This window comes from Ambystoma mexicanum, chromosome 10 (assembly GCF_040938575.1).
Source record: "Ambystoma mexicanum isolate Mex_15411 chromosome 10, UKY_AmexF1_1, whole genome shotgun sequence".
Taxonomy (NCBI): domain Eukaryota; kingdom Metazoa; phylum Chordata; class Amphibia; order Caudata; family Ambystomatidae; genus Ambystoma; species Ambystoma mexicanum.
Genome location: NC_090932.1, coordinates 28,389,714 through 28,966,429, shown reverse-complemented (window position 1 = coordinate 28,966,429; position 576,716 = coordinate 28,389,714). Strand labels below are relative to the sequence as shown.

General features: G+C 47.8%; 1 protein-coding gene across 1 annotated transcript; it reads left to right on the top strand.

The window, feature by feature from the left end:
• Positions 1 to 330,627: 330,627 nt before the first annotated feature.
• Positions 330,628 to 574,147, top strand: LOC138492760 (torsin-like protein). Its single transcript, XM_069620139.1, has 5 exons — positions 330,628 to 330,703; positions 383,759 to 384,075; positions 390,754 to 391,050; positions 422,451 to 422,747; positions 574,133 to 574,147. The coding sequence occupies exons 1-5, from the start codon at positions 330,628 to 330,630 to the stop codon at positions 574,145 to 574,147; spliced, it is 1,002 nt and encodes a 333-aa protein (XP_069476240.1).
• Positions 574,148 to 576,716: the final 2,569 nt, after the last annotated feature.

Sequence of the window (576,716 nt, the reverse complement as noted above, 5' to 3'; positions counted from 1 at the left end):
GCATAGCCGGAGTATACTGACTAAACGTCTTATATACTTCCATGGGAGATATCAAAACATCCAAGATCCATCTAAGCACGTCTCTTGTGCAAATACGCATTTCTTCACTCATTGGTTTACAAGAAGGAAGAAATTGTTTCTGCACATACGAAGCGTCCAATCTATCACCATCTGTTTCATCATTCTGTAACCGATCTAACTCCCTCCTAAACTCAAAAACCCTCTCAACATGCTCATGTACTTTCTCCACAGTGTCCCTTGAGTAAGCTAAGGTATTCAAATCCCTCAGCACTTGTGGGACATCCATGTCAGTCCAATCACTCCATATTTCAGCTAAGTGCATTCCCATCCCTTCAATCAAAATAGTATTTTCAGGAATACCTTATTGGTCAGAAATTGTAGTTAAGACAGCTGATTTTTCACCTTTTTCTGTACATTTCTTAGCCCATGCATACAATTCCTTTTTTATAGTTTTAGAAACTGTGCTACGAGTAACAACTTTTGAATTAGCACTTGCCCCTTCCATTGCTACAAGTGGAGCAGAACCACTTGGGAAAGAAAGTTCAGACACATCTTGTACGACCGGTAGTGGAGACACTACCGCTGGTGGTAAAGACGGAATTAAGGGACCAACAACTGGCGGTAAGGGCAGAGATGTAGAAGGAGGAGCAACAACAGGAAGAGGAGCAACAACTGGAGTAGGACGAACAATGGGAGGAACAGGAACAACAGCTGGAGGAGGTGCAACAGCAGGAAGTGGTAAGATTGTAGGAAGAGGCACATAGGGAGGAGGTGCGGTGGCAACAGCCCTACGCTCATTTAAAAGCTTATCAATTAACTTGTCTGAGGCATGAAAGTCTTTAGACAGATATATTTTCGGTGAACCAAGTTGAAAAGACCTATCCATGTTTCTAATAGATTCCGACTGTTTCTGTTGATCATATAATAATGCTTTCTCTGAGTTAGACATATGACGACAAGCATGTTTCTCTTTACTCTTAAGTTTCTGCATAGCTTCCTTTTTCCAATTCTGAATTACATCAATTGCTGCAGGCCTAGCCATTTTTCTTTAACAATATAGACTCTAAATACTCTATGGGCCTCATTACAACTCAGGCGGTAAGGGTTTTACGGCGGCGTAAACAGCGCCGACCCTTACCGCCTGAGTACGAGGTCCCTTAGCGCCATGGCGGACTTAACACCTGCTTTTAGCAGGTGTTAAAATCCATGGCGCTAAGGGACCATGGAGTTAATTACGCCACCGTAATTTACGGTGACGTAATTAACGCCTTCCCCACTCCCATTATGCCCTATGGGGCAAAATGGGAATGGGGAAGGGAAAATGGGAAAATGGGGATTTACCGCCCCGCCAAGGTTGGAATGGGGCGGTAAGTCCGCCTACCACCATGGCGTAAACGTAGTTTACGCCATGGTGGTAAAGTCACGGCCCAGGCGGTAGCTTACCGCCTGGGTCGTAATGAGGCCCTATACAAGCAATCTCAAAACTACCATGAACTGGCCACTGAAATTCAGAAGCATGTCTAGTTTGTCTGTGCCAAATATTGTTGAATACTATACTACCAATGCCGTACTTACAGTACATAGTACACGCCGGCGACCCCTCCGGTGGTGCCGGTTGGCCATATTCCAAAGATTGTCTATCTCTGCGGAATAAACCCCTGAAACAGGCAGTCAATTTCCCAGGCATATCAGATCACTGATGTTACCTGGCATCATTTGAACCCAGGGGTGCAAATCTGCAACCAAATATCAGGATACTTAGGAATCGGGCACGACTAAGCTGATTGCAAAGGACAAAGGAGGTCTGATTGGATTACAAAGGATCGTCGGTTGGCGATTTTGGCAAAGAGCCTGTCTTGATATGGGGACCCTTGTCAAGATGCCTTCTCGAACCGCATGCTCACTGTTCAGGGATCGGATTGTGCAGTACTGTTGAGGTGTCGTGTCTCATACAAAGGGGCCCCCTTTTTCACACTCTCCGATCCTGGTCCGATAGCCGCGTCTTCTCTTCAGCGAGGTGACATCAATCTTGAAGGTCTCTATTTGGGTGCCATCTGAAAGACCAAACAAATATCGAGGCTTAGTACCACAAATGAAATACGCCAATCACGTGTTGAAAAGATACAAGTATCTTTTATTACTGTGTATTTTCAAAGCAAAACAGATGGCTATCTAGCTCCCAACACCTCGCAGTGTGTACCAGCAGACAGAGTGAGGGGTGAGAGTGCTGGACATCTAAACACAGGCACATTTATACTATTTTGGAAACATTGTACAGCCCCTCTCCAAACTAATAAGTTACATGCTAGGGTTCGTACCCAGTTCACATGTCAAATATTACAATATTGTACAAAGGATTAAACAAATCTGCATGTCCATAAAGTCACAATGGTGGCCTAGGTGCTCTGTTCCACAATAAGCCTTATTTGAAGAATCACCACAATGCAGTCCAGCAAAAGCACACAATCTGAGTTTGTTCTTCATTGTCTCATTGTTTATATGAGGATGAGGCGTGTGAGCGCAGACAACACTTGGATTGCAGTTCATACGAGTCACAAGGTTTCTTTGCATTCGACAAACAGTCTGCTCTCGGTCGGTCAGCCTAAACATTAACAAAGCTCAAAGGTCGTTTTGGCTTGGCTGCAAGTTGAAAACACAATTCACCATTTTAGAACACAGAAACAAGAGTTGAAATCCAAATGACGGACGATTCTGAAAATGGCAGCGAAGTTGATCGAAAAGCGGAACATTTCAGAAGCTGTTGTCTGTGCAAAGCAAATGGGCTTAGGCCAATATTCATAACAAGGCAGTATTATAAGAATACAGTTTAACAAGACGATCTTGGTGTCACCTACACTAACTATGCAGATGACACCCAGATTCTCATCCCGTTGTCGGGAGTTACGACAAGGATTTGGTCTTGGTGAACAAGGTGTATCTCATCATCCAGGCATGGATGGCGACCATGGTCTATGCCTGAATGATGAAAAGACAAAACTCATCATCCTCGGCACCACCACCAACCTCAACAAACTAAGCCATAAATGCTCCAGCTTCGTTATCGATGGCATTCCAATTAGAGTTGCCAAAGAAGTTAAGAATTTAGGCATGTACCTTTATGCCACCCTCTCCTTCACCAAACAGGTCAAAGCCATGGCTTTGGCCATGGATTACACCTGCAAGTTAATCAGAGCTGCCAGCCCTTCCTCTCCATGAGTAGCTGCATGACATTGGACAGAGCATTAATCCTTTCGAAACTGGCCTATTGTAATGCCTTATATCTGGGAGCCAACAAACATATCATCAACAAAATCCAGATTTTACAAAACAACGCCCTCAGAGCGGTCCTAGTTATAGCAAAGAGACTCACATTTCTGATATAAGAAAAAGAAACAACTGGCTTACAATGAGTGATAAAATCCTGCTAAAATCAGCCTCACTTAAACACAAATGCTTAAATAATGCTGCCCCTCGCTACCTTATAGACAGATTGAAGAGACAATCCTCCAATCGCCCAACAAGATCAGCCAATTTGAACCTTCTAACAATACCCAGATGTAAACATTCCAAAACTGGAGGATGCAGCTTCCCAGTCAAAGCCCCGCAGCTGTGGAACTCCCTACCCCCTGACCTAAAGGCTGACCAAACTCACCCCCACTTCACACTTAACATCATTAACTGGATCAAAGAAAACGACTGATAAACTGTACCCCTCCCTATACTCACTGACTACCAGGAACCTTTTCTTGTACCCTGTTGTATATACCTCTGACCAAACTTTGCACCTATATTTGTACTGTTTGTTTGTTTGTTTGTTTTATTATTTGAAATGCGCGATCATACCCTAAGGTAACAGGGCACAGCAGTTACATGTATATGCGAAGCTTAGTTACAACAACAAGAATACATACATACACACAGTAATAGTAATAGCAAGCTTATATACATATATACAGATAAGCACATATGGGTACAGTATGTACAGAGCGATAGAATACGAAAGACGTAACACCTGGATGTGTTTGAGAGCCTACATTTTCAACCATAAAACAACCTTGGATCGGAAGTTTTGATAAGGCAGTTCCATTCTGAGAGTTGGAGGTAGGGAATTCCACAGTTTAGCTGCTTTCACTGGGAAGCTGTTGCTCCCTATGGTTGAGCGTTTAAAGTTAGGGACAGAAAGGCAGTCTTTATAGGCTGTTCTTGTGGGTCTCAGGGAGGTCTGTCTGCGAAATCTGTCGATCAAATAAATCGGAGCAGCGTTATTGAGAGATTTGTGAGTAAGTGACACGGTTTTTAGGAGAATTTTGTCTTTGATAGAGAGCCAGTTATTCTGTTGGCTATGTGATGTGATGTGATCTCTTCTGGAGATGCCCATTGCCTCTCTAAGAGCGTTATTTTGGAGAGTTTGTATTTTGCTAGTGGTGGCTTTGGAAGACCCAAGATAAAGAGCATTGCAATAGTCCAGGCGGGAAAATATGAGGGCTGTAGAGAGGGTCAAGCAGCTAGTGTTGGACAGAAAGGGTTTGGCTGCACGGATCAGTTACACGTCTAAGCCATGGAAGAAGCTAAGGAGTTCACCTGTCTGTTGAAAGGGAAGTTTAAGTCCAGATAAAAGCCTAGCGTTTTGACCTCTTGTCCGACTTTGATGCTATTGCCCTCAATTATAAAAGAGGAATAGACAGGGCCTCATTTCTTTAGGCTGGAGGTAGTGCCCAGGATGATAAGTTCTGTTTTATCATCATTCAGGCATAGTCCATGTGTGGCCATCCATGCCTGGATGATAATGTACACTCTATTCACCAAGGCCAAATCCTTTCCATAATCCCCAGAAAGCGGAAGGAGGATCTGGGTATCATCTGCGTAGTTGGTGTAGGTGATACCGAGATGATCCAGATCATCGAAAAGGGGCTTATTAAATGTATTGTACAGTGTGGGGGAGACACAAGAGCCCTGTGGCACACCGCAGGTGATGGGTATGGGGTCTGCTGCTGCTGTAGGTGAAAAGACTCTCATGGTTCTGCCATTAAGGAATGATCCAATCCAGGTGATGGCCTCAACGGAGAAGTGAGCTGATGTGTTGAGGTGGGTACATAGGACAGAGTGGTCGACCAGGTGAAATGCTGCAGAAAGGTCTAGGAGGAGGAGTAAGGCGGCTTAGCCATTGTCTCTAAGCTCATCAACCTGTGTTTTAAGGTCAATAAGAGCAGTCTTGGTCCTGTGTTGAGGACGGAAGCCTGATTGTCTAGCTCCTAGTAGATGGTGTTCTTCCAAGTACTTCTGTATTTGTACGTAGGTGACCTTATCCAAACTTTTTAGAAGAAATGTTACGGTCGTGATAGGTCTATAGTTTGTGGGCGTGGCTGGGTCAAGTGTGGTTTTTATTTTAGTAGTAGAAGTACCCAGGATTGTTTTAGATTGGTAGGGATAGAGCCGGTGGAGAAGGAAGCATTGATTAGCTTTGTGATGAAAGGGGAGAGGTCATGGGCAGCATCCATAATGAGCTGTGCAGGGCACAGATCTCCCTGACAGTTGGAAGGTTTCAGTGACAAAATTATTTTTTCTACTTCAAGTATGGTGACCTTGGAGAAGTTAAAGCGGGTGGTTTCAATTATGGTAAGTTTCTCAGTAGGTTTGGAAGAGAGGGGGTCATTCAAGGAGGCTGTTTTGCAGGAGATATTGTTTTGGAGGGAAGCAATCTTGTTAGCTAAGACATTTTGGATCTCTGAGCACCAATTTTTATCTTTAGTGCAAGCATCGGGTGTTGCTAAAGCGGTCTCTAATTCTTTGAGGATGGAGAATAATTCCTTCATGTTTGATTTGGCTTGGGATATACGGGAGTCGAAGGAGGTACGTTTTTCTAGGCAGATTTCTTTTTTGTAGAGGGGTGCGAGTTTAATAAATTTGAGTTTATTAGCTGCTGAAAGGAGTTTTTTCCAGGTGGCCTCACAGTTTCTTTTTTGCTGCCTTAAGTTTTTACATCTGATACTGTCTAGACCTACAATTATACCTGTAATTATTTTTACAATACTGTAACTACCCTGATACTTTTTCTACCTGTAATTATTTGTATACTACTGTAACCAAACCGAAAACATTCTTATAACCTTCTTTGTGCCCTGATACCCTCGGGTCTGGCACGAATTATAAATAATAAAACAAACAAACAAATATGGTGTGTGGTTCTTCCTAATCAACAGAAATAGTCTTCAAAAGTAACTTCTCAACTGCTATCACCTTAAGGTCTTCTTAGGCTTCCTATCCCAAGTTCAATACAATTCCAACAGCTGCTTCCCTCAGCAATGTTCCGCGAGGTCTTGAGGTTCCCTTACCCAAGTTCAATATAGCACAGTTCACACGGAAAGGAGGTCTTCAGGTTACCTTCCCCAAGACAGCATTCTTCAGTTCCTTCGACTCTCAAGTTCTCTTCCCCAAGATTTCACTGGAGCACTTGTACTGATTTCAAATGTTCAAAACAAGAAAACAATATGTCTGCTTGACCCACTTTCTGGCTTCCATTACCAGTGACTTCAAGGTTTACAGTGACATAGTCACAAAGCCCTTTGCTTGTCATCATTTAGGGCTCTCTGGTCGAGGCGCAGTTGTCAGACCACATGGTCCACCTATCACAGGTCATGCAACCAGGATCCATATGCTTCTCCTTGGCTTGATTCAAGATGCCTGTGACCTTCACAGTAGGGAACTCCTTAATCCAGGTGCAGTTGTCAGACCACACATTCTACCCATCACAGGTCACAGAACCATAAAACCCTCTTCAGATCTGTTTTGCCCCTCATGGGCTCTTCTGCTTCGGGCTTCGGATTTCTCACACTTGTATTGCTTTATGCCAGTGTACAAATATACTGCATCAGTCTTTTCCTTGCCATAGATTTATGATTCTTTCTCAAATTGTTAGTTAGAATACTCGAGTGACTGTTCAATTGTCAATATGCTTTAGTACTGCTCACAGTGCTGTTCATATATGGTCTGACATTCAATATGTTGGTTTAACTTCACATTTTTGTTCGGTGTTCAATAAACCCAAATAGCAATGTCCATTCGGTTTGGTATTCAAAATAAACATGGTCTTACTCAAATAGTAATTTCCATTCAGTTTGGCATTCAACATAGCTCGCATTCACGTATGACCATGGACCGTTATTTGCCTGCTGTCCCCTGGTAGGGCTCCAGTCCTCCAGTGTTCTCTGACACTCGCGACTCTTCCCGTCTCCCCAATGGTGGTTCCCACTGCTCCCGCTCACCTTCTCTGTAGCCGAGAAGCAGACTGCCACGTTTGTCTGGCACGTCCCGATAATCCCTTTTTGGCTTCTTGCTTCACAATGTACAAAGACTGCATCTCCTCTGCTCCCGACTGTTACCATAGCTCCAGCTGCCTCTGGGTCTCGGCATGGATGGTGTCCCTCTCTCTCGTCTGTAAACAGTTTGCCAGCCCCATCTGCCTGCCTTCCAATTCGAAGGCTCCCAGTCCTACACCCACCAGCTGTAGGTCTTCTGAGATCGATGCCGGCGTTTGGACTGATCTCATTCCAATAAGGCGGTTCTCCTTCTCTCACTTGCTCATGTTGCCCTATTAAGGGGCCTCAGGTGTAAGTCGTTGGCTTGCCTTGCCTGACCATATTGAACCCAATCAATGGACATGCCTGACCTTCAGTACTGGATGCCTTTATACCCTCTTCTTCATCCCAGTACTACAGTGGTGTTTGTAATCGGAAGTATGCACATATCCTAGAAGCTTCTTCCTCTTCTCAGTACTGGGTGGGCACTTACAGGGATAAATAGGGCATAAGTGGAACGAGCCCATGAAGCATGATGGAAAGGAGGCTAAGTCAGTGTTAGGAAAGGGGGCACCATCCGTGTCAGTAGTGATGACCACTATCACTATCAACCAATCCAAAATATCATGTTTTGCATCATACATACGCAATGCTTCTTTGGGCAGGCAATACCTCTTTGGACTGGAAGACCTAGAGGACTCTGGGATAGAAACATTTTCACGAGACAATTTCCTCATTTCAAGAGCATGTTGCATTTCTAGTTCCCTGAGTTTGACGTCTTGATGTTTGGCTTCAGCTTCAGCCTGTATTCTTTTGAATTCAAACTCAAGTCTCATTTTGAAGAGACACATATTCTGGACTCAGTGATGGACCTTGTGGGGTCCCATTGGACACAGGTTGAGGCAAAAGGACAGGCTGAGGCATAGAGGGGTTCCTATCCTGGGACTCCTCTCCCTCTTCTGACTCTTCTAAGACATTAGAGTGAGACTCTGAATTATCATCCTCAATATCAATTTCCATATCTTCTGGAGTAGTAGGAGTTTTAAGCCTACTATCCAACCTTTGATGGTCTAACAACCTTGTAATCAATTAATTTGTCTTTCCTTTAACAGGGAGATTCCTGACTTTACACATTTCTTTCAGTTGTTCTACTGTTAGAATGAGCTGGGCTTCCTGATTGATGTTATACTAGGCATGTTACAATTGCTTTTTCTAGTGGAGCTTAGCCTTGTGAAGGTTTTTAGTTGAACAAAAGTAAAGAAAACACTCTATGTAACAACTCTACAATAGATGCTCACCGCCTGCCACTAGTGTTGGGCAAGATTGTATGCAGTACCCTTTGGGTGCACTACAACAACCTTAACCTCCTGGCAATAGGGACCCGACTTTGGTATAAGTCTGAACTACAAAGGTTGGTAGTGTGGTCGAGCAGCTAGGCTTATCTCAAGAGGGGTCAATGTGAGCAGTAATGTGACACAGAGTTTCACAGTACAGTTACTCAAATAAACACTTACACTCAAGGTTTCTTGATAAAACAATTATTAATTTATTTAACAGTCAGTTATCTAAGCCTTCTTTAGAAGGGGAGCAAAACATTCAACACTAAAATATATTTCAAAACACATTCTGTTTCTCTAAATCAGATGATACATATTGGGGATGGCACAAAGACACTTCCTACACCCTCAGGTGACTTAAATAGCTAGGACATTGTGGACATGGATTTATGACTGTTATATTTAGAGCAATACTGAGATTGGTGCAAAACATAGAATAGAGGAATAAAATAAAGTTTAACAAGTAATTCAGAAACAGGTAAGTACTTTTAGAAACCTTCCAATGCAGAGTAAATTAATCCTTGCCTGGGGAAGTCAGAGGCAAGAAGAGTCACTCAGGGAGCGAAGACAGCCAATGTTAATTGTACAATGTCAAGGGGGACTGAAAATCTTCTTTGCAGGTAGGTAGAAAGTCTTACACAATGTTTGTAGAAATCTTTGTAGAAAATTAGAACACTCGAAGGGCCACAAGGTGAGAGGCTTGTGAGGGGCAAAGCAACTCTGCAGGTAACCAAGACAGGTCTCAACTGAAAGCAAGCAAGGCTACACAACAAGAGGTGAGTTCTCTTAGACTGTACTATACCTCTGGTTAGAAGAAATGGTTCCAGCTGGCTTCTGTTTCTGTGCAGCTCTTGAGATCCTTTTGTTCCTGGCCTCAGTCGTGGGGACAACAGGGAGGACATCTGGGGACTTGTGCGCTGCAATGGGATGGTCAGCAGAAGCAATGGCAAACTTCATTTCAGCAGTCCTTCAGTGTTTCAGCTCCTCATGTCTGAAAGCAAATAGCAACACTGTGATTCTCAGATACCACTTCAGGCTTTCCTTGCTTCTGGGGTCCAGCACTGTGTTGAGGTAGCTTGAGTTTGGTCAGTCCCGCAACAGAGAAGTCTGGAGGATCTTCCTAGCGCTCAGGTCTGACTTAAAAGCAATGCGCACAATCTGGTGTTCCTCCCCCTGGCTCTTCGGTTCCAGCAGCAACTGCAGTGAAAATACAACTAGCTTTGAGAGGATGCACAGATGGGCTTACTTTGGAGTTTATTGCTCCCACCAACTCAAAGGGAGAAGTTGTCCTTGCAGGGCTTCTCTAGTTGAGGCGAATTTGGAGTTTCAGCACAGCAGGAGGACTTCACTGGGCAAACCAACGGTCCAGGAGTTGCAGCAGGCATCCCATCCATTTTCTTCTTCAGATTCCTTCATCCAGTGGTCGACTCTATCTTCCAAGCTAAAAAGCCCTGCCTTTTATGCAGGTTTCTCCCATTCATTCCAGCCTAGCTGTCAATCACACAGCAGGGTGGATGTCCTTGTCAGACAGCCAGCCGGCCAATCACCTTTGTGTGCATTCCTGTAACCAAGGGGATTAAGCACAGGGTGTTTCAGGCACCTCCCTCACGTCCTGCCCCTGCCAGACATACTGGAGCCAGAGGGGGGCTTCACTTGTGAATCCTGCCAAAGTCACAATCAACACAGAGACCAAACCTGGTTTGGGGCGCAGAGTAAATCTCAAGAAGGACCTTTCCAACAAGAATGGCAAAAAAAGAAGACCGGGGCCATTTTGAATAAATGGGCACCCATAGTTGGCTTACCGTTGCTGCAAACGCAGACTGCGGTTAAAACACATAATGATAGTAAAAAGTAAACCGCTGCCACCAACCATTAATTGTAGAAAGGGTAACATAAAAAAGGTTACTTGAGAAACTAGACAAAGTGAATACTAAGAAACCCCTCCAGCACCCTATTGTAAGATAGTGTGTGCTGTGTCTAGAAAGTTACAAATTGTAAGTAAAGTCCATTTCACTTCACTGCTCTTGGAAACAGTAGTTCATCCAAGAGAACGTATTTAAACCTTTGGGAAATCTAAGAGACTTCCCTGTGCCACTGCACTGAAGGTGCTGTGTGACACAATGCAAAGATGATGCCTATGGAGTTTGTCAGACTCCAAAGTCAAAAGAAACACAGAAAATGAATCACATAAAAAATTACATGAGAGATAAAAAGTCCTAAAGTCCAGCAAAAAGAGCTGGAGGTCCCTAAGGTAGAAGAGAATTAGCACATTTCTGAAAATTCTCCCTAACACTTGGGCTAGGCCTCAAGGTTTGTAAAAGTCTGCAGAGCTGTAGGGTGTTCTTGAATAATCAAGCAAAATGTAGAACAGCATGCCCTGACAAAACTGCTGACAATGAAGAAAGAAGGCTTTGGAGCATCCCTATTAAGGAAAAAGGACAGATTGGGTGTGAATCCATGATCCATATTCAGTGACTCCACCACAGCAAGTCAGGCCTATATAAACCCCCACCTCAAACCACTTTGGCAGGAAGGAATGGAAAAGGGACAGGAGAAGACTCTTCAGGCAGCAGAGTCATTTGATACCATCCTCATTTTATAATATTAAACTTGTTATCCTTACAAGATCACTCTTTTGCCTTATTTGCCTAGAGGGGTGTATTCATTCTGGTGTGGGCGTAATTGGGGACACCCTTACACCTGAAAAAAGATTAAAACCACAATATATGTCACTATTGATGTCACATTACAGTCTTGGTTACAACATCCTATGGGGTACAGGGATTGGTTAAGGGGCTTGTCTCATACAGAAACTATATGAGTTAGTCTTCCCATTGGCTATCTTTTATCTGATGGCTCCACCTGAGACCACCTCTAGATTGATAACAGTGTATACATGCCACCTTTAACGTTAACTAATGGCTAATGCAACATAAATTGGGCAGCGTAATCTTAAGAGTTTGCATTGGTCAGTTTCTTGCTCAGCAACCTTGACAATGACAAGTCACCAACACATGAACTAAAACTGGGAGTGAGGGGTGAGAAAAGTCCAATATCTGCATTCTTCCAATGAAATGAGATGCTTTCCCTTATCTATAAGCCATGGACCAAACTATTCCTTTGCATTTGACCTTGCTAGGCGCCTTGATTCTGAGAACATGGGGAGAGTTGAGGCAGCTGCCGGGACATGTCTAGACTTAATGAATAGACACTGTTCTTTTATTATGGGTCATATGTGAGGAGACTATGTTCTAAATTATTCCATCCTGAATTATTTGAGAATGTAGCTAATATGAACTCGAGTGTTACACTTTTCCAACCACTGGGGAATTGGTTTATCCATTCTGCATGAGGTTTTAACTTATAATTAGTCGGCACCTGCCATTCAAAGAATGTCTATTCTTCACTTAATCTAGGAAAAATATGTCTTGTGCCTTGGGAATCCTTATCTTCTGTTTCTTTTCTTCTGGAATTCTAAGGTCCTCCCTTAATTCTTCCATAGCCTTGGAGAGGCGTCGCGCTGCCCCTGCCTGTGCCCAGCATGGATCTGTGCTTCAGCGGATTCAGCCGTTTCGAGTTTCCATGAAGCTTTGCGGCCTCTTCTTCATTTCAATGTGTATTACAACTTCCATTTTAACAAAGATGGCAGCCATTTACTGTTGCGTCTACACGTAGCTAGACTATCTACGTATATTCTTTGTGTCTGCATTTCTTCATGGTGAGTGCATATTTGCTTCATGTCTATTGAATGCACGTATGTCAGTCTAACATCAGGTCTGCTTACTCTTGCCATCTTAGGTTACATTAAGTCCCTCTCCTCCTGTATTGATCCGGGATATGTGTTGTACGGTCGCCTTAATGAATAGCTTTCTCTCATGATAATGGGGTGGGGGAGGGGCCTTTGTCACTAGTGATGTATTCATCTGTCTATCAACGATAGAAGCCATTTTTAATAACAATATGGCTGCCCTGAGGAAGAACTGGTTATACTGCTCGATTGCTCTCCCAATGGAATAACCTCTAATAGAAGCTGAGTAATGCACTCTTTTAGTGCAAAGCAACAAGTGAGAGCAGAACAGGCCACTCATGTTTATTAGGTAAGATGATACTAACACATGCCTGCTCCCTATCATTAGGCAGGAGAACATTGGTAGGAGGAAATGTGTAAACCTCATTATTAAAGCAACTCACCTGCCCATATAAGTCTTGCAGCCATCATACTGAAACATCCAATGGTCTTAACCAAATGAAATAAACACACTTATTGCACAAAGAAAAGACATTTGCCATCTCCTGTCCAACATGAACAAGCTTTGGCAATGCCAGCAGTTTAGGCTTTTCAGTAGGGATGGCAAAGGCACTTGTCAGGCACTACCATAGTGGTATTATATGGAAATTGATGGTATTAAGTGCAGAATGGTGTGAGTACCTGGCCATCTTAAAGCAGTGCCTGATACATGCCTAATTCTTATACACAAGTCAAAACTGTTGGCTTTGCCAATGCATGTTTTACAGGACTTCCGTAAAGAACATACCTAGTGATTATAAATCGAGTGCTGGATGCAGACAATTGTATTACACCAGTATTGGTTTTACAACTGCAATGTATGTAAGTAATTCTCTGATAAGTCATTTACCTATTTGTTCTATAATGTTTTGTACATAATTATAATTATCTTCTTTACCATGTACCCTGTCTTAAGCAACTATGTAATTTGTAATGGGCCCAGATACCTCAAGATTCGGTGTGCAATATAAATAAACAATCAAACAATTCATTCGCTCTCAGAAGACTGCTTTTAAAAAACACTGGTAGGCACTTCAAGTGCAGAGTTTGATGAAAAGACATGATTAAAGCAAGCTCAAAGAGTTCCAATGAGGAGGTTCTTGGGCAGAGATGGGCAGGAACTGGGTGTTCAGGAAGTGAAAGAAAACCTAGATTACATCATAATGCAGAGAAAGTACCACACCTAGAAGTGAACATCTGGACAGAGGGAAAAAGCCTAATTTTCTAAGCACAACTACAAATGCAAAAGCACCCAGATTCGACTTTCCTAGAAGAGGGTGGGGGGACAATGGCTAATTACGACAATTCACATAGTGCTGGATATGGATAACATACAACTGCGACATGCAGAAGACATTTAAATGAGGTTATAGAAGTAACAAGAGAGGAGGGACAGTTAATTAGGGAGCCATAATGCCATAATGCTGTTCCCCTGCCTGTGCCTTTCTTACCTTGCCAGTCGATGATGGTTGAACACTGGTGAACACTGGAAAACACACTCTCGAGCTGCTACTGCCAGAGCTTCCCTTTTCCTCTGGGCCCTTAGCAAAGGGGGCTGCAATGAGAAGGGGCCACCCTAGAGACTTGATAAGAGGGCACCAGGCACAATCAGAGCTGGGAGGCGGGTGGAGGGAAGGGGAACGCGGAAGAGGGCTGGGGGGTTCTGGTCGAATAGGGGTTTTCTGTAAATGTTATAGATGGCTATAAACAAGCCACGAGGTGGCAGAAATAAGTAAAGATTTTCCAATCAAAAAATATAAACAATTTTAAACATGCACACTATATGTGCACACCTTACCAGGCTGGGAGAGGGGATGCAGGTGAAGTGCACAGACTCAACACGGTGATGGATCAAACGGCACACAAAAACAAAGGCACCAGCCCCAATCAGGGTCAGTGGAGGCTGGGATATGGGTGGAGGCAACATAAAAGCGAAAAAGGTCTGGCAGGTGGGTGATGCCTTGGAAACAAACTGTGAGGCGGCTGAAATAAGTAAATATTTCCCAATCAAAAAATATTAACTATTTTAAACATGCTCTATATGTGCACACCTGACCAAGCTGGGAGCGGAGCTGCAGGGGCTTAAGAAAACAAGTCCATGGCTGTTCCAATATTTGCCAGTAATCCCTTGTTAGAACACCCTCCTGTTTTCTTTGCCCTTAATGTCAGTAATTCCACTGATAAGAAGCAATTCCATGCTGGCTATGACAATGTACTCTAATATTCCCACTTTAGAACTTGTTGGCTTTGCCTCCAGTGCTACTCCACACCACTGCCGGAGTAGTGGCCCCCACTTCACAGATGATATATGCTCTGCGGTAAGCCGACGGAGCATTCTACAGCTACCCACATTCCAGAAATTCCAATCCGCTGCTAATACAGGGATTGTGCCATGATTATATCTGCATATATTGCTTTGGAACCGAAACACTTTTGTTCCCTTTAACATCCGATTTCAATTGCCATGAGCAGCCCTGCATTGGAATCCATTGGTCCCCACGAGGCCCTGGCCCTTTCAAAGATGGCCGACCTCACCCTGTTTGTCTAACTATTGCTGGAAGCCCTTCTTCCATCCAGGATACTGCCACCGATTGGCTGCCGGCTACTCTTAATAGCCAATCCTATGCCGGCGTGGCATAAACTGGCCCACTGCCCAAAGGACCACTGAATTAAGGACAACGACCTGTCCTGTACCTGTCCAGTCCTTCCAGTTGCCCTCGCCAGAAATACCTGCCCAATCTTGCTCCAGAGTACCCCTACTCTGCCCCACTGCATAACCAGCATGCAGACTAATCCTGATCTGACTCTGCCCACGAGCCGGTAAGACCCTGCTATCAAAGCAAACTTGTCCTCGATATCGCCCACCTAACAATATTATCGTCACCCACTGTCAAGCGACGCCTTCATCCTTGCGCCGCTCAGAAGTAATGATTGCAAAGGGGTATCTCACACGAGCCTCAAGCACCAGCACCAGACTGAGTCTTATGTAATGTTATCGAGCCCCATTGCTGAAGCGCCGCTGACTTCACTCTAAATATATCACTTGCACGATACCTACTCTACAATACATCCCTACATTAGCTAATGACTGCCAGTTAATTAGTCGCATTAAGAAAATCTTGTACACATTGGTATTGCACTATATGATATAGTGCGCTACCCTTGTTAATTTGAATGATATACTCTCTTAAGCCCCACCTATCTCGCAGCAAGATACTCCTGTTGCTGGTAAGCTCTCCGCCCAAAACCTGCAATTCACGTTGCACGCACTGCAAGTATTGCTACTAGCAAATTGTTTCATCTAGTCCTCGCCCTAGACCATAACGAGCAACGGACTATACAGCAGACCACTTGTACGCATTATGCAATGTTTCCCCGTTGTGACCTATGAGCAGTATTGTATCTAACGCTTTATATGCAAGTATGGCATTACATCTCCTTATGATTACACTGTGAAACCCAGCGCACTGCACTTGTACATGCCGTTGCTGAACTAGCCCATTTGATTTGCACCTGCCCATGCTTAGGTTGAACTGTAACATTCTAATCGCACTCACCCTTGCCTATGTTGGAATAGCCTATTTGACCTGCATTTGCCCATACCTATGTTGGAGAGCCTACCTGACCTGTATTTGCCCATACCTATGTCGAACTAGCGTATTTGACCTGTATTTGCCCATACCTATGTTGGACTAGCCTATTTGACTTGCATTTACCTATACCTATGTTGGACTAGCCTATTTGACCTGAATCTGCCCATACCTATGTCGAACTAGCCTATTTGACCTGTATTTGTCCATACCTATGTCGAACTATCCTATTTGACCCGCATTTGCCTACACCTATGTTGGACTAGCCCATTTGACCCGCATCTGCCCATACCTATGTCAAACCAGCCTATCTGACCTGCATTGACCCATGCCTATGTTGGACCAGTTTACCCCAATTGCACCTGCCCATGCTCATGTTGGACTAGCCTAGTCTAATCCGCATTTGCACAGAACTATGTCCTCCAGTAAAACTCTGATGACCTCTTTACTAATCATCCTACAGTTAATCTACATAACTATGCCACCAATTAGTCATTCACCTTATCCACTCCTCAACAGAAACAATAGACTTGGAGCCAGACTACCTTGCCTCTGTGAGCCCAGATTGAATAATAACAAAAATCAAAATTCCTGATCTAGCTATAACACCACCACCCCTTGCCATGAGCTGGCGCCCAGAGTTCCAAGCCCTATCGAAAAATCTAACCAGCCTAAAGTGACCGACACTGGACCTCAGAAGCCAATAAACATGACTACTATATCTGGAGCTCTTATTAACGTCAGATCACTAGTGGCTCATGCCACGGAAATTTTAGACCTCCTATCCTCTGAGGACCTTGACTTCCTAGCTGTGACGGAATCTTGGCTGCATGATGCAGCCGGTCCAGCCTTCACACTAGTTATACCTGACAACTACCAAATAATCAGAATAGACAGACCAAATGCCAGAGGGGGCGGCTTAGCCATTATAGCGAAAGCCAACCTTGCCATAAGATTCCTGACTCCATCCCCACTTAAATCTGGCGAATTACTCATCGCCAAACTTCCCATCTCCAGCTTCCGCACCCTAGCAATCTACCTGATTTATAGACCTCCAGGACCCACCAGCACCTTTGAGGAGGACCTATCTAGTCTACTGGCCAAAAACACTAAAGACTCTTCGCAAATATTAATACTGGACAACTTCAACTTTGGATTTACCGACCCAGAGGACAAGCAATAGCGACCATGCTGGCTCAACATGGGCTAACCCAAAAAGTCCTTTCCTCAAAACATGCCAAAGGAAGGACCCTAGACTGGGTAGCCGACCTGAATTGCACAACTACTATCATTAACACAACCCCACAACTGTGGAGTGACCACTACCTAATTGACATCTCCATAGCCATAAACAAACAAGCATCTAAAGCCAAAGTCATGGAACCGCCACTCCCCACTAGATCAAAACATTACATTATGCCAGACAAACTTCTACCACACCTTCTTCCCTCCATTAACTTTCTCCCAAGTAACGCTGACCCCAACCTCCTTGTCGAGACTTACAACAACACCATGACTAAGGCCCTAGATATCATTGTGCCTCTCAAACTACGCAAAGGCAAACAGCAAGCACACCTCAATGCCTCATTTACCCCCACCTCAAAGAACTAAGACTTCAAAAAAGAAAACTAGAATCCCTGTGGTGACCCGCCCCCTCAGACGAAAACAAATTGCAGCTAACCCACCTTGCCAACACTTACAAAAAAAAGAAATTATTTGCACCAAAAAAGATCTCTTCAACAAAAGAATTTCCAATGCCAGCTCTAACACCAAGGAGCTGTTTGTGATCCTTCGGGAGCTAGAATCCCCCGTACCCCCACCGGACAATGTACCCAAAGACAAACAATGGTGCACCGGCGTTCAGAATGCCATATCTAACAAAATAACAACACTCCAAAATAAAAATGCCCAAAAAAAGCCTCCCTGCCCCCCCACTGACACGCAACATACAAGTCCCACTAAAGCCACTAATACTCCAACTCCATTCATATTCGCTAAAGTATCCATTCAGGAAACCGAGAAAATCATCGCATCTCTGAAGCCATCTAACTGTAAAGGTGATAGCTGTCCAACGCAACTAATCAAAGATGCTGCGATAGACCTAGCGCCTTTCATTTCAAACCTAATTAATGCCTCCTTCACATCCAATACTGTCCCAAGCAACTTAAAAGAATCAAGGGTTCTACCTCTTCTCAAGAAACAGACCTTAGACCTCTCCATCCTCACTAATTACAGGCCCATCACCACAGTACCCTTTCTCCTTAAAATAATAGACAGAGTAGCCTAATTACAAATTCAGAACTACCTTGAAGTCAACCACCTCCTAGGCTCTCTCCAATCCAGATTTAGGCCACAACATGGCACGGAAACGGCTCTAATCGACCTTAAAACTCAAGTAGATGAGCTCAATGACAAAGGAAAAACTGCCATGCTACTCCTCATTGACCTGTCAGCAGCTTTCGATTTGGTGGACCACGCAGTTCTGTGCAACCACCTAGCGTCAGCAGCCCACTTCTCAAGCGATGCTATAGCCTGGGTCCAGTCCTTTTAAGATAATAGAATGATGAGAGTCTTCTCCCCTTCGGCATCAGCAGACCCGATCCTGACTACTTGCGGCGTTCGGCAAGGATCATGTGTCTCGCCAAGCATGTATCGCATATTTACCAAGCCCCTATTTGACAAGTTGGACAGACTGGGTGTCACCTACATGAATTATGCGGATGACACCCAGATCATCATTCCTCTTTTGGCAACTTTGTCACAGATACGGCCTTGGTAAATGAGATATATGTCCTCATTCAGGCATGGATGGCAACCCATGCCCTCTGCCTGAACGACGATAAAACTGAGATCCTGATCCTTGGGTCTGTGGACAACCTAAAAAAACATAACCCTAACTACTCCTCATTCAACATAGATGGCAATATAATTAAAGCAGCTAAAGAGGTGAAAACACTAGGATTCTACCTCGACTCCTCCTTCACCTTAAGGAAACAGGTAAACTCCATGGCATCCTCCACTGCTTACACTTGCAAGCTTATCAGGGCATGTAGACCATTTCTAACAACAGCCAGCTGCACCATGCTCGCCAGTGCACTAATACAGTCAAAACTGGATCACTGCAACGCCCTATACCTAGGAGCCAATAAATATATCACTGACAAAATTCAAATGCTACAGAACAATGCCCTCAGAACTGCCTTGAACATACCTAACAGAGAACACATATCTAATATGAGAAGAGAACACCATTGGCTCAAGATAAGAGATAGAATCTTACTCAAAACAGTATCTCTAACATTTAAGTGCCTCAACAACGCAGCTCCCCCCTATCTATCTGAGAGAATGGTTAGGAGAACTTCGACCCACCCCTCCAGAGCGGCCAACTCCCACTGCCTAGAGATACCTAGATTCAAGCTTAAAAAATCTGTTGGAAGCATCTTCCCGGTTAAAGCAGCTCAGTCCTGGAATGCACTACCACTCGATCTTAGAACTGACCAGTCCTATTCCAGCTTTAGGCGTAATGCCCTTACCTGGTTACGCTCCAATGATGTATGATGTACACTACCTTAACCCATGTATCAACCTATGTTACCTTGTACTTCCCCCATGCACCCGACTGTATCTTTTCTATTTGACCTCTGCCTCACTGTATCTTTCTCTGTAACCAATCTTTAAGTAGTCTTGTACCTTTGTTCCACCCAGTTACCTAAGGGTTCGGTGTGCCCTACAAATCAATAAACAAACAAACAAACAAACTGTAATAATTCACATGTGTTTGTTGATTCCAAGAACGCCATCTTGCCCCATGCAAAGACATTTTCTTCTTACCTGTAAGAACATATGCTAGCATGGCCCCAAAATACATATTTATATTTTATAACAGTGTACACAATATCTAACGGCACTTCCTTGACTGCTTTGACCTAATCCCGTGCTTCCCTCCCCATGCCTGCACACATATTCTCTCTCAATACACCAATCTCTCCAACTCACAGTCACAGACAGGCAGATACATTCACATGCACAAAAATACACAAACACATGCACATACACAAACACATGCACATATATTTATTGATGTATTTATTGCATTGGGGTAGTGCCCAAACTTGTGGGTACCAGGGCGCTTGATCTGGATGAGTACAATAGACAATCAGGTAGAACATTCAGGAGACAAAGCATGCAGCTGCACAATTTAGTCATATGTGTGAAACAGCCAGGTTTTGAGGAGTTTTATGAACTTTAGGTATGAGGGTTCGTCTTTGATCGTAGGAGGGACAGAGTTCCAGAGGGTGGGGGCGATGAAGATGACGCTGGATCCTCTCAATCGTTTGCTTTTAACCCTGGGGATGGGAGCATGGTTGTAGAAGAGGAGCGCATTAGGCATGTTGTGGGTTTTCTTGCGAGACAGTGATTGGGCTATGAGCGGTCTTTCTCATTGATGCATCGATGCACAAGAGTTAATTATTGCATTTGAGGGGAGCTTTGATTGGGAGCCAATGGGCCTTGCGTCTGACTTGAGAGATGTGATCTGTTCTTCATATGCCCTTCGCTGCACGGTGTGCATTGTTTGTAGGGGTTGTCATTTGGACAGGTACCTGGATGAAGTCCCTGTGAGAAGGGAATTGCAATAGCCAAGTTTGCTGCCAATGATGACTCTCGCGAGAGTCAAGCAATTGTCGGGGGTGAGTAATTGTCTGCCGAGGTTGATGAGTTAAGTAGTATAGGCGGTTGGTGAGGGGAGGGCGTTCACATGTTTGATCATTTAGTCGACGTCTAAGTAGACACCAAACGTTTTAACATGTTATGATACAGGTATGGTGGTGCCATCTATGGTGAAGATATAGTAGGTGGGATCCAGGTTTTATAAGGGATAGGGACGGCCGACGATGAGTAGTTCAGTTTGGTCATCGTTGAGGGAAAGGTGGTTCCAGGCCATCCAGTTTTGAATGATGTTGGAGATTTGGTTTATGGTGGAGCAATCGGTAGCATAGTTGCCTGAAAGTGGGAGTAGTATCTGTGTGTCATCGCCAATGCCCAGATTGTCTAGGTGGTCGAATAGGGGTTTTCCGTAAATGTTATAGATGGTTGGGGAGATGCATGCGCCTTGGGGAACTCCAAAGAGGACCGGTAGGGGGTCAGCGGCTGCTTCTTCAGAGAAGGCTTTCGAGGTACAGCCACTTAGGAAAGATTTTGTCCACGAGATGGCTTCAGGGGAGAAGTGAATTTTGGACATGAGGCCCTGGCAGAGGATGTCGTGGTCGACCTGGTGAAATGCAGCTTATAGGTTAAGAAGTAGCATCTTGCCCAAGTGGTCAGTCAAAAGGCCGAAAAAATAATACCGAATGACAAAAATCTCGAAAAAAAAAATATCGAATTATTTATTTATTTATTTATATGTGTTTTTGGGGTTAAAATTAAAAAAAAATAGAAAAAAAGGGGGGTTGGGGGGGGGAACCCCCCACATTTTGAAAAAAAAGTCATAAAAAAAAATTCAATATTTTTTTTTCGGCCTTTTTTTTTCGAGATTTTTGTTTTCGAGATTTTTGTATTCGGTATTATCACTATAAACCGTTTCAGATGCTATCGAGCTGGATTCTGAGGTCGAGGAGGGCTGTTACGGTGCTATCATAAGGTCTGAAGCTGGATTGGTAGGATCCAAGGTGTTGGTGGAGCTCCAAGTAGGATTTCATTTGTGTGTAGGCAGTGTGGTCGAGTACTTTGATGAGGAATGGGACTATGGTTATGGGACGATAGTTGGTAGGGAGGGTGGGGTCAAGTGAGCGTTTCACACCAATACACAAAGAGACTCACACAAAACCACTCAAACAACAGCTACCATGCAAGCACGCATTTATGCACACACACGCGAGCACACACAACATTTTTCTTTTCGTGGTTGCTCATACTGCAGACTGGCAGGAAGAAGTAACCAATGGGAGGTGTCTATTATATTTCGTCCTGATTTCTGGTTCCTACTGATTGGCGGTGAGCACTTGCATTTCAATGCCCCGTTGCTGGCCATTAGCACAGGGATGCTCATCCCCTTTGCAAAAATGTCCAGCAGTACTGCAGCCAGCATGCACAATCAGTACTGCAGCCAGCATGCACATGCAGCCAGCATGCACAATCAGTACTGCAGCCAGCATGCACAATCAGTACTGCAGCCAGCATGCACAATCAGTACTGCAACTTGATGGTATACTGAAACTATGCAACAGTACACACCGATTCAGCAAAGTGGATTTTAAAACAGGAAATATACTGGTATTGTGCAAACTTGGAATACATGGGAGTTGTTTAAACAGGAGTATTCTGGGATTGTTATAATGGATATGTATTTAGGTTGGGAAAATATGAATTAACTTTATTTGTGATACTGGTAGCATAATTGCAATGCGCAAACTCTGAGTATACATTGCTGCCACATTTGGAGTATGCTGGGTTTGTAAAACGGCAAGTATTCTGGATTTGCACATTTGGACTACACTGAGATTGGGCAATGTGGGAATATCTGGCACTGGTATAATTGGGTTATACTGGGTTTTTACAAATAGAGTGTGTTCATAGACTGTCAAACGGATACTGGGATTATAAAAGGCAAGCACATTTGGATTTGTAGACTGGAACCATACTGGGATTCTACATGCAGAAGAATATTTTTTTTATTTGTATTTAATCAATTTTGATTTTTACAAAGACTTTTTCTGGTTGTAGAATAGAGAGAAGAGTCATTTTCTGTACATTAGTAGATTTCTCAAGCGGGTGCTTTATCGAAGAAAGGTCTCTTTTATGTCACTTGGATAGTCTTCTCCATAGCGATGGTTATAATTTTGGCAGTCGCTATTAGCCAACGCGTTTGGGCTCCTGTGATGAGGCGGTTCCACCAGATGTTTTCGTCAATGATGTAGGATGCTTTATACACAGGACCGAGGAAGGCCTCTCTTTCAAGGTCAATGGCCGGACAGACCATTAAAAGGTGTTTGATCGATTCTGTGGCTTGGAGGTCTCCACAGAGTCTACAGGTTTTTTCTCTGGATGCGGATCGAATTGCTAGGACTTCCTGCGTCGGTAAGAGGTTTAGACGGGCTTTCAGCAAAGTTCTCATGAGGGATTTACTTGGATATTTGGTGCAGTACTCCATCGGCTGTTTCAATTTGTTGAAGACTGGCGGCAGATGGGTTAGTAATTTGTTCGAGACTGCACTGTCATTGGTTTTTATCCAATCAAGCCACTCCATTTTGGTTTTTATTCTCATTGGATTCTGGAGTAGTTCTTCTTCTGAGCAAGCTATTTCTTGCAATATACGCCTTTGTTTCGCTGCCCAGTTGTTAAGGAAACTGTTGCTCCCTTTAGATATTTCCTCGGAAATCATCCTGTAAATTTCCAGGCTATCTTGGCTCCGAATTTTCCTGTAAAGTTGGATCGTACTCTGAGCGACAACTGCCTCCATAGAGAGCAGCCCAAGTTCACGCCTTATGGGTGCCACAGCTGTTGATTTCGGTAGGCCTAGTGTAGCTCTCCAGATGAAGCCTTCTAGTTTGGACCATAGGGTCAGTGGGATAGCGGGGTTAGCGTCCATGCCATATGTCAATGCTGGAATTACTTTTGACTTATAGAATTGGATTGCCGGGAGGAGACTGTATTTGCCGTATTTTCTGTCGACGGCGCGGAGTTGGGCCGTTAGGTTTTTTGTTTTTGACCACAAAGTTTTCTGCATACTTAAAGATCTTTTCGAACTGTCGATGTCAACTCCAAGATATTTGAATTTGGAGACGATTTCGATTTTCGAGTGGTCTAGGAACCACTTCAATGGCTCCTTTTTTTTCCATCCCTGCTTCTGTAGAATCAATATCTTCGTTTTTGAGTTGTTGATCTCCAGATTGTTCTCCTTGGTGTATAGGGCCAGGTTGTCTAGTTGGCGTTGAAGGCCCACTTGAGTATGGTCTAAAATGATGAGGTCGTCTGCATATAGAAGTCTGGCGACCATTGTACTTCCGATTTTCGGTGGGAAGCATCTGATCAGTTCTTGTGAGGTTTGAAAATCGCCAAGGAAGGAGATAAAGAGTGCTGGGGCCAGAGGACAGCCCTGTTTGACTCCTCGATTAGATGGTATGGATTTGGACAGTAGCCCTTGGTGGTTTAGCCTGACTGATACAGTAGTGCCGGTATGCAGGGTGATAATTGGATCGAGGATCTGGCTTGGACAGTTCCAGTTCTTCAATTCGGCCCACAATTTCGGTCTGTCCACTTTATCGAAGGCCTGGGATAGATCCACGAAGGCAAGGAAGATTCGGGGAGCACCAAGCAGAACTTTTTCTTTTAGGATGTTTAAGATCATTATATTGGCAGCAGTACTGGCGTTTTTCTGGAAACCCGTTTGAAGTGGGTATCTGGCAGGGGAAGATCTTGCCCAATTCTGGAAGTGAGTCAGAAGAGAGGTAGCAAAGACTTTGCCGATGACATCTCATAAGGCAATAGGACGATAGTTGGAAGGGTCTTCTCGAATGCCTTTTTTGAAGATCGGGACAAGAGTAGCTTGGTTCCAGGAACTAGGGATTATCTTTCGTTCTTTGCAGTGTTTGAAAATCAAGCTCAAGACCGCTGACCAGGCCTCCGGATGTTCTTTTAAGTCGGTATTTGCTAGACCATCTGGTCCAGGAGCACGTGATAATTTCAATTTCGAGATGATTGCCCTCATATCATCTGTGTCGGAGAGGTCGACACAGTTTGATTTGGTAGGAGATAATGTCTTCTCCGTAGCAGAAGCAGGGCAATCGAACACTTTTGAAAAATGGGTGAGCCATCGTTCTTCGGAGACCGCATTTATCATCTGCGAATTTGGCTGAGCTTTGATGCTGTTGATTAATTTCCAAAATTCTCGGGATTTTTTGCTGGCTATGGTCTTAATCATGTTTTCAGCATCTGCTTGATAGAGTGCTGATCTGGTGTTTCTTAGTCATTGTTTGTAGGATCTCAGCTCGAGTAGATAGGATTCCCATAGCATTGAAGAGCTCGCGGTCGTTGCCTCTTTTTTTAGTTTTCTTAGGTGACGACGCCTGATCACTAGGCTACGATTGTAAGTGTGGGTGTGGTTGCTAGTCTGGTTTTCAAGCCCTTTTTGGGGTTTTTTGTATGTCAGGAGCAGTGGAATATAGCTAGACTTAAATGTTGCGTCGTTTGCTTCGATATCAGAAGTAAGAGTTTTATAATCATCTCCCAAAGTTTTGATATCTTTTGCGGTCATACGCAAACGAGAACGCTGAATATTGGTCTCGACCGCTACGTTGTAGAATTGCTGATCCCGATGCTTTATACTGCATGTGAGGTTTAGCAGGTTGTGGTCACTAGCCTCAGTTCTAATTACTTCAAAAGTGGATATAATCCTGTAGATTATTTCTGAAACAAAAATGTAATCGAGATTGGCTGTTGATTGGTCTCGCTCCCATGTAGGAATGGTGGTTTGATTAGTGGATTTTGCAGCGTTCCGAAGGTTTTTAGATTTCATTAGCGATACCCACTGTTTTCCTCTTTCTGCTGCCGGTGTGTGATCTGACGGGTTCAAGCAGTTGGAGTTGAGGTCTCCACAAATAAGAATATTCGATGTTTTGTGTTTGATCATTATTTCATCGATGATGTTAGCTGCTTCGTCACAGAATTTGTCGGCAGACGTTTTTTGTGGGTTCTGGTAGGCGTTGATAATAGCCCAGATTTCAGAAGACTTGTTGTCGCCCGTTGTTATGAGCACTGCCAAAAAAGCGTAAGTGGCTACTATAGTCTTACTGATGATTATATTAGATCCCGTCCGAATTGCTATCAGGAGGCCGGAAGAGGGTCTACCGAATGGACCTTTTAAAGCTGGCGAGATTTTGATGGAATAGCCATCAAGGACAGGCTTACTCAGTAACCATGTTTCTTGTAGGCATAGGATATCGTGGACTCCTATGTTATAGCTCCTAATTTTGGTTAGGTGTGTGTGACCTCTGGTGTTCCATGATGCTATGGATATAATTGAGTTCTGGAGAGTTTCGTAGTTTGCTTCGGGTAGCCGTGGAGACGGATAGGCTCCCCGCGTTTGCTGCTATCTCTTGAGGCCAGGGGTGAAGGCGTCTCGCAGCCAAGTCCATGTATCTTTTGTTGGCTTAGGGTCTGGATGGGTAGTAGACTGGTTTATGTTCAGTTTTGACCGTACATACTGGTCTGGCGATGCAGGTCTTCGTTCCTTGTGGCGCTCTGATGATGTATAGGTGGACGTGGATGGTTTTCTCAGTTCTTTGCTATTCCTTGAATCACTTTTTCCTTCAAATCTTGCATTTGTGTCCCGATAATGTTTCGAGTCGTTGGTTCGAGGTGGAAAGTTCCCCGAAGTTCTAGGTTCATGGTAGACAGGCTTCTCCCAACGGGGCGTTGTTCTACCCTGTCTTCGCGATCTATACAGATCCTCAGTTTGTGACTTGTATCTGTAGTTTTTTACTGGCGGATTTCTGTAGTTTACTGTCTGGCTCTTGCTGCTGTTTGTATTCTGGATCTCCATCAGGATGAAGCCCGCATGATCCACTTTAGCGTAGACTTCTTGGGGGATCTCTCGGAGCGCCAAGTTTTTGATGTGGAGATAGGCTTTTGCTTGCTTGTTTCTGTGGTAAGGCTCTATCAGCGTGAAGTCGTCAGACTTTAGAGTGTTAAGTATATCAATCTGTTTGAGGATCTTAAGGACAGTTCTTCTGTTTAGGATCATGTAGTATTCTTCCGACGGTTTTTGTTCAATTTTGAATAAACGCACTGAGTCTGTGATCTCATTTTTAGATCTAGAAGAGGATTCATGTTGATGTTCTTTTTTTGACTTTTTTTCTTTAGTAGGTGAATGTTTAATCGATGCATTCAATTTAGTAGAGTTAAGTTTTTCATAAAGTTGTTCGATACTCAAGTCTTCCGCTTGGTTTGATTTAGGTGTTTTTCTGCTCTCGTTAGAGAGTGGGATTTTGTCCGTGACTTCTTTGGGTGAGTTCGATTGAATTTCCAGTTGATTTTCAGATGTGTCACCTGTTTCTGTGTCAAGCTCACTGATTTCTACTGAGTCCTCATGTTGTGTTAGATCAATCAATGAGCTTTGACAGATGAATTCGTCGGCAGACCGTGGAGATTGGATTGGATGAGTGGTTGAATTGATATTGTTTTCAAGTACAATCACTTGGTCCGTGGTCTCTATTCTAGCTTCTTTAGAATTTCCCTTTGCAGCCGGTGGTAGGTCTGCTGTGGATTCTTTGGGCCTTGACCTCGAGTCTTGTTGAAGGCTTCTAGCTAGCTTCAATAGGGGTTGCTTGGTCGTCGGAACTGATGGTTTTTTGGAAGTGGCTTTTGCGGATGCCATTTTTGTACTCACCGTTGGTCGAGGGGGCGTTTTGTTTCTTCGGTTGGCAAAAAGCGGCGCTGTTTTCATGGGTTGTGATTGGAGTGTGGTCTGTGTTTCTTTATCGCCTGAGGTGGTTTTTTCTTGGCTTGTGGTTTGGAGGAGTCGTAGTTTTTCCTCCAATACCGATAGCTTAAGTTCCCAGGATTCTTTATGCTTCTTATTGGTTTGTTCCAGCGCGGTGATGAAACCTTTACAAATATCAACTTGGTGTGCATCATTGCTGTTACTGTGATGCTGTCCTTTAACGAGTCATTGATGTTTTCGTAGAGTTTCCCAAATGGCGCTAAGGCTATTGTTATCGCCGACATGATGGTAGCTAGGTCGTTTTTTTTTTACGCCGAATCCTTTGAGTTTGGAGGAGCTATTTCACTTAATCTCCTATTTCTTGGAGGAGAGCATGGTCGAGGTGTTGAGTGCAACGGTTGTTCTGGTTGAAATAGACTCTCCTCTGTTTGAGTAATTTGATCTTGGTTTTTTGGGTTCCCAGTTTGTTGGTCTGGAGGAGATTGTATGGTCGGTTGAGTCCCCAATGGTTGATGGTGGGTTGGGACTAGAAGAGGGGGCAGTATGATTTCATCAACCAGTTTTTCTTTGGGAATGCTTTCCATGGTTATGGGGAGCGATATATCAATTTGATCTTCATCCTGTGGGGGTGTGAGAGTTTTGGTGTTAACTACAGTCTCGGCTTTCCCCTTGTTGCTCAAACTAGGGGAAAGCGGACGTATCGGCTGTGGGATGGCGGCCGTGGTGCTTACAGTGTCTTCTTTTGGGGGGGATACAGTTATCTCATTTTGATCTTTTGCAGGGTGCCTTCCTCTTTTCAATGCATTATTTAGTTCAGGTTTTCTTTTGACGGGGCTCATAGGGTCTGTTTGTTTTTTTGCATACCATATTGTTTTTGTTGCTTTGGTAGCTGGTGGGAGATCCTGGATTGCTTCTAAAATTTCCGCATCTGAGAGTTCGTTAGCCTCGTCCAACTTTCTTTTACATTGTTTTTTGAAAAAGTCTTTTAACGCCGAAGATAGCAGAGGGCAAGGAAGGTTTTTCTTTCCTGTGTCTTTTTTCTTGTATTTTCTTTTTAGGTCTTGTGTTTTTTTAGGTTGAGCATCTTGTTTGTAGTTTTTTGCCGGAACTTGGGGAACTGTTGATTCAGGGACCAATAGTTCAGGTAGTTCGTCAATGTCATCGTGAGATGCTTTCGACATGCAGGTTTTGCTTGCTTTGGACAAAGGAAGGTCTTTGGAGGGTGAGCAGATTTCAATGTTTAGTTCCCGGATATTTGGACGGGACTGCTTATTTGCTAGAGTGTTCTCCTTAGTTGGGCTTCTTGTCGATTTTGTTGTTGTTTGCATTTTTCGTGATATTAAAGTAGAGTCGCTGTGGTTGCAGATTCTTGACGGAATTGCTGGAGTGGTTTGCTCTCTTGCTACGTGGACTTGGGCAAGAGTTAGTGCTGGTGATACCAGCGTATTCTCTGGCTGGCAGAATGGCTCCTGCAGGAGCGCCGTAGCGCCAGCCGTTTGGTTTTCTGGCGACGCTTGTGGAACTCTGTTTTGAGTGGTCGGGTCGCTGCCGGGAGACCACAATCCCGTCGTAGGAGCACAATGCTGCGTTCCCACACGCGTGGGTTCCCCTCTCTTGGCAGCCGGGTGATCGCCCACTGTTTCCACTGTTTCCTCCTCAGCCCGGTTCTTTACCCAGGCTGCAAGCACAGGGGTGGACGCTGACCGTCCTCCGACCGTCAAGTCGTCCGCACCTCTCGCCACCGTGAGGGCTTGGCGGGAAGGCTGAGCAGGCTGGGTGTTGTCGCTGGCGGGGGAGGACGGAGGAGATCCCAGTGAGGCGTGCGGTTGCTGCGCCGGGGGGACTACAGCGTTATGTCGATCCAGTGAGTCTCGCGAGTCCCGGAAATCCTCCATGTTCACGACCGGCCGAACAGGGGAGACGGGGAGTTCCAAGGTAAGAATGTCTGGGTTTGTTGGGTTTATTGGAATGCTTAGAAGTTTCGGTGAAACTGTAGAGGTAAAAAGTGGTAATTCAGTGAAATCGTTCTGAGAGAGCTGCGTTCTAGGGTTTGTTTCAATTGTTGTAGGATTTGTTAAGTTTATGTCACTTGTAACTGCCTGTGTTTCGGTTGCGCTGGATAGTGGCCTCGTGGGCTCCGTAGGCTCCATGGGTGTCGAGCAGGAAACGAAGGGCGAACGCTGGGTACCATCAAATGGATTTTCAAAATCAAATTGGGTTGGGAGGGTTCGGAGGGATTTGCTTGGCTCAATGTGCATCGGGGAAGCCATAGAAAAGTTTCTTTGTGCTTTAGGGTTTTGTGTCGACGGATTCTGTGACACAGTGTCCAGAGACTTGAAGTTACTTCTTAATAAGCGCTGTTCTGTTGTGCGCTCGGATTGAGGTTTCGACGGGCTTGGTGTAATAATTAAGGATCCGTGCAAGGAAGTTTCGCAAGGTCCACGGGGCGCTCGGGGCTTCATTCGGAGGGCCGTGAGCCGCGGGGATGCCGCGGACTGCCGGAGACTGCCTCAACCTCGCCTCAAGCCCCGCTCACCGCTCCGCGGTGTACACTTTTATTTAGTGGGTCCTCCCACAGTAGAAAGAGTAGACAGGGTAGAGAGACTGCCGGAGATTGCCTCAACCTCGCCTCAAGCTCCGCTCACCGCTCCGCGGTGTACACTGTTATTTAGTGGGTCCTCCCACAGTAGAAAGAGTAGACAGGGTAGAGAGACTGCCGGAGACTGCCTCAACCTCGCCTCAAGCTCCGAAGAATAATGGAATTCCATAACTGGAAATTGGGAGTTTACTGACGTACTAAAAACCGGAAATATTTCAGAATTATCAAACTGGGAATATACTATGGAAGTAAAAACTACACATTGAATGTTATTGGAAGCCACAGAATATACTGGCATTAAGTAAATTCATAACATGCTATGGTTGTAAAAAAACTACAATTATACTGGGATTGGCAGCCTGGGCATAAAGAGTTCCCTTGAATTGCCAGGCTAGAAGGATAGTGAAATCAATGTACAGTGGAAGGTATGGAGAAGGTTTCAGATGTAGTGGTGTCTTCAAAAGATTAAATTCACGTGGGACATGGCCTTATTCGTTTAGCAGATATTCAGATGTATAGGCTGGGAAACAAACTTTTCAAGAGACATTTTATTGAGAATAATATCAAGTGGTGATCACCAAAACTACCTGTGAATGAATAGTGCTTCAGCAAACTCACCTCTTTTGGGAAAGTTACTATTTTATATGTTAAATCATGGTGGCAAGACAGTTTGTATCATATACTAGACTGTGGGATCGGGAATGATGCATTTTGGAACCCTTAAATTGGGGTTAATCTCATCCAAAATAAATAACTTTGCAGATCTTGTTTTGTAGGGGGCGGGTGATGGCAGGAGGGCTATCAAATTGCTCTGAACAGGCATTGCCTTAGGCACAGTGTGGCATTTATGCCATAGTGACACTGGCATTGCATACTGGACGGTTGAGGGCATAGGGGGGCTAGGAAGGCTTTGCATTTGAGACTGGATTAAAAAAAGGAACAGGTGCCTGCACGGAGGAGATCATAAAAGTGGGGAATGCCCACCATTTGTCAGATTTGTGAATTATGTGACAAGTTACCCGCACCATCAGACAGCTGTAGTCACGTGTTTCGATCATATCTTTTTCAGAAAATGATCTTTCTTGGGCTAGGACGCTATGCCCTTATTCTCGTCTTTGTGGTGTACCTCAGGGTTCTGTCCTTGCTACCTTACTCTTTTCCATTTATATTTGAATTTACCAGCGACCAGTTTCTAAGAGCGAGCCCAGGCCGTGTTGCCCCTGAGCTATCCTCCCAGCCCTACATATGCCTGCCCTCTAAGCATGGGCGGCGCCAGGCATGAGCTTGGGAGGGCTGAAGACCTCCCACTTAGATGCAGCAGTCATCAGTATGCTGTGAGGACGTGCCTGTGCTCAGACTGCAAAAAGCTGTCACATTTCTCTCCTCCGACAGCATTATATTTACTTCCTTTTAGACATGCTTTTAAACTTTAAAAGTAAGTTAATAGACCACTCTCCAAGATGAGAAAATAGTATTTACCGTGACTGGAGCCTCACCAACCGCGCTGAGTAGAAAAGCCTGCCCAGGGGATGATACCAATAAAATAGACCCCCTGAGTGGAAGCTAAAGGCTTAACTGCTGGGCTCAGCTTCAAGTTGGCCCATGCCCCCAACGATCAGCATTGCTTTGTTCAACTAAATAGCCTGTGAGATGCAGAAGTGTGGACAAAAAAGGACCCGAAAGGGTCCAGAGGGAAGCAAATAAGAAAAAGAAAAGCGTTTTTCTTTGTGTGTATGTGTGCATTGTATCCATGTATATATGTGTGCATGCATGTGAAGGTATGTGTATGTGATTGTATGTATGTCTGTATGTGCGCGGGGGTAATGCAGTGTGAATGGTGTACATGGGTGCGAGTGTGACTGTGAATGAGACAGATGGAATAGTGCCCCAGGAGTTGTTTTATAAAATGTGGTGCACATTGTGCACTTACAAGAATATGTATCCAGCAACACACTGGTCAAAACGAATAGCTGCACAGTGAAGTAACACATCAAACTAGCATTTTGCTTGTTGGTTCAGGCATTGACCTATCGCACTATAGTCCATTCCGAGCCTGGCACGTGCATTGGAGCATCAACCATTTTTTACCGGGAGCATGGCATGTTTGTTTTACTGACATTTTTGGGCAAAGCCAAGTTGATTGCTATTATGTGAAGGAAGGGTTGCGGACAGTAGGGGAAGGGTACTGCAATGGGGCTGGCTGGGTCGTAATGCAGCATTGAATGTTGTACTCGCCTTAAGGATAAAGCCAGCTTTGTGTGTGTTCTTACATGGGGAGGGCATGTTTCCTTACTGTGGCATGGCATTGTACTGGTGTTAAGGTCAAAGCCAACATGATTCATGTTCTTACATAGGCAGGGGGGCCTTTGTGCAGCCCATAGCGCATTGTTTTCTTACTGTTGCATGACATTTTCAACTAGTATTAGAGGCCAAATGCTACATGATGAGTGTTCTTATATGGGGGGGGGGGGGATATATAATGATAATGATGTGTTATTTTTTATAGCACTTTCGCCAAAGCACTGGACAGAGAACATATGTATATAAAATGATCACCCAACCGAGGATGGTACCAATTTATTGACCTCAGAAGGATGAAAGGGTGAGCGGGCCTTGCACCTGTGACCTGCAGATTACACACAGATTTGAGCAGCAAGGGCTCAACCCGCTGAGCTATTGTACCAGCTAACCAGCAAAGGCATATCCTCTCACTGTGGCATGGCTTTTTTGTAACTGCCATTAAGGCAAAGCCAAAAAGAGCATGTTCTTAGGTGGGGATACGGCATATATTGGCACAGCCAGCATGAACATATTTTGTTATAGTATCATTACTGGCATCAAGAGCAAACAAACATGAGTATTTTCTGATGTGGGAATACTGGCATATATAGGAGCACCAGAATGGACGTGCTTGGGCACAATCAGTAGGAAAATGTCTTTACACTTGTGGGGTACTGGCGTACAGTGGCCAAAGGCATTATGAAAATGTGTTTTTGAAAATGCTCCTGTGTATTGTTCATGATTTAGCATCTAATGGATTTTTTGGATATTTTAACCTACAAAACCGATTGTGAACTGTGTGACTTTGTACCTAATGCATCACAGAGAGTGTGACAAATACACCCTCAAATAAATGAGGGAGGGGGACATATACTCTGCTGCGCACACCACTACACATAGGTTCTTAGTAAATACACACCATTAAACCTCCTGGCTGCAAGGTTTACCAATCTCGACTCTCTGTCCCCTTGTGAGTCCTCAGCAGAGGTATACAATGAACTATGTACTGGTTTATCCACTGCGCATAGTCCATCAATTTAGCTGAAGAAGCAAGTAATCAGCGTTCAAATTCCTTATTAGGTGGTTCATACAATATATAACATCAATCTTTTTCTTTTTCCAATGCTTTTTTTAATTTTCTAGCTGTGATTAGCTTATTTTCTTCGAACACGTGTTTCGACCCCTTCTAGCATAGGTCTTCCTCAGGGCCAACAAATCCCCTTTATATCAAGTTATAGCAGATCTTTTATAAAAGGACAGGTGTCCTAGTACGGAGGGCAATCTTCCTTAAATGCCTGTGTCCATAACTGGGACAATTCCCACTGACTGCTTAATTCCAGTGCCCTTCCACAATAATGTAACTATATCATGCTCTTGTGAGAGACACCTGAAGCACTAACAAGAGCTTGATATAGTTACAGTATCCTTCGAGGCATCTGCAGGAACTCATACGCGCAGACATCCTAATGTTGAGACCCAGCTTCACATCTCGGCCCCTCCTCTTCTAAAATTCAGAAAAGAATCAAAATCATCGCTGGAAAGAAGGAGACTGGTCCGGGGAGTCCAGCACAATGACAGATGCTGCAGCCATATTATCCTTAAGTCCAAATAATAAGGTTATCTAAATGAGTTTAGATGATTCATGGCTACAAACACTTTAATGTCGGAGAGAGTGTTTTGAAACGGGCACCAAACATGTGTGCATCAAGTACTTAGGGATTCAAGCATACAACCTTTTTATAGCAGATATATTGGTCAAATATATAGATCTGTTATCATTCTCATGCTTCCAAAATGGTCTTTGTTGTTCTGCCAAGCAGCCAGGAACCCTCACTGGTGCTATTTGCACATATTCCCTTTCTCATCAGGGTATTTTGAAAGGGTTCAATTGGAAATAATTCATATGGTTATTTGAGGTTTGAAAATCTGCATTCTCAGTACAACAAGTGTAATGTTTCTATTATAACTGACAAACGTACTGCAAGTTATCATTAGAAAGGAACACTGCACATTTCTTTTTTTAAAAAGCTTCTTTATACTCTTAGTACTCTAACGTCTTCTTTGTAATTGCTCCTTTTCCCCAAAATACACATCCTTGTTTTCTGAAAACCTCCTTCATTTTTGGAAAAGGCCACACTAAGATTAAAGTCATGATATTTTTTATCTGTGAGGATCAACTCAATGTTTACGTTTGTGTCTTGACCCCTGTATGGTAGTGCACCCACAAATTGTATACATGCACAAACAAACCAAAATATCGAAATTAAACAAAGTTATAAACTCTGCTGCCTGCATCTCGGGTTCCATCTAATGCATCTCAGCACCCCAGCACCTCTAACATAGCCGAGCCCCACCCTCTACTCTCCCGCCATATGGGCAGTGCACCCTTACTGCGATGGCAACATTGCCGCAGGACACATGCAACAGCACTGTATGCCTACAAATAGCTGCAGGCATGAAAGCAGAGCCCCTCTGCCTTTAAGATATCTGCGTGTTTTTCTCTAGCCGCACTGTCAGCAGTGGCTGGGGGGATTCTAGTAAATGGGGAGCAAGCAATGTGTTGGGGACCCGGGGGGAGCGGGGACGTAATTTCACCAGAATGCCATGACTTGACATCACACGACCCTTGACCCCCTGATGACATCACAGGAAGTGATGTCATTTGACTCCACCCTGAAGTGATATCCCGGGAAGCGATGGAACACGACCTTTCACCCCTTGACAAAACAGGAAGTGGCATCACATAGCATTTTTTCCTAAGCACACTACAAAAAATATGGTTACGATATCACTGTAGTATCATATACATTTCATACAAGAATGGATCCCCATCTGTATCGTTCATATGAGTGTGTATAGGCCCATATTACAATATTACTGTGAATGCAAGCAGACGTCCATGACCAAAAGATAATGATGGGTTATTATATAGCACTTGAGCTTAAGCGTTATATATAGAAAAAATATACACCCAATATCACCCAACCTTAGACCCCAGAAGGATGAAAGGCTGAGTTCAGGTGTTTAAGAATAGACTAAATCAGTGACTCGCCCCCTGAAGTGTCCCTGAAATAAACCTTTAATGGGTCTAACAATTATTGTATAGAATTCCACAAAGCCACATTATTTGGTATTCATATTCTTTCTTATTTGGGGTCACTGCTGAAAGTATTAGACTTGTGGAACCCCTGTACTTTAAAAAATATAATAATAATAAGAGACCTGAACAAGAAAGTCAGCCCCTCCAGAAGCAGAGTCACGTGGTGCTGGCCACAGCACAGGAGCTTGCATTTAATTTTTTTTTTTTTAAAAAACATCTTTTCTTTTTTAGGGGTAGTAAGGGAGACCTCAGGGGTCACAGTTGCGACCCCTGGCGACCCCTAAATGACATCCTTGGGGGGGGAGGGTGGAGAGGAAAGGGTTAAGGGGGTCTTCAGGAACCTTCTTCCCCCTCAAGGAACCCTGGATGACTGGTAGAAGTAACCCTCTGCCTGCATACTTCCCTGTATAACAAGGCAAACAGATTGTGCATTACCACATTTTAAATTTAATTCAGTGCATTAACACTTTAATGGAAATTCCTGCACTTGGACAAGAAGGTTTTTGAATTGATGACCTTCATTAGCATTCCAAGTTATATGATTAAAGCCATTGTTCTGACATTACAAACTAGAGGACACCATATGTTCACCCCATAGCCCCTATTAATAACGTCTAGTCGTATTTCTGTGATGGCAGCCAGGCTTTAAGTGGGCCAGGGCTAGCCAGGGCTCGGCCCCGGCAGTCTCCAAATATTGACCTTGAACCAGGGCTCTGCCAGGGCTCTGTGAACTGACCTCCCTTACCAAATTTCCTTAAAATCTTAAAATATGAGTGGCAATACTGCTCTTTGTCAGTAGATATCACCTCCAGGAATGTTTAGAATCACAACATCAATTAAAGAAATTTGAAATTAGGTACTTTTCAAATAGGAAAGGGAAATGATAAGCAAATGTATTGTTTGGGTTTGGCCACACATTACATTATTAAAGCATTATCTTTAGAATGCCTTTAATAGCTATGTATGAATAAGGGATTTCTTTCAGAGGAACTCTGGGATTGCCCGGGTACTGCCCCTTCTGATCTGATATTGCTCTTTCAGATTTGAATATATTTATCTTGGTCAACAATTTTACACACATTAAGGGGCTGATAAATGGAATTATTCACGCCGAAAAACGGGGATTTGTGCGCCATTATACACGCAAATCCCCATTTCTTAAACAGGGATTTGCGGGCAGAATGGTGCACAAATCCCCATTTTTTGGCGCAAATAATTCCATGAATTAGCTCCTAAATATGGTTAATACATTTTTTAAAGCCAAATGTTTGCCCTTTCTTTGCACATATGTAAAGTTGAATGGCTCTGCTAAGTCACTTCTAGCTTTATTGGCTTTTTGGGATTTGAGGCTGAGCGAAACCCTTTTTAGGCCCCACCCCCAAATATTGCAGGACGATGCATTAGAGACCCCCCTCGTTTTCATATCCCAATTAAAACACTGTCGGCAGCCACTGATGAATCGCAGTTTGACTTTAATGTTGGGGGGATTTTTAAATCGACACGTTGCCTAAGCATCCCGGGCTCCCGCTAGTTTTTTTTTCTTTTCTCTGAACGTCAGTGATGCTCTTTCCCACGCATCGCCAGGACGCATGACACCGGTCACCCTGACATGTGCAGTCCGCTCCCCACACCTCCCAGGTCAGGTCGACTACAGCTTTGTAGAGTAAGGGGGACTTTGGGCTCAGCAAGGCTCTCGGACTAAGGCACAGACAGAGGAAGAGGGAGAAGAGGACAGATGGGAGAGAGAGAGGGAGAAGGGGGTGGAGACACCGGCGTATGACATGCCAGCTACAGCATTTAGTCTTCATGTGCTTAAGTACTCACATAATATAAACACATGACACGTCACCTCATAACTCACCTACTTCTCCGCCATTCTGATTTCATGACCCTGAAGCTTACTCGTACATAAGACAGCTTGGAAACACCCCGTTTTTGTTTAAATATGTTATTGCATTTTGAAAAGATACAATAACGAGAAAAAAACAAGAGGGGGGGCAGACATATGTCGTCTAATAGGATAAGCCATCATTTTTTTTTTTATTTTTTTTTTTAATTTTTATTATGACTTGTTGTTTTTCGATATCAAAATCTTTACAACAACGGTTTAAAATCTTATACTAACATATACAAATCAAGTTCAAACATAACAAGCAAAGAATATAGCAAGCAAAAAATAACAAGCAAAAAGTAAGAGAAAGAGAAAAAGGAAAAGTAATATAATACAAAATACAAGACATTAAAGATAGAACATACTAAAAACTTGAATCCACTAAAAAAATATGATGGACAATACAAAACAATATAAATAGCAGCATACTAAGAACTTGATAAAAATGAATTCAATTCAGCCATTCGAGCATATAGCTAAAATATATCGGATCAGCCCTGAGCCTTCCAAAGTGATATTACTGTTAGCAATTTGTATCAGCAATTTGTTATTAAAACTTAGATCTTCATTCATGCATAACTTTGATATTTGCCAGCTTCTGCTCTATCACAGACAAAAAAAAGTATAGATCGACAATCAATGACTGCCTATACCCCCACATACATTGTAACCACAGTAGTTCAGATTTATGATTTGATGATGTATCCACATAATTACCTAAGTATCTTAGGCGCTCCTTTGCGAAATATGAGCAATAAATCACAAGATGCTTCAAAGTTTCAATCGATTGAGCCTTACAGAATCTACAAGGATCTACATGTGATGATTCAATATTCCGCCAGCATTTTGTTCGTTCTTTTGTTAGGAACAAATTAAATCTGAAGCGCATGTATGTTGTTCGTATCTTATGGCATGGAGCCTGCCTGATATAAGGGATTAAAGGTTTCTGCTTATGGCGGAAGTTCGCATATTCCTTGTATGCTGGATAATTACCGATTTTATCGGATATCATTGCCCAATCATGCTGAAATAGTTTACTCTTCACAATTTGGGGCCGTTTAATTAGATCTTCTGTATCCATTGCTAACGCTATCAGATTTTTTTGACAGTATTGACCAGCAGCATAAACAGATTTCGGGATGCCAGGCTTGAGCATTTTTTCTAAGTCTTCATATAAGGAGTTTGACACAGGGTCCAACATTTTAGCATAACTATCAAGTTTTCGCCATAGGTACCTATAAGCAAGAGACTTAAGTCCAAGTTCATGGATAATTATTACATTTGGAATAGATGAGGGTAGATGCAAGACTTCTTTCCAAATTTTACCTTGAATTTTATTCAGGATATTCCCAATTTCTAATGAACATAGGTCTAAGCCATAGATGATTATTGCTTCAACTTTAAGTGTATAGAACTCAATCAATGGAAGTAGAGAAAATTGACAAATCTTTAAGTATATTAGTTTCATCTGTGCGATTAGTGGGGCTGTTTTAATGACAATTTCGACCTGCCATTTAGAAATTGAATCTGAGTTATTTAAGTTGTAACCTAAATATATCATACCCAAAGCACGGGGTATGATCAACCCTTTAATGCTCCATTTATACCTAATGATCTTTCTCTTGTTTGTAAAGATCAAAATATTAGATTTCTTTGAATTTAAGATCAAATTATGGGTCTCACAGAATTTAACTAGAGATTCCAGTTTATTTTGGAGACCAAAAGGGGTTAAGTCGAACAAAATCAGATCATCCGCAAAGGCCAGCCAATCAAGACGTAAATCGCCCAATTTAACCGCAAATGAATTACAAGTGGCCCATATATTATCAATCTCTGTAAGATATAAGTTAAAGAGCGTGGCAGCAAGGTTACATCCTTGTTTCACTCCTATGTGTGTGGCTATCGGAGGAGTCAGTAGACCGGTATTATCGATCTTTATCCTATAGGAGGTGTTAGTATGTAAAAGTGCTATCATGGCAATAAGGTCAGATGGTATATGTAACTCTCCCATTTTTTGCCACAGTATTTCTCTTATTACCGAGTCAAAAGCCCCAGATATATCAAGCAGAGCCATATAGATCGGGCCTTGGTTTTTCTGCCTAGAGAGCTTCAGTAAATGCATCATCATGGTGGCATTAAGGTGAGTGCCCATTCCCTTCCGGAAACCTGTTTGGTATCGAGACAGGATCTTATGTTTTTCAATGAATGCATTTAAATCCTTCAGAATTAAGGCAGCAAAGATCTTCGCTGTGACATCTATGAGTGCTATCGGCCTAAAATTGTTGGGATCATTCAACACTCCTTTTTTATGTAAGGGTATCACAATTGCCGATAGCCATGATTCTGGTACAGTTTTAGTTCGAAATACCCATTCCAGTCGCCTTAATATAATTTCTGACCAAAGCCTCGGGTCATCTTTTATAACACAGGGAGGGATCCCATCCGGACCAGCAGCTTTGGAAGATTTCAGGTTCCCTATTACCTGTTCGATCTCACCTATGCTCCAGGGGCAAAGGCAGGGTAAATCTATCATGAAGTCTGGACATTGAATTTTGCTAAATTTTTGGGGCATGGCATATTTCTTCCGATATATTTCAATCCAGACCTCTCCACTCACTGCTGAACATAACAACGAGGTACCCTTCAACAATGGATCTTTTAGTGCCCTCCATACTTCCCTTGAATTTTTCTTAATCAAATCTTGGATCATTTTCTGATTTGATTTGATATATTTCTTAAACTTAAGTTGTTTAAGATCGTTTTTATAACTGATCAAAATTGCCTTTTTTTCATTAGCATAGGACTTTATAGATTTATAGTTTTCAGATAATTTACGTATGTCAAAGTTTTTCTGTTTTTTCCTTGCCGCAATTTCGACATTGTAAGCACTTGCAGAGTATATATGTTTTTCGCTTTTTCTTTGGGTTGCTAATGATTCCATGTGATTGTGTATCATGAGTTCGTTCTTCTTTTCGCATAAGTTCAATTCTTTTTTGGACATCGTTTGGGTATTTGTTTTAACTATGTCCCTATTTACCAAGTAATTTAAGTGCCTATATAATCCTGGGTTCCATCTGATAGAGATGGCTTTGCGATCTAATTCCAATAATGACAATGCAGGTACAGAATTGTAAACAGGGAGGATACCATCCAACCTACACTGCAAGATGCAGTGATCGCTTAGGTGGGTAGGTATGATATTACACATTGATGATGTGTTTGCTAAGGCCCCTGAGATTACAATGTAATCAATAGTCGAAGTCTTTGTGCCACGGGCCCAGGTATATAATGGATCTTGTTCTATAAATGGCATAACTTGCATATCCCATAGTTCGAAATAAGTTGTCCACAATTGTCCCCTTTCATATGATGATATCGCATATTGATTAACTGTGCTCTCAGAGGACACACTCGTTACACAAAGGTTAGAATTAAAATCGCCACCTATAATGATTTGCATGTTAGTAGTGACTGCGACGGAATCAGACATCACCTGATTCAACTTTTCGATTATGTTATCAACAGACATTAAAATAGGATTCCAATACAGTGCAATCAATAGAATATCTGAAAATATTTGCGTACTTGATGACAACTTAATAGCTAGAATATCTGTGGATGTAAAAACTTGACAAGTTGCAACGCAATATGCTTGTTTTATGAATATCGCAAGGCCGCCAGATGGACGTCCAAATTGGCCTCTCACAGCATGTGAGCAATAAGCAATATAGCCTTCTAAATAGATATCATTTAGAGCCATAGTTTCTTGGACTATTATTATCGCGGGTAGATTCCCCTGAGGACAATTTTGGAACCATGCAACTAAGTTTCCAAATCCACAGCAATTCCAGGAATTTATTACTAATACATTATCTTATAGATTCACTTTGTCTTGCGACCCCCCTGTTAGTGTTTTCATTAGTGGCTCTAGCCACGCAAGACTTGTCGCAATTTGTGCCACTGCTTCAGATTGAACTCTGATCTTTTCATGCAGACTAGCCAACTGATTATCGCGTGCCTCAGGGCTAGATACAGTTTGAGTCAGTGATGGTGGATGTTCAACAAAGCAAGTAGCATCTTCCATCGAGGAATACACAGACAAACCATAGCCCAGTGTTAGGAGATCTTTTTCATGTTTCCATATCAAGGAGGCAATTATTACGGATTGACATTTGCAAAGCATCCTGCAATTTGGCACATAAGGGAGTCTAATCCAGTCAATGTCGTTCGATACTAGATTACGTAAAGCAGGAATTTGGTGAAACACTTTCATTAGAGAAGAACGATTTAGGTTGGGTTTATCGACCTTTGTCGAATCTACCGTCCATCCCATTATCAATTTCATTTCTTGGGATATTTCTTTATCATTGAAAATTCTCCCCTCTCCACGTTTTTCTATGATTTTACTATCACTAAGCAGGTGTGCTTTTGCATATGCCTCTGAAATACTGGGCGTGGCCTGTAAGTTAGCATCCCCAGGAACCTGAGAGGGGACATTATCTTTATCCACGCTACTTACTTCGCATTGCTCACTGACATGCAGAGTATTATTAACACGATCGGAACCATCAATGTTATGCCCCGAGCCCTGAGGAAATTGCGATAATGATGTTATTTTCTTATCCATCTTCTCAAAGAACCGTTGTAACTGTGTCTGAATAAGCAGCGGAGTTGATAATGCCTCAACTTCTTTAAGGTGTACATCAGGTACGCCACTCACCTGAGCTTGGGTCTTTTCTGGAGATTTCTGTAACACTGCGGATGTATCCTCCTTTTCTATGTTTTTTTTCATACCCAATAGCTCCTGGCTTTTTGTATTTAGTTGAGTTAGATCAATAACAGTTTCTGGGTTTATTTTTATATCAGAAGTTTTTTTGTATATATTGCCTGTCAAGGGCAAGATATTATTTTTTTTTATTTTTTTTTTATTTTTGGTGTTTGTTATGATAAGTCCTGTCTGTGTATTGTCATTTTGTATGCCAGCATGAGCCTTCCTTTTCATAGCTCTCTCATGGAGCTTTTTGGCTTTGCGAGACATGAAAAAGGTAGAAGTTTTTTCGTTACCATTATCTGCCAGGGCTACAATAGACACGTTTTGCTCTATATTACATTCATCCTTTAGATCAATCAAATCTGTAAGGGGAGTAGGACTATCCGGAGTAATTTCTGATGTAGGTGATTTAGTTTCATCATGGACAGGAATTTTCTCCCCCATAATTTCATTTGACACTAAATTTGCATCCAGCAGTATCTTTTCTAGTACTAATATCCTTTCATGTTGTCATTTTGCTATCTCCACATATGGTGGCAGCTGTCTCGTGCTCCATTCCATGGCATTGGCACTTGTATCAATATCAGTAATATCCGTTTTATCTCCAGAGATCGTTTGCGTGGCTTGGGACTTTAACAGAATCACCTTCCCCACTTTTGCCTCAGGCTTAGTTTCCACTAGCATATTCTCTTGTTTTGTTTTTTCCTTAAGCACTTGATCAGCCCAGAAAGAATGACATTTGTCTTGCGCCATCAGAAATCCCTCTATTCTACTCAGTTTGGCATTGATTTCTGAATTGGCTAGACTCAGAGCGCCAATTGCTCCATGTGTAAATTCATGACCTTTGTCCAACAAGTTCAGAATTCTTGCCAAAACTGGGAAGTTCTGTAGTTCTTGTTGATTGAGATCCACTAATGTGTCTTCCAAAGGAAATAGAGGAAGTGAGGAATTTGGTTGACGAGATACATCTGAAGACAATTTAGGGATAAATATGTCAGGGCCAGTGACTGGAGATTGTGAGTCAGTTATGTCTGTTAAGTTTCCCTTCATCTCATTTGTAGGTGATCTCGCATTTTGTATTTTCCCTTTTAATACCCAGCCAATATCGTTCAACCTTGTTTCTGCTAGCTGATTCAAATTGTCTGCGATTGCAGCATGAAAATGGACTTGTTCTCTAAGTCCACGTGAGGACGCTGCTGGTGTCGATGGCCCGTTTGATAGGCGAGTTCTACTATGAAGTTCAGCAAGAACCACTGGTGCAACCAATGAGGTGTCTGTTATAGATGTACTACACCCCTCAGCCATCGCCCCCAACAGTGAGCTATCGGTGATTGGTACATTGATTATGGGATTCGAAGAATACATCGGTTCCACATTTACCTCACTGTGGGTTTGGGCTAGGTTATCTATTTTATTGTTTTCTGATACAAGCTTCATATTACTCAAAGTAATTGCAGATTCTATTTTCCTCGAGGCTACATTGGAATCAACAAAATCGCTAGCACTTTTATTGACGCATATGCCCTTTTTTTTTGTCTGCTTGAGCGTTTCATGAACATCTTCTTCGTCTGAAACATTTCCCTCACTTAAAGTAGAGGGAGACCCATTTAGGCACCTTTTCCCATTTCTCAGCTTTTTAACCATATTGCAACTCTACCACAACAATGCTCGTGTACGTTAATATAGTGCCACCAATACTTCACCAAGCAAAATCTAGAATGCTCAATATGCTACAGACACCTCCCACCCAGCCACTTATCCAGCAGATTATATGATGGCTGTTATAAAACAATGCTCTCACAAAGTGCACAACAAAGAAAAAGTCAGAACAGTTACACTTAAGTACCGTTACCGTGCTGCTTCCGGTTGAAGCGATTGCTGTGCACACTCCGCGCCCCGCGCCGCGCACCGTGAACAGTAAACAGTACTTGGTGTACATGGTGCGCAGCGCGGGTGCGCTGGAGTCTATGTTTTTATAACGTCAGAACGAGGCGAGCACTCCAGAAGGAGGAGTCAGCGTGTTAGGCGCCTTTTTCTATTTTCGACCTCCAGGCAAACTGGTGTTACTGTAAAGGACGTCCTCCTCATGGACCATCAGCAACACAGCACCGAGTAAGGAGCAAGTCCCACGTTGAAAGCGGAGCGCTGAAACAGCTGACAGGAGCGCAATCCGAAAAGCAGGTTCCCGGACAGTAAACAGTACTTGGTGTACTTGGTGCGCAGCGCGGGTGCGCTGGAGTCTATGTTTTTATAACGTCAGAACGAGGCGAGCACTCCAGAAGGAGGAGTCAGCGTGTTAGGCGCCTTTTTCTATTTTCGACCTCCAGGCAAACTGGTGTTACTGTAAAGGACGTCCTCCTCATGGACCATCAGCAACACAGCACCGAGCAAGGAGCAAGTCCCACGTTGAAAGCGGAGCGCTGAAACAGCTGACAGGAGTGCAATCCGAAAAGCAGGTTCCCGGACAGTAAACAGTACTTGGTGTACTTGGTGCGCAGCGCGGGTGCGCTGGAGTCTATGTTTTTATAACGTCAGAACGAGGCGAGCACTCCAGAAGGAGGAGTCAGCGTGTTTGGCGCCTTTTTCTATTTTCGACCTCCAGGCAAACTGGTGTTACTGTAAAGGACGTCCTCCTCATGGACCATCAGCAACACAGCACCGAGCAAGGAGCAAGTCCCACGTTGAAAGCGGAGCGCTGAAACAGCTGACAGGAGCGCAATCCGAAAAGCAGGTTCCCGGACAGTAAACAGTACTTGGTGTACTTGGTGCGCCATCATTTCTAAATACAGAGAGTTAATCATTAACGAAATGAGAGTCATGGCAAACACAGCCAGAGTGCAGCACTTCATATTATAACATAGTATAACATACTACACACGCAGGGGGAGTCATTCAAGGAAGTTGTAGCAGCTCGGCTTAGAATCCTACTTATGTACCCAGGGGAGCTCGCCGTAAATTCAGGAATGTGCCAACCGGTTCCTGCCTGTTCCAGGCAGTGCATTTCTTTGGCTGAATGTGTCTATCAATTTATTTATTTATTTATTTATTTATTTATACTATTATTGGTTATATCAATGCCTCTTTTTTTATAAAGACTACCTAGCGGAGGTTCAGTAACTTCAAACTGATTGAAACAAATTTAGACTTGACTTTTTCTACACTTTAATTTGATTACGCAGCAGAAATATTATCGTATTTGCTGGCGACATCTGGAGGCGTCCTCTGCATTTTGAGGCAATTAACCTAAGCAGGCGATGGTGAGCATGAATGCATGTGTGTAATCATGGCAAGGTTGCATGCTTAACACTTACATGACTTGCAGTAGTTTCATGATGTTTGGGAGATGTGGGGCAGTGCTTGAGGTCTGACAGCGTGGTAGGGTGTCGGACGCCCCCTAAGGTTTCTCTGGACCCCATATATTCTAGCAAGCGCCCCGCTCGTCCCTAGTTGCTTCGCGTGTACCTCTCCCCACTCACTCACACATACATAGCGTGTTGTCCTCTCAACAGACTTCTTCCCAGCTCTGATCTCAAGGCACGGTGGTACCCCACTATCTTCCCGACTCCCCAGGAGTCGTTCCCTTTGGTACTGGCCGCGTGCCTCCCGCTGGATGGAACAGGCCGCAGGACCCGCCCTCTGGCAAGATGCCTGAGGAATGGCCGCCATGCTCTTTCCACTCGGCTGTCATTTTGCCACCACACAGAATGGATTTCAGGGAAAAGCAAACGCTCCCGGCCATTCCGGCTCTCGAGACGCAAGAGGATGTAACATTCTATCTGGGAAGCAGCTGGCGGGTGAATGCTGCCACCCTCCCCTCCCTCAAGAACCCCCGAGCAGTTTAACGAGAAGTGCAGGTGTGGATACCAAGTGCTGCTCCTGGAGCTGTGGCCGCTGTGTGCGCTCCATGCAGAAAACCTAGATGGGTGCTGGAGTATAGGATTTCGAGGAAATTCTGTGCCTAAAAGGAAGGCTCATTTGTGAAAACGCACTTAACGACGGCAGGAAAAGATAGCTGTAATGGAAGCCCACAGGAGTGCGTGTGCGTGCGTGTGTAGGGTGCGTGGTGTGTGGGTGTGGTGCATGTGTGCAAGTGTGTACAAGCGTGTGCCAGTGTGTGTATGTGTATGTGTGTGTGCGTGTTTATGGTGCGTGGTGTGTGTGTGTGGTGCATGTCTGCAAGTGTGTACAAGTGTGTGCTAGTGTGTGTGTGTGTGTATGTGTAACTGTGTGCGTGTGTAGGGTGCGTGTTGTCTGTGTGTGTGTGTGGTGCATGTGTGTTAGTGTGTACAAGTGTGTGCTAGTGTGTGTGTGTATGTCTGCGTGCGTGTGTAGGGTGTGTGTGTGTGTGTGTGTGCGTGCGGTGCGTGTGTGACGTGTGTGTGGTGGGGGTTAATGGCACTTCTCCGTGAGGTTTGGTCTGGTTACCCTCTAAATGGTCAAATCCAGTCGGAGTCATGTATGTTCACAAAGAATGAGAGGCCACGTAGTACATTATTTATATTATTATATGAACTGAAGACTTGTTTCAATCATTGCAAAAGCGCAACCACACATGTATAATGTGTGTCGTGAATGAGGCCCGCCGTCTGACAAAGGCAGCCCGCCTCGCATATACCAGTAAAAGGACCATGTATGACGTGCCCTCCACAGGGATGGCCCCTGAAAGGGGCTGTCATTTGTAAATGTGTCTATTTAAAAATAAATAGAAAATATTCCGGTTTGGTGGCTAGGAGTGCAAGTTGGATATAAGTGACTCCTGCTGCTGCTGCTCACCCCCATCACCAGTTAAAACCAGAAAAGCCGAGTGCTTCCGTGTCCTGCTCCGTGCAGAGTGCATTCCACTTGTGAACAAGGTATGTGCTTTGAACTGAGAAAAAATGCCCCCTCGTAGATGCCAACTTCTCACATTGGGCTCCATGGTCCCTTATGAGTTGCTCACACTCCACATGGAGGGCACTTCAAACATGCGCCTCATTTGCATAGTTCCGCCCACCTCACTAAAAGGCCAAAATGTGCTGTCAACCCACCACATTGAAGACAATTCCATTAGCATTCGAAACAAGCCCAGTGCCCTTTTATTTATATTGTTGGAATAATGTCTAATAGCATAGATAAGTGTATTTGCCCAAATAGAGATGACAATTGTGAATTGTGATTAGACCAGCACTCTCATTTGCATCACTCACGTAAAGTGTACACCGCATTGTACTTTTGAGTTGCCCTTCAATAAGCAATTAGAAGTGATGGGATTGCACTGAAGTACCTTGTGATCTTGGACAAAACTGTTCTGAGAATATGTACTTGCTACCAGTGACTTTCTTGGCAAATTGTAACATCAGTAAATAGAATATGTATTGAGAGGGCAAACACAATTATCCGGACTTAAAAGTAATCCAAATGTAAACACATGTAAATCCGTGCATGATTTGGTATCAGAAATCAGAACTGAGCATTTGTTTTCAACCCAGGCCCACCAATAACGTGTGTACGCAACTCCAAAGAATTTAAATAGTTTCTGGGGGAGTGTGGGGGCCTTGGAGATGTGACATCAAGGCTATACAGTTCTGGGCTGCGAAATCCACAAACTTCAGGAGGTCATCAGAGGACACAGCTGTGTCACAGACAGAAGCAGGCCTCAGTACAGAGATGAAAGGCTCGCTTTGCATGTAAAAGGATCACCACTTTGGTAAGTAGTGACCTTTTCTTTCAGTCTGCTCTGCTCGCACGTTTCCGGGCACTTTTGTGCCCTGGAGTGTTAAACGGGATATCATATCGTGCCTCCTTTATTGTATATATATTGGCCTAAGCCCAGTTGCTCTGCGAAGAAAACCATGTTGCAAAGTTCCGATCTTAGATCGACTTAGCCGCCATTTTATGTCCGTCCGTCATTTTGATTTCTACTCTAAAGTAATTCTGTGTTCTAAAATGGTGGACAGTGTTTCCCACTTGTAACTAAGCCGTCCTGCACTGTGTACATTAGTTAATGTGTAAACTGTCCGTTGGCCGAATGTTTGGGTTGTGTAAAGAGACCTTGTCCCATGTCTGACTTGTAGACAGAGGATTGTCTGCGCCAACAAGTCCGATCCGCGGACATACATCAACTACAATGTAGTACCAATACTGAACGTGGACACTAGCTGAACTGCATTGTAAAGGACATGTGTTAAAGCTTATTGTTAATCCTGTGAATACACTGTTGCCATTGTGACTTGTTTGTATGTGAATTTAGGATGATCCATATTCATATAGTTGGACAAACTAGAAGTGAACTCGGCATAAACCCTAGACCGAGTATCATTAACCTGTAGAGGGGCTGGACATTATAATTGGAAATGTATAAAATGTGCAACTGTTTAGACGTCCAGTACCACTCACTTCTCACACCGAAAGGGCTGGTATTCGCTGTGATGTACTGAGGGCCAGATAGCTATCTGATACTTTGTTTCTTTGTAAACTGTACAGTCTTAGAATAAAGATCTGTGAATCTTTATAAGCCCGTGTTTGGTGTATTTCCTTTGGGGTACTCAGCCTCGATATTTCCTCTTGCTTTTACAGATGGCACCCGAATAGGGACCCTCAAGATTGATGCCATCTCGTTGAAGGTTGACGCGGCTATCGGTTGGCTATTCTTGGATGAGACGTGACACCTCAGCAGCGCTGCACGACCCGATCCCTGGACGGTGAGCCCTCGGTCCGAGACGGCATCCTGACGAGGGTCCATATATCGAGGCGGGCAGATTTGCCGAAATCACCAACCACGTGGCACCTTTGTAAGTTCTTTGAAATTCGATCGGACCTCATTAGGATTTGATCAGGTGAGTCGTGACCCGATTCTTAAGTATCCTGATAATTAGTTTTGGCGTATTGCACTCGCGAGTACAATTATTGACCAGGTAACACCAGTATTCTGATATGCCTGGGAAATTGTCTGCCTGCTTCAGGGCGTTATCCTGCAGTGACAGACAATCTTTGAAATTTGGCCGACCGGCGCCAATGGAGGGGTCACCGGCATGTACTATGTACTGTAAGTACGGCATTGGTAGCATAGTGTTTAATGATATTTGGCACAGACAAACTAGACATGCTTCCAATCTTCAGTGGCCAATCAATGGTAGTTTTGAAATTCCTCGTATTGAATATTTTTAATCCATATTATTAAAGACAAAGGCTAGACCTGCAGCATTTGATATTTTACAGAATTGGAAGAAAGAAGCTATGCAGCAACTTAAGGGTAGGGAAAAACATGCGCACCGTCATATGACGAACGCTGAAAAAGCGTTGTTATATGATCAAAATAAACAGTCTGAGTCAGTTAGGAATATGGATAGGGCTTTTTCACTTGGTATCCAGAAAATGTATCCTTCTAAAGACTTTCATGTATCTGATGAGCTGATCGACAAACTTTTAATGAACGAAGGCCTGGTGCCACTGCGCCACCTCCGGATGTTCCTCTTCCTGCTGTTATTCCTCCTCCCCTAGCTCTTCCTGCTCTTCCTAATGCTCCTCTTAATGTTCCTCTTCCTCCGGCTGTTGTTCCTCCCTTTGTCGTTGCTCCCCCACCTGCTCCTCCACCTTTGCTTGCTATTACGGGTCAGGTTTTCCTACTCTCCCTCTTCCAAGTGGTTCTGCACCGCTCTGTTGCTTAGTAAGCATTCGGAATTGCCTACTTCTCAGTTGCCTATGAGAGAGGTTCCTCCGACATTTGTCCCAAAAGTTGAGTTCCTGCTAATGGTGCAACGGGTGCAGTTGCTCAAGACATCCCTGCACATTATGTGTCACAGTTCGTTCACGTCCCGTTCTAGAGACAGGAAGTGAACACCATTAAACAATCTATTCCCGATATTAGGAAGAATCCGACAGGATTCTATAAAGAGATAGAGTTTGTTTTGCAATCATCAGTATTTACCTTAAGCGATATTGACTTGTTATTTCCTGTACTCCTGCCTATTGACTTGTGGAAGCAGATTAGGACAATAGATGATGTACCAGGGTTGGGAGATACATGGGATAATATGTTTAGGCTTGAAAGAAAAGGCCAGCTGGCGAGAAACCACCACAAGTAATATTGCCCGATAGAATAGTTACGAAATTAAAAATTATAGTTCCTGAAAGAAGGATTATTTGGGACAAGCTTACTGCCTGTGTCCAAGGAAAGTCTGAGGGTGCTACCGAGTTCTTTAATCGGTTCGAACAAGTATTTTCAGATTTCAGTGGACAAGATTTGAGTACAGAGTCTGGGAAACGACTATTTGTGGACAAATTTGTGCATGGATTACTGCCTGACATCCAGTCGCAAATTATGTCTTCAGAGAGCGATTGGCAAGCTAAGTCTGAGTCAGAAGTATTGCATATGGCTCAATTCTATGAGAATCGTGTCAATAACGAAAAAGAAAGAATTGAAAGGAGAAAAGGACACTTAAAAACAAAAGTTCTATTGCAGCAAATTGTAAGAGGCCCTAGAGGGGGTATTTCGCAATTTAGAGGACAGTATGTTCCACAGGGAAATGCGCCATTGGGTCCTGTAAACATAAACCAGTGTGCTTATTGCAGACAAGAGGGTCATTGACGTGCACAATGCCCGGTCCTTCAGCAGAGGTCGAATAACGCATTCGGTTATATGGGTAGACGATTCAGAGGCCGCCCTGGGGTAGGGGGTCCTGCTAGAAGTGAGTTTTCGCAGGATTCACAGCAACCTTTTCCACAGGATAATCAGGCATCAAGTGTGGATAATAGAAACATTTTTGATCATCCTTCTACTGCTTACCTCTCCGAAGAACTTCCTTTTGATGACATTTTGTTTCGTTAGGATTGCCCGAAGCAGGGTTTGGAACCGGTGCCTATTCCCATTAATCAGAAAGGTCCCTACATTGGGATGTTAGTGGGAAATAGGAAACATCTATTCTTGATAGATACAGGGGCACAGAAGTGTTCCATTGACCATTCACGGGTTCCAAACATTCCACTGTCAGGGCAAACCAATGTTTCTATAGGGTTTTCTGGCACACCCGTAGTCTGTCTGGTTTCTTCGCCGGTACCGATTACTTTGGGTCCATTCATGGACCACTGTCCATTCCTCTTGACTACGAATTGCGGAGAGAATTTGTTGGGGCTGAATCTGTTGAAGGAATTAAATGCGGTAATTCATTGTTCTTCTGATGGAGTGCATTTGATGATTTCACCACAGCAACTTTCTGTCTCTCAGTTCGTGACCAGACCTTTGCCGCCAGAATTCAGTGATGTTCTGGAGTGTTTATGGGCAATTGATGATAATGATGTCAGTGTCTTGCAAATTGAGCCCGTTAAGATTATTTAGAAACATGGAGTAAAGTTGCCACGTATTCCCCAGTATAAGATCTCGGTCGATGGTGAGCAAGCTTTGAAATGCATAGTCTCCAATTTTGTGCATCGAGGGGTAATTGAGGAAATTGCAGGTAGTTTGTGCAATAGTCCGATTTTGCCCGTGTACAAAAACGGGGATAATGCAATTCCTTTCCGTTTCATAATTGATTTACGTGCCATCAATAAGATTGTTGCTCCACAATTTCCCATTGTGCCCGACGTGACGACAATACTAACTATGATTCCATCTTCAGCCACTCACTTTAGTGTTGTGGATCTAAAGAACGCCTTCTTTAGTATTTCTATACACAAACACAGTAGATACTTGTTCGCGTTAACCTGAGGGGGGATGCTCATTTACCTTTACCCGTGCACCGCAAGGTTACACGGAGAGTCCTAGCATTTACAGTAGGGCTTTAAAAGAGCAGCTCGACACACTTGAGTTGCCCATCACTTGTATACTGCTTCAGTATGTCGACGATCTACTCTTAGCTGCTGACTCGGAGAGCGCCCGTAAGGAGGGCACCGTGTTGTTGCTTATCCACTTAGCACGACATGGACACAAAGCTTCACTTAAAAAGTTTCAATATTGTCTGCAGGAGGTCGCCTATTTAGGCTATCTGCTGTTAAAGGAGGGAAGAAGGTTGATGCCTGAACGGATAAAAATAATTTCTAGCATGTCTGTCCAAATACACAGAAGGAAGTCAAAGCCTTGATAGGAATGGCTTCGTACTGTAGGCAGTGGATCCCGAACTTCTCCTTAGTGATTAAACCAATGTTGGCTTTGACGAAGAAGGGCATTTCTTCGCCATTGCCGTGGAACTTGGAACACTTGCAAGCATTTGATCTGCTCAAGACTGCATTGTGCTTGGCACCAGTTTTGGGCACACAAAACTATGAAAAGGCCTTTGTGTTGTATGTGCATGAATGTGATGGATGTGTGTCATGATGCCTACGCCCAGGCATCCGGATCAAGCCCATCAGCCCCGGGAGCAGGCATCCAGATATTTAATAAAACCCCAGCAGCCCCGGCTGGGGGCTGTCTGGGTTCAGTCCTGGCGCCTTAGGCACCAGGCTCATAATAGAAATCAGTCCTGGCACCATAGGCGCCAGGCTCATAGGGCCTCATTACGAATCAGGCGTTAAGGGGTTAACGGCGCCGTAAACGGCGCCAACCCTTAACACCTGATTCCAAGGTCCCTTTGCGCCATGGTGAGTTTAACGCCTGCTTTTTGCAGGCGTTAAAATCCATGGCGCTAAGGGACCATGGTGCTAATTACGCCACCGTAATTTACGGTGGCGTAATTAGCGCCTTCCCCACTCCCATTATGCCCTATGGGGCAAAAATGGGAATGGGGAAGGGTAAAATGGGAAATGGGGATTTACCGCCCCACTCACCTTGGAATGGGGCGGTAAATCCGCCATCCACCATGGTGTAAACGTAGTTTACACCATGGTGGTAAGGGTACGACCCAGGCGGTAACTTACCGCCTGGGTCGTAATGAGGCCCATAGACTTTACTTACCTCATGCAGACCATGCTGCAAATGAATCCAAGCCAACGTGAGGCCTGGATGGGAGTATTTTACTACAGGGACTATTTTTTACTCGGGTGTGGTTCTAGGGACTTCTTACCCAGAACTACTTTGGAGGCTATTTAAACCACGCACGAACATCAGCACATGCTTCGCGTTATTCTGCATCCAGCAGCGTAACGCTCACCGTGCCTGCAGTCAGCATCCAGTCCTCAGCCACGCCCGTCTCGAATCCAGAGCTCCTAGCAATAGAAGAAAGAAGAAGGAAAAGTTAGAAAACACATATTATTTCAATCCTTACCTGAATTCCGGATCCATCACGTCTTCGAACTTGAAAAGGACATTATTCTACACGCGTTGCATCGCCAGCTGCAGCGCCGCGCCATACTCACCAGTCCTCACAGCATTTTTCGATCCGGCGCAGCCTCCATCATTTTCTCCGCCGAATTCCACCATCTAGGGGACAAAAGAAACATAAGGTGAGTCGAGAGAGCCAACAAATACAACCTCTCCACCATAGACTTACCTGATGAACAAACAGAGGCATTATTCTGGTACAAACCGCAACTTCTTACGCAGCACCTGTAAGGAGAGAGAAACCAGCAATTTAAACACACGCATCTTTTGCCGGACAGTTTTAGGTAATACAGACTCTTACCTGAACACCATCAGCTGCCACAAGACAATCTTCCCTTGGTCCCAGCTGCAACACAAGAAAGGAATGTACAAGAGTGAACATCGGACATATTGAACTCTTTGAACTTTATACTTATAGGTTCTCGCCTGGAACCTCTGAGTCAATATTCATCCGGAACTCTTCCAAAGCCTTCAAACCAGTGAAGTAACAGGTATCTACGTGCACCTGCATTTCACACAGGATGGAGAGCTCATCATTTACAAACATAAGGTGAGCTTACTGAAAGTGAATATCGGTGGTGATTATTGGGGAGAACAGTGCGGTGCCATTACTAAAATCCACGGGTGGCTAAATCCCTTTCTCCACTTGCAGGAGAATACTTCTACGGGTCAAGCAGACGAGATTAGGCGGTCCAGTCCAGTCTGTCATCTCTGCACTACGCTTCACGTTGGAGGAGGCCGCAGCTGTCCAGGTCCGATCGACGCCCCAGTGGGAGCCAGGTGAGCGTAACAGAACGCAAAGCCTATCTACAAATTCCCACCCGGGCGTTATGGAAACCTCCGAAACAGACCAACTAGCCCAATTATTAGGGGAACTTAGGGCGGAAGTGCACTCTGCGCGCCAAGAGACTAATGCCCTCAGGAGAGAACTGATTGTGTCAAAGGAACGCACAGATGATCTTGCTAGACAACTGCTGTAAAATCAAGCTGGGCAAACACCCTACCTGGACTCGGGGGAAACCCAGCTCCTGTTTCATCGAGCAATCCTGTGCAAGTAATCCTACCAGGGGCTTTGCTTTAGCTCCACCCGAACGCTTTGCTGGGGCCCGAAAAAGGTTTGCAGTGTTTATGAATCAATACCGCTTGCACTTTTTATGCAGACCTGGAGCTTTTCCAAATGACCAAGTCAAAGTAGCCTTTGTACTATCATATCTTAGAGGCAGTGCAGCTGACTGGTTAATTCCAGTAGTCAACCAGGATGACCCTCTTCTTCAGGATTTTCAGGGTTTCAAAGAAGCATGGAAAGACTATTCGCCAGACATTCACAGGGACAGGCCCTGGATAACGAACTTTTATCTCTTCGACAGGGTAACCAGGATCTGCTAACCTATATCGCAACCTTCAATAGGTTGGTGGTGGAAACCGGATGGCCTGAGGAGAAACAAATTACATTATTTCATCTTGGGCTACGGGAAGAACTCAAAGATGTTTTGGCTCAAGTTGTGAACCCACCTCAGGATTGCGCAGAATATATAGACTTAGTGGTCCAGTTAGACCACTGACTTCAGAATAGAAAGGCTGATCGAGCTAAGTTCGAGAGTCGGGTGTGGGTTAAACCCAATGTTACCCCCAAAGGAACAGATGCATCAGAACCTATGCAGATCGGGGGGGTTAAAGGACCCTTAACTCAAAAGGAAAGAGAAAAGAGACGGCAGATGCAATTGTGTCTGTATTGTGGAACCGCAGGACATTTTCTACGGGATTGCCCTATAAAACCACCCAAGAAAGTAGTAGGAGTTGCTGACAAAAGTCAAATAGAGCCTGATTCAGGAAACGACCATGCCCGACGAGCGTAGAGGTCCGCTTGCCGAGCTTAAAGAAGGACACTCAGACCTCCCACCTAATTATACCAATGGTCCTATTTGATCCAAGGCAGCCATCACGTATGCACGCAGTAAGGGCATACATTGATAGCGGAGCCGTAGGAAACTACATGGACCACGAATTGGCCTCAAGGATGAATCTAGGCCCCACAATTCCAAATAATTCTGGGAATTCCATGGTTGGAAACACATAATCCTTGTATTGATTGGCGAGAGAAGAGAGTGACCTTGCCAGATTGTGCACACACCTGTGACCCGGAAAAAACCTTGAACAAAAGCCTGGCCACCGTTACTAATCCAGTTGTGCAGTTACCTCAGGAATATCAAGAATTTCAGGATGTTTTTCAAAAAGAACAGGCAAATACCTTACCACCTCACAGATCATACGATTGTCAAATTGACCTAGTACCCGGTGCACAACCTCCATGCAGTAGAATCTATGCCCTTACGGAACCCGAAAATCTTCACCTACGACAATATCTGGAACAATACCTTGCTAATGGCTTCTTTCGTCCATCCAAATCTCCTGCATCCTCAGCTCTATTCTTCGTGCCTAAAAAGGAAGGTGACCTTAGAACGTGCATAGAATACCACGCATTAAATCAGATTACGGTAAAAAAACGATACCCATTGCCTCTGATCCCCGAATTACTAGACCAAGTTAAGGATGCTTGTATCTACACTAAGTTAGATCTCCAAGGGGCATATCATCTGGTACGTGTAAAGAAAGGCAATGAATGGAAGACTGCCTTTCGTACCAAGTACGGGTTATTCAAATACCAGGTGATGCCCTTCGGGTTGTGCAATGCACCAGCAGCCTTCCAGTATTTTATGAACGATGTCCTTCGTGAACTCATTGACGTCTGTATTGTCGTATACATAGACGATATTCTAGTGTACTCCTCCTCAGAATCAGACCATGTGAAGCACGTTCATGCAGTCCTAGAGAAACTACGCCAGCACAAGTTATACGCAAAATTGGAGAAATGCGTTTTTCATTCTACAGAAGTTGAATTCCTGGGATTAATCCTGACTCCAAAAGGAGTTCGAATGGACTCTCGAAAGGTGGACGCAATCCTCAAGTGGCCATCACCCAGTTCTGTTAAAGGGGTACAAAGCATGCTTGGATTTGCTCATTTCGATCGCAGATTTATTCCTGAATTCTCACATATTGTACACCCCATCACTGCAGTTTTGTGAAAAAACAAACGTTTTTTGTGGACTGAAGAGGCTGAAAGAGCCTTCCAAGAGCTAAAATCGAAATTCACATCTGCACCTGTCTTAAAGCATCCACGCCCTGAGCTTCCATACATAGTTGAAACCGATGCATCCAGTTTAGCCATGGGAGCTGTCCTGTCCCAGAAGGATCCTGAAACCGGTCAGCTTCATCCAGTAGCATTCTGGTCAAGAAAGTTCTCAGCACCCGAATTAAACTATGCGGTTACTGATAAGGAGTTATTAGCCATCAAGTCCGCCTTCAAGGCATGGCGGCATTATGTTCTCGGTGCCAGGCATACCATCACTGTAATCACTGATCACAGGAATCTGCAGTATTTGAAAACAGCCAAGGCCCAATCATCGCGTCAACTTCGGTGGGCATTATTCTTTGCCGAATTCGATTTTGTGATCACTTATCGACCAGGTTGTAAAAATGGCAAGGCAGATGCCCTATCCTGAATAGGGATGGGAGAAGTATATTTGAACCCGGAACCGGTACCTATAATTTCAGAACAAATAATTCTTGGCATAACTACTCTACAGACTCTAGAAGACATTCATTTGAAATCCAACAACTTTTCGATCCAGAAATCCAGATGGTACCTCACTCTGTAGATGTTCTATTAAACAGAACACAAATGCAACACTTCACTTTCGCACGATTAACAAGATATGAATTGATCTTGTTTGCACTGCATATTCAAATAAAGTGGTGTTGTGCATTGAATTCGGCTGAACTTTTACCTTTCCCGCAAGGTACTGCTTCCAGTGACGAAGAGTCACATAACTGCCTTTACACTACAGAGCAAGAGACAAAAGGCAGAATTGATCTGAAAGATACTCCTTTGAACAAACCACAAGGGGAGCTGTTTTGCGATGGCTCCTGTTTCAAACTCCCGGATGGTACATCCACAGCTGCTGATGCAATCACCACATTGAGCACGGTCGTGGAGACCAAAAGAATCACGCATAACTCTGCACAGGCCGCATAGATTATAGCATTGACCCGAGCTTGTGAACTTTCCGAAGGGCTTACCGTAAATATATATACTGACAGTCAGTATGCCTTTGGGGTGGTTCACAACTTCGGCAGAATTTTGGCAGAACGAGGTTTTTTGACCTCACATGGCAATAAAATCCAGCATGGCTCCTTGATAGTACGGTTACTCTCAGCGCTTGCACTCCCTACTCAGCTAGCAATTATGAAATGCGCATCAGAAGATCATAGATAATTTAGGAAAAGGGAACGCTTTCGCTGACCAGATAGCCACACAGACTGTCACTGATCTCTCTTCAGAAATGTATACTTCAAGGGAAGCCACAAATGCCTGTACTTTGGATGAGGGTATTGAATCCGTGAAAAACATTCAAGCCGATGCCACGTTAGAGGAATCTAAGAAATGGGCTGAGGGTTTGGCAAAATTGGATGATGATGGGTGTTGGGTGGACAAAGTAGAAGGGAAATGGTTACTACCTGATGCATATGTTACGATGATGGTTGTTATGGCTGATGGTCCCACCCATATTTGTGCCCAAAAGGTCACCAAAATGTTGCAAAGTGTGTGGGTAAATGACAAAATCTCTAAAGTAGCCGAGCGCTTTGTCCAAGGGTGTATAATTTGTCTGCAGCATAATGTGGGGAAGGGCACATCCACTCCTAGGGGTAGTTTTGGTCCACCTTCTGTCCCCTTCGAGGTAATCCACTTCGATTTCATTGAAATGGAGCATTGTAATAACTACAAATACGTACTAGTGGTTATCTGTGCTTTTAGTAAATGGGTTGAAGCCTTTCCTGTCAAAGATGCCACAGCTATGACAACGGCAAAGACCATGCTGAAGGAATATTTTCCTAGGTTTGGTTTGCCAAGAGTCATCTGGTCGGACAATGGTCCACATTTTATTGCTGCTGTAATTCTGCAGATATTCGCGTGATTACAGATCGATAAACGGTTCCATTTGGCTAGGCACGCTCAGAGTGCTGGTTTAGTAGAAAGACACAACGGCATCATCAAGAACAACTCGCTAAGACATGTGACGGCACCAAACTAAAATGGCCGAATGCCTTACCGATCGTGTTATTATCTATGAGAATGACCCCTCAAACTAAGACTGGGCTCTCTCCATTTGAGGTGGTCATGGGTAGGCCAGCTAACATTTCGAATTTACCGAAGCCCTGTTCTCTACACAAAGTCAAAAATGTACTTCTTTCTGACTACTCTGGACAGTTAACTAAAAATCTGTATTTGATTTATCACCAGGTGCGAGAGGCTTTACCTGTTAAATATGAGGGCCCAGGTCACAGCATACGGCCGGGACACTAGGTCCTGACCAAGTCGTTTGAACGATCTTCTTGTCTCGCACCTCATTGGCGGGGCCTGCATCAAGTTCTCCTGGTCACACAGACAGCGGTGCGAGTGGAGGGCAGGAAGCACTGGATCCATGGGTCCCACATCAAGAGGATTCCTTTCCCTTTGCCACACACTACAGAAGACACAGAACCCCGGACCAATACTGTAACCAACGATCACAAAGCATCAAACATCATCGAGAGTGCGTCGGAGACTCTCCCTGAGCCCGTGGGGCCTGGGGAAACAGCCACCTCATCTCCACACTCTCCAACAGTTCCGTTTTCAAAAGTTGTTTCGAATCTTGTGTCAGATCCTGCTTTGAGCTCACCGCTTCCATCAGGAAGTAACGACACGTTGTTCACAGATCATTCAGTACCATGGATCACAAGGTACGATCTGCGTCCGAAGAAGTAGACTTACTGCACGGTTCGGCTGTGCCATCAAGGAAAATCATCTAAGGGCTTGTCTCTTTGGCCCGATCTTTTGTACATAAGGGGATTCTGTTAGCTAGGGTTCGTGAAAGGACTAAGAAGATGCTCAATCTGGAGATCGCCAGCAAATTAACTTTGGTGCAATCGTTTGAAGAAACAATGCCTGCAACCGCTCCCACTCGTACGGAACAGATAAGAGACTGTGTGACCGGCCGTGAAAATGAACAATCGAATGTGTGGGCCCCGAAAAAAGTATTGTTGTCTTGTGATAATGTTAACTGGTTTTACAATAGTCATTGCCTTAGGTTTCTGGTATCTGGAAGAAGTACACCCGCTTGAAAATGTGTTACCTACTGAAAATGTACCTACTGTTTCTACGCCTTTGTGCATCTGCACACTCTATCTCCTAGAGACTCTCAGCACAGACAGAGTTACCATAATAATACTCTATTATTCACTATGAATGCTACACATGGCATTTTCAATAAGTCCAATTGTTGGGTCTGCTCACATTTACCGCAACACGGGGATAAGGGGCTGGGTTGGTATATTCACCCTTTACCTTTGACAACTGCATGCTATGCTTCTCTAAGGGCACTATTCTTTGGCCGATGGAACAATAGCATCTCGGGGAACTTTGATGGAACTATCTTGAATGATTTTGAGAAACGAGTTCTAACGCCCTTGGGATGCTCACTCTTCACGAATAGGAGCAAGCTTAATGTTGCTTCTATTAGGCCTTCTGATAGACTGTCCCATCCTTTTCAAACTTTGATCGCTTTCAAGATGGCTCCTATTGGCAATAGGGATGCCACGCCACCTTCTTACACTGTTAACCAAAGCCCCGATTCAGTTTCTTTCTGCATACAGAGGAATGGTACTCAGTCAATGGGTGATTTCAAGGGTTGTGCCAATGTTGCGAATTTGACTAGTGAGGACAGACCTTTGTATGTAGACAAACCTGTCTACTTTGTTTGCGGTAATGTAGCATTTCCATGGTTGCCCAGGGATTGGCAGGGAACCTGTTATTTAGGGATTCTGTTAGCCGGGGTATTCATTGCGAGTACTGTGGAAATTTCAAAGGCTCGTCCATGGCGGGACGAGAATGGCGATACTTCAGCACAAGTTCTGGGCGATGTAGCTAAATACTTTGTGCAATTTTGGGGGGAAATACTGAACTCTGAAGATATCAGAAGACTAGTGAGAGTACTGGAGAGGACCATCAACCGGACCACTGACATACTCTATAACATGACTTTAGAACAAAAAGCAATAAGGTTAGTGGCACTTCAGAACCGGATGGCATTAGATGTCATACTGGCTGAGCATGGTGGGGTATGTAAATTAGTGGGGTCTGCTTGCTGTGTTTTTGGGCCAGATTCCTCCCCAACGTTTTTCTGAGCAATACAAAATCTGCACGTCCTTAGTTCAGAAGTGCATGTTCCCGAGCGAAACTGGGATCTTAGCGCTTGGTTCTGGGACTTCTTGCGATCTTGGGGATGGAAGCTACTTTTGGTCTTGCTGATTATTTTAGGTATTCTGTTGTTTCTTTGTTGTTGTATACAATGTCTTCCTGGTATGTGTTCGATGTTAGGAGGATGTTGTGCACAAGCGATAGGTACATTAGGACACAAGGTGTACGCCCCAGAGAAAATATCTAATGAATTTGTGCTGAAGGAAGTCTCAGTATCCGACCTCATGGCAATTGATATCTCTGATAGTGATTCAGGATGTATGGACATTGAGACGTGGAGTTACTCGTAAAGTGACTAGAAGTAGTTTAGCGCTTGGCTTTGGCCAAAAGAAGGGTTTGTTAAATGGGATATCATATCGTGCCTCCTTTAGTGTATATATATATTGGCCTAAGCCCAGTCGCTCTGCAAAGAAAACCATGTTGCAAAGTTCCGATCTTAGATCGACTTAGTCGCCATTTTAGGTCCGTCCGCCATTTTGATTTCTATTCTAAAGTAATTCTGTGTTCTAAAATGGTAGACAGTGTTTCCCGCTTGTAACTAAGCCATCCTGCACTTTGTACGTTAGTTAATGTGTAAACTGTCCGTTGGCCGAATGTTTGGGTTGAGTAAAGAGACATTGGGCCTCATTACACGGGCGGCGGTAAGGGTTTACTGGTACCGGTATTTTACCGGTACCAGTAAATCCTTACTGCCTTACTACGAGGTCCCTTTGCGGGGTGGAGAATTTAACGCCTGCTTTTTGCAGGCGTTAAAAACCAACCCGCAAAGGGACCAGGGAGCTAATTACGGTACCGCAATTTGCGGTGCCGTAATTAGCACCTTCCCCATTCCCATTATGCCCTATGGGGCAAAAATGGGAATGGGGAAGGGCAATGGGGGAAGGGGGAATTACCGCCCCACCAACCTTAGAATAGGGCGGTAATTCCCCTTTCCACCAAGGCGGTGCCGGTATTTTACCGGCATGGACCAAGGTGCTAATAGCTAATAGCACCTTGGTCCACCGCCGTCCATGTAATGAGGCCCATTGTCCCATGTCTGACTTGTAGACAGGGGATTGTCTGTGCCAACAAGTCCGATCCGCGGACATACATCAACTACAATGTAGTACCAATACTGAACGTGGCCACTAGTTGAACTGCATTGTATAGGACATGTGTTAAGGTTTATTGTTTATCCCGTGAATACACTGTTGCCATTGTGACTTGTTTGTATGTGAAGTTAGGATGATCCATATGAATATAGTTGGACAAACTAGAAGTAAACTTGGCACGAACCCTAGACCGAATATGATTAACCTGTAGAGGGGCTGGACCTTATAATTGGAAATATATAAAATGTGCAACTGTTTAGACGTCCAGTACCACTCACTTCTCACACCGAAAGGGCTGGTATTTGCTGTGATGTACTGAGGGCCAGATGGCTATCTGATACTTTGGGCCTCATTACACGGTAGGCGGTAAGGGTTTACTGGTACCGGTATTTTACCGGTACCGGTAAATCCTTACCGCCTTACTACGAGGTCCCTTTGCGGGCTGGGGAATTTAACGCCTGCTTTTTGCAGGCGTTAAAAAACCAACCCGCAAAGGGACCAGTGAGCTAATTACGGTACCGCAATTTGCGGTATCGTAATTAGCGCCTTCCCCATTCTCATAGAGCCCTATGGGGCAAAAATGGGAATGGGGAAGGGCAATCGTGGAAGGGGGAATTACCGCCCCGCCAACCTTGGAATAGGGCGGTAATTCCCCTTTCCACCAAGGCGGTGCCAGTATTTTACCGGCATGGACCAAGGTGCTAATAGCACCATGGTTCACCGCCATCCGTGTAATGAGGCCCTTTGTTTCTTTGTAAACTGTACAGTCTTAGAATAAAGATCTGTGAATGTTTATAAGCCCGTGTTTGGTGTATTTCCTTTTGGGGTACTCAGCCTCGATATTTCCTCTTGCTTTTACAGGAGGATTGGTAGTGTATTTGCTGTTAAACCTGCGAGTCACGGGCCAGTTGACGACTCTGTCACCTGATCTGTGCATTTGCACCAGAGTGTGATAAACACCCTCTGTGCGTGTGTGCTTCTATAATGAGCGCATGGAGTTGTTCTTGGACTCAAGTTAAGGGAATGTGGCACCGCATCCCATCACTTGCACCAAAAGAAGTTTCCAGAATGGGTCCAATGAATGCAGCATTGCGATGTCTGGCCCATGAAATCTTCCCACCTCCCTTTCTCTTGAAGTATCACCCGGAGACTCGGGGCTGTCCCAGCCTTAACACTGCTCTAACTGCTCTAACTGCCCTGTGTGTGTCTCGGTGCAGCCCGTAGACCATTGGATCTGCACAGCACCTGAACACGTTCCATGCGAGGAGTCTTTATGACTTGGACCGAGAGGAAGTGTCGGGATTGTGCACGTAGGGTTATTCAATTTACTAAATCTAAAACTGGGACAGGCCACCAACATCAAAGTAGGACTACAGCTTGGCAGGGGTTGCCAACACAAAAGTAGAGGTGCACTTGAGTTTCCTGGGTGCAATATCAGACATAGGATGTTCTTTTCTGTATAATGTCATACCTTTGGCAGCAATCACATAACTTGCAGGCTAATCAAGATTATGTGAACTTGCAAAACTACTTACCCAACTGCTGGTCACGCCATGAACGCTTTACTGCACTGAACTGAATTTAAGATGGATTGTGCGTGATGTCTTGCTCTCTGGTGTTCAGGGCGACGTGGAGGAAAAAAGACACGTTGGGCCCGATTGATTGAATATTTGCCCGGTTCAAAGTGACTTTGCACTGCTGAAAAGTGACTTTGCACTGCCGCCACACACCCTGATTCATGGAACTGTGCAAAGGGTATTTTTGCTGTGCAACGTCAGGCAAAGTCATTTTGAACTGCAAAAATGACTATGCACTGACTTTGGGCCTCATCACGACTTTGGCGGTAACCCTTAAATCCGGCGGTAGCGCTATTACCGCCGGATTTAAGGGTCCGCCAAAGCAGGACTTAGGCGGATTTCTCCCCAGCTCTGAGCTGGGGGGAAATCCGCCGAAAATTCGCGCTATTACCGCCGGCGGGAAATCCGCCGGCGGTATTAGTGTGAAATTTCCCCATTGAGCCCAATGGGGAATGGGGCATTCCCGAATGGGCTCAATGGGGAATGGGGATTGACATTACCGCCGAACTCGTGATCCGGCGCTATTAGCGCCGGGGAGTTCGGCGGTAGGGCTAATACCGCCCGCGCTAATAGCGTTACCGTTACCGCCCAAGTCGTGATGAGGCCCTTTGTCCGGACTTTGCATGGCAAAAATACACTTTGCACGGTATCATGAATCAGGGTTTTTGACAGTAGTGCAAATTCACTTTGAACCAGGTAAATATGTCATGAATCGGGCCCCTAGAGTAGTCATTCAAAGGGCACATTTTTTTCAGAGTTCTTTATCGGGAAGGCGTGGTTTCTGCAGATCTGCTCTCCAACCTTGACTCTAACATTCCCTCTGTCCTCATCCTACTCGATCTCTCTTCTGCCTTCGACACAGTCAACCATTACCATCCTGCTCAACTGTCTCTGTGAGAACCTGGGTATCATTGACCAGGCTCTGGCCTGGCTGAACTCTTTCGTCTCTGATTGACCCTCCCAGGTCCAACTGGGGTCCTTCCTACCCTCTATCTCCCTCTCTACCTGTGGTGTTCCCCGGGGGTCTAACCTCTCGCCCTGGCTTTTCAACCAATACCTGGCAACTCTCGCCCACTGCATTGCCATTCTATGCTCAAATGTCCAGTGCTACACTGAAGACAACTCATTTTCAGGCTTCCCTCGGCCACCTCCTCTCCCTCCCTCATCGCTGATTGCCTAACTGCCATTCAAGATCAGTGTGCCGCCAAAGATCTTTGTCCGAATGCCAGCAAGACAGAGATCCTCCTCATCAGCAACTCTTCTCCATCCTTTCCCCTCTCTCTCTGGCCGGCTTCGCTTTGGCCCTCCTCCTAGCCCCACCTGTGAGGCTAAGAACCTCAGGGGCATCTTTAACTCCACACTTTCCTTCTCCTCCCACATATCACAGGTCTCTAAAAAGTCAAACTTCCTACTGCACCTCCTCAGAGGTACTCTTCCTTTCCTCTCCTTCCTTCAGAAGCTCACTGTCTCCCAAGCTCTGGTTCTCTCTAGGTTGGACTATTGTAACAGCATCTTTCTAAATCTACCTGCCTCTACTCTTCGCCCTCTGCAGCAAATCCAGAACAGGACTGCAAGACTTGTCCTTAGCCTCAAGCCCTGGGATCATATCTCTCCAGCTCTGAAATCTCTCCATTGGCTCCCAGTGGATGCAAGGATTACATTTAAAACCCTCTGCATTGTCCACAAGGCTTTCTGTGGCCTGGGTCCAAAATACCTTCAGCTATCCCTCTGCAAATACCTCCCCTGTCGAGTTCTTTGTTCCTCTATCTCTAGCTCCATCAGGGTCAGTCGTTTCTCAAAGAAACGAGCTGGGGGTAGATCTCTGCCTTTGGCCGGGGCCTCCCTCTGGAACAGCCTCTCTGCCACTCTAAAACTTGAGGAGAACCATCTCTGGTTCCGGAAGCACCTCAAGACCTTCCTCTTTGCATCTGCCTTTGCTCCCCCTCTCCCTTGCTGATCCACTCTCTCTTGGCATTGTGCACCTGGCCACCCTCTGTCACTTGTATACGAGTGTGATACAAATAAAATATCATATCATATCACATTAGATTTCGCTGAACCGTGCCCTCTCCATCCTCCAACAGATTGCTTGCTCCCAATTTGCTAGTGCCATCCCCAGCCATTGTTGAAAGTAGCACGGCCCCAGCCATCTTCAAGAAGGGGGTGTTGACATGTTTTTTATGTAGAAAGTAGACTATGATCAGCTGCAACAGAGGTATCCCCTGAGGTGGGGACCAGTCTGTTATTGGGAGACATATATTGTCCTTGTGTGTCCTGCAGAAATTGCACAATCACAGTGAGTGAAGGTGTATTGTCTGTATGGGGGGGTTGAGAGTGAGAGATGCAAAGGGCCAGATGACCAGGCTACAGGACCTAGAACTATGTTATTTGCCTTCTGTGTTAATTAAAGTGATTCTGCATCCTTTAATAAATGCACAGGGTCATCAGCACTCCCAACAAACCAGTGCCCTGCATAAAACACATCCAACATTGCCTTGGTGCTTACAGAAGAAACAGGACACTGTTTTAATCTGAGCACAGCGCTTTTAAAGAAAGAAGGATATCTTGAGAGACTAAGGGCCTCATTACACGGTAGGCGGTAAGGGTTTACAGGTACCGGTAAGGACACTGGTACCGGTAAACCCTTACCGCCTTACTACGAGGTCCCTTTGCAGGACCCGACCTTAACGGCTGGTGTAGACCAGCCATTAAAGTTGGACCCGCAAAGGGACCGGGCCTCATTACGAGGTGGGCGGTAAGGGATTACCGGCACCGGTAAGGGCACCGGTGCCGGTAATCCCTTACCGCCGTACTACGAGTTCCCTTTGCGGGTCCTCCCTTAACGCCTGGCTTTACCAGACGTTAAGGACGGGACCCGCAAAGGGACTTTGGAGCTAATAACGGTACCGCAATTTGCGGTACCGTTATTAGCTCCTTCCCCATTCCCATTGAGCCCTATGGGGCAAAAATGGCAATGGGGAAGGGCCATGGAGAAAGGGGGAATTACCGCCCCGCCAACCTTGTAATGGGGTGGTAATTCCCCTTTTCTCCATGGTGGTACCGGTATGGTACCAGCGGCAACCATGGTGCTAATTGCACCATGGTTTACCGCATTCCGTATAATGAGGCCCTAAATGTTGTATATTCTCTGCTAAATAAAAACTATTAAAAGAAGGAAACTGACATTGCCAGCAGGCTCTTTACAAAAGTTTACAATGTTCATTTTGAATGATGAGTGACGGTGTGTACAGAAGTCGTGATATGAACTTTGTGTTATTGTCTGAATGAGGCGCTAATCTCAATATCAAAGCCTGGATTCCCCATTGTCTTCTGAAATGTCTCGGTTAGACAGGGCAAGTGTAGACACATCACCAATGAAGATGGCTGCCTTGGCTGAAATTAAATAGCAGTTTGAGAACATAAGAATGAGCCCAGATGTTGTTATTGCACAAATAAGTGTGTGATAAAAGGACTGCATACTCGAATCGCTAAGTACATAAAACACACTGAGCTGGGTGCTAATTGGATTTTTCTCAACCCTCACCCTAACATTAAAGTGCTTGTAATCATGAGGAATACACACTAATTCTGAAAGCCTTCAGATTGGGATGTGAGCTTAATAGGACTTCACAAGGAGGTCCCCTGTAACTGTTACTGGCACCCATCAACATGCATACAATGTATCGTAACTCAGGTTAAACTCAGAAAACTATGTGTGAACCCCCATAAACCGTTCCTGCTCCACGCTACACTGCGTACGCGCACACCCGGCTGGGTACACGTACCCCTAAATCCGACATGCAAACGCTCCTGCTTGCTACAGTTCCTATGCGCAAGTGTATTTGTGTCTGCCTTCAGGTGGCTGAGAGGTGGAGGGATTTGCGTGGGCCTTTCGCAGGAGAGAGGTTGCATGGTCACATCCATGTAGGTGCTTTGTCGTGCGCATTTGTGGGCGTGCTATAGACTGCCAGTGGTGCGTCCCTCATAATCCCCACTTTTTCCCTTGCTCTTCCTCATTTTTTCGAGTTCCGTCCCCTACTCCGCCCTCTGCGCAGGTCTCACCTATGCCCTCCGTGGTGTCTCGCACAAGGCACTAGACAGCTCGCAGAGACATGCCAAGCATGCACAAACTCCACACAAGTTACAAAAAAAGTACTGCACAGTCACTTCCATTAATCAACAAATACGGTTTTGCATGCAGAATGGAGTGCAAATCCTTGACTTTCCATGCAAATAATTCCATAAAGTTAAAAATAAAATGATTTATTAACTTAAATGTCAGGATGGTTGAAAGCCTAACTTGCACTATACTATGGTGGGATTTCCTTACTTGAATGAAACTAAGGAAAGTCTGAGCCAGAAAGTTCAACATAAAAGTTTGTCTGCATCCAAAACCTATACTTGCCCTCTCAACTAATGCTAAACAATGTGTAGGTATGACAAGAGAGACAAATAACCCACTAACCAAAACCTCAAATTTCTGCATACTTAACTCACACAAAAACCCACACAATCACTTCGCTCACAGCATGCCGCACGCACTTCACCAAACCGCAACAACAAACAATCAACCCATAGACCAGAACAACAGCACACAAGGACTGGCTTCGATCCTATATGCACACCCAAGCTCAGCGCACAGTGCAAACCGAACTGAAGCTGCCAACAGGACCTCACCTTCTAACTTTCCTACGCCCTCTTCACCCACTCACCCAACCACACCACTTTCTTTACAGATCTGCCTGAGCGCCTGGAGACCAACTCTGTTGGTGACATGGCACCATATAAATACCATTAACATTAATAACAATCAAAGAAATTGTGATCAAAACAAAGTTCTGAGCTTCTTCCAGCTCTTAGCTTCCTTTTCAGCTCCCCAAGATCAAGAAAGATCCAAAAAAGTCTCGAGATTACCTTTACCAAGTTCAAACAGTTCCACAAATCCTTCGGGTTCCCATTCCCAAGGTCAAAGCAACACAGTTCCACACAATCCTCTGGATTCCCTTCCCCAAGTTCAAGACAACACAGTTGCACACAAAAGGGTCTTGAGGGCTCTGTCGTCAAGACAGCATTGAAGTTCATGAAGCCTCAGGGTTCCCTCCCCAAAACTTTAAAGTAGCAGCTTTATACTAAGCTCCAGTCTTTTAATATTCAACACAACTCCAGGTCAACTTGACACTCCTTCTGAATTGCATTAATAATTCACTTACTGTGTTTCTTCTTGGCTTGTTTCACAATGTCTTTCACTTTTACAGTTGAGGGCTTCCTGGTCTAGGTGCATTTGTCAGACCACAAGGTCCACCTGAACTTAGGGCAATGGCGGGCAGCGTGTCATGCAGTTGGATGAATAACTCTTATACCAAATAATCAAATCAACTCAGGAAGATGGCAAAGTCCTTTTACTGTTTTATTATCAATTGTCTAAAACAGGGAGTTACAACTGACATCAATTGATGTCACACACCATTCTCCCAAAGCATTTAATAAAAAACAACACTTTTATAGCAAAAACTCGTCATATATGACATCATACTATGTGGCAAATAAGAATAGCCTGCGGGGGTTTGTGGTTGGTTCAAGGGGAACATCTAAGTATACTTTCTATAAGGGGTCGGGTTGTTATTAGGTCTCTACAGTCAGGTGGACAACTCATGTCCACCCCTAGTGCAAATCATCCTAAAAAGGCATTCAAACACAGTACCTCATTGGCTCTCAAACTATAAGGCCCTTTGTTATATGGCCCTCTACAATTGGATGGCACGCGCATGCCCTTCTGGAACATTTGGCTTACTAGCAGCGCGTAAGCTCAGACCTCAGGTGTCAGGGGGTGGACTGGACTGTACCTCCCCACCCAATTAGCTCAACATCTCTCATCACCCATTCCTTCTGCCATCAAGATTGGCTTTGAACTTGGCCTTGTAATGTATTCTCTTCTCTGGGAATATAAGGGAGTGTGAGCTCACGCTTATCATAGTTCTGGAACAGCGTGCCCAACTCTATTTTCATCCTGGGCTTACGTGACCAGAGACCACAATTTGGCCCATTTTGCAGCATTTCATTGTCTTAAAGTAATAAAACTTGGCACTCATGGTGTTATTTCGTTGCACCTTAACAAAGGATAATTCGGCTTCTCACGTTCTCTGCCTTCAAGAATAGATAACCAGTCTTGGCTGCCTTCAAACTTGACACCAGGTCAGACAGCCCTTCACATTTCTTCCATGCTCCCAGCTAATTCTCTGCTGCGACACAGCTTTCGGCCCTTCTCTTCATGGTTTGAGTGTACTAAAATTGCGACACCGATGTCCAGCTTCTATATAATGGCGGCTCTGCCTGTAGTCTATTCACCACGTATAGGCAGCATCTATGATCACTGAGCCTACTTGCGTAGCTTCATGTGTACTGTTGTGGCACGATTTGCATTTTCTACAGTGCTCTTCACACAAGCAATCCTCGTTTTGCACATAAAAGTTTACTCGATTCTTTACTTCATCATCAGTTTCTATAAGGTCCATACATTCTCTTCTTCAGCCAGTCTTCTCAGTGTGTCATGTTCAATTCTTGTGACGTCACCAACTTCTCTTTCTCTCCTTCTCATATTCCTCCTGGGATCTCCTCCAAGAGATTGTCCTCTCTCCGGGGATACATCTGCTAGGGTTTTCTTAGTGGATACCTTTTCTCGAAGATGCAACACGGAATAGTCCCAACTTCTGGTGCCACTCATGGCACGATTTCAAGCTGCCACCATACAGGTAGTAGGTGGGTGGGACCTCTACACACCCATCACAGGTCACGCAACCAGGATCCTTAGGCTCTTCAGCCCACATAGGTTCTATGTATCTGCCTCCATGTACAGATTCACATTCACTTGGTTTCTCCGTGTTGGCCTCTTGGCTTCATGCACGGGGTTACACTCACCTGGCTTATCATGCTTAGCCTCTTGGCTTTGCCACAATGTCTCACACATCCTATGCCAGTCATTGGCTTTGTTGCACTGTATTCATTGATAAAGTTCGCTTTGTGGTGGTCTTTCGATTCCCCACCTTTCTGTCAAGCTCTTTCACTCTTGCACTCTTTTTTCATCTGTTATTTTCAATGGGGCCGTTGCACTTTTAACTTTCATCAGCCCATAGCTTTGCCCAAAATTCTCATTCAGTTCTGTGTTCAATGTACGTGATTTAACTTTTCCACTTACTTCTTATTCAGCCTGTGGCTTCGGGTTTATTTCCATCTGGAGGTGTCATTTCATTTGGTATTCTATTTTTCTTCATATAGCACGTCTTTACTTATACGGAACCCCTAGGAAGCCCCGGTTGCGAGTGACATTCACTAGCACTCACCGGTCCTTGGCGTTCCTCTCCGGCTTCTACGTGGCTCTGCTTCTGCTTTGCCGGCTGGCCTGCTAGTCACTGTGAGCCCCAATCACACATCAGGTGCTTCTCTGCACAGGCCAGCAGCTCTGCTTCCCTTCCGCAGATGCTTGTGGCGTCCTTTCTTCTTTCTTTGTTCTCTGCAACTCCAGCTGCTCTCATGCAGCCACAGAGGCTCCAACACCTGTGGAAATCCAGCGGCCCAGCATGCCCTGGGCCTGCAGGTCTTCTGGGTGATCTGCCGGCATCCTGGCTTCCTCTCAGGTCCCACCAGGGCTGCCTCCTCATGTACAGGGTCCCCTGCTGGTCTCTCCCACACAGCCCTCCCTGTTGGTCATCCTCTTGCTGTTCTCTGCCTCTCCTCTTATACACCTCCAACCACTTGCAGGTGTGAACTCTCAATTGGACTTGCCTGACTGTAGTTAGAGGGACATGCCTCACCTTTAAAGCACTTTGCAGGCACCTTCCCCCTCCCAATACTAGAGTGGTGAAAGGAGTTAGTAGTGTTCATGTTTCCCAGTCGCCTCTTCCTTGTCCCAGTACTGTCATAGGTATAGTGTTGGAAAATGAGGGGAGATCTTTTACAATAGCCTATAAAGGCCCGGGGAGGGTTAGGTTGGTTCTTAGAGCGGAAAGGGGATACCATGTTTCACCTACTTTACCCTTAACCCCCCTCTTCTTCACCCTCTTTCTAGTGTGTCTAGATTGGCAATATCTCCAGGTATGTTCTTGGTCAGTGGGACAGGGCTAGCAATACCCCAAAACTGCCTCTTGGATAGGTGGTCCTTTCTGAAAGGAGGATGTGGAATACCGCATCTTGCCTGAGGACATCTCACTCCCAATCCATTAGGACCCTCCACCCAGGTGATCCTCCCTCACTTCTTCCGCCCCCAGGGTTAGGATCCAAAAGCATTGGCCTTTCCCTCGCCACCTGAGAAGAGGACCCAAGTGGAGTAGATGTGAGGACGCCCTGAGGCTTCTCACAGTGGTAATAGTGATGTCTATGAAGGTTAGCTAATTTCTAATGAAATCACCTTTTTTCTCCCGAGCAGTGATTGGATGGTGAGAATTTGCAGCATGTAACCAATTGTTTTGGTTCATTATTGGCTGATCCAGGAACAGTAGCTTTGAAGTGAACAAGCAGAGAGCTTTCAACCAATTAGAATGTGAGTTTGTGACAGTGTGAAATGCGATTATAACATTCAAATTCCGTCCTGAATGACCTAAGCGGTTTGGAACCAGAATACTCTTGTCACCATTATGAACTGTGTATTATCAGTTCATTTTGTAACTCCGCTCAGTGGAAAGGCTACTAGCATGCCCTTCCTGCATGAGTTCATCTTGGTAGAATGCTGACCTTTTGTGCGAGGACCATGCTGCTTGACAAGCATTACTCATTCATAATATCACAGATGTAAATGTATTCATGCAGTGCACATTGCCTTAAGGTGTCTCTATTTTGCTGCTACATTCAAGCAGTGTAACGTCAGTGTGTGCATCTAAACCCATTCATTATGAAGAGAGGATCCCTGGAATGCCCCCCCTCATCCGCATGAACATGAACCTCGAAGAGTCAAAAACGCACAAAGTCACTCACTATTCGGACAGCCCCCAATATACCAGTGACTGACACAGATGCAGAAAGGTATTCTCTCAGACAGCCATTCAAACCTTGTACAGTGAATGTCTTTATCGATGCAGGTGCTTCAACAGTGGTCATTGACACAAATGCCTCGATGGATGACGTTGACTAATGCTGAGAAACCCAGTGCCGATTTCATTAGTTACACCACGACATAGCCATGTCAGTCATGAAGCAGACTTGCAACTATGCACAATGATACACAAACCCACACTCATGTACACGAAGAACATGCTTACACTGTTCTGTAGATAGAGGACAGCAACATATACAGACTGTCAAAATATTTTATAATTTTTCCCATTAGCCAAGTGCAGAAACACTGAACACAGGCCAGGAAGAGATGTAGAGCAAGCTTGCAGATGCTTATGGCAACTAACCCTATGGAACTACAGGATCACATAGGGAGCCTGGCAGGACCAAATATGACTAACATATAGGAAACACAACACGATATAGGTGTAGAAATCATAGTATGAGTATAATGAAGATCAAAGAAGGCCACCAGCCACAGGACGAGAAATGAGGGAAGCAGAACCCGGCTGAACAGAACACGAAGGCCAGGGCCCACAGCCAATTTCAGAGACAAGTAGTACATTCCAAACCTAAAATGACAAGGGGTCATCTGCAGAAAAACAGAATAAATTCTCATAAATTGCAGGCCAAAAGAGCTAGATTGTGTGGTCCTCAACCACGTGATGCGGCCGAGCTAGACAATGGTTATTCACCCACGGTGGGAAGACGAACACCACCCAGCACCACAGACATGAAGTAAAACATAAACAAGTTAACAATGTGGCAACATGGAGAGCACTCTCACAGGCAAAAGTTGTACTGCTAACAGATACACTGGGTACACATAGTCATTCTTTCTCATCACCTTGAAGAGGTGCACAGAGTGCTGAGAACAGAGCGGGTCCCAGGTCTAGGGAGATCAGTTCCAGCCAATCAGGGGACAGAAATCCAGGGGTGGGTGGTGGGGGTATGGGCCAATGGTAATCCTGCGAACCTGCAACAATGTAATAGATAATTTCATGGGGAAGAAGCAATCCAGACCCTGAAACAATGTAATAGACACTTTCATAGGGAAGGGGCAGACCAGACCCTGCAACAACGTAATAGACACTTTCATAGGGAAGGGGCAGTCCAGACCCTGCAACAATGTAATAGACACTTTCATAGGGAAGGGGCAGTCCAGACCCTGAAACAATGTAATAGACACTTTCATAGGGAAGGGGCAGTCCAGACCCTGAAACAATGTAATAGACACTTTCATAGGGAAGGGGCAGTCCAGCCACCTGACATGAGTGGGCCAATTAACTAGGATATAGAGGGGCAATCCATATTGTATACCACTCTGATCACCCAACCAGAAAGTGCAATATGTTTTTCAGTGTGGGCCCAGGTTGTGATGATATTCTGCCACAAAAAGGATTGACACGGGTTTGGGAGCGGTGACTCTCAAAACAACAGTTCTAACTTGCCCTTGGCTGTACTCTCCATTTGTTCTGGGGGAAAAGGTGTTGGGCCCTTGGGAGCTAAACGGGTAAGCGCATAGTAACCCCCAGACCTCTGGTATACCAGACCTCACCAACAATTAGTCCCTAAGTAATTCTATTACATAGGCAAAGGTGCTTATGCAAGATGTGTTGTCTGCATTACTGCTGCATTCATGCAATGGCCTATGTGTACATATCTGTGTTATTTTCTATGTCTTAACTGTTTGTTTGCCAAAGCGAGCTCCGCACGTGCTTTTTGCTCTACAGGGGGCAGTGTTGTGCTAATCATTCTAGCTCTACAAACATGCTTTTCTGTGTCTAGTTTGCTCGACGCCTGCCAAAGTGTGACCTTCATTCGTTAAAGTTGTTATATTTTCTCTGAGACATGGCTCTGGGAGCTTCAGCAAACATTATGTAGTCTGATCACTCAGCGAACAATTGTCTTGTCCTTAAACATCTGGAGTCTAGTATCGTTTCATGTTGTGCTTTCACTATGCAAGCTAAACTCTGAGAAAGCTGTTATGCTCCCTTTTTGCTCTATCAGTTCCTCAGCGGTATCTGTCCTGTAGCTGTTGAAATGTTGCAACTTTGGAATGTGAGCCTTTTAGTGAAAGTCTGCATGCTGCATTTTGCTGTGAGGTCATGAGGTGTGAATCTTCAGCTGCGAGAGTGGCTTTCTAAATCTCATAGTCTATGTGTAGTGCATTCATCTAATGTAAAATAGTGGCGATCATGTGTTTGTCCATATTAAACACTCTTTCTATAGGTTTTCCTAACTAACGCAAAATGACGCTGGGGATAGCTAAAAGGGCACACGTTTATGTGTATTCATACAATATTTGTGCATATGTGTGTGTGTTGTGGCATAATTAAAGAATGACTACTGGTGCTCTGCTCGCCTAAGCGTGGAGCCGTTTATTAAATGGGCCTGCTTGGCTTATCACAGCGTGCTTTTCCTCACAGTGACTTTCTCATAGTATACTTCTGTGCAGGTCTGGGACGTTGCACACATGTGCCCATGTTCTGATATTCCCCTTCACTCTCTCTCTCATTCTCAATATCTCTCTGTCTCTCTTCATCCCTCGCTCTCATTCTCTCTCATTCTCTGCAGGTGTGATTTGTGTGTGTTGCCAGCTGTGCATTTGCCAGAGCCGCCCTATGCGTTACTGACAGCAGTGCTACTAGAGGAAAATGACATATCTTGGCGGAAGGGATATATATATATATATGTTTTGTGTGTGCAAAAGAAGTAATCAAAAAGTGAATGCACTTAATTGAATCAATGCTTTGAAGAGGCTATTTTTAAAATCGCGCCATGTAGATGTGTAATGATTACTTACAGTGTATATTGTACTCATAATAATAAGAACATTAATCTTGTCTTATGGAATAACCATTAAAAGTTATTTCCTGATGCAAGGTTAATCCAATGGACAGTCTGGCACACTACTATTATACAGTTTTGAAAGTCCTCTGTTGGAAAGGTGTAGGCTATAAACAGCACCACTGAGGGTCCCTGACTACTTTTCATACAATCACAGAGCATTTGGGCACAAAAGGATGATCACAGATATGATTGTTAACACATAAGTAAGGGATAACAATGGTTGCATACTTGAATCACTGATGTACAGTGAGCTCGGTGCTCACTTAATTTTTCAAAACACTCACCCTAACATTAACATGTTTATAACGCAGAATCCCATATACCCATTCAGAGAGCCTAGAGATTTGGATTTGAGTTTAAAATGGTTGTGATGTGTGGTACTCCATTGGCATCATATGTCTGCCTTGGTTCTTGTTTCCAGAGAATTGATTAAAAGGAGTTTGTGTGTCTCACTTCTCACTGTGAACATACCAATGCAGGTGACAGAGAGGATGAACAGGAAAAAGACATGCGTGCAAGATCTTTAGTGGCGGGAGAGTGAGACACGTGTAAAAGGGCAGTCCATCTTTGTGTGACTACTAAGAGAGGACGGGGGCGGGGGCGGGGGCGGGTGTGTGGGGAGAATACCAGTGATCGCCTTGCCTGACAGGCATACATGTGACATTCCTTGTCAGTTACTAGGGAATGAGGGTAGCATCCTTAACAGTGTGGAGCAAAGTTTGCATTCTGTAACTGATTGTGCCATTTCCTTGTGACAAGACAAAATACTACTTGAAGAATTCCTACAATTGCTTGAAGAAAGGAGCGTACAGTCCCTGCTGTAAGAGGGATGTCTTAAGGCAAAGGGGTGTATGCACCAGCCCCCCGCCCTGGGGAGGGTGTACACCACCAGGCACTCTGGCATCAAGAAGTCAGTGCACATTTTCATAAAATGTAAATGATGCATGCCATAAGTGATGTTCCCAGAAGAAGTTAGCTGGGCTTGCATCAATTAGTATTCTGGCACTATGGGCCTCATTACGACCCTGGCGGAAGACCATGGTGCTATTAGCACCTTGGTCCATGCCGGTAAGTTACCGACTCTGCCATGGAGAAAGGGGGAATTACCACCCCATTACAAGGTTGGTGGGGCGGTAATTCCCCCTTCCTCCATGGCCCTTCCCCATTCCCATTTTTGCCCCATACGACTCAATGGGAATGGGGAAGGAGCTAAGTACGGTGCCGCAAATTGTGGCACCGTAATTAGCACCAAGGTCCCTTTGCGGGTCCCTACTTTATCGGCTGGTCTACACCAGCCGTTAAGGTCGGGTCCCACAAAGGGACCTCGTAATTAGACGTTAATAGGTTAATGGCGCCGCAGCCTTTTACGGCGCCGTTAACCCATTAACGCCTGGGTCGTAATGAGGCCCACTGTTTGTTTCTTCCTTAAGGAGTGCTCTTTGAGCTTCATCACCCATCAGCAGCCAGGGGGCAGTCACGAGCCAGCAGAAAACAGACGCCACCAGGGAACGGCAGCAAAAAGAAAGAGGCCAGTTAACTACCAGAACCACACCCAGCTTGTCAAAAATATGGGTCCCGGCAGAGTCCCATTTAAGAGAGCTTTGCTAGGTCTGTGCTGGGCTCCTTCCACTTTCCTGCTGTAGGGGCTCCACTGTCATGACACTGCTGGGGCTCGTTTCCCTTCGTCGCCAGTTGTACCCCTTAGTTGGGACTCATACACACCCTAGGACGTACCACACAGGAGCCAGGGCTGTCCATGACCTTCACTTTATTCTTCCTTCCTGTAACTGCCTTCCCTCTTTCCTTGCTCCTCCCTTTCCTCCCTTTCCTCCCGCCTCCCGCTCCCTCCCATAGTCTTGAGCTCTTTCCCTTAAAGGGGCCCTGTCCTCATTCCCTCCCAACACCATGCGAGCCATGCTGAGGGCCCTTCATCTATGCGCCTCAACAAAACATGCGACGACCCAACTCCGGGCAGGCCCGGACCACCATGTATGCACAAGAGCCATGATCATGCCGCTGAAGGGGCATGTACAGACTGAGCTAGGTGAAAGATGTATGTTTTTTTTTGTTTTTTTATTTGCGCTTAAATCTTTCACCAAGTGTAGAAATAAAGGGTGATGCTTGGCCCCTGGTACCCAAATGTACCTGCCACCAGTGGTGGCTGGTACATTTTTTAATTGGAAGCATGTAAATGTTTGTCACGGGTACACAAGAGTGACAGAGCAGAGCGAGGCAGCCCGAACCAATGAAAGCAAATGTTTATGAATGATATGTGAAAATGCTGCATTATACAGCACAATTGCTGCTAAAAAATAGGTTCAAAGCCAGACATTTTGCAGTCGGTTTCCTAGGGCAATTCATTAAAAAATCCAATATATGAAGTCACCATCAGTGCACAGGAAGATTTCCTAACGCATTTTCAAGCCTTTCCCCACAATATATGCCAGAATAAAAACCATGTTCACACTGGCTCTACCCATACATTTCCACGCTGGCTTCACCAATGTATGCTAATATCCCCTTGCAGGAACTTACTCAAGTGTGCTTGCCACGTAATGCCTGTAATGATACTATAAGATAACATGTCCAAGATGGCTCCTCCAAAACATGCCAGAACCCCTAAATAAGAACATGCTCCTGTTGGCTTTACCATTGAACATGCCATGCCACTATAAGAAAACGTGCCCAGACTGGCTCCTATCTGGGCTAGTCTATACATGTAAGAACACTTTTCCTGCTTGCTTTATCATGCTTGTCCTATAAACATGTCATGTCACAGTAAGACAAGGCTAGCACCTATCATGCTTATTTATTTATTTATTTATTGCATTTATTGACAAAACCAAAACCAATAAATATCAGCGCTGGTACAACTTAGTGAAAGGAAATAGGTACAGAAAAATAAGTACAAAAACAGGCAAAAGAGAAGACAGATAGACAGCGGTCACTCATCATCAACTAGTCATATTTATCGAAGAGCAGAGTCTTACTTGTTTTCCTGAAGATTAAGTAGGAAGGTTCTGCTTGGATGTGGAGGGGGAGGGCATTCCATAGGGTGGGGGCAATGACTGTGCAGCTGGCTCCCCCTGCTCATTTCCTGGTGAATCTTGGAATGGCTAGGGCCAGTGTTGTAGATGAGCGCACACATCGAGATTTCGATCTTTTGGAGATGCGTTGATTGATGAAGGATGGTGCAACGTTGTGAATGCATCTGTGTGTTATGGGAAGGATCTTGAACCGATGCAGGCTTTGATTGGCAGCCAATGGGCCTCCCATCTGGCATGGGATATGTGATCACATTCCAGTCTGCCTGACTGCTATTCAGGCATGGTGCCCTGCTAATGATCTCTGCCTCGATGCCAGTAAGACGGAGATCCTTCTCATCAGGACACCTGCCCCCTGTTTCCCTTCCACTCTCTGGCCACCCTCCTTGGGTCCCCCTCCTCACCCTCTTGTGAGGCTAGAAATCATGGGGTCATCTATGACTCCCCTCTCTCCTTCTCCCCTCGTATCACAGACCTTGCCAAGAAGTCCAACTTTCAGCTGCACCTCCTGAGAGGCATTCTCCCTTTCCTCACCTTCCCCCAGAAGCTCAATGTCTGCAGAGCTCTGGTTCTCTCTAGGCTGGATACTGCAATAGCCTCTTACTCAATCTACCTCTTTCTTTCCTTCACTCTCTCCAAATAATCCAGAATAGGGCTGCAGGAGTTATCCTTGGCCTCAAGCCCAGTTACCCCATCTCTCAAGCCCTAAAACCTCTCCAGTGGCTCCCGGTGGCCACTAGGATCAAATTCATGACCCATTGCATCATCCACAAGGCTGTCCAGGGCCTGGACCTCCCTACACCCAGCTTTCTCTCCCTAATTATCTCTCTTCTAGAGTTCTTCGGTCCTCTAGGTCAAACTCTCTGCTCGTCAGATGCTTCTCCAAGCAGAGAGTGGGAGGTAGATCCCTTTCCTCTGCAGGTTCCTCCCTCTGGATATACTTATCTTACTGGTATGTTGGCTTGAGGCGGGAAAGCACCCCACAGAGTTTCTGGTGTGGCAGTGATTTGTAGTGGTCCTAAATTTTGTGGGAGTATGTTTGGTGAGTTCCAGAGACAAGTCATGTTCACGCATAGTGTTGTGAGGGAAACCTGTGACTTGACAGAGGGAGGAACTGCTAGTGTGGGGGTGATGACTTTAAGATGATGCAGTTTTGAGGCAAACAAGGAGCAGTCGCTGTTGGCGTGTGGAAAGGGGGATGGTTGCACACTGTAATGTTTGTATTGGGCGTGATGAGGAAAGTCTCTGCTAAGGACAAAGCGCTTGCTTTATCATAAATAACCAGTAAAAAATGTGATGCCACAGTAAGCAATGGCTAGACTGGCTGCACCAACATGCCAATCTAGCAACGTAATAACACTTATCAAGTTGGCTTTGACCAGAAGTGGCAGTAAAACATCCCATGTCACTACAAGGAAATATCAAAATGCTCTCATTCATATGACAGAAGCACTCATACCCATACATATCTACATACAGACCATTGACATGTACTTAAGCATGTATGCATGCTTACACATCAGACACGCACGCATCATACACACATTAAAACAACACATACGCACATAACACAAACACACAAACCAACACGTACCCATTTCCTGCTTTGGGTGTGCCGAGATGCTTTGTTTCCAGGCCCTAAAAACCCCCAACACTGGGGCATTCTCTAGATTTAAGACAGCATTTTATTTAATTTCTTAAAACGTGTGTTAGTTATTTACCTGTGCTTTGCTATCTCTTCTGAAGAGCAGTGTACTAAAAAACAAGTGACTCGAAGAGTAAAGGGTCAAACTTGTTTTACTCTCACTCCTTAGGAGTTGCAGTGCCGTTCCAACTATTGGACATCTCTGAACCTTCTCTGTATTATAAGAGATGCGCTGCCTTCTCATCTATAAAGGATATGGTGTGGTTCCCACTGCAAAACGATCCACTGACCTTTTGGCTTATTGCACAAAAACCCAGACTCATTTAAAAGTGGAAAAGGTCGCTTTAATGTGACAGGCCAAAGCTTACAATCAAAACGCTTAACTGGCTCCATGGCCTAACAAACTAAAGAAATATTTTAACAACCAATTAAATAAATTAAACCTTTTCCTTTTCATTTTCCCCCAACAATTAAATAATTAAATAAACCATTTCCTCCCTAATTATCCCTTGGACCCTACCGTCTCCTTGCCCCTTTTCCAGGCGTCCCGCTTTCTCCCAGGGGCCATGCCCCTCCAGGCTCAATACCTGTTCCCCCGGGGTGACCTGCTTGTGCAAACAGCGCCACCCCATCCTTTCCCGTGTCATTCCCCCATTGTGCTTCCCTCCCCCCACATCAAAAGGGGCCATGCCCCCGGCACCAGAAAAACCCTCCCCCGAGGAGTTCTTTCTGCCCCCCCCCAACTACCTTTCTACCTCCAACTTTTTACCCAGTCTCCCAGCCAAGAACCCAAGTCCGCCAGGTAGTGATTATTCCCATACACGGACAAGTGTACCCCATCCTCTCTAAAGATAAGGAGACCCTCATATGTTATTTCCTTATGGTCCATGACCTGCACCGCCACCGAGGCACAAAATTTGACCATTTCTATGTTTATTCCCTTCCTGGCCCGCTCTATTGCTCCCTCACTTCTCGCTCCCCTCCAAACTCTTCTCTGCTACAACTTAGTCCACACCACCACTGCTTGAGACCACATTTCCTGCACCCACACTAAGTCCCTCTTCATTTTCTTTAGCAGAGCCACCCCCGTATCTCTCACCAGGTCATTCTCCCCTGTATGCACAATCACCACCTCTGGAACCCCATAGCGTTCCCTCATCCCTGCCAATATAGGAAGCAGCTGATCGCAGCGCAGGCCCCCCAACCCGTGCCATCTCACCACCACTTCCTTGTAACTGCACCCCAGTTGCCTTCCAAACGCCCTTTTCTCCGCCTCTTTCCCAGCCCACTTAACACTTGAATGGCCAACAATCCAAACTTGCACCAACTCCCCCTTCTTTCGCGCAGCATCTGAAAAAGAAATTACAAAATCACTGACAAGTCAAAAATATTTCAACAACAACAGTTGGCCCACAAAGACCTACTCCACCTTTCTTCAACATTCCCCTTTATCAAACTCCCTGACGTACCCCTTGTATTTCCCAGACCTCCAACGCCCCAATCTTTTCCCTTGTCTTCTGAAAAACCCAGCCTGGTACCCTCAGATGCTGCGCCCATCCTAAAGTAATGAGTCCCAAAATCCTCTGCCTTTTCTCCCACTGCCACCAGCGCCTTCAGCAATACCCCTAGCACCTGGGCCGCTGAAACCGGTGATCCATCCGCATGCTGAAAAACCAAGCCTGTCTTACCCCCACAGCGCTCCTTCCACACCTTGCCTGCCTGAACTGGGCATAAAACCTTGCTCCCTCGCCCCAGCAGAACCTAAGAGCCCCTTCCCTTCTGATCCCTCTTAGACCTTTAATCTTGATGTCTAAACCTTCTTCTGTAATTTGAACATCTTCCCATTGCAGTCCCCCTACCCCCCTTTCCCCCGACCAACTCAGAAACCCTGAAAGCCCCAAAGAATAACCACGTAAAACAAGTCGCAAACAGTTCCCCTACAAGCAATAAACCATTTGTTCAACTTGTTGTGCCCAGTTTATTGCTTTACAGTCCTGTGTTGCCCCCCTGCACCGGGGGCCCACGTGCACCCCCGTCCATGCAGGCCCTTAAGTTTATTACTCCTCTCGCCACTGCACCAGGGGCCAAACCTGCACCCCCGTCCATGCAGTCCCTTCCATATAACTAATCTTCAAGCTCCTTGCATCCATTACCACCTGTTTCCCACCTGCACCAGGGGCCCTAGTGAACCCCTGTCCATGCAGGCCCCTTTTCTGCCTTACTCCTCTCCACCGCTGCACCAGGTGCCAAACCTGCGTCCCCGTCCATGCAGTCCATTCCACATAAATTCCTCTTCCAGCACCTTGCTTCGTTGCTCCACTTTTTTCCCCCAGCTGCACCAGGGGCCCTAGTGCACCCCGTCCATGCAGGCCCCTTTTCTGCCTTACTCCTCTCCACCGCTGCACCAGGGGCCAAACCTGCACCCCCGTCCATGCAGCCTGAAGCCTACTCACCTTGTCGTGCGGCAAGCGTGAAGGCTTCACGACCGTCGTCCATGCCCTCCAAACGACAGCTACCATCCCTTAACAATTTCCACCGTTACATCCCCGCTGCGGCCCTCCCCTACCTACGCGGCTTCCTCCTCACCCTTCTCCTACCCCCTTTAAGTTGCCCCAAAACCCTTTCATCAAACCTTGCGCCCCCCCCTCCTTTTACGATAAACTGAGCCCGACCTACCAGCACACCCCAATTTACCTGGCATACGGTCCTTCCCCCCCACCTCCTTGCCCCGCTCCTCGCCCTGACCCACTGTCCCCTTCCTGAAAACAATCTGTAACCGGATGCCGACCCGCACACCTGCTGCACTCGTGTTTAAATTTGCACATCCACCTCGTGCAGCCTTCTTTATTGAACGCCCAACATGCTGTCGCGGACTGACCCCTGCCTCCTCCCCCCGCCCCCTCATGGGTGGGGCGACCAAGAAAGGGGCCGGATAGGCACGGGCAGCCCACTTGCTGTGTGCAATGTCGGGGCAGGCCTCGTTGGGGCCATCCATTGCAGCCAGAGATCCATGTCTATCTCCCCCCAGACCACTCGTGAAAGCCTTCCTTATTACATCCATATATTTAAGCAGGGCCACGCAACGCTCCGGGAATTGTTCACAGTACACACTGGCATAAATGATAAACGCTGACGTCCAAATCTCAATAGTCACCGGGACCCTTGGGCGTGAAGCCAGTTCCCTCTCTTCCTCCTTAGACCCCTCCTTTGCTCTCACTTCCCTATGGAGCAATTTAAAGACATCCACAAATTCCCCCGCCTGAATCTTCTCCCTGGTCGCTGCCATCAAGTGCGCCCCTAATGGTTTTGTTATCCCCATGTATGGCAATTTCTTCTCCTTTCTTTTCACTTCACACTCCTTATCTTTTCCGGCTTGCACTTCGAGCACCAATGGCTCCACCACCTTGTCCGTTTGGACCTCCACTGAGCAAATGCTCTTCTCAACCCCTGCGGCACCAATGGCCTGCACACCAACTTCTTTCCTTACCCTTTGCATTCCCGACCCTTCATCCCCTGTCCCCCTTCTTGTGACCCCTCTCTGCCATGCAGATGACCATTCCCTTTCCCGCTCACCTCTTTCCACACCTGCCGCCTGTGGTCTGGCGTCCACACCGATGCTCCTCCTCTCCTTTCCTAGAGGGCTCCTACATTGCGGATGCGAGCTCATGCCCGAGTTGAGTTGATGATCTTCTTCCGAGCCCAGGGCGTCCGCCCCGCCACTCCTTTGACGTCTTCTCGGCGGGGTTGTGGAAACCCCTGCCTGGTCCTCTTCTCTCAGGCGAAGCGTTCCGTCCTCCACCCTGGAAACCTCATTGCTAGGGGCTGTGCTGCGCCCTCTAGGCTCTCCTTGCGCTGACCGAGGAGGGGCCGTACTGAAACCCTCTACCTCCACCTGACCAGCGGGGGCTGCGCAGCGTCCTCCGCCCTCACTCCTCCTACCCAGGGGGGGGCCGTTCCGCGCCCCACTCTAACCTCCTCAAATAACGGTGACCTCTCCCTCCTTCTCCCACCTGCGCTCTTCTGCAGGTATTTACCCCCTCTTCCCCTTTGCCCTGTCACCCCCCTCTGCACCCCTTCACTGGCTCCACTCTGATTCCTTTGAGCCCCCTCCATCTGAGAATTCCTATCTTCCCCAGAACTATTACTCGCTCCCTACTTCCATGGCTGCCCACCCGAAATCATTTCTCCCCTTGATGCCCTCCTGTCTATCTCCTTCCTCAACTTCCTGCCCCTATTTTCCCAAACCCCCCCTCTCCCCGCCGATGGGGTGCAAGCCACCACTGCCGCGAGAGCCCCATCTGCCGCTGCTCTACGCTGCGGCCTACCCCCACTTGTCTCCCCCTCCCCCGTGACCTCTCCGCCAGTGACCTCCCCCACTGCTCCCTCCAACTGGGCCCTAGATGCCCTACTAATTAATTCTAATGCCTCCCTTAGAGCCCTAGCATCCACAAAACCCTTCTAGCTCGCTCCCTGGCCCACCATTGTGCACGACCAAATCGCGCGAGCACTAATATCTATTCCCCCCTTTCCTACTTAACCAGCAACCTAAGCCCCCGAGCCAAAAACTACCCGTGGACCTGTGCCCAAAATGCAACGCACTAGCTATATAATGGATAACTATGCCCTTCACAAAACCCAAAACGCTAATAAAATACCCAGAAGAAATCTTAATTAACTGCTGTATATTTTCCTTAATAAATTATTATTATTTTTTTTTTTTTATATTTTATAAAATTACCCCTAAAATACCGCCAAACTCCTTAAGAAAACCCCCCAGCCTGAAGACTTAAATTGCCCAGGAAAAACCCACCCTAAAAACAGAAGCCAGCAACTGTGGAAAGATGTGACAATAATGCACTGCCCCCTGGTGGCGTCTGAGCCCCACCGCACCCACTGGCCACAAATAAAAACGCGGCCCCTTTAAGAGAAGCTACACTACACAGCGCTCCCTCTCCCCAAACCCGCCCCTTGCAACTAACGAACGCTGGACAGGGAACAGCTGCCTGACAGCCTCCCTTTCTTTCACCCTAGATCACTCCCGACGAAAATCACGTGCTGCTAACTAGACCGGAGAAAGTCTACCGGCCCCTGGGTACGCCGAGGGAGAATGAATTAAACAGTAAGAGGGGGTACCTTATATACGGTACCCCCGGCTATGACAACCAATAATTATGATGAAATTAAAAGATTTTTTTTTTTTTAAATCTCCCCCCCCCAACTCCCTCTCTCCTTCTCCTAACTAACTCTCACCTACGCTATCCTTCACGCAGGCCCGGCTAGCTCAGGGAAGGCTCGGGAGCAGGCGACAGAACCGATCTACAATCACCAAGTTCTAACCGTCGCCTGCCTCCCGAACCTTCTCTGTGCCCTTAAATACCCCCGGGAGGCGCTCTGCCCCCCCGGCCACTCGCTGGCCGTGTGCAGCGCCAAAAACGCCCCGGGGGGAAACGCTTCGCGTTTCCCCCTCGGCCCCCCTTCTAACGCGTCAGCAGCCCCGTGCCCTTCTCACACTTTAGCGCTCTGGTGCCCTTCTCACACTTAAGGGATATTGTGCCCATCTCACACTTAAGAGATCAGCTCCCTTCTCACAGTATAGCAGTTTGCTTGTCACACTCTGGAGTATCACACAACTCCTTCCTAGCCACAGAAGCCAAATGCAGTGGACCACTCCCACCTTTGTTGGCACAAGCTCCTGATTTTACCATATACAGGTACCACAATGCAGCCAATGGGGGGTAGAAGGTTGGTTGTGGATAGGTAGGGGATGTTAGGGTCACCGGGAAGAGGGTTAGGGTTCTTGAAATTGATAGGTATGGGGAAAGAAACAATCTATGAAGCACACACTTGCTTTGGACCTCTGTAGCACCTCCTATTATCTCATGACACTACCTAACACCCTTTTTGATTAGGATATAGCTTCACAACTCATGTGTTCCTTACTTGTTCATTCCCTGCCAGCAACAAACATAAGCACATACTGAGTTATTGAACGCGCATAGATAACTGCGGCAGCGTACAACATGAAATGGACAAAAGCACGAGGCAACAAACACATATCTTGCAATAGCGTGGTATTCCCATTTGGGAGAACTCCAACCCCTCCTGCCGTGTCATCAAGCGAAGGGTTCCTCTTTGAAATGCATTACACATAAGCATCGTGCCACAAACATGAAAATGGACAAAAGCAAGCAGTCACAAACACACATAAGCATCTCACTAACATATGTAGGAAAATACCCCCAGCTGTGCTAATGACAGAGTACTAGGATTCCGCTTCCTGTGGTTTGCCCAGCATGAGTTCATGAAACTCCCTTCTGTAGGGAAACAAACGTGCGGTACTCCGTACACATGTTACAAGTCTTTACAGCGAGCAGATATGAACTGCTCAGAGAACACACACTGTGCGAGTCGCAGCATAATAATAACTGAACCAATCACCTATCACACTCCCCGTAGCACTTAACTGAAGCCTGGCGGGGGGCGGGGGTCACTGGCACCACCCCAGGCAATGCTTAATCCAGCATTGGACAGAACACACTGCCGTGATCTGCCCGTGCCCTACTGTGGTACACAGCCTTCCCGAAGCATGCCGACCTACCTCACTGCATGGCCCGGGTCCTGTGCCACGACCGCCAAGAATGCCTGCACACCTGCTCTCCTCTCGTGCCTGCCATGCCAACCATCACCAACAGGCAGCACAGGCAGGGAGGGTCTTAAATAGCGCAAGCTATCCTGCACATGCGCCGGCCCAACTGAACACAACAGTCTCAAAAGTCAATGTCCTTCCTTTCCAGTCTAATGGTTGAATTATATGCACCTAACCAGGGCATTCCGAAAATCACCTCAAATTGGGGAGCAGCAATCAAATCGAACAAGATAACCTCCTCATGACCCTCACCACACCACATCCTCACCTCCTGGGTCTGTGTGGTAATAGGACCTGAGGTCAAACATGAGCCATCCACTGCCTGCACCAACTCGCTCTCTTCCTTGCTTCTCATGTGGAGTCCTAATTTGGTTGCCAATGCAATATTTATGAAATGTCATGCTACCCCAGAATCTACCATTGCCGATACCATCTCCTTACTATTTGCAAAAATCAAAGTCACCAATAAATAGATATGAGGAGCCTTAACTTGCAAAGTATTAGCCACTGCCGAAGGGAACTCTACCTCCTGCTGTCTCAGTATAGTCGTTCCCCCATTTACCGAGCCCCTTCTTTTCCCACCCCCAACTTTCTCTTTTCCACCATTCAAGCAGATGTATTGGGACAGTTCCGGATGTAATGGTCTGACTTCCCACAACACAGGCACAAGTTATTAGACTTACTTTTTTCCTTTTCTTCTGCTGACAAAGGTCCGGGGACGCTCCCAATCTGCATGGGCTCCCCCTGCTCCCCACCAGCACGTCCTCATACCTCCCTACTTCTGTCTAGGCACACAAATGGTACCCCATCCGTCCTCCTTTTCTCTCCCCTGCGCTCACATAATCTATGGTCCAATCGCAGGGCTAAGTCAATTAATGCAGTACATGACTCTGGCTGTGGTTCCACATGAGCTATTGCATCTTTTAACTCTTCTCTCAATCTTTGATAAAAATAAAACCGCTTGTTTGGGTTCTGGCCACGCCGTCTCTACCACCAAGCGATTAAATTGCATTAAATGCGTCACCAAATCCTTAGTACCCTGCCTAAGTGCTAATAACTCTTTGTCCTAGGCCAACGATCCATTACGACGATCAAACAGTCGTGTAAATTCCACTGAAAACCCGGCCCAATTATAAAAGATAGGTTCATCCTTTTGTACTAAGGGAATCGGCCAAGCTGCAGCGACCCCCATCAAATAAGAAATAGCAAAAGCTGTCCATGCCTGAGCGGACTAAATGCTGTAGGTTTGCATAGAAAATGTAGCTTGCATTGCGTCAAATAGGTAGAAAACTTCCTAGGATCCCCCACAAATCACTTGGGGGCTGCCAGCAGAACACCTAAGTGTTGTTGTACCACAACTGTATTTGATCGACTAGAGCATCCTGCAGATGAAGCCGCCGCCACCTCCCACTGAAGTGGCGTTCCTTGAGCTATTAACCCCCTAACCTGCATCTTCAACGTAGCAGTCTCCTGCCGGGACTGAATCAACTCTGCCTGAATATTCTCTAGCGCCTTTAGCATCTCTGTTAAGGGTGGAGGGGACTCCATCTGGCTTGGGTGGCTTAATTATCCCAATTCGGGGGTTGGTGATTATGTCACACCCCTGGAGTATCACACAATTCCTTCCTAGACACGGAAGCCAAATGCAGTTGACCCCTCCCACCTTGGTTGGCACAGGCTCCTGATTTTAGCATATACAGCAACAAAAATATATCTTACAACAGTGTGGCCTTCCCATTTGGGAGAACTCCAATCCCTCCTGCTGTGTCATCAGGCGAAGTGTTACTCAGAGGAATGCATTGAACGTAAGCGGCGTGCCACAAACATGAAATGGGACAAGAGCAAGCAGTCACAAACAAACATAAGCGTCTCACTCACTTATATAGGAGAATGCCCCCAACCATGCTAATGCCATAGCGCTAGGATTCCGCTTCCTGCGGTTTGCACAGAATGAGTTCAAGAAGCTCCCATCTGCAGAGAAACACACGTGCGGTACTCCGTAAACGTTTTACAAGTCTTTATAACGTGCAGATATGATCTGCTCACAGAACAAACACTGTGCGAGTCACAGCATAATAATGACAGAATGTTCATACCAATCACCCTCCCCGTAGCATTTAAATAAAGACTTGGAGGGGGGGCTCGCCGGCAGCACCACAGGCAATGCTTAATCCATCGTTGGACGGAACACACCGCTGTGATCTCCTACGCGCCCTACTGCGGTACAGAGCCTTCCTGAAGCATGCCAACCTCACCGCATGGCCCAGGTCATGTACCACAACCTCCAGGAATGCCTGCATACCTACTCTCCTCCAGCCCATGCCTGCCACGCCAACAATTACCAACAGGCAGCACGGGCCCGGGATGGTCTTAAATAGCGTTAGCTAGCCTGCGCACGGGCCGTCCCAACTGAACACAAAAGGCTCATGGCAATTGTAGTCTTTGGCCTGTTATTGCATGGGAACCCTGTCCTGAGCCTCTTTGCAGCCTTAGCAGACCCTTTTTCCTTACACTGTTGCCCTTGTCACACTTAAATGATATTGTGCCATTGTCACACTTAAAAGATATTGGGTGTCATTATGAGGTTGGAGGTAAAAAACAGTTTTTACCGGCATGGAGCAAATACTGTGTCTGTGTAGGAAAGAGGCTGCTAATAGTGGCGTATTACGAGTTTGCATGCACGAGCATGGCGCCATATCAATATCGACAGTACTGGCATGTTGCTAAAGTACCAAAAAAGCCCCTTACCAGCATCATCGGAAGTGCAGATAGCACTTCCATCGCCGTCTACCTCTAAATAACGGGCCCGGCATCAATGGATATGACATTAGCGGGCACCGCTATTAGTGGGTTCCGCTAATAGCGGTCACCGCTATTAAGCGGAACCAAAAGTAACGTCATTGCCCCGGAATGGGAAAGGGCACAGCGGCCATCTTTAAAAATACAAACCATTGCCATCCTCACTACACAGCACCTGGAGACTCATTTTGACAGAAATAAAACATCCACTCAACCAGCATCATGCCAAAGGCAGTGAAAAAAGGGCATTCCGCCAGCGTATGGAGCGGTTTTCTGAGGACGAGCTCAAAGTCCTAGCAAACACGCTGGCTGAAAATGCTGAGGTGGTCTTTGTGAATGACCTCAAGAGAGCAGCCAGGCTCAACAAAAAAGAGATCTGGGAAGAAGTAGCCCATAAAGCCCATAAAGTGAGTGCCGTTGGGAACACCCCACGCACAGTGAAGGACGTGCGTAAACGGTGGGATGACCTGCGCCTCAGAGTGCGAAACATCATGTCGGCCAACCGGAGCCAGGGCCTGGCTACTGGTGGTGGCCCTAGCTCGCCGATTAAACTCAGCCGGTGGGAGGAAACGTGCGCCAGCACTATCGGGATTGAGTGTATCGAAGGTGTGGGCAAGATGGAAGTTGGCGCCACATCATCCACAGATGGAGGTGAGTGTCCTTAGAAAACACTGTAATGCAAAGCATGATGATAGTCCACCAATGTGACCGTGCCATGAGGCAATGCATGGCCCCTTACAGACGCATGGACACATCCCTGCCTAGATGCCGTCCTCAGCACTGACACATCCACATGCATGCAGCATGCCAATGCGATACCTGTGACATACCCCACAAACATGGAAATGGCATTAGTCACACTGCACGCAGTCCACAACAGAAATGCATGTCACACAGCATACACCACCTCAAACATGTGTGACCCTGACGTATGCCTGCATGCTCCCCCCATATAGCAAGCAACCTGAATGTCAAAACTCCAACCCCTATTCCCCTCTAATGTGTAGAACAGCAATAATACCAATGTATGCATGATGCTTGTAGAATCATCAGTGATGCCGTCCCTCTCTCGGTCCCCCACAGGTTCAGATCCTGACAGCGAGGCCCGGGACTCAGTGGTGCAGCCAACAACCCCCAGGAAGAAGGCCAGGGGCAGGGAAGAAGGCAACAGGCCTTCGATATCAAAAGGCCCAGGCAAGCCACAACTGCCACAGAAGGGGAAGGCACCACTGGATGCCACGTCACTGGGGCGGCAAAGGGCCACTGCCACAGCAACAGCCCCCACAACAGCAGTGTCCACTGCACAGGAGCCAGTGGCTGATTAAGCCCTTTCAGCTGGCAACAGCTCTGTTAGGGAGGCAGCAGCCACGGCACCCCATAGCGACGAGGATGCACAGAGCGAAGGCCAGGTGTGTGTCCCTGTGGAGGATGAATCCTCAGACTTACCTGCCACACCCAGTCCCCCGTCATCACCCCAGATCACTCCATTCAGCACCCCAATGACAGCACACAGGAGCAGTCTGGAGGGGAGCCAGGGCAAGGGAGCTGGAGCCCCACAGAGGAGCCACATGATTTTGGACATCTGCCCCTTGCAGCATCCACCTCCACTGGTGTCCGGGATGGGGTGCAGCAAATGGCACAGACAGAGCTGCGCCAGGAGGAGCTGACAGGGCTGATCAGATAGTTTGTAGCGGGCGGTGCCCAGGCAAGGCAGGAGGGGTGGGACAACACTGTGTCCCTGAGACAGGCCATTGAGGCCAGCACTACTCGTATCTGCAAGGAGGTTTCTGCTCTGAGGCAGGTCCTTTGCCGTATAGCAGATGCCTTAAAGGCAGAGCAACCTGCCCCGAGACTGGAGCAAGTGGGCACGGCATCTTCATCGAGCTCCACTCAGACCAGCCCCCTTCGCAGGTCTGTGCGCACCTTGCGGCGCTCAGACATGCCACCACCAGATGTGGGAAGTGGACAAAAGTAGATGGTGCAGCCTGATAATGTCAATTGTTGCAGAAACCTGCAGCATTTGCTTGGACACCATGTGTGGGGGAGTTGTGGGGGGAGATGGAGGGTGGGGTGTGTGGGGGAGTTGTGGGGGGGGGATGAGGGGGGAGGGTGTGTGGGGGAGTTGTGGGGGGAGGGGTAGGGGAAGGGGGAGAGGGTGTGTGGGGGAGTTGTGGGGGGAGGTGGAGGGGGTAGAGGTGTGTTTGAGGTGGAGGGCATGAGCACTGTTCACTATTTTACTCTTTAATACACCTGTTGTGTACCAGAAAAAATACTTGAGTGGACATTCCTTATTGTATATGTGTCATTTATTGGGCTACAGTGCATAGTGTACATGTACTCTCAGTCCCACTTTCATGGCACCCTCTGCACCCATGTGTCATAGAAATATTGGCCAATCACAGACTGGCGCACAGCACGTCTCTTCTGTGCATCTGCACTGCGATGATGTGCGCACACATCTTCTTCGTCCTCTTCATCTTCACCTGGTGGTTGCAGTGCAACGTCAGGGGGCAAGGGCACGTTCTGTCGGATACACATGTTGTGCAGCATGACACATGCCATGATGCTCTTGGCCACCTTCTGATGCCTGTAGAGGAGTGCCCCACCCGACCGGCTGAAGCAGCGAAAACGTGCCTTCAACAGGCCAAAGGTCTGCTCGATGACCACACGGGTATCGGCATGGGAACGATTGTAGTCCTCTTCGTGCCTGTTCTGCGGGTTCCGGACAGGGGTGAGGAGCCACGTCTTCAAGGGATAGCCACTATTACCTGCATGGGTGCAAAATAAGGTGTGTGTTAGTCAATTGATGATTGACTGCTGTAGTTATCACACATGCCTACAGATATTTGTTGGTCACATGCACATGTCCCTGGTTGTATGCACACATTTACCTTGCCTCAATGTGTGCTGTGCCATGGTCTTATGGTATGGATTGTGTCTTCAAGATGATACACGGTGTACACTGCCTTGATGTTGCTCATGCACTGTGGATGCATACCACTGTGCTTGGTATCATAATGTGATGTGTAGTGATTAGTATGATTTTATTACTAGCAGCATTGGCACAAGTCTCAGCATGATTTCCCATTCAGCGCTTATTATTCCCATGGTGACATGCAGTGCTACTGTGGTGGTGGCCCAGTGACAAGCAGTGTATTCCCTTTGTGGGATTGATGTGTGCACACTCATGAATGCTTGTCCTGTGTTGTGTTTTGCTGCGGACATTTACATTGTGCATACTCACAGCATGTTGCAGGATTGTGTTACGGAGGGTGAGGTCTGATGATGTGCAGTGGACGTGTTGTGGATGTAGGCTGGTTGAAAGTCAGGCATATTGTAATTGGTGTGCAGATTCCTTCATGGCTATGGGGATTGGTTGTCATGTTCAGTTTGGGATGCTTTGGGGCACAGTGTTGTGGGATGTGGGCATAGTGCAGTCACCACAACAATGGGCCTCATTACGACCCTGGCGGAAATCGCGGTGCTAAATGCACCGCGGAGCACGGCGGAAAGCTGCCGATAGCGCCATGGGGGTTGGCGGATTTTCCGCCCCATGCCGACCTTGGCGGGGCGGTAAATCCCCATTCCCCATTTTACCCTTCCCCATTCCCATTTTTGCCCCATAGGGTATAATGGGAGTGGGGAAGGCGTTAATTGCGCCACCGTAAAATACGGTGGCGTAATTAACAACAAGGTCCCGTAGCGCCATGGATTTCTCCGCCCGGAAAAACCAGGCGGAAAACGTTCCATGGCGCTACGGGAACTCGTAGTAGGGCGGACGGGTCCGCCGCGAATAACGCTGGCGTAAACCCACTCCGCCAGGGTCGTAATGAGGCCCAATGACACCATGATGGTGTGTGCATCTCTCCCCCCATTTCACTTCCATGTGCCTGTCATGCAACTTACCAAGTAGCCAGGCACGTCGTCCTGCATGTCGCTCCATGTAGCGTGGTAGCGTGGAGTTCCGCAGGACCATTGAGTCATGAGTTCATCCGGGAAATCGGGCACAGCAATGTGTGATGATCTTGCTGGAGTCACATACCATCTGTACATTGATTGAGTGATATAGCTTGTGATTGCGGTACACCACCTCCGTTGCATGCGGAACCAACAATTCCACATGGGTGCAGTCAAGTGCACCAATACAATTTGGCATGCCTGCCAGTGCATGGAAGCCAACTTTCCTGTCAAAGATCTCCTGGGCAGTCCGTGGTAGGGATATGTAGTTCCTTAAATGCTTCAGGAGGGCATCCAACACTTGGATCAGCATGCAAGAAAATAAGGGTTGTGAAATGCCATGCATGTGCCCCACTGTGTGCTGGTAGGTGCCTGTGGCCAGGAAGTGGAGCACGGACACTACCATCAGTAGAGGTGGGATGGCGGTGCGTATTTCAATCAGGCTGACAATGTCGTCATTTATCAATTCCACAATGGTGGTGATAGTGTCCCGGTCCAGACGGTACAGGGTGTGGATCTGCTCAGGGGTTAGGTTGAATAGACCGGCTCTGATGCAAGGGATTCGGGGCTGCCTGCCTGGTACCACTGGCTGCACTGGTGGGGCCTGCTGGCCCTGTCTCACCCTCCTTCTCCTCTTGCGTCTCCTCTGTGGTGCCTGTTGTTGTTGCTGGTGTTGCAATGCAAGCATGTCCTCCAACCCCAGTATTGCTGCTACAAGTGGAATCATTTTGGTGTGGTAAGGGGTGTGGTGTTTGGGTGTGCTCCTTTTGTGCTGGCCCAGACTCCATTGCCACCACTTGTGCTGATTGTGTGCACCTGTGGCAGTTGGGAACACAGCACATTGCTATTTGCAGGTAGTTCGCGATGCCCGTATTGCCGGAATCCCGGTATCCCTCATTACCGCCTTCATGATGCCGGTATTTGCATGTGCGCCTGACTTGTAATGTTCTCCTGTTAGCACCTTCCCGCTATTGCCGGGCCCAAGGGCTACGTGCACGCGCGCATGCCGGTACGGGGGAGCATGCTATCAGCTGTGGCGCTAATACCGGGTTGTTGAGTCGGAATAGCCCAGAGCGGTATGCGGTGCCGGTAATCCCTTACCGGCATCGTTTTTCCATTCCATTACATCCAACCTCGTAATGACCCCCATTGTGTCCTTTTCACACTTAAGCAGTCTGGTGCCCTTGTCACATTTAAGGGATATTGTGCCCTTCCCACACTAAGCGATCTGCTGCCCTTCTCAAACTTAAGCAGCCTGCTGCCCTTTTCACACTTAAGGGATATTGTGCCCTTCTGACACCTAAGCGATCTGTTGCCCTTCTCAAACTTAAGCGGTATGCTGCCCTTTTCATACTTAAGGGATATTGTGCTCTCCTTACACCTACGCGATCCGTTGCTCTTCTCACACTTTAGCGATCTGCTGCAGTTCTCGCGCTTAAGCGATCTGCTGCCCTTCTCATGCTTAAGCAGTCTGGTGCCCTTCTAACATTTTAGCGGTCTGGTGCACTGCTCTTTTCCAAAAGTCAATGGGCCTCATTACGACCCTGGCGGAAATCGAAAAACGATGGCGGAAATGCAATACCGCCATCGAATAGCGCTCGGTGCGATCATGACCCGTCACCGCAAAGTACGATGCCATTAGCGACACCGTAGTGAACGCCAACGCTAACTGCACCAAGTACGCGCGCGCGCGCCATGCCAAACCGTAATTACCACCATGGCGCAACGGTACGCGAATTCTGACCCTAGCGGACATGCACCTAACGCCATCAAGCACGGCGGAAAGTACCATTCCGCCATGGTGAGAAGTACGGCATCGCGAACCAACCGTAAACGGCCCTACTGAGTGCCTGTACACCGCTCCCTGGCCACATTGTACAACTCCCCGTAGGTGCAATGAAGTCACACAATGCAACCAGTGAAATGTACTAGTCATCCATGCCTGCCAACGAACAAATGAATCTCAAGAGGGGCCAATGGGAGCTGCAGGGCACAGATGGCACGAATACAGAAGCTATACAAATGGACATGACCTCAGTCTCCCACCAAGAAACGCACGCAAACACAGGCACCTGTGACCAGCAATATTCCGATAATCACATCATTCCACCAATCCACCTGGCTGACCGGCATCTGTTACACAAAAGCTAATCCCCCGCCCCTGAGCATGACATCATCAAAACAGTCATATTGGCAGCCCTTATCCCTGACCTCACTGGGCTTCGTAGGCAAACGCGCCCAGCACAGTACCACGCAACTATACTCCGAAGCTGGAACCCAATGCAGATCTCCTCACAATACATCGCTCCCCAAATAGGAATATGCCACATCACTTGCAAAGAAGAACGCTACACGGTTCATATCAGAATAGAAATTTAATGCACAACAAATTCACCAAGCCCATACAGCCATTAGGCCATGAACTCCAAAACACATTTCACCATTGTGGGCTGCATCCGCAATAAATGACCAGCTACTTCTTGTGTGACGCCCTGTTCCTTCATGGTACACAGGGGCTACATTCTCGTACGAAAAGGCAACATGGAAGCGCCTAGAACCGCAGGGCCGTCCCAATAGGGAGGCACTAGTCCAGCTGAAAGGCCGAAATGTTGCTCCTAGCCACTAGTACTGCGTAAGGGCATGTGGCCCATTGGCGATCGTCCCATAAGATCGTAATGCTGCTCCACTGATTAACACGAAGCAGCAGGTGTCGGGAGTAAAATCCATCTGCAGGAGTGGCATACAGATGGCAGTGGCAAAAGGGGAGGAGATACCTGTCAACCAAATGAAATGAAAAAGAATAGTATGGCCATCAGAACTACATTTGAATTACTCACTTCAATGATCACACCAAATCCACAGCCATATGCATGCTAGCCCACTCCAAAGGATCATCACCACCCAAAAACCACTTGCGAATCATAACTATCTATATCGAGGTGAAAACACTATCACAAACGAGTGTACCTGTGCATGCGTCTGTTAAAACAGAATCCATCAGATGGGATTGGTAACGTGCATAGACACAAGTGTCTGAAGGCGCGTCGAGACAAGGAGGGTTCAACAAGGGCAGATAGACGATGGTCCCACTATGGCAGCTCTGCATCACATAGCGCAGGGGAAGTGGACAGATTCCAAGAAGCCCTGTACATGGCAAACTCTGTATCAAATCATCTGTCCATGCATCCATACATCATTCCCTCATCCCGTAATGAAAACGCCTGTTTCCATACTCACATAACATGTGAAATTTCCATTGAGTCTGTGCGTTATGCAGCCTGCAAAATCCACTGTGCCCCAGCCCGTAATTCCAGTGTTGTGAAGTAACATGTATTTGGGAACGTCCGGCCTCATCGCCCACTTCGCTATTGCGCATCCCAAACTATTCATATCAATCATTGCATCCTCGCCATGGCCCCTGTCCCAAGGACATTGAACAATAGAACGTTATATTTGCAGTCAGACCTGTGGGCATCTCCTCGCCGCTAGCTGAACACCGAAAGCGCCGCCCTTCGAATTCCTCATTTGCAACATCACGTCGAAAAGGCATCTGTGGCCGCTTGAAATCACAAATTAATCCATCTAGTGCGGCTGTGTGTGAAAATGGCAACTGCCTTCACTCACAAATGGGACGCCCCGCCCGTCGGTGAACCTCGGTACAGTGTTGCATGAGGGTCCACCGTTACTCGAGTACTACGTTCCACTGACCCTTCACAAGTCTGTTTGCGACTGCAAAGATAGTATGTGAAACAATGGGACCATAGCCGAATGAACATATCAACCAATGTTACACTGCCATCGGGTACAAATACATGATTGTAATAGCAAGATGCCATTCGTCGAATTGCAGCGTTGTGTGCGGGACGTGCTCGCCCAAAGGGGAGAGCAGCTTGCACAGGTGGAATGAATCACCACAGGTGGAGGCCATACAGCCTGAAAACACATAAATTGCACACCCAGTCTCCTCCCACAACCACACCCACTCCGAAATGCTACCGGCAGGACTAGCTATGTTGGCCCTGGGGGACCTGATAGCACTGCAAGTACTCCAACTTCAAGAAGAAGATGAACACCAACTACAACCGGCCGCACGGAGGAGACGCAGGAGGAGGAGGAGGGCAAGGCAGGGCCAGCAAGGGCCGCCAGCACAGCCACTACCACCACGCAGGCAGCCCGCAATCCCACGCCTCTGAGCACATCAGTTCAACCTCACTGATGAGCAGATCCACACCCTCTACCGTTTGGACCGGGACACCATAACCGCCATTGTGGACATGACACAGGCTGACCTTGTCAGCATGATAGATAGCCCAACCGCCATCCCACCCCTACTGAAGGTGGTGTCTGTACTCCACTTCCTGGCCACAGGCACCTACCAGCACACAGTCGGACAGTTGCATGGCATATCACAGCCACTGTTCTCACGGACACTATTGCAAGTGCTCGATGCCCTCCTGCAGCACGCAGACGACTACATCTCTCTACCACGCTCGGAGCAGGAAATTACCAACACAAAAGTGGGATTCCATGCACTTGCCGGCATACCGGGTTGCATTGGTGCCATCGACTGCACCCATGTGGAATTGGTCGTCCCACATGCCATGGAGGCCCAGTACCGCAACCGAAAACAATTTCATTCTCTGAATGTACAAATGGTGTGTGACTCCAACAGGATCATTACACATTGTTGTGCCCGATTCCCTGGATCAACCCATGATTCTATGGTCTTGAGGAACTCTACAATACCACGCTACATGGAGCGACACGCAGGGAACAGATCCTGGCTACTCGGTGAGTCTCATTTCATGCATGATGATGTGGGGTATGTGATGCGGCAATGACCTGGCAGGAAGGGGGGGGGGGGGTGCGTACGTAGCAATGGCATTCCTCAAAATTCGTTTATTGTCCACATACAGGTGATGCCGGGTATCCACTGAAGAGATGGCTCCTCACACCAGTCCGGAACCCACGGGACCAGCATGAGGAGGACTACAACCATGCCCACTCACGTACCCGTGTAGTCATAGAACAGGCATTCGGCCTACTGAAGACTCGTTTCCGCTGCCTCAGCAGGTCTGGCGGGGCACTCCTGTACCGCCATGTGAAGGTTGCAAAGATGGTGATGGCATGTGTCATGCTACACAACATGTGCGTACGTAGAAATGTGCCCATGCCCCCTGACGCAGAACTGCAAGCACCTGAAGATGGTCATGATGAGGGTGGGGATGTGGCAGCACCTCAAGGAGTCTGCGAGGCACAGGAGGGCCGTGACATTCGTCAGCATCTCATAGATGCATGCTTCTAGCACTCACGCCTGGTGGCTGATACATGGACACGGGACTCGTGGCACTGTGTGTGTCTGGAACATGCACAATATGGACTGTACGCCTATAATGGCCTCGTACACAAAGATCAATGTCCACACATCTCATTGGATGATCGTGCATTGTTTATGGCATATGTGATATCATGTTAAACACCCTATCGACCCGCCACCCAAGTGAACCCAACACACCCCCTCCACCCTCCTACCTCCCCCCCGAACACCAGTGTCCAAAGATGCTCATTGTCAGTGGGCAGTCGCTATTGCAAGCCCCCTCTGCGGGTATCAGGGGCACCCCTGCCTGTGGAGCGCAGGTTCCTCCCAGATCTACGTTGGGGGCTGCCCTGGACGGAACTTGCAACGGATGATGTCTCTGCCTGCTCACGTCCATGCATGTCCCTAAGGGTTTGTGAGAGCTCAGTGAGCACACGGCGCACTGCGGCAAGTTCGGCACATACGTCTTTGGACGTCGCATGCAGTTCCCCCCTCAGGCTCTCGGTGCTTCTCTCCATTTGTACTCTCAGGCTCTCGGTGCTACTCTCCATTTGTGCCCTTAGTGTCTCTGTACTTCTCTCCATTTCTGCCCTAAGTGTCTCAGTTGATGTTTCTATGTCTGCCTTAGTGCCCCCACATTCATCGGCATGGTCCTTGAGGAGCGTGGCCAGTTGCTGCTGTTGCACGATTACCTGGTCGAGGGACTGTTGCCTCTGCTGGGCCATGGCCATTTGCGGTGGTGTCACAGAGTGGCTGATCACCTCATGTTGCCTTGCCACAGGGCTTGTGGGGGATGGCCAGTCGTCGTCTTGTGGGTGCCCCTGCGTGGTATCCTCATGGTGTACGGGATGGAACAGACAGGGGGATTGAGACAGGTCATGGATGGATCTAACTTCGACATCCCCGTTTTCTGTGTCGGAGCATGCTGCCATTAATGCAGTGTCACCTATGGTGCTGCTGCCACCAGAAGCAGTGCCTACTGTGGCATCCATTGGGGGGACCTGTGGTGGTGGTGTTGTGGGCATGCTGGCTGCTGGGGTGCCTGTTGGAGTTCCCTCCTCTGTGCTGCCACTTGATTTGTGCTGCTTCCGTGTCTTGATGCGTGCAGCTGAGGTGGAGGGTCTTTGGCCGTTGGTCTTGGCCCTCTTTGCAGGTGTGCTGGTAGGGGTGTCCTGGAGCTCGTCGTTTGGATCGGACCCTGTGGTGGAGTAAAGGAGGGCGAGCGTTATTAATGGGTCTGTGGGAATTGGAATGGCAATGTATCACATGCATTGGGGTGGTACCTGAGGGTGATTTGGGTCGGGGCCTTGGAGGTGGTTTCATTTGTGTGTGGAGTGAGGGTGCAGTTGTTTGGCAGCCTGCAGTTAGGGTGTGCCTGCTGCACGTGTAGAGGGTGTTTTTAGGATTTTTAATTATTTATGTATTTGATGTGAGTTTTAAAGTGTGCTATCAGGCCTATGTATGTGGACGTTCTCCTGGACATGTGTTACTGTTGCACTATGTGGGCACGTGGTACTTCACATGATTGGACATTGTGGTTTTGGCATTGTTTTATTTGGGACACCTACCTGATTCTTCGGATGTCTGCACTCCTTTCTCCATCCCTCCGACTCCCTCTATGCTCTCCATTCCAATGGTGGAGGCACAGATTTCTTCCCAGGGGGTCAACTTGATGGGTGATTCCGATCCTCCCCCGGTAGCTGTGGCAATGTTGCGGTTGGCAGAAAGTATGCTACGGACGCGTATCCGCAGGTCGTCCCATCGCTTTCTGCATTGCTGTGGGTTGCGGGGTGCGGTCCCCACCGCACTTACCCGCTGTGCCACCAGGGCCCATATGGCCTTCTTGTTCGCAAGTGCCGTCCTGGTCATTTGCGTGGAGAAGACGGCGGCAGCATTCTCCTGGAGGGTCTCTGTGAGCACGGTGAGTTCCTCACGGAGAAGTGGACCTGCCGCTTGCGGTCGCACGCTTTCTTCGCTACTTTTCCCATTTTTCTTGGTTTCACTAGGGTGGATGACGGGTTGGGATGTGTCTCAGGGTAGTATTTTTAATGGTTGTGTGGAATTTGTGGTTTTATAGGTGTACGGCGTGATGTTTCCCGTTCCGGGACCATGCTTTTACTTCCGTTTCCGTATATTTACGGTCACCGTACTTTCCGGTTGGCGCTCACTGCGGTGTCCGCTAAGATGGGTGGCGGTATTGCACCTAGGGCGCCGTACGGCGGCGGTGTGGGCCGTTTTGGGGTCATTTCCGCCATCGCGGACTTTGCACTTCCGCCATGGCGTGGTGCTCGTGCCCGATGGGTCGGAATGAGCCGCACTTTGCTCCATCGTGCAATGGCGGAAACGCTATTTACGCTATGGCGGTCCGGTCGGTTGATTTCCGCCAGGGTCGTAATGAGGGCCAATGTCCTTCCTCTCCAGTCTATGGTTGAATTATGTGCCACTAATCAGGGCATTCCAAAAATCACCCCAAATTGGGGAGCAGCAATCAAATCAAACGTGATAACCTCCTCTTGACCCTCACCACACCACATCCTCACCTCCTGGGTCTGTGTGGTAATAGGACCTGAGGTCAAACATGAGCCATCCACTGCCTGCACCAACTCGCTCTCTTCCTTGCTTCTCATGTCGAGTCCTAATTTGGTTGCCAGTGCAATATTTATGAAATTTCATGTTACCCCAGAATCTACCATTGCCGATACCATCTTCTTACTATTTGCAAAAATCAAAGTCACCAATAAATAGATATGAGGAGCTTTAACCAGCAAAGTATTAGCCACTGCCAAAGGGAACTCTACCTCCTGCTGTCTCAGTATAGTCGTTCCCCCACTTACCGAGCCCCTTCTTTTCCCACCCCCACCTTTCTCTTTTCCCCTATTCGAGCAGATGTATTGGGACAGTTCTGGATGTAATGGTCTGACTTCCCACAACACAGGCACAAGTTATTAGACTTCCTTTTTCCTTTTCCTCTGCTGACAAAGGTCCCCGGACGCTTCCAATCTGCATGGGCTCCCCCTGCTCCCCACCAGCACGTCCTCCTACCTCCCTACTTCTGTCTAGACACAAAAATGGTACCCCATCCATCCTCCTTTTTCTCTCCACCTGCGCTCACCCAATCTATGGTCCAATCGCAGGGCCACGTCAATTAATGCAGTACATGACTCTGGCTGTGGTTCCACATGAGCTATTGCATCTTTTAACTCTTCTCTCAATCTTTGATAAAAATAAAACCGCTTGCTTGGGTTCCGGCCATGCCGTCTCTACCACTAAGCGATTAAATTGCATTAAATGCGTCACCAAATCCTTAGTACCCTGCCTAAGTGCTAATAACTCTTTGTCTTAGGCCAACAATACATCACGACGATCAAACAGTCGTATAAATTCCACTGAAAACCCGGCCCAATTATAAAAGATAGGTTCATCCTTTTGTACTAAGGGAATCGGCCAAGCTGCAGCGACCCCCATCAAATAAGAAATAGCAAAAGCTGTCCATGCCTGAGCGGACTAAATGCTGTAGGTTTGCATAGAAAATGTAGCTTGCATTGCGTCAAATAGGTAGAAAACTTCCTAGGATCCCCCGCAAATCACTTGGGGGCTGCCAGCAGAACACCTAAGTGTTGTTGTACCACAACTGTATTTGATCGACTAGAGCATCCTGCAGATGAAGCCGCCGCCACCTCCCACTGAAGTGGCGTTCCTTGAGCTATTAACCCCCTAACCTGCATCTTCAACGTAGCAGTCTCCTGCCGGGACTGAATCAACTCTGCCTGAATATTCTCTAGCGCCTTTAGCATCTCTGTTAAGGGTGGAGGGGACTCCATCTGGCTTGGGTGGCTTAATTATCCCAATTCGGGGGTTGCTGATTATGTCACACCCCTGGAGTATCACACAATTCCTTCCTAGACACGGAAGCCAAATGCAGTTGACCCCTCCCACCTTGGTTGGCACAGGCTCCTGATTTTAGCATATACAGGTACCACAAGGCAGCCAATTGGGGGAAGAGGGTTAGGAAGAGGTTGTGGATTAGGTAGGGGGTGTTACGGTCACAGGGAAGAGGGTTAGGGTTCTTGAAATTGATAGGTATAGGGAACATATGGAGAAAAAAAACACCTGTTAAGCACACACTTGCTTTAGACCTCTGAAGAACCTCCTATCATCTCCTGACACTAGCTAACACCCTTCTTGATTAGGATATAGATTCACAACTCATGTATTCCTCACTTGTTCATTCCCTGCCAGCAACAAACATAAGCACATAATGAGTTATTGAACGCCCATAGATAATTTTAGCAGCGTACAACATTAAATTGACAAAAGCACAAAGCAACAAAAATATATCTTACAACAGTGTGGCCTTCCCCTTTGGGAGAATTCCAACCCCTCCTGCCGTGTTATCAGGCGAAGAATTACTCAGAGGAATGCATTGAACGTAAGCGGCGTGCCACAACATGGATTGGGACAAGAGCAAGCAGTCACAAACAAACATAAGCATCTCACTCACTTATATGGGAGAATGCCCCCAGCCATGCTAATGCCATAGCACTAGGATTCCGCTTCCTTCGGTTTGCCCAGCATGAGTTCATGAAACTCCCATCTGCAGAGAAACACACGTGTTACAAGTCTTTATAGCGTGCGGATATGAACTGCTCAGAGAACAAACACTCTGCGAGTCACAGTATAATAATGACTGAATGTTCACACCAATCACCCTCCCCGTAGAACTTAAATAAAGGCTGGGGGGGGGGTCTGGCCGGCAGCACCACAGGCAATGCTTAAACCATCGTTGGACGGAACACACTGTTGTGATCTCCTATGTGCCCTACTGCGGTACAGAGCCTTCCTGAAGTATTCCAACCTCACTGCATGGCCCGGGTCCTGTACCACAACCTCCAGGAACACCCACACCTGCTCTCCTCCAGCCCATGCCTGCCATGCCAAAAATTACCAACAGGCAGCACGGGCTGGGGAGGGTCTTAAATAGCGTAAACTAGATTGCGCACCCGCCAGCCCAACTGAACACAAAAGGCTCATGGTAAATGTAGTCTTTGGCCTGTTATTTCATGGGAACCCTGCCTGAGCCGCTTTGCAGCCTTAGCAGCCCCTTTTGCCTTACACTGTTGCCCTTGTCACACTTAAATGATATTGTGCCATTGTCACACTTAAAAGATATAGGGCCTCATTACGACCCTGGCGGTAAGGGGTTAACGGCGCCGTAAAAGGTGGCGGCGCCGTTAACCCCTTACCGCCTAATTACAAGGTCCCTTTGCGGGTCTCTAGCTTAACGGCTGGTTTTACCAGCCGTTAAGGATTGCACCCGCAAAGGGACCTTGGAGGTAATTACGGTACCGCAATTTGCAGTAAGGAAAAGCTTTTGACAGTATGTGTATGTTTCTGTCCTCTATCTACTGAATGATGTAAGCATGTTCTTATGGTCTTCGTGTGTGCATGTGTGTCTGCGTAACTTTATGCAGGCGTGCACGTTTACTTTGTGACTCACGTTGCTATGTTGTGTTGTCACAAGGGACATCAGAACAGCTGGTTGTTATTCAACCTGATCCAGTGATGAGGCACCTGTCTCCATGAAGATATCAGCTGGCTAGGGTTTGAATGGTTGTCTTAGAGAATATCTGTTTCCATACGTGGTTGGCCGAACAACGAGTGGCATCTCTTGTTTCTTATCCTTCGGGCTTACATGCACATAGGGCACATGCACATAGGGGACTTGAGAACCAGTCTGGCCACCCTCTCTTCAGTCCCACGTCTGGTCGACTTGTCGACCACTCCTATAAACCTATTCACCTTCAGTTTCGGGAGCCAAATCTTTGTTACTCCTCCTAAGTGTTCATAAAATCTTGCATGGTCATCTAAACTCCATGTCATTTAACAGCAATCTCCTTCTGGGCTACACCACACCCATTGTCCCCAATATTCTTTGTGGTCATTGGGGTCCTTGAACACTACTCCGGTTGAGAACAATGTTATTTGTGGCCTTAAGGCATCTCGAACTGCTATTATTTTGTCTTCTTCAGACGTTGTTTCTTCTAGTATTTTCTTGCCTACAGTTTTCTCTGTCATCTTTCGGCATTGCGTGACACATTTTTTGATCACACAGAGTGTCATTAGCACTAGAACTAATGCTGCCAGCAACACTTTCAGTCCGTTGGCCACCCATGTAGGAATCCATGAGAAGATGCATGATAGCCAGCCTTCACCTTTCTCTGCACCTTTTGCTTCTTCCTCCATTTTGGCATGCATGTGTGATTGCTTGGTAACTGCCTCAGTCAGGGTCCCGTTGGCATTGTCATTTTCTGGAATGAGCGTACAGCAAGAAGATCTGATCTTGGTGCAAACTCCCCCTTTCATTGCTGTGAGGAGATCTAGAACATATCTATTCTGGAGGGCCAATAACCTTACTGCTCTGAGGTCTTCTTTTATGACGTTGAAGATGTTAACTGTCGAGATTATTATTGGCATCAGCTCCAATCTCGTGATCTGGAGCCATTTCATGTTTGTGTATGTCTGGACTGCTGGAACAATGAAGGGAAATAACATTTCTGTCCTGCTGAATAATCGATGTTCGGGTGGTGTGTCGTCTAGAGAATCTTCCATTGCTGCTGATATGTAGTTTCCTTTTTTTCACTCTAGTTAATTTGACAGACCTCTTCTTTCTTCTGTTGGAGTCTATTTTAGGGATTTTGTCTATCTTGATGTCCTTCTGTGGCTAAACCTGGTGTGTTGATGTCTATCAGTGAGGAACTCCTTCCCAGTTGGGTGGCAGTTTCTCGTATGCCTTGGATCCACAAGCCCAATAGTGATCCATTAGAAGTGCTGTTCCAACTTTCATGCCTTAAGCTTTCACTGTTTGCTTGCATTCCTTGTTCTCTCCAACTTTACCTGCTCAGTTATTCTAGAATCATAATGCTGCTCCTTTCACTGGTGCTATGGCCATGGGCCCAGCCTCATTGTCTACCCACGTTAGTAGCTTTGCACTTGCTTCCCATTCTTTGCGGCATTTGTCATTCTCTTCTTACACTGTACGAACTGGAATGGTTAGGAGTGTATGTGCCTTGCTCCTCACTACTCCATCTTTCCATCCTTCGGTTGTGTTTACTTGGCCATATACAAGCATGTGTGGTCTTTCCCAGCATCCTGGTTCTCCTCCTATTTCTGCTGGTCCTTTCTTGCAGCAAGGTAATTCTTTTAATGTTATTGTTTTTGACTGTGTTATCTCTGACAATTGGTATCAATAAGTATTAGTTCAACAGTATTCACTAACCTGACCAGACAGCTACTACCCGTGGAGGAGACAAATGCTGAAATGAAGATCTCCCGGACAGCCCTGCCCTCTCCTTACCAGAAATAACAACAAAACCAATGAGGGAAGGAGCACGACCCTCAGGGAAACCCTCGGGGGGAAGAAAACCCTGTGGAGATGCAGCTTACAGGACGTCTGGAAGAGGTCTTGAGGTAGGTAGCAATCTTCTGGATAGTAGAAGGCTTGTGGTTGGATTGGATTCTCTATGGACAGAGACAGAACAGGTAAGTTTACGGTTGAGAGAGGAAAGAATGGTTGAGTAGGATAGGACGGGAGGCTCACACTTACTGGTCGATCCTGCCGGAAGTAACTGAAAGGCTAATGCGGACCCAGAATACTGGAGGTACAACACCTAGGTCCCGGAACATTAGTAGAATAACCGCTCTAAAGATAGAAAGAGGATTACTTTCTACAGATGTTAAATGGGGAAATTATAGAGGACATGAAAGGGGAACTGACTCACTTTGGATTGGAAAGCAGGAACAATGTGATGCTTGGAGTGGAAAATGGAAGTGTATGAATTGCCAGGAAAGAACGGGGTCCAATACGGGAGTTGATTTGAAATCTTGCGAAAGGAAGAGAGCCGCTGAGAATGTCTGAGAGACGGACTATTAAGAGGAGAAAGGTTAGAAAGTAGTTAGAACACACATGAGTGAGCACCACCCTAATACCTGGAAGTGAACTTACGGAGCGCCAGCTTCAACAGTAGCGACGCATCGGACTGCAATTCTTCCGTCAATATATGGAATCACGTGACCAGCAAGTAACATCTCTTGAGGACGTTCAGAGTCTGCACCGCTGTCTGCAGTACCGTCAAAGAAACCAGTGGCCATCTTGGATGTACTAGTCCGTATCGTGCCACATAACCGTCGGGGCTGCCAAAGAGACCAGCGCCGGAATGGTGTAACAGTATGCCCCCTCCTCAAGGGAGGTGAACCCGGCTTCCCCGGGTGCAACCGAAAAAAATCAACATATCAGAAATTGAAGGCGGCCCCTATAATATTGGGAGTCACAGATGCAGGCCACTTCGTATTCAGGATCGGTCTCGGTCATGACCGGGGGAGGATGCGTCTTGTTTGCCCGTAGAAAATGGTCTTTCACTGTCAATTTGATTTGTGAAATATGAAAGACCGGATGTACACGAGACCACGAAGTGGGTAATGCCAATCGAACAGCGGCAGTTCCCACCAACGCTTCCACTTTGAAAGGACCAAAGAATTTAGGAGATAGTTTAGAAGGGGCTAATTGCCTAGGGAGGAACCGTGAGGCTAACCAGACTGAGTCTCCCACATTTAGAACTGGTATCTCACGGCGATGGCGATCTGCATTTCGTTTAGCTCGATCTGGCGCAGCTTGAAGAGACAAACGAGCGATCCGATGTCCATTCTGTATGTTTTTTATGAGATCGTCCACCCCAGGACAACAGGTGGAGGGTGATGTAACTGTGGGTACAAATGAGGGATGATACCCATATGAACAGTGGAAGGGACTACTCTTCAAAGCTGAATGAGTAGCCTTGTTGTATGCGAATTCCGCTAAAGGAAGTAGGTCCACCCAATTATCTTGAGCGGCTGAGACAAAACACCGCAAATAGCACTCTAATGTCTGATTAAGGTGTTCTGTCTACCCGTTGGTCTGGGGGTGGTAGCCCGAGCTAAGTGCTCTCTTGATTCCCAGTATGTGACAAACATTTTTCCAATAGAGAGAGGTGTATTGGGGGCCTCGGTCTGACACTATAGTTTCTGGAAGGCCGTGTCGGGAAAATACCTCAGAAATAAACATCTTGGACATCTGAGCGACACCTGGAATTTTGAGTAAGGGGGTGAAATGTGCCAGTTTGGTGAAATAGTCAATTGTGACCATGATGGTGGTATACCGAGAAGAAGGAGGAAGATCCACTATAAACTCGGTGGATATTACTTGCCAAGGCCTATCCGGAATAGGCATGCGTGCCAACAGCCCAAACAGTGGAGATTGTGAAGTCTTGGATTGAATACAAACCATGCACACTGCTATATAGTCTCGTACGTCAGAATATAAAGTAGGCCACCAGAAATGGCGCTTGATCAGATCGAGGGTGGTCTGATAGCAACGATGACCCGCTGCTCGAGAGTCATGGCACATCTGCAGTACTTCCTTTTGAAGAGAAGGTGTAGGGACAACGACTTGTTTACCATAAAGGTAATATCTTTGGTCTTTTGTGAGTTGGTGCGTAGACCCCAGATTTTCACATAAATGCCAGTGTTGAGTAGGGTCTTGTTGTAGCCTTAGAAGAAATTCGGTGATCACTGCAATAAATTTAGCATTCGGGAACAGTCTTTCTGGGTGGAATTTGTGCGTTGGGGGGTCCTTACGAGAAAGGGCATCAGCCCATAGATTTTGATTTCCCGTTAGAAAGGTGAATTCAATCTGAAATGGTAAGAAGAAATGGGCCCATCGTACTTGCCTGCTATTGGTTGTCTGAGCTTGCTGGAGTACTTTGAGGTTATGATGGTCTCTACGTACCACCAACGGAAAAGGAGAGCTTAATAAAAGGTGTCTCCATTCCTCAAATGCTCTCTTCATGGCTAGAAGTTTCGTTCTCGAGGACAGAGTAGTTTTCTTCAGATGGATTAAAGGTTTTGGATAGATACGCCGCTGGTCTATCATCCCCTTGATCTGAACTTTGTAGGAGAACTGCCCCTAAGGCATGATGAGCGGTGTCAGTTTCTACAATAAATTGTCAAGACTGGTCTGTAGTAGACAATATAGATGCAGATGTAAATAAGGTCTTCAGGTTCTCAAAGGCCTCTTGAGCTTGGCCCAGGTAAACACAACCCCCTTCATTAAGAGTCTGGTGATTGGAAGGATTGTCGCTGAGAAACAGGGAATAAACTTAGAAGTTGGCGAAACCAAGGAAACGTTGTATTTCTTTGATATTTGTTGGAGAAGGCCAGTCCAATACGGCAGACACATTCTTGGGATCCATGGAGATTCCTTGAGCAGACAAGATGAATCCCAAATAGGTAACTCGTTCCTGATGAAATACGCACTTCTCGGCTTTGCACTATAATAGGTTGGACTGTAAGCGGTCTAGGACAATGTTAACCTGTTGGATGTGTTCTTCTTTGTTTGAGGAAAAGACCAGAATGTCATCCAGATATATGACGACAAAATGAGGGAGAATGTCTGCAAATAAATGATCCATAAATCACTGGAAAACTGTGGGTGCATTAACAAGGCCAAATGGCATAACATGGTACACATAATGGCCAAATGGTGTCCGAAAGGCTGTTTCCCACTCATCACCCAGAGCAATCCGTATCATGTGATAAGGACCTCGGAGATCCAACTTGGTGTACAGAGGCGCCCTGTGAACCGCCTCTAAAATATCGGTTATCAAAGGCATCGGATATTTGTCAGGTATAGTAATTTGTTGAGGCCACAATAGTCGTTGCAGGGTCTAAGTTCTTCCGAATCTTTCTTCGGGATGAAAAATAGAGAGGCTCCAGCCAGAGATTTGGATTCGGTTATGAGTCCATTCTGTATATTGGAATGTAGATATTATTTGAAGGCCTTCTTTTCTCGTTGGGATAGCACATACATACGTCCAAAGGGCAGAGGCTTGTCCGGAAGTAAGTCTATGTGACAGTCGTCTCTCCGATGAGGAGGCAAGGTTGGGAATCTAGGTGTAGCAAACACTGATTGATAAGGTTGATGGCATTCAGGTATAGGTCCAAGCTAACTGATCGAAGGTACAGTAGGGGAATTGACAACCTCCGGAGGAATCTGTACTCCAACAGACTCTTGAGAGAGGCAATGAGTGACACAATATTCTGAGCCTAGGAAAAGTGTACCAGCTGTCCAGTTGATATATGGGTTATAAACCCGTAACCATGGAAGACCTAACATAACAGGGAAGTGGGCGGTTTTGATCAGATCAAATACCAAAGTCTCCTTATGAGAAGCAATCATGCAGGTGACGGGTTTGGTCTGTTCTCGAATTGGACCAGAGCTTAAGGGATTACCGTCTACCCCTTGAATAGGAGTGGCCGAAGATTTGGCTACTCTAGCAATCCCTTTCTTTGCAGCCCATTGATCATCAAGAAAGTTCCCTGCTGCCCCACAATTGATTAATGCAGGTATACCCTGCAATACCAAGTCTGGTAGAAGTATAGTCATGGAGAGAACTACCATAGTCTGATTGTCTGAAGGAGGTTCTAAAGATAAGACAAATCTCTGTGGGGAACTCTGTTTATGTACTCCTGCCATGGTTCCCCTTACGACAGGGACTTGGCGTTTCCCGGCACCGGAATCTGAGCACGGTGAGGTGGAACTAGGGGACAATCACGTAGTATATGTGAGGAAGACCCACAATACATACATAAGCTAAGGGTCTTTCGCCTTTCTCTCTCAGTACCGGAAAGCGGGCCTCAAACCGATCCGACTTGCATTGGTTCATCCACTGATGTGTGCTTGTTGTCGATGGGATGATAATCTGAAGATGGCCGAGCACTTTTCCCTCTATTCTTCTCATGAGAGCGTTCATGCAGACGGTAGTCTATCTGCATTGTGAGGGTAATCATGTCTGCCAGATTTGCTGGACGAGGAACTTTAGAAACCTCATCCTTGAGATCCTCAGAAAGTCCTCGTCGAAATAACATGAGAAGTCCAACATCGGGCCATCCCATTTCGGAAGACAATTGCTTAAATTGAGTGATATAAGACATAAAGTCTTTAGGTCCCTGTTTCAGGTCGAGGAGTTTTCCTGTCGGCTGAACATTGACTTTAAACTGTTAGTAAAAGCTGGATAGGAGTCAAGAATGGCATTGCCAGAGGTGACCAAAGGGGTAGCCCAAGCTAAGGCGGGTCCTGATAAGTGAGATATTAGAAAACCAACCTTATCTTTATCAGTTGGGAAGAATCGAGACTTGAAGGTAAATTGGACGGTACAGCTATCCAGGAATTTCTTCAATTTGTGAGGATCCCCATCAAACTTGCCCGTATGTAAAGTTACAGGGGGGGGTTTCAGAAAATGCTTGAGCGACTTGTTGTCTCAGTTGGGCGTTATCCTGCTTAAGGGACTGCATTTCGAGAGACTTTGATTGCATAGCAGCCATAAGCTGCTGCATTTGTTGCTCCATGGGAATGCCGTCTGCTCAAATTTAGTTGTTACTTTCCCTCTGTATTTATTTTTGGCGTTGCTATCTGTTATCTCTGACAATTGGTATCAATAAGTATTTGTTCAATAGCATTCGCTAACCTGACCGGACAGCTACTACCTGTGGAGGAGACAAATGCTGAAATGAAGATCTCCCGGACAGCCCTGCCCTCACCTCACTGGAAATAACAACAAAACCAATGAGGGAAGGAGCACGGCCCCCAGGGAAACCCTTGGGGGGAAGAAAACCCTGTGTAGATGCAGTTTACAGGATGTCTGGAAGAGGTCTTGAGGTGGGTAGCAATCTACTGGATAGTAGAAGGCTTGTGGTTTGATTGGATTCTCTACGGACAGAGACAGAACAGGTAAGTATACGGTTGACAGAGGAAAGAAAGGTTGAGTAGGATAGGACGGGAGGCTCACACTTACTGGTCGATCCTGCCGGAAGTAACTGAAAGGCTAATGCGGACCCAGAATACTGGAGGTACAACACCTAGGTCCCGGAACATTAGTAGAATAACCGCTCTAAAGATAGAAAGAGGATTACTTTCTGCAGATGTTAAATGCGGAAATTATAGAGGACATGCGGGCAGGGGGAACTGACTCACTTTGGATTGGAAAGCAGGAATGATGTGATGCTTGGAGTGGAAAATTGAAGTGTATGAATTGCCAGTAAAGAATGGGGTCCAATACGGGAGTTGATTTGAGATCTTGCGAAAGGAAGAGAGTCGCTGACAATGTCTGAGAGAGGGACGATTAAGAGGAGAAAGGTTAGAAAGTAGTTAGAACACACCTGAGTGAGCGCCACCCTAATACCTGGAAGCGAACTTAAGCAGCGCCGCCTTCAACAGTAGCGACGCATCAGACTGCAGTTCTTCCATCAATATATGTGGAATCACGTGATCGGCAAGTAACATCTCTTGAGGACGTTCAGAGTCTGTACCGCTGTCTGCAGTACCGTCAAAGAAACCAGCGGTCATATTGGATGTACTAGTCCATATCATGCCACATAACCATCGGCGCTGCCAAAGAGACCAGAGACGGAATGGTGTAACAGTCTGTCCTTTTTGTGGGCTGTCAGTGATATATTGAATAGCTTGGCTCTTTTTACAGTAACAGTCCATCATGTCGAGTGTTTTTATATAGTTGTCTTCATAGGGGAAAAGTTGTCTTGGACGTCCACCTCAATGTTGTCGTTTTCCCTTGGAATCTTTCTCGGGTGGTACACATTGATAGGTATATAAGGCATTGTGCACTTGCAGCTGGTATTTCAGTTGCCACAAACATTCTGGAGGCACTCATAGCATTGGGTATTAGGGGGCAGATATAGCAGCTCTCTCCAGTGGTCTGTTTGCCTGCTTTAGTCATGTGCTTGTACCACATGTTATTGAGTACTCAAGCAGTATCTATAAGATAGTGTTCAATCCCTCCTATATCTCCATCAGCACTGTGCCTACATCTCCTTACCGGTCTGGCAGTGCTTACCTCCCGACCTGACATGGTAGCCACACACTGCCGGTATTGGGGTTGTTTTTAGTAGGGGTCACAGCTTTGTTTTCCACAACAAAAGACATTCGCCAAAAAATGAGGGCAAAGATGACAAGCGAAAAAAAAAGACAAGTCAACATTATCACACTTTTAACCTACACCGCTTCGGATCCCTGTGTAGCTTTGAAGATATTGATGAACCATCTGCAATGTGCTAGAAATGCCTTATTATGGTGTTAGTATTTATTAGGAGAAGCGCTGCGGTCGTGATGTTGTTCTACTGCAATAAGCAATCATTGTTCCGAGACAACGCGTATTCTAGGGCCCCGAAGAACTTCAATTACTAAGGGACTTCCTTGATGAAGTCATGGGTGTGTTTGGGACAAATAGGCCAGAAAAATACAAAAGAATAAACTGGGAGAGGGTCTTCTTGCACGGTTGGACCTCCTAACAAAGTGGACAAACTGGCATTGGAAGGTAGTGGGGTGAGGGTCTTGTGGAAGCATGGGACAATGGAGAAATCCCAGTTGCTACTTTCACAATGAATGCTGTCAGTGTGTGAAAAGAGAAATAATAAAGAAACAGTATATCCTCACACTAGATGTGTATGAAGTGCTTTCATTATCTCTCGCTTGGGAGTGAGTAATCATAGGCTGGACTCTGCCGGGCTGTCATACTCTTTTTTGTTCCATTTCTTCTTCTTCTTCTTGCTGGACATTGGCCCTTTCGCTGTAATTGCTAGGAGAGTCTGCTGCTCGACAGGGATTGGTGTCACTGAGGATATTCTAGGCTTTCTTGCCTTTTATCTTTACTGCTCAATCTGTTACTTCCTCTATGATGTGTGGACCCGTGAATCGGGGTTTGAACCAGGTCATGATGAAGTCTCGGAGGAGGATGGTGTCCCCAGAGTAGCGTTGTGGTGGTTTGAGCCATTCTTCGTTTGTCTCTGTATCATTACCTCCTTCTTTTCCTTTGGGCCTCTTCCGTCGTGCATACAGATGGCAAGGAATAAAAGAGGCACTAGCCATCAAGGCAACAGTGTAATCATACATTTCCTATCCCAATGCAGTAGACATTGTTTCTGCATCTGTCAATGCCCTAGTGGGAGGAGCCAGGGGAACTCACATGCATCATCCAGTTACCACCTCGTGTGGGATAAAGTGGTGGTTGGATCCTGTTTTTTGCAGAATGCCAATAATGCTAAAGGCAGACAGTGAAGCCAACCTTTATTTAAGACCACTTTTATCTTGGTGATGCACTCTTTGAGCAGCCTGTTGAGTTGCTTGCATATCCCATTTCCCTGTGGGTGGTATGCACAGGAGAATTCGTGTTGAATTCCTAGCAAAGCAGTAGTAATGTGATGTAACATCTCATTGGCGAAGTGAGGGCCATTGTCAGACCACAGGACCTCACATACACCCCACCATGGGAGCATTTCTCTAACCAGGAATTTCACCGCCCAAAGAGCATCAAGATGGGAACAGAGACCGGCTTCAATCCATCGGGAGAAAGGACACACAACCACTATCATGTAGCGGTAGCCCTGACATACTTGTAGCATGTCTACATAATCGACATGGAGATGTTGGAATGGACCTAGTGGATGAGGTATGTCTCCTCTCACTACCCTTAGTGTATGGCCTGCTGTGATTTGCCTGCAGACAAGGCAGTTAGTCAGAAATTCTGCCACATGCTCCTCCAGGTTGAGACAGCACCAATCTTCTACAACGTGAGCAGCAAGTACATCCATCCCCGTATAGGTAGGATGGTGTATTTATTTAGTACTGTGTGTAATAATGATAGGGTCATTACTACTTTACCCGTTCTTTCTTGCCGCTATAGGGCATCTGAAGGTGATATAGAAAACCCTCTTTTTACCCATAATTCCTTCTCCTCTCTCAGTGCACTTCCCTGTAATTCCATTATTTTTGTCACCAATAGTGTTTTGTAGCATTCCTTCAAGATCAATATTCATACATAATTACGCACCTGAGATGTGGTGTCCATATCTAAGATGCCCTCAAATGTGCTCTGCATTTTATTTCTGCATCTGCTGCCTGATTGACCCTGGTGACGGGATCCTCCCCCCTCATGTGGGCCGTGCATTTCATGACTACTATGCATTTTGGGAATGGAAGCATTTCTATCAGTGTGCCAAATAAGAGCGCATGCCGCACCAGTGACTGGTCAACATTTCGGAAGCCCCTCATTAGCCAGCGTGACAGTTCAGAATGGACTGTAGACATCACATACGCTTAATCTAAATAAACTGTCACTTACTTGTTCTTACTGTGTTCCAGCGCCAGTATTAGAGCCACTAGCTCTGAAGATTGTGCTAAAACATTTGACGGTAAGCATGCACTTACTAACACTTTGCTTGTCCCATCCTCCTTTAACCTCACTACTGCCAACCCACTATGGGCCTCATTACGACCCTGGCGGAGTGGGTCTACGCCAGCGTTATTCGCGGCGGACCCGTCCGCCCTACTACGAGTTCCCGTAGCGCCATGGAGCCGTTTTCCGCCTGGTTTTTCCGGGCGGAGAAATCCATGGCGCTACGGGACCTTGATGTTAATTACGCCACCGTATTTTACGGTGGCGTAATTAACGCCTTCCCCACTCCCATTATACCCTATGGGGCAAAAATGGGAATGGGGAAGGGTAAAATGGGGGATGGGGATTTACCGCCCCGCCAAGGTCGGAATGGGGCGGAAAATCCGCCAACCCCCATGGCGCTATCGACAGCTTTCCGCCGTGCTCCGCGGTGCATTTTGCACCGCGATTTCCGCCAGGGTCGTAATGAGGGCCTATGTCTCTCCCCTGTGGTCTGGGCTGTAGTTGATGAACCATCAAGGTAAAGTACTTCTCCCCCCTCAAGTGTGTTCTCTCCCACACTTGGGATGTCGTTGTAGCTTTCTATATTTATAATGCAGTCATGTATATAATCTCCCTTCTCTATTCACTCGGTGATGAATGTCGCCGGGTTCACCAGTCAGAATCATACTACTTTGATGGCTAGATTTGATAGTATAACCTCATATCCTGAAGCCCTTTGTGTAGTCACTGACATTTGGAACATTTTAGTGTTGCAAAGACAGCATGTTCCACAAAAAGTGTGGTGCTGCATCCCATGGTAATACTTGCTGATTGTTCCAATGCAAATGCGGCAGCAGCTAGTGTCTGCTTGCAAGAGCAGTTACCTCTCATCACTGGGTCAAGTTTTTCGCTGTAGAAAGCCAGTGGCATGTGACCCATGGTTGTCTTCTGTGTCTGTACTGCTGTCATTACTACTCCATTGGAGTGTGAGAATAAGGAATATTCCTCTGGATAGTCTGGGATCCCTAACACTGGAGCTGTGCATATTGCTATTTTCAGCTCCTAAAACACTGCAGTCATTTTTATGTCCATTGTAATGTGCCATCACCTCTTTGTGCTTCTTTTAGTATGCTCAGAAATGGCCTTGGGTGTGTGCTGTAGCCGAATACCCACGCTCTGCAGTAATTGCAGAGGCCTAAAAACTACTGCATTTGTCTTTTGGAGAAGGGTTTTGGAGTCTTGCAAACTGCCTCTGCCCTTTCTGGTGTCAAATTCTGTCCATCTTGTCATATCAGTTGTCCAATATATAACACTCTCAAAATATTGTAATTTGTCTCTTTCTACCTTATACCCCTTTTCTGCAAGCACAGTTAACATGTGTACTGAGTCATTTCTGCATTGTGTTTCTGTTTTACTGCAGATCAAAATGTCGTCTACATACTGTATAACAGTCCTTTCTGATTGTAAATTACCTAAATCCATCTGCACTACTCTGTTTACTATGGAAGGGGACTCACAGTACCGTTGTGGAAGCTGAGTGTGTTTCCACTTTGTATTTCTACATAGGAATGAAGTCAAATCTTGTGAGTCTGGACAGAATGTATAGAGAAGAAGGCAGCCTTCAAGTCTATAACCATGAAGTGGGTAGATTCCGTAGGAATGCTACACAAAATTGTCACTAGATTTGCAACTAGAGGAAATTCTGCCTCGACAATGTGGTTCAAAGGGCATAAAATCCTCTATAACACACCACACCCCCTGCTCGCCTTTTTCACAAGGTACAACGCTGTGTTGCACAGTGATTCTGATGAAATTAAAATGCCTTGTTTAACTAGGACCACAATGGTTTAAAAAATGCTCTCATCTGCCTCGCTCAACAGAGGGTATTGCTTTACTCTTGGTAAGATTGCTCCTGGCTCAAGCTTTATCTTCACTGCTACTATTCCTTTCAAAAGCCCCATGTCATAGGGACTTGTGGTCCATAAAACACTGGGGACCTTGGCCAAGTCTTCCTCGAGAAATAACAGCAGTGCTTGTAGCATCATCACCATTCTCTGTGGTTCCTCTCTGTAGTTTATTTTCCCCCAGTATGTAATTCTAATGCTGGACACCATCTTGTGATCCAAGTAGTTGTCCTTAAACAATTCTTCGTCAGTTATGGTAGTTAATCTGTACCCTTTTCCCACTGCAATCACTGTCCTCCATGCTCGTCCGGTGCACTGTTATCCTGTCTTCCTCCACTATTACTGCTTCTAGTTCTAGTGGGATCACCGTCCCTTCTGGCTCGTCCAATGGTAACTCTGGTCTGAATATGCATTCATTTGGAAGCTGCCACAATTTCCCCTGAATCCCAGGGATCGATGCTATTATTACTTCAATTCCATATTGGAACAGTTCTATATCTGCTGGCACCGCCTTCTGTACTGTACGTCCCCAGTAGGCTTGAATCATTTCCCTCACATTTAGAAGGTGAATCCCAGGTGTGGAACACACTACCCCTTAATCAGTGAATGAGATGGTCATGTTGAGTTTTCTCATAATGTCTCTCCCCATTATTTTTACTGGTGTCTGTCAGGAATACAACAATGGTAGATGTAAGCCATTCTCCCCTATAGAAAGTGTAAGATTGTCTGTAAAAGGAACCAAATCCATCACCCCAGAATATACATGCACATTCATGGTGTTGCCTGTCATTGGATACCTTCCCTCTCTGATAGAGGATCTAGTCACCCCTATGTCTATGAGAAAGGAGAAGGTCTTTTCACCTATCCTCACCCCTATACGTGGTTCAGGTCCATCTGTGGGCTGTACTAATGTGGGTACAAGGATATTCTTATTCCTGTGAACGGGTTGCCCCCCACCACAGTCACCACTTGCAACTTTCTTATGGGAGTCGTTCCCATTGAGTCTGTGTGTGTGTCAATGCCCCATCATTTTGCTATGTCGTGTGTGGTGACTGCGCATTATTCTGCATTTGTGGTGCAGGTGGTACCTGTGAGTACATCTGTGCAGGCCCCTGTTCCTGGGGTGTTTATGTCAAAGGTTGGCATGCTGGTGTGTGTGCATCGGATGCCTGCACCTGTTGCTGTGTTTGATCTGGGGCATAGTAATCAGTCTGTTCTCCCTGGTATGTGGGCTGATATTGCATCCCCCCATTCTGTTGCATTCCCCCCTGCTCCCACATACTCGAGAAATGTGCCCAATCTGTCCACACACCCAACACTGGGGTGGTCCTCCCATATTTCTCTGATATCCTACTGAGAACCCCTCTTGATTGTGCTGCATCGGATACCCATACCCTCTTCCTTTAGATGGCGCCCCTCTTCCCCTAAACCCCTGGTTCATGTTGCCCCGACCCATAAAACTTCCTCTTACGGGTGACGGTCTGTACTGTGCATGCGGTGTACCTGGTCCTTCCGTGCTTGTTAACACCGCCCCTTTCAACGCATACTTTGAGAACTTCTTCTGCACAAAGGAGGTTGTGGGAGTAGGGCCCTAAACAGGAATGCGCACAACTGGAAATATTCAAAAGGAAGTTAAGTAATGGTTGAGCCGCTGTCGTGTAGGTGGTAAGGTGATCTACCACTATCACCTTAAAGTAAATCAAATTGTTGAGGATTACCATCTACACAGGCTGCGCTTGATAACCATACAGAAACCACTGGATGTGGTAGGTTTGTACAAAAAAGGATGGGGAAGTGGTCACAAATAAGTTCAACTGGTTTTTATTCAGAGGAAAAATGTACATTCACAGGAAAAGTGACACACATCCAATGTGTTGGTTCGATCAAAACTTAAACACAGTAAGCACCTGTGTATACATTGTTGAGTTTAAGCAATTGTAAGAGAAAGGGTTTATACTTGAGACAGAGGGATCGATTCATGGAAATAATGTGCGCCGTAAATTCCTGCGCAGAGGTGCCAAAACGTGCGAATCGCAGTAAAAGTGTGAAAATCGCAGTAAAAGTGCGAAAATCGCAGGGAAACCAGCGCACATCGATTCATGGAAGTCAGTGCGCGAGAAAAACATTGGAAGTGCGCTAAAAATGTGCACCACGCACGCCGGCGCACAGGTCATCCAACAGCGTGCGCCACGGCCACTGCGAAATTGCACATAGCGCGACGCACATCACAAAAGTAGGCGGAACACGGGGCATAACACTCGGAATGGGGAACAACGCATGAAAATATGGGCGTCACGGGGGAAGTACAGGAGGCAAGTGCGCGGAACGCCCACACGCTCGCCTACAACCCGTATTCATGGAATCGAATAGGGCAAACAAGCGCATGGTCAAAGACGCGCACAGGGCCAAACAAGTAGGCCACAAGAAAGTAGGCGGTAGCGCCCCTGTGACTGAAAAAAATGTGCACCAAAATGTGCGCTAACAAAAAGCACCCATATACAGCCATGATGAATGGGCCATGCAGTGGCCCTCTAGGACAAATGAGGTGCAAAGGGGTACCGACAAACACGGACACCCGCTGTGTGAAAAATAGCGTGTGCGTGTGTTCCTGGGTGCGCGGGAAGTTCCACATGCGATTGTCCTGGGTACATGTACTTCGGGGTGCGCGGGAAGTTCCACACGCGATTAGCCTGGGTACGTGTACTACGGGGTGCGCGGGAAGTTCCACATGCAATTGTCCTGGGTACGTGTACTTCGGGGTGCGTGGGAAGTTCCACACGCGATTAGCCTGGGTACGTGTACTACGGGGTGCGGGGGAAGTTCCACACACGATTAGCCTGGGTACGTGTACTACGGGGTGCGCGGGAAGTTCCACAGCGATTGGCCTGGGTACGTGTACTTCGGGGTGCGCTGGAAGTTCCACACGCGATTGGCCTGGGTACGTGTACTTCGGGGTGCGCGGGAAGTTCCACACTCGATTGGCCTGGGTACGTGTATTCTGAGGTGCGCGGGAAGATTCACACGCGATTTCAGCAGGGTACGTGTATTTCGGTGGTGCCGGGGAATGCTACACATGATTTGGACATGTGGGTCCTCCCAGGTGTTCCCTCTACACCCTCCACGGCCCCTGCAGGCAGCCCACACCACAGGGGACTACCCTGCACCCCTGCTCATGTCCCACAGGCAACCCATCCACCATGGCCATGCCCACCAGCCAACCCACATGTCACCTTGCACTACTGATCACCAACACATGTCTCCCATCACCCCCACCCCCCAGCAGTGCAGGGGCACCCTCCACCAGGCCCCCAAACATGTCCAACTCATGTCTCCCTGCACCCCCACCCCCCAGTCACCAGGGGCAGCCTCTACCAGGCCCCCACCCATGTCTCCCACCACCCCCACCCCCCAGCAGTGCAGGGGCACCCTTCACCAGGCCCCCACTCATGTCCCCCTGCACCCCCACCCCCCACCCACCAGGGGCAGCCTCCACCAGGCCCCCACTCATGTCTCCCATCACCCCCACCCCCCAGCCACCAGGGGCAGCCTCCACCAGGCCCCCACACATGTCTACCACCACCCCCCAGCAGTGCAGGGGCACCCTCCACCAGGCCCCCACGCATGTCCCCCTGCACCCACACCCCCCAGCCACCAGGGGCACCCTCCACCAGGCCCCCACTCATGTCTCCCACCACCCCCACCCCCCAGCAGTGCAGGGGCAGACTCCACCAGGCCCCCACTCATGTCTCCCACAACCCCCACCCCCAGCCACCAGGGGCAGCCTCCACCAGGCCCCCACTCATGTCTCCCATCACCCCCACCCGCAGCCACCAGGGGCACCCTCCACCAGGCCCCCACACATGTCCCCCTGCACCCCCACCCCCCAGCCACCAGGGGAACCCTCCACCAGACCCCCACTCATGTCTCCCACCACCCCCACCCCCCAGCCACCAGGGGCAGCCTCCACCAGGCCCCCACTCATGTCTCCCACCACCCCCACCCCCCAGCAGTGCAGGGGCAGCCTCCACCAGGCCCCCACTCATGTCTCCCACCACCCCCACCCCCAGCCATCAGGGGCAGCCTCCACCAGGCCCCCACTCATGTCTCCCATCACCCCCACCCCCCAGCCACCAGGGGCCGCCTCCACCAGGCCCCCACTCATGTCTCCCACCACCCCCACCCCCAGCAGTGCAGGGGCAGCCTCCACCAGGCCCCCACTCATGTCTCCCATCACCCCCACCCCCCGGCAGTGCAGGGGCAGCCTCCACCAGGCCCCCACCCATGTCTACCACCACCCCACCCCCCAGCAGTGCAGGGGCAGCCTCCACCAGGCCCCCACTCATGTCTCCCATCACCCCCACCCCCCAGCAGTGCTGGGGCAGCCTCCACCAGGCCCCCACTCATGTCTCCAACCACCCCCACCCCCCAGCAGTGCAGGGGCAACGTCCACCAGGCCCCCACTCATGTCCCCCTGCACCCCCACCCCCCAGCCACCAGGGGAAGCCTCCACCAGGCCCCCACTCATGTCTCCCACCACCCCCACCCCCCAGCAGTGCAGGGGCAGCCTCCACCAGGCCCCCACTCATGTCTCCCCCCACCCCCACCCCCCAGCCACCAGGGGCAGCCTCCACCAGGCCCCCACTCATGTCTCCCAGCACCCCCACCTCCCAGCAGTGCAGGGGCACCCTTCACCAGGCCCCCACTCATGTCCCCCTGCACCCCCACCCCCCAGCCACCAGGGGCAGCCTCCACCAGGCCCCCACTCATGTCTCCCACCACCCCCACCCCCCGGCCACCAGAGGCAGCCTCCACCAGACCCCCACTCATGTCTCCCACCACCCCCACCCCCCAGCCACCAGGGGCAGCCTCCACCAGGCCCGCACTCATGTCTCCCATCACCTCCACCCCCCAGCCACCAGGGGCAGCCTCCACCAGGCCCCCACTCATGTCTCCCATCACCCCCACCCCCCAGCAGTGCAGGGGCAGCCTCCACCAGCCCCCACTCATGTCTCCCACCACTTCCACCCCCCAGCCACCAGGGGTAGCCTCCACCAGGCCCCCACACACATCCCCCTGCACCCCCACCCCCCAGCCACCAGGGGCACCCTCCACCAGACCCCCTCTCATGTCTCCCACCACCCCACCCCCCAGCCACCAGGGGCAGCCTCCACCAGGCCCCCACTCATGTCTCCCACCACCCCCACCCCCCAGCAGTGCAGGGGCACCCTCCACCAGGCCCCCACTCATGTCCCCCTGCACCCCCACCCCCCAGCCACCAGGGGCAGCCTCCACCAGAACCCCACCCATGTCTCTCACCACCCCCACCCCCCGCCACCAGGGGCAGCCTCCACCAGGCCCCCACTCATGTCTCCCTGCACCCCCACCCCCCAGCAGTGCAGGGGCAGCCTCCACCAGCCCCCCACTCATGTCTCCCACCACCCCCACCCCCCAGCCACCAGGGGCAGCCTCCACCAGGCCCCCACTCATGTCTCCCACCACCCCCAACCCCAGCAGTGCAGGGGCACCCTCCACCAGGCCCCCACTCATGTCCCCCTGCACCCCCACCCCCCAGCAACCAGGGGCAGCCTCCACCAGGCCCCCACTCATGTCTCCCTGCACCCCCACCCCCCAGCAGTGCAGGGGCACCCTCCACCAGGCCCCCACTCATGTCCCCCTGCACCCCCACCCCCCAGCCACCAGGGGCAGCCTCCACCAGAACCCCACCCATGTCTCTCACCACCCCCACCCCCCGCCACCAGGGGCAGCCTCCACCAGGCCCCCACTCATGTCTCCCTGCACCCCCACCCCCCAGCAGTGCAGGGGCAGCCTCCACCAGCCCCCCACTCATGTCTCCCACCACCCCCACCCCCCAGCCACCAGGGGCAGCCTCCACCAGGCCCCCACTCATGTCTCCCACCACCCCCAACCCCAGCAGTGCAGGGGCACCCTCCACCAGGCCCCCACTCATGTCCCCCTGCACCCCCACCCCCCAGCAACCAGGGGCAGCCTCCACCAGGCCCCCACTCATGTCTCCCTGCACCCCCACCCCCCAGCTGTGCAGGGGCACCCTCCACCAGGCCCCCACTCATGTCTCCCACCACCCCCACCCCCCAGCCACCAGGGGCAGCCTCCACCAGGCCCCCACTCATGTCTCCCACCACCCCACCCCCCAGCCACCAGGGGCAGCCTCCACCAGGCCCCCATCCATGTCCCCTATCACCCCCACCCCCCAGCAGTGCAGGGGCAGCCTCCACCAGGCTCCCACTCATGTCTCCCACCACCCCCACCCCCCAGCCACCAGGGGCAGCCTCCACCAGGCCCCCACTCATGTCTCCCACCACCCCCACCCCCCAGCAGTGCAGGGACAGACTCCACCAGGCCTCCACTCATATCTCCCATCACCCCCACCCCCCAGCAGTGCAGGGGCAGCCTCCACCAGGCCCCCACTCATGTCTCCCACCACCCCCACCCCCAGCAGTGCAGGGGCACCGTCCACCAGGCCCCCACTCATGTCCCCCTGCACCCCCACCCCCCAGTCACCAGGGGCAGCCTCCACCAGGCCCCCACTCATGTCTCCCACCACCCCCACTCCCCAGCCACCAGGGGCAGCCTCAACCAGGCCCCCACTCATGTCTCCCGTCACCCCCACCCCCCAGCCACCAGGGGCAGCCTCCACCAGGCCCCCACTCATGTCTCCCATCACCCCACCCCCCAGCAGTGCAGGGGCAGCCTCCACCAGGCCCCCACTCATGTCTCCCACCACCCCCACCCCCAGCAGTGCAGGGGCAGCCTCCACCAGGCCCCCACTCATGTCTCCCATCACCCCACCCCCAGCAGTGCAGGGGCTGCCTCCACCAGGCCCCCACCCATGTCTACCAACACCCCCACCCCCCAGCAGTGCAGGGGCAGCCTCCACCAGGCCCCCACTCATGTCTCCCATCACCCCCACCCCCAGCAGTGCAGGGGCAGCCTCCACCAGGCCCCCACTCATGTCTCCCATCACCCCACCCCCAGCAGTGCAGGGGCTGCCTCCACCAGGCCCCCACCCATGTCTACCAACACCCCCACCCCCCAGCAGTGCAGGGGCAGCCTCCACCAGGCCCCCACTCATGTCTCCCATCACCCCCACCCCCCAGCGCTGCAGGGGCAGCCTCCAGCAGGCCCCCACTCATGTCTCCCACCACCCCCACCCCCCAGCAGTGCAGGGGCACCCTCCACCAGGCCGCCACTCATGTCCCCCTGCACCCCCACCCCCTAGCCACCAGGGGCAGCCTCCACCAGGCCCCCACTCATGTCTTCCACAACCCCCACCCCCCAGCAGTGCAGGGGCAGCCTCCACCAGGCCCCCACTCATGTCTCCCACCACCCCCACCCCCCAGCCACCAGGGGCAGCCTCCACCAGGCCCCCACTCATGTCTCCCACCACCCCCACCCCCCAGCAGTGCAGGGGCACCCTCCACCAGGCCCCCACTCATGTCCCCCTGCACCCCCACCCCCCAGCCACCAGGGGCAGCCTCCACCAGGCCCCCACTCATGTCTCCCACCACCCCCACCCCCCAGCCTCCAGGGGCAGCCTCCACCAGGCCCCCACTCATGTCTCCCACCACCCCCACCCCCCAGCAGTGCAGGGGCAGCCTCCACCAGGCCCCCACTCATGTCTCCCACCACCCCCACCCCCTAGCCACCAGGGGCAGCCTCCACCAGGCCCCCACTCATGTCTCCCACCACCCCCACCCCCCATCAGTGCAGGGGCACCCTCCACCAGGCCCCCAATCAAGTCCCCCTGAACCCCCACCCCCCAGCCACCAGGGGCAGTCTCCACCAGGCCCCCACTCATGTCTCCCTGCACCCCCACCCCCCAGCAGTGCAGGGGCAGCCTCCACCAGGCCCCCACTCATGTCTCCCATCACCCCCACCCCCCAGCAGTGCAGGGGCAGCCTCCACCAGGCCCCCACTCATGTCTCCCACCACCCCCACCCCCCAGCAGTGCAGGGGCAGCCTCCACCAGGCCCCCACTCATGTCTCCCATCACCCCCACCCCCCAGCAGTGCAGGGGCAGCCTCCATCAGGCCCCCACTCATGTCTCCCACCACCCCCACCCCCCAGCAGTGCAGGGGCACCCTCCACCAGGCCCCCACTCATGTCCCCCTGCACCCCCACCCCCCAGCCACCAGGTTCAGCCTCCAACAGGCCCCCACTCATGTCTCCCACCAGCCAGACCCCCCAGCAGTGCAGGGGCAGCCTCCACCAGGCCCCCACTCATGTCTCCCACCACCCACACCCCCCAGCAGTGCAGGGGCACCCTCCAACAGGGCCCCACTCATGTCTCCCACCACCCCCACCCCCCAGCAGTGCAGGGGCAGCCTCCACAGGCCCCCACTCATGTCTCCCACCACTCCCACCCCCCAGCCACCAGGGGCAGCCTCCACCAGGCCCCCACTCATGTCCAACTCATGTCTCCCTGCAACCCCACCCCCCAGCAGTGCAGGGGCAGCCTCCACCAGGCCCCCACTCATGTCTCCCATCACCCCCACCCCCCAGCAGTGCAGGGGCAGCCTCCACCAGGCCCCCACTCATGTCTCCCACCACCCCCACCCCCCAGCAGTGCAGGGGCAGCCTCCACCAGGCCCCCACTCATGTCTCCCACCACCCCCACCCCCCATCCACCAGGGGCAGCCTCCACCAGGCCCCCACTCATGTCTCCCACCACCCCCACCCCCCAGCCACCAGGGGCAGCCTCCACCAAGCCCCCACTCATGTCTCCCACCACCCCCACCCCCCAGCCACCAGGGGCAGGCAGCCTCCACCAGGCCCCCACTCATGTCCCCTATCACCCCCACCCCCCAGCCGTGCGATTTGCCTGGGTACATGTACTTCAGGGTGCGCGGGAAGTTCCACACGCGATTGGCCTGGGTACGTGTACTTCGGGGTGCGCGGGAAGTTCCACACGCGATTTGCCTGGGTACGTGTACTACGGGGTGCGCGGGAAGTTCCATACGCGATTGGCCTGGGTACGTGTACTTCGGGGTGCGCGGGAAGTTCCACACGCGATTGGCCTGGGTACGTGTACTACGGGGTGCGCGGGAAGTTCCACACGTGATTGGCCTGGGTACGTGTACTTCGGGGTGCGCGGGAAGTTCCACACGCGATTGGCCTGGGTACGTGTACTACGGGGTGCACGGGAAGTTCCACACGCGATTGGCCTGGGTACGTGTACTTCGGGGTGCGCGGGAAGTTCCACACGCGATTGGCCTGGGTACGTGTACTACGGGGTGCGCGGGAAGTTCCACACGTGACTGGGCCTGTGAGAGTGGGGTATGTGTATTCCAGGGGTGGGCGGGAATATTTACTCGTGACTGGGCCTGGGAGTGCGTGCTACGTGTATTCCTGGGGTGGGCGGGAAGATTCACACGTTCGCCTACGACGCGCTGAAAAATAAATGGTCCAATCCTGAAACACGTACGCCAGCATGAAGCAGGCGTACTCAGACGCCAGGATGAATATACCGTCCTAGCAGCACTGGCCGTGGGTTACCAAAGGAGGAGGAGGAGGAGGATAGTGAGGGCCAGAATTTTCACTCCCAGAACCAGCCTTTTTGGGATGCCTGATGACCAGATGTATGGGAGGTACAGGTTTCCACCACACATAATACTGGACCTGGTCAGTGAGTGGGAGGATGACCTCACATCACCCACCCTGTGCTCCCAAGCACTCAGCCCCCTGGAGAAGGTCCTCAATGTACTGCACTTCTTGGCCACAGGATCATTTCAGCGGACAAGTGCCATAGTGGGTGGGGTGTCACAGGCCACGCAGTCACGCTGCCTACACCGGCCCTCATTACGACCCTGGCGGAGATCCATGGTGCAATTTGCACCATGGTCCATGGCGCAGAGCTGCCAACTCCGCCATGGGGGTTGGCGGACTCACCGCCCCATTCCGACCTTGGCGGGGCGGTTAGTCCCCAATCCCCATTTACCCTTCCCCATTCCCATTTTTGCCCCATAGCGTATAATGGGAGTGGGGAAGGCGTTAATTACGCCACCGTAAATTACGGTGGCGTAATTAACAAGAGGTCCCGTAGCGCCATGGATTTTTCCGCCCGGAAAATCCGGGCGTAAAAATCACCATGGCGCTACGGAAAGTCGTAATCTGGCGGAGAGGTACGCCATGCATTACGCTGGCGTATACCCCTCTCCGCCAGGGTCGTAATGAGGGCCACCAAGTCTTGAACATCATCACTGCACGCCCATCAGTCCGTAGGCACATATACCTGCCCAGGACACCTGCAGAAAGGCAGGCTGCCACCCTCGATTTCTATGGTGTGGCACAATTCCCAAAAGTGCTAGGTGCCATTGACTGCACCCATGTGGCACTACGTCCCCCCAGGGCATCTGAGCACATCTATAGGAACCGCAAGCACTGGCATTCCATCAATGTGCAGGTAGTATGTAATGCCAAGGGAATCATCACCTCAGTATATGCCAACTATCCAGGGTCCACCCACGACAGCTTCATTTACCGAATGTCCACCCTAGCGATACATAGCTGCTTGGTGAGTATGAATGCCACTGCACATGCATGCATGTCAGATGCAGAGTTATGTCACTACCCCACCAATGATACCCATCACCTCCTCACCAGGGGACAGTGCCTACCCTCTGAGCACTCACATGATGACGCCAATTCAGAACCCCATCACGCCTCCAGAGGTAAGATACAACACAGCCCATATTGCAACCCGGGGCATAGTGGAGCGCACATTCGGAGTGCTCAAGTCACGCTTTCGCTCCCTTGACCGTTCTGGCGGGCAGCTGTTATATGCGCCCCCAGTAGTGTGCAGGATCATAGTGGCAGCATGTGTCCTGCACAATGTTGCAACACGCTGGGGCCTGGCTGTGGACATGGTGGTGCCCCCACATCCCCAACCACATGCACGCCCGCTGCGCATTGGAGGGGAGAGGGCACGGGGTGAGGCAGCCAGTACGCAGCTGGTGGCTAATTACTTCACATAGAAATCGCACCCCAGTGGAGTGCACACAGCCCTGGCACATACCATCTGATAAGCAATGTTGACTCGACCTGACAATTAAGATGAACAAAGGGAAAGTCAACTGTCAGAACCATAGCAGCCTGAGATTGTTCATGTGGAAGTGTCACAATGTGTGCATCCCTACCTACACAAACACCACCAATGCAGTGTCATCAAAAGACACGTCCATGCTGCAGAAATGAATACCCACTCGCAAAATACTACATGAAAACAGTGCCATGTAACCCAACCCCTCCCCGGCACGGCCACACAACACACCATGGCATGTCATGCAATGTGAGAGGAAACAAATTAATCCCCACAACATGCCCCAAGTGTCACCAGCTACAGTGTCCCTAATGGATACATGTCCACACATGAAATGCTCACAGTAATGCAGGACCCACAACACACATTACCAAATACTTACCAAGAATACCAATCACCTACACAACCTCCAACCTACCTTAAACATGACATTACAGACTTCAAAATTTGCTAGCCTCACTACCTGAAGATGCCAGCCCTCCGAACACTTCCAAGTATACAGTGTTAGCACCACGCAAGAGTGTAGGTGCACTGCTTACAACATGGACTCCAGTTCCAAGGTGGACCGCATTGTGAAGACATGAGGAATGGACCTGCAAATTAGGAGGATGAGATGGATGCAGAGGCACATATCAATACACCATGCAGTGTACAATACAACAACAATATGCACTATGAATGTATACACAGTATTGACTACAGACTGCCCACACAGCTCATAGGAGTCCAATGTCACCATGTACGTCAATGTCACTTGGGCACACCCTTTGCAAGCCCATGGAAACGGGAAGCAGGAGGGGTGTGTGTCACAAAAACCCAAGCATCTGAACCAAATTCATGACAAGCCTGCATGTGCCCAGCCACAATGCAGCGTATGCCCACCGGAGCCACACAAGGCAACACACTGTCCCAAACAAAACAATAAAAAGGCCATTAATGGGCCCGGGGCGGTGGGGGAGGCCACCAAGGAGGTCCGAGGACAGGGTGCACACCAAAACCCACCTGTGTGGATCTTGCGGAAAAAAAAACACCTCGATGGGCTCATGGCCTACACGGCTACCCTATTGTGGGAGTATCACTGCTGTCGCTCTCCTCACCCTCTGCAGCTGCATCAGGAGGTGGTGGCACTATGGGAGGCAGCCCACGCAAAGCCCTAGTCTGTTCCTCCATGGCTGCAAGCATGCGGGTGTGGTAGGTCTCGTTCTGGAGGATAAGTGTGCAGAGGTCCCTATGCAACAACTCACGGGATGCCCGGACCTCCGCCCTAGTTGCCTGCATCTCAGCTGAGAGCGTACGTTTGAGACGCTCCAGCTGCTGTTCTGTCCTTCTGTTTGTTGAAGCCTCAAGCTCAACAAGAGTCATCCTGAGGTGAAGCAGTTCCACCCTCAGGGCTTCCCTGTGGCCCTAGGACTCTATGGAAATGGCTTCCTGCAGAGTCGCCAGTGTCGCCCGCCTGTCCCTGTCGGACGCCAACATGTCCACCCTGTGTGACTGGCAGATGGAGTCGGTTGCCTGCTGTAGTCGCTCCATCAGCCTTTCGGGGGGGACAATGGAAGTGGCCACCCTATCCATGGCCTGAGCCATCATGTCTGATGATGCTGCCTGTTGGGTTGCCATACCGTATATTGATTGCTCCCATGTGGTATTGCCAGGTGGCTGACGGCCACCACGTCGGCGGGCACCACACCTGTCTGGGGCAAGGCGAACTGCCTGAGGCTGCAGGACTGCATTCCCCCTCTGATCTGCTGGCCCAGGAACAGGATCAGATGTCGCGGAGTGTGACCCTGCATCCGTAACCACCAAAGGCGTACCTGCCAACACTGACATCCCCATTGAGGGTTCTAACCCTGGTGCAGGTGGGTCGGACAGAACAGAATCCCTCCCAGGAACACTCACCTGCGACGGCACATAGGTCTCATCATCCGAATCGACACCTGAATACAGCTCGGGAGAGGTGCAGCCAGAGACACCCCTTGAGAGCACGACCTGCAGCAGTTGCGGGTTCTCACCCACCACCACACCACGGATGGTGTCAGCCACGTTAACCTCAACCAGGGGGGGGGCATGGGTGTCCCTGACTGCTCCTCCACACATGGGGGGCCAGGGGCACCCTGCAAGTCACGGCCGCGTCCCCTACCGGATCCACCACGGCCACCACTTGGGGCTCGGCCACCTTTGCCACCCTTACGGCTTGTTCGCCTCCCAGCCATGGCACTGATGTTATTGCGCATATGGGAGTCGATGTGAACTATTGTCCTGGGAAATTGGGGTTCAAAGGGGTTGGGTACCAGATGGTAATCGTACCCTAGTGCTCTAGCAAGGCTGTATGTCACCCCTGGGGAAAGATGACGGTTCACGCAACGCACAGGCACCCCAAAAAAAGGGAAGTAAGGTGCACGCAACCCCTCCTAGACCACGTGCGTGGAAAAATAAACCTGCACTACGCTGTGGCACCCAGAAACACAAGAATGAACGTATGCGTGTCACACGCAGCCTAGAATGACCTCTGAAGTGGTACGCGACACACGGGGCAAGCACAGATGTTAAATACGTGCGCGACTCACCGTCTGCCAGGAACAAAAGCTTGAAAAATATGCGCGTGTGCGCGTTGGCAACACCCCCGCCAAAAGAAGAATTGTACGCTGTCAGGACAACAGTAGAAGGGAACGCTGTTTGAGGAAACAGGCCCTGGAAAAAGAGGAAAAGAGAAAAAGCTGTCAGAGGTAACAGGGAGTACGAACTGGAAACGCCGTGAAGTAAATCGCGTGTGAACCGACAAGAAATACAGATTTCACCCACTCGCTCTCCACGAAAAGCACGTACAAGGAAATGGCGTTCTACACGTACCTTTTATAAACACGTCACAGACACGCATACGCGATGAGGCCATTTCCACCAATTACGCGCTTTGACACTCGGACGTGTATCTCTTTTTTTTTACACTCACCATTCTCTACGGCCATGCGCGTGATGTCACAGCTGCGCATGGTGGCCTTTGGGCCAATGAAATCGCATATGCGAGCACACATGGTAAAACTGCACGTCCAAGTGTCATCGCGTGTAATCGGAGGGAAGTGAGCGTACACGCGATTGGCCTGGGTACGTGTATTTCTGGGGTGCGCAAGAAGTTTCACACGCGATTGGTGGAAATCCACGTGTGCTCTGTCATCACGTGTAATGAGGGAAACACCCGCGCGCGTCACGTCACAGACGCGCTTACGCGCTAAGGGCCTTTGGTCCAATGAAATCGCATATGTGTGCTGACGTGCATACGCGCTAAGGGCCTTTCCTCGATTTACACGCAGACGTGCAGGATTTTCACATGCAAAACCACTCCGTATCAAGCTGGCCACGCGTAAGCACACGGAAGACCACGCTCCTGCCCACAAGGCCGAATTACTGCCCCCCAGAGCCCCGAGCACGCTCCCACCTGCCATCTGCTGCTGCCTGACTGCCTGCTGCCCACATGCCCTGCCATTTGCTGCCTGCACATAAGCCAGGGGTGCTGTTGCTGTGACCACCCCTGCTGCAACCGAAGACTCCCGACTGGGATTCCATCGCTCCACAGCCCAGCCCCAGGACCCAGTTGCCCACCCTCTCCTGCCTCTGGGGTTGTCATGTCGCGCACTGCAACATCTGACACCACTGACAACCCCCGGCCAGAGAGGCAAAGGGGCACCAGCTTCAGTGCCAGGGAAGTTGGTGTCCTGGTGGAGCAAGTCCTGGGGCAGTATGATGCCCTCTACGGAAGTTACGCGCGCCGACAAGGAAGGACGGACTCGGATCTGGACGGATATCGTGACTGCCATCAACGCGGAGGGGGTGGCAGTCCGCGACTTCCAACATGTCAAGAAGCGCTGGGAGGACTTCAGGTCCAGGACCCTGAACAAGGCCCGGCGCCTCTTGATGGCAGCGGATGCTAAGGGGTGCCGGGGCCACTTGTCGGAAGATCAGATGAGGGTCCTGGAACGCATATCCCCAGCGCTCCACGTCCAGGTCCTTGAGAGGCAGACCCGTCTGGAGTCGAGCAGTAAGGGTACATGCATCTTGATTGTAAGCTGTGCGTGTGGTGATGTGCCAGTAGTGTGCCGGTTGCACATATGTTTGTATGGGGCTGAGTATGGGTGGGGGTGAACAGTGCCGTGCGGCTAACACATGCAAGGGCTGTCATGTGTGAGACATGGATGGTGCTTGTGTGTGTAGGCTTGCATGCCAAATGCAGTTGCGTGGGCACACATGTTTGGATGAATGTGTACGTAAGTGGGCATGGTCGTGATGTCACGCATGTATGTTGTTTTCAGCAGCATGTATCAGCACTGTGTACATGTGCATGTGTGTGTATTTGAAAAGGGTGCAACAGTGATGCAACATGGATGCATGTGACAGTGGGATGTGGAAGCCTGATTGGCAGATGTGACATGGATGCCCATCGGAACACTGCGACAGTTGGTTGAGGTGTACACATGCATGCAAGTCTGGTGGTGTGTGTGCATGTGTAGTGCACTCCCTGTGTTGCATGTGATGTCTGGCTCACCTTTGCCTGCTCATGCTGTTGTATGTGTATGGATGGTGCTGGCAGTTGCGATGTGGCTGCGGTATGGATCATGTGTGCAAGTTGAAATGACATGTGTGTTGCCGATTGTGATGCCATGTCTGAGGTTTGCCAATGCCACTCATGTGCAACTGTCATGTATGTATGTGTCCATTGTACAGTGCCCTGATGCCTGTCTTTCATTTCTCCCTGTCTGCAGCGTCAACTGATGAAGAGGGAGGAGAAGGTGCTGTGGAGCACAGCGGCGGGGATCGCACCGCCAGCCGGAGACGCAAGGCCCGGCTCCCCTCCCAGGTTGTGATCTCGTCAGGGAGTGAGGAGTCCGGTGCCGCGTCCCAGGCCGCAGCTGCCGGGGGGAGGTCCAAGAGGCAGAGGTCGGAGTTGGACTCCTCGGCAGCAGAAGGGGCAGCTGGGACCCCACAGGGCCCAACGGGGGAAGATGGCACGGAGTCATCCAGGTTGGTGGGGGGTTTGGTTGAGGAGGAGGCAGTGCAAGCAACAGAGATGGGGTCTGGAGGTGGGGATTCCACTGGTGCTAGTGGTGCAGTGCAGGACCAGGGACAGGAGGCAGCACAGGTCGCCGTGGAGGTGCCTGTGTGCAATCCTGTCCCTGATCCTGTCACTGCATCATCTTGCACCAGCAGGGATGCCTATGTCCAGACCCGTTTTCAGGCAGGGGATGAGCTCACGACAACTGGCCTTCCTCTGCCTGCGGACGTGGCTACCCGGGTCCGAGTTGAGCCTGTCCTGACTGGTGTGGCGTTGCGTCAACGGGCCATGCGAGGTGACCTGCAGTCTTTTCATGAGGAGACTGCACGTCATCTCGAATGGCTCGTTGACCGCGTCGGCCTACTGGGACAGGTCACCCAGGCAGGATTCCTCCGTTTGATGGGGCTTGCTCAGACCCCCTCCTCAACTGAACCCCCTATGCGCCAGTCGTCCTCCGTGCCATCTTCCCACCCATCAGTCACCTGGGTGCCCTGTGGAGCTGCCTCAGACGGTGCGGCCAGGCTGGTGGAGGAGGCATCCCTGCCACAGTCGGGAGTCGGACGTCCAGCAGAGGTGGCCACATCAACGACTGCACCCCAGCCAGCGGAGGATGTGCAGGCAGCAGGAGGCAGTGCATGGGCAGAGGCACAGCAGCAGCAGCAACGTGGTGGGAGCCATGATGACTCGGGGCCTTCGACATCGGAGGGGCAGGCATCGGTGGAGGGCAAGAGGACCCAGGACGGGAAGTGTCTTCCGTGTGGCAGCGGTTGGGCCACGCCATAGATGCGGAGCGGCAGCGGGCGGAAGAGGCACGGCTCACGATGGTCAGGGCAGAGAACTCCATGCGGAGGGCCCTGAGGCGTGCCGAGTGCCTTGAGGCAATCCGCAGGGAGTTTGGGGGGAACATGTGGACGGCCCTGCGGACCCTCAGGGCCATGGAGGAGGAGCGCCTCCGGGAAATTGAGCAGGAGTTCGATGATGCCCTGGCCCGGAACATCCCGAAGTGAGCGTCAGACTAGCCCGCTGCCCTTGTAAATAGTTCTGTAGTTAGTGTTAGGTTTCCTTTGGTTTAGCATTTTTTTTGGACCTTTTGGACAATGGCCCACATTTTTGTATATAGTTTATTTTTTTAGGTAGTGTTATTAGATAGGTTTCATTTCTTCGGTTGGGATCATGGACCCTGGATTGTTTATCTGTATATAGTTGACTTTTGGATTTTCATTTTTGTTATGATTTCCCCATCGAGCAATGGTTTTCGATTTTAATTTTCCATTGGATTAACTTTTGTGGACTGTGACTTTGGACACCTTTCGTTTGCATTATGATTTGTGGTTTTGTATTATTTCACGTACCTGCTGGTTTATTTTTAAAAAATTTCAATTATTGTTTCTTTATTTTTGATTCTATTTATGTTGCGTTTAATACATATTTTTTCTTCAAAGTTCAATGTGTAGTATCATCTCATTGGTTTCATGCATATCATGATATGTGTTTTGACATTCACTGACACCCATTGGGTGTATGTGAGGGACATGTGTTCATTTGCAAACTTGCAATTGTGGTTCTATCATGTTTTTGCCATTTCTAAGTGGGTGGATGCAATACTCGGGTGGGTGTTTGGCATTTGGAGGCTGACCATAAGGGCCAGGGATCTAGATTGTGGTGGCCTGGTGGAGGCTGCCCCTGCACTGCTAGGGGGTGGGTGTGATGGGAGACATGAGTGGGGGCCTGGTGGAGGCTGCCCCTGCACTGCTGGGAGGTGGGTGTGATGGGAGACATGAGTGGGGGCCGGGTGGAGGCTGCCCCTGCACTGCTGGGGGGTGGGGGTGATAGGGGACATGAGTAGGGGCCTGGTGGAGGCTGCCCCTGGTGGCTGGGGGGTGGGGGTGGTGGGATACATGAGTGGGGGCCTGGTGGAGGCTGCCCCTGCACTGCTGGGGGGTGGGGGTGATAGGGGACATGAGTGGGGGCCTGGTGGAGGCTGCCCCTGGTGGCTGGGGGGTGGGTGTGATAGGGGACATGAGTGGGGGCCTGGTGGAGGCTGCCCCTGCACTGCGGGGGGTGGGGTGGTGGGAGACATGAGTGGGGGCCTGGTGGAGGCTGCCCCTGCACTGCTGGAGGGTTTGGGTGATAGGGTACATGAGTGGGGGCCTGGTGGAGGCTGCCCCTGGTGGCTGGGGGGTGGGGGTGGTGGGAGACATGAGTGTGGGCCTGGTGGAGGCTGCCCCTGCATTGCTGGGGGGTGGGGGTGATAGGGGACATGAGTGGGGGCCTGGTGGAGGCTGCCCCTGGTGGCTGGGGGGTGGGGGTGAGAGGGGACATGAGTGGGGGCCTGGTGGAGGCTGCCCCTGGTGGCTGGGGGGTGGGGGTGATAGGGGACATGAGTGGGGGCCTGGTGGAGGCTGCCCCTGCACTGCTGGGGGGTGGGGGTGGTGGGAGACATGAGTGGGGGCCTGGTGGAGGCTGCCCCTGCACTGCTGAGGGGTGGGGGCGATAGGGGACATGCGTGGGGGCCTGGTGGAGGCTGCCCCTGGTGGCTGGGGGTGGGGGTGGTGGGAGACATGAGTGGGGGCCTGGTGGAGGCTGCCCCTGCACTGCTGGGGGGTGGGGTGATGGGAGACATGAGTGGGGCCTGGTGGAGGCTGCCCCTGGTGGCTGGGGGGTGGGGGTGGTAGGAGACATGAGTGGGGGCCTGGTGGAGGCTGCCCCTGCACTGCTGTGGGGTGGGGGTAGTGGGAGACCTGAGTGGGGGCCTGGTGGAGGCTGCCCCTGCACTGCTGGGGGGTGGGGGTGCAGGGAGACATGAGTTGGGCATGAGTGAGGGCCTGGTGGAGGCTGCCCCTGGTGGCTGGGGGGTGGGGGTGGTGGGAGACATGAGTGGGGGCCTGGTGGAGGCTGCCCCTGCACTGCTGGGGGGTGGGGGTGGTGGGAGACATGAGTGGGGGCCTGGTGGAGGCTGCCCCTGCATTGCTGGGGGGTGTGGGTGATAGGGGACATGCGTGGGGGCCTGGTGGAGATTGCCCCTGGTGGCTGGAGGGTGGGGGTGGTAGGAGACATGAGTGGGGGCCTGTTGGAGGCTGCCCCTGCACTGCTAGGGGGTGGGGGTGATGGGAGACATGAGTGGGGGCCTGGTGGAGGCTGCCCCTGCACTGCTGGGGGGTGGGGGTGCAGGGAGACATGAGTTGGACATGAGTGGGGGCCTGGTGGAGGCTGCCCCTGGTGGCTGGGGGGTGGGGGTGGTGGGAGACATGGGTGGGGGCCTGGTGGAGGCTGCCCCTGCACTGCTGGGGGGTGGGGGTGATAGGGGACATGAGTGGGGGCCTGGTGGAGGCTGCCCCTGCATTGCTGGGGGGTGAGGGCGATAGGGGACATGAGTGGGGGCCCGGTGGAGGCTGCCCCTGGTGGCTGGGGGGTGGGGGTGGTGGGAGACATGAGTGGGGGCCTGGTGGAGGCTGCCCCTGCACTGCTGGGGGGTGGGGGGTGATAGGGGACATGAGTGGGGGCCTGGTGGAGGCTGCCCCTGGTGGCTGGGGGGTGGGGGTGGTGGGAGACATGAGTGGGGGCCTGGTGGAGGCTGCCCCTGCACTGCTGGGGGGTGGGGGTGATAGGGGACATGAGTGGGGGCCTGGTGGAGGCTGCCCCTTCACTGCTGGGGGATGGGGGTGATAGGGGACATGAGTGGGGGCCTTGTGGAGGCTGCCCCTGTTGGCTGGGGGGTGGGGGTGGTAGGAGACATGAGTGGGGGCCTGGTGGAGGCTGCCCCTGCACTGCTGGGGGGTGGGGGTGATAGGGGACATGAGTGGGGGCCTGGTGGAGGCTGCCCCTGGTGGCTGGGGGGTGGGGGTGGTGGGAGACATGAGTGGGGGCCTGGTGGAGGCTGCCCCTGCACTGCTGGGGGGTGGGGGTGATTGGGGACATGAGTGGGGGCCTGGTGGAGGCTGCCCCTGGTGGCTGGGGGGTGGAGGTGATAGGGGACATGAGTGGGGGCCTGGTGGGGGCTGCCTCTGCACTGCTGGGGGGTGGGGGTGATAGGGGACATGAGTTGGGGCCTGGTGGAGGGTGCCCCTGGTGGCTGGGAGGTGGGGGTGGTGGGAGACATGAGTGGGGGCCTGGTGGAGGCTGCCCCTGCACTGCTGGGGGTGGGGGTGATAGGGGACATGAGTGGGGGCCTGGTGGAGGCTGCCCCTGGTGGCTGGGGGGTGGGGGTGATAGGCGACATGAGTGGGGGCCTGGTGGAGGCTGCCCCTGCACTGCTGAGGGGTGAGGGTGATGGGAGACATGAGTGGGGGCCTGGTGGAGGCTGCCCCTGGTGGCTGGGGGGTGGGGGTGATGGGAGACATGGGTGGGGGCCTGGTGGAGGCTGCCCCTGGTGGCTGGGGGTGCAGGGGGACATGCGTTGGTGGGCAGTAGTGCAAGGTGACATGTGGGTTGGCTGGGTGGCATGGCCATGGTGGATGGGGTGCCTGCAGGACATGTGCAGGGTAGGCCCCTGTGGTGTGGGCCACCTGCAGGGGCCGTGGAGGGTGTAGAGGGAACACCTGGGAGGACCCACACGTGCAATTCACGTGTGGCGCTCCCCGCGCACCCCTGTAATACACGTACCCTGATGGAATCGCGTGTGATACTTCCTGCGCACCCCTGAAATACACGTACCCTGCTGCTTTTGCGTGTGCTTCTTCCCGCGCACCCATGGAATACACGTACCCTGATCGAATCGCGTGTGATACTTCCTGCGCACCCCTGAAATACACGTACCCTGCTGATTTTGCGTGTGATACTTCCCGCGCACCCCTGAAATACACGTACCCTGCTGCTTTTGCGTGTGATACTTCCCGTGCACCCCTGCAATACACGTACCCTGCTGCTTTTGCGTGTGATACTTCCCGTGCACCCCTGGAATACACGTACCCTGCTGTTTTTGCGTGTGATACTTCCCGCGCACCCCTGGAATACACGTACCCTGATGGAATCGCGGGTGATACTTCCCGCGCACCCCTGAGATACACGTACCCTGCTGCTTTTGCGTGTGATACTTCCCACGCACCCCTGAAATACACGTACACAGGACAATCGCGTGTGGAATTTCCCGCAAACCACTGAAATACACGTTCCCCGCTTGGCGTTTGCTGTTTGCCAGCCCTGTGAACTGGTCCAGGGTTAGCGCAGCCCTTTGCGATTATTTAGGGATTTTGAAGGCTTTTCCTTGCGCGAGGGCGTTCTTGGGGGCGTAACTGGCGCTGCTGCAGGGTCGCTGCGCCACGCTGCGCCACGGCTGGTTTTGGAGGCGAAAATACATGAATACGCTGTGCGTGGAAATCGATTTTAGCGCACGCGGCTGGCGCAGACATTCGCACGGGCACGCTGTGCGCCAGCCGCGTGCGACACTTTTGTGCGAAATTCCATGAATTACCCTGTGAGTGTATTGCCATGTAATATCAAAACACATTGTTGAAGCAGGCTGTATGCCAGGTGGCGATAAACAACCTGAATTACTACAATTGCGAAAAAATGCTTTATACTAACAAAGTGCCCTTTATACTAAAGAAATGCTGGTTCGATCAAAACTTAAACACAGTAAGCACCTGTGTATACATTGTTGAGTTTAAGCAATTGTAAGAGAAAGGGTTTATACTTGAGACATAGTGTATTGCCATGTAATATCAAAACACATTGTTGAAGCAGGCTGTATGCCAGGTAGCGATAAACAACCTGAATTACTACAATTGCGAAAAAATGCTTTATACTAACAAAGTGCCCTTTAAACTAAAGAAATGCCAAAACGTGTTTCAACCAAAAAGGTCGTCCTCAGGGCATATAAATACATATGCAGCTTGATAATTAATCCAAAAACAACCAAAGTAGGGGGTAGTGGGTCAAAGCAAAAAAGGAGAAAGAAGAAACAGGAGAGAAGAAAAAATGAAAACATAACGTTAGGATGATGCGTGCAGTTAGTTCCTCTATTTATCAGTATAGTAGTCAAATCAATCAAGTCATACCTTGTTGTGATTGTGCTTAGTTAATTCTTGGTTATGCTTGTGATAGTTGGGGAATGAGTAATTCTCAAAAGCGTAGCCGGCCAGGTCTGTAAACTGTAAAGCCATAAAGCAAAATAGTGCATATTTAGCCTAAAGATCCTGCACTAATGATTTATTATATAGTAATCACGTATAATTTGTAAAAAGTATAAAGGTTATATTTACTGATCTTACAAACTAGCCGTAGTTGTTGCTCGACTGGTGTGCCGCTGATGCAGCAGAAATGAAGTATAGCGCACGTGTTTAACGTGCTTTCCCTTTAATACCGGCCGTAATCTACAAGATAATCATAACAGCGTGTTTAAGTGATTTGAAAATATAAACATGCTGAATCAACTTCACACGAAAGAAAAGTAAGGGGCAGCTCTGGCTTACCGGCATAGGCTCCAAATGTTCGTGTGCACAATGGCGGGTTGTTTCTCCAATGCTGAAGGCATCGGCAGTGACCGGGGGTTACTATAGTAACCTCCACAGGATAGGTCAGGTGACATAGTCACGTGACCCAGTTGCTTGGAAACAGCTTCCAAGCCAGAAATAGTACAAATGCTCATTTGTTGTGCATTTACTTTGCAGTGATGCACAAATTAAGTGGAACCGCATTCGCCAATAGTGATACAGATGCTTGATAAGATCTGATATTTAATTATTGGTACTAAAAACCAACATGACATGAGAAATGGAAACGAACATTGTCCGCACAGTATACGTGCAAGAAATGCGATAAGGAGGCTTGATATATGCATGTGTTTGGAACCTAGGCGGTTCACTGTAAGGATGTATAATAACAATTTTGCATACCACAATTAACTGGTGTGATGGACATATATTGATACCAGAATGGTCATGATTTATAGGCCAATAGTAATTAGAGGTGTCGACAGGCATTTAATTACCAGTTAAGAAATGACGATAGATGGAATCTGAAGTTGGTTCAATAGACTATGTATAGGCGCCTCGGGCATAGCCGGTAAGACCTCGTAAAGATCATATGCTGGATAGCATATGATTAACATTAGATTAAAATGATCGAAATTGCCTCTGGGTTCCCATGGTAACATGACCGATTCCGGCTGGGCGGGTGATGCATGACCACTGTAGCTGGATAATTGAATCATGAGCAAGTGCAAAGGTCAAATTCATCTGGCTGAATCTAAGTGTGAAAATATCATGTGCGATAGAATTAATGGAACTGATATAAAATATGAGCCTGTTGGAAGTAGTGAGTAAAAATCAGAACATTAAATATTATACAATCTAAAAGAACACCATCATTGGTACGAAATGGCAAAAATACGCTTACAATTGGTAAATGATACTTGTTGTACAACTGGTAGCAACATCATATACTGATCAAACAGTTTCTGTCTCTAAATCTATTGAAAATAGTCACATAGCTGAGTACACCTGATGCGGTGGATTGGTCAAATCTGTAAGTACTATCAGTATTAGCTAAACTTGTAATGGATAGGTTCAAAGTTATCATTTAAGGTAAGTTCTGAAAACTCCTGACATTGGTTAATTGTGCATAGATGATCCTTGATGTCTGTTACTTAGAGGAACCCATGGTATCGGAACAATATGCAACCAATTGGATTTTCACAATTTAAAGAAACACATTAAGTTCATGGTCTTGGTTCAAGCCAAGTGACAGGCAGCGTAGGTTGCAAATCATTCTTGCTTCCTGCTGTCGTAGGGTCAATTCTCTGTTGCCACCTCTCTGCTGTTGTTTGATGTGTTTAAGTCCAATAAATTTAATATCCTTGGTGTTGTCCAGTTGATGATGCTTCTGCCAGTGGGAAGCCAATGGGAGTCTGATATCTTGACTGCTGAGGTTATTAAGATGTTCTCGAATCCTAAAGCGAACTTCTCTAATCGTGCTGCCAATATAGATTTTCTGACATACACATTGAATACCATAGATGACATATTTTGTACGGCAATTGATAAAGTCAGTATTTTGGTTTGAAGTCCATTATGACAGCTGAAGGTTTTTGTGGGTGCTAAGGCATGATGACAAAAGTTACATGACCCACACTTACAAAAGCCTGCTGGTTTTGAACTTGCAGTGAGCCAATTATCCTGTCCAATTGGGTCAGGTTTAAGGAAAGAGGGACTGAGAATATTCCTCAACGTAGGTGAAGATAATGTTTGGTCGATCAGTAATGTACGATGTCAAATCAGGATCTAAATGCAAAATATGCCAATGTTTTTGCAATATGTACTGTATACATTTGTGATCACTGGAATATTTGGTGATAAAGTCAACGTGCTTGGGATATTGTTCACTGGGCAATTTTGTCTTCTCTGTTAGTAACTGCGATCTCTGTATTTTCTTGACAGCATCAGTGGTTTTCCTGATTAGTTGGATTGGGTACCCTCTTTCCCGAAATCTGTGTCCAATAGACTTACATTCTGATTGGAACGTTTCATCTTGGCTGCAATTTCTCTTGGCTCTTAACATTTCACCCTTTAGAAAGTAGTAATTCGTCAGTAAAAGGAACCAAGCTAGTACCCCCGTAAATCCCTGTGCATTCATGGCAATCCCACACATTGAGTACTTTCTCTCTCGAACAAAGGAACAAGTTGCTCCTGTGACTACTAGAAACAAAAATGTCTTGCCTCCTATTGTTACCCTGACCCTGGACTTCTCTGGTGGGCCCGGACCAAATAGTACTGAACACATCTCGTATCTCTGTGGGCTATCCTATTGCAGGTATACATTCATCCCTGTGCCTGTACTAGGATTTCTTCACACTACAGTCACACTCCCTATCCTACGTGTGGGTACCTGTGGAGCTTCTGTATTCACTTAACACTGTGGCACTGGTTCATGTTGCAACGGAGTGCTGTGCCTGTTGTGTTTGCATAGGCACTTGCTGTGGTTGCCCTTGTTGCAAATGTATTTGCAGTGGGATCTGCTGCATTTGCAGTGTTTGTGTGGCTTGTATCTGATACTAAATGTGATCTTGGGCATAATATTTCGGCAGTTCTGTATTATACTGTGGAGAATAGCCCTTCCCCCCTCTTAGAGCTTGCCTGTTTTGCTGCATGACCCCTCTGTTTCTACAGGTGTGGACTATATGTCCTGTCTTCCCACAGTTTCAACATTGCAGCGGTTGTCCTCCATTAAATCCTTCCCCCCCTTGAGGGTTTTGAAATCTGCCTCGTCCTCTTGGTCCATTCCCTCTACCTTATTGGCAAACATTTTACCCACCGTGACCTATAGAGTCCTGCATTACTTAGCTGCGCTGTCCATAAATCTTGTGTGACCACTCCTTCACCACTTGTCAATACGGCTCCTTCTTTTATGATGTACCATAGTCAACTGTATTTCTGGCCATGGCTTCGCTTGCATCCCTACATTTTTCTTTATCTGCCATTGCACTGGCTAGGGCAGTCCCTGACACAAAATATGATAAAATAATGCACTGTTATATCCCACAGTTCTCTCGTCTCAAGATGCCAAAGTTCTGGAATCTCCTGAATAAAGGCAACAGGATCTTCAGCCTCACCCATTTTCCTTGTCATAATCGCACACATGTCTGAGATGTCAGGATATTGTACTCTGAGTTACACTTATTAAATGGTGCTCCATCATGTGTCGTATTTTGTGCTTTCACACTCACGTATCCCGCTCATCTCCAAATGTCATCAGCTCTCTTCCCTAGAATAGCAGCTAATAGGCCTTGTACATCATCCACTGCTAACATAATTCCAGATGTCATGCTTTCTAATTCATGAAACCATTTTCCAGCACCTGCAGTCAAACTAGATCATTTTCATTTCAAATGTATTTTCTTTATCCATTTGTGGCCATGGTATATATTGTGGTCATCCTCCCCTTTCGCTAATAATGGGAATTGCATAAATCCTGGTCCACAATCATATCCACGTACATTCTGTTTCATCCAAGTGGGACTAGTATTGGCCATTCATCTTATCCTGGCAGTGATCTTAATCTGCTGATATATCCCCAGCACTACGCAACCGTACATGTGGTTGTTCAGAATAAGGTGTAGGTTCTGATGTTTTTTCTTTTGGGTCCTCTAAGTCTGGCCACTTTACTCCTTCTCCTATGTATAGATCTGTCAAAAATCTACATCTGCCTTCCCTCTGCACTGTCTCATTTTCTTCCCTTTCTTCATCTGACATCATTATACCCCAACTGGTATGACTGTTGTCCCTTTCCTCATCATCAAGATCGAATCTGCTTGATGACAATGCTCTATGCTTGTCCATCATTGCATCATCCAATCTTCCTCTTGTTTCTTTTGGTGGCGATCCTTCAATACTCCCTCTAGTCTTGTAACCATCTTTCTCTCTCATCTACCTATATAGATCCCCAATTATTTTCCCTATGCCTTCAGCCTCATGCTCATCAGCCCATGAGTGTATTCTTGGTATCCCCTTCAGCTCCATAGAAGGCTGTTGTGATCCTCTCTCTTCTTCATATCTTCCTTCTTGTGCTTCAGTTGGTATTATACAACTACGAACAATGTGATCTACTTCGTCATCCCTTTGGCCCACTCCTATTTTTTCTTTCCTTCTTCTCAACTCCCTTTTCTCTTCTTCCTATCGCCATCTTTACAACCTATGTTCTTTCAATCTCTGTGCTTCTGTTTCTTCACGTTTCTTCTCTTCTAACCTCTCTTTCTCTTTTTCTGTTCTTCATAACTTCTCCGATCTTCCTTTTGCTTCTTCAGTTTTGTCCTTCTCTTCTTTATATACCCTTTCTTGTTCAATTTCCTTCTTTTCCTGTTCCTCTCTTTCTTTGACATCGTCAATACCCTTTCCGTTTAATTTGAATAGTATGTGTCCTCCCATCCACTAGTTATGTACTATTGTCACTCCATTAGCTCTGTCTTTCTCTCTTTTTGGTCTCTTAGCTTCTTCTTTTATCTCTATCTGCCTGTCCCTTCTTTCATCATGCTCTTTATGTTCATCACGTGTGGACATATACTTTCGCTCCTTCATTTTGATCATTTACATGTTATCCACACTACTATAAGCGGGGTGCACGTATGTTGGATTGACATATCCCGCTGCTGCTTTTAACTCCTTTAGAGGATAAATTCCCTGTTCGTCTTCACTTATACTATTGTTCTTAGGAGGAGAAAGAGGAGCCGAGAGTGTTACATCCTCCGCTTTACACTGATTAAGCATCCACTCCTTCTCAGATTGATCTTGTCTCTCGCTATGCTACATTTTCCATAGCTCTAAAACAGCTACCCTTTTCTGTAACCTCTTCCCTGAGTATGCAGCATGTAAGCATGCTTTCATGGGTTGCAATATTGTTCTTGTTAATGAACCTTCTTGAGTCCAAGACATGAACATTTTGTCTGCCGTGCCTTTTACCCACTTGGCTTGGTATTTCCTAATCTTAGGTTTGTATCTCGGTAGTGTTTTGCACAGATTTAGAAGGGGAGTGTCCCCCATGATCACAAGTCTTTTTTGACTGTCAATACTTACCAGTTATTTTATTTTCCTATCATGTTGATCACTTACACCACAACAATCAATTTGGGCAAGCACAATCAATTGTCGCTCATTTGCCAAAACAATTCTCCAAACAATTTTCAAACCTACACAATAATATTCTTTTTACTTCTTAGTTTATGGTTTTTTCGATTCTTATTATCCTGTTTTTATTATTGACAATCTAAAAATCTTATCTTATACTATGTTTTACATCTCCTGTCCTCTTCTGATTAAGGGATTGTCACCAATCGCTTGTTTTTTAGGCTCTAATAATCAATCGATTGTATTACTATCATTTTATAGCTTCACCTTACAACCTATATTATCACAACTAATACAAAACACGTCAACTTTTTACACTGATATTTTCACAACCCCAAACAAAGATGTGCACACTACTTTGTATGATGGTCTTCCTTCTTAATATCTCATCTCTATTTCTTTTCCATTTTGTAGTGTAATGCACACCCTTCTTTGGCTCTTAGCTGCAGCAATCCCTTAAATAATATTCTGTTCTGCAGTTTGATGTGGTCCCTTCTATTCTCCTTGAGATTATGAAACTACATATCGCTCCTTTAATCAAATACTGTTACTTTCCCAACTTTATATACATACAATATGATCCCTCCCCTTTAATTTGCCACTTTCAATGCTTCTACTTACGTCTGTTCAGTCCAGCCCTTCGGTATCGACTCTTCACCAATCGACCAGTTCACCTACAGTCCACAGGGGGCCGACAGGGACCGGACAGGAATTTCTTTAAAGGGGCACCTGCCAACGATCTCTGGTTATATGGCTAGCACAGAAAATAAGGCAATGGGCACTCAAACGGGTATGTTCCTGATTTCCCGACATGTTCTAGGGGAACTCAACAACCTAGCGGACTTTCTAAGCAGAGATGATTTACCAGAAGATCACGAGTGGTGACTCAACAGAAATGTTGTAGATCACATTTTCTCACAGAAAACAAGCAATGCCCAGACTTTGCGTCCAGGTTTCCCCAACCAGACTCCAAGGAAAATGTCCTATGGATGAGTTGGTTAGGGAAATTTGCCTACACTTTTCCTGCAACTCCACTAAAGAACAGGGTGTTGAACAAGATTCACAGGGAACAGATGATGCTAATCCTAGTTGATCCCATGTGGGCGAGACAACCTTGGTATCCATATCTGCTCAAACTGGCAATGTGCGAACCGTTCAAGCTCCCGTGCCTGGCCAGCTTTATTTCCCAGCACGTACGGACAAAACTACTCCCTCAACCTTACTCTTGGCACCGTGGTTCCTGAAGTCATAGAGTTTGGACATCTAAATCTGCCATAAAGGTGTATGGAAATCCTCAAGGAGGCACATAAACCAAACACTAGACACTGTTATTTTGACAAGTGGAGAACATTTGTAATTTGGTGCCAGTCTAAACAAATAAACCTGATAGAATGTACTCCATACCACATTCTTCATTATATGCTCCACTTATCACATCTAGAAGTTGCCCCCCTGTGATTGTACTGTAATTTATCTGCCTGGGCCGCACACTTAGAAACTGTTCTTGCAACCTTGAGTCACATCTGGAAAGTGCCCACTGAGATATTACTGTGATTTAGTTACCTGTGGCGCACAATTAGAAACTGCTCTTGCTGGACTGATTCACATCTAGAAAGTGCCCACTGAGATAGTACAGTGTTTATCTACCTGTGCAGTACACTTGGAAATTGTTCTTGTTGCATTGATTGACATCTGGAAAGTGCCCGCTGTGATAGTACTGTAAGTTATTTGCCCGTTCCGCACTTAGAAATTGTTCTTGTCAGATTGATTCAAATCTGAAAGGGCCCATTGTGATAGTACTGTACTTTATTTGCCTGTACCGCTCATTTAGAATTTGTCCTTGTTAAATTGATCCACATCTAGAAAATACCCTCTGAGATAGCACTGTGATTTACTTGCCCTCTGAGATAGCACTGTGATTTACTTGCCCTCTGAGATAGCACTGTGATTTACTTGCCTGCGCCTTATACTTAGAATTGTTCTTGCTAGCTCAATTCACATTTAGAAAGTGCCCACCGAGATTGTACTGTGATTTATTTACCTGTGCCGCCCACTTAGATATTGTTCTTGTTATATTGATTCACATCTAAAAAGTGCCCACTGTGATAGTACTGTGATTTATTAGCCTACACCGCACACTTAGGAAGTGTTAATGGTGCCCTGACTCACACCTAGAAAATCCTGCCTTATGTTAGAACTGTGAATACTGGCCTGCGTCATCCTTAAAGAGAATTGTGTTTTTTAGACCAGTGTCACATGCCTTGAAATTGTGTTAATTCTGCATTGTGCCCCATCTATAGAGTGCCACTTTAGATTTCCCCGTGTGTTAGGCCCTTTCTCCCTCTATGCAGGTGTCCCAGGTCTAGGTGCTGCTACTGCATCATGACTTTCCTTCTGCAGCTGGCCCCCTCTCACTGTCCTGGTGTCCAGAATCTAGACGCAGGTTCTTCATCTAAGGCCACTGCTTCTACTGTTACTTGTACATCAATCTCTAGGTGCTGCCCATAACACCCCCTCGGATGGAGAGCCCAGTTCAACAAAGACCTCCTCTCCAACCCGTCCTGATCCCTGGCCTCCCTACAGCATACACCCACCATAACTCACCCCTTGCAGCACATAACCTGCACTCTAGCACCCAGCTTGACTACTCTCCAACCCGTCCTGATTGCTGGCCTCCCTACACCATATCGCCTCCCCTTAGAACTCACCCCTGGCGGCACATAACCCACACTCTAGCATCCAACTTCACGACCCCCCCTCCTTTATCCCCATCTGGCCACAAGCCATGACCCCTCCCCCCCTACAACAATACTGCCTGACCACTCCTACCATCATCTCTCGTCCACTCCTACCATCATCTCTCGTCCAACTTTAAGATCAGAGGAGCACTCAGAGGATCACTCTGTCGCGCCAATAGCCTGCCTCCTCAAATGCTCACCCCCACTCCTCTTCCCACCCAAACACATCAACACCCACTCTCCCTCTGACATGTATTGAGAACATTGTGATATCCCCCATCCATACACCGCGCCTATTATCGAACTACTAAGCTAGAGGAGCCATCTGGCGCTCCAAACAGCACAAATCCACCTCCACTAACACAGCATCCTTATGCCCACTGTGGAACTCCCCACCCTCTCAACCTACCTCCCATGCTGGCTTCTCCCTCCCCCATAGTCCACTGGGGAAATCACCACCCTCTTAACCTACCTCCCATGCCGCTCACCCTAACCCTCCCCCATAACCCCTACCCGACCCCTGCCAACAGACCCCCCCTCCATATACCTTCCCTTCTCTGACAGTAGCTCATATCACCCTTGCTAGAAAGGTAGCCTCATCTCCCGCCCCCTATGACCGCCCCACCCTCTCCCACACCCCTATGGCACCAAAACCCACTAAATGCCAGAAAAGTGGCTAGTATGCTCCCTCGACTCTCCACACTTCACCACTTCTGCTTCAGCCCAACCTCTCCCTCCCTAAATGTGTGTGTGTTTTCATGCATTGAGCTAAGTTTGAATTTGGCTGTTTTTCATGCATTGCGCTTAGTTTGAATTTGGCTGTGTTTTCATTCATTGAGCTTAGTTTAAATTTGGCTGTGTTTTCATGCATTGAGCTTAGTTTGAATTTGACTGTTTTTCATGCATTGCGCTTAGTTTGAATTGGGCTGTGTTTTCATTCATTGAGCTTAGTTTAAATGTGCCTGTGTTTTCATGCATTGAGGTTAGTGCAATCGTCTTTATTGTCCATCCCTACCCTTCTTTCTATCCTTTTCTCTAACCACCTCTTTAGTTACCTGTATGCTTGCCTGTTGTTTCTCACCCGTCCTGTTGTTTGCTTGAGATGTCTTCCTATTTGAATCCCTCTTCCTGCTGCCCCCCCTCTCTGCACTCCCCATCCCTCCATTGTATCCTTAGGACTTACTCTATCAGAGATGTCGCCTGACCTGTATGATACCAGCTTATTTTCCTCCTCCCTCCCTCACCATTTTGTCCTCCCTCTCCCACTCCAGCACTAAACTACACTTGCCAACTTTGCCAGAGTTACAAGAAGGAAATAATTCAAACGAAAAAAGATTAATTCAATGAGAGAATCCGTAAAGCCAACTCGAATACCAAAGAGATCTTCACTATTCTCCGAGAATTGGAAAATCCAATTGCCCCTATAGATAATGTACACAAGGACAAATCCTGGTGCACGAGCATCCAAAATGCCCTAGCAAATAAAATTACAACCCTTCAATCCAAAATCGCTAAGAAAATAACCTCCCTGAGCCCTAGCGAAAATCATACCACCCAAAGGAAAGAAATACCGGGCGCATCCACCCAAACCAACTGTGAACCCTTCAGATTTACTAATATCTCCATATTGGAAACTGAAAAGGTCATTCTATCCCTTAAACCATCAAACTGCCAAGGCGACAGCTGCCCTGCGCAAATCATCAAGGACGTTGCCAGAGATTTAGCACCCTTCATCTCGAAACTTATCAACGCCTCCTTCAATACGAGCACTGTACCCACCAACCTTAAAGAATCGTGGGTACTGCCCCTACTCAAAAAACAGACACTTGACCCAGCTATCCCCACTAATTATAGGCCCATTACTACGGTCCCATTTCTCCTTAAAATCAACGATAGAGTAGCCTACCTCCAAATCCAAAATTACTTGGAGACACACCAACTATTAGGATCACGGCAATCTGGCTTCAGACCACTTCACGGTACTGAAACGGCCCTTATCGACCTCAAGACTCAAATCGACGAGTTGAAGGACAAAGGTACTACAGCTATGCTCCTCCTCCTTGACCTATCAGCGGCCTTTAACCTGGTGGATCATGCAGTATTATGCAACCACTTAGCGTCTGCCGCCCACTTCTCAAGTGAAGCTATAGCATGGGTACAGTCCTTCCTAGCTAACCGTACGATGAGAGTGTTCTCCCCCATAGCGGCAGCGGACCCAATCCATATCACTTGTGGTGTCCCACAAGGCTCATGTGTCTCCCCGACAATGTATAATATATTTACTAAGCCACTCTTCGACAAACTTGACAGATTAGGGGTAACCTACACTAATTATGTGGACGATACGCAGATTCTCATACCACTATCTGGCAACTTTGTCGAAGGCACAGCTCTAGTAAACAAAATGTACCTCCTCATTCAGGCATGGATGGCCTCCCACGGCCTCTGTCTAAATGACGACAAAACAGAGATACTGATCTTGGGCTCCGACTCCAACCTAAAAAAACAGAGTCCCAATTACAGCAACTTCAACATAGATGGCAACATAATCAAGGTGGCATCTGAGGTAAAAACTCTAGGCTTTTACCTTGATTCCACTCTATCCCTCAAAAAACAAGTTAATTCCTTGGCATTGTCTACAGCGTACACCTGTAAATTAATCAGGACCTGAAGACCGTACCTTTCCAAAACTAACCGCATCACACTAGCTAACGCATTAGTAATGTCCAAGCTGGACTATTGCAATGCCCTCTATGTAGGAGCCAATAAAACTATAATAAATAAAATACAAATCCTTCAAAATAACGCTCTTAGGGCAGCCCTTGACATACACCGCAGAGAACATATATCCAACATCAGGAAAGACCACCACTGGCTCAAAATCAGCGACAGAATCCTCCTCAAGACACTGTCGCTCACCCACAAAGGGCTCAACAACTCAGCACCCACCTACATTTTGGCCAAACTGACCAGAAAATCGTCCAGACACCACACTAGGGCTACTAACCACCTCCTGCTAGAAACCCCTAGATTTAGATGATCCAAAGCGGGCGGAGTTATCTTCCCGGTCAGAGCTGCCCAGGCATGGAACGCATTGCCTACAGCGTTAAGGGATAACCTACCCTATACCAACTTCCGATGTAAGGTAAAAAACTGGCTCTGGTCCAACGACAACTAACACAGCCATGATACTCCGAATCCTTGCCCAAGACTTTTTCTGCGCTTACCCTCTTACCTTTTTGTATACTCCTCTTACACTGTAATATGCTAGCTTCTTCATCTCCAACTGCATTGACATGTATGTACTGTATTGTTATGTTCTTATACTTTTATTCCCTGTATGAAACCTAAGCTTAAGTAATCTTGTACCTGCTGCGCCCGGCTTCCCCTGGGTTTTTGTGCGCATTATCAAATAATAAACAAAAACACAAAAAAAAATATATATATCTGAAATGTCGTCAGGCCTAGTACGATAGTTGTTTGTTTTTGTTCTTCTCCTTCTCCCTGTTCCCCTCTGGCCCCCCCACCTCTTCTTAATTCGGACACTACCAAAATTGTCGTCAGGCCTAGTAAGGTAGCCCCTTGTCTGTCTCACTCTCCTTCCAACCCCCCTCCCCTCCTTGTTATTGTCAAAGCTCTTACTCTATCACTAATGTTGCCTGCCCCGTATGATAGCAGCTTGTTTGTCTCCCCCCCACACTTGTTTTTTTTGTTCCTCCCTCTCCCCCTCCAGCATTATCTGAAATGTCATCAAGACTAGTACGATAGTTGTTTGTTTTGTTGATCTCCTTCTCCTTGCCCTCCCCCACCTCTTGTTAAACTCCGGCACTACCAAAATTGTCATCAGGCCTAGTAAGGTAGCCGCTTGTCTGTCTCACTCTCATTCCCACCCCCTCCCCTCTTTATCATTGTCAAAAGCACTTGCACTCTCTGAAATGTCGCCAGACTGAGTATGATAGTTCATTTCATTTCACATTCTGAATGTATCAAAAACTTGTAAGTATGTCACTGTATTCTCCCTTGTTCCCTCCGTGCCTTGAAGTGTTTTGAAACACATTGTGTATAGGCACTATATAAATAATCAATCAGTCATTCATCATACCACTGGTCCAACCCACTCAGGTGGGCACACCCTTAACACAATCTTCATCTCCATTGACCTGATTTATATATCCTGTCCAAAACCACTGATCTAGAGCGGCCACTTGGTCATCCTTTCTCTATCCACTCACCTGCCCCTCCACCTAAGGGCTCCCCTGACCCCCACACCTGATCTTAAATGCTGGAACAAAGTAAAGATCCTTCCCGACCTAGCCGAAGCCCTGCTTCTCCGTCCGGCTGCAACTATGTTCCATGATAGACCATTAACCATCGATTCCTTTGACTCCTTGCTTAAAGACTCACTAATTGCTCTCAATCCCTCGTGCCCCGCTTCCTCACACAAAGGACCATCCCCAAATGGTTCACACCCCATCTGAGGAATGCCAAAAAACAAAATAACTCCCTTGAACGCAAATGGCGAGCATCTAAAACCGATCTCAGCAGATCCTTGTTCGCCCTGCACTACCGTAACTACAAATCCCAAATCCGAAAGGCCTACAAAGCGTATTACAACAAACAAATTCTCAACTGTGGCAACTGCAGCAAAGAACTCCACATGATCGTATCAGAATTTGTGAAACCTACATGCACCTCTACCAAATCCACCCCCTCGCAATCACTCTCCCTACATTTCTACAACACAGCACTTGACAGGACGACTTCCCTTAACACCAAACTGTCCTTCCTTGCCCCCTTCTCATCACCGACCCCTCCTGATCCCATTGCCCTGAAGACCAATTTACCTACCTTCGACTCCTTCAATCCCATCTCCAGAGACGAGTTCAGCCAGCAAACCCTCTGGGTCGCCCCCGACCCCTGCCCCGCCTCTGACCTGACAGGCCGATCTCCAACACCAGATTTCTCACGAAACTCATCGACCGAACAGCATATTCCTAGCTCAAATCCTCTGTAGAATCCAACAATCCCCTCGACCCCGCACAATCAGGCTTCAGACTGCAACATGGAACAGAAACCACTCGGATCTCGATCTGGGATGATCTCAAGGTCACTGCAGACTCTGAAGGCTGCGCAGCACTGATTCTCCTCGATCTCTCTGCAGCCTTTGACACGGTTAACAATTCCTCCTTGACCGCCTTCACTCCCTAGGAATCCATGGCACTGCCCTCAAATGGAGTGCCTCCTTCCTCACCAACAGGAAACAAATAACCCTCCTCTCCCCTTTTTGTCTCAATTGCTCACTCAGTGAACACTGGAGTAATGCAAGGCGCATGCCTATCTGCTCTCCTGTTCAACCTCTATCTGACCACCCTACCAGGAATCATCTGCATGCACAACCTCTCCTGTTACAACTACGCTGACGATACCCAATTTATCCTAAGAATACTGAAGACTTGCACCAAACCTTGTCCTGACCTTGAAGCTTGTCTCTGCGATATCGACCAATGGATGACAAAAAAAACACCTCCTCTTGAACCCTGATAAAACTGAAATCATGGTGTGTGGCAATACTGCCTTTCCCCACATCCGCTCCCATTGCCCCCCTCGGCCCACCTCCCCCACCTTCGATATAGTAAAAAACCTAGGCTGCACTATGGACTCAGGCCTAATCCTCTCCCATCAGATCAACGTGTCAAAATGCTGTCACTACCACCTCAAACTTCTCTGACACATTTTTCCCTACTTCTGCTATCCGAACAGACTTGCCGCAGTCATGTCCATTATGATTTCGTGACTGGACTATCCCAACTCCCTATACCTGGGAGCACCGGCATACCAACTCGACAAACTCCAAAACGCTGCAGCAGAACTGATATTTGCCCCGGATCAAAGAGACCACATCTCTCCCGCTCTCTGAACCCTCCACTGGCTCCCAGTCAGGTGAAGGGCCACCTTCAAGACCCTATGCATCACTCACCGAGCAGTACACAAGACCAGCCCAATGTATCTACAAGAGAAGATAAAACCCTACCTCCCATCTCGCTCACTAAGATCAAGCTCTGCCATCTTTGTAGTAATTACTACATGCAACTCTGTCAGGTTCAGAGGATCCGCCTTCTCAACCTTGGCACCAACTCTCTGAAACTCACTCCAACCACATAATCGACACACCCAAGACTATATAATCTTCCGCAAAGCTCTAAAAACATGGCTCTTTCCGTAATGCTGACTATGACAATCTGAAGCGACTAATGCCTTGAAACCCAATGACAAATGCTCAATGAGATCCCGAGCAATGACACCACTGATTACGCTTATTAAGTCCCTTTTAAGCAAACGCGTGCTTGAGATCCGGAATAGCGAGCTCCTTAGATTATAACTCCACCCACACACTCACCTCCCATGTCACTATGCTTACTCTCTACTCTACCCCAACACACAATTAGCGTTCAGCTACACCCCTCAATCAATTTCGGCATAGTTGCTCTTCCCCCTTCGGCTGACACCCACCCTGACACAGCCCTCTCCACTCTTTACTCTGCCATATCTGATACTCTTGATATCCTTGCCCCTGTCATGAGAATCCGCCTGAAGCCCAAAGCCAAATGTAACTCCTGGTTTGACTCGGATCTCGTCATCCTCAAACGCAAGTGCAGGGTGGCAGAGAGGAAATGGCTTGCTTCATGTTCATCCTCTGACAAACTGGCCTGTTGCCTGCTCCAAAGGCATTACCGGCTCTCCGTTCTCACCAAAAAGAGAGCCCTTATCCAAGCCCGCATCACTGCGGTATCTAACAATTCGGCTGAACTCTTTAAAATCTGCAAGGAGCTGGCCCACCCTGCTGCAGTCTCTACCTCTCCTGTCCCCTCCCAGGCCCTCTGTACGGCACTGGCCTCTCACTTAATTTCAAAATCTCAGGACATCCTGTCCTCACTCTCCTCCCATCACCCCCCCCCCCTCTATTCCCTGCCCGTCCTCTGGCCCTTCTGCAGCCACCCCTCCTCTCTCCTTCTCTGCCTTTCCCCTTTTTTCTGTTGATGAGGTTTCGAGACAAGTCCGATCTATGAAAGTCTTGTCAACACAGGTCCACCCCTGCTCCTCCAAAACTATTAAGGACCACATCGACTCCTTGGCTCCTGCCCTTGCTGACTTCTGAAATCACTCCTTCGCCTCTGGAGTCTTCCCATCCCCTCTCAAGCACTCCCTTCTGCACCCCCTTCTTAAGAAACCCTCCTCCGACCCGTCCTGCCCAGCTAACTATCGCCCTATCTCTATCACTCCTTTCCTGGGCAAGCTCCTGGAGAAACTTGCCATCTCCCAGCTTAATCTCCATGCTGAATCTGTTGGTAGCCTTCATAACCACCAGTCTGGCTTCAGAGCTGCCAGAAGCACGGAAAATGCTCTCCTGAACATCCGTGAGGACCTGCTCTCGAACCTTGACTCTAACATTCCTTGTGTTCTCATTTTGCTTGATCTCTCTTCTGCCTTTGATACTGTCAACCATACCATCCTGCTCAACCGTCTCAGTGATAACCTGGGTATCACTGGTCAGGCTCTGGCTTGGCTGACCTCTTTCCTCTCAAATCGACCTCCCAGGTCCAACTGGGGTCTTTCCTGTCTGACATCTTTTTCTCTACCTGTGGTGTCCCCCAGGGTTCTAACCTCTCTCCCTGGCTGTTCAACCAGTTCCTGGCACTTCTCGCCCACCGCATCGCTGCTCTCTGCCCCTACTTTCAGTGCTATGCTGATGATACCCAGCTCATTTTCAGGCTACCCTCGGCCTCCTCTTCTCCTTCCCTCATCTCTGACTGTCTTTCTGCTATCCAGGAATGGTGTGCCGCCAACGACCTCTGCCTTAATGCCAGTAAGACCGAGATTCTACTCATCGGCACACCCACTCCCTCCTTCCCTGCAGCTCTCTGGCCGGCCTCTCTTGGCCCTCTTCCTGCTCCTACCTGCAAGGCTAAAAACCTTGGGGTCATCTTCGACTCCACTCTCTCCTTCTCGCCTCACATTTCTGACGTTTCTAAGAAGTCACACTACCTGCTGCACCTCCTCAGAGGTAGCCTTCCTTTCCTCTCCTTCCCCCAGAAGCTCCCTGACTTCAGAGCCCTGGTTCTTTCGAAGCTGGACTACTGTAACAGCCTCTACCTAAATCTGCCTGCCTCTACTCTCCGCCCTCTGCAACTCATCCAGAACAGGACTGCGAGACTTGTCCTTGGCCTCAAGCCCCGGGACCGTACTCTCCAGGACTGAAATCACTACACTGGCTCCCTGTGGCTGCGAGGATTAAATTCAAAACCCTCTGCATTGTCCACAAGGTCTTCTGGGGCCTGGGGCCAAAATACCTTCAACTCTCCCTTCCTAAATATCTTCCTTCTCGTGCACTTCGCTCATCCGCCTCCAACTCCCTCAGGGTCAGCCGCTTCTCTAAGCAACGAGTTGGTGGGAGATCTCTCTCTGCTGCAGGAGCCTCCCTCTGGAACAGCCTTCCTGCCTCCCTAAAACTTGAGGAGAACGATCTCCGGTTCCGGAAGTGCCTCAAAACCCTCCTCTTTGCTTCTGCTTTCTCTCCCTCTCTCCCCTGCTAAATCACTGAAATTGTACTAAATCAGCAACTGGGCCACTCACCAATCTCGGTCCTTGGCCCAGCCACTCTCCCCTGCACTGCCTTCCCGCCAACCCCTGCACTGCGGGACTGTCTCTGTATCCCTACAGCCCCTCTTCCCAGCACTTGTCTGCACTTGCCACCAGCTGGCCCTTATTATTTATCTTGTTCGTTACTAACCGTGTACGGCACTTTCCCCTCTCCCTTTCCCCCTTGCACTTTTCCCGTCCCCTTAACCTTGCACTTGCGCGATCTGAATGACACCTGGCCTAGTAGGATCGCTGTCTGTCTCCCTTTGTCCCCCCCTCCCTGCCTCGTCGCGCCTTGAAACACTTGTGTATGCCATATCATATCATATCATATCACATACGAAAATCACCCCATGAACACCTCATCATTCTATTAATACGCAGCTAAATCCCATGACAAACAGGCCTAGCTACACACATAAGCGTCCTACACAGGCCTATCGCAGCCAGACCCCTGTCTTGGTGTCCATCCTCCAGACTGCACACATTAAACTGATATCAATTCTACCACACCTAATTCTAGGCTGCAGCTACCATCAGGCAATTTGCACCAGCTGCGCACATAATTGGTGCACCCAAGCACCCTATGACACCTTACTCTCTCAACTGACCTGGACTACGGTCCGCAAGGGCGTTCAACCTACCAGGGCGTTGAGGTCATAACAATGATATATAGAGCGCTATATAAATTCCAAATAACAATAACAATAACATGTGTATTTTTCTCCCGCTCTCCACAGGAAACTCTACGCTCTTCTGGCTGATGGTGGAAGACGTCAAGAATCCGAGGGTCTGGATATGGAACCATCCGCCTGCTACCAAAATATGCAGTAGCACCTGGAGCATTTTTTGAAAGAAAAGGGGTGAGGGGCACACTCTGGTTCCCAGCTTGGTGTACCTTCCACAGTCCAGTTGATCTTTTCTTCCAAGCGCTTTCATGACTCTTGCATTCTTCAGGGAGGCAGTCTGTTCAGGTGTTGCAGGTTAATATCAATTGTTGCCTCAGGGAATTCTGGTTGCTGTAGTCAATGCAGGTAGCCAGGAACCAACTCACCCTCCAATTACATAGTGTAAATCCCACAGTGGGGGCAGGCGGGGAAACCAACTCTACTCTGTGGCTCTCCTGAGTAAGGGCATGTGTCACCCGGTGCCGCCACCTCTGGAGCCCGGGACTCCCAAAACACATAAGGATCCTACACAGGCCTAACTCAGCCAAAACCCAGTCTTGGTGTCCATCCTCCAGACTGCACACATTCAATTGATATCAAATACCACCACACCTAATGCTAGGTTGCAGCTACCATCAGGCAATTTTCACCAGCTGCGCACATAATTGGTGCACCCAAGCACCCTATGACACCTTACTCTCTCAACTGACCTGGACTACCGTCTCTGAGGCCATTCAACCTACCAGGGATTTGAGGTCATACCAATGATATATAGAGCGCTATATAAATGCCAAATAACAATTCCATTTGTATTTTTCTCCCGGTCTCCACAGGAAACTCTGTAGTCTTGCAGTTGATGGTGGAACACGTCAAGAATCCGAGGATCTGAATCTTGAACCATCCGCCCGCTACCGAAATGTGCAGTAGCACCTGGAGTATATCAAGTGCTGGACGGGATTACCATAACAACTAATTATGGACCCAAATAACCAGACAGACTCAAAGAATTTGGCAGTTCAATAAAGTAGGGAAATCTGGCAAGCATAAAAAGTCGTGGCTCACACACTCTCAAATACATTTCCATTACACAAAGGCTTTCTACCGCAACATATGTCAGCTATGACGTCATCCTATGTGGCAAATAGTAAAAACCTATCGGGCTGAGGGATTGGTTAGGGGAACATATATACCTATAGCTTATTTAGGTGTTAGTAACATCATTGCCTGGCCCTTATCAAGCAGGCACGCCTTGAACCACCTCTAACTACATATAATACAGGTAATAGCAGAACAACAGCAGCAGATTGGCTTCTGCAACAACGTGTAATCCATCATTGCATAGGCCATCATGATTGGTTGGCCTCCTCCTCCAACCTTGGACATTTGTTTCGTTAGCAGCACCTAAGCAAAACGAATCCCAGGTGCAGCGAACAACGTCAGACTGCTGCCCACTTAGCCTATTAGCCTACCATCTCTCATCAGTTAGGCCCTAAACCAAAGCCTCTTCTTTGTAGTTGACCTTGCTGGCTGTTCTCTTCTCTGGAACTTTTTAGGAAGTGAGGGTACATTGCTATCTTCGTCTGGAGCATTATGAATAGGCCTTATTTTCTGGTTTTTCACCACGTGTGAGGAGACCATGATTTGTCCAATTTGTCCTCCTATTTAGTGCTATTTAATTCAAATATGCTGGATGCTATAACTCTTCTTGGCCTCTGGAGACTTGCTGGCTCCGTCTTGCATATGCTTTCTTCACTTTTAATTGTCCAACAGTTGGCACTGGTAAATATTTACTCCTTTACCTAATCTAAGAGAAATATGTCTTACGTACATGGCTTAGCCGCTTCGACTCCTTTTGTACTTGGCAGTTGCTTCTTGCTGCAGCATCCTTGATCCATGGACAAATAAATATTCTTTGTTCTTGCACAGATTGGTATTTCACTGCCTGTCAGCTCTACAGCCTTAATCGCTCTCCTTGGGGTTTTTAGCTTACTATTATACAAAAACCGACATCCATCTTCTCATCATGGCTGCTTGACCCGTGCTATATTTTCTACTGTAGCAAGCTTCTAGGTATCTCATCTACCATGCATTTCTGCATACATACATTTACTGCATTTCTTCTTACTTATTATCTCAGTATATATGATTCCTTTGTATACACATGTTCATTTACTTTGTTGCTTCAGTTACATCTTTATTCTTTGATTATTCGTATATCGTTTCAGTGCATCCTCGTCTCTTCTCTTCATGACGCCACTTTACACTTATCAGACTTGACTTATAGTTCTTCCATGTCTCATGGTGTCTGCAGACTTTCTTCTACCACTTCAGTTTGATGGTTCATTCGGTATGGTTGTCTGAGTACTTAACGTCTTTCATATATTCAATGCGTTATTGGGACAATACCAGGTGTTATGCACAGTGCTTTCTTACTGTCCTTCCAATATGACAGAGGTGAGGGGGCGGGCTCCATTAGTGACATGTACATCTCCTTCTCTACAGCGGATTGACTATTGGGTGGTGTCTAACTACCGGCTCGGACAGGTAACTGGTTGTGACATGCTGCGTGCATTCTCTGATCACTTGCCAATTAAGCTCACTGTTGCACAGGGGAATGGGGTCAGTGCCAGAATGCCATTGAGATTCCAGCCGATGGCCTTGCTCGACTCTGCCTTTTAACTCAATATTCAGGAATACATTGACATATTCTTAGAGATGAACCAGGGGTCGGTGGGCTCTGTTGGTATCTCGTGGCAGGCTTTCAAGGCGTATATACAGGGATAGCAATGGGTACTGAATTTGGAGTTCCCTGGGTTATTCGCAGAGATCTGTAAGTTTCTGAGGGGAAATTGAGGGTTCTCAAGCAGCAGCTGGCCAGGTGGCAGGATGAAATCACACTGGGAGGCAGAAAAAGAGAGCTGGAAAATGTTCGCACTGTCGCAGAATCTGGAGACAAGATATTTCTCGGTGCATACTATGGCAAGATGGTATGGGGAGGCGGATAGACCGGTGATGCCTCTGGCTAGACTTGTGCAGGCAGAATCACAGATGAGGTGCCATTGGCAGTGAGGGACAATATTTGGAACTCTGCACTGCGCATGAGAAGATACTGGAAGCGTTTCTCCAATTCTATGAGACGCTGTATGCTGCTCGGCAGGGTAAAACTAGGGGCGAGAACCTTGCACTGCTGGACGGGCTTCCAAACTCTCAAATCAAGTTTGAGGCAGCACAGAAGCCGAAAGAGCCTATTGCACTGGAAGAAATATGGTAGAACATAGATTTGTGCAGGGATGTCATTTGGGGTAAACAGGGGTTGCATGTGCGCCCCCTGAGGTTTCCCTTGCTATCCCTGTGGTATCCCTTGCTAACCCTAATAGATGTTATTTTTAGATAAAACATTTTGTTTTTTTATGGAAGCTCCTGGGCTGTAGCCAGCACCATATGGCTCTTGTTTTCTGGAGTGACTGGCTTTCTTGTTCAGTATGGAATGCGCATTTCACCACAGCGATAGCCAATGGGCACTTTAGAACTTTAATAGGCTTGTCCAATAGAGGCACATGTTGCACTGGTATGCCGTCTACATGGAGGAAACCCCTCTTTTTCCAACATGACAACCCTGTGTGAACAGTTAATGTCACATAGACGGAGTCAGAATACATTGTCACTTCCTCATCCTTGTATCTCTGGAGTGCGATGATAAGCACCACTAATTATGCAGCCTGTGCTGAGCAGTGTGAACGCAATCTTGCACTTGTCACTACTTCAAATTCACCATCACTGTTTACCTTCACTATTGCTGATCCAGTTTGTCTTTCTCCTGTCATTTCGTCAATTTTCAAAGAACTGTCAATTAATAGAGTTACACCCCTCCAAGAGCACTTTCTCTAACATCTGGAATGTCATTATAGAACTCAGTATACGCTGTGCAGTCATGTACATATTGGTCCTACCTTACTGGTTCGGCTATAAATATCGCTGGATTCACTATTCTACATCTGATAAATTTGATCGCTGGTTTCCAAATGATCACTTCGTACCCTGAAGCTCTTTGCGTAGTCAATGTGCTTCTGGGTTTCTCCAAAATGGCTAATAAGGAATGCTCGAAAAATAACCTCTTTGAACACCCCCTGTAATACTTGCAGCTTTTTCAATCACGAAAGCAGCAGCAGCTAACGTTTGTTCGCAAGGGTACTGCCTTTTCATTCCTGGGTCTACAATTCCACTATAGTAAGCTAATGGTTCATGTCCATATCCACTTGTCATTTTCTGTATGAGCACTGCTGTCATCACTTCTCCAATTGAATGTGAGAATAAGTAAAACTCTTCACTGTAGTCTGGAATCCCTAACACTGGGGCTGTACAGATTACCCTTTTAAATTTCTAGAATCCTTCAGTCATCTCATCTGTCCATGCTATTTTACTTTGACCTTTCTGTGCTTCCATAAATCCTTTTAAAAGTTGGTGAATATATGTATTGTAATAAAAAACAGGCCTTATAATGATTACATAGGCCTAAATATTGCTGCATTTCCCTCACTGTTTCAGGTGTTGGTGTTTTCATAATTTCTTCAGCTCTCTCAGGTGTCACCTTTCTCCTATTTGACAGATTAACTGTCCTATGTACAGGACCTCTTCCTGACAATATTGTAGTTTCTCTCAATCTACCTTGTATCCTTTCTCAGCTTGTACTGTCATTAGTTAAACTGAATCTTCTCTACATCTTTGCTCTGTCTCACTACACACTAATATGTCATCTGTGTACTGAATGTTTGTGCTCTCAAGTTGTATGTTATCTAGGTCCATCTGACAAACCCTATGATAGATTGATGGGGACTCAGAGTACCCCTGAGATAAACTTGTATGTTTCCAGCGCTGGTTTCTATATGAAAATAAAGTCCAATCTTGTGTGTCCTCATGGAGGAGAATTGAAAAGAAAGCATTATTTAAATCTATGACAGTAAAATATGTGGTTTTAGCTGGGATGTTACATAATATTGTAGATGGATGTGGAACCAGCAGAAACTTTTCTTGAACAATATTGTTCAGAGGGCGTAGATCCTGAATAAACCTCGACGATCCCCCTGTTGCTTTCTTCGCCCTGGACGCAGCTGTGTTACATGGGGATTCTTATAGTACTAATATTCCCTTCTATATTAAAGAGGAAATGCTTTCAAATATGCCTTCATCTGCTTCTCTTTACATTGGATGTGGTTTTGATTGTGGTAAAATTGTTCCTGGTTAAATTTTATTGTAACTGCTCCTGCTCCCCTTAATAAGCCCACGTTACATGGAATATGGTCAATAAGATGCTTGGTATCTTTTCTAAATCTTTCTGAAAAAATTACAGTTTTCATTTTTACCAATTCTATTCACTGTGGTGTCAACTTTATGCCAATAAGTGAGACTTAGGAAAAATACTAATTCACCATCCAAATAATCATCTCTAAACCATTCCTCATCTGTCAGATCTGTCTCTCTGTATCCTTCCTGTGGAGCTATTACTGCTCGCCATCCTCTCCCCTCATAATCTAGCCCATGGACAACCACCCTTTCCTCTCTTACCACTGCTGCTTTTAGTTCTAAGAGAATAACCTGCTCTTCCTCATCATCCATAGGTATGGCTGGCCTAAACAAGAATGTGTCAGGTATTCTCAAAAATGTACCTACCGGCCTTGGAAGCCATGTCAACAAAATATTTACTCCATACAAAAATACTTATGGGTATAAAGGAACGGCTTGTAATGCCTTTTGGTCTATAAATGCTAATATAAATTCTCTTATATTTATGTGGTGTATGGTGGTGTATGCCTGAAGTGGTACACAGTCTCCCCTTGTCAGTGAAAGATATAATCATGTTTAGTTGTGTCATAAGGTCACATCCTAATATGCTAACTGGTGTCTTCCGGTAATGCAACAATGGCATAGAAACATCATGTTCCCCTATGGAAAGTGGTAATTCATCAGTAAAAGGAACCAAACTAGTACCCCCAATAACTCCCTGTGTATTTATGCCAATCCCACACATTGGGTACTTTCCCTCTCAAACAAAGGAACAAGTTAGTCCTGTGTCTACTAGAAATGAAAATGTCTTGCCTCCTATTGTTACCCTGACCCTGGGTTCCTCTTGTGGGTCTGGTGTCCAAATAGTACTGAACACATAACGTCTCCCTGTGGGCTATCCTATTGCATGTATAAATCCATCCCTATGCCTGATTCCCTCCCACTACAGTCACACTCCATATCCTATGTGTGGGTACCTGTGGAGTTTCTGTATTTGCTTTCCACTGTGGCACTGGTGCTTGTTGTATCAGAGTGTACTGTGGTTGTTGTGCCTGTACTTGTTGTTTTTGCATAGGTACTTGCTGTGGTTGCCCTTGTTGCGATTGTGTTTGCAGCGGGATCTGCTGCGTTTGCAGTGTTTGTGTGGTGCGTTTCTGATACTAAATCTGGTCTTGGGCATAATATTCCTGCTGTTCTGTATTATACTGTGGAGAATAGCCCATCCCCTCTCTTGGAGCTTGCCAGTTTTGCTGCATGACCCCTCTGTTTCTACAGGTGAGGATTATATGTCCTGTCCTTCCACAGTTTCAACATTGCTGTGGTTGTTCTCCAATAAATCCTCCTCCCCCTTGAGGGTTTTGAAATCTGCCTTGTCCTCTAGGTCCATTCCCTCTACCTTGTTGGCAAACATGTTACCCACTGTTACCTATAGAGTCCTACATTACTTGGCTGTGCTGTCTGTAACTCTAGTGTGGCCACGCCTTCACCACTTGTCAATACTGCTCCTTCTATGATGATGTGCCATAGTGAACTATATTTCTGGCCATGGCTTTGCTTCCATCCCTACCTGTTTCTTTATCTGCCATTGTACTGGCTTGTACTGGCTTGGGCAGCCCCTGATATAAAATATGATAAAATAATGGCCACAGTTCTCTCGTCTCAAGATATCAACGTTCTTGAATCTCTTGAATAAAGGCAACAGGTTCTTCGTCCTCACCCATTTTCCTTCTCATAATCACACCCATGTCTGAGGTGTCAGGATATTGTACTCTGAGCGCCCTCCATATGTCTGCACTACAATTATTAAATGGCACTCCAACATTTGTCGTATTTTGAGCTGTCACACTCACATATCCTGCTCATATCCAAATGTCATCAGCTCTCTTCCCTAGAAAAGCAGCTAATTTGCCTTTTACATCACCCACTGCTAACGTAATTCCCGCTGTCATCCTTTCTAATTCATAAATCCATTTTCCATTTTACCTGCAGTAAAACTAGGTAATTTTCATTTCAAATGCATTTTCTTTATGCATTTGTGGACATGGTATATATTCTGGTCATCCTCCCTTTTCTCTAATAATGGGAATTGCATAAATCCTGGTCCACAATCATATCCACCTACACTGCTCTTCTTCCAAGTGGTACTAGTATCGCTGGTTCGTCTTCATCCTGGCAGTGACTTTAATCTGCTGATATATCCCCTGCACTACGCAACCGTGCATGTGGTTGTTCAGAATATGGTGTAGGTTCTGGGTTTTTTTCTTTTGGGTCCTCTACGTCTGGCCCTTTTGCTATGTCTAGATCTGTCAAAAGTCTGTATGAGCCTTCCCTCCACACTGTCTCATTTTCTTCCCTTTCTTTATCTGTCATCATTATACCCCAACTGGTCTGACTGTTGTTCCTTTCCTCATCATCGAGATCTAATCTGCTTAAAGACAGCTTTCTATGCTTGACCATCATTACATCATCAGATCCTCATCTTGTTTCTTTTGGTGGAGATCCTTCAATACTCCCTCTGGTCTCGTAACCATCTTTCTTTCCCATCTGCCTGTTTAGATCCCCAATTCTTTTTCCTATGCCTTCGGCCTCATGTTCATCAGCCCATGAGTGTACTCTCTATATCCCCTATAGCTCCATAGAAGGCTTTTGTGACCCTCTCTCTTCTTCTTGTTGTTCTCATGCTTCAGTTGGTATTATAAAACTATGAACAATGTGATCAACTTCATCATACTTTTGTCCCCTACTCCTATTTCTTCTTTCCTTCTTATCTCCCTTTTCTCTTCTTCTTATCGCCATCTTTGCAATCTATGTTCTTTCAATCTCTGTGCTTCTGTTTCTTCGAGTTTTCTCTTCTATTCTCTCTTTCACTTTTTCTGTTCTTCATACCTTCTCCAACCTCCATTTCGCTTCTTCAGTTTTGTCCTTCTCCTCTTTATATACCCTTTCTTGTTCCTTTTCCTTCTTTTCCCATTCCTCTCTTTCTTTGACATTGTCAATACCCTTTCCATTTAATTTTAGTAGTATGTGTCCTCCCATCCACTCTTTATGTTAATTGCGTGTGGAAGTATATTTTCACTCCTTCATTTTGTTTGTTTACATGTTATCCACTCTACTACAAGCAGGGGGCACGTATGTTGGATTAACATATCCCGCTGCTGCTTTTAACTCCTTTAGAGGATAAATTCCCTGTTTCTCTTCACTTATACTATTGTTCTTAGGAGGAGAAAGAGGAGCCGAGGGTGTTACGTCCTCCTCTTTATGCTGGTTAAGCATCCACTTCTTCTCCGCGTGTCTTCTGTCTCGGTCTGATACATTTTCCATAGCTCTAAAACAGCTACCCTTTTCTGTAACCTCTTCCTTGAGTATGCAGCATGTAAGTATACTGTCATGGGTTGCAATAGATAATGAACCTTCTTGAGTCCAAGGCATGAATATTTTGTCTGCCGTGCCTTTTAGCCACCTGGCATGGTATTTCCTAATCTTTGGTTTGTATCTTGGTAATGTTTTGCACAGGTATAGAAGGGGAGTGTCCCCCATGATGACAAGTCGTTTTTGACTGTCAATACTTACCGGTTCCTTTATTCTCCTATCACATCGATCACTTACACCACAACAATCAATTCGGGCAAGCACCACCAATCGCCGCCCATTTCCCCAAACAATTCTGCAAACAATTTCAAGCCTATACAATAATATTCGTTTTACATCTTTAAACAAATATTATTGTGTCATCTTATTACATCTTACATCTTACATCAATATTCATTTTACATCTTAGTTTATGGTTCTTTCGATTCTTATTATCCTGTTTTATTATTGACAACATATTCTATGTTTTTCATCTCCTGTCCTCTTTTGATTGATTGATTGTCACCAATCGCTTGTTTTTTAGGATCTAATAATCAATTTTATTACTATCATTTTATAGCTTCATCCTACAACCTATAATATCACAACTAATACAAAACATGTCAACTTTTTACACTGATATTTTCACAACCCCAAACAAAGATGTGCACACTACTTTGTACGATTGTCTTCCTTCTTCTCTCTAGCAAGAGTATCTCATCTCTATTTTACTCAATTTTGGAGTGTGTCGCACACCCTTCTTTGGCTCTTAGCTGCAGGAATCCCTTAAATAGTACTCTGTTCTGAAGTTTGATGTGGTCCCTTCTATTCTCCTTGAGATTATGAAACTAGGTATCTCGCCTTTAATCAAATCCTGTTACTTTCCCCACTTTATATACATGCAATATGATCCCTCCCCTTTTATTTGCCACTTTCGATGCTTCTACTTACGTCTGTTCATTTCGAGCCCTTCGGTATCGACTCTTCCCCAATCGACCAGTTCGCTTTCAGTCCACAGGGGGCCGACAGGGACCAGACATGAATTTCTTGAAAGAGGCACCTGCCGACGATCTCTGGTTACATGGCTAGCACAGAAAATATGGCAATGGGCACTCAAACTGGGTATGTTCCTGACTTCTAGGGGAACTTAACACACGAGCGGACTCGCTAAGCAGAGATCCTTTACCACAAGATCACGAGTGGGGATTCGACAGAAATGTCATAGATCACATTTTCTTACAGTGGGGTTACCCCACGCTAGACTTGTTCACTACAAGAGAAAACAAGCAATGCCCAGACTTCGCGTCCAGATTTCCCCAACCAGGCTCCCAGGGGAACGCCCTATGGATGAGTTGGTCAGGGAAATGTGCCCACACTTTTCCTCCAACTCCACTAATGAGCAGGGTGGTGAACAAGATTCACAGGGAACAGATGATGCTAATCCTAGTTGCTCCCATGTGGGCGAGACAACCTTGGTATCCACATCTGCGCAAACTGGTGATGTGCGAACCGTTCAAACTCCCGTGCCTTGCCAACTTTCTTTCCCAGCACGGGCTGACAACACTACACCCTCAACCTCACTCTTGGCAGCATGGCTTCTGAGGTCATAGAGTTTGGACATCTAAATCTGCCACAATGGTATATGGAAATCCTCAAGGAGGCAAGTAAACCAAACACCAGATACTGTTATTTTGACAAGCGGAGAATATTTGTAATTTGGTGCCAGTCTAAACAAATAAACCTGATAGAATGTACTCCATACCACATTCTTCATTATATGCTCCACTTATCACATCTAGAAGGTGCCCACTGTGATTGTACTGTAATTTATCTGCCTGCGCCGCACACTTAGAAACTGTTCTTGCAACCTTGAGTCACACCTGGAAAGTGCCCACTGAGATATTACTGCGATTTATTTACCTGTGGTGCACAATTAGAATTGTTTCTGTTACATAGATTCACATCTAGAAGGTGCCCACTGTGGTAGTACGGTAATTTATTTGCCTGCGCAGCACACTTAGAAACTGTTTTTGCAACCTTGAGTCACATCTGCAAAGTGCCCACTGAGATATTACTGTGATTTAGTTACATGTGCTGCACAATTAGAAACTGCTCTTGCTGCACTGATTCACATTTAGAAAGTGCCCACTGAGACAGTAAAGTGTTTATCTACCTGTGCCATACACATGGAAATTGACCTTGTTGCATTCATTCACATCTAGAAAGTGCCCGCTGTGATAGTACTGTAAGATATTTGCCCGTCCTGCACTTAGAAAGTGTTCTTGTCAGATTGATTCACATCTGAAAGGGCCCACTGTGATAGTACTGTAATGTATTTGCCTGTATTGCTCACTTAGAATTTTTCCTTGTTACATTGATCCAAATCCGGAAAATGCCCTCTGAGATAGCACTGTGATTTACTTGCCTGGGCTGCCCACTTAGAATTTCTCTTGCTAGCTCAATTCACATTTAGAAAGGGCCCACCGAAATAGTACTGTGATGTATTTACCTGTGCCCCACACTTAGAAATTGTTCTTGTTATATTGATTGACATCTAAAAAGTTGCCACTGTGATAGTATTGTGATTTATTAGCCTACACCGCACACTTAGGAACTTTTAGTGGTGCACTGACTCACCCCTAGAAAGTCCTCCCTTGTGTTAGTACTGTGAATACTGGCCTGCGTCCTTTAAGAGAACTGTGTTTTTTAGACCAGTGTCACATGCCTTGAAATTGTGTTAATTCTGCATTGTGCCCCATCTATAGAGTGCCACTTTAGATTTCCCTGTGTGTTAGGCCCTTTCTCCCTCTATGCAGGTATCCCAGGTCTAGGCGCCGCTACTGCATCATGACTTTCATTCTACTGTTGCCCTCTCTGGCCCCCTCTCACTGTCCTGGTGTCCAGAATCTAGACGCAGGTTCTTCATCTAAGGCCACTGCATCTACTGTTACTTGTACATCAATCTCTAGGTGCTGCCCATAACACCCCCTCGGATGGAGAGCCCAGTTCAACAAAGACCTCCTCTCCAACCCGTCCTGATCCCTGGCCTCCCTACAGCATACACCCACCATAACTCACCCCTTGCAGCGCACTGCCCGAACTCTAGCACTCAGCTTGACTACTCTCCAACCTGTCCTGATCCCTGGCTTCTCTACAACATACACCCACCATAACTCACACCTTGCAGCGCACAGCCCGCACTCTAGCACCCAGCTTGACTACTCTCCAACCCGTCCTGATCCCTGGCCCCCCTACAGCATACACCCACCATAACTCACCCCTTGCAGCACATAACCTGCACTCTAGCAGCCAGCTTGACTACTCTCCAACCCATCCTGATCCCTGGCCTCCCCACACCATACACTCCCCCATAACTCACCCTTTGCAGCGCACAGCCCGCATTCTAGCACCCAACTTCACCCCTCTCCAACACGTTCTGATTCCTGGCCTCCCTACAGCATACCCCCCTCTGAACTCACCCCTGGCAGCACATAACCCACACTCTAGCATCCAACTTTACGACTCCCCTCTTTATCCCAATCTGGCCACAAACCATGACCCTCCCCCAGTACAACAATACACCCAGACGCTGCCGCCCACTCCTACCATCATCCCTCGTCCAACTTTAATATCAGAGGAGCACTCTAACGTGCCAATCACCTGCCTCCTCAAACGCTCAGCCCCCCCACTCCTCTTCCCAAACACATCACCACCCACTCTCCCTCTGACATCTATTGAGAACATTGTGATACCCCCATCCATACACCACACCTATTATCGAACTCCCAAGCCAGAGGAGCCATCTTGCGCTCCAAACAGCACAAATTCACCTCCACTACCACCTTGTGGTACTCCCCACCCTCTGAACCTACCTCCCATGCCAGCCTCTCCCTCCCCCATAGTCCACTGGAGAACTCACCACCCTCTCAACCTACCTCCCATGCCACCCGCCCTCTCCCTCCCACTTAATCCCTACTCGACCCCTGCCAACAGACTCCCCCCTCCATATCCCTTCCCTTCTTGGAAAGTAGCTTGTCTCACCCTTGCTAGAACGGTAGCCTCATCTCCCACCCCCTCTAATCCCTCACCCTTTCCCACACCCCTATGGCACTAAAACCCACTAAGTTCGGGAAAAGTGACTGGTCAGCTCCCTCGACCCTCCACACCTTGCCACTTCTGCTTCAGCCCAACCTCTCTGTCCCCTAACCCCAGACACCCCCCCTCTCCCAATTTCCAGCCCCTTTCTCTTAACTTCTCACCCAGGACCACTAAACCCCCAGTGCCCTCCAGACTCAATCCAAAAACTACCTGTCTAAACCACCACACCTCATATTTTCCACTCACCAAACTCCCTACCACCCTTGACCCACCCCTCATCTCTCACATAACTATCTCCGCCTGTGTTAGACGGAAACACATGCAGTACCCTTTGGGAACACTACATGCAATTAGGACTACAAGTGTAAGCACAATTTCACCTTTGGTACAAGCCTGTACTACACAGTGAAGTGGTAGCTTTGGCTGAGCAGCCAGACTTATCTCAAGAGTTTAAGTGAGCAGTAGAACAAATTACACAAAGGACCAACTAATACAGTGATTCAAACAAACACTTATTCAAGGTTTCTTGGTAAAAGAATATACATTTATTTACTCAGTGAGTTCGAAAATATTACACTAGCAAGAGTAGCTCAATATCATACACTAATAAACCACAAATACACAACCGGTAAGTAAATGAACACGTTTAGCTCCACTGAAGTGGGACCAAAATGGCCCTTAAGATACTAAATAAAGGGGTAAAAATACAAGGTTATAAGAACAGACAGCCAAAATAAATTCGTAGGCAGGGCAAAGGGTTTCAGTTAGCTACAATCAACAATTCTTCTCAATAGGCCTGGGCCAAAGTCAATGGTTCATAGTCTTTTTATAGGATAGCACAGTTCTGGTAGATATCGGTTACGTCTTTTCCAAAGAGTTTAGAAGAGTTTGGCTAGGCGAAAAGTTTGACGAATGTTTAGGGAAGGACAAGCCTTCGAAGTTGAGAAAGTTTCCACAAACTCTCACAATGGCCGAAAAGATTTCCAGACTGCGTTTGCACAGTACCTTTGTAATGAAGAAGAGCTGTAGCTGAGGCAGTTGTTCCTGGCAGTTCGAGCAGATCTCGTTGTTCCTGAGCTTCAGTCGTGGGCACAAGAAGGAGGACATTGGGAGGTTCCTGCTGCCCAGGGATGAAGGAAAAAGCTTAGCAAGACGTTGGTTTAAAGTGTGAGTGCCTTAAAGTCCACAAGCTGGTTTCCTTCCCTGTGGCTATCCAGTTTTCAACAGCACTCTGATGAAAATTCGACCAGATGAGGACGTTGTCGAGGTGGCTTATGAGTTGGTTGTTCCCACAAAACGCAAGGAAAGAAGTTAACCTTGAAGGGCTTCTCTGTCGATTGGAGTTTCAGGCAATTCGGACCTGCAGCAGGGCTTCACCGGTCGTCCAGGAGTTTCAGCAGTCCTCTTCCTTCAGTTTGTCTTCGGTTCTTTCGTTCCAGTGGTCGACTCTGCTTTCCAAGTACCAGAGACCTGCTTTTAAACAGTTTTCCCCCATACATTCCAGCCTGGCTGTCACTCACACAACAGGGTGACTGTCCTGGCCGGACAGCAAGCCAGCCAATCACGCCAGAGTGCATTCAGGTGTCCTAGGAGACTAAGCACAGGAAATTCCGGGCACCTCCCTCACATCCTGTCCACCGCAGACACTCAGGCGCCAGAGGAGCACTTCAGCACTGAAGCCCACCAAAGGCCAAATAAAAAAGGGACCAAACCTGGTTTGGCGCACATAGACAAACACAAGACGGACCTTTCCTAAAAGAAATGGCGAAAAAAGATGACCGGAGTCTGTTTTTACAGATAGGTCTTGGGCGCCATATTGAAAAACATGGCTGACCCGATTTTTAGCTACCGTTGTTAGAGGTCGGGAAAAATCGCAGTAGTTGATCTAAACCACTTCCACCAGCCATTTAAAGTAGGAAAGGGTAACATTTGACTGTTACATGAGTGTATTGACTCTGGGGAAGCTAGGCAACCCCTCTGGCACTCTATAGGAAGATAGTGGGTGCTGGGTCAGTAAATTTAAAAAGACTAGTGAAGCCAATTTAACTTAACATGCTCTGGGAGATGGTAGTCAGTCCCAGAGAAGGTATTTAAACATTGGGGAGTCTGAAAGACACCCCTGTGTCACTGCACTGAAGGTGCTGTGTGACACACAGAAAAAGATGATGCCCATGGAGTTCTTTTAAAACTCCATAACCAAAGAACACAAAAGTAAAACACATTGAAAATGAAAAGTTCAAAGCCACAAAATATAGCAAAAGAGCTGGAGGGCTCTAAGGTAGAGGGAATTAAGTGCTTGTGTGAGAAATCTCCCTAACACTAGTCCCCCCCAGACTAAAGGACATGAGGATCTTATCCCCACCAGGATGGATCTCCTGTTGCAAGTCGGTTAAATGGCCTGCTGAGTACACCAGCAACCTTTTGAAACCCTTGCTATGAAACTTTTTATCAGTGGTTTTCATTTGTAAGCTATATGACCTACAAACCTGTTGTGGTACATCTCTCTTTTTTTTAATGTATAGGGGATCTGATCTAACAGTCCCTCAGAAGCTGTAACAACCTTGAACCAATAGGTTTTTTCAAGGGGTCCTTAGAAAAGAATCCCTTAGATCTAGAGGGGCCTCCATGGTTCCTCACCACCTCTCTTTCAAGAGCAGGATGGGTCTCAGGTATCTTGGGCGGAGGGGATGTGGTCAAGCAAGGAACATGCTTCCACTTCCTCTAAGATCTGGTTTTACCTGGCTTAGAAGTTTCCCTCCTAACACTAGGATTTATACTGGAGTCTTCAGCAGAAGATCCAACAGTCTTAAGGTGTTTAGCCTTAGACCTAGTTTTCTACCAGCTTTGAGAATTACCAGTTCTCACAGGCCTAGAGAGGGGTCCAATTTGTCTATGACATGATAATATATGATAGTTTATTTATATAGCGCCTATACACAATGTGTTTCAAAGCGCTTCAAGGCAAGGGAGGGAACAAGGGAAAATACAATGACATTCTTACAGGCCATGAACAGTAAGGATGTGAAATTAACTATCGTACTCGGCCTGACGACATTTCAGATAGTGCAAGAGCTAAGACATAGATAAGGAAGGGAGGGGGAGAGTAGGAAGGAAATGGAAACAGACAGGCGACTACCGTACTAGGCCTGACAACATTTCAGATAGTGCTGGAGGGGAGGTGGGGAGGAAATAAACAGTAATGGGAGGGTGGAGGAAACAGACGAGGTTGCTATCATATTAGGTCCAGGGACAATTCTGATAGAGTAAGTGCATAGAAGAAAGTAAGGGGAGGAGATAGGAAAAGGGAGAAGGGAAATGAGGAGAGAACAGAGAGTAAGCAGTCAAAAAGAGTGGAGAAGCAAGAGTGGAGAGCGAATACAATTGCAGAAGTCAGTAGTAACACATAATGTTGCAAGCCAGGATACAAGATGGAGATGTGAACAGCATGATTCAGGGCCACCATGAGTACAAGATGCAAAGGAAGTCCAGCATGAGAGTTGAGAAAGAGTGACACACGGTGAATGAATGAAGTCCATAAAAGTCAAATCCAGCATTGGCCACAAGACGGTGATGGTGAAACCAGAATGTTTCAGGACAGACTCCTGCAGAAGTAGCCTGGAGGAGGTTGAGGGGGAGCAGGGTAGAAGAATCAAGCAAAACAGGCAACATCTGTGTGAGAGAAGGGGGGGTCAAGGGAACATCACAGGGGGACCAGAGGGGGTGGCGATGGCCTGTGGGGACAGAGGGGGTAACACATGTTGGTGCATGCTTACCTGCTGTCTGAGAAGGGGGTCGGGCCCTGGGTCCTCCTGGTCCAAACAGGTCCAAACCAGAATTGCCCTTTTCTTCATCCACCCTTCACTGCAGATGCCCGGGCGAGAGACACCTTTGATCTAATAGTTAAGAGCAGGAAGGAAGAGGCAGGGCTAAGAAGGTAGGCGGTGCTTAGACCAGATGACCTAGATCCACTTGCACCTGCTCCCCATCTGCAAAGTAAAAGAGGCTGGAGGGCTCCTTAAGTAGGGAAACAAAGTGGCAAGCAGGAAGGCACCAGAAATGTGGGGCTTGCTAAGTGGTGAAAAAGAGCGGCAAGCAGGAAGGCACCAGGTGGGCAGTGCTTGCTAAGTGGTGAAAAAGAGTGGCGAGCAGGAAGGCACCAGGTGGGCGGGGCTTGCTAAGTGGTGAAATAGAGGGGCAGGCAGGAAGGCACCAGGTGGGTGGGGCTTGCTAAGTGGTGAAAAAGAGCGGCAGGCAGGAAGGCACCAGGTGGGCGGGGCTTGCTAAGTGGTGAAAAAGAGCGACAACCAGGAAGGCACCAGGTGGGTGGGGCTTGCTAAGTGGTGAAAAAGAGCGGCAAGCAGGAAGGCACCAGGTGGGCGGGGCTTGCTAAGTGGTGAAATAGAGTGGCAGGCAGTAAGGCACCAGATGGGCAGGGCTTGCTAAGTGGCGAAAAAGAGCGGCAGGCAGGAAGGCACCAGGTGGGCGGGGCTTAGGCCAGGTGACCTAGTTCCACTTGCACCTGCTCCCCATCTGCAAAGGAAAAGAGGCTGTAGGGCTCCTTAAGTAGGGAAACAGAGCGGCAAGCAGGAAGGCACCAGTTGGGCGGGGCTTGCTAAGTGGTGAAAAAGAGCGGCAAGCAGGAAGGCACCAGGTGGGCGGGGCTTGCTAAGTGGTGAAAAAGAGCGGCAAGCAGGAAGGCACCAGATGGGCGGGGCTTGCTAAGTGGTGAAATAGAGCAGCAGGCAGGAAGGCACCAGGTGGGTGGGGCTTCCTAAGTATTGAAAAAAAGTGGCAGGCAGGAAGGCACAAGGTGGACGGGGCTTGCTAAGTGGTGAAAAAGAGCGGCAAGCAGGAAGGCACCATGTGGGCGAGGCTTGCTAAGTGGTGAAATAGAGTGGCAGGCAGGAAGGCCCAAGGTGGGCGGGGCTTGCTAAGTGGCGAAAAAGAGCGTCAGGCAGGAAGGCACCAGGTGGGCGGGGCTTGCTAAGTGGTGAAAAAGAGCGGCAGGCAGGAAGGTACCAGGTGGGTGGGGCTTCCTAAGTGGTGAAAAAAGCGGCAGGCAGGAAGGCACAAGGTGGACGGGGCTTGCTAAGTGGTGGAAAAGAGCGGCAAGCAGGAAGGCACCAGGTGGGCGAGGCTTGCTAAGTGGTGAAATAGAGTGGCAGGCAGGAAGGCCCAAGGTGGGCGGGGCTTGCTAAGTGGTGAAAAAGAGCAGCAGGCAGGAAGGCACCAGGTGGGTGGGGTTTAGGCCAGGTGACCTAGATCCACTTGCACCTGCTCCCCGTTCTGCAAAGGAAAAGAAGCTGGAGGGCTCCTTAAGTAGGGAAACAGAGCGGCAAGCAGGAAGGCACCAGGCGGGCGTGGCTTGCTAAGTGGTGAAAAAGAGCGGGAAGCAGGAAGGCACCAGGTGGGCGGGGCTTGCTAAGTGGTGAAAAAGAGCGGCAAGCAAGAAGGCACCATGTGGGCAGGGCTTGCTAAGTGGTGAAAAAGAGCAGCAAGCAGGAAGACACCAGGTGGGCAGGGCTTGCTAAGTGGTGAAATAGAGCAGCAGGCAGGAAGGCAACAGGTGGGCAGGGCTTAGGCCAGGTGACCTAGAACCACTTACACCTGCTCCCCAGCTGCAAAGGAAAAGAAGCTGGAGGGCTCCGTAAGTAGGAAAACAGAGCGGCAAGCAGGAAGGCACCAGAAGTGTGGGGTTTTCTAAGTGGTGAAAAAGAGCGGCAAGCAGGAATGCACCAGGTGGGCGGGGCCTGCTAAGTGGTGAAAAAGAGTGGCAGGCAGGAAGGCACTAGGTGGGCACGGCTTTGGCCAGGTGACCTAGATCCACTTGCACCTGCTCCCCATCTATCCACCTCTTCCTCAGAAGCAGGGGGGGCAAAGACTCCACAATTGGATGGGCAAAGATGGAGCATGGTTGGGGCTGGTATCAGATGGGAAGTAAATAAAAAAAACTGGAGGTTCCAGGAAAATCTGCAGAAGGTATTCTTAGATGGAAGAACAGAGGCCAGCTGCAGATTTGGGGAACTCTGCTATCATCAGATGGCTGGACAGAAGGTGCAGTGATCTGCAGAGACTGGGTGACAATGGGTCACTACCAGCCAACGATTGAAAATGCCCATATGTTTTGTAAGCCTCTATGGTAAAAATTTGCTAAACTACTGACAAGGGTCGAAAACACAGGAGGACCCTTGCAGATAGTGCCTTTGGGGAGTGCAAAGCTCTGTTTCAGAAATAAGGTCACAAGAAAAGTCAGAGAGAACCAGAATTGTGAGAATATTTGAAGCGCCAGGAATGAACACTGGGACAGCAGTGATCATTGATCATTATTGGGCTTGTGGATTCAAGGCATACATGACGTTATCCAAGGATTGGGGAGGATTATGCGCATTGGTAAATGTCCATGTTCCAGCATTAGTGATGTTATGCTCACCCGGTCTCTGCGGAGGCGTTGCGGCATGGTTGCAGCCCTCCCTGAACTTGAATAACCCCCTTCAGGCCTCTCCCTCAATAGAAAAGCTGTGAGCGGTGGTACATGGCGATACTGCTCCTGTGAATTATGGAAGATAAGCTCTCCGTCCTGCTACTTCTGGCAAGAGTGCGTCAAATGGGATTTAGTTCCTTTACTGATCCCTTATAAGGATTAGTCCAGTCCAGCTGCGACTATGCTTCTCCTTATGATTGGTAAGTCTTTCTTGAGCTCTTGTGATGCTGTTCGTTCTGTTTAATGTCTTTATATGTTGCTCCTATTTATGCCCGCAATGTCTCTCTTCTGTTTTCTTCCCTTAGATGGAAATGCGGCCTCAATGCAGCTGTGAGACGCGAGACATGGCCGGATGGGAGATGGATGCTACCGCAATGTTCGACAGCAGGTAAGTGATGGTTTAAGGAAAAGCGCAAAGTATTGAAAAGCACAACCTTAAACTGACTGTTTTTTCCATGTCTAACCTTGTCTTCTGTTTTTTCCTTGCAGGCGCTGCTGTCGACGATGGAGCGTGTCGTGCTGTGGTGCCAAGATGAAGATTTTGGCGTTCCAGAAAGTGTAAAGATGAATACTTGGTTCGCTGAAGAGATGTACAGGTAAGAACAGCTTCCCCCAGTTGGTAAGTATGCTGGCAGGAAGCAGGATGTCCAGGAAACAGGATCTTCAAAGGTAAGTCTGACCTTAGGCGACAGTGAGCGTTACGCTGCTTGCAAGTGCAGAATAACTTGAAGTGTCTGTCTTGAGGATCCGGGCAGCTTATATAGCTGAGATCATGGGCACGCCCATTAGGGCCGGCTTACCAGCCACACCCTGCCACTCCTAGAGAGTGAGCACGTGTGAAGGCAATACATTAGCAGACACACCCAAGAATGCACTTGGGGCTGCTTAATGGATGGAATGTTCAAGGTTAATGCATCCTGCTTAATGGATGGAATTTTCAAGGTTAATGCATCTGAAGTGCTATGTCCATAATAAAAGCTTTTTGGTTTTAAATGGATGTTCTTGTTTACTTTTGTTCATGAGCCTGGTGCCAAAGGTGCCAGGACACTGTCCACCCAGGTCTCCTGGGCATGCGACCCCTGCATGCCTGTGCCCCTGACTTCATGACCATGACAAGTGATTCCAAAAAGTGAAATGAGCCTCAACACTTTTCTAAAAGCAGATGCTCACCTGAGGAAGAAGAGATCTGTGGAGCTGATAAAGAGGATGAAGAGAGAGAACTATTTCTCAGCCAAATCAATAGAAGCTTTTTTCTCGATTCCTTATGAACACAGGCTGTTCAGCCAGACCTCATCAGTGTTCATGTTGATCTTCATGCCGAGAATCCAGGTCGTAGCTAATAAAAAATGGCTTCAAATTACCAGATGGGAATTGCTGCCGGCAATAAACACAACTATAAAAGGATTCAATGCTATCAGAGAAGAGATGGGAACCATAAGACTGACGAATCTTCAGAATAGATATATCTTGGACATGATCACAGCAATGGATGGAGGTGTTTGTGCAGAAATTGGAGAATCATGTTGCACATGTATACCTTTTAATGATGACGAGAATTGAATTTTGACAGAGGCCATAGACATGCTGAGGAAGCTCCATGGTCAAATGATAGGCGTAGTAGAAGACATTGCTGATTACAGCTGGTTTGGATTGCTCTTTTCTTGGGTTCCACAATGGATGGCAGATATGTTAAAGTTCCTTGGAGCCCTGATCATGTTGGTGTTGCTTGGATTCTGTGTGATCAAGATAATAATCTCACAATCCAAGATGACAGCAAAGAAAGCCATAGGGATGAAGATCATGATCGATGTAGAATCAGGATGGAAAGCCTGATACTTAAAAGATGAAGAGATCAGGGACTTTTTGAAGGCTAGTATCCATGCACCTGAGGGAACGAAGATCCTGTATCCCTAGAACCATAAGAAGTATGTGGGAAGATGGATCTATGGCAGTCCAAGTGGACAATGTAGCCTCATGACATGGAACAAAGATGAGCACTTCAAATCAGCAGGATGCCTGAAGGGAGTCATAAAGATAGGGATCCCTAAGAAGCATTTCTTTCAGAAGAGGATGCCTTGATGTGAAGGATGATGGGAGAGTGGTCGATGAATCGCCCAGAGGGGGGAGTGTAGTGAAGGACCCAGGTACCCCCACCTCAACGACCTCGCCCATATTGCCTGTATGTTAGAAACCACAGTATGTGACATACACAGAACAGTTGAATCAACAAAGGGAAGTGTATGGACTCTGTGCAGTACCAGTGAAAGTACCAATACCTAAGAGAATCTCTGAGGCAAGGTACCCATTGAGAAAACCATATCTGCATACAATAAAATATGTTGGCCATTTGAATGAAATTCCTCAAGAAACAGAGCAAATGAAGGGTCTAGATGAATGGTGACGTCACACAGAGCTTAACTGATTTCCATAGAAGAGATGCAGGGACCAGAGAATGCAGATATTCTATAAGGCATCAAGAAAGTACCAAGGATTAGTAACATCTTGGGATCAGGGAGAAGACGCTTATGCCACAGAAACAGATGAAGATATCAAGCTAGTTTATACATGTACAGATGCAAAAGAAATGCAAGCAGACAAAGTAATCTTGAGGCTAGCTTTATAGTGTATAGATTGCGGCAAGCGCCAATTTATATATATGTGCATATGGACAAGTAAAGGATGGATGTTTCCACTACGTATTATAGCAGTGTTGGACATTAGCAAGAAGGCCTCATTTCTAGTGTGTTGCAGTTAAAAAGCAAATTGAATTACAAAATGAATCTCAGCAGACAGAGTTGGATGAGCCAAGAAACCAAGGTCTTATCAAACTGGAGTGAACTGACATTAGATACAAATCGTGTGAAAGAACAGAACTCCTGTTCAGAAAGCATGAACAAAACAAGAAAGACATCAGAGGTTCATTAGAAAATTGTATTAATTGCACCAAAAGGCTCGATTCCATGGTCTCCAGTCAAGTGGAAGAATGAAGTTGGACAAACGAGATGGTTACACCTACGCACGAGTGCAGAGCGTGCCCTCACTCCCTGAATTTACCAGAGCTAAGAACAAACTCATGGTCTAGCTTCAAAGCCTAATTGACAGCAAACCACTGAGGTGATGATGGATTGATATGCTAGTTGGTGGGAAGCAATGGTTAAGGCGAGCTCACCAGCACCTGGATGGCCAGCCTGCATGCTGCTAGACGTAGATGGAAAAGTACGGACGGAGGTTAGAGTGCCAACCAATTGTAGAGGACTGCATATTTAGGTGTCCTATAGTTGTGTAACCAATGGGACATTGTGTATCTAGTGACGATCATAGTGGTCATTTTTGGGGGAGTGCTTAGTTGCCCCACCTGATGTTAAGTAGCCTATTACCTTCACTCACTATCCCATACTAGTATGGATCGTATGCTTAGATGTTCACTGAGAGCAATCACCCATACTCATCCGTTTTTATTGGTTGCCACATAGGATGATGTCAGTGCATACATAGGTTAATGTTATTGATGATGAGTTTCGCGTATAACATCTCCGTTTTTAATAAGAATGTTTGAGTAAGAGTATCAAGCAATTTTGTTGATGTTCGTTATGCTCCCTGTTTTAGATAATGAATATTAAAACAGTCTTCCTTTTGCCAATTACCTCAGTGGTCTCTATTATTGATGTATGAATAAAATCTGCATCCCCATCCATCTCCAGGTTAATTGCTACTCATCTTAAAGGACTGGGCTATCCAGTTCACTTGTATGCAAACTTCAAATGAAGAAAGTGGTTCATCAGTACCTGCTACACTTGAAAGATGTTGTACTCGTGGCTGTGATTACATTGCGCCTTGAAACCTAGATACTTGGTGCCCTGCCTTGTAGATCACCTACCAGAGTGTCTTAAGCTGCCGCAGAATGCACTTGCATGACTTTCCTCTGGAGCGCAGGGATTGCATTTCTCTCATGCTCTGTTCTGTGCACTGGCTGCCAGGCAGGTAGCGCATTGAAGCCCCAATTCTGAAAGTGGTGCATGAGGAGGAAAATGTGGAAAGAAACTTTCTGTGCGTCCACCCATGCCTGCTCAATTCTGAAGGGGCTTCCCCACGTGAAGCGGGGACGACAAGAAAAAAATGAGGTTCCATGGAAACCTCTAGCTGTGAGCTCCCCTGTGAGGTTCCTCCACTATCCCTCATAGAGGACTCCAGCATTGTTAGCTTCCTCCTCTATCAGAGCTGTAAGACTCCAGCATTGTTAGCTTCCTCCTCTATCAGAGCTGTAAGACTCCAGCAGTGTGAGCTACTTCCTCTATCAGTGCTATAAGACTCCAGCAGTGTGAGCTATCTCCTCTATCAGTGTTATTAGACCCCAGCACTGTGAGCTATCTCCTCTATCAGTTCTATAGGGCTCCAGCAGTGTGAGCCATCTCCTCTATCGGTGCTTTAGGGCTCCAGCAGTGTGAGTTTCCTCCACTATCAGTGTTATAAGACTCCAGCAGTGCAAGCCATCTCCTCTATCAGTGCTTTAGGGCTCCAGCAATGTGAGCTTCCTCCACTATCAGGGCTACAGTCCTGCAGCAGTGTGGGCTTCCCCAATTTCAGTGTCTAGGACTCCAGCAGTGTGAGGTTCCTCCACTATCAGTGCTATAAGACTCTAGCAGTGTGAGCTATCTCCTATATCAGTGTTATAAGACTACAGCAGTGTGAGCTATCTCCTCTATCAGTGCTATAAGACCCCAGCTGAAAGAAACTGAATCGGGACTATGGTTAACAGTGTAGGAAGGTGGCTTGGCATCCCCATTGCCTATAGGAGCAATCTTAAAAGAGATCAGAGATTGAAAAGGTTGAGTCAGTCTATCAGAAGTCCTAATAGAAGCAACATTAAGATTGCTCCTATTTGCAAAAAAGTGAGCATCTCAGGGGCGTTAAAACTCGTTTTTCAAATTCATTCAAATTTGTTCCATCAAAGTTACCCCAGACGCTATCATTCCATCGGCCAAAGAATAGTGCCCTTAAAGAAGCATAACATGCAGTAGTCAGAGGCAAAGGATGAATATACCAGCCCAACCCCTTGTCTCCATGTTGCGGTAAATGGGAGCATACCCAACAATTAGACTTGTTCAAAATGGCATGTGTTGCATTCATGATGAGTAGTAACATGTTATTGTGGTAACTGTGTCTGTGCTGAGAGTTTCTGGGATATAGAGTGTGCAGATGCACAAAAGGTGGAGAAACAGTAGGTACATTTTCAGTGGGTAAAAGAGTTTCAAGAGGATGTACTTCTTCTAAATACCAAAATCCCAAAGCAATTACTATTGTGAAGCCGGTTAACATGATTACAAGACAACAACACGTTTTAAGAGACCATGCATTTGATTGTCCATTGTTTCGATTGGCCACACAGTCACTTATTTGTTCCGTACGAGTGAGAGCGATTGCAGGCATTGTTTCTTCAAACGAAATACTCCAGAATTTATTTGCTGGTGATGTCCGGATCGCATGTTTTCTTAGTCCTCCCTATCCCTAGCCAACAATTATTTTTGTGTGCAAAAGAACAGGGCCAAAAGACAAGCCCTACGGTGATTTTCCCGTTGGCACAGCCGAACCGTGCAGTAAGTGTAGCTCCATGGATGCAGATCATACCTTGTGACGCCTGGTACGGCGTGATCTGAGAACAGCGTGTCGTTGCTTCCTGATGGAAGTGGTGAATTTGCAACAGAACCTAACAATGATGAAAAAGGATCTGTGGAAGAGTGTGGAAATGAAGCAGCTGTTTCCCCAGGCCGCACCGGCTCAGGGAGTGTCTCCGAAGCACTCTCGATGCTGCTCAATGCTGAATGATTGCTGGGAGCAGAGCAGGTAGGATTTTCTGTATCTTCAGTATCATGTGGCAAAGGGAAGGGAATCCTCTTGACATGCAACGTGTGGATCCAGTGTTTTCATCCAGTCACCCGTACAGCGGTCTGTGTGGCCAGCAGGACCTGATGAGGACCCCTCCAACACGGTGTGAGACAAGATGCTCTTTCAAATGCTTTCACAAGCACCCAGCTACCAGGTCGGATACTGTGACCTGGCCCCTCGTATTTCACTTGGAGGGCTTCTCACACCTGTTGATGAATCAAATACAGATTTTTTGTTAACCGGTCACAGTAATCAGAAAGTACATGTTCAATATCCCTCATAGCCTTAGGCTTAGGCAAATACCAAATGTTAGCTGGTCTACCCATAACCACTTCAAAAGGGGAGAGCCCAGTCCTAGTCTGTGGGGTTGTTCTCATCGACAATAACACAATCGGTCAGGCGTCCGGCCATTTCATTTTGGTGCCGGCACATGTTTTAGTGAGCTTGTTCTTTATAATTCCGTTGTGTCTTTCTACCAATCCAGCACTTTGAGCATGTCTAGTCGAATGGAACCGTTTATTGATCTGTAATCCCGCGCATATCTGCAGAATTACAGCAGCGATAAAATGTGGACCATTGTCCAACCAGATGCCCCTTGGCAAACCAAACCAAGGAAAATATTCCTTCAGCATGGTTTTCGCTGTTGTCATTGCTGTGGCATGTTTAACAGGGAAGGCCTCAACCCATTTACTAAAGATGCAGATGACTACTAAGACATACTTAAAGTTGTTGCAACGCTCCATTTCAATCAAATCAAAGTGGATGACCTCAAAGGGGACAGTATAAGGACTAGGTGTCGAAGTACCCTTTCCCATATTATGCTGTAGACAGATCATGCAACTTTGGACAAAACGTTCGGCTGTTTTCGAGATTTTATCGTTCACCCAGACATTCTCTAACATTTTGGAAACCTTCCTCGGACAGATGTGGGTGGGCCCATGAGCCATTGCGACCATCATTGTAATGTACGCATCTGGCAGCAACCATTTTCCTTCTAACTTGTCCACCCAAGACCCGTCATCATCCAACCTTTCCAAACCCTCAGCCCATTGCTTCGTTTCTTCTAATGTAGCATCGGCTTGGATGTTCTTTACAGATTCAATCCCCTCATCCATAGTACAAACATTTGTGGCTTGCCTTGCAGTACACATTTCTGAATAGAGATCAGTGGCAGTCTGTTTGGCTATATGTTTGGCTATATGGTCAGCGAAAGCATTTCCTTTTCCTACATCATCTATGATTTTCTGATGCGCTGCGCATTTCATGATCGCTAACTGAGTGGGGATTGCAAGCGCTGAAAGTAACCATACTATCAAGAAGCCATATTGGATCTTTGTTCCATGTGAGGTAAAGAAATCTCGTTCTGCCCAAAGTCTACCGAAGTTGTGAACTACTGCAAAAGCATACTGGCTATCAGTATACATATTTACTCTAAGCCCTTCGGAAAGTTCACAAGCTCGAGTCAATGCAGTAATCTCTGCGGCCTGCGTGGAGTTATGCATGATTCTCTTGGTTTCCACAATCGTGCTTAATGTGGTGATGGCATAAGCCGCAGTGGATGTACCATCTGGGAGTTTGAAACAGGAGCCATCACAAAACAGCTCCCCTTGTGGGTCGTTCAAAGGAGTATCTTTCAGATCGATCCTGCCTTTATTCTCGTGCTCTGTGGTGTAGAGGCATTCATGTGACACTTCGTCACTACAAGCAGTATCTTGCGGGAAAGGTAATAGTTCAGCCGGATTCAATACACAACACCTTTGAATTTTGATGTACGGTGCGAACAAGATCAATTTGTATTTCGTTAATCGTGCGGAGGTGAAGTGTTGCATTTGTGTTCTGCTTAATAGAACATCTACAGAGTGAGGTACCATCAGGGTTAAAGCATGGCCTAGGACCATACCCTCGCTCTGTTTTACGGACGCAGCAGCAGCAGCGACAGCTCTCAAACAACTTGGCAAAGCGCATGCAACAGGATCAAGGGCAGAAGAAAAGTAACCATGCAGCCTATTCTTCCCTCCATGTTCCTGCGTTAATACATCCAAAGCACATCCATCACGATCATGCACATACAACACGAAGGCCTTTTCATAATTTGGTGTGCCCAAAACTAGTGCTGAACACAGTGCAGTCTTGAGCAGATCAAACGCTTTCTGGTGTTCCAAGTTCCACGTTAATGGCAAAGAAATGCCCTTCTTTGTCAAAGCCAACATTGGTTTAATCACTAATGAGAAGTTTGGGATCCACTGCCTACAGTGAGAAGCCATTCCTATCAAGGCTCTGACTTCCTTCTGTGAATTTGGGACAAACATGCTAAAAATGATTTTAATCCGTTCAGGCGTCAACCTTCTTCCCTCCTTTGACAGGAGATAGCCTAAATAGGCGACCTCCTGTCGACAACATTGAAACTTTTAAGTGAAGCTTTATGTCCATGTTTTGCTAGGTGAATAAGCAACAACACGGTGCCCTCCTTACAGGCACTTTCTGAGTCAGCAGCTAAAAGAAGATTGTCTACATACTGAAGCAGTGTACAAGTGGTAGGCAACTCGAGTGTATCAAGCTGTTCTTTCAAAGCCCTACTATAAATGCTCGGACTTTCCGTGTACCCTTGTGGCGCACGGGTGAATGTAAACGAGCGTCCCCCTGAGGTGAACACGAACAGGTATCTGCTATCCTTGTGTATAGGATTGCCAAAGAAAGCATTCTTAAGATCTACAACACTAAAGTGAGTAGAAGAAGCCGGAATTATGGTTAATATTGTCGTCACATCAGGCACAATAAGAAATTGTGGAGCAACAATCTTATTAATGGCGCGTAAATCAATGATAAAACGAAAGGGAATTGCATTATGCCTTTCTTATGCACAGGCAAAATCGGACTATTACACAAACTACCTGCAATTTCCTCAATTACCCCGTGATGTACAAAATTGGAAACTATGCACTTCAAAGCTTGCTCACCGTCAACCAAAATCTTATACTAAGGAATACGTGGCAACTTTACTCCATGTTTTAAAATGATTTTAACAGGCTCAATTTGTAGAACACCGACATCATTGTCATCAATTGCCCATAAACACTCCGGAACATCACCAAATTCCGGCGGCAAAGATCTAGTCAAGAACTGAGAGACAGAAAGTTGCTGTGGTGAAATCGTCAAACGCACTCCATCCGAAGAACAATGAATTATCGCATTTAATTCTTTCAACAGATTCAACCCCAACAAATTCTCTCCACAGTTCGTTGTCAAAAGAAATGGACAGTGATCCGTGAATGGACCTAGTGTAATCGGTACCGGCAAAGAAACCGGACAAACTACTGGTGTACCAGAAAACCCTACAGAAACATTGGTTTGCCCTGACAGTGGAATTATGGAACCTGTGAATGATCAATGGAACATTTCTGTACTTCTGTGCTCCTGTATCTATCAGGAATAGATGTTTCCTATTTCCTACTATCATTTCAACGTAGGGACCATTCTGATTAACAGAAATAGGCGTCATTTCCAAACCCTGCTTCGGGCAATCCTAGCAAAACAAAATGTCATCAAAAGAAGGTCTTCAGAGAGATATGCAGCAGAAGGATGATCAAAAATGTTTCTATTATCCACACTTGGTGACTGATTGTCCTGTGAAAAAGGTTGCCAATTTTGAGAAAACTGACTTCTACCAGGACCCCCTGCCCCAGGGAGGTCTCTGGATCGTCTACCCATGGCACCAAATGAGTTATTCGACCTCTGCTGGAGGATCGGGCATTTTGCTCGGCAATGACCCTGTTGCCTGCAATAAGCACATTGGTTCACGTGTACAGGACCCAACGGCACATTTCCCTGTGGAGCATATTGTCCCCTAAATTGTGAATTACCCCCTCTAGGGCCTCTAACAATCTGTTGCAATAGAACTTTAGTTTTCAGGTCACCCTTTCTCTTTTCAATTCTCTCTTTGACTCAGTTTTCATAATACTGAGCCATATGTAATACTTCAGACTGAGACTTAGCCTGCCAAGCTCTCTCAGAAGACATAATGTGCGACTGGATGTCAGGCAGCAATCCACGCCCAAATTTGTCTATAAATAGTCGTTTTCCAGACTCTGTGCTCAAATCTTGTCCACTTATATCCGAAAACACATGTTCAAACCGATTAAAGAATTCGGTAGCACCCTTAGACTTCCCTTGGACACAAGCAGTATGTTTGTCCCAAATATTCCTTCTCTCAGGAATTATAGCTTTTAGTTTCATGACTATTCTATCAGGCAAAGTCAGTATTACCTGTGGCGGTCTCCGTTAGCTGGTCTTTATCTAGTTTAGCTATATTATCCCATGTGTCCCCTAACACTGGTACATCATCTACTGTCCTAATCTGTTTCCACAAATCAACGGGTAGGAGCACAGGAAATAACAATTCTATATCACTCAGAGTAAATACTGACGACTGCAAGACAGATTCTATCTCTTTATAGAACCCTGTCGGATTCTTTCTAATATCTGCAATTGGATTGTTTGATGGTGTTCACTTCCTGTCTTGAGAACGGGACGTGACCAAACTGTGATACATAATGAGCAGGAATGTCATAAGCAGCTGTGCCCGCTGCGGCATTAGCTGGAACCTGGACTTTTGGGACAACAGAGCTAAATCGAGCGCTAAAGCAGCTGAAGAAGTGTCAGACGAAAAAGCTCTCTTATAGATATTCAATAATTCTGAGGGACAACAAATCTTTCCTTTTATACATTCCTCCTGCAGGTATTCTACCATTACCTGTATCACTTTCCTCTGCATTTCTGGCGTATACTGACTATACGTGTCATATACTTCTATGGGAGATATCGACATGTCTGAAATCCATCTAATCGCATCTTTTGTGCAAATTTGTGTTTCCTCATTCATTGATTTACAACAAGGAAGTAACCGTTTCTGTACAAAAATAGCATTCAAACTATCACCATCAATTTCTTCATTCCATAACCTTTCCAACTCCCTTCTATACTCAAAAACCCTCTCGACATGCTCATATACTATCTCCACAGTATCTCTTGAATATGCTAAAACATTCAGATCCCTCAACCCTTGTGGGAGATCTACATCATCCAATCTGTTCCACATTACACATAAATGAATTCCCAACCCTTCAATAAAACATTTTTCTCAGGAAAACCTTCTAGATTAGAGAGTGTGGCAAAAACATCAGATTGTTCACCGCTCTCCATGCACTTTCTAGCCCATGCAGTCAAATCACACTTTCTCTCTATAGAGACAGTATTACGAGTTACAATCTTTGATTCCGCTCCCTTATCAACTACAAGTGGGACAGAATCACTCGGAAGAGGTAGAGTAGACAAATCTTGTACAATCGGTAACAAAGGTGCTTTCGCTGGTGCAGAAGACAAATCTACCAAACCCGTAACAGTAGGCAAAGGCGGAGGTGCAGGTGGATGAGCAACGATAGGAGGAGGAACAACAACTGGAGGAAGAGGAACAATAGGAGGAACGATAGGAGGAGCAGGAATTACTACGGAAGGAGGTACGACAGCAGGAAGAGGTAAAGCAGCAGGAATAGGTACATATGGAGGTGGCGCAGTGGCACCAGGACTTCGTTCATTTAGAAGTTTGTCAATTAACTCATCAGACACATGAAAGTCTTTAGACGGATACATTTTCTGGATACCAAGTTGAAAAGCCCTATCCATATTTCTAACTAACTCAGATTGTTTATTTTGATCATACAACAATGCTTTTTCGGCGTTGGACATGTGACGGCGCGCATGTTTCTCTCTACTTTTAAGTTGCTGCATGGCTTCTTTCTTCCAGTTCTGTAATACATCAAATGCTGCAGGTCTAGCTTTTTTCTTTTACAGTATAGACTCTAAATATTCTATGCGAGGAATCTCAAAACTACCATTGGTTGGCCACTGAAGTTCGGAAGCATGTCTAGTTTGTCTGTGCCAAATATCATTAAACACTATACTACCAATGCCATGCTTACAGTACATAGTACAAGCCGGCGACTCCTCCTGTGGCGCTGGACGGCTAAATTCCAAAGATTGTCTGTCACTGCGGGATAACGCCCTGAAGCAGGCAGACAATTTCTCAGGCATATCAGATTCCTGGTGTTACCTGGTCAATAATTGGACACGCGAGAACAATGCCCCAAAACAAATTATCAGGATACTTAAGAATCGGGTCACGACTCACCTGATCAAAGGACAAAGGAGGTCCGATCGGATATCTAAGTACAACAAAGGACCCACGTGGTTGGTGATTTCGGAAAAACTGTCTGCCTCGATATATGGACCCTCGTCAAGATGCCATCTCAGACCGCGGGCTCACCGTCCAGGGATCGGATCGTGCAGTACTGTTGAGGTATAGCGTCTCATCCAAGAAAGGGGCCCCCTTTTTCACCATCTGATCCCCGTACGATAGCCGTGTCAACCTTCAACGAGATGGCATCAATCTTGAGGGCCCCTATTCGGGCGCCATCTGTAAAAGCAAAGGAAATATCGAGGCTGAGTACTACAAAAGGAAATACACCAAACACGGCTATAAAGATTCACAGATCTTTATTCTACTGTGCAGTTACAAAGAAACAAATTCAAACAGTTATCTGGCCCTCAGTAGATCACAATGAGTACCAGCCCTTCAGAGTGAGGAGGGAGAGGTACTGGACATCTAGACATTTGCACATTTATACAATTCAGTAATAATGTCCAGCCCCTCTACAGGTTAATAATCTGTGGTCTAGAGTTCGTGCCGAGTTCACTTATGGCTCATACAACAATATGCACACTGATTACATTGGTTTACATTCCAAACAAGTTACAATGGCAAAGTATATTCCTAGATTTAGCAGTAAGACTTAGCTCATATTCCTTCACAATGTGTTTCTGCCAGTGTCCACGCTCAACATTTGCATTACATTGCCTCAATGTGTGTTCGTGAATGAGGCTTGTTAGTGCAGACAATTCTTAGACCATAAGTCATGCTCGGGGAAAGGTCTCATTACCTAGTCCAAACATCTGGACCTCGGACAGTCTAACCATTAACTTGGCACAAAGGTCAGGAAGGCTCGGTTACAAGTTGGAAACACAGTCCACCATTTTAGAACACAGAATTACATATGAACAGAAATCAACATGGTGGTTGATCCTAAAATGGCGGCGAAGTCGATCTAAAATCGGAACTTTGCAACGCGGTTTTCTTCGCAGAGTGACTAGGCTTAGGCCAATATATATATTAGAAGGAGGCACAATATGATTTCCAGTTTAACACTATCTCCTCTAGCAGTGCTATATGGCCCCAGCAGTGTGAGCTATCTCCTCTATCAGATTCCTCCACTATCCATGATACAGGTCTCCAGCAGTGTGAGCTATCTCCTATATCAGTGCTATAAGACTCCAACAGGGTGGGATGTGTCCTATTTCAGTGCTATAAGACTCCAACAGTGTGAGATATCTCCTCTGTCAGTGCTATAAGGCTCCAGCACCTGTAGTTTTCCCCACTATTGGTGCTATAAGACTCCAGCAGTGTGAGCTATCTCCTCTATCAGTACTATAGGGCTCCAGCAGAGTGAGCTTCCTCCGATATCAGTGCCATAAGACTCCAGCAGTGTGAGTTTCCTCCAGAAGTACACTATCGGTGCTTTACAATGCTAGCAGTGTGAATATTCCTACAGAAATAGATATAATGTGACTCATTTTAAGTGGGGGTGGTGCTTTAAATGGAGAAGCAAAGTGACACATAATGCTTTTATTTCTCCTCCATCTAGTCAGTGCATTTCATTTTACACCTGCAAGAGATTTTCAGGGAGGTATAAAACACATTATACGCACGCGTAGAGTGCGTGCTGGGGGCTCAAGTTTCCCAACTATGGCAGCCTTTCTCTGGAATAACCTTCCAAATGAGATCAGATCAATTGAAACCCATGCTGCCTTCCGCAAGGCACTAAAAACTAGGCTCTTTGTCTAGAGGGCTTCCCTTTGTATGATCCCGGTCATATGCTCCTGCATTGAATGATACACTGTATAATACTGTTATGTAACTGTACCATCTAAAGCCAACGTTATTTACTTCTTGGGCCGCTTATTGTAACCCTCAAGTATCCTTGAACAGCACCTCTATGCCCGTGGGCTGCAGCGCGCTCTACAAATGCAGAATAAATAAATAAATATTGATTCCTATGGAAAGCAGCTTTTTTTTTACACCTCCTCAAAACCAGACAGATTCCATACAAATCCCATTGTAAACACTGGCTGCAAAGAGTTATTTGCAGGCCGTGTTTGCTTGCTCATGAGATGGAGTGGAGAAGGAAAGAGTTAAAGTGAGTTTGCCCTGAGTTTACCATTTCCTTGTACCCTCTCCCTCATGAGCATTGGCAATTCTAAGAAGGAGACCCAACTACATGTAAGTGCTAAAATAGGTGATCTCCTGTATGCAATTTGCATTTCATAGAATGTAAGGCTATGACTGCTAAAGCGCACCCGTGGTGCCCTCCTGCTGCTATGATAAGATATGGCATTAATAACGTGCCTGTGCACAAGTGTTTCTAGGCGCCAAGGCTGCTGTAAGACTGTCACTGTTAGCCTCCTGTGGCTGTGCTCTGGCCTGGCTACAGAACCACAGCAGTGTGAGCTTCTTACAGTTGGGCCTGTCAGCAGGGTCGGACTGGGCCATATAATTGTCTCGGGCACCTTTGAAAAAGTGGCCCACCGTTGCAAATGGTTGTTAATTCCTTTTGTGACGGACTGTTTGAATAGCACTCAAGGGAGTGTTTTTTGATAAAATGTGATGTAAATCGTGCATGTTAAAGAATATTTATTCAGGAAACACTGGTCAAAACTATTAGCTGCGTAGTGAAGTAACTAATTAAACTGGCACACATTGGCCAAAAAAGTGGGCCACTTTGACCCAAAACTCTTGCCCACACGACACAAGCATTTTGCGTTTTTGGTTCGGCCGTGGGCCTATTGCCCTACAGGGTAGTCCGAGCCTGCCTGTCAGCTCATCTTGATGAGCAGCTCAATGACAGCGCCAAATGCGAGCACTGCAGCAGGCAGAATAGCAAGGCTGCAGTGCAGAGAGCAACTGGCAACATCCGACACATTCCTTCTCTTTGTTCAGTCCCATCTCCACGCCTCTTTGTTTAACAATTACCGGGTTCACTTCAGCCTTTTCTGCAAGTTATCGAGCTCACCTGCACCCCCCACCATGTATATACATCGAATATGAAAGGGAAGACTGATTTAGAAAAGCTATGGCGAGTTTGCTATGAGCATTGTCTAATGATAGATAAATATTCTGGAATATGTAAAGTTTAAAACACTGACAGGTGTTTTCTAGAACCTGCACCTCAATTTAGGAGCCTGATTTTTTCTTCAGTTAAGTATAGGGTAAGGGTAGACCTATGTAAGTGGATTCTTTTTGTCTTGAGCCATTGGTAAACATGTAACATTGACATTACATTAAACTAATAGCAGTGTGGACTTCCTCTATAAGAATGCTGTCAGTGCTCTAGGTAGCGTCGCGCATGGCCACCATATCCCAGGGACACACTTCAGCGTATCAGATTTGGTCACATGCCCAATGCTAATGTAAGCGCCCGAAGCTCCCCAATAGAGGAGTTCATGCCTGTTGAGATCCTGTATGGACGTATCCTAATTTTGCAGGTGGGCGCACCCTGATCCCCAGTGGGAATCTAACACTGGTAACGAGGTACGAACCCCAGCCACCGCTCGCACACCTCACAGATAGTTCCTCGGCATGTTGGCCCGCCCACAAGGCAGCCGCGTCCCTCATCAGCATGGAGGAGAGGAATCTCCTGAGGGGGGCCGAGCTTCAGTAAGAGGCCGTCTGCCCGGCTATCCAGTTGCCAGTTGTAGGACGTGTCCGTGAGAGCAAATCTGACCCAGCTGACTGAGCGGTGTCCATACATATGGGCCATGGCTGAACAAGGTATTGCAGCAAACCCTAGAATTAAGCGTTACATGCATGCTCAGGGGGAGGCCCAATAACTGAAATTGCCTGGTGGGCCCAAACTTAGGCTGAAAGCCTCAATAAAAGGCTTTTCCGGCCTTGCACCAGCCTTCTGTAGCACCAAGGGAAATACACAGTGAGAGGAGACGAATCCCACACCTCACCCCAAGCGGCTAGAAGAGGGTGGAGTGCCCCCGTCTGCCAGCTGCAGCATGTCTCACCCAGCACAAGGCCAAGACCCTGCGCCTGCACCCGCACCTACACCTCAAGGGAAGGATGCATTCCCACTGCCATCCCCACTCCCGTTGACACCACCGACACCACCAGCCTAGGGCCGAGATGGAACAGGTGAATGAAGAAATTCGATGCATATCGAGACGCCGTCGATCCACAGGAAGACAACGAATCATAGGACTACTGACTGTCACGGCTGGCCCAGAAGTATGGGACATCATCTTTTAACTACCAGAGGAAGTCGAATATAAATGCCAGGACCTCAAACAAATTCTTAATGAACACTTTGCAATACATAGGAACGTCGACTACGAGAGCCACGTGTTTTATATAATGGTGCAACTTCCCAGTAAGAGCATGGACAAGTTTGTCATGCGCCTCGAATTCAGAGTAAAACATTGTGAATTTCATCTATACAATAATGAAGAACCCATTAAGTTGCAAGTCATAGCAGGATGTGAGTCATTACCCTTTAAAAGGAAACTACTGCAAGTGCTGCACTCGCTAGCGGAAATCCTCATGCTAGCAAGGATAACATTGCTGCTAAACATACAAATATCCACCCTAAGCAAAACCCACATCTCCTATGCACCCAGTACCAAAGAGGAAGCTGTGAATAAGCTTGTAGGATATCAGCAGTCATCCCAGGATAACCGATCAGAGAAACAACAATGATTCCGTTGTTGCTACGATCTACCACAGAATAGGTTGGGTTGCCTATCAGCCAAGTATGCTCGGCTTGCGGGGGAGAAGGCCTTTTCTGAGTGATGTACAGAAACCCCAAGGACTCCAGACCAAGCACTGCAGATCTAAAACAACATCGACACAAGTCCCCTCCCCGCCAACATAGGGAGGAGAGACCCAGATTCTTGGAGAGAAGATACCACAAGGAGCAGCTTCACACTCGACCAAAGAACTCTCCATCCCCAGATGCCCGTCGCAAAGGAAGGAGGTGAAGCCACCACCTACACAAGAATATGCCATCCACGAGTGAGTCCGAATCCCAGTCCAGCACCGAACGGAGAAAGAGAGGACCTGTATGCTCTCGGTAAGCCTGCTGCCTCGGGACACAGTCCCACACTACCGATGATGGTCCAGAGAGAAGACTTTGACTTCCTTGTCAATTCAGGGGCCACGATCAATGCGATGCCCAAGTCTGAATATCACAAACTCGCTCAGAGTCCCAAACTGAAGTAAGCATGCATTGCCATCTACGCATATGGAGTAAAGGAAACTCTTCCATGCCTTGGGGCCTTTACAACCCTCTGCAGCCACAAGGACAAACAGGACTGCATACTCATGCCACAGAAGTAACCAGTGGATGCACACTGAGTTTTATATCAGCTGTACAGATGGGCCTAATTCACATACTTTATCAAGTGATGGCAGACAAGTACATATTGCCCGCTTCCAGGGTAGTGGCCAGATTCCTCAGACTCTTCAGAGAGGGGCCGAAGGGGCAGAAGGGAAGAAAGAGTACACGTGACTAGGTGTTTGTTGTGCGGTGAGCATAGGAAAATGTGTGCGGATTAGCCCCACACATTTTCCGAGGTTGATCTATCATCATTCAATTTCTTTACAAAAATATCCACAAAGGCCAGTTGAGTGCACACCCACCATGCGGATGGTCAAATTCCTCACAGTGACTCTTCTCTTTACCGGCCCAAAAGATAACGGACTCGAGTGGTCACTGCGAGCTCCTTTCCTCTTAATGACCTGCCTCTTCCAGTGGCTCTCCAGGACCTCTTTACCACTTCCTATGCCCTTCTCTCCTACCACCCGGATTAAGCATGAATCCTACTTCTATTCTATAGGATTTGTATATGGCGCCAACACTTCTGGGCTTTCTTCGGTCCTAGCTCATTGGTTCTCTAGCGCCAAGATTCCTTGTGGTGTTGTGCCCTTTCAAGCCCATACGCAATCACTGAGGTGGTCTAGGGCTTTGTCAACTTCTTGGGACACCTTGCGTCCTCACTTCACACTCAACCACCCCCCCACCATTCCCCTACCATCCCCCTGACACATCAGGAAACAGGCCATCCCACGGGGCTCATCCTGGCTGCCAGCTTCTGCAGGACCACGCCCAGCCTACCTCATCCTCCATAGACAACCTCTGACCTCACCATCTGACCTGAATGCTCTCCCTGAGCCAACCTTTAGTCTCAAGCTCCTGCCCTTAAGAGGCCTTGATCGCTTCTCTATTTTTCCTCCCCCTTGGGAACATTTTTCTGATAAAAGAGGTGGGGTCAAAAGAGGGGATAGGGTAGGAGAGAGAGGGAGAGAGTGTCTGGAAGGGAGAGGATTATGAAGACAACAAGGGAGACTGGAGAGAGAATACAAAATAAAGCAAAGGAAGGAGAGAATAAAACCAACAGTACAGATGTGAAGGCGAGAGACGGTAATTCATGTAAGAAAACGAGAGAAACAACACCAAGACACCAAACAACAGTCCCTAGCTCATGTTGTTAAGCTGTGCTATGTTTCTAGCATACGTACTACTGTATGTAATCGCCTCATCTATGCACTGCAACCAGCGCCCAGATACCCTCGGGTTAGACGCACTTCACACATGGAAATAAACAAATAAATAAAGACAAAGGCAAGCTGGAGAAAAAAAACGAGAAGAAGAATAAATGCAACAGAAAGTATGTCCAAGAGAGGAGAGAGAGAATGAGTCCACTTTGTCCACCTGGTTTGACCCACTAACTCAGCTGTGATCTCACTTGTTTCAACTATGCACTGTCACCATATTTAAAGTTGCTCTTGGAAACCTAGGCCTCTTTCTCCCTCTTTAGGATTCTCAAATTTAGGTTGTCTTCTTTCCTGTCTTAGAATGTCCTGTGCCTTTCTTGCGCTCGCCTCCTGAGTGCCGTCGTCCTGTGCCACTCTCCTGCGCACTTGCCTATCGCTGTCTTGTCTGTCTACCCCTTGGACTCCCTCCTCTCCCACCTACTCTGTGGTGCTCTCTGTCTCCCCTATCTTTTCAAACTGTTTCACTATTGACTATCCTGCTCTCCTCACTAAGTCTGGCAGGAAAAGGTTCAAAAAGGACATCCTGGTCTCCAACCCAGGCCTCCCTTTCGCTGACACCTACATCAGTGCCTCCTCCAAGGAAACTCTCACCGACATCCTCTTTGTCGTTCCTTCTCCAGATCTATGAACCCCGCATATGGCCTCTGTTCTCTCTCCTTTCTCCTCTTATCCCATTAATGGTGGTACCCATTGGGATGCCCTCCTGGCCTCCTTCCTATCCTTTAAGGTCATCATTAATGTCTACTCTAATGGGACCATCTTGGTCCAAGGCCCTCAGGCCAACCTTCATCTCTTTGATAGACGCTTTCCGCGCCTCATCAACTTCCTTTCTTCTGCTGTCCCCTCCCCCCTTTCCTTGGCTACCTTGCCTTCCCCCTCTCTCTCTTCCCCCTTTCGGGCGCTTTCTACACTTCCGCAGGGTGTACCTCTGATCTGTACCCCTCCCCGGAAGTCCTTCAAGGAGGGCAACCTTCTCCACATTGACACTCTTAACTCCTGCTCCGCTGTCAAACACTCCTCTGATATCTGCCGCCTTCTTGAAGAACTTGACCTCGATGTCCTCGGTCTCACTGAGACTTGGTTTACAGCCAGCTCTGTCACCAGCTTGGACACGCTCCTACCTGATGGCTACAAGATCCGCTCCGTGCCCAGGCCCAACCGATCTGGTGGGGGCGTAGCCCTCATCTTTCCTGAGTGGATTCCTGCCTCTGTCATTCCTATGCAGGCCTACTCCTCTTTTGAATGCCTCGTCTGCAGGCTCTCTCTCTCGCCTAGCCATTCCCTTACTGTGGCTACTATCTATCGGCCACCTGGTCAGGTTTCTTCCTTCCTCTCTGAGTGTGCGGACCTCTCCTCCTCACTCCTGGCCTCAACCACTCAACTCATCCTTCTTGGAGACTTCAACATCCACCTGGATGCCTCCTGTCCCCCCTCTGAACTCTTTTGCGACCTCTGTGACTCTCTCTCACTCACCATTCTCCCCTCTGGCCCGACTCACTCTGCAGGGCACACTCTCGATGTTCTGATCTCTTCAGACCTACCCCTCTCTGTCCCTCTCTCCACTCCTCTCTCCTGAAGTGACAACTTTCTCCTATCCTCCCACCTCACCTTCCCTACCCCGCAGGCCAAGCCACCTCTGTCGCTGTCACCCACCTTCTCGGTCACCCGATCCATGAAGCATGTGTCAGTTGAGGCTTTCGCTGCCACCTTCTCACCCCCTCCTCCTCCCCCCCTGGCTGACTCTCACCCTGACACAGCCGTATCCGCGCTCCACTCTGCTATATCTGATACTCTTGATATCCTTACCCCTGTCATGAGAATACGCCTGAAGCCAAAAGCCAAGTGCAACTCCTGGTATGACTCAGACCTCGTCACCCTAATACGCAAGTGTAGGGTTGCCGAGAGGAAATGGCGTGTTTCAAGTTCATACTCTAACAAACTGGCCTGCTGCCTGCTGCAAAGGCAATATCGGCTCTCTGTCCTCACCAAGAAGAGAGCTCATATCCAAGCCTGCATCTCTGCGGCATCTAACAACTCGGCTGAACTCTTTAAAATCTGCAAGGAACTGGCTAATCCTGCCGCAGTCGCTACCTCTCCTGTCCCTTCCTAGGCCCTCTGCACGGCACTGGCTTCTCACTTCATTTCTAAAACTCAGGACATCCTGTCCTAACTCTCCTCCTCTCATCCCCCTCCCGCTATTCCCTGCTCTTCCTCTGGCCCTTCTGCAGCACCCCTCCTCCCTCCTTCTCTACCTTTCCTCTTTTCTCTCCAGAGGAGGTTTCAAGACAAGTCTGATCTATGAAAGTCCAGTCGAAACAGGTTCACCCCTGTTCCTCCAAAACTATCAAGGATCACATCGACTCCCTGGCTCCTGCTGACTTCTGCAATCACTCCTTCGCCTCTGGAGTCTTCCCTTCCCCCCTGAAGCACTCCCTTGTGCACCCTCTTCTTAAGAAACCCTCTGCCGACCCCTCCTGCCCAGCTAACTATCGCCCAATCTCCATAACTCCCTTCCTGGGCAAGCTCGTGGAGAAACTGGCCTTCTCCCAGCTCAATCTCCACACTGAATCTGTTGGTTGTCTTCATGACCATCAGTCTGGCTTCAGAGCTGCCAGAAGCATGGAAACTGCTCTCCTAAACATCCGTGAAGACCTACTCTCCAACCTTGACTCTAACACCCCGTGTCCTCATCTTGCTTCTGCCTTTGACACCGTCAACCATGCCATCTGTTAAGGTGTACGTCTCGCAACTTGGACGTACCTCTGTTTCCGGATGATGTCCGCGTTGGGGAAGCCAGTCTGAAATTCGGATTAACCAATAGAGAATATGGTACAAGGAAGCGGCCTCAGCCCCGTCCTGATAGTACAGGACTGGACGGGGACCACCCCCCAGCACCAAAGATCTTCTTCTTGTAGTGACCTTGGTTGCTGTAGCTGGCACAGGCGAGACGGGCAACCAGGAAGTCGAGAAGTCCAGAGAGGAGAGAGCTCCGTAGAATGGCCCAGGGGAGAGAGCTCAGAAGATCGCCAGGAGAGCCAGACACACTCAGTTCAAAGGAGTTCCAAACAACAGTCAATTTGCAGGCTGTGGAAGGATGGGTAGCCAAGTTGACGGAGAGAGTCCAGGCCCAGGCACATCCGGAAGGTGTTGAGGTTAAATTGGAGCAGGCAAGAAGACTGGTACCCCAGCAAGGCAACAAGATAGGGACACCAAGGAGGCGGCAGATTGACCTCAGGAAACCTCAAAGGATTTAACCAGGGGAAGGCAGTAAGGGACTGACAGGGAGGCCAGACAAGGAATAGGGAGCCAATCTGGGAAGCGGGGATTCCAGGCAAAAGGAGGGAACCAGGCAGGGAAACCAAGCAACAGAAGGCAGTGGGTCCGGTGGGAAATGCTAGAGAACCAGGCTGAGGGACAAGACGGCCTGGCAGGAAAGCAGGGACCCAGGTGGGCAAAACTGGAAGGTCTGGTAGAGGAACAAGAAGACCAGGCAAAGGAAGGGCAGGGATCCAGGCAGAGAAGGGAAGCAGGGCTGCAGAGTCCAACAGGAGCCGGCGGCGAAACAACGGTGAGTCAGGAACGAACCGCGTTAAGACGCGATTCGTTCCTGCACCCGATCGCTATTTACGGCCGCGGTGCGAAACCGAGGCTTGGAGTGCAAAGAGAACCGCGCATGCGCCGCGGTCCTTCCGAGGCGAGAACGATGCTTGAAGCGCAAGCCTTCGATCGTCTTGGTCCGCGGCTCACGCGTGCGCCCGTAGCCTGGACCACACAGCTGATTGGGGCATCGGAGAGTCTCCCTCCCACTGATCCGATACCTAGAATAGAGCTGCCAAGGAACGTAGCGACCCGCAGCCTTCCAGGTACGTGTCCTAACACCATAACCCCCTCCAGAAAGGCCAGGAGCCCCAGGTTTCCAGGGATGACGGCGATAAAACTCTCTCACTAAACGAGGAGCATGGACATTACCCACAGGTTCCCAAGTGCGATCACAGACAGGGTAACCCTTCCAATCGACCAAGAATTGCAATCTCCCCCTAAGGTAACGGGAATCACATATTTCTTGAACTTCAAATTCTGGCATTCCCTCAACCTCAATGGGTGCTGGACGTGAAGGGGAACGACCATAAGGGTCAGGGCGATAGGGCTTCAACAAGGAAACGTGGAATACTGGATGTACACGCCAGGACGCGTGAAGGGCCAATTTGAAAGCCACCGGTGAAACCCGTCTGATTATTTGGAAGGGACCAAGAAATCTGGAGCCAATTTCAATGGTTAGTTATGGGCCGGTAAGTACTTAGAAGATAGCCACACCCAATCTCCCACTTGAAATTGAGGCGCAGGACTCCGATGTTTATCGGCGGTCTTGCTCATGTATTCTTGTGCCTGAGCTAGGGTACCAGCTGCCCGAAGGTGGAGGGACTGAATCTCGGCAACCAACTGATCCGCAGACGGGACTGGACTGAGTTGAACAGGAGAAAGAGGCAGCAGCTTGGGATGAAGTCCAGAAGAACAGTAAAAGGGGCTGAATCCGGTTGCTGAATGGACAGAATTGTTGTAGGCCACTTCGGCCAACACAAGGTGAGAGGCCCAATTAGATTGAGATGCGTTTGTGAAACATCGCAGATACTGTTCCAAAGTCTGATTCGTCCTCTCAGTCTGCCCATTAGTTTGAGGGTGATGACCAGAACTAAGAGCTCGATGAATTCCCAGATGTCGACACAGCTGGACCCAAAAAGCTGAGATAAACTGAGAGCCCCGATCCGAAATAATCTTCTCTGGTAACCCATGCAGGCGAAAGATGTTTTGTAGGAAAGAGTTAGGCATCTGAGTTGCTGTTGGTATCTTCTCAAAGGGAATAAAATGGGCCGTCTTGGTGAAACAGTCCACCACCACCATGATACATGTGTTGCCTTCGGAACTTGGAAGGTCCACAATAAAATCTGTGGCGAGTGTGTGCCACGGATAAGGCGGCCTTTCAGTAGGATGTAATAAGCCCAAAGGTTTCCTGCGGGGAGTCTTGACTTGGGCACAGGTGGGACAGGATTCTACGTACTGCTTGACCTGAGTCGCCCAACCAGGCCACCAGAATTGGCGTGCTATCACTTCTTGTGTAGATCGAACTCCTCGGTGTCCCCCAACCTTGGAATCATGTAAACCATGCAATATTGCTTTACGTAGAGCTTCAGTAGGTAAGTACAGTCTATTTTGGAAGAGCAGCAGGCCTTCTTTCTCACGCACTTGTGGATGTGTTAGCAAAGCAGACCGTTTGGAATCCACTGACGTTTCTTTGGCTACTCTCTGTAAGAATGGTACCAAGGCCAGAAGGAAATGTTTCGGGGCCAGCACTGGCTGATCTCTGCCTTCATGTTTGATGTCATTGCCAAGGGATCGAGACAATGCATCTGCTTTCACATTCCGAGAGTTCGGTACATAGGTGATGTTGAAATCAAAATGTGAGAAAAAGAAAGCCCAACGGGCCTGCTGAGAAGTCCTGCATTGAAGAGATCGTAGAAATTGTAGATTGCTGTGGTCTGTGCGTACCTCCACCGGAAACCGGTCCCCTAGAAGGTGGTGACGCCATTCTTCAAAAGCGGTCTTAATGGCCAGAAGTTCCTTTTCAATAACCGGATAATTCCGTTCACTGGCCGAGAGTTTCCTGGAATGATATGCTACTGGGAATTCCATGTTCAATCTGGGATCATGTTGTAACAAAACAGCCCCAATCGCAAAGTCGGAGGCATCGGTCTCCACTATGAACGGTCTATCCTCCCGGGGATGACAGAGTATCGGGGAGGTGCTGAAGGCCTCCTTTAACTGTTGAAAAGAAGTCGAGGCTTCCGATCCCCACTCAAAACTCTTCTTGGTACTGGTTAAACTGGACAGTGGAGCAGTCACCTTAGAAAAAGCCGGTATAAAACGGCGATAGAAGTTGGCGAAACCGAGAAAGCGTTGGAGAGAACGTCGGTCCTTGGGAGTCTTCCATTCCAAGATAGCACGGACTTTTGCCGGATCCATATTTATCCCGGAGGCACTGATCACGTATCCAAGAAATTCGATGTGATCCTGATGAAACAGACACTTTTCTGGTTTTGCATATAGATGGTTCTGTTGTAGTCGCTTAAGGACCTCCCTCACTTGAGTAGTGTGTTCCTTCAAGTCTTCAGAGAAAACCAGAATGTCATCCAGGTACACCCATACAGAAACTCCGATTAAATCAGCGAATATATGATCCATCAGACGCTGGAAGACAGAGGGGGCATTACATAGGCCGAAAGGCATCACCCAATATTCGTAATGGCCCAATGGTGTCTTGAATGCTGTCTTCCATTCATCTCCAGGCTTTATGCGCACCAAATGGTAAGCCCCACGTAAATCTAGCTTGGTAAACACTCGGGCTTTGTGCAAGGATTCCATAATGGTGCGAATCAAAGGAAGCGGGTATCTATCCTTTCGGGTGATTTCATTCAGCTGTCTATAGTCGACGCAAGGCCGTAAGGTACCCTCCTTCTTCTTGACAAAGAATAATGGAAACCCGGCGGGAGAATTTGAAGGTGCGATATAATCCTTCTGAAGACATTCCTGCAGATATTCTCGTAGTACCTCCCTCTCTTGGGACGTCAAGGAATACACTTTACCATGCGGAATCTCTGAATCTGGTAACAGGTCTATGGTGCAGTCCAATGATCTGTGAGGAGGTAGAGGAATATCCCTAGGTTCAGAAAAAACTTCTTGAAATTCGGTGTACTCAGATGGAATTAAAACAACAGAATATAGACTGATTCTGTTCTCCCCATCGGTCTGTGTTGAAGCGGGGGCAGTTGTTTGAATGGGGTCACAAATACAGCATTCCTTAGAGCAACGATCAGAACAGAACACCAACGTTCTAGTCTCCCAATTAATGTTAGGATTGTGATGCAACAACCAAGGTAGCCCCAAAATTATGGGGTACGTAGGTGTCTTAATTACATCAAGTGAAATCCGTTCCCTATGCCCTTCAATCTGTAGATGCAAGGTTTCAGTATGTTGGTGAACAGGGCCTGAAGACAGAGGAGTCCCATCGATTACCTCCACCATTGAGATGCGCTTCTTTTCAAGCAAGGTGATTCCATTTCTGGCCACAAAATCGACGTCAATATAATTATCAGAAGCTCCGCAATCCAATAAGCCTAGCACTTCAACTGGTTTGTTACCCGACCAAGAAACTTTAATAGGCAGAGCCATGAGAACCACAGGCTGCATGGGCTGTCTCTCCTGTGTCTTCACTGGAAGGTCTGGAAAAGAAGAGGGGCCTGACGTAGCCTTCCCTACATACGACAGGCAATGTAGTTTTCCGACTTTCGGAGTGGTCGAAGCGGGCAGGTACTGAGGTAAAGTCCTGAGGCCCCACAATACAGACACAACCTGAGATCTCTTCTTCTCTTCTTCTCCGCCTCTGATAAGGGGCCTCTGACGGCTCCGAGTTGCATCGGTTCTGGCGCCGATTCAGTGGAACCCGATGCCTTGGATGGAAGATTCGGGAATCGAGGAAGTGTTTTCTCCAAACGCCGTCTCTCATTTCTTCTCTCGGCCAGCCTGTGATCGATTCGTAAGACCTGTTCTTGGAGAGACTGTAAGGTATCTGGTTCTGGAATATGAAGTAGCTCATCCTTGTACTCTTCTCTTAAACCCCTTCGGAAGAGTGTCTTCTGGGTAACCTCGGGCCATTGAGAATCGGTGGCCAATTGCCGGAAACGACTGATGTAGGAAATAATATCGGTTGACCCCTGTTTTAAGTCCATAAGTTGGTTCTGAGCGGTAGCCGCAAGGTTTGGTGATTGAAATACTTCCAAGTATTCTTTCTCAAAAGCCACAAAATCTTCGAGAATAGGACTCTTGGCTACCACCAGCGGGGTTGCCCAGGCCAATGCATTTCCAACTAAGTTTCCCAAGATATATCCAATCTTGGCCTTGTATTGATTGAAATGTGTTGGACGGCACAAAAAATGGATCCTGCAATGGTTACAAAATTCGGCCACTCGGCGAGGATCACCATCAAACTTAACTGGACTAGTCTGAGCCATTACAGACTCTGCAGAGATGAATGAACTAGCCCCATGTGCCACTACTTGCTGCAGGGTAAGATTCTCTTGACGTAAGGCTGACATCTCAGCACGCAGGGCTCTGATTTCGTTTCTTAATTCTTCGGTTTCATCCATCTCAGAATCTGAACTGGTGGTAAGGCGTCTTAATCTGTTAAGGTGTACGTCTCGCAACTTGGACGTACCTCTGTTTCCGGATGATGTCCGCGTTGGGGAAGCCAGTCTGAAATTCGGATTAACCAGTAGAGTATATGGTACAAGGAAGCGGCCTCAGCCCCGTCCTGATAGTACAGGACTGGACGGGGACCACCCCCCAGCACCAAAGATCTTCTTCTTGTAGTGACCTTCGTTGCTGTAGCTGGCACAGGCGAGACGGGCAACCAGGAAGTCGAGAAGTCCAGAGAGGAGAGAGCTCCGTAGAATGGCCCAGGGGAGAGAGCTCAGAAGATCGCCAGAAGAGCCAGACACACTCAGTTCAAAGGAGTTCCAAACAACAGGCAATTTGCAGGCTGTGGAAGGATGGGTAGCCAAGTTGACGGAGAGAGTCCAGGCCCAGGCACATCCGGAAGGTGTTGAGGTTAAATTGGAGCAGGCAAGAAGACTGGTACCCCAGCAAGGCAACAAGATAGGGACACCAAGGAGGCGGCAGATTGACCTCAGGAAAACTCAAAGGATTTAACCAGGGGAAGGCAGTAAGGGAATGACAGGGAGGCCAGACAAGGAATAGGGAGCCAATCTGGGAAGCGGGGATTCCAGGCAAAAGGAGGGAACCAGGCAGGGAAACCAAGCAACAGAAGGCAGTGGGTCCGGTGGGAAATGCTAGAGAACCAGGCTGAGGGACAAGACGGCCTGGCAGGAAAGCAGGGACCCAGGTGGGCAAAACTGGAAGGTCTGGTAGAGGAACAAGAAGACCAGGCAAAGGAAGGGCAGGGATCCAGGCAGAGTAGGGAAGTAGGGCTGCAGAGTCCAACAGGAGCCGGCGGCGAAACAACGGTGAGTCAGGAACGAACCGCGTTAAGACGCGATTCGTTCCTGCACCCGATCGCTATTTACGGCCGCGGTGCGAAACCGAGGCTTGGAGCGCGAAGAGAACCGCGCATGCGCCGCGGTCCTTCCGAGGCGAGAACGAGGCTTGAAGCGCAAGCCTTCGATCGTCTTGGTCCGCGGCTCACGCGTGCGCCCGTAGCCTGGACCACACAGCTGATTGAGGCATCGGAGAGTCTCCCTCCCACTGATCCGATACCTAGAATAGAGCTGCCAAGGAACGTAGCGACCCGCAGCCTTCCAGGTACGTGTCCTAACAGCATCCTACTCAACCGTCTCCGTGACAACCTGGGCATCACTGGTCAGGCTCTGGCGTGGCTGACTTCTTTCCTCTCCGACCGACCCTCCCAGGTCCAACTTGGGTCCTTCCTCTCCGACATCTTTTTCTCTACCTGTGGTGTCCCCCAGGGATCTAATCTCTCTCCCTGGCTGTTCAACCATTACCTGGCACCCCTTTCCCACCGCATCGCCGCTCTCTGTCCTAACTTTCAGTGCTATGCGGATGATACCCAGCTCATTTTTAGGCTACTCTCGGCCTCCTCCTGCTCCTCTCCTTCCCTCATCTCTGACTGTCTGTCTGCCATCCAGGAATGGTGTGCCACCAACAACCTCTGCCTTAATGCCAGTAAGACTGAGATTTTACTCATCGGCACACCCACTCCCTCCTTCCCGGCAGCTCTCTGGCTGGCCTCTCTTGGCCCTCCTCCCACCCGCAAGAGCTAAAAACCTCAGGGTCATCTTCGACTCTGCACTCTCCTTCTCCCCTCACATCTCTGATGTCTCTAAGACGTCACACTACCAGCTGCACCTCCGTAGAGGCGTTCTTCCTTTCCTCTCCTTCCCCCAGAAGCTCACTGTCTCCAGAGCCCTGGTCCTCTCCAAGCTGGACTACTCTAACAGCCTCTATCTAAATCTTCCTGCCTCCACTCTCTGCCCTCTGCAACTTATCCAGAACAGGACTGCAAGACTTGTCCTTGGCCTCAAGCCCAGGGATCTTATCTCTCCAGGACTGAAATCTCTGCACTGGCTCCCCGTGGCTGTGAGGATTAAGTTCAAAACCCTCTGCATTGTACACAAGGCCTCTGGGGCCTGGGGCCGAAATACCTTCAACTCTCTCTTCCTAAATATCTTCCTTCTCGAGCTCTTCGCTCATCTGCCTCCAACTCCCTCGCGGTCAGTCGCTTCTCCAATCAACTAGTTGGTGGCAGATCACTCTCTTCGGCAGGGGCCTCTCTCCGGAACAGCCTTCCTGCCTCCCTGAAACTCGAGGAGAACCATCTCCAGTTCCAGAAACACCTCAAAACCTTCCTCTTTGCTTCTGCTTTCTCTCCTCCCCTCCCCTGCTGATCTCCTGGCTGAAATTGCACTGGTTTCCTGGCCACCCTTCTCTGATATCTGGCCTAGGCCCCATCAACTGGCCACCTGCACTGCCTCCCTGGCAATCCCTGCACTTGGGGACCGTTTTTTCTGTATCCCTTCAGTCCCCCTTCCAGCACTTATGTCTGCACTGCCTTGCACTTGCCACCAGCTGGCTGTTTTATGTGTTTTATTTATCTTATTTATTCCACTTCCCATGTACTGCACTTTTCCCCTCTCCCTTCCCTCTGCGCACTTTTCCCTGCCCCCCTCCCCTGCGCTTGCGCGATCTGAATGACACCTGGCCTAGTAGGATCGTTGTCTGTCCTCCCTTTGTTCCCCCCCATGCCTCGTCGCGCCTTGAAATACTTGTGTATAGGCGCGTTATAAATGCTGTATCATATCATATCATGTCATATCAATTAAAGATTCATGAAAGAAGAGTAAGCAAGGGATGGAATCCAGAAATAATTGAAGGAGACATCTAATGCACTGGAGAGTGAGGGAATGGACTGGAAACTACAGGATAGAGAAAAGATGATTAATTATTATTATAATTAAGTTGAACCGGAGACTGAGGGATTGAAAGATGATTGATTATTGTTATAATTAAGAAGGATTGGAGAGTTAGGAAAGGAGGGAACGTGAGGGAATTCATTGAAAAGTACAGAAAGGGGAGAATGACTTCAAGTGTAAGGGAAGGTGGGGCACTGAGGGAAAGAAATAGTAAGGAATGCAAGAGAAGATGAATTGGGTTGTAAGGGAAGAACAAAAAGTAGGGGAATGAAGACGAGAGTAAGGGAAGGAGTGCGAGAGAATGCAATCGAGAGTGAGGGAAGGAGGGAGAACGAGGGAATAAATTAGAGAGTAAGGCAAGGAGAGCAAGATTAAATAAGAGAGTAAGGGAATGTGGAAGGTTGAGGGAATGAGTTAGAGAAGAGGGGAAGCTGTGAGAAAAAGAAATGGAGAGTAAGGGAATCTGGACAGACCACTACCTCATAACATTTGCACTAGAAACTAACAGGCTACTATCACCCAGCTGGCAACGCCCATTCCGACAAGGAACAAGAAAAACATCACCCCGAACAATCTAATCCCATTTGATCCTTCATACACTAAATTCACTGCCAGACAACTTGGACCCTGAAGCTCTAGTCAATGAGTACAACAAAATGATGTCCACCGCACTTGAATCAATCGCACCACTTAAAATGAGACAAAGCAAACCCAAAGCCCATCTCAACTCTTGGTACACACCATACCTGAAAACACTTTGTACTAAAAAAGACAACGGGCCTCATTACGAGTCACCCGGTATGGAAATAACTGTGGCGGTAAACCCGCCACCGTTGTTTCCATACCGGGTGATCTTGAGTCCTGCAGGCGGATGTGTCATTCAGAACTGGAGGGTTTAACACCGCCCGCCTGCAGGCAGACGTGGAAACACTGGCACCATCACGAGATGGTGGCAGTGTTTCCATGGTCGCCATTTCCATTGAGTCATTGAGTCCTATGGGACACAATGGGAATGGGGATTTACCGAATTCCGCCTGCGGAATTCCCGGGTCACCGGGGTTGTAATGCCCCGGTAATTCCGGGAATCGCGGAGGCGGAATGGTAATACGAGTCCGGTGGTAACTGAGCCGGAAGAAACGGCAGGTTACCGCCGGACTCGTAATGAGGCCAAATGTGAGGTTGCATGGAAACTACAACACTCTGTTGAAAATAAAAGCATTCTTAGGGATAGAGCTATCCTCTACAAAAAGGAAATACTGTTGGCAAAATGTGAAACTTACAACTCTAGAATAGCACAAGACAATTCTAGTATGAAGGAACTGTTCATCATCTTAAAAGAAATAGAATCTCCCATCCCAGTGTCAGACAACTGTGTCAAAGATAAACTATGGTGCACCAACATTCAGCAAGCCCTGGCCAATAAAGTTACAACTCTCCAATCCAAAATTGCCAAGAGAAAAGCATCACTTAGTCTAGATACCAGATACCACGCCTAAAACACCCACCACCTCTCCAAAATACACTGGGCCTCATTACGACCCTGGCGGAGTGGGTTTACGCCAGCGTTATTCGCGGCGGACCCGTCCGCCCTACTACGAGTTCCCGTAGCGCCATGGAGCGTTTTCCGCCTGGTTTTTCCGGGCGGAGAAATCCATGGCGCTACGGGACCTTGTTGTTAATTACGCCACCGTATTTTACGGTGGCGTAATTAACGCCTTCCCCACTCCCATTATACCCTATGGGGCAAAAATGGGAATGGGGAAGGGTAAAATGGGGAATGGGGATTTACCGCCCCGCCAAGATCGGAATGGGGCGGAAAATCCGCCAACCCCCATGGCGCTATCGGCAGCTTTCCGCCGTGCTCCATGGTGCATTTTGCACCGCGATTTCCGCCAGGGTCGTAATGAGGGCCACTGTCGATACCCCTCGCTGCTAGTTCTCCAAAGTGTCCAATATTGAGACAGAAAAAATGATACTGTCACTCAAACCCTCAAACTGTCAGGGAGACCAATGCCCAGCCCAACTGATAAAGGACGCAGCCAGAGACTTGGCTCCCTTCATTTCGAAACTTATTAACGCCTCATTCACCACAGGGTCTATACCAGGTAATCTTAAAGAATCCTGAGTACTCCTCCTGCTAAAAAAACAGACACTAAACCCAGCCATACCTACCAATTACCGCCCAATTGCCACAGTGCCCTTTCTCCTAAAAATCATAGATAAACTAGTGTATTCACAAATAAAAAAACATCTAGAAACCAACCACCTGCTAGGAGTACGTCAGTCTGGTTTCCGTCGCCATCACGGGACCGAAACAGCCCTAATAGATCTAAAGGCACAGATCGACGAGCTCAGGGATAAAGGGAAACCAGCCTTACTTCTCCTTTTGGACCTATCAGCTGCATTTGACTTTGTTGACCACAAGGTCGCATCTGGACATGGCTGCACACTTCTCTGAAGAAGCCACAGCATGGATTCAATCCTTTCTTAATAACAGGACCATGAGAGTCTTTTCCACCACAGTGGCGGCAGACTCTATCCCCATCACATGCGGCGTGCCCCGGGGATCTTGCGTTTCTCCTACACTTTACAACATCTTCAGGAAGCCCCTTTTCAATGATCTGGACCTTCTTGGTATCACCTGCACTAATTATGCAGATGATACTCGGATTCTCCTACCACTTACTGGTGATTACGACAAGGATTTGGCCTTAGTGAACAGGGTGTATCTCATCATCCAGGCATGGATGGCCACTCACGGACTATGCCTGAATGATGATAAGATTGAAATTATTATCCTGGGTACATCCCCCACCCTCAAAAAACTGGGTCCTAATTATTCTTCCTTTAACATTGACAATAATCAAATCACCACCGATCACGAGGTAAAAACTCTGGGCTTTTACCTGGATTCTACCCTCTCTTTCAACAAGCAGGTCAAGGCGATGGTTTGCGCCACTGCTTATACCTGCAAATTAATAAGAGCAGGCAAACCCTTCCTATCCAACAGCAGCTGCATTACACTGGCTAGAGCACTCGTTTTATCGAAGTTGGACTATTGCAATTCTCTCTACATTGGGGCCAATAAAGAAACTATCAAAAGAATCCAAATCCTGCAGAATAACGTGCTTAGAGCAGCACTAGGTATACCCAGGAGAGCCCACATTACTGAATTTAGAAAAACCAATAATTGGCTCTCGACCCATGAGAAAATCCAGCTAAAAGTGGCTTCACTCGTTTATAAATGTCTAAACAATGCTGCACCATGTTATCTATCCAAGAGATTCACTGGAATAAGTCCAACAAGATTCACCAGATCCGTCAATTCTAACAGCATTTCAATACCTAGGTTTAAATTGTCCAGAGTCGGAGGCTGCAGCTTCCAGGTCAAAGCAGCCCAGCTATGGAACTCCCAACCATCTACTCTGCGGTCAGATCAACCATACCCCACTTTCCGACAAAACCTTACAAGGTGGATTAAAGATGTGGACAAATAAACAGACTGTTATCTGCCTTTAACTAACTTTGCCTGTCCACCCACCGCCTGACTAACCTGTATCTTTGTACATACTTGCCCCTCAGTATTTACTGCCCGACTAAGCAGGTCCTGTAATACTTTGTATACTTGTGCCTTGCTATGTATGTTTATTGTTTCTATATGTGCCTATGTGTTATTGTAACTAAATTGTAAATTGTCGTGTGCAATGCACCCTGTTACCCTTGGGTCTGGTGCACAATACAAGTAATAAAACAAACAAACAAACAAAAGAGAGAATTAATTGGAGAGTGCATGAATTAGAGAGTAAGGCAACAAGACAGAAGATGAATTCAAGACTAAGGACAGGAGAGTGAGCAAGGTAATGAATTAGGGAGTAATCGAAGGAGGGCTATAATGAATTGGAGGCTAAGGATACGATTCATGGAAATATTTGTGTGTAGAATACCGGATTTGTGCGACAAAACACGTGCAGGATCCCGTCGTTCGTTCATGGAATGGAATGCGCAGGATATTTTGCCGACTTCCGTGGATTACCAGCATGCTCCTTGCGTCTCTGCAAGCGGCCTAGTGCCTTGCACGAGAGACCACGCTGGGCGTGGGCGAGGCCTGTGCAGAGAGGGGATTTAGAGGTGGAACACGTAAAATGGGGAACAACATGCCAAAATGTGGGCGGTATGAGGGACGGCACGCAGAAGTCCATGGTACGCCTACAGAATGAATTGGAGAGCAAAGCGAGGCGGAGAATGAATTGGAGAGCGAAGGGAGCGGGAGAATGAATTGGAGAGCAAAGGGAGACGGGAGAATGAATTGGAGAGCAAAGGGAGACGGGAGAATGAATTGGAGAATAAAGGGAGCGAGAGAATGAATTGGAGAGTGAAGGGAGAGGGAGAATGAATTGGAGAGTGAAGGGAGAGGGAGAATGAATTGGAGAACAAAGGGAGATGGGAGAATGAATTGGAGAATAAAGGGAGCGGGAGAATGAATTGGAGAGCAAAGGGAGATGGGAGAATGAATTTGAGAATAAAGGGAGCAGGAGAATTAATTGGAGAGTGAAGGGAGAGGGAGAATGAATTGGAGAGTGAAGGGAGAGGGAGAATGAATTGGAGAGTATGCAAAGGAGAGAATAATTTGGAGCACCAGGGAGGGAGAGAGGGTGGGAGAATGCACGGGAAAGTATTGCAAGGAGTGAGAAATGCAACAGAGAGCGAGGGAGGAATGGAGAGGGTGAATGGATTAGAGGGTAAGCCTTGGAGGGTGAACATTTATTGGAGAGGAAGAGGGGGCATCATTTAGAGAGTAGGGAAAAAGAGAGAATGCATTGGAGAGTAAATGGAGGGGAAATGGGGGGAGAGAGCGAGGGGATAAATTCGAGCGTAAGGGAAGCTCGGAGAATGAAGTGGAGAGTAAAGGAATTTGAGAGAGAGAATGAAATTGGGAAAAATGGAGGGAGGCAGACCGAGGGTTTTCATTTTACGGTCGAAGGAAAACGAATGGGGAGAATCAGAGAGGGAGAAAGATAGAGCGTGTGTGTGGGGGTGTCTGTGTGTGTGCGTGTGTGTGCGTGCGTGTGCGTGTGTAAGCAACGGAGAGTGAATAATGCAAGTGAAAAGCCAGGGGCTAGCAATAGAGGACACGCGGGGTAGCAGGGCGGCCGGGGGCAAGTGAAGGTGGCAGAGGCTGGTGATGGAGAAAGAGGGCGCGCCATAGGTTAAGTAGGGGGGTTAGAAAGAGCGCATCCCTCATTCTGTGGGAGACTCGAGGGTGGGGGGGAGAGGAAAGGGCATAAGATTCAGGAGAGGTGCCACAAGGAGTGCTCTAGAGGGTAATAGCGAAGGGGTGGTAGCGTCGGCGAGGGAGAGAGCAAGAGAGGGGGGAGAACGGGAGGAGAGCGGGACCAAAAGATGTTAAAAGGAGGAGATGAGGAGAGGAGTGGAGGGGGTGGGAAGCTGGGCTTCAGTCCGAGAAGAATAAGCAAAGGTGAGATGACACGGGTGTGAATGAGATTCGGAGGGAAGATGAAAGGGGGCCAAGGCGACATAGCTGAAAGGAGGAGCAGGACATACAACTCATGAGAGATTGAGGGACAGCGCTCGAAGGAAGGAACAGGGCGAATACGAGAGGGGAGGGGGGCATCATCCAGGCTGAGAGAAGGGGGAGGGAACCTCGCCCAGGCTGAGGGAAGGGGGGGGTGCAATTAGTGAGAGAGGCGCAGGAGTGAGAGAGAGGGGACAGGCATGGGCGAGGGCAGGGATGAGTGGAAACTCTTCAGAAGTGATGTAAGAGGGAGCGGGGCCGGGATGGGAGTGCGCAGCCCCGGCTGAGCCTATATAAGGCCGGGAGGCGGCCGAGGACCAGGGCTCACCTCGGCGCACACGGCATCCTGTGGACAGGCTAGGATCGGTGCTCACCAAGGTAAGTGCGGCTGGAGGGGAGGGATGTCTCTCTCCCCGGCGACCTGCCGGCCTTGCGGCCCCAAGCACTGTCCCCCAAAATAACAGCGGCACCCGCCCACACAGCCTGGGAAGCATTCTATCCAGAGTCTGCAGGTGGTCTGCTCTGTTGCGTGGTGGCGGGGGGGGGGGCTTTGTATAGCGTCTCTCTCGAACTCCAGACTCTTCCCGAAGACCAAAATGTGTCACTTTCTTGTACAGCGCTTATTGTGTGAGTTCATTTCTAAGCGCTTCAAATTGTGAGACTGGGCGGGAAAGTAATGCGACTTGCCGAGGATCACAGGTGAGTGAGAAGTAAAACCGATGTCTTCGTGTTCCAATGTAGAGTGTGTGAGTGGGTTGCTTCTAGGCGCTTGTAAGGGGTGTACAGCATCAGAGCAGTCTCGGGCCACCGGGGTTCGACAGCCATTACCATTGGCTTCGTGAAATGATAGTAATCTTATTGCTATGATTCTAAACGCTCCCCACCCCCCACCGAGCGAGACACAGCAACGCGTGCGAGACTGATATGCTTTCTGAGCTGCCCTTGTAGTATGAAAATACCCCTTCTTGCCCAAAATACCCCCCAGCCCGTTAATTGGTCGCCCAGAAGTCCCAGCGCAGACAGGCCATTCATTGAGTTGGCAGAATGTGCAATTTAAGCCGCTACAGTCCCTAAAGACCGCCGTATTTACACTCCTCCGCAAACATGCTCCTTTTTTCTGCCAAGAAGCGCATTGAGTCGGTTCAGTTCGTGGATACGCACTGTGCCAGATAATTAATGTGTACATTCATGCATCCGCCCATCACCCTCCGGAACATACGTGTACATGATCATTGAATAACAGCGGAAAGGGTCGTTATTATCTATCATAAAGAAATGTACATTTGTTGAGCACCAAATCATACAACACGGGGAGTGAAGCTTCCTAGGGGGCTTACATATCGAGGGGGGGGTGCGGGGGGACCTTTTCTCTCCTCAGTGCGCTATGTGACCGTCATGAAATGAGCGACTGTGGACCAGCCAGTTAATATCTCACCAGGAAGCCCCGTGCCGCCCTTTTTAGAGCAATTGCCACTTTAAGTTTATTCTACGCAGCGCTTAGTGATGCAGCTTCATAGCACTGTACATGACAGGTATTACAGGTATACAGTTTAATGTGCTTCGACATATCAATGCCACAAGGATAAAGTACGAGACAGCCACCCTCGCCAGGATTTGGACATCTGACCGGGATTTCAGCTGCATTTGCTCTCACCCACTGAGCTATGTGGCCGGAGCCTTTCTTGTTAATTTGATGTCTTTTTATTGTTTGTCATTGCACATGTTTGCCTCTCCAGTCAGCACAGCGGCTCCCTTCAGAGTGCTGGGGTTGACGGTGGGGGGGGGCGTGGAATGTGGGCGTTAGTTCCAGCGGGAGGGGGTCGCACGGTACCTGTAAAAGGGGACCATATACCGGGAACAGCAGGCAGCGAATCAGAATCTCTGCCTGCATTGGGCGAGTCTTTAGCGCCTACACCGGGACCGGGCTTGGCCCGGGCTAACACGGGTAGGGTGCGGCTCAGCCGCCCTTGCCAGTGGAGTTCCAAACCTGCACTTGCCCCCTAAAGTGACGGGAAGGGAGGGGCAGGCTGGCAGGCTGTGTAGTCCAGGGGATGGATGGAGTGTGGTCTGGACCCTGGTTGGCTCTGCCATGGTAGGTGGGTGGGCCACCCAGTCTATTAGGAAGGTAAGACCCCCCCCCATTGCTGCGGGGGAACTGGGTTACACGCAGAGCGACGCTGGCTTCCACTGGCAGCCAGTGTACAGGTTTTATTGCAGGGGTTTGAGCCCCAACATTAGTTGTACCACTTGCATCTTATTCAAGGGCAGCACATTGTACCTCTACATTTCCTGCAGATTACTCTCATAACAAGCAGTTTCAGACGCCCCCTGACCTGGCGTTTACTTATTCCTGTGGTTAAGTGACTGATCTCTGGTTCTGGCATCGTGGGTTCGAATATAGCTGTATGCATTTCTCTGCAAATAGGACGAGCATACTCGTCCTCGGCACTTAAGGGGTTAAGCAGGACGAGAACCCTGAATTACTTGGGGCTGCCAATATATTTGCCAGGCCAGTCCAGCTCAATGACCAGCACTGCATGAGATTAATAATGTCTCTGCTCGTGCAGCCGGCTTGTCTCCAAGCTCCGAGAGCAAACCTTACTATGAAGCAACTCAGTAGTACTCATGTTATCGGTAATAGACGGATAAGAGGCTGAGTTGACCCAGCAGCAGCTGAAACTTTGATATTCGGAATGAAAAGAAACAACGCTGGAGTAGTCGCATTAGTCCACTGAGCTATCACACGGACTCCTTTACCTATGTGTCGCTGTTATCTGATTGATCACATCTGTGATCACTTCCCCCCCCCCCCGCCCCTGTAGTTGACCTCCCTTGATAATATCCTGTTGTTAGGTCCTGCTAGTGATATTAATGTAGGCATTCTTATCCCTGAACCGCATGCTGCACTGGGAGCAATATTACTCTGCAATTAGCACCCGTGCAAAAATGTCCTAGTGAAAAACCATTCTTGCAATGCCTTTTTTTCCACCTGTGCAATATGTGCCCTAGTCTTAGCACGAGCGCGGGTGCAAAAAATGCATCAACAGTATATGCTTTTTGCACTGGGACAGTAATTGCCCAAGTGCTAATTACACTTGCACAAGTGCACATTTTCGGTAACATGTATCAAGGTTTGCCCGGGCACTAGAGTGACGGATTTCCACTCCGGCACTCAGGTGAGCTTCAGTCTGGTAATCCCTGCGCCCCCATTGTTCCATCATGGTGCTTCCGGCGCGGCCCTCGCGGGCCAAGAGTCAGTATTGCAGGCTTCCCCTGCTTAGTCCCGCCTACCCCTCCATCCCCCGGGCCCTGACTGGATGAATGCATCCGTGGGTGCAACGAGGGCCTAACCCTCTGCACCCCAGCTCCCTGTGCCATTTCCACTCCGGCACTCAGGTGAGCTTCAGTCTGGTGGTCCCTGCGCCCCCATTGTTCCATCACGGTGCTTCCGGCGCGGCCCTCACGGGCCAAGCGTCATCATTGCAGGTTTCCCCTGCTTTTTCCCGCCTCCCCCTCCATCCCCTGGGCCCTGATTGGTCCACCTCCCCTCTATCCTCGACTTTCCCAGGGCAGCCCTCTGCCCGGCAGCCCCTGTGTCTAAGGGCCCCAAGGCCAAGGGTGGCTCCGACATTGGTGGCTCCAAGATGTGTCTGCAGGTGTCCGCAGGGGACGCCAAGGAAGCCAGCAGTCAACAGACACCAACAAAAACTGTGAGTGTGGCATGGGCGTGGAGTAGAGCAATCACTCTACTCCAGAAAACCACTGCCACTCTATCTTACCTCCTAATAACATAGAGTGCCATAATATTAGCATGTCCACACTTGGATAGCATTGGAAATATTAGCATGTCCACACTTAGATAGAATTGTAAATATTAGCATGACCACACTTAGATAGAATTGTGAACACTAGCCTGCGTCGCATCTAGATAGAATTGGAAATATTAGCATGTCCACACTTGGATAGCATTGGAAATATTAGCATGTCCACACTTAGATAGAATTGTAAATATTAGCATGTCCCCACTTAGATAGAATTGTGAACACTAGCCTGTGTCGCATCTAGATAGAATTGGAAATATTAGCATGTCCACACTTGGATAGCATTTGAAATATTAGCATGTCCACACTCAGATAGAATCGTAAATATTAGCATGTCCACACTTAGATAGAATTGTAAATATTAGCATGTCCACACTTAGATAGAATTGTAAATATTAGCATGTCCACACTTGGATAGCATTGTAAATATTAGCATGTCCACACTTAGATAGAATTGTAAATATTAGCATGTCCACACTTGGATAGCATTGGAAATATTAGCATGTCCACACTTAGATAGAATTGTAAATATTAGCATGTCCACACTTAGATAGATTTGTAAATATTAGCATGACCACACTTAGATAGAATTGTGAACACTAGCCTGCGTCGCATCTAGATAGAATTGTAAATATTAGCATGTCCACACTTAGATAGAATTGTAAATATTAGCATGTCCACACTTAGATAGAATTGTAAATATTAGCATGTCCACACTTGGATAGCATTGGAAATATTAGCATGTCCACACTTAGATAGAATTGTAAATATTAGCATGTCCACACTTAGATAGAATTGTAAATATTAGCATGTCCACACTTGGATAGCATTGGAAATATTAGCATGTCCACACTTAGATAGAATTGTAAATATTAGCATGACCACACTTAGATAGAATTGTGAACACTAGCCTGCGTCGCATCTAGATAGAATTGGAAATATTAGCATGTCCACACTTGGATAGCATTGGAAATATTAGCATGTCCACACTTAGATAGAATTGTAAATATTAGCATGTCCCCACTTAGATAGAATTGTGAACACTAGCCTGTGTCGCATCTAGATAGAATTGGAAATATTAGCATGTCCACACTTGGATAGCATTGGAAATATTAGCATGTCCACACTTGGATAGCATTGGAAATATTAGCAGGTCCACACTTAGATAGAATTGTGAACACTAGCCTGTGTCGCATCTAGATAGAATTGGAAATATTAGCATGTCCACACTTGGATAGCACTGGAAATATTAGCAGGTCCACACTTAGATAGAATTGTGAACACTAGCCTGTGTCGCATCTAGATAGAATTGGAAATATTAGCATGTCCACACTTGGATAGCACTGGAAATATTAGCAGGTCCACACTTAGATAGAATTGTGAACACTAGCCTGTGTCGCATCTAGATAGAATTGGAAATATTAGCATGTCCACACTTGGATAGCATTGTAAATATTAGCATGTCCACACTTGGATAGCATTGGAAATATTAGCAGGTCCACACTTAGATAGAATTGTGAACACTAGCCTGTGTCGCATCTAGATAGAATTGGAAATATTAGCATGTCCACACTTGGATAGCACTGGAAATATTAGCAGGTCCACACTTAGATAGAATTGTGAACACTAGCCTGTGTCGCATCTAGATAGAATTGGAAATATTAGCATGTCCACACTTGGATAGCACTGGAAATATTAGCATGTCCACACTTAGATAGAATTGTAAATATTAGCATGTCCACACTTAGATAGAATTGTGAACACTAGCCTGTGTCGCATCTAGATAGAATTGGAAATATTAGCATGTCCACACTTGGATAGCACTGGAAATATTAGCATGTCCACACTTAGATAGAATTGTAAATATTAGCATGTCCCCACTTAGATAGAATTGTGAACACTAGCCTGTGTCGCATCTAGATAGAATTGGAAATATTAGCATGTCCACACTTGGATAGCATTGGAAATATTAGCATGTCCACACTTAGATAGAATTGTAAATATTAGCATGTCCCCACTTAGATAGAATTGTGAACACTAGCCTGTGTCGCATCTAGATAGAATTGGAAATATTAGCATGTCCACACTTGGATAGCATTGGAAATATTAGCATGTCCACACTTAGATAGAATTGTAAATATTAGCAGGTCCACACTTGGATAGCATTGTAAATATTAGCATGTCCACACTCAGATAGAATCGTAAATATTAGCATGTCCACACTTAGATAGAATTGTAAATATTAGCATGTCCACACTTGGATAGCATTGTAAATATTAGCATGTCCACACTCAGATAGAATCGTAAATATTAGCATGTCCACACTTAGATAGAATTGTAAATATTAGCATGTCCACACTTGGATAGAATTGTGAATGTCGGCATGATCAAGCTTGGATAGAAGGGGAACATTGGCCTGTGTCGCATCTAGATAGGTTTTTGATTGAAGGATAGCATGCCCGCGCCTAGATGAAACTCGAATGTTAACATGTGCCACACTTAGAACTGTGAACACCAGCCTCTTCCGCTCCTAGATAAGATTGTGAATGTTAGCATGCCCACACCTAGATAGAACTGTGAACATTGCATGCACCGCTTCTAGATAGGACTGTGAAGGGCAACAAGTGCCACACTTAGACAAAACTGTGAATGTTAGCATACTAAAGGTCAGGTAACCCACTAACCAATATAACCTCAAACTCTGCATACTTATCTCACTCAAAAACTCACACAACCACCTCTCGCACCACAAGCCGCACCCACTTCACAACACTGCAACAACACATAAGCCGGAGCAACAGCACACGCGGACTGACACCGATCCAATACGTGCACCAAAGCTCAGTATCTGGTGTATACCGAGCTGAAGCTGCCAACAGAACACCACTCCTCTCACTATCCTACTCCCTCTTCACCTTACTAACCCATCCCACCTTATCGTTTACAGATCCACCAGAGCGCCTGGGGACCAATTCCGTTGGTGACAGTGCGCGGTACAAATACCTTTAACATTTAACATTTAACACATACAGGAGGGTTCGGAGAATGAGAGTCGCATGTAAAATATAACACAATAGGTCACATGGCAGAAACTGTGCATCGGTGCAAGTGAGATTAGCACTAGTGCAAATATTGCTCAACTGCAAACGATATATTCATTGAAATCATGTGTGCACCTGGGCAAAGGGCTCGGACTGGGGCAAACATTGCCCTGGTGCAAAACTGCTTGCAAATAATGCGTTTAGCATTGCAGCAATTGTTCCACTAGTTCCAGTTGCTCTTGCACCAGTGCAAAGTGTCTGTAATGCTGTCCCAGGAACACAAACACACTCACAATGGATTTGGTTATTAGGAAAAGCAAGCCTGTGTCTCACATATCAGTGCGTGTGATTATCAGGCCCCCAGGGACCCAGCCAGAAAGATATCCTGTGCACGGAAAGGCCCCGACACACACTAATATGTGCACGCATGCACAAAGTGCACTTCATTGCTAAAAGCAAAACCAGAGCAACGCACACATTGTGTCAGATGTGCACAACTTGCAAGTGCCAAACATGAGGCTGGGTGTAAAAAAAAAGATCAGGTGGAACTGGATCAAGAATTTCACCAAGGAAGAGATGAAAAGGAGTGTGCAAGGATAGGCAAGGCACACGAGGTACACTCCTATGATGGTAGCCGAGCTGGGAAACAGGAGGGTCTGATTTCCACCTGATATCCTGGCTTCAGGGGGCCTGATTCATGGAAGCATTTTATAATGGCACAATCCCATAGGAACACTCCCAGTGAATCAGGCGTGTCACCCTGTTCCTTCCCAAATGTAGTCACATTTCCAACCAGGGCTAGTGCCCAGCAACCACAATGAGTGTTCCAACCTATACCCTGAAGGCAGCGAGTGGCTGGTGCAACTTATATCAGATGAGTCTTTTAGAATCTCCCCAGCACCCCCTATTGGTTGCACTCTGAGTCTAACATGGTAGCAAAGCGTGTCCTCATTTTATGAAACCAACACCTTGCCTTCTGTCTGGCCTACACCCCCCCACCCCATTCCCCTTATATATGAAACCAAGGTGTTATTAAATCGTCTTATATTTGAAAAGGTCATGAGCGCTTGAATAGAAATAAAGGAGGCCGACCTTCATGATTTGCACTTAAGAGAACAAAAAACGTGTTCTGCATTTGTAAGGATTCTGATGCATACTACAAGAAATACCACTGGGTACCCACGCGAGTCCCCTCCCGCCACCTCCACTTAAAGGCACGAGGAGGTAGTGCGTTGACCTAACCCAAGGATATTTTCACAATAAATAATCAAAATGGTAGATTCTGCCTCACAAGTTCCAGGAAGAAAAGGGATAAAAAGGAGGGGATCTGTTGGCAGATTTGAAGAGAAACATGTGATATATTCCAGTGTGTCAGAGGAGAGTCTATTACAGTGCAGAGGTGTATTTCCCCCACTGCAAATACCGTGTGTGCCCACCCGAAGACTCTGCACCCGGGGACTCTGCACCCGAAGACTTTGCACCTGAAATATCTGCACGCGGAGACTCTGCACCTGGTGACTCTGCACCCGAAGACTCTGCACCCGAAGACTCTGCTCTCGGAGACTCTGCACTCGGAGACTCTGCACCCGGAAACTATGGACCCAGAAACTCTGCAACCGGGGACTCTGCACGATTAGACTCTGCACCCTTACACTCTGCACCCTGAGCCTCTGCACCCGAAGACTCTACACCCGAAGACTCTGCACCCAGAGACTCTACACCCAGAGAGTCTGCACTCAGAGACTCTGCATCCAGACACTCTGCACCCGGAGCCTCTGCACCCGAAGACTCTACACCCGAAGACTCTGCACCCGAGACTCTACACTCGGAGACTCTGCACTCAGAGACTCTGCACCCAGAGACTATGCACCCGGAGACTCTGCCCTTGGAGACTCTGCCCTTGGAGACTCTGCACCCAGACATTCTGCACCCAGAAACTCTGCACCCGGAAACTCTGCACCCAGACACTCTGCACCCGGAGCCTCTGCACCCGAAGACTCTACACCCGAAGACTTTGTACCTGAAATATATGCACCTGGAGACTCTGCACCTGGTGACTCTGCACCCAAAGTCTCTGCACCCGAAGACTCTGTACTCGGAGACTCTGCACTCAGAGACTCTGCACCCTTAGACTCTGCACCCTTAGACTATGCACACTTACACTCTGCACCCTGATCCTCTGCACCCAGAGACTCTACACTCCGAGACTGCACTCGGAGACTCTGCACCCAGCGACTCTGCACCCAGACACTCTGCACCCGGAGCCTCTGCACCCGAAGACTCTACATCCGAAGACTCTGCACCCAAAGACTCTGCACTCAGAGACTCTGCACCCAGTGACTATGCACCCGGAGACTCTGTACTCAGAGACTCTACACACAGAGACTCTGCACCCAGACACTCTGCACCCAGAAACTCTGCACCCAGAAACTCTGCACCCGGACACTCTGCACCCAGAGCCTCTGCACCTGAAGACTCTACACCCGAAGACTCTACACCCAAAGACTTTGCACCCAATTAGTCTGCACCCAAAACTCTGCAGCCGGAGACTCTGCACCCAAAGACTACACCCAGAGTCTCTGTACCTGGAGACTCTGCACCCAAAGGCTCTGCACCCAGAGTCTCTGCACCAAAATACTCTGCACCCAAAGACTCTTCACCGAGCGACTCTGCACTTGAAGACTCTGCACTGAAAGACTCTACATCCAAAACTCTGCACTCTCTGCACCCAAAGACTCTGCACCTAAAGACTTTGCACCCGGAGACTCTGCGCCCAGAGACTCTGCACCTGGAGACTCTGCACCTGGAGACTCTACACCCGGAGACTCTGTACCCAAAGACTCTGCACCCAGAGACTCTTCACCTGGAGACTCAGCACCCAAAGGCTCTGCACCGGGAGACTCTGCACTCTGAGACTCTGTACCCAAAGACTCTGTACCAAAATACTCTTCACCTAAAACTTTGGACCCAAAAACTCTGCACCCAAATAATCTGCACCCAAAGACTCTGCACCCAGAGACTCTGCACCCAGAGACTCTGCACTCTGAGACTCTGCACCCATACACTCTGCACCCAGACACTCTGCACCCAGAAACTCTGCACCCAGAAACTCTGCACCCAGACACTTTGCTCCCAGAGCCTCTGCACCCGAAGACTCTACACCCGAAGACTCTGCATCCGAAGACTCTGCACCCGATTACTCTTGACCCAAAACTCTGCACCCAGGGACTTTGCACCCAGAGAAGCTGCAACCCGGACACTCTGCACCCAAAGATTCGGCACCCAGACACTCTGCACCCGAAGACTCTGCACCTGAAGAATCTGCACCCAAAAACTCTGAAACCAAAGACTCTGCACCCAGAGACTCTGCACCCAAAGACTCTGCACCCTCTGCACCCAGAGACTGTGCACCCAAAGACTCTGCACCCAGAGACTCTGCGACCGGACACTCTGCGCCCAGAGACACTGCGCCCAGAGACTCTGCACCCAGAGACTCTGCACCCGGAGACTCTGCACCCAAAGGCTCTGCACTTGGAGACTCTGCACCCAAAGGCTCTGCACCCGGAGACTCTGCACTTGGAGACGCTGCACTCAGAGACTCTGCATCCAAAGACTCTGCACCCAAAGACTCTGCACCCAAGGCGCTACACCCAGAGACTCTGCACCCAGATACTCTGCACCCAGACGCTCTGCACCCAAAGACTCTGCATCCAAAGACTCTGTATCCAAAGACTCTGCATCCAAAGACAATGCACCCAAAGACGATGCACCCAAAGACTCTCCATCCAAAGGCGCTGTGCACGGAGACTCTGCACCCGAAGACTCTGCACCCGAAGATGCTGCACCCAGAGTCTCTGCACCCAGAGACTCTGCACCCAGATACACTGCGCCCAGATACACTGCGCCCAGAGACTCTGCACCCAGAGACAGTGCACCCGGAGACTCTGCACCCAAAGGCTCTGCACCCAGAGACTCTGCACTCAGAGACTCTGCACTCAGAGACTCTGCATCCAAAGACTCTGCACCCAAAGACTCTGCACCCAAAACGCTGCACCTAGAGACTCTGCACCCAGACTCTCTGCATCCAAAGACTCTGTATCCGTAGACTCTACATCCAAAGACGATGCACCCAAAGACTCTGCATCCAAAGGCTCTGTGCACGGAGACTCTGCGCCCGAAGACTCTGCACCTAAATCAAATGAGAAATTCAGAATAGACACATTTTGTGGCACATCACTGAAGAAGCGACATCCACAGTGTGCCATCCCCACACTATGGACACTGTCAATCATGCATAATATGCCAGTATAAATACACCCATTAAAACATTTGTGCCAAGGAATATTATCAACACAGCTGTGCCAGTGCTATGGAATAAAGTAAATTGCAACAGCCGAAGAACTGATCTGTGCAAAGGTGCTGCCACAATATGCCAGGTTATTTAAAAGGCTCATCATGGTTTCTGAAATATCACAGGTTCCAATGAGGGGTGGCACCTCCATAACGGGCGACGGAGCGCTAAACTGCCAACGTCACCCATTATGGACCAGCCAAAGCCAGCCCAGCAGAAGCACTCCCACGCGTTCCTGGCCAGGCTTTACCTGTCAGCGGGACAAGCATACGTTCCCCGGCATGCAGGACCAACGGGCCAAAGCAAGGTCAGGGCCGCTGCTTCTCCTGCCTTGCATGGTCCATTGGGGATACAGGCTGGGGAACGGCAGGCCTAAATGCGCCTACGGGGCACTACCACACCTCTTCAACATTTAGGTCCTCCTAGGTGGCATCAAGGGGGCTCTCTGGTGCCACCCCTCATGCCTTCCAGCACCAGAAAGCTCGCTATGCCTCCTGGCTCCTGTTCATGCTGCACGGAAGCCTGAGCTCCATCTTCGGGTGCCGCTTCTTTGGGTGCAACGTATCTGGGCGCAGCGTCTCTGGGTGCAGTGTCTCCGGGGCAGCGTCTCTGGGCCCAGGGTCTCCGGGTGCAGCGTCTCTGGGCCCAGAGTCTCCGGGTGCAGCGTCTCTGGGTGCAGCGTCTCCGGGCGCAGCGTCTCTGGGCGCAGCATCTCCGGGTGCAGCATCTCTGGGTGCAGTGTCTCTGGGCGCAGCATCTCTGGGTGCAGCATCTCTGGGTGCAGTGTCTCTGGGCGCAGCATCTCTGGGCGCAGCGTCTCTGGGTGCAGCGTCTCTGGGTGCAGTGTCTCTGGGTGCAGCGTCTCTGGTCACAGCGTCTCTGGGTGCAGTGTCTCCGGGTGCCGCTTCTTCGGATGCAGCGTCTCTGGGTTCAGAGTGTCTGGGTGTAGAGTTTCTGGGTGCAGATTCTTCGGGTCCAGAGTCTACGGGCGCAGCGAGTATGGGCGCAGAGTTTATGGGTGCAGGGTCTCTGGGTGTAGAGTCTCTAGGGCAGCTTCTTTGGATGCAGTGTTTCTAGGCTCAGACTCTCTGGGTGTAGAGTCCCTGCGTGTAGAGTCCCTGCGTGTAGAGTCCCTGGGTGCAGAGTCCCTGGGTGCAGAGTCCCTGGGCGCAGAGTCTCTGGGTGCAGAGTCTCTGGGTGCAGAGTCTTTGGGTGGGCACACGCGTTTTTTGCTGTGGGGGAAATACACATCTGCACTGTAATAGACTCTCTTTTGACACACTGGAATATATCAGGTAAGGAAAAAAAATGTAAAATGTCTATATGTATGCATATATATGTGCATGTTTATGTTTGTATGTGTAAATCTGCGAAAGTGAATGAGAGTTTCTGCTGTATATGTGCATGAGTGCGAGAACTGAATGAATGTATGAATCCATATGTACATGAGAGAAATTAATGAATGCATGTGTGTGAGCCAGGAAACAGACCTCTTATTGTGTGCTGGTGGGTGGGGTATCTGTTCTTCCCGGGCTTGGAATTTTTTGCTGTCAATCAAAGGTAAAGAAAACAGGAAAAGTGTTATGACATGGCAAGACTAGTCTATATTGGTGGGTCACTCTGGATATATTTTCTTACTGTGACATGTAATGTTTTAATGGGAATCAAGAGTAAAGCAAATATGATAAGTGTTATTATGTGTCAAGATTGGCCTATGTTGTTGGGTCAATCTGAATATATTTTCCTATTGTGATATGGCATCAAGAGTGAAGTAAACATGGTAAGTGTTATTGCATGGCTACAATGGCCTACTTTGGTAGCTCCAGTTTGGCCATATATGCTGACTGTGGCATGGCATTTATTACTGGGAATCAAGGATAAATCAAGTCTGACACGCCTGTCTAGATATATATTTCAGTAAGACAGTACATGTTAAATGGGCATCAAAAGTAAAGCGAACATGATATGTGATATTGGCTTGATTGTTTTACTTTGGTGCTGCTAGTCTGGCAATATATTCTTACTGTGGCATGGACTTTATTTTCTGGACATCAAGAGTAAAGCAAACATAATAACTGTTATTACGCGGTTACACTGGCCTACTTTAGTGTAACCAGTCTGGATATATTTTCTGAGGTGTCATTGCATTTTATACTGGCATCAACATTAAAGCCAGTTTCATGAGTCTGTGGCTAGTTGGGCCTACATTGGTGCAGTCAGTCTTGACATATTCTCTTTTTGTGGCCTGCCAGTTTTACTGGAAAAGCCAGCAGGAATATGTTCTTACATGGGGATACTAGCATATATTTGCAGAGCCAGCATGGACATGTCTTCTTATAGTAGCATTACTGCCATTATACTCAAAACAGATGTGAGTATGTTCTGATGTGGGAATGCTGGCAGATATTGGTGCAGCCAGAAATGTATGAGCACAGTCAGCATGATTGTTTTTATTTTTTATACTGGCATATTTTGTGTGAAAAGGCATCATTGAAATGCATTGCAAAATGCTCCTGTGCACTGTTGGTGACTTGCATGCTCCTGATTTTTGATTTTTTCATGAGTTATCCTACAAGACCGATTGCAAACTATGTGTTTTGTTACCCATTTTTTTCAGAAAAGTGTGATTTAAAATACACCATCTTAACCCACTATTGTTAAAATAAATGTCAGGAGTAACCCCCGAGAGCCCCACTGGTTCTGGGCTCCCACGCTACACTTGCTCGCGCCCATATATGTGTCTTTAAATGTGTGCCACCCCAATTAATAACTCACCAGCTGCCACTTGTCCCTATAATAATTTTAGGGTGTAGCTCAAATATCCCACGGGGAGCTGCTCAGAGACACCATGGTAGCAGCAGACACCGACATGCCAATCTCAGACTGCCAAGCCAGTTTCACAATCAGCCAGGAGATGCCTATGTTTGCCCCAGCTGGGCTTGTTGTCCTCCTAGTGCTTGTATACCAGCGCGAATATTGACATACTCCCTTTAACAGTACCATGTCAGTTGTCCTTCAGTTGAGCACATTGCCAAGTTATTTTCCACATTGTACCCTGAAAGTGAGCCATGCTATTTTGGACTGCCTCCAGAAAATTGACATTTTAATTCCAACAGTGCCACCAAAGAGACAAACAATGTTAATCTCGATTCCACAGTGTCTTAAAATGCAATTTTAAACACTGACCGCCTGAACATTCTTCTGACAATTTCACAACACAGCTGAAAATGATATTGCCGTTGTCAAGCGTGTACTAATACTCACGCCCCAGTTAAGTGCATTGCCATTGCCCTGAAGAAATGACCACGCTCTGTTTAACAGTGTCTATGAAGTAATGGCTGGCACGCCTGTGTTGCACCAGTCACTCACACCGTCATACTAATGCCTACGTCGCTCCACGTCAATGACCATGCCAGTTTCCCACTGGAGACAGACAAGGACCCTGCCAATTTCAACAGTGTCATTCCGATGCCTTGCCCTAGTTAAGCCCATCTTGATGCTAGTTCCAAATTGCTCGCAGAAGAGGGGCATGGCTGACCACTAGAATACAAACTTCTTACCTGCTGGATACGCACACATTTCTGCAACAGGCGCGTACACATATTGTTATCTTCTGATTGGTAAAGACACACAATAAATAGAGAATGACAAGCAATTTAGCTCAATGAGTCAATGCACCAAATGCCCAGACATTAGCGTACCCAACACATGACTGTCCAAGTCCACGGGTGTGCACAATTGTTATTGCACAGTCAGAGAGAGGTGGTCAGATGCGAGGGCCACAACAGCTTGCATAAAGGCAACTCTATCTACTGTAGTGGACTGGACATCTAATGATGATGGGGATAGGAAAGGTACCACCTGTACATTTCAAATGAAAAGTCCTTTCCTCTGCACAGGATCACAGCTGTATTCATAAACTCCAATGAAAGGAACCGTCTTGGTTCATAGTTGGGTTTTATGCTGTAGTAGAGCTCAAATGCCACGGTGGCTTACTGGCACTGCCCTCTGCAGAAACACTACGGGCATTATAAGAGACCCTACGCCCTCTGAAACAACTCATAAAGTCAACCTAGGCACCCCCACACCTCTCATTGACTTATCACATATTACTCTAGAAAAAAACACGTATTATGGTGTCTAGAAACGGTGGGGTGCCGCGTGTGGTGCCGCGTGTGGTAGCGCGTTCCACAGAAGGGACCTGCATCCCACTCTCACTTCGTTTGGTGGTGTTGGATCTCGTGAACTCCTTCAGAGGCCCTGAGAGTCAACACAGTATAACATTGTGATAACCACTTCACAGCACCAAGCACACAGTGTGGTGCACGGCGTGCTGCCCATGCACAATCCCGTGGCATTCTGCTGACAATGGTCTGAGTACCTGAGCATATGCTAGCATTCCTGTAAAGGGAAATGGATGTCTGCCATCTCATGTGAGTACCTGACATACATGACAAATGACGACACTGCCTCGCCATAAGGTGGCAACACTGGGCACATGGGGTAAGCACCTGGGTGTATAAGTGCAATGCCTTGGAAGTGTCTATATACAATAATCAACACTGCTGGCTTTGCCGAGGTTTATTTGGTTTTCTTTTGTGAAGCGGTCATGCGTGTGAGTGTGAAATTGTCACTGTTTGGTTGTGTATTGTGGGCATAGCCAGTTGCAGGTTAGGAGGTTTGGCAAGGAGGGTACACGACTGTCAATGTATCCCTGTCCATCTGTCACAGGAGAGTGCCACATGTGCTCAACAGGGGTGGAATTGCAAACACCCTGCAATGGCACGCTCCTCGAGAACCTCCAGTGCCAATATGCACACAGCATTCATCTACAGCCATCATGTGTGGAGATAACATGCTGTCTAGGATAGCGCCACTGCATTGCAGGATATTAAATAATGGAACGGGCAGCAGTTACATAGTTCATATCTTCAAGCAAGGGTGTTTTGTGTGTGTTTTACCAATGTTCTCCATACATGGGTCTCAATGTAATTGATCATCAAAGAAACAACAATAAAAAAGAAACATATTTTTTTGTGATTCAAAACTGAACGGCGGCAAATTCCTCTTGGATTACACAGCGGGCACAGAACACGCTTCGGATAGGCTAAGAACTCAAACATGGCTTTACATCCAACTTTGTGCACGTTGGGTCCAAAAATGTTAGGTCTGCAAATCTTTCCTAAATGTTTATTGCGAGAACAAAAACGCACGTGCATCACAGTCGACAGCAGTATATGGAGTGAAGGGTTCAGCGTACCACACACAACGAGATGGTGTCACCCATAAGGTGAGCCAAGAGTTTCCAACGGTGCAGTCAAACAGAAGTGACAGACTCGCCAGAGTGTTAACATTGAAGGCTCCAGTGGACCAGCCACTTCTCTCTGGGGAAAAAGAGGGCAGAGCGCAAAGAAGGCGATGGTCGACGGCTGCCTCTGAACCAGTCATTCGTTTTAGGGACCAAGCGGGGGAGAGCCGTGGTGCTCAGGAGGGGAAGGTTGACAGCTGCCAGAGGAACAGCCACTAGTCACAGGAACTAAGAGGGAGGGGTGTGGTGTAGGAGAGTACAGTTACTATAAGAAGGTGCGCCTTGTGATACATCAAACAAAAATGAGAAGAAAGCCACTAGGGTTAGGCTATGTTGTCATGGCTACAGGTATGCCATCCCTGTCTCCCAGTGCTGCGGTGTGACGACCATGAGTGGTGCAAAATGTGCTTACCTACCCAACTGAGGTCATCTCGTGTTTTGAAGCAACAACCCCTCTATTCCCAAGGGCAGTGCTTGCAATCACTACAGAGTCCATCACCATGAACTTTTAATGTTGTATTGTACATGGGGGGAAAATCGGAGGAACCTGCTCAGAAGAGAAATGCTATATTTGTTTTTTTTGGCCAAAGCCACCTACTGCTTTGGCTGCCCCCCTCCACCGATAGTAGGCATGAAACAGTCACCCCAGAAGTTAATTCTGAATCATTATATCTTTGGCAGCAGAGCTGGAGCAATGGTAATAATCACTTTTGTGGAACACCAGGTAAAAGGCGCTGGTCTAAGGTGTGTATTGAGATGCATAATAGCACACAGCATCCGATGGTTAGGGGTAAAATCTATGGTGTATGTGTCCACAAGTCCCCAATGCATTGCTTGGCAACAGTCCACTAAGGGTCGTTTAAAGACCCATTACAAAAGCGTATGCCAGGGTAAGGATTGCATTCTAAAGTGAATGCCCCACTTTGCTACAAGACCAGTTAGAGATGACAGAATTATAGTGTGGGGTACACCAGTGACAGGGGGTGGGCCACAGTAACAAGAGACCAAAGCACATGCTGCTTTTGAAGCTTCATTTAAATCATGTAAACATGTGCAATAATGGTTGTTTATATGCGTTATCTATAGGGCAGGTGTGGGGGTCTACCATTACATGACAATGGGAAAAGGTGCCTCCTGACCCCTGACCTGTGTGAAGAAGACACATCTGTCCACTGTGCTGCGGGTGGACATAGCACAAGTCCCACAAAGCATTGTCACCAAATGTCACATGTTTCTCCGACCGTGGAACAGGCTTTTCTGCCACCGCCAGCACCTCCACATAGGGAATTTAACTCGATACCGTTCATTTAGGGGGTCACATAGTAAATGAGGCGTTTGCCCTGTTAATGGGGGACACTGCTCTGATTTCTGAAAACTGGCAAAGTCAGAGTATGAAATTGCAGATGGCCACTTGCCAGTGGTAAATTCTAGGCTAGAATGTCATGTTGATAGCATTTATTTCTGCTGAACACTGGTCACAAGTACTCTTGTGGAGCCTACCTTATATATAATAGTTTCATAATATGTCTGTGAAATTATACATTTTTCTCTTAACATGTTAAATGTTTAACAAGGTGTAAAATAAAGGTTAAAGGTCAACATATTCTTCAAAATAGCTGTTTTCTTCTTTTCTTAAAAAAAAAACGAATGTTTTCAGGGCACAGCGCCCACACCTAGGAAAGTCCAGGACACTATAAAAGGAAGCTCCAGAAAAGATTCACTTGTGCACCCCTGGTTTAATTGTTTCCAAGAAGTGTAAGACATTTGCTGGGGGAGTGTGAGGGCAACTTTCTTGTTAAAGAAGCTTGTGATATTTCTCATCTGCTTTTTTTTCTCAAATCGATCAAATAAGTGTTCATATGTTGTGCTAACGCGCTTCAACGGAAGGGAGGGAACAAGGGAAAATACAATGACATTCTTACAAGCCATGAACAGTAAGGATGTGAAATTAACTATCGTACTCGGCCTGACGGCATTTCAGATAGTGCAAGAGCTAAGCCATAGATAAGGAAGGGAGGGGGAGAGTGGGAAGGAAATGGAAACAGACAGGCGACTACCGTACTAGGCCTGACGACATTTCTGGTAGAACCGGAGAAAAACTAAAGGTGAGGGAGAGGGGTGCAGAAAGGGAGGGGAGAAACAAAATAAACTATCGTACTAGGCCTGATGACATTTCGGATAGTGCTGGGGGGGGGGCTAAGCGGAGGAGGAGGAGACAGGCGAGGTTGCCATCATACTAGGTCCAGGGACAATTCTGATACAGTAAGTGCATAGAAGAAAGTAAGGAGAGGAGATAGGAAAAGGGAGAAAAGGAGAGGAGAGAACAGAGAGTAAGCAGTCAAAAAGAGTGGAGAAGCAAGAGGGGAGAGTGAATACAATTGCAGAAGTCAGTAGTAACACATAATGTTGAAAGCCAGGATACAAGATGAAGATGGGAACAGCATGATTCATGGCCATTATGAGTACAAGATGCAAAGGAAGTCCAGCATGAGAGTTAAGAAAGAGTGACACACCGTGAATCAATGAAGTCCATAAAAGTCAAATCCAGCATTGGCCACAAGACGGTGATGGTGAAACCAGAATGTATCACGGCAGACTCCTGCAGAAGTAGGCTGGAGTGGGGGAGGGAGAGCAGGGTAGCAGAATCAAGCTAAACAGGCAACACCTATATGCGAGAAGGGGGGGGCACAAGGGAACATCATGGGGGGACAAAGGGAGTAAACACATGTTGTTGCATGCTTACCTGCTGTCTGAGCAGGGGGTCACGCCCTGGGTCCTCCTGGTCCGAACAGGTCCAAACAGGAATTGCCCTGTTCTTTGTCTGCCCTTCGGACTTCCGGGCGAGAGACGTCCTTGATCTAAGAGTTAAGAGCAGGAAGGAAGAGGCAGGGCTAAGAAGATGGGCGGCGCTTAGGCCAGGTGACCTAGATCCACTTGCACTTGCTCCCCATCTGCAAAGGAAAAGAGGCTGGAGGGTTCCTTAGGTAGGGAAAAAGAGCCGCAACCAGGAAGGCACCAGGTGGGTGGGGCTTGCTAAGTGGGGGAAAAAAGTGGCAACTAGGAAGGCACCAGGTCAGTGGGGCTTAAGCCAGGTGACCTAGATCCACTTGCACCTGCTCCCCATCTGCAAAGGAAAAGAGGCTCGAGGGCTCCTTAAGGTACATGCATGAACTCGTCCATACAGATTCCCCGTCAGGCAGTGCAGCTATGACCTCTCCCATCAGGCAGTGCAGCTATGACCTCTCCCCATCAGGCAGTGGGGCTATGACCTCTCCCCGCCAGGCAGTGTAGATATGACCTCTCCCCAACAGGCAGTGTAGATATGACCTCTCCCCATCCGGCAGTGTGGCTATGACCTCTCCCCATCAGGCAGTTTATCTATGACCTCTCCCCACCAGGAAGTGTAGCTATAACCTCTCCCCATCAGGCAGTGTGACAGTGTGGCTATGACCTCTCCCCACCAGGCAGTGTAGCTATAACCTCTCCCCATCAGGCAGTGTGGCTATGACCTCTCCTCACCAGGCAGTGTGTCTATGACCTCTCCCCATCAGGAAGTGTAGCTATGACCTCTCCTCATCAGGCAGTGTGTCTATGACCTCTCCCCATCAGGCAGTGTGGCTATGACTTCTCCCCACCAGGCAGTGTAGCTATAACCACTCCCCATTAGGCAGTGTGACAGTGTGGCTATGACCTCTTCCCACCAGGCATTGTAGCTATAACCTCTCCCCATCAGGCAGTGTGGCTATGACCTCTCCTCACCAGGCAGTGTGTCTATGACCTCTCCCCATCAGGAAGTGTAGCTATGACCTCTCCTCATCAGGCAGTGTGTCTATGACCTCTCCCCGTCAGGCAGTGTGGCTATGACCTCTCCCCATCGGGCAGTGTGGCTATGACCTCTCCCCATCAGGCAGTGTGGCTATGACCTCTCCCCACCAGGCAGTGTGGCTATGACCTCTCCCCATCAGGCAGTGTAGATATGACCTCTCTCCATCCGGCAGTGTGGCTATGACCTCTCCCCATCAGGCAGTGTAGATATGACCTCTCTCCATCAGGCAGTGTGGCTATGACCTCTCCCCATCAGGCAGTGTGGCTATGACCTCTCCCCATCAGGCAGTGTAGATATGACCTCTCTCCATCCGGCAGTGTGGCTATGACCTCTCCCCGTCAGTTAGTGTAGCTATGACCTCTCCCCATCAGGCAGTTTATCTATGACCTCTCCCCACCAGGAAGTGTAGCTATAACCTCTCCCCATCAGGCAGTGTGACAGTGTGGCTATGACCTCTCCCCACCAGGCAGTGTAGCTATAACCTCTCCCCACCAGGCAGTGTGGCTATGACCTCTCCTCACCAGGCAGTGTGTCTATGACCTCTCCCCATCAGGAAGTGTAGCTATGACCTCTCCTCATCAGGCAGTGTGTCTATGACCTCTCCCCATCAGGCAGTGTGCCTATGACTTCTCCCCACCAGGCAGTGTAGCTATAACCTCTCCCCATCAGGCAGTGTGACAGTGTGGCTATGACCTCTTCCCACCAGGCAGTGTAGCTATAACCTCTCCCCATCAGGCAGTGTGGCTATGACCTCTCCTCACCAGGCAGTGTGTCTATGACCTCTCCCCATCAGGAAGTGTAGCTATGACCTCTCCTCATCAGGCAGTGTGTCTATGACCTCTCCCCGTCAGGCAGTGTGGCTATGACCTCTCCCCATCGGGCAGTGTGGCTATGACCTCTCCCCATCAGGCAGTGTGGCTATGACCTCTCCCCACCAGGCAGTGCAGCTATAACCTCTCCCCATCAGGCAGTGTGGCTATGACCTCTCCCCACCAGGCAGTGCAGCTATGACCTCTCTCCATCAGGCAGTGATCTCCCCATCAGGCAGTGCGGCCGTGACCTCTCCCCACTATGCAGTGTAGCTGTGACCTCTCCCCATCAGGCAGTGCGGCTGTGACCTCTCCCCACCAGGCAGTGTAGCTATGACCTCTCCCCACCAGGCAGTGCAGCTATGACCACTCCCCATCAGGCAGTGTAGCTGTGACCTCTCTCCACCAGACAGTGTGGCTATGACCTCTGCCCCTCAGGCAGTGTAGCTATGACCTCTCCCCATCATGCAGGGCAGTGTGTCTATGACCTCTCCCAATCAGGCAGTGTGGCTATGACCTCTCCCCATCAGGCAGTGTGGCTATGACCTCTCCCCATCAGGAAGTGTAGCTATGACCTCTCGTCATCAGGCAGTGTGTCTATGACCTCTCCCGGTCAGGCAGTGTGGCTATGACCTCTCCCCATCGGGCAGTGTGGCTATGACCTCTCCCCATCAGGCAGTGTGTCTATGACCTTTCCCCACCAGGCACGGCGGCTATGACCTCTCTCCGTCAGGCAGTGCGGCTATGACCTCTCCCCACCAGGCAGTGTGGCTACGACCTCTCCCTACCAGACAGTGAGGCTATGACCTCTCCCCATCAGCCAGAGTAGCTATGACCTCGCCCCATCAGGCAGTGTAGCTATGACCTCCACCCATCAGGCAGTTTGGATATGACCTCTCCCCATCAGGCAGTGTGGCCGTGACCTCTCCCCACCATGCAGTGTAGCTGTGACCTCTCCCCATCAGGCAGTGTGGCTGTGACCTCTCCCCTCCAGGCAGTGTAGCTATGACCTCTCCCCACCAGGCAGTGCAGCTATGACCACTCCCCATCAGGCAGTGTAGCTGTGACCTCTCTCCATCAGACAGTGTGGCTATGACCTCTGCCCCTCAGGCAGTGTAGCTATGACCTCTCCCCATCATGCAGGGCAGTGTGTCTATGACCTCTCCCTATCAGGCAGTGTGGCTATGACCTCTCCCCATCAGGCAGTCTGGCTATGAACTCTCCCCATCAGGCAGTGTAGCTATGACCTCTCCCCACCAGGCAGTGTGGCTATGACCTCTCGCCATCAGGCAGTGCGGCTATGACCACACCCCACCAGGCAATGCACCAGTTACCTCTCCCCACCAGGCAGTGAAGCTGTGACCTCTCCCCACCAGGCAGTGCAGCTATGACCTCTCTCCACCAGGCAGTTATCTCCCCATCAGGCAGTGCGGCTGTGACCTCTCCCCACCATGCAGTGTAGCTATGACCTCTCCCCACCAGGCAGTGCAGCTATGACCTCTCCCCACCAGGCAGTGCAGCTATGACCTCTCTCCACCAGGCAGTTATCTCTCCATCAGGCAGTGCGGCTTTGACCTCTCCCCACCAGGCAGTGTAGCTATGACCTCTCCCCACCAGGCAGTGCAGCTATGACCACTCCCCATCAGGCAGTGTAGCTGTGACCTCTCTCCATCAGACAGTGTGGCTATGACCTCTCCCCATCATGCAGGGCAGTGTGCCTATGACCTCTCCCTATCAGGCAGTGTGGCTATGACCTCTCCCCATCAGGCAGGTGGCTATGACCTCTCCCCGTCAGGCAGTGTGGCTATGACCTCTCCCCATCGGGCATTGTGGCTATGACCTCTCCCCATCAGGCAGTGTGGCTATGACCTTTCCCCACCAGGCACTGCGGCTATGACCTCTCTCCGTCAGGCAGTGCGGCTATGACCTCTCCCCACCAGGCAGTGTGGCTACGACCTCTCCCCACCAGGCAGTGTGGCTATGACCTCTCCCCATCAGCCAGAGTAGCTATGACCTCTCCCCATCAGGCAGTGTAGCTATGACCTCTCCCCATCAGCCAGAGTAGCTATGACCTCTCCCCATCAGGCAGTGTAGCTATGACCTCTCCCCACCAGGCAGTTTGGCTATGACCTCTCCCCATCAGGCAGTGTAGTTATGACCTCTCCCCATCAGGCAGTTTGGCTATGACCTCTCCCCATCAGGCAGTGCGGCTATGACCTCTCCCCATCAGCCAGAGTAGCTATGACCTCTCCCCATCAGGCAGTGTAGCTATGACCTCTCCCCATCAGGCAGTGTAGCTATGACCTCTCCCCACCAGGCAGTTTGGCTATGACCTCTCCCCATCAGGCAGTGTAGTTATGACCTCTCCCCATCAGGCAGTTTGGCTATGACCTCTCCCCATCAGGCAGTGTGGCTATGACCTCTCCCCGTCAGGCAGTGTGGCTATGACCTCTCCCCACCTGGCAATGCAGCAGTTACCTCTCCCCACCAGGCAGTGAAGCTGTGACCTCTCCCCACCAGGCAGTGCGGCTATGACCTCTCCGCACCAGGCAGTGTGGCTATGACCTCTCCTCCCCACCATGCAGTTTAGCTATGACCTCTCCCGATCAGGCAGTGTGGCTATGACCTCTCCCCATCAGGCAGTGTGGGTATGACCTCTCTCTGTCAGGCAGTGTAGCTATGACCTCTCCACACCAGGCAGTGTGGCTATTACCTCTCCCCATCAGGCAGTGTAGCTATGACCTCTCCCCATCAGGCAGTGTGGCTATGACCTCTCTCTATCAGGCAGTCTGGCTATGACCTCTCCCCACCAGGCAGTGCAGCTGTGACCTCTCCCCACCAGGCAGTGTAGCTGTGACCTCTCCCACCAGGCAGTGTAGCTGTGACCTCTCCCCATCATGCAGGGTAGCTGTGACCTCTCCCCATCAGCCAGAGTGGCTATGACCTCTCCCCATCAGGCAGTATAGCTATGACCTCTCCCCATCAGGCAGTGTGGCCATGACCTCTCCCCATCAGGCAGTGTGGCTATGACCTCTCCCGATCAGGCAGTGTGGCTATGACCTCTCTATATCAGGCAGTCTGGCTATGACCTCTCCCCACCAGGCAGAACAGCTGTGACCTCTCCCCACCAGGCAGTGTAGCTGTGACCTCTCCCCATCAGGCAGTGTAGCTGTGACCTCTCCCCATCAGGTAGTGTGGCTGTGACCTCTCTCTATCAGGCAGTGTAGCTATGACCTCTCCCCACCAGGCAGTGCAGTTATGACCTCTCCCCACCAGGCAGTGTAGCCATGACCTCTCCCCATCAGGCAGTGCATCTATGACCTCTCCCCATCAGGCAGTGCGGCTATGACCTCTCCCCATCAGGCAGTGTGGCTATGACCTCTCCCCATCAGGCAGTGTGGCTATGACCTCTCCCCATCAGGCAGTGTAGTTATGACCTCTCCCCATCAGGCAGTGTGGCAATGACCTCTCCCCACCAGGCAGTGTGGCTATGACCTCTCCCCATCAGGCAGTGTGGCAATGACCTCTCCCCACCAGGCAGTGTGGCTATGACCTCTCCCCATCAGGCAGTGTGGTTATGACTTCTCCCCACCAGGCATTGTAGTTATGACCTCTCCCCATCAGGCAGTGTGGCTATGACCTCTCCCCATCAGGCAGTGTGGCAATGACCTCTCCCCATCAGGCAGTGTGTCTATGACCTCTCTCTACCAGGCAGTGTAGCTATGCCCTCTCCCCACCAGGCAGTGTGGCTATGACCTCTCCCCATCAGGCAGTGTGGCTATGACCTCTCCCCACCAAGCAGTGTGGCTATGACATCTCCCCATCAGGCAGTGTGGCAATGACTTCTCCCCACCAGGCAGTGTAGTTATGACCTCTCCCCATTAGGCAGTGTGGCAATGACCTCTCCCCACCAGGCAGTGTGGCTATGACCTCTCCCCATCAGGCAGTGCGGCCATGACCTCTCCCCATCAGGCAGTGTGGCTATGACCTCTCCCTATCAGGCAGTGCAGTTATGACCTCTCCCCATCGGGCAGTGTGGCTATGACCTCTCCCCATCAGGCAGTGCGGCTATGACCTCTCCCCATCGGGCAGTGTGGCTATGACCTCTCCCCATCAGGCAGTGTAGTTATGACCTCTCCCCATCAGGCAGTGTGGCTATGACCTCTCCCCATCAGGCAGTGTAGTTATGACCTCTCCCCACCAGGCAGTGCGGCCATGACCTCTCCCCACCAGGCAGTGTGGCTATGACCTTTCCCCATCAGGCAGTGTAGCTGTGACCTCTCCCACCAGGCAGTGTAGCTGTGACTTCTCCCCATCATGCAGTGTAGCTATGACCTTTCCCCATCAGGCAGTGTAGTTATGACCTCTCCCCATCAGGCAGTGCAGTTATGACCTCTCCCCATCAGGCAGTGCAGTTATGACCTCTCCCCATCAGGCAGTGTGGCTATGACCTCTCCCCATCGGGCAGTGTGGCTATGACCTCTCCCCATCAGGCAGTGCGGCTATGACCTCTCCCCACCAGGCAGTGTGGCTATGACCTCTCCCCGTCAGGCAGTGCAGTTATGACCTCTCCCCATCAGCCAGTGCGGCTATGACCTCTCCCCACCAGGCAGTGTGGCTATGACCTCTCCCCACCAGGCAATGTGGCTATGACCTCTCCCCATCAGGCAGTGTAGTTATGACCTCTCCCCATCAGGCAGTGTGGCAATTACTTCTCCCCACCAGGCAGTGTAGTTATGGCCTCTCCCCATCAGGCAGTGTGGCTATGACCTCTCTCTACCAGGCAGTGTAGCTATGCCCTCTCCCCACCAGGCAGTGCGGCTATGACCTCTCCCAACCAGGCAGTGCGGCTATGACCTGTCCCCATCAGGCAGTGTAGTTATGACCTCTCCCCACCAGGCAGTGCGGCTATGACCTGTCCCCATCAGGCAGTGTGGCTATGACCTCTCCCCATCAGGCAGTGTGGCTATGACCTCTCTCTACCAGGCAGTGTAGCTATGACCTCTCCCCATCAGGCAGTGAGGCCATGACCTCTCCCCATCAGGCAGTGTGGCAATGACTTCTCCCCACCAGGCAGTGTAGTTATGACCTCTCCCCATCAGGCAGTGTGGCTATGACCTCTCCCCATCAGGCAGTGTGGCTATGACCTCTCTCTACCAGGCAGTGTAGCTATGCCCTCTCCCCACCAGACAGTGCGGCTATGACCTGTCCCCATCAGGCAGTGTGGCTATGACCTCTTTAGGCTCTATATCATAGGTAATAATACTGTAATTCCCATAGTATAGGTCTGCTGCCATTAGGAGAAGCACCCGTGCTCTTCTGCTCCCCCGCAGGCAGTGTAGGTATTACTCACTATGCGTGGAGCACTTCACTGCATAGTCTGCTATTACTCCCACAAGGCGGTGTCTGTGGAGGGCAAGCAGCAGCAGGGCGCCTGGAGCCGGGGGCTGAAGAAGGAGCGGGCTTCCCGGCGCTGCCCCCAGAGGCAGCGTCACGCTGTGCAGTGAGAGGGCAGCCGGGGAAGCGCGGTGCAGTGCTCTCTCATGCTCGTCACCTCTCAGCAGGGCACTGCCGTGTTTTACACATGAAGCAATTATGGTACTGCTTTTCTCCAAATCGGCTGCAGTGAGTCTGCATTGTTAGCTGTGAGGACCAAGTAACGTTCTACATAAGACATACGTGAAAAGAGGATGGGCGACATGCTAACTGCGGGGGGGTTAAACACCACATGTGAGCCAGTGTGCCCAATATCCTCGCGAAGCACCAATATCAAACTCCAAAAAAATGCATGCAATGGCCTTCGCTCAAAAGGGTACATCATAGAATATAGAAGGGGCCTGCAGCTCTTTCTAAATCACACGTCAAATGGGTGCATGGCACCCACATGTGTGTAGCACTGCAATGCATGGACACAGGCCCAGCGCAGCAATCCCTCTCTTCCACCCAACCCATCACCTCGTACATATACATACACGCACTAAACACAGGCACTGCCCCAGCACTGTGTACATGCACAACACCCATGCCGACACCGCACACACACACACACACACCGCACCTCCACACCTCTTCACAATCTTTTGCTCGCTGGTCATGCTGTGGTCATAAGGGTATCTGGCTTTGCTGCTTTGTTATCATAAATGATAGCGCTTCGATGCCTTTGGGCTGCAGTGCGCTCTACAAATCCAAACATAAAATAAAATGTAAACATCAGAGGTGGCCTTTCTATGCTAACCGGGCATAATTGAATCCGCCATCGCTGTGCTGAATGAGCAGAACAGTTTCTGCTCTTATAATGCAGACTGGTTTTAATATATTGTTTGGGTGCAGTGAATTCTGGAATCGGTATTGAAAATGAGAATACGTCATCATGGTATGTTTTGAGGAACATGCTATAATGGAACCTGAAAAGTATTTACTAACTGGAATTAGTCAAATCTGGCACGTGTGTGCTATGCGAGAAAGTCCCTCGTATGAAGATAGCAGGGGACCCAGTGCCTAACAGGGGCCACTAAATATGGGAAGCTCCTTCCCAGACCGTGCCAGGGCCAGAGATCACCCCGGGAAAGAGCACTGCCATCAGCCTGCTGAGGACCAGACCCTGTGGTTGCCAAGGAGAGAGATGAGTTTCCGCCATCCAGCTGCAAGCCTGACCCCAGACTCTAGAGGGGGCAAGAGCTCCAGTTATGGAGAGAAACCGATGTTGTAGTCAGCTCAAGCCTAGGAGAGGGTCCCTCAGCTGGTGGGGGAGAGTACCTTCAGTCTGACAAGCACTCTCCCGTGTGGATGGTGGGGGGAGGGGAGGTCCTACTGGTGACGTCATTGGTTATCCCCTAAATCAAGGGGAATGCATTTATGCTGGTGAGCACGTGGTACATCAATCTTTAAGTGCATGGGAATTTAAACTGTGGCGACCTGGAAGCAAACACAGGGACCACAAAGCCGACCGGCGCCCTCTGCTAAACACTTTGGGCGCTGGGGCTTAGGTCCCACTAAGACTAGAGACCGTGGGGCGTGAGGCACAGGGAACTTTGCATAGAGAGCCTCTGGCACATACTGTTTCTACTGAAACTGCAGTCCTTGGATCCTAGGCTTACACATGCTCGCTTAATAATAATAATAATTCGCATTTATATAGCGCTACGAACCCTCAGCATCTGAGCGCTGCTTATTATTGCCCACGGTGTGTGCTGCTATGTCCCCCACCCCGACACAGGAGGACCAATCCTGCAAGGTATCTGTGTGCGTGTCTGTGTGTGCGCATGTCATCGGCACAATGTGTTAACACTGTTTACTTATCTGCGAGCCCAGGTGCTCCGAGGCAACTAGTGTGGTGATTCGGTGCAAAGTAGCAAACCTAGTGGGCTGGCTAACCCCTCCCCACTCCCCCGCCCACCCTTACGTCACCTTTGCTCATGCTTTTCCTTCCAGCAGACTAAGGTGCGGTGAGCATGGGCAGGCGCCCAATATGCCCTGGAATAGCACTTGGCGCTATGAAACTACTATGATGGTGATAACATAAACTATCACGCAGGTGATGAGATAGCTCAGCGTGCTGAGCACTTGTCTTGGACATCTGTGTAAAATGGGCAGTCAAACTTTTGAATCCCAGTTCGGCTGCCTCAGCCTTTCATGCGTCCATAATACCAAAAATTGAGTACCATTTGGCAATAAAAACAGCAGCTGCTATAGCGCTAAGAAGCTAGAATAATGTGGCATGTCGCACTGTTCAAATCCCGCTATTATTACATCGAACACGTGCTTATAAAACCCACTTTAACAGTGTATTTCATTGTTATTAACTTTATGAGCAATGACTCCGACACATATGAATCTCCCAGTGGGCGGGGTAGCTCAGCGTGCTCAGTGCCTGCCCAAAGATGTTCAGATCACTGCTTTTAACCCTGGTATGGACTGTCAGGCCTGTCATGCTTCACAGGTCGATTGCATGTGCTAAATGTACTAACACAGCACTAGAGGCTGGTGTGGGCGTTACCAACATAGTCCTCCCTGGTGAATAACTGTTTTTATAAAAGGTGCAGGTGTCTGTAAATTCATTGCCTTGGGTTAATAACAATGGAGTGGGAATGTTTGTGCAACGCTAAGGTCTATTGTACTACCTCGAGGAGCCCTTCCCTGCTGCATTATCTCCATTTGAATTAAATATTGCTGGCTCTAGTCCCTGTGCTTTTCTTTCTAGTACTAGATTGTACACACGTGTGTGCTGGGTGTTGCGTAGTGTGAACCTAGCTGTGGAGAAGGAGCGCTTTACAGCACAGTCAACCAGTAAGAGCACACAATAATAGGTGACCCTTCTGTGACAAATTAACTTCCGGGACACCGGTGGTCCAGTGATGAATATTGGCTTCTAAACCATCAATCAGCCCCACAACTCTAGTACACCAGAAGGGATCTGAACAGATTGGAATAACGAACAAATTATAAACCTCCTTGTACAATTTTGGTAACGTGGACGGAACGGCAGGCATGTCTCCGAAAGGACGTGGATCGTTGGTTAGTTGCAACACAGTGAAAATACAATTATTACTCAGTGATAAAAGGGACTGTCCAGTCAAGGTTGTAAACAAATATCGACTTTATTGTTATCACAAAAGACTGTTCTAGCACACTACAAAATACAACCCACCCTGTAAAGGAATGCAGAGGACATAGGGTATCAAAGAAGAAAAAGGGATGCACTCTGGATTCTGACAGGAGGGTAGTTGGTAAAGTAATTAATCACAATAGTTCAAGGATACTTGGTTTCAACACAAAGGGAGCCAAGGGTCGTAAAATGTCACTACAGCCCTTCGGAGAAGGACATGGGGAACAGAACCACAATATACTGTGTTCTTGTAGAAGTTCTTGTTGCTTGACAGCGTCGATTCGGTTTCAGGGTGCCGTGCAGCTTCTGCGACAGAGTTCAAGACGGGAGACAGCTCTGGGTATCAGGCGGCAGGCAGTTCGGAGAGCGGGGCTGGACAGTTGGCTGCAGGCTGGCCTTCACAGCAGCTCTAAGTCAGGAATCTTTGTCTCGGTGCTGGTCGGTGGATCAGAAGCACTGGTTGAGGCATCTCGGATGGCAGTACAGACTACAGCATAAATACAATCAGCGGAGCAGTCGGTTGCAGCTCAAGGGGCTCGACTGCTTGAAAAAACTTCCTTTAAAGCGGACATCGGTAGATGCTTGTCGATGCACTCCTCCTAGATTCTTCACTGGGCTTGTGTCGTCCTTTAAGGTAGACGGCCCAAAGCTGAGGAGAGTGTTGCAGGCTGCATAGTCCTTGGTTGGGTTCAGAGACTCTCTGGCACTTCCCACCTAGGAAGCTTGCTGCAGAGTCTAGCAGGGCATGCTGTGTGCTCACAGGGTACTGGTTCTGGAGGTGCTGGAGGGTCGTCTGGATTCAGTACCACCCTCTGTTCCCTGGGAGATGTTTAGGGGGAGTAGGTATCTTACTTCCCTCTTGGAGGTCCTGGCCTTCCTTCACTGGAGGAAGATGTAAGGCAGACTGTACCTTCAGCCAGGGTCCGATGCTGAGTTCTTCTTGCTACTGCTTGCAAAGTCTTAAATTGATCTGCCCAAAAGAGGGGCTCAGCCCCCTTTTAAAGCCAAATTGGTGCAGTGATTGGTAGAGGCTAAGCCTACCTTAATTAACAAATCCTGGGTCCCCACCAACAATCTCCTGTATGCATGAGTCATTACCAGAGTGCTTTGCAACAGAAAAGGTGAAGGGGTGAAAACATGTAATACTAAGTCCCACCCATCGTACTGTTTGTTGTAGAACAAAGGGTCTCTCTGTGGCTCCTGATTAAAGCGCCAGGTCCCTCTTAAAGCTGCGGCGAGAAGAGACTTTCTGTCTCCATCAATCCACATTCTCCTACCTTCTGAATGGGGTCCCACTGCAGGGATGGCCACTGCAACACGCAGTTCCAGACATGATATTCCACTGTCCATTGATACTAAGAGCGGGAGGTTGTTGAGGATTCCTGCCTCCTTTGTTAGCCTCTGCAGCGAGGCCCCATGTGGGCCTTTTTGAATTAAACTCTGATTAGTATGCAAAGCTGCCACCAGCAGCAGAGCTTACAAAAGGACAGGGCGGATCCATGGAGCCCTTTTTGGTTAATTAGGCTGGCCATAGCAGGGGGAAAGTGTTGCTCTTCCCCTTCTGAGAGGACATGCTGTAATCCGGGCTGTCATATCCCATCTAAATATGACAAGGGGGATGCTGCATGTAGGCTGCGTGTACACTGTTTTAGGTGCCTGTCGTGCAGTGAGCATAGGAAAATGTGTACGGATTAGCCCCACACATTTTCCCAAGGTTCATCTACCATCATTCAATTTCTTTTAAAATTTCAAAAAACCCATACGGTCGAATTCCTGACACCTTCACCTGCCACGCACGAAACACGGTTAATTGTGAGTTATGGGGTGGCTTGGCAGGTTGTTACATATCAGAGGGTGCTGTAATGACTAAAGAGTGACTTTTAATTGTCTGCACAAGATTCACCCTGACAATTGAAATGTCTTTTTAATGCACAGTGCCAACATCATATTGGGACTCATTAGGACCCTGGCGCTAATGGGTTAACGGCGCCGTAAAAGGCTGCAGCGCCGTTAAGCCATTAGCGCCTGATTACGAGGTCCCTTTGCGGGACCCGACCTTAACGGCTGGTCTATACCAGCCGTTAAAGTAGGGACCCGCAAAGGGACCTTGGTGCTAAGTATGGTACCGCAATTTGCGGTACCGTACTTAGGGCCTCATTAGGACCCTGGCGGAGAGGGTGTTACGCCAGCGTAGTGCATGGCGTACCTCTCCGCCATACTACGAGTTCCCGTAGCGCCATGGAGGTTTTCTCCGCCTGGTTTTACCAGCCGGAGAAAACCATGGCGCTACGGGACCTCGTTGTTAATTACGCCACCGTATTTTACGGTGGCGTAATTAACTCCTTCCCCACTCCCATTATACCCTATGGGGCGAAAATGGGAATGGGGAAGGGCAGAATGGGGATTGGGGATTTACCGCTCCGCCGAGGTCGGAATGGGGCGGTAAATCCACCAACCCCCATGGCGCTATCGGCGGCTTTCCGCCATGCTTCGCGGTGCATTTAGCACCGCGAAGTCCGCCTGGGTCGTAATGAGGCCCTTAGAGCCTTCCCCATTCCCATAGAGCCCTATGGGGTGAAAATGGGAATGGGGAAGGGCCATGGTTCAATGGGGAATTACCACCCCGCCAACCTTGGAATGGGGTGGTAATTCCCCATTGAACCATGGCGGACCCGTTACAACACCGGCACCAACCATGGTGCTAATAGCGCCATGGTTTAGCGACGGTGTTGTAATGAGGGCCATAAATCCATCTGTGTGACGTCTGCGTAAAGATGGAGCAGTCACTTTAGTTATTTTCTCTTGTTATGTCTTTATTTGTAATATGCTAGTGTTGGCGCAGTGATATTGAAGGGGAGAGTCTCGCTCTCTCTCTGTCTCTCCCTCTCTATCTCACTCTCTTTCTTTCACTCTCTCACTCTCTCTCTCTCTGTCTTTCTTTCACTCACTCTCTCTTTCTCACTCTATTTCTTTCTTTCTCTCTCTCTTTTTCTTTCACTCCTTAACTCTCCCTTTCTCTTTCTTTCTCTCTCTCTCTCTCTCTCTCTCTCTCTCTCTCTCTCTCTCTCTCTCTCTCTCTCTCTCTTTCTTTCACTCTCTCACTCTCTCTTTCTCTCTCTATTTCTTTCTTTCTCTCTCTCTCTTTCTTTCACTCTCTCTTTCTTTCTTTCTTTCTTTCTTTCCTTCTTTCTCTCTCTTTCTCTTTCTTTCACTCTCTCACTCTCTCTTTCTCTCTCTCTATCACGCTGTCTTTCTCTTTTTCTTTCTTTCTTTCTTTCTTTCTTTCTTTCTTTCTTTCTTTCTTTCTTTCTTTCTTTCTTTCTTTCTTTCTTTCTTTCTTTCTTTCTTTCTCTCTTTCTCTCTTTCTCTCTTTCTCTCTTTCTCTCTCTCACGCTCTCTTTCTTTCTCTCTTTCTGGTTCTCTCTTTCTCTCCTCCCCGGGGTAAGTAGGAGGAATACCGGGGCACATAATGGCAGTGTCGGGTGAAGGGTTCGGGTACCTGAGAATACGCTGATATCTGGCCATGGTCGTGAAAACCTGAGGGCCCATATTACCGGTACCTCCAAAAGTGTGTCAATATTGGCCCATATAATGGGAAGATCTGAGCAATGGTGTTAGATACTGTCACTAGCTGTGCAATTATGGCAGTCCATTATCTGGCAGGCGATGTCCTTACCTGCATTCAGCAGAGTAATACCCGTTGAATGAATGCATTGAGTTGTGTCGTGTGTTGTTACTGGTGCTGCCTTCTTGTTGCCTCCTTGTGCATGCGTGCCTCAAACAACAGATGTTCACAACAGTAGCGCAACCCATTGCCTTTATCAATACTTACTTGGTTGCCGGGTCTGTGAATCATCGATCTTTCAATGTGACTCATTCTCATTGGTCCAATACCCCGAATCCCCCCTTATGACGATGCAAAAGCCAGGGGAATGGACTTCCTCAATACGGAGTAGGTGTTCAGTGCACTTTAATCTGGCAATGTGACTCCTTCCCGTCTCACCGCAGCCACACCCTCATCTCCCCCTATCACTCCACACAAGCCCAGGACATCGGCTTGGTCAAGGCTTGTGTTTTGGGGGTGTTTGGGAGACCTGATGCATATTTTCGTTTTGAAGGAAGCCATTTTTGTGTGCTTTGTGTGTTTTGTATCGATAGCAGAAAGTGTAATTTAAAATGGCACTTAATTTTTGGGGGTCCAATGGAACAAAGATTCTGACACCCTCCAAGATCTACTTCCATTTCTGAGCTCTTCTGGGGGCCATTGGTTGTTCAGGTTTTTGTTAGACTGAGAGAAACAATAAATGTCAAATCTCCTGTTAATCTGGGCAATCTGTTGCTCCTCCCCAGAATTCACATGTTCATTAAGGACTTTGCTTCAGAAATCCCCTAGATAATTGGTTTATTCATTGCTAATCTGTAGATGCGACCATCCACCGAACAGTGCATGTATATCACACATTAATGTAACTTCTCAATATTATGCAGGCTGTCAGTTCATTTACTTTCTGAGTGACTGAAAAGACAGCCGGGATCTGTGCAGACTGATCAAATAGGATGACTCCCTCTGGGAACTCTCTCTCCTGTTCTGGAGCATCACTGATACAGCTGAGTACCAGGAACCACATTCCCTTGCAGCCCCTATGGCCCTGATTCCAGGCACTGTACCCCCCCCCCCTGCTCCAATTCCAGACTACATCAGGACCTTCATAAATTGCTTCTGTTTCCCTCTCCAGGTGTGGCCTGTTCTGTCTCTTCTGTTGGTTGTATTTAAGGAATCCTGTCCATGTCCCATAAGATATCAATGTATTTAGAGGTTTACTACTCCCCTTTCTAAGGTACAGTGATATGGGACATTTTAATTGGCTGCTTGTTCGGATTAGTAAACTCCCACAGAAGGATATGACTGAGTTCACCTCCCTCATCTCTAATTGACTTGTTCAGGGGGAGGCTACCCAAAGAGTGTGTTTTTAGGTTCAGATATTGGAACTCCCACTTTCTCTTTAAGGGCCACATGTCCAGTCTATTCCTTTCCTTTATGTAGTGACGTCACGAAGAGGATATGCTGGCTGAAATATCTATAACGGTTGATAAATATGATTTGCAAACATGTTACAATTCGCCCTTGTGGATTGTAGAAGTGCTGTGAACAACACACCTGATTGGATTTTTATTTGGTTTGAGTGCCAGCCAGGCATCCTGTGGTAAGATCATTTCCACTTTGGGTGCCTGGCCATCTTATATGGGGCCTTTTGGTGGCAATGGCTGGCCATTGTATAAGTACTGGGGCCTTTGATGGTCACACCTAGACATTGTTTCAGTGTTTAGCCGTTATTTTGGAAGTTTCCACAGTGACTGCAGTGACTGGGTTTGATGGGAATACCTGGAAGTGCTGTACGTGCCTGGTCATGTTGTGACATCACCAAGGAAACAGTTGAAGTATGTGGGCATGTGGCAGGGCTCTGCTCCTGGCATACGGCCTCCTTCATTGCCAGGACACAGACAGAGTGGAGCAGCAAGTCCCCTGACCTTGCCACTGCCCACTCTCAGGATTCTTCCCACCTTCCTGCTTCCTCACCTTGCTGGCACCACACCCCTAACTCCGCCCAACGTAGGAGGATATAGGGATCTTCTCCTGGCCCACTGCATCCTTTGATCCCTGGACACACAGTGCTGCAGCAGACCCTGTGACCTTGCCACTGGCCACTCTCACGATTCTTCCCACTTACCCGGATTCTTCTGACTTTCTCGCTTCCTCACCTTTCTGTGACCGCACCCCTAACTCCGCCCAATGCAGGAGGATATAGGGATCTTCTCCTGGCCCACTGCATCCTTCCTTCCCTGGACACACAGCAGCGCAGCAAGTTTCTTGACTTCCCACTGGCCACTCTCAGGATTCTTCCTACCTTCCAGGATTTTCCCCACCTTCCAGTGACCACACTCCAAATGGCACCCACCTTGGGAGAAATATTGGCACTGCTCCAGTTCTAATGCTTCTTTCATTCCCTGGACACACAGCAGAGCAGCCGGTCCCCTGACCTTGCTACCGCCTCCTCTCTGGATACTTCTCGCACTCCAGGATTCTGCTCGCCTCTGTGGTTTCTTCCGCCCTCCAAATTTCCAGTATTCGTCCCACATTCCGGTGGCCACACCCTAACTCCACCCACCTTGTCAGGATAATAGGTCTCTGCTCCAAGCTTGCTGCCTCCTTCATGCCCTGGACTCACAGGTCCCCTTCTCTCATGACTCGTCCTGCCTTTCTTCCTTCTAGGATTCTTCCCACCTTCCTGTTGCTGTATTCCTAACTCCACCCACCTTGGAAACAACCAATTCCATGACCAACCCTAAGCATCCTCCATGCCAGGCTTCCTCAGTGAAGGACGCATGAGGCTATGAGGCTTGCATGTACCTACTAGTCTGGATATAAGCAAGGACAAGACTCACTATCTGCATTTCACCTACAAAGTAGTCGCTACAGAACTATTTGCCAAAGAAACCATTTGTCCCCTCCCTCCACAGCTCATTCCCTCTCTTGCTAGGGTTTGAATGGCCAAGAGCCTTTGACATCCCAGGAAAGCTACCCTGGCAAACCTCTCCAAAATAACCTTAAACCCATCCAACTCCCACGGACCATGCGCAGACTTATCAGTCGCACATGCTGCCGAGATCACAGACCTCATCTCGTACAACAACCTTGATGCCCTCTTCATCACCGAAACATTGTTTATCCTGTAACTCCCCCATGTTGTTGATGTCCCTCTACCACCCATGGCTACTGCATCCAACATGCCAACGAGCCAGAAAGGGCAGGAGGCAGAGTTGAAATTATATGCATGAGCGATGCTCCATCATACCCTCTCCCAGAACAAGCACAGTTGACTCACTCACCTGCCGGGTCCCTTTATCACACAAGGAATCAAACACAGACCACATCATCTATACATCACCTCACAGGAGGACTCCATCATTGACAGCATCTCCAAATGACTCTCTGCTACGAAATTAACACACATCAATAATGTCTTTCTCAGAGATTTTTACAGCCCTGAGTCTCACGCTGACAACCACACTCAAAGCACATTATTCACACTGACAAGATCCATGGATTCAAATGGTGCTCTGGTGATCTCCCCCACACACAACAAAGGAAACACCCTTGACCCATTTGTACATCATCACCTGTGCAGAACCTATCCCACTAAACTGCTCTGACCATGCCGCCATCTCACAGTTGAGCACCCACTCGACCAAAACCAGCAAAGTTCATGCTAAACTCCTGTTGGGGTGGTCAGGAAAGGTACCACTGAGGAAGAGGGGTTCATGTTGCGCACACCATATTTGTGAGTGGGGATGCGGCGAAGTTGGCGCGATATTACAATTTTATCTGTATCCAGAAAAGTTAATGTGTGTGGGATGTTACTTTAAGAGTTAATTTGTGCTTAAATTGATACTTTTTAGATTTGAACGTGTGTAGCAAGATATATGTTAAACATGCCAATGAAATATAAACACAATCTAGATATGGTGTGCTACGAGGTACCTAGAAGCTGGACAACGAGGAGTTTCATAATGCGCATGCGAGGAAGGGCATTTGTCATAAAGAAGCCATTGTGAAGAAGACACAATAGTTATTAATCATGCATGCACTGATATACACACATAGGGAATTTACAAATCTAAACAGAGTGTGCTCTTTTTGTAAATTGGTTGGACTCTGTATTCAGGGGTTTGTGAGGTGAATTTTAAGTGACTCAGAAAAAGTGATTTTGCAGGGTTGGATGCCAAAGGAGAGGTAATGATTAACAGCGACATTAAGCAAGTGGTCAAGTCACCAAGTTGGCCTGGGGTTTTTATGGCCTGGCAGTATCGCGGAAGGCAGATGTAATCTTCTTAAGTGCATGGGAGTTTGTTATTTGTTGTTCTGGGGATACTTCAATTTGTTTTTACCAATAATAAACTTGGGGTGAAGTGACGCTCGAGACCAGAGTGATCGGTACTTCACGGGTTTCAATCATTTTGTCAGGATGTGGCCAGAGGCCATCCATGTTGAGCTGGTAGTCATTTAGATTAAAATGTTCTTATGATGCCAGTAAGTCAGGGCGGGTGAGATGGTAATCACCAGTTCAAAGGGAACCTGTTTATTCATCCCCTCTTCGTAATATTTGAACTGCTCTTGCAAACCATGTGCAATTATGTTTGGAGTTAAAAGGTCTCAGGCCAGCTGGGACCTGTAATGAATTACGTTTGTGTATGAATATGTAACTATGTGATGATGTAATGACCTACCATGGACAAATCCTAAAAGAGGGCGTGTTGTAAACATGAGCTAAAGATGGTAGTTAAGATTATCGTGACCAATGAAAATGGGGGAGTTGGAGAAGACTGGATTTCTTTTGTATAGGTCTTGACCCATCACATGTGGGCATTGGATTGTAATAAAATATATGGGAGTGTTATCACTGTTGCAAAAAAGTATATAACGCCTCAACTTGAGTAGTTAGGAGAGAGTCTGGTTAGTTTGACACTGAATCATCTAGCCCCTCCCGGCCGGTTGTATAATAAACTTGCTTTATTTACAAACGTGCACTAGCTCCTTAAATGGTGGGCCTGCTTTGGGTTAAGGTGATTAGAGGCCCACCTCCACACACCCCCTCAATCAGTGCCACACATTGAAAATATTCCCTGTAAATGAGCTCGAAGCAAACTTCACAGACGTACTCATTAGTCAGTGCTCCTTAAATTATTCAGCAACTCCACTTTGAAACTGATGGACACTCATTGTTAAAACGGATTTCTGAACTCTGTCCTGGTGGCGCAGAAGTTCAGAAGGCCAACCTAATTACTTGGAACAGGGTAATCTCTGGACGAGCCAGACCAATCAAGGTAGCGATCGCGGCGGTCAAGACTAGGTCTGAAGAGGGGTGAGGGTGACTGAAAGCCTGCAATGAGCACACAAAGCTAGAACACTTACAAACTACTCCAAACAGTTGTTATATTAAAAATATATACACATTTATTTCAAGGCCTTTAAAACAATGACCGTAGCGAGAAAATCACAATATAACGATAGTAAACCAACACATACCATATCAACACAATATATATACAAATACGACAGTCTCAAGCATTAGATGCACGAAATGGGTAGTCCACCTAAAAGGGAAGGAAAACAGGCAGTGCGCAATAATGCTTAGACCCAGTTCGCTTTCAGAGGCACCTAACTAGATGGAAGTCCGAGCCCTGCGAAGAGTGGAGCCTTGTGCTCAAAAGTACCTGCACGCGCTGGTGCCAACGGGCAAAAGGAGAAGCTCTTTGAGGGAAATCAGGCAGTTCAGTTTAGTGCACAAAAGAAGAAGAACAAGTTCCACGACTCAAGCGCAGCCTCCACAGTGGGCAGAAGCAGAGCGCGAGTACCGAAAAGGGTGCTGTTTGACACAGCGGGGAAAAGCAATGGGCTCCTGCAGGAGGGCGACCAGATCCTAGCTATGCTACTCACCGGTCCCCGATGCAAGCAGACCCAGGCTTCTCTGCGTCAGTTTCAGCAGCTGGCAGGTTCAGAAGAGCAGGGAACGCCTCGTCGTTGTGTTGAGTAAAAAGACGTCCCAATCGAAGAAACCTGCACAGTTTGTTACCACAGCAGGGCAACGGAGCGGCCGTGTGTATCTGAGCCAAATGTACACTACTCACTTCAGACCTGGGAACGCCAAGTGTACAAAGTGTGTGAGAGTGACAAGGACTCGAAATACTACACAACCTAGCGGCGGTTACAGAGCAAGACTCCCGTGTAAGCTGGTCAGTCAGCTGGATGGCCCAGAGACGCTTCCGAAGGCTTACTGGCAGGAGATGGTGAAGATGCCGAGAATAGCTGTTCCCGCTATTCCAAGGGTCGAAGTACCAGTGCAGGCCTTCTGGTTCGATCAAAGGTGAAAAGGGTTTCACAAGGCGACAGCAGTGCAGAGGAGAAGTCCTTCAGCGGGTCACCAGCGATTCCTCGGTCCAGCCTCTTGGTTGCAGGATACTTGGCTCCTGTATTCCTTCGTTCGTGAGAACTCAGGAGATCGACATGGTAGTGGTGTTTCCAGCCCCCTCTTATCCACGGTTCCCTTCACGCCAAAACGGAGGGGACCCAATGGGAGATCCGCTCGTCAACACTCACACCATTCGTGGACCAATCACGGACCACGGTGGTCCCAGGCATTCACACCACCCTAGACTCTCTGGCACCCAGGATGTGTATTGGGACCAGACATCCCAGCCCACATCCTGGAGGCACACACAAGACATGTAGAAGCCCGCAAAAACATCTGTGTTTCGCGGGAAAGTACATGCCCAAATAAGGAAGGCCCCGGGTTGGTTCGACCTGGGGAAGGTGAAGGGAGCAAGACGGTCAGCGGACAGGACAAAGGAGCCTCGTGGTCTGGCCATTTTGGGAGCCAGGCCACCATTTTGGGTTAAGCGCGAGAAACGCGCTTAGAACGCCAAAAGGAGCTCAAAACACAAGAAACGATCGCTGCCACCATTCCCGTCCCTGAATCTCTTGCACCGGTCAGATACAATCCTAAACGAGTATCTAGGGCCTGTAGAAGGCTAGAGACCCAAGAGAGCTGTAACTTAGCTTACAGTGCCCTCTTGTGTCATGTTGCACGAAAGCCGCAACATGATAAAAGAAACTACGGGAAACAGCGTTCCCCGGTACTGACTGTCTTAAGGGCATGTCAGTTTCCCCGTAAGAAAGGAGCGAAAGCCCAGAGGAGTGCGGCAGAAGGCTGCACTTCTCTGGCAAAGTCAAGAACAAGGTGAAAAACAACAGCAAAAAGTTTAGGGTTTGCCACATGGAAGGAAAATTACCTACAATTACGAAATCTTTCCTAACACTCGCCCCTCCCAGACTATGGACAGGGGGAACTAATCCACCCCTGGATGAGTCTCTTGTTCAGGTCGGTTAAACATTCTGGACAACCCATCAGCATTGCTATGTTGGACACCTGGCCTATGCTCAATAGTGAAGTCGAAGCCTTGTAGACTTATGGACCACCTAAGCAACTTTGGATTCTCCCCCTTCATGTTCATTAGCCACTTTAAGGGCTTATGGTCAGTTTGCACAGTGAAGTGGGTCCCATAGAGGTAGGGCCTCAGCTTCCTTAGGGCCCACACAACAGAGAAACATTCTTTCTCTACCGTGGACCATCTGAGCTCTCTGTCCTTAAACTGGCGGCTAATAAAACCAATAGGGTGTTCCTTACCCTTCTCATCTACTTGTGATAGTACAGCTCCTATCCCAGTGTCTGAGGCGTCCGTCTGCACGATAAAAGGTCTTTGATAATCAGGGGCCCTGAGGACAGGGGCCTGGCACAAGGAGTCTTTTAAGCCATTGAAGGCCTTCTCACACTCGTCGGTCCAAGTTACCTTCTTGGGTTTCATCGGAGTTGTGAGGGCAGTCAGAGGGGCAGCTATGGTGCCATAGTCTGCCACAAAATTGCGGTAATACCCCGTGAGTCCTAAGAAGGCTCTCACTTGGGTTTGCATAGTGGGGGTAGGCCAGTCTTGTACTGCTTGTACTTTACTGGGAAGAGGCTGTATCCTCCCTCCACCTACTTCATGTCCAAGGTAAACCACTGAGCCTTGTCCAATCTGGCATTTACTAGGCTTTATGGTCAGGTGTGCTTTCTGAAGAGCCTGGAGCACAATCCCGAGGTGTTTCACATGGTCTTCCCAGGTGGCACTGAAAACTGCTATATCGTCCAGATATGCAAGACAGAATTCGTCCAACCCATTCAACACATGATTCACAAGCCTCTGGAAAGTGGCAGGTGCATTCTTCAACCCGAACGGCATTACCCGGAATTGGTAAAGGCCGTCTGGAGTAGAAAATGCTGTCTTCTCCTTGGCATGTTCTGGTAAAGCTATTTGCCAATAGCCAGCAGTGAGGTCAAACGTGCTGAGGTACTTGGAGGCACCCAAAGTATCCACCTGCTCATCTGTTCGAGGCAAGGGGTGTGCATCTGTCTTGGTGACAGCATTCAGAGCCCTGTAATCCACGCAAAACCTCAATTCAGAAGTGCCTGCCTTTGGAACCAAAACCACAGGGCTGGACCAAGGACTACTAGAGGGTTCAATCACCCCAAGGTCTAACATCTTGTTGACCTTGGTCTTAATATAAGACCGTACTTTGTCTGACATCCTGTATCCCCTACTTTTGGTAGGGACACTGTCTCCTGTGTCAATGTTATGTTTGCACCAAGGTGTCAAACCAGGCGCCTGTGAAAACAGGGGGGAAAACTGCCTAAGCAAACTTTTCACCTCAGCTTGCTGATCAGAAGTCAGGTGAGGGGCCACTCGGACACCCTCAAAGGAGCTATCTGAAGGACTGCTTTGGAACAGGTCGGGGAGAGGTTCAGACTCCTCTTCCTCAACATCTGAATCCAGTAGCAGTGCTGCGATTTCGACTCTTGGGACGAAAGCCTTCAGCCTATTCATGTGAAACACTTTTGGAGCCTGTCCAGGCCTTCCAAGGTCCACTAAATAGTTAACCGCACCCAGGGGCTCCACCACTGTGTAAGGGCCTGACCATTTGTCCTGTAAAGCTCGAGGCCTTATGGGATTCATGATCAGGACTTGCTGACCAGGTGTAAAGTTGATGAGGGAAGCTTTCTGGTCGTACCAATGTTTCACCAGCGCTTGTCCTGCCTTCAATTTATCACTAGCCAAGCCCATCAGAAGTACCATCCGTTTTCTGAGCCCTAGCACATAATCAACTACGTTGGTAGTAACAGGGGGAGTGGGCATCTCCCATCCCTCTTTGACGATGGCTAAGGGTCCCCGTACGGGATGACCGAACAGAAGTTCGAAGGGGCTGAAGCCAACACCCTCCTGTGGTACCTCTCGGTAGGCAAACAGTAAGCATGGTAAAAGAAGATCCCATTTTCTTCTCTGAGGTTCCTCCAGAGCCCCAATAATGCTCTTTAACGTTCTGTTGAAACGTTCCACCAGTCCATTGGTCTGGGGGTGGTATGCAGAAGAGAACTTGTAGGTGACCCCACATTCTTTCCACATAGCCTGCATATACTTCGACATAAAGTTGCTGCCACGATCCGACACAACTTCTTTAGGGAAGCCAACCCTAGTAAATATGCCAAGTAAAGCTTTTGCAACTGACTTGGCAGTTACAGTTTTCAATGGGATGGCCTCAGGATATCTGGTTGCATGGTCGACCAGCACCAGGATAAACCTATTGCCCGAGGATGTTTGTGGGCAAGGGGACCAACAATGTCGATCCCTACCCTTTCAAATGGTACCCCCACAACTGGGAGCGGCACCAACGGAGCTTGGATTGTCGCGCCAACCTTACCAGACAACTGGCAGCAGGCACAACCCCTGCAGTGACTTTCTACTTGCACCCCCATCTTGGGCCAGTAGAAGTGCATGGATAACCTTTGCTTGGTCCGCTTCATACCAAGGTGACCAGCAAGGGGCACTTCATGCGCCAAGTGCAGGAGGAAGGGCCTAACAGCAAGGGGAACCACCAACCTCCTATGGTCTCCTTCTGTAGACTCTGTGGGCTCACTATACAGGAGTCCACCTTCCCAATAAATCCTATGCGTCCCAGGAGGTTCACCCTCAAGCTGGGAGCAGGCCTGTCTCCTTAGGCCTTCCAGAGATGGGCACTCACGTTGGCCTTTACTGAATTCGTCCCTATCAGGACCTCCTTCAACTAACAAGTCTTTTAGTTCAGGATGATCGTTGGGGTCAAATACTTCAGACATCGCCACCTCCTCGTCAGGCCCGGGCGATTGACCAACTTCCTCCACCGCAGTGGTAGGCGAGCTCGGGGGAATATTCTCTTTCCCTCGTCTTGACTTGTCGACTCCTTTCGCCTTGGGTTTCCCCTTCGGCTGGGGCGGCGTATTGGTCTTGGCCAATGCTGCCCGTGCTTGAGACCGTGTGTAGGGTCTTTCGGCAGTGTCTCCTACGAGCCCTAAAGCTCTGAGATCATTACCTAACAAGACCTTTCCCGGGACGTTTCTCTGAATGCTCACTGGAATCCTGACTGCTGTACCATTTAAAGTAAGATTTACAGGTATTACTGGGAACATACGGAGTGGGCCGTCAGCCAACTTAGTGGACATCAGAGTAGCTCTGGCAACTTCCTCTGAGTCTACCAAGGTAGAATCCACTACAGTGCAACTGCACCCACTATCCCTAAGAGCTGGAGTATCTACTCCATTGATCAGCACACTGTCTTTAAAGTAGTGCTTGGTATTATCCGGAATCCTAGCATAAGCCTCTGCGACTTTAGGCTCCCAGGAACCCAGGGAAACTAAAACTACCTCAGCCTCTATCCCGCTGGGAAATGAGTCTGAGGAGAAGGATGCTCCTGTAATCTCTTCTTCCTCGTAGGAGGAGAAGGCCATATTAGCGGAGTGGACCCCCAAAGGTCTAACCTTACACCGGGGATCCCCCTTCACGTGGTCAGTTGCTCCACAAGCAAAACAAGATCCATTGGGTCTGTTTACATAGGGAGGCTTATTGTAACCAGAGTTCTGTTTCGGAGGCTGACCTCCACTACCCTGTGAGTTCTCTTGTGTCTTACCCTTATTTTTCTTTTTGTGGCCCTTCTGAGAAGAAGATTTATCAGATTCTCCACCCTCCTTATCTTTGGACTTTTTCCCTTCCTCCTGCTTACCAGGATGAGTTTTGTCCTTATGGGACACTCGATGTGACACCCATAAGTCGGCTGCAATGGCCAGCTTCTTAGGATCTATCTCCTTCGAATCGGCCAAATGCTGCTTAAGCTCCGGGGAAGAAGATGCAAAAATGTGTTCCAGCATGACAAGAAACCTTATAACCTTCGACCCAGCCAGTTAAGTTTTTCAAGGACTCAGTGACATAAGATACCCAAGTACCACCTTCCTTTTGCTTATACTCTCTGAAACGTTTCAAATATTGGGCCAGAGTCTTCCCAAACTTTAAAATGAGAGTTTGCTTTAACATTGCGAAATCAGCTCGCTCAGCCTTTGACATTTCCATAATGGCACTACAGCCAGAATGGGGCAGTCTGCTGAGTAACCAGGCAATCTTATCAGCATTGTCAACTTGTTGAACTTCGCATGCATACTCAAACGCATTCAGCCAGTCCATAATGTCATTCCTTTCCTCATACACACTGAGTAGATCTTTTGCAAACCGTGGATGAGAGGAGGCCCCAGACCCATGTCCAGGACCCTTGGACCCATTTGCAACCTGAAGCTTGGCCAGTTCCAACTGGTGGTCCCTGTATTTTTCTTTTTCTGCCTGTTCGATTTTTAGTTTGGCTATGCTGAATTCAAGCTCCTGCTGCCTAAACCGCAGCTCTTGCTTCTTGAATTCAAGCATAGCCTCCCCATCAGCACTGGCAGAGGAAACATTAGACATCTCGTCCTCCCTGTCCTCGTGGTCACGATGGATCAGTGCAGCGGCAGAACCGTCGGTTCTACCAGTGAGAGCAGCCCCACCTCCTTCCGCACTGTCCTCAGAAGTTATAGCGTCAAGCTGCGCTTCTTGCCACGCCACGATTCTTTGGATCATTTCCGATTTCGTGCCTTGAGAGGAAACACCTCTCTCCGCACACATCTTTTTCAATGTTTCTGATTTGGAAGCATTTAAAGTTAACAAGGTATTTGTTTCCATACTGTTAGATAGGAATATGGCCTTATTAAAGTTATACTACAACAATTCACTGCGTGTCCTGGTTGGAATAACCTGAAATGCCTTAGTTTGTGCGCAACACTGGATACCTTCAGTCGTATCCCACCGCTGCCACCAATTTGTTAAGACGGATTTCTGAACTCTGTCCTGGTGGCGCAGAAGTTCAGAAGGCCAACATAATTACTTGGAACAGGGTAACCTCTGGACGAGCCAGACCAATCAAGGTAGCTATCGCGGCGGTCAAGACTAGGTCTCAAGAGGGGTGAGGGTGACTGAAAGCCCGCAATGAGCACATAAAGCTAGAACACTTACAAACTACTCCAAACAGTTGTTATATTAAAAATATATACACATTTATCTATCAGAGAGCCATGTTGGATCTTGGTGCCATGGGAAGTTAAAAACCCTCTCTCTGACCAAAGTCTCCCAAAGTTGTGAGCCACCCCAAAGGCATACTGGCTATCAGTATATATGTTTACTGTTAGCCCTTCGGGAAGCTCGCAAGCTCGAGTCAATGCTATAATCTCTGCGGCCTGCGCCGAGTTATGCATAATTCTCTTGGTCTCCACAACCGTGCTCAATGTAGTGACTGCATAAGCAGCTGTGGATGTACCATCCAGTAGTTTGAAGCAGGAGCCATCACAAAAAAGCTCCCCTTGTGGGTTATCCAAAGGAGTGTCCCTCAAATCAACTCTGCCTTTTGTATCTTGTTCAGTAGTATACAGGCAGTCATGTGACTCTTCGTCACCGCAAACAGTATTTTGCGGGAAAGGTAGGAGTTCAGCCGGATTAAGAACGCAGCACCTCCTAATTTGAATGTGGGGAGCAAACAAGATTAATTCATATCTTGTCAGTCGTGCGGAAGTGAGGTGTTGCGTTTGGGTTTTGTTCAATAGAATATCTACAGAGTGAGGCACCATCAGGGTTAAATCATGGCCTAGGACCATTCCCTCACTCTGTTTTACAGACGCAGCAGCAGCAGCGACAGCGCGCAAACATCTTGGCAAAGCGCATGCAACAGGATCAAGGGCGGAAGAGTAGTAACCGCATGGCCTATTCTTCCCTCCATGTTCCTGCGTTAATACAGCCAAAGCACATCCATCACATTCATGCACAAACAACACAAAGGCCTTCTTATAGTTCGGTGTGCCCAAAACTGGCGCCGAACATAATGCAGTCTTGAGCAACTCGAATGAATATTGATGCTCCGTATTCCATGGCAATGGCGAAGAAATACCCTTCTTCGTCAAGGCCAACATCGGTTTTTTCTCTAGTGAGAAGTTTGGGATCCATAACCTACAGTAAGAAGCCATACCTATCAAGGCTCTAACTTCCTTTTGTGTATTTGGGACAGACATGCCAGAAATGTGTTTTATTCTTTCAGGTGTCAATCTTCTTCCCTCCTTTGACAGGAGATAGCCTAAATAGGCGACCTCCTGGCAACAATATTGAAACTTTTTAAGCAAAGCTTTGTGACCATGCTTAGCTAGATGGATGAGCAACAACACAGTGCCCTCTTTACAAGAGCTCTCAGAGTCAGCGGCTAAAAGCAAATCATCAACATATTGAAGCAACGTACAAGTAGGGGGCAATCCAAGGGTATCAAGCTGCTCTTTCAAAGCCCTACTATAATTACTAGGACTCTCAGTATAACCTTGAGGTGCACAAGTAAATGTGAATGAGCGTCCCCCTAAGGTGAACGCGAACAAGTATCTACTATCCTCATGTATAGGAATACTGAAGAAAGCATTCTTTAGGTCCACAACACTGAAGTGAGTAGCCGTAGCTGGAATCATGGTTAATATTGTTGTCACATCAGGCACAATCGGAAATTGTGGAGCGACGACTTTATTAATGGCACGTAAATCAATTATAAAACGAAATGGAATTGCATTATCACCTTTTTTGTACACGGGTAAAATCGGACTATTGCACAAACCTCCTGCAATCTCCTCAATCACCCCACGATGCACAAAATCGGAAACCATGCTCTTCAAGGCTCGCTCGCCTTCAACTGAGATCTTATACTGTGGAATACGGGGCAGCTTAATTCCATGTTTCAAAACTATTTTAACAGGCTCAATCTGCAAAACACCAACATCATTGTCATCAACTGCCCACAAACACTCTGGTACATTACTGAATTCTGGCGGCAAAGGTCTAGTCAAGAATTGCGAAACAGAACATTGCTGTGGTGAAATCGTCAAACGCACTCCATCAGAAGAACAATGAATTACCGCATTTAATTCCTTCAATAGATTCAACCCCAGCAAATTCTCTCCACAATTCGAAGTCAAGAGAAATGGACAGTGGTCCATAAAGGGACCCAAAGAAATAGGTACCGGTGAAGAAACCGGACAAACAACTGGTGTGCCAGAAAACCCAACAGAAACATTGGTTTGCCCTGACAGTGGAATGTTTGGAACCCGAGAATGATCAATGGAGCACTTCTGTGCTCCAGTGTCTATCAAAAATTGATGTTTCCTATTTCCCACTACCATTTCAATGTAGGGACCTTTCTGATTAACGGGAATAGGTGTAGGTTCCAAACCCTGCTTCGGGCAATCCTAACGAAACAAAATATCATCAAAAGGAAGCTCTTCAGATAGATATGCAGCAGAAGGATGATCAAATATGTTTCTAGTATCCACACTCGAAGTCTGATTATCCTGTGAAAAAGGTTGTTGGGGATCCTGCGAAAACTGGCCTCTACCAGGGCCCCCTACACCCGGGCGACCTCTGGATCGTCTACCCATATTTCCAAATGTGTTATTCGACCTCTGTCGAAGGACGGGGCATTGTGCACGCCAATGACCCTCCTGGCAACAATAGGCACACTGGTTAATATTCACAGGACCCAAGGGCAAATTCTCTTGTGGAACATACTGACCTCTAATCTGCGAACTACCCCCTCTGGGGCCTCTAACAATTTTCTGTAACAATACTTTGGCCTTCAAATCACCTTTTCTCTTCTCGACTCTATCTTTTTCATTATTGACACGGTTCTCATAGTACTGAGCCATGTGCAGTACTTCTGATTGGGATTTCGCCTGCCAAGCGCTCTCAGAAGACATAATTTGTGACTGGATGTCAGGCAGCAATCCACGTACAAATTTGTCCACAAATAATCTTTTCCCAGACTCTGTGCCTAAGTCTTGTCCACTGAAATCCGAGAATACCTGTTCGAACCGATTAAAGAACTCGGTAGCACCCTCAGATTTTCCTTGGACACAGGCCGTAAGCTTGTCCCAAATAATTCTCTTTTCGGGGATTATAGTTTTCAGTTTTGCAATGATTCTGTCAGGCAAAGTTAGTATCACCTGAGGTGGTCTCTCACCAGCTGGCCTTTCCCCATCAAGCCTAACTATGTTAGCCCATGTATCTCCCAACCCTGGTACATCGTCTATAGTTCTAACTTGTTTCCACAAATCTACAGGCAGGAGTACAGGGAATAGCAAATCAATGTCGCCTAGGGTAAACACTGAGGACTGCAAAACGGACTCTATCTCTTTATAGAACCCTGTCGGATTTTTCCTAATGTCAGGAATAGTTTGTCTAATAGTATTCACTTCCTGTCGTGAAAACGGGACGTGAACAAACTGCGATACATAATGTGCAGGAATGTCCACAGCAGGTGTACCTGCTGCAGCATTAGCAGGAATCTCAACCTTTGGGACAAATGTCGGAGGAACCTCTCTCATAGGCAACTGAGATGTAGGCAACTCCGAATGCTTACTATGCAACAGAGCTAAGTCGAGCGCTAAAGCAGTCGAAGAAGTGTCAAGTGAAAAAGCTCTCTTATAAATGCTTAATAACTCTGTGGGACAACTAACCTTTCTTTTTAAACATTCATCCTGCAGGTACTCTACCATTACCTGTATCACTTTCCTCTGCATTTCTAGCGTATATTGACTGTATGTGTCATATACCTCAACTGGAGTTATCGATATGTCTGAAATCCATCTAATCGCATCTTTTGTACAAATTTGCGCCTCCTCAGATGTCGATTTACGACACGGAAGAAATTGTTTCTGTACATACATACTTTCTTCTTCGTCATCCTCATTCCGTAACCTTTCCAACTCCTTTCTATACTCAAATATCCTTTCAACATGCTCATGTACCTTCTCCACAGTGTCTCTTGAAAACGCTAAAGTATTCAGGTCCCTCAACCCTTGTGGGAGGTCTGCATTATTTAATTTACCCCACATTACACATAAATGAATCCCTAAACCTTCAATGAAAACATTTTTCTCAGGAAAATTATCCATATTAGAAAGTGTGGCAAGAACATTAGCTCGATCATCTCTCTCCATACAATGCTTAGCCCATACAAACAAATCCTGTTTCTTTTCTGTAGGAACAGTATTACGAGTAACAATCCTCGACCCCGCACCCTGATCAACTACAAGCGGTACAGAAATACTTCGGAGTGAGGGTGCAGGCAAATTCAATGGAGGTACTATTACTGGTGCAATGGGAAGAGGCAGAGGAGCAAGTGGAGGAACAACAACCGGAGGAATAGGAACAACAGGTTGAGCAGGAAGAGCAGGAATAACAGCAGGAAGAGGTACAGCAGGAGGAAGAGGAACATACGGAGGTGGTGCAGAGGCACCAGGCCTTCGTTCATTTAACAATTTGTCGATAAACTCATCAGAAACATGAAGATCTTTAGAAGGATAGATTTTCTGAATACCGATTGAGACAGCCCTGTCCATATTCCTAACCGACTCAGACTGTTTGTCCTGATCATATAACAACGCCTTTTCAGCATTTGTTTTATGACGGCGCACATGGTTTTCCCTACTTTTAAGCTGCTGCAACGCTTCTCTCTTCCAATTTTGCAAAACATCAAATGCTGCAGGTCTGGCCTTCCTTTTTAACAAGACTGACTCTAAATATTCAATACGAGGGATCTCAAAACTACCATTGACTGGCCACTGAAGTTCGGATTCATGTCTGGTTTGTCTGTGCCAAATTGTATTAAATACTACACTTCCAATGCCATGCTTACAGTACATAGTACATGCCGGTGACCCCTCCTGTGGTGCCGGACGGCTAAATTCCAAAGATTGTCTATCGCTGCGGAATAATGCCCTAAAGCAGCTAGACAATTTCCCAGGCATTTCTCAAATACTCAGTGTTACCTGGTCAATAATTGTGTCTGCAGATACAATGCGCCAAATTCAAATTGTCAGGGTTGAATTAAGAGTCGGGTAACGACTCACCTGACCAAACCTAAGGAGGACCGATCGGTTTACAAAGGACTTACCTAACGAATTTTACCTTGTGTATGGTGATTTCGGCAAATCTGCCCGCCTCAAAAAATTGACCCTCGTCAAGATGCCGTCTCAGACCACACGGCTATCGTCCAGGGAACGGATCGTGCAGCGCTGTTGAGGTGTCACGTCTCGTTCAGTCGGGCCCGTTATGTCACACCGTCCGATCCCGGTCCGATAGCGTGCGTCAACCTTCAATAATCCGGCATCAATCTTCAGGGTCCCTATTCCGGGCGCCAACTGTGAAAACAAGGAAATAATATGAGCCAGGGTAACCAAAAAGGAAACACACCAAACACAGGTTACAAAGGAACATACAAAGTACTTTATTTTATACTGAATCCAGTTACAAAAGAACAAAACAAAATTCAGATAGCTATCGACCCTCAGTACAACACAGCGAACTCCGGCGTGGTTCTGTGTGCTCAGTGAGTGCAAATATTCATTGAAACAGTCAGGCTTTTATACATTTCAGGCCTGCTGTTCAGCCCTCCTTTGGGTTAACCATTCAATAAATAAGTTACTGCTCTAGGGTCCCTTGCCAGGTCAAATCTAGTTCATCTTCGGTTTATACATTAACAAGAAGAAATGGTAATAATGTATGCTCTAGGCCTAACATTACAATGCGGGACTTAATTTATACAATATAGTTAAGCAGGTGTTCTCATTCAATTATAGATCAGTTTCGGTGATACAGGTAATCCATTGCACACAGGTCAGCAGAAGGACAAGGTCTCAGCTCATGACCCTAACAAGTGACCTGCATGCAAGTTATACATTAGCTGTACAGAGGTCATGACAATCGAGTTCTGTTCTGAATAACATAGGCTACCATTTTAGCTCACATGGTGAGTTTATAGAGCAAGAAAACCTAAAATGGCAGCTTGACCCAAAATGACAGTTCACATGGTTTCTAAGGTCAGGACCTTGCAATGCGAGTTTATTCACATGTAGTTTATAAGCAGCTTGTTAGCAGCTTGGCGTAGGCCAATATACATATATTCATAGCAATAGGAGGCACGATATAATTTCTAGTTTGACAATATAAAATTCGTAGGTACTACAACTAAAACACAAGCATGCAGCCCACTAGAGCATCTGAAACGATTGCATTATATTAAAGATAGGGAGGAATGGCATACGAGGGGGGACCCAAAATGTGTAGGTGTTTCGTTATGTGGCTACCTATTGCCTGCCCTTGGAGGTGTCATGTCTACCCAGTTCCTGCCCCTGCCCTCCAAAACACCTCCTCGTGGGAACACTTTGAGCTACCTTAAATTAAGCCTTGCCATTAAACTTTGCTCTTAAAGTTCCTACCAGTGTTTTTTCAAAGCAGTCTTCCAGGACTTTCTGGCCCATGGTATAAGTGAGTCACTTCTGTAATAAAAATGTCTAAACTAGGTCTGCCTTCAACCATTGGATTTATAAGCACTATGCTTTTCCTTCACTCCAGTCATGTTAAAAACAAGCATTGGCAAAGTCAACAGTGTTGGCTTGTGTATAAGTATTAGGCATTTGCTAGGCAGTCCTAGTAGATACCTAGATACTTACACCATTGTGAACCTGTCACCCTGAATGGCCAGTTAATACCACTACGCTGTGCTTGCAACTGCATTTCCCATGCCTACACAAAAGCCCAAACTGTTGGCATTGTCAATGCTTGTTTAAGGTGTTTTGTATAGCACCACAATTGTTCTGATCCCATCACTCAATATCTGCTTGGCCTGCAGTGAGGCGCCTGCACCCTCCTCCCGTCACACACTTCCACAATGTGGGCACTGGCAGTGTTTACAGCAAGGTTTACACGCTGCTGGTGCAAGCCGGGCAGTGCCCCCTAGCAGGCTCGCGGGCCCAGGGTGGAGTTAGGTCTTTCCTTCTCCGGGCAGGAAGAATAGCCGCCAGCAGCGCCCTATTTCACAGAGTTTAGTTCAGGGTAACAGGATGCAAGTGCCAGAAAACATCCCCTTTATCGCAATGAACCCGAAGGCAGCCGCCTGGGCAAGAGTTCGGGAGCCCCTGCTGGCGAACGACCAGGAAATCAAATACTGAAGTGAGATGGGGGGGGGTGGGGGAGACACAAGAGCCTGTAGGGGAGTGGGAGAAAGATGGGAGAAGGAAAAGAAAGAGATGCTACTATGAATGCATTCATGGGGTATTGAAAAAGAAGGCGAGGAGGGGCAGAAATAGCAGAGAAAATAGAAACGACGAAAGCAAGGAGCAAACGAAAAAAGAAAGGAAAGAAAGTAACAAGGCGGGAATCAAAGAGGCAAAGAAAGAAAAACGGGAAAGAATAAAGAAAGACGGGTGGTTCATTAGCGGGTGTCTTGGGGGTGGGTGTCTGGCGGGTGGGTGTCTTGCTGGTGGGTGTCTTGCGGGTGGTTCATTAGTGGGTGTCTTGCGGTTGGGTGTCTTGCTGGTGGGTGTCTGGTGGGTGGGTGTCTAGCGGATGGGTGTCTTGCGGGTGGGTGTCTTGCTGGTGGGTGTCTGGCGGCTGGGTGTCTGGCGGGTGGATGTCTTGCTGGTGGGTGTGTGGCGGGTGGGTGTCTGGTGGGTGCTGGCGGGTGGGTGTCTTGCGGGTGGGTGTCTTGCTGGTGGGTGTCTGGCGGGTGGGTGTTTTGCTGGTGGGTGTCTTGCGGGTGGGTGTCTTGCAGGTGTGTGTTTTGCTGGTGGGTGTCTTGGGGGTGGTTCATTAGCGGGTGTCTTGCGGGTGGGTGTCTTGCTGGTGGTTGTCCTGCAGGTGGGTGTCTTGTGGGTGGGTGTCCTGCAGGTGGGTGTCTTGCGGGTGGGTGTCTTGCTGGTGGGTGTCTTGCGGGTGGTTCATTAGCGGGTGTCTTGTGGGTGGGTGTCTTGCGGGTGGGTGTCTTACTGGTGGTTGTCCTGCGGGTGGTTGTCCTGCGGGTGGGTGTCTTGTGGGTGGGTGTCTTGCGGGTGGGTGTCTTGCCGGTGGTTGTCCTGCGGGTGGTTGTCCTGCGGGTGGGTGTCTTGCGGGTGGTTCATTAGCGTGTGTCTTGCAAGTGGATGTCTGGCAGGTGGGTGTCTTGCAGGTGGGTGTCTTGCGGGTGGTTCATGAGCATTTTTTTTGTGGGTGGGTGTCTGGCGAGCGGGTGTCTTGCGGGTGGCTCATTAGCGGGTGTCTTGCGGGTGGGTGTCTTGCTGGTGGTTGTCCTGCAGGTGGGTGTCTTGTGGGTGGGTGTCCTGTGGGTGGGTGTCTTGCGGGTGGGTGTCTTGCTGGTGGGTGTCTTGCGGGTGTTTCATTAGCGGGTGTCTTGTGGGTGGGTGTCTTGCGGGTGGGTGTCTTGCGGGTGGGTGTCTTGCTGGTGGTTGTCCTGCGGGTGGTTGTCCTGCGGGTGGGTGTCTTGCGGGTGGGTGTCTTGTGGGTGGGTGTCTTGTGGGTGGTTCATTAGCGGGTGTCTTGCTGGTGGGTGTCTTGCGGGTGGTTCATTAGTGGGTGTCTTGTGGGTGGGTGTCTTGCGGGTGGGTGTCTTGCTGGTGGTTGTCTTGCGGGTGGTTGTCCTGCGGGTGGGTGTCTTGTGGGTGGGTGTCTGGCGGGTGGGTGTCTTGCGGGTGGGTGTCTTGCGGGTGGTTCTTTAGTGGGTGTCTTACTGGTGGGAGTCTGGCGGGTGGGTGTCTTGCGGGTGGGTGTCTTGTGGGTGGGTGTCTTGTGGGTGGTTCATTAACAGGTGTCTTGTGGGTGGGTGTCTTGCAGGTGGGTGTCTTGCTGGTGGGTATCTTGCTGATGGGTGTCTTGCGGGTGGCTCATTAGCGGGTGTCTTGCGGGTGGGTGTCTTGCTGGTGGTTGTCCTGCAGGTGGGTGTCTTGTGGGTGGGTGTCCTGTGGGTGGGTGTCTTGCGGGTGGGTGTCTTGCTGGTGGGTGTCTTGCGGGTGTTTCATTAGCGGGTGTCTTGTGGGTGGGTGTCTTGCGGGTGGGTGTCTTGCGGGTGGGTGTCTTGCTGGTGGTTGTCCTGCGGGTGGTTGTCCTGCGGGTGGGTGTCTTGCGGGTGGGTGTCTTGTGGGTGGGTGTCTTGTGGGTGGTTCATTAGCGGGTGTCTTGCTGGTGGGTTTCTTGCGGGTGGTTCATTAGTGGGTGTCTTGTGGGTGGGTGTCTTGCGGGTGGGTGTCTTGCTGGTGGTTGTCTTGCGGGTGGTTGTCCTGCGGGTGGGTGTCTTGTGGGTGGGTGTCTGGCGGGTGGGTGTCTTGCGGGTGGGTGTCTTGCGGGTGGTTCTTTAGTGGGTGTCTTACTGGTGGGAGTCTGGCGGGTGGGTGTCTTGCGGGTGGGTGTCTTGTGGGTGGGTGTCTTGTGGGTGGTTCATTAACAGGTGTCTTGTGGGTGGGTGTCTTGCAGGTGGGTGTCTTGCTGGTGGGTATCTTGCTGATGGGTGTCGTGCGGGTGGTTCATTAGAGGGTGTCTTGCGGGTGGGTGTCTTGCAGGTGGGTGTCTTGGGGGTGGGTGTCTTGTGGGTGGGTGTCTTGCGGGTGGGTGTCTTGCTGGTGGGTGTACTGCGGGTGGGTGTCCTGCGGGTGGGTGTCTTGCTGGTGGGTGTCTTGGGGTGGTTCATTAGTGGGTGTCTTGAGGGTGGGTGTCTGGCGGGTGGGTGTCTGGCAGGTGGGTGTCTTGCAGGTGGTTCATTAGAGGATGTCTTGTGGGTGGGTGTCCTGCGGGTGGGTGTCTTGCGGGTGGGTGTCTTGCTGGTGGTTGTCCTGCAGGTGGGTGTCTTGCTGGTGGGTGTATTGTGGGTTGGTGTCTGGCGGGTGGGTGTCTTGCGGCTGGGTCTCTGGCGTGTGGGTATCTTGCTGGTGGGTGTCTTGTGGATGGTTCATTAGAGGGTGTCTTGCAGGTGGGTGTCTTGCAGGTGGGTGTCCTGCGGGTGGGTGTCTTGTGGGTGGGTCTCTGGCGGGTGGGTGTCTTGCTGGTGGGTGTCTTGCGGGTGGGTGTCTTGCAGGTGGTTCATTAGAGGGTGTCTTGTGGGTGGGTGTCTTGCAGGTGGGTGTCATGCGGGTGGGTGTCTTGCGGGTGGGTCTCTGGCGGGTGGGTGTCTTACTGGTGGGTGTCTTACGGGTGGTTCATTAGCGGGTGTCTTGCGGATGGGTGTCCTGCGGGTGGGTGTCTTGCGGGTGGGTGTCTTGCTGGTGAGTGTCCTGTGGGTGGGTGTCTGGCGGGTGGGTGTCTTGCTGGAGGGTGTCCTGCAGGTGGTTGTCCTGCAGGTGGGTGTCTTGCAGGTGGGTGTCTTGCTGGTGGGTGTCTTGCGGGTGGTTCATTAGCGGGTGTCTTGTGGGTGGGTGTCCTGCGGTTGGGTGTCATGCGGGTGGATGTCTTGCTGGTGGGTATCCTGCGGGTGGGTGTCCTGCGGGTGGGTGTCTTGCTGGTGGGTGTCTTGCAGGTAGTTCATTAGAGCGTGTCTTGTGGGTGGGTGTCTTGTGGGTGGGTGTCTTGTGGGTGGGTGTCTTGTGGGTGGGTGTCTGGCGGGTGGGTGTCTTGCTGGTGGGTGTCTTGCGGGTGGTTCATTAGCGGGTGTCTTGCGGGTGGGTGTCTGGCGGGTGGGTGTCTTGCGGGTGGGTGTCTTGCGGGTGGGTGTCTGGGGGGTGGGTGTCTTGCTGGTGGGTGTCTTGTGGGTGGTTCATTAGCGGGTGTCTTGCAGGTGGGTGTCTGGCAGGTGGCTCATTAGAGGGTGTCTTGCTGGTGGGTGTCCTGCGGGTGGGTGTCTGGCGGGTGGGTGTCTTGCGAGTGGTTCATTAGAGGGTGTCTTGCAGGTGGGTGTCTTGCGGGTGGGTGTCTTGCTGGTGGGTTGCTACGGGTGGGTGTCTTGCTAGTGGGTGTCTTGCTAGTGGGTGTCTTGCAGGTGGGTGTCTGGCGGGTGGGTGTCTGGCGGGTGTGTGTCTTGCTGATGGGTGTCTTGGGGTGGTTCATTAGCAGGTGTCTTGTGGGTGGGTGTCTTGCGGGTGGGTGTCTGGCGGGTGGTTGTCTGGTGGGTGGGTGTCTTGCTGGTGGGTGTCTGGCCTGTGGGTGTCTTGTGGGTGGGTGTCTTGCGGGTAGTTCATTAGCGGGTGTCTTGTGGGTGGGTGTCCTGCGGGTGGGTGTCTTGCAGGTGGGTGTCTTGCTGGTGGGTGTCCTGCAGGTGGGTGTCTTGCGGGTGGGTGTATTGCTGGTGGGTGTCTTGAGGATGGTTGTCTGGTGGGTGGGTGTCTTGCGGGTGGGTGTCTTGCAGGTAGTTCATTAGCGGGTGTCTTGTGGGTGGGTGTCCTGTGGGTGGGTGTCTTGCGGGTGGGTGTCTTGCTGGTGGGTGTCCTGCGAGTGGGTGTCTTGCGGCTGGGTGTCTGGTGTATGGGTGTCTTTCTGGTGGGTGCCTTGCGGGAAGTTCATTAGCGGGTGTCTTGTATGTGGGTGTCCTGCGGGGGGTGTCTTGCGGGTGGGTGTTTTGCTGGTGGGTGTCCTGCGGGTGGGTGTCTTGCAGGTTGGTGTCTGGCGGGTGGGTGTCTTGCTGGTGGGTGTCTTGTGGGTAGTTCATTAGTGGGTGTCCTGTGGGTGGGTCTCCTGTGAGTGAGTGTCTTGCGGGTGGGTGTCTTGCGGGTAGTTCATTAGGGGGTGTCTTGTGGGTGGGTGTCCTGCGGGTGGGTGTCCTGCAGGTGGGGGTCTTGCGGGTGGGTGTTTTACTGGTGGGTGTCTTGCGGATGGGTGTCTGGTGGGTGGGTGTCTTGTGGGTGGGTGTCTTGCGGGTAGTTCATTAGCGGGTGTCTTGTGGGTGGGTGTCCTGTGGGTGGGTGTCTTGCGGGTGGGTGTCTTGCTGGTGGGTGTCCTGCGAGTGGGTGTCTTGCGGGTGGGTGTCTTGCTGGTGGGTGTCTTGCGGCTGGGTGTCTGGTGGGTGGGTGTCTTGCTGGTGGGTGTCTTGCGGGTAGTTCATTAGCGGGTGTCTTGTATGTGGGTGTTTTGCTGGTGGGTGTCCTGCGTGTGGGTGTCTTGCGGGTGGGTGTCTGGCGGGTGGGTGTCTTGCTGGTGGGTGTCTTGTGGGTAGTTCATTAGTGGGTGTCCTGTGGGTGGGTCTCCTGTGGGTGAGTGTCTTGCGGGTGGGTGTCTTGCAGGTAGTTCATTAGGGGGTGTCTTGTGGGTGGGTGTCCTGCGGGTGGGTGTCTTGTGGGTGGGTGTCTTGCTGGTGGGTGTCCTGCGGGTGGGTGTCTTGCGGGTGGGTGTCTTGCCGGTGGGTGTCCTGTGGGTGGGTGTCTTGCGGGTGGGTGTCCTGCTGGTGGGTGTCTTGCAGGTAGTTCATTAGCGGGTATCTTACGGGTGGGTGTCTAGTGGGTGGGTGTCTTGCTGGTGAGTGTCTTGCCGGTAGTTCATTAGCGGGTGTCTTGTGGGTGGGTGTCCTGCGGGTGGGTGTCTTGTGGGTGGGTGTCTTGCTGGTGGGTGTCTTGCGGGTGGGTGTCTTGCGGGTGGGTGTCTGGCTGGTGGGTGTCTTGCTGGTGGGTGTCTGGTGGGTGGGTGTCTGGCTGGTGGGTGTCTGGCGGGTGGGTGTCTTGCTGGTGGGTGTCTTGCGGGTAGTTCATTAGCGGGCGTCTTGTGGGTGGGTGTCCTGCGGGTGGGTGTCTTGTGGGTGGGTGTCTTGTGGGTGGGTGTCTTGCTGGTGGGTGTCTTGCGGGTGGGTGTCTTGCGGGTGGGTGTCTGGCTGGTGGGTGTCTTGCTGGTGGGTGTCTGGTGGGTGGGTGTCTGGCTGGTGGGTGTCTGGCGGGTGGGTGTCTTGCTGGTGGGTGTCTTGCGGGTAGTTCATTAGCGGGCGTCTTGTGGGTGGGTGTCCTGCGGGTGGGTGTCTTGTGGGTGGGTGTCTTGTTGGTGGGTGTCTTGCGGGTGGGTGTCTTGCGGGTGGGTGTCTGGCTGGTGGGTGTCTTGCTGGTGGGTGTCTGGCGGGTGGGTGTCTTGCGGCTGGGTGTCTGGTGGGTGGGTGTCTTGCTGGTGGGTGTCTTACGGGTGGTTCATTAGCGGGTGTATCGCCCAGCACTGGCTTGCTGTCGTTCAGCTGTTTTCCAGGGATGGCTCTGTTCATCTTTCACTGGCAGCCTTTCCCTTGTTTCTTAGTGTAGTTGTGAGCAGGCCCAGCCTACAGGCCTTGATGTAGGACATCTGTGTCGCTCGCAGAGTGAGGGGTCCCTGGCTTGGCGGTGTCCTCTGCTGTGCCCTGGAGATGTGGTCCGAGCCAAATGAACTTGAGGGGAGAAGCCAGCAGCTAAGCTTAGCCAACAATAATGCCGGAGGGGATGTTACTCGGGAACTCCTAACAAGCAATGCCACGTGGCCGACTAAACAGGACGGTGCAATAAGTCACCCAGATGCCAAAAAGATCACCATAATGCATTCCACGTATCTCCGTGGAAAGAAACCCGGCTCACAATTGCCATTGCCCAAGAGAGATAAGAGACCCTTCACCATGGTGTGGTGTCCAGCACATAAATGGCAACCTTAAATGTATGCATAATTATCGATGGATGTCTGTGCATTGGCAACTGAGCATATGCAATGCCATCTTTACCCTGAGACTTGGCATCCCCTGTTGCCCCCTCCTCTTCTAAAATGCAGACTCAGTCTGGCCCACAGTCCAAGAGTGGCAACCATTGTGAACCCACCAAAATGATTAAATAGTTCTCATAGCTACCAACAAATTAATGTTATGGTTAGAATTGTGAACAATTAAATCAGTGCAAACTCTGTTTTGGAGTGATTGGAGCATAAAACAGTTCAATCACAGACATATTTGCCAAATATAAACATCCTTGCCCATTCTTGCGCTCCTAAAATGCTCTTTGATGTCATGCACAGTGGCCAGGAACCCCCATAGGTGCTGTTTTTCCACTTCCTGTTTCTCATAATTGTATTTTGAAAAAGAGTACAACAGGAAATGATGCATATGGTTATTAAGAAAGTGTGACATTCTCGTTATTTCCTGAATTATACAGAAAGTGACCATTAGAAGAGCGCATTTCAATAACTTATAAAGAGCTGCTTTATGGTTAAACATGTTAATACAATTCAATAACTGCCTTTTTACTAATTGCTTCTTTTGCCGAGAATACAGATCATTGTATCTGTGAAAATGCCCTTCCTTCACGGAAAGATTTGCTCTGAGAATAAACCCAGTTGCTGGCTCCTTCTCTGAGCGCCATAGGACGAGTACCTGGGGGGGCTGGACCGAGGATTGGCTGCTGCTTAACCCCATGCACGTGCAACAGTAGTCAGAAACCTCGAATAATGAATACAAAATAGAAAATATCAATCACAGCTGTATGAAATGATTGGTTATTTATAATGCGCTTAATACCCAGAGGTTTCTAAGCGCGGACCCAGAGATCAAACATGTGGGGCTCTCTGTGTCCTCCTGCTTCGAAGGCGAGCACGTTGCCACTGAGCTATCCTCCCGAGACACGTATAGATCCTGCAGTCTGGTACTCTGGTCCCTGACAAGGTCTTTCAAGGCACCACTAACCACTCAAAAGACCACCTATGTGCTCCTCTGCTCCCCCAGGATGGACAATGCACCCCATCGACATGATGGCGGCTTGCTAGCAGGATACCTGCAATGATACTGTGGGCCCGTTCATGGAAAGTTGAGTGCAGTGCAAAGTAACTTTGCACTGCCAACAAACACCTGATTCACAGAGCGCTGCAAAGTGTGTTATTTTTCTTATTTTTTTGCAGTGCACAGTAACTTTGCACTGGTGAAAAGGTGGTGCAAAGTCATTCTGGGTTTATTCGTGGATGTTTTTGCATAGTTCAAAGTGACTTTGCACTGCTGAAATGTGACTTTGCACTGCTGATACAAACCCTGATTCATGGTAATGTGCAAAGTGTATTTTTGCAGTGCAAAGTCAGTACCAAATCATTTGTGCAATACAAAGTGACTTTACACTGCAAAAATACACTTTGCACGGATCCATGAATCAGGATTGGTGTCGGCAGTGCAAAGTCACATTTCAGCGATGCGAAGTCACTTTGCACCATGCAAAAAATGTCCATGAAGTGGGTCCTTTGTGTCTTCAAACGCCACCCTACATAGGTTTCTTTGCTGCTGCTCTCCTCCGACTTTTAACAGTAAAAAGAACGGCCCCACCTCGTTCCAAATAGCTGTGATTGTTTTGTGTGGTTACACTGCTGTCAGCAAAGGCACACCCGACAATACGACTCTGGCCCAGAGGAGGGTTGGGGCCCAACCACCAGTGGAGTAACTTTGCGGAAAATGTTGGGGGGACATGACAGCTGAAGACAAGCCGCGTCCAGCCTCTATTATACAGGGAGTAAAACGGGTGTCCATTAAACCCTGAAAGGGTTCATTTGTTTTGTGTTTTTGACATTTAAAATAACCTCTTCTAAATGATCCTACTTTTGGCAGCAAAGGAAGATAATGCAGAGGTGTGTAAAATGGTTCGCGCAGGATCATATGGTTTGGCCAGCAGTGCAGCTGGGATTTTAGTGAAGGTTTGCTGGTTCTACATACTTTTGGGGTGCATAAAATTACTAGTGAGAGGGAAAGAGCTCCCTTTAGAAGGCAAGCATGTCACATTTATCAAAATCAAACGTATTTAGGCAACCCTCAACCCGCAAAGGGGCAGAGTGCAGCGCCCTAGCCAGGGGTGTTCGATGGATGATAATGCGTTCTGCCCAGTTGTCTTTCAAAAGCTAAATACATACTTCAAGCCATGCACTAAACCCAACTGTAGCAACTCTTTAAAGAACCATGTTAGGCAAACTAAGCATGTGGCGCCCTCAAAGAGCAAAAGCCGAAAAGAGCAAAATAGCACAGCAGGGCATTAATAGCTGCAAACCTGGAGGCCACGTGCTTAAGTGTCACGCTCCACTGCGCGGTGTCCAATGCAGAGAACATATCCTAAAATCAGGGGGCTCCAGTCATGTATCACAAGTTACCATACAACCCATACCTTAAAATGAAATGCAAGACAATCACGGATAGCTCAGCAGGTTGTGGGCCTGATGCACAGATGTATGTGCCCTCCAGGTCATAAGAATAAGGGAAGATTGGTAGGATAATAAACCGTGTGTGAGTGTGCTTAGATTGCCACATTTAGTTATGGGCAATCAGGGTCGGACTGGGACAAGAAATAGGCCCGGACAACCAAAAAAAGTGGCCCACCCCGCGCCTAGTGGCCCTCAAACCATCATACGTGAATCGCGTCAATTCATGACTTTACAGAAAATGCTACTTATGGAGGGTTCAAGTGTCTGTTAGATTACAACACCACAGCTCCGAGCAGGAGTAGCATGAACACGACCTTTCACCCCTTGACAAAACAGGAAGTGGCATCAAATAGCATTGTTCCTAAGTACACTACAAAAAATACGGTTATGATTTCACTGTAAAGAGGTATACATTTCATACAAGAATGGACCACCATATGTATCATTAATATCTGTGTGTATAGATCCATATTGACAAATTACTGTGAATGCAGGCAGACGTCCAAGGCCAAATGATAATACGTTATTGTATAGCACTTACACTTAAGCTCTTTTTTATAGAACAAAATATGCATACAATATCACCCAACCTGTATTGGTACTTAAGTATCGACCTCAGAAGGATGAAAGGCTGAGATGGTTCAAACCTGCAACCTGCAGATCACACACACATCGCAGCAGCGAGCACTCAACCCACTGAGCTATCATATCGGCTGGAGTAAAATGAGCAATTATTCTGTAGTGTGAATACCATTAAACTGGTAACTGAGATTTAACAGCAGACCAGTTTAGCTCATCTGCATGTCTGGTGCAAATTTGGCTGCATGTCACGCATGCATGCATCTACTTTTCAGGCTTCAGAGGTTGGCATAATAGGGAAAGCAGCGTACTCATAGGACATTGAATACTCTGAGCACTCATTACCTCATACATGCAAACAAACATTCTGAACAGCATGCCAGGGAGATGGGAAAAATAGCCACATTACAACAAAGCATTCATTGTGGCACAATGAAGTCAATGGTAAGCCACTTGATGTGCTATCCCACACCAGTTGTGCCCTAATGAACTACCCAATACTTTGAGTATTGCCATAGCTCCAGTGTTGTGCGGTTGTGGTTAAGTGTGGTTTTGGGTTCTGTTGGGAGTGTATCTGAAAACAGAGGACAGGAAAAGAGAGTTGGAACCCTTCTCATATGTCACCCATCAAAGTTTATTCCAGCACATTTAGAACCCCTTCATGGCCATTCTAATAGAAGACCAGACAAATCCCTAAAATGGTGGTGGTGCTGCTATAGCCTAACAGGGACCTTTTCTAATTCTATACCACAGTAACACCTGAATCCCATTGGCTGTTCCTGATAGTTCTTAATGCTTCTACACTCCAACACACTTTACCAATCTACAGAATGAAAGTGTAAGTGTTGTGCACAATCGTAGCAAATGATTCAAAGTATGGCTATGTAAGCAGTTATTGCTTTCGTCTCCTTTCCTGCCTTCACCACCACGGCTTATACTCCAAGATGTACCACTGTCGGTTTTTTTCAGCCCCAATGGTTAAAATGTTTTGGGTCGGGCAGATGAGGGTAGCTGGAGTGTCCCCCCAATGCATTATTTTATTTGTAGTTCCGGGGGTGGGGTAAACCTGGTGCTGTTAGCACGCGCCTTAGTGGGGCTTCCCGGCACTGAGTGTGAGAATGCTGCAGGAGGAGGGGAGGAGGTTACTGTCCCAGCTTTCAGCAGATTGGCGACAATCCCCTATACTAAACCCTTCTGCTGGCCCCCTAAGCCTTCGCCTGTATCCTGCCACATCCGTCTATGCAAAGCATTGTGGAGCAGCCACTCTAACACATACAACGCAGTGCTAAACTCCCAAGCTAGCCCAGGGCGATTCGCACATACACACATGCAAGCATTAGGACAACAACAGTTATCCGTATTTTGGGGGGGTGAGGAGAGGGGGTTTCGGATGCCAGGTTGGAATGAATGCCAGTTAGGGCCATGGGGCAACTCAAGGCGCCCGCCCAGCACGGCTTACCAAGCAGTCTGGTCTTGCACTGCAAGCCATCCAGTGTCCCCCCTCAAAAGTTCCACCTCCCGGATCGATCTTCCTTCGTGTCGACTCAAACTGGTAGCCTACACATCACGGCTTCATCCGAGGGACCCGACCATTAATTAGCACATAATTAGGCTACCATGCCCCACAGAAAGCCTTGCATACGTATAATGTTTAAAACTCCCCCATTCCAACACCCTCACATAATACCAATTACATCCAGCCGGAATCGAGGCCTTTCTTTGGACAAAATCAGTTTTTTATTTTACACGCCAGCCACCCCCCCTTCCCAGCGAACCCCCCATGACTGTGTTTGCGTGCACACCCACCAGTAAAACTGAACCCCAAACACACTGGATCCAAAGAAGCACATACCGCAACGGTGCCTGCATAATGCAAACACGTGATGCTATGGTCAAATATTTGTACACTGTACACAAGCTTTTAGGCACAAGGATTTTGTCGAGTGACTGAGGACAAAAGATGGAATGTCTTGTATGATCGTAACAGAGACAACGGCAGAAAAAACATACTATTACTGCAACTTTCGAAAAGCAAAATACATAGTCACGGTTACGGAGGGAGATCCCGCCTACCGTACCATTGGGACCGCTTAGGGGTCTTCCCCGTGGGGTCTCAGGCAGGCACTCTATGCCTCCTGAGTCCTGAGTGGAGTGAAGAGGACACAGAAATCATTCCGGCGACGAAAGCAGCTCACTGCTGCAAGTTGCAACTTATGGTGCCGGCGGCAGTGGCGGTGTGCGGCGGAGAGGCGAGCAGAGTCTGTTACAAATTACTGGGAGGGAGCAGGCTGGGCTGAGGCAGCCCCGCCCAGCCCTGCCCGTCCCTCCCAGTGTTTTGTAGCACTGACTGCTGCTGGCGCCAGGGTGTCGCGGGCCGAGGCAGTTAGCCGCCGGCCCGCCGCATTTATCAAAGAAAGGTAATACTTCAGTGTTACCTTTCTCTGCATCTGCGGCGGTCCGGCGGCAGAGGCGGGCATGGGGCTGCAATTGCAAAGGATCTGTAAGTTACTTACTTACAGATCCTTTGCAACTTGCATCCGCCTGGCGAGTCCGAGGCCCTGGGGGCTGGTTCCTGAAGTGTGAAGCCCACACCTTGGCTGAAACCGGCCCAAGTGGGCTTCAGGAACCGGTCCCCAGGTCTCTGGCCATGATTTTGCATCGGCCACGGGCCGATTGGCCGACGACCCAATCTGACGCTGTGGGCAATCTGTGTCTCCAGTACCAAGAGCTTTTACCCTAAACCCCTTATGCTAGGTAGGGATTGATTACCTGTGCTGGTGATTCGCGCTATGCCTGCATAAGGTAATGTGCACAGTGTACCTTATTAGTCTATTCGACAGTACATACATTTTAAGAGTTGTAGATTTTGTTGTTCTGAATTTCTTGCTACAGCCGACACATGTTTCGACACTTGGTCGTTTTCAAGGCTGTTATTGTATGCAGTCTCGTAACAAAATTGAGGAATGTGAGGCTACCCCACCTGTCTGACACTTGCCCGGTATGGATCCAGCATAGGTTTTAACAAATCACAACATGTGGTCTGTACATAAGAGATTACCCAATTTGCATGTAACACATTAACAAATATTTATTTTCATATGGTTTAAAAATAGCATCCCCAGGCTATCATCATAACCCTATTCCTGCCAGTAGTTTCTGGGGATAAATAGTTTTTAACCCATCTTACAAAACCTCATACATTGACTTTTTTTGCATTTTGTTTTTTGCACAGTGTGAGTTAGTACAGAAAAGGTGACTTAGAAAGTGGTCATCATGACCACACATCTATCTATTCTAGGACTAGGAGTAGTCTAGGACTAGATAGATGTGAGGTCATGATGAGCACATTCTAACAAAATGCAAAAAAAGTCACTCGGTGCTGATTTCTAATTCGCTTGCATGTTTTTGAGTATATGTGTTTTGTGTTACTTGGACACATGCCCCCATTAAAGCTACATTGGTGTTCAGTTGCTAACCTCGTTAACTTGGCATGTTGCACTTGGGGTCCCTAAGGAATGGCTACAGCTTGTAGTCTGATCTGCAGGATTTGCGTAGCATAGTGTTTTGGTTGTTGCTACCATGTATCATCTGGCAGCCTGGCAATGGTGATATGTGTGCTCCAGACATCACCTCTAATTAGAGAATGTGTATAGCATAACATAAATTACATTTTAAGCCAACCTGTATTCTTCTGTAAAACTCTCAGATTAGTGTCAAGATTACAGGTGAACATTCTGTATACATTGACACATTGCATCGTTGTTCATAATCATGAAAAGACATTCATCTTGCGTTCAGTATTGAGACCTTCATTGACTCATCGTAAGTAACAGGTACATTTGGACGCCATACGCCTTTGTATGTGGGAAGTACCATTAGACAACTACGAGTTCGGATCAGAGAACATCTAGCAAGCCTTAGCAGCCAAGATCAAAGATTAGCACTTGCAGTACATTGGCAAGAATGCCATCAGACGGAAAATAGCAACCATCTAAAGTTTATCGGACTGATGCCTGCTAAATCTGGCATGTGAGGGGGTGATCTGAGACTCAAAGTGAGGTGTATGGAGTCCAAATGTACCTGTTACTTACGATGTGTCAATGAAGGTCTCAAAACTGAATGCGAGATGAAAGTCGTCTTATGATTATGCAACAATGCAATGAGTCAATGCTCTTTGTTTCTGGAGTGGCTGGTTTTCTTGCTCAAGCCTCTTTAAAAAAAAACAGAGGGTTCCACAAGAGTAACACTTTGAGCTGTGGCCCTAAGTAAGAAAGAATAAGAATAACAAATAATGTGTCTTTCTGGAATTCTATACAATAATTGCTAGACTCATTAAAGGTTTATTTTAGGCACACTTCAGGGGGTGAGTCACTGATTTAACTGATTTAGTCTGTTCTTAAACACCTCAAAATTCACAATACAGACAAAAACTATATCTAGAAAAAGACTATAACTATCTACTAAAACTATATGTGTTTTGCTGTTTGCAAGTTCCAGTTATAGCATGTTTTTTTCTGCCGTTGTCTCTGTTACGATCATCACAAGCCATTCTATCTAGCTGTCCTCGGTCACTTGACAAAATCCTTGTCTAGAAATGTTTGATCTTAGCACACCAAGTGGCCCTTGATTGCATTGTGCCACAATTAATGTTTTGTTGTAATGTGTCTATCTTTCCTACCTCCCTGGCCTGCTGTTCGGGATGTTTGTTTGCATGTATGAGGAACACGTGCCCAATGTAAGGGATGCCCTCTGAGTGCGCTGCTTTCCCTGTATTACTCTAAATTCTTTAATACACAGTTATGAACCCCCCAATGATATGTATTTTGCCAAACTCTGAAGCCTGAAAAGTAGATCCACGCAGGCTTAACATGTGGCCAACTTTGCACCAGACCTGCAGAAGAACTGGCCTGCTGTTAAATCTCAGTTACCACTTTATTGCTATCCACTTTACATATTAATAAATAAATGAAAATAGCTATAGTTGGTAAGATAGCTCAGCTAGTTGAGCATTCGTTGCTGCGATGTGTGTGTGATCTTCAGATTGCAGGTTTGAATCCCGGCAAGGCCAAGTACGTTTTTCGTCCTTCTGAGGTCTATAAATGAGTACCAACACAGGTCGGGTGATATTGTATGTATATTTGTTCTATATAAAGCGCTAAAATGTAAGTGCTATATAATATCATAGTGCTGCATAATTATCATTTGGCCTTGGAAGTCTGCTTGCATTCAGAGTAATTTGGTAACATGGTCCTATACACACTGATATTAACGCTACATATAATGATTCATTGTATGAAATGTATATCAATTTACAGTGATATTGTAATCATTTTTTTCGTAGTGTACTTAGGAACAATGCTATGTGACGCCACTTCCTGTTTTGGCAAGGAGTGAATGGTTGTATTCCATCGCTTCCCGTGCTGTGACTACAGGATAGGGTCAAATTACATCACTTCATGAGATGTCATCAGAGGCCACGGGTCGTATAATGTCACTTCCGGTACCCCTGGCATTTTGGTAAAATGACGTCCCTGCTTGCTTCCCGAATATAAATGCAGGTGTGTCTGTGACAGCAAACAAGGAAAGGGGGTGGGTCTATGTGGAGGTGTACTCCTCGCACTGACAAGGGATGACGTCAGATGTCTGCAGTCTTCCCTTGGGTTGTACTTTCAGATTTTTTGTTTTCATTGTTTGAAATAGGCCTGTGGCTTGCTCGTTTCCGTTATGTGAATAAAATGTGCGGTTCTACATATCCTGTATCTTATTTTTGCTTGTAAAATGAACAGACGGATTTCTTAATGTGTTAAACTATTTAGATTAGTCTAGCCACTGCCCGTGGATGCGGGGAAGGGGGGGGGTGTGGCTGTGAAATGCAGATTCTCTTGGGCATTTAGGCTTTTCATGTAGATTGTGAACTTTGCACATAGAAGGCGTGCTGGAGATGAACTCAGCCATGCCAGTAACGCCCACCCTATGCGCCCAGACCTGGAAGATCTAGAGAGTGGAGCACCCAATGCACCCCTGACCGCCTGAGCCATGCACCCGGGGCACTCACGCCCAGAGAGGCCTGCTTGGATGCTGGGAGTGATATCACGTGGGGACTCAGTCATGTCTCACCTAGTCTGAGCCTGGCTCTGCTGGGTCTGAGAATCCTGCTCTGCCTCCCTAAGTCTGCAGTGCTGTTGCCCGGTGTGTTGTGCGCCTGGTGCACAAGGGTCGGAAGTAGATTCTACGTTCCACACAAACCCAGGCGGTGCTCTCAGACCTGTGCTGTGCTCGCCACGGGTTCAAGAACAGTGGTCAGTGTGGCTCGGTGTCGTTGGTGTTTAACACTCTTTTGTTTGGATGAATTTGAAGTCTGTATGCGCACTCCAGATGCGGCCTCTATAGACTGACATTACCTCAGCTGCAGCTGCCAGACCTGGACACAATACTCCAGATGCAGCAGCTAGGAAAGTGCATTAACTCAGGTGCCATGCATCTACTACAACTGGTAGTCCAGATGTGGCATCAATAAATGTACATTAACCCAGATGTGGGTACCGGACCTGGACACAATGCTCCAGATGCATCAGCTAGGAAGATACACGAACTCAGGTGCCATGCATCGACCATAACTGGCACTCCAGATGCGGCCTCTATAGACTGACATTACCTCAGTTGCAGCTGCCAGACCTGGACACAATACTCCAGATGTAGCAGCTAGGAAGATACATTCACTATCAATAAATGGGCATTATCCCAGATGTGGTTACCATACCTGGACACAATAATCCAGATACAGCAGCTAGGAAGATACATTCACTATCAATAAATGGGCATTATACCAGATGTGGCTCCCAGACCTGGACACAATACTCCAGATGCAGCAGCTAGGAAGATACATTCACTATCAATAAATGGGCATTATCCCAGATGTGGCTCCCAGACCTGGACACAATACTCCAGATGTAGCAGCTAGGAAGATACATTCACTATCAATAAATGGGCATTATCCCAGATGTGGCTCCCAGACCTGGACACAATACTCCAGATGTAGCAGCTAGGAAGATACATTCACTATCAATAAATGGGCATTATCCCAGATGTGGTTAGCATACCTGGACACAATAATCCAGATGCAGCAGCTAGGAAGATACATTCACTATCAATAAATGGGCATTGTCCCAGATGTGGCTCCCAGACCTGGACACAATACTCCAGATGCAGCAGCTAGGAAGATAAATTAAACCGGGTGTAATGCATCTACCATGCCTGGTACTCCAGATGTGGCATTAATAAATGGGCATTATCCCAGATGTGGGTGCGAGACCTGGACACAGAGCTCCAGAGGAGTCCTCGGCAGTAATGCTATGTTATGTTACTAGCACATAAGCCGCGCACCTTTGCGCTCCAGCGGATAGGAAAGAGTGGGGGTGTAGTTAGATTAGAGAGCTGAGAGTAAAAATGCAACTGCATTTCATGTGGTGTTAAAGGTTTTTATACCACGCACTGTCACCACCTGCATGGTCCCTTGGCACTCTGGCAGATCTGTCAAGCAAGAGGGTAAGGGGGGTGCAATTAAGTGGGACGGAGTGGGAGAAAGGAGCAAGAGAGCTGTGCTGTGCTGTTGGCAGCTTCAGTTCGGTTTACACCGTTCGCTGAGCAGAATGCGTGTGTTGATGTGTTGTTGCACGCGGCCCGGAAGTAGCCTGAGCACTGCATGCAGGTGTGTTTCTAGAAGCTGTTTCTCTGGGGCACAGACGGATTTGTTTCTGGAGGGGAACCTTGTCTGCCCAGCGGTGGTAGGATCCATTGGCCTGGGGATATAGATTGGTGTCTTAGTGGTTTGTAGAGGGGGGGTTTGTGTGGTTTGAAGTCTAATGTGTGGCACCACTAGAGTGTTGTGCACAGGCGGTATAGTTGGCATGCATGTTGCATGTTAGTGGATTGGAGTTTGAAGATGTTATAGCCAAGGGTCCCGCCAGTGGTCCGGAGCCTCTGACCGGTGCACTAGTGGAAGATTAATGGGATTGTGCCATGAATCGCTCCGGGGAACAGGTTTTCCTGACAGTTAAGCAATCCTCGATCATACAGCTTGACTGCGGACGGGATTTCCAAAGATTTGCTGCACTATTAGAGAAAGTCGAGCCCCAGAATCTCTTTCTTGTGGATCACATGGTTTCTAGAAGTAGTGTTGCTGGATCTCAATGTGCTCCTTGATTGGGCCGGGGTGATCTTTCCTTTTATGAACTCAGCTTCACGGCCCAGATTAAGTCTTGACACTGAGTTCTGAATGCATTGAACTTTATTCCTAATGTAATTAGGAACAGCACATGAAATACTCTCTGCACGGTCTATTCTAGAAAGTACCAAGGATATGATAGCATGTCTCCTGCGGGGAATGCGGTGAACGCCATAATCCACCGGATCAGGCTTGCATGATAGAAACATGTATTCACCAATGCATTGATTTGTGGTTGCAGAGTAAATCCATGGTCATAAGAACCTTTAGGCTCGTGATCACTTGCAAGGTGTGCGGGCAAGTACCTACGTCTGCAGGCCAAGGTATTGCGACTTGTGGTGCAGACGGTCATGACTTCCTTCCAGTCCAACTTTAGTTGAAGGTCATTCATGAATGTAATTGGTGAGGGTGAAGTCCCTGAACTTGTTGGTGGTCACTTTGAAAATTATGTTTGTGTCCCCCTCATAGCTGCAGCAGGCGATTGCATGCCTTTAGTTGAGTCTCATGAGTGGGGCGAGGTATATATTGAAGAACAGGTGTGATATGATTGATAATTGTGGTACACCCCAGAATATACCCTGGGAGTTCCACCTGAAAGGGGATAGACGTGTGTGCGTAAACTGATAACAGAACTTCTGTGGAGAGACCCTCAATGCTCACACTAGAAGAAACACAAACCTCTAGGGAAAAGGCCTGGCGCACCTCTTGGAAGGAGAAAAAGATTTATTCCACAAAAACTGAAGATGCACCAGCAAATGACTGCCACAGAGCGCACGGACAAAACCAGGACAGACAACACGTTAAAAAGGCACACCGCGTCATCAGTGACGTAAGTTACATCGGTTACGAATGTGAACGGCTGGCTGGTGCGACCCTATATATAGGCTACCTGATCCATAAGGGATGCCGGCCGTTGTCCCAGCCCCTTATGTCCATCTTCCTACACTTGGGCTCCTCCTGGTGCGTCATGAGGCGCAAAGCTGCAGTTAATTAGCAATTATAAGCAGAACAAAAATGCATTCTCTATCTCTACTATAACGATAACGAGCACCTGGTCCTGCAGACATGGGATATGAGGATACTGTTGAGTTCAATATAATTTTCAACCCCACCTCGATCCCAGACACGCCAGTGCCCTTTCAAAGCTCCCCACCCTGGTTTTTAGGTTTGTTATGTTGCCCCTTCCGACACCTTGCAGCACAGATCACATGACCTAGTGGTGGGAGCAGCGGTTCCTGCTTTCTGATGTTTTCTGATTGATTGGGGGATCTAGCAACTTTATGGTCAGTGGTCTGGGACCGGTTAATACCTGGGAATGCAGGTGTCTTGGGACAGGGCATCTGGGCACGATATCCTGAAGCTGAGACTGGGGAAGGTCAGAGGCTCGTGCCCTCCTTCTCGTGGATAACCTTTTGCAGGGAGTTCTCAGCGCAACCCCCTCAACCCCCCACTGTGGCCTTGCAGGGCACATTCTTCCTGGGATAGGAATGCTGGCAGTATGAGACAACGGAAGGTTTATGGATCTCTGAGGCTCTGGCCTTTCTCACCTCTGCCCATGTTACCATCTATCCCCGCATGCTCACACCAAATTCCACGTTGTGGCCCGGGCCTACCGTCCCGGACGCAGTGCAGCCTTAGGCCTCGATTTCAATAAGGCTGCTATTTCTGAGATGTCGTATCACTCCAAATACACCCTATACCGCCACATGCACTAACTCGCATTTGATGCAGCTCTTAACACCACCACCCCCTTAAAACCTGCCCAAGCATCTGCAGCCTATTACGAGACCTCTGTCCTACCATGAACCTCTTGGGAGCATGGGGCGATCACCCCCGCTTCCCAACATTTCCCTTCTCTGCTCGCTGCAGCACACCCGGTCGCCCTCCCCGCGGTCATCAAGTTAAGAGGGGGAACAAACAGGGAGATCTGAGGACGATAGGGAGAGGGGGAACAAGCAGGGCGATCTGAGGATGATAGGGAGAGGGGGAACAAGCAGGGAGATCTGAGGACGAGAGGGAGAGGGGGAACAAGTAGGGAGATCTGAGGACGATAGCGAGAGGGGGAACAAGCAGGGAGATCTGAGGACGATAGTGAGAGGGGGAACAAGCAGGGAGATCTGAGGACGATAGGGAGAGGGGGAACAAGCAGGGAGATCTGAGGGCGAGAGGGGGAACAAGCAGGGCGATCTGAGGATGATAGGGAGAGGGGGAACAAGCAGGGCGATCTGAGGACGATAGGGAGAGGGGGAACAAGCAGCGAGATCTGAGGACGAGAGGGGGAGGGGGAACAAGTAGGGAGATCTGAGGACGATAGGGAGAGGGGGAACAAGCAGGGAGATCTGAGGACGATAGCGAGAGGGGGAACAAGCAGGGAGATCTGAGGACGATAGGTAGAGGGGGAACAAGCAGGGAGATCTGAGGGCGATAGGGAGAGGGGGAACAAGCAGGGCGATCTGAGGACGAGAGGGGTAACAAGCGGGGAGATCTGCAGACGATAGGGAGAGGGGGAACACGCAGGGCGATCTGAGGATTATAGGGAGAGGGGGAACAAGCAGGGCGATCTGAGGACGATAGGGAGAGGGGGAACAAGCAGGGAGATCTGAGGACGATAGGGAGAGGGGGAACAAGCAGGGCGATCTGAGGACGATAGGGAGAGGGGGAACAAGCAGGGAGATCTGAGGACGAACAAGCAGGGCGATCTGAGGACGATAGGGAGAGGGGGAACAAGCAGGGCGATCTGAGAACGATAGGGAGAGGGGGAACAAGCAGGGCGATCTGAGGACGATAGGGAGAGGGGGAACAAGCAGGGAGATCTGAGGACGAACAAGCAGGGCGATCTGAGGACGATAGGGAGAGGGGGAACAAGCAGGGCGATCTGAGAACGATAGGGAGAGGGGGGACAAGCAGGGCGATCTGAGGACGATAGGGAGAGGGGGAACAAGCACGGAGATCTGAGGACGATAGGGAGAGGGGGAACAAGCAGGGCGATCTGAGGACGATAGGGAGAGGGGGAACAAGCAGGGCGATCTGAGGACGATAGGGAGAGGGGGAACAAGCAGGGCGATCTGAGGACGATAGGGAGAGTGGGAACAAGCACGGAGATCTGAGGACGATAGGGAGAGGGGGAACAAGCAGGGCGATCTGAGGACGATAGGGAGAGGGGGAACAAGCAGGGAGATCTGAGGACGAGAGGGAGAGGGGGAACAAGCAGGGAGATCTGAGGACGATAGGGAGAGGGGGAAGCCAAAGGCTGCGATAGCGGTACAGTCGCATTTCAGAGATGTCTTGCTGAGGGCCAGACAGAGGGGGAGCAGCTCTTGTGGTTTACTCACAGGGGTTATTTATTTTCGTCCATTAGGGAGCTCGTAGGGGCTCAATGGCAACGTCCTGACAGGAAATGGCTGCGGTGGGGGGGCAGGGTGAGGGGGGGGGCGATGACAAATCATGCGCAGTCCTCAGCTAGCCGGAGCCAGGGAATGTCTGCACCCCGTGCACGCAGCCCCCTGAGGTTCAAGTGCTCCCCCGAACACACGAAAGGAAAAGGCTGTATTGTGCTGTGGTCTTCGCCTGGAATGGTGAAAAATGCCAAAGGCCGAAAAACATCATTGCTCTGCTCTGCTTTGCTACAAACATGTGTCACTATCTGTGTTTCATTTGGAGCTGCAACACAGAGCCTGACACGGACCCGGGCCTAAAAACAATCTTCACACGCTTGTGAGTCTAAAACGTAATAAATAGACCGGCAGCGTTTCTGCGAAGCTGCCCAGGAGCGAAGTAGAGCACGGCCAGGGCTGTAACGAGTTCAGGGCACAGCTGGCCCTGGGAAACAGGCGTATAGCCGCATTTACCTCTGTGTGTACACATGAAAGCACTTAGCAGCTCTGCAACTTGCACAACCCTTTCATGCTGTTACGGGTCGTGTCTTCCTTGAGTACATCCCTCCTGATAGTTATTAATTTATTTTCCCTGGTGTGTGAAGGGCCACTGGCAGAAACATAAGGTTACATAGCGCCCAGTGTTATTTGTAAGTGGAGAGCCACAGACAGCCGCTGCACCGCAGCCAGTTGTGAGAAACGCATAAAACAGCTTTCGTGTGCACCGCTCCACCCTACACCACAATGGCGTGGCAACGGAACATCTCGCGCCTGCCACCATGGCCTCAGCTGCAAGTTGTGTGCTTTGAAGTGGCTTGCTCGCAATGTAGCGCGTTACAAAACTCCAGTAAAAGAATGGAAGTGTCACCCCTTGACAAAACAGCAAGTGGCCCCACATAGCATTGTTCCTAAGTACACTATGAAACATATGCTTACGATATCACAGCAATGTGAAATACATTTCACACAAGAATGGATCACCGTATGTATCATTAATATAAGTGTGTATAGGCCCATATTACCAAATCACTGTGAATGCAAGCAGACGTCAAGGCCAAACGATAATTGTGTTATTATATAGCACTTACGCTTAAGCGCTTCATATAGAACACATATACACCCAATATCACCCAACCTGGGTTGGTACTCAATTATAGACCTCAGAGGGATGAAAGGCTGAGCTGAGGTGTTTAAGAACAGACTAAATCAGTGAGTCACCCCCTGAAGTGTGCCTGAAATAAACCTTTAATGAGTCTAGCAATTATTGGATAGAATTCCAGGAAGACACATGATGTGTTATTCCTATTCTTTCTTATTTAGGGTCAGTGCTGAAAGTGCTAGACTTGGCGATGGGCAAATGCCGAATAGTTATAGGCCAATCGCATTGCTAGATGCACCAGGCAAAATCTTCTCTCGAATTATCCTAAAAGAATTCAAACGCTGGGCTGCGAACAACCAATTGCTGGACACCTTTCAGGCTGGATTCGTGTCAGGAATAAGCACCATTCCGAAAATTATAGTTCTCAATTTGATCAAATCCAAACATGCAACACAAAAGCAATCTTTATATATTGCATTTGTAGATTTTAAGGTGGCGTTCGATTCAATCGATAGGGTCTCTCTTTATCAGAAACTAAGACATTACATCTGTCCTTCCTTCCTAGCTCTAATCATGCGGTTACATACGATCACCTCCATGCAGGTCAGGCCAGCGCTAGATGGAACCCTTTCAAAACCAATTCGAACACAAAGAGGCCTAAAGCAAGGGTGCATCTTTGCATCGATATTTAATATGTTCACCCTTGATATAAGACACGCTTTCTTACAAACAGTGAGCGATGCCCCTAAATTTGGCAACCAGTCCATTCGTTATCTTCTGTATGGCGACAATCTCATCCTATTGTCACAGACCCCCGTTGGATTACAGACTATGCTGAACACCTTAGAACAATGTGTATGTAAGAATAAGCTTACCATAAACACAGCTAAGACTCCCATTCTGGTCTGTAAAAAGAACATAAATACTAACATTAATCGATTTCAGTGGCATTTAGGGTGTGAAACACTTGAAAGAGTCTTGTTATACGAATACCCGGGAGTAGCGGTAACATAGACCTTGAAAGTGCATGAACAAGATTTGATTATTCAATGCAAATTACAAACCTTAATAGTGCAAGCCAAAATTCTAACATACAGGTTCACTAAATATTCTTATAAACATATTGTCGTGTTTTTCAAACAAAAAGCCATCCCTGCTCTGTCATATGGCGCAGAAGCGAGTCTACCCAAAAATCGTAAGTACTGAGATGTGCTTGAGTCCAAGTTTTGGAAAAAGGTTTTACAACTCCCAAATAGTACTCCACGTGCGGTAATTCAATTTGAACTAGGGCTGGTATCGCTGTGCTCTCAAGTACAATGGAAGAGGTGTGCCTTGTTGAGAAAATGCTTGGTAAGCTTATCATCAACAAATATTTTGGGACCCTTAGCACGTTATCTGCTTCTAGGAAAAGACAGTTTTCCAAGTAAATGGGTCCAACACACCTTGAATACTTTGGCTGATGCCGATATTACCCTTCAAACGCTAATATATAATCCCAATCGAGCAAAAATGTAACTCTTTCAATACGATTGGATTATTACCTTAACAATTGTAAAATCTTGAAAGGCTTTCATATCAATCTTTTTGGACATAAAAAAGTGGGAACCTCAGCAGATTATCTAGAAAAATGTGTATCGCCTTATATACGTAAACAGTATCTACGTTTAGACTCAATATATGGCATACACGAGATATATTAGCGAGAAGGAGACAAATTCCAGAAGATCAAAACTATTCTCGATGGTGTAAGAAACACTGCAGCATTGCTTAATAGCCTGCACAAGTCTCACAGATAAGCATAAACATAATTTTGGGAGAGTCCCCCTTCCTCAAGCCCCAATGAATCAAATACAAGCATGGCAATGGTTATTCACTAATCATAATCCATCAGTTCGAATTGCCCTCAGACACTATCTCGATGAGATATTTGAGACAGAAAGCTACCGCCATGATGTCAATTGATATGTAAATAATGTCATTTTGGCTTGAATTGTAATGATGTAAATCAGAGTTTATATAACAAAATGGAACTGCCAGCACATGCAATATAGAGATGGAAATATATCATATAATATTAGATAATGTTTTAGCAATGGTGGAGTTTAGATCCACACTGATGTAAGAAAGTTGTAAATTATGTAAAATATAAAAGTTGAAATTAAGTATGAAATGTAAATGATGTAATTAAATATGATTATAAAAGAGCTTTCAGTTCATTTTTGAAAGGTTCAATATTTGAACCAACCAAATAAAAAAAAAAATATTTTAAAAAAGTGCAAGCCCCTGTTTTTTTTTTTTTTTTTAAGAGGCCAGAACAAGACAGCAAGCCACTCCAGAAACAAAGAGCCACATGGCGCTGGATACAGCCCAGCAGCTTACATTAAAAATATATATATGTATCTTTTCTTTTTTTTAGGGGATTCCAAGGAGACCCCCAAATGATGTCCCTGTCTGCCGCACATTAGCCCAGCAGAATCTTTGCACCTGGCCCTGGTGCTCGACAGAGGGCACATTTCCGGCACCACCCTGGCAGTGCCCTACCAAAATGACTTGACAGCAGCTAACAGGGTCCTTGCATGACCGGAGTCCCCCACCCTCACAGTAGGTCGGGCAGTCATGCGGATGCTGAGCATTTTAGAGGCGGCTCCTGTATGCCCTGGGGATTCTGGGAATGTGTGTGCTGCTTTGCATTAGAGCTGGGCGAGCCCGGCGGGACTCTGGCCGGCCCAAGGCCTACCTAGGGCTCTGGCCTGACCCCCCTCTCAGGCCACAGCCTGCTCAACTCAGGGATGGCCATGAACCCCACCGGGTGTTCGGCCACTCCTTCGATTTAAAAAAACAAAACGAACGCACTTGCGTCTTCCTGTCTTCAGGCTGCCTGACCGCCAGCATCAGGTCCCACTCTTGCTCGCCACTGTAATACCATGGGTGAGGATCTGCAAAGACTGGATGAACAAATGCTTTATTGAGGACTAATAAAGAACTATTTCCACCTACAATTCATGAGGGCCTAGTGATGGTGCGATATAGAGCAGAGTCACGGCACTGGCCCTGCACACCGGCTCCCTGTGCTGCTCCTGTCAACATGTGTTATTCCATGACCATTACCGCCCCCTGCAGTCTCATTGTTTTCAGTTGTGACATGGAGTCGAAGTGCTGCGGGGCGTCACACTCGCCTACTGGTTGTTCGTGGACTGATCCTGCTTACATATATTTGATATTGAAGTTGACAATATTGGATACGTGACACTCAGAAAATCGATCTTCATCTTTCTTACACTTTAATCCATACCATAGCTGGTATGATAGCTCAGCAGGTTGGGAGAAGCGTAGAGATTCTGAGACGCAGAGAAAGCCGACAGGCTGATTCAGTTAAGGCTGACAGGACAGGCTTCCAGTGAAATCACTGTGCACATATAGCCAAGGACAGAGAGAGAAGGAACGTTTCCAGATAAGCAGAGGGACGGAGCACCTGCAAGAAGCCCAAGGCCAAAATCCTCATAATTACAGGCAGCAAGGCAACATTCTGTGGTCCCTACACACGTGACTCACACCTGCCAGACAGTGTCTATTCATTCGGCTAGATTGGGATGCCCGTTCCCATAGAGCTGAAAGGGAGATACACATGTTGCACAGGTTCAAAAGCAAACTTTCTGTCTAACGGCCTAGGAGATTGGAGAAGTTAACTTATGGGGAGCAGCGCCTTTGGGGTCATTCCCAAAACCTTGAGTGGTTGCACTCGAGCTGGTATCTGTCCAAGGCCCCAAGGCTGAGAAGAGTCTTCTTGTCTAGTCCCTGTTCACCACTCGCGCTAAGCGTACACTATGTTGCGTTGGCCAACCACTAACTGTGACTCTACATTTGATACTTTTGGAGGTGGTCTCAGAAGGAGCCACCAGATATGGTTTATCCATTAATTTTACTAATTCAGTATAGAACCTATATGTAGTTCACCTGATTAACCAATCCCTTCCCCTGTTAGGTTTTTGGGATTTAACTGTATTTTGTGATGTCATGCACTAACAAAACCAGCTGACAATCACCTAGACGTTGAGAGCATGTGGAGAATGTTGAACTTTGCATTATGGCTGGGTCTTCCGTTTGTGGGGCAGGGGATTTTCAGGGCCCAGTTCCTCTTCCATATAAGTTGGTAGTATCCTGACTGCCATTACAGGTAGTAGCAGAGGATGGTTGCTAAGGACCCCTCTGCAATAAGACACTGTGTCCTGCCGCGTGCCCGAAGAGCTATGTCATGACCCGAGAGGACTGAATCAAAAACCACGCTTGGATATTGAGAGGTCGCTCAGAGCCACCTTGGAGAAATTCCTGTCCACTCCCTGTGGGACACCAAGCAGACCGGACAGCCGAGTGGCAGATTGGGGGAAAGGCAGTGCCAAGGACTTCAGCAAATCCACCGAGTGTAAGTAAAAACTCAATCGTAATGCAAACAGTAGGGAGGAAAGCTGTCGTTTGTCATTTGTTTTGTGTTATTGTGAAGGTTACCTGTTTCCAGGCGTTTAGCTTAAGGTTACGGATAGAAAAAATGAAAAGAAACATTGTACCTGTATTCTTGGCGATAGCTTGGTTTATGGATGAAAACTAAGAAAATAAAATAAAAAGGATACCTGTTGTGGGCAGATACGCTTAGTCACGTACAATGTGTATCTGAAGATCCTGTGTCGAGGTGGTAGCGTAGCTCCCTTATGTCACAGAAGGTGGTTTCTTAATTTATCTCACAGAGATGTTATGCTATGCGACGGTATAGAAGAAGAACCACATAGTTGTTGAGAATCTCTGTGATGGAAGGACAGGAAGACGGCCATACATATGTTATATATGTTATACATGTTATGGTGTTTGTATTGTTGTGTTCTGGTGTATTGCAAGATTTGTAAGGGTACGTTTGAAGTATCAAGACCTTTCCCTTAGCTTTCTGACGTCACATATAGGGTTGGCACAAAGGAAACAGAGTTGTAGCGGAAGTGAAAACCTGTGGTGGGGCAGAGACATAGCGCTCACAGAACTGAGGAATGACACAATTGAGTGGTTTTAACTCTGCGAGATAATGATTGAACTGTTATAGAGAGTTGCATCGTTTTGGGCGAGGCTAGATGAGCACATGAGAGAATGTAAATTGGCCATTGAAGGCGGGGAGCAAAGTGTGGGCGGTGCATGGAGCACACTCTGCTAGTGGTGGTGAGATGGAGAGACTGTAAGAGATTTTTTTTTTTGGAAATGTATTGTAGTTTTGAGAAAATTAAGTGAACAGTTATGGCAATTGACAAATATAGAAATTGGTAATGTGTTAAAACGTTTTGTGGGCAAGTAAGTATTGGCAGTCAGAAGGTGATGTGCCACCATGGGGGACACACCCCTTAAGCAGTTGTGCAAGTCTCTTCTGCGGTATCAAAATAAAATACTCATGTATAAAATGGAATGGACTTGCGATACAGTGGTCAAAATGGCGTAGCCACTGCCCCGGGAAAGTAGTCTTTCCAAATGTGTGCTGCAACATATGTCCACGTATTTACATGCTGCATGCAAAGGGAAAGAATTTAGCAAACAGCTGGCCATACTAGAACTCTGGAAACATTTTTACGACAGGGAAGAGGACCCTCCCAAGAAGGAGTGGATGCTAAGTGTAAGGATCACATGTTGGCACCAGAAAAGACAGACACAAGTGATCACATTTCAAGGGTGTTCAATAAACTGTATTTGCAGGTTGGAAAAACGCCTAATCTAAACCTAAATCTAAGGTAGGAGCAAGCTACGACCATCAAATAATAATAAGGCAGTCCTAGTGGTGTCTTGTCAAATAAAAGGGCCTATACTAAAAAGGAATATTGACAATCTTTACAACTAAATACAAAAAGAGTGTGGGATAGGATTCACAAGAAAGAAATAAGTGTTCACAAATGAAAAGTCAGGATGTGTAAGCCGAGGGTCTCCCTTCCCTACATTTTGAGCCCGATACAAGGTGGGACGCCTGAGCAGAGCACACGCTCGAGCTTTCCCAGCATGAGACTACAGATCTGTTCTCAGCTATCAGGACCTTCGGTGGTTAAGTCTCTTTTCTACAAAAAGTCTCTTGCCTCCAAGGACCTGATGTATTCAAAATAACAAACAATAGTTATTTTCCGTATGTACGTTGGCTGGCGACTTTTCACCCCTCGATCCTCCTCTTCGGACTCAGACCCTTCTCGAATGTTGCTTCCCTCCGTCGGGTTCACTACGGCTTTTCCCAAACAAATTCACCTGTTGTATTCAGAAGTCTTAATGTCCTTTTAGATAATCCAGTGTGGATATCCCTCCGTTGGGATCACTCTTGTCAACACAATGTTCATTGGGGCCTCATGCTTTGCCCCTTTCTGTCGGCATCCCTGCGCCAGGTTCACTCTTGCCAGCCTCCCAGTTTCTTCTACTTTCTTACTATCCAGGATTCACGTCCCTTGGCTTTTCCATTAGGTGTCGGTCAAAGACTTCGACTGTACAGAGGATTTTGCTAGACACCTGTATGACCACTTTCACCTTTTCTTGCATCTCTCCCAGGGCCTTCCAGTATGGGGAAGTTTCAACAAACGGGGAATCGATTAGAGTCCATCAAATGAACACCCACGTGGTGCCGGACCCCTCTGCAGCTGGTTTTCCCCTAACATGTAAACAGTTCTTTGAACTTCCCTTAATTTGCCATTGGCAACTTTTGTTCAATACAGTTTGGTTTCTTATCTGTTCTCCCCTCGACTCACCGGCTGTGATGAAACACGTGGATTTTCTTGTCTCTGGAGTCAAGTCTGGTACCACTTCAGCAAGTGTCTTTCCCTGTCCTGATTATCAGTGTAGGAGAGCTCTGTGTACCACTGACATCTGCTGCAACACAAGCTGGCAATTGTTCACGGTCTTACGATTCCTTTCACTGAGGCTTTGTGGTTCTGGGTTGGAAAGGGCAAGGTCACTTCTCTCCTTGTTGCGCCTTCTGTTCTCGCCGACTTTCTCCTCCTCTTGAATTGCCGTAATGGGATAGCTGTCTCGTCATGGCATCTGCCCTGCTCGTAGTGTGCTCTCGTACTCCACCTTTTATCCCTGTGGGGAAGAGTAAGGGCCGTCAGGTGTGTGTCATTCGTGTCAATTGCCTGACTTTGCCTGACACTTGTGTTGGGACATGTCAGGTAAACGGCCCTGTTGTTAGTCCATTATTTTTCAAGGTATGCGAAAATGTTTGTGTCAGAGAAGAGGGGGTTACAGTTTTTGAATCCTACATGGTAGGATGGAGAAAATGTGTTCTAAGAAGAGGGCTACCACGTGTCACTTGTCAGTGTCCCACTTCAACTCCCTGAGGACCGCCATCCAGGTGATACTCCTTCACTGGTGCACCCCAAGGAACTGGAAGTAAGGATACACACAGTGTTCATCACCAACCTGCACCAACTGGAAGTAAGCATACACACAGCGTTCATCACCAACCTGCACCAGCTGCAAGTAAGCATACACACAGTGTCCATCACCAACCTGCACCAGCCGGAAGTAAGCATACACACAGTGTTCATCACCAACCTGCACCAGCTGGAAGTAAGCATACACACAGCGTCCGTCGCCAACCTGCACCAGCTGGAAGTAAGCATACACACAGTGTTCATCACCAACCTGCACCAGCTGCAAGTAAGCATACACACAGCGTCCATCACCAACCTGCACCTGCCGGAAGTAAGCATACACACAGCGTCCTTCACCAACCTGCACCTGCCGGAGGTGAGCATGCACACAGCGTCCATCACCAACCTGCACCAGCCGGAAGTAAGCATACACACAGCGTCCATCGCCAACCTGCACCAGCCGGAAGTAAGCATACACACAGCGTCCTTCACCAACCTGCACCTGCCGGAGGTGAGCATGCACACAGCGTCCATCACCAACCTGCACCAGCCGGAAGTAAGCATACACACAGCGTCCATCGCCAACCTGCACCTGCCGGAGGTGAGCATACACACAGCGTCCATCACCAGAAACAGCTCAGCATGCAGCCACTGTCCATCACCAATTTGCACAGACACATGCTAAGATAATATTACAACATTAAATGCATGTATGAGTTACTTTAAATGCACTTGTAAACACTGTACGTTGTAATTTGATCAGTCAAATGATTGTAAGGAACTTTAGGATTATCTTGCTATATTCGAATCCCCGTTCTGATGTGCACCAATTCCTAAGCCCACAGACCTTTCGGTGCTTTCTTCTTAACTTCCCCACAGCCAACCTCTGTTGTCCTGCCCCACAACTAGCGTTCCCTTTGAGCATGTGCTTAGTGCTGCAGGGGCCTTTTTGATAGTGCAGGAACTGCATCAAAAGAAACAGCACCGGAGTCATTAGGAAGGAAAGGTTTCCCAGGTAGCCAAAGTTGAAAGCACAGCTCATGGTCTGATGTGTTAGACCTGATTCTAGAAAGTACACAACTGGAGCAAATCTGCCGAGAGCTGCGCCACCTCAGAGCTGCGCCATCTCAGAGCTGCGCAAGACGTCTTCAGATGTGCTCCAGGCTATGCTGTGAGAATCAGGGAATGTGCAGGATGTCCGCATCTGAGAGGCTCACGTGAACCTCTCGATGTGTCAACCTAGCTACATGGCAATCATGTTGCACATGCACCTCTCGATGTGTGGAAATAGCTACATGGCAATCATGTTATGTGGTGTACGACACACCCTGCTGCCCGTTTGCAACCTCTGCGCTGTCACTCATGGACCAGCATAGCTGCTATGTCGAGTGGAGGCCTGAGGGAATACAAAAAGCAAGAGAAATACCAACTGTTGCAATCATTTCTGTACTGCCACTTTAGCCCCTTTATCATCACATTTCTGCACAGTCAAATTCCAAGTTTGGTGGCAAAATGGAGGAAAAACCTCCAGCTTTTCCTGGACGTTTTTCATCCACTATATGGTAAAACAATTGAGGATATTCTGCAGGGAGCATTACCACTGGGGTAAATACTCCAAATCCACAATGGAGTCCAATAGACTCCAGGAATTAGGATGCACGCTGCCATTCTGCCGCGCGTCATCAGGTGGAGTTGGAAGCGCTGCCAGGATTCTACCAGGGCGGCGCCATTGGGGACTGTTGGGGCCATGGCTTGGCCGCCTTTGTGTCATCCAAACAGGAACTTCTATAGGGGCAACAATAGGAGGGGGCATGGCGTCAGAAGGTGAGGACCGCCCTTACCTTACCTGCCATCTAGTGTCTGTCCCATAAGAGGGGGTCAAGCGGTGGCTGCAGCCTCTTTTCCCGCCTCCCACGCCACATAGAAGTTGTTTTGTTTTCCTGCCACCGTCGCGCACTTTCCTGGAGTTCTGAGTTTATCTTTTGCCGTGATCTCCCATGTCCTGGCTTTTGGAGTTTAGCAGAAGGTTGCCTTTGTTCCTCACCGTATCCTCCGGTCTCATGGTGTCGGCAAGCAGTCAAACAGCCGTCGTGTCCTGGGAATCCGCATCAGTCGAGCCTGCTCGTAGCCGCTCAGCAAAAGTAACAATGCATTATGTGTGCGGCAGTCCCTTGGGTTGGGACCCAGTGGCAGATTTAAGGCAAAGGGCCCTGTGGGCAAAAATTACAGAGGGCCCCCAAGTGGGCGGGTCCTGGAGGCGGGGCCCCAAAGTGGGCGGAGTTGTACAAAGATGAACTTTAGGGACACATGATTCATTTTATTTAAATTGTGATTTTTAAGGCCCGAGCGCAGACATCCAGCCCTGAACTAATATTACAACAAGCAGAATTCAGGTCTGCTTAAATCTGCATTCTTTCTTCACTATAATACATTAAACACTTGCTAGAGCACTGGAGCGTGTGTTTCTGGAGAGGGGATACGGCGAGAAGTAAACTGCCCAGTCAGAGCACCCTGGACCGAGCTGCAGAGGACAACTGGGAAGTGATTAACACAGAGTAATAGTGGGCAGTGTGCACTGCGCAGCAGCCGTTTAAAGCCCTTTAATAGATTCATTGCCTACATTACAGTGCGCTGTGACCATCTGCTGAATTTTGGGTCTGACTACAACATGTATCTCAGAGAGAGACTGGGGAGAGAATGGATGGGGCAGGGCACAGGAGCCCGCTCGCCATTTGTCTGACTGCCGACCGTTAAGTCCGCCACTGTTGGGACCGTCGGAAAACTAGTTTAGTATTTCCAGGCGTGCGGACGGGGGGCGGAGATCTAAGGACCATGATCGTATACTGCCAATCAACTATTTAGCAAGTAAAAGTAAATATGCCCAGTATTCCACTGAGGGCATGACAATAAATAGCCCTCGCGATTATCTTCTAAAATTGTGTATGCCATCTCTGATCCGCTTCATCATTTATTAAAGCTTTGGAATATTGCTGGTGTATGAAAATACTGGGGCATGGCAGGTCCTACCAAGGGACAAACGTCTCTGCCGGTTCTGCCATGATATGGTGGAAACATCCAGACATCTGTTGACCCAGTGTAGGTTTTTCACAAATCAATATGAAAAGAGCTATCATGACACTCCCTCATATATGACAGAGCGGTTCTGGAGCGCTTTGCAAGGTGCTAAGTCAGTGATTAAGACTGCTGCTGCCTTTCATGTTTGGATGGTTGTTAAAAATGGGTTGGATCCGATAGAAGGGGATTCCATGCTTAAATGGAAGTGATACGGTGCAATTGTAAAGTACCTATTGGCCCTAAGAGTAAAATAGGAACTCGCTTGCAACATTTACCCCGGACCATGGTACTGCAAATGCTCACACAGAAAAACTCTGCAATACATGGCGGCGAGCCGTTAGATATCTGCGCGCCCACAATCTGCGCCCTGAAAAACAGATGCTCCCTCCTCCCACTGAAAATGCAAAGGCCCAAATTCTTTTATTTTTTTTTTATTTTTTATTAAGTGTCTTGGTCAGATTGGACCTTTACGCTACAAAATAAAAAACAGGTTTCAATTTCACAACACAAACATTTCATAAAAATTACATAATACATAATACATGTCCTAAAATTACATGCATAATATAACAGAACATGGGAAAACCATAAAACATTGTGATATTAAAACCTATCAAGCACAATAAAATTCCTCTATCAAAACAAAAAAGGAGGCCCCGTCAACTACCTAGCGAGTTCCTATTTTACTTAGTAAGTATTTTACTAAGTTGATGGGGCCTCCTTTTTTATTTTGATAGAGGAATTTTATTGTGCTTGATAGGTTTTACCAACATCTTTTAATTACCATGTCACGTTCTGGTGAGAGTTGCTTTAATTTCCATATATATGGATCATTGTCCGTTGTACTGACGGCCTGGTGTCCGGAAGGTCTGCTTTAATTTACATGCACCTGGATTAAGAGTGTCGCACAGCCAATGGGAGTCACAGCCAATGGGAACCTTAGTGTTGTGTGTCACCCCTCCTGGGAGCATGGTAGCTCCCATGATAGGTGTGATGGTCACATGGTGCTGGGCAACGCTGTCCCACATTCTGGTATTGGCCATGTGACCACGGCTGTATGGGCTATCCCTGCCTGGGTGCCCCCACGGCCGGGGCGGCATGGTGGTGGGTGCCCCCACTAAGGGTGTTAAACTACAGTGCCCCGGAGCCAGCAGGGCGTCCACTGCCGAATGCCTGCTGTATGCACGCAGCCCTAAAGAGTTCTGTCGGGGGATCCCGACATCCGCTGTGGCCTGCTCAGGTGATGAGTTCCAACATTGGGTGTGGCAAAAGCGTGCACGGGAGACATTGTCCACCCCCAGGCCCTCTCTTTTGACGCTGCCTTTTTGTACTTGCTCTGTCAGATGTCGGTAGTGCTTTCCTCTCCTGTTTGCTTTTGTCTTTGTGTGTGGATTGTGTGCTGCTCCCATGCGCTTTGTAGTTACAGTTGCATTCAAGAGAGCGCAGAAAAGTACATTATTTGGGCGTACAGATTTCTTTCCCGGATATTTAGTGCTTATGCAAACCCTGCGTAGTGCAACATGCACTGTCTGTCACTGCACTATATGTGCTCAAATTGGTGTTATTGAGGACGTGCAATTCGAGGGGGTCGGATCAGACAAGTGCGGCAGCGTTTTCAAGTGCACCCGTGCAGGATGAGCACAATCTTGCGTGTTGCACCAGCGAGCTGTTAGAGGGCACAGTGCCCGCAGAGCGAATGTGCATTGGCAGTATGCATGTGCAGTTTGGTAACGTACGGATAAGTAACAAAACATTCAAACTTAAAGCACAGTGTATGTGGCCCCCATTGATTTCTGCTAGTAAGGCGGACTTGAAACACTTGAGTATAGGCGCGCTATAAAATATCATATCATTTCATAGAAAAAAAGGGGGTGGCGAGGCGCGCACTCCAGTTCCCAGTCAAATTAGACCTGAACAAAAAGTAACTGGATTAGATCCCAAAAACAATTTAATAAGTATTAACAGGGTTGAATCCCAAAACATTGAAAAAGTATTAACAGGGTTGGATCCCATCTGCTGTTCAGTTGCTCTGTTTCTCTGCTCATCCCAGCTCTTTCCTGTCTCAGACAATCATCAAGGAGGCTGTGCTGGTATGCAGGTGATTCCAATTAGCAGCTTTATAGTCTCTAGGGATTCTGGTAGCTGTAGTGTTCACATGTTACCAAATCAGGTGACCAGGAACCGACACCCCTCCTAGTGCACAAGTCTTTCCCAACTTTGGGGCAGGGGAGAAAACCATCAGTGTGGTTCTCTAAAGTGGGGCCCAGCAACCCTGGTGCTGCTGCCTCTGGAGCCCGGGACTCCAACATGGTAAGAAAAAAAGGGGGATGGCGAGGCGCGCACTCCAGTTCCCAGTCAAATTGGACCTGATACAAAAAGTAAAATATCGTTTTATAGTCAAAAAATGGCTTTGCTTCCGATTAAGGTTGGAGTTATATTTCATCTAGTGCTTCCTGCAATTCTGAAACAGGCTAAGCCTTTTTTCACTACCGGGCTACTGGTCTGCCTGCATTCAGTGAAGCCGTGACCTTTTGCTTTTCAATAAGGGACCGTGGGTCGGGACTATGCTCTATCCTGTTACTAGAGGTTCAGGAGAGGCGGGCATCCCAACAGCCCAATGGGTAGGGAATGTGTTTATCAGCAGTGGGGTCCGACCTTAGTTCAGGCCATCTCCAGGCTTGTGGAAGTGAGGTACAAGTCAATACTTTCAAAAATGTCATTCAACAATCTGTAAGAATGTTGGCCAGATTTCCTACAAAGAAGCTGTTTGTTTAGATTGTGGGTTGGTCCCTGGGGACCATCGGTCGGGACTGTTCCCTATGTCTTGCTCGCGTTTTGGAAGATGCAGGCATCCCACTAGCAGAACTAATAGAGGATGTGTTACCAGCAGTGAGTAGGAGACTGTAGGAAGGTCCCTGGGGACTATGCTCCCTGCTTTTAAATGCAGGCTTGGAGCAGCAGGCATCCCAATAGCTCTTCTGGTGGATCATGTGTTTACCAGCAGCAAGGTCCTTAGTTCGAGTTGCTTCTCGGGCATGTGAAAACAAATTGGTACAAGTCAATGGTTCACGAAATCTATTAATCGCCAGTGAGTTTGGCAGTTACCTTTTCGCATTGCTGTAAAAATCTGTCCTACTGGCTTACTTTTATCAGGCCGATAGGGTAAGGCTTTGCCTGCATCTGAGGTTTCAGGAGAGAATCGCCTGATACGATAATTATAATTGGTGTCCCTGCTCTGGTGTTCGTATTGAATTTGGGCGCATTTTCTCAATAACGCGAACACCGGTGGAAGCTATGGAGGGTGGCAGCCTCAATACCACCACTCAGTTTCTGTCGAGTGGCCTGTATCATATGTCTTTAGGACAGGAATTTATGTTGGTATGTGGTGGGCAGCGTTCCTGTACCAGCCTGGAGTTGATAATTTAATAGGTGGTGCCACACTTTCAATCCCAGCTGAGATATTATGTAAAAGGTGCACAGCATGCCAGTTGTCCAGTACAATGATTTAGTTATTGCACACTGCTCTCTTATTGGACCTTTAGTAGCTGTTGTGAATACCACCACTCGTAACCCTGTGGTAATGCCATGTTGTCCAAAACGAGAAACAGGTTTGGCGGTAAATTGGCAGATTTACGGCCGATTTATCACCAACCGCATAATGAGGCCCTTTGTCTTCGCTATCACAGTGTTGCCTCTCATTCCTGCTGCACCAAAATGCACTTTAGTATGCAGTGTTTACTTATTGAAAATAAAGACAATCAAATCACAAGAGGATACAATAGACGTTCGGTGGGTCCATTGTTTTGGTATTAGCTTCCCTTTGGCCCTTATTAGTTTCATAGCAGAACGACTCATATACCGACAAGCCTATACAAAGGAACCACGTCTGTGATTGTTAAATGTTTCTGAGACTCTTTGTCCAACAAAGCAAAAGTTAAAAATAAATTGAGATTACGCCTCAAGGTTTGTTGTGTGACAGTCTCACATAGGCCATGAAAAGCAGCACTAGGCTGGGGTACTGTGACACCGACATGACCTTCAGGGCTGAGAATGGGGAGGGGGGTGCAGGAGTCTGGTGGGATCTCGTATTACATTTGGCACCAACCCCTGTGTGCCCCGTTCCCCCACAACCACCTCTGCAGTTGATAGGGGAGGAAGGATATTTTTTTTATTTATATTTGTATAGCGCACAGCAGCCCTAAGGCATCGTGGCGCTTGTTACAGAGAATGAACAATCTTAGTTACAGAGTTATACAGAATTGCATAGTTAAGGTGCCATGTATGAGAAACCTATCCCTCCTGCTTTAACTCTATGGGTGTGAGGGATGTGTAGTTGGTTGGTATACTGAGTTCTTGTGGGGCGCATAGAGGAGGTTCTGGATATAGTTTCTGATAGGTATGTGGGTGCTGTGTGATTGAGGCATTTGTGCGCGATAGTAAGGATTTTGAGTGTAATGCAGTCTTTAACCGGAAGCCACTGTGCCACCTATCTGGCTTGTGAGATATGGTCCCTTATATGATAACTCAGGGGGAACGTGTTTGTCTTGGAAGCAAGACAACGCGGTGCACCACAGGTTCGAATCCCGATCCTGCGCTTCATTGTATTAAGCGCGTTATAAATGAACAATGAGAAATAGCAATAGAAAAGGACTTGACTGGTGAGTTATGCTCTAGTCAGCAGCATGCTTCTGAGGGCAGGGGCAAGTTGAGGGGAGGATGCCCGTATCATGCTGTGGGCAGGCCCCGAAACGTGCACTAACACTCCCCCAGCACTAACGAAAGAGGCTGAACAGAACTTGTAAAGCAGGACACTGCTAACCCTTTTATAGTCAGATAGAAACATTTGAATATTAGGAGCACTTTCATCAGGCTTCGAGGGTATTGAGTAACGTACAATATTATGAAAGAAAGCATGATAATAATCATGTGATATGAACTTGTTGAGAGGCAGATGACTACGTCAGCCATAGCGTCTGCCTCTCCCGACCCAATATCGCACTGGTCAGAACGTTACTCCTTAAAACAACCGTACTACCGTTATCCCAGGCAGATACAGTAAGAGATGGATGCAATCTAAAGCTGAAGATGACATGAGTAACCAAACCAGCGTTATAACAATACATATGAGTACATGAGACACAAAGCAAATATGCACTCAACATGAAGAAACCGAACACTAGGTAACACGTGCATTTATATATGACAAATATGAACACTGCATCCATAACACAGGAAGAATACTAACATAAGCGATATATAAGCTGAATGCAACAGAACGATATGCAAATATGACTCACTAACATAGAAACGCAACAGTAACGGGCAGCCATCTTTTCCAAAATGGAATCCACAATATGCTTCTAAGTAAATGAAAGTCCTCAAGGCTTCATGAGAACTCAAAATGCTGAAAAAACTAAATTCCGATCCATGCAGAGCTCAAACAGTAGCTAGCAAACCAAGCCAAGGTTACCATGAATAAGGGAGGTTAGGAACGGTACAGAGAAAGCACAAGATAACGAATCCCAATGCACTAGCAATACATTCTCAGATGAATTAGGAGTACAATCAGCATTTGTAAGCCAGGTGCAGGACAACTATAAGCCAAAAGAAGAGAATAACTCAAGAGTGTCCCCAGTGGAAAGAGAAAACATAGCACTTCCATTAATGTGAGCTAAAATCCTAATAAATGCAGGGTGCAATAATTCCAAACGCGATTCCATCACACATGACCCGTAACTGAAGAGAATTGTATATTCATTAAAGACGAACACAAGTAGGACACCTGCCTGACTCCTTACACGTATCCTCAGACACAAGACGCCAAACAAGGCCAACTACAAAAGGATCACCCTGGCTCATGGCCTAGAAATGAGGGATGGTATCCTCTTTAATTGAAAGGAAAGCAGTCTGTGGACCTCTCTCCCCCTACTCCTGTTTGGCTCATGTCATAACGACCGGTGAATGGTCTAAGGTTGGTTAGTAAGAAACCAACCAATTAAAACCCTTGATGCTAGGTCACCTAGTACGTCTTATGCCACCCAATAGCTTATTGTATAGACAATGTCTTTTTACTGTTATCAGTTTAGAGGTGGTCACAGGAGGCGCCATCAGACAAGCGTAACCCAATCAGAACTCTAACCCCTGAAGAATGCATCTGGAGCCACCTTCATTAACCAATCCCCGTACCCCGTAGGTTTTTGTAGTTAAGGTTACAGTATGATGTCATCTCTGACAAACATTCAGTTTATAACCTGTGTTTTTGATAAGCACGCGGAGAGCGACAGCATTTGTGTTCTTATTTGGATGATTGCAAAGCCGGGTTTTGCTGGCACTTTCTCTAGTCCCGTTATGGAGTCCCGTTTCATTTGGCGCCAGAACCTCTGTGCAATGTGGCCTTATTCAGTCTGTTTTAACCCACACACTGGTTAAGTTAACCCGCATTGGTCTCCAATATGCAGCTTGGTGCAGCCGCGTGACTGGCCCGCAGCCTGGTGGGTTGGCCAATCGCCACCGTCCATTCCGCACCCTGTGCTTTTCGGGCATGCCTGACATCTTATCTCAGAACAGTCTGCGCGCCTGTTTAGTAGAAAATATGTTCCTGTCCAGTTCCCCCAAACATTTCTTTAGCATTACAACAGAGACAGGCTGCCTTTGATGTTCTCATAAAGCCCCCGCTGCCATAACTCAATGCTGGGTAACTAGTTCCGATTGGGAGCCGCGTTCATTCCACCCCTCTTATAAACCACCAGAGAGGGGGTGTGGCGGGGGGGGGGCTGTGGAATGCACGCTGGCCACAGCCGTGCACTGTAAATCCTGGCACCTACTGTCAGGGCAAGACAGGAGAAGGGCATCTCGAATTGTAGCAATGAGGGTACCTCTGTTGGTTTACTGCCTGCTGCTAACATCTGTGTGTAACATCTACATTACAAATGTAAAGGCCAGCAAGACTGGCTCAGCCTTTCATTCTATTGAGGAAAATGAAAGGCGTACCACTGAGTTAGGTAACAATGGTGGGTGTTTTTGCTGATGTGTGTTTTTTCGCTGCCCGAATGACGTTCTGTGATTTGCAGCCCTATATATGATGTTAACTTACACTTTTTTTTAAAGCGCAGCATTCACCATTTCGATGGTGCCTCGTTGCTGACATCTGTCATGAAGGTGTTATTTCTAGACACACGCTATTAGCAAGGGCCGGCTGGCCACTGGCAGGATCCTGTATCCACGATGCGAAACATTGCAGAGATGGGAAAACGTTGGGTCGGATCCTCAGAACATGTTTCGGCTCGCGCATCTCCTCAATTCTGCCAAAATAGCGAGCAAACCAATACACAAGGGGCATCCGACCATTCCGAAGACCTTTTTTCCGCTTTGCGCAAATAAGGGGGCGTTTTTGCTCATTTAAAATCGCATTGCGAATTCACAAACAGGCCCCTCGTATAAATGCGCAGAAATGAGGGTCGTCCACCTGCGCGCAGACGCAGCGCTGTGCGCCAATCACGGCACGGTCATTTCTGGCCCTGTTGTCAGTGCATAGGTTTTTGAACTGTGACAGGCGTGGTTTAAACTGATGTTGTCACGCAGGGATTTCTGATCCCCAAGCTGCATAGAAATGCCCTCCCTGTGTAAAGCGCTAGGAGCACCACGTGGGTGCCAGGAACCGGTCATGCATTATTGTCGGGAGCAGGCTCTTTGCCACAGAGCAGCCCCTCCTGACATGCGCAGGTCACCTTGGCAATAAGGCGACCTACGCATTGCAACAATCAGCGCAAATTAAAATAGCACCTTCTCTGCACTTTTTACGTTTGTGATCATTTTTGCGAGTGTACAGACCCTTTCATGGCTGTGCCAATGGTCGCAGCCTGTGTGGGAGGGGGGAGCGGGATTAGAAACAGGGGTTTTCTGTAGTTTTCAGTCCGGAGACATTAGCTCCCAAGTCTAGACACCTTTGTCTCGTATTTCAATAAACGAGGAGATGATGTTTCAATCTCCATCCCTTTTGCGTAATGTGTTCATTCTTGTGCAGTCTCTGCAGAGCCCAGTATCTGTACTGCAGACGAGTGTATCATGTGACAGGTATACACATACACACAGTGCTTTAAGTGGGCCAGGGCAAGTGGGGCCCGGCCCGGCAGGCTCCAAAAAGTGAGGCTGAGCCGGGGCCGAGCCGGGGCCCCCTGGTCCCACCACACCACAGCGGAACTCATTATCCCACCACGGCCTCAACGGGAGATGCACCCTCCATTAAGTCAGGCAAGCTGAAAGAAATGTCAGTCACTGTAACTTCCTCTGGTGAGGGGTCACCACAGGAAGTTACTGTCCTTTTGGATCCCCGCCCCAGGTCACTGACGGGTCTTTAACCCTTGGTGAACCTGGGGACTAGGTGAAATATGTCTAGGCTTATAAAAGATGGCTTGAATTGTGCACTTTTCAAGCCATCTTTTATCAACATAGAAACATGTTACATATCTCTATGTTTATAAAAGATGGCATGCATAATACACAGACCATAGTAAGGTACGCACACACATATATAAATGCTTACATGCCTTTATTTGTTTGTTTGCGTGCTTACTATGGTTTGTGTACTTTTCAGGCCATGCGCATCATACAAGCCATGCCCCCAAATAAGGCCCCCCCCCCTCTCCGTTTCTTACCCCACTCCCCACTTAAAGCCCTGCAGACACAGATACGCACACATCTTTAGAAGAGTATGCGTGCACGTGTTCTATGCACCTACAACACAGGCTCCAACACCTGTAACAGAACAGACATGGCCCCTTAATGTGCACATACACCCAGGCATATTCACACACAGTTGACTGGATGTACATGTACACTTCGAGAGAGCAATACCTGAGCAATAACGACTTCTTTCCGAGGGCATACAGAGGTAGTAATGGCCCGTAGCTCAGTTTAAAGGCCAGAGTAAAGCGAGGGCTTCTGACGAGTGCTAACGGGCAATACCACATTTTAATAGTCCAAGCATGGGGGCATTATTGCAATTAGAACATTGCAAATAATGTTGGTAGAAGCTTCTGTTTAAAAAAGGGAGGGGCACACGAGAAAGATCGGAATGTTGGGATAAAGGTCTTATACGAGGCATTATTGCCCTCTGCCAATGCATTGCCTGCTTTGGAACTACGAACATTACAATGTAGTTAGTATACGTGTTTACAAAAAGCACACTGCATGCCTCATGCACGCAGACACCCACGCACAGCTGTGTGCTATATTTGCTCAGCCTATTTACTTAATTTCACCCCAATGAATCGTAGGATTTGCATTTTCTAGGCACATGCACCCAAGCACAGGTGCATACCTTTAAGGGGAGGCTCATGCATCGTTCATGTACAAACAAACCCACACGCGCACGCGCATGCCCACAACATAATGCACAACCCCAGCCAGTGCAAACCATCGATGCCTGAGCCTCACTCTCTCCCTTGCACGCAACACCAGGACGTTTGCCTGGCACTGCCATCATATGGGCCGGTAGTCACTTCATGTCCCAGCTGCTGTGCCCTGCTGGCAAGGTAGTACACCTAGTGTCATGATATACCCAGGTACTTGCATCAGGCACGGCGGCATTCCAATCCTATATACGGTGTTGCCATCCATCATGCCACTGAAAGGCGGGTAGCCATCCCTTTGCCCTCAGAATGGGCCAGTGAGTGCCCTTGTGCACAGCAATGCGTGCTTGCTGCTGTGGAGGCAGGGTTCGTGCTCAGTTCCTCGTGAATGGGCTCACTCAATGCCTCACAGCGAGACACTTCCAGTCTGCACAAGGACTGAGACTAGGCGCTGGCCGAGTTAGAAGTGGAGACAGCACTTTCCTCTGGGGCAGCAGCACTAACCCATGGCACGTGCAGCCCTACACAGACATCTCATGTTTTATTGATGCCTTAATTCATGGGTGTCTACCCAGTAAACACACACACTACTAGATCCGTGAGAAATCTGCTGAGGGCCCTCGTGCCATTATGTATTACTTATTAAAGTGAGTACACTCCACGGCTAGAAGTGTACTGAAAAAAAGAGGGTAGGTAGATGGAAGCCTGGTGCAACATGTGACAAGTGTTACGGCCGGGGCATGTCACTAGCCTAAGTGACTAGTAGCTAAGGCTCCGATTACAAGGTTACATCGGCACAGGGGCATTGATGGACGTAATCCTCTATATAGAATGGTGAATATGGTCGTAAAAAGTAGAGGAATGGTCAACAGTAAAAAAAGAAAGTAGTGGAACACGGCTCCCGCTCACTTCGGTCACTGGTACACTCTCTCGTAACCTCAGCAGTGAGACCCCCGAGGACGGCGGCAAGAGACAACTTTGGTGGTATTTAAGCACTGATTAAATAAACATATAACCATCAACCTTAATCGAATGGTAAAAAAGCCACCTTGATTCGGATGCATGTCGGCCAGGTGTGGAGGCAGGTGGGGCATTGGTCCGTGGGATAACTTGCTCTCTTAGTGCCAACATGCCCATCACACCTCCTGCCAGGGAGGAGGCAAAACAGCAACAGACACGTGTCACATAGAACAAGGGCATGTACGTATTTCATTTCAGTGTGGCAATCTCTTACAGTAAAACTTAGAGTGCTTCTGAAGTGGTACAAGTGGGACACCCCCCCGCCCCCCACCCCACGCAGGCCAGGACTGCCCAACAAAGGGGGTTGGCCCATTATTTGCCAGGAAGGGCAAAGAGTGGTCTACCGCCATAACTGAACATGTTAATTCCTTCTCATTCCGCAGTCTTACATGGTCTCCGGATTTACACCCGCTTTGCCAGTACTTTTTCCGCTCTGTGCCTGTAGCCATGTTCATGTATTCTAGTAGGCTCGTTTGTGTTGGTTCATTGTGTTAGGTCTATTGTTAAGAGTGATTCCAGGAATCGTTATTTTGTATGAGGGTGACACTTTTGCAAGAGGTGGGGGTTTGCGTCAGGAGTAGGGGCATATTAGATTCCTAACAGGAAATTCCTTGGGGGTCTTAAACCCTCAGTACAGTGCATCGCTAGAGTGTCCTGCACACAAGAGAGAACTCTGGCACCGGAGCAACATGCATGCCTACGCTAAAGCCAAAACTATTGTTTTTTTTTTGCCTATGCTTGGTTTCAATTGCCCTTGTATTTTTATTTGAGACAGGTGCATTACTGATCAGTGCTGCTGAAAGACACATCAAACTGTGTGCCCCACTTCTGTTGCACACTAGCTTGCCACAAGTCAATGTATAGGACACAGACATAAGCTTACAATGAATATTCCTGCGGCCAAGGTACTGTAGTCCTGTTGGGTTGGCAGTAGAAGCGAGGGATGAAAGCTGCCACACACATCTTGATATGTAGAGCATTGTGGAAAGAGTTGGTTGCATGCCATGTTCCCTTGCTACGCTCTATACCAATAGTTTTAGCACAGTGATGGTGATTAAGTATAACACGTGAACAAAACTAAGAATGTACTATGCCAGGTCGACTTGGAATCAAGACTGTATCAGAAATCATACAAAGCAGGGCTGAAGTGGAGGGCACGCGCGGGTGGACGGCGCCCCCCTAGGTATGTTAGAGGCTGTGTGTAAAATGAGACACATTGACTGTCTTTCTTTAACTTGCTTCGTCCTCAGGACTCGAGCCGCAGTCTCCAGTGTTTGCAGCCCAGGCACTTCACCACTGCACCCGATAAACTGATACATAATCACAAGCTAAAGGTGAAATTTCACATTTTGGGGTTGCATGTTGCGGGGAAAGCATTGCTATTTATGTCTTGGAGTTTAAACTATTCTCACCTTCTGGCGTTTTCAAAACACTATTAGAAGAAAATAGCCTCTCTTGTTTTTTTGTGTGTGTTGATTTTATGAAAGGAAAACACCATTCGTCCTGTGCAATGTGTACGGTTCTGCAAAGCCAATTGCCGTGTAATGAGGCCCTGTGTCTCCTTTTTTCCACAATGTCAATGTTTTATGAAACCATGAAATGTCTTGTATTAAGTTCACGGTAACCAAGAACCACAGACACGTGTTCCTGTTTGTTGACATGTAACTAAGGAAGCCTTGTTGTAACAGCGCCACAATGTCACAGGGCCGCTTTGTGCACCTTGTAAATGTTTTAAAAAAATAAAAATAAAATAAATACCGGACAATCATAATGTAATTAGCAGCAATGCAAGTTTACCCCCCACATAGAATATGTGCGGGTGAGGGGGAGAGGCTCTTACTAGGGGGGCTGGGCACTGAACATCCTCAAGCATCCGTTCCACAGTCCTATATGATGTTGAGGAAGCGCAAGTCCTTGAAGGGGAAACTCTTGAGCTCCTTGTTGGATTACAGAAGCTTAGGGGTGAGTCTGATCTTGCCTAGTGAATGTTGGAGACCTGAGCAGGCCTAATTGCTGATGAGATCTGCATTTTCTGATCTGTGCGCACCTCCTTGTGAATGAGGGTTACTGCGAATACCAGGAAGCGTGCCTCGATCGTACATTGGTGGGATTAGTGGGTTCTCTTTGTCCACTTTGCGCTCCTCCTCCAGAGAAAGCCCATTCTACCTTATGTTGTCAGTCATGATTAAGTCGGCAGTCACTCTCAACTCAGGGAGTTCCTCCCCCCGCAAACAAGGTGGCGCGCACCCAATTGCTTATACAGATTCAACTTTAGTGAGGCCTCCAACCCGTCTCGCACCCCCCCAACAAATACCCTCTGTATCACCCATGAGCTAGGAACCAGACGGGTGTATAGTAAGAATATATATATTTATGTAAGGTTTGACAAAGAAGAATAGCACCCACAAAAATATCAACCGCCAACGCTGTGGCACTACACAATATCACCAATTAAAATTTCCTGCACCAATTGACTGACTTTGATTGATTGATATTTTATTTCTATCGCTCTTATACACAAGTGAATCAGAGTGCAACAAGGCAAGGGAGGGCAACAGGGGAGAACAAAACAGCAATCTTACTAGGCCCAGTGACAGTGAGAACGTGCAAGTGCATGGGGGAGTGGGAGGGGGAAAAGTGCAGGGAAGGGGGGAGCGGTGGGAAGTGCGTAGCAAAAGGAGAACAGAGTAAATAATAATAAATAAATAATCAAAGCAACACAAAGTGGCAGTGCAGCCAGCAAGTGGCAAGTGCTGGGTTTAAGGCAACAGACTGGGTAGGTCAGATAAGTGCAGGAAGAAAAACAAAAAGGGGTGGGGGAACTGTATGGGTACAGATACAGACCCCAATGCAAGGGGTGGCCCGGAGGCAGTGCAGGAAGGTGGCTGGGTGAGCAGGTACCTGAGACCGGAGGACAGAGCGTGGCCAGGTGCGCAGTGCCAGGAGGGAAAAGGTCAGCAGGGGATAGGGGGGGTCGAAGCCAGAAGCAAAGAGGAAGGTCTTGAGGTGCTTCCAGAACCGGAGATGGTTCTCCTCAAGTTTAAGATTGGCAGGGGGGCTGTTCCAGAGGGAGGCCCCAGCCGAAGACAGAGACTTGTATTTCTGATGAACTTACAGATACTACAACAAACAGGTAGAATTAAGAGACTGTACATCAAACACACACAGAGGATTTCATGCACATTAACAGGTATGAAGCTTGAAGAACCCCCAGTGAATGCTCTTCTCTCCCTGCAACCCACACCCCCAGGCATCAGTTATATATGACCCCTTAATATGAAGGCATGGTACAGGGAGTGGGAATACAGCAGCAAAATCGTGCTGAATTGTTATTAAAAGGCAGGGATTGACAAATAGACACAATGAAGAAAAATTGTTTGGGGTTTTTTATTTGAAAGGCAAAGTCAGGAAAGGAACTCAATGGGAAAATAATGTTGGGCTTTTTATTTGCATGTAATGTTGGGCTTTGGGAAAATGGTTTTGGGGTGCAAGTAAATAAATGGGAAATGTTGTTTTACACCCTCTACATTCACTTGAATTGAAGTGTTTTAGGGTTACTTATTTTGGGATTATGAACATCCCCCTTCGGTACAGAAGACAGGGGTTTCAGAAAGGCAGAGTCACCCACATGCTTCATTGTCTCTACCGGAACTAACACACTGGGCAAGGACTTTGTTAGTTTCGAACTCTAACAAAACTCATCCCATGATTTTCTAAATGGAAGGAATTGATTTAACTTCAATTCAATGTGCTAATGATCTACACAGCTCCCCCGTCCCCACAATTTAATTGAAAGGATTAAGGCAAGCACTTCCCAACACAATTTAATTTAATTGGATATGGTGATTTTCTATAGTGGAATTAATTTGAGTTTGATTTAATAAAATGTGCAAAGGATCTCCCCAGCTCCACCCTCCTACCCACTTTGCGAGATGGAGATTAAGGCGGGCAGACCCCCCCCACACTTTTGTTGGCATTTAGATGAATCTACTTACATGGGAGGCCTTGGTTATGGGGTATCCAGGGAAACAGCAGGGCTCCCCTGGGGACACCACAGATCTGGTCAAAGGTTTCAGTCCAGAGGATCGTACCCAGCGCACATACTTCCTCTGGCTCCTCAAACGGCAGGTCCAGCTAGCTTCTAGATTTACCAGTCTCTGTCTCCCATGCAATGATTAAAGCCTTGATAGCTCTCTCCGTCTCCCTGCTAGTTCCAAGCAAGAGCCCAGAGGCAGACTTCCTCCAGCAACAGAGTGGGAAAGTCAAGGGAAAAATCAAAAGTCCAAAGAAAAGTCCCTAGAGTGGGAAAATCAAAGAAAGATCCCCCTGCCCCCCAATATGCCCACTGCCTGCTAAGAGGATAAGGAGTAAATGGGGGTGTGAAGGATGGAGACTGAGAGAGGAGAAAGATTCATGACAAGTAGGTTTTACTTTCTAAGTGACCTTAAAATCTAACAACATGGCAGCTACCCTAATTTGTCAGATAACTGGAGGCACATATATATTTGTGAGTTTTATATTTTATGGTGAGTCAGAAAATACTAATCATGTCTCGGAACGCCCTTCCTGGGAGGAGCTACCATTTTTATTGATTTGCTGCTGGGCCAAAATAGTCACAAATCTTCTCCTTCCCCGTCCAAACCTTACTTTCATAACCTATCAACACAGCAACTTTCTATTCCCGCGGAATTATGGGAAGGCTGGAATCTTAATTGTCTTCATAACTCAAGTTGTATCCATCACCCCAAATTCGTTTTTCCATGGTCCCGGTGGTCTTCTTATCCCCTTTAATATGAACCAGGGATGGGCTCACTGGGACATACAATTCTCTATTAATTAAAGAAAAGGTCGGCCAATGTTAATCATATTTCAAGGCATCACATGAGTCCCTCAGTTTCACATAGCCCGCACCTATACCTAAGTTCCATTTCTCCATCGTCACCTTTGTACACAATGTTTGATCATCCATTAGTGGCTCTGAAGCCCTTTCCTGAGGTCGAGTTAGCCCTGAAAAGGCCATCTCTGTTGGCCACTAATGCACAGTTAATGGGGAGGCCTGACCTGAAAGCTCATTTCTGCTGTCTGTGTTATCTGCAACTCCCACAATTATTTATCGTTTAAACTGAAAACCAGACCTTCTTCTCCTAGAGATCCTCAGCCAAAGGTCTTGTGGTCAACGTTCCAGAGGCCCAGACCTTCCAGTTCAATGGGGAAAAACAAGCTACATACCTAATTCTACAGGAAAAGCATTTTTCATTCACACAATTTGTTTAACATTTGTTCTTTTGTATTACACCTAGGCCTGCTGTACATAAATACAATCTTTCTTCTCTACTATATTAGAACAGAGGTAGATTAAATATTAGTCTTATGCACACAGGTAGGCCGCAATTAACATAGGAAACCAGTGTTCACTTTTGTGAAAACAAAATAGGTCAAGCTGTGATTTTACCTGATGAATATTGAGTCTCTTTTTTCCCGATAACGCAATCTGTCACTTGACTTTAACTGTTAATTGTCAGGCATCATTCCTCCTTTTTATCTTCCAAATGCACAGTATTTCAAATGTATCTTTTCTTTCCACATGCACTACTGCGGTTTTAAATCTGTCAAACGTGCCTTTTGCCCAATTTACACAAAGTCAACATCTGTAGCACCACCTGTTTCTTTTTGTGTGACTCAATTGGACACAGTTAGCAATATTACAGGTCTAAGGGACACTCTCCTTCAACTCAGTGTTTTTGCATTTTACTAAAGTTTAAACAGGCCCATTTTTGTTCATTCACTAGGCCTTATGTCGGAAAGCAATGTTTTGCACTGGCTTGCATTTTCCAATGGGTCTCAACATCAGCCAGCTTCACTCTCTTAATAGGGGCCTAGCATGGCCTCTATTTCTCTGACATTTTGGGGCCGTATTTTACCCCACACGCAGTTCTCATGCAGAGCTGGGAGCAGGGAACAAGAACACAACCCCCCTCGGCAGGGTATCTTTTGGGTGCCCCATACAATAATGCAATTCCGCATAACCTGGGCCTACAGTACACTTTAATGAAGAAGGACAGAGTTCTTCTCTTGGCAGAGTTGGTGGGAAGAACTTGGGCTTCTCGAATCTGTTTATGGTGATCAGTGGCCTTCCATGTGACCAATTCCATAGATATGTCGATCCAGAGCAGTTTTGAGAACTGGAAGGATTCCAGCACCGGTTCTTGAAGGTCTCTTAGATTAACTTAAGCAGCTGTGATAGATGGGCTGCAGTAAAGGCTACACAGGCCAGCAGTTTAGTATCGTCTCTTCCTCCGTCCCCCTTACCCGCCAGCGGCACTGCTGTGCCAGACATGGGTTGGCATCTCATGGAACCAGAAAGTGAGTGTCTGCAACGCTTTTCGGTAGGTACCCAAGATTCCAGCAGAACATCTCCACGGATTAACAAAAAGAGAGCAAGCAACAAGGGGCCAATCAGGAAGTGGCGTCTTGAATTCCACTCAATGGGTGCACTCCCAACAGCATCCCCTGCTGTCCAGAAGCTGTGCCAGAGCCAAGTCAAGCATTGATTGGGGAAGGAACCTGGCGGGTCGGCTATTGCTTAGTGGCTGCTTGAAGTACTTAATTTAAAAGTTTGATGTTCACCTTTGATTTCCAGTATTTGCCAAAGATGATGCGTTTAAGCTTGAGCAGGTATGTATCTACTTGGGGGAAACAATGCTTTGTGGGTATGGCCCACCATTCCCCTCGAGTTCACTGTCAATTGCTGAATAGTGAAGTAATGACATAGGATCACTGTCAAGAGATATTTTCTGAACTGAAAAACCTTTTGTGAACTATTGGGCCTCATTACGAGTTTGGTGGTAGCTGTGCTGGTAAAACCTAATGTATAAACATTTCAAATACTTTTGGTCGCTCACAAAAATCTTTTAATGTAAAGAATTATGCAGCACCTTGAAACATGAAGACGGTTGTGTGCGTATACTTTAAACAATCAAAAGGCAGAAACAATATAACCAGTTTATTGAAACAAAGTCAAATCTAAATGAATAAAGGTATCTACAATGAACGTAAGACAATACCAAACAAAAATCCAGAGGAACACTAAAACATGCACTAACCAAACAAAGTGTCATAATCATGCACACAACACTAACCAAACATAACCCATATGTCTATCATACATAAAAAGGAGAGCATGCATGTAAAAGATAAAAACAAATGGCATACCACAGTACAGACACAAAGGAAATATGTGCTATACCTTTCAAAATGAACAAAAAATACAGTATCTGCTCATGTCTGCTCTTAACTGAAGGAAAGTGATCAAGCCAGGATTGTATAAGCACGTTAAACAGACATTTGTCTTTCTGCAAGTGATTTAGATGCAGTGCTCTGCTTTTAAATTGAGTTGTTTAAAGTGTTGTTTGAAAAATTGACACATCCATTGAGAAACAACAGTTATTTGTTTTTGATAAATGTAAAGCAGACGTTTAGATAGGCGTGTAATGTTCTGGCTCAACTTTGCCTAGTATAAAATGAAGACTTTAACCTGAACTCTCATTCACTTTTCAACTCATGATGACTGTGCACTCGGGGTAAACCAAATGTACATATGGTGATGTGTGTCTTTCAAATAAATCTGCATCCAAGTTAAAGGCAGCTTTGCCAATTGGAATGACCAGTGATTTGATCATTCACCATTGTTGTAACCATTGAGATTGAGATTGGGAGGTAAGGGGGCGGGGTTACCTGCAGAGGCATGCCGCTGCTTCTCTACATTATCAAAGCTTATTATAGCATAGCTATTTCCCGGAGGTGTCTTGGCACTGTTACTGAACACTGTATACGTCAATCTGAGAGAGTAACGATAATAAAAAAAAAGAGAACTGCATTGATCAATGGGAGTATAGAAAGGTTTTTTGAGCCATGTGATATTTAAAATAGTCATCAGTGAGCCTCAAAATCAGGAGTAGGGTGTTCTAAAGTCGAGGCCCGGCCATGGAGAATGCCAGACCCCCAACAGTTCTTTTTTAAATCCGGGGTACACATAGGCGTTGATGACTGGCATAGAGAATATGCTTTTTTTGCAGGTACAGGACCCTTGGCTGTGTAGTGCATGATGAATAAGGCACAGAGCCTGAAAGTTCACCCTCCCTTCCACAGGGAGCCAATGAAGGTTATTAAGAATGCGGGAGTCATGAGTACATTCCGGTGCTTACTTTATCTTTATTATTATGCAGCAATGTGAGAAATCCTCTGCCAAGAACTAACACAAGCTGCAATTGCCAGTGTTATCTGCTGGTATCCACTCAAGAGGTCCCCAATCGTAGTAATGGAGGCAAACCCCACAGCAGGCAGCATGTTCCTCCCTGGGGAATGCAACATAGGCAATAAGCAGGAGGGCTGGCATCAAAAGGGCAGCTGTTGGCAGTCACAGGCAGCACTGGCAGTGGTTACACAACAGTAAAGCTTACCCTGGGTAGATCCAACAGACAGCCTGCGGGCACAGGCAGCCAGGTGACATCACCTCAACAGGGAGCTGGAGCAGGCATAGCAGGAATAGAGTACACTTCTTATGAGGGGCGGGGGAAGTCACAAAAGCTGTCCCAAGTAGCATAGCACATGCCCGTCAGACTCCACTCTTCACCAGTCTGAATGGAGCCATGGCTGTGCAACACCAGGATTCATCATACAGAATAGACACCCAGAAGAATATATGACTCAGTTTTGTAACAGTTGTAGTTTAGCGAGTTTCTTAGAGGAAGTGCCAGAAAAAAAGAACATTGCAGTAGTCCAGTTTGCTGCATATAATAGGACTGCGAGGGTCAGGCCAGTAGCTGGAGACAGGAATATTCTGCTCAAGGCAATTAGTTTAGCCATGTAGGCTGTAGAAGAGGTCAGAGCATGTTGTCTTCAGAGTCGATGAAGATGCTGAGTGCCATTAATGGTCAAGGAAGAGTAGCTTAGGCATCGAGGGGATCCTACAATGAGCAGCTCAGTTTGAAAGGCCATCCACTTCTGCATGATGGTGTAAGTTCGATTGATAGATTCAACATCTTGCAAATAGTTCCCTGTGATACGGAGCAGGATTTGGGTGTCGTCGGCAAAGTTGGCATAGGAGATGGTGAGGACATAAAGGTGGTCAAAAGGGTCTTGGCATAGGTGTTGTGAAGGGTTGGGGACATGCATGAGTGACCCCAAACGGGTCTGGGTTGGGATCTTCAATAGCATCTCTAATTAAGACCTTGGAGATACGATAGCTCAAATAGAATTTGATCCATAATGCTGCCTTGTGGCAAAAGTGAAAATTTGAACAGAGGTGTTGGCAGAAGATATCGTGATCAACGAGGTCAACGATACCCCCAGTCTTTTGGTGTCAGAATTTGACAGATGCTTCTTGGACATGTTAGACTGTGCTACCCCTATTACCTCTAAAAGCATAAGGGAGAAAGAAAATTATCAAAAATGGTATAGTGAGGCTTTACACGTATCGAAAAAAAGAAAAAGAGGAAAGCGGAAAGAGCCTGAATGAAAGACCGATCTCCAGCAAACAGGGAGGAATGGAACATTATTGAGAGAACATACAGGTCAGAAGTCTTACTTGCCAATAAATCTTTTTTAGATAATTCAAATTATCCAAGCAGAAAATAACTCTAAGAAAATGTTTTAGATTCTGAGGGACCTCGAAAAGGCTCCAGCTATGATACAAAAATTGTCTCCCACTAATATAGAATGTAAAAACATCCAAGCTGCCTTTGCAGCTAAACTATCGACAGCCCAAGCTAAAATCCAGGCAATTTGACCTATAGGGAACAAAGGAACCCTATTAACTCACCTGATGCCCCCGATCAATCCCCTTCCTTGGGTTTTGAATTTAGGAGCATTACTAAAATCATGACAAACATGAGGCCAACTGCGCAGAAGAGTTTCTGCCATCCAGAATTATTCTGAACAACAAGAATTTGTTCCTCCCTTTTCTTACCCGTCTCATCAACGCTGGTTTCCGGGACGGTTGTGTCCCTGAGGCTTTGAAGAGGGTCTCTGTTACTCCTCTATTTAAAAAAAAAGAGCCTTGATTGTAAAGATTACAATAATTTCAGACCTATAACTAATGCCCCGTTTTTCTTGAGGATCCTGGACAAAGTGACTACTACACAGCTCGAGGAGTATGTGGAAAAATCTGGAGAATTTCATCCAAGACAATCAGGTTTCCATATAAATGACGTGGCGGCGAGTGCATTGTTAGACATGAAGTCAAAGATGCTTCAGGTCATGGATCAAGGCAAGGTCGGGCTGCTGATGTTGAACTTATCAACAGCCTTTGACCTTGTTGACCATGGCAAGCTACTGGATGGGTTTAGGGTTTAGGGTGGCATGTCAGGTAATGTCCTGACATGGATTAAGTCTTTTTTGACAGATCGCCTATCACGTGTTGTTTAAGCTAACGCCTGAAATGGGGGTTCCCTCAGGGTGCATATATGTCCCCTTGCCTCTTTAACGTGTACTGCCGCTCGTTGTGTAACTTGTTGGCCGGGTTGGGTGTCCATTTTATGAACTATGCTGATGACACCCAGCTCGTGTTCAAACTGAGCAGCAAGTACACAGAGGATCTGGATACTGTGAATAAAGTCTACATGCAATCAAACCATGGAGGACTGAAAATGACATGTGCCTAAATGCCAAGAAAACAGAGTTGATGCTCTTTGGCTCATCTCAGGCAAGGTCCAAGTTGGACCCTCAATATGCAGTCTTTTGTGTGAAAGGCTACAATATCCCTACTGTGGAAAAAGTGAAGACACTGGGAATAATTTTTGAGTCGTCTCTGAATACTAATGCTAACACCGAGAGTGTAGTGAACAAGGCACAGTACACAATGCAGCTTCTAAGGTTAGTTAAAGCTTATGTTTCCAAGGGAAACTATGCCACTTTGGTACGTCCCTCTTGATGCCCTGGCTGGACTATTGTAAGGTCCTTAGGCTGGGCTCTGGCAGTAAAAACCTCAGACGACTCCAAGTCCTTCAGAATGATGTTGTTTGCATTGTGAAGAATGTTGCGAGATATGAGCCTATTTCTCTCCACAGAAGAAGCCTTCATTGTTCCCTGTGGAGGCTTGTATTCAGTTTAAGGCCTTGACATTGGTGCATAAATGCATAAATGGGCAGGCCCCTAGTTACCTTAAAGAAGCTGTTAATATCTGTACTCTGACTAGGTTTACCAGATCATGTCGAGGAATTTGCATTTCAGCCCCTAGGAGTAAGCGAGCTAGAGACGGGGCAGGTCCTTTATTTCACATGTTGCCCCTTTGTGGAACAAGTTGCCTTTTATCCCTTCATGCTGAAATAGATCTCCTGAAGTTTTGAAAGGGAGTCAAAACTGTTGTTTTTGGTTGAACCCTTTCTGGTGTTATTTACTGTTAATTCTGGTGTTGGTCAAAGTGGGTTTGGATGTGAGAATAGGCTGTGCGCTCTATAATTTTGAGGAGGAAGGGTGCTGTAGTAATGGGCCGCTAGTTGGTGATGATGGAGGGATCTAGGGTAGGTTTCTTGATGAGGGGGTATCCCAAGCGGCTTTGAGGCAAGTCGAGATGATGTTGATGATAAATGTGGCATTGACAAATTCTGATAAGGAAGGTGCGAGAGTGCCTGCATGAAGCTTGACTATATGGGCTGGGCATTCATCTCCTTTACAGTTTGATGGTTTGAGGTGTTAGATTGTTTTGACAAACTCTTCCATTGATATGATATAATAAGTCATTTATAACGCGCTGTACACAAGTGTTTCTAGGCGCGACAAGACAAAGAGGGGAAGACAGAAGGAGGACAAAAACAATGATCTTACTCAGCCTTGTTCGTTCGAATCACGCAAGTGTGGGGAGGGGGAGAGGAAAAGTGCCAGGGGGTGTGGGAGAGAATTGCAGGAACTCATTAAGTGCTGCCGGAGAGTGGATCATAAGTGCATAGAGACAAGGGACTTTAGGGTTGCAGATACAGACCCGTAAGTGCTGGGGAGCCCGGAGGCAGTGCAAGGGCAACTGGACATGCAGGAGCCTGGGCCCGAGTTCAGAGGGTGACCAGGTGACCAGTGTGCAGAGCAGTCAGGGACATCAGCAAAGGAGATGAATAGAGGAAGCGGAAGTGAAGAGGAAGTGGCAAGCACGATTCGCACTCCTACCGCCCATTTTGAAGTAGCCGGAACATTCACGCCGAAATGTGTGACATATGATGAGCAAATAAACCAGCAGAGAGCCGCAGTTGGGCTCTGTCCAGTACCTATCAGAATAACAGCACCTATTGAACTACCGACACCCAAGAAAACCTGGACAGTAAGGTACCCATTGAGAAAACCATATCGACAAGTGAGAGAGAATGACGATTGCCAGAATGTAATACCCGAAGAAGCTAAGAAGAGAAGGAAGACGAATGGTGATGTCATAAGTTCCCGGACTGACTCACATATAGAAGATATAACGACCCAAGAATGACAAAAAGAGACAAACTACCATGGATAAGAGACATCCTAAGCCTAAAGTGAAACAATTGATGTCAAGATGTCAGAAACCTATGCCACAAGCACGATAAAGATATTCAGTCAGTTTATACATGTACATATGCAAAGTAACCGCAAGAAGCCAAGAAATTGTGAGGCTTACTTATGCTTAGTAGTAAGATAGATTGGGGCAAGCGCCACCTATACATATCTACCTCAAAAGAGCACTTTATATAAAGTATACTTCCATTACGCACAAGAGCAGAATCAACCAAAGGTCTCAGGAGGAGAGTTTCGCAGCAAACAAATCAAGAAACTCAGACGAAGGTAACCATGCCAACCATGAAATAGGCCAACAGTAGATACAATTAAAGAGAAGAACAGAGTATCCTGTTCAGAAAGATCAAGATAAGCCACAGATGGCAGATGACTGGCAGAATTAAATAAAATATACGAAATTGTATGAAGGAAAGACCGATTTCACGGTGTCAGAATCACGTGACCAGACAAGCAGAAAGGGATGACACTTTCACACCTACGCGTGGACCTGTGCCATGCCTAGATGCCTTAACTTTCCCAGACCAAGAAGCAGACTCGAGGCCAACCACAAAGAAATAATTGACACATGACCACTGAGGTGATGATTGATTGTAACAATATTGGAGAGAAGTTTGGGGGGCAGACAAACTCCCTGCACCAGGTCGGCTATTCTGCATGCTGCTAAGCGCAAGTGGAAAAGTATGAGTGGGGTTGATGCCAACCCAATCATAGTTTACCATGTAATCTAGGGTCTATAGTTAGTAGAACCAATGAGATGTTGTACTTTTAGTGACGTTTACCATTTTGAAGGAAGGGCTTAGTTGCCCCACCTGACATTATCCATCCAATCCCCTCTCCCCATTGCCATATACAGATATAGTACCTATATTAAAGTTACCTTCCTAGAACCAATTAAGTTGCATTCTAAGTTTTAAGAGTTACACGTCAGTGATGACGAGTTTTGGGTATAAATGTTATGTTTTTTCTGAAATTAATTGGAGTTGAAGCGAGAAGGAAGATCGAGCGATTGCTGATATTCATAAACTCCCTGTTTTTTGTACTTGTCATTAAACAGACTCCCTTTGCCAAACTATTGAGTTGTCATTATTGATTTGGTGCAAGAGTACGAATTTGCATCCCCATCCATCTCAAGGGTGCTGCTACTCCTCTTAAAGTGCTGTTTGGAAACCCCCAGTCCTATGGGCCGGCTGGGGTCCCTACTGCACAGAAGTGAAAAGGAAGGTCTTGAGTTGCTTCCGGAATCAGAGCTGGTTCTGCTCAAGTTTGATAGAGGCAGGGAAGATGTTGAGAGGGAGGCCCCAGCCGAGGAAAGAGATCTACCCACCACTTTCTGCTTGGAGAAGCATCTGACCCTCAGAGTTGGGGGTGAATGAATGGAGGGCTCAAGAAAGAAGCTACTTATGAAGAGAAAGTTGGAGGTAGTGCGATTCCAGGCCCCAGAAAGCCTTGTGGACAATGCAAAGGTCTTGACCTTGATCCTTGTAGCCACAGGGAGCCAGTGGAGATATTTCAGAGCTGGAGAGATATGATCCTTGTGCTTTAGGCCAAGGGCAAGTCTTATAGTCCTTTTCTGGATAAACTGTAAAGGTCGAAGAGTAGAGACAGGCAGATTTAGAAAGAGGCTGTTGCAATAGTTCAGCCAAGAGAGGACCAGAGCTCTGGAGAGAGTGAGCTTCTGGGGGAAAGTGAGCAAAGGCAGAAAACATCTGAGGAGGTGCAGCTGATAGTCTGACTTCTTAGAGACATCAGAGATGTGAGGAGAGAAGGAGAGGGTGGAGTCGAAGATGACACCAAGATTATTAGCCTCACAGGAAGGGGCAGGAAGAGGGTCCAGGGTGGGCAGCCAGAGAGAGAGAGAAAGGAGGGTGCAGGTGTCCTTATCAGGAGGATCTCAGTCTTACTGGCATTAAGGCAGAGATCATTGGCGGCACACCATTCCTTAATTGTGGCCAGACAGACTGGTATGAGAGAAGGAGCAGAGGTGGCAGAGGGGAGCCTGAAGGAGAGCTGGGTGTCGTCTGCATAATACTGAAAGTTGGAGCAGAATGTAGCAATGCGGTGGGCAAGAGGTGGCAGGTAGGGGTTGAAAAGCCAGGGAGAAAGGTTAGACCCCTGGGAAACAACACATGGAGAGAGAGAGATAGAAGAGAGGAAAGACCCAAGTTGGACCTCGTAGGGTCAGTCAGTGAGAAAGGATGTCAATCAGGCCAGAGCCTGACCAGTGATACCTAGGTTGCCGCGGAGGCGATTGAGCAGGATGGCGTAGTTGACCGTGTTGAAAGCAGAGGATAGATCAAGGAGAATGATGACAGAAGAAAGGTTAGAGTCAAGACTATAGAGCAGGTCTTCACGATGTTTAGGAGAGCAGTGCCCATGCTTCTGGCAGCTCTGAAGCCAGACTGGTAGTCGTGGAGACAACCAAAAGATTCAGTATACAGATTAAGCTGGGAGATGGCAAGCTTTTCCAGGAGTTTGGCCAGGAATGGAGTGATGGAGATCGGGTGATAGTTAGCCGGAGAGGAAGGATCGGCAGAGGGCTTCTTTAGAAGGGGTGTACAAGGGAGTGCTTTTAGCGGAAGGGAAGGTTCCAGTGGCAAAAGGATGATTGCAGAAATCGACCAAGGCTGGAGCAAGGGTGTCAATGTGGCCCTTGATTGTTCTGGATGAGCAATGGAGAACCTGCTTTGACAAGGCTTTCATAGATTGGACTTGTCTAGAAACATTGTTAGGGGTGAACAGGGGAAAGATGGAGAAAGTAGAAAAAGAGGCTTCCAAAGACGGGCCAGGAGTGTTAGAGGAGGAGGAAGAGGAGGTAGAGGAAGAGAGAGTTTACAGGATGTCCTGAGTTTTAATGGTGAAATGAGAGGCCAAGGTCGTGCAGAGGGCCTGTGAGGGAACAGGAGAGGTAGGGATTGCAGCAGGTTTGGCCAGCTCCTTGTAGATTTTGAAAAGGTTGGCCGAGTTGTAAGATGCCGCAGAGATGTGGGCTTGGATGTGGGCTCTCTTCTTAGAGAGGACAGAGAGTCTGTACTGCCTTTGGAGCAGGCGGCAGACCAGTTTGAAAAGGGGTGTGCCTGATGCCTGCCAATTCCTCTCAGCAGGACGTCAAGAGTGTTAGAGATATTGAGATGAAGGTAGGGGAGGGCTGTGTCAGCCAAAGGTGCAGGAGGAGGAGAGAACGTAGCTGCGAAAGCCTCAACTGACACACGCTTCATAGGCCGTATGACCGAGAAAGTGATTGGCAGTGCTGGAGTCGGCATGACATGAGGGATGGTGAGAGAGAGGTGGGAGGAAAGAAGAAAGTGGTGGCTCCAAAAGAGACGAGTGGTGAGAGGGTGAAGAGATCAGAACCTCCAGGGTGTGCCCTGCAGAGTGAATCGAGCCAGAGGGAAGAAAAGAGAGAGAGAGAACAGCAGAGGTTACAAAAGAGCCCAGAAGAGGGTCTAGTAGCGTCCAGGTGGATGTTCAGGTCTCCAATAAGGGGAAGTTGAGAGGTAGAGGCAAGAAGGGAGGAGGAGACGTCAGCCCACTCATAGAGAAAGAGGGTGACCTGGCCAGGTGGCCTGTATATAGTGACCACAGTGAGAGAGAGGCCAGGAGAGATTGAGAGCCTGCAGACCAGGCATTCAAAAGAGGAGTAGTCCTGTGTTGGAATGACAGAAGCATAGATCCACTCCAGGAAAATCAGGGATGGTTGGTTCTGGGTTCAGAGAGGATCTTGTAGCCATCAGGAAGGAGGGTGTCAAAACTTGTGATAGAGCTGGCCGTGAACCAATTCTCGGTAAGACTGAGTATATCGAAATCAAGCTCTTCCAGGAGACGGCAGATGTCAGGGGAATGTTTGACAGCAGAGCGAGAGTTGAGAGTAGCGATTTGGAACAGGCACCTTTAAAGGTCTTCCGTGGAGGGGTACAGGCCAGAGGTATGACCTGCGCAAGTGTTCGAAGTACCCAAGAATGGGAAGAGGAGGAAGGAACAGATGGCAGTGTAGTCAGAGAGCGAGAAGAGAGAGCCTGAGAGGTGGCAGAGGAAGGAGGCAACAGGTGCCCTAAGAAGCAGTGGATGGTGGCAGAGAGGTGGCTGAGGAAGGTGGTGGCAGAGAAGGGTAAGGAGGGATAGCAGGAGAGGAAAAGAAGTTAATAAGGTGCGGGAAGTGTCTAGAAAAAAAGAAGGAGATTGGCCTGAGGCCCCTGGACCCAGATGGTGCCATTTAAGTAGACATTATTGATGGCATTAGAGGAGTGGAAGGGAGCCAAGAGGGCCTCCCACAGGGTGCCACCATTAATGGGAGAGGAGGAAAAAGGAGAGAGAACAGAGACCATATTGGCGATCCATGGGCCTGGAGAGGGAACGACAAAGAGGATGTTGGTACGGGTCTGTCTGGAGGAAGCACTGGTGTGCGTATCAGCGATAGGGGGGCCTGTAATTGGAGAGAATTTGAACTGGGGTGAAGGATATTGGGTGTTGGGGGGTGGGGGTCTTGGGCCAGTAGGTTTGGCCAAGAGCTGGGATTCATTTGCTGAGATTTTGTCTTTAGGTTTGTTAATTTTGTTAGCGAGGGCTGATTCCATGGTCAAAAACCAAGACTTGTCAAAATGGGCTGGGGAGGTGGGACAAGGGGTTTTTCCAACTCTTTGAGGATGGCAAAGAGTTCCTTTGAGCTAGAGCTAGACTCTGTGATGCTGGTTTGGAAAGATTTAGCTTTGGTGGTTACTAGTATGTTTTTGAAGGTTTTAGATGCAGAATAGAAGGCATCTAGATTGAGGGAGTCAGGGGCTTTTCTCCAGGTATGTTCTTGGTCTCGTTTGAGATGATGATACGTGTGAGGGCATGGAGCATTAGACGAACACGTGCCTGTGGGTTGTTCGGAGTCGGTATATGTTGGAAGAGATGCTTAAGCAAGGTTGGAGTGAGGCTTTCTTCAGTATGCCTGCGCGTGATGCGAGAAAGGAAAGGGGTTGTTGGGTTAGCAGGGCTAGGTGAAGAGATGAAGTGAGACATTTGGAACTCTAAAAGAGACTGGTCAGACCAGGGCACCGGGCTGATGGCAGTGACAGTGACCCTGGTGTTTAGCGTGAGGAGCAAGTCTATTACTGTTGCGGTTGCAGAGGTTATGGATAGGGCAGCATTTTAGGTCCTGTGTTTAGCTGTCGTATCCCTAGTTATTGTCTGTAGTGAGGTGTGCGCGAAGAGCTGAAACAGGTAGAAGATGGAGTCAGACAGGTACTGTGGTAGAAGCAAGGTCAGTGTGTCAACATGGCAGAGGTGTGGCCATTTTGAATGTTATCAGAATGTTTACTATGGGAAGAGCAGCAAGGGATTTGCCGTTTGAAGGAGAAATTAATGGGAATAGGGCATACGGTTTTATGATACCAATGGGCAAGGAGAAGATTTAGAGCACTACTGCCCTCACCCAAGAGTGATCATCGCATTTGAATTACAAACAGACGTACAACCAAACACCAATGAATCCATGAAATTCAGATTCAAGTGCAGTGCCCCAGTCACGTCATTACTTAGCACCTGGGGTTTCAAGGAGATAAGGGGGATCTGTGTCTGGAACGTTCTGTGATTTGGGGATAGGAGGACCAGAGGTGATGCCAAAAAATGTAGTACAATGTCGAGGAGGCAGCTTGTGTGTGCCTTTTGTCTGGTATAATGCAAAGGCATATTGTCTTATCAAAGCTGGGTTTGCTGTGCCAGTTTACTACCAGCGCGTCTGGGACAGAGGAGTGCACATCACATGACTGTCTTGATTTATTAATGTCTAATTAGTTCAAGCCACCAATGATGTACCTGGATTCAATAGTGATGACGTAGTGGACCACATGTCTAGGGGAATGGGTTTCGATAAGGTGTGACCAATCAGTCCAGGGAATATAGGGGGAAATTAGCATTTTCGACAGGTGTAGCCAATGAGGGTGCTGGTATAACATTGTAACCGGTGTATTCAAATGTCCCGGTTTACTGCTATATACCCTGTATCTTCTTTAAAGGGACGAGCTCCCTTTTAGTTCGGTTCTGCAGGGGCCACCTGAGACCTTTTACCCCATGTAATAAACCTTATTTTCTTTCCCTTGCAAAGAAGAGCAGTGATTATTTGGCCTTTGGAATAATGTTTACCGCTCGGGTTTTGGGCTGCTATTTTCTTCACAATTACCACACATACGTGCTCTGCCGTACACATCTGCCTGCATTACCAGCGACATGCGCTGTGCCGCGCCCATCGCTTTGCAACACCACCGCTAGCATCTGATTGTGAGGCGGGTATTAATGGATTAGATCGCGGTGGAATCTGACTGCTCATAATTACACCTTCTAAGAGCGGACGGATTCTTTCGGAACCTATTGTCATTGTTACTCGCAGCTCAAAAACTGCAGCGCCATTTGCTCCAAGTACAAACAGAAGGAGCACAGGCAATGGACCTGGATTTTACGACTTGCAAATGATGAAAATTGCACGGATGGGATCTTTTGCACGTGAGGGCAATTGACGAGGTTTTAGGAAAGCTGCCACGAGCGCCACGGGACCACTCGGGGGGCGATAGTGCGCGGTATAAATATCCTTTAACATAACATAACATAACATGAGTGTGACCACCGCTGTGAGACTGGCCACTGTCTGCAGGGTGGGGCCCACTCGCCAGGATAAACCTGAAGGTAGTCCTGTTTATTTTCTTGTTTGAATTCGCGGTGTATGGAGGAAGTGCACGTGTTTGGAGTTCTATTTTTAAGACCAGATTAGCTAATTTCTAGAGAAACATAGCTGGTACAATCCCCCCTTCTTTTGGGTCTATTTTCGGCACTTCCTCCTGTCGTTTTGGGGTCCTTTCATCTTCCCAGGGTGGCTCGGGAGTGGACGGCGAGGCACGGAGAACGACTCCCGTTGCTTGTTCCCTGTGTGTATTTTAGGGGCAGGAATGCACATACAGGCGATATATTAAAAAAAAAAACTGCGGCCCGTCACCTCTCTTTGCCCACATCCTGATTATTTGAAGGGTTATATAAAAATAAACGCACAGTTAAAATCCACACATTTAATTTAGTTTAATGGCCTCACGAGCGTTTATTCGTGTGAAAGGCTCAAAATCTAAAAATAGGGCAAGGCGCTGCACTAATGAAAATAAACAGCACGGAAGCTGCCGCACAAAAGACGCTTGATTAACCCGTTGAAATTAGACATGTGCAGAATTTGGGACACGTTTAGCAGAAATGTGATCGTTTGATTTGCCCCCCTGCCTTCTCCCCTCGCCCACAAACACAATGCTGGCCTTAAATCTGCCGTGCTCTGCAAACCAGGTCTGTTGAGTCCCCCTTCTTTGCCATGCTATAGCTCAGTGTGTGTTGCTGGAAGAATTCGCAAGTTCCGTTTAGGGCGAGGTCTACTGCGTGACGAACTGAGGCGGCTGATAAAAAGTGGGGTTCACGATGGCCCAGATTTATTTGAGCTTTTCTGCATAGACTGCTGGCTACTGAAGAGGGTCACACGCATACCTGCCTACATTGGAAAATCACAATTTGTGAGATTTATGCGCCGCCCACAGTCACACAAAACTCCGCCCATTTTCACATGACTCCGCCCACATTTCAAAAAGGAAAACTCTGTTGTAATTTGAAGTGATGTCAGAAATTTGCAGTTCAAATTGAAATATGAATATTTCATTAAATTGCCTTTTCACAACCAACCAAATTGTATTCGCCTTCCATAAAATCAACACGTTAAAATGTGCACATGTAAATCCAAGAACCAATACAAAAGTTGTCCCTGAATTTTGCAGTACGGAAATTGGACATTTCACCTTAGTTGTTTTCATCAGGTTATGTAGTCCAGTGGTGAGTTGTCCAGCCTGTAAACCTGATGGCTGTGGTTCAATGGGGCTGAGTCCACCCTAACCTGGGCAAAAAGAACGAAAGCGATAGAAACGCGTTATTTTGCTTCACCTGCATTCTTTTTGGCAATGTGCTGGAAGCGTTGGAGTCATTGCTGCAGAGACAAAGCCACACTCAGGCACGGAGTCCACAGCGGCACAGTCCTGCAAGCATAACAAAAAAAAAAGTCATCTGTGAAAGCTGTCCCCCCACCAAAATTCCTGCGATTCCAGGGTCTTTCACGGAGACCCGGAGAAATGGTTAAAATTCTTGAGTCCCTGGGAAAAATCTGGAGGTTAGGCTACAGGTATGGTCACACGGTCCTCCGTGTATGATGGCCCCTCTTAGAAACATGACATGGGTACTTATCTCCACAGACGGCTGCAACGGGCCGTCTGGTGGCCAGCCTCCCACGGGTCAGGCCTCTTTTCTGCTGCATGTTATTGTGCAGGAGAAAAATGCAGCGTTGCATCTCACAGCGACTTCCTGAGCCCGGATTCTAGGTTTGTGCCCTGATTGTGCAGGTGCGTCCACATCAGGGGCGCCCCCATACACTTTTCATAGGGTTGGCCTGATGAGTTCACTGGAAATCTTGGGGTGGCACACCAAAACAAACACGTAACTGGCAAGCAGGCTGGTGGGGTCGCCAGCATTATTATACGGGTGGTTGTGGTCCCCCTTGGCCACCCTCTGGTAGCGCCTCTGGTCCACATTAGCTCCCTGCCATGCCAGCTCTGGGGAGGTGGTGGGGCAGTACGGTTTGGGGGGAGGGAGCGGGGGCATTTTTTTAAGGCCAGCCATGAACACATAAATGTGCAACCTTTGTGTTTTGAGGTTCAACCAGAACAATTGTGGAGGTTGAATCTCGACTGGGGTTTACGATAAAAGTGTGTAGCTTGCTACACAGGTTGAGCCCTTTCAAGTGGTAGACGGGTCTACGCAGAGTAGTTTGGGTATAACATGAATCACCCCGAAGATCGTTGTCCCATGAACGTTAGAACTTTTCCCGCAATAAGAGGTTGAACACATAGTTCTTAATCAGTAACATGTCATGCAAAGGATGGGATGCAGAGTAACTCTTACACTAAATAATCAGACCGACCCAGGAAGTTGTCAAAGTCTCATTTGACTGCTTTAATATCAATTGTCTAAAACAGGGAGTTACAACGGACATCGACGGATGTTCGCTGGAGCGCTCAACGCAATTCAGTTAAAAATACACTTAAGTACTAAAAATTCATCATAAGTGATGTCATACTACATGGCAAATATAAAAAACATACGCTGGGTTGTAATAGGCTTGAAGGGAACATCTAAGTATACTTTTTTTTATAAGGGACTGGGTTGTGATTGGGTCTCTAGAGTCAGATGGACAACTTATGCCCACCCCTAGTGCAAGTCATCTTCAACAGTTATTAAGTACACAGAATACTATTGGCTCTTAAACTATAAGGCCCTTCGTTATATGGCCCTCTATAATTGGTTGGCATGCTCGTGCCATGTCTGGTACATTTGGTTCCTTAGCAGCACATAAACTCATATCCAGGAGGTGGACATGACTTTGCTGCCCACCCAATTAGCCCCTCATCTGTCATCGCCATGCCTTCTGCCATTAAGACTGTCTTTGAACTTGGCCCTGCAGTAGATTATCTTCTCTTGGTAATAAATGAGAGTACAGGCACACGCTTATCACATTTCTGGTCTGCAGGACCAACTCATATATCCATCTTTGGCTCACGTGACAGGAAACCGTATTTTGGCCTGTTTTGCAGTAATTAATGGTCTTGAATTAATAAACTTGCCACTTATGGTGGTCCTTCTTTGCACCTTAACACAGGATGATTCAATGTCTCACAGTTTCTGTTCTTCATGGATAGATAACCAGTTCTTGGCTGCTTCTGCTTTGATACCAGGCCAAACAGCTTCACCCTTCAAGTCCGCGAACTCCAGCTAATTCTTTGCTGAGACACACACAGCTCTCGATCCTTCTTTCTCCATGGGTTTGAACTTACTATCATTGTGACACTGATGTCCAGAAAGTATACAATGGCGGCTTCACCTGCAGTCTATTCACTACATATAGCTAGCTTCTAGGATTACTTAGTCTACTTTTGTTGCTGCGTCTGTACATTAATTGAACGGTTTGCATTTTCTTCAGTGTGTCGCACACACATGCAATCTTCTTTTCTGCATAAGGATGTTCACACTATTCCTTATTTCGTCATCAGTTTCTAAAAGGTCCATACATCTTCTTCTTATCTTCTTAGTGCGTCACTCTCACTTCTTGTGATGTCACCAGCTTCTCTTTCTCTTGTTTTCACGTTCCTTTGGGGACCTCTTCCAAGAGTTTGTCATCTCTTCCGGCATGTATCTGATATGGCTTTCTTAATGGATACCTTTTCTCAAATACTCGTCACGGTATGGTCACAACTACTGGCGTTAAGCATGGTGCAGTTTCAGGCTTCCAACATACAGACAGTAGGGGGGTGGGACTTCCTGCAGAGGCATTTGGCTGCTCCTCTACAAGGTGGAGGTTCCCACAGGGAGCCACAGCTAGGGCCCTGCAAGCGAGAGACAGCTGATCCCACAGAGCCCTGTAACAGGCAGCAGTGGCCTACGGAGTCCTGGAAGGCTCCTGCAGTGCAGTGGAAATGGTGATGCTTGTCTGTAGAGGATTTGTAAAGCAAGGCCCCTGCCATGAAGAAATAGATGCTGCAGCCAGGGAACACACAGAGGGTGCTCATTCTCAGCAATTTCCACCAAAAATACAATTATATACTTCTTTATGTGTCAGAATGACTTCCTGCTACGTGACAATAGTGAAAAACCTATCAAGGGTTTGGATTGGTTAAGGGACACATCTGGATATACAATCATATAGGAGCTAAGTTTGTTATTGGCTGTCAAATATCAGGGGAACTACCTACGACTACCTCTTCATATGTGTAATTTAAGAAAAATTCAGGTACACAGTGTTTCATTGTTTTCTCAAGCTTTAAGGTCCTTTGTTGTCCAGACTAATACACTTGGTTTAGCACGCTTGTGCCATGTCTGGAACATTTGGTTCAATTAGCAGCATGTAAGCCAAGACCCAGGTGCAAGTAGATAGGACATGAGGCTGCCCACCACCCAATTAGCCCTACATCTGTCATCGTCCATGCATTCTGCTTTTGTACTTGGCCTTGCAGAGTATGCTCCTCATTGGAAGGCATGGGAGTGAGGGCACTCGCTATCTTGTCTGGAACTCCACGCTCAAGCCATATTTCGTTCTCGACTCACTTGACAAAAGACCACAATCTGTCCATTCTGGAAGCTTTTAAATGTTTTAAATGAATTAAGACTTGGCATCCATTATGTTCATTCTTGCACACTAACGTGAGAGGATTCATCCTACGCACACACTTTCTTCTTCAGCGTAGAGAGCTGACCTCGACTGCTCAGTTCTTGACTTCAGGACAGACATTCTCCCAATGCAGATCCAATAAACTGCTGTTCTACTGTGACACAGCGTTCCATTTTCTCTTCATGATTCTTTGGCTTATTATTTCATGCTACCAATGTCCATTTTCTGTACAATGGCGGCTCCGCCTACATTCTATTCGCTACTTGTAGCTAGCCTGTACGATGGCTTGATCTATCGTGCGTTTCAGCGTATGTACATTCTTTATACTTCTGATTTCAGAAGCGCTCTCTAACGTGTAATCTTCTTCTGTTACACTTTTAAGGTTCACTTGATTCTTTACTTCGTCAATTCCCCTCTAGGATTCATGCATTGTCTTCATTCAGTATTTCAGGACTTTGTGCACACTTGCTTATGATGTCATCAGTCCATGTTCTTAGCTCTTTCTCATATTCCTTCAAGAATTTCCTCTTGCAGGCTGACATCAACTCGAGGGTACGTTCAGTATGGTTGTCTTAATGGATACCGTCTTCCAAATATTCACTGCAGTATTGGTACAATAGCTGGTGCTATACAGGGCACGGTCTCATGTCTCCAATAAAGTGGAAGTAGGGGGTAGGATCACCTGCGGATGTGTATGTCTGCTCCTCTACAGGACTGTCTCTTGATTCTGGGGGAACTCTGTAGAAAAAGGACTATCTCTTGAGTCTGGGCTGGAGTTCATCAATGGAGGACTGTCTCTTGATTCTGGGCTGGAGTTCATCAATGGAGGACTGTCTCTTTATTCTAGGGGAACTCTATCGATAGGGGACTGTCTCTTGATACTGGGGTGGAATTCACCGATACAGGACTGTCTCTTGATTTTGGGTTGGGGTTCATCGATGGAGGACTCTCTCTTGATACTGTGGTGGAATCCATCGATAGAGGACTGTGTGTGTCTTGATTCTGGGGTGGAATCCGTCAATAGAACACTGTCTCTTGATTCTGGGGTGGAGTTCATCGATGGAGGACTGTCTCTTGATTCTCGGGTGGAGTTCATCGATAGAGGACTGTCTCTTGATTCTGGGGTGGAGTTGGTCGATAGAGGACTATCTCTTGATTCTGAGATGAAGTCTGTCCATAGAGGACTGTCTCTTGAATCTGAGATGAAGTCCGTCCATAGAGGACTGTCTCTTGATTCTGGGATGTAGACGCTTAATATCCTAGTATTCTTGATTCTGCAGTTACGTCCCTCAGATAATGATCCTTTGACTCTCTGCGGAGTCGCTCAGATGATGATGCTTTGACTCTGCGTGGAGTCGCTCAGATGATGATGCTTTGACTCTGTGTGGAGTCGCTCAGATAATGATGCTTTGACTCAGTGTGGAGTTGCTTAGATGATGATGCTTGGACTCCGGGTGGAGTTGCTCAAATAATGATTCTTTGATTCTGCGTGGAGTCGCTCAGATGATGATGCGTTGACTCTGTGCGGAGTTGCTCAGATGATGATGCTTTGACTCTGCGTGGAATCACTCAGATGATGATGGTTTGCCTCAGCGTGGAGTCGCTCAGATGATAATGCTTTGACGCCGCGTGGAATCGCTCAGATAATGATGCTTTGGCTCAGCATTGTGTCGCTCAGATAATGATGCTTTGACAATGCTTGGAATCGGTCAGATGATGATGCTTTGACTCTGCGTGGAGTCTCTCAGATGATAATGCATTGACGCCGCATGGAATTGCTCAAATATTGATGCTTTGGCTCAGCGTGGAGCTGCTCAGATAATGATGCTTTGACACTGCTTGGAATCGGTCAGATGATGATGCTTTGACTCTGCGTGGAATCACTCAGATGATGATGCATTGCCTCAGCGTGGAGTCGCTCAAATGATAATGCATTGACGCTGTGTGGAATCGCTCAGATAATGATGCTTTGGCTCAGCATGGAGTCGCTCAGATAATTATGCTTTGACACTGCTTGGAATCGGTCAGATGATGATGCTTTGACTCTGCGTGGAATCACTCAGATGATGATGCATTGCCTCAGCGTGGAGTCGCTCAAATGATGATGCATTGACGCTGTGTGGAATCGCTCAGATAATGATGCTTTGGCTCAGCGTGGAGTCGCTCAGATAATTATGCTTTGACACTGCTTGGAACCGGTCAGATGATGATGCTTTGCGTCAGCGTGGAGTCACTCAGATGATGATGCATTGACCCTGCATGGAATCGCTCAAATAATGATGCTTTGACTCTGCATGGAATCACTCAAATGATGATGCTTCGCCTCCGCGTGGAGTCGCTCAGATGATAATGCATTTACCCTGCGTGGAATCGCTCAGATAATGATGCTTTGACCTTGCGTGGAGTCGCTCAGATAATGATGCTTTGGCTCACCGTGGAGTCGCTCAGATGATGATTCATTGACCCTGCATGGAATCGCTCAGATAATGATGCTTTGGATCTGCGTGGTCGCTCAGATAATGAAGCTTTGTCTCTGCGTGGAGTCGTTCAGATAATGATGCTTTGGTAAAGCGTGGATTCGCTCACATGACGATGCATTGACCCTCAGTGGAATCGCTCAGATAATGATGCTTTGGCTCTGCGTGGAGTCGCTCAGATAATGATGCTTTGGCTCTGCATGGAATCGCTCAGATAATGATGATTTGGCTCAGCGTGGAGTCGCTCAGATGATGATGCATTGACCCTGCGTGGAATCGCTCAGATAATGATGCTTTGGCTCTGCATGGAGTCGCTCAGATAATGATGCTTTGGCTATGCATGGAATCGCTCAGATAATGATGCTATGGCTCAGCGTGGAGTCGCTCAGATGATGATGCATTGACTCTGTGTGGAATCGCTCAGATAATAATGCTTTGGCTCAGTGTGGAGTCACTCAGATAATGATGCTTTGGCTCTGAGTGGAATCGCTCAGATAATGGTGCTTTGGGTCAGCGTGGAGTCGCTCAGATAATGATGCTTTGGCTCTGCGTGGAGTTGCTCAGATAATGATGCTTTGACTATGCGTGGAGTTGCTCAGATGATGATGCTTTGACTCTGTGAGGAGTCGCTCAGATGATGATGCTTTGACTCGGCGTGGAGTCGCTCAGATAATGATGCTTTGACTCTTTGTGGAATCACTCAGATGATGATGCTTTGACTCAGCGTGGAGTCGCTCAGATGATAATGCATTGACCCTGCGTGGAATCGCTCAGATAACGATGCTTTGGCTCTGTGTGGTCGCTCAGATAATGATGCTTTGGCTCTGCGTGGAGTCGCTCAGATAATGATGCTTTCGCTCTGCGTGGAATTGCTCAGATAATGATGCTTTGGCTCAGCGTGGAGCGCTCAGTTGATGAATCATTGACTCTGTGTGGAATCGCTAAGATAATGATGCTTTGGCTCAGCGTGGAATCGCTCAGATAATTATGGATTGGCTCAGCGTGGAGTTGCTCAGATAATTATACTTTGGCTCAGTGTGATGTTGCTCAGATAATTATGATTTGGCGGCTCTGCGTAGAGTCGCTCAGATAATGATGCTTTGACTCTGTGTGGAGTCGCTCAGATGACGATGCTTTGACTGTGTGTGGAGTCGCTCAGATGATGATAGATAATGATGCTTTGACTCTGCGTGGAGTCGCTCAGATAATGATGCTTTGGCTCAGCGTGGAGTCGCTCAGATGACTCTGTGTGGAATCGCTCAGATAATGATGCTTTGGCTCAGCGTGGAGTCGCTCAGATGATGATGCTTTGACTCTGTGTGGAGTCACTCAGATGATGATGTTTTGACTTTGTGTGGAGTCACTCAGATGATGATGCTTTGGCTCTGTGTGGAGTCGCTCAGATAATGATGCTTTGACTCTCTATGGAATCACTCAGATGATGATGATTTGACTCAGCGTGGAGTCGCTCAGATGATAATGCATTGACCCCGCGTGGAATCGCTCAGATAATGATTCTTTGGCTCTGCTTGGTCGCTCAGATAGTGATGCTTTGTCTCTCCTTGGAGTCACTCAGATAATGAAGCTTTGGCTATGTGTGGAATCGCTCAGATAATGATGCTTTGGCTCAGCGTGGAGTAGCTCAGATGATGATGCCTTGACTCTGTGTGGAATTGCTCAGATAATGATGCTTTGGCTAAGCATGGAATCACTCAGATAATGATGCTTTGGCTCTGCGTGGAGTCCCTCAGATAATGATGCTTTGGCTCTGGGTGGAGTCGCTCAGATAATTATGCTTTGACCCTGCGTGGAGTCGCTCAGATAATGATGCTTTGGCTCAGCATGGAGTCGCTCAGGTGATGATGCTTTGGCTCAGCGTGGAATCGCTCAGATGATAATGCATTGACCCTGCGTGAAATCGCTCAGATAATGATGCTTTGGCTCTGCATGGTCACTCAGATAATGATGCTTTGGCTCAGCGTGGAGTCGCTCAGATAATTATACTTTGGCTCAGCGTGGAGTCGCTCAGATAATGATGCTTTGGCTCTGCGTGGAGTCGCTCATATAATGATGTTTTGACTCTGCGTGGAATTGCTCAGATAATGATGCTTTGGCTCAGCGTGGAGCGCTCAGTTGATGATGCATTGACTCTGTGTGGAATCGCTAAGATAATGATGCTTTGGCTCAGCGTGGAATCGCTCAGATAATGATGCTTTGGCTCTGCATGGAGTCGCTCAGATAATGATGCTTTGGCTATGCATGGAATCGCTCAGATAATGATGCTATGGCTCAGCGTGGAGTCGCTCAGATGATGATGCATTGACTCTGTGTGGAATCGCTCAGATAATAATGCTTTGGCTCAGCGTGGAGTCACTCAGATAATGATGCTTTGGCTCTGAGTGGAATCGCTCAGATAATGGTGCTTTGGGTCAGCGTGGAGTCGCTCAGATAATGATGCTTTGGCTCTGCGTGGAGTTGCTCAGATAATGATGCTTTGACTATGCGTGGAGTCGCTCAGATGATGATGCTTTGACTCGGCGTGGAGTCGCTCAGATAATGATGCTTTGACTCTTTGTGGAATCACTCAGATGATGATGCTTTGACTCAGCGTGGAGTCGCTCAGATGATAATGCATTGACCCTGCGTGGAATCGCTCAGATAATGATGTTTTGGCTCTGTGTGGTCGCTCAGATAATGATGCTTTGGCTCTGCGTGGAGTCGCTCAGATAATGATGCTTTGGCTCTGCGTGGAATTGCTCAGATAATGATGCTTTGGCTCAGCGTGGAGCGCTCAGTTGATGAATCATTGACTCTGTGTGGAATCGCTAAGATAATGATGCTTTGGCTCAGCGTGGAATCGCTCAGATAATGATGGATTGGCTCAGCGTGGAGTCGCTCAGATAATGATACTTTGGCTCAGTGTGATGTTGCTCAGATAATTATGATTTGGCGGCTCTGCGTGGAGTCGCTCAGATAATGATGCTTTGACTCTGTGTGGAGTCGCTCAGATGACGATGCTTTGACTGTGTGTGGAGTCGCTCAGATGATGATAGATAATGATGCTTTGACTCTGCGTGGAGTCGCTCAGATAATGATGCTTTGGCTCAGCGTGGAGTCGCTCAGATGACTCTGTGTGGAATCGCTCATATAATGATGCTTTGGCTCAGCGTGGAGTCGCTCAGATGATGATGCTTTGACTCTGTGTGGAGTCACTCAGATGATGATGTTTTGACTTTGTGTGGAGTCACTCAGATGATGATGCTTTGGCTCTGTGTGGAGTCGCTCAGATAATGATGCTTTGGCCCTCATTACGACCCTGGCGGAAAGTGACTGACCGGACCGCAACAGCGTAAATAGCGTTTCCGCCATTGCACGAAGGAGCAAAGTGCGGCCAATCACGACCCATCGGGCACGAGCATTACGCCATGGCGGAATCCGAAAGGCTGCGATGGCGGAAATGACCCCAAAACGGCCCTTACCGCCGCCGTACGCTGCACCAGGTGCAATACCGCCACCCATCTTAGCGGTCACCGTAATGAGCGGTCACCGTAACGAGCGTGCACCGCAAATTACGGCCACCGTAAATATACGGAAACGGAAGTAAAAGCATGTGGCCGGAACGGGAAACAGCACGCCGCACAACTATAAAAACCGAATCCCAACACAACCATAAAAAATCCGACCCTGACACACATCCCAACCCGTTAGCAACCCCAGTTAAAAAAATAAATATGGGAAAGGTAGCCAAGAAAGCGTGTGACCGCAAGCGGCAGGTACACTTCTCCCGAGAGGAACTGACCGTGCTCACCGAGACCCTACAGGAAAATTCCGCCGTCGTCTTCTCCAGTCAAATGACCAGGACGGCCCTTGCCAACAAGAAGGCCATATGGGCCCTGGTGGCACAGCGCGTAAGTGCGGTGGGGACAACACCCCGCACGCCACAGCAATGTCGCAAGCGGTGGGACGACCTGCGGATCCGCGTACGCAGCATACTTTCTGCGAACAGGAACATCGCCACAGCTACCGGGGGGGGTTCAGAGTCGCCCATCAAGTTGACCCCCTGGGAGGAAATCTGCGCCTCCACCATAGGAATGGAGAGCATAGAGGGAGTCGGAGGGATGGAGAAAGGAGTGCCGACATCCGGAGAATCAGGTAGGTTGGCCAAGAGAAACAATGCGAAATCCACAAACCACGAACATGTGCAGTACCATGTGACCCCATAGTGCAATACATACTTAGCCCTGACAGCGCCCTCTAAAAGTCAGAATGAACAAACAAATCAATCAAGAAGCCATAAACAACCCCTACATGTGCAGCATGCACCCCCTAACTGCAGGCAGCCAAATGAATGCATCCTCAATCCACACGAAAATGAGACCACCTCCAAGGCCCAGTCCCAAATCAGCCTCATGTACCACCCCAATGCATTTGATACGTTGCCATTCCAAATCCGACAGACCCATAACTAACGCTCGCCCCTCTTTACTCCACCACAGGGTCCGATACCAACGACGAGCTGCAGGACACCCCTACCAGCACGCCTGCAAAGAGGGCCAGGACCAACGTCCCAAGAGCCTCCACCTCAGGTGCAAGGATCAAGACACGGCAGCAGCAGGAATCAAGTGGCAGCACACTGGAGGGGACTGCAACAGGCACCCCAGCAGCCAGCAAGTCCACAACCCCAGCACCACAGGTCCCCCCAAAGAACGTATCTGATGGCACTGCCTCTGGTGGTAGCAGCACCATAGGTGACACAGCTGTCATGCCAGCATGCTCCGACACGGAAAACAGTGCTGGCGACGTAGGTACCATCCATGACCTTTCCCAATCCCCCTGCATGTTCCATCCCCTACACCATGACGAAACCACGCAGGGGCACCCTGAAGACGACGACTGGCCAACCCCCACAAGTCCTGTGCCAAGGCAACATGTGTTGAGCAGCCCCCCTGTCACACCACCGCAAATGTCCATGGCCCAGCAGAGGCAACAGTCCCTCGACCTGCTGATCGAGCAACAGCAGGAAGCGTCCACGCTACTCAAGGACCATGCAAATGAATGCGGGGGTTCCAGGGCAGCCATGGAAACATCCACCGAGACACTCAGGGCACAAATAGAGAAAAGTAGTGAGAGCCTCAGGGGAGAAATGGAGAGAAGCACCGAGAGCCTGAGAGCACAAATGGAGAAAAGCACCGAGAGCCTGAGAGCACAAATGGAGAAAAGCACCGAGAGCCTGAGGGGGGAACTGCATGCGACGTCCAAAGACGTTTGTGCTGAACTTGCTGCTGTGCGCCGTGTGCTCTCGGAGCTCTCACAAACCCTCAGAGACATGCATGGACGCGAGCAGGCAGAGACCTCATCCGTGGCAAGTTCCGTCCAGGGCAGCCCCCAACGCAGATCTGGCAGGAACCTGCGCTCCACGGGCAGGGGTGCCCCTGATACCCGTAGAGGGGGCTTGCAATAGCGTCTACCCACGGACAGCATGCATATTTGGACACTGGTGTTGGGGGGGGAGTTAGTAGGGTGGAGGGGGTGTGTTGGGCTTCACTGGGTGGCGGGTCCATAGGGTGTATAAATCAAATCACATTAACAATACAGCACCTCATTATCATCCAATGACATGTGTGGACATTGATATTTGCGTACGAGGCCTTCATAGGCGTACAGTCCACAATGTGCCTGTACTACACACACACAGTGCCACAGGTCCCCTTTCCGTGTAATAGGCACCATGCGTGGTTGCTAGAAGCATGCATCTATGATGCTCTGTCGGATTGCACGTGCATCCTGTGCCTCATGGACTCCTTGAGGTGCCTCCACATCCCCACCCTCATCATCATCATCATCTTCAGGTGCATGCAGTACAGCGTCAGGGGGCATGGGCACATTTCTACGTACGCACATGTTGTGCAGCATGACACATGCCATGACCATCTTAGAAACCTTCTCATGGCTGTATATGAGTGCCCCGCCAGACCTGCTGAGGCTGCGGAAACGAGCCTTCAGTAGGCCGAATGCCTGTTCAATGACCACACGGGTACGTGAGTGGGCATGGTTGTAGTCCTCCTCATGCTCGTTCTGTGGGTTCCGGATTGGTGTAAGGAGCCATCTCTTCAGTGGATACCCGGCATCACCTGTATGAGACGAATAAAGGGTGTCAGTGGAATGATAGTGCTAAGTAGCCCCCCCCCCCCCTGCAAGGTCATTGACGCATCAAATGGGCCACGATGTCATGCATGGAATGAGACTCACCGAGTAGCCAGGATCTGTGCCCTGCGTGTCGCTCCATGTAGCGTGGTATTCTTGTGTTCCTCAGGACCATAGAATCATGGGTAGATCCTGGAAATCTGGCACAACAATGCGTAAATATCTTGTTGGAGTCACACACCATTTGCACATTGATTGAATGAAATTGTTTCCGGTTGCGGTACTGGACCTCCATGGCATGTGGGACAACCAATTCAACATGGGTGCAGTCGATGGCACCAATGCAACCCGGGATGCCGCCAAGTGCATGGAATCCCACTTTAGCGTTGGTAATCTCCTGGTACGTGCGTGGTAGTGTGATGTGGTCGTCGGCGTGCTTCAGGAGGGCATTGTGCACTTGGAAGAGTGTCCGTGAGAACAGTGGCTGTGAAATGCCATGCAACTGTCCCACTGTGTGCTGGTAGGTGCCTGTGGCCAGGAAGTGGAGTGCAGACACCACCTTCAGTAGGGGTGGGATGGCGGTTGGGCTATCTATCATGCTCACGAGGTCAGCATGTGTCATGTCCACAATGGCGATTATGGTGTCCCGGTCCAAACGGTAGAGGGTGTGGATCTGCTCAGCAGTGAGGTTGAACGGATCGGCTCGGAGGCGTGGGATTGCGGGCCGCCTGCGTGGTGGTAGTGGCAGTGCTTGTGGGCCTTGCTGACCCTGCCTTGCCCTCCTCCTCCTCCTTCTCCTCCGTCTCCCCTGTGCGCCCGGTTGTTGTACCTGTTGTTGTTCGTCGTCTTCTTGTAGTTGTAGCACTTGCAGTGCTATCTGGTACCCCAGGCCCAACATCGCTAGTCCTGCCGGTAGCATTTTGGAGTGGGAGTGGTTGTGGGAGGGGTTTGGGTCTGCAATATATGTGCTGTCGGCCTGTATGGCCTCCACCTGTGCTGATTGAATGAATCTGTGGCAGATGCAATCCCTTCTGGTCGAGCACGTCCCGCACGTAAGGCTGCATTTGGCCGCATGGCATCTTGGGATTTGAATCATGTATCTAATCCCGATGGCAGTGTGATGTACTTTGACTGATCTTCATGCTATGCTCCCATTGTTACACATGCTATGATTGCAGCCGCTTACATACCTGTGAAGAGTCAGTGGTATGTAGGGCTCGATCGATGGGCGACCCTCATGCAGCACAGTAACGTAATTCACCGACGGGCGTGGCGTACCATTTGTGATTGCAGCCAGTTAGCATCATGACACACAGCCGCACTACATTGATGTAATTGTGAATGCAAGCGTTCACAGAAGCCTTTTCGACGTAATGTTGCAAGTGAGGAATTCGAAGGCCAGCATTTTGGGTTTTGAAGTAGCGGCGAGGATACGCCCACAGGTCTGGCTGGAAATGTAACGTTCTATTGTAGAATGTCCTTGGGACATGGCCCATAACGAGCAGGCAATGAATGATATGAATTGAATGGGATGCGCAATAGCGTAGTGGACGATGAGGCAGGACGTTCCCAAATCCATCTTGCTTCACAACACTACAGATCCGGCCAGGGGCACAGTGGTTTTTGGCGGACTGCATTACGCACAGACGCGATGGAAGTTTCACATATTATGTGAGTGAATATTCATGCGTTTTCATTGCGGGATGAGGGAATGATGTGTGGATGCATGGACTGATGAATCCGTTTAGGGTCTGCCATGTACATGGGTTTTTTGGTTCACTCCCCTTCCCCTGCGTTATGTGATGCAAGGCTGCCATAGTGGGACATACGTCTATCTGCCCTTGTCGGATCCTCCCTGTCTCGACGCGCCTTCATACACTTGTGTCTAGGCACGTTACTAATCCCATGTCATGGGTTCTATCTTGACGGACGCATGCACAGTAACCGACGTTGCCAATGGTGTATTTAGCTCGATTGGTTTCGTTGTGATTCGATACTGATTTAGGGGTGTGTATATTCCTTTGGAGTGGGCTAGCATGCATATGGGTGTGGATTTGGTGTGTTGAATGAAGATTGTAATGCATCATGAGTCCCGTAATGCAATCGGTTGATTTGTGTTTCTTTTGGGTGACAGGTATCTCCTGCCCTATTGCAGATGCCATCTCTACGCCACTCCTCCAGATGGTTTTTACTCTCGACTCCTGCAGCTTCGGGTGAATCAGTGGAGCACCATTTCGATCATATGGGACGATCGCCAATGGGCCACATGCCCTTACGCTGTACTGGTGGCTAGGTGCAACATTTCGGCCTTTCAGCTCGACTAGTGCCTGCCTCATGGGACGGGCCTGCGGTTCTTGCCGCTTCCATGTTGCCTTTTGGAACGTTGATGTAAGCCCTGTGTGCCATGATGGTACAGGGCGTCACACAAGTGGAAGCCGGTCAATTATTGCAGATGCAGCCCTCGGTGATGATGGTTGTTTTGGTGGTATTTTGCAAATTGCTGTGGGGCCTTTGTCATTTGGATGTGCATTTAAATTGTATTCCGATATTTGTCGTGTTGCGTTGTTCTTTGCAGGTGATGTGGCGATTTTCGCTTTGTGGCGGTATGTATTGCGTGATGATCTGCATTGTGTTCCGCCTTCTGAGTTGAGTTGTGTGGTACAGTACTGGCCGCGTTTGCCTACGTAGCACAGTATGGTCACGGATAGAGGCTGCCATTGTGACTGTTTACATGATGTGCTGTTCAGGGGCGGGGGATTGGCTTTTGGCCGACTGGTGCCTGTCAGCCAGGTCGATTGGTGGAATGATGGGTTGTTCAGAATGTGGCTGGTCACAGGTGACTGTGTTTGCGTGCGTTTGTTGGAGGGGGACTGGGGTCATGTCCATTGGAATAGCTTCTGTATTGATGCCATCTGTGCCCTGCAGCTCCCATCGGCCCCTCTTGGGATGAGCCTGGCTGCTCAGTCACTCTGCCGACTTGTGTGGTACATGCTTCTGCTGATGGTTGGTTTGTTTACTGGCATGAGTACAGGGCTGGTGCAATCCCCCTCAGGATGCTGTTGTGGATGTTGCCTTGCGCTGGTGGCAAGCGATGGGGGACTACTGTTGTTTTGTGTCATGTGTTCTTGATTTTCATTTTGATGTGTTGTACCTTCACATGCCTGTGCTGCGTCAGTACGGCTATGGTGACATGCCGTACATGGATGCCCACTCACGGGGCGCTTTGAGCCCCTGCATGCTTTTCTACGTTGGCATGCATGGGTGAATTGTGGATTTCACTGGTTGCATAGTGTGAGTACATTGCGCATGCCAGGAGTTGTGCAATGAGGCCAGGGAGTGGAGTACAGGCACTCAGTGGGCCATTTACGGTTGGTTCGCGTTGCCGTATTTCTCGCCATGGCGGAATGGTACTTTACGACGTGCTTGATGGCGTTCAGTACATGTCCGCTAGGGTCAGAATTCGCGTACCGTTGCGCCATGGCGGTGATTCCGGTTTTGCAAGGCGCGCGTGCGCGTACTTGGTGCAGTTAGCGTTGCCGTTCACTGCGGTGTCGCTAATGGCATCGTACTTTACGGTGACGGGTCATGATCGCAACGAGCGGTGTTCGATGGCGGTATTGCATTTCCGCCATCATTTTTCCATTTCCGCAAGGGTCGTAATGAGGCCCTTTGACTCTCTATGGAATCACTCAGATGATGATGATTTGACTCAGCGTGGAGTCGCTCAGATGATAATGCATTGACCCCGCGTGGAATCGCTCAGATAATGATTCTTTGGCTCTGCTTGGTCGCTCAGATAGTGATGCTTTGTCTCTCCTTGGAGTCACTCAGATAATGAAGCTTTGGCTATGTGTGGAATCGCTCAGATAATGATGCTTTGGCTCAGCGTGGAGTAGCTCAGATGATGATGCCTTGACTCTGTGTGGAATTGCTCAGATAATGATGCTTTGGCTAAGCATGGAATCACTCAGATAATGATGCTTTGGCTCTGCGTGGAGTCCCTCAGATAATGATGCTTTGGCTCTGCGTGGAGTCGCTCAGATAATTATGCTTTGACCCTGCGTGGAGTCGCTCAGATAATGATGCTTTGGCTCAGCATTGAGTCGCTCAGGTGATGATGCTTTGGCTCAGCGTGGAATCGCTCAGATGATAATGCATTGACCCTGCGTGAAATCGCTCAGATAATGATGCTTTGGCTCTGCATGGTCACTCAGATAATGATGCTTTGGCTCAGCGTGGAGTCGCTCAGATAATTATACTTTGGCTCAGCGTGGAGTCGCTCAGATAATGATGCTTTGGCTCTGCGTGGAGTCGCTCATATAATGATGTTTTGACTCTGCGTGGAATTGCTCAGATAATTATACTTTGGCTCAGCGTGGAGTCGCTCAGATAATGATGCTTTGGCTCTGCGTGGAGTCGCTCATATAATGATGTTTTGACTCTGCGTGGAATTGCTCAGATAATGATGCTTTGGCTCAGCGTGGAGCGCTCAGTTGATGATGCATTGACTCTGTGTGGAATCGCTAAGATAATGATGCTTTGGCTCAGCGTGGAATCGCTCAGATAATGATGGATTGGCTCAGCGTGGAGTCGCTCAGATAATTATACTTTGGCTCAGTGTGATGTTGCTCAGATAATTATGATTTGGCGGCTCTGAGTGGAGTCGCTCAGATAATGATGCTTTGACTCTGTGTGGAGTCGCTCAGATGATGATGCTTTGACTGTGTGTGGAGTCGCTCAGATGATGATAGATAATGATGCTTTGACTCTGCGTGGAGTCGCTCAGATAATGATGCTTTGGCTCTGCGTGGAATCGCTCAGATAATGATGCTTTGGCTCAGCGTGGAGTCGCTCAGATGACTCTGTGTGGAATTGCTCAGATAATGATGCTTTGGCTCAGCGTGTAGTCGCTCAGATAATGATGCTTTGGCTCTGTGTGGAATCGCTCAGATAATGATGCTTTGGCTCAGCGTGGAGTTGATCAGATAATGATGCTTTGGCTCTGCGTGGAGTCGCTAAGATAATGATGCATTGACTCTGTGTGGAGTCGCTCAGATGATGATGCTTTGACTCTGTGTGGAGTCACTCAGATGATGATGTTTTGACTTTGTGTGGAGTCACTCAGATGATGATGCTTTGACTCTGCGTGGAGTCGCTCAGATAATGATGCTTTGACTCTCTATGGAATCACTCAGATGATGATGATTTGACTCAGCGTGGAGTCGCTCAGATGATAATGCATTGACCCTGCGTGGAATCGCTCAGATAATGATGCTTTGGCTCTGTGTGGTCGCTCAGATAATGATGCTTTGGCTCTGCGTGGAGTCGCTCAGATAATGATGCTTTCGCTCTGCGTGGAATTGCTCAGATAATGATGCTTTGGCTCAGCGTGGAGCGCTCAGTTGATGAATCATTGACTCTGTGTGGAATCGCTAAGATAATGATGCTTTGGCTCAGCGTGGAATCGCTCAGATAATTATGGATTGGCTCAGCGTGGAGTTGCTCAGATAATTATACTTTGGCTCAGTGTGATGTTGCTCAGATAATTATGATTTGGCGGCTCTGCGTAGAGTCGCTCAGATAATGATGCTTTGACTCTGTGTGGAGTCGCTCAGATGACGATGCTTTGACTGTGTGTGGAGTCGCTCAGATGATGATAGATAATGATGCTTTGACTCTGCGTGGAGTCGCTCAGATAATGATGCTTTGGCTCAGCGTGGAGTCGCTCAGATGACTCTGTGTGGAATCGCTCAGATAATGATGCTTTGGCTCAGCGTGGAGTCGCTCAGATGATGATGCTTTGACTCTGTGTGGAGTCACTCAGATGATGATGTTTTGACTTTGTGTGGAGTCACTCAGATGATGATGCTTTGGCTCTGTGTGGAGTCGCTCAGATAATGATGCTTTGACTCTCTATGGAATCACTCAGATGATGATGATTTGACTCAGCGTGGAGTCGCTCAGATGATAATGCATTGACCCCGCGTGGAATCGCTCAGATAATGATTCTTTGGCTCTGCTTGGTCGCTCAGATAGTGATGCTTTGTCTCTCCTTGGAGTCACTCAGATAATGAAGCTTTGGCTATGTGTGGAATCGCTCAGATAATGATGCTTTGGCTCAGCGTGGAGTAGCTCAGATGATGATGCCTTGACTCTGTGTGGAATTGCTCAGATAATGATGCTTTGGCTAAGCATGGAATCACTCAGATAATGATGCTTTGGCTCTGCGTGGAGTCCCTCAGATAATGATGCTTTGGCTATGGGTGGAGTCGCTCAGATAATTATGCTTTGACCCTGCGTGGAGTCGCTCAGATAATGATGCTTTGGCTCAGCATGGAGTCGCTCAGGTGATGATGCTTTGGCTCAGCGTGGAATCGCTCAGATGATATTGCATTGACCCTGCGTGAAATCGCTCAGATAATGATGCTTTGGCTCTGCATGGTCACTCAGATAATGATGCTTTGGCTCAGCGTGGAGTCGCTCAGATAATTATACTTTGGCTCAGCGTGGAGTCGCTCAGATAATGATGCTTTGGCTCTGCGTGGAGTCGCTCATATAATGATGTTTTGACTCTGCGTGGAATTGCTCAGATAATGATGCTTTGGCTCAGCGTGGAGCGCTCAGTTGATGATGCATTGACTCTGTGTGGAATCGCTAAGATAATGATGCTTTGGCTCAGCGTGGAATCGCTCAGATAATGATGCTTTGGCTCTGCACGGAGTCGCTCAGATAATGATGCTTTGGCTATGCATGGAATCGCTCAGATAATGATGCTATGGCTCAGCGTGGAGTCGCTCAGATGATGATGCATTGACTCTGTGTGGAATCGCTCAGATAATAATGCTTTGGCTCAGCGTGGAGTCACTCAGATAATGATGCTTTGGCTCTGAGTGGAATCGCTCAGATAATGGTGCTTTGGGTCAGCGTGGAGTCGCTCAGATAATGATGCTTTGGCTCTGCGTGGAGTTGCTCAGATAATGATGCTTTGACTATGCGTGGAGTTGCTCAGATGATGATGCTTTGACTGTGAGGAGTCGCTCAGATGATGATGCTTTGACTCGGCGTGGAGTCGCTCAGATAATGATGCTTTGACTCTTTGTGGAATCACTCAGATGATGATGCTTTGACTCAGCGTGGAGTCGCTCAGATGATAATGCATTGACCCTGCGTGGAATCGCTCAGATAATGATGTTTTGGCTCTGTGTGGTCGCTCAGATAATGATGCTTTGGCTCTGCGTGGAGTCGCTCAGATAATGATGCTTTGGCTCTGCGTGGAATTGCTCAGATAATGATGCTTTAGCTCAGCGTGGAGCGCTCAGTTGATGAATCATTGACTCTGTGTGGAATCGCTAAGATAATGATGCTTTGGCTCAGCGTGGAATCGCTCAGATAATGATGGATTGGCTCAGCGTGGAGTCGCTCAGATAATTATACTTTGGCTCAGTGTGATGTTGCTCAGATAATTATGATTTGGCGGCTCTGCGTGGAGTCGCTCAGATAATGATGCTTTGACTCTGTGTGGAGTCCCTCAGATGACGATGCTTTGACTGTGTGTGGAGTCGCTCAGATGATGATAGATAATGATGCTTTGACTCTGCGTGGAGTCGCTCAGATAATGATGCTTTGGCTCAGCGTGGAGTCGCTCAGATGACTCTGTGTGGAATCGCTCAGATAATGATGCTTTGGCTCAGCGTGGAGTCGCTCAGATGATGATGCTTTGACTCTGTGTGGAGTCACTCAGATGATGATGTTTTGACTTTGTGTGGAGTCACTCAGATGATGATGCTTTGGCTCTGTGTGGAGTCGCTCAGATAATGATGCTTTGACTCTCTATGGAATCACTCAGATGATGATGATTTGACTCAGCGTGGAGTCGCTCAGATGATAATGCATTGACCCCGCGTGGAATCGCTCAGATAATGATTCTTTGGCTCGGCTTGGTCGCTCAGATAGTGATGCTTTGTCTCTCCTTGGAGTCACTCAGATAATGAAGCTTTGGCTATGTGTGGAATCGCTCAGATAATGATGCTTTGGCTCAGCGTGGAGTAGCTCAGATGATGATGCCTTGACTCTGTGTGGAATTGCTCAGATAATGATGCTTTGGCTAAGCATGGAATCACTCAGATAATGATGCTTTGGCTCTGCGTGGAGTCCCTCAGATAATGATGCTTTGGCTCTGCGTGGAGTCGCTCAGATAATTATGCTTTGACCCTGCGTGGAGTCGCTCAGATAATGATGCTTTGGCTCAGCATGGAGTCGCTCAGGTGATGATGCTTTGGCTCAGCGTGGAATCGCTCAGATGATAATGCATTGACCCTGCGTGAAATTGCTCAGATAATGATGCTTTGGCTCTGTATGGTCACTCAGATAATGATGCTTTGGCTCAGCGTGGAGTCGCTCAGATAATTATACTTTGGCTCAGCGGGGAGTCGCTCAGATAATTATGCTTTGGCTCTGCGTGGAGTCGCTCATATAATGATGTTTTGACTCTGCGTGGAATTGCTCAGATAATGATGCTTTGGCTCAGCGTGGAGCGCTCAGTTGATGATGCATTGACTCTGTGTGGAATCGCTAAGATAATGATGCTTTGGCTCAGCGTGGAATCGCTCAGATAATGATGGATTGGCTCAGCGTGGAGTCGCTCAGATAATTATACTTTGGCTCATTGTGATGTTGCTCAGATAATTATGATTTGGCGGCTCTGAGTGGAGTCGCTCAGATAATGATGCTTTGACTCTGTGTGGAGTCGCTCAGATGATGATGCTTTGACTGTGTGTGGAGTCGCTCAGATGATGATAGATAATGATGCTTTGACTCTGCGTGGAGTCGCTCATATAATGATGCTTTGGCTCTGCGTGGAATCGCTCAGATAATGATGCTTTGGCTCAGCGTGGAGTCGCTCAGATGACTCTGTGTGGAATTGCTCAGATAATGATGCTTTGGCTCTGCGTGGAATCGCTCAGATAATGATGCTTTGGCTCAGCGTGGAGTCGCTCAGATGACTCTGTGTGGAATTGCTCATATAATGATGCTTTGGCTCTGCGTGGAATCGCTCAGATAATGATGCTTTGGCTCAGCGTGGAGTTGATCAGATAATGATGCTTTGGCTCTGCGTGGAGTCGCTAAGATAATGATGCATTGACTCTGTGTGGAGTCGCTCAGATGATGATGCTTTGACTCTGTGTGGAGTCACTCAGATGATGATGTTTTGACTTTGTGTGGAGTCACTCAGATGATGATGCTTTGACTCTGCGTGGAGTCGCTCAGATAATGATGCTTTGACTCTCTATGGAATCACTCAGATGATGATGATTTGACTCAGCGTGGAGTCGCTCAGATGATAATGCATTGACCCCGCGTGGAATCGCTCAGATAATGATTCTTTGGCTCTGCTTGGTCGCTCAGATAGTGATGCTTTGTCTCTGCTTGGAGTCACTCAGATAATGATGCTTTGGCTATGTGTGGAATCGCTGAGATAATGATGCTTTGGCTCAGCGTGGAGTAGCTCAGATGATGATGCCTTGACTCTGTGTGGAATTGCTCAGATAATGATGCTTTGGCTAAGCATGGAATCACTCAGATAATGATGCTTTGGCTCTACGTGGAGTCCCTCAGATAATGATGCTTTGGCTCAGCATGGAGTCGCTCAGATGATGATGCTTTGACTCAGCGTGGAGTCGCTCAGATGATAATGCATTGACCCTGCGTGAAATCGCTCTGATAATGATGCTTTGGCTCTGCATGGTCACTCAGATAATGATGCTTTGGCTCAGCGTGGAGTCGCTCAGATAATGATGCTTTGGCTCTGCATGGTCACTCAGATAATGATGCTTTGGCTCAGCGTGGAGTCGCTCAGATAATTATACTTTGGCTCAGCGTGGAGTCGCTCAGATAATGATGCTTTGGCTCTGCGTGGAGTCGCTCATATAATGATGTTTTGACTCTGTGTGGAGTCGCTCAGATGATGATGCTTTGACTCAATGTGGAGTCGCTCAGATGATGATGCTTTGACTCTGCGTGGAGTCGCTCAGATAATGATGCTTTGGCTTTGCATGGAATCGCTCAGATAATGATGCTTTGGCTCAGCGTGGTGTCGCTCGGATAATGATGCTTTGGCTCTGAGTGGAATGGCTCAGATAATGATGCTTTGGGTCAGCTTGGAGTCACTCAGATAATGATGCTTTGGCTCTGCATGGAGTCGCTCAGATAATGATGCTTTGACTCTGCGTGGAGTCACTCAGATAATGATGCTTTGGCTCTGCGTGGAATCGCTCAGATAATGATGCTTTGGCTCAGCGTGCAGTCACTCAGATTATGATGCATTGACTCTGTATGGAATCGCTCAGATAATGATGCTTTGGCCCTGCGTGGAGTCGCTCAGATAATGATGCTTTGGCTCTGCATGGAATCACTCAGATGATGATGATTTGACTCAGCGTGGAGTCGCTCAGATGATAATGCATTGACCCCGCGTGGAATCGCTCAGATAATGATTCTTTGGCTCTGCTTGGTCGCTCAGATAGTGATGCTTTGTCTCTGCTTGGAGTCACTCAGATAATGATGCTTTGGCTATGTGTGGAATCGCTCAGATAATGATGCTTTGGCTCAGCGTGGAGTAGCTCAGATGATGATGCCTTGACTCTGTGTGGAATTGCTCAGATAATGATGCTTTGGCTAAGCATGGAATCACTCAGATAATGATGCTTTGGCTCTACGTGGAGTCCCTCAGATAATGATGCTTTGGCTCAGCATGGAGTCGCTCAGATGATGATGCTTTGACTCAGCGTGGAGTCGCTCAGATGATAATGCATTGACCCTGCGTGAAATCGCTCAGATAATGATGCTTTGGCTCTGCATGGTCACTCAGATAATGATGCTTTGGCTCAGCGTGGAGTCGCTCAGATAATGATGCTTTGGCTCTGCATGGTCACTCAGATAATGATGCTTTGGCTCAGCGTGGAGTCGCTCAGATTATTATACTTTGGCTCAGCGTGGAGTCGCTCAGATAATGATGCTTTGGCTCTGCGTGGAGTCGCTCATATAATGATGTTTTGACTCTGTGTGGAGTCGCTCAGATGATGATGCTTTGACTCAATGTGGAGTCGCTCAGATGATGATGCTTTGACTCTGCGTGGAGTCGCTCAGATAATGATGCTTTGGCTTTGCATGGAATCGCTCAGATAATGATGCTTTGGCTCAGCGTGGAGTCGCTCGGATAATGATGCTTTGGCTCTGAGTGGAATGGCTCAGATAATGATGCTTTGGGTCAGCTTGGAGTCACTCAGATAATGATGCTTTGGCTCTGCATGGAGTCGCTCAGATAATGATGCTTTGACTCTGCGTGGAGTCACTCAGATAATGATGCTTTGGCTCTGCGTGGAATCGCTCAGATAATGATGCTTTGGCTCAGCGTGCAGTCACTCAGATTATGATGCATTGACTCTGTATGGAATCGCTCAGATAATGATGCTTTGGCCCTGCGTGGAGTCGCTCAGATAATGATGCTTTGGCTCTGCATGGAATCACTCAGATGATGATGATTTGACTCAGCGTGGAGTCGCTCAGATGATAATGCATTGACCCCGCGTGGAATCGCTCAGATAATGATTCTTTGGCTCTGCTTGGTCGCTCAGATAGTGATGCTTTGTCTCTGCTTGGAGTCACTCAGATAATGATGCTTTGGCTATGTGTGGAATCGCTCAGATAATGATGCTTTGGCTCAGCGTGGAGTAGCTCAGATGATGATGCCTTGACTCTGTGTGGAATTGCTCAGATAATGATGCTTTGGCTAAGCATGGAATCACTCAGATAATGATGCTTTGGCTCTACGTGGAGTCCCTCAGATAATGATGCTTTGGCTCAGCATGGAGTCGCTCAGATGATGATGCTTTGACTCAGCGTGGAGTCGCTCAGATGATAATGCATTGACCCTGCGTGAAATCGCTCAGATAATGATGCTTTGGCTCTGCATGGTCACTCAGATAATGATGCTTTGGCTCAGCGTGGAGTCGCTCAGATAATGATGCTTTGGCTCTGCATGGTCACTCAGATAATGATGCTTTGGCTCAGCGTGGAGTCGCTCAGATTATTATACTTTGGCTCAGCGTGGAGTCGCTCAGATAATGATGCTTTGGCTCTGCGTGGAGTCGCTCATATAATGATGTTTTGACTCTGTGTGGAGTCGCTCAGATGATGATGCTTTGACTCAATGTGGAGTCGCTCAGATGATGATGCTTTGACTCTGCGTGGAGTCGCTCAGATAATGATGCTTTGGCTTTGCATGGAATCGCTCAGATAATGATGCTTTGGCTCAGCGTGGAGTCGCTCGGATAATGATGCTTTGGCTCTGAGTGGAATGGCTCAGATAATGATGCTTTGGGTCAGCTTGGAGTCACTCAGATAATGATGCTTTGGCTCTGCATGGAGTCGCTCAGATAATGATGCTTTGACTCTGCGTGGAGTCACTCAGATAATGATGCTTTGGCTCTGCGTGGAATCGCTCAGATAATGATGCTTTGGCTCAGCGTGCAGTCACTCAGATTATGATGCATTGACTCTGTATGGAATCGCTCAGATAATGATGCTTTGGCCCTGCGTGGAGTCGCTCAGATAATGATGCTTTGGCTCTGCATGGAATCGCTCAGATAATGATGCTTTGGCTCTGCGTGGAGTCACTCAGATGATAATGCATTTACCATGCATGGAATCGCTCAGATAATGATGCTTTGGCTCTGTGTGGTCTCTCAGATAATGAAGCTTTGGCTCTGCATGGAGTCACTCAGATAATGATGCTTTGGCTCAGCGTGGAGTCGCTCAGATGATGATGCATTGACCCTCTGTGGAATCGCTCAGATAATGATGCTTTGGCTCAGTTTGGAGTCGTCAGATGATAATGCATAGACCCGGCATAGAATCACTCAGAAAATGATGCTTTGACCCTGCGTGGAGTCGCTCAGATAATGATGCTTTGGTTCAGCGTGGAGTCGCTCAGATGATGATGCTTTGACTCAGCGTGCAGTCACTCAGATGATAATGCATTTACCATGCATGGAATCGCTCAGATAATGATGCTTTGGCTCTGTGTGGTCGCTCAGATAATGAAGCTTTGGCTCTGCATGGAGTCACTTAGATAATGATGCTTTGGCTCAGTGTGGAGTCGCTCAGATGATGATGCATTGACCCTCTGTGGAATCGCTCAGATAATGATGCTTTGGCTCTGCGTGGAGTCGCTCAGATATTTGATGCTTTGGCTCTGCGTAGAATCACTCAGATAATGATGCTTTGTTTCAGCGTGGAGTCACTCAGATGATGATGCATTGACCTTGCGTGGAATTGCTTAGGTAATGATGCTTTGGCTCTGCGTGGTGTCGCTCAGATAATGATGCTTTGGCTCAGCGTGGAGTCGCTCAGAAAAAGATGCTTTGGCTCTGCGTGGAGTCTCTCAGATAATGATGCTTTGACTCTGCATGGAATCACTCAGATGATGATGATTTGACTCAGCGTGGAGTCGCTCAGATGATAATGCATTGACCCTGCATGGAATCGCTCAGATAATGATGCTTTTTCTCTGCGTGGTCACTCAGATAATGCTGCTTTGATAATGATGCTTTGGCTCAGCGTGGAGTCGCTCAGATAATGATGCTTTGGCTCTGCGTGGAATCACTCAGATAATGATGCTTTGGCTCAGCATGTCGTCGCTCAGATAATGATGCTTTGGCTCTGCGTGGAGTCTCTCAGATAATGATGCTTTGACTCTGCATGGAATCACTCAGATAATGATGCTTTGGCTCAGCATGTCGTCGCTCAGATAATGATGCTTTGGCTCTGCGTGGAGTCTCTCAGATAATGATGCTTTGACCCTGCATGGAATCGCTCAGATAATGATGCTTTGTCTCTGCGTGGTCACTCAGATAAAGCTGCTTTGGCTCTGCGTGGAGTCTCTCAGATAATGATGCTTTGGCTGTGCGTGGAATTGCTCAGATAATTATGCTTTGGCTCAGCGTGGAGTAGCTCAGATGATGATGCTTTGACTCAGCGTGCAGTCGCTCAGATGATGATGCTTTGGCTCAGCGTGGAGTCGCTCAGATGATGATGCATTGACCCTCTGTGGAATCGCTCAGATAATGATGCTTTGGCTCTGCGTGGAGTCGATCAGATATTTGATGCTTTGGCTCTGCGTAGAATCGCTCAGATAATGATGCTTTGTTTCAGCGTCGAGTCACTCAGATGATGATGCATTGACCCTGCGTGGAATTGCTCAGATAATGATGCTTTGGCTCTGCGTGGAGTCGCTCAGATAATGATGCTTTAGCTCAGCGTGGAGTCGCTCAGATAATTATGCTTTGGCTCTGCGTTGAGTCTCTCAGATAATGATGCTTTGACTCTGCGTGGAATCACTCAGATGATGATGATTTGACTCAGCGTGGAATCGCTCAGATGATAATGCATTGACCCTGCATGGAATCGCTCAGATAATGATGCTTTGTCTCTGCGTGGTCACTCAGATAATGCTGCTTTGATAATGATGCTTTGGCTCAGCGTGGAGTCGCTCAGATAATGATGCTTTGGCTCTGCGTGGAATCACTCTGATAATGATGCTTTGGCTCAGCGTGTCGTCGCTCAGATAATGATGCTTTGGCTCTGCGTGGAGTCTCTCAGATAATGATGCTTTCACTCTGCGTGGAATCACTCAGATGATGATGATTTGACTCAGCGTGGAGTCACTCAGATGATAATGCATTGACCCTGCATGGAATCGCTCAGATAATGAGGCTTTGTCTCTGCATGGTCACTCAGATAATGCTGCTTTGGCTCTGCGTGGAGTCTCTCAGATAATGATGCTTTGGCTCAGCGTGGAGTAGCTCAGATGATGATGCTTTGACTCAGTGTGAAGTTTCTCAGATGATAATGCATTGACCATGCATGGAATCACTCAGATAATGATGCTTTGGCTCTGTGTGGTCGCTCAGATAATGAAGCTTTGGCTCTGCGTGGAGTCACTCAGATAATGATGCTTTGGCACAGCGTGGAGTCGCTCAGATGATGATGCATTGACCCTCAGTGGAATCACTCAGATAATGATGCTTTGGCTCTGCGTGGAGTCGCTCAGATAATGATGCTTTGGCTCTGCGTGGAATCGCTCAGATAATGATGCTTTGGCTCAGCGTGGAGTCGCTCAGATGATGATGCATAGACCCTGCGTGGAATTGCTCAAATAATGATGCTTTGGCTCTGCGTGGAGTCGCTCAGATAATGATGCTGTGGCTCAGCGTGGAGTCGCTTGGATAATGATGCTTTGGCTCTGCATGCAGTCGCTCATATAATGATGTTTTGACTCTGTGTGGAGTCGCTCAGATGATGATGCTTTGACTCTGTGTGGAGTCGCTCAGATGATGATGCTTTGACTCTGCATGGAGTCGCTCAGATATTGATGCTTTGACTCTGCGTGGAGTCGCTCAGATAATGATGCTTTGGCTCTGCATGGAATCGCTCAGATAATGATGCTTTGGCTCAGTGTGGAGTTGCTCAGATGATGATGCATTGGCTCTGCGTGGAGTCGCTCAGATGATGATGCTTTGACTCTGTGTGGAGTCGCTCAGATGATGATGCTTTGACTCTGTGTGGAGTCACTCAGATGATGATGGTTTGACTCTGCGTGGAGTCGCTCAGATAATGATGCTTTGGCTCTGCGTTGTGTCGCTCAGATAATGATGCTTTTGCTCTGCCTGGAGTTGCTCAGATAATGATGCTTTGGCTCTGCGTGAAGTTGCTCAGATAATGATGCTTTGGCTCTGCGTGGAGTTGCTCAGATAATGATGCTTTGGCTCTGCGTGGAGTCGCTCAGATAATGATGCTTTGGCTCAGCGTGGAGTCGCTCAGATAATGATGCATTGACCCTGCGTGGAGTCGCTCAGATAATGATGCTTTGACTCTGCGTGGATTCGCTCAGATAATATTGCTTTGGCTCTGCTTGGAGTAGCTCAGATAATGATGCTTTGGCTCTGCATGCAGTCCCTCAGATAATGATGCTTTGGCTCAGTGTGGAGTCGCTAAGATAATGATGCATTGGCCCTGCATGGAATCACTCAGATAATGATGCTTTGGCTCTGCGTGGAGTCGCTCAGATAATGATGCTTTGGCTCTGCGTGGAGTTGCTCAGATAATGATGCTTTGGCTCTGCGTGGAGTTGCTCAGATAATGATGCTTTGGCTCAGCGTGGAGTCGCTCAGATAATGATCCTTTGGCCCTGCGTGGAGTCGCTCAGATAATGATGCTTTGACTCCGCGCGGAGTTGCTCAGATAATGATGCTTTGGCTCTGCATGGAGTCGCTCAGATAATGATGCTTTGATTCCTGCGTGGAGTCGCTCAAATAATGATGCTTTGACTCTGCGTGGAGTCGCTCAGATAATGATACTTTGGCTCTGCATGGAGTCGCTCAGATAAGGATGCTTTGGTTCTGCGTGGAATCGCTCACATAATGATCCTTTGGCTCTGCGTGTAGTCGCTCAGATAATGATGCTTTGGCTCAGCGTGGAGTCACTCAGATAATGATGCATTGACCTTGCGTGGAGTCACTCAGATAGTGATGCTTTGACTCTGCGTGGAGTCGCTCACATAATGATGCTTTGGCTCTGCGCGGATTCGCTCAGATAATGATGCTTTGGCTCTGCGTGGAGTCGCTCAGATAATGATGCTTTGGCTCAGCATGAAGTGCTCAGATAATGATGCATTGACCCTGCGTGGAGTCGCTCAGATAATGATACTTTGGCTCTGCGTGGAGTCGCTCAGATAATGATGCTTTGGTTCCGCGTGGAGTCCCTCAGATAATGATCCTTTGGCTCTGCGTGGAGTCGCTCAGATAATGATTCTTTGGCTCAGAGTGGAGTCGCTCAGATAATGATGCATTGACCGTGCGTGGAGTCGCTCATATAATGATGCTTTGACACTGCGTGGAGTCGCTCAGATAATGATGCTTTGGCTCTGCATGGAGTCGCTCAGATAATGATGCTTTGGCTCTGCGTGGAGTTGCTCAGATAATGATGCTTTGGCTCAGCGTGGATTTGCTCAGATAATGATGCTTTGACTCTGCGTGGAGTCGCTCAGATAATGATGCTTTGGCTCTGCATGCAGTCCCTCAGATAATGATGCTTTGGCTCAGCGTGGAGTCGCTCAGATAATGATGCTTTGGCTCAGCGGGGAGTCGCTCAGGTAATGATGCTTTAGCTCTGCGTGGAGTTGCTCAGATAATGATGCTTTGGCTCTGCATGGAGTTGTTCAGATAATGATGCTTTGGCTCTGCGTGGAGTCGCTCAGATAATGATCCTTTGGCTCTGCGTGGAGTCGCTCAGATAATGATGCTTTGACTCTGCGTGGAGTCGATCAGATAATGATGCTTTGACTCTATGTGGAGTCACGCAGATGATGATGCTTTGACTCTGCGTTGAGTCGCTATAATAATGATGCTTTGACTCTGTGTGGAATCACTCATATGATGATCATTTAACTCAGCGTAGAGTCGCCCAGATGATAATGCATTGACCCTGCATTGAATCGCTCAGATAATGATGCTTTGTCTCTGCATGGTCGCTCAGACAATGATGCTTTGTCTCTGCGTGGAGTCTCTCAGATAATGATGCTTTGGTTATGCGTGGAATCGCTCAGATAATGATGCTTTGGCTCAGCGTGGAGTCGCTCAGATGATAATGCATTGACCCTGCATGGAATTGCTCAGATAATGATGCTTTGGCTCTGCGTGGTCGCTCAGATAATGATGCTTTTGCTCTGCATGGAGTCACTCAGATAATTATGCTTTGGCTCTGCATGGAATCGCTCAGATAATGATGCTTTGGCTCAGCATTGAATGGCGCAGGTAATGATGCTTTGGCTCAGCTTGCGGTCGCTCAGATAATGATGCTTTGGCTCAGTGTGGAGTCGCTCAGATAATGATGCTTCGGCTCTGAGTGGAGTCGCACAGATAATGATGCTCTGACTCTGCGTGGAGTCGCTCAGATGATGATGCTTTGACTCTGTGTGCAGTTGCTGAGATGATGATGCTTTGACTCTGCGTGGAGTCGCTCAGATAATGATGCTTTTACTCTGTGTGGAGTCGCTCACATAATGAGGCTTTGGCTCTGCATGGAATCGCTCAGATAATGATGCTTTGGCTCAGCGTGGAGTCGCTCAGATGATGATGCATTGACTCTGTGTGGAATCGCTCAGATAATGATGCTTTAGCTCAGCGTGGAGTCGCTCAGATAATGATGCTTTGGCTCAGCATGGAGTCGCTCAGATAATGATGCTTTGGCTCAGCGTGGAGTCGCTCAGATAATGATGCTTTGGCTCTGCATGGTCACTCAGATAATGATGCTTTGGCTCAGCGTGGAGTCGCTCAGATTATTATACTTTGGCTCAGCGTGGAGTCGCTCAGATAATGATGCTTTGGCTCTGCGTGGAGTCGCTCATATAATGATGTTTTGACTCTGTGTGGAGTCGCTCAGATGATGATGCTTTGACTCAATGTGGAGTCGCTCAGATGATGATGCTTTGACTCTGCGTGGAGTCGCTCAGATAATGATGCTTTGGCTTTGCATGGAATCGCTCAGATAATGATGCTTTGGCTCAGCGTGGAGTCGCTCGGATAATGATGCTTTGGCTCTGAGTGGAATGGCTCAGATAATGATGCTTTGGGTCAGCTTGGAGTCACTCAGATAATGATGCTTTGGCTCTGCATGGAGTCGCTCAGATAATGATGCTTTGACTCTGCGTGGAGTCACTCAGATAATGATGCTTTGGCTCTGCGTGGAATCGCTCAGATAATGATGCTTTGGCTCAGCGTGCAGTCACTCAGATTATGATGCATTGACTCTGTATGGAATCGCTCAGATAATGATGCTTTGGCCCTGCGTGGAGTCGCTCAGATAATGATGCTTTGGCTCTGCATGGAATCGCTCAGATAATGATGCTTTGGCTCTGCGTGGAGTCACTCAGATGATAATGCATTTACCATGCATGGAATCGCTCAGATAATGATGCTTTGGCTCTGTGTGGTCTCTCAGATAATGAAGCTTTGGCTCTGCATGGAGTCACTCAGATAATGATGCTTTGGCTCAGCGTGGAGTCGCTCAGATGATGATGCATTGACCCTCTGTGGAATCGCTCAGATAATGATGCTTTGGCTCAGTTTGGAGTCGTCAGATGATAATGCATAGACCCGGCATAGAATCACTCAGAAAATGATGCTTTGACCCTGCGTGGAGTCGCTCAGATAATGATGCTTTGGTTCAGCGTGGAGTCGCTCAGATGATGATGCTTTGACTCAGCGTGCAGTCACTCAGATGATAATGCATTTACCATGCATGGAATCGCTCAGATAATGATGCTTTGGCTCTGTGTGGTCGCTCAGATAATGAAGCTTTGGCTCTGCATGGAGTCACTTAGATAATGATGCTTTGGCTCAGTGTGGAGTCGCTCAGATGATGATGCATTGACCCTCTGTGGAATCGCTCAGATAATGATGCTTTGGCTCTGCGTGGAGTCGCTCAGATATTTGATGCTTTGGCTCTGCGTAGAATCACTCAGATAATGATGCTTTGTTTCAGCGTGGAGTCACTCAGATGATGATGCATTGACCTTGCGTGGAATTGCTTAGGTAATGATGCTTTGGCTCTGCGTGGTGTCGCTCAGATAATGATGCTTTGGCTCAGCGTGGAGTCGCTCAGAAAAAGATGCTTTGGCTCTGCGTGGAGTCTCTCAGATAATGATGCTTTGACTCTGCATGGAATCACTCAGATGATGATGATTTGACTCAGCGTGGAGTCGCTCAGATGATAATGCATTGACCCTGCATGGAATCGCTCAGATAATGATGCTTTTTCTCTGCGTGGTCACTCAGATAATGCTGCTTTGATAATGATGCTTTGGCTCAGCGTGGAGTCGCTCAGATAATGATGCTTTGGCTCTGCGTGGAATCACTCAGATAATGATGCTTTGGCTCAGCATGTCGTCGCTCAGATAATGATGCTTTGGCTCTGCGTGGAGTCTCTCAGATAATGATGCTTTGACTCTGCATGGAATCACTCAGATAATGATGCTTTGGCTCAGCATGTCGTCGCTCAGATAATGATGCTTTGGCTCTGCGTGGAGTCTCTCAGATAATGATGCTTTGACCCTGCATGGAATCGCTCAGATAATGATGCTTTGTCTCTGCGTGGTCACTCAGATAAAGCTGCTTTGGCTCTGCGTGGAGTCTCTCAGATAATGATGCTTTGGCTGTGCGTGGAATTGCTCAGATAATTATGCTTTGGCTCAGCGTGGAGTAGCTCAGATGATGATGCTTTGACTCAGCGTGCAGTCGCTCAGATGATGATGCTTTGGCTCAGCGTGGAGTCGCTCAGATGATGATGCATTGACCCTCTGTGGAATCGCTCAGATAATGATGCTTTGGCTCTGCGTGGAGTCGATCAGATATTTGATGCTTTGGCTCTGCGTAGAATCGCTCAGATAATGATGCTTTGTTTCAGCGTCGAGTCACTCAGATGATGATGCATTGACCCTGCGTGGAATTGCTCAGATAATGATGCTTTGGCTCTGCGTGGAGTCGCTCAGATAATGATGCTTTAGCTCAGCGTGGAGTCGCTCAGATAATTATGCTTTGGCTCTGCGTTGAGTCTCTCAGATAATGATGCTTTGACTCTGCGTGGAATCACTCAGATGATGATGATTTGACTCAGCGTGGAATCGCTCAGATGATAATGCATTGACCCTGCATGGAATCGCTCAGATAATGATGCTTTGTCTCTGCGTGGTCACTCAGATAATGCTGCTTTGATAATGATGCTTTGGCTCAGCGTGGAGTCGCTCAGATAATGATGCTTTGGCTCTGCGTGGAATCACTCTGATAATGATGCTTTGGCTCAGCGTGTCGTCGCTCAGATAATGATGCTTTGGCTCTGCGTGGAGTCTCTCAGATAATGATGCTTTCACTCTGCGTGGAATCACTCAGATGATGATGATTTGACTCAGCGTGGAGTCACTCAGATGATAATGCATTGACCCTGCATGGAATCGCTCAGATAATGAGGCTTTGTCTCTGCATGGTCACTCAGATAATGCTGCTTTGGCTCTGCGTGGAGTCTCTCAGATAATGATGCTTTGGCTCAGCGTGGAGTAGCTCAGATGATGATGCTTTGACTCAGTGTGAAGTTGCTCAGATGATAATGCATTGACCATGCATGGAATCACTCAGATAATGATGCTTTGGCTCTGTGTGGTCGCTCAGATAATGAAGCTTTGGCTCTGCGTGGAGTCACTCAGATAATGATGCTTTGGCACAGCGTGGAGTCGCTCAGATGATGATGCATTGACCCTCAGTGGAATCACTCAGATAATGATGCTTTGGCTCTGCGTGGAGTCGCTCAGATAATGATGCTTTGGCTCTGCGTGGAATCGCTCAGATAATGATGCTTTGGCTCAGCGTGGAGTCGCTCAGATGATGATGCATAGACCCTGCGTGGAATTGCTCAAATAATGATGCTTTGGCTCTGCGTGGAGTCGCTCAGATAATGATGCTGTGGCTCAGCGTGGAGTCGCTTGGATAATGATGCTTTGGCTCTGCATGCAGTCGCTCATATAATGATGTTTTGACTCTGTGTTGAGTCGCTCAGATGATGATGCTTTGACTCTGTGTGGAGTCGCTCAGATGATGATGCTTTGACTCTGCATGGAGTCGCTCAGATATTGATGCTTTGACTCTGCGTGGAGTCGCTCAGATAATGATGCTTTGGCTCTGCATGGAATCGCTCAGATAATGATGCTTTGGCTCAGTGTGGAGTTGCTCAGATGATGATGCATTGGCTCTGCGTGGAGTCGCTCAGATGATGATGCTTTGACTCTGTGTGGAGTCGCTCAGATGATGATGCTTTGACTCTGTGTGGAGTCACTCAGATGATGATGGTTTGACTCTGCGTGGAGTCGCTCAGATAATGATGCTTTGGCTCTGCGTTGTGTCGCTCAGATAATGATGCTTTTGCTCTGCCTGGAGTTGCTCAGATAATGATGCTTTGGCTCTGCGTGAAGTTGCTCAGATAATGATGCTTTGGCTCTGCGTGGAGTTGCTCAGATAATGATGCTTTGGCTCTGCGTGGAGTCGCTCAGATAATGATGCTTTGGCTCAGCGTGGAGTCGCTCAGATAATGATGCATTGACCCTGCGTGGAGTCGCTCAGATAATGATGCTTTGACTCTGCGTGGATTCGCTCAGATAATATTGCTTTGGCTCTGCTTGGAGTAGCTCAGATAATGATGCTTTGGCTCTGCATGCAGTCCCTCAGATAATGATGCTTTGGCTCAGTGTGGAGTCGCTAAGATAATGATGCATTGGCCCTGCATGGAATCACTCAGATAATGATGCTTTGGCTCTGCGTGGAGTCGCTCAGATAATGATGCTTTGGCTCTGCGTGGAGTTGCTCAGATAATGATGCTTTGGCTCTGCGTGGAGTTGCTCAGATAATGATGCTTTGGCTCAGCGTGGAGTCGCTCAGATAATGATCCTTTGGCCCTGCGTGGAGTCGCTCAGATAATGATGCTTTGACTCCGCGCGGAGTTGCTCAGATAATGATGCTTTGGCTCTGCATGGAGTCGCTCAGATAATGATGCTTTGATTCCTGCGTGGAGTCGCTCAAATAATGATGCTTTGACTCTGCGTGGAGTCGCTCAGATAATGATACTTTGGCTCTGCATGGAGTCGCTCAGATAAGGATGCTTTGGTTCTGCGTGGAATCGCTCACATAATGATCCTTTGGCTCTGCGTGTAGTCGCTCAGATAATGATGCTTTGGCTCAGCGTGGAGTCACTCAGATAATGATGCATTGACCTTGCGTGGAGTCACTCAGATAGTGATGCTTTGACTCTGCGTGGAGTCGCTCACATAATGATGCTTTGGCTCTGCGCGGATTCGCTCAGATAATGATGCTTTGGCTCTGCGTGGAGTCGCTCAGATAATGATGCTTTGGCTCAGCATGAAGTGCTCAGATAATGATGCATTGACCCTGCGTGGAGTCGCTCAGATAATGATACTTTGGCTCTGCGTGGAGTCGCTCAGATAATGATGCTTTGGTTCCGCGTGGAGTCCCTCAGATAATGATCCTTTGGCTCTGCGTGGAGTCGCTCAGATAATGATTCTTTGGCTCAGAGTGGAGTCGCTCAGATAATGATGCATTGACCGTGCGTGGAGTCGCTCATATAATGATGCTTTGACACTGCGTGGAGTCGCTCAGATAATGATGCTTTGGCTCTGCATGGAGTCGCTCAGATAATGATGCTTTGGCTCTGCGTGGAGTTGCTCAGATAATGATGCTTTGGCTCAGCGTGGATTTGCTCAGATAATGATGCTTTGACTCTGCGTGGAGTCGCTCAGATAATGATGCTTTGGCTCTGCATGCAGTCCCTCAGATAATGATGCTTTGGCTCAGCGTGGAGTCGCTCAGATAATGATGCTTTGGCTCAGCGGGGAGTCGCTCAGGTAATGATGCTTTAGCTCTGCGTGGAGTTGCTCAGATAATGATGCTTTGGCTCTGCATGGAGTTGTTCAGATAATGATGCTTTGGCTCTGCGTGGAGTCGCTCAGATAATGATCCTTTGGCTCTGCGTGGAGTCGCTCAGATAATGATGCTTTGACTCTGCGTGGAGTCGATCAGATAATGATGCTTTGACTCTATGTGGAGTCACGCAGATGATGATGCTTTGACTCTGCGTTGAGTCGCTATAATAATGATGCTTTGACTCTGTGTGGAATCACTCATATGATGATCATTTAACTCAGCGTAGAGTCGCCCAGATGATAATGCATTGACCCTGCATGGAATCGCTCAGATAATGATGCTTTGTCTCTGCATGGTCGCTCAGACAATGATGCTTTGTCTCTGCGTGGAGTCTCTCAGATAATGATGCTTTGGTTATGCGTGGAATCGCTCAGATAATGATGCTTTGGCTCAGCGTGGAGTCGCTCAGATGATAATGCATTGACCCTGCATGGAATTGCTCAGATAATGATGCTTTGGCTCTGCGTGGTCGCTCAGATAATGATGCTTTTGCTCTGCATGGAGTCACTCAGATAATTATGCTTTGGCTCTGCATGGAATCGCTCAGATAATGATGCTTTGGCTCAGCATTGAATGGCGCAGGTAATGATGCTTTGGCTCAGCTTGCGGTCGCTCAGATAATGATGCTTTGGCTCAGTGTGGAGTCGCTCAGATAATGATGCTTCGGCTCTGAGTGGAGTCGCACAGATAATGATGCTCTGACTCTGCGTGGAGTCGCTCAGATGATGATGCTTTGACTCTGTGTGCAGTTGCTGAGATGATGATGCTTTGACTCTGCGTGGAGTCGCTCAGATAATGATGCTTTTACTCTGTGTGGAGTCGCTCACATAATGAGGCTTTGGCTCTGCATGGAATCGCTCAGATAATGATGCTTTGGCTCAGCGTGGAGTCGCTCAGATGATGATGCATTGACTCTGTGTGGAATCGCTCAGATAATGATGCTTTAGCTCAGCGTGGAGTCGCTCAGATAATGATGCTTTGGCTCAGCATGGAGTCGCTCAGATAATGATGCTTTGGCTCTGCGTGGAGTCGCTCAGATAATGATGCTTTGACTCTGCGTCGAGTCGCTCCGATGATGATGCTTTGACTCTGTGTGGAGTCGCTCAGATGATGATACTTTGACTCTGTGTGGAGTCGCTCAGATGATGATGCTTTGACTCTGCCTTAAGTCGCTCAGATAAAGATGCTTTGACTCTGTGTGGAATCATACAGATGATGATGTTTTGACTCAGCGTGGAGTCGCTCAGATGATAATGCATTGATCCTGCATCGATTCGCCCAGATAATGATGCTTTGGCTCTGCGTGCAGTCGCTCAGATAATGATGCTTTGGTTCTGCATGGAGTCGCTCAGATAATGATGCTTTGGCTGTGCGTGGAGTCGCTCAGATAATGATGCTTTGGCTCAGCGTGGAGTCGCTCAGATAATGATGCATTGACCCTGCGTGGAGTCGCTCAGATAATGATGCTTTGACTCTGCGTGGAGTCGCTCAGATAATGATGCTTTGGCTCTGCGCGGAGTCGCTCAGATAATCATGCTTTAGCCATGCTGGAGTCGCTCAGATAATGATGCATTGGCTCTACTTGGAGTCGCTCAGATAAAGATGCTTTGGCTCTGCGTGGAATCGCTCAGATGATGATGCTTTGACTCAGCGTGGAGTCGCTCAGATGATAATGCATTGACCCTGCGTGGAATCGCTCAGATAATGATGCTTTGGCTCTGCGTGGTCGCTCAGATAATGATGCTTTAGCTCTGCATGGAGTCACTCAGATAATTATGCTTTGTCTCTGCTTGGAATCGCTCAAATAATGATGCTTTGGGTCAGCGTGGAATTGCTCAGATGATGATGCATTGACCGTCCGTGGAATCGCTCAGATAATGATGGTTTGGCCCTGCGTGGAGTCACTCAGATAATGATGCTTTGGACCTGCGTGGAATCTCTCAGATAATGATGCTTTGGCTCAGTGTGGAGTCGCTCAGATAATGAAGCTTTTGCTCTGAGTGGAATGGCTCAGATAATGATGCTTTGGGTCAGCATGGAGTCGCTCAGATAACGATGCTTTAGCTCTGTGTGGAGTTGCTCAGATAATGATGTTTGACTCTGCGTGGAGTCACTCAGATGATGATGCTTTGACTCTGTGTGGAATCACTCAGATGATGATGCTTTGACTCAGCGTGGAGTCGCTCAGATGATAATGTATTGACCCTGCGTGAAATCGCTCAGATAATGATGCTTTGGCTCTGCGTGGTCACTCAGATAATGATGCTTTGGGTCTGCGGGAAGTCTCTCAGTTAATGATGTTTTGGCTCTGTGTGGAATCGCTCAGATAATGATGCTTTGGCTCAGCGTGGAGTCGCTCAGATGATGATGCATTGAGTCTATGTGGAATCACTCTGATAATGATGCTTTTGCTCAGCATGGAATCGCTCAGATAATGATGCTTTGGCTCAGCGTGGGGTCGTTCAGATAATAATGCTTTGGCTCAGCTTGGAGTCGCTCAGATAATGATGCTTTGGCTCTCCGTGGAGTCGCTTAGATAATGATGCTCTGCGTGGAGTCACTCAGATGATGATGCTTTGACGCTGTTTGGAGTCGCTGAGATGATGATGCTTTGACTCTGCGTGGAGTCGCTCAGATAATGATGCTTTTACTCTGTGTTGAGTCGCTCACATAATAATGCTTTGGCTCTGCATGGAATCGCTCAGTAATGATGTTTTGGCTCAGCGTGGAGTCGCTCAGATGATGATGCATTGACTCTGTGTGGAATCGCTCAGATAATGATGCTTTAGCTCAGCGTGGAGTTGCTCAGATAATGATGCTTTGGCTCAGCATGGAGTCGCTCAGATAATGATGCTTTGGCTCTGCGTGGAGTCGCTCAGATAATGATGCTTTGACTCTGCGTCGAGTCGCTCCGATAATGATGCTTTGACTCTGTGTGGAGTCGCTCAGATGATGATACTTTGACTCTGTGTGGAGTCGCTCAGATGATGATGCTTTGACACTGCCTTAAGTCGCTGAGATAAAGATGCTTTGACTCTGTGTGGAATCACACAGATGATGATGTTTTGACTCAGCGTGGAGTCGCTCAGATGATAATGCATTGACCCTGCATGGATTTGCCCAGATAATGATGCTTTGGATCTGTGTGGAGTCGCTCAAATAATGATGCTTCGGTTCTGCATGGAGTCGCTCAGATAATGATGTTTTGGCTGTGCATGGAGTCGCTCAGATAATGATGCTCTGGCTCTGCGTGGAGTCGCTCAGATAATGATCCTTTGGCTCTGTGTGGAGTCGCTCTGATAATGATGCTTTGGCTCAGCGTGGAGTCGCTCAGGTAATGATGCATTGACCCTGCGTGGAGTCGCTCAGGTGATGATGCTTTGACTCTGCGTGGAGTCACTCAGATAATGATGCTTTGGCTCTGCGTGGAGTGGCTCAGATAATGATGCTTTGTCTCTGCCTGGAGTCGCTCAGATAATGATGCTTTGGCTCTGCGTGGAGTCGCTCAGATAATGATGCTTTGGCTCTGTGCGGAGTCCCTCAGATAATGATCCTTTGGCTCTGCGTGGAGTCGCTCAGATAATGATGCTTTGGCTCAGCATGGAGTAGCTCAGATAATGATGCATTGACCCTGCGTGGAGTTGCTCAGATAATGATGCTTTGACTCTGCGTGGAGTCTCTCAGATAATGATGCTTTGGCTCTGTGTGGTCGCTCAGATAATGAAGCTTTGGCTCTGCGTGGAGTCACTCAGATAATGATGCTTTGGCACAGCGTGGAGTCGCTCAGATGAGGATGCATTGACCCTCAGTGGAATTACTCAGATAATGATGCTTTGGCTCTGCGTGGAGTCGCTCAGATAATGATGCTTTGGCTCTGCGTGGAATCGCTCAGATAATGATGCTTTGGCTCAGCGTGGAGTCACTCAGATGATGATGCATAGACCCTGCGTGGTATTGCTCAAATAATGATGCTTTGGCTCTGCGTGGAGTCGCTCAGATAATGATGCTGTGGCTCAGCGTGGAGTCGCTCGGATAATGATGCTTTGGCTCTGCGTGCAGTTGCTCATATAATGATGTTTTGACTCTGTGTGGAGTCGCTCAGATGATGATGCTTTGACTCTGTGTGGAGTCGCTCAGATGATGATGCTTTGACTCTGCATGGAGTAGCTCAGATATTGATGCTTTGACTCTGCGTGGAGTCGCTCAGATAATGATGCTTTGGCTCTGCATGGAATCGCTCAGATAATGATGCTTTGGCTCAGTGTGGAGTTGCTCAGATAATGATGCCTTGGCTCTGCGTGGAGTCGCTCAGATGATGATGCATTGGCTCTGCGTGGAGTCGCTCAGATGATGATGCTTTGACTCTGAGTGGAGTCGCTCAGATGATGATGCTTTGACTCTGTGTGGAGTCACTCAGATGATGATGCTTTGACTCTGCGTGGAGTCGCTCAGATAATGATGCTTTGGCTCTGCGTGGAGTCGCTCAGATAATGATGCTTTGGCTCTGCCTGGAGTTGCTCAGATAATGATGCTTTGGCTCTGCGTGAAGTTGCTCAGATAATGATGCTTTGGCTCTGCGTGGAGTTGCTCAGATAATGATGCTTTGGCTCTGCGTGGAGTCGCTCAGATAATGATGCTTTGGCTCAGCGTGAAGTTGCTCAGATAATGATGCTTTGGCTCTGCGTGGAATCGCTCAGATAATGATGCATTGACCCTGCGTGGAGTCGCTCAGATAATGATGCTTTGACTGTGCGTGGATTCGCTCAGATAATATTGCTTTGGCTCTGCTTGGAGTAGCTCAGATAATGATGCTTTGGCTCTGCATGCAGTCCCTCAGATAATGATGCTTTGGCTCTGCGTGGAGTCGCTCAGATAATGATGCTTTGGCTGTGCGTGGAGTTGCTCAGATAATGATGCTTTGGCTCAGCGTGGAGTCCCTCAGATAATGATCCTTTGGCCCTGCGTGGAGTCGCTCAGATAATGATGCTTTGACTCAGCGTGGAGTCGCTCAGATAATGATCCATTGACCCTGCGTGGAGTCGCTCAGATAATGATGCTTTGGCTCTGCGTGGAGTCCTCAGATAATGATCCTTTGGCTCTGCGTGGAGTCGTTCAGATAATGATGCTTTGCCTCAGCGTGGAGTCGCTCAGATAATGATGCTTTGTCTCTGCCTGGAGTCGCTCAGATAATGATGCTTTGGCTCTGCGTGGAGTCGCTCAGATAATGATGCTTTGGCTCTGTGCGGAGTCCCTCAGATAATGATCCTTTGGCTCTGCGTGGAGTCGCTCAGATAATGATGCTTTGGCTCAGCATGGAGTAGCTCAGATAATGATGCATTGACCCTGCGTGGAGTTGCTCAGATAATGATGCTTTGACTCTGCGTGGAGTCGCTCAGATAATGATGCTTTGGCTCTGCGTGGAGTCGCTCAGATAATGATGCTTTGACTTTTCGTGGAGTCGCTCAGATAATGATGCTTTGGCTCTGCGTGGAGTCGCTCAGATAATGATGCTTTGGCTCAGTGTGGATTTGCTCAGATAATGATGCTTTGGCTCTGCGTGGAGTCGCTCAGATAATGAAGCTTTTTGCTCTGCGTGGAATGGCTCAGATAATGATGCTTTGGGTCAGCATGGAGTCGCTCAGATAATGATGCTTTGGCTCAGTGTGGAGTCGCTCAGATAATGAAGCTTTTGCTCTGCGTGGAATGGCTCAGATAATGATGCTTTGGGTCAGCATGGAGTCGCTCAGATAACGATGCTTTAGCTCTGTGTGGAGTTGCTCAGATAATGATGTTTGACTCTGCGTGGAGTCACTCAAATGATGATGCTTTGACTCTGTGTGGAATCACTCAGATGATGATGCTTTGACTCAGCGTGGAGTCGCTCAGATGATAATGTATTGACCCTGCGTGAAATCGCTCAGATAATGATGCTTTGGCTCTGCGTGGTTGCTCAGATAATGATGCTTTGGCTCTGAGTGAAGTCTCTCAGTTAATGATGTTTTGGCTCTGTGTGGAATCGCTCAGATAATGATGTTTTGGCTCAGCGTGGAGTCGCTCAGATGATGATGCATTGAGTCTATGTGGAATCACTCTGATAATGATGCTTTTGCTCAGCATGGAATCGCTCAGATAATGATGCTTTGGCTCAGCGTGGGGTCATTCAGATAATAATGCTTTGGCTCAGCTTGGAGTCGCTCAGATAATGATGCTTTGGCTCTCAGTGGAGTCGCTCAGATAATGATGCTCTGCGTGGAGTCACTCAGATGATGATGCTTTGACTCTGTTTGGGGTCGCTGAGATGATGATGCTTTGACTCTGCCTGGAGTCGCTCAGATAATGATGCTTTGGCTCTGCGTGGAGTCGCTCAGATAATGATGTTTTGGCTCTGTGTGGAGTCCTTCAGATAATGATGCTTTGGCTCAGCGTGGAGTCGCTCAGATAATGATGCTTTGGCTCTGCGTGGAGTCTCTCAGATAATGATGCTTTGACTCTGCGTGGAATCACTCAGATGATGATGATTTGACTCAGCGTGGAATCACTCAGATGATAATGCATTGACCCTGCATGTAATCGCTCAGATAATGATGCTTTGTCTCTGCGTGGTCACTCAGATAATGCTGCTTTGATAATGATGCTTTGGCTCAGCGTGGAGTCGCTCAGATAATGATGCTTTGGCTCTGCGTGGAGTCTCTCAGATAATGATGCTTTGACTCTGCGTGGAATCACTCAGATGATGATGATTTGACTCAGCGTGGAGTCACTCAGATGATAATGCATTGACCCTGCATGGAATCGCTCAGATAATGAGGCTGTGTCTCTGCGTGGCCACTCAGATAATGCTGCTTTGGCTCTGCGTGGAGTCTCTCAGATAATGATGCTTTGGCTATGCGTGGAATTGCTCAGATAATGATGCTTTGGCTCAGCGTGGAGTAGCTCAGATGATGATGCTTTGACTCAGCGTGCAGTCGCTCAGATGATAATGCATTGACCATGCATGGAATCACTCAGATAATGATGCTTTGGCTCTGTGTGGTCGCTCAGATAATGAAGCTTTGGCTCTGCGTGGAGTCACTCAGATAATGATGCTTTGGCACAGCGTGGAGTCGCTCAGATGAGGATGCATTGACCCTCAGTGGAATTACTCAGATAATGATGCTTTGGCTCTGCGTGGAGTCGCTCAGATAATGATGCTTTGGCTCTGCGTGGAATCGCTCAGATAATGATGCTTTGGCTCAGCGTGGAGTCACTCAGATGATGATGCATAGACCCTGCGTGGTATTGCTCAAATAATGATGCTTTGGCTCTGCGTGGAGTCGCTCAGATAATGATGCTGTGGCTCAGCGTGGAGTCGCTCGGATAATGCTGCTTTGGCTCTGCGTGCAGTTGCTCATATAATGATGTTTTGACTCTGTGTGGAGTCGCTCAGATGATGATGCTTTGACTCTGTGTGGAGTCGCTCAGATGATGATGCTTTGACTCTGCATGGAGTAGCTCAGATATTGATGCTTTGACTCTGCGTGGAGTCGCTCAGATAATGATGCTTTGGCTCTGCATGGAATCGCTCAGATAATGATGCTTTGGCTCAGTGTGGAGTTGCTCAGATAATGATGCCTTGGCTCTGCGTGGAGTCGCTCAGATGATGATGCATTGGCTCTGCGTGGAGTCGCTCAGATGATGATGCTTTGACTCTGAGTGGAGTCGCTCAGATGATGATGCTTTGACTCTGTGTGGAGTCACTCAGATGATGATGCTTTGACTCTGCGTGGAGTCGCTCAGATAATGATGCTTTGGCTCTGCGTGGAGTCGCTCAGATAATGATGCTTTGGCTCTGCCTGGAGTTGCTCAGATAATGATGCTTTGGCTCTGCGTGAAGTTGCTCAGATAATGATGCTTTGGCTCTGCGTGGAGTTGCTCAGATAATGATGCTTTGGCTCTGCGTGGAGTCGCTCAGATAATGATGCTTTGGCTCAGCGTGAAGTTGCTCAGATAATGATGCTTTGGCTCTGCGTGGAATCGCTCAGATAATGATGCATTGACCCTGCGTGGAGTCGCTCAGATAATGATGCTTTGACTGTGCGTGGATTCGCTCAGATAATATTGCTTTGGCTCTGCTTGGAGTAGCTCAGATAATGATGCTTTGGCTCTGCATGCAGTCCCTCAGATAATGATGCTTTGGCTCTGCGTGGAGTCGCTCAGATAATGATGCTTTGGCTGTGCGTGGAGTTGCTCAGATAATGATGCTTTGGCTCAGCGTGGAGTCCCTCAGATAATGATCCTTTGGCCCTGCGTGGAGTCGCTCAGATAATGATGCTTTGACTCAGCGTGGAGTCGCTCAGATAATGATCCATTGACCCTGCGTGGAGTCGCTCAGATAATGATGCTTTGGCTCTGCGTGGAGTCCTCAGATAATGATCCTTTGGCTCTGCGTGGAGTCGTTCAGATAATGATGCTTTGCCTCAGCGTGGAGTCGCTCAGATAATGATGCTTTGTCTCTGCCTGGAGTCGCTCAGATAATGATGCTTTGGCTCTGCGTGGAGTCGCTCAGATAATGATGCTTTGGCTCTGTGCGGAGTCCCTCAGATAATGATCCTTTGGCTCTGCGTGGAGTCGCTCAGATAATGATGCTTTGGCTCAGCATGGAGTAGCTCAGATAATGATGCATTGACCCTGCGTGGAGTTGCTCAGATAATGATGCTTTGACTCTGCGTGGAGTCGCTCAGATAATGATGCTTTGGCTCTGCGTGGAGTCGCTCAGATAATGATGCTTTGACTTTTCGTGGAGTCGCTCAGATAATGATGCTTTGGCTCTGCGTGGAGTCGCTCAGATAATGATGCTTTGGCTCAGTGTGGATTTGCTCAGATAATGATGCTTTGGCTCTGCGTGGAGTCGCTCAGATAATGAAGCTTTTTGCTCTGCGTGGAATGGCTCAGATAATGATGCTTTGGGTCAGCATGGAGTCGCTCAGATAATGATGCTTTGGCTCAGTGTGGAGTCGCTCAGATAATGAAGCTTTTGCTCTGCGTGGAATGGCTCAGATAATGATGCTTTGGGTCAGCATGGAGTCGCTCAGATAACGATGCTTTAGCTCTGTGTGGAGTTGCTCAGATAATGATGTTTGACTCTGCGTGGAGTCACTCAAATGATGATGCTTTGACTCTGTGTGGAATCACTCAGATGATGATGCTTTGACTCAGCGTGGAGTCGCTCAGATGATAATGTATTGACCCTGCGTGAAATCGCTCAGATAATGATGCTTTGGCTCTGCGTGGTTGCTCAGATAATGATGCTTTGGCTCTGAGTGAAGTCTCTCAGTTAATGATGTTTTGGCTCTGTGTGGAATCGCTCAGATAATGATGTTTTGGCTCAGCGTGGAGTCGCTCAGATGATGATGCATTGAGTCTATGTGGAATCACTCTGATAATGATGCTTTTGCTCAGCATGGAATCGCTCAGATAATGATGCTTTGGCTCAGCGTGGGGTCATTCAGATAATAATGCTTTGGCTCAGCTTGGAGTCGCTCAGATAATGATGCTTTGGCTCTCAGTGGAGTCGCTCAGATAATGATGCTCTGCGTGGAGTCACTCAGATGATGATGCTTTGACTCTGTTTGGGGTCGCTGAGATGATGATGCTTTGACTCTGCCTGGAGTCGCTCAGATAATGATGCTTTGGCTCTGCGTGGAGTCGCTCAGATAATGATGTTTTGGCTCTGTGTGGAGTCCTTCAGATAATGATGCTTTGGCTCAGCGTGGAGTCGCTCAGATAATGATGCTTTGGCTCTGCGTGGAGTCTCTCAGATAATGATGCTTTGACTCTGCGTGGAATCACTCAGATGATGATGATTTGACTCAGCGTGGAATCACTCAGATGATAATGCATTGACCCTGCATGTAATCGCTCAGATAATGATGCTTTGTCTCTGCGTGGTCACTCAGATAATGCTGCTTTGATAATGATGCTTTGGCTCAGCGTGGAGTCGCTCAGATAATGATGCTTTGGCTCTGCGTGGAGTCTCTCAGATAATGATGCTTTGACTCTGCGTGGAATCACTCAGATGATGATGATTTGACTCAGCGTGGAGTCACTCAGATGATAATGCATTGACCCTGCATGGAATCGCTCAGATAATGAGGCTGTGTCTCTGCGTGGCCACTCAGATAATGCTGCTTTGGCTCTGCGTGGAGTCTCTCAGATAATGATGCTTTGGCTATGCGTGGAATTGCTCAGATAATGATGCTTTGGCTCAGCGTGGAGTAGCTCAGATGATGATGCTTTGACTCAGCGTGCAGTCGCTCAGATGATAATGCATTGACCATGCATGGAATCACTCAGATAATGATGCTTTGGCTCTGTGTGGTCGCTCAGATAATGAAGCTTTGGCTCTGCGTGGAGTCACTCAGATAATGATGCTTTGGCACAGCGTGGAGTCGCTCAGATGAGGATGCATTGACCCTCAGTGGAATTACTCAGATAATGATGCTTTGGCTCTGCGTGGAGTCGCTCAGATAATGATGCTTTGGCTCTGCGTGGAATCGCTCAGATAATGATGCTTTGGCTCAGCGTGGAGTCACTCAGATGATGATGCATAGACCCTGCGTGGTATTGCTCAAATAATGATGCTTTGGCTCTGCGTGGAGTCGCTCAGATAATGATGCTGTGGCTCAGCGTGGAGTCGCTCGGATAATGCTGCTTTGGCTCTGCGTGCAGTTGCTCATATAATGATGTTTTGACTCTGTGTGGAGTCGCTCAGATGATGATGCTTTGACTCTGTGTGGAGTCGCTCAGATGATGATGCTTTGACTCTGCATGGAGTAGCTCAGATATTGATGCTTTGACTCTGCGTGGAGTCGCTCAGATAATGATGCTTTGGCTCTGCATGGAATCGCTCAGATAATGATGCTTTGGCTCAGTGTGGAGTTGCTCAGATAATGATGCCTTGGCTCTGCGTGGAGTCGCTCAGATGATGATGCATTGGCTCTGCGTGGAGTCGCTCAGATGATGATGCTTTGACTCTGAGTGGAGTCGCTCAGATGATGATGCTTTGACTCTGTGTGGAGTCACTCAGATGATGATGCTTTGACTCTGCGTGGAGTCGCTCAGATAATGATGCTTTGGCTCTGCGTGGAGTCGCTCAGATAATGATGCTTTGGCTCTGCCTGGAGTTGCTCAGATGATGATGCTTTGGCTCTGCGTGAAGTTGCTCAGATAATGATGCTTTGGCTCTGCGTGGAGTTGCTCAGATAATGATGCTTTGGCTCTGCGTGGAGTCGCTCAGATAATGATGCTTTGGCTCAGCGTGAAGTTGCTCAGATAATGATGCTTTGGCTCTGCGTGGAATCGCTCAGATAATGATGCATTGACCCTGCGTGGAGTCGCTCAGATAATGATGCTTTGACTGTGCGTGGATTCGCTCAGATAATATTGCTTTGGCTCTGCTTGGAGTAGCTCAGATAATGATGCTTTGGCTCTGCATGCAGTCCCTCAGATAATGATGCTTTGGCTCTGCGTGGAGTCGCTCAGATAATGATGCTTTGGCTGTGCGTGGAGTTGCTCAGATAATGATGCTTTGGCTCAGCGTGGAGTCCCTCAGATAATGATCCTTTGGCCCTGCGTGGAGTCGCTCAGATAATGATGCTTTGACTCAGCGTGGAGTCGCTCAGATAATGATCCATTGACCCTGCGTGGAGTCGCTCAGATAATGATGCTTTGGCTCTGCGTGGAGTCCTCAGATAATGATCCTTTGGCTCTGCGTGGAGTCGTTCAGATAATGATGCTTTGCCTCAGCGTGGAGTCGCTCAGATAATGATGCATTGACCCTGCGTGGAGTCGCTCAGATAATGATGCTTTGACTCCGCGCGGAGTTGCTCAGATAATGATGCTTTGGCTCTGCGTGGAGTCGCTCAGATAATGATGCTTTGATTCCGCGTGGAGTCACTCAAATAATGATGCTTTGACTCTGCGTGGAGTCGCTCAGATAATGATACTTTGGCTCTGCATGGAGTCGCTCAGATAAGGATGCTTTGGTTCTGCGTGGAGTCGCTCACATAATGATCCTTTGGCTCTGCGTGTAGTCGCTCAGATAATGATGCTTTGGCTCAGCGTGGAGTCACTCAGATAATGATGCATTGACCTTGCGTGGAGTCACTCAGATAGTGATGCTTTGACTCTACGTGGAGTCGCTCACATAATGATGCTTTGGCTCTGCGCGGATTTGCTCAGATAATGATGCTTTAGCTCTGCGTGGAGTCGCTCAGATAATGATGCTTTGGCTCAGCGTGAAGTGCTCAGATAATGATGCATTGACCCTGCGTGGAGTCGCTCAGATAATGATACTTTGGCTCTGCGTGGAGTTGCTCAGATAATGATGCTTTGGTTCCGCGTGGAGTCCCTCAGATAATGATCCTTTGGCTCTGCGTGGAGTCGCTCAGATAATGATGCTTTGACACTGCGTGGAGTCGCTCAGATAATGATGCTTTGGCTCTGCATGGAGTCGCTCAGATAATGATGCTTGACTCTGCGTGGAGTCGCTCAGATAATGATGCTTTGGCTCTGCGTGGAGTTGCTCAGATAATGATGCTTTGGCTCAGCGTGGATTCGCTCAGATAATGATGCTTTGACTCTGCGTGGAGTCGCTCAGATAATGATGCTTTGGCTCTGCATGCAGTCCCTCAGATAATGATGCTTTGGCTCAGCGTGGAGTCGCTCAGATAATGATGCTTTGGCTCAGCGTGGAGTCGCTCAGATAATGATGCTTTAGCTCTGCGTGGAGTTGCTCAGATAATGATGCTTAGGCTGTGCGTGGAGTTGTTCAGATAATGATGCTTTGGCTCTGCGTGGAGTCGCTCAGATAATGATCCTTTGGCTCTGCGTGGAGTCGCTCAGATAATGATGCTTTGACTCTGCGTGGAGTCGATCAGATGATGATGCTTTGACTCTATGTAGAGTCACTCAGATGATGATTCTTTGACTCTGCGTTGAGTCGCTATAATAATGATGCTTTGACTCTGTGTGGAATCACTCAGATGATGATCATTTAACTCAGCGTGGAGGCGCCCAGATGATAATGCATTGACCCTGCATGGAATCGCTCAGATAATGATGCTTTGTCTCTGCGTGGTCGCTCAGACAATGATGCTTTGGCTCTGCGTGGAGTCTCTCAGATAATGATGCTTTGGTTATGCGTGGAATCGCTCAGATAATGATGCTTTGGCTCAGCGTGGAGTCGCTCAGATGATAATGCATTGACCCTGCATGGAATCGCTCAGATAATGATGCTTTGGCTCTGCGTGGTCGCTCAGATAATGATGCTTTTGATCTGCATGGAGTCACTCAGATAATTATGCTTTGGCTCTGCATGGAATTGCTCAGATAATGATGCTTTGGCTCAGCGTGGAGTCGCTCAGATGATGATGCATTGAGTCTGTGTGGAATTGCTGAGATAATGATGCTTTTGCTCAGCATGGAATCGCGCAGATAATGATGCTTTGGCTCTGCGTGGAGTCGCACAGATAATGATGCTCTGACTCTGCGTGGAGTCGCTCAGATGATGATGCTTTGACTCTGTGTGCAGTTGCTGAGATGATGATGCTTTAACTCTGCGTGGAGTCGCTCACATAATGATGCTTTTACTCTGTGTGGAGTCGCTCACATAATGAGGCTTTGGCTCTGCATGGAATCGCTCAGATAATGATGCTTTGGCTCAGCGTGGAGTCGCTCAGATGATGATGCATTGACTCTGTGTGGAATCGCTCAGATAATGATGCTTTAGCTCAGCGTGGAGTCGCTCAGATAATGATGCTTTGGCTCAGCATGGAGTCGCTCAGATAATGATGCTTTGACTCTGCGTCGAATCGCTCCGATGATGATGCTTTGACTCTGTGTGGAGTTGCTCAGATGATGATACTTTGACTCTGCGTGGAGTCGTCAGATGATGAAGCTTTGACTCTGCCTTAAGTCGCTCAGATAAAGATGCTTTGACTCTGTGTGGAATCACACAGATGATGATGTTTTGACTCAGCGTGGAGTCGCTCAGATGATAATGCATTGACCCTGCATGGATTCGCCCAGATAATGATGCTTTGGCTCTGCGTGCAGTCGCTCAGATGATAATGCATTGACCATGCATGGAATCACTCAGATAATGATGCTTTGGCTCTGTGTGGTCGCTCAGATAATGAAGCTTTGGCTCTGCGTGGAGTCACTCAGATAATGATGCTTTGGCACAGCGTGGAGTCGCTCAGATGAGGATGCATTGACCCTCAGTGGAATTACTCAGATAATGATGCTTTGGCTCTGCGTGGAGTCGCTCAGATAATGATGCTTTGGCTCTGCGTGGAATCGCTCAGATAATGATGCTTTGGCTCAGCGTGGAGTCACTCAGATGATGATGCATAGACCCTGCGTGGTATTGCTCAAATAATGATGCTTTGGCTCTGCGTGGAGTCGCTCAGATAATGATGCTGTGGCTCAGCGTGGAGTCGCTCGGATAATGATGCTTTGGCTCTGCGTGCAGTTGCTCATATAATGATGTTTTGACTCTGTGTGGAGTCGCTCAGATGATGATGCTTTGACTCTGTGTGGAGTCGCTCAGATGATGATGCTTTGACTCTGCATGGAGTAGCTCAGATATTGATGCTTTGACTCTGCGTGGAGTCGCTCAGATAATGATGCTTTGGCTCTGCATGGAATCGCTCAGATAATGATGCTTTGGCTCAGTGTGGAGTTGCTCAGATAATGATGCCTTGGCTCTGCGTGGAGTCGCTCAGATGATGATGCATTGGCTCTGCGTGGAGTCGCTCAGATGATGATGCTTTGACTCTGAGTGGAGTCGCTCAGATGATGATGCTTTGACTCTGTGTGGAGTCACTCAGATGATGATGCTTTGACTCTGCGTGGAGTCGCTCAGATAATGATGCTTTGGCTCTGCGTGGAGTCGCTCAGATAATGATGCTTTGGCTCTGCCTGGAGTTGCTCAGATAATGATGCTTTGGCTCTGCGTGAAGTTGCTCAGATAATGATGCTTTGGCTCTGCGTGGAGTTGCTCAGATAATGATGCTTTGGCTCTGCGTGGAGTCGCTCAGATAATGATGCTTTGGCTCAGCGTGAAGTTGCTCAGATAATGATGCTTTGGCTCTGCGTGGAATCGCTCAGATAATGATGCATTGACCCTGCGTGGAGTCGCTCAGATAATGATGCTTTGACTGTGCGTGGATTCGCTCAGATAATATTGCTTTGGCTCTGCTTGGAGTAGCTCAGATAATGATGCTTTGGCTCTGCATGCAGTCCCTCAGATAATGATGCTTTGGCTCTGCGTGGAGTCGCTCAGATAATGATGCTTTGGCTGTGCGTGGAGTTGCTCAGATAATGATGCTTTGGCTCAGCGTGGAGTCCCTCAGATAATGATCCTTTGGCCCTGCGTGGAGTCGCTCAGATAATGATGCTTTGACTCAGCGTGGAGTCGCTCAGATAATGATCCATTGACCCTGCGTGGAGTCGCTCAGATAATGATGCTTTGGCTCTGCGTGGAGTCCTCAGATAATGATCCTTTGGCTCTGCGTGGAGTCGTTCAGATAATGATGCTTTGCCTCAGCGTGGAGTCGCTCAGATAATGATGCATTGACCCTGCGTGGAGTCGCTCAGATAATGATGCTTTGACTCCGCGCGGAGTTGCTCAGATAATGATGCTTTGGCTCTGCGTGGAGTCGCTCAGATAATGATGCTTTGATTCCGCGTGGAGTCGCTCAAATAATGATGCTTTGACTCTGCGTGGAGTCGCTCAGATAATGATACTTTGGCTCTGCATGGAGTCGCTCAGATAAGGATGCTTTGGTTCTGCGTGGAGTCGCTCACATAATGATCCTTTGGCTCTGCGTGTAGTCGCTCAGATAATGATGCTTTGGCTCAGCGTGGAGTCACTCAGATAATGATGCATTGACCTTGCGTGGAGTCACTCAGATAGTGATGCTTTGACTCTACGTGGAGTCGCTCACATAATGATGCTTTGGCTCTGCGCGGATTTGCTCAGATAATGATGCTTTAGCTCTGCGTGGAGTCGCTCAGATAATGATGCTTTGGCTCAGCGTGAAGTGCTCAGATAATGATGCATTGACCCTGCGTGGAGTCGCTCAGATAATGATACTTTGGCTCTGCGTGGAGTTGCTCAGATAATGATGCTTTGGTTCCGCGTGGAGTCCCTCAGAAAATGATCCTTTGGCTCTGCGTGGAGTCGCTCAGATAATGATTCTTTGGCTCAGAGTGGAGTCGCTCAGATAATGATGCATTGACCGTGCGTGGAGTCGCTCAGATAATGATGCTTTGACACTGCGTGGAGTCGCTCAGATAATGATGCTTTGGCTCTGCATGGAGTCGCTCAGATAATGATGCTTGACTCTGCGTGGAGTCGCTCAGATAATGATGCTTTGGCTCTGCGTGGAGTTGCTCAGATAATGATGCTTTGGCTCAGCGTGGATTCGCTCAGAAAATGATGCTTTGACTCTGCGTGGAGTCGCTCAGATAATGATGCTTTGGCTCTGCATGCAGTCCCTCAGATAATGATGCTTTGGCTCAGCGTGGAGTCGCTCAGATAATGATGCTTTGGCTCAGCGTGGAGTCGCTCAGATAATGATGCTTTAGCTCTGCGTGGAGTTGCTCAGATAATGATGCTTAGGCTGTGCGTGGAGTTGTTCAGATAATGATGCTTTGGCTCTGCGTGGAGTCGCTCAGATAATGATCCTTTGGCTCTGCGTGGAGTCGCTCAGATAATGATGCTTTGACTCTGCGTGGAGTCGATCAGATGATGATGCTTTGACTCTATGTAGAGTCACTCAGATGATGATTCTTTGACTCTGCGTTGAGTCGCTATAATAATGATGCTTTGACTCTGTGTGGAATCACTCAGATGATGATCATTTAACTCAGCGTGGAGGCGCCCAGATGATAATGCATTGACCCTGCATGGAATCGCTCAGATAATGATGCTTTGTCTCTGCGTGGTCGCTCAGACAATGATGCTTTGGCTCTGCGTGGAGTCTCTCAGATAATGATGCTTTGGTTATGCGTGGAATCGCTCAGATAATGATGCTTTGGCTCAGCGTGGAGTCGCTCAGATGATAATGCATTGACCCTGCATGGAATCGCTCAGATAATGATGCTTTGGCTCTGCGTGGTCGCTCAGATAATGATGCTTTTGATCTGCATGGAGTCACTCAGATAATTATGCTTTGGCTCTGCATGGAATTGCTCAGATAATGATGCTTTGGCTCAGCGTGGAGTCGCTCAGATGATGATGCATTGAGTCTGTGTGGAATTGCTGAGATAATGATGCTTTTGCTCAGCATGGAATCGCGCAGATAATGATGCTTTGGCTCTGCGTGGAGTCGCACAGATAATGATGCTCTGACTCTGCGTGGAGTCGCTCAGATGATGATGCTTTGACTCTGTGTGCAGTTGCTGAGATGATGATGCTTTAACTCTGCGTGGAGTCGCTCACATAATGATGCTTTTACTCTGTGTGGAGTCGCTCACATAATGAGGCTTTGGCTCTGCATGGAATCGCTCAGATAATGATGCTTTGGCTCAGCGTGGAGTCGCTCAGATGATGATGCATTGACTCTGTGTGGAATCGCTCAGATAATGATGCTTTAGCTCAGCGTGGAGTCGCTCAGATAATGATGCTTTGGCTCAGCATGGAGTCGCTCAGATAATGATGCTTTGACTCTGCGTCGAATCGCTCCGATGATGATGCTTTGACTCTGTGTGGAGTTGCTCAGATGATGATACTTTGACTCTGCGTGGAGTCGTCAGATGATGAAGCTTTGACTCTGCCTTAAGTCGCTCAGATAAAGATGCTTTGACTCTGTGTGGAATCACACAGATGATGATGTTTTGACTCAGCGTGGAGTCGCTCAGATGATAATGCATTGACCCTGCATGGATTCGCCCAGATAATGATGCTTTGGCTCTGCGTGCAGTCGCTCAGATAATGATGCTTTGGTTCTGCATGGAGTCGCTCAGATAATGATGCTTTGGCTGTGCGTGGAGTCGCTCAGATAATGATGCTTTGGCTCAGCGTGGAGTCGCTCAGATAATGATGCATTGACCCTGCGTGGAGTCGCTCAGATAATGATGCTTTGACTCTGCGTGGAGTCGCTCAGATAATGATGCTTTGGCTCTGCGTGGAGTCGCTCAGATAATGATGCTTTGGCTCTGCTGGAGTCGCTCAGATAATGATGCTTTGGCTCTGCGTGGAGTCGCTCAGATAAAGATGCTTTGTCTCTGCGTGGAATCGCTCAGATGACGATGCTTTGACTCAGCGTGGAGTCGCTCAGATGATAATGCATTGACCCTGCGTGGAATCGCTCAGATAATGATGCTTTGGCTCTGCGTGGTCGCTCAGATAATGATGCTTTAGCTCTGCATGGAGTCATTCAGATAATGATGCTTTGGCTCTGCTTGGAATCGCTCAAATAATGATGCTTTGGGTCAGCGTGGAATTGCTCAGATGATGATGCATTGACCGTCCGTGGAATCGCTCAGATAATGATGGTTTGGCCCTGCGTGGAGTCGCTCAGATAATGATGCTTTGGCCCTGCGTGGATTCTCTCAGATAATGATGCTTTGGCTCAGTGTGGAGTTGCTCAGATAATGAAGCTTTTGCTCTGAGTGGAATGGCTCAGATAATGATGCTTTGGGTCAGCATGGAGTCGCTCAGATAACGATGCTTTAGCTCTGTGTGGAGTTGCTCAGATGATGATGCTTTGACTCAGCGTGGAGTCGCTCAGATGATAATGTATTGACCCTGCGTGAAATCGCTCAGATAATGATGCTTTGGCTCTGCGTGGTCGCTCAGATAATGATGCTTTGGCTCTGCGTGAAGTCTCTCAGTTAATGATGTTTTGGCTCTGTGTGGAATCGCTCAGATAATGATGCTTTGGCTCAGCGTGGAGTCGCTCATATGATGATGCATTGAGTCTATGTGGAATCACTCTGATAATGATGCTTTTGCTCAGCATGGAATCGCTCAGATAATGATGCTTTGGCTCAGCGTGGGGTCGTTCAGATAATAATGCTTTGGCTCAGCTTGGAGTCGCTCAGATAATGATGCTTTGGCTCTCCGTGGAGTCGCTCAGATAATGATGCTCTGCGTGGAGTCACTCAGATGATGATGCTTTGACGCTGTTTGGAGTCGCTGAGATGATGATGCTTTGACTCTGCGTGGAGTCGCTCAGATAATGATGCTTTTACTCTGTGTTGAGTCGCTCACATAATAATGCTTTGGCTCTGCATGGAATCGCTCAGTAATGATGTTTTGGCTCAGTGTGGAGTCGCTCAGATGATGATGCATTGACTTTGTGTGGAATCGCTCTGATAATGATGCTTTAGCTCAGCGTGGAGTCGCTCAGATGATGATGCTTTGGCTCAGCATGGAGTCGCTCAGATAATGATGCTTTGGCTCTGCGTGGAGTCGCTCAGATAATGATGCTTTGACTCTGCGTCGAGTCGCTCCGATGATGATGCTTTGACTCTGTGTGGAGTCGCTCAGATGATGATGCTTTGACACTGCCTTAAGTCGCTGAGATAAAGATGCTTTGACTCTGTGTGGAATCACACAGATGATGATGTTTTGACTCAGCGTGGAGTCTCTCAGATGATAATGCATTGACCCTGCATGGATTCGCCCAGATAATGATGCTTTGGCTCTGTGTGGAGTCGCTCAAATAATAATGCTTTGGTTCTGCATGGAGTCGCTCAGATAATGATGTTTTGGCTGTGCGTGGAGTCGCTCAGATAATGATGCTCTGGCTCTGCGTGGAGTCGCTCAGATAATGATCCTTTGGCTCTGTGTGGAGTCGCTCTGATAATGATACTTTGGCTCAGCGTGGAGTCGCTCAGGTAATGATGCATTGACCCTGCGTGGAGTCGCTCAGGTGATGATGCTTTGACTCTGCGTGGAGTCACTCAGATAATGATGCTTTGGCTCTGTGTGGAGTCGCTCAGATAATGATGCTTTGGCTCTGCCTGAAGTCGCTCAGATAATGATGCTTTGGCTCTGCGTGGAGTCGCTCAGATAATGATGCTTTGGCTCTGTGTGGAGTCCCTCAGATAATGATCCTTTGGCTCTGCTTGGAGTCGCTCAGATAATGATGCTTTGGCTCAGCGTGGAGTAGCTCAGATAATGATGCATTGACCCTGCGTGGAGTCGCTCAGATAATGATGCTTTGACTCTGCGTGGAGTCGCTCAGATAATGATGCTTTGGCTCTGCGTGGAGTCGCTCAGATAATGATGCTTTGACTTTTCGTGGAGTCGCTCAGATAATGATGCTTTGGCTCAGCGTGGAATCGCTCAGATAATGATGCATTGGCTCAGCGTGGAGTCACTCAGATAATTATACTTTGGCTCAGCGTGATGTCGCTCAGATAATTATGCTTTGGCTCTCTGTGGAGTAGCTCAGATAATGATGCTTTGACTCTGTGTGGAGTCGCTCAGATGATGATGCTTTGGCTGTGTGTGGAGTCGCTCAGATAATGATGCTTTGACTCTGCGTGGAGTCACTCAGATAATGATGCTTTGGCTCTGCATGGAATCTCTCAGATAATGATGCTTTGGCTCAGCGTGGAGTCGTCAGATGATGATGCATTGACTCTGTGTGGAATCACTCAGATAATGATGCTTTGGCTCAGCGTGTAGTCGCTCAGATAATGATGCTTTGGCTCTATGTGGAATCGCTCAGATAATGATGCTTTGGCTCAGCGTGGAGTTGCTCAGATAATGATGCTTTGGCTCTGCGTGGAGTCGCTCAGATAATGATGCATTGACTCTGCGTGGAGTCGCTCAGATGATGATGCTTTGACTCTGTGGAGTCGCTCAGATGATGATGCTTTGACTTTGTGTGGAGTCACTCAGATGATGATGCTTTGACTCTGCGTGGAGTCGCTCAGATAATGATGCTTTGACTCTCTGTGGAATCACTCAGATGATGATGATTTGACTCAGCGTGGAGTCGCTCAGATGATAATGCATTGACCCCGCCTGGAATTGCTCAGATAATGATTCTTTGGCTCTGCTTGGTCACTCAGATAGTGATGCTTTGTCTCTGCGTGGAGTCACTCAGATAATGATGCTTTGTCTATGTGTGGAATCGTTCAGATAATGATGCTTTGGCTCAGCGTGGAGTAGCTCAGATGATGAAAGCCACGGCCCTACAGGTAGACCTGGAACAGAAGCTGTTTGGGCAGCACCTGGCCAAGGAAGTCATTCTGAAAGCCCTAAAGAGCTTTATGAGCAACCAGGACCCAAAGAAAGCCCTGACCCTGTCTCTGCATGGCTGGACTGGCACCGGCAAGAACTTCATCAGCAAGATCATTGCAGAGCAGGTTTACAAACAAGGATTGAATAGCAAATGTGTCCACTTGTTCGTGTCCGCCATGCACTTTCCACATGATGACCATATCCCAAAGTACAAGGTAAGAGCTATTGGAAAACGCAGCAACTGACAACTTCTGTTAAGAGCATCTGCTAAAACATACCTTATTCTTCACACTCAACTCGATTCAAACTGCTCATCGACATCGCCCTTTTGTTGGGTTACTTAGTGGTGGCATAGGCAGACTTCCCTTCCACTCCACTTTTCGCACACAATATCTTCAGAAGTACAAGGCAACCAATGGTGAAGTTCCTCATTTTTTTTTTCCCATCCTGGCATCAGGTGAGCGTGTGCATGCGACCCCCCTGGGCCCCTTTAGGAGCACCGTGGCTTTTTGCTAAATTCGGGACCCTCGCGGGCTCCGTAGCCGTGGTAGTGCTTCCTCCCCCATTGTCCCGCCTCCCACTCCATCCCCCTGGCCTGATTGGCCATCTCCATCGACGAGATTTGTGGCTCCTGGAGCCGCTGCACACCCGCTCCCTGTGCCATTTCCCATCCTGGCATCAGGTGAGCATGTGCATGCGACCCCCCCGGGCCCCTTTAGGAGCACCGTGGCTTTTTGCTAAACTCGGGACCCTCGAGGGCTCCGTAGCTGTGGTAGTGTTTCCTCACCCATTGTCCCGCCTCCCACTCCCCCCCCCTGGCCTGATTGGCCATCTCCATCGACGAGATTTGTGGCTCCTGGAGTCGTGGCACACCCGCTCCCTGTGCCATTTCCCATCCTGGCATCAGGTGAGCGTGTGCATGCGACCCCCCTGGGCCCCTTTAGGAGCACCGTGGCTTTTTGATAAACTCGGGACCCTCGAGGGCTCCGTAGCCGTGGTAGTGTTTCCTCACCCATTGTCCCGCCTCCCACTCCCTCCCCCTGGCCTGATTGGCCATCTCCATCGACGAGATTTGTGGCTCCTGGAGTCGCTGCACACCCGCTCCCTGTGCCATTTCCCATCCTGGCATCAGGCGAGCATGTGCATGCGACCCCCCTGGGCCCCTTTAGGAGCACCGTGGCTTTTTGCTAAACTCGGGACCCTCGCGGGCTCCGTAGCTGTGGTAGTGCTTCCTCCGCCATTGTCCCGCCTCCCACTCCCTCCCCCTGGCCTGATTGGCCATCTCCATCGACGAGATATGTGGCTCCTGGAGTCACTGCACACCTGCTCCCTGTGCCATTTCCCATCCTGGCATCAGGTGAGCGTGTGCATGCGATCCCCCATGGACCCCTTTAGGAGCACCGTGGCTTTTTGCTAAACTCGGGACCCTTGCGGGCTCCGTAGCCGTGGTAGTGCTTCCTCCCCCATTGTCCCGCCTCCCACTCCCTCCCCCTGGCCTGATTGGCCATCTCCTTCCTCATCCTGGACCAGACCTGGGCAGCCCTCTGCCCGGCAGCCCCAGCGGCTAAGGGCCCCAAGGCAAAGGGCGGCTCCTACAGAGGCGGCTCCAAGATGTGTCTGCAGGTGTCCGCAGGGAAGCGAAGAAAGCCAGACACCAACAAAACTGTGAGTGTGGCATGAGTGGGGAGTAGAGCAATCACTCTACTCCAGAAAGCCCTTGCCACTCTACCTTACCTATCATAGCGTAAACTGCCATAGAACTGCACCTTGCGTACCTAGAGAGATTTTGTGACCATCAGCCTAGATCCAGTCCTGACTATCTGCAAATGCTGCATTACACTACACACTAGCACACTAACCAATGCTGACTAGTGCCACACATACAGAGAACGATCAAGATTACCTTGCGTCACACTCAGACAGGTGTAACAATGTTAGCATGTACCACACTTAGATGGCCTTTCTGACTGAGAGTCCTCGCATTTGGAGGGTCTCCTGTAGTGCTCATGCCTCGAGGCAACCTCTCCCTGGGTGCCAGCTTATCACGGGTGAAGGGCTCTCGGGGTTACTGTATACCGAGATTGATTCCTGAGAGGGGCTTGCCATAGACATCCCGTCGACATCGCCATCGACAGCCCCTGTCACTCCACCTTCCCTTCCATAGCATAGACTGCCATAGACTTTAATAATACATACCGAGGAAGACTTGTGAACACTGTAAATGGATTACAAATGTTGCCTTATGATGCATATGCTAGTGCCACACATGTAGGAACAAAACTTTAGCCCGCGTCGCATCTAGATAGAAATGTGACTGTTAGCATGTGCCACACTCAGGATTCTTAACTTTAGCTCACTTCGCATCTAGATAGAATGTGACTGTTAGCATGTGCCACACTCAGGATTCTAGACTCTTGCCCACGTCGTATCTAGATGGAAGTGTGACTGTTAGCATGTCCTCTCTCGGATGGAATTGTGAATATTGGCCTGCGTCGCATCTAGATGGAATTGTGAATGCTAGCATGTCCACTCTCAGATGGTATTGTGAATGTCAGCATGTCCACTCTTAGATGGAATTGTGAATATTGGCCTGCGTCGCATCTAGATAGAATTGTGAATGTTAGCATGTCCACTCTCAGATGGTATTATGAATGTCACCATGTCCACTCTTAGATGGAATTGTGAATATTGGCCTGCGTCGCATCTAGATGGAATTGTGAATGTTAGCATGTCCACTCTCAGATGGTATTGTGAATGTCAGCATGTCCACGCTTAAATGAAATTGTGAATATTGGCCTGCGTTGCATCTAGATGGAATTGTGAATGTTAGCATATCCACTCTCAGATGGAATTGTGAATGTTAGCATGCCCACACTTAGATAGAATTGTGAATGTCAGCATGTCCACACTTAGATAGAACTGTGAATGTCAGCATGTCCACTCTTAGATGGAATTGTGAATATTGGCCTGCGTCGAATCTTGATGGAATTGTGAATGTTAGTATGTCCACTCTCAGATGGTATTGTGAATGTCAGCATGTCCACTCTTAGATGGAATTGTGAATATTGGCCTGCGTCGAATCTTGATGGAATTGTGAATGTTAGTATGTCCACTCTCAGATGGTATTGTGAATGTCAGCATGTCCACTCTTAGATGGAATTGTGAATATTGGCCTGCGTCGCATCTAGATGGAATTGTGAATGTCAGCATGTCCACTCTTAGATGGAATTGTGAATATTGGCCTGCGTCGCATCTAGATAGAATTGTGAATGTTAGCATGTCCACTCTCAGATGGTATTATGAATGTCACCATGTCCACTCTTAGATGGAATTGTGAATATTGGCCTGCGTCGCATCTAGATGGAATTGTGAATGTTAGCATGTCCACTCTCAGATGGTATTGTGAATGTCAGCATGTCCACGCTTAAATGAAATTGTGAATATTGGCCTGCGTTGCATCTAGATGGAATTGTGAATGTTAGCATATCCACTCTCAGATGGAATTGTGAATGTTAGCATGCCCACACTTAGATAGAATTGTGAATGTCAGCATGTCCACACTTAGATAGAACTGTGAATGTTAGCATGTCCACTCTCAGATGGTATTATGAATGTCAGCATGTCCACTCTTAGATGGAATTGTGAATATTGGCCTGCGTCGCATCTAGATGGAATTGTGAATGTTAGCATGTCCACTCTCAGATGGTATTGTGAATGTCAGCATGTCCACTCTTAGATGGAATTGTGAATGTTAGCATGTCCACTCTCAGATGGAATTGTGAATGTTAGCATGCCCACACTTAGATAGAATTGTGAATGTCAGCATGTCCACACTTAGATAGAACTGTGAATGTTAGCATGTCCACTCTCAGATGGTATTATGAATGTCAGCATGTCCACTCTTAGATGGAATTGTGAATATTGGCCTGCGTCGAATCTTGATGGAATTGTGAATGTTAGTATGTCCACTCTCAGATGGTATTGTGAATGTCAGCATGTCCACTCTTAGATGGAATTGTGAATATTGGCCTGCGTCGCATCTAGATAGAATTGTGAATGTTAGCATGTCCACTCTCAGATGGTATTGTGAATGTCAGCATGTCCACTCTTAGATGGAATTGTGAATATTGGCCTGCGTCGAATCTTGATGGAATTGTGAATGTTAGTATGTCCACTCTCAGATGGTATTGTGAATGTCAGCATGTCCACTCTTAGATGGAATTGTGAATATTGGCCTGCGTCGCATCTAGATGGAATTGTGAATGTTAGTATGTCCACTCTCAGATGGTATTGTGAATGTCAGCATGTCCACTCTTAGATGGAATTGTGAATGTTAGCATGTCCACTCTCAGATGGAATTGTGAATGTTAGCATGCCCACACTTAGATAGAATTGTGAATGTCAGCATGTCCACACTTAGATAGAACTGTGAATGTTAGCATGTCCACTCTCAGATGGTATTGTGAATGTCAGCATGTCCACTCTTAGATGGAATTGTGAATATTGGCCTGCGTCGCATCTAGATAGAATTGTGAATGTTAGCATGTCCACTCTCAGATGGTATTGTGAATGTCAGCATGTCCACTCTTAGATGGAATTGTGAATATTGGCCTGCGTCGAATCTTGATGGAATTGTGAATGTTAGTATGTCCACTCTCAGATGGTATTGTGAATGTCAGCATGTCCACTCTTAGATGGAATTGTGAATATTGGCCTGCGTCGCATCTAGATGGAATTGTGAATGTTAGTATGTCCACTCTCAGATGGTATTGTGAATGTCAGCATGTCCACTCTTAGATGGAATTGTGAATATTGGCCTGCGTCGAATCTTGATGGAATTGTGAATGTTAGTATGTCCACTCTCAGATGGTATTGTGAATGTCAGCATGTCCACTCTCAGATGGAATTGTGAATGTTAGCATGCCCACACTTAGATAGAATTGTGAATGTTAGCATGTCCACTCTCAGATGGTATTGTGAATGTCAGCATGTCCACTCTTAGATGGAATTGTGAATATTGGCCTGCGTCGCATCTAGATGGTATTGTGAATGTCAGCATGTCCACTCTTAGATGGAATTGTGAATATTGGCCTGCGTCGCATCTAGATAGAATTGTGAATGTTAGCATGTGAAATGTGCCCAATAGCCTCTATGGTAAATTGAATTTAGAAGTGTACCCAAGATCCTATGTGAAAGTTGCATCTGGAAGTGTGCCCAATAACCTCGCTGTGAATTTAGTAGTGTTCCCAATAACCCCTCTGTGAGAGTTGCATTCAGAAGTGTGCCCAATAGCCACGCTGTGAAAGTTGCTTTTAGAAGTGTACCCAATAGCCCTCTGCCCAATAGCCTCTCTGGTAAATTGAATTTAGAAGTGTGCCCAGTATCCTTTCTGGGAAAATTGAACTTAGAGGTTTGCCCAGTACCCTCTCTGGGAAAATTACATTTAGAAGTGTGCTCGTTGAAAGAGCACAACCATCATATCACACCACCAGGCTTACTCTCTCCTTTACATCACCACTCATCTAGAACACAGAGATACTATGACACCATTCGGTATAACTGTTCTCATAGCAACATTCCGCCGCTTACTCCACACCACTCTATGTAAACACTGCTGGTTTCACACCCCCAGCCAGGCATTTTCCTCAGGCCTAACGCAGCCACCTCCGTTCCGGATAAATCCAGCCAGAACGAACACATTCTCCTGATCTCTCAACCACCACACCTACCGCTAGGAAGCAGCTATTACACGAGTACCGCACGAGCTGCACACATACCCGGTGCTCACACACACCTTTTGACTCTCCCTACTCTCTCTACTGATCTGAACTACGGTTCCCAAGGGCGTTCAACCTACCAGCGCCTTCAGACCATACCAATGGTGTATAAGGCGCTATATAAGTGCAAAATAACATAACATAACATAACATAACATGATGCCTAGACTCTGTGTGGAATCTCTCAGATAATGATGCTTTGGCTAAGCATGGAGTCGCTCAGATAATGATGCCTTGTTTCTGCGTGGAGTCGCTCAGATAATGATGCTTTGGCTCTGGGTGGAGTCGCTCAGATAATTATGCTTTGACCCTGCGTGGAGTCGCTGAGATAATTATGCTTTGGCTCTCCGTGGAGTCGCTCAGATAATGATGCTTTGACTCAGTGTGGAGTCGCTCAGATGATGATGCTTTGGCTGTGTGTGGAGTCGCTCAGATAATGATGCTTTGACTCTGCGTGGAGTCACTCAGATAATGATGCTTTGACTCTGTGTGGAGTCGCTCAGATGATGATGCTTTGACTTTGTGTGGAGTCACTCAGATGATGATGCTTTGACTCTGCGTGGAGTCGCTCAGATGATGATGCATTGACTCTGTGTTGAATCGCTCAGATAATGATGCTTTGGCTCAGCGTGTAGTCGCTCAGATAATGATGCTTTGGCTCTACGTGGAATCGCTCAGATAATGATGCTTTGGCTCAGCGTGGAGTTGCTCAGATAATGATGCTTTGGCTCTGCGTGGAGTCGCTCAGATAATGATGCATTGACTCTGCGTGGAGTCGCTCAGATGATGATGCTTTGACTCTGTGTGGAGTCGCTCAGATGATGATGCTTTGACTTTGTGTGGAGTCACTCAGATGATGATGCTTTGACTCTGCGTGGAGTCGCTCAGATAATGATGCTTTGACTCTCTGTGGAATCACTCAGATGATGATGATTTGACTGAGAGTGGAGTCGCTCAGATGATAATGCATTGACCCCGCGTGGAATCGCTCAGATAATGATTCTTTGGTTCTGCTTGGTCACTCAGATAGTGATGCTTTGTCTCTGCGTGGAGTCACTCAGATAATGATGCTTTGTCTATGTGTGGAATCGTTCAGATAATGATGCTTTGGCTCAGCGTGGAGTAGCTCAGATGATGAAAGCCACGGCCCTACAGGTAGACCTGGAACAGAAGCTGTTTGGGCAGCACCTGGCCAAGGAAGTCATTCTGAAAGCCCTAAAGAGCTTTATGAGCAACCAGGACCCAAAGAAAGCCCTGACCTTGTCTCTGCATGGCTGGACTGGCACCGGCAAGAACTTCATCAGCAAGATCATTGCAGAGCAGGTTTACAAACAAGGATTGAATAGCAAATGTGTCCACTTGTTCGTGTCCGCCATGCACTTTCCACATGATGACCATATCCCAAAGTACAAGGTAAGAGCTATTGGAAAACGCAGCAACTGACAACTTCTGTTAAGAGCATCTGCTAAAACATACCTCATTCTTCACACTCAACTCGATTCAAACTGCTCATCGACATCGCCCTTTTGTTGGGTTACTTAGTTGTGGCATAGGCAGACTTCCCTTCCACTCCACTTTTCGCACACAATATCTTCACAAGTACAAGGCAACCAATGGTGAAGTTCCTCATTTTATTTTTTTCCCATCCTGGCATCAGGTGAGCGTGTTCATGCGACCCCCCTGGGCCCCTTTAGGAGCACCGTGGCTTTTTGCTAAACTCGGGACCCTCGCTGGCTCCGTAGCCATGGTAGTGCTTCCTCCCCTATTGTCCCGCCTCCCACTCACTCCCCCTGGCCTGATTGGCCATCTGCATCGACGAGATTTGTGGCTCCTGGAGTCGCTGCACACCCGCTCCCTGTGCCATTTCCCATCCTGGCATCAGGTGAGCGTGTGCATGCGACCCCCCTGGGCCCCTTTAGGAGCACCGTGGCTTTTTGCTAAACTCGGGACCCTCGCGAACTCCGTAGCCGTGGTAGTGCTTCCTCCCCCATTGTCCCGCCTCCCACTCCCTCCCCCTGGCCTGATTGACCATCTCCATCGACGAGATATGTGGCTCCTGGAGTCGCTGCACACCCGCTCCCTGTGCCATTTCCCATCCTGGCATCAAGTGAGCGTGTGCATGCGACCCCCCCAGGGCCCCTTTAGGAGCACCGTGGCTTTTTGCTAAACTCGGGACCCTCGAGGGTTCCGTAGCCGTGGTAGTGTTTCCTCACCCATTGTCCCGCCTCCCACTCCCTCCCCCTGGCCTGATTGGCCATCTCCATCGACGAGATTTGTGGCTCCTGGAGTTGCTGCACACCCGCTCCCTGTGCCATTTCCCATCCTGGCATCAGGCGAGCATGTGCATGCGACCCCCCTGGGCCCCTTTAGGAGCACCGTGGCTTTTTGCTAAACTCGGGACCCTCGCGGGCTCCGTAGCCGTGGTAGTGCTTCCTCCCCCATTGTCCCGCCTCCCACTCCCTCCCCCTGGCCTGATTGGCCATCTCCATCGACGAGATTTGTGGCTCCTGGAGTCGCTGCACACCCGCTCCCTGTGCCATTTCCCATCCTGGCATCAGGTGAGCGTGTGCATGCGACCCCCCTGGGCCCCTTTAGGAGCACCGTGGCTTTTTGCTAAACTCGGGACCCTCGCGGAGTCCGTAGCCGTGGTAGTGCTGCCTCCCCCATTGTCCCGCCTCCCACTCCCTCCCGTGGCCTGATTGGCCATCTCCATCGACGAGATTTGTGGCTCCTGGAGTCGCTGCACACCCGCTCCCTGTGCCATTTCCCATCCTGGCATCAGGTGAGCGTGTGCATGCGACCCCCCCTGGGCCCCTATAGGAGGACCGTGGCTTTTTGCTAAACTCGTGACCCTCGAGGGCTCCGTAGCCGTGGTAGTGTTTCCTCACCCATTGTCCCGCCTCCCACTCCCTCCCCCTGGCCTGATTGGCCATCTCCATCGACGAGATTTGTGGCTCCTGGAGTCGCTGCACACCCGCTCCCTGTGCCATTTCCCATCCTGGCATCAGGCGAGCATGTGCATGCGACCCCCCTTGGCCCCTTTAGGAGCACCGTGGCTTTTTGCTAAACTCGGGACCCTCGCGGGCTCCGTAGCTGTGGTAGTGCTTCCTCCCCTATTGTCCCGCCTCCCACTCCCTCCCCCTGGCCTGATTGGCCATCTCCATCGACGAGATATGTGGCTCCTGGAGTCGCTGCACACCCGCTCCCTGTGCCATTTCCCATCCTGGCATCAGGTGAGCGTATGCATGCGACCCCCCTGGGCCTCTTTAGGAGCACCGTGGCTTTTTGCTAAACTCGGGACCCTCCCGGGCTCCGTAGCCATGGTAGTGCTTCCTCCCATATTGTCCCGCCTCCCACTCCCTCCCCCTGGCCTGATTGGCCATCTCCTTCCTCATCCTGGACCAGACCTGGGCAGCCCTCTGCCCGGCAGCCCCAGCGGCTAAGGGCCCCAAGGCAAAGGGCGGCTCCTACAGAGGCGGCTCCAAGATGTGTCTGCAGGTGTCCGCAGGGAAGCGAAGGAAGCCAGACACCAACAAAACTGTGAGTGTGGCATGAGTGGGGAGTAGAGCAATCACTCTCCTCCAGAAAGCCCTTGCCACTCTACCTTACCTATCATAGCGTAAACTGCCATAGAACTGCACCATGCGTACCTAGAGAGATTTTGTGACCATCAGCCTAGATCCAGTCCTGACTATCTGCAAATGTTGCATTACACTACACACTAGCACACTAACCAATGCTGACTAGTGCCACACATAGAGAGAACGATCAAGATTACCTTGCGTCACACTCAGACAGGTGTAACAATGTTAGCATGTACCACACTTAGATGGCCTTTCTGACTGAGAGTCCTCGCATTTGGAGGGTGTCCTGTAGTGCTCATGCCTCGAGGCAACCTCTCCCTGGGTGCCAGCTTATTACGGGTGAAGGGCTCTCGGGGTTACTGTATACCGAGATTGATTCCTGAGAGGGGCTTGCCATAGACATCCCGTCGACATCGCCATCGACAGCCCCTGTCACTCCACCTTCCCTTCCATAGCATAGACTGCCATAGACTTTAATAATACATACCGAGGAAGACTTGTGAACACTGTAAATGGATTACAAATGTTGCCTTATGATGCATATGCTAGTGCCACACATGTAGGAACAAAACTTTAGCCCGCGTCGCATCTAGATAGAAATGTGACTGTTAGCATGTGCCACACTCAGGATTCTTAACTTTAGCTCACTTCGCATCTAGATAGAATGTGACTGTTAGCATGTGCCACACTCAGGATTCTAGACTCTTGCCCACGTCGTATCTAGATGGAAGTGTGACTGTTAGCATGTCCTCTCTCGGATGGAATTGTGAATATTGGCCTGCGTCGCATCTAGATGGAATTGTGAATGCTAGCATGTCCACTCTCAGATGGTATTGTGAATGTCAGCATGTCCACTCTTAGATGGAATTGTGAATATTGGCCTGCGTCGCATCTAGATAGAATTGTGAATGTTAGCATGTCCACTCTCAGATGGTATTATGAATGTCACCATGTCCACTCTTAGATGGAATTGTGAATATTGGCCTGCGTCGCATCTAGATGGAATTGTGAATGTTAGCATGTCCACTCTCAGATGGTATTGTGAATGTCAGCATGTCCACGCTTAAATGAAATTGTGAATATTGGCCTGCGTTGCATCTAGATGGAATTGTGAATGTTAGCATATCCACTCTCAGATGGAATTGTGAATGTTAGCATGCCCACACTTAGATAGAATTGTGAATGTCAGCATGTCCACACTTAGATAGAACTGTGAATGTCAGCATGTCCACTCTTAGATGGAATTGTGAATATTGGCCTGCGTCGAATCTTGATGGAATTGTGAATGTTAGTATGTCCACTCTCAGATGGTATTGTGAATGTCAGCATGTCCACTCTTAGATGGAATTGTGAATATTGGCCTGCGTCGAATCTTGATGGAATTGTGAATGTTAGTATGTCCACTCTCAGATGGTATTGTGAATGTCAGCATGTCCACTCTTAGATGGAATTGTGAATATTGGCCTGCGTCGCATCTAGATGGAATTGTGAATGTCAGCATGTCCACTCTTAGATGGAATTGTGAATATTGGCCTGCGTCGAATCTTGATGGAATTGTGAATGTTAGTATGTCCACTCTCAGATGGTATTGTGAATGTCAGCATGTCCACTCTTAGATGGAATTGTGAATATTGGCCTGCGTCGCATCTAGATGGAATTGTGAATGTCAGCATGTCCACTCTTAGATGGAATTGTGAATATTGGCCTGCGTCGAATCTTGATGGAATTGTGAATGTTAGTATGTCCACTCTCAGATGGTATTGTGAATGTCAGCATGTCCACTCTCAGATGGAATTGTGAATGTTAGCATGCCCACACTTAGATAGAATTGTGAATGTTAGCATGTCCACTCTCAGATGGTATTGTGAATGTCAGCATGTCCACTCTTAGATGGAATTGTGAATATTGGCCTGCGTCGAATCTTGATGGAATTGTGAATGTTAGCATGTCCACTCTCAGATGGTATTGTGAATGTTAGCATGTCCACTCTCAGATGGTATTGTGAATGTCAGCATGTCCACTCTTAGATGGAATTGTGAATATTGGCCTGCGTCGAATCTTGATGGAATTGTGAATGTTAGTATGTCCACTCTCAGATGGTATTGTGAATGTCAGCATGTCCACTCTTAGATGGAATTGTGAATATTGGCCTGCGTCGCATCTAGATGGAATTGTGAATGTCAGCATGTCCACTCTTAGATGGAATTGTGAATATTGGCCTGCGTCGAATCTTGATGGAATTGTGAATGTTAGTATGTCCACTCTCAGATGGTATTGTGAATGTCAGCATGTCCACTCTCAGATGGAATTGTGAATGTTAGCATGCCCACACTTAGATAGAATTGTGAATGTTAGCATGTCCACTCTCAGATGGTATTGTGAATGTCAGCATGTCCACTCTTAGATGGAATTGTGAATATTGGCCTGCGTCGAATCTTGATGGAATTGTGAATGTTAGTATGTCCACTCTCAGATGGTATTGTGAATGTCAGCATGTCCACTCTCAGATGGAATTGTGAATGTTAGCATGCCCACACTTAGATAGAATTGTGAATGTTAGCATGTCCACTCTCAGATGGTATTGTGAATGTCAGCATGTCCACTCTTAGATGGAATTGTGAATATTGGCCTGCGTCGAATCTTGATGGAATTGTGAATGTTAGTATGTCCACTCTCAGATGGTATTATGAATGTTAGCATGTCCACTCTCAGATGGTATTGTGAATGTCAGCATGTCCACTCTTAGATGGAATTGTGAATATTGGCCTGCGTCGAATCTTGATGGAATTGTGAATGTTAGTATGTCCACTCTCAGATGGTATTATGAATGTTAGCATGTCCACTCTCAGATGGTATTGTGAATGTCAGCATGTCCACTCTTAGATGGAATTGTGAATATTGGCCTGCGTCGCATCTAGATGGAATTGTGAATGTCAGCATGTCCACTCTTAGATGGAATTGTGAATATTGGCCTGCGTCGCATCTAGATGGAATTGTGAATGTCAGCATGTCCACTCTTAGATGGAATTGTGAATATTGGCCTGCGTCGAATCTTGATGGAATTGTGAATGTTAGTATGTCCACTCTCAGATGGTATTGTGAATGTCAGCATGTCCACTCTTAGATGGAATTGTGAATATTGGCCTGCGTCGCATCTAGATGGAATTGTGAATGTCAGCATGTCCACTCTTAGATGGAATTGTGAATATTGGCCTGCGTCACATCTAGATAGAATTGTGAATGTTAGCATGTGAAATGTGCCCAATAGCCTCTATGGTAAATTGAATTTAGAAGTGTACCCAAGATCCTATGTGAAAGTTGCATCTGGAAGTGTGCCCAATAACCTCGCTGTGAATTTAGTAGTGTTCCCAATAACCCCTCTGTGAGAGTTGCATTCAGAAGTGTGCCCAATAGCCACGCTGTGAAAGTTGCTTTTAGAAGTGTACCCAATAGCCCTCTGCCCAATAGCCTCTCTGGTAAATTGAATTTAGAAGTGTGCCCAGTATCCTTTCTGGGAAAATTGAACTTAGAGGTTTGCCCAGTACCCTCTCTGGGAAAATTACATTTAGAAGTGTGCTCGTTGAAAGAGCACAACCATCATATCACACCACCAGGCTTACTCTCTCCTTTACATCACCACTCATCTAGAACACAGAGATACTATGACACCATTCGGTATAACTGTTCTCATAGCAACATTCCGCCGCTTACTCCACACCACTCTATGTAAACACTGCTGGTTTCACACCCCCAGCCAGGCATTTTCCTCAGGCCTAACGCAGCCACCTCCGTTCCGGATAAATCCAGCCAGAACGAACACATTCTCCTGATCTCTCAACCACCACACCTACCGCTAGGAAGCAGCTATTACACGAGTACCGCACGAGCTGCACACATACCCGGTGCTCACACACACCTTTTGACTCTCCCTACTCTCTCTACTGATCTGAACTACGGTTCCCAAGGGCGTTCAACCTACCAGCGCCTTCAGACCATACCAATGGTGTATAAGGCGCTATATAAGTGCAAAATAACATAACATAACATAACATAACATGATGCCTAGACTCTGTGTGGAATCTCTCAGATAATGATGCTTTGGCTAAGCATGGAGTCGCTCAGATAATGATGCCTTGTTTCTGCGTGGAGTCGCTCAGATAATGATGCTTTGGCTCTGGGTGGAGTCGCTCAGATAATTATGCTTTGACCCTGCGTGGAGTCGCTCAGATGATGATGCTTTGGCCCTGCGTGGAGTCGCTCAGATAATGATGCTTTGGCTCAGCGTGGAGTCGCTCAGATGATGATGCTTTAGCTTTGCGTGGAGTCGCTCAGATGATGATGCTTTGACTCAGCGTGGAGCCGCTCAGATGATAATGCATTGACCATGCATGGAATCGCTCAGATAATGATGCTTTGGCTCTGTGTGGTCGCTCAGATAATGAAGCTTTGGCTCTGCGTGGAGTTGTTCAGATAATGATGCTTTGGCTCTGCGTGGAATGGCTCAGATAATGATGCTTTGGCTCAGTTTGGAGTCGCTCAGATGATAATGCATTGACCCTGCGTGGAATCGCTCAGATAATGATGCTTTGACCCTGCGTGGAGTCGCTCAGATAATGATGCTTTGGCTCAGCGTGGAGTCGCTCAGATGATGATGCTTTGACTCAGCGTGGAGTCGCTCAGATGATAATGCATTGACCATGCATGGAATCGCTCAGATAATGATGCTTTGGCTCTGTGTGGTCGCTCAGATAATGAATCTTTGACTCTGCGTGGAGTCACTCAGATAATGATGCTTTGGCTCAGCGTGGAGTCGCTCAGATGAGGATACAATGACCCTCCGTGGAATCGCTTAGATAATGATGCTTTGGCTCTGCGTGGAGTCGCTCAGATAATGATGCTTTGGCTCTGCGTGGAATCGCTCAGATAATGATGCTTTGGCTCAGCGTTGAGTCGCTCAGATGATGATGCATTGACCCTGCATGGAATTGCTCAGATAATGATGCTTTGGCTCTGTGTGGAGTCGCTCAGATAATGATGCTTTGGCTCTGTGTGGAATCGCTCAGATAATCATGCTATGGCTCAGCGTGGAGTCGCTCAGATGATGATGCATTGACTCTGTGTGGAATCCCTCAGATAATGATGCTTTGGCTCAGAGTGGAGTCGCTCAGATAATGATGCTTTGGCTCTGCATGGAGTGACTCAGATAATGAAGCTTTGGCTCTGAGTGGAATCGCTCAAATAATGATGCTTTGGGTCTGCGTGGAATTGCTCAGATGATGATGCATTGACCCTCTGTGGAATCGCTCAGATAATGATGGTTTGGCCCTGCGTGGAGTCGCTCAGATAATGATGCTTTGGCTCAGCGTTGAGTTGCTCAGATAATGATGTTTTTGCTCTGGGTGGAATGGCTCAGTTAATGATGCTTTGGGTCCGCATGGAGTCGCTCAGATAATGATGCTTTGGCTCTGTGTGGAGTTGCTCAGATAATGACTCTTTGAATCTGCGTGGAGCCGCTCAGATAATGATGCTTTGGCTCTGCGTGGAGTCGCTCAGATAATGATGCTTTGGCTCTGCGTGGAATTGCTCAGATAATGATGCTTTGGCTCAGCGTGGAGTCGCTCAGATGATGATGCATTGACCCTGCGTGGAATTGCTCAGATAATGATGCTTTGGCTCAGCGTGGAGTTGCTCGGATAATGATGCTATGGCTCAGCGTGGAGTCGCTCAGATGATGATGCATTGACTCTGTGTGGAATCCCTCAGATAATGATGCTTTGGCTCAGCGTGAAGTCGCTCAGATAATGATGCTTTGGCTTTGCGTGGAATTGCTCAGATAATGATGCTTTGGCTCTGCGTGGAGTCGCTCAGATAATGATGCTTTGGCTCAGTTTGGAGTCGCTCAGATGATAATGCATTGACCCTGCGTGGAATCGCTCAGATAATGATGCTTTGACCCTGCGTGGAGTCGCTCAGATAATGATGCTTTGGCTCAGCGTGGAGTCGCTCAGATGATGATGCTTTGACTCAGCGTGGAGTCGCTCAGATGATATTGCATTGACCATGCATGGAATCGCTCAGATAATGATGCTTTGGTTCTGTGTGGTCGCTCAGATAATGAAGCTTTGGCTCTGCGTGGAGTCACGCAGTTAATGATGCTTTGGCTCAGCGTGGAGTCGCTCAGATGATGATGCATTGACCCTCCGTGGAATCGCTCAGATAATGATGCTTTGGCTCTGCATGGAGTCGCTCAGATAATGATGCTTTGGCTCTGCATGGAATCGCTCAGATAATGATGCTTTGGCTCAGCGTGGAGTCGCTCAGATGATGATGCATTGACCCTGCGTGGAATTGCTCAGATAATGATGCTTTGGCTCTGTGTGGAGTCGCTCAGATAATGATGCTTTGGCTCTGCGTGGAATCGATCAGATAATGATGCTATGGCTCAGCGTGGGGTCGCTAAGATGATGATGCATTGACTCTGTGTGGAATCCCTCAGATAATGATGCTTTGGCTCAGAGTGGAGTCGCTCAGATAATGATGCTTTGGCTCTGAGTGGAGTCGCTCAGATAATGATGCTTTGGCTCTGCATGGAGTCACTGAGATAATGAAGCTTTGGCTCTGCGTGGAATTGCTCAAATAATGATGCTTTGGGTCAGCGTGGAATTGCTCAGATGATGATGCTATGGCTCAGCGTGGGGTCGCTAAGATGATGATGCATTGACTCTGTGTGGAATCCCTCAGATAATGATGCTTTGGCTCAGAGTGGAGTCGCTCAGATAATGATGCTTTGGCTCTGAGTGGAATCGCTCAGATAATGATGGTTTGGCCCTGCGTGGAGTCGCTCAGATAATGATGCTTTGGCTCTGCGTGGAATCGCTCAGATAATGATGCTTTGGCTCAGCGTTGAGTTGCTCAGATAATGATGCTTTTGCCCTGAGTGGAATGGCTCAGATAATGATGCTTTTGGTCAGCGTGGAGTCGCTCAGATAATGATGCTTTGGCTCTGCGTGGAGTTGCTCAGATAAAATGCTTTGACTATGCGTGGAGTTGCTCAGATGATGATGCTTTGACTCTGAGTGGAATCACTCAGATGATAATGCATTGACCCTGTGTGGAATCGCTCAGATAATGATGCTTTTGCTCTTCATGGTGGCTCAGATAATGATGCTTTGGCTCTGCGTGGAGTCGCTCAGATAATGATGCTTTGGCTCTGTGTGGAGTTGCTCAGATAATGACGCTTTGACTCTGCGTGGAGCCGCTCAGATAATGATGCTTTGGCTCTGCGTGGAGTCGCTCAGATAATGATGCTTTGGCTCAGCGTGGAGTCGCTCAGATGATGATGCATTGACCCTGCGTGGAATTGCTCAGAAATGATGCTTTGGCTCAGCGTGGAGTCGCTCAGATAATGATGCTATGGCTCAGCGTGGAGTCGCTCAGATAATGATGCTTTGGCTCTGAGTGGAATCGCTCAGATGATGATGCATTGACTCTGTGTGGAATCCCTCAGATAATGATGCTTTGGCTCAGCGTGGAGTCGCTCAGATAATGATGCTTTGGCTCTGAGTGGAATCGCTCAGATAATGATGCTTTTGGTCAGCGTGGAGTCGCTCAGATAATGATGCTTTGGCTCTGCGTGGAGTTGCTCAGATAAAATGCTTTGACTATGCGTGGAGTTGCTCAGATGATGATGCTTTGACTCTGAGTGGAATCACTCAGATGATAATGCATTGACCCTGTGTGGAATCGCTCAGATAATGATGCTTTTGCTCTTCATGGTGGCTCAGATAATGATGCTTTGGCTCTGCGTGGAGTCGCTCAGATAATGATGCTTTGGCTCTGCGTGGAATTGCTCAGATAATGATGCTTTGGCTCAGGGTGGAGTCGCTCAGATGATTATACTTTGGCTCAGCGTGGAGTCGCTCAGAGAATGATGCTTTGGCTCTGCGTGGAGTCGCTCATATAACGATGTTTTGACTCTGTGTGGAGTCGCTCAGATGATGATGCTTTGACTCTGTGTGGAGTCACTCAGATGATGATGCTTTGACTCTGCATGGAGTCGCTCAGATATTGATGCTTTGACTCTGCGTGGAGTCGCTCAGATAATGATGCTTTGGCTCAGCGTGGAGTCGCTCAGATGATGATGCATTAACTCTGTGTGGAATCGCTCAGATAATGATGCTTTGGCTCAGTGTGGAGTTGCTCAGCTAATGATGCCTTGGCTCTGCGTGGAGTCGCTGAGATGATGATGCTTTGACTCTGTGTGGAGTCACTCAGATGATGATGCTTTGACTCTGCGTGGAGTCGCTCAGATAATGATGCTTTGGCTCTGCGTGGAGTCGCTCAGATAATGATGCTTTGGCTCTGCCTGGAGTCGCTCAGATAATGATGCTTTGGCTCTGTGTGGAGTTGCTCAGATAATGATGCTTTGGCTCTGCGTGGAGTCGCTCAGATAATGATGCTTTGGCTCAGCGTGGAGTCACTCAGATAATGATGCATTGGCCCTGCGTGGAGTCGCTCAGATAATGATACTTTGACTCTGCGTGGATTCGCTCAGATAATATTGCTTTGGCTCTGCTTGGAGTATCTCAGATAATGATGCTTTGGCTCTGCATGCAGTCCCTCAGATAATGATGCTTTGGCTCAGCGTGGAGTCGCTCAGATAATGATGCTTTGGCTCTGCGTGGAGTCGCTCAGATAATGATGCTTTGGCTCTGCGTGGAGTCGCTAAGATAATGATGCATTGGCCCTGGGTGGAATCACTCAGATAATGATGCTTTGGCTCTGCGTGGAGTCGCTCAGATAATGATGCTTTGGCTCTGCGTGAGTTGCTCAGATAATGATGCTTTGGCTCTGCGTGGAGTCACTCAGATAATGATGATTTGGCTCAGCGTGGAGTCGCTCAGATAATGATCCATTGACCCTGCGTGGAGTCGCTCAGATAATGATGCTTTGGCTCTGCGTGGAATCCCTCAGATATTGATCCTTTGGCTCTGTGTGGAGTCATTCGGATAATGATGCTTTGGCTCAGCGTGGAGTCGCTCAGATAATGATGCATTGTCCCTGCTTGGAGTCGCTCAGATAATGATGCTTTGACAACGCGTGGAGTCGCTCAGATAATGATGCTTTGGCTCTTCGTGGAGTCGCTCAGATAATGATGCTTTGATTCCGCGTGGAGTCACTCAGATAATGATGCTTTGACTCTGCGTGGAGTCGCTCAGATAATGATACTTTGGCTCTGCATGGAGTCGCTCAGATAATGATGCTTTGGTTCTGCGTGGAGTCGCTCAGATAATGATCCTTTGGCTCTGCGTGTAGTCGCTCAGATAATGATGCTTTGGCTCAGCGTGGAATCACTCAGATAATGATGCATTGACCTTGCGTGGAGTCGCTCAGATAATGATGCTTTGACTCTGCCTGGAGTCGCTCACATAATGATGCTTTGGCTCTGCGTGGATTCGCTCAGATAATGATGCTTTTGCTCTGCGTGGAGTCGCTCAGATAATGATGCTTTGGCTCAGCTTGGAGTGCTCAGATAATGATGCATTGACTCTGCGTGGAGTCGCTCAGACAATGATACTTCGGCTCTGCGTGGAGTCGCTCAGATAATGATGCTTTGGTTCTGCGTGGAGTCCCTCAGCTAATGATCCTTTGGCTCTGCGTGGATTCGCTCAGATAATGATTCTTTGTCTCAGTGTGAAGTCGCTCAGATAATGATGCCTTGGCTCAGCGTGGAGTCGCTCAGATGATGATGCATTGACCCTGCGTGGAATTGCTCAGATAATGATGCTTTGGCTCAGCGTGGAGTTGCTCAGATAATGATGCTATGGCTCAGCGTGGAGTCGCTCAGATAATGATTCTTTGTCTCAGTGTGAAGTCGCTCAGATAATGATGCTTTGGCTCAGCGTGGAGTCGCTCAGATGATGATGCATTGACCCTGCGTGGAATTGCTCAGATGATGATGCTTTTGGTCAGAGTGGAGTCGCTCAGATAATGATGCTTTGGCTCTGCGTGGAGTTGCTCAGATAAAATGCTTTGACTTTGCGTGGAGTTGCTCAGATGATGATGCTTTGACTCTGAGTGGAATCACTCAGATGATAATGCATTGACCCTGTGTGGAATCGCTCAGATAATGATGCTTTTGCTCTTCATGGTCGCTCAGATAATGATGCTTTGGCTCTGCGTGGAGTCGCTCAGATAATGATGCTTTTGCTCTGCGTGGAATTGCTCAGATAATGATGCTTTGGCTCAGCGTGGAGTCGCTCATATAATTATACTTTGGCTCAGCGTGGAGTCGCTCAGATAATGATGCTTTGGCTCTGCGTGGAGTCGCTCATATAACAATGTTTTGACTCTGTGTGGAGTCGCTCAGATGATGATGCTTTGACTCTGTGTGGAGTCGCTCAGATGATGATGCTTTGACTCTGCATGGAGTCGCTCAGATATTGATGCTTTGACTCTGCGTGGAGTTGCTCAGATAATGATGCTTTGGCTCTGCGTGGAATCGCCCAGATAATGATGCTTTAGCTCAGCGTGGAGTCGCTCAGATAATGATGCTTTGGCTCTGCATGGAATCGCTCAGATAATGATGCTTTGGCTCAGTGTGGAGTTGCTCAGCTAATGATGCCTTGGCTCTGCGTGGAGTCGCTGAGATGATGATGCTTTGACTCTGTGTGGAGTCACTCAGATGATGATGCTTTGACTCTGCGTGGAGTCGCTCAGATAATGATGCTTTGGCTCTGCGTGGAGTCGCTCAGATAATGATGCTTTGGCTCTGCCTGGAGTCGCTCAGTAATGATGCTTTGGCTCTGCGTGGAGTTGCTCAGATAATGATGCTTTGGCTCTGCGTGGAGTCGCTCAGATAATGATGCTTTGGCTCTGCGTGGAGTCGCTCAGATAATGATGCTTTGGCTCAGCGTGGAGTCACTCAGATAATGATGCATTGGCCCTGTGTGGAGTCGCTCAGATAATGATACTTTGACTCTGCGTGGATTCGCTCAGATAATATTGCTTTGGCTCTGCTTGGAGTAGCTCAGATAATGATGCTTTGGCTCTGCATGCAGTCCCTCAGATAATGATGCTTTGGCTCAGCGTGGAGTCGCTCAGATAATGATGCTTTGGCTCTGCGTGGAGTCGCTCAGATAATGATGCTTTGGCTCTACGTGGAGTCGCTCAGATAATGATGCTTTGGCTCAGCGTGGAGTCGCTAAGATAATGATGCATTGGCCCTGCATGGAATCACTCAGATAATGATGCTTTGGCTCTGCGTGGAGTCGCTCAGATAATGATGCTTTGGCTCTGCGTGGAGTTGCTCAGATACTGATGCTTTGGCTCTGTGTGGAGTTGCTCAGATAATGATGCTTTGGCTCTGCGTGGAATCGCCCAGATAATGATGCTTTAGCTCAGCGTGGAGTCGCTCAGATAATGATGCTTTGGCTCTGCATGGAATCGCTCAGATAATGATGCTTTGGCTCAGTGTGGAGTTGCTCAGCTAATGATGCCTTGGCTCTGCGTGGAGTCGCTGAGATGATGATGCTTTGACTCTGTGTGGAGTCACTCAGATGATGATGCTTTGACTCTGCGTGGAGTCGCTCAGATAATGATGCTTTGGCTCTGCGTGGAGTCGCTCAGATAATGATGCTTTGGCTCTGCCTGGAGTCGCTCAGTAATGATGCTTTGGCTCTGCGTGGAGTTGCTCAGATAATGATGCTTTGGCTCTGCGTGGAGTCGCTCAGATAATGATGCTTTGGCTCTGCGTGGAGTCGCTCAGATAATGATGCTTTGGCTCAGCGTGGAGTCACTCAGATAATGATGCATTGGCCCTGTGTGGAGTCGCTCAGATAATGATACTTTGACTCTGCGTGGATTCGCTCAGATAATATTGCTTTGGCTCTGCTTGGAGTAGCTCAGATAATGATGCTTTGGCTCTGCATGCAGTCCCTCAGATAATGATGCTTTGGCTCAGCGTGGAGTCGCTCAGATAATGATGCTTTGGCTCTGCGTGGAGTCGCTCAGATAATGATGCTTTGGCTCTACGTGGAGTCGCTCAGATAATGATGCTTTGGCTCAGCGTGGAGTCGCTAAGATAATGATGCATTGGCCCTGCATGGAATCACTCAGATAATGATGCTTTGGCTCTGCGTGGAGTCGCTCAGATAATGATGCTTTGGCTCTGCGTGGAGTTGCTCAGATACTGATGCTTTGGCTCTGTGTGGAGTCACTCAGATAATGATGATTTGGCTCAGCGTGGAGTCGCTCAGATAATGATCCATTGACCCTGCGTGGAGTCGCTCAGATAATGATGCTTTGGCTCTGCGTGGAATCCCTCAGATATTGATCCTTTGGCTCTGTGTGGAGTCATTCAGATAATGATGCTTTGGCTCAGCGTGGAGTCGCTCAGATAATGATGCATTGACCCTGCTTGGAGTAGCTCAGATAATGATGCTTTGACTCCGCGTGGAGTCGCTCAGATAATGATGCTTTGGCTCTTCGTGGAGTCGCTCAGATAATGATGCTTTGATTCCGCGTGGAGTCACTCAGATAGTGATGCTTTGACTCTGCGTGGAGTCGCTCAGATAATGATACTTTGGCTCTGCATGGAGTCGCTCAGGTAATGATGCTTTGGTTCTGCGTGGAGTCGCTCAGATAATGATCCTTTGGCTCTGCGTGTAGTCGCTCAGATAATGATGCTTTGGCTCAGCATGGAGTCACTCGGATAATGATGCATTGACCTTGCGTGGAGTCGCTCAGATAATGATGCTTTGACTCTGCGTGGAGTCGCTCACATAATGATGCTTTGGCTCTGCGTGGATTCGCTCAGATAATGATGCTTTGGCTCTGCGTGGAGTCGCTCAGATAATGATGCTTTGGCTCAGCGTGGAGTGCTCAGATAATGATGCATTGACCCTGCGTGGAGTCGCTCAGACAATGATACTTCGGCTCTGCGTGGAGTCGCTCAGATAATGATGCTTTGGTTCTGCGTGGAGTCCCTCAGCTAATGATCCTTTGGCTCTGCGTGGATTCGCTCAGATAATGATTCTTTGGCTCAGTGTGAAGTCGCTCAGATGATGATGCTTTGACACTGCGTGGAGGCGCTCAGATAATGATGCTTTGGCTCTGCATGGAGTGGCTCAGATAATGATGCTTGACTCTGCGTGGAGTCGCTCAGATAATGATGCTTTGGCTCTGCGTGGAGTCGCTCAGATAATGATGCTTTGGCTCAGCGTGGATTTGCTCAGATAATGATGCTTTGACTCTGCGTGGAGTCGCTCAGATAATGATGCTTTGGCTCTGCATGCAGTCCTTCAGATAATGATGCTTTGGCTCAGCGTGGAGTCGCTCAGATTATGATGCTTTGGCTCTGCGTGGAGTCACTCAGATAATGATGCTGTGGCTCTGCGTGGAGTTGCTCAGATAATGATGCTTTGGCTCAGCGTGGAGTCCCTCAGATAATGATGCATTGGCCCTGCATGGAATCGCTCAGATAATGATGCTTTGGCTCTGCATGGAGTCGCTCAGATAATGATGCTTTGGCTCTGCGTGGAGTTGCTCAGATAATGATGCTTTGGCTCTGCGTGGAGTTGCTCAGATAATGATGCTTTGACTCTGCGTGGAGTCGATCAGATGATGATGCTTTGACTCTATGTGGAGTCACTCAGATGATGATGCTTTGACTCTGCGTTGAGTCGCTATGATAATGATGCTTTGACTCTGTGTGGAATCACTCAGATGATGATCATTTAACTCAGCGTGGAGTCGCCCAGATAATAATGCATTGACCCTGCATGGAATCGCTCAGATAATGATGCTTTGGCTCTGCGTGGAGTCACTCAGATAATGATGCTTTGGCTCTGCGTGGAGTCGCTCAGATAATGATGCTTTGGCTCTGCGTGGAGTTGCTCAGATACTGATGCTTTGGCTCTGTGTGGAGTCACTCAGATAATGATGATTTGGCTCAGCGTGGAGTCGCTCAGATAATGATCCATTGACCCTGCGTGGAGTCGCTCAGATAATGATGCTTTGGCTCTGCGTGGAATCCCTCAGATATTGATCCTTTGGCTCTGTGTGGAGTCATTCAGATAATGATGCTTTGGCTCAGCGTGGAGTCGCTCAGATAATGATGCATTGACCCTGCTTGGAGTAGCTCAGATAATGATGCTTTGACTCCGCGTGGAGTCGCTCAGATAATGATGCTTTGGCTCTTCGTGGAGTCGCTCAGATAATGATGCTTTGATTCCGCGTGGAGTCACTCAGATAGTGATGCTTTGACTCTGCGTGGAGTCGCTCAGATAATGATACTTTGGCTCTGCATGGAGTCGCTCAGGTAATGATGCTTTGGTTCTGCGTGGAGTCGCTCAGATAATGATCCTTTGGCTCTGCGTGTAGTCGCTCAGATAATGATGCTTTGGCTCAGCATGGAGTCACTCAGATAATGATGCATTGACCTTGCGTGGAGTCGCTCAGATAATGATGCTTTGACTCTGCGTGGAGTCGCTCACATAATGATGCTTTGGCTCTGCGTGGATTCGCTCAGATAATGATGCTTTGGCTCTGCGTGGAGTCGCTCAGATAATGATGCTTTGGCTCAGCGTGGAGTGCTCAGATAATGATGCATTGACCCTGCGTGGAGTCGCTCAGACAATGATACTTCGGCTCTGCGTGGAGTCGCTCAGATAATGATGCTTTGGTTCTGCGTGGAGTCCCTCAGCTAATGATCCTTTGGCTCTGCGTGGATTCGCTCAGATAATGATTCTTTGGCTCAGTGTGAAGTCGCTCAGATGATGATGCTTTGACACTGCGTGGAGTCGCTCAGATAATGATGCTTTGGCTCTGCATGGAGTCGCTCAGATAATGATGCTTGACTCTGCGTGGAGTCGCTCAGATAATGATGCTTTGGCTCTGCGTGGAGTCGCTCAGATAATGATGCTTTGGCTCAGCGTGGATTTGCTCAGATAATGATGCTTTGACTCTGCGTGGAGTCGCTCAGATAATGATGCTTTGGCTCTGCATGCAGTCCTTCAGATAATGATGCTTTGGCTCAGCGTGGAGTCGCTCAGATTATGATGCTTTGGCTCTGCGTGGAGTCACTCAGATAATGATGCTGTGGCTCTGCGTGGAGTTGCTCAGTTAATGATGCTTTGGCTCAGCGTGGAGTCCCTCAGATAATGATGCATTGGCCCTGCATGGAATCGCTCAGATAATGATGCTTTGGCTCTGCATGGAGTCGCTCAGATAATGATGCTTTAGCTCTGCGTGGAGTTGCTCAGATAATGATGCTTTGGCTCTGCGTGGAGTTGCTCAGATAATGATGCTTTGACTCTGCGTGGAGTCGATCAGATGATGATGCTTTGACTCTATGTGGAGTCACTCAGATGATGATGCTTTGACTCTGCGTTGAGTCGCTATGATAATGATGCTTTGACTCTGTGTGGAATCACTCAGATGATGATCATTTAACTCAGCGTGGAGTCGCCCAGATAATAATGCATTGACCCTGCATGGAATCGCTCAGATAATGATGCTTTGGCTCTGCGTGGAGTCACTCAGATAATGATGCTTTGGCTCTGCGTGGAGTCACTCAGATAATGATGCTTTGGCTATGCGTGGAGTCGCTCAGATAATGATGCTTTGACGCTGCGTGGAGTCACTCAGATAATGATGCTTTGGCTCAGCGTGGAGTCGCTCAGATGATGATACTTTGACTCAGCGTGGAGTCGCTCAGATAATGATGCATTGAGTCTGTGTGGAATTGCTGAGATAATTATGCTTTTGCTCAGCATGGAATCGCTCAGATAATGATGCTTTGGCTCAGCTTGGAGTCGCTCAGATAATGATGCTTTGACTCTGTGTGGAATCACTCAGATGATGATCATTTAACTCATCGTGGAGTCGCCCAGATGATAATGCATTGACCCTGCATGGAATCGCTCAGATAATGATGCTTTGTCTCTGCGTGGTCGCTCAGATAATGATGCTTTGGCTCTGCGTGGAGTCTCTCAGATAATGATGCTTTGGCTATGCGTGGAATGGCTCAGATAATGATGCTTTGGTTCAGCGTGGACTAGCTCAGATGATGATGCCTTGACTCTGCGTGGAGTCCTTCAGATAATGATGCTTTGGCTCTGCGTGGAGTCGCTCAGATAATGATGCTTTGACCCTGCGTGGAGTCACTGAGATAATGATGCTTTGGCTCAGCGTGGAGTCGCTCAGATGATGATACTTTGACTCAGCGTGGAGTTGCTCAGATGATAATGCATTGAGCCTGCGTGGAATCGCTCAGATAATGATGCTTTGGCTCTGCGTGGTCGCTCAGATAATGATGCTTTGGCTCTGCATGGAGTCACTCAGATAATGATGCTTTGGCTCTGCATGGAATCGCTCAGATAATGATGCTTTGGCTCAGCGTAGAGTCGCTCAGATGATGATGCATTGAGCCTGCGTGGAATCGCTCAGATAATATTGCTTTGTCTCTGCTTGGAGTAGCTCAGATAATGATGCTTTGGCTCTGCATGCAGTCCCTCAGATAATGATGCTTTGGCTCAGCGTGGAGTCGCCCAGATAATGATGCTTTGGCTCTGCGTGGAGTCACTCAGATAATGATGCTTTGGCTCTACGTGGAGTCGCTCAGATAATGATGCTTTGGCTCTGCGTGCAGTCGCTCAGATAATGATGCTTTGGCTCTGCGTGGAGTCGCTCAGATAATGATGCTTTGGCTCAGCGTGGAGTCACTCAGATAATGATGCATTGGCCCTGCGTGGAGTCGCTCAGATAATGATACTTTGACTATGCGTGGATTCGCTCAGATAATATTGCTTTGGCTCTGCTTGGAGTAGCTCAGATAATGATGCTTTGGCTCTGCATGCAGTCCCTCAGATAATGATGCTTTGGCTCAGCGTGGAGTCGCTCAGATAATGATGCTTTGGCTCTGCGTGGAGTCACTCAGATAATGATGCTTTGGCTCTACGTGGAGTCGCTCAGATAATGATGCTTTGGCTCAGCGTGGAGTCGCTAAGATAATGATGCATTGGCCCTGCATGGAATCACTCAGATAATGATGCTTTGGCTCTGCGTGGAGTCGCTCAGATAATGATGCTTTGATTCCGCATGGAGTCACTCAGATAATGATGCTTTGATTCCGCGTGGAGTCACTCAGATAATGATGCTTTGACTCTGCATGGAGTCGCTCAGATAATGATACTTTGGCTCTGCATGGAGTCGCTCAGATAATGATGCTTTGGTTCTGCGTGGAGTCTCTCAGATAATGATCCTTTGGCTCTGCTTGTAGTGGCTCAGATAATGATGCTTTGGCTCAGCTTGGAGTCACTCAGATAATGATGCATTGACCTTGCGTGGAGTCGCCCAGATAATGATGCTTTGACTCTGCGTGGAGTCGCTCACATAATGATGCTTTGGCTCTGCGTGGATTCGCTCAGATAATGATGCTTTGGCTCTGCGTGGAGTCGCTCAGATAATGATGCTTTGGCTCTGCGTGGAGTCTCTCAGATAATGATGCTTTGGCTATGCGTGGAATGGCTCAGATAATGATGCTTTGGTTCAGCGTGGACTAGCTCAGATGATGATGCCTTGACTCTGCGTGGAGTCCTTCAGATAATGATGCTTTGGCTCTGCGTGGAGTCGCTCAGATAATGATGCTTTGACCCTGCGTGGAGTCACTGAGATAATGATGCTTTGGCTCAGCGTGGAGTCGCTCAAATGATGATACTTTGACTCAGCGTGGAGTCGCTCAGATGATAATGCATTGAGCCTGCGTGGAATCGCTCAGATAATGATGCTTTGGCTCTGCGTGGTCGCTCAGATAATGATGCTTTTGCTCTGCATGGAGTCACTCAGATAATGATGCTTTGGCTCTGCATGGAATCGCTCAGATAATGATGCTTTGGCTCAGCGTAGAGTCGCTCAGATGATGATGCATTGAGCCTGCGTGGAATCGCTCAGATAATATTGCTTTGTCTCTGCTTGGAGTAGCTCAGATAATGATGCTTTGGCTCTGCATGCAGTCCCTCAGATAATGATGCTTTGGCTCAGCGTGGAGTCGCCCAGATAATGATGCTTTGGCTCTGCGTGGAGTCACTCAGATAATGATGCTTTGGCTCTACGTGGAGTCGCTCAGATAATGATGCTTTGGCTCTGCGTGCAGTCGCTCAGATAATGATGCTTTGGCTCTGCGTGGAGTCGCTCAGATAATGATGCTTTGGCTCAGCGTGGAGTCACTCAGATAATGATGCATTGGCCCTGCGTGGAGTCGCTCAGATAATGATACTTTGACTATGCGTGGATTCGCTCAGATAATATTGCTTTGGCTCTGCTTGGAGTAGCTCAGATAATGATGCTTTGGCTCTGCATGCAGTCCCTCAGATAATGATGCTTTGGCTCAGCGTGGAGTCGCTCAGATAATGATGCTTTGGCTCTGCGTGGAGTCGCTCAGATAATGATGCTTTGGCTCTACGTGGAGTCGCTCAGATAATGATGCTTTGGCTCAGCGTGGAGTCGCTAAGATAATGATGCATTGGCCCTGCATGGAATCACTCAGATAATGATGCTTTGGCTCTGCGTGGAGTCGCTCAGATAATGATGCTTTGATTCCGCATGGAGTCACTCAGATAATGATGCTTTGATTCCACGTGGAGTCACTCAGATAATGATGCTTTGACTCTGCATGGAGTCGCTCAGATAATGATACTTTGGCTCTGCATGGAGTCGCTCAGATAATGATGCTTTGGTTCTGCGTGGAGTCTCTCAGATAATGATTCCTTTGGTTCTGCTTGTAGTGGCTCAGATAATGATGCTTTGGCTCAGCTTGGAGTCACTCAGATAATGATGCATTGACCTTGCGTGGAGTCGCCCAGATAATGATGCTTTGACTCTGCGTGGAGTCGCTCACATAATGATGCTTTGGCTCTGCGTGGATTCGCTCAGATAATGATGCTTTGGCTCTGCGTGGAGTCGCTCAGATAATTATGCTTTGGCTCAGCGTGGAGTGCTCAGATAATGATGCATTCACCCTGCGTGGAGTCGCTCAGACAATGATACTTCGGCTCTGTGTGGAGTCGCTCATATAATGATGCTTTGGTTCTGCGTGGAGTCCCTCAGCTAATGATCCTTTGGCTCTGCGTGGATTCGCTCAGATAATGATTCTTTGGCTCAGTGTGAAGTCGCTCAGATGATGATGCTTTGACACTGCGTGGAGTCGCTCAGATAATGATGCTTTGGCTCTGCATGGAGTCGCTCAGATAATGATGCTTGACTCTGCGTGGAGTCGCTCAGATAATGATGCTTTGGCTCTGCGTGGAGTCGCTCAGATAATGATGCTTTGGCTCAGTGTGGATTCGCTCAGATAATGATGCTTTGACTCTGCGTGGAGTCGCTCAGATAATGATGCTTTGACTCTGCGTGGAGTCGATCAGATAATGATGCTTTGACTCTATGTGGAGTCACGCAGATGATGATGCTTTGACTCTGCGTTGAGTCGCTATAATAATGATGCTTTGACTCTGTGTGGAATCACTCATATGATGATCATTTAACTCAGCGTAGAGTCGCCCAGATGATAATGCATTGACCCTGCATGGAATCGCTCAGATAATGATGCTTTGTCTCTGCGTGGTCGCTCAGACAATGATGCTTTGGCTCTGCGTGGAGTCTCTCAGATAATGATGCTTTGGTTATGCGTGGAATCGCTCAGATAATGATGCTTTGGCTCAGCGTGGAGTCGCTCAGATGATAATGCATTGACCCTGCATGGAATTGCTCAGATAATGATGCTTTGGCTCTGCGTGGTCGCTCAGATAATGATGCTTTTGCTCTGCATGGAGTCACTCAGATAATTATGCTTTGGCTCTGCATGGAATCGCTCAGATAATGATTTTTTGGCTCAGCGTGGAGTCGCTCAGATGATGATGCATTGAGTCTGTGTGGAATTGCTGAGATAATGATGCTTTTGCTCAGCATTGAATCGCGCAGGTAATGATGCTTTGGCTCAGCTTGCGGTCGCTCAGATAATGATGCTTTGGCTCAGTGTGGAGTCGCTCAGATAATGATGCTTCGGCTCTGAGTGGAGTCGCACAGATAATGATGCTCTGACTCTGCGTGGAGTCGCTCAGATGATGATGCTTTGACTCTGTGTGCAGTTGCTGAGATGATGATGCTTTGACTCTGCGTGGAGTCGCTCAGATAATGATGCTTTTACTCTGTGTGGAGTCGCTCACATAATGAGGCTTTGGCTCTGCATGGAATCGCTCAGATAATGATGCTTTGGCTCAGCGTGGAGTCGCTCAGATGATGATGCATTGACTCTGTGTGGAATCGCTCAGATAATGATGCTTTAGCTCAGCGTGGAGTCGCTCAGATAATGATGCTTTGGCTCAGCATGGAGTCGCTCAGATAATGATGCTTTGGCTCTGCGTGGAGTCGCTCAGATAATGATGCTTTGACTCTGCGTCGAGTCGCTCCGATGATGATGCTTTGACTCTGTGTGGAGTCGCTCAGATGATGATACTTTGACTCTGTGTGGAGTCGCTCAGATGATGATGCTTTGACTCTGCCTTAAGTCGCTCAGATAAAGATGCTTTGACTCTGTGTGGAATCATACAGATGATGATGTTTTGACTCAGCATGGAGTCGCTCAGATGATAATGCATTGATCCTGCATCGATTCGCCAAGATAATGATGCTTTGGCTCTGCGTGCAGTCGCTCAGATAATGATGCTTTGGTTCTGCATGGAGTCACTCAGATAATGATGCTTTGGCTGTGCGTGGAGTCGCTCAGATAATGATGCTTTGGCTCAGCGTGGAGTCGCTCAGATAATGATGCATTGACCCTGCGTGGAGTCGCTCAGATAATGATGCTTTGACTCTGCGTGGAGTCGCTCAGATAATGATGCTTTGGCTCTGCGCGGAGTCGCTCAGATAATCATGCTTTAGCCATGCTGGAGTCGCTCAGATAATGATGCTTTGGCTCTACTTGGATTCGCTCAGATAAAGATGCTTTGGCTCTGCGTGGAATCGCTCAGATGATGATGCTTTGACTCAGCGTGGAGTCGCTCAGATGATAATGCATTGACCCTGCGTGGAATCGCTCAGATAATGATGCTTTGGCTCTGCGTGGTCGCTCAGATAATGATGCTTTAGCTCTGCATGGAGTCACTCAGATAATTATGCTTTGGCTCTGCTTGGAATCGCTCAAATAATGATGCTTTGGGTCAGCGTGGAATTGCTCAGATGATGATGCATTGACCGTCCGTGGAATCGCTCAGATAATGATGGTTTGGCCCTGCGTGGAGTCACTCAGATAATGATGCTTTGGACCTGCGTGGAATCTCTCAGATAATGATGCTTTGGCTCAGTGTGGAGTCGCTCAGATAATGAAGCTTTTGCTCTGAGTGGAATGGCTCAGATAATGATGCTTTGGGTCAGCATGGAGTCGCTCAGATAACGATGCTTTAGCTCTGTGTGGAGTTGCTCAGATAATGATGTTTGACTCTGCGTGGAGTAACTCAGATGATGATGCTTTGACTCTGTGTGGAATCACTCAGATGATGATGCTTTGACTCAGCGTGGAGTCGCTCAGATGATAATGTATTGACCCTGCGTGAAATCGCTCAGATAATGATGCTTTGGCTCTGCGTGGTCACTCAGATAATGATGCTTTGGGTCTGCGGGAAGTCTCAGTTAATGATGTTTTGGCTCTGTGTGGAATCGCTCAGATAATGATGCTTTGGCTCAGCGTGGAGTCGCTCAGATGATGATGCATTGAGTCTATGTGGAATCACTCTGATAATGATGCTTTTGCTCAGCATGGAATCGCTCAGATAATGATGCTTTGGCTCAGCGTGGGGTCGTTCAGATAATAATGCTTTGGCTCAGCTTGGAGTCGCTCAGATAATGATGCTTTGGCTCTCCGTGGAGTCGCTTAGATAATGATGCTCTGCGTGGAGTCACTCAGATGATGATGCTTTGACGCTGTTTGGAGTCGCTGAGATGATGATGCTTTGACTCTGCGTGGAGTCGCTCAGATAATGATGCTTTTACTCTGTGTTGAGTCGCTCACATAATAATGCTTTGGCTCTGCATGGAATCGCTCAGTAATGATGTTTTGGCTTAGCGTGGAGTCGCTCAGATGATGATGCATTGACTCTGTGTGGAATCGCTCAGATAATGATGCTTTAGCTCAGCGTGGAGTTGCTCAGATAATGATGCTTTGGCTCAGCATGGAGTCGCTCAGATAATGATGCTTTGGCTCTGCGTGGAGTCGCTCAAATAATGATGCTTCGGTTCTGCATGGAGTCGCTCAGATAATGATGTTTTGGCTGTGCATGGAGTCGCTCAGATAATGATGCTCTGGCTCTGCGTGGAGTCGCTCAGATAATGATCCTTTGGCTCTGTGTGGAGTCGCTCTGATAATGATGCTTTGGCTCAGCGTGGAGTCGCTCAGGTAATGATGCATTGACCCTGCGTGGAGTCGCTCAGGTGATGATGCTTTGACTCTGCGTGGAGTCACTCAGATAATGATGCTTTGGCTCTGCGTGGAGTCGCTCAGATAATGATGCTTTGTCTCTGCCTGGAGTCGCTCAGATAAAGATGCTTTGGCTCTGCGTGGAGTCGCTCAGATAATGATGCTTTGGCTCTGTGCGGAGTCCCTCAGATAATGATCCTTTGGCTCTGCGTGGAGTCGCTCAGATAATGATGCTTTGGCTCAGCGTGGAGTAGCTCAGATAATGATGCATTGACCCTGCGTGGAGTTGCTCAGATAATGATGCTTTGACTCTGCGTGGAGTCGCTCAGATAATGATGCTTTGGCTCTGCGTGGAGTCGCTCAGATAATGATGCTTTGACTTTTCGTGGAGTCGCTCAGATAATGATGCTTTGGCTCTGCGTGGAGTCGCTCAGATAATGATGCTTTGGCTCAGTGTGGATTTGCTCAGATAATGATGCTTTGGCTCTGCGTGGAGTCGCTCAGATACGATGCTTTGGCTCTGCATGCAGTCCCTCAGATAATGATGCTTTGGCTCAGCGTGGAGTCGCTCAGATAATGATGCTTTGGCTCAGTGTGGAGTCGCTCAGATAATGAAGCTTTTGCTCTGCGTGGAATGGCTCAGATAATGATGCTTTGGGTCAGCATGGAGTCGCTCAGATAACGATGCTTTAGCTCTGTGTGGAGTTGCTCAGATAATGATGTTTGACTCTGCGTGGAGTCACTCAAATGATGATGCTTTGACTCTGTGTGGAATCACTCAGATGATGATGCTTTGACTCAGCGTGGAGTCGCTCAGATGATAATGTATTGACCCTGCGTGAAATCGCTCAGATAATGATGCTGTGGCTCTGCGTGGTTGCTCAGATAATGATGCTTTGGCTCTGCGTGAAGTCTCTCAGTTAATGATGTTTTGGCTCTGTGTGGAATCGCTCAGATAATGATGTTTTGGCTCAGCGTGGAGTCGCTCAGATGATGATGCATTGAGTCTATGTGGAATCACTCTGATAATGATGCTTTTGCTCAGCATGGAATCGCTCAGATAATGATGCTTTGGCTCAGCGTGGGGTCATTCAGATAATAATGCTTTGGCTCAGCTTGGAGTCGCTCAGATAATGATGCTTTGGCTCTCAGTGGAGTCGCTCAGATAATGATGCTCTGCGTGGAGTCACTCAGATGATGATGCTTTGACTCTGTTTGGGGTCGCTGAGATGATGATGCTTTGACTCTGCGTGCAGTCGCTCAGATAATGATGCTTTTACTCTGTGTTGAGTCGCTCACATAATGATGCTTTGGCTCTGCATGGAATCGCTCAGTAATGAAGTTTTGGCTCAGCGTGGAGTCGCTCAGATGATGATGCATTGACTCTGCCTGGAGTCGCTCAGATAATGATGCTTTGGCTCTGCGTGGAGTCGCTCAGATAATGATGCTTTGGCTCTGTGTGGAGTCCTTCAGATAATGATGCTTTGGCTCAGCGTGGAGTCGCTCAGATAATGATGCTTTGGCTCTGCGTGGAGTCTCTCAGATAATGATGCTTTGACTCTGCGTGGAATCACTCAGATGATGATGATTTGACTCAGCATGGAATCACTCAGATGATAATGCATTGACCCTGCATGTAATCGCTCAGATAATGATGCTTTGTCTCTGCGTGGTCACTCAGATAATGCTGCTTTGATAATGATGCTTTGGCTCAGCGTGGAGTCGCTCAGATAATGATGCTTTGGCTCTGCGTGGAGTCTCTCAGATAATGATGCTTTGACTCTGCGTGGAATCACTCAGATGATGATGATTTGACTCAGCGTGGAGTCACTCAGATGATAATGCATTGACCCTGCATGGAATCGCTCAGATAATGAGGCTGTGTCTCTGCGTGGTCACTCAGATAATGCTGCTTTGGCTCTGCGTGGAGTCTCTCAGATAATGATGCTTTGGCTATGCGTGGAATTGCTCAGATAATGATGCTTTGGCTCAGCGTGGAGTAGCTCAGATGATGATGCTTTGACTCAGCGTGCAGTCGCTCAGATGATAATGCATTGACCATGCATGGAATCACTCAGATAATGATGCTTTGGCTCTGTGTGGTCGCTCAGATAATGAAGCTTTGGCTCTGCGTGGAGTCACTCAGATAATGATGCTTTGGCACAGCGTGGAGTCGCTCAGATGATGATGCATTGACCCTCAGTGGAATTACTCAGATAATGATGCTTTGGCTCTGCGTGGAGTCGCTCAGATAATGATGCTTTGGCTCTGCGTGGAATCGCTCAGATAATGATGCTTTGGCTCAGCGTGGAGTCACTCAGATGATGATGCATAGACCCTGCGTGGAATTGCTCAAATAATGATGCTTTGGCTCTGCGTGGAGTCGCTCAGATAATGATGCTGTGGCTCAGCGTGGAGTCGCTCGGATAATGATGCTTTGGCTCTGCGTGCAGTTGCTCATATAATGATGTTTTGACTCTGTGTGGAGTCGCTCAGATGATGATGCTTTGACTCTGTGTGGAGTCGCTCAGATGATGATGCTTTGACTCTGCATGGAGTAGCTCAGATATTGATGCTTTGACTCTGCGTGGAGTCGCTCAGATAATGATGCTTTGGCTCTGCATGGAATCGCTCAGATAATGATGCTTTGGCTCAGTGTGGAGTTGCTCAGATAATGATGCCTTGGCTCTGCGTGGAGTCGCTCAGATGATGATGCATTGGCTCTGTGTGGAGTCGCTCAGATGATGATGCTTTGACTCTGAGTGGAGTCGCTCAGATGATGATGCTTTGACTCTGTGTGGAGTCACTCAGATGATGATGCTTTGACTCTGCGTGGAGTCGCTCAGATAATGATGCTTTGGCTCTGCGTGGAGTCGCTCAGATAATGATGCTTTGGCTCTGCCTGGAGTTGCTCAGATAATGATGCTTTGGCTCTGCGTGAAGTTGCTCAGATAATGATGCTTTGGCTCTGCGTGGAGTTGCTCAGATAATGATGCTTTGGCTCTGCGTGGAGTCGCTCAGATAATGATGCTTTGGCTCAGCGTGAAGTTGCTCAGATAATGATGCTTTGGCTCTGCGTGGAGTCGCTCAGATAATGATGCATTGACCCTGCGTGGAGTCGCTCAGATAATGATGCTTTGACTGTGCGTGGATTCGCTCAGATAATATTGCTTTGGCTCTGCTTGGAGTAGCTCAGATAATGATGCTTTGGCTCTGCATGCAGTCCCTCAGATAATGATGCTTTGGCTCTGCGTGGAGTCGCTCAGATAATGATGCTTTGGCTGTGCGTGGAGTTGCTCAGATAATGATGCTTTGGCTCTGCGTGGAGTTGCTCAGATAATGATGCTTTGGCTCAGCGTGGAGTCCCTCAGATAATGATCCTTTGGCCCTGCGTGGAGTCGCTCAGATAATGATGCTTTGACTCAGCGTGGAGTCGCTCAGATAATGATCCATTGACCCTGCGTGGAGTCGCTCAGATAATGATGCTTTGGCTCTGCGTGGAGTCCTCAGATAATGATGCATTGACCCTGCGTGGAGTCGCTCAGATAATGATGCTTTGACTCTGCGTGGAGTCGCTCAGATAATGATGCTTTGGCTCTGCGTGGAGTCGCTCAGATAATGATGCTTTGGCTCTGCTGGAGTCGCTCAGATAATGATGCTTTGGCTCTGCGTGGAGTCGCTCAGATAAAGATGCTTTGTCTCTGCGTGGAATCGCTCAGATGACGATGCTTTGACTCAGCGTGGAGTCGCTCAGATGATAATGCATTGACCCTGCGTGGAATCGCTCAGATAATGATGCTTTGGCTCTGCGTGGTCGCTCAGATAATGATGCTTTAGCTCTGCATGGATTCATTCAGATAATGATGCTTTGGCTCTGCTTGGAATCGCTCAAATAATGATGCTTTGGGTCAGCGTGGAATTGCTCAGATGATGATGCATTGACCGTCCGTGGAATCGCTCAGATAATGATGGTTTGGCCCTGCGTGGAGTCGCTCAGATAATGATGCTTTGGCCCTGCGTGGAATCTCTCAGATAATGATGCTTTGGCTCAGTGTGGAGTCGCTCAGATAATGAAGCTTTTGCTCTGAGTGGAATGGCTCAGATAATGATGCTTTGGGTCAGCATGGAGTCGCTCAGATAACGATGCTTTAGCTCTGTTTGGAGTTGCTCAGATGATGATGCTTTGACTCAGCGTGGAGTCGCTCAGATGATAATGTATTGACCCTGCGTGAAATCGCTCAGATAATGATGCTTTGGCTCTGCGTGGTCGCTCAGATAATGATGCTTTGGCTCTGTGTGGAATCGCTCAGATAATGATGCTTTGGCTCAGCGTGGAGTCGCTCATATGATGATGCATTGAGTCTATGTGGAATCACTCTGATAATGATGCTTTTGCTCAGCATGGAATCGCTCAGATAATGATGCTTTGGCTCTCCGTGGAGTCGCTCAGATAATGATGCTCTGCGTGGAGTCACTCAGATGATGATGCTTTGACGCTGTTTGGAGTCGCTGAGATGATGATGCTTTGACTCTGTGTTGAGTCGCTCACATAATAATGCTTTGGCTCTGCATGGAATCGCTCAGTAATGATGTTTTGGCTCAGTGTGGAGTCGCTCAGATGATGATGCATTGACTTTGTGTGGAATCGCTCTGATAATGATGCTTTGGCTCAGCGTGGGGTCGTTCAGATAATAATGCTTTGGCTCAGCTTGGAGTCGCTCAGATAATGATGCTTTGGCTCTCCGTGGAGTCGCTCAGATAATGATGCTCTGCGTGGAGTCACTCAGAAGATGATGCTTTGACGCTGTTTGGAGTCGCTGAGATGATGATGCTTTGACTCTGTGTTGAGTCGCTCACATAATAATGCTTTGGCTCTGCATGGAATCGCTCAGTAATGATGTTTTGGCTCAGTGTGGAGTCGCTCAGATGATGATGCATTGACTTTGTGTGGAATCGCTCTGATAATGATGCTTTAGCTCAGCGTGGAGTCGCTCAGATGATGATGCTTTGGCTCAGCATGGAGTCGCTCAGATAATGATGCTTTGGCTCTGCGTGGAGTCGCTCAGATAATGATGCTTTGACTCTGCGTCAAGTCGCTCCGATGATGATGCTTTGACTCTGTGTGGAGTCGCTCAGATGATGATGCTTTGACACTGCCTTAAGTCGCTGAGATAAAGATGCTTTGACTCTGTGTGGAATCACACAGATGATGATGTTTTGACTCAGCGTGGAGTCTCTCAGATGATAATGCATTGACCCTGCATGGATTCGCCCAGATAATGATGCTTTGGCTCTGTGTGGAGTCGCTCAAATAATGATGCTTTGGTTCTGCATGGAGTCGCTCAGATAATGATGTTTTGGCTGTGCGTGGAGTCGCTCAGATAATGATGCTCTGGCTCTGCGTGGAGTCGCTCAGATAATGATCCTTTGGCTCTGTGTGGAGTCGCTCTGATAATGATACTTTGGCTCAGCGTGGAGTCGCTCAGGTAATGATGCATTGACCCTGCGTGGAGTCGCTCAGGTGATGATGCTTTGACTCTGCGTGGAGTCACTCAGATAATGATGCTTTGGCTCTGTGTGGAGTCGCTCAGATAATGATGCTTTGGCTCTGCCTGAAGTCGCTCAGATAATGATGCTTTGGCTCTGCGTGGAGTCGCTCAGATAATGATGCTTTGGCTCTGTGTGGAGTCCCTCAGATAATGATCCTTTGGCTCTGCTTGGAGTCGCTCAGATAATGATGCTTTGGCTCAGCGTGGAGTAGCTCAGATAATGATGCATTGACCCTGCGTGGAGTCGCTCAGATAATGATGCTTTGACTCTGCGTGGAGTCGCTCAGATAATGATGCTTTGGCTCTGCGTGGAGTCGCTCAGATAATGATGCTTTGACTTTTCGTGGAGTCGCTCAGATAATGATGCTTTGGCTCAGCGTGGAATCGCTCAGATAATGATGCATTGGCTCAGCGTGGAGTCACTCAGATAATTATACTTTGGCTCAGCGTGATGTCGCTCAGATAATTATGCTTTGGCTCTCTGTGGAGTAGCTCAGATAATGATGCTTTGACTCTGTGTGGAGTCGCTCAGATGATGATGCTTTGGCTGTGTGTGGAGTCGCTCAGATAATGATGCTTTGACTCTGCGTGGAGTCACTCAGATAATGATGCTTTGGCTCTGCATGGAATCTCTCAGATAATGATGCTTTGGCTCAGCGTGGAGTCGTCAGATGATGATGCATTGACTCTGTGTGGAATCACTCAGATAATGATGCTTTGGCTCAGCGTGTAGTCGCTCAGATAATGATGCTTTGGCTCTATGTGGAATCGCTCAGATAATGATGCTTTGGCTCAGCGTGGAGTTGCTCAGATAATGATGCTTTGGCTCTGCGTGGAGTCGCTCAGATAATGATGCATTGACTCTGCGTGGAGTCGCTCAGATGATGATGCTTTGACTCTGTGGAGTCGCTCAGATGATGATGCTTTGACTTTGTGTGGAGTCACTCAGATGATGATGCTTTGACTCTGCGTGGAGTCGCTCAGATAATGATGCTTTGACTCTCTGTGGAATCACTCAGATGATGATGATTTGACTCAGCGTGGAGTCGCTCAGATGATAATGCATTGACCCCGCCTGGAATTGCTCAGATAATGATTCTTTGGCTCTGCTTGGTCACTCAGATAGTGATGCTTTGTCTCTGCGTGGAGTCACTCAGATAATGATGCTTTGTCTATGTGTGGAATCGTTCAGATAATGATGCTTTGGCTCAGCGTGGAGTAGCTCAGATGATGAAAGCCACGGCCCTACAGGTAGACCTGGAACAGAAGCTGTTTGGGCAGCACCTGGCCAAGGAAGTCATTCTGAAAGCCCTAAAGAGCTTTATGAGCAACCAGGACCCAAAGAAAGCCCTGACCCTGTCTCTGCATGGCTGGACTGGCACCGGCAAGAACTTCATCAGCAAGATCATTGCAGAGCAGGTTTACAAACAAGGATTGAATAGCAAATGTGTCCACTTGTTCGTGTCCGCCATGCACTTTCCACATGATGACCATATCCCAAAGTACAAGGTAAGAGCTATTGGAAAACGCAGCAACTGACAACTTCTGTTAAGAGCATCTGCTAAAACATACCTTATTCTTCACACTCAACTCGATTCAAACTGCTCATCGACATCGCCCTTTTGTTGGGTTACTTAGTGGTGGCATAGGCAGACTTCCCTTCCACTCCACTTTTCGCACACAATATCTTCAGAAGTACAAGGCAACCAATGGTGAAGTTCCTCATTTTTTTTTTCCCATCCTGGCATCAGGTGAGCGTGTGCATGCGACCCCCCTGGGCCCCTTTAGGAGCACCGTGGCTTTTTGCTAAATTCGGGACCCTCGCGGGCTCCGTAGCCGTGGTAGTGCTTCCTCCCCCATTGTCCCGCCTCCCACTCCATCCCCCTGGCCTGATTGGCCATCTCCATCGACGAGATTTGTGGCTCCTGGAGCCGCTGCACAACCGCTCCCTGTGCCATTTCCCATCCTGGCATCAGGTGAGCATGTGCATGCGACCCCCCCGGGCCCCTTTAGGAGCACCGTGGCTTTTTGCTAAACTCGGGACCCTCGAGGGCTCCGTAGCCGTGGTAGTGTTTCCTCACCCATTGTCCCGCCTCCCACTCCCCCCCCTGGCCTGATTGGCCATCTCCATCGACGAGATTTGTGGCTCCTGGAGTCGTGGCACACCCGCTCCCTGTGCCATTTCCCATCCTGGCATCAGGTGAGCGTGTGCATGCGACCCCCCTGGGCCCCTTTAGGAGCACCGTGGCTTTTTGATAAACTCGGGACCCTCGAGGGCTCCGTAGCCGTGGTAGTGTTTCCTCACCCATTGTCCCGCCTCCCACTCCCTCCCCCTGGCCTGATTGGCCATCTCCATCGACGAGATTTGTGGCTCCTGGAGTCGCTGCACACCCGCTCCCTGTGCCATTTCCCATCCTGGCATCAGGCGAGCATGTGCATGCGACCCCCCTGGGCCCCTTTAGGAGCACCGTGGCTTTTTGCTAAACTCGGGACCCTCGCGGGCTCCGTAGCTGTGGTAGTGCTTCCTCCCCCATTGTCCCGCCTCCCACTCCCTCCCCCTGGCCTGATTGGCCATCTCCATCGACGAGATATGTGGCTCCTGGAGTCGCTGCACACCCGCTCCCTGTGCCATTTCCCATCCTGGCATCAGGTGAGCGTGTGCATGCGATCCCCCATGGACCCCTTTAGGAGCACCGTGGCTTTTTGCTAAACTCGGGACCCTTGCGGGCTCCGTAGCCGTGGTAGTGCTTCCTCCCCCATTGTCCCGCCTCCCACTCCCTCCCCCTGGCCTGATTGACCATCTCCTTCCTCATCCTGGACCAGACCTGGGCAGCCCTCTGCCCGGCAGCCCCAGCGGCTAAGGGCCCCAAGGCAAAGGGCGGCTCCTACAGAGGCGGCTCCAAGATGTGTCTGCAGGTGTCCGCAGGGAAGCGAAGAAAGCCAGACACCAACAAAACTGTGAGTGTGGCATGAGTGGGGAGTAGAGCAATCACTCTACTCCAGAAAGCCCTTGCCACTCTACCTTACCTATCATAGCGTAAACTGCCATAGAACTGCACCTTGCGTACCTAGAGAGATTTTGTGACCATCAGCCTAGATCCAGTCCTGACTATCTGCAAATGCTGCATTACACTACACACTAGCACACTAACCAATGCTGACTAGTGCCACACATACAGAGAACGATCAAGATTACCTTGCGTCACACTCAGACAGGTGTAACAATGTTAGCATGTACCACACTTAGATGGCCTTTCTGACTGAGAGTCCTCGCATTTGGAGGGTCTCCTGTAGTGCTCATGCCTCGAGGCAACCTCTCCCTGGGTGCCAGCTTATCACGGGTGAAGGGCTCTCGGGGTTACTGTATACCGAGATTGATTCCTGAGAGGGGCTTGCCATAGACATCCCGTCGACATCGCCATCGACAGCCCCTGTCACTCCACCTTCCCTTCCATAGCATAGACTGCCATAGACTTTAATAATACATACCGAGGAAGACTTGTGAACACTGTAAATGGATTACAAATGTTGCCTTATGATGCATATGCTAGTGCCACACATGTAGGAACAAAACTTTAGCCCGCGTCGCATCTAGATAGAAATGTGACTGTTAGCATGTGCCACACTCAGGATTCTTAACTTTAGCTCACTTCGCATCTAGATAGAATGTGACTGTTAGCATGTGCCACACTCAGGATTCTAGACTCTTGCCCACGTCGTATCTAGATGGAAGTGTGACTGTTAGCATGTCCTCTCTCGGATGGAATTGTGAATATTGGCCTGCGTCGCATCTAGATGGAATTGTGAATGCTAGCATGTCCACTCTCAGATGGTATTGTGAATGTCAGCATGTCCACTCTTAGATGGAATTGTGAATATTGGCCTGCGTCGCATCTAGATAGAATTGTGAATGTTAGCATGTCCACTCTCAGATGGTATTATGAATGTCACCATGTCCACTCTTAGATGGAATTGTGAATATTGGCCTGCGTCGCATCTAGATGGAATTGTGAATGTTAGCATGTCCACTCTCAGATGGTATTGTGAATGTCAGCATGTCCACGCTTAAATGAAATTGTGAATATTGGCCTGCGTTGCATCTAGATGGAATTGTGAATGTTAGCATATCCACTCTCAGATGGAATTGTGAATGTTAGCATGCCCACACTTAGATAGAATTGTGAATGTCAGCATGTCCACACTTAGATAGAACTGTGAATGTCAGCATGTCCACTCTTAGATGGAATTGTGAATATTGGCCTGCGTCGAATCTTGATGGAATTGTGAATGTTAGTATGTCCACTCTCAGATGGTATTGTGAATGTCAGCATGTCCACTCTTAGATGGAATTGTGAATATTGGCCTGCGTCGAATCTTGATGGAATTGTGAATGTTAGTATGTCCACTCTCAGATGGTATTGTGAATGTCAGCATGTCCACTCTTAGATGGAATTGTGAATATTGGCCTGCGTCGCATCTAGATGGAATTGTGAATGTCAGCATGTCCACTCTTAGATGGAATTGTGAATATTGGCCTGCGTCGAATCTTGATGGAATTGTGAATGTTAGTATGTCCACTCTCAGATGGTATTGTGAATGTCAGCATGTCCACTCTTAGATGGAATTGTGAATATTGGCCTGCGTCGCATCTAGATGGAATTGTGAATGTCAGCATGTCCACTCTTAGATGGAATTGTGAATATTGGCCTGCGTCGAATCTTGATGGAATTGTGAATGTTAGTATGTCCACTCTCAGATGGTATTGTGAATGTCAGCATGTCCACTCTCAGATGGAATTGTGAATGTTAGCATGCCCACACTTAGATAGAATTGTGGATGTTAGCATGTCCACTCTCAGATGGTATTGTGAATGTCAGCATGTCCACTCTTAGATGGAATTGTGAATATTGGCCTGCGTCGAATCTTGATGGAATTGTGAATGTTAGCATGTCCACTCTCAGATGGTATTGTGAATGTTAGCATGTCCACTCTCAGATGGTATTGTGAATGTCAGCATGTCCACTCTTAGATGGAATTGTGAATATTGGCCTGCGTCGAATCTTGATGGAATTGTGAATGTTAGTATGTCCACTCTCAGATGGTATTGTGAATGTCAGCATGTCCACTCTTAGATGGAATTGTGAATATTGGCCTGCGTCGCATCTAGATGGAATTGTGAATGTCAGCATGTCCACTCTTAGATGGAATTGTGAATATTGGCCTGCGTCGAATCTTGATGGAATTGTGAATGTTAGTATGTCCACTCTCAGATGGTATTGTGAATGTCAGCATGTCCACTCTCAGATGGAATTGTGAATGTTAGCATGCCCACACTTAGATAGAATTGTGAATGTTAGCATGTCCACTCTCAGATGGTATTGTGAATGTCAGCATGTCCACTCTTAGATGGAATTGTGAATATTGGCCTGCGTCGAATCTTGATGGAATTGTGAATGTTAGTATGTCCACTCTCAGATGGTATTGTGAATGTCAGCATGTCCACTCTCAGATGGAATTGTGAATGTTAGCATGCCCACACTTAGATAGAATTGTGAATGTTAGCATGTCCACTCTCAGATGGTATTGTGAATGTCAGCATGTCCACTCTTAGATGGAATTGTGAATATTGGCCTGCGTCGAATCTTGATGGAATTGTGAATGTTAGTATGTCCACTCTCAGATGGTATTATGAATGTTAGCATGTCCACTCTCAGATGGTATTGTGAATGTCAGCATGTCCACTCTTAGATGGAATTGTGAATATTGGCCTGCGTCGAATCTTGATGGAATTGTGAATGTTAGTATGTCCACTCTCAGATGGTATTATGAATGTTAGCATGTCCACTCTCAGATGGTATTGTGAATGTCAGCATGTCCACTCTTAGATGGAATTGTGAATATTGGCCTGCGTCGCATCTAGATGGAATTGTGAATGTCAGCATGTCCACTCTTAGATGGAATTGTGAATATTGGCCTGCGTCGAATCTTGATGGAATTGTGAATGTTAGTATGTCCACTCTCAGATGGTATTGTGAATGTCAGCATGTCCACTCTTAGATGGAATTGTGAATATTGGCCTGCGTCGCATCTAGATGGAATTGTGAATGTCAGCATGTCCACTCTTAGATGGAATTGTGAATATTGGCCTGCGTCGAATCTTGATGGAATTGTGAATGTTAGTATGTCCACTCTCAGATGGTATTGTGAATGTCAGCATGTCCACTCTTAGATGGAATTGTGAATATTGGCCTGCGTCGAATCTTGATGGAATTGTGAATGTTAGTATGTCCACTCTCAGATGGTATTGTGAATGTCAGCATGTCCACTCTCAGATGGAATTGTGAATGTTAGCATGCCCACACTTAGATAGAATTGTGAATGTTAGCATGTCCACTCTCAGATGGTATTGTGAATGTCAGCATGTCCACTCTTAGATGGAATTGTGAATATTGGCCTGCGTCGCATCTAGATAGAATTGTGAATGTTAGCATGTGAAATGTGCCCAATAGCCTCTATGGTAAATTGAATTTAGAAGTGTACCCAAGATCCTATGTGAAAGTTGCATCTGGAAGTGTGCCCAATAACCTCGCTGTGAATTTAGTAGTGTTCCCAATAACCCCTCTGTGAGAGTTGCATTCAGAAGTGTGCCCAATAGCCACGCTGTGAAAGTTGCTTTTAGAAGTGTACCCAATAGCCCTCTGCCCAATAGCCTCTCTGGTAAATTGAATTTAGAAGTGTGCCCAGTATCCTTTCTGGGAAAATTGAACTTAGAGGTTTGCCCAGTACCCTCTCTGGGAAAATTACATTTAGAAGTGTGCTCGTTGAAAGAGCACAACCATCATATCACACCACCAGGCTTACTCTCTCCTTTACATCACCACTCATCTAGAACACAGAGATACTATGACACCATTCGGTATAACTGTTCTCATAGCAACATTCCGCCGCTTACTCCACACCACTCTATGTAAACACTGCTGGTTTCACACCCCCAGCCAGGCATTTTCCTCAGGCCTAACGCAGCCACCTCCGTTCCGGATAAATCCAGCCAGAACGAACACATTCTCCTGATCGCTCAACCACCACACCTACCGCTAGGAAGCAGCTATTACACGAGTACCGCACGAGCTGCACACATACCCGGTGCTCACACACACCTTTTGACTCTCCCTACTCTCTCTACTGATCTGAACTACGGTTCCCAAGGGCGTTCAACCTACCAGCGCCTTCAGACCATACCAATGGTGTATAAGGCGCTATATAAGTGCAAAATAACATAACATAACATAACATAACATGATGCCTAGACTCTGTGTGGAATCTCTCAGATAATGATGCTTTGGCTAAGCATGGAGTCGCTCAGATAATGATGCCTTGTTTCTGCGTGGAGTCGCTCAGATAATGATGCTTTGGCTCTGGGTGGAGTCGCTCAGATAATTATGCTTTGACCCTGCGTGGAGTCGCTCAGATGATGATGCTTTGGCCCTGCGTGGAGTCGCTCAGATAATGATGCTTTGGCTCAGCGTGGAGTCGCTCAGATGATGATGCTTTAGCTTTGCGTGGAGTCGCTCAGATGATGATGCTTTGACTCAGCGTGGAGCCGCTCAGATGATAATGCATTGACCATGCATGGAATCGCTCAGATAATGATGCTTTGGCTCTGTGTGGTCGCTCAGATAATGAAGCTTTGGCTCTGCGTGGAGTTGTTCAGATAATGATGCTTTGGCTCTGCGTGGAATGGCTCAGATAATGATGCTTTGGCTCAGTTTGGAGTCGCTCAGATGATAATGCATTGACCCTGCGTGGAATCGCTCAGATAATGATGCTTTGACCCTGCGTGGAGTCGCTCAGATAATGATGCTTTGGCTCAGCGTGGAGTCGCTCAGATGATGATGCTTTGACTCAGCGTGGAGTCGCTCAGATGATAATGCATTGACCATGCATGGAATCGCTCAGATAATGATGCTTTGGCTCTGTGTGGTCGCTCAGATAATGAATCTTTGACTCTGCGTGGAGTCACTCAGATAATGATGCTTTGGCTCAGCGTGGAGTCGCTCAGATGATGATACAATGACCCTCCGTGGAATCGCTTAGATAATGATGCTTTGGCTCTGCGTGGAGTCGCTCAGATAATGATGCTTTGGCTCTGCGTGGAATCGCTCAGATAATGATGCTTTGGCTCAGCGTTGAGTCGCTCAGATGATGATGCATTGACCCTGCATGGAATTGCTCAGATAATGATGCTTTGGCTCTGTGTGGAGTCGCTCAGATAATGATGCTTTGGCTCTGTGTGGAATCGCTCAGATAATCATGCTATGGCTCAGCGTGGAGTCGCTCAGATGATGATGCATTGACTCTGTGTGGAATCCCTCAGATAATGATGCTTTGGCTCAGAGTGGAGTCGCTCAGATAATGATGCTTTGGCTCTGCATGGAGTGACTCAGATAATGAAGCTTTGGCTCTGAGTGGAATCGCTCAAATAATGATGCTTTGGGTCTGCGTGGAATTGCTCAGATGATGATGCATTGACCCTCTGTGGAATCGCTCAGATAATGATGGTTTGGCCCTGCGTGGAGTCGCTCAGATAATGATGCTTTGGCTCAGCGTTGAGTTGCTCAGATAATGATGTTTTTGCTCTGGGTGGAATGGCTCAGTTAATGATGCTTTGGGTCCGCATGGAGTCGCTCAGATAATGATGCTTTGGCTCTGTGTGGAGTTGCTCAGATAATGACTCTTAGAATCTGCGTGGAGCCGCTCAGATAATGATGCTTTGGCTCTGCGTGGAGTCGCTCAGATAATGATGCTTTGGCTCTGCGTGGAATTGCTCAGATAATGATGCTTTGGCTCAGCGTGGAGTCGCTCAGATGATGATGCATTGACCCTGCGTGGAATTGCTCAGATAATGATGCTTTGGCTCAGCGTGGAGTTGCTCGGATAATGATGCTATGGCTCAGCGTGGAGTCGCTCAGATGATGATGCATTGACTCTGTGTGGAATCCCTCAGATAATGATGCTTTGGCTCAGCGTGAAGTCGCTCAGATAATGATGCTTTGGCTTTGCGTGGAATTGCTCAGATAATGATGCTTTGGCTCTGCGTGGAGTCGCTCAGATAATGATGCTTTGGCTCAGTTTGGAGTCGCTCAGATGATAATGCATTGACCCTGCGTGGAATCGCTCAGATAATGATGCTTTGACCCTGCGTGGAGTCGCTCAGATAATGATGCTTTGGCTCAGCGTGGAGTCGCTCAGATGATGATGCTTTGACTCAGCGTGGAGTCGCTCAGATGATATTGCATTGACCATGCATGGAATCGCTCAGATAATGATGCTTTGGTTCTGTGTGGTCGCTCAGATAATGAAGCTTTGGCTCTGCGTGGAGTCACGCAGTTAATGATGCTTTGGCTCAGCGTGGAGTCGCTCAGATGATGATGCATTGACCCTCCGTGGAATCGCTCAGATAATGATGCTTTGGCTCTGCATGGAGTCGCTCAGATAATGATGCTTTGGCTCTGCATGGAATCGCTCAGATAATGATGCTTTGGCTCAGCGTGGAGTCGCTCAGATGATGATGCATTGACCCTGCGTGGAATTGCTCAGATAATGATGCTTTGGCTCTGTGTGGAGTCGCTCAGATAATGATGCTTTGGCTCTGCGTGGAATCGCTCAGATAATGATGCTATGGCTCAGCGTGGGGTCGCTAAGATGATGATGCATTGACTCTGTGTGGAATCCCTCAGATAATGATGCTTTGGCTCAGAGTGGAGTCGCTCAGATAATGATGCTTTGGCTCTGAGTGGAGTCGCTCAGATAATGATGCTTTGGCTCTGCATGGAGTCACTGAGATAATGAAGCTTTGGCTCTGCGTGGAATTGCTCAAATAATGATGCTTTGGGTCAGCGTGGAATTGCTCAGATGATGATGCTATGGCTCAGCGTGGGGTCGCTAAGATGATGATGCATTGACTCTGTGTGGAATCCCTCAGATAATGATGCTTTGGCTCAGAGTGGAGTCGCTCAGATAATGATGCTTTGGCTCTGAGTGGAATCGCTCAGATAATGATGGTTTGGCCCTGCGTGGAGTCGCTCAGATAATGATGCTTTGGCTCTGCGTGGAATCGCTCAGATAATGATGCTTTGGCTCAGCGTTGAGTTGCTCAGATAATGATGCTTTTGCCCTGAGTGGAATGGCTCAGATAATGATGCTTTTGGTCAGCGTGGAGTCGCTCAGATAATGATGCTTTGGCTCTGCGTGGAGTTGCTCAGATAAAATGCTTTGACTATGCGTGGAGTTGCTCAGATGATGATGCTTTGACTCTGAGTGGAATCACTCAGATGATAATGCATTGACCCTGTGTGGAATCGCTCAGATAATGATGCTTTTGCTCTTCATGGTGGCTCAGATAATGATGCTTTGGCTCTGCGTGGAGTCGCTCAGATAATGATGCTTTGGCTCTGTGTGGAGTTGCTCAGATAATGACGCTTTGACTCTGCGTGGAGCCGCTCAGATAATGATGCTTTGGCTCTGCGTGGAGTCGCTCAGATAATGATGCTTTGGCTCAGCGTGGAGTCGCTCAGATGATGATGCATTGACCCTGCGTGGAATTGCTCAGAAATGATGCTTTGGCTCAGCGTGGAGTCGCTCAGATAATGATGCTATGGCTCAGCGTGGAGTCGCTCAGATAATGATGCTTTGGCTCTGAGTGGAATCGCTCAGATGATGATGCATTGACTCTGTGTGGAATCCCTCAGATAATGATGCTTTGGCTCAGCGTGGAGTCGCTCAGATAATGATGCTTTGGCTCTGAGTGGAATCGCTCAGATAATGATGCTTTTGGTCAGCGTGGAGTCGCTCAGATAATGATGCTTTGGCTCTGCGTGGAGTTGCTCAGATAAAATGCTTTGACTATGCGTGGAGTTGCTCAGATGATGATGCTTTGACTCTGAGTGGAATCACTCAGATGATAATGCATTGACCCTGTGTGGAATCGCTCAGATAATGATGCTTTTGCTCTTCATGGTGGCTCAGATAATGATGCTTTGGCTCTGCGTGGAGTCGCTCAGATAATGATGCTTTGGCTCTGCGTGGAATTGCTCAGATAATGATGCTTTGGCTCAGGGTGGAGTCGCTCAGATGATTATACTTTGGCTCAGCGTGGAGTCGCTCAGATAATGATGCTTTGGCTCTGCGTGGAGTCGCTCATATAACGATGTTTTGACTCTGTGTGGAGTCGCTCAGATGATGATGCTTTGACTCTGTGTGGAGTCGCTCAGATGATGATGCTTTGACTCTGCATGGAGTCGCTCAGATATTGATGCTTTGACTCTGCGTGGAGTCGCTCAGATAATGATGCTTTGGCTCAGCGTGGAGTCGCTCAGATGATGATGCATTAACTCTGTGTGGAATCGCTCAGATAATGATGCTTTGGCTCAGTGTGGAGTTGCTCAGCTAATGATGCCTTGGCTCTGCGTGGAGTCGCTGAGATGATGATGCTTTGACTCTGTGTGGAGTCACTCAGATGATGATGCTTTGACTCTGCGTGGAGTCGCTCAGATAATGATGCTTTGGCTCTGCGTGGAGTCGCTCAGATAATGATGCTTTGGCTCTGCCTGGAGTCGCTCAGATAATGATGCTTTGGCTCTGTGTGGAGTTGCTCAGATAATGATGCTTTGGCTCTGCGTGGAGTCGCTCAGATAATGATGCTTTGGCTCAGCGTGGAGTCACTCAGATAATGATGCATTGGCCCTGCGTGGAGTCGCTCAGATAATGATACTTTGACTCTGCGTGGATTCGCTCAGATAATATTGCTTTGGCTCTGCTTGGAGTATCTCAGATAATGATGCTTTGGCTCTGCATGCAGTCCCTCAGATAATGATGCTTTGGCTCAGCGTGGAGTCGCTCAGATAATGATGCTTTGGCTCTGCGTGGAGTCGCTCAGATAATGATGCTTTGGCTCTGCGTGGAGTCGCTAAGATAATGATGCATTGGCCCTGCGTGGAATCACTCAGATAATGATGCTTTGGCTCTGCGTGGAGTCGCTCAGATAATGATGCTTTGGCTCTGCGTGAGTTGCTCAGATAATGATGCTTTGGCTCTGCGTGGAGTCACTCAGATAATGATGATTTGGCTCAGCGTGGAGTCGCTCAGATAATGATCCATTGACCCTGCGTGGAGTCGCTCAGATAATGATGCTTTGGCTCTGCGTGGAATCCCTCAGATATTGATCCTTTGGCTCTGTGTGGAGTCATTCGGATAATGATGCTTTGGCTCAGCGTGGAGTCGCTCAGATAATGATGCATTGTCCCTGCTTGGAGTCGCTCAGATAATGATGCTTTGACAACGCGTGGAGTCGCTCAGATAATGATGCTTTGGCTCTTTGTGGAGTCGCTCAGATAATGATGCTTTGATTCCGCGTGGAGTCACTCAGATAATGATGCTTTGACTCTGCGTGGAGTCGCTCAGATAATGATACTTTGGCTCTGCATGGAGTCGCTCAGATAATGATGCTTTGGTTCTGCGTGGAGTCGCTCAGATAATGATCCTTTGGCTCTGCGTGTAGTCGCTCAGATAATGATGCTTTGGCTCAGCGTGGAATCACTCAGATAATGATGCATTGACCTTGCGTGGAGTCGCTCAGATAATGATGCTTTGACTCTGCCTGGAGTCGCTCACATAATGATGCTTTGGCTCTGCGTGGATTCGCTCAGATAATGATGCTTTTGCTCTGCGTGGAGTCGCTCAGATAATGATGCTTTGGCTCAGCTTGGAGTGCTCAGATAATGATGCATTGACTCTGCGTGGAGTCGCTCAGACAATGATACTTCGGCTCTGCGTGGAGTCGCTCAGATAATGATGCTTTGGTTCTGCGTGGAGTCCCTCAGCTAATGATCCTTTGGCTCTGCGTGGATTCGCTCAGATAATGATTCTTTGTCTCAGTGTGAAGTCGCTCAGATAATGATGCCTTGGCTCAGCGTGGAGTCGCTCAGATGATGATGCATTGACCCTGCTTGGAATTGCTCAGATAATGATGCTTTGGCTCAGCGTGGAGTTGCTCAGATAATGATGCTATGGCTCAGCGTGGAGTCGCTCAGATAATGATTCTTTGTCTCAGTGTGAAGTCGCTCAGATAATGATGCTTTGGCTCAGCGTGGAGTCGCTCAGATGATGATGCATTGACCCTGCGTGGAATTGCTCAGATGATGATGCTTTTGGTCAGAGTGGAGTCGCTCAGATAATGATGCTTTGGCTCTGCGTGGAGTTGCTCAGATAAAATGCTTTGACTTTGCGTGGAGTTGCTCAGATGATGATGCTTTGACTCTGAGTGGAATCACTCAGATGATAATGCATTGACCCTGTGTGGAATCGCTCAGATAATGATGCTTTTGCTCTTCATGGTCGCTCAGATAATGATGCTTTGGCTCTGCGTGGAGTCGCTCAGATAATGATGCTTTTGCTCTGCGTGGAATTGCTCAGATAATGATGCTTTGGCTCAGCGTGGAGTCGCTCATATAACAATGTTTTGACTCAGCGTGGAGTCGCTCAGATAATGATGCTTTGGCTCTGCGTGGAGTCGCTCATATAACAATGTTTTGACTCTGTGTGGAGTCGCTCAGATGATGATGCTTTGACTCTGTGTGGAGTCGCTCAGATGATGATGCTTTGACTCTGCATGGAGTCGCTCAGATATTGATGCTTTGACTCTGCGTGGAGTTGCTCAGATAATGATGCTTTGGCTCTGCGTGGAATCGCCCAGATAATGATGCTTTAGCTCAGCGTGGAGTCGCTCAGATAATGATGCTTTGGCTCTGCATGGAATCGCTCAGATAATGATGCTTTGGCTCAGTGTGGAGTTGCTCAGCTAATGATGCCTTGGCTCTGCGTGGAGTCGCTGAGATGATGATGCTTTGACTCTGTGTGGAGTCACTCAGATGATGATGCTTTGACTCTGCGTGGAGTCGCTCAGATAATGATGCTTTGGCTCTGCGTGGAGTCGCTCAGATAATGATGCTTTGGCTCTGCCTGGAGTCGCTCAGTAATGATGCTTTGGCTCTGCGTGGAGTTGCTCAGATAATGATGCTTTGGCTCTGCGTGGAGTCGCTCAGATAATGATGCTTTGGCTCTGCGTGGAGTCGCTCAGATAATGATGCTTTGGCTCAGCGTGGAGTCACTCAGATAATGATGCATTGGCCCTGTGTGGAGTCGCTCAGATAATGATACTTTGACTCTGCGTGGATTCGCTCAGATAATATTGCTTTGGCTCTGCTTGGAGTAGCTCAGATAATGATGCTTTGGCTCTGCATGCAGTCCCTCAGATAATGATGCTTTGGCTCAGCGTGGAGTCGCTCAGATAATGATGCTTTGGCTCTGCGTGGAGTCGCTCAGATAATGATGCTTTGGCTCTACGTGGAGTCGCTCAGATAATGATGCTTTGGCTCAGCGTGGAGTCGCTAAGATAATGATGCATTGGCCCTGCATGGAATCACTCAGATAATGATGCTTTGGCTCTGCGTGGAGTCGCTCAGATAATGATGCTTTGGCTCTGCGTGGAGTTGCTCAGATACTGATGCTTTGGCTCTGTGTGGAGTCACTCAGATAATGGTGATTTGGCTCAGCGTGGAGTCGCTCAGATAATGATCCATTGACCCTGCGTGGAGTCGCTCAGATAATGATGCTTTGGCTCTGCGTGGAATCCCTCAGATATTGATCCTTTGGCTCTGTGTGGAGTCATTCAGATAATGATGCTTTGGCTCAGCGTGGAGTCGCTCAGATAATGATGCATTGACCCTGCTTGGAGTAGCTCAGATAATGATGCTTTGACTCCGCGTGGAGTCGCTCAGATAATGATGCTTTGGCTCTTCGTGGAGTCGCTCAGATAATGATGCTTTGATTCCGCGTGGAGTCACTCAGATAGTGATGCTTTGACTCTGCGTGGAGTCGCTCAGATAATGATACTTTGGCTCTGCATGGAGTCGCTCAGGTAATGATGCTTTGGTTCTGCGTGGAGTCGCTCAGATAATGATCCTTTGGCTCTGCGTGTAGTCGCTCAGATAATGATGCTTTGGCTCAGCATGGAGTCACTCGGATAATGATGCATTGACCTTGCGTGGAGTCGCTCAGATAATGATGCTTTGACTCTGCGTGGAGTCGCTCACATAATGATGCTTTGGCTCTGCGTGGATTCGCTCAGATAATGATGCTTTGGCTCTGCGTGGAGTCGCTCAGATAATGATGCTTTGGCTCAGCGTGGAGTGCTCAGATAATGATGCATTGACCCTGCGTGGAGTCGCTCAGACAATGATACTTCGGCTCTGCGTGGAGTCGCTCAGATAATGATGCTTTGGTTCTGCGTGGAGTCCCTCAGCTAATGATCCTTTGGCTCTGCGTGGATTCGCTCAGATAATGATTCTTTGGCTCAGTGTGAAGTCGCTCAGATGATGATGCTTTGACACTGCGTGGAGGCGCTCAGATAATGATGCTTTGGCTCTGCATGGAGTCGCTCAGATAATGATGCTTGACTCTGCGTGGAGTCGCTCAGATAATGATGCTTTGGCTCTGCGTGGAGTCGCTCAGATAATGATGCTTTGGCTCAGCGTGGATTTGCTCAGATAATGATGCTTTGACTCTGCGTGGAGTCGCTCAGATAATGATGCTTTGGCTCTGCATGCAGTCCTTCAGATAATGATGCTTTGGCTCAGCGTGGAGTCGCTCAGATTATGATGCTTTGGCTCTGCGTGGAGTCACTCAGATAATGATGCTGTGGCTCTGCGTGGAGTTGCTCAGATAATGATGCTTTGGCTCAGCGTGGAGTCCCTCAGATAATGATGCATTGGCCCTGCATGGAATCGCTCAGATAATGATGCTTTGGCTCTGCATGGAGTCGCTCAGATAATGATGCTTTGGCTCTGCGTGGAGTTGCTCAGATAATGATGCTTTGGCTCTGCGTGGAGTTGCTCAGATAATGATGCTTTGACTCTGCGTGGAGTCGATCAGATGATGATGCTTTGACTCTATGTGGAGTCACTCAGATGATGATGCTTTGACTCTGCGTTGAGTCGCTATGATAATGATGCTTTGACTCTGTGTGGAATCACTCAGATGATGATCATTTAACTCAGCGTGGAGTCGCCCAGATAATAATGCATTGACCCTGCATGGAATCGCTCAGTTAATGATGCTTTGGCTCTGCGTGGAGTCACTCAGATAATGATGCTTTGGCTCTGCGTGGAGTCGCTCAGATAATGATGCTTTGGCTCTGCGTGGAGTTGCTCAGATACTGATGCTTTGGCTCTGTGTGGAGTCACTCAGATAATGATGATTTGGCTCAGCGTGGAGTCGCTCAGATAATGATCCATTGACCCTGCGTGGAGTCGCTCAGATAATGATGCTTTGGCTCTGCGTGGAATCCCTCAGATATTGATCCTTTGGCTCTGTGTGGAGTCATTCAGATAATGATGCTTTGGCTCAGCGTGGAGTCGCTCAGATAATGATGCATTGACCCTGCTTGGAGTAGCTCAGATAATGATGCTTTGACTCCGCGTGGAGTCGCTCAGATAATGATGCTTTGGCTCTTCGTGGAGTCGCTCAGATAATGATGCTTTGATTCCGCGTGGAGTCACTCAGATAGTGATGCTTTGACTCTGCGTGGAGTCGCTCAGATAATGATACTTTGGCTCTGCATGGAGTCGCTCAGGTAATGATGCTTTGGTTCTGCGTGGAGTCGCTCAGATAATGATCCTTTGGCTCTGCGTGTAGTCGCTCAGATAATGATGCTTTGGCTCAGCATGGAGTCACTCAGATAATGATGCATTGACCTTGCGTGGAGTCGCTCAGATAATGATGCTTTGACTCTGCGTGGAGTCGCTCACATAATGATGCTTTGGCTCTGCGTGGATTCGCTCAGATAATGATGCTTTGGCTCTGCGTGGAGTCGCTCAGATAATGATGCTTTGGCTCAGCGTGGAGTGCTCAGATAATGATGCATTGACCCTGCGTGGAGTCGCTCAGACAATGATACTTCGGCTCTGCGTGGAGTCGCTCAGATAATGATGCTTTGGTTCTGCGTGGAGTCCCTCAGCTAATGATCCTTTGGCTCTGCGTGGATTCGCTCAGATAATGATTCTTTGGCTCAGTGTGAAGTCGCTCAGATGATGATGCTTTGACACTGCGTGGAGTCGCTCAGATAATGATGCTTTGGCTCTGCATGGAGTCGCTCAGATAATGATGCTTGACTCTGCGTGGAGTCGCTCAGATAATGATGCTTTGGCTCTGCGTGGAGTCGCTCAGATAATGATGCTTTGGCTCAGCGTGGATTTGCTCAGATAATGATGCTTTGACTCTGCGTGGAGTCGCTCAGATAATGATGCTTTGGCTCTGCATGCAGTCCTTCAGATAATGATGCTTTGGCTCAGCGTGGAGTCGCTCAGATTATGATGCTTTGGCTCTGCGTGGAGTCACTCAGATAATGATGCTGTGGCTCTGCGTGGAGTTGCTCAGATAATGATGCTTTGGCTCAGCGTGGAGTCCCTCAGATAATGATGCATTGGCCCTGCATGGAATCGCTCAGATAATGATGCTTTGGCTCTGCATGGAGTCGCTCAGATAATGATGCTTTAGCTCTGCGTGGAGTTGCTCAGATAATGATGCTTTGGCTCTGCGTGGAGTTGCTCAGATAATGATGCTTTGACTCTGCGTGGAGTCGATCAGATGATGATGCTTTGACTCTATGTGGAGTCACTCAGATGATGATGCTTTGACTCTGCGTTGAGTCGCTATGATAATGATGCTTTGACTCTGTGTGGAATCACTCAGATGATGATCATTTAACTCAGCGTGGAGTCGCCCAGATAATAATGCATTGACCCTGCATGGAATCGCTCAGATAATGATGCTTTGGCTCTGCGTGGAGTCACTCAGATAATGATGCTTTGGCTCTGCGTGGAGTCACTCAGATAATGATGCTTTGGCTATGCGTGGAGTCGCTCAGATAATGATGCTTTGACGCTGCGTGGAGTCACTCAGATAATGATGCTTTGGCTCAGCGTGGAGTCGCTCAGATGATGATACTTTGACTCAGCGTGGAGTCGCTCAGATAATGATGCATTGAGTCTGTGTGGAATTGCTGAGATAATTATGCTTTTGCTCAGCATGGAATCGCTCAGATAATGATGCTTTGGCTCAGCTTGGAGTCGCTCAGATAATGATGCTTTGACTCTGTGTGGAATCACTCAGATGATGATCATTTAACTCATCGTGGAGTCGCCCAGATGATAATGCATTGACCCTGCATGGAATCGCTCAGATAATGATGCTTTGTCTCTGCGTGGTCGCTCAGATAATGATGCTTTGGCTCTGCGTGGAGTCTCTCAGATAATGATGCTTTGGCTATGCGTGGAATGGCTCAGATAATGATGCTTTGGTTCAGCGTGGACTAGCTCAGATGATGATGCCTTGACTCTGCGTGGAGTCCTTCAGATAATGATGCTTTGGCTCTGCGTGGAGTCGCTCAGATAATGATGCTTTGACCCTGCGTGGAGTCACTGAGATAATGATGCTTTGGCTCAGCGTGGAGTCGCTCAGATGATGATACTTTGACTCAGCGTGGAGTTGCTCAGATGATAATGCATTGAGCCTGCGTGGAATCGCTCAGATAATGATGCTTTGGCTCTGCGTGGTCGCTCAGATAATGATGCTTTTGCTCTGCATGGAGTCACTCAGATAATGATGCTTTGGCTCTGCATGGAATCGCTCAGATAATGATGCTTTGGCTCAGCGTAGAGTCGCTCAGATGATGATGCATTGAGCCTGCGTGGAATCGCTCAGATAATATTGCTTTGTCTCTGCTTGGAGTAGCTCAGATAATGATGCTTTGGCTCTGCATGCAGTCCCTCAGATAATGATGCTTTGGCTCAGCGTGGAGTCGCCCAGATAATGATGCTTTGGCTCTGCGTGGAGTCACTCAGATAATGATGCTTTGGCTCTACGTGGAGTCGCTCAGATAATGATGCTTTGGCTCTGCGTGCAGTCGCTCAGATAATGATGCTTTGGCTCTGCGTGGAGTCGCTCAGATAATGATGCTTTGGCTCAGCGTGGAGTCACTCAGATGATGATGCATTGGCCCTGCGTGGAGTCGCTCAGATAATGATACTTTGACTATGCGTGGATTCGCTCAGATAATATTGCTTTGGCTCTGCTTGGAGTAGCTCAGATAATGATGCTTTGGCTCTGCATGCAGTCCCTCAGATAATGATGCTTTGGCTCAGCGTGGAGTCGCTCAGATAATGATGCTTTGGCTCTGCGTGGAGTCGCTCAGATAATGATGCTTTGGCTCTACGTGGAGTCGCTCAGATAATGATGCTTTGGCTCAGCGTGGAGTCGCTAAGATAATGATGCATTGGCCCTGCATGGAATCACTCAGATAATGATGCTTTGGCTCTGCGTGGAGTCGCTCAGATAATGATGCTTTGATTCCGCATGGAGTCACTCAGATAATGATGCTTTGATTCCGCGTGGAGTCACTCAGATAATGATGCTTTGACTCTGCATGGAGTCGCTCAGATAATGATACTTTGGCTCTGCATGGAGTCGCTCAGATAATGATGCTTTGGTTCTGCGTGGAGTCTCTCAGATAATGATCCTTTGGCTCTGCTTGTAGTGGCTCAGATAATGATGCTTTGGCTCAGCTTAGAGTCACTCAGATAATGATGCATTGACCTTGCGTGGAGTCGCCCAGATAATGATGCTTTGACTCTGCGTGGAGTCGCTCACATAATGATGCTTTGGCTCTGCGTGGATTCGCTCAGATAATGATGCTTTGGCTCTGCGTGGAGTCGCTCAGATAATGATGCTTTGGCTCTGCGTGGAGTCTCTCAGATAATGATGCTTTGGCTATGCGTGGAATGGCTCAGATAATGATGCTTTGGTTCAGCGTGGACTAGCTCAGATGATGATGCCTTGACTCTGCGTGGAGTCCTTCAGATAATGATGCTTTGGCTCTGCGTGGAGTCGCTCAGATAATGATGCTTTGACCCTGCGTGGAGTCACTGAGATAATGATGCTTTGGCTCAGCGTGGAGTCGCTCAGATGATGATACTTTGACTCAGCGTGGAGTCGCTCAGATGATAATGCATTGAGCCTGCGTGGAATCGCTCAGATAATGATGCTTTGGCTCTGCGTGGTCGCTCAGATAATGATGCTTTTGCTCTGCATGGAGTCACTCAGATAATGATGCTTTGGCTCTGCATGGAATCGCTCAGATAATGATGCTTTGGCTCAGCGTAGAGTCGCTCAGATGATGATGCATTGAGCCTGCGTGGAATCGCTCAGATAATATTGCTTTGTCTCTGCTTGGAGTAGCTCAGATAATGATGCTTTGGCTCTGCATGCAGTCCCTCAGATAATGATGCTTTGGCTCAGCGTGGAGTCGCCCAGATAATGATGCTTTGGCTCTGCGTGGAGTCACTCAGATAATGATGCTTTGGCTCTACGTGGAGTCGCTCAGATAATGATGCTTTGGCTCTGCGTGCAGTCGCTCAGATAATGATGCTTTGGCTCTGCGTGGAGTCGCTCAGATAATGATGCTTTGGCTCAGCGTGGAGTCACTCAGATAATGATGCATTGGCCCTGCGTGGAGTCGCTCAGATAATGATACTTTGACTATGCGTGGATTCGCTCAGATAATATTGCTTTGGCTCTGCTTGGAGTAGCTCAGATAATGATGCTTTGGCTCTGCATGCAGTCCCTCAGATAATGATGCTTTGGCTCAGCGTGGAGTCGCTCAGATAATGATGCTTTGGCTCTGCGTGGAGTCGCTCAGATAATGATGCTTTGGCTCTACGTGGAGTCGCTCAGATAATGATGCTTTGGCTCAGCGTGGAGTCGCTAAGATAATGATGCATTGGCCCTGCATGGAATCACTCAGATAATGATGCTTTGGCTCTGCGTGGAGTCGCTCAGATAATGATGCTTTGATTCCGCATGGAGTCACTCAGATAATGATGCTTTGATTCCACGTGGAGTCACTCAGATAATGATGCTTTGACTCTGCATGGAGTCGCTCAGATAATGATACTTTGGCTCTGCATGGAGTCGCTCAGATAATGATGCTTTGGTTCTGCGTGGAGTCTCTCAGATAATGATTCCTTTGGCTCTGCTTGTAGTGGCTCAGATAATGATGCTTTGGCTCAGCTTGGAGTCACTCAGATAATGATGCATTGACCTTGCGTGGAGTCGCCCAGATAATGATGCTTTGACTCTGCGTGGAGTCGCTCACATAATGATGCTTTGGCTCTGCGTGGATTCGCTCAGATAATGATGCTTTGGCTCTGCGTGGAGTCGCTCAGATAATTATGCTTTGGCTCAGCGTGGAGTGCTCAGATAATGATGCATTCACCCTGCGTGGAGTCGCTCAGACAATGATACTTCGGCTCTGTGTGGAGTCGCTCATATAATGATGCTTTGGTTCTGCGTGGAGTCCCTCAGCTAATGATCCTTTGGCTCTGCGTGGATTCGCTCAGATAATGATTCTTTGGCTCAGTGTGAAGTCGCTCAGATGATGATGCTTTGACACTGCGTGGAGTCGCTCAGATAATGATGCTTTGGCTCTGCATGGAGTCGCTCAGATAATGATGCTTGACTCTGCGTGGAGTCGCTCAGATAATGATGCTTTGGCTCTGCGTGGAGTCGCTCAGATAATGATGCTTTGGCTCAGTGTGGATTCGCTCAGATAATGATGCTTTGACTCTGCGTGGAGTCGCTCAGATAATGATGCTTTGGCTCTGCATGCAGTCCCTCAGATAATGATGCTTTGTCTCAGCGTGGAGTCGCTCAGATAATGATGCTTTGGCTCTGCGTGGAATCACTCAGATAATGATGCTGTGGCTCTGCGTGGAGTTGCTCAGATAATGATGCTTTGGCTCAGCGTGGAGTCCCTCAGATAATGATGCATTGGCCCTGCATGGAATCGCTCAGATAATGATGCTTTGGCTCTGCATGGAGTCGCTCAGATAAGGATGCTTTAGCTCTGCATGGAGTTGCTCAGATAATGATGCTTTGGCTCTGCGTGGAGTTGCTCAGATAATGATGCTTTGACTCTGCGTGGAGTCGATCAGATGATGATGCTTTGACTCTATGTGGAGTCACTCAGATGATGATGCTTTGACTCTGCGTTGAGTCGCTATGATAATGATGCTTTGACTCTGTGTGGAATCACTCAGATGATGATCATTTAACTCAGCGTGGAGTCGCCCAGATGATAATGCATTGACCCTGCATGGAATCGCTCAGATAATGATGCTTTGTCTCTGCTTGGTCGCTCAGATAATGATGCTTTGTCTCTGCGTGGAGTCACTCAGATAATGATGCTTTGGCTCTGCTTGGAGTCACTCAGATAATGATGCTTTGGCTCTGCGTGGAGTCGCTCAGATAATGATGCTTTGACCCTGCGTGGAGTCACTCAGATAATGATGCTTTGGCTCAGCGTGGAGTCGCTCAGATGATGATACTTTGACTCAGCGTGGAGTCGCTCAGAGGATGATGCATTGAGTCTCTGTGGAATTGCTGAGATAATTATGCTTTTGCTCAGCATGGAATTGCTCAGATAATGATGCTTTGGCTCAGCTTGGGGTCGCTCAGATAATGATGCTTTGACTCTGTGTGGAATCAGTCAGATGATGATCATTTAACTCATTGTGGAGTCGCCCAGATGATAATGCATTGACCCTGCATGGAATCGCTCAGATAATGATGCTTTGTCTCTGCGTGGTCGCTCAGATAATGATACTTTGGCTCTGCGTGGAGTCTCTCAGATAATGATGCTTTGGCTATGCGTGGAATGGCTCAGATAATGATGCTTTGGTTCAGCGTGGACTAGCTCAGATGATGATGCCTTGACTCTGTGTGGAATTGCTCAGATAATTATGCTTTGGCTAAACATGGAATCGCTCAGATAATGATGCTTTGGCTCTGCGTGGAGTCCTTCTGATAATGATGCTTTGGCGTTGCGTGGAGTCGCTCAGATAATGATGCTTTGACCCTGCGTGGAGTCACTCAGATAATGATGCTTTGGCTCAGCGTGGAGTCGCTCAGATGATGATACTTTCACTCAGCGTGGAGTCGCTCAGATGATAATGCATTGATCCTGCATGGAATCGCTCAGATAATGATGCTTTGGCTCTGCGTGGTCGCTCAGATAATGATGCTTTGGCTCTGCATGGAGTCACTCAGATAATGATGCTTTGGCTCTGCATGGAATCGCTCAGATAATGATGCTTTGGCTCAGCGTGGAGTCGCTCAGATGATGATGCATTGAGTCTGTGTGGAATTGCTGAGATAATGATGCTTTTGCTCAGCATGGAATCACTCAGATAATAATGCTTTGGCTCAGCTTGGGGTCGCTCAGATAATGATGCTTTGGCTCAGCGTGGAGTCGCTCAGATTATGATGCTTTGGCTCTGCGTGGAGTCACTCAGATAATGATGCTGTGGCTCTGCGTGGAGTTGCTCAGATAATGATGCTTTGGCTCAGCGTGGAGTCCCTCAGATAATGATGCATTGGCCCTGCATGGAATCGCTCAGATAATGATGCTTTGGCTCTGCATGGAGTCGCTCAGATAATGATGCTTTAGCTCTGCGTGGAGTTGCTCAGATAATGATGCTTTGGCTCTGCGTGGAGTTGCTCAGATAATGATGCTTTGACTCTGCGTGGAGTCGATCAGATGATGATGCTTTGACTCTATGTGGAGACACTCAGATGATGATGCTTTGACTCTGCGTTGAGTCGCTATGATAATGATGCTTTGACTCTGTGTGGAATCACTCAGATGATGATCATTTAACTCAGCGTGGAGTCGCCAAGATAATAATGCATTGACCCTGCATGGAATCGCTCAGATAATGATGCTTTGGCTCTGCGTGGAGTCACTCAGATAATGATGCTTTGGCTCTGCGTGGAGTCACTCAGATAAAGATGCTTTGGCTATGCGTGGAGTCGCTCAGATAATGATGCTTTGACCCTGCGTGGAGTCACTCAGATAATGATGCTTTGGCTCAGCGTGGAGTCGCTCAGATGATGATACTTTGACTCAGCGTGGAGTCGCTCAGATAATGATGCATTGAGTCTGTGTGGAATTGCTGAGATAATTATGCTTTTGCTCAGCATGGAATCGCTCAGATAATGATGCTTTGGCTCAGCTTGGAGTCGCTCAGATAATGATGCTTTGACTCTGTGTGGAATCACTCAGATGATGATCATTTAACTCATTGTGGAGTCGCCCAGATGATAATGCATTGACCCTGCATGGAATCGCTCAGATAATGATGCTTTGTCTCTGCGTGGTCGCTCAGATAATGATGCTTTGGCTCTGCGTGGAGTCTCTCAGAGAATGATGCTTTGGCTATGTGTGGAACGGCTCAGATAATGATGCTTTGGTTCAGCGTGGACTAGCTCAGATGATGATGCCTTGACTCTGCGTGGAGTCCTTCAGATAATGATGCTTTGGCTCTGCGTGGAGTCGCTCAGATAATGATGCTTTGACCCTGCGTGGAGTCACTGAGATAATGATGCTTTGGCTCAGCGTGGAGTCGCTCAGATGATGATACTTTGACTCAGCGTGGAGTCGCTCAGATGATAATGCATTGAGCCTGCGTGGAAACGCTCAGATAATGATGCTTTGGCTCTGCGTGGTCGCTCAGATAATGATGCTTTTGCTCTGCATGGAGTCACTCAGATAATGATGCTTTGGCTCTGCATGGAATCGCTCAGATAATGATGCTTTGGCTCAGCGTAGAGTCGCTCAGATGATGATGCATTGAGCCTGCGTGGAATCGCTCAGATAATATTGCTTTGTCTCTGCTTGGAGTAGCTCAGATAATGATGCTTTGGCTCTGCATGCAGTCCCTCAGATAATGATGCTTTGGCTCAGCGTGGAGTCGCCCAGATAATGATGCTTTGGCTCTGCGTGGAGTCGCTCAGATAATGATGCTTTGGCTCTGCGTGGAGTCGCTCAGATAATGATGCTTTGGCTCTGCGTGGAGTCGCTCAGATAATGAAGCTTTGGCTCAGCGTGGAGTCACTCAGATAATGATGCATTGGCCCTGCGTGGAGTGGCTCAGATAATGATACTTTGACTATGCGTGGATTCGCTCAGATAATATTGCTTTGGCTCTGCTTGGAGTAGCTCAGATAATGATGCTTTGGCTCTGCATGCAGTCCCTCAGATAATGATGCTTTGGCTCAGCGTGGAGTCGCTAAGATAATGATGCATTGGCCCTGCATGGAATCACTCAGATAATGATGCTTTGGCTCTGCGTGGATTCGCTCAGATAATATTGCTTTGGCTCTGCTTGGAGTCGCTCAGATAATGATGCTTTGGCTCTACGTGGAGTCGCTCAGATAATGATGCTTTGGCTCAGCGTGGAGTCGCTCAGATAATGATGCTTTAGCTCTGCATGGAGTTGCTCAGATAATGATGCTTTGGCTCTGCGTGGAGTTGCTCAGATAATGATGCTTTGACTCTGCGTGGAGTCGATCAGATGATGATGCTTTGACTCTATGTGGAGTCACTCAGATGATGATGCTTTGACTCTGCGTTGAGTCGCTATGATAATGATGCTTTGACTCTGTGTGGAATCACTCAGATGATGATCATTTAACTCAGCGTGGAGTCGCCCAGATGATAATGCATTGACCCTGCATGGAATCGCTCAGATAATGATGCTTTGTCTCTGCGTGGAGTCACTCAGATAATGATGCTTTGGCTCTGCTTGGAGTCACTCAGATAATGATGCTTTGGCTCTGCGTGGAGTCGCTCAGATAATGATGCTTTGACCCTGCGTGGAGTCACTCAGATAATGATGCTTTGGCTCAGCGTGGAGTCGCTCAGATGATGATACTTTGACTCAGCGTGGAGTCGCTCAGATGATGATGCATTGAGTCTCTGTGGAATTGCTGAGATAATTATGCTTTTGCTCAGCATGGAATTGCTCAGATAATGATGCTTTGGCTCAGCTTGGGGTCGCTCAGATAATGATGCTTTGACTCTGTGTGGAGTCGCTCAGATAATGATGCTGTGACTCTGCGTGGAGTCGCTCAGATGATGATGCTTTGACTCTGTGTGGAGTTGCTGAGATGATGATGCTTTGACTCTGCGTGGAGTCGCTCAGATAATGATGCTTTGGCTCTGCGTGGAGTCGCTCAAATAATGATGCTTTGGTTCTGCATGGAGTCGCTCAGATAATGATGTTTTGGCTGTGCGTGGAGTCGCTCAGATAATGATTTTCTGGCTCTGCGTGGAGTCGCTCAGATAATGATCCTTTGGCACTGTGTGCAGTCGCTCTGATAATGATGCTTTGGTTCAGCGTGGAGTCGCTCAGGTAATGATGCATTGACCTTGCGTGGAATCGCTCAGGTAATGATGCTTTGACTCTGCGTGGAGTCGCTCAGATAATGATGCTTTGGCTCTGCGTGGAGTCGCTCAGATAATGATGCTTTGGCTCTGCGTGGAGTCGCTCAGATAATGATGCTTTGGCTCTGCCTGGAGTCGCTCAGATAATGATGCTTTGGCTCTGCGTGGAGTCGCTCAGATAATGATGCTTTGGCTCTGCGTGGAGTCCCTCAGATAATGATACTTTGGCTCTGCGTGGAGTCGCTCAGATAATGATGCTTTGGCTCAGCTTGGGGTCGCTCAGATAATGATGCTTTGGCTCAGCGTGGAGTCGCTCAGATAATGATGCTTTGGCTCTGCGTGGAGTCGCTCAGATAATGATGCTCTGACTCTGCGTGGAGTCGCTCAGATGATGATGCTTTGACTCTGTGTGGAGTTGCTGAGATGATGATGCTTTGACTCTGCGTGGAGTCGCTCAGATAATGATGCTTTGGCTCTACGTGGAGTCGCTCAAATAATGATGCTTTGGTTCTGCATGGAGTCGCTCAGATAATGATGTTTTGGCTGTGTGTGGAGTCGCTCAGATAATAATGTTCTGGCTCTGCGTGGAGTCGCTCAGATAATGATCCTTTGGCTCTGTGTGGAGTCGCTCTGATAATGATGCTTTGGTTCAGCGTGGAGTCGCTCAGGTAATGATGCATTGATCTTGCGTGGAATCCCTCAGGTAATGATGCTTTGACTCTGCGTGGAGTCGCTCAGATAATGATGCTTTGGCTCTGCGTGGAGTCGCTCAGATAATGATGCTTTGGCTCTGCCTGGAGTCGCTCAGATAATGATGCTTTGGCTCTGCATGGAGTCGCTCAGATAATGATGATTTGGCTCTGCGTGGAGTCCCTCAGATAATGATCCTTTGGCTCTGCGTGGAGTCGCTCAGATAATGATGCTTTGACCTTGCGTGGAGTCGCTCAGATAATGATGCTTTGACTCTGCGTGGAGTTACTCAGATAATGATGCTTTGGCTCTGCGTGGAGTCGCTCAGATAATGATGCTTTGACTCTTCGTGGAGTCGCTCAGATAATGATGCTTTGGCTCTGCGTGGAGTCGCTCAGATAATGATGCTTTGGCTAAGCGTGGATTCGCTCAGATAATGATGCTTCGGCTCTGCGTGGAGTCGCTCAGATACGATGCTTTGGCTCTGCATGCAGTCCCTCAGATAATGATGCTTTGGCTCAGCATGGAGTCGCTCAGATAATGATGCTTTGGCTCTGCGTGGAGTCGCTCAGATAATGATGCCTTGGCTCAGCGTGGAGTCTCTCAGAAAATGTTGCATTGGCCGTGCATGGAATCTCTCAGATAATGATGCTTTGGCTCTGTGCTTAGTAGCTCAGGTAATGATGCTTTGGCTCTGCATGGAGTTGCTCATATAATGATGCTTTGACTCTGCGTGGAGTCGCTCATATAATGATGCTTTGGCTCTGCGTGGAGTCGCTCAGATAATGATGCTTTGGCTCAGCGTGGATTTGCTCAGATAATGATGCTTTGGCTATGCGTGGAGTCGCTCATATAATGATGCTTTGGCTCTGCATGCAGTCGCTCAGATAATGATGCTTTGGCTCTGCGTGGAGTCGCTCAGGTAATGATGCTTTGGCTCTGCATGGAGTCGTTCAGATAATGATCCTTTGGCTCTGCGTGGAGTTGCTCAGATAATGATGCTTTCGCTCTGTGTGGAGTCGCTCAGATAATGAGCCTTTGGCTCTGCGTGGAGTCGCTCAGATAATGATGCTTTGGCTCAGCGTGGCATCACTTAGATAATGATGCATTGACCCTGCATGAAGTCGCTCAGATAATGATGCTTTGACTCTGCGTGGAGTCGCTCAGATAATTATGCTTTGGCTCTGCGTGGAGTCGCTCAGATAATGATGCTTTGACTCTGCGTGGAGTTGCTCATATAATGATGCTTTGGCTCTGTGTGGAGTCGCTCAGATAATGATGCTTTGGCTCAGCGTGGATTCGCTCAGATAATGATGCTTTGGCTATGCGTGGAGTCACTCAGATAATGATGCTTTGGCTCTGCATGCAGTCACTCAGATAATGATGCTTTGGCTCAGCGTGGAGTCACTCAGATAATGATCCTTTGGATCTGCGTGGAGTCGGTCTGATAATGATGCTTTGGCTCAGCGTGGAGTCACTCAGATAATGATCCATTGACCCTGCGTGGGGTCACTCAGATGATGATGCTTTGACTCTGCGTGGAGTCGCTCAGATAATGATACTTTGGCTCTGCGTGGAGTCACTCAGATAATGATGCTTTGGTCCTGCGTGGAGTCGCTCAGATAATGATGCTTTGGCTGAGCGTGGAGTCGCTCAGATAATGATGCTTTGGCTCTGCGTGGAGTCGCTCAGATAATGATGCTTTGGCTCTGTGTGAAGTTGCTCAGATAATGATGCTTTGGCTCTGCTTGGAGTAGCTCAGATAATGATGCTTTGGCTCTGCATGCAGTCCCTCAGATAATGATGCTTTGGCTCAGCGTGGAGTCGCTCAGATGATGATACTTTGACTCAGCGTGGAGTCGCTCAGATGATAATGCATTGACCCTGCGTGGAATCACTCAGATAATGATGCTTTGGCTCTGCGTGGTCGCTCAGATAATGATGCTTTGGCTCTGCATGGAGTCACTCAGATAATGATGCTTTGGCTCAGCGTGGAGTCGCTCAGATGATGATGCATTGGGTCTGAGTGGAATTGCTGAGATAATTATGCTTTTGCTCAGCATACCATCGCTCAGATAATGATGCTTTGGCTCAGCTTGGGGACGCTCAGATAATGATGCTTTGGCTCAGCGTGGCGTCGCTCAGATAATGATGCTTTGAATCTGCGTGAAGTCGCTCAGATAATGATGCTTTGGCTCTGCGTGGAGTCGCTCAGATAATGATGCTTTGGCTCTGCCTGGAGTCGCTCAGATAATGATGCTTTGGCTCTGCGTGGAGTCGCTCAGATAATGATGCTTTGGCTCTGCGTGGAGTCCCTCAGATAATGACCCTTTGGCTCTGCGTGGAGTCGCTCAGATAATGATGCTTTGGCTCAGCGTGGAGTAGCTCAGATAATGATGCATTGACCCTGCGTGGAGTCGCTCAGATAATGATGCTTTGACTCTGCGTGAAGTCGCTCAGATAATGATGCTTTGGCTCTGCGTGGAGTCGCTCAGAAAATGATGCTTTGACTCTTCGTGGAGTCGCTCAGATAATGATGCTTTGGCTCTGCATGCAGTCCCTCAGATAATGATGCTTTGGCTAAGCGTGGATTCACTCAGATAATGATGCTTTGGCTCTGCGTGGAGTCGCTCAGATACGATGCTTTGGCTCTGCATGCAGTCCCTCAGATAATGATGCTTTGGCTTTGCGTGGTGTCGCTCAGATAATGATGCCTTGGCTCAGCGTGGAGTCTCTCAGAAAATGATGCATTGGCCGTGCATGGAATCGCTCAGATAATGATGCTTTGGTTCTGTGCTTAGTAGCTCAGATAATGATGCTTTGGCTCTGCGTGGAGTTGATCATATAATGATGCTTTAACTCTGCGTGGAGTCGCTCATATAATGATGCTTTGGCTCTGCGTGGAGTCGCTCAGATAATGATGCTTTGGCTCAGCGTAGATTCGCTCAGATAATGATGCTTTGGCTATGCGTGGAGTCGCTCAGATAATGATGCTTTGGCTCTGCATGCAGTCGCTCAGATAATGATGCTTTGGCTCTGCGTGGAGTCGCTCAGGTAATGATGCTTTGGCTCTGCATGGAGTCATTCAGATAATGATCCTTTGGCTCTGTGTGGAGTCGCTCAGATAATGATGCTTTGGCTCTGCGTGGAGTCGCTCAGATAATGATGCTTTGGCTCAGCGTGGCATCGCTCAGATAATGATGCATTGACCCTGCATGAAGTCGCTCAGATAAAGATGCTTTGACTCTGCGTGGAGTCGCTCAGATAATGATGCTTTGGCTCAGCGTGGAGTCGCTCTGATAATGATGCTTTGGCTCAGCGTGGAGTCACTCAGATAATGATCCATTGACCCTGCGTGGAGTTGCTCATATAATGATGCTTTGACTCTGCGTGGAGTCGCTCATATAATGATGCTTTGGCTCTGCGTGGAGTCGCTCAGATAATGATGCTTTGGCTCAGCGTGGATTTGCTCAGATAATGATGCTTTGGCTCAGCGTGGATTTGCTCAGATAATGATGCTTTGGCTATGCGTGGAGGCGCTCAGATAATGATGCTTTGGCTCTGCATGCAGGCGCTCAGATAATGATGCTTTGGCTCTGCGTGGAGTCGCTCAGGTAATGATGCTTTGGCTCTGCATGGAGTCGTTCAGATAATGATCCTTTGGCTCTGCGTGGAGTTGCTCAGATAATGATGCTTTCGCTCTGTGTGGAGTCGCTCAGATAATGATGCTTTGGCTCAGCGTGGCGTCACTTAGATAATGATGCATTGACCCTGCATGAAGTCGCTCAGATAATGATGCTTTGACTCTGCGTGGAGTCGCTCAGATAATTATGCTTTGGCTCTGCGTGGAGTCGCTCAGATAATGATGCTTTGACTCTGCGTGGAGTTGCTCATATAATGATGCTTTGGCTCTGTGTGGAGTCGCTCAGATAATGATGCTTTGGCTCAGCGTGGATTCGCTCAGATAATGATGCTTTGGCTATGCGTGGAGTCACTCAGATAATGATGCTTTGGCTCTGCATGCAGTCGCTCAGATAATGATGCTTTGGCTCAGCGTGGAGTCACTCAGATAATGATCCTTTGGATCTGCGTGGAGTCGCTCTGATAATGATGCTTTGGCTCAGCGTGGAGTCACTCAGATAATGATCCATTGACCCTGCGTGGGGTCGCTCAGATGATGATGCTTTGACTCTGCGTGGAGTCGCTCAGATAATGATACTTTGGCTCTGCGTGGAGTCACTCAGATAATGATGCTTTGGTCCTGCGTGGAGTCGCTCAGATAATGATGCTTTGGCTGAGCGTGGAGTCGCTCAGACAATGATGCTTTGGCTCTGCGTGGAGTCGCTCAGATAATGATGCTTTGGCTCTGTGTGAAGTTGCTCAGATAATCATGCTTTTACTCTGGAGTCGCTCAAATAATGAGGCTTTGGCTCTGCATGGAATCGCCCAGATAATGATGCTTTGGCTCTGCATGCAGGCGCTCAGATAATGATGCTTTGGCTCTGCGTGGAGTCGCTCAGGTAATGATGCTTTGGCTCAGCGTGGATTTGCTCAGATAATGATGCTTTGGCTATGCGTGGAGGCGCTCAGATAATGATGCTTTGGCTCTGCATGCAGGCGCTCAGATAATGATGCTTTGGCTCTGCGTGGAGTCGCTCAGGTAATGATGCTTTGGCTCTGCATGGAGTCGTTCAGATAATGATCCTTTGGCTCTGCGTGGAGTTGCTCAGATAATGATGCTTTCGCTCTGTGTGGAGTCGCTCAGATAATGATGCTTTGGCTCAGCGTGGCGTCACTTAGATAATGATGCATTGACCCTGCATGAAGTCGCTCAGATAATGATGCTTTGACTCTGCGTGGAGTCGCTCAGATAATTATGCTTTGGCTCTGCGTGGAGTCGCTCAGATAATGATGCTTTGACTCTGCGTGGAGTTGCTCATATAATGATGCTTTGGCTCTGTGTGGAGTCGCTCAGATAATGATGCTTTGGCTCAGCGTGGATTCGCTCAGATAATGATGCTTTGGCTATGCGTGGAGTCACTCAGATAATGATGCTTTGGCTCTGCATGCAGTCGCTCAGATAATGATGCTTTGGCTCAGCGTGGAGTCACTCAGATAATGATCCTTTGGATCTGCGTGGAGTCGCTCTGATAATGATGCTTTGGCTCAGCGTGGAGTCACTCAGATAATGATCCATTGACCCTGCGTGGGGTCGCTCAGATGATGATGCTTTGACTCTGCGTGGAGTCGCTCAGATAATGATACTTTGGCTCTGCGTGGAGTCACTCAGATAATGATGCTTTGGTCCTGCGTGGAGTCGCTCAGATAATGATGCTTTGGCTGAGCGTGGAGTCGCTCAGACAATGATGCTTTGGCTCTGCGTGGAGTCGCTCAGATAATGATGCTTTGGCTCTGTGTGAAGTTGCTCAGATAATCATGCTTTTACTCTGGAGTCGCTCAAATAATGAGGCTTTGGCTCTGCATGGAATCGCCCAGATAATGATGCTTTGGCTCAGCGTGGAGTCGCTCAGATATGATGATTTGGCTCAGCATGGAGTCGCTCAGATAATGATGCTTTGGCTCTGCGTGGAGTCGCTCAGATAATGATGCTTTGGCTGAGCGTGGAGTCGCTCAGACAATGATGCTTTGGCTCTGCGTGGAGTCGCTCAGATAATGATGCTTTGGCTCTGTGTGAAGTTGCTCAGATAATGATGCTTTGGCTCTGCTTGGAGTAGCTCAGATAATGATGCTTTGGCTCTGCATGCAGTCCCTCAGATAATGATGCTTTGGCTCAGCGTGGAGTCGCTCAGATGATAATGCATTGACCCTGCGTGGAATCACTCAGATAATGATGCTTTGGCTCTGCGTGGTCGCTCAGATAATGATGCTTTGGCTCTGCATGGAGTCACTCAGATAATGATGCTTTAACTCAGCGTGGAGTCGCTCAGATGATGATGCATTGGGTCTGAGTGGAATTGCTGAGATAATTATGCTTTTGCTCAGCATACAATCGCTCAGATAATGATGCTTTGGCTCAGCTTGGGGACGCTCAGATAATGATGCTTTGGCTCAGCGTGGAGTCGCTCAGATAATGATGCTTTGACTCTGCGTGAAGTCGCTCAGATAATGATGCTTTGGCTCTGCGTGGAGTCGCTCAGATAATGATGCTTTGGCTCTGCCTGGAAACGCTCAGATAATGATGCTTTGACTCTGCGTGGAGTCGCTCAGATAATGATGCTTTGGCTCTGCGTGGAGTCCCTCAGATAATGATCCTTTGGCTCTGCGTGGAGTCGCTCAGATAATGATGCTTTGGCTCAGCGTGGAGTAGCTCAGATAATGATGCATTGACTCTGCGTGGAGTCGCTCAGATAATGATGCTTTGGCTAAGCGTGGATTCACTCAGATAATGATGCTTTGGCTCTGCGTGGAGTCGCTCAGATACGATGCTTTGGCTCTGCATGCAGTCCCTCAGATAATGATGCTTTGGCTCAGCATGGAGTCGCTCAGATAATGATGCTTTGGCTCTGCGTGGTGTCGCTCAGATAATGATGCCTTGGCTCAGCGTGGAGTCTCTCAGAAAATGATGCATTGGCCGTGCATGGAATCGCTCAGATAATGATGCTTTGGTTCTGTGCTTAGTAGCTCAGATAATGATGCTTTGGCTCTGCGTGGAGTTGATCATATAATGATGCTTTAACTCTGCGTGGAGTCGCTCATATAATGATGCTTTGGCTCTGCGTGGAGTCGCTCAGATAATGATGCTTTGGCTCAGCGTGGATTCGCTCAGATAATGATGCTTTGGCTATGCGTGGAGTCGCTCAGATAATGATGCTTTGGCTCTGCATGCAGTCGCTCAGATAATGATGCTTTGGCTCTGCGTGGAGTCGCTCAGGTAATGATGCTTTGGCTGTGCATGGAGTCATTCAGATAATGATCCTTTGGCTCTGCGTGGAGTCGCTCAGATAATGATGCTTTGGCTCTGAGTGGAGTCGCTCAGATAATGATGCTTTGGCTCAGCGTGGCATCGCTCAGATAATGATGCATTGACCCTGCATGAAGTCGCTCAGATAATGATGCTTTGACTCTGCGTGGAGTCGCTCAGATAATGATGCTTTGGCTCAGCGTGGAGTCGCTCAGATAATGATCCTTTGGATCTGCGTGGTGTCGCTCTGATAATGATGCTTTGGCTCAGCGTGGAGTCACTCAGATAATGATCCATTGACCCTGCGTGGAGTCGCTCAGATAATGATGCTTTGACTCTGCGTGGAGTCGCTCAGATAATGATACTTTGGCTCTGCGTGGAGTCGTTCAGATAATGATACTTTGGTCCTGCGTGGAGTCGCTCAGATAATGATGCTTTGGCTGAGCGTGGAGTCGCTCAGATAATGATGCTTTGGCTCTGCGTGGAGTCGCTCAGATAATGATGCTTTGGCTCTTTGTGAAGTTGCTCAGATAATGATGCTTTGGCTCAGCGTGGAATCGCTCAGATAATGATGCATTGGTTCAGCGTGGAGTCGCTCAGATAATTATACTTTGGCTCAGCGTGATGTCACTCAGATAATTATGCTTTGGCTCTGCCTGGAGTCGCTCAGATAATGATGCTTTGACTCAGCGTGGAGTCGCTCAGATAATGATGCATTGACCCTGAGTGGAGTCGCTCAGATAATGATGCTTTGACTCTGTGTGGATTCGCTCAGATAATATTGCTTTGGCTCTGCTTGGAGTAGCTCAGATAATGATGCTTTGGCTCTGCATGCAGTCCCTCAGATATTGATGCTTTGGCTGAGCGTGGAGTCGCTCAGATGATGATACTTTGACTCAGCGTGGAGTCGCTCAGATGATAATGCATTGACCCTGCGTGGAATCGCTCAGATAATGATGCTTTGGCTCTGCGTGCTCGCTCAGATAATGATGCTTTGGCTCTGCATGGAGTCACTCAGATAATGATGCTTTGGCTCAGCGTGGAGTCGCTCAGATGATGATGCATTGGGTCTGTGTGGAATTGCTGAGATAATGATGCTTTTGCTCAGCATGGAATCGCTCAGATAATGATGCTTTGGCTCAGCTTGGGGTCGCTCAGATAATGATGCTTTGGCTCAGCGTGGAGTCGCTCAGATAATGATGCTTTGGCTCTGCGTGGAGTCGCTCAGATAATGATGCTCTAACTCTGCGTGGAGTCGCTCAGATGATGATGCTTTGACTCTGTGTGGAGTTGCAGAGATGATGATGCTTTGACTCTGCGTGGAGTCCCTCAGATGATGATGCTTTGACTCTGTGTGGAGTTGCTCAGATAATCATGCTTTTACTCTGGAGTCGCTCAAATAATGAGGCTTTGGCTCTGCATGGAATCGCCCAGATAATGATGCTTTGGCTCAGCGTGGAGTCGCTCAGATATGATGATTTGGCTCAGCATGGAGTCGCTCAGATAATGATGCTTTGGCTCTGCGTGGAGTCGCTCAGATAATGATGCTTTGACTCTGCGTGCTCGCTCAGATAATGATGCTTTGGCTCTGCATGGAGTCACTCAGATAATGATGCTTTGGCTCAGCGTGGAGTCGCTCAGATGATGATGCATTGGGTCTGTGTGGAATTGCTGAGATAATGATGCTTTTGCTCAGCATGGAATCGCTCAGATAATGATGCTTTGGCTCAGCTTGGGGTCGCTCAGATAATGATGCTTTGGCTCAGCGTGGAGTCGCTCAGATAATGATGCTTTGGCTCTGCGTGGAGTCGCTCAGATAATGATGCTCTAACTCTGCGTGGAGTCGCTCAGATGATGATGCTTTGACTCTGTGTGGAGTTGCAGAGATGATGATGCTTTGACTCTGCGTGGAGTCGCTCAGATGATGATGCTTTGACTCTGTGTGGAGTTGCTCAGATAATCATGCTTTTACTCTGGAGTCGCTCAAATAATGAGGCTTTGGCTCTGCATGGAATCGCCCAGATAATGATGCTTTGGCTCAGCGTGGAGTCGCTCAGATATGATGATTTGGCTCAGCATGGAGTCGCTCAGATAATGATGCTTTGGCTCTGCGTGGAGTCGCTCAGATAATGATGCTTTGACTCTGCGTCGAGTCGCTCCGATGATGATGCTTTGACTCTGTGTGGAGTCGCTCAGATGATGATACTTTGACTCTGTCTGGAGTCGCTCAGATGATGATGCTTTGACTCTGCCTTAAGTCGCTCAGATAAAGATGCTTTGACTCTGTGTGGAATCACACAGATGATGATGTTTTGACTCAGCGTGGAGTCGCTCAGATGATAATGCATTGACCCTGCATGGATCCGCCCAGATAATGATGCTTTGGTTCTGCGTGGAGTCGCTCAGATAATGATGCTTTGGTTCTGCATGGAGTCGCTCAGATAATGATGCTTTGGCTGTGCATGGAGTCGCTCAGATAATGATGCTTTGGCTCAGCGTGGAGTCGCTCAGATAATGATGCATTGACCCTGCATGGAGTAGCTCAGATAATGATGCTTTGGCTCTGCGTGGAGTCGCTCAGATAATGATGCTTTGGCTCTGCCTGGAGTCGCCCAGATAATGATGCTTTGGCTCTGCGTGGAGTCGCTCAGATAAAGATGCTTTGGATCTGCGTGGAATCGCTCAGATGATGATGCTTTGACTCAGCGTGGAGTCGCTCAGATGATAATGCATTGACCCTGCGTGGAATTGCTCAGATAATGATGCTTTGGCTCTGCGTGGTTACTCAGATAATGATGCTTTAGCTCAGCATGGAGTCACTCAGATAATGATGCTTTGGCTCTGCTTGGAATCGCTCAAATAATGATGCTTTGGGTCAGCGTGCAATTGCTCAGATGATGATGCATTGACTGTCCGTGGAATCGCTCAGATAATGATGGTTTGGCCCTGCGTGGAGTCGCTCAGATAATGATGCTTTGGCCCTGCGTGGAATCACTCAGTTAATGATGCTTTGGCTCAGTGTGGAGTCGCTCAGATAATGATGCTTTTGCTCTGAGTGGAATGGCTCAGATAATGATGCTTTGACCCTGCTTGGAGTCGCTCAGATAATGATGCTTTGACTCTGCGTGGAGTCGCTCAGATAATGATGCTTTGGCTCTTCGTGGAGTCGCTTAGATAATGATGCTTTGATTCCGCGTGGAGCGTGGAGTCACTCAGATAATGATGCTTTGACTCTGCGTGGAGTCGCTCAGATAATGATACTTTGGCTCTGCAAGGAGTCGCTCAGATAATGATGCTTTGGTTCTGCGTGGAGTCGCTCAGATAATGATCCTTTGGCTCTGCGTGTAGTCACTCAGATAATGATGTTTTGGCTCAGCGTGGAGTCACTCAGATAATGATGTATTGACCTTGCGTGGAGTCGCTCAGATAATGATGCTTTGACTCTGCGTGGAGTCGCTCACATAATGATGCGTTGGCTCTGCGTGGATTCGCTCAGATAATGATGCTTTGGCTCTGCGTGGAGTCGCTCAGATAATGATGCTTTGGCTCAGCGTGGAGTGCTCAGATAATGATGCATTGACCCTGCGTGGAGTCGCTCAGACAATGATACTTCGGCTCTGCGTGGAGTCGCTCAGATAATGATGCTTTGGTTCTGCGTGGAGTCCCTCAGCTAATGATCCTTTGGCTCTGCGTGGATTCGCTCAGATAATGATTCTTTGGCTCGGTGTGAAGTCGCTCAGATGATGATGCTTTGACACTGCGTGGAGTCGCTCAGATAATGATGCTTTGGCTCTGCATGGAGTCGCTCAGATAATGATGCTTGACTCTGCGTGGAGTCGCTCAGATAATTATGCTTTGGCTCTGCGTGGAGTCGCTCAGATAATGATGCTTTGGCTCAGCGTGGATTCGCTCAGATGATGATGCTTTGGCTCTGCATGCAGTCCCTCAGATAATGATGCTTTGGCTCAGCGTGGAGTCGCTCAGATAATGATGCTTTGGCTCTGCGTGGAGTCACTCAGATAATGATGCTGTGGCTCTGCGTGGAGTTGCTCAGAAAATGATGCTTTGGCTCAGCGTGGAGTCCCTCAGATAATGATGCATTGGCCCTGCATGGAATCGCTCAGATAATGATGTTTTGGCTCTGCATGGAGTCGCTCAGATAATGATGCTTTAGCTCTGCGTGGAGTTGCTCAGATAATGATGCTTTGGCTCTGCGTGGAGTTGCTCAGATAATGATGCTTTGACTCTGCGTGGAGTCGATCAGATGATGATGCTTTGACTCTATGTGGAGTCACTCAGATGATGATGCTTTGACTCTGCGTTAAGTCGCTATGATAATGATGCTTTGACTCTGAGTGGAATCACTCAGATGATGATCATTTAACTCAGCGTGGAGTCGCCCAGATGATAATGCATTGACCCTGCATGGAATCGCTCAGATAATGATGCTTTGTCTCTGCGTGGTCGCTCAGATAATGATGCTTTGGCTCTGCGTGGAGTCTCTCAGATAATGATGCTTTGGCTATGCGTGGAATCGCTCAGATAATGATGCTTTGGATCAGCGTGGACTAGCTCAGATGATGATGCCTTGACTCTGTGTGGAATTGCTCAGATAATTATGCTTTGGCTAAGCATGGAATCACTTAGATAATGATGCTTTGGCTCTGCATGGAGTCACTCAGATAATGATGCTTTGGCTCTGCGTGGAGTCACTCAGATAATGATGCTTTGGCTCTGCGTGGAGTCGCTCAGATAATGATGCTTTGACCCTGCGTGGAGTCACTCAGATAATGATGCTTTGGGTCTATGTGGAATTGCTGAGATAATTATGCTTTTGCTCAGCATGGAATTGCTCAGATAATGATGCTTTGGCTCAGCTTGTGGTCGCTCAGATGATGATGCTTTGACTCTGTGTGGAATCACTCAGATGATGATCATTTAACTCATCGTGGAGTCGCTCAGATGATAATGCATTGACCCTGCATGGAATCGCTCAGATAATGATGCTTTGTCTCTGCGTAGTCGCTCAGATAATGATGCTTTGGCTCTGCGTGGAGTCTCTCAGATAATGATGCTTTGGCTATGCGTGGAATGGCTCAGATAATGGTGCTTTGGTTCAGCGGGGACTAGCTCAGATGATGATGCCTTGACTCTGCGTGGAGTCCTTCAGATAATGATGCTTTGGCTCTGCGTGGAGTCGCTCAGATAATGATGCTTTGACCCTGCGTGGAGTCACTCAGATAATGATGCTTTGGCTCAGCGTGGAGTCGCTCAGATGATAATGCATTGAGCCTGCCTGGAATTGCTCAGATAATGATGCTTTGGCTCTGCGTAGTCGCTCAGATAATGATGCTTTGGCTCAGTGTGGAGTCGCTCAGATAATGATGCTTTTGCTCTGAGTGGAACGGCTCAGATAATGATGCTTTGACCCTGCTTGGAGTCGCTCAGATAATGATGCTTTGACTCCGCGTGGAGTCGCTCAGATAATGATGCTTTGGCTCTTCGTGGAGTCGCTTAGATAATGATGCTTTGATTCCGCGTGGAGTCACTCAGATAATGATGCTTTGACTCTGCGTGGAGTCGCTCAGATAATGATACTTTGGCTCTGCATGGAGTCGCTCAGATAATGATGCTTTGGTTCTGCGTGGAGTCGCTCAGATAATGATCCTTTGGCTCTGCGTGTAGTCACTCAGATAATGATGCTTTGGCTCAGCGTGGAGTCACTCAGATAATGATGCATTGACCTTGCGTGGAGTCGCTCAGATAATGATGCTTTGACTCTGCGTGGAGTCGCTCACATAATGATGCTTTGGCTCTGCGTGGATTCGCTCAGATAATGATGCTTTGGCTCTGCGTGGAGTCGCTCAGATAATGATGCTTTGGCTCAGCGTGGAGTGCTCAGATAATGATGCATTGACCCTGCGTGGAGTCGCTCAGACAATGATACTTCGGCTCTGCGTGGAGTCGCTCAGATAATGATGCTTTGGTTCTGCGTGGAGTCCCTCAGCTAATGATCCTTTGGCTCTGCGTGGATTCGCTCAGATAATGATTCTTTGGCTCGGTGTGAAGTCGCTCAGATGATGATGCTTTGACACTGCGTGGAGTCGCTCAAATAATGATGCTTTGGCTCTGCATGGAGTGGCTCAGATAATGATGCTTGACTCTGCGTGGAGTCGCTCAGATAATGATGCTTTGGCTCAGCGTGGATTCGCTCAGATAATGATGCTTTGGCTCTGCATGCAGTCCCTCAGATAATGATGCTTTGGCTCAGCGTGGAGTCGCTCAGATAATGATGCTTTGGCTCTGCGTGGAGTCACTCAGATAATGATGCTGTGGCTCTGCGTGGAGTTGCTCAGAAAATGATGCTTTGGCTCAGCGTGGAGTCCCTCAGATAATGATGCATTGGCCCTGCATGGAATCGCTCAGATAATGATGCTTTGGCTCTGCATGGAGTCGCTCAGATAATGATGCTTTAGCTCTGCGTGGAGTTGCTCAGATAATGATGCTTTGGCTCTGCGTGGAGTTGCTCAGATAATGATGCTTTGACTCTGCGTGGAGTCGATCAGATGATGATGCTTTGACTCTATGTGGAGTCACTCAGATAATGATGCTTTGACTCTGCGTTAAGTCGCTATGATAATGATGCTTTGACTCTTAGTGGAATCATTTAGGTGATGATCATTTAACTCAGCGTGGAGTCGCCCAGATGATAATGCATTGACCCTGCATGGAATCGCTCAGATAATGATGCTTTGTCTCTGCGTGGTCGCTCAGATAATGATGCTTTGGCTCTGCGTGGAGTCTCTCAGATAATGATGCTTTGGCTATGCGTGGAATCGCTCAGATAATGATGCTTTGGATCAGCGTGGACCAGCTCAGATGATGATGCCTTGACTCTGTGTGGAATTGCTCAGATAATTATGCTTTGGCTAAGCATGGAATCACTTAGATAATGATGCTTTGGCTCTGCATGGAGTCACTCAGATAATGATGCTTTGTCTCTGCGTGGAGTCACTCAGATAATGATGCTTTGGCTCTGCGTGGAGTCGCTCAGATAATGATGCTTTGACCCTGCGTGGAGTCACTCAGATAATGATGCTTTGGCTCAGCGTGGAGTCGCTCAAATGATGATACTTTGACTCAGCGTGGAGTCACTCAGATGATGATGCATTGAGTCTATGTGGAATTGCTGAGATAATTATGCTTTTGCTCAGCATGGAATTGCTCAGATAATGATGCTTTGGCTCAGCTTGGGGTCGCTCAGATAATGATGCTTTAACTCTGTGTGGAATCACTCAGATGATGATCATTTAACTCATCGTGGAGTCGCTCAGATGATAATGCATTGACCCTGCATGGAATCGCTCAGATAATGATGCTTTGTCTCTGCGTAGTCGCTCAGATAATGATGCTTTGGCTCTGCGTGGAGTCTCTCAGATAATGATGCTTTGGCTATGCGTGGAATGGCTCAGATAATGGTGCTTTGGTTCAGCGGGGACTAGCTCAGATGATGATGCCTTGACTCTGCGTGGAGTCCTTCAGATAATGATGCTTTGGCTCTGCGTGGAGTCGCTCAGATAATGATGCTTTGACCCTGCGTGGAGTCACTCAGATAATGATGCTTTGGCTCAGCGTGGAGTCGCTCAGATGATGATACTTTGACTCAGCGTGGAGTCGCTCAGATGATAATGCATTGAGCCTGCGTGGAATTGCTCAGATAATGATGCTTTGGCTCTGCGTAGTCGCTCAGATAATGATGCTTTGGCTCTGCATGGAGTCACTCAGATAATGTAGCTTTGGCTCAGCGTGGAGTCGCTCAGATGATGATGCATTGAGTCTGTGTGGAATTGCTGAGATAATGATGCTTTTGCTCAGCATGGAATCGCTCAGATAATAATGCTTTGGCTCAGCTTGGGGTCGCTCAGATAATGATGGTTTGGCTCAGCGTGGAGTCGCTCAGATAATGATGCTTTGGCTCTGCGTGGAGTCGCTCAGATAATGATGCTCTGACTCTGCGTGGAGTCGCTCAGATGATGATGCTTTGACTCTGTGTGGAGTTGCTGAGATGATGATGCTTTGACTCTGCGTGGAGTCGCTCAGATAATGATGCTTTGGCTCAGCATGGAGTCGCTCAGATAATGATGCATTGACCCTGCGTGGAGTCGCTCAGATAATGATACTTTGACTGCGTGGATTTGCTCAGATAATATTGCTTTGTCTCTGCTTGGAGTAGCTCAGATAATGATGCTTTGGCTCAGCGTGGAGTCGCTCAGATAATGATGCTTTGGCTCTGCGTGGAGTCGCTCAGATAATGATGCTTTGGCTCAGCGTGGAGTCGCTAAGATAATGATGCATTGGCCCTGCATGGAATCACTCAGATAATGATGCTTTGGCTCTGCGTGGAGTCGCTCAGATAATGATGCTTTGGCTTTGCGTGGAGTTGCTCAGATAATGATGCTTTGGCTCTGCGTGGAGTCACTCAAATAATGATGATTTGGCTCAGCGTGGAGTCGCTCAGATAATGATCCATTGACCCTGCGTGGAGTCGCTCAGATAATGATGCTTTGGCTCTGCGTGGAGTCCCTCAGATAATGATCCTTTGGCTCTGTGTGGAGTCATTCAGATAATAATGCTTTGGCTCAGCGTGGGGTCGCTCAGATAATGATGCATTGACCCTTCTTGGAGTCGCTCAGATAATGATGCTTTGACTCGGCGTGGAGTCGCTCAGATAATGATGCTTTGGCTCTGCGTGGAGTCGCTCAGATAATGATGCTTTGATTCCGCGTGGAGTCACTCAGATAATGATGCTTTGACTCTGCGTGGAGTCACTCAGATAATGATGCATTGACCTTACGTGGAGTCGCTCAGATAATGATGCTTTGACTCTGCGTGGAGTCGCTCACATAATGATGCTTTGGTTCTGCGTGGATTCGCTGAGATAATGATGCTTTGGCTCTGCGTGGAGTCCCTCAGCTAATGATCCTTTGGCTCTGCGTGGATTCGCTCAGATAATGATTGTTTGGCTCAGTGTGAAGTCGCTCAGATGATGATACTTTGACACTGCGTGGAGTCGCTCAGATAATGATGCTTGACTCTGCGTGGAGTCGCTCAGATAATGATGCTTTGGCTCAGCGTGGAGTCGCTCAGATAATGATGCTTTGGCTCTGCATGGAGTCACTCAGATAATGATGCTGTGGCTCTGCGTGGAGTTGCTCAGATAATGATGCTTTGGCTCAGCGTGGAGTCGCTCAGATAATGATGCATTGGCCCTGCATGGAATCGCTCAGATAATGATGCTTTGGCTCTGCATGGAGTCGCTCAGATAATGATGCTTTAGCTCTGCGTGGAGTTGCTCAGATAATGATGCTTTGGCTCTGCGTGGAGTTGCTCAGATAATGATGCTTTGACTCTGCGTAGAGTCGATCAGATGATGATGCTTTGACTCTATGTGGAGTCACTCAGATGATGATGCTTTGACTCTGCGTTGAGTCGCTATGATATTGATGCTTTGACTCTGTGTGGAATCACTCAGATGATGATCATTTAACTCAGCGTGGAGTCGCCCAGATGATAATGCATTGACCCTGCATGGAATTGCTCAGATAATGATGCTTTGTCTCTGCGTGGTCACTCAGATAATGATGCTTTGGCTCTGCGTGGAGTCTCTCAGATAATGATGCTTTGGCTATGCGTGTAATCGCTCAGATAATGATGCTTTGGATCAGCGTGGACTAGCTCAGATGATGATGCCTTGACTCTGTGTGGAATTGCTCAGATAATTATGCTTTGGCTAAGCATGGAATCGCTCAGATAATGATGCTTTGGCTCTGCGTGGAGTCACTCAGATAATGATGCTTTGGCTCTGCGTTGAGTCACTCAGATAATGATGCTTTGGCTCTGCGTGGAGTCGCTCAGATAATGATGCTTTGACCCTGCCTGGAGTCACTCAGATAATGATGCTTTGGCTCAGCGTGGAGTCGCTCAGATGATGATACTTTGACTCAGCGTGGAGTCGCTCAGATGATGATGCATTGAGTCTGTGTGGAATTGCTGAGATAATTATGCTTTTGCTCAGCATGGAATCGCTCAGATAATGATGCTTTGGCTCAGCTTGGGGTCGCTCAGATAATGATGCTTTGACTCTGTGTGGAATCACTCAGATGATGATCATTTAACTCATCGTGGAGTCGCCCAGATGATAATGCATTGACCCTGCATGGAATCGCTCAGATAATGATGCTTTGTCTCTGCGTGGTCGCTCAGATAATGATGCTTTGCCTCTGTGTGGAGTCTCTCAGATAATGATGCTTTGGCTATGCGTGGAATGGCTCAGATAATGATGCTTTGGCTCTGCGTGGTCGCTCAGATAATGATGCTTTGGCTCTGCATGGAGTCACTCAGATAATGATTCTTTGGCTCAGCGTGGAGTCGCTCAGATGATGATGCATTGGGTCTGAGTGGAATTGCTGAGATAATGATGCTTTTGCTCAGCATAGAATCGCTCAGATAATGACGCTTTGGCTCAGCTTGGGGTCACTCAGATAATGATGCTTTGGCTCAGCGTGGAGTCGCTCAGATAATGATGCTTTGACTCTGCGTGAAGTCGCTCAGAAAATGATGCTTTGGCTCTGCGTGGAGTCGCTCAGATAATGATGCTTTGGCTCTGCCTGGAGTCGCTCAGATAATGATGCTTTGGCTCTGCGTGGAGTCGCTCAGATAATGATGCTTTGGCTCTGCGTGGAGTCGCTCAGATAATGATGCTTTGGCTCTGCATGCAGGCGCTCAGATAATGATGCTTTGGCTCTGCGTGGAGTCGCTCAGGTAATGATGCTTTGGCTCTGCATGGAGTCGTTCAGATAATGATCCTTTGGCTCTGCGTGGAGTTGCTCAGATAATGATGCTTTCGCTCTGTGTGGAGTCGCTCAGATAATGATGCTTTGGCTCAGCGTGGCGTCACTTAGATAATGATGCATTGACCCTGCATGAAGTCGCTCAGATAATGATGCTTTGACTCTGCGTGGAGTCGCTCAGATAATTATGCTTTGGCTCTGCGTGGAGTCGCTCAGATAATGATGCTTTGACTCTGCGTGGAGTTGCTCATATAATGATGCTTTGGCTCTGTGTGGAGTCGCTCAGATAATGATGCTTTGGCTCAGCGTGGATTCGCTCAGATAATGATGCTTTGGCTATGCGTGGAGTCACTCAGATAATGATGCTTTGGCTCTGCATGCAGTCGCTCAGATAATGATGCTTTGGCTCAGCGTGGAGTCACTCAGATAATGATCCTTTGGATCTGCGTGGAGTCGCTCTGATAATGATGCTTTGGCTCAGCGTGGAGTCACTCAGATAATGATCTATTGACCCTGCGTGGGGTCGCTCAGATGATGATGCTTTGACTCTGCGTGGAGTCGCTCAGATAATGATACTTTGGCTCTGCGTGGAGTCACTCAGATAATGATGCTTTGGTCCTGCGTGGAGTCGCTCAGATAATGATGCTTTGGCTGAGCGTGGAGTCGCTCAGACAATGATGCTTTGGCTCTGCGTGGAGTCGCTCAGATAATGATGCTTTGGCTCTGTGTGAAGTTGCTCAGATAATCATGCTTTTACTCTGGAGTCGCTCAAATAATGAGGCTTTGGCTCTGCATGGAATCGCCCAGATAATGATGCTTTGGCTCAGCGTGGAGTCGCTCAGATATGATGATTTGGCTCAGCATGGAGTCGCTCAGATAATGATGCTTTGGCTCTGCGTCGAGTCGCTCAGATAATGATGCTTTGGCTGAGCGTGGAGTCGCTCAGACAATGATGCTTTGGCTCTGCGTGGAGTCGCTCAGATAATGATGCTTTGGCTCTGTGTGAAGTTGCTCAGATAATGATGCTTTGGCTCTGCTTGGAGTAGCTCAGATAATGATGCTTTGGCTCTGCATGCAGTCCCTCAGATAATGATGCTTTGGCTCAGCGTGGAGTCGCTCAGATGATAATGCATTGACCCTGCGTGGAATCACTCAGATAATGATGCTTTGGCTCTGCGTGTCGCTCAGATAATGATGCTTTGGCTCTGCATGGAGTCACTCAGATAATGATGCTTTAACTCAGCGTGGAGTCGCTCAGATGATGATGCATTGGGTCTGAGTGGAATTGCTGAGATAATTATGCTTTTGCTCAGCATACAATCGCTCAGATAATGATGCTTTGGCTCAGCTTGGGGACGCTCAGATAATGATGCTTTGGCTCAGCGTGGAGTCGCTCAGATAATGATGCTTTGACTCTGCGTGAAGTCGCTCAGATAATGATGCTTTGGCTCTGCGTGGAGTCGCTCAGATAATGATGCTTTGGCTCTGCCTGGAAACGCTCAGATAATGATGCTTTGACTCTGCGTGGAGTCGCTCAGATAATGATGCTTTGGCTCTGCGTGGAGTCCCTCAGATAATGATCCTTTGGCTCTGCGTGGAGTCGCTCAGATAATGATGCTTTGGCTCAGCGTGGAGTAGCTCAGATAATGATGCATTGACTCTGCGTGGAGTCGCTCAGATAATGATGCTTTGGCTAAGCGTGGATTCACTCAGATAATGATGCTTTGGCTCTGCGTGGAGTCGCTCAGATACGATGCTTTGGCTCTGCATGCAGTCCCTCAGATAATGATGCTTTGGCTCAGCATGGAGTCGCTCAGATAATGATGCTTTGGCTCTGCGTGGTGTCGCTCAGATAATGATGCCTTGGCTCAGCGTGGAGTCTCTCAGAAAATGATGCATTGGCCGTGCATGGAATCGCTCAGATAATGATGCTTTGGTTCTGTGCTTAGTAGCTCAGATAATGATGCTTTGGCTCTGCGTGGAGTTGATCATATAATGATGCTTTAACTCTGCGTGGAGTCGCTCATATAATGATGCTTTGGCTCTGCGTGGAGTCGCTCAGATAATGATGCTTTGGCTCAGCGTGGATTCGCTCAGATAATGATGCTTTGGCTATGCGTGGAGTCGCTCAGATAATGATGCTTTGGCTCTGCATGCAGTCGCTCAGATAATGATGCTTTGGCTCTGCGTGGAGTCGCTCAGGTAATGATGCTTTGGCTGTGCATGGAGTCATTCAGATAATGATCCTTTGGCTCTGCGTGGAGTCGCTCAGATAATGATGCTTTGGCTCTGAGTGGAGTCGCTCAGATAATGATGCTTTGGCTCAGCGTGGCATCGCTCAGATAATGATGCATTGACCCTGCATGAAGTCGCTCAGATAATGATGCTTTGACTCTGTGTGGAGTCGCTCAGATAATGATGCTTTGGCTCAGCGTGGAGTCGCTCAGATAATGATCCTTTGGATCTGCGTGGTGTCGCTCTGATAATGATGCTTTGGCTCAGCGTGGAGTCACTCAGATAATGATCCATTGACCCTGCGTGGAGTCGCTCAGATAATGATGCTTTGACTCTGCGTGGAGTCGCTCAGATAATGATACTTTGGCTCTGCGTGGAGTCGTTCAGATAATTATACTTTGGTCCTGCGTGGAGTCGCTCAGATAATGATGCTTTGGCTGAGCGTGGAGTCGCTCAGATAATGATGCTTTGGCTCTGCGTGGAGTCGCTCAGATAATGATGCTTTGGCTCTTTGTGAAGTTGCTCAGATAATGATGCTTTGGCTCAGCGTGGAATCGCTCAGATAATGATGCATTGGTTCAGCGTGGAGTCGCTCAGATAATTATACTTTGGCTCAGCGTGATGTCACTCAGATAATTATGCTTTGGCTCTGCCTGGAGTCGCTCAGATAATGATGCTTTGACTCAGCGTGGAGTCGCTCAGATAATGATGCATTGACCCTGAGTGGAGTCGCTCAGATAATGATGCTTTGACTCTGTGTGGATTCGCTCAGATAATATTGCTTTGGCTCTGCTTGGAGTAGCTCAGATAATGATGCTTTGGCTCTGCATGCAGTCCCTCAGATATTGATGCTTTGGCTGAGCGTGGAGTCGCTCAGATGATGATACTTTGACTCAGCGTGGAGTCGCTCAGATGATAATGCATTGACCCTGCGTGGAATCGCTCAGATAATGATGCTTTGGCTCTGCGTGCTCGCTCAGATAATGATGCTTTGGCTCTGCATGGAGTCACTCAGATAATGATGCTTTGGCTCAGCGTGGAGTCGCTCAGATGATGATGCATTGGGTCTGTGTGGAATTGCTGAGATAATGATGCTTTTGCTCAGCATGGAATCGCTCAGATAATGATGCTTTGGCTCAGCTTGGGGTCGCTCAGATAATGATGCTTTGGCTCAGCGTGGAGTCGCTCAGATAATGATGCTTTGGCTCTGCGTGGAGTCGCTCAGATAATGATGCTCTAACTCTGCGTGGAGTCGCTCAGATGATGATGCTTTGACTCTGTGTGGAGTTGCAGAGATGATGATGCTTTGACTCTGCGTGGAGTCCCTCAGATGATGATGCTTTGACTCTGTGTGGAGTTGCTCAGATAATCATGCTTTTACTCTGGAGTCGCTCAAATAATGAGGCTTTGGCTCTGCATGGAATCGCCCAGATAATGATGCTTTGGCTCAGCGTGGAGTCGCTCAGATATGATGATTTGGCTCAGCATGGAGTCGCTCAGATAATGATGCTTTGGCTCTGCGTGGAGTCGCTCAGATAATGATGCTTTGACTCTGCGTGCTCGCTCAGATAATGATGCTTTGGCTCTGCATGGAGTCACTCAGATAATGATGCTTTGGCTCAGCGTGGAGTCGCTCAGATGATGATGCATTGGGTCTGTGTGGAATTGCTGAGATAATGATGCTTTTGCTCAGCATGGAATCGCTCAGATAATGATGCTTTGGCTCAGCTTGGGGTCGCTCAGATAATGATGCTTTGGCTCAGCGTGGAGTCGCTCAGATAATGATGCTTTGGCTCTGCGTGGAGTCGCTCAGATAATGATGCTCTAACTCTGCGTGGAGTCGCTCAGATGATGATGCTTTGACTCTGTGTGGAGTTGCAGAGATGATGATGCTTTGACTCTGCGTGGAGTCGCTCAGATGATGATGCTTTGACTCTGTGTGGAGTTGCTCAGATAATCATGCTTTTACTCTGGAGTCGCTCAAATAATGAGGCTTTGGCTCTGCATGGAATCGCCCAGATAATGATGCTTTGGCTCAGCGTGGAGTCGCTCAGATATGATGATTTGGCTCAGCATGGAGTCGCTCAGATAATGATGCTTTGGCTCTGCGTGGAGTCGCTCAGATAATGATGCTTTGACTCTGCGTCGAGTCGCTCCGATGATGATGCTTTGACTCTGTGTGGAGTCGCTCAGATGATGATACTTTGACTCTGTCTGGAGTCGCTCAGATGATGATGCTTTGACTCTGCCTTAAGTCGCTCAGATAAAGATGCTTTGACTCTGTGTGGAATCACACAGATGATGATGTTTTGACTCAGCGTGGAGTCGCTCAGATGATAATGCATTGACCCTGCATGGATCCGCCCAGATAATGATGCTTTGGTTCTGCGTGGAGTCGCTCAGATAATGATGCTTTGGTTCTGCATGGAGTCGCTCAGATAATGATGCTTTGGCTGTGCATGGAGTCGCTCAGATAATGATGCTTTGGCTCAGCGTGGAGTCGCTCAGATAATGATGCATTGACCCTGCATGGAGTAGCTCAGATAATGATGCTTTGGCTCTGCGTGGAGTCGCTCAGATAATGATGCTTTGGCTCTGCCTGGAGTCGCCCAGATAATGATGCTTTGGCTCTGCGTGGAGTCGCTCAGATAAAGATGCTTTGGCTCTGCGTGGAATCGCTCAGATGATGATGCTTTGACTCAGCGTGGAGTCGCTCAGATGATAATGCATTGACCCTGCGTGGAATTGCTCAGATAATGATGCTTTGGCTCTGCGTGGTTACTCAGATAATGATGCTTTAGCTCAGCATGGAGTCACTCAGATAATGATGCTTTGGCTCTGCTTGGAATCGCTCAAATAATGATGCTTTGGGTCAGCGTGCAATTGCTCAGATGATGATGCATTGACTGTCCGTGGAATCGCTCAGATAATGATGGTTTGGCCCTGCGTGGAGTCGCTCAGATAATGATGCTTTGGCCCTGCGTGGAATCACTCAGTTAATGATGCTTTGGCTCAGTGTGGAGTCGCTCAGATAATGATGCTTTTGCTCTGAGTGGAATGGCTCAGATAATGATGCTTTGACCCTGCTTGGAGTCGCTCAGATAATGATGCTTTGACTCTGCGTGGAGTCGCTCAGATAATGATGCTTTGGCTCTTCGTGGAGTCGCTTAGATAATGATGCTTTGATTCCGCGTGGAGCGTGGAGTCACTCAGATAATGATGCTTTGACTCTGCGTGGAGTCGCTCAGATAATGATACTTTGGCTCTGCAAGGAGTCGCTCAGATAATGATGCTTTGGTTCTGCGTGGAGTCGCTCAGATAATGATCCTTTGGCTCTGCGTGTAGTCACTCAGATAATGATGTTTTGGCTCAGCGTGGAGTCACTCAGATAATGATGTATTGACCTTGCGTGGAGTCGCTCAGATAATGATGCTTTGACTCTGCGTGGAGTCGCTCACATAATGATGCGTTGGCTCTGCGTGGATTCGCTCAGATAATGATGCTTTGGCTCTGCGTGGAGTCGCTCAGATAATGATGCTTTGGCTCAGCGTGGAGTGCTCAGATAATGATGCATTGACCCTGCGTGGAGTCGCTCAGACAATGATACTTCGGCTCTGCGTGGAGTCGCTCAGATAATGATGCTTTGGTTCTGCGTGGAGTCCCTCAGCTAATGATCCTTTGGCTCTGCGTGGATTCGCTCAGATAATGATTCTTTGGCTCGGTGTGAAGTCGCTCAGATGATGATGCTTTGACACTGCGTGGAGTCGCTCAGATAATGATGCTTTGGCTCTGCATGGAGTCGCTCAGATAATGATGCTTGACTCTGCGTGGAGTCGCTCAGATAATTATGCTTTGGCTCTGCGTGGAGTCGCTCAGATAATGATGCTTTGGCTCAGCGTGGATTCGCTCAGATGATGATGCTTTGGCTCTGCATGCAGTCCCTCAGATAATGATGCTTTGGCTCAGCGTGGAGTCGCTCAGATAATGATGCTTTGGCTCTGCGTGGAGTCACTCAGATAATGATGCTGTGGCTCTGCGTGGAGTTGCTCAGAAAATGATGCTTTGGCTCAGCGTGGAGTCCCTCAGATAATGATGCATTGGCCCTGCATGGAATCGCTCAGATAATGATGTTTTGGCTCTGCATGGAGTCGCTCAGATAATGATGCTTTAGCTCTGCGTGGAGTTGCTCAGATAATGATGCTTTGACTCTGCGTGGAGTCGATCAGATGATGATGCTTTGACTCTATGTGGAGTCACTCAGATGATGATGCTTTGACTCTGCGTTAAGTCGCTATGATAATGATGCTTTGACTCTGAGTGGAATCACTCAGATGATGATCATTTAACTCAGCGTGGAGTCGCCCAGATGATAATGCATTGACCCTGCATGGAATCGCTCAGATAATGATGCTTTGTCTCTGCGTGGTCGCTCAGATAATGATGCTTTGGCTCTGCGTGGAGTCTCTCAGATAATGATGCTTTGGCTATGCGTGGAATCGCTCAGATAATGATGCTTTGGATCAGCGTGGACTAGCTCAGATGATGATGCCTTGACTCTGTGTGGAATTGCTCAGATAATTATGCTTTGGCTAAGCATGGAATCACTTAGATAATGATGCTTTGGCTCTGCATGGAGTCACTCAGATAATGATGCTTTGGCTCTGCGTGGAGTCACTCAGATAATGATGCTTTGGCTCTGCGTGGAGTCGCTCAGATAATGATGCTTTGACCCTGCGTGGAGTCACTCAGATAATGATGCTTTGGGTCTATGTGGAATTGCTGAGATAATTATGCTTTTGCTCAGCATGGAATTGCTCAGATAATGATGCTTTGGCTCAGCTTGTGGTCGCTCAGATGATGATGCTTTGACTCTGTGTGGAATCACTCAGATGATGATCATTTAACTCATCGTGGAGTCGCTCAGATGATAATGCATTGACCCTGCATGGAATCGCTCAGATAATGATGCTTTGTCTCTGCGTAGTCGCTCAGATAATGATGCTTTGGCTCTGCGTGGAGTCTCTCAGATAATGATGCTTTGGCTATGCGTGGAATGGCTCAGATAATGGTGCTTTGGTTCAGCGGGGACTAGCTCAGATGATGATGCCTTGACTCTGCGTGGAGTCCTTCAGATAATGATGCTTTGGCTCTGCGTGGAGTCGCTCAGATAATGATGCTTTGACCCTGCGTGGAGTCACTCAGATAATGATGCTTTGGCTCAGCGTGGAGTCGCTCAGATGATAATGCATTGAGCCTGCCTGGAATTGCTCAGATAATGATGCTTTGGCTCTGCGTAGTCGCTCAGATAATGATGCTTTGGCTCAGTGTGGAGTCGCTCAGATAATGATGCTTTTGCTCTGAGTGGAACGGCTCAGATAATGATGCTTTGACCCTGCTTGGAGTCGCTCAGATAATGATGCTTTGACTCCGCGTGGAGTCGCTCAGATAATGATGCTTTGGCTCTTCGTGGAGTCGCTTAGATAATGATGCTTTGATTCCGCGTGGAGTCACTCAGATAATGATGCTTTGACTCTGCGTGGAGTCGCTCAGATAATGATACTTTGGCTCTGCATGGAGTCGCTCAGATAATGATGCTTTGGTTCTGCGTGGAGTCGCTCAGATAATGATCCTTTGGCTCTGCGTGTAGTCACTCAGATAATGATGCTTTGGCTCAGCGTGGAGTCACTCAGATAATGATGCATTGACCTTGCGTGGAGTCGCTCAGATAATGATGCTTTGACTCTGCGTGGAGTCGCTCACATAATGATGCTTTGGCTCTGCGTGGATTCGCTCAGATAATGATGCTTTGGCTCTGCGTGGAGTCGCTCAGATAATGATGCTTTGGCTCAGCGTGGAGTGCTCAGATAATGATGCATTGACCCTGCGTGGAGTCGCTCAGACAATGATACTTCGGCTCTGCGTGGAGTCGCTCAGATAATGATGCTTTGGTTCTGCGTGGAGTCCCTCAGCTAATGATCCTTTGGCTCTGCGTGGATTCGCTCAGATAATGATTCTTTGGCTCGGTGTGAAGTCGCTCAGATGATGATGCTTTGACACTGCGTGGAGTCGCTCAAATAATGATGCTTTGGCTCTGCATGGAGTGGCTCAGATAATGATGCTTGACTCTGCGTGGAGTCGCTCAGATAATGATGCTTTGGCTCAGCGTGGATTCGCTCAGATAATGATGCTTTGGCTCTGCATGCAGTCCCTCAGATAATGATGCTTTGGCTCAGCGTGGAGTCGCTCAGATAATGATGCTTTGGCTCTGCGTGGAGTCACTCAGATAATGATGCTGTGGCTCTGCGTGGAGTTGCTCAGAAAATGATGCTTTGGCTCAGCGTGGAGTCCCTCAGATAATGATGCATTGGCCCTGCATGGAATCGCTCAGATAATGATGCTTTGGCTCTGCATGGAGTCGCTCAGATAATGATGCTTTAGCTCTGCGTGGAGTTGCTCAGATAATGATGCTTTGGCTCTGCGTGGAGTTGCTCAGATAATGATGCTTTGACTCTGCGTGGAGTCGATCAGATGATGATGCTTTGACTCTATGTGGAGTCACTCAGATAATGATGCTTTGACTCTGCGTTAAGTCGCTATGATAATGATGCTTTGACTCTTAGTGGAATCATTTAGGTGATGATCATTTAACTCAGCGTGGAGTCGCCCAGATGATAATGCATTGACCCTGCATGGAATCGCTCAGATAATGATGCTTTGTCTCTGCGTGGTCGCTCAGATAATGATGCTTTGGCTCTGCGTGGAGTCTCTCAGATAATGATGCTTTGGCTATGCGTGGAATCGCTCAGATAATGATGCTTTGGATCAGCGTGGACCAGCTCAGATGATGATGCCTTGACTCTGTGTGGAATTGCTCAGATAATTATGCTTTGGCTAATCATGGAATCACTTAGATAATGATGCTTTGGCTCTGCATGGAGTCACTCAGATAATGATGCTTTGTCTCTGCGTGGAGTCACTCAGATAATGATGCTTTGGCTCTGCGTGGAGTCGCTCAGATAATGATGCTTTGACCCTGCGTGGAGTCACTCAGATAATGATGCTTTGGCTCAGCGTGGAGTCGCTCAAATGATGATACTTTGACTCAGCGTGGAGTCACTCAGATGATGATGCATTGAGTCTATGTGGAATTGCTGAGATAATTATGCTTTTGCTCAGCATGGAATTGCTCAGATAATGATGCTTTGGCTCAGCTTGGGGTCGCTCAGATAATGATGCTTTAACTCTGTGTGGAATCACTCAGATGATGATCATTTAACTCATCGTGGAGTCGCTCAGATGATAATGCATTGACCCTGCATGGAATCGCTCAGATAATGATGCTTTGTCTCTGCGTAGTCGCTCAGATAATGATGCTTTGGCTCTGCGTGGAGTCTCTCAGATAATGATGCTTTGGCTATGCGTGGAATGGCTCAGATAATGGTGCTTTGGTTCAGCGGGGACTAGCTCAGATGATGATGCCTTGACTCTGCGTGGAGTCCTTCAGATAATGATGCTTTGGCTCTGCGTGGAGTCGCTCAGATAATGATGCTTTGACCCTGCGTGGAGTCACTCAGATAATGATGCTTTGGCTCAGCGTGGAGTCGCTCAGATGATGATACTTTGACTCAGCGTGGAGTCGCTCAGATGATAATGCATTGAGCCTGCGTGGAATTGCTCAGATAATGATGCTTTGGCTCTGCGTAGTCGCTCAGATAATGATGCTTTGGCTCTGCATGGAGTCACTCAGATAATGTAGCTTTGGCTCAGCGTGGAGTCGCTCAGATGATGATGCATTGAGTCTGTGTGGAATTGCTGAGATAATGATGCTTTTGCTCAGCATGGAATCGCTCAGATAATAATGCTTTGGCTCAGCTTGGGGTCGCTCAGATAATGATGGTTTGGCTCAGCGTGGAGTCGCTCAGATAATGATGCTTTGGCTCTGCGTGGAGTCGCTCAGATAATGATGCTCTGACTCTGCGTGGAGTCGCTCAGATGATGATGCTTTGACTCTGTGTGGAGTTGCTGAGATGATGATGCTTTGACTCTGCGTGGAGTCGCTCAGATAATGATGCTTTGGCTCAGCATGGAGTCGCTCAGATAATGATGCATTGACCCTGCGTGGAGTCGCTCAGATAATGATACTTTGACTGCGTGGATTTGCTCAGATAATATTGCTTTGTCTCTGCTTGGAGTAGCTCAGATAATGATGCTTTGGCTCAGCGTGGAGTCGCTCAGATAATGATGCTTTGGCTCTGCGTGGAGTCGCTCAGATAATGATGCTTTGGCTCAGCGTGGAGTCGCTAAGATAATGATGCATTGGCCCTGCATGGAATCACTCAGATAATGATGCTTTGGCTCTGCGTGGAGTCGCTCAGATAATGATGCTTTGGCTTTGCGTGGAGTTGCTCAGATAATGATGCTTTGGCTCTGCGTGGAGTCACTCAAATAATGATGATTTGGCTCAGCGTGGAGTCGCTCAGATAATGATCCATTGACCCTGCGTGGAGTCGCTCAGATAATGATGCTTTGGCTCTGCGTGGAGTCCCTCAGATAATGATCCTTTGGCTCTGTGTGGAGTCATTCAGATAATAATGCTTTGGCTCAGCGTGGGGTCGCTCAGATAATGATGCATTGACCCTTCTTGGAGTCGCTCAGATAATGATGCTTTGACTCGGCGTGGAGTCGCTCAGATAATGATGCTTTGGCTCTGCGTGGAGTCGCTCAGATAATGATGCTTTGATTCCGCGTGGAGTCACTCAGATAATGATGCTTTGACTCTGCGTGGAGTCGCTCAGATAATGATACTTTGGCTCTGCATGGAGTCGCTCAGATAATGATGCTTTGGTTCTGCGTGGAGTCGCTCAGATAATGATCCTTTGGCTCTGCGTGTAGTCGCTCAGATAATGATGCTTTGGCTCAGCGTGGAGTCACTCAGATAATGATGCATTGACCTTACGTGGAGTCGCTCAGATAATGATGCTTTGACTCTGCGTGGAGTCGCTCACATAATGATGCTTTGGTTCTGCGTGGATTCGCTGAGATAATGATGCTTTGGCTCTGCGTGGAGTCCCTCAGCTAATGATCCTTTGGCTCTGCGTGGATTCGCTCAGATAATGATTGTTTGGCTCAGTGTGAAGTCGCTCAGATGATGATACTTTGACACTGCGTGGAGTCGCTCAGATAATGATGCTTGACTCTGCGTGGAGTCGCTCAGATAATGATGCTTTGGCTCAGCGTGGAGTCGCTCAGATAATGATGCTTTGGCTCTGCATGGAGTCACTCAGATAATGATGCTGTGGCTCTGCGTGGAGTTGCTCAGATAATGATGCTTTGGCTCAGCGTGGAGTCGCTCAGATAATGATGCATTGGCCCTGCATGGAATCGCTCAGATAATGATGCTTTGGCTCTGCATGGAGTCGCTCAGATAATGATGCTTTAGCTCTGCGTGGAGTTGCTCAGATAATGATGCTTTGGCTCTGCGTGGAGTTGCTCAGATAATGATGCTTTGACTCTGCGTAGAGTCGATCAGATGATGATGCTTTGACTCTATGTGGAGTCACTCAGATGATGATGCTTTGACTCTGCCTTGAGTCGCTATGATATTGATGCTTTGACTCTGTGTGGAATCACTCAGATGATGATCATTTAACTCAGCGTGGAGTCGCCCAGATGATAATGCATTGACCCTGCATGGAATTGCTCAGATAATGATGCTTTGTCTCTGCGTGGTCACTCAGATAATGATGCTTTGGCTCTGCGTGGAGTCTCTCAGATAATGATGCTTTGGCTATGCGTGTAATCGCTCAGATAATGATGCTTTGGATCAGCGTGGACTAGCTCAGATGATGATGCCTTGACTCTGTGTGGAATTGCTCAGATAATTATGCTTTGGCTAAGCATGGAATCGCTCAGATAATGATGCTTTGGCTCTGCGTGGAGTCACTCAGATAATGATGCTTTGGCTCTGCGTTGAGTCACTCAGATAATGATGCTTTGGCTCTGCGTGGAGTCGCTCAGATAATGATGCTTTGACCCTGCCTGGAGTCACTCAGATAATGATGCTTTGGCTCAGCGTGGAGTCGCTCAGATGATGATACTTTGACTCAGCGTGGAGTCGCTCAGATGATGATGCATTGAGTCTGTGTGGAATTGCTGAGATAATTATGCTTTTGCTCAGCATGGAATCGCTCAGATAATGATGCTTTGGCTCAGCTTGGGGTCGCTCAGATAATGATGCTTTGACTCTGTGTGGAATCACTCAGATGATGATCATTTAACTCATCGTGGAGTCGCCCAGATGATAATGCATTGACCCTGCATGGAATCGCTCAGATAATGATGCTTTGTCTCTGCGTGGTCGCTCAGATAATGATGCTTTGCCTCTGTGTGGAGTCTCTCAGATAATGATGCTTTGGCTATGCGTGGAATGGCTCAGATAATGATGCTTTGGCTCTGCGTGGTCGCTCAGATAATGATGCTTTGGCTCTGCATGGAGTCACTCAGATAATGATTCTTTGGCTCAGCGTGGAGTCGCTCAGATGATGATGCATTGGGTCTGAGTGGAATTGCTGAGATAATGATGCTTTTGCTCAGCATAGAATCGCTCAGATAATGACGCTTTGGCTCAGCTTGGGGTCACTCAGATAATGATGCTTTGGCTCAGCGTGGAGTCGCTCAGATAATGATGCTTTGACTCTGCGTGAAGTCGCTCAGAAAATGATGCTTTGGCTCTGCGTGGAGTCGCTCAGATAATGATGCTTTGGCTCTGCCTGGAGTCGCTCAGATAATGATGCTTTGGCTCTGCGTGGAGTCGCTCAGATAATGATGCTTTGGCTCTGCGTGGAGTCGCTCAGATAATGATGCTTTGGCTCAGCGTAGAGTAGCTCAGATAATGATGCATTGACCCTGCGTGGAGTCGCTCAGATAATCATGCTTTGACTCTGCGTGGAGTCGCTCAGATAATGATGCTTTGGCTCTGCGTGGAGTCGCTCAGATAATGATGCTTTGACTCTTCGTGGAGTCGCTCAGATAATGATGCTTTGGCTCTGCGTGGAGTCGCTCAGATAATGATGCTTTGGCTAAGCGTGGATTCGCTCAGATAATGATGCTTTGGCTCTGCGTGGAGTCGCTCAGATACGATGCTTTGGCTCAGCATGGAGTCGCTCAGATAATGATGCTTTGTCTCTGCGTGGTCGCTCAGATAATGATGCTTTGGCTCTGTGTGGAGTCTCTCAGATAATGATGCTTTGGCTATGCGTGGAATGGCTCAGATAATGATGCTTTGGCTCTGCGTGGTCGCTCAGATAATGATGCTTTGGCTCTGCATGGAGTCACTCAGATAATGATGCTTTGGCTCAGCGTGGAGTCGCTCAGATGATGATGCATTGGGTCTGAGTGGAATTGCTGAGATAATGATGCTTTTGCTCAGCATAGAATCGCTCAGATAATGATGCTTTGGCTCAGCTTGGGGTCGCTCAGATAATGATGCTTTGGCTCAGCATGGAGTCGCTCAGATAATGATGCTTTGACTCTGCGTGAAGTCGCTCAGATAATGATGCTTTGGCTCTGCGTGGAGTCGCTCAGATAATGATGCTTTGGCTCTGCCTGGAGTTGCTCAGATAATGATGCTTTGGCTCTGCGTGGAGTCGCTCAGATAATGATGCTTTGGCTCTGCGTGGAGTCCCTCAGATAATGATCCTTTGCCTTTGCGTGGAGTCGCTCAGATAATGATGCTTTGGCTCAGCGTAGAGTAGCTCAGATAATGATGCATTGACCCTGCGTGGAGTCGCTCAGATAATCATGCTTTGACTCTGCGTGGAGTCGCTCAGATAATGATGCTTTGGCTCTGCGTGGAGTCGCTCAGATAATGATGCTTTGACTCTTCGTGGAGTCGCTCAGATAATGATGCTTTGGCTCTGCGTGGAGTCGCTCAGATAATGATGCTTTGGCTAAGCGTGGATTCGCTCAGATAATGATGCTTTGGCTCTGCGTGGAGTCGCTCAGATACGATGCTTTGGCTCAGCATGGAGTCGCTCAGATAATGATGCTTTGGCTCCGCGTGGAGTCGCTCAGATAATGATGCCTTGGATCAGCGTGGAGTCTCTCAGAAAATGATGCATTGGCCGTGCATGGAATCGCTCAGATAATGATGCTTTGGCTCTGTGCTTAGTAGCTCAGATAATGATGCTTTGGCTCTGCGTGGAGTTGATCATATAATGATGCTTTGACTCTGCGTGGAGTCGCTCATATAATGATGCTTTGGCTCTGCGTGGAGTCGCTCAGATAATGATGCTTTGGCTCAGCTTGGATTCGCTGAGATAATGATGCTTTGGCTATGCGTGGAGTCGCTCAGATAATGATGCTTTGGCTCTGCATGCAGTCGCTCAGATAATGATGCTTTGGCTCTGCGTGGAGTCACTCAGGTAATGATGCTTTGGCTCTGCATGGAGTCGTTCAGATAATGATCCTTTGGCTCTGCGTGCAGTCGCTCAGATAATGATGCTTTGGCTCTGTGTGGAGTCGCTCAGATAATGATCCTTTGGCTCTGCGTGGAGTCGCTCAGATAATGATGCTTTGGCTCAGCGTGGCATCGCTCAGATAATGATGCATTGACCCTGCATGAAGTCGCTCAGATAATTATGCTTTGGCTCTGCGTGGAGTCTCTCAGATGATGCTTTGACTCTTCGTGGATTCGCTCAGATAATGATGCTTTGGCTATGCGTGGAGTCGCTCAGATAATGATGCTTTGGCTCTGCATGCAGTCGCTCAGATAATGATGCTTTGGCTCTGCGTGGAGTCGCTCAGGTAATGATCCTTTGGCTCTGCATGGAGTCGTTCAGATAATGATCCTTTGGCTCTGCGTGGAGTCGCTCAGATAATGATGCTTTCACTCTGTGTGGAGTCGCTCAGATAATGATCCTTTGGTTCTGCGTGGAGTCGCTCAGATAATGATGCTTTGGCTCAGCGTGGCGTCGCTCAGATAATGATGCATTGACCCTGCATGAAGTCGCTCAGATAATGATGCTTTGACTCTGCGTGGAGTCGCTCAGATAATTATGCTTTGGCTCTGCGTGGAGTCGCTCAGATAATGATGCTTTGACTCTGCGTGGAGTCGCTCATATAATGATGCTTTGGCTCTGCGTGGAGTCGCTCAGATAATGATGCTTTGGCTCAGCGTGGATTCGCTCAGATAATGATGCTTTGGCTATGCGTGGAGTCGCTCAGATAATGATGCTTTGGCGCTGCATGCGGTCGCTCAGATAATGATGCTTTGGCTCAGCGTGGAGTCGCTCAGATAATGATCCTTTGGATCTGCGTGGAGTCGCTCTGATAATGATGCTTTGGCTCAGCGTGGAGTCACTCAGTTAATGATCCATTGACCCTGCGTGGAGTCGCTCAGATAATGATGCTTTGACTCTGCGTGGAGTTGCTCAGATAATGATACTTTGGCTCTGCGTGGAGTCGCTCAGATAATGATGCTTTGGTCCTGCGTGGAGTCGCTCAGATAATGATGCTTTGGCTGAGCGTGGAGTCGATCAGATAATGATGCTTTGGCTCTGCGTGGAGTCGCTCAGATAATGATGCTTTGGCTCTGTGTGAAGTTGCTCAGATAATGATGCTTTGGTTCAGCGTGGAATCGCTCAGATAATGATGCATTGGCTCAGCGTGGAGTCGCTCAGATAATTATACTTTGGCTCAGCGTGATGTCACTCAGATAATTATGCTTTGGCTCTGCGTGGAGTCGCTCAGATAATGATGCTTTGACTCAGCGTGGAGTCGCTCAGATAATGATGCATTGACCCTGAGTGGAGTCGCTCAGATAATGATGCTTTGACTCTGCATGGATTCGCTCAGATAATATTGCTTTGGCTCTGCTTGGAGTAGCTCAGATAATGATGCTTTGGCTCTGCATGCAGTCCCTGAGATAATGATGCTTTGGCTCAGCGTGGAGTCGCTCAGATGATGATACTTTGACTTAGCGTGGAGTCGCTCAGATGATAATGCATTGACCCTGCGTGGAATCGCTCAGATAATGATGCTTTGGCTCTGCGTGGTCGCTCAGATAATGATGCTTTGGCTCTGCATGGAGTCACTCAGATAATGATGCTTTGGCTCAGCGTGGAGTCGCTCAGATGATGATGCATTGGGTCTGAGTGGAATTGCTGAGATAATGATGCTTTTGCTCAGCATAGAATCGCTCAGATAATGATGCTTTGGCTCAGCTTGGGGTCGCTCAGATAATGATGCTTTGGCTCAGCGTGGAGTCGCTCAGATAATGATGCTTTGACTCTGCGTGAAGTCGCTCAGATAATGATGCTTTGGCTCTGCGTGGAGTCGCTCAGATAATGATGCTTTGGCTATGCCTGGAGTCGCTCAGATAATGATGCTTTGGCTCTGCGTGGAGTCGCTCAGATAATGATGCTTTGGCTCTGCGTGGAGTCCCTCAGATAATGATCCTTTGGCTTTGCGTGGAGTCTCTCAGATAATGATGCTTTGGCTCAGCGTAGAGTAGCTCAGATAATGATGCATTGACCCTGCGTGGAGTCGCTCAGATAATCATGCTTTGACTCTGCGTGGAGTCGCTCAGATAATGATGCTTTGGCTCTGCGTGGAGTCGCTCAGATAATAATGCTTTGACTCTTCGTGGAGTCGCTCAGATAATGATGCTTTGGCTCTGCGTGGAGTCGCTCAGATAATGATGCTTTGGCTAAGCGTGGATTTGCTCAGATAATGATGCTTTGGCTCTGCGTGGAGTCGCTCAGATACGATGCTTTGGCTCTGCATGCAGTCCCTCAGATAATGATGCTTTGGCTCAGCATGGAGTCGCTCAGATAATGATGCTTTAGCTCTGCGTGGAGTCGCTCAGATAATGATGCCGTGGCTCAGCGTGGATTCTCTCAGAAAATGATGCATTGGCCGTGCATGGAATCGCTCAGATAATGATGCTTTGGCTCTGTGCTTAGTAGCTCAGATAATGATGCTTTGGCTCTGCGTGGAGTTGATCATATAATGATGCTTTGACTCTGCGCTGAGTCGCTCATATAATGATGCTTTGGCTCTGCGTGGAGTCGCTCAGATAATGATGCTTTGGCTCAGCTTGGATTCGCTCAGATAATGATGCTTTGGCTATGCGTGGAGTCGCTCAGATAATGATGCTTTGGCTCTGCATGCAGTCGCTCAGATAATGATGCTTTGGCTCTGCGTGGAGTCGCTCAGGTGATGATGCTTTGGCTCTGCATGGAGTCGTTCAGATAATGATCCTTTGGCTCTGCGTGGAGTCGCTCAGATAATGATGCTTTGGCTCTGTGTGGAGTCGCTCAGATAATGATCCTTTGGCTCTGCGTGGAGTCGCTCAGATAATGATGCTTTGGCTCAGCGTGGCGTCACTCAGATAATGATGCATTGACCCTGCATGAAGTCGCTCAGATAATGATGCTTTGACTCTGCATGGAGTCGCTCAGATAATTATGCTTTGGCTCTGCGTGGAGTCTCTCAGATAATGATGCTTTGACTCTGCGTGGAGTCGCTCATATAATGATGCTTTGGCTCTGCGTGGAGTCGCTCAGATAATGATGCTTTGGCTCAGCGTGGATTCGCTCAGATAATGATGCTTTGGCTATGCGTGGAGTCGCTCAGATAATGATGCTTTGGCTCTGCGTGGTCGCTCAGATAATGATGCTTTGGCTCTGCATGGAGTCACTCAGATAATGATGCTTTGGCTCAGCGTGGAGTCGATCAGATAATGATGCTTTGGCTCTGCGTGGAGTCGCTCAGATAATGATGCTTTGGCTCTGTGTGAAGTTGCTCAGATAATGATGCTTTGGTTCAGCGTGGAATCGCTCAGATAATGATGCATTGGCTCAGCGTGGAGTCGCTCAGATAATTATACTTTGGCTCAGCGTGATGTCACTCAGATAATTATGCTTTGGCTCTGCGTGGAGTCGCTCAGATAATGATGCTTTGACTCAGCGTGGAGTCGCTCAGATAATGATGCATTGACCCTGAGTGGAGTCGCTCAGATAATGATGCTTTGACTCTGCATGGATTCGCTCAGATAATATTGCTTTGGCTCTGCTTGGAGTAGCTCAGATAATGATGCTTTGGCTCTGCATGCAGTCCCTGAGATAATGATGCTTTGGCTCAGCGTGGAGTCGCTCAGATGATGATACTTTGACTTAGCGTGGAGTCGCTCAGATGATAATGCATTGACCCTGCGTGGAATCGCTCAGATAATGATGCTTTGGCTCTGCGTGGTCGCTCAGATAATGATGCTTTGGCTCTGCATGGAGTCACTCAGATAATGATGCTTTGGCTCAGCGTGGAGTCGCTCAGATGATGATGCATTGGGTCTGAGTGGAATTGCTGAGATAATGATGCTTTTGCTCAGCATAGAATCGCTCAGATAATGATGCTTTGGCTCAGCTTGGGGTCGCTCAGATAATGATGCTTTGGCTCAGCGTGGAGTCGCTCAGATAATGATGCTTTGACTCTGCGTGAAGTCACTCAGATAATGATGCTTTGGCTCTGCGTGGAGTCGCTCAGATAATGATGCTTTGGCTATGCCTGGAGTCGCTCAGATAATGATGCTTTGGCTCTGCGTGGAGTCGCTCAGATAATGATGCTTTGGCTCTGCGTGGAGTCCCTCAGATAATGATCCTTTGGCTTTGCGTGGAGTCTCTCAGATAATGATGCTTTGGCTCAGCGTAGAGTAGCTCAGATAATGATGCATTGACCCTGCGTGGAGTCGCTCAGATAATCATGCTTTGACTCTGCGTGGAGTCGCTCAGATAATGATGCTTTGGCTCAGCGTGGAGTCGCTCAGATAATAATACTTTGACTCTTCGTGGAGTCGCTCAGATAATGATGCTTTGGCTCTGCGTGGAGTCGCTCAGATAATGATGCTTTGGCTAAGCGTGGATTCGCTCAGATAATGATGCTTTGGCTCTGCGTGGAGTCGCTCAGATACGATGCTTTGGCTCTGCATGCAGTCCCTCAGATAATGATGCTTTGGCTCAGCATGGAGTCGCTCAGATAATGATGCTTTAGCTCTGCGTGGAGTCGCTCAGATAATGATGCCGTGGCTCAGCGTGGATTCTCTCAGAAAATGATGCATTGGCCGTGCATGGAATCGCTCAGATAATGATGCTTTGGCTCTGTGCTTAGTAGCTCAGATAATGATGCTTTGGCTCTGCGTGGAGTTGATCATATAATGATGCTTTGACTCTGCGCTGAGTCGCTCATATAATGATGCTTTGGCTCTGCGTGGAGTCGCTCAGATAATGATGCTTTGGCTCAGCTTGGATTCGCTCAGATAATGATGCTTTGGCTATGCGTGGAGTCGCTCAGATAATGATGCTTTGGCTCTGCATGCAGTCGCTCAGATAATGATGCTTTGGCTCTGCGTGGAGTCGCTCAGGTAATGATGCTTTGGCTCTGCATGGAGTCGTTCAGATAATGATCCTTTGGCTCTGCGTGGAGTCGCTCAGATAATGATGCTTTGGCTCTGTGTGGAGTCGCTCAGATAATGATCCTTTGGCTCTGCGTGGAGTCGCTCAGATAATGATGCTTTGGCTCAGCGTGGCGTCACTCAGATAATGATGCATTGACCCTGCATGAAGTCGCTCAGATAATGATGCTTTGACTCTGCATGGAGTCGCTCAGATAATTATGCTTTGGCTCTGCGTGGAGTCTCTCAGATAATGATGCTTTGACTCTGCGTGGAGTCGCTCATATAATGATGCTTTGGCTCTGCGTGGAGTCGCTTAGATAATGATGCTTTGGCTCAGCGTGGATTCGCTCAGATAATGATGCTTTGGCTATGCGTGGAGTCGCTCAGATAATGATGCTTTGGCTCTGCATGCAGTTGCTCAGATAATGATGCTTTAGCTCAGCGTGGAGTCGCTCAGATAATGATCCTTTGGATCTGCGTGGAGTCGCTCTGATAATGATGCTTTGGCTCAGCGTGGAGTCACTCAGATAATGATCCATTGACCCTGCGTGGAGTCGCTCAGATAATGATGCTTTGACTCTGCGTGGAGTCGCTCAGATAATGATACTTTGGCTCTGCGTGGAGTCGCTCAGATATTGATGCTTTGGTCCTGCGTGGAGTCGCTCAGATAATGATCCTTTGGCTGAGCGTGGAGTCGCTCAGATAATGATGCTTTGGCTCTGCGTGGAGTCGCTCAGATAATGATGCTTTGGCTCTGTGTGAAGTTGCTCAGATAATGATGCTTTGGCTCGGCGTGGAATCGCTCAGATAATGATGCATTGGCTCAGCGTGGAGTCGCTCAGATAATTATACTTTGGCTCAGCGTGATGTCACTCAGATAATTATGCTTTGGCTCTGCCTGGAGTCGCTCAGATAATGATGCTTTGACTCAGCGTGGAGTCGCTCAGATAATGATGCATTGACCCTGAGTGGAGTCGCTCAGATAATGATGCTTTGGCTGAGCGTGGAGTCGCTCAGATAATGATGCTTTGGCTGAGCGTGGAGTCGCTCAGATAATGATGCTTTGGCTCTGCGTGGAGTCGCTCAGATAATGATGCTTTGGCTCTGTGTGAAGTTGCTCAGATAATGATGCTTTGGCTCGGCGTGGAATCGCACAGATAATGATGCATTGGCTCAGCGTGGAGTCGCTCAGATAATTATACTTTGGCTCAGCGTGATGTCACTCAGATAATTATGCTTTGGCTCTGCCTGGAGTCGCTCAGATAATGATACTTTGACTCAGCGTGGAGTCGCTCAGATAATGATGCATTGACCCTGAGTGGATTCGCTCAGATAATATTGCTTTGGCTCTGCTTGGAGTAGCTCAGATAATAATGCTTTGGCTCTGCATGCAGTCCCTCAGATAATGATGCTTTGGCTGAGCGTGGAGTCGCTCAGATGATGATACTTTGACTCAGCGTGGAGTCGCTCAGATGATAATGCATTGACCCTGCGTGGAATCGCTCAGATAATGATGCTTTGGCTCTGCGTGGTCGCTCAGATAATGATGCTTTGGCTCTGCATGGAGTCACTCAGATAATGATGCTTTGGCTCAGCGTGGAGTCGCTCAGATGATGATGCATTGGGTCTGTGTGGAATTGCTGAGATAATGATGCTTTTTCTCAGCATGGAATCGCTCAGATAATGATGCTTTGGCTCAGCGTGGAGTCGCTCAGATAATGATGCATTGACCCTGCGTGGAGTCACTCAGATAATGATGCTTTGACTCTGCGTGGAGTCGCTCAGATAATGATGCTTTGGCTCTGCCTGGAGTCGCTCAGATAATGATGCTTTCGCTCTGCGTGGAGTCGCTCAGATAAAGATGCTTTGGCTCTGCGTGGAATCGCTCAGATGATGATGCTTTGACTCAGCGTGGAGTCGCTCAGATGATAATGCATTGACCCTGCATTGAATTGCTCAGATAATGATGCTTTGGCTCTGCGTGGTTACTCAGATAATGATGCTTTAGCTCTGCATGGAGTCACTCAGATAATGATGCTTTGGCTCTGCTTGGAATCGCTCAAATAATGATGCTTTGGGTCAGCGTGCAATTGCTCAGATGATGATGCATTGACTGTCCATGGAATCGCTCAGATAATGATGGTTTGGCCCTGCGTAGAGTCGCTCAGATAATGATGCTTTGGCCCTGCGTGGAATCGCTCAGATAATGATGCTTTGGCTCAGTGTGGTGTCGCTCAGATAATGATGCTTTTGCTCTGAGTGGAATGGTTCAGATAATGATGCTTTGGATCACATGGAGTCGCTCAGATAACGATGCTTTAGCTCTGTGTGGAGTTGCTCAGATAATGATGTTTGACTCTGCGTGGAGTCGCTCAGATGATGATGCTTTGACTCTGTGTGGAATCACTCAGATGTTGATGCTTTGACTCAGCGTGGAGTCGCTAAGATGATAATGTATTGACCCTGCGTGAAATCGCTCAGATAATGATACTTTGGCTCTGCGTGGTCGCTCAGATAAGGATGCTTTGGCTCTGTGTGAAGTCGCTCAGATAATGATGCTTTGGCTTAGCGTGGAGTCGCTCAGATAATGATGCTTTGGCTCTGCGTGGAGTCGCTGAGATGATGATGCTTTGACTCTGCGTGGAGTCGTTCAGATAATGATGCTTTTACTCTGTGTTGAGTCGCTCACATAATGATGCTTTGGCTCTGCATGGAATCGCTCAGATAATGATGTTTTGGCTCAGCGTGGAGTCGCTCAGATGATGATGCTTTGGCTCAGCATGGAGTCGCTCAGATAATGATGCTTTGGCTCTGCGTGGAGTCGCTCAGATAATGATGCTTTGACTCTCCGTCGAGTCGCTCCGATGATGATGCTTTCACTCTGTGTGGAGTCGCTCAGATGATGATACTTTGAATCTGTGTGGAGTCGCTCAGATGATGATGCTTTGACTCTGCCTTAAGTCGCTGAGATAAAGATGCTTTGACTCTGTGTGGAATCACACAGATGATGATGTTTTGACTCAGCGTGGAGTCGCTCAGATGATAATGCATTGACCCTGCATGGATTCACCCAGATAATGATGCTTTGGCTCTGCGTGGAGTCGCTCAAATAATGATGCTTTGGTTCTTCATGGAGTCGCTCAGATAATGATGTTTTGGCTGTGGGTGGAGTCACTCAGATAATAATGCTCTGGCTCTGCGTGGAGTCGCTCAGATAATGATCCTTTGGCTCTGTGTGGAGTCGCTCTGATAATGATGCTTTGGCTCTGCGTGTAGTCGCTCAGATAATGATGCTTTGGCTCTGCATGGAGTCACTCAGATAATGATGCTTTGGCTCAGCGTGGAGTCGCTCAGATGATGATGCATTGGCCGTGCATGGAATCTCTCAGATAATGATGCTTTGGCTCTGTGCTTAGTAGCTCAGGTAATGATGCTTTGGCTCTGCGTGGAGTTGCTCATATAATGATACTTTGACTCTGCATGGAGTCGCTCATATAATGATGCTTTGGCTCTGCGTGGAGTCGCTCAGATAATGATGCTTTGGCTCAGCGTGGATTCGATCAGATAATGATGCTTTGGCTATGCGTGGAGTCGCTCAGATAATGATGCTTTGGCTCTGCATGCCATCGCTCAGATAATGATGCTTTGGCTCTGCGTGGAGTCGCTCAGGTAATGATGCTTTGGCTCTGCATGGAGTCGTTCAGATAATGATCCTTTGGCTCTGCGTGGAGTCGCTCAGATAATGATGCTTTCGCTCTGTGTGGAGTTGCTCAGATAATGATCCTTTGGCTCTGCGTGGAGTCGCTCAGATAATGCTGCTTTGGCTCAGCGTGGCGTCGCTCAGATAATGATGCATTGACCCTGCATGAAGTCGCTCAGATAATGATGGTTTGACTCTGCGTGGAGTCGCTCAGATAGTTATGCTTTGGCTCTGCGTGGAGTCGCTCAGATAATGATGCTTTGACTCTGCGTGGAGTTGCTCATATAATGATGCTTTGGCTCTGCGTGGAGTCGCTCAGATAATGATGCTTTGGCTCAGCGTGGATTCGTTCAGATAATGATGCTTTGGCTATGCGTGGAGTCGCTCAGATAATGATGCTTTGGCTCTGCATGCAGTCGCTCAGATAATGATGCTTTGGCTCAGCGTGGAGTCGCTCAGATAATGATCCTTTGGATCTGCGTGGAGTCGCTCTGATAATGATGCTTTGGCTCAGCGTGGAGTCACTCAGATAATGATCCATTGACCCTGCGTGGAGTCGCTCAGATAATGATGCTTTGACTCTGCATGGAGTCGCTCAGATAATGATACTTTGGCTCTGTGTGGAGTCGCTCAGATAATGATGCTTTGGTTCTGCGTGGAGTCGATCAGATAATGATGCTTTGGCTGAGCGTGGAGTCGCTCAGATAATGATGCTTTGGCTCTGCGTGGAGTCGCTCAGATAATGATGCTTTGGCTCTGTGTGAAGTTGCTCAGATAATGATGCTATGGCTCAGCGTGGAATCGCTCAGATAATGATGCATTGGCTCAGCGTGGAGTTGCTCAGATAATTATACTTTGGCTCTGCGTGGAGTCGCTCAGATAATGATCCTTTGGCTCTGTGTGGAGTCGCTCTAATAATGATGCTTTGGCTCTGCGTGTAGTCGCTTAGATAATGATGCTTTGGCTCTGCATGGAGTCACTCAGATAATGATGCTTTGGCTCAGCGTGGAGTCGCTCAGATGATGATGCATTGGCCGTGCATGGAATCTCTCAGATAATAATGCTTTGGCTCTGTGCTTAGTAGCTCAGGTAATGATGCTTTGGCTCTGTGTGGAGTTGCTCATATAATGATGCTTTGACTCTGCGTGGAGTCGCTCATATAATGATGCTTTGGCTCTGCGTGGAGTCGCTCAGATAATGATGCTTTGGCTCAGCGTGGATTCGCTCAGATAATGATGCTTTGGCTATGCGTGGAGTCGCTCAGATAATGATGCTTTGGCTCTGCATGCAGTCACTCAGATAATGATGCTTTGGCTCTGCGTGGAGTTGCTCAGGTAATGATGCTTTGGCTCTGCATGGAGTCGTTCAGATAATGATCCTTTGGCTCTGCGTGGAGTCGCTCAGATAATGATGCTTTCGCTCTGTGTGGAGTCGCTCAGATAATGATCCTTTGGCTCTGCGTGGAGTCGCTCAGATAATGATGCTTTGGCTCTGCGTGGAGTTGCTCATATAATGATGCTTTGGCTCTGCGTGGAGTCGCTCAGATAATGATGCTTTGGCTCAGCGTGGATTCGTTCAGATAATGATGCTTTGGCTATGCGTGGAGTCGCTCAGATAATGATGCTTTGGCTCTGCATGCAGTCGCTCAGATAATGATGCTTTGGCTCAGCGTGGAGTCGCTCAGATAATGATCCTTTGGATCTGCGTGGAGTCGCTCTGATAATGATGCTTTGGCTCAGCGTGGAGTCACTCAGATAATGATCCATTGACCCTGCGTGGAGTCGCTCAGATAATGATGCTTTGACTCTGCATGGAGTCGCTCAGATAATGATACTTTGGCTCTGTGTGGAGTCGCTCAGATAATGATGCTTTGGTTCTGCGTGGAGTCGATCAGATAATGATGCTTTGGCTGAGCGTGGAGTCGCTCAGATAATGATGCTTTGGCTCTGCGTGGAGTCGCTCAGATAATGATGCTTTGGCTCTGTGTGAAGTTGCTCAGATAATGATGCTATGGCTCAGCGTGGAATCGCTCAGATAATGATGCATTGGCTCAGCGTGGAGTTGCTCAGATAATTATACTTTGGCTCTGCGTGGAGTCGCTCAGATAATGATCCTTTGGCTCTGTGTGGAGTCGCTCTAATAATGATGCTTTGGCTCTGCGTGTAGTCGCTTAGATAATGATGCTTTGGCTCTGCATGGAGTCACTCAGATAATGATGCTTTGGCTCAGCGTGGAGTCGCTCAGATGATGATGCATTGGCCGTGCATGGAATCTCTCAGATAATAATGCTTTGGCTCTGTGCTTAGTAGCTCAGGTAATGATGCTTTGGCTCTGTGTGGAGTTGCTCATATAATGATGCTTTGACTCTGCGTGGAGTCGCTCATATAATGATGCTTTGGCTCTGCGTGGAGTCGCTCAGATAATGATGCTTTGGCTCAGCGTGGATTCGCTCAGATAATGATGCTTTGGCTATGCGTGGAGTCGCTCAGATAATGATGCTTTGGCTCTGCATGCAGTCGCTCAGATAATGATGCTTTGGCTCTGCGTGGAGTTGCTCAGGTAATGATGCTTTGGCTCTGCATGGAGTCGTTCAGATAATGATCCTTTGGCTCTGCGTGGAGTCGCTCAGATAATGATGCTTTCGCTCTGTGTGGAGTCGCTCAGATAATGATCCTTTGGCTCTGCGTGGAGTCGCTCAGATAATGATGCTTTGGCTCAGCGTGGCGTCGCTCAGATAATGATGCATTGACCCTGCATGAAGTCGCTCAGATAATGATGCTTTGACTCTGCGTGGAGTCGCTCAGATAATTATGCTTTGGCTCTGCGTGGAGTCGCTCAGATAATGATGCTTTGACTCTGCGTGGAGTTGCTCATATAATGATGCTTTGGCTCTGCGTGGAGTCGCTCAGATAATGATGCTTTGGCTCAGCGTGGATTCGCTCAGATAATGATGCTTTGGCTATGCGTGGAGTCGCTCAGATAATGATGCTTTGGCTCTGCATGCAGTCGCTCAGATAATGATGCTTTGGCTCAGCGTGGAGTCGCTCAGATAATGATCCTTTGGATCTGCGTGGAGTCGCTCTGATAATGATGCTTTGGCTCAGCGTGGAGTCACTCAGATAATGATCCATTGACCCTGCATGGATTCGCTCAGATAATGATGCTTTGACTCTGCATGGAGTCGCTCAGATAATTATACTTTGGCTCTGTGTGGAGTCGCTCAGATAATGATGCTTTGGTCCTGCGTGGAGTCACTCAGATAATGATGCTTTGGCTGAGCGTGGAGTGGCTCAGATAATGATGCTTTGGCTCTGCGTGGAGTCGCTCAGATAATGATGCTTTGGCTCTGTGTGAAGTTGCTCAGATAATGATGCTTTGGCTCAGCGTGGAATCGCTCAGATAATGATGCATTGGCTCAGCGTGGAGTCGCTCAGATAATTATACTTTGGCTCAGCGTGATGTCACTCAGATAATTATGCTTTGGCTCTGCGTGGAGTCGCTCAGATAATGATGCTTTGACTCAGCGTGGAGTCGCTCAGATAATGATGCATTGACCCTGAGTGGAGTCGCTCAGATAATGATGCTTTGACTCTGCGTGGATTCGCTCAGATAATATTGCTTTGGCTCTGCTTGGAGTAGCTCAGATAATGATGCTTTGGCTCTGCATGCAGTCCCTCAGATAATGATGCTTTGGCTCAGCGTGGAGTCGCTCAGATGATGATACTTTGACTTAGCGTGGAGTCGCTCAGATGATAATGCATTGACCCTGCGTGGAATCGCACAGATAATGATGCTTTGGCTCTGCATGGTCGCTCAGATAATGATGCTTTGGCTCTGCATGGAGTCACTCAGATAATAATGCTTTGGCTCAGCGTGGAGTCGCTCAGATGATGATGCATTGGGTCTGAATGGAATTGCTGAGATAATGATGCTTTTGCTCAGCATAGAATCGCTCAGATAATGATGCTTTGGCTCAGCTTGGGGTCGCTCAGATAATGATGCTTTGGCTCAGCGTGGAGTCGCTCAGATAATGATGCTTTGACTCTGCGTGAAGTCGCTCAGATAATGATGCTTTGGCTCTGCGCGGAGTCACTCAGATAATGATGCTTTGGCTCTGCCTGGAGTCGCTCAGATAATGATGCTTTGGCTCTGCGTGGAGTCGCTCAGATAATGATGCTTTGGCTCTGCGTGATGTCCCTCAGATAATGATCCTTTGGCTTTGCATGGAGTCGCTCAGATAATGATGCTTTGTCTCAGCGTGGAGTAGCTCAGATAATGATGCATTGACCCTGCGTGGAGTCGCTCAGATAATGATGCTTTGACTCTGCATGGAGTCGCTCAGATAATGATGCTTTGGCTCTGCGTGGAGTCGCTCAGATAATGATGCTTTGACTCTTCGTGGAGTCGCTCAGATAATGATGCTTTGGCTCTGCGTGGAGTCGCTCAGATAATGATGCTTTGGCTAAGCGTGGATTCGCTCAGATAATGATGCTTTGGCTCTGCGTGAAGTCGCTCAGATAAGATGCTTTGGCTCTGCATGCAGTCCCTCACATAATGATGCTTTGGCTCAGCATGGAGTCGCTCAGATAATGATGCTTTGGCTCTGCGTGGAGTCGCTCAGATAATGATGCCTTGGCTCAGCGTGGAGTCTCTCAGAAAATGATGCATTGGCCGTGCATGGAATCGCTCAGATAATGATGCTTTGGCTCTGTGCTTAGTAGCTCAGATAATGATGCTTTGGCTCTGCGTGGAGTTGCTCATATAATGATGCTTTGACTCAGCATGGAGTCGCTCATATAATGATGCTTTGGCTCTGCGTGGAGTCGCTCAGATAATGATGCTTTGGCTCAGCGTGGATTCGCTCAGATAATGATGCTTTGGCTATGCGTGGAGTCGCTCAGATAATGATGCTTTGGCTCTGCATGCAGTCGCTCAGATAATGATGCTTTGACTCTGCGTGGAGTCGCTCAGGTAATGATGCTTTGGCTCTGCATGGAGTCGTTCAGATAATGATCCTTTGGCTCTGCGTGGAGTCGCTCAGATAATGATGCTTTGGCTCTGTGTGGAGTCGCTCAGATAATGATCCTTTGGCTCTGTGTGGAGTCGCTCAGATAATGATGCTTTGGCTCAGCGTGGCGTCACTCAGATAATGATGCATTGACCCTGCATGAAGTCGCTCATATAATGATGCTTTGGCTCTGCGTGGAGTCGCTCAGATAATGATGCTTTGGCTCAGCGTGGATTCGCTCAGATAATGATGCTTTGACTCTGCGTGGAGTCGCTCAGATAATTATGCTTTGGCTCTGCGTGGAGTCGCTCAGATAATGATGCTTTGACTCTGCGTGGAGTCGCTCATATAATGATGCTTTGGTTCTGCGTGGTATCGCTCAGATAATGATGCTTTGGCTCAGCGTGGATTAGCTCAGATAATGATGCTTTGGCTATGCGTGGAGTCGCTCAGATAATGATGCTTTGGCTCTGCATGCAGTCGCTCAGATAATGATGCTTTGGCTCAGCGTGGAGTCGCTCAGATAATGATCCTTTGGATCTGGGTGGAGTCGCTCTGATAATGATGCTTTGGCTCAGCGTGGAGTCACTCAGATAATGATCCATTGACCCTGCGTGGAGTCGCTCAGATAAGGATGCTTTGACTCTGCGTGGAGTCGCTCAGATAATGATACTTTGGCTCTGCGTGGAGTCGCTCAGATAATGATGCTTTGGTCCTGCGTGGAGTCGCTCAGATAATGATGCTTTGGCTGAGCGTGGAGTCGCTCAGATAATGATGCTTTGGCTGTGCGTGGAGTCGCTCAGATAATGATGCTTTGGCTCTGTGTGAAGTTGCTCAGATAATGATGCTTTGGCTCAGTGTGGAATCGCTCAGATAATGATGCATTGGCTCAGCGTGGAGTCACTCAGATAATGATGCTTTGACTCAGCGTGGAGTCGCTCAGATAATGATGCATTGACCCTGAGTGGAGTCTCTCAGATAATGATGCTTTGACTCTGCGTGGATTCGCTCAGATAATATTGCTTTGGCTCTGCTTGGAGTAGCTCAGATAATGATGCTTTGGCTCTGCATGCAGTCCCTCAGATAATGATGCTTTGGCTCAGCGTAGAGTCGCTCAGATGATGATACTTTGACTCAGCGTGGAGTCGCTCAGATGATAATGCATTGACCCTGCGTGGAATCGCTCAGATAATGATGCTTTGGCTCTGCGTGGTCGCTCAGATAATGATGCTTTGGCTCGGCGTGGAGTCGCTCAGATAATGATGATTTGACTCTGCGTCGAGTCGCTCCGATAATGATGCTTTGACTCTGTGTGGAGTCGCTCAGATGATGATACTTTGACTCTGTGTGGAGTCGCTCAGATGATGATGCTTTGACTCTGCCTTAAGTCGCTCAGATAAAGATGCTTTGAGTCTGTGTGGAATCACACAGATGATGAGGTTTTGGCTCTGCGTGGAGTCGCTCAGATAATGATGCTTTGGTTCTGCATGGAGTCGCTCAGATAATGATGCTTTGGCTGTGCATGGAGTCGCTCAGATAATGATGCTTTGGCTCAGCATGGAGTCGCTCAGATAATGATGCATTGACCCTGCGTGGAGTCGCTCAGATGATGATGCATTGGGTCTGTGTGGAGTTGCTGAGATGATGATGCTTTGACTCTGCGTGGAGTCGCTCAGATGATGATGCTTTGACTCTGTGTGGAGTTGCTCAGATAATCATGCTTTTACTCTGGAGTCGCTCAAATAATGAGGCTTTGGTTCTGCGTGGAGTCGCTCAGATATGATGATTTGGCTCAGCATGGAGTCGCTCAGATAATGATGCTTTGGCTCTGCGTGGAGTCGCTCAGATAATGATGCTTTGACTCAGCGTGGAGTCGCTCAGATAATGATCCTTTGGATCTGGGTGGAGTCGCTCTGATAATGATGCTTTGGCTCAGCGTGGAGTCACTCAGATAATGATCCATTGACCCTGCGTGGAGTCGCTCAGATAAGGATGCTTTGACTCTGCGTGGAGTCGCTCAGATAATGATACTTTGGCTCTGCGTGGAGTCGCTCAGATAATGATGCTTTGGTCCTGCGTGGAGTCGCTCAGATAATGATGCTTTGGCTGAGCGTGGAGTCGCTCAGATAATGATGCTTTGGCTGTGCGTGGAGTCGCTCAGATAATGATGCTTTGGCTCTGTGTGAAGTTGCTCAGATAATGATGCTTTGGCTCAGCGTGGAATCGCTCAGATAATGATGCATTGGCTCAGCGTGGAGTCACTCAGATAATGATGCTTTGACTCAGCGTGGAGTCGCTCAGATAATGATGCATTGACCCTGAGTGGAGTCTCTCAGATAATGATGCTTTGAATCTGCGTGGATTCGCTCAGATAATATTGCTTTGGCTCTGCTTGGAGTAGCTCAGATAATGATGCTTTGGCTCTGCATGCAGTCCCTCAGATAATGATGCTTTGGCTCAGCGTAGAGTCGCTCAGATGATGATACTTTGACTCAGCGTGGAGTCGCTCAGATGATAATGCATTGACGCTGCGTGGAATCGCTCAGATAATGATGCTTTGGCTCTGCGTGGTCGCTCAGATAATGATGCTTTGGCTCGGCGTGGAGTCGCTCAGATAATGATGATTTGACTCTGCGTCGAGTCGCTCCGATAATGATGCTTTGACTCTGTGTGGAGTCGCTCAGATGATGATACTTTGACTCTGTGTGGAGTCGCTCAGATGATGATGCTTTGACTCTGCCTTAAGTCGCTCAGATAAAGATGCTTTGAGTCTGTGTGGAATCACACAGATGATGAGGTTTTGGCTCTGCGTGGAGTCGCTCAGATAATGATGCTTTGGTTCTGCATGGAGTCGCTCAGATAATGATGCTTTGGCTGTGCATGGAGTCGCTCAGATAATGATGCTTTGGCTCAGCATGGAGTCGCTCAGATAATGATGCATTGACCCTGCGTGGAGTCGCTCAGATGATGATGCATTGGGTCTGTGTGGAGTTGCTGAGATGATGATGCTTTGACTCTGCGTGGAGTCGCTCAGATGATGATGCTTTGACTCTGTGTGGAGTTGCTCAGATAATCATGCTTTTACTCTGGAGTCGCTCAAATAATGAGGCTTTGGTTCTGCGTGGAGTCGCTCAGATATGATGATTTGGCTCAGCATGGAGTCGCTCAGATAATGATGCTTTGGCTCTGCGTGGAGTCGCTCAGATAATGATGCTTTGACTCTGCGTCGACTCGCTCCGATGATGATGCTTTTACTCTGTGTGGAGTCGCTCAGATGATGATACTTTGACTCTGTGTGGAGTCGCTCAGATGATGATGCTTTGACTCTGCGTTAAGTCGCTCAGATAAAGATGCTTTGACTCTGTGTGGAATCACACAGATGATGATGTTTTGACCCTGCATGGATTCGCCCAGATAATGATGCTTTGGCTCTGCGTGGAGTCGCTCAGATAATGATGCTTTGGTTCTGCATGGAGTCGCTCAGATAATGATGCTTTGGCTGTGCATGGAGTCGCTCAGATAATGATGCATTGACCCTGCGTGGAGTAGCTCAGATAATGATGCTTTGACTCTGCGTGGAGTCGCTCAGATAATGATGCTTTGGCTCTGCGTGGAGTCGCTCAGATAATGATGCTTTGGCTCTGCCTGGAGTCGCTCAGATAATGATGCTTTCGCTCTGCGTGGAGTCGCTCAGATAAAGATGCTTTGGCTCTGCGTGGAATCGCTCAGATGATGATGCTTTGACTCAGCGTGGAGTCGTTCAGATGATAATGCATTGACCCTGCAATGAATCGCTCAGATAATGATGCTTTGGCTCTGCGTGGTTACTCAGATAATGATGCTTTAGCTCTGCATGGAGTCACTCAGATAATGATGCTTTGGCTCTGCTTGGAATTGCTCAAATAATGATGCTTTGGCTCAGCGTGGAGTAGCTCAGATAATGATGCATTGACCCTGCGTGGAGTCGCTCAGATAATGATGCTTTGACTCTGCGTGGAGTCGCTCAGGTAATGATGCTTTGGCTCTGCGTGGTTACTCAGATAATGATGCTTTAGCTCTGCATGGAGTCACTCAGATAATGATGCTTTGGCTCTGCTTGGAATCACTCAAATAATGATGCTTTGGGTCAGCGTGCAATTGCTCAGATGATGATGCATTGACTGTCCGTGGAATCGCTCAGATAATGATGGTTTGGCCCTGCGTTGAGTCGCTCAGATAATGATGCTTTGGCCCTGCGTGGAATCGCTCAGATAATGATGCTTTGGCTCAGTGTGGAGTCGCTCAGATAATGATGCTTTTGCTCTGAGTGGAATGGCTCAGATAATGATGCTTTGGATCACATGGAGTCGCTCAGATAACGATGCTTTAGCTCTGTGTGGAGTTGCTCAGATAATGATGTTTGACTCTGCGTGGAGTCGCTCAGATGATGATGCTTTGACTCTGTGTGGAATCACTCAGATGATGATGCTTTGACTCAGCGTGGAGTCGCTAAGATGATAATGTATTAACCCTGCGTGAAATCGCTCAGATAATGATGCTTTGGCTCTGCGTGGTCGCTCAGATAAGGATGCTTTGGCTCTGCGTGAAGTCGCTCAGATAATGATGCTTTGGCTCTGCGTGGTCGCTCAGATAATGATGCTTTGGCTCTGCGTGGAGTCGCTCAGATAATGATGATTTGACTCTGCGTCGAGTCGCTCCGATAATGATGCTTTGACTCTGTGTGGAGTCGCTCAGATGATGATACTTTGACTCTGTGTGGAGTCGCTCAGATGATGATGCTTTGACTCTGCCTTAAGTCGCTCAGATAAAGATGCTTTGAGTCTGTGTGGAATCACAAAGATGATGATGTTTTGGCTCTGCGTGGAGTCGCTCAGATAATGATGCTTTGGTTCTGCATGGAGTCGCTCAGATAATGATGCTTTGGCTGTGCATGGAGTCGCTCAGATAATGTTGCTTTGGCTCAGCATGGAGTCGCTCAGATAATGATGCATTGACCCTGCGTGGAGTCGCTCAGATGATGATGCATTGGCTCTGTGTGGAGTTGCTGAGATGATGATGCTTTGACTCTGCGTGGAGTCGCTCAGATGATGATGCTTTGACTCTGTGTGGAGTTGCTCAGATAATCATGCTTTTACTCTGGAGTCGCTCAAATAATGAGGCTTTGGTTCTGCGTGGAGTCGCTCAGATATGATGATTTGGCTCAGCATGGAGTCGCTCAGATAATGATGCTTTGGCTCTGCGTGGAGTCGCTCAGATAATGATGCTTTGACTCTGCGTCGACTCGCTCCGATGATGATGCTTTTACTCTGTGTGGAGTCGCTCAGATGATGATACTTTGACTCTGTGTGGAGTCGCTCAGATGATGATGCTTTGACTCTGCCTTAAGTCGCTCAGATAAAGATGCTTTGACTCTGTGTGGAATCACACAGATGATGATGTTTTGACTCAGCGTGGAGTCGCTCAGATGATAATGCATTGACCCTGCATGGATTCGCCCAGATAATGATGCTTTGGCTCTGCGTGGAGTCGCTCAGATAATGATGCTTTGGTTCTGCATGGAGTCGCTCAGATAATGATGCTTTGGCTGTGCATGGAGTCGCTCAGATAATGATGCATTGACCCTGCGTGGAGTAGCTCAGATAATGATGCTTTGACTCTGCGTGGAGTCGCTCAGATAATGATGCTTTGGCTCTGCGTGGAGTCGCTCAGATAATGATGCTTTGGCTCTGCCTGGAGTCGCTCAGATAATGATGCTTTCGCTCTGCGTGGAGTCGCTCAGATAAAGATGCTTTGGCTCTGCGTGGAATCGCTCAGATGATGATGCTTTGACTCAGCGTGGAGTCGTTCAGATGATAATGCATTGACCCTGCAATGAATCGCTCAGATAATGATGCTTTGGCTCTGCGTGGTTACTCAGATAATGATGCTTTAGCTCTGCATGGAGTCACTCAGATAATGATGCTTTGGCTCTGCTTGGAATTGCTCAAATAATGATGCTTTGGCTCAGCGTGGAGTAGCTCAGATAATGATGCATTGACCCTGCATGGAGTCGCTCAGATAATGATGCTTTGACTCTGCGTGGAGTCGCTCAGGTAATGATGCTTTGGCTCTGCGTGGTTACTCAGATAATGATGCTTTAGCTCTGCATGGAGTCACTCAGATAATGATGCTTTGGCTCTGCTTGGAATCACTCAAATAATGATGCTTTGGGTCAGCGTGCAATTGCTCAGATGATGATGCATTGACTGTCCGTGGAATCACTCAGATAATGATGGTTTGGCCCTGCGTTGAGTCGCTCAGATAATGATGCTTTGGCCCTGCGTGGAATCGCTCAGATAATGATGCTTTGGCTCAGTGTGGAGTCGCTCAGATAATGATGCTTTTGCTCTGAGTGGAATGGCTCAGATAATGATGCTTTGGATCACATGGAGTCGCTCAGATAACGATGCTTTAGCTTTGTGTGGAGTTGCTCAGATAATGATGTTTGACTCTGCGTGGAGTCGCTCAGATGATGATGCTTTGACTCTGTGTGGAATCACTCAGATGATGATGCTTTGACTCAGCGTGGAGTCGCTAAGATGATAATGTATTAACCCTGCGTGAAATCGCTCAGATAATGATGCTTTGGCTCTGCGTGGTCGCTCAGATAAGGATGCTTTGGCTCTGCGTGAAGTCGCTCAGATAATGATGCTTTGGCTCTGCGTGGTTGCTCAGATAATGATGCTTTGGCTCTGCGTGGAGTCGCTCAGATAATGATGATTTGACTCTGCGTCGAGTCGCTCCGATAATGATGCTTTGACTCTGTGTGGAGTCGCTCAGATGATGATACTTTGACTCTGTGTGGAGTCGCTCAGATGATGATGCTTTGACTCTGCCTTAAGTCGCTCAGATAAAGATGCTTTGAGTCTGTGTGGAATCACACAGATGATGATGTTTTGGCTCTGCGTGGAGTCGCTCAGATAATGATGCTTTGGTTCTGCATGGAGTCGCTCAGATAATGATGCTTTGGCTCAGCATGGAGTCGCTCAGATAATGATGCATTGACCCTGTGTGGAGTCGCTCAGATGATGATGCATTGGGTCTGTGTGGAGTTGCTGAGATGATGATGCTTTGACTCTGCGTGGAGTCGCTCAGATGATGATGCTTTGACTCTGTGTGGAGTTGCTCAGATAATCATGCTTTTACTCTGGAGTCGCTCAAATAATGAGGCTTTGGTTCTGCGTGGAGTTGCTCAGATATGATGATTTGGCTCAGCATGGAGTCGCTCAGATAATGATGCTTTGGCTCTGCGTGGAGTCGCTCAGATAATGATGCTTTGACTCTGCGTCGACTCGCTCCGATGATGATGCTTTTACTCTGTGTGGAGTCGCTCAGATGATGATACTTTGACTCTGTGTGGAGTCGCTCAGATGATGATGCTTTGACTCTGCCTTAAGTCGCTCAGATAAAGATGCTTTGACTCTGTGTGGAATCACACAGATGATGATGTTTTGACTCAGCGTGGAGTCGCTCAGATGATAATGCATTGACCCTGCATGGATTCGCCCAGATAATGATGCTTTGGCTCTGCGTGGAGTCCCTCAGATAATGATGCTTTGGTTCTGCATGGAGTCGCTCAGATAATGATGCTTTGGCTGTGCATGGAGTCGCTCAGATAATGATGCTTTGGCTCAGCGTGGAGTCGCTCAGATAATGATGCATTGACCCTGCGTGGAGTAGCTCAGATAATGATGCTTTGACTCTGCGTGGAGTCGCTCAGATAATGATGCTTTGACTCTGCGTGGAGTCGCTCAGATAATGATGCTTTGGCTCTGCCTGGAGTCGCTCAGATAATGATGCTTTCGCTCTGCGTGGAGTCGCTCAGATAAAGATGCATTGACCCTGCAATGAATCGCTCAGATAATGATGCTTTGGCTCTGCGTGGTTACTCAGATAATGATGCTTTAGCTCTGCATGGAGTCACTCAGATAATGATGCTTTGGCTCTGCTTGGAATCGCTCAAATAATGATGCTTTGGCTCAGCGTGGAGTAGCTCAGATAATGATGCATTGACCCTGCGTGGAGTCACTCAGGTAATGATGCTTTGGCTCTGCGTGGTTACTCAGATAATGATGCTTTAGCTCTGCATGGAGTCACTCAGATAATGATGCTTTGGCTCTGCTTGGAATCACTCAAATAATGATGCTTTGGGTCAGCGTGCAATTGCTCAGATGATGATGCATTGCCTGTCCGTGGAATCGCTCAGATAATGATGGTTTGGCCCTGCGTTGAGTCGCTCAGATAATGATGCTTTGGCCCTGCGTGGAATCGCTCAGATAATGATGGTTTGGCCCTGCGTTGAGTCGCTCAGATAATGATGCTTTGGCCCTGCGTGGAATCGCTCAGATAATGATGCTTTGGCTCAGTGTGGAGTCGCTCAGATAATGATGCTTTTGCTCTGAGTGGAATGGCTCAGATAATGATGCTTTGGATCACATGGAGTCGCTCAGATAACGATGCTTTAGCTCTGTGTGGAGTTGCTCAGATAATGATGTTTGACTCTGCGTGGAGTCGCTCAGATGATGATGCTTTGACTCTGTGTGGAATCACTCAGATGATGATGCTTTGACTCAGCGTGGAGTCGCTAAGATGATAATGTATTGACCCTGCGTGAAATCGCTCAGATAATGATGCTTTGGCTCTGCGTGGTCGCTCAGATAAGGATGCTTTGGCTCTGCGTGAAGTCGCTCAGATAATGATGCTTTCGCTCTGTGTGGAATCGCTCAGATAATGATGCTTTGGCTTAGCGTGGAGTCGCTCAGATGATGATGCATTGAGTCTGTGTGGAATCACTCAGATGATGCTTTTGCTCAGCATGGAATTGCTCAGATAATGATGCTTTGGCTCAGCGTGCTATCCTTCAGATAATAATGCTTTGGCTCAGCGTGGAGTTGCTCAGATAATGATGCTTTTACTCTGTGTTGAGTCGCTCACATAATGATGCTTTGGCTCTGCATGGAATCGCTCAGATAATGATGTTTTGGCTCAGCGTGGAGTCGCTCAGATGATGATGCATTGACTCTGTGTGGAATCGCTCAGATAATGATGCTTTAGCTCAGCGTGGAGTCGCTCAGATAATGATGCTTTGGCTCAGCATGGAGTCGCTCAGATAATGATGCTTTGGCTCTGCGTGGAGTCGCTCAGATAATGATGCTTTGACTCTCCGTCGAGTCGCTCCGATGATGATGCTTTGACTCTGTGTGGAGTCTCTCAGATGATGATACTTTGAATCTGTGTGGAGTCGCTCAGATGATAATGCATTGACCCTGCGTGGAATCGCTCAGATGATGATGCATTGACTCTGTGTGGAATCGCTCAGATAATGATGCTTTAGCTCAGCGTGGAGACGCTCAGATAATGATGCTTTGGCTCAGCGTGGAGTCGCTCAGATAATGATGCTTTGGCTCTGCGTGGAGTCGCTCAGATAATGATGCTTTGACTCTCCGTCGAGTCGCTCCGATGATGATGCTTTGACTCTGTGTGGAGTCTCTCAGATGATGATACTTTGAAACTGTGTGGAGTCGCTCAGATGATAATGCATTGACCCTGCGTGGAATCGCTCAGATAATGATGCTTTGGCTCTGCGTGGTCGCTCAGATAATGATGATTTGGCTCTGCATGGAGTCACTCAGATAATGATGCTTTGGCTCAGCGTGGAGTCGCTCAGATGATGATGCATTGGGTCTGTGTGGAATTGCTGAGATAATGATGCTTTTGCTCAGCATGGAATCGCTCCAATAATGATGCTTTGGCTCAGCTTGGGGTCGCTCAGATAATGATTCTTTGGCTCAGCGTGGAGTCGCTCAGATAATGATGCTTTGGCTCTGTGTGGAGTCGCTCAGATAATTATGCTCTAACTCTGCGTGGAGTCGCTCAGATGATGATGCTTTGACTCTGTGTGGAGTTGCTGAGATGATGATGCTTTGAATCTGCGTGGAGTCGCTCAGATGATGATGCTTTGACTCTGTGTGGAGTTGCTCAGATAATCATGCTTTTACTCTGGAGTCGCTCAAATAATGAGGCTTTGGCTCTCCATGGAATCGCCCAGATAATGATGGTTTGGCTCAGCGTGGAGTCGCTCAGATATGATGATTTGGCTCAGCATGGAGTCGCTCAGATAATGATGCTTTGGCTCTGCGTGGAGTCGCTCAGATAATGATGCTTTGATTCTGCGTCGAGTCGCTCCGATTATGATGCTTTGACTCTGTGTGGAGTCGCTCAGATGATGATACTTTGACTCTGTGTGGAGTCGCTCAGATGATGATGCTTTGACTCTGCCTTAAGTCGCTCAGATAAAGATGCTTTGACTCTGTGTGGAATCACACAGATGATGATGTTTTGACTCAGCGTGGAGTCGCTCAGATGATAATGCATTGACCCTGCATGGATTCGCCCAGATAATGATGCTTTGGCTCTGCATGGAGTCGCTCAGATAATGATGCTTTGGTCCTGCATGGAGTCGCTCAGATAATGATGCTTTGGCTCAGCGTGGAGTCGCTCAGATAATGATGCATTGACCCTGCGTGGAGTTGCTCAGGTAATGATGCTTTGACTCTGTGTGGAGTCGCTCAGATAATGATGCTTTGGCTCTGCGTGGAGTCGCTCAGATAATGATGCTTTGGCTCTGCCTGGAGTCGCTCAGATAATGATCCTTTGGCTGTGCATGGAGTCGCTCAGATAATGATCCTTTGGCTGTGCATGGAGTCGCTCAGATAATGATGCTTTGGCTCAGCGTGGAGTCGCTCAGATAATGATGCATTGACCCTGCGTGGAGTCGCTCAGATAATGATGCTTTGACTCTGCGTGGAGTCGCTCAGATAATGATGCTTTGGCTCTGCATGGAGTCGCTCAGATAATGATGCTTTGGCTCTGCCTGGAGTCGCTCAGATAATGATGCTTTCGCTCTGCGTGGAGTCGCTCAGATAAAGATGCTTTGGCTCTGCGTGGAATCGCTCAGATGATGATGCTTTGACTCAGCGTGGAGTCGCTCAGATGATAATGCATTGACCCTGCGTTGAATCGCTCAGATAATGATGCTTTGGCTCTGCGTGGTTACTCAGATAATGATGCTTTAGCTCTGCATGGAGTCACTCAGATAATGATGCTTTGGCTCTACTTGGAATCGCTCAAATAATGATGCTTTGGGTCAGCGTGCAATTGCTCAGATGATGATGCATTGACTGTCCCTGGAATCGCTCAGATAATGATGGTTTGGCCCTGCGTGGAGTCGCTCAGATAATGATGCTTTGGCCCTGCGTGGAATCGCTCAGATAATGATGCTTTGGCTCAGTGTGGAGTCGCTCAGATAATGATGCTTTTGCTCTGAGTGGAATGGATCAGATAATGATGCTTTGGATCACATGGAGTCGCTCAGATAACGATGCTTTAGCTCTGTGTGGAGTTGATCAGATAATGATGTTTGACTCTGCGTGGAGTCGCTCAGATGATGATGCTTTGACTCTGTGTGGAATCACTCAGATGATGATGCTTTGACTCAGCGTGGAGTCGCTAAGATTATAATGTATTAACCCTGCGTGAAATCGCTCAGATAATGATGCTTTGGCTCTGCGTGGTCGCTCAGATAAGGATGCTTTGGCTCTGCGTGAAGTCGCTCAGATAATGATGCTTTGGCTCTGTGTGGAATAGCTCAGATAATGATGCTTTGGCTTAGCGTGGAGTCGCTCAGATGATGATGCATTGAGTCTGTGTGGAATCACTCAGATAATGATGCTTTTGCTCAGCATGGAATCGCTCCAATAATGATGCTTTAGCTCAGCGTGCTATCCTTCAGATAATAATGCTTTGGCTCAGCGTGGAGTCGCTCAGATAATGATGCTTTGGCTCTGCGTGGAGTCGCTGAGATGATGATGCTTTGACTCTGCGTGGAGTCGTTCAGATAATGATGCTTTTACTCTGTGTTGAGTCGCTCACATAATGATGCTTTGGCTCTGCATGGTATCGCTCAGATAATGATGTTTTGGCTCAGCGTGGAGTCGCTCAGATGATGATGCATTGACTCTGTGTGGAATCGCTCAGATAATGATGCTTTAGCTCAGCGTGGAGTCGCTCAGATAATGATGCTTTGGCTCAGCATGGAGTTGCTCAGATAATGATGCTTTGGCTCTGCGTGGAGTCGCTCAGATAATGATGCTTTGACTCTCCGTCAAGTCGCTCCGATGATGATGCTTTGACTCTGTGTGGAGTCTCTCAGATGATGATACTTTGAATCTGTGTGGAGTCGCTCAGATGATAATGCATTGACCCTGCGTGGAATCGCTCAGATAATGATGCTTTGGCTCTGCGTGGTCGCTCAGATAATGATGCTTTGCTCTGCATGGAGTCACTCAGATAATGATGCTTTGGCTCAGCGTGAAGTCACTCAGATGATGATGCATTGGGTCTGTGTGGAATTGCTGAGATAATGATGCTTTTGCTCAGCATGGAATCGCTCAGATAATGATGCTTTGGCTCAGCTTGGGGTCGCTCAGATAATGATTCTTTGGCTCAGCGTGGAGTCGCTCAGATAATGATGCTTTGGCTCTGCGTGGAGTCGCTCAGATAATGATGCTCTAACTCTGCGTGGAGTCGCTCAGATGATGATGCTTTGACTCTGTGTGGAGTTGCTGAGATGATGATGCTTTGACTCTGCGTGGAGTCGCTCAGATGATGATGCTTTGACTCTGTGTGGAGTTGCTCAGATAATCATGCTTTCACTCTGGAGTCGCTCAAATAATGAGGCTTTGGCTCTGCATGGAATCGCCCAGATAATGATGCTTTGGCTCAGCGTGGAGTCGCTCAGATATGTTGATTTGGCTCAGCATGGAGTTGCTCAGATAATGATGCTTTGGCTCTGCGTGGAGTCGCTCAGATAATGATGCTTTGACTCTGCGTCGAGTCGCTCCGATGATGATGCTTTGACTCTGTGTGGAGTCGCTCAGATGATGATGCTTTCACTCTCCCTTAAGTCGCTCAGATAAAGATGCTTTGACTCTGTGTGGAATCACACAGATGATGATGTTTTGACTCAGCGTGGAGTCGCTCAGATGATAATGCATTGACCCTGCATGGATTCGCCCAGATAATGATGCTTTGGCTCTGCGTGGAGTCGCTCAGATAATGATGCTTTGGTTCTGCATGGAGTCGCTCAGATAATGATGCTTTGGCTGTGCATGGAGTCGCTCAGATAATGATGCTTTGGCTCAGCGTGGAGTCGCTCAGATAATGATGCATTGACCCTGCTTGGAGTCGCTCAGATAATGATGCTTTGACTCTGCGTGGAGTCACTTAGATAATGATGCTTTGGCTCTGCGTGGAGTCGCTCAGATAATGATGCTTTGGCTCTGCCTGGAGTCGCTCCGATAATGATGCTTTCGCTCTGCGTGGAGTCGCTCAGATAAAGATGCTTTGGCTCTATGTGGAATCGCTCAGATGATGATGCTTTGACTCAGCTTGGAGTCGCTCAGATGATAATGCATTGCCCTGCGTTGAATCGCTCAGATAATGATGCTTTGGCTCTGCGTGGTTACTCAGATAATGATGCTTTAGCTCTGCATGGAGTCACTCAGATAATGATGCTTTGGCTCTGCTTGGAATCGCTCAAATAATGATGCTTTGGCTCAGCGTGGAGTAGCTCAGATAATGATGCATTGAACCTGCGTGGAGTCGCTCAGATAATTATGCTTTGGCTCTGCGTGGAGTCGCTCAGATAATGATGCTTTGACTCTGCGTGGAGTTGCTCATATAATGATGCTTTGGCTCTACGTGGAGTCGCTCAGATAATGATGCTTTGGCTCAGCGTGGATTCGCTCAGATAATGATGCTTTGGCTATGCGTGGAGTCGCTCAGATAATGATGCTTTGGCTCTGCATGCAGTCGCTCAGATAATGATGCTTTGGCTCAGCGTGGAGTCACTCAGATAATGATCCATTGACCCTGCATGGATTCGCTCAGATAATGATGCTTTGACTCTGCATGGAGTCGCTCAGATAATTATACTTTGGCTCTGTGTGGAGTCGCTCAGATAATGATGCTTTGGTCCTGCGTGGAGTCACTCAGATAATGATGCTTTGGCTGAGCGTGGAGTGGCTCAGATAATGATGCTTTGGCTCTGCGTGGAGTCGCTCAGATAATGATGCTTTGGCTCTGTGTGAAGTTGCTCAGATAATGATGCTTTGGCTCAGCGTGGAATCGCTCAGATAATGATGCATTGGCTCAGCGTGGAGTCGCTCAGATAATTATACTTTGGCTCAGCGTGATGTCACTCAGATAATTATGCTTTGGCTCTGCGTGGAGTCGCTCAGATAATGATGCTTTGACTCAGCGTGGAGTCGCTCAGATAATGATGCATTGACCCTGAGTGGAGTCGCTCAGATAATGATGCTTTGACTCTGCGTGGATTCGCTCAGATAATATTGCTTTGGCTCTGCTTGGAGTAGCTCAGATAATGATGCTTTGGCTCTGCATGCAGTCCCTCAGATAATGATGCTTTGGCTCAGCGTGGAGTCGCTCAGATGATGATACTTTGACTTAGCGTGGAGTCGCTCAGATGATAATGCATTGACCCTGCGTGGAATCGCACAGATAATGATGCTTTGGCTCTGCATGGTCGCTCAGATAATGATGCTTTGGCTCTGCATGGAGTCACTCAGATAATGATGCTTTGGCTCAGCGTGGAGTCGCTCAGATGATGATGCATTGGGTCTGAATGGAATTGCTGAGATAATGATGCTTTTGCTCAGCATAGAATCGCTCAGATAATGATGCTTTGGCTCAGCTTGGGGTCGCTCAGATAATGATGCTTTGGCTCAGCGTGGAGTCGCTCAGATAATGATGCTTTGACTCTGCGTGAAGTCGCTCAGATAATGATGCTTTGGCTCTGCGCGGAGTCACTCAGATAATGATGCTTTGGCTCTGCCTGGAGTCGCTCAGATAATGATGCTTTGGCTCTGCGTGGAGTCGCTCAGATAATGATGCTTTGGCTCTGCGTGGAGTCCCTCAGATAATGATCCTTTGGCTTTGCGTGGAGTCGCTCAGATAATGATGCTTTGGCTCAGCGTGGAGTAGCTCAGATAATGATGCATTGACCCTGCGTGGAGTCGCTCAGATAATGATGCTTTGACTCTGCGTGGAGTCGCTCAGATAATGATGCTTTGGCTCTGCGTGGAGTCGCTCAGATAATGATGCTTTGACTCTTCGTGGAGTCGCTCAGATAATGATGCTTTGGCTCTGCGTGGAGTCGCTCAGATAATGATGCTTTGGCTAAGCGTGGATTCGCTCAGATAATGATGCTTTGGCTCTGCGTGGAGTCGCTCAGATAAGATGCTTTGGCTCTGCATGCAGTCCCTCACATAATGATGCTTTGGCTCAGCATGGAGTCGCTCAGATAATGATGCTTTGGCTCTGCGTGGAGTCGCTCAGATAATGATGCCTTGGCTCAGCGTGGAGTCTCTCAGAAAATGATGCATTGGCCGTGCATGGAATCGCTCAGATAATGATGCTTTGGCTCTGTGCTTAGTAGCTCAGATAATGATGCTTTGGCTCTGCGTGGAGTTGCTCATATAATGATGCTTTGACTCAGCATGGAGTCGCTCATATAATGATGCTTTGGCTCTGCGTGGAGTCGCTCAGATAATGATGCTTTGGCTCAGCGTGGATTCGCTCAGATAATGATGCTTTGGCTATGCGTGGAGTCGCTCAGATAATGATGCTTTGGCTCTGCATGCAGTCGCTCAGATAATGATGCTTTGACTCTGCGTGGAGTCGCTCAGGTAATGATGCTTTGGCTCTGCATGGAGTCGTTCAGATAATGATCCTTTGGCTCTGCGTGGAGTCGCTCAGATAATGATGCTTTGGCTCTGTGTGGAGTCGCTCAGATAATGATCCTTTGGCTCTGTGTGGAGTCGCTCAGATAATGATGCTTTGGCTCAGCGTGGCGTCACTCAGATAATGATGCATTGACCCTGCATGAAGTCGCTCATATAATGATGCTTTGGCTCTGCGTGGAGTCGCTCAGATAATGATGCTTTGGCTCAGCGTGGATTCGCTCAGATAATGATGCTTTGACTCTGCGTGGAGTCGCTCAGATAATTATGCTTTGGCTCTGCGTGGAGTCGCTCAGATAATGATGCTTTGACTCTGCGTGGAGTCGCTCATATAATGATGCTTTGGTTCTGCGTGGTATCGCTCAGATAATGATGCTTTGGCTCAGCGTGGATTAGCTCAGATAATGATGCTTTGGCTATGCGTGGAGTCGCTCAGATAATGATGCTTTGGCTCTGCATGCAGTCGCTCAGATAATGATGCTTTGGCTCAGCGTGGAGTCGCTCAGATAATGATCCTTTGGATCTGGGTGGAGTCACTCTGATAATGATGCTTTGGCTCAGCGTGGAGTCACTCAGATAATGATCCATTGACCCTGCGTGGAGTCGCTCAGATAAGGATGCTTTGACTCTGCGTGGAGTCGCTCAGATAATGATACTTTGGCTCTGCGTGGAGTCGCTCAGATAATGATGCTTTGGTCCTGCGTGGAGTCGCTCAGATAATGATGCTTTGGCTGAGCGTGGAGTCGCTCAGATAATGATGCTTTGGCTGTGCGTGGAGTCGCTCAGATAATGATGCTTTGGCTCTGTGTGAAGTTGCTCAGATAATGATGCTTTGGCTCAGCGTGGAATCGCTCAGATAATGATGCATTGGCTCAGCGTGGAGTCACTCAGATAATGATGCTTTGACTCAGCATGGAGTCGCTCAGATAATGATGCATTGACCCTGAGTGGAGTCTCTCAGATAATGATGCTTTGACTCTGCGTGGATTCGCTCAGATAATATTGCTTTGGCTCTGCTTGGAGTAGCTCAGATAATGATGCTTTGGCTCTGCATGCAGTCCCTCAGATAATGATGCTTTGGCTCAGCGTAGAGTCGCTCAGATGATGATACTTTGACTCAGCGTGGAGTCGCTCAGATGATAATGCATTGACCCTGCGTGGAATCGCTCAGATAATGATGCTTTGGCTCTGCGTGGTCGCTCAGATAATGATGCTTTGGCTCGGCGTGGAGTCGCTCAGATAATGATGATTTGACTCTGCGTCGAGTCGCTCCGATAATGTGGCTTTGACTCTGTGTGGAGTCGCTCAGATGATGATACTTTGACTCTGTGTGGAGTCGCTCAGATGATGATGCTTTGACTCTGCCTTAAGTCGCTCAGATAAAGATGCTTTGAGTCTGTGTGGAATCACACAGATGATGATGTTTTGGCTCTGCGTGGAGTCGCTCAGATAATGATGCTTTGGTTCTGCATGGAGTCGCTCAGATAATGATGCTTTGGCTGTGCATGGAGTCGCTCAGATAATGATGCTTTGGCTCAGCATGGAGTCGCTCAGATAATGATGCATTGACCCTGCGTGGAGTCGCTCAGATGATGATGCATTGGGTCTGTGTGGAGTTGCTGAGATGATGATGCTTTGACTCTGCGTGGAGTCGCTCAGATGATGATGCTTTGACTCTGTGTGGAGTTGCTCAGATAATCATGCTTTTACTCTGGAGTCGCTCAAATAATGAGGCTTTGGTTCTGCGTGGAGTCGCTCAGATATGATGATTTGGCTCAGCATGGAGTCGCTCAGATAATGATGCTTTGGCTCTGCGTGGAGTCGCTCAGATAATGATGCTTTGACTCTGCGTCGACTCGCTCCGATGATGATGCTTTTACTCTGTGTGGAGTCGCTCAGATGATGATGCTTTGACTCTGCGTTAAGTCGCTCAGATAAAGATGCTTTGACTCTGTGTGGAATCACACAGATGATGATGTTTTGACCCTGCATGGATTCGCCCAGATAATGATGCTTTGGCTCTGCGTGGAGTCGCTCAGATAATGATGCTTTGGTTCTGCATGGAGTCGCTCAGATAATGATGCTTTGGCTGTGCATGGAGTCGCTCAGATAATGATGCATTGACCCTGCGTGGAGTAGCTCAGATAATGATGCTTTGACTCTGCGTGGAGTCGCTCAGATAATGATGCTTTGGCTCTGCGTGGAGTCGCTCAGATAATGATGCTTTGGCTCTGCCTGGAGTCGCTCAGATAATGATGCTTTCGCTCTGCGTGGAGTCGCTCAGATAAAGATGCTTTGGCTCTGCGTGGAATCGCTCAGATGATGATGCTTTGACTCAGCGTGGAGTCGTTCAGATGATAATGCATTGACCCTGCAATGAATCGCTCAGATAATGATGCTTTGGCTCTGCGTGGTTACTCAGATAATGATGCTTTAGCTCTGCATGGAGTCACTCAGATAATGATGCTTTGGCTCTGCTTGGAATTGCTCAAATAATGATGCTTTGGCTCAGCGTGGAGTAGCTCAGATAATGATGCATTGACCCTGCGTGGAGTCGCTCAGATAATGATGCTTTGACTCTGCGTGGAGTCGCTCAGGTAATGATGCTTTGGCTCTGCGTGGTTACTCAGATAATGATGCTTTAGCTCTGCATGGAGTCACTCAGATAATGATGCTTTGGCTCTGCTTGGAATCACTCAAATAATGATGCTTTGGGTCAGCGTGCAATTGCTCAGATGATGATGCATTGACTGTCCGTGGAATCGCTCAGATAATGATGGTTTGGCCCTGCGTTGAGTCGCTCAGATAATGATGCTTTGGCCCTGCGTGGAATCGCTCAGATAATGATGCTTTGGCTCAGTGTGGAGTCGCTCAGATAATGATGCTTTTGCTCTGAGTGGAATGGCTCAGATAATGATGCTTTGGATCACATGGAGTCGCTCAGATAACGATGCTTTAGCTCTGTGTGGAGTTGCTCAGATAATGATGTTTGACTCTGTGTGGAGTCGCTCAGATGATGATGCTTTGACTCTGTGTGGAATCACTCAGATGATGATGCTTTGACTCAGCGTGGAGTCGCTAAGATGATAATGTATTAACCCTGCGTGAAATCGCTCAGATAATGATGCTTTGGCTCTGCGTGGTCGCTCAGATAAGGATGCTTTGGCTCTGCGTGAAGTCGCTCAGATAATGATGCTTTGGCTCTGCGTGGTCGCTCAGATAATGATGCTTTGGCTCTGCGTGGAGTCGCTCAGATAATGATGATTTGACTCTGCGTCGAGTCGCTCCGATAATGATGCTTTGACTCTGTGTGGAGTCGCTCAGATGATGATACTTTGACTCTGTGTGGAGTCGCTCAGATGATGATGCTTTGACTCTGCCTTAAGTCGCTCAGATAAAGATGCTTTGAGTCTGTGTGGAATCACACAGATGATGATGTTTTGGCTCTGCGTGGAGTCGCTCAGATAATGATGCTTTGGTTCTGCATGGAGTCGCTCAGATAATGATGCTTTGGCTGTGCATGGAGTCGCTCAGATAATGATGCTTTGGCTCAGCATGGAGTCGCTCAGATAATGATGCATTGACCCTGCGTGGAGTCGCTCAGATGATGATGCATTGGGTCTGTGTGGAGTTGCTGAGATGATGATGCTTTGACTCTGCGTGGAGTCGCTCAGATGATGATGCTTTGACTCTGTGTGGAGTTGCTCAGATAATCATGCTTTTACTCTGGAGTCGCTCAAATAATGAGGCTTTGGTTCTGCGTGGAGTCGCTCAGATATGATGATTTGGCTCAGCATGGAGTCGCTCAGATAATGATGCTTTGGCTCTGCGTGGAGTCGCTCAGATAATGATGCTTTGACTCTGCGTCGACTCGCTCCGATGATGATGCTTTTACTCTGTGTGGAGTCGCTCAGATGATGATACTTTGACTCTGTGTGGAGTCGCTCAGATGATGATGCTTTGACTCTGCCTTAAGTCGCTCAGATAAAGATGCTTTGACTCTGTGTGGAATCACACAGATGATGATGTTTTGACTCAGCGTGGAGTCGCTCAGATGATAATGCATTGACCCTGCATGGATTCGCCCAGATAATGATGCTTTGGCTCTGCGTGGAGTCGCTCAGATAATGATGCTTTGGTTCTGCATGGAGTCGCTCAGATAATGATGCTTTGGCTGTGCATGGAGTCGCTCAGATAATGATGCATTGACCCTGCGTGGAGTAGCTCAGATAATGATGCTTTGACTCTGCGTGGAGTCGCTCAGATAATGATGCTTTGGCTCTGCGTGGAGTCGCTCAGATAATGATGCTTTGGCTCTGCCTGGAGTCGCTCAGATAATGATGCTTTCGCTCTGCGTGGAGTCGCTCAGATAAAGATGCTTTGGCTCTGCGTGGAATCGCTCAGATGATGATGCTTTGACTCAGCGTGGAGTCGTTCAGATGATAATGCATTGACCCTGCAATGAATCGCTCAGATAATGATGCTTTGGCTCTGCGTGGTTACTCAGATAATGATGCTTTAGCTCTGCATGGAGTCACTCAGATAATGATGCTTTGGCTCTGCTTGGAATTGCTCAAATAATGATGCTTTGGCTCAGCGTGGAGTAGCTCAGATAATGATGCATTGACCCTGCATGGAGTCGCTCAGATAATGATGATTTGACTCTGCGTGGAGTCGCTCAGGTAATGATGCTTTGGCTCTGTGTGGTTACTCAGATAATGATGCTTTAGCTCTGCATGGAGTCACTCAGATAATGATGCTTTGGCTCTGCTTGGAATCACTCAAATAATGATGCTTTGGGTCAGCGTGCAATTGCTCAGATGATGATGCATTGACTGTCCGTGGAATCACTCAGATAATGATGGTTTGGCCCTGCGTTGAGTCGCTCAGATAATGATGCTTTGGCCCTGCGTGGAATCGCTCAGATAATGATGCTTTGGCTCAGTGTGGAGTCGCTCAGATAATGATGCTTTTGCTCTGAGTGGAATGGCTCAGATAATGATGCTTTGGATCACATGGAGTCGCTCAGATAACGATGCTTTAGCTCTGTGTGGAGTTGCTCAGATAATGATGTTTGACTCTGCGTGGAGTCGCTCAGATGATGATGCTTTGACTCTGTGTGGAATCACTCAGATGATGATGCTTTGACTCAGCGTGGAGTCGCTAAGATGATAATGTATTAACCCTGCGTGAAATCGCTCAGATAATGATGCTTTGGCTCTGCGTGGTCGCTCAGATAAGGATGCTTTGGCTCTGCGTGAAGTCGCTCAGATAATGATGCTTTGGCTCTGCGTGGTCGCTCAGATAATTATGCTTTGGCTCTGCGTGGAGTCGCTCAGATAATGATGATTTGACTCTGCGTCGAGTCGCTCCGATAATGATGCTTTGACTCTGTGTGGAGTCGCTCAGATGATGATACTTTGACTCTGTGTGGAGTCGCTCAGATGATGATGCTTTGACTCTGCCTTAAGTCGCTCAGATAAAGATGCTTTGAGTCTGTGTGGAATCACACAGATGATGATGTTTTGGCTCTGCGTGGAGTCGCTCAGATAATGATGCTTTGGTTCTGCATGGAGTCGCTCAGATAATGATGCATTGACCCTGCGTGGAGTCGCTCAGATGATGATGCATTGGGTCTGTGTGGAGTTGCTCAGATGATGATGCTTTGACTCTGTGTGGAGTTGCTCAGATAATCATGCTTTTACTCTGGAGTCGCTCAAATAATGAGGCTTTGGTTCTGCGTGGAGTCGCTCAGATATGATGATTTGGCTCAGCATGGAGTCGCTCAGATAATGATGCTTTGGCTCTGCGTGGAGTCGCTCAGATAATGATGCTTTGACTCTGCGTCGACTCGCTCCGATGATGATGCTTTTACTCTGTGTGGAGTCGCTCAGATGATGATACTTTGACTCTGTGTGGAGTCGCTCAGATGATGATGCTTTGACTCTGCCTTAAGTCGCTCAGATAAAGATGCTTTGACTCTGTGTGGAATCACACAGATGATGATGTTTTGACTCAGCGTGGAGTCGCTCAGATGATAATGCATTGACCCTGCATGGATTCGCCCAGATAATGATGCTTTGGCTCTGCGTGGAGTCCCTCAGATAATGATGCTTTGGTTCTGCATGGAGTCGCTCAGATAATGATGCTTTGGCTGTGCATGGAGTCGCTCAGATAATGATGCTTTGGCTCAGCGTGGAGTCGCTCAGATAATGATGCATTGACCCTGCGTGGAGTAGCTCAGATAATGATGCTTTGACTCTGCGTGGAGTCGCTCAGATAATGATGCTTTGACTCTGCGTGGAGTCGCTCAGATAATGATGCTTTGGCTCTGCCTGGAGTCGCTCAGATAATGATGCTTTCGCTCTGCGTGGAGTCGCTCAGATAAAGATGCATTGACCCTGCAATGAATCGCTCAGATAATGATGCTTTGGCTCTGCGTGGTTACTCAGATAATGATGCTTTAGCTCTGCATGGAGTCACTCAGATAATGATGCTTTGGCTCTGCTTGGAATCGCTCAAATAATGATGCTTTGGCTCAGCGTGGAGTAGCTCAGATAATGATGCATTGACCCTGCGTGGAATCACTCAGATAATGATGCTTTGACTCTGCGTGGAGTCGCTCAGGTAATGATGCTTTGGCTCTGCGTGGTTACTCAGATAATGATGCTTTAGCTCTGCATGGAGTCACTCAGATAATGATGCTTTGGCTCTGCTTGGAATCACTCAAATAATGATGCTTTGGGTCAGCGTGCAATTGCTCAGATGATGATGCATTGACTGTCCGTAGAATCGCTCAGATAATGATGGTTTGGCCCTGCGTTGAGTCGCTCAGATAATGATGCTTTGGCCCTGCGTGGAATCGCTCAGATAATGATGGTTTGGCCCTGCGTTGAGTCGCTCAGATAATGATGCTTTGGCCCTGCGTGGAATCGCTCAGATAATGATGCTTTGGCTCAGTGTGGAGTCGCTCAGATAATGATGCTTTTGCTCTGAGTGGAATGGCTCAGATAATGATGCTTTGGATCACATGGAGTCGCTCAGATAATGATGCTTTAGCTCTGTGTGGAGTTGCTCAGATAATGATGTTTGACTCTGCGTGGAGTCGCTCAGATGATGATGCTTTGACTCTGTGTGGAATCACTCAGATGATGATGCTTTGACTCAGCGTGGAGTCGCTAAGATGATAATGTATTGACCCTGCGTGAAATCGCTCAGATAATGATGCTTTGGCTCTGCGTGGTCGCTCAGATAAGGATGCTTTGGCTCTGCGTGAAGTCGCTCAGATAATGATGCTTTGGCTTAGCGTGGAGTCGCTCAGATGATGATGCATTGAGTCTGTGTGGAATCACTCAGATGATGCTTTTGCTCAGCATGGAATTGCTCAGATAATGATGCTTTGGCTCAGCGTGCTATCCTTCAGATAATAATGCTTTGGCTCAGCGTGGAGTTGCTCAGATAATGATGCTTTTACTCTGTGTTGAGTCGCTCACATAATGATGCTTTGGCTCTGCATGGAATCGCTCAGATAATGATGTTTTGGCTCAGCGTGGAGTCGCTCAGATGATGATGCATTGACTCTGTGTGGAATCGCTCAGATAATGATGCTTTAGCTCAGCGTGGAGTCGCTCAGATAATGATGCTTTGGCTCAGCATGGAGTCGCTCAGATAATGATGCTTTGGCTCTGCGTGGAGTCGCTCAGATAATGATGCTTTGACTCTCCGTCGAGTCGCTCCGATGATGATGCTTTGACTCTGTGTGGAGTCTCTCAGATGATGATACTTTGAATCTGTGTGGAGTCGCTCAGATGATAATGCATTGACCCTGCGTGGAATCGCTCAGATGATGATGCATTGACTCTGTGTGGAATCGCTCAGATAATGATGCTTTAGCTCAGCGTGGAGACGCTCAGATAATGATGCTTTGGCTCAGCATGGAGTCGCTCAGATAATGATGCTTTGGCTCTGCGTGGAGTCGCTCAGATAATGATGCTTTGACTCTCCGTCGAGTCGCTCCGATGATGATGCTTTGACTCTGTGTGGAGTCTCTCAGATGATGATACTTTGAATCTGTGTGGAGTCGCTCAGATGATAATGCATTGACCCTGCGTGGAATCGCTCAGATAATGATGCTTTGGCTCTGCGTGGTCGCTCAGATAATGATGATTTGGCTCTGCATGGAGTCACTCAGATAATGATGCTTTGGCTCAGTGTGGAGTCGCTCAGATGATGATGCATTGGGTCTGTGTGGAATTGCTGAGATAATGATGCTTTTGCTCAGCATGGAATCGCTCCAATAATGATGCTTTGGCTCAGCTTGGGGTCGCTCAGATAATGATTCTTTGGCTCAGCGTGGAGTCGCTCAGATAATGATGCTTTGGCTCTGTGTGGAGTCGCTCAGATAATTATGCTCTAACTCTGCGTGGAGTCGCTCAGATGATGATGCTTTGACTCTGTGTGGAGTTGCTGAGATGATGATGCTTTGAATCTGCGTGGAGTCGCTCAGATGATGATGCTTTGACTCTGTGTGGAGTTGCTCAGATAATCATGCTTTTACTCTGGAGTCGCTCAAATAATGAGGCTTTGGCTCTCCATGGAATCGCCCAGATAATGATGGTTTGGCTCAGCGTGGAGTCGCTCAGATATGATGATTTGGCTCAGCATGGAGTCGCTCAGATAATGATGCTTTGGCTCTGCGTGGAGTCGCTCAGATAATGATGCTTTGATTCTGCGTCGAGTCACTCCGATTATGATGCTTTGACTCTGTGTGGAGTCGCTCAGATGATGATACTTTGACTCTGTGTGGAGTCGCTCAGATGATGATGCTTTGACTCTGCCTTAAGTCGCTCAGATAAAGATGCTTTGACTCTGTGTGGAATCACACAGATGATGATGTTTTGACTCAGCGTGGAGTCGCTCAGATGATAATGCATTGACCCTGCATGGATTCGCCCAGATAATGATGCTTTGGCTCTGCGTGGAGTCGCTCAGATAATGATGCTTTGGTCCTGCATGGAGTCGCTCAGATAATGATGCTTTGGCTCAGCGTGGAGTCGCTCAGATAATGATGCATTGACCCTGCGTGGAGTTGCTCAGGTAATGATGCTTTGACTCTGCGTGGAGTCGCTCAGATAATGATGCTTTGGCTCTGCGTGGAGTCACTCAGATAATGATGCTTTGGCTCTGCCTGGAGTCGCTCAGATAATGATCCTTTGGCTGTGCATGGAGTCGCTCAGATAATGATCCTTTGGCTGTGCATGGAGTCGCTCAGATAATGATGCTTTGGCTCAGCGTGGAGTCGCTCAGATAATGATGCATTGACCCTGCGTGGAGTCGCTCAGATAATGATGCTTTGACTCTGCGTGGAGTCGCTCAGATAATGATGCTTTGGCTCTGCATGGAGTCGCTCAGATAATGATGCTTTGGCTCTGCCTGGAGTCGCTCAGATAATGATGCTTTCGCTCTGCGTGGAGTCGCTCAGATAAAGATGCTTTGGCTCTGCGTGGAATCGCTCAGATGATGATGCTTTGACTCAGCGTGGAGTCGCTCAGATGATAATGCATTGACCCTGCGTTGAATCGCTCAGATAATGATGCTTTGGCTCTGCGTGGTTACTCAGATAATGATGCTTTAGCTCTGCATGGAGTCACTCAGATAATGATGCTTTGGCTCTACTTGGAATCGCTCAAATAATGATGCTTTGGGTCAGCGTGCAATTGCTCAGATGATGATGCATTGACTGTCCCTGGAATCGCTCAGATAATGATGGTTTGGCCCTGCGTGGAGTCGCTCAGATAATGATGCTTTGGCCCTGCGTGGAATCGCTCAGATAATTATGCTTTGGCTCAGTGTGGAGTCGCTCAGATAATGATGCTTTTGCTCTGAGTGGAATGGATCAGATAATGATGCTTTGGATCACATGGAGTCGCTCAGATAACGATGCTTTAGCTCTGTGTGGAGTTGATCAGATAATGATGTTTGACTCTGCGTGGAGTCGCTCAGATGATGATGCTTTGACTCTGTGTGGAATCACTCAGATGATGATGCTTTGACTCAGCGTGGAGTCGCTAAGATTATAATGTATTAACCCTGCGTGAAATCGCTCAGATAATGATGCTTTGGCTCTGCGTGGTCGCTCAGATAAGGATGCTTTGGCTCTGCGTGAAGTCGCTCAGATAATGATGCTTTGGCTCTGTGTGGAATAGCTCAGATAATGATGCTTTGGCTTAGCGTGGAGTCGCTCAGATGATGATGCATTGAGTCTGTGTGGAATCACTCAGATAATGATGCTTTTGCTCAGCATGGAATCGCTCCAATAATGATGCTTTAGCTCAGCGTGCTATCCTTCAGATAATAATGCTTTGGCTCAGCGTGGAGTCGCTCAGATAATGATGCTTTGGCTCTGCGTGGAGTCGCTGAGATGATGATGCTTTGACTCTGCGTGGAGTCGTTCAGATAATGATGCTTTTACTCTGTGTTGAGTCGCTCACATAATGATGCTTTGGCTCTGCATGGTATCGCTCAGATAATGATGTTTTGGCTCAGCGTGGAGTCGCTCAGATGATGATGCATTGACTCTGTGTGGAATCGCTCAGATAATGATGCTTTAGCTCAGCGTGGAGTCGCTCAGATAATGATGCTTTGGCTCAGCATGGAGTTGCTCAGATAATGATGCTTTGGCTCTGCGTGGAGTCGCTCAGATAATGATGCTTTGACTCTCCGTCAAGTCGCTCCGATGATGATGCTTTGACTCTGTGTGGAGTCTCTCAGATGATGATACTTTGAATCTGTGTGGAGTCGCTCAGATGATAATGCATTGACCCTGCGTGGAATCGCTCAGATAATGATGCTTTGGCTCTGCGTGGTCGCTCAGATAATGATGCTTTGGCTCTGCATGGAGTCACTCAGATAATGATGCTTTGGCTCAGCGTGAAGTCACTCAGATGATGATGCATTGGGTCTGTGTGGAATTGCTGAGATAATGATGCTTTTGCTCAGCATGGAATCGCTCAGATAATGATGCTTTGGCTCAGCTTGGGGTCGCTCAGATAATGATTCTTTGGCTCAGCGTGGAGTCGCTCAGATAATGATGCTTTGGCTCTGCGTGGAGTCGCTCAGATAATGATGCTCTAACTCTGCGTGGAGTCGCTCAGATGATGATGCTTTGACTCTGTGTGGAGTTGCTGAGATGATGATGCTTTGACTCTGCGTGGAGTCGCTCAGATGATGATGCTTTGACTCTGTGTGGAGTTGCTCAGATAATCATGCTTTCACTCTGGAGTCGCTCAAATAATGAGGCTTTGGCTCTGCATGGAATCGCCCAGATAATGATGCTTTGGCTCAGCGTGGAGTCGCTCAGATATGTTGATTTGGCTCAGCATGGAGTTGCTCAGATAATGATGCTTTGGCTCTGCGTGGAGTCGCTCAGATAATGATGCTTTGACTCTGCGTCGAGTCGCTCCGATGATGATGCTTTGACTCTGTGTGGAGTCGCTCAGATGATAATACTTTGACTCTGTGTGGAGTCGCTCAGATGATGATGCTTTCACTCTGCCTTAAGTCGCTCAGATAAAGATGCTTTGACTCTGTGTGGAATCACACAGATGATGATGTTTTGACTCAGCGTGGAGTCGCTCAGATGATAATGCATTGACCCTGCATGGATTCGCCCAGATAATGATGCTTTGGCTCTGCGTGGAGTCGCTCAGATAATGATGCTTTGGTTCTGCATGGAGTCGCTCAGATAATGATGCTTTGGCTGTGCATGGAGTCGCTCAGATAATGATGCTTTGGCTCAGCGTGGAGTCGCTCAGATAATGATGCATTGACCCTGCTTGGAGTCGCTCAGATAATGATGCTTTGACTCTGCGTGGAGTCACTTAGATAATGATGCTTTGGCTCTGCGTGGAGTCGCTCAGATAATGATGCTTTGGCTCTGCCTGGAGTCGCTCCGATAATGATGCTTTCGCTCTGCGTGGAGTCGCTCAGATAAAGATGCTTTGGCTCTGTGTGGAATCGCTCAGATGATGATGCTTTGACTCAGCGTGGAGTCGCTCAGATGATAATGCATTGCCCTGCGTTGAATCGCTCAGGTAATGATGCTTTGGCTCTGCGTGGTTACTCAGATAATGATGCTTTAGCTCTGCATGGAGTCACTCAGATAATGATGCTTTGGCTCTGCTTGGAATCGCTCAAATAATGATGCTTTGGCTCAGCGTGGAGTAGCTCAGATAATGATGCATTGAACCTGCGTGGAGTCGCTCAGATAATGATGCTTTGACTCTGCGTGGAGTCGCTCAGATAATGATCCTTTGGATCTGCGTGGAGTCGCTCTGATAATGATGCTTTGGCTCAGCGTGGAGTCACTCAGATAATGATCCATTGACCCTGCATGGAGTCGCTCAGATAATGATGCTTTGACTCTGCGTGGAGTCGCTCAGATAATGATACTTTTACTCTGTGTTGAGTCGCTCACATAATGATGCTTTGGCTCTGCATGGTATCGCTCAGATAATGATGTTTTGGCTCAGCGTGGAGTCGCTCAGATGATGATGCATTGACTCTGTGTGGAATCGCTCAGATAATGATGCTTTAGCTCAGCGTGGAGTCGCTCAGATAATGATGCTTTGGCTCAGCATGGAGTTGCTCAGATAATGATGCTTTGGCTCTGCGTGGAGTCGCTCAGATAATGATGCTTTGACTCTCCGTCAAGTCGCTCCGATGATGATGCTTTGACTCTGTGTGGAGTCTCTCAGATGATGATACTTTGAATCTGTGTGGAGTCGCTCAGATGATAATGCATTGACCCTGCGTGGAATCGCTCAGATAATGATGCTTTGGCTCTGCGTGGTCGCTCAGATAATGATGCTTTGGCTCTGCATGGAGTCACTCAGATAATGATGCTTTGGCTCAGCGTGAAGTCACTCAGATGATGATGCATTGGGTCTGTGTGGAATTGCTGAGATAATGATGCTTTTGCTCAGCATGGAATTGCTCAGATAATGATGCTTTGGCTCAGCTTGGGGTCGCTCAGATAATGATTCTTTGGCTCAGCGTGGAGTCGCTCAGATAATGATGCTTTGGCTCTGCGTGGAGTCGCTCAGATAATGATGCTCTAACTCTGCGTGGAGTCGCTCAGATGATGATGCTTTGACTCTGTGTGGAGTTGCTGAGATGATGATGCTTTGACTCTGCGTGAAGTCGCTCAGATGATGATGCTTTGACTCTGTGTGGAGTCGCTCAGATGATGATACTTTGACTCTGTGTGGAGTCGCTCAGATGATGATGCTTTCACTCTGCCTTAAGTCGCTCAGATAAAGATGCTTTGACTCTGTGTGGAATCACACAGATGATGATGTTTTGACTCAGCGTGGAGTCGCTCAGATGATAATGCATTGACCCTGCATGGATTCGCCCAGATAATGATGCTTTGGCTCTGCGTGGAGTCGCTCAGATAATGATGCTTTGGTTCTGCATGGAGTCGCTCAGATAATGATGCTTTGACTGTGCATGGAGTCGCTCAGATAATGATGCTTTGGCTCAGCGTGGAGTCGCTCAGATAATGATGCATTGACCCTGCGTGGAGTCGCTCAGATAATGATGCTTTGACTCTGCGTGGAGTCACTTAGATAATGATGCTTTGGCTCTGCGTGGAGTCGCTCAGATAATGATGCTTTGGCTCTGCCTGGAGTCGCTCAGATAATGATGCTTTCGCTCTGCGTGGAGTCGCTCAGATAAAGATGCTTTGGCTCTGTGTGGAATCGCTCAGATGATGATGCTTTGACTCAGCGTGGAGTCGCTCAGATGATAATGCATTGCCCTGCGTTGAATCGCTCAGATAATGATGCTTTGGCTCTGCGTGGTTACTCAGATAATGATGCTTTAGCTCTGCATGGAGTCACTCAGATAATGATGCTTTGGCTCTGCTTGGAATCGCTCAAATAATGATGCTTTGGCTCAGCGTGGAGTAGCTCAGATAATGATGCATTGACCCTGCGTGGAGTCGCTCAGATAATGATGCTTTGACTCTGCGTGGAGTCGCTCAGATAATGATCCTTTGGATCTGCGTGGAGTCGCTCTGATAATGATGTTTTGGCTCAGCGTGGAGTCACTCAGATAATGATCCATTGACCCTGCGTGGAGTCGCTCAGATAATGATGCTTTGACTCTGCGTGGAGTCGCTCAGATAATGATGCTTTGGTCCTGCGTGGAGTCGCTCAGATAATGATGCTCTGGCTGAGCGTGGAGTCGCTCAGATAATGATGCTTTGGCTCTGCGTGGAGTCGTTCAGATAATGATGCTTTGGCTCTGTGTGAAGTTGCTCAGATAATGATGCTTTGGCTCAGCGTGGAATCGCTCAGATAATGATGCATTGGCTCAGCGTGGAGTCGCTCAGATAATTATACTTTGGCTCAGCGTGATGTCACTCAGATAATTATGCTTTGGCTCTGCCTGGAGTCGCTCAGATAATGATGCTTTGACTCAGCATGGAGTCGCTCAGATAATGATGCATTGACCCTGAGTGGAGTCGCTCAGATAATGATGCTTTGACTCTGCGTGGATTCGCTCAGATAATATTGCTTTGGCTCTGCTTGGAGTAGCTCAGATAATGATGCTTTGGCTCTGCATGCAGTCCCTCAGATAATGATGCTTTGGCTGAGCGTGGAGTCGCTCAGATGATGATACTTTGACTCAGCGCGGAGTCGCTCAGATGATAATGCATTGACCCTGCGTGGAATCGCTCAGATAATGATGCTTTGGCTCTGCGTGGTCGCTCAGATAATGATGCTTTGGCTCTGCATGGAGTCACTCAGATAATGATGCTTTGGCTCAGCGTGGAGTCGCTCAGATGATGATGCATTGGGTCTGTGTGGAATTGCTGAGATAATGATGCTTTTGCTCAGCATGGAATCGCTCAGATAATGATGCTTTGGCTCAGCTTGGGGTCGCTCAGATAATGATGCTTTGGCTCAGCGTGGAGTCGCTCAGATAATGATGCTTTGGCTCTGCGTGGAGTCGCTCAGATAATGATGCTCTAACTCTGCGTGGAGTCGCTCAGATGATGATGCTTTGACTCTGTGTTGAGTTGCTGAGATGCTGATGCTTTGACTCTGCGTGGAGTCGCTCAGATGATGATTGTTTGACTCTGTGTGGAGTTGCTCAGATAATCATGCTTTTACTCTGGAGTCGCTCAAATAATGAGGCTTTGGCTCTGCATGGAATAGCCCAGATAATGATGCTTTGGCTCAGCGTGGAGTCGCTCAGATATGATGATTTGGCTCAGCATGGAGTCGCTCAGATAATGATGCTTTGGCTCTGCGTGGAGTCGCTCAGATAATGATGCTTTGACTCTGCGTCAAGTCGCTCAGATGATGATACTTTGACTCTGTGTGGAGTCGCTCAGATGATGATGCTTTGACTCTGCCTTAAGTCGCTCAGATAAAGATGCTTTGACTCTGTGTGGAATCACACAGATGATGATGTTTTGACTCAGCGTGGAGTCGCTCAGATGATAATGCATTGACCCTGCATGGATTCGCCCAGATAATGATGCTTTGGCTCTGCGTGGAGTCGCTCAGATAATGATGCTTTGGTTCTGCATGGAGTCGCTCAGATAATGATCCTTTGGCTGTGCATGGAGTCGCTCAGATAATGATGCTTTGGCTCAGCGTGGAGTCGCTCAGATAATGATGCATTGACCCTGCGTGGAGTCGCTCAGATAATGATGCTTTGACTCTGCGTGGAGTCGCTCAGATAATGATGCTTTGGCTCTGCATGGAGTCGCTCAGATAATGATGCTTTGGCTCTGCCTGGAGTCGCTCAGATAATGATGCTTTCGCTCTGCGTTGAGTCGCTCAGATAAAGATGCTTTGGCTCTGCGTGGAATCGCTCAGATGATGATGCTTTGACTCAGCGTGGAGTCGCTCAGATGATAATGCATTGACCCTGCGTTGAATCGCTCAGATAGTGATGCTTTGGCTCTGCGTGGTTACTCAGATAATGATGCTTTAGCTCTGCATGGAGTCACTCAGATAATGATGCTTTGGCTCTACTTGGAATCGCTCAAATAATGATGCTTTGGGTCAGCGTGCAATTGCTCAGATGATGATGCATTGACTGTCCCTGGAATCGCTCAGATAATGATGGTTTGGCCCTGCGTGGAGTCGCTCAGATAATGATGCTTTGGCCCTGCGTGGAATCGCTCAGATAATGATGCTTTGGCTCAGTGTGGAGTCGCTCAGATAATGATGCTTTTGCTCTGAGTGGAATGGCTCAGATAATGATGCTTTGGATCACATGGAGTCGCTCAGATAACGATGCTTTAGCTCTGTGTGGAGTTGCTCAGATAATGATGTTTGACTCTGCGTGGAGTCGCTCAGATGATGATGCTTTGACTCTGTGTGGAATCACTCAGATGATGATGCTTTGACTCAGCGTGGAGTCGCTAAGATTATAATGTATTAACCCTGCGTGAAATCGCTCAGATAATGATGCTTTGGCTCTGCGTGGTCGCTCAGATAAGGATGCTTTGGCTCTGCGTGAAGTCGCTCAGATAATGATGCTTTGGCTCTGTGTGGAATAGCTCAGATAATGATGCTTTGGCTTAGCGTGGAGTCGCTCAGATGATGATGCATTGAGTCTGTGTGGAATCACTCAGATAATGATGCTTTTGCTCAGCATGGAATCGCTCCAATAATGATGCTTTAGCTCAGCGTGCTATCCTTCAGATAATAATGCTTTGGCTCAGCGTGGAGTCGCTCAGATAATGATGCTTTGGCTCTGCGTGGAGTCGCTGAGATGATGATGCTTTGACTCTGCGTGGAGTCGTTCAGATAATGATGCTTTTACTCTGTGTTGAGTCGCTCACATAATGATGCTTTGGCTCTGCATGGTATCGCTCAGATAATGATGTTTTGGCTCAGCGTGGAGTCGCTCAGATGATGATGCATTGACTCTGTGTGGAATCGCTCAGATAATGATGCTTTAGCTCAGCGTGGAGTCGCTCAGATAATGATGCTTTGGCTCAGCATGGAGTTGCTCAGATAATGATGCTTTGGCTCTGCGTGGAGTCGCTCGGATAATGATGCTTTGACTCTCCGTCGAGTCGCTCCGATGATGATGCTTTGACTCTGTGTGGAGTCTCTCAGATGATGATACTTTGAATCTGTGTGGAGTCGCTCAGATGATAATGCATTGACCCTGCGTGGAATCGCTCAGATAATGATGCTTTGGCTCTGCATGGTCGCTCAGATAATGATGCTTTAGCTCTGCATGGAGTCACTCAGATAATGATGCTTTGGCTCAGCGTGAAGTCACTCAGATGATGATGCATTGGGTCTGTGTGGAATTGCTGAGATAATGATGCTTTTGCTCAGCATGGAATCGCTCAGATAATGATGCTTTGGCTCAGCTTGGGGTCGCTCAGATAATGATTCTTTGGCTCAGCGTGGAGTCGCTCAGATAATGATGCTTTGGCTCTGCGTGGAGTCGCTCAGATAATGATGCTCTAACTCTGCGTGGAGTCGCTCAGATGATGATGCTTTGACTCTGTGTGGAGTTGCTGAGATGATGATGCTTTGACTCTGCGTGGAGTCGCTCAGATGATGATGCTTTGACTCTGTGTGGAGTTGCTCAGACAATCATGCTTTCACTCTGGAGTTGCTCAAATAATGAGGCTTTGGCTCTGCATGGAATTGCCCAGATAATGATGCTTTGGCTCAGCGTGGAGTCGCTCAGATATGTTGATTTGGCTCAGCATGGAGTTGCTCAGATAATGATGCTTTGGCTCTGCGTGGAGTCGCTCAGATAATGATGCTTTGACTCTGCGTCGAGTCGCTCCGATGATGATGCTTTGACTCTGTGTGGAGTCGCTCAGATGATGATACTTTGACTCTGTGTGGAGTCGCTCAGATGATGATGCTTTCACTCTGCCTTAAGTCGCTCAGATAAAGATGCTTTGACTCTGTGTGGAATCACACAGATGATGATGTTTTGACTCAGCGTGGAGTCGCTCAGATGATAATGCATTGACCCTGCATGGATTCGCCCAGATAATGATGCTTTGGCTCTGCGTGGAGTCGCTCAGATAATGATGCTTTGGTTCTGCATGGAGTCGCTCAGATAATGATGCTTTGGCTGTGCATGGAGTCGCTCAGATAATGATGCTTTGGCTCAGCGTGGAGTCGCTCAGATAATGATGCATTGACCCTGCGTGGAGTCGCTCAGATAATGATGCTTTGACTCTGCGTGGAGTCACTCAGATAATGATGCTTTGGCTCTGCGTGGAGTCGCTCAGATAATGATGCTTTGGCTCTGCCTGGAGTCGCTCAGATAATGATGCTTTCGCTCTGCGTGGAGTCGCTCAGATAAAGATGCTTTGGCTCTGTGTGGAATCGCTCAGATGATGATGCTTTGACTCAGCGTGGAGTCGCTCAGATGATAATGCATTGCCCTGCGTTGAATCGCTCAGATAATGATGCTTTGGCTCTGCGTGGTCGCTCAGATAATGATGCTTTAGCTCTGCATGGAGTCACTCAGATAATGATGCTTTGGCTCAGCGTGAAGTCACTCAGATGATGATGCATTGGGTCTGTGTGGAATTGCTGAGATAATGATGCTTTTGCTCAGCATGGAATCGCTCAGATAATGATGCTTTGGCTCAGCTTGGGGTCGCTCAGATAATGATTCTTTGGCTCAGCGTGCAGTCGCTCAGATAATGATGCTTTGGCTCTGCGTGGAGTCGCTCAGATAATGATGCTCTAACTCTGCGTGGAGTCGCTCAGATGATGATGCTTTGACTCTGTGTGGAGTTGCTGAGATGATGATGCTTTGACTCTGCCTGGAGTCGCTCAGATAATGATGCTTTCGCTCTGCGTGGAGTCGCTCAGATAAAGATGCATTGACCCTGCGTGGAATCGCTCAGATAATGATGCTTTGGCTCTGCGTGGTCGCTCAGATAATGATGCTTTAGCTCTGCATGGAGTCACTCAGATAATGATGCTTTGGCTCAGCGTGAAGTCACTCAGATGATGATGCATTGGGTCTGTGTGGAATTGCTGAGATAATGATGCTTTTGCTCAGCATGGAATCGCTCAGATAATGATGCTTTGGCTCAGCTTGGGGTCGCTCAGATAATGATTCTTTGGCTCAGCGTGGAGTCGCTCAGATAATGATGCTTTGGCTCTGCATGGAGTCGCTCAGATAATGATGCTCTAACTCTGCGTGGAGTCGCTCAGATGATGATGCTTTGACTCTGTGTGGAGTTGCTGAGATGATGATGCTTTGACTCTGCGTGGAGTCGCTCAGATGATGATGCTTTGACTCTGTGTGGAGTTGCTCAGACAATCATGCTTTCACTCCGGAGTCGCTCAAATAATGAGGCTTTGGCTCTGCATGGAATTGCCCAGATAATGATGCTTTGGCTCAGCGTGGAGTCGCTCAGATATGTTGATTTGGCTCAGCATGGAGTTGCTCAGATAATGATGCTTTGGCTCTGCGTGGAGTCGCTCAGATAATGATGCTTTGACTCTGCGTCGAGTCGCTCCGATGATGATGCTTTGACTCTGTGTGGAGTCGCTCAGATGATGATACTTTGACTCTGTGTGGAGTCGCTCAGATGATGATGCTTTCACTCTGCCTTAAGTCGCTCAGATAAAGATGCTTTGACTCTGTGTGGAATCACACAGATGATGATGTTTTGACTCAGCGTGGAGTCGCTCAGATGATAATGCATTGACCCTGCATGGATTCGCCCAGATAATGATGCTTTGGCTCTGCGTGGAGTCGCTCAGATAATGATGCTTTGGTTCTGCATGGAGTCGCTCAGATAATGATGCTTTGGCTGTGCATGGAGTCGCTCAGATAATGATGCTTTGGCTCAGCGTGGAGTCGCTCAGATAATGATGCATTGACCCTGCGTGGAGTCGCTCAGATAATGATGCTTTGACTCTGCGTGGAGTCACTCAGATAATGATGCTTTGGCTCTGCGTGGAGTCGCTCAGATAATGATGCTTTGGCTCTGCCTGGAGTCGCTCAGATAATGATGCTTTCGCTCTGCGTGGAGTCGCTCAGATAAAGATGCTTTGGCTCTGTGTGGAATCGCTCAGATGATGATGCTTTGACTCAGCGTGGAGTCGCTCAGATGATAATGCATTGCCCTGCGTTGAATCGCTCAGATAATGATGCTTTGGCTCTGCGTGGTTACTCAGATAATGATGCTTTAGCTCTGCATGGAGTCACTCAGATAATGATGCTTTGGCTCTGCTTGGAATCGCTCAAATAATGATGCTTTGGCTCAGCGTGGAGTAGCTCAGATAATGATGCATTGACCCTGCGTGGAGTCGCTCAGATAATGATGCTTTGACTCTGCGTGGAGTCGCTCAGGTAATGATGCTTTGGCTCTGCGTGGTTACTCAGATAATGATGCTTTAGCTCTGCATGGAGTCACTCAGATAATGATGCTTTGGCTCTGCTTGGAATCACTCAAATAATGATGCTTTGGGTCAGCGTGCAATTGCTCAGATGATGATGCATTGACTGTCCGTGGAATCGCTCAGATAATGATGGTTTGGCCCTGCGTTGAGTCGCTCAGATAATGATGCTTTGGCCCTGCGTGGAATCGCTCAGATAATGATGCTTTGGCTCAGTGTGGAGTCGCTCAGATAATGATGCTTTTGCTCTGTGTGGAGTTGCTCAGATAAGGATGTTTGACTCTGCGTGGAGTCGCTCAGATGATGATGCTTTGACTCTGTGTGGAATCACTCAGATGATGATGCTTTGACTCAGCGTGGAGTCGCTAAGATGATAATGTATTGACCCTGCGTGAAATCGCTCAGATAATGATGCTTTGGCTCTGCGTGGTCGCTCAGATAAGGATGCTTTGGCTATGCGTGAAGTCGCTCAGATAATGATGCTTTGGCTCTGTGTGGAATCGCTGAGATAATGATGCTTTGGCTTAGCGTGGAGTCGCTCAGATGATGATGCATTGAGTTTGTGTGGAATCACTCAGATAATGATGCTTTTGCTCAGCATGGAATCGCTCAGATAATGATGCTTTGGCTCAGCGTGCTATCCTTCAGATAATAATGCTTTGGCTCAGCGTGGAGTCACCCAGATAATTATGCTTTGGCTCTGCGTGGAGTCGCTGAGATGATGATGCTTTGACTCTGCGTGGAGTCGTTCAGATAATGATGCTTTTACTCTGTGTTGAGTCGCTCACATAATGATGCTTTGGCTCTGCATGGAATCGCTCAGATAATGATGTTTTGGCTCAGCGTGGAGTCGCTCAGATGATGATGCATTGACTCTGTGTGGAATCGCTCAGATAATGATGCTTTAGCTCAGCGTGGAGTCGCTCAGATAATGATGCTTTGGATCACATGGAGTCGCTCAGATAACGATGCTTTAGCTCTGTGTGGAGTTGCTCAGATAATGATGTTTGACTCTGCGTGGAGTCGCTCAGATGATGATGCTTTGACTCTGTGTGGAATCACTCAGATGATGATGCTTTGACTCAGCTTGGAGTCGCTAAGATGATAATGTATTGACCCTGCGTGAAATCACTCAGATAATGATGCTTTGGCTCTGCGTGGTCGCTCAGATAAGGATGCTTTGGCTCTGCGTGAAGTCGCTCAGATAATGATGCTCTGGCTCTGTGTGGAATCGCTGAGATAATGATGCTTTGGCTTAGCGTGGAGTCGCTCAGATGATGATGCATTGAGTTTGTGTGGAATCACTCAGATAATGATGCTTTTGCTCAGCATGGAATCGCTCAGATGATGATGCTTTGATTCTGTGTGGAATCACTCAGATGATGATGCTTTGACTCAGCGGTGAGTCGCTAAGATGATAATGTATTGACCCTGCGTGAAATCGCTCAGATAATGATGCTTTGGCTCTGCGTGGTCGCTCAGATAAGGATGCTTTGGCTCTGCGTGAAGTCGCTCAGATAATGATGCTTTGGCTCTGTGTGGAATCGCTGAGATAATGATGCTTTGGCTTAGCGTGGAGTCGCTCAGATGATGATGCATTGAGTTTGTGTGGAATCACTCAGATAATGATGCTTTTGCTCAGCATGGAATCGCTCAGATAATGATGCTTTGGCTCAGCGTGCTATCCTTCAGATAATAATGCTTTGGCTCAGCGTGGAGTCACCCAGATAATTATGCTTTGGCTCTGCGTGGAGTCGCTGAGATGATGATGCTTTGACTCTGCGTGGAGTCGTTCAGATAATGATGCTTTTACTCTGTGTTGAGTCGCTCACATAATGATGCTTTGGCTCTGCATGGAATCGCTCAGATAATGATGTTTTGGCTCAGCGTGGAGTCGCTCAGATGATGATGCTTTAGCTCAGCGTGGAGTCGCTCAGATAATGATGCTTTAGCTCAGCATGGAGTCGCTCAGATAATGATGCTTTGGCTCTGCGTGGATTCGCTCAGATAATGATGCTTTGACTCTCCGTCGAGTCGCTCCGATGATGATGCTTTGACTCTGTGTGGAGTCGCTCAGATGATGATACTTTGAATCTGTGTGGAGTCGCTCAGATGAGGATGCTTTGACTCTGCCTTAAGTCGCTGAGATAAAGATGCTTTGACTCTGTGTGGAATCACACAGATGATGATGTTTTGACTCAGCGTGGAGTCGCTCAGATAATGATGCATTGACCCTGCGCGGAGTCGCTCAGATAATGATGCTTTGACTCTGCGTGGAGTCACTCAGATAATGATGCTTTGGCTCTGCGTGGAGTCGCTCAGATAATGATGCTTTGGCTCTGCCTGGAGTCGCTCAGATAATGATGCTTTCGCTCTGCGTGGAGTCGCTCAGATAAAGATGCTTTGGCTCTGTGTGGAATCGCTCAGATGATGATGCTTTGACTCAGCGTGGAGTCGCTCAGATGATAATGCATTGCCCTGTGTTGAATCGCTCAGATAATGATGCTTTGGCTCTGCGTGGTTACTCAGATAATGATGCTTTAGCTCTGCATGGAGTCACTCAGATAATGATGCTTTGGCTCTGCTTGGAATCGCTCAAATAATGATGCTTTGGCTCAGCGTGGAGTAGCTCAGATAATGATGCATTGACCCTGCGTGGAGTCGCTCAGATAATGATGCTTTGACTCTGCGTGGAGTCGCTCAGGTAATGATGCTTTGGCTCTGCGTGGTTACTCAGATAATGATGCTTTAGCTCTGCATGGAGTCACTCAGATAATGATGCTTTGGCTCTGCTTGGAATCACTCAAATAATGATGCTTTGGGTCAGCGTGCAATTGCTCAGATGATGATGCATTGACAGTCCGTGGAATCGCTCAGATAATGATGGTTTGGCCCTGCGTTGAGTCGCTCAGATAATGATGCTTTGGCCCTGCGTGGAATCGCTCAGATAATGATGCTTTGGCTCAGTGTGGAGTCGCTCAGATAATGATGCTTTTGCTCTGAGTGGAATGGCTCAGATAATGATGCTTTGGATCACATGGAGTCGCTCAGATAACGATGCTTTAGCTCTGTGTGGAGTTGCTCAAATAATGATGTTTGACTCTGCGTGGAGTCGCTCAGATAATGATGCTTTGACTCTGTGTGGAATCACTCAGATGATGATGCTTTGACTCAGCGTGGAGTCGCTAAGATGATAATGTATTGACCCTGCTTGAAATTGCTCAGATAATGATGCTTTGGCTCTGCGTGGTCGCTCAGATAAGGATGCTTTGGCTCTGCGTGAAGTCGCTCAGATAATGATGCTTTGGCTCTGTGTGGAATCGCTGAGATAATGATGCTTTGGCTTAGCGTGGAGTCGCTCAGATGATGATGCATTGAGTTTGTGTGGAATCACTCAGATAATGATGCTTTTGCTCAGCATGGAATCGCTCAGATAATGATGCTTTTGCTCAGCGTGCTATCCTTCAGATAATAATGCTTTGGCTCAGCGTGGAGTCACCCAGATAATTATGCTTTGGCTCTGCGTGGAGTCGCTGAGATGATGATGCTTTGACTCTGCGTGGAGTCGTTCAGATAATGATGCTTTTACTCTGTGTTGAGTCGCTCACATAATGATGCTTTGGCTCTGCATGGAATCGCTCAGATAATGATGTTTTGGCTCAGCGTGGAGTCGCTCAGATGATGATGCATTGACTCTGTGTGGAATCGCTCAGATAATGATGCTTTAGCTCAGCGTGGAGTCGCTCAGATAATGATGCTTTAGCTCAGCATGGAGTCGCTCAGATAATGATGCTTTGGCTCTGCGTGGTCGCTCAGATAATGATGCTTTGGCTCTGCATGGAGTCACTCAGATAATGATGCTTTGGCTCAGCGTGAAGTCACTCAGATGATGATGCATTGGGTCTGTGTGGAATTGCTGAGATAATGATGCTTTTGCTCAGCATGGAATTGCTCAGATAATGATGCTTTGGCTCAGCTTGGGGTCGCTCAGATAATGATTCTTTGGCTCAGCGTGGAGTCGCTCAGATAATGATGCTTTGGCTCTGCGTGGAGTCGCTCAGATAATGATGCTCTAACTCTGCGTGGAGTCGCTCAGATGATGATGCTTTGACTCTGTGTGGAGTTGCTGAGATGATGATGCTTTGACTCTGCGTGAAGTCGCTCAGATGATGATGCTTTGACTCTGTGTGGAGTCGCTCAGATGATGATACTTTGACTCTGTGTGGAGTCGCTCAGATGATGATGCTTTCACTCTGCCTTAAGTCGCTCAGATAAAGATGCTTTGACTCTGTGTGGAATCACACAGATGATGATGTTTTGACTCAGCGTGGAGTCGCTCAGATGATAATGCATTGACCCTGCATGGATTCGCCCAGATAATGATGCTTTGGCTCTGCGTGGAGTCGCTCAGATAATGATGCTTTGGTTCTGCATGGAGTCGCTCAGATAATGATGCTTTGACTGTGCATGGAGTCGCTCAGATAATGATGCTTTGGCTCAGCGTGGAGTCGCTCAGATAATGATGCATTGACCCTGCGTGGAGTCGCTCAGATAATGATGCTTTGACTCTGCGTGGAGTCACTTAGATAATGATGCTTTGGCTCTGCGTGGAGTCGCTCAGATAATGATGCTTTGGCTCTGCCTGGAGTCGCTCAGATAATGATGCTTTCGCTCTGCGTGGAGTCGCTCAGATAAAGATGCTTTGGCTCTGTGTGGAATCGCTCAGATGATGATGCTTTGACTCAGCGTGGAGTCGCTCAGATGATAATGCATTGCCCTGCGTTGAATCGCTCAGATAATGATGCTTTGGCTCTGCGTGGTTACTCAGATAATGATGCTTTAGCTCTGCATGGAGTCACTCAGATAATGATGCTTTGGCTCTGCTTGGAATCGCTCAAATAATGATGCTTTGGCTCAGCGTGGAGTAGCTCAGATAATGATGCATTGACCCTGCGTGGAGTCGCTCAGATAATGATGCTTTGACTCTGCGTGGAGTCGCTCAGATAATGATCCTTTGGATCTGCGTGGAGTCGCTCTGATAATGATGTTTTGGCTCAGCGTGGAGTCACTCAGATAATGATCCATTGACCCTGCGTGGAGTCGCTCAGATAATGATGCTTTGACTCTGCGTGGAGTCGCTCAGATAATGATACTTTGGCTCTGCGTGGAGTCGCTCAGATAATGATGCTTTGGTCCTGCGTGGAGTCGCTCAGATAATGATGCTCTGGCTGAGCGTGGAGTCGCTCAGATAATGATGCTTTGGCTCTGCGTGGAGTCGTTCAGATAATGATGCTTTGGCTCTGTGTGAAGTTGCTCAGATAATGATGCTTTGGCTCAGCGTGGAATCGCTCAGATAATGATGCATTGGCTCAGCGTGGAGTCGCTCAGATAATTATACTTTGGCTCAGCGTGATGTCACTCAGATAATTATGCTTTGGCTCTGCCTGGAGTCGCTCAGATAATGATGCTTTGACTCAGCATGGAGTCGCTCAGATAATGATGCATTGACCCTGAGTGGAGTCGCTCAGATAATGATGCTTTGACTCTGCGTGGATTCGCTCAGATAATATTGCTTTGGCTCTGCTTGGAGTAGCTCAGATAATGATGCTTTGGCTCTGCATGCAGTCCCTCAGATAATGATGCTTTGGCTGAGCGTGGAGTCGCTCAGATGATGATACTTTGACTCAGCGCGGAGTCGCTCAGATGATAATGCATTGACCCTGCGTGGAATCGCTCAGATAATGATGCTTTGGCTCTGCGTGGTCGCTCAGATAATGATGCTTTGGCTCTGCATGGAGTCACTCAGATAATGATGCTTTGGCTCAGCGTGGAGTCGCTCAGATGATGATGCATTGGGTCTGTGTGGAATTGCTGAGATAATGATGCTTTTGCTCAGCATGGAATCGCTCAGATAATGATGCTTTGGCTCAGCTTGGGGTCGCTCAGATAATGATGCTTTGGCTCAGCGTGGAGTCGCTCAGATAATGATGCTTTGGCTCTGCGTGGAGTCGCTCAGATAATGATGCTCTAACTCTGCGTGGAGTCGCTCAGATGATGATGCTTTGACTCTGTGTTGAGTTGCTGAGATGCTGATGCTTTGACTCTGCGTGGAGTCGCTCAGATGATGATTGTTTGACTCTGTGTGGAGTTGCTCAGATAATCATGCTTTTACTCTGGAGTCGCTCAAATAATGAGGCTTTGGCTCTGCATGGAATAGCCCAGATAATGATGCTTTGGCTCAGCGTGGAGTCGCTCAGATATGATGATTTGGCTCAGCATGGAGTCGCTCAGATAATGATGCTTTGGCTCTGCGTGGAGTCGCTCAGATAATGATGCTTTGACTCTGCGTCAAGTCGCTCAGATGATGATACTTTGACTCTGTGTGGAGTCGCTCAGATGATGATGCTTTGACTCTGCCTTAAGTCGCTCAGATAAAGATGCTTTGACTCTGTGTGGAATCACACAGATAATGATGCTTTGGCTCTGCGTGGAGTCGTTCAGATAATGATGCTTTGGCTCTGTGTGAAGTTGCTCAGATAATGATGCTTTGGCTCAGCGTGGAATCGCTCAGATAATGATGCATTGGCTCAGCGTGGAGTCGCTCAGATAATTATACTTTGGCTCAGCGTGATGTCACTCAGATAATTATGCTTTGGCTCTGCCTGGAGTCGCTCAGATAATGATGCTTTGACTCAGCATGGAGTCGCTCAGATAATGATGCATTGACCCTGAGTGGAGTCGCTCAGATAATGATGCTTTGACTCTGCGTGGATTCGCTCAGATAATATTGCTTTGGCTCTGCTTGGAGTAGCTCAGATAATGATGCTTTGGCTCTGCATGCAGTCCCTCAGATAATGATGCTTTGGCTGAGCGTGGAGTCGCTCAGATGATGATACTTTGACTCAGCGCGGAGTCGCTCAGATGATAATGCATTGACCCTGCGTGGAATCGCTCAGATAATGATGCTTTGGCTCTGCGTGGTCGCTCAGATAATGATGCTTTGGCTCTGCATGGAGTCACTCAGATAATGATGCTTTGGCTCAGCGTGGAGTCGCTCAGATGATGATGCATTGGGTCTGTGTGGAATTGCTGAGATAATGATGCTTTTGCTCAGCATGGAATCGCTCAGATAATGATGCTTTGGCTCAGCTTGGGGTCGCTCAGATAATGATGCTTTGGCTCAGCGTGGAGTCGCTCAGATAATGATGCTTTGGCTCTGCGTGGAGTCGCTCAGATAATGATGCTCTAACTCTGCGTGGAGTCGCTCAGATGATGATGCTTTGACTCTGTGTTGAGTTGCTGAGATGCTGATGCTTTGACTCTGCGTGGAGTCGCTCAGATGATGATTGTTTGACTCTGTGTGGAGTTGCTCAGATAATCATGCTTTTACTCTGGAGTCGCTCAAATAATGAGGCTTTGGCTCTGCATGGAATAGCCCAGATAATGATGCTTTGGCTCAGCGTGGAGTCGCTCAGATATGATGATTTGGCTCAGCATGGAGTCGCTCAGATAATGATGCTTTGGCTCTGCGTGGAGTCGCTCAGATAATGATGCTTTGACTCTGCGTCAAGTCGCTCAGATGATGATACTTTGACTCTGTGTGGAGTCGCTCAGATGATGATGCTTTGACTCTGCCTTAAGTCGCTCAGATAAAGATGCTTTGACTCTGTGTGGAATCACACAGATGATGATGTTTTGACTCAGCGTGGAGTCGCTCAGATGATAATGCATTGACCCTGCATGGATTCGCCCAGATAATGATGCTTTGGCTCTGCGTGGAGTCGCTCAGATAATGATGCTTTGGTTCTGCATGGAGTCGCTCAGATAATGATCCTTTGGCTGTGCATGGAGTCGCTCAGATAATGATGCTTTGGCTCAGCGTGGAGTCGCTCAGATAATGATGCATTGACCCTGCGTGGAGTCGCTCAGATAATGATGCTTTGACTCTGCGTGGAGTCGCTCAGATAATGATGCTTTGGCTCTGCATGGAGTCGCTCAGATAATGATGCTTTGGCTCTGCCTGGAGTCGCTCAGATAATGATGCTTTCGCTCTGCGTTGAGTCGCTCAGATAAAGATGCTTTGGCTCTGCGTGGAATCGCTCAGATGATGATGCTTTGACTCAGCGTGGAGTCGCTCAGATGATAATGCATTGACCCTGCGTTGAATCGCTCAGATAGTGATGCTTTGGCTCTGCGTGGTTACTCAGATAATGATGCTTTAGCTCTGCATGGAGTCACTCAGATAATGATGCTTTGGCTCTACTTGGAATCGCTCAAATAATGATGCTTTGGGTCAGCGTGCAATTGCTCAGATGATGATGCATTGACTGTCCCTGGAATCGCTCAGATAATGATGGTTTGGCCCTGCGTGGAGTCGCTCAGATAATGATGCTTTGGCCCTGCGTGGAATCGCTCAGATAATGATGCTTTGGCTCAGTGTGGAGTCGCTCAGATAATGATGCTTTTGCTCTGAGTGGAATGGCTCAGATAATGATGCTTTGGATCACATGGAGTCGCTCAGATAACGATGCTTTAGCTCTGTGTGGAGTTGCTCAGATAATGATGTTTGACTCTGCGTGGAGTCGCTCAGATGATGATGCTTTGACTCTGTGTGGAATCACTCAGATGATGATGCTTTGACTCAGCGTGGAGTCGCTAAGATTATAATGTATTAACCCTGCGTGAAATCGCTCAGATAATGATGCTTTGGCTCTGCGTGGTCGCTCAGATAAGGATGCTTTGGCTCTGCGTGAAGTCGCTCAGATAATGATGCTTTGGCTCTGTGTGGAATAGCTCAGATAATGATGCTTTGGCTTAGCGTGGAGTCGCTCAGATGATGATGCATTGAGTCTGTGTGGAATCACTCAGATAATGATGCTTTTGCTCAGCATGGAATCGCTCCAATAATGATGCTTTAGCTCAGCGTGCTATCCTTCAGATAATAATGCTTTGGCTCAGCGTGGAGTCGCTCAGATAATGATGCTTTGGCTCTGCGTGGAGTCGCTGAGATGATGATGCTTTGACTCTGCGTGGAGTCGTTCAGATAATGATGCTTTTACTCTGTGTTGAGTCGCTCACATAATGATGCTTTGGCTCTGCATGGTATCGCTCAGATAATGATGTTTTGGCTCAGCGTGGAGTCGCTCAGATGATGATGCATTGACTCTGTGTGGAATCGCTCAGATAATGATGCTTTAGCTCAGCGTGGAGTCGCTCAGATAATGATGCTTTGGCTCAGCATGGAGTTGCTCAGATAATGATGCTTTGGCTCTGCGTGGAGTCGCTCGGATAATGATGCTTTGACTCTCCGTCGAGTCGCTCCGATGATGATGCTTTGACTCTGTGTGGAGTCTCTCAGATGATGATACTTTGAATCTGTGTGGAGTCGCTCAGATGATAATGCATTGACCCTGCGTGGAATCGCTCAGATAATGATGCTTTGGCTCTGCATGGTCGCTCAGATAATGATGCTTTAGCTCTGCATGGAGTCACTCAGATAATGATGCTTTGGCTCAGCGTGAAGTCACTCAGATGATGATGCATTGGGTCTGTGTGGAATTGCTGAGATAATGATGCTTTTGCTCAGCATGGAATCGCTCCGATAATGATACTTTGGCTCAGCTTGGGGTCGCTCATATAATGATTCTTTGGCTCAGCGTGGAGTCGCTCAGATAATGATGCTTTGGCTCTGCGTGGAGTCGCTCAGATAATGATGCTCTAACTCTGCGTGGAGTCGCTCAGATGATGATGCTTTGACTCTGTGTGGAGTTGCTGAGATGATGATGCTTTGACTCTGCGTGGAGTCGCTCAGATGATGATGCTTTGACTCTGTGTGGAGTTGCTCAGACAATCATGCTTTCACTCTGGAGTCGCTCAAATAATGAGGCTTTGGCTCTGCATGGAATTGCCCAGATAATGATGCTTTGGCTCAGCGTGGAGTCGCTCAGATATGTTGATTTGGCTCAGCATGGAGTTGCTCAGATAATGATGCTTTGGCTCTGCGTGGAGTCGCTCAGATAATGATGCTTTGACTCTGCGTCGAGTCGCTCCGATGATGATGCTTTGACTCTGTGTGGAGTCGCTCAGATGATGATACTTTGACTCTGTGTGGAGTCGCTCAGATGATGATGCTTTCACTCTGCCTTAAGTCGCTCAGATAAAGATGCTTTGACTCTGTGTGGAATCACACAGATGATGATGTTTTGACTCAGCGTGGAGTCGCTCAGATGATAATGCATTGACCCTGCATGGATTCGCCCAGATAATGATGCTTTGGCTCTGCGTGGAGTCGCTCAGATAATGATGCTTTGGTTCTGCATGGAGTCGCTCAGATAATGATGCTTTGGCTGTGCATGGAGTCGCTCAGATAATGATGCTTTGGCTCAGCGTGGAGTCGCTCAGATAATGATGCATTGACCCTGCGTGGAGTCGCTCAGATAATGATGCTTTGACTCTGCGTGGAGTCACTCAGATAATGATGCTTTGGCTCTGCGTGGAGTCGCTCAGATAATGATGCTTTGGCTCTGCCTGGAGTCGCTCAGATAATGATGCTTTCGCTCTGCGTGGAGTCGCTCAGATAAAGATGCTTTGGCTCTGTGTGGAATCGCTCAGATGATGATGCTTTGACTCAGCGTGGAGTCGCTCAGATGATAATGCATTGCCCTGCGTTGAATCGCTCAGATAATGATGCTTTGGCTCTGCGTGGTCGCTCAGATAATGATGCTTTAGCTCTGCATGGAGTCACTCAGATAATGATGCTTTGGCTCAGCGTGAAGTCACTCAGATGATGATGCATTGGGTCTGTGTGGAATTGCTGAGATAATGATGCTTTTGCTCAGCATGGAATCGCTCAGATAATGATGCTTTGGCTCAGCTTGGGGTCGCTCAGATAATGATTCTTTGGCTCAGCGTGCAGTCGCTCAGATAATGATGCTTTGGCTCTGCGTGGAGTCGCTCAGATAATGATGCTCTAACTCTGCGTGGAGTCGCTCAGATGATGATGCTTTGACTCTGTGTGGAGTTGCTGAGATGATGATGCTTTGACTCTGCCTGGAGTCGCTCAGATAATGATGCTTTCGCTCTGCGTGGAGTCGCTCAGATAAAGATGCATTGACCCTGCGTGGAATCGCTCAGATAATGATGCTTTGGCTCTGCGTGGTCGCTCAGATAATGATGCTTTAGCTCTGCATGGAGTCACTCAGATAATGATGCTTTGGCTCAGCGTGAAGTCACTCAGATGATGATGCATTGGGTCTGTGTGGAATTGCTGAGATAATGATGCTTTTGCTCAGCATGGAATCGCTCAGATAATGATGCTTTGGCTCAGCTTGGGGTCGCTCAGATAATGATTCTTTGGCTCAGCGTGGAGTCGCTCAGATAATGATGCTTTGGCTCTGCATGGAGTCGCTCAGATAATGATGCTCTAACTCTGCGTGGAGTCGCTCAGATGATGATGCTTTGACTCTGTGTGGAGTTGCTGAGATGATGATGCTTTGACTCTGCGTGGAGTCGCTCAGATGATGATGCTTTGACTCTGTGTGGAGTTGCTCAGACAATCATGCTTTCACTCCGGAGTCGCTCAAATAATGAGGCTTTGGCTCTGCATGGAATTGCCCAGATAATGATGCTTTGGCTCAGCGTGGAGTCGCTCAGATATGTTGATTTGGCTCAGCATGGAGTTGCTCAGATAATGATGCTTTGGCTCTGCGTGGAGTCGCTCAGATAATGATGCTTTGACTCTGCGTCGAGTCGCTCCGATGATGATGCTTTGACTCTGTGTGGAGTCGCTCAGATGATGATACTTTGACTCTGTGTGGAGTCGCTCAGATGATGATGCTTTCACTCTGCCTTAAGTCGCTCAGATAAAGATGCTTTGACTCTGTGTGGAATCACACAGATGATGATGTTTTGACTCAGCGTGGAGTCGCTCAGATGATAATGCATTGACCCTGCATGGATTCGCCCAGATAATGATGCTTTGGCTCTGCGTGGAGTCGCTCAGATAATGATGCTTTGGTTCTGCATGGAGTCGCTCAGATAATGATGCTTTGGCTGTGCATGGAGTCGCTCAGATAATGATGCTTTGGCTCAGCGTGGAGTCGCTCAGATAATGATGCATTGACCCTGCGTGGAGTCGCTCAGATAATGATGCTTTGACTCTGCGTGGAGTCACTCAGATAATGATGCTTTGGCTCTGCGTGGAGTCGCTCAGATAATGATGCTTTGGCTCTGCCTGGAGTCGCTCAGATAATGATGCTTTCGCTCTGCGTGGAGTCGCTCAGATAAAGATGCTTTGGCTCTGTGTGGAATCGCTCAGATGATGATGCTTTGACTCAGCGTGGAGTCGCTCAGATGATAATGCATTGCCCTGCGTTGAATCGCTCAGATAATGATGCTTTGGCTCTGCGTGGTTACTCAGATAATGATGCTTTAGCTCTGCATGGAGTCACTCAGATAATGATGCTTTGGCTCTGCTTGGAATCGCTCAAATAATGATGCTTTGGCTCAGCGTGGAGTAGCTCAGATAATGATGCATTGACCCTGCGTGGAGTCGCTCAGATAATGATGCTTTGACTCTGCGTGGAGTCGCTCAGGTAATGATGCTTTGGCTCTGCGTGGTTACTCAGATAATGATGCTTTAGCTCTGCATGGAGTCACTCAGATAATGATGCTTTGGCTCTGCTTGGAATCACTCAAATAATGATGCTTTGGGTCAGCGTGCAATTGCTCAGATGATGATGCATTGACTGTCCGTGGAATCGCTCAGATAATGATGGTTTGGCCCTGCGTTGAGTCGCTCAGATAATGATGCTTTGGCCCTGCGTGGAATCGCTCAGATAATGATGCTTTGGCTCAGTGTGGAGTCGCTCAGATAATGATGCTTTTGCTCTGTGTGGAGTTGCTCAGATAAGGATGTTTGACTCTGCGTGGAGTCGCTCAGATGATGATGCTTTGACTCTGTGTGGAATCACTCAGATGATGATGCTTTGACTCAGCGTGGAGTCGCTAAGATGATAATGTATTGACCCTGCGTGAAATCGCTCAGATAATGATGCTTTGGCTCTGCGTGGTCGCTCAGATAAGGATGCTTTGGCTATGCGTGAAGTCGCTCAGATAATGATGCTTTGGCTCTGTGTGGAATCGCTGAGATAATGATGCTTTGGCTTAGCGTGGAGTCGCTCAGATGATGATGCATTGAGTTTGTGTGGAATCACTCAGATAATGATGCTTTTGCTCAGCATGGAATCGCTCAGATAATGATGCTTTGGCTCAGCGTGCTATCCTTCAGATAATAATGCTTTGGCTCAGCGTGGAGTCACCCAGATAATTATGCTTTGGCTCTGCGTGGAGTCGCTGAGATGATGATGCTTTGACTCTGCGTGGAGTCGTTCAGATAATGATGCTTTTACTCTGTGTTGAGTCGCTCACATAATGATGCTTTGGCTCTGCATGGAATCGCTCAGATAATGATGTTTTGGCTCAGCGTGGAGTCGCTCAGATGATGATGCATTGACTCTGTGTGGAATCGCTCAGATAATGATGCTTTAGCTCAGCGTGGAGTCGCTCAGATAATGATGCTTTGGATCACATGGAGTCGCTCAGATAACGATGCTTTAGCTCTGTGTGGAGTTGCTCAGATAATGATGTTTGACTCTGCGTGGAGTCGCTCAGATGATGATGCTTTGACTCTGTGTGGAATCACTCAGATGATGATGCTTTGACTCAGCTTGGAGTCGCTAAAATGATAATGTATTGACCCTGCGTGAAATCGCTCAGATAATGATGCTTTGGCTCTGCGTGGTCGCTCAGATAAGGATGCTTTGGCTCTGCGTGAAGTCGCTCAGATAATGATGCTCTGGCTCTGTGTGGAATCGCTGAGATAATGATGCTTTGGCTTAGCGTGGAGTCGCTCAGATGATGATGCATTGAGTTTGTGTGGAATCACTCAGATAATGATGCTTTTGCTCAGCATGGAATCGCTCAGATGATGATGCTTTGACTCTGTGTGGAATCACTCAGATGATGATGCTTTGACTCAGCGGTGAGTCGCTAAGATGATAATGTATTGACCCTGCGTGAAATCGCTCAGATAATGATGCTTTGGCTCTGCGTGGTCGCTCAGATAAGGATGCTTTGGCTCTGCGTGAAGTCGCTCAGATAATGATGCTTTGGCTCTGTGTGGAATCGCTGAGATAATGATGCTTTGGCTTAGCGTGGAGTCGCTCAGATGATGATGCATTGAGTTTGTGTGGAATCACTCAGATAATGATGCTTTTGCTCAGCATGGAATCGCTCAGATAATGATGCTTTGGCTCAGCGTGCTATCCTTCAGATAATAATGCTTTGGCTCAGCGTGGAGTCACCCAGATAATTATGCTTTGGCTCTGCGTGGAGTCGCTGAGATGATGATGCTTTGACTCTGCGTGGAGTCGTTCAGATAATGATGCTTTTACTCTGTGTTGAGTCGCTCACATAATGATGCTTTGGCTCTGCATGGAATCGCTCAGATAATGATGTTTTGGCTCAGCGTGGAGTCGCTCAGATGATGATGCATTGACTCTGTGTGGAATCGCTCAGATAATGATGCTTTAGCTCAGCGTGGAGTCGCTCAGATAATGATGCTTTAGCTCAGCATGGAGTCGCTCAGATAATGATGCTTTGGCTCTGCGTGGATTCGCTCAGATAATGATGCTTTGACTCTCCGTCGAGTCGCTCCGATGATGATGCTTTGACTCTGTGTGGAGTCGCTCAGATGATGATACTTTGAATCTGTGTGGAGTCGCTCAGATGAGGATGCTTTGACTCTGCCTTAAGTCGCTGAGATAAAGATGCTTTGACTCTGTGTGGAATCACACAGATGATGATGTTTTGACTCAGCGTGGAGTCGCTCAGATAATGATGCATTGACCCTGCGCGGAGTCGCTCAGATAATGATGCTTTGACTCTGCGTGGAGTCACTCAGATAATGATGCTTTGGCTCTGCGTGGAGTCGCTCAGATAATGATGCTTTGGCTCTGCCTGGAGTCGCTCAGATAATGATGCTTTCGCTCTGCGTGGAGTCGCTCAGATAAAGATGCTTTGGCTCTGTGTGGAATCGCTCAGATGATGATGCTTTGACTCAGCGTGGAGTCGCTCAGATGATAATGCATTGCCCTGTGTTGAATCGCTCAGATAATGATGCTTTGGCTCTGCGTGGTTACTCAGATAATGATGCTTTAGCTCTGCATGGAGTCACTCAGATAATGATGCTTTGGCTCTGCTTGGAATCGCTCAAATAATGATGCTTTGGCTCAGCGTGGAGTAGCTCAGATAATGATGCATTGACCCTGCGTGGAGTCGCTCAGATAATGATGCTTTGACTCTGCGTGGAGTCGCTCAGGTAATGATGCTTTGGCTCTGCGTGGTTACTCAGATAATGATGCTTTAGCTCTGCATGGAGTCACTCAGATAATGATGCTTTGGCTCTGCTTGGAATCACTCAAATAATGATGCTTTGGGTCAGCGTGCAATTGCTCAGATGATGATGCATTGACAGTCCGTGGAATCGCTCAGATAATGATGGTTTGGCCCTGCGTTGAGTCGCTCAGATAATGATGCTTTGGCCCTGCGTGGAATCGCTCAGATAATGATGCTTTGGCTCAGTGTGGAGTCGCTCAGATAATGATGCTTTTGCTCTGAGTGGAATGGCTCAGATAATGATGCTTTGGATCACATGGAGTCGCTCAGATAACGATGCTTTAGCTCTGTGTGGAGTTGCTCAAATAATGATGTTTGACTCTGCGTGGAGTCGCTCAGATAATGATGCTTTGACTCTGTGTGGAATCACTCAGATGATGATGCTTTGACTCAGCGTGGAGTCGCTAAGATGATAATGTATTGACCCTGCTTGAAATTGCTCAGATAATGATGCTTTGGCTCTGCGTGGTCGCTCAGATAAGGATGCTTTGGCTCTGCGTGAAGTCGCTCAGATAATGATGCTTTGGCTCTGTGTGGAATCTCTGAGATAATGATGCTTTGGCTTAGCGTGGAGTCGCTCAGATGATGATGCATTGAGTTTGTGTGGAATCACTCAGATAATGATGCTTTTGCTCAGCATGGAATCGCTCAGATAATGATGCTTTTGCTCAGCGTGCTATCCTTCAGATAATAATGCTTTGGCTCAGCGTGGAGTCACCCAGATAATTATGCTTTGGCTCTGCGTGGAGTCGCTGAGATGATGATGCTTTGACTCTGCGTGGAGTCGTTCAGATAATGATGCTTTTACTCTGTGTTGAGTCGCTCACATAATGATGCTTTGGCTCTGCATGGAATCGCTCAGATAATGATGTTTTGGCTCAGCGTGGAGTCGCTCAGATGATGATGCATTGACTCTGTGTGGAATCGCTCAGATAATGATGCTTTAGCTCAGCGTGGAGTCGCTCAGATAATGATGCTTTAGCTCAGCATGGAGTCGCTCAGATAATGATGCTTTGGCTCTGCGTGGATTCGCTCAGATAATGATGCTTTGACTCTCCGTCGAGTCGCTCCGATGAAGATGCTTTGACTCTGTGTGGAGTCGCTCAGATGATGATACTTTGAATCTGTGTGGAGTCGCTCAGATGAGGATGCTTTGACTCTGCCTTAAGTCGCTGAGATAAAGATGCTTTGACTCTGTGTGGAATCACACAGATGATGATGTTTTGACTCAGCGTGGAGTCGCTCAGATGATAATGCAATGACCCTGCATGGATTTACCCAGATAATGATGCTTTGGCTCTGCGTGGAGTCGCTCAAATAATGATGCTTTGGTTCTTCATGGAGTCGCTCAGATAATGATGTCTTGGCTGTGCGTGGAGTCGCTCAGATAATAATGCTCTGGCTCTGCGTGGAGTCGCTCAGATAATGATCCTTTGGCTCTGTGTGGAGTCGCTCTGATAATGATGCTTTGGCTCTGCATGTAGTCGCTCAGATAATGATGCTTTGGCTCAGCTTGGGGTCGCTCAGATAATGATGCTTTGGCTCAGCGTGGAGTCGCTCAGATAATGATGCTTTGGCTCTGCATGGAGTCGCTCAGATAATGATGCTCTAACTCTGCGTGGAGTCGCTCAGATGATGATGCTTTGACTCTGCGTGGAGTTGCTGAGATGATGATGCTTTGACTCTGCGTGGAGTCGCTCAGATGATGATGCTTTGACTCTGTGTGGAGTTGCTCAGATAATCATGCTTTTACTCTGGAGTCGCTCAAATAATGAGGCTTTGGCTCTGCATGGAATTGCCCAGATAATGATGCTTTGGCTCAGCGTGGAGTCGCACAGATATGATGATTTGGCTCAGCATGGAGTCGCTCAGATAATGATGCTTTGGCTCTGCGTGGAGTCGCTCAGATAATTATGCTTTGACTCTGCGTCGAGTCGCTCCGATGATGATGCTTTGACTCTGTGTGGAGTCGCTCAGATGATGATACTTTGACTCTGTGTGGAGTCGCTCAGATGATGATGCTTTGACTCTGCATTAAGTCGCTCAGATAAAGATGCTTTGACTCTGTGTGGAATCACACAGATGATGATGTTTTGACTCAGCGTGGAGTCGCTCAGATGATAATGCATTGACCCTGCATGGATTCGCCCAGATAATGATGCTTTGGCTCTGCGTGGAGTCGCTCAGATAATGATGCTTTGGTTCTGCATGGAGTCGCTTAGATAATGATGCTTTGGCTGTGCATGGAGTCGCTCAGATAATGATGCTTTGGCTCAGCGTGGAGTCGCTCAGATAATGATGCATTGACCCTGCGTGGAGTCGCTCAGATAATGATGCTTTGACTCTGCGTGGAGTCGCTCAGATAATGATGCTTTGGCTCTGCGTGGAGTCGCTCAGATAATGATGCTTTGGCTCTACCTGGAGTCGCTCAGATAATGATGCTTTGGCTCTGCGTGGAGTCGCTCAGAAAAAGATGCTTTGGCTCTGCGTGGAATCGCTCAGATGATGATGCTTTGACTCAGCGTGGAGTCGCTCAGATGATAATGCATTGACCCTCCGTGGAATCGCTCAGATAATGATGCTTTGGCTCTGCGTGGTTACTCAGATAATGATGCTTTTGCTCTGCATGGAGTCACTCAGATAATGATGCTTTGGCTCTGCTTGGAATCGCTCAAATAATGATGCTTTGGGTCAGCGTGCAATTGCTCAGATGATGATGCATTGACTGTCCGTGGAATCGCTCAGATAATGATGGTTTGGCCCTGCGTGGAGTCACTCAGATAATGATGCTTTGGCCCTGCGTGGAATCGCTCAGATAATGATGCTTTTGCTCTGAGTGGAATGGCTCAGATAATGATGCTTTGGATCACATGGAGTCGCTCAGATAACGATGCTTTAGCTCTGTGTGGAGTTGCTCAGATAATGATGTTTGACTCTGCGTGGAGTCGCTCAGATGATGATGCTTTGACTCTGTGTGGAATCACTCAGATGATGATGCTTTGACTCAGCGTGGAGTCGCTAAGATGATAATGTATTGACCCTGCGTGAAATCGCTCAGATAATGATGCTTTGGCTCTGCGTGGTCGCTCAGATAAGGATGCTTTGGCTCTGCGTGAAGTCGCTCAGATAATGATGCTTTTGCTCTGTGTGGAATCGCTCAGATAATGATGCTTTGGCTTAGCGTGGAGTCGCTCAGATGATGATGCATTGAGTCTGTGTGGAATCACTCAGATAATGATGCCTTTGCTCAGCATGGAATCGCTCAGATAATGATGCTTTGGCTCAGCGTGCTATCCTTCAGATAATAATGCTTTGGCTTGGCGTGGAGTCGCTCAGATAATGATGCTTTGGCTCTGCGTGGAGTCGCTGAGATGATGATGCTTTGACTCTGCGTGGAGTCGTTCAGATAATGATGCTTTTACTCTGTGTTGAGTCGCTCACATAATGATGCTTTGGCTCTGCATGGAATCGCTCAGATAATGATGTTTTGGCTCAGCGTGGAGTCGCTCAGATGATGATGCATTGACTCTGTGTGGAATCGCTCAGATAATGATGCTTTAGCTCAGCGTGGAGTCGCTCAGATAATGATGCTTTGGCTCAGCTTGGAGTCGCTCAGATAATGATGCTTTGGCTCTGCGTGGAGTCACTCAGATAATGATGCTTTGACTCTCCGTCGAGTCGCTCCGATGATGATGCTTTCACTCTGTGTGGAGTCGCTCAGATGATGATACTTTGAATCTGTGTGGAGTCGCTCAGATAATGATGCTTTGACTCTGCCTTAAGTCGCTGAGATAAAGATGCTTTGACTCTGTGTGGAATCACACAGATGATGATGTTTTGACTCAGCGTGGAGTCGCTCAGATGATAATGCATTGACCCTGCATGGATTCTCCCAGATAATGATGCTTTGGCTCTGCGTGGAGTCGCTCAAATAATGATGCTTTGGTTCTTCATGGAGTCGCTCAGATAATGATGTTTTGGCTGTGCGTGGAGTCGCTCAGATAATAATGCTCTGGCTCTGCGTGGAGTCGCTCAGATAATGATCCTTTGGCTCTGTGTGGAGTCACTCTGATAATGATGCTTTGGTTCTGCGTGTAGTCGCTCAGATAATGATGCTTTGGCTCTGCTTGGAGTCACTCAGATAATGATGCTTTGGCTCAGCGTGGAGTCGCTCAGATGATGATGCATTGGGTCTGTGTGGAATTGCTGAGATAATGATGCTTTTGCTCAGCATGGAATCGCTCAGATAATGATGCTTTGGCTCAGCTTGGATTCGCTCAGATAATGATGCTTTGGCTCAGCGTGGAGTCGCTCAGATAATGATGCTTTGGCTCTGCGTGGAGTCGCTCAGATAATGATGCTCTAACTCTGCGTGGAGTCGCTCAGATGATGATGCTTTGACTCTGTGTGGAGTTGCTGAGATGATGATGCTTTGACTCTGCGTGGAGTCGCTCAGATGATGATGCTTTGACTCTGTGTGGAGTTGCTCAGATAATCATGCTTTTACTCTGGAGTCGCTCAAATAATGAGGCTTTTGCTCTGCATGGAATCGCCCAGATAATGATGCTTTGGCTCAGCGTGGAGTCGCTCAGATATGATGATTTGGCTCAGCATGGAGTCACTCAGATAATGATGCTTTGGCTCTGCGTGGAGTCGCTCAGATAATGATGCTTTGACTCTGCGTCGAGTCGCTCCGATGATGATACTTTGACTCTGTGTGGAGTTGCTCAGATGATGATGCTTTGACTCTGCCTTAAGTCGCTCAGATAAAGATGCTTTGACTCTGTGTGGAATCACACAGATGATGATGTTTTGACTCAGCGTGGAGTCGCTCAGATGATAATGCATTGACCCTGCATAGTTTGGCCCAGATAATGATGCTTTGGCTCTGCGTGGAGTCGCTCAGATAATGATGCTTTGGTTCTGCATGGAGTCGCTCAGATAATGATGCTTTGGCTGTGCATGGAGTCGCTCAGATAATGATGCTTTGGCTCAGCGTGGAGTCGCTCAGATAATGATGCATTGACCCTGCGTGGAGTCGCTCAGATAATGATGCTTTGACTCTGCGTGGAGTCGCTCAGATAATGATGCTTTGGCTCTGCGTGGAGTCGCTCAGATAATGATGCTTTGGCTCTGCCTGGAGTCGCTCAGATAATGATGCTTACGCTCTGCGTGGAGTCGCTCAGATAAAGATGCTTTGGCTCTGCGTGGAATCGCTCAGATGATGATGCTTTGACTCAGCGTGGAGTCGCTCAGATGATAATGCATTGACCCTGCGTGGAATCGCTCAGATAATGAAGCTTTGGCTCTGCGTGGTTACTCAGATAATGATGCTTTAGCTCTGCATGGAGTCACTCAGATAATAATGCTTTGTGTCTGCTTGGAATCGCTCAAATAATGATGCTTTGGGTCAGCGTGCAATTGCTTTGACTCTGCGTGGAGTCGTTCAGATAATGATGCTTTTACTCTGTGTTGAGTCGCTCACATAATGATGCTTTGGCTCTGCATGGAATCGCTCAGATAATGATGTTTTGGTTCAGCGTGGAGTCGCTCAGATGATGATGCATTGACTCTGTGTGGAATCGCTCAGATAATGATGCTTTAGCTCAGCGTGGAGTCGCTCAGATAATGATGCTTTGGCTCAGCATGGAGTCGCTCAGATAATGATGCTTTGGCTCTGCGTGGAGTTGCTCAGATAATGATGCTTTGACTCTCCGTCGAGTCGCTCCGATGATGATGCTTTGACTCTGTGTGGAGTCGCTCAGATGATGATACTTTGAATCTGTGTGGAATCACATAGATGATGATGTTTTGACTCAGCGTGGAGTCGCTCAGATGATAATGCATTGACCCTGCATGGATTCACCCAGATAATGATGCTTTGGCTCTGCGTGGAGTCGCTCAAATAATGATGCTTTGGTTCTTCATGGAGTCGCTCAGATAATGATGTTTTGGCTGTGCGTGGAGTCGCTCAGATAATAATGCTCTGGCTCTGCGTGGAGTCGCTCAGATAATGATCCTTTGGCTCTGTGTGGAGTGGCTCTGATAATGATGCTTTGGCTGAGCGTGGAGTCGCTCAAGTAATGATGCATTGACCCTGCGTGGAGTCGCTCAGATAATGATGCTTTGGCTCTGCGTGGAGTCGCTCAGATAATGATGCTTTGGCTCTGCCTGGAGTCACTCAGATAATGATGCTTTGGCTCTGCGTGGAGTCACTCAGATAATGATGCTTTGGCTCTGCGTGGAGTCCCTCAGATAATGATCCTTTGGCTCTGCGTGTAGTCGCTCAGATAATGATGCTTTGGCTCAGCGTGGAGTAGCTCAGATAATGATGCATTGACCCTGCGTGGAGTCGCTCAGATAATGATGCTTTGACTCTGCGTGGAGTCGCTCAGATAATGATGCTTTGGCTCTGCGTGGAGTCGCTCAGATAATGATGCTTTGACTCTTCGTGGAGTCACTCAGATAATGATGCTTTGGCTCTGGTGGAGTCGCTCAGATAATGATGCTTTGGCTCAGCGTGGATTCGCTCAGATTATGATGCTTTGGCTCTGCATGGAGTCGCTCAGATATGATGCTTTGACTCTGCATGCAGTCCCTCAGATAATGATGCTTTGGCTCAGCATGGAGTCGCTCAGATAATGATGCTTTGGCTCTGCGTGGAGTCGCTCAGATAATGATGCCTTGGCTCAGCGTGGAGTCTCTCAGAAAATGATGCATTGGCCGTGCATGGAATCGCTCAGATAATGATGCTTTGGCTCTGCGCTGAGTAGCTCAGATAATGATGCTTTGGCTCTGCGTGGAGTCGCTCAAATAATGAGGCTTTGGCTCTGCATGGAATCGCTCAGATAATGATGCTTTGGCTCAGCGTGGAGTCGCTCAGATATGATGATTTGGCTCAGCATGGAGTCGCTCAGATAATGATGCTTTGGCTCTGCGTGGAGTCGCTCAGATAATGATGCTTTGACTCTGCGTCGAGTCGCTCCGATGATGATGCTTTGACTCTGTGTGGAGTCGCTCAGATGATGATACTTTGGCTCTGTGTGGAGTCGCTCAGATGATGATGCTTTGACTCTGCCTTAAGTCGCTCAGATAAAGATGCTTTGACTCTGTGTGGAATCACACAGATGATGATGTTTTGACTCAGCGTGGAGTCGCTCAGATGATAATGCATTGACCCTGCATGGATTCGCCCAGATAATGATGCTTTGGCTCTGCGTGGAGTCTCTCAGATAATGATGCTTTGGTTCTGCATGGAGTCGCTCAGATAATGATGCTTTGGCTGTGCATGGAGTCGCACAGATAATGATGCTTTGGCTCAGCGTGGAGTCGCTCAGATAATGATGCATTGACCCTGCGTGGAGTTGCTCAGATAATGATGCTTTGACTCTGCGTGGAGTCGCTCAGATAATGATGCTTTGGCTCTGCGTGGAGTCGCTCAGATAATGATGCTTTGGCTCTACCTGGAGTCGCTCAGATAATGATGCTTTGGCTCTGCGTGGAGTCGCTCAGATAAAGATGCTTTGGCTCTGCGTGGAATCGCTCAGATGATGATGCTTTGACTCAGTGTGGAGTCGCTCAGATGATAATGCTTTGACCCTGCGTGGAATCGCTCAGATAATGATGCTTTGGCTCTGCGTGGTTACTCAGATAATGATGCTTTAGCTCTGCATGGAGTCACTCAGATAATGATGCTTTGGCTCTGCTTGGAATCGCTCAAATAATGAGGCTTTTGGTCAGCGTGGAATTGGTCAGATGATGATGCATTGACTGTCTGTGGAATCGCTCAGATAATGATGGTTTGGCCCTGCGTGGAGTCGCTCAGATAATGATGCTTTGGCCCTGCGTGGAATTGCTCAGATAATGATGCTTTGGCTCAGTGTGGAGTCGCTCAGATAATGATGCTTTTGCTCTGAGTGGAATGGCTCAGATAATGATGCTTTGGGTCGCATGGAGTCGCTCAGATAACGATGCTATAGCTCTGTGTGGAGTTGCTCAGATAATGATGTTTGACTCTGCGTGGAGTCGCTCAGATGATGATGCTTTGACTCTGTGTGGAATCACTCAGATGATGATGCTTTGACTCAGCGTGGAGTTGCTAAGATGATAATGTATTGACCCTGCGTGAAATCGCTCAGATAATGATGCTTTGGCTCTGCTTGGTCGCTCAGATAAGGATGCTTTGGCTCTGCGTGAAGTCGCTCAGATAATGATGCTTTGGCTCTGTGTGGAATCGCTCAGATAGTGATGCTTTGGCTTAGCGTGGAATCGCTCAGATAATGATGCTTTGGCTCAGCGTGCTATCCTTCAGATAATAATTCTTTGGCTCAACGTGGAGTCGCTCAGATAATGATGCTTTGGCTCAGCGTGGATTCGCTCAGATAATGATGCTTTGGCTCTGCATGGAGTCGCTCAGATATGATGCTTTGGCTCTGCATGCAGTCCCTCAGATAATGATGCTTTGGCTCAGCATGGAGTCGCTCAGATAATGATGCTTTGGCTCTGCGTGGAGTCGCTCAGATAATGATGCCTTGGCTCAGTGTGGAGTCTCTCAGAAAATGATGCATTGGCCGTTCATGGAATCGCTCAGATAATGATACTTTGGCTCTGCGCTGAGTAGCTCAGATAATGATGCTTTGGCTCTGCGTGGAGTCGCTCAAATAATGAGGCTTTGGCTCTGCATGGAATCGCTAAGATAATGATGCTTTGGCTCAGCGTGGAGTCGCTCAGATATGATGATTTGGCTCAGCATGGAGTCGCTCAGATAATGATGCTTTGGCTCTGCGTGGAGTCGCTCAGATAATGATGCTTTGACTCTGCGTCGAGTCGCTCCGATGATGATGCTTTGACTCTGTGTGGAGTCGCTCAGATGATGATACTTTGACTCTGTGTGGAGTCGCTCAGATGATGATGCTTTGACTATGCCTTAAGTTGCTCAGATAAAGATGCTTTGACTCTGTGTGGAATCACACAGATGATGATGTTTTGACTCAGCGTGGAGTCGCTCAGATGATAATGCATTGACCCTGCATGGATTCGCCCAGATAATGATGCATTGGCTCTTGCTGGAGTCGCTCAGATAATGATGCTTTGGTTCTGCATGGAGTCGCTCAGATAATGATGCTTTGGCTGTGCATGGAGTCGCACATATAATGATGCTTTGGCTCAGCGTGGAGTCGCTCAGATAATGATGCATTGACGCTGCGTGGAGTTGCTCAGATAATGATGCTTTGACTCTGCGTGGAGTCGCTCAGATAATGATGCTTTGGCTCTGCGTGGAGTCGCTCAGATAATGATGCTTTGGCTCTACCTGGAGTTGCTCAGATAATGATGCTTTGGCTATGCGTGGAGTCGCTCAGATAAAGATGCTTTGGCTCTGCGTGGAATCGCTCAGATGATGATGCTTTGACTCAGCGTGGAGTCGCTCAGATGATAATGCATTGACCCTGCGTGGAATCGCTCAGAAAATGATGCTTTGGCTCTGCGTGGTTACTCAGATAATGATGCTTTAGCTCTGCATGGAGTCACTCAGATAATGATGCTTTGGCTCTGCTTGGAATCGCTCAAATAATGATGCTTTGGGTCAGCGTGGAATTGCTCAGATGATGATGCATTGACTGTCCGTGGAATCGCTCAGATAATGATGGTTTGGCCCTGCGTGGAGTCGCTCAGATAATGATGCTTTGGCCCTGCGTGGAATCGCTCAGATAATGATGCTTTGGCTCAGTGTGGAGTCGCTCAGATAATGATGCTTTTGCTCTGAGTGGAATGGCTCAGATAATGATGCTTTGGGTCGCATGGAGTCGCTCAGATAACGATGCTTTAGCTCTGTGTGGAGTTGCTCAGATAATGATGTTTGACTCTGCGTGGAGTCGCTCAGATGATGATGCTTTGACTCTGTGTGGAATCACTCAGATGATAATGCTTTGACTCAGCGTGGAGTCGCTAAGATGATAATGTATTAACCCTGCGTGAAATCGCTCAGATAATGATGCTTTGGCTCTGTGTGGAGTCGCTCTGATAATGATGCTTTGGCTGAGCGTGGAGTCGCTCAGGTAATGATGCATTGACCCTGCGTGGAATCGCTCAGGTAATGATGCTTTGACTCTGCGTGGAGTCGCTCAGATAATGATGCTTTGGCTCTGCGTGGAGTCGCTCAGATAATGATGCTTTGGCTCTGCCTGGAGTCACTCAGATAATGATGCTTTGGCTCTGCGTGGAGTCGCTCAGATAATGATGCTTTGGCTCTGCGTGGAGTCCCTCAGATAATGATCCTTTGGCTCTGCGTGTAGTCGCTCAGATAATGATGCTTTGGCTCAGCGTGGAGTAGCTCAGATAATGATGCATTGACCCTGCGTGGAGTCTCTCAGATAATGATGCTTTGACTCTGCGTGGAGTCGCTCAGATAATGATGCTTTGGCTCTGCGTGGAGTCGCTCAGATAATGATGCTTTGACTCTTCGTGGAGTCACTCAGATAATGATGCTTTGGCTCTGCGTGGAGTCGCTCAGATAATGATGCTTTGGCTCAGCGTGGATTCGCTCAGATAATGATGCTTTGGCTCTGCGTGGAGTCGCTCAGATACAATGCTTTGGCTCTGCATGCAGTCCCTCAGATAATGATGCTTTGGCTCAGCATGGAGTCGCTCAGATAATGATGCTTTGGCTCTGTGTGGAGTCGCTCAGATAATGATGCCTTGGCTCAGCGTGGAGTCTCTCAGAAAATGATGCATTGGCCGTGCATGGAATCGCTCAGATAATGATGCTTTGGCTCTGCGCTGAGTAGCTCAGATAATGATGCTTTGGCTCTGCGTGGAGTCGCTCATATAATGATGCTTTGACTCACTCTGCGTGGAGTCGCTCATATAATGATGCTTTGGCTCTGCGTGGAGTCGCTCAGATAATGATGCTTTGGCTCAGCGTGGATTCGCTCAGATAATGATGCTTTGGCTATGCGTGGAGTCGCTCAGATAATGATGCTTTGGCTCTGCATGCAGTTGCTCAGATAATGATGCTTTGGCTCTGCGTGGAGTTGCACAGATAATGATGCTTTGGCTCTGCATGGAGTCGTTCAGATAATGATCCTTTGGATCTGCGTGGAGTCGCTCAGATAATGATGCTTTGGCTCTGCGTGGAGTTGCTCAGATAATGATCCTTTGGCTCTGCGTGGAGTCGCTCAGATAATGATGCTTTGGCTCAGCTTGGAGTCGCTCAGATAATGATGCATTGACCCTGCATGAAGTGGCTCAGATAATGATGCTTTGACTCTGTGTGGAGTCGCTCAGATAATTATGCTTTGGCTCTGCGTGGAGTCGCTCAGATAATGATGCTTTGACTCTGCATGGAGTCGCTCATATAATGATGCTTTGGCTCTGCGTGGAGTCGCTCAGATAATGATGCTTTGGCTCAGCGTGTATTCTCTCAGATAATGATGCTTTGGCTATGCGTGGAGTCGCTCAGATAATGATGCTTGGCTCTGCATGCAGTCGCTCAGATAATGATGCTTTGGCTCAGCGTGGAGTCGCTCAGATAATGATCCTTTGGATCTGCGTGGACTCGCTCTGATAAGGATGCTTTGGCTCAGCGTGGAGTCACTCAGATAATGATCCATTGACCCTGCATGGAGTCGCTCAGATAATGATGCTTTGGTCCTGCGTGGAGTCGCTCAGATAATGATGCTTTGGCTGAGCGTGGAGTCGCTCAGATAATGATGCTTTGGCTCTGCGTGGAGTCGCTCAGATAATGATGCTTTGGCTCTGTGTGAAATCGCTCAGATAATGATGCTTTGGCTCAGCGTGGAATCGCTCAGATAATGATGCTTTGACTCAGCGTGGAGTCGCTCATATAATGATGCATTGACCCTGAGTGGAGTCGCTCAGATAATGATGCTTTGGCTCTGTGTGAAGTCGCTCAGATAATGATGCTTTGGCTCAGCGTGGAGTCGCTCAGATAATGATGCTTTGACTCAGCGTGGAGTCGCTCAGATAATGATGCATTGACCCTGAGTGGAGTCGCTCAGATAATGATGCTTTGACTCAGCGTGGATTCGCTCAGATAATATTGCTTTGGCTCTGCTTGGAGTAGCTCAGATAATGATGCTTTGGCTCTGCATGCAGTCCCTCAGATAATGATGCTTTGGCTCAGCGTGGAGTAGCTCAGATAATGATGCTTTGGCTCTTCGTGGAGTCGCTCAGATAATGATGCTTTGGCTAAGCATGGAATCACTCAGATAATGATGCTTTGGCTCTGCGTGGAGTCGCTCAGATAATGATGCTTTGGTTCTGCGTGGAGTCACTCAGGTAATGATGCTTTGGCTCTGGATGGAGTAGCTCAGATAATTATGCTTTGACCCTGCGTGGAGTCGCTCAGATAATGATGCTTTGGCTCAGCGTGGAGTCGCTCAGATGATGATGCTTTGACTCAGCGTGGAGTCGCTCAGATGATAATGCATTGACCCTGCGTGAAATTGCTCAGATAATGATGCTTTGGCTCTGCATGGTCACTCAGATAATGATGCTTTGGCTCTGCGTGGAGACCCTCAGATAATGATGCTTTGGCTCAGCGTGGAGTCGCTCAGATTATGATGCTTTGGCTCTGCGTGGAGTCGCTCAGATAATGATGCTTTTGCTCAGCCTGGAGTCGCTCAGATAATGATGCTTTGGCTCAGCGTGGAGTCGCTCAGATAATGATGATTTGGCTCTGCGTGGAGTCACTCAGATAATGATGCTTTGGCTCTGCGTGGAGTCGCTCAGATAATGATGCTTTGGCTCAGCGTGGAGTCGCTCAGATTATGATGCTTTGGCTCTGCGTGGAGTCGCTCAGATAATGATGCTTTGCCCTGGTACTGCCCCGAGCAGCAGTTTGCTCTCAGCAGGGGCACTTCCTGGCTGGCTCATCTTCTAACTACTCCGAGGCCAGGGCAGACCTCAGCCTGCCTCAAGCCCGAGGACCTGGGCAACACATGTCATTTGGTCATACACGTGACTACAAAGCAATACGAGTTCCCACTCTTTCAAACGTACATGTGACAGCGTCGGTGTAGAAACGTGTATGAGAGCACACTGCTTTAATTTAAGATCACGCTCTGTGTGTGCTTGGAAATACGGCTCCCGCTCAAACAATATAGCAATCCTCTGTATTTGTAGATAGTGCTTCACAACAGATCCCCACGGTTTCCAAGCACTGTATTAACAGACCATAACCATTTTATTTTACTGGTACTGAATTTATCAACCTCGGAAGGAAGAAAGGCTGAGTCGGCTTTGGGCAGGATTCGAACGTAAGACGTGCAGGCTGCCCTGATGTTTCAGGCCACCGCTTTACTCGTGAGCTATTCACCCGGGCCGAGAAAGTATTTAGTGCGCCTCTTCACGACACTTATTGGGGCTCCCTTTCCCAAATGAGGCTAAATGCTCACCCCTTCGTTCCCTCCCGACCTGTGAAACAGTCGTTTAGCCCCAAAAAGTACCGGGATTAGATTATAAAAGACAAAGCTCTGACAGAGTATTTTCCTGCTCTAGGGAAAGGCCTTTCAATTTCTTGTGTGGTCTGAGTTGATAACCCAGGGCCAGTTCCTCTCAAGAAGGGAGGGCGACCAAAGACAAAGCGGCCATCGAACATCTCGGCTTGGGCCTGTGGAAGTTTAGGTGGCACAGACATTCTGCATGTGCAGTAGTTGGTATTGGGTAAAGGAGTTGGTGAGGTGTTGGGTACACTTTTAATTTCACTATCAAAGTGGTCCCCAAAATTCAGGAACTGAGCAAAGGGTGGAAAGGATTCCGGGGGGCAAGTCAAAGGATGCGTCATGGCTCTGGTGGTAATTGACTTAATGTGAAGGGAGCTTTCATAGGTCGCGCCTGCCATTTTGGTAGCCTCGCTGTGCGTGGTCCTATAAGAAAATAGGGCGGGTTGTGGTTAGTGAGACAGAGGGAAAGGCAGATGCAAAGCTTGAGGTGTTGATGAATGCAGGTTGGAAGTGTCTGAGCCTTGAGTTCCAATCTGGTTCTGAGTGTGTGGCAGTGACACTTGGCTAGATATTCCTCTGGAGGGTGGGTGTCTGATAGCTTAACACGCTCAGGGTCTGAGCCCGCAGCTAATGTGGGGGAGTGAGTTAGAGATGAAGAGGGGAGCTTGGTCAAAGCTGGATTAATGTTGTTGGGGTAAATGATAGGCCAGCTGTGGCCATGCTACGGTGGATTTCATTCTTTAGTGTAAGGTTGTAGAAGATTTAAAGGGGTGTCCATTCGTTGGGGAGGAAAGGGGAGTAGAAAAACGAGGGGTACATGTGATGGGGGGGGCGTTTGGTGCCATCCAATAGTGTGGTAATTGGCACAATCCAGGAAAATGATTAGGGCAGTGTGTCGTCTGTTTGTGGGTGTATTTGTCCGATTCCATTTCAGATTAATGCAGTCTGACCGGAAAGTGTGTGTTCACTGCATAGTCTTGTTTTAGCTGATTTGCATGTGGCCCCGGGGATGTCCACTTAATTCTAGGGAGCACCCCGCATTGCCTCGAGCAGTTGAATCATTTTGGAGATTGTCTTGTGCTAGTTTCAGGTGAGGAGGTCTCATTGCTGTTCTCGAGCTCCTAATTAGTAGACTAGCTAGGTTTTTTCTGGAGGTCAGTTGGTCATCTACTAGGCAAAGGTGATTGGGCAGAAAGCTGATTAATTGAGAGTAAGGAGAAGGTTAATCCTCCATGCCATTTCTGGTGGAGGCGTATCCCTGTTTTATAGCATAGAAGTGGTCTCGCTGGTAGTTAGTAGGTGAAAGTCCTTGTCATGGATTCAGGGCCCTCGCCATGGAACGGCACGCAGCAAGACGCCACGAATGCTGAAATGAATCCTCCAATTGAGAGTCAGTGGAGTGAATGCAGGGTAGAGGTGACGTATTCATATGTCTGAAGTGTCAGTAGAAGGCTGGCTGCCATGCAATGGAGCCTTTGAAGACATTGAGTAGATAGTCCAGCAGTCTGTGGTAGAGTTGGTTGGCATAGTCCAATCCTCACAGTACATGTGTGAAACCTGCATGGCTCTGGGCATGAAGGATGGGCAGGGCATGATGTGTAGGGTAATATGAAGCTGGAAGATGTAGGTCTTTGTGATGGCTTAAACCTGAAGTTCCAGTGCAAGATGTCTGTCCATCATGATTCCGGGGTTTCTGGCAGTTGTCGTTGGCACCCGAAGGCCTCCATTTCACCCATCCACAAGTCTGGGTTTGGATTTGGTGGAGCAGTACCAAAGATTAAAAGCTCAGTGTTGGTCGGTTTGTGTTTAATTCTGTTTGGTGTCAAAGAAGAGTCAGCATATGTCAGGAAATCACTGATCTCCGGTGGGTTCATTGACGGGTCATGTTCAAGCTTGAAAAGGATTACCAAGTCGTCTCAACCATTGGAGCATTGAAGGCATGGCTTGTTAATAAGTTCCAGTAGGGGGCGATCTAGATGTTGAAGAGTACACAGAGAGGCTTGATTCTTGGGGTGCCCTACATGATAACCTGCGAGGGAGTGACCTGAAAGGGCCCATGCGTGTTGCTCGGGTACCCACAATTGGGAAAGAGGTGATCCATTGCTGCAGGATTACTTTTACTCCAGTGCCCCCTATGCTGATCAGTGGGATCTCATGGCAAATAATGTCAAAGGCAGCAGAGATGTCCATTAGAAGGAATGCACTGGATGAGATGATGTCTGTGGTTTTAAGGATGTCCCAAATCAAACACTGTGGAGTCCATCCCTCTTGTTGGCCTAAGCCCATGTTGTGACTTGTGGAGCAGGCGGTTGGTTTGTACTTATTTCCATTGATGTTGGTAAAAAAAAAACATTCCTCAAGGCGTTTTGAAATGAAACGTGTTTTGGAATGTATCATTAGCTTGCTGGGAAATTTGAGTCAGCCATGGTTTTTTTAAGGAGATGTTTGAGGAAGGAAGTTTTGAAGGTGGTGTGGGGGAAGACTCCTGTAGAATTTCAGGATTGATAGCAAGGCAGCTGGAAGTCAGGGTTCCTTTGCTATTGTTTCTAGATGTTGCGTAGCATGGGTCTTCTAGCTAGCCTGATGGATCGGTGCTGTGGACAGCAGTAAGGAAGTCTAGATGTTGCGTAGCATGGGTCTTCTAGCTAGCCTGATGGATCGGTGGTACGGACTACAGTAAAGAAGTCTAGAGGTTGCGTAGCATGGGTCTTCTAGCTAGCCTGATGCTTCGGTGGTGAGGACTACAGTAAGGAAGTCTAGATGTTGCGTAGCATGGGTCTTCTAGCTAGCCTGATGGATCGGTGGTGTGGACTACAGGGAAGAAGTCCCCAATGGAGAAGGGATCATCGGATCTTATTGTCGGGTTAGGGGGTTCTGGCAGTGCTGTTTCTCTGTTGGGGTGTTTAGAGGATATCCTTTCATGTCAAGGTGGTCTTGGAATGAAGAATTTGCTAACAGGTTTGTGTTGCGATGGAATCGCAACGATCGTGGGACGATGTTGGTGCTGTATGGAAGGTTACTGAGTTTTTGAACTGTTTGATGATTGTGAAGATATCATTCGGACAGTGTTGTGGTAATTCAATTCAGTGTTCTTTAATGGGCTATTTTTGTTGTTGATAGTTTCGACTGTAAAACTGAAGCTGTCGATGGTGGGCAAATTCTTCAGTAAGAAGATGAATTGTCTCCAGGTTCACATGAGCTTTTGCTTTTCCATTCTGTAATGATATTAAGTTTGTGAGTAAACCATTTGGTGCAATGTTGGTGCATTGTTTATTTGGTGTAAATATGGGCTTTTTGGTGCTGTACTGACCAGGATGTTGATTATCCAGTTATGGACGGCGTTGAGTTGGTTGTCCATCATTCTAGTCTGGTGTTTAGATGTGTGCTGGGGTTTGTAAGCTTCCCATTTTTCCAGCAACATCTCCAGTTGGACCTCTTTCCATGGTCTGGTTAACGTTGGGGGTTCATTTAGTAAGTGGGGACGTTGTTACAAGGTGCAATCCCCAGGGTAAGCAGACTTTACAATAGCAGTAATGAAGCACCATTGACTCGAGGAATCTATCAGTGTAGTTTTGATTCTTTTAATTGATGAGTGTGTTTATGTGTGTGAGGGTAACGTTAAGGCCTTTCATAGATTGATTGTAAAATACATTTAGTCAAGTTATTTTTTATTTATTTTAGGATTACTGTTTAAAGTTACATGTCTGATTATTTGCACATTTTATTTTGAAAATGATATCATACTACTTAAGCCAAAATCATAATAGATGAAGTCCATATATACATAGAAGTAGAAGACAGACTGTAGACCCTTCTCCTCTTTGCGTGTGCTGTCTATCTTCTGTGTCTCTGGCTGTTGATAGGGGAAATCAGAGTAAGAGAAAGTGGTTGGTGGGTGTTCACTTTATGAGTGTGTCTGAGTATTGGTGTGGAAGTTAATTTGGCTATAGAGGATGGGCGTGAGGTTATGCCCAATGAGCACCAAGAGAATCAAAGCAGGTCAATATTAGGAAGTTAGGTGACTATTTCTTTTATTATTTATTTATTTTATTAAGCATTTGGTTTTCAACTTAAACCTTAGCTGTACATTACAACATAACAACAAAATTAAACCTACTCCAAAATTTAAATTTGAACTTAAAAAATCATCCAAATTAGTATTTTCCAAATACTACATTTTCTTTAGTCCACCACAAACATTGCCGGGGTAGGTGGCTATTTGCTTTGCCAGAACATGAAGTGCTCCACTGCTTTCAAAAGCTGGGCCCACACTCATAAAATACAATAATAATAATAATAATAATAATTATATATATATATATATAAGCACATCACCTGGCACTGCATGTGTCAACCCAGGGCTGAGTGCCACAATTCAGGGCACACATCTCCAAAACCAGTTCATTCATGCACGCTAACTTGAGGTACCGTGTGGGGCATTTATGCCTTGGCTTACCCCATCCTTGCAGGCACAGGTGCCTCACACTCAATAGGGCACGATTGACAGCTGAGGGCATATTAAGGTACTGATTGCTCCTCCCACACGATACAGCCGAGGCTGAAAGTGCTTGCCGGTTTCTAGGCACCCAATGTTGCTGTTGATTAGCACTTCTGGTAACGCCACGTTGACCGTAGGGTCCCAGTTTTCTGCGCATGTCGCTGGAGCCCCCTGTTCCCCTCTGCTGTCTTGAGAAGGATTTGCAGCTGCAGCCTTGGGATTTGTGATGCAGGCTTAAGGAAACATTTGCAAACCAGACATGTTTACTGACATCTCGTTAGCTCGAGGGCAGAGGGCATATAGTTGGAATTCTATCTCCGTCGCGTCTCCTATGAGTAACAAGGGCGCGTTGTGACCCACTTCCCTCTGCAGGCCACTGTTGGTCCATCTCCCTATGAGAGCTCTTGGGAAGCTTAGGCACGAGGATGGTTGCGATGCAGAAGAGAAAACCACTGATCGGTTGGTAGTGGTGGCAACATGGTGGCTGCTTCAAACTTGGTGACGCACAGAGTGGACCTTCTCATGGTTACATGTGACGGACAGGGCAGACAGGGGACTACCCCACCCCTGAATTCATAAGCAGTGCACAGGCTTGAGGGTGCAGTGAGGCTGGAGTTCATCCATGCATACGTGTAGAATCTGCTCGGATGCTACTCAATGCAGAAGAGGACTTATTGGGCTTTGGTAAAAGGAGACTAGGCTGTCATGTGTGGAACAGCTGTTAAGAAGGAAGGACCTTACACTAGGCATGATTTACCAGGACATAATAATAATGCCATCACATGTGTATAGATTAGCTCTTTTAACGTGATAAAAGCATCTGGGGAAGCGGGACAAAGCCAACAGGAATCCCAGTCTAATGTCTGCAAACACCGGCAGCCATGAAATATACAGAATCCTTGCAGATCCAAAGAGGACGTTGGCCAATATATCATGTGTGAAAGGTGGCTGCCCTGTGCCCCTGCTGTTTAGTATTGCATCAATGAAAGGCCAACAGCCCTGTAGGGCCTACCCTGGATACCCCCAGATTGGAGGTAGAAGAGTTCCTTCCTCTAATATGCGGTGGCTCTAGCCCCCCACGCGACCCCGCCATATCGGCCCATTTCACCAGTGCTATGCGGCTGCTGACGAACTGGATGTCAGCACCTTCCTACATATCTCCCATCCGAAATAAAATTCAAATGATATGGTGAAAACCATGGATTGTACAATAGGAAAGAAAGAAAACATTCCTGGATAAAGAACTCACAACAAAAGTGGCTTTTTTATGTTTGATGAACTAGAATGAATGGTGTGTTTGAGTAGAGTTTGAGATTTGCACAGCACGTGACACTTTATTAAGAAAATAATTTATTGGGATGTGTGTTAATTTCCCTTTCTACTATCTGTTTCTATGTACTGTTTCAAAACTATTTTCTAATTTATGAATTTGATCAAAATGAATGTATTTCGCTCTTTAAAAAAAAATGTGTTTGTGATAATAATAAAATATGTGTTATTTAGAATCTGACTGGTACAGATTGACTTCTTCTTCTTGACTGTTGGGCTATATGAGTCTTCCGCCTTCCAAGGGAGTTTGTCATCTACAAGTCCTTTGACGTTTGGTTACTAAAGGCTGCTCTGCTTTTGGAGGGCATACTTCTGGTTTTACTCCCTTATGCCTCTTGCGGTTGCTGGTTTGCGTTCCTTTGCATACCCAGGAAAAACCTTCCGTATGTCCTGGCGTTGGTCAGACCATATACCACGAGAAAGGTTCACTGGGTAAAATAGGATCTGCACCATTTTACAGAGACATCATGGCGTGATATAACCCTGAGTTCCTCCACAGGAAAGCTCTCAGCAGGTAGTATGGCTGGCCAAAATCTACAGCTTGCCAACCAACACTCGCCAACTGGGGTTCATGCCCTCAAAGGTACCCGAAGGGATTCACTAGACAAGTCTCGGAGATAAAGCTGAAGACCACAAAATCCAGTATGAGGTCATGAAAAATAGTGGGTACCCCAAATAAATTCAGTCCAGTAAGGAGAGTGTAGTTACTAGAACCTCTGAAAGCTCACAGAAGTACACCTTGTCTGTACAGTACAGCCCACGCCCAGGCATGCATGGGACGGGAGAAGAAGAACTCACAGAAGAGTGTGAAGGCAACACAACGGCAATGCCATAGGTGGACCAATGGATATCATTCGACCAACCGAAACAAGTGGCGGGATCTAGGAACTCGCTTATCTATAGAAAGGTGCCATCTTGGCAATGGATTCATGCCCCAATGGTAACCCAGTTCCACTTCATTGGGCTTCCCTTCACTGACCACTCGCCTCAAGCATCGTGCGACCCTTCCCTCACTTTAACACCACACCCTAACCCCACCCAAAGGCATGTTCTCATATTTCACTTTCTCTTTCCCTTTTGTAAGTAAAGGTCCATGGGTCGAATGCTTCATAAAAATCTGAATTGGATCCGATGCATGTTTTTATCAAGTAAATACTGAAGTCTTTCTGTTTTCCGCCGCATAAGAACATTATTTAATTATGAAGATCAGATTCGTTTTAATTGAACGCAATAAAAACGTCATTAAAATAGATTTAGATACCAACAAGGGGCAGGTCCCAGCCAGCCCCCAGAGATGGACCATAAGGTACTGTGAAGGGGTGACTGACCACAGCAGTCACCTCATTGTGCCATTGGGTAACGTGTTTACATGTAGTATGTTCTTGCTTGTTTAATGTATGTGACTAATTAATATAAGTTAAGTAGCATGAGTGATATGTAGGGAATCGTTGTTTTCACTGGGATTGTTAAGTAGGGTCGGATCTAAGTAGGATTAGGCTGTTATTGTCTTCGAAAATGGGAGGTAGAGGGCAGGTGCACTGGAGTGGGGCAGTGGGGGGACATTGCAGCCTGCCTGAGGTACCCTAGTGTGCTAAGTGACCCATACATGTGATGCCCTGGCCTCACACTCTATATGGGCGGTACCTGAATTTAGGGAGGGGTCTGTTGCACCGGACTCACCCTGAGAAACCCTGAGACCCCTTGAAGGAAGGGTGAGTTGGTTTAGCAGGTCCCCATTGAGCTGGTACTCGCACCAGGGGTATGTTAGGAGGGGATAGACATCGTGCTCATGGAAGGTGGGGTGGTGGTGTCCATGGGGACTGTCCCTAACCAACGCCAGGAATGGATGCTTCCACCCAGTGGGCCTGGGAGGTGGGGGTGGTGGTGTCCATGGGGACGGTCCCTAAGCAACGCCAGGAATGGATGCCCCCGCCCCGTGGGCCTGGGAGGTGGGGGTGGTGGTGTCCATGGGGACTGTCCCTAAGCAACGCCAGGAATGGATGCTTCCTACCCAGTGGGCCTGGGAGGTGGGGGTGGTGGTGTCCATGGGGACTGTCCCTAACCAACAGCCAGGAATGGATGGTTCCTACCCAGTGGGCCTGGGAGGTGGGGGTGGTGGTGTCCATGGGGACGGTCCCTAAGCAACGCCAGGAATGGATGCTTCCTACCCAGTGGGCCTGGGAGGTGGGGGTGGTGGTGTCCATGGGGACTGTCCCTAACCAACAGCCAGGAATGGATGCTTCCTACCCAGTGGGCCTGGGAGGTGGGGGTGGTGGTGTCCATGGGGACTGTGCCTAACCAACGCCAGGAATGGATGCTTCCTACCCAGTGGGCCTGGGAGGTGGGGGTAGCAGCGTCCATGGGGACTGTCCCTAAGCAAAGCCAGGAATTGATGTTCCCCCCGTGGGCCTGGGAGGTGGGGGTGGCGGTGTCCATGGGGACTGTCCCTAAGCAACGCCAGGAATGGATGCTCCCCCCCCCCCCCCGTGGGCCTGGGAGGTGGGGTAGCAGTGTCCATGGGGACTGCAGATGGGGGTGGCGGTGTCCAGGGGGACTGTCCCTAAGCAAAGCCAGGAATGGATGCTCCCCCCGTTGGCCTGGGAGGTGGGGGTAGCGGTGTCCATGGGGACTGCAGGTGGGGGTGGCGGTATCCATGGGGACTGTCCCTAACCAATGCCAGGAATGGATGCTCCCTGGCTTGGGTTAAGGCCAGAAAAGAGGGGCCACGTGCACATTGTTAGTTTGTAATTGAGAGTTTAGCAAAGCATAGGGTGGTCCATACGTAAAGGCACCTTTCTAAGTAGCTCACGCTCTGATTTAGCTGGTCTTTATTTTCAGTAATTCCCCCTGGAATTGTTGCTGTGGGAGACTTAGCTGGAGACTGGGGCTAATGGTGAGGGCTGGGACCTTGACTGGAGGTGAGAGGGTTGGGGGTTGCACTTACCTGTGACCTCTCACACACTGGTCTACCCTCGCCCTGACTCTGGCATGTGGCATGGATCACCTTGCTCTATTCCTGGTCCCTTCTGCAAGGTCCTTCCTTGTGTGTGCGCAGCCTGCCTGTGTCCAATTACACCCGTGTGTCCATGCTCTCGGGGTTAGGTGCCGCAGGCCAACCACAGCTGTTGGAAAAGGGGCTTCTTTCTGTCCCCGGTTCATTTGGGCAGCACAGCTGGGCGTCCCGTACTCACAACACTCTTAAAATACCCAGTGTGTCCACGAGGGCCAGGCAAGCCGAGTCGGCTTACCTGCCACTTGTGAACACGTGTGAGAAGCTCAGGCTACAGCAGCAACTGCGGGCCTCGGTTACTGCTGGGGCTGGTGTAGTGGGCAGTAGGGGGTGGCGCCTCCTCTGCCCCGAATGGACCAATCTTGCTTCATCGTGTGTGTTTTTTTGTTTTCTTTGCCATGGTTGTTTAATGTGAGTTAGGTTGTCCTGATGAGACAGCGGCGCCTTGTCACAATCCCCTGTCCCCCAGGGACTCCTCTGCTCTCATTCCTATCCCCTCTCGTTCACAGATGCTGGAGAGTCGCTTCCTGTGCGCGCGCTTCCTCCTGGCTGTCGCTCTCATACAGTGGAATGCCGGGAGACTCCTCCAGGCCGGTGCAGCTGCAGAGGTGAGGACAGGTTCAAGAAATGCCCGTGTACGACATTGCAAGCGCCCTGAAGCGAGTAACATGGCCAGAGGCACACTTTTTCCAACTCACAACAAATACATAAGTACAGCTGGTGGCTCCTCTGCAGCTGGTGAACTAGCAGGCATTATGGAGACATTATGGACTGCATTCTAAAGAAAGTTGGATATTTAACAAAAGGCGAGTTGCCAGACCTGCCTCGAACAGGCCAGGAAAGCAAACACAGATCCAGTGGCAAAGAGTTCACCTGAGTTTGCCTGCTCCCTTTTCATCACAGGCAATAGTTCGAAAGTGGCAGATACACTATAAAGACATATATCCCTCTCCTCTACCCAACACAGAGCAAACCTTTAACATAAATTGTAGACAATGGGTGTATTGCCTGAAGGTAATTTCATTGGACACAAAATGAGGATTTGATTTGTTTGTAGCACGCCCACTCTCATCTTAAAGACAAGTACTGGGAGCACCATTTTTCTTAGGCAAACAAGAGTGGGAATCATAAATGAAAAATAATAATAGAAAATGACAGCTTCAGACTATCTTAGAAAATTGTTTCCTATTGACAGTATTCTAACTTTCAATACATAATTGTAGATACCAAATCTGATTCTTTACAGAAAACAGGACAAATGACATTCTTCATTCATCCCCCCAGGAATCAAGGAATCCAATATGTTGGTCCAGAATGCTTCCTTCTGATGTATAATATACGTTGTGTGTTGAGATGTGGTTGTGTCTATCACTTCCAAAATCTGAAAGCACTTCTGGTCAACTCTCTATGCATTGGCTCCAAATGAAGGGTGAAGGTTTTTTGGAGGTTACTTCAAAATACACGTTTTCAGATTTGTCTGGAGTAGGCCTTCTTTGATGCCTGATATGATTTTTATTGTGGAGTGATAATAATATGTTTATTACGTCTGGCTAGAGAGCTTTAGGTATTCACCAGAGTTCCTCCAGCTGTACGTAGAGTGGCCATGGTGTCAATCAGCTGCTTTGTGAAGCAGAAAGGGTGTATCATGTTAAATGGTCTGTTATAACACCGGGCATTTTCAAGAGGCCAGTGTAACCCTGCAAGTTGAAGAGAGAGTTGGAAAATATTGATTGTAACCCCTTAAGTCCTGGTTATTTTGTCTGCACTTTGCTTGGTACAATAATGGGTTTCCACTCTTGTACTTCATGGCATTCAATATATGTTTTTTTTCTTGAGTCCTTTGCTTGACAGATTTCCTTCGGTGGGGTAGTAAAATGTTGCATACATTTCCTCAAGCCAAATAAAGTTTATCTCGAGAGCGACCTCTGATTTTTGGACTTTCTACTCATTTGGGTAACTTTGGATGCTCCCTTTCTCTTGGAATTCTTTAAAAAAAAAAACTGGTTCAAGTAACGATTGAGGAATCTCACCAAATTCCTCAGGCAGTTCCTAAAGTTTGATCGAATGAGTGCCCCGCACCACTGTGTCCTGATTATCACAAGGATGAACTTTATCTCCATTAATATCTTCTAAAATGGGACTTTGTATCTCCTGGTCTCTCACCAGCTTGGAACTTGGGGTTCCAAGATCGAGGTTCCCAATTGTACAATACCACTGCCGTCCTTCGCCCTTGTCCCTCTCCGGCATGAGCATGATTCTATAGAATGTTGTTTTGGTTGTTGGAGTGGTTAATATACCAAATTGCTCCGCAGTTTTATTATCCAATGTTTCATAGAGTTTAGCTAAGGCAATTAAGAATTCATTCATGGTCAATAAGGTAACCTCCATCTTGGATGCGGCCCCTGGGTCAGCCCAATGGACAATAGCAGAGTGGGATTGACAAAGGCAACCGAGGAGCTTGTTGATGTATTCAAAGAATACGGATACAACATAGGTGATTGAGATAGAATTAGGGGCAGAGGGGAGAATATTACCAAAGGATGTCCTGAATAAGGACCCCTTCAATCACTGAATTCATTGGTGGTTCACAAAGATCTACTATACTCATAGCTTGGGTAGGCAATGAACCCAAACTTTTAGCAACTACCGGGGAAAAACATTTGCACCCAGGTTATCACCAACAGGCAAAATGGGAGTACTTAAAATAATTCTGTCTCTCATATGAACCTGAGCGGTGATAGTCTGACAATCCTGGATATCTAGTGGAAGAACACCAGAAGGGTTGCCATAATCACCGCTCAGGACCACTGGAGGCGTCAAGGCTAGCGTTTTTCCTCTTAACATCATCCCCTGATCAATGTGCAGGAGTTCAGCCAGTATAGCAGTGTCTGATATCTCGGTGAAGTCAAGAAGAAGCTCCTGCGTCAAAGGAAGAGCTTTGCCAGATTATGGCCAGTGAATAACAGACTCCAAAGTTTGGGCAGTCCCACCTTCTCCAAAGTTTTTAATTTCGCCCAATAACCTCTAATATAGGATGTTAGAGATTTTGCTGGTCTGTGTTGCACTGGGCGGGTTCTCCAACGTGAAACCCCGACCTCTGCACCTATGTTTGACATTTTGTATAAAGTATCAATCGTTTGTTGTAACCAAGCATTCCTAGGTATAGCAGACTTCAATGTATAAGCATAGGACTTTTTTCAAAATTAAAAAATAAAATATACAAAATAAACGACAAAAACAATAAATTATTATCACTCTACAATTTTCCCTTTCTTCTTCTTCCTCGCTTTCTTTTCAAATGAGGCAAAATACAGTGAAAATGAATAAGTATACTAATTAAATATCGATCACACCCCCGCCACCAGCCCAACTGCCTAACTGCACTTGTCAAAGCACTCCTTGATGTGCACGGCCAATGCGTGCACCTGGCAGTTTTTTACGTTTTTTGCTGGAAAGGGTATCTGGCCAGCGTCCGTTCTTACTCAGTTCAAAGAAAAGACAACAATCCAAAGGCCAGTATTGAAGCTCTCGAATCAGCGAACAAGCGTTCACCAATAGCCAGCAAGGGAGGGGTTCCTAACTACACTTGTCAAAGCACTCCTGCTAACACAAGATCACATGTGGTGCTTGTTTCTTAGCAGGAATCCTGAGAAGTGGTTTCTCAGCAGGAAAGATGAAAAGATTACTGGTATCACAGGATAATCTGTGGTGCTTGTTTCTCTGCAAGAATCCCTGGCAACACAAGATGCCCTGTTGGGCTTGTTTATCTAGATTGATGCTGCGTTGTACAAGTTAACATGTGGTGCTTGTTTCTCTGATGGGTTCCCTGCTATTACAAGCAGGCCTGTGGTGCTTTTTTCTCTGCAGAGATCGTTTATAACACAAAATAACTCATGGTGCTTGGGTCTCTGCAGGGGTCCCTGATAACAAGACACTGTGTGGTGAGGTTTCTTTGCAGGGATTCCTGGTAATACAGGAAACCCTGTGGAGCTAGTTTCTCTATAGGGGTCCCTGGTCACACTTGATAACCTGTGTTGCTTGTGTCTCTGCAGCGGTCCCTGATATCACATGATAACCTGTGGTGCATGTTTCTCTGTGGGGTTCCCTGGTATCACACGAGAACCTGTGGGGCTTGTTTCTCTGCAAGGGTCCCTGATATCACAAGATAACCCGTGGTGCATGTTTCTCTGTGGGTTCCCTGGTATCAGAGGATAACCTGTGGTGCTTGTTTCTCTGCAGGGGTCCCTGATATCACAGGATAGCCTGTGGTCCTTGGATCTCTGCAGAGGTCTGAGGTATCACAAGATAACATGTGGTGCATGTTTCTCTGCAGGGGTCCCTCGTATCACACGAGAACCTATGGGGCTTGTTTGTCTGCAGGGGTCCCTGGTATCACAACATATCCTGTGGTGCCTGGTTCTCTGCAGTGGTCCCTGGATTCACAACCTAACCTGTGGTGCTTGGTTCTCTGCAATGGTCGCTGAATTCACAACATAACCAGTGGTGCTTGTTTCTCTGCAGGGGTCCCTGGCATCACAACATAACCTGTGGTGCTTTTCTCTCTGCAGGATTCCCTGGTATCATAAGATAACCTGTGGTCCGTGGTTCTCAGCAGAATCCCTGATATCACAACATAACCTGTGGTGCTTTTTTCTCTGCAGTATTAGCTGGTGTCACAGGATAACCCGTGGTGCTTTTTTCTCTGCAGGGGTCCCTGAATTCACAACATAACCTGTGGTGCTCGGTTCTCTGCAGTGGTCCCAGGTATCACAACATAACATGTGGTGCTTGGTCCTCTGCAGGGGTCCTAGGTATCACAAAATAACATGTGGTGCTTGTTTCTCTACAGGGGTCCTTGGTATCATAGGATAACCTTTGGTGCTTGCTTCTGTGCAGGGGTCCCTGGTATCACAACATAACCTGTGGTGCGTGTTTCTCTGCAAGGGTCCCTGGTATAACAACATAACCTGTGGTGCTTGTTTCTCTGCAGGCGTCCCTGATATCATTTGATAACCTGTGGTGCTTGTTTCTCTGTAAGGGTTGCTAGTATCACAGGGTAACCTTTGGTCCTTGGTTCTCAGCAGGGGTCCCTGAATTCACAACATAACACGTGGCGCTTGGTTCTCTTCAGGGCTCCTTGGTATCACAACATAACCTGTGGTGCTTGTTTCTCTGCAAGATTCGTTGGTATCACAGGATAACCTGCGGTCCTTGGTTCTCAGCAGGGGTCCCTGAATTCACAACATAACCTGTGGTGCTTGGTTCTCTGCAGTGGTCCAGGTATCACGACATAACCTGTGGTTCTTGGTTCTCTGCAGGGGTCCCAGGTATCACTAAATAAACGGTGGTGCATGTTTCTCTGCAGGGGTCCCTGGTGTCATTTGATAACCTGTGGTGCTTGTTTCTCTGCAAGGGTTGCTGGCATCACAGGATAACCTGTGGTCTTTGGTTCTCAGAAGGGGTGCCTGGTATCACAGCTTAACCAGTGGTGCTTGTTTCTCTGCAGGGGTCCGTGGTATCACAACATAACCTGTGGTGCTTGTTTCTCTGCAGGGGTGCCTGGTATCACAACATAACCTGCTGTGCTTGTTTCTCTGCAGGGGTCCATGGTATAACAACATATCCAGTGGTACTTGTTTCTCTGCAGGGGTCCCTGATATCACATGATAATCTGTGGTGCCTGTTTCTCTGCAAGTGTTGCTGGTATCAAAGGGTAACCCGTGGTCCGTGGTTCTCAGCAGAATCCCTGATATCACAACATAACCTGGGGTGCTTGTTTCTCTGAAGGGGTGCCTGGATTCACAGGATAACCTGTGGTCCTTGCTTCTCAGCAGGGGTCCCTGGTATCACAACATAACCTATGGTGCTTGCTTGCTTCTCTGCAGGGGTCCCTGGTATCAAAGGATAACCTGTGGTGCTTGGTTCTCAGCAGGGGTCCCTGGTATCATAACATAACCTGTGGTGAATGGTTCTCTGCAGGGGTACCTGGTATCACAGGATAACCTTTGGTGCTTGCTTCTCTGCAGGGGTCCCTGGTATCACAACATAACCTGTGGTGCTTGGTTCTCTGCAGGGGTCCCAGGTATCACAACATAACCTGTGGTGCTTGGTTCTCTGCAGGGGTCCCTGGTATCACATGATAACCTGTGGTGCTTGTTTCTCTGGAGTAGCCCTTTCCTTTGTGTCTATGGGGTTTCCTTTGGCTGCATATACAGAAGGCGTCAATGAAAATGTGTTATTGTGCAGCATTTTGGTGAAAGCTGGTGTGTCGTTTACAAATTACGCAGATGACACGCAGCTTATTTTGGAACTGGGGGGTAGCCATCACGCCGCTGACAGCGAAGTGATTGCAAGGGTTTATGAGACAATAGGCGACTGGATGCAGGCTAATTGGTTGTGCCTGAATGATTCAAAAACCGAACTGATGCTGTTTGGATCCAGTCGTCAGTTGGCTAATCTAGGGGCAGAGTATAAATCTTTCCAAATTAAGAAAGCCATCATTTTGGTGGCCCCTAAAGTGAAAACCTTGGGCATGATGGTTAATTCTGCGGTTGATTCTCATGCCCAGACCTGCTATCTCCCAAAAAATACAGCTTATTATCTTAGGCTAATGAGATATATCAAGCCTTTCCTCAATGACTGCAACCTGGCCACCATAGCCAGAACCATTATCCTGTCACGGCTCGACTATGGCAATGCACTGTTGTTGGGGGCCTCGTCTAAGGACTTATCTAGATGTCAAGTTATTCAGAATAATGCGGTTAGGTTAGTCAAAAATCTGAAGAAGAAAGACCATGTCACCTCTGATAGGAATGCCCTTCATTGGCTTAGAGTAGAGGAACGTATAAAGTTCAAGGCCCTCTCCTTGGTCCACAAGTGCCTTTATGGTAAAGCACCAGAGTATTTGAAAAACAGCCTAGTTCTCTACACTCCCAGGAGAAGACTACGCTCGGAAGGAAAGTGTCTGCTGGTTGTACCCAAGTGCAAGCTGAAATCTGGGTTGGGTAGATCTTTTCTGGTGCTGGCACCCAAATTGTGGAATAGCCTCCCTGATTCTCTGAGGTCAGAAGCAAACCACCTTGTATTTAGGAAACGGATGAAGACACACCTCTTCAGATAAATTTTGGGGTGCTAGTGGCTGTTGGGTCTTCCGAGCCAACAGCTCATGTCATATTATGCCTGTCCTCTTTATTCTCTTTATTCTGTGTCGTATTGTTCAAGCGCCCTGATGCCCTCGGGCTACCGGCGCTATACAAAAATAAATACATACATACATATAATGTCCTTAATATTCAAATCCAAGTCCTCTCACTCAACGCTGAAGTCTCTTGGATTCAAGAGGCACCATGGATGGGTGGTTATTCAGTCACCCCCACCGTGAACTGCCTCAGGGTAGCTCATAGCATCCACAGCAAGTCCCGCGTGTGTTGTTTTTCTTTTCTGGTATGCCTAGTCCCGTGCGTGTCCTGTGATGCAGTTGGGTGTATGTCTCCAATGAACCGCTCAACTCTCTCCACTCAACCTTTTGTAATTCAACCTGCGTGAAAATACAATTTGATCTGCAGGACAAAAAATAAAATAGTTAAATGCAAAAAAACAGAGCTTCCCAGCAATGCAAGATCTTGGACTGATATGGGCCAGTCAGAGAAAGGAAAGCACAAGATAAGCTTCTGAGTAAACAGGCCGCCTGGCACACTGGCACACAAGATGCCATGTGGAAGCATTGCAGGTCCTCATTTGTAGCAAGTCTACAGTAACAAGCACTGGAAACGCCAATGTGACTAGCTGTACAAATGATAAGGCTCCCTGCGTTCTGTCCTGTGGGGCTGTGAAAATAAATCTTACACTTTACACATATAAGCAAACAGTAATAGGCTTCGCTGGGGCATTTTTTCCAATAGCACCTGCTAGCGCCGTGTTGCTTGATTGCAGCAATGCATGTCATCAGAGTTGCTGCACCCAAATCAGAAAAGGAATGGGTGCTTCACCTTGTAGATGCTGGAAAGTGCTGGAAAGTTGTCGTATGTGTCTTGCTTTGTGTGCACCATTGCAGGTCCTAGAATGTGGTGAGGTAGCCTGAGAACCTCGCAGTACATCAAGGTTCCAGGACTGACTGTTAGGGACTCAGGATGGGAGATACAACTGGAGAGGATGTATATTACCTTGCTCCTGCCTCCCTTTCTT

Coding starts and splice junctions, on each gene's coding strand:
- LOC138492760 (XM_069620139.1), top strand. CDS start 330,628: ATGGCGGCTCCGCCTACATTCTATTCGCTACTTGTAGCTAGCCTGTAC. Junction 330,704..383,758: donor GATCTATCGTGCGTTTCAGC/GTATGTACATTC, acceptor GGAATCGTTCAG/ATAATGATGCTTTGGCTCAG. Junction 391,051..422,450: donor ACCATATCCCAAAGTACAAG/GTAAGAGCTATT, acceptor GCTTTGGCTCAG/CGTGGAGTAGCTCAGATGAT.